This window comes from Monodon monoceros, unplaced genomic scaffold (genome assembly GCF_005190385.1).
Source record: "Monodon monoceros isolate NGI ecotype Baffin Bay Population unplaced genomic scaffold, NGI_Narwhal_1 Super_Scaffold_2, whole genome shotgun sequence".
Classification (NCBI taxonomy): domain Eukaryota; kingdom Metazoa; phylum Chordata; class Mammalia; order Artiodactyla; family Monodontidae; genus Monodon; species Monodon monoceros.
Genome location: NW_021703776.1, coordinates 15594300 through 16090257, shown reverse-complemented (window position 1 = coordinate 16090257; position 495958 = coordinate 15594300). Strand labels below are relative to the sequence as shown.

The following is a 495958-nucleotide window of genomic DNA, read 5'->3' as shown; positions in this document are numbered from 1 at the left end:
TGTGTGTGTGTGTGTGTGTGTGTGTGTGTGTGTGTGTGTGTGTGTGTTTAATGACCATAAATTACAACTCAGCGCTCTTATTTCTTTAACCTGGAACTTCTCTCCCAGCACTGTGCTCAGAGGTGCAAACTATCCGCATGACTGTCAACCTGGCTTTCCTTTCTGGAGGCCAAACTCATTGGTTCATGCTTTCAATTGACTGCTTTTGTTTCTGTAGAATTTCTTAAGTTTTCTAGTTTTCTACGGAACTTCTCTTTTTACCTAAATTTTTCTGTTAGGGCAGCTGCGTGCGTGGCATAAGCCCTTGCAGTCATAGTATGTGAAAATACCCCCGACTTGGTCAAGCTCTTCAGGGGCAGGGACTCTGTCACATTCCCGGTGCCCGGCATCCACATCCAATAAACAGCGGAATAAGTGGGACAAGGAGACTTGCTCTGTTTACTTCACAGAGTTGATTGATTCACACCACAGCTGTTAACTCAGTGCCTCTTATCTACCAGGCACTGCTTATCTTGGGCTTCAGGCATAAAGAGGTGAGAAGATAAGCAGGTCCTGCTGGCTCCGCGAAACTCCAGTCGCAGGTGTGGGAGGCTGTTTTCACTGCTAGGAACAGAGAGGCTCATTCAGCCACCTCAAGTAGTAGAGAGTTTTTCCTGTAAGGATACTCCAGGATTAAAGAAGACTTGAATCAGTTATACTTCTGGGGGCTGAGGAATTAAGACCCGTCTAGTTTGGGAACTGATGGGATCTCTGGATAGACAAGCGCAAAGACATTCATAGGAACACAGGACTCTCCGTATTGCGCTGGAATGGCACTTGGGAGAAAGTCAAACCTACATAAACATCTCTGTATTTTTCCTTAGGATTCATTAAGATCTTAGGTTATATCTCCTTAAAATGTTAGGGGCGTTTAGTATATTCTTAAATCATATTTGTTTCTCCAGGCAGATAATATGTTTGCTATATTTTTCCTTCTATATTCTCCTAGTGTGTGTGTGTGTGTGTGTGTGTGTGTATAAATACACTTACAGAATATCTATAGAATAGGAAAATACAAAGGTGGAAACCAAGAGTCTGAGGAAACCTAATTTGACTTAGCACATTTTAAAGCATCATCTATTAACTTTTTTGTGAATTTGTGCTGCTGTTTACTTTGTATATGCAAAAAATGTAATGTTAAGATTGGTAATATTAGCTCATAGTAAACATCAGTCTCTTATATTTGAATAGGAATTTATAGTTTACGGGCACTTTCAAAGATGTTTATTTATTTTTTCATAAAACCCCCCTTGAATTACGGAGGGCAGATCTTACCTTGCATGTTTTTTAAGTTGAGGATTTAGGTCAAAGTTATACGATTCATCCAAGCTTTCCCGGAAGGCGATGGGGCCAGCAGTGGAGCCCACACCTCCTGACCCCAGTCGGCGCCCGGTGGTGCGTCCTTCCTCATCTTCCTCCTGCTCCCCTTCCCTGTACTTGGGTTCCTGGGAGAGAAAACACCAGGCACCCCAAGCCCAGCTGCACATCGCTTTACTTACAGCAGAGTCTCCACCCTGAATCTCAATCTTCTTCCCCATTTTGGTAACTAAACTAAAAAGTCTAGAAAAATTGTGAAGGTTATTGTTAGCTTGCCAAGAGTTGGAACAGGAAACACTTGTGTTTCATCCCTGCAAGTGGATATGAAGGGATATGTTTTGAGGGATTGGAGTTTTGGTAATTTTGTCAAAACCCAGTGTTTACCTTAACTACTGGGTACCACATGCCTGGTGCCCCCATCTTCTTAACTGCCCAGTCCTGTGCCCCATTTACTATTGGGAAATGGAAGTCACAGTCATAGAACTTCTCTACTCACAATTTAAACATTGATATAATTTCTAGCAAAAATATAAAGGAGAAATGAGGCAATTAATTTATAGTAAGTAAAATGTGTTTCAGCAGGTATGTGCTTACATGTACACAAGAAGGCATAATGCAGTTAGATTCTCCCACTTACATATAGAATCACTAAGAATATGAAAGCTGCAAATGTAGTCTGATCAGGTGTATTGTACTGGTTATTCAGATACCACAAGTGATACAGCAGTGACATGATTTTTTGAAATGATGAACATCTATTAGTAAAACTGCAAACAAAACAAAAATACCCCCCAAAACCCCCAAATTCCTTTGATTTATGTTGTATTTGTGTTGTAGAAAATCTGATGTATATTAAAACTGCATATAATAATCGTATTTATGTATAAACAGTGTTAGAATTTAGGCTCAGGTGGTTATAAATTGACTTGTTTGCCAACATGAATGTCCAGTGGGATATGTGAAAGTAGTGCAGGACAAAAGTTTTGGGATTCATGATAGTTCTCTGTTGTATAGGATTGTCCTGTACGTGGTCTGTCAGATGCCAAGGATGTCTTCTGAATTATTGTGACAGTTGAAAAAATTGCTCCCACAACTTTAGAATACACCTCCTAGATGGTGATGCCACTTCGTTGAAAATCTCTGCCTTAAACACTTCAGAAAGACACAGGGAATTCGCCGGCAGTCCAGTGGTTAGGACTCCATGCTTTCACAGCTGAGGGCTGGGTTCAATCCCTGGTCAGGGAACTAAGATCCAACAAACCGTGCAGTGTGGCCAAAAAGAAAAAAAAAGGCACAGAAACCTAAGGGACCGCAAGGGAACAAAGATGCCCCAACATTTCAAACCAGTGCTCACAGTGCTGTGATTTCATTGTCTAGAGAGACTAGAGGGGGAGGAGAGTGTCTGCTCTGTTTTTTGCCCCAAGGCTGAGATATGCTTTTTACCTTCATCTTGCCTTGGGCAGCCAGCACTATCTATTCTGCATTCCTGTGGTTGAAGTTTCCCCTGTCCTTGTAGCTTGCTGGGGAGGCTTTTTTTAGACTAGGCTCTGAAGGAGTTGTGCAAAAGGGGGTTGAAGGTGTCCAAGAAAACTGATGAAAGTTTTTTTGTGCGTGCGATATATAAAATATAACTACACTTTACCTGATGAAAGGTTTTTATATAAGTAATTTGTGACTTTGCAGCTATATGGCTGAATTATTTTGGTATATAAGTAGTGGGAATTTTCTCTTGCTCAGTTTAGAGTATATAATTTTGCTATACATTATAGTGTTTTAATAATTGGGTTTGTGAATGATTTCACACAGTTAATCCTTAGTAACAATGGAGATCAATATGGAAGGAAATATTTACCTGTTACATGGTGATTTCAGGCGTCAGTATTTTTGCTTTCTGTTCTTGGCGGGGCAGCTTTTTGGTGCTAGAAGTGCCTGCGTTGGAATTCTCAAGCTCTGCCACAGGGTGACTATGTGATCTAAAGCAAACTAATCCATATCTCTGAGCTTTACTGTAAAATGTTGTCATCAGTAATGTTGCAGTGCTGCTACTTAATAGAATGGTTGCAAGGATTAGTGTGAAACATCTGACAGTTTTCTTCTAGTACTTATTCTGAAGCATCTATATTTTTTGTACTCTATAACCATAATGCTGACAAAAATTTTAAGTCTTCTTTTTTTACTTGACCTATTTCCATAGTGTAAACAGTCTTTATAATTACTGTTTAAAAAGTATTGAAGTATTAAAAAGAATCATAGTAGACCCATGACATCCTGCTACTAAAGTATACAGTGTAATACATGATGTCCTTTCTGTATATAATATGAGCTGTAAACTTACCTGCTTCTCTCAAGAAATAAAGTTTTTAAAAACCTAATGTCTTGAGATAACTGTAAGATATCTGTAAGCAAAACCAAGAAGAAACAACAGAGCTAAGTTGAATGCAGGGCGTGGGCCAAGGTTGGGCTTACCAGCTGAGCAATGCACTCCCATACACCAGCCTGAAATTGCAGCCTTCCACAGATAGATTTGCATATCATAGACCTTTGGGTCGCACAAAAATTGTCAAAACCACAAATATACCATCCTTTACCTAATAATGATATCAGTATATGTGAGCATTTTTAGTTTTGTTTCCAAATATTTTCACTGTAAAAATGATGCTGTTGAATAGATGTGTGTGTGTGTGCGCACACGTGTGTGTATCTTTTTCCTTCTCTAGTAATACTTCTTTAGGATAAATTTCTTAAAAGTAAAATTACTCTCTTAAAGGAGACACACCTTTTATGACACTAGATGTAATTGCCAAATTGTTTACAAAAATATTATATAGGTTGGCACTGTCCCAGTTAAGTAGTTTCAGCCACACATAACTAGGGATTTTCATTTGAAGTGTGTTGGGGGGACTAATTTAACAGGTGAAATATTGATTTTAATTTATATTTCTTTGGCTACTAGTGAATTTAAACATTTAATTTTCATATATTAATGTTTTTTCTTCTTGCATTGTTTATTCATATCTTTCTCCTATTTAATTTATGGGATCACTTAACAATTTAGGTCATTTTCAGGGTTTTGGATAAATTAAAATTTTATCTAATCACATTATTCCGCTTTTCTCTTTCAGCTCCAGTAATAAACCGATTTACGAGGCGTGCCTCAGGTAAGTCTGATGATGGATTTTGCTCACTAATGGTGGCATTTTTAAAATGGATTGGATAAGAAGGTATGAAAAGAATAATTGCTATAGAGTAATAACTTATTTGTCAGTCATTTTCCCAGAAAACACAACCATCTGATAAAATCAAGAACTAGGAAATAATTGGAAATACACACTGAGTGGCTAAACTTAAAACAACACTGTGCACTGAGGCTAATGTATGGAGACTCTTGCCCCAATTTGTTTATTTCTGCTCTTGATAAATTATTACCTACATGGTTATCTGGTTTGCCAGTCACAGTTTAGAAGAAGTAATTTAGAACTTAGGTAAAGAACACTCTAGAAACAGGGAGGGATGGAGAGTTTTTAATAAAGGACAGGAAAACTCATAACACTCCGATATAAGACCTTGTCATCATGGGGTCCTATTCAGAATAGGAGCAAATTGCTTTATATTTGTTCCTGCCCCAGGAGCTATTGCTGTCCTAGAGATACCACAGTAACCTTCTGCATTTTCACAGTGAGGGTGACCTTAACCATTGACAGGTGCTTAAATTTGGTTCACTATACTGGGCACCACCTGCATTACATTGGTGGGGAAGTAAAGCATTTCTATCCTAAATGAGTTTGGGCGCTGAAATGGATAAACTATTGTTTGGAAAATTCACTTCTGTGAAATACCTTCTTCTCTAAAGATAGAGGACAAGTGAAGTACTACCATGTTTGGTTTGAGAAAATGACTTTCTTTTATATATAACTAGAGTTTTTTGGTTGAAAAACACAAGAAATAATTTCAAACAGATATCTTTGACATTTATATAATACAAATGAGTCATTTGTTTCATAAAATTACCTAATTTCCATCTGTGCTATATTATTAAATGTGTTTTAAGATTGAGTTTTATTTTTAATTTGTCAGCAGTTACTGGTATAATTTACTCTTATTATGTGGTGACCAGGTCTATAAGGAAAAAGACAGGGATTAGGATAATACGCTGTATTGTGATGGTACCTACTTTATCCTCCTGAGCTTTTTGTAATGTTGAGGCATATCTATTTTTAATGTTGAAAACAAAGTGTAGATTATAATGCCTTTCATGGAATGAGAGATTATGTCAGTAAGGCATCAATCAGACTTTATCCCAGAGTAGAGCTATCAAGAGTGATCATATTCTGGTGTAATATGTAGTCTTTCATGAGCAGTGGTGGAAACAGAGAGGAACAATAAGACAGAATCAGTAGTGAGATATCTTGTCTCCGTGATGTAAGATTCTTTCTGTAGGAACATAGTTAAGACTCTTAAAATAAATTGCCTCCCTTTCTGCCTCAAACTGACATGAGACATTTATTTCTGGGCAAATTCCATTAATATTTGTTGTTCGGTATACTTAGCATCAGTTGAAGGATCAGGGGCTCTAGTATATAGGTTCGTTTTGAAACACCCTATTTCACTCCTCACCACCACTGTTGAATCTGTGTCCAGTGTATCTCAGCAAGATTGGCTGGAAATGTAGACAAGCTAGAATGCCGGCAAAGAAATACACGTTCAAGTCAAATGTTGCATTTATTCCAAGTGACAGGCAATAGGAAATGCCAGTGAAAACAACAGGGAGCAGTTCGATTTAAAGAAAAATGAAATGATATCACGTTCAGAAGTCATGTTGTAAAAGCCTTAAAAGGTGTAGATATTGTTACCCTAATAATATAACATGCTGGAAAGCACTATGAGAATGAATTTTGACATTAATTATTGGAAGGAAAAGAGAATTGACTTATGGAATACTCCTGATGGGTCAGGCACTGTGGTAAGCATTTTATACACATTTTCAGTCTTTCAGGCAAGGGAAATAAAATTATATTTACTGCCTTGGATAAGAAGAACAATGGTCTTTGTCTAAAACTTTTTTGACAAAGAAAGCAGAAACTGTCTTAAGACATCTTGGGGAGGAAATTCTACAGTTCTCTTTGTTAATTTAATCTAGTGGTGAAAAGTAATTCAATGCAGTAGTAGACTTCAATTTCTTTGGAAGTAGCATTTCCTGAACATAAAAAAAATAGACATCTACTTAAAATAGGGAAATTCATATCTGATAATTAAAAATATTTCTTAGGATATCTTTTTTTGATAAAGTTTCAATTCAGAAATACTTTTTCTTTTCAGAAGTAAATTGTAACTTTAAATTTGTAATGTAATACCTTATTTTTAAGGGAAAAAAAATAAGTCAACCAGAAACGTAGGATACAAGAGTTTGCTTCTTGATACAAGAGTTTATTTCTTACTCGTCTATTTTTTTTAAATTTATTTTATTTATTTATTTTTGGCTGTGTTGGGTCTTCGCTGTTGCGCGTGAGCTTTCTCTAGTTGCTGCAAGCGGGGGCGACTCTTCGCTGCGGTGCAGGCTTCTCATTGCTGTGGCTTCTACTGTTGTGGAGCACGGGCTCTCGGTGCCCGGCATTCAGTAGTTGTGGCGCGCAGGCTCTAGAGTGCAGGCTCAGCAGTTGCGCACGGCTTAGTTGCTTCGTGGCATGTGGGATCTTCCCGGACCAGGGATCGAACCTGTGTCCCCTGCATTGACAGGTGGATTCTTAACCGCTGTGCCACCAGGGAAGCCCCTTACTTGTCTATTTTTTAATAATAATTACAACAATAAGTACTGTATGTATACATTATAGCAATAAATATACTATGTGTAGTGCTAGGTATTCAATCACTTTTGATTGAATGAAAATTTAAAAATAGTGTGTTATGATATAGTCCTGATTTGACTGAGTTTCCTACATCTTTGAGGTTTTGGCTTTTGATATTCATACCGCACCTATCAAAAGTAAATATTTCAACCTGAATACTTCAAACAAAACATTTCTCCCTTTTATACATTTTTCTTTTGTTATGGTTCATGAGGATGAGGGCAATGTTTATATTAAGGATGTGTTTAACAAATACATAATTTCAGATCATTTTTATAAATAACACTGTTTCTGCTGAACTCTCCTCATGTGTTTTCAGTGCCTGCCCACAAACCTGTTGGTTTTTATTTCTATAAGTAAAAGGAATCAGTTTCACTCAGTATTTTCAAACAAAATTCATTCCTAGAATTTTAAGAGTTTGTAGCGGTTTCAGGGTTTCGTAAGTTAGTTTTCCACTTGGTTCAGGAATGAAAGGCATGTAGTGGAGTGTGATTAATGGATAAAAACAGGTGGGCATTTGGAACAGTAGGGTCTTGCCTTATACGGTAGAGAGGATAAGTTCTACAAAACTTACGATGATGAAACTGTCAGATTTTTTTTTTAACACCTTTATTGGAGTATAATTGCTTTACAATGTTGTGTTAGTTTCTGCTTTATAACAAAGTCAATCAGCTATACGTATACATATATCCCCATATCTCTTCCCTCTTGGGTCTCCCTCCCTCCCGCCCTCCCTATCCCACCCCTCTACGTGGTCACAAAGCACCGAGCTGATCTCCCTGTGCTATGCGGCTACTTCCCACTAGCTATCTATTTTACATTTGGTAGTGTATATATATACCTGCCACTCTCTCACATTGTCCCAGCTTACCCTTCCCCCTCCCCGTGTCCTCAAGTTCATTCTCTAGTAGATCTGCGTCTTTATTCCCATCCTGCCCCTAGGTTCTTCATGACCTTTTTTTTTTTTAGATTCCATATATATGTGTTAGCATACGGTATTTGTTTTTCTCTTTCTGACTGACTTCACTCTGTATGACAGACTCTAGGTCCATCCACCTCACTACACATAACTCAGTTTCGTTTCTTTTTATGGCTGAGTAATGTTCCATTGTGTATATGTGCCACATCTTCTTTATCCATTCATCTGTCGATGGACACTTAGGTTGCTTCTGTGTCCTGGCTATTGTAAACAGAGCTACAATGAGCATTGTGGTACATGACACTTTTTGAATTATGGTTTTCTCAGGGTATATACCCAGTAGTGGAACTGCTGGGTCGTATGGTAGTTCTATTTTTAGTTTTTTAAGGAACCTCCATACTGTTTTCCATAGTGGCTGTATCAATTTACATTCCCACCCACAGTGCAAGAGGGTTCCCTTTTCTCCACACCTTCTCCAGCATTTATTGTTTGTAGATTTTTTGATGATGGCCATTCTGACGGGTGTGAGGTGATATCTCATTGTAGTTTTGATTTGCATTTCTCTAGTGATTAATGATGTTGAGCATTCTTTCATGTGTTTGTTGAAAATCTGTATATATTCTCTGGAGAAATGTCTATTTAAGTCCTCTGCCCATTTTTGGATTGGGTTGTTTGTTTTTTTGATATTGAGCTGCATGAGCTGCTTGTAAATTTTGGAGGTTAATGCTTTGTCAGTTGCTTCGTTTTGTCAGATGTTTTTTGAAATCCAGGTAAATGTATCTCTGGTATCTTCCTGACAGCAGCCCATAACCTTTGTTTGCTTGTTTGTTTACTTATATTTTTATTGAGATATAATTGACATGTAACATTGTGTGTGTTTAAGGTATACAGCATGTTGATTTGATACATTTATATATTGCAGTATGATCATCCATAACTTTACAGTACCCCATAATCCTATTGTTAAACAAAAGAAAAACTGCTTTTGTTCTTTTTTAATCCATTTATACTCTGAGTAATCACTTCTTATCTTATGTCTTTTTAAATACACAGAAGTCATATACATAATCTATTTTAGAGTTTTGATAGAATTAGCACTGACAGTTTTGCATTTAATTTCTCTTAGAGCTTATTATGGACTTTCTGTTTTGGAAGATTATTCTTTTTGGTGGAAAAATGGGAAACATACCATTTATTGTTGTAATTATTATTAAAAATTATTGGTAGTAGTAGAGGTAGTAGCTGAATAAATCTTTGAAGAGTAAAACTTCAACCAAACAACAATTCTGTTGCTTTGTTGTTCATCTAGTATATTATATGGGAAAGACCCTAAGATGTAGAGTTATACAGACCTGAGTTCAAACCACCCATTTACTGTGTAAATTTGCTTGTAAGTTATTTACCTCATTGAGTGTTACTTCCTTATTTTCATTTTCTTTCATTTTGGGATCACAGCAGCTGTATTCACTTTTGTTATGATGGTTAAGTTAGATGGTTTTTACAAAGCAGAGTGTCTAGGCTCTCAAAAATGTTAGTGGTCAGCTCTCTTGAACATAGCTTAAGACAAAACAAAACAATAAAATGCTCATCTCTGTGTCTTAGTCTGTCATAAAAAGGCCTTAAAGAGTCATGACACTATTTGATGTTCATCCTTTAATATGGGCCTCTCTTTTTATTGTTTGTACATTAAAGTTTTTTTTAAAAAAGAGTATAATGATTTTCCTCTGTGGTTTTGGCTCTGAATTGAAAAACAAATTGAAATGACCCATTAATCTTGAGCCAGTGCCTTCTCAGGAGGTCAGACCTCTCTGAATTTCTTTTAATCTCAGGATTTTATTTTGAAAAAATCAGGCTTATAGGAAAGTTTGAGGAATAGTTCAATGACCACCTTTATCTAGATTTCCCAGCTGTTATTATTTTGCCACATTTGTATGCTCTTTTCTTTCCTTCCTTGCACATGCACTGACACACACTTTTAGTTTTTTAACTGAACCTTTTAGGAATCCTAAATACCTCATGCATGTCTCCTAAGAACAAGGACATTTTCTGAATAACTTAATGTGCAGGGAATTTAACTTTGATACAATGCTGTTATCTAATCTATAGTCTAGACTGCAGTTCCTCAGTTGTCTTGCTGTGTCCTCTCTCCCTCTCTCTCTCTCTTTTCGTTCAAGCTCATCCAAGGATTTTATATTGCATTTAATTGTCATGACTCCGCTGTCATTGTCTTTCACAAAATGGCTCCCTGAAATTTTGAAATCTGCTTTTTTAGAGCTCTGACGGTTATCCCCAACAGTGGGGCAGTTCCCGGTTATCACCTGTTATGAGTTCTTACATTGTATGGGCATGTCCACTGTCTGGTCACGATGCCCCATTGATTGTCATGTATTGCTTTCACGGACTGCTGTTGAGCACTACTTGCTCTAATATGTCATTATTTCTTATAATAGAAGTGAAAATGGAGCTCCAAATTATGAATTGGCTAATTTTCTTTTCACGTGTAGATAATTAGCCACTCTTCAATTTTTAGCCATAACATGAGCATTGAATTTTATGGTATATTTTTAACAGATCTAAAATCTTCTAATTTTCCCTAAACTAGCATTTGGAATAATTCAGAGGTGAAATTAACTTTTGAATCTCACACACCCGCTGTGTAAAATGGCACATTAAAAACTCAGTGAAATCACCCCAGACAGAAACTGATTAAGTCCCCAAGAAAAGTAGCGAAATAGCAGAAGTTCAGATCTTGTCTTGAATCTGATTCAGGGAACATATGCTTCCTTGATTCAGGGAACATATGCTTCCTTCTGTTTTGTTTTGGAAAGATTTTGTAGCCTTGGTATTAGTTTTTATTTTAAAGTTATTTGACAAGAGCTTTTAACCCCCAAATTATTTTTTCCCAGAGGTCATTCTCATACTTTCAAACCAATTTGCTAGTATGAATATATTTACATTTATATTTTGTTATTAGAAGCTCATTTCAAGCTTGGTAATCACCAACACTAGATAATGCATTCCAGGAGAATACTACTTTAATTCATTTACTAATCCGTTCAGCAGACGTTTACTGATTCTTTACTTTGTGCCAGATACAGTGCTAGGGATGCAAGAAGAGTAAGATAGGGCCCTTAGGAAGTTCACAGTCTAGCAGGGAAGCTGGCTGTGACTCAGAGTGTGCTAAATACCACAGTATCCACAAAGTGAAAAGCAGAAAATGTATAGTTCTTCCCCGGCATGGGGCTCACAGAAAGGGTGCTATTTGAGCTGGTCTTTAAGGCTTATGACATGGGTTTCAGAAGGAAGATAAGAGTATTTGTGTTTTATCACTAGTAGGGGCTGTTTTTATTATAAGTCCTTTTTCATAGTATGCTGCTCTGCACTTGACCTCTGCCGTCAGTGGCGTGGAGTAAGCAGATGCCCAAGGCCATGGACAGCAGTGGCTGAAGGCCAGGAGTTATTTTTGCGTTTAACTTAACCATTGCTTCAAAATGTTAGCATCTCTCTTATCAGGGGAGGCAGTTTAGGCTCTGGATTGAGACCTGGGTTGGAGTATTTGCTCTGCTACTCACATATCCACTTACTAAAAGTGTGTGTGTGTGTGTGTGTGTGTGTGTGTGTTGGTCTTAGTTGCCTTTGTTCTCCAGGTAGAACATGGAGATAATACCTATCTCACAGAATGATTGTACTGATTAAACAGAAGATAATCCATGAAAAACACTTCACACTATATTCTCCCCAGTTTAGTTTCACACTTTCAGCCTGTTGTCCACATGGGTCTCCTAGACGGGCAGGGGGCTTCAGGAGCCTGGACTGGATTTGCGGGGGGTCATAAGTAGCTCATGGACTGCAAAGCTTGACACAGAGAATTCTTTAGAAAGATGACACCCTGGGTGGGGCTGAGATCAAGAGTCAGACAGTTCCACTGAGACAGCTGGGTGAAACCAGAGGTGCCCGCGCTGGGCAGGGAGCTGCAGCTGGAGAGGGCCTCTGAGAGGCCAGAGCACAGATCCCGGGGCTCTTTGGGGAGGGAGGGGTTCCAGACCACCTCCGTCCCTGTTCTCTTTCTGTCCCCAGGCTCCTGTTAAAACAGACCCTCCCCTGGGATTCATCACAAGTCAGAGCAGGTGAACAGAGCAAGTGCTGCCCCCTTCACACCCTCAGCTTCTTCCCCCCTCCTTCCTCTCTGGCAGTACTAACTGACTGGGGCTTTTGGCATGCAGTGCGAAACAGAGCCCAGTAGGCTCCACGGCAAGTGTTCAGTCTCTGGTTCTTTTTTGTTAGGCTCAGGAATGCTGACGAACTATCTCAAGGCCAGTGGGAGATGATCTCTTGAGCTTTATTGCATTTTCTCCAAAGTTCTCTTAGAGACCCCCGGGGAAGGGAAAGAGAGAGGCAGCAGTAAAACCTTGATCTACATACAGATGGGGGCTGGGCAGGACGTCTCCTCTGCTCCTGTAGTGTCCTCAGACCAGCAGATGTGGAGGGATTTGAAAGATGGCACGGAGGCCTATGCAGTCTGCTCAGCCCCTTGCGTGCCCCAGTCCCTGGACACTGCCTGTGAAACAGACAGGAGGAGATAGAGTGGACATTTGAACTTATCGCAGCCGTCCTCTAAGTGTGATCAGAGTGGAGGTCACTGCTCTGCAAACTCTCCGTGTGAAGGCCCAGATCCTCCTGCGCCTTCGCCCCCAGTCCACTGCAGGCCCTTCCTTTTGTAAACGGTAGTGAAATTGCCCCGGTGGTAACACATCGCTGTACCAGTTGTAATAGTACAGCTATTACTATTAGATGCTCCCCCTCTCTGGACTTATTTCACTGTGTACACTGAGGTTTAGGTGACATGACCTCGGAGTGATCTGTATGAGACATGGAAGTTACCATAAGAAGCTTTATAAAGGGAAAATGCACATTTATCTAAAGGAACTGATGATTAAAACAAAACCAAAAAACATATTTTACCACTTGGGCATTTTGTAAGAGCAGACTGCAGTGTGAGCGGTGCCCTTGGACAGGTAGGATGCTGGTGTGTGGGGGAGGGGAGGGGCGGGCCGGCCCCAGGTTCGTGGCACACGTGTCCTTACCTCTGCTTCCGGCATCCATGCGCCTCCTCACGTTGGGAACGCTTCACGGGCTTCGCTTGTCTGGCCTTGGGACAACTCACCCCGCACCATGTTCCCCACCACTCAGCACTCTTTCTTTCTTTCTGGATGCCATCTGTGAATAGAGTATGCATCCATGTCGCTCTTACTGTTACACATCGTTTGATATTGTGGTTGTTCTCGTGTCTCTTTCCCTCTACTAAACCGTGAGCATCCTAATTAATGAACTGAGGGAAAAGGGCATTTCTGGATGAAGTCAAAGAAAAAAAAAGAATGGAAAGTAAGGAAATGGGCATCCCAGAAAAATGGGAAGAATTGGCCAGATGTGTTATAACGGGGTTTAAGATTCCAGAGGAGTCATGACCAGCGTGTATTAGTTGCGGGGTGAGACTGCTAAAGTGGATATTGGATGAAGCTTTATTGGAGTCAAGGAATTAAAAAAAAAATTGAGGGTGGGCATGGACATTGATGTGTTCTGTGATAATGGCAAAACTGGAGTGGAAAGAATACAGAGCTAGATGCCGGTCTGGAGGGTACCTGAATGCCACAAATCTAAGGGGAGCAGGGCATCGGCAAGGACTACCAAGTCTGGTCTGGATGCCAGAGTGGGGAGCCAGGGGCACCCCTCACTATCATTCGGATCCCACTGTGTGTAGGGGGTGGGACCTTCTGAGAGTAGTGGTTTACTTACAGTGGAGGGGGGCAGGGGGGTGTCCCGCAGGTCAGCTGCTGAGAGATATTTATTGAGCAGTTAGCATCACCAGGCACAGTGCTGGGCACTGGGTACAGCAGCAGTAAACATGCCCTGCCTTCTAGGACCAGTGGGGAAGCTTAAAGTGTGGAGATGAAATTGGGGAAAGGTGGTTGTCTGGAGGGTCTTGCATCTTGTGGATGACCAAGGATGACAGAGCAAAGAGGGCAGAGTTGGATGGAGGGTGTTTCGGTTATAATTTATTCACTATGAACGCTTGTTTAACTAAACTTTCTTTAAGGCTAACTCTGTCAGGTTCCCAGTGAGAGCACCTTAACCTTCTGATGTTTACCGTGAGTACGGAAGGCAGGAGGTGTAGAAACGAAGAGCTTGGAATGGCCATTCTTCCATTTATTGATCAAATATTCAACGAGAGCCTACAACGTGTCTTGCACTGGTTTGGGCCAGAGGCCAACAGACGTAGTTTAGGATTTTAGTTGCATCATTGTTTAGCTCTATGAACTTGGGCAACTTACTTAAACCCTCTTCTGAAAATTCATGAAGAGATGTAGGCAAAGTTTTCTTGGTTTGTTTGTGTGTTTTTTTAAGCACAGTGCTGACACACGAGTGCTAAATAAACTTTTATATATCATTAGGCTCAATTTGTCAAATTTTAATCTAATGAAAATGCCACAATTTTAGTATCTATGATATTTTCTCCTGTAATCTCTCCCTCTTAATTTTAATTGGCCAAAGTGCATAATTCAGTGTATCTCTTATAGCTAATTCCCTTACTTCAAATTTGGATTAACTTAATTAACACTGTATTGATATTTGTGGGGAGATGGGAGAGATTTCTCTCAAATGTAACATCCTTTAGCTTTTTAGATAAAAACAGAAAAGCAGCTTCAGTCTCCCCTAAATTATAAGCTGTATGATCTGCTTTTTAAGATTTAACCTTTAATTTTAAATGGGTGTATGTACAGCCCTCCCTTCCCCCCCCTTAATCAGATTGAACCAGCTGCTTCTCGGAGCTGATTGCTGGAGAATGTTACTGTCATTGGATTCTGAGACTCTGAGAGGCCAACAGTGTCTAGCTAATCCTTTGATCACGTTTTCTGAAAATTAATCGTACAGCTAAAAACCACAGAACGTATCCAAGTAATAAGCGGGTTTCACCACCACCACCGTTTTTTCCTACCTTCAGTCTTGCATTATTAAAATCAGAGAACATTGATTTTGTTGTTGTTGTTTTACATAAGACTGTATAATCAAATTGCTAAAAAATGAAAATATAGATTAATGGTATATTGTTTTCAAGATGGTAGAAAAGAGGAGCCTTTCATTTGAAAGACTAAACAGCTTAAATAATTGTATCATTATACATGTTTCATGGAATTATGAATGTTATCATCTTTACTGACCTTCATCAAAAAAGGTGGAACTGACCCTCTACTTAGATATTTTAAAGCAGAATTCTCAGTTATAGCTCCCATTTAAGAGCAGATGCACGTAGTTTGATATGCTCACTGCATAACATAAATAGGGTACCAGATGCAGAGTGCTCCAGAAAATGTACATGGCTTTCATGCTATAGGGTTCTTTTCACAGCTGAGTTTCAACAGGTTGCTGAGTGGTGAGCTGCTGTAGTAACTGAAAACTTCAACTCTTGTGGCTTTCTAAAAATAAACCGCTACTTTCAAGTTACCTTTTTATTTGGCATTTTCACTTTATTCAGATTTTGTGGCCCTCTTATAGTGTTGCTTTTCTTTTCTTCAGCACATTTACGTGAAGGGGACGATTTAATCTATTTTAAGTAACTTTCTTAAATTTGAGAGCTATTCTGGGAATTAGAATAGTGAAAAGGCTTATAATCCAGAATTATTTATTTCATTTATTTATTATTATTTATGACTTATTTATTTTATTTATTTTTATTGATTAAAAAAAATAAACATTCATGTTGTATCACCTAGGCAGTTAAATTAGAAGTTAAATAAAACTGAAGTTTTTCTCTAGTTAAATCTTTCAGAAGGGATTCTTCTTGTTAAACTGTATAATCAGAGGGACTGGTGTCTCTTGGTTTGTTGTTGTAGCCACAGGAGAATCACCCTGTTTGTCTCATCCTGGACAGAGATTCAGAGGCAGAGACCATTACATATTCTGAAGGCAGCCTGTGAGTCCTGTTAAAAGATAAACTGAGGCATATTAAACACTTCAGGAGTTTACTTGAGCAAAAATTGTTTCGAATAAGGCAGCGTCCCATCTAGCAGATAGAAAGGGGCTCCGAGAAGCTGCCGAAAATGAAATAATTTTATGGGCAGAAGGGAGTGGGAACAAGGAAGTTACACTAGGAAAAAAGTGAGTTGGTTATTGCAAGGTCCCTTTCCTATAGGGAGTAGCAGGGTCTATCAGGCAGATGACCTCCCTAGGGCTGACCAGGCAACTCCTGATTGGCTGATTTAAGATTCAGTTTCTGGGAGAGCAGAAACTGTAATTAAGTCAAGTCTCAGTTTGGTGACCTGAGGCTTATTAGAGGCAACTCCATTTTGGGCCTGTAGTCTTGTTTTTAACAGTCATGAATGTTTTTCAGGAATTTATAATTCCTAAAACTCTCCCCCTTGCTTTCATCCAAGAATAAATTTCTCTAACGAGAAGTTGCTCAAAAGCTTATTCAAAGAACCATTTATTTTGGTTATGAACCGTCGTAGTCTAATTTGTGAAGGTATTGTAGATGGTGATGATGATACTAAAATATATGCAGGATGGACTGTGTGCCAGGCACTGCTTCTTAGCAGCCTTCCCCATGATAACCGACGAGAATCACTGCTGCCATCTTTGAAGGAGGGTTTCTTATTGTCTCCATTTTACAGGTGTGAAAACTGAGGCATAAAGAGTTTAGCATGCTTAAGGTCATGTTTTTATTTTTTTAATATGATTAATTTATTCTTTAAAATTGAATCAAAGTAGTTTTTAACAGTTTTATTAAATGGAATTCACAAGTTAGTAGTACTGTAAAAATTTTGGATACTTCACAGCCAAATCAAGCCCTTGTTTGTGAAGATTCTGGAGTACACTAAATCGAGCAACTCCTAGCTATATTTCCATTATAATTTTCATCCTGAATTTTGAAATTATGTTATATATTTTATACACTAAATTCCAGCAAAGTAAAGGAAAAGCACTGGTTTCTAGTACCATTCTAGCATTGTATTTCTACCCATACTCGTACAAATAAAGCATTTAATTTACTGTTGTTGTTTGCTAACAGCCAAGGTTAGTCAAGTTTTCTGTGCCCAAAATTACAGAATGGTTTACATTCAGATGCTTTTAGCCATCAGTTTGAGTGATTCAGATTTCTTTTTCTTATTTTTCTTTCTTAGTATCAGAAAAGGTTTATTAAAAAATCGTCACCCTGAACTGCTGTAGCATGTGATGCTACCATTTATTAAAACCAACTTTTCCAAAGTGGTCCTTATACAAAGTGTATAAAAAGCAGTTCCTGGTGTGACTTATGCTCTGCCTCTGCCCCTTGACATCTTGATTCAGATTAATTTTGATGTAAATTTAAGTATTATCCCCTTTCCTTTTCAGCTAGATATCTGAAAATGCTGTGTTGCCACCCAAATTAATGGATAAGTATCTGGAAATATTATAAACCATGATACTACTTGTTTATACATAGAATTAACTACATTTTTAGAAACGATTTGCTTGCAGTTTAGTTAGGTTTATTATGTCTCTTTGTTTCTCCCTGGAGAAGGAAAAAAAACTATTAATATTGGGAAAAATCAATTTAGTTTATATTGTCATGACTACCATCTCTATGCTTTTCAGATGTCTGCAAATCGAACAGAAGATTAATGATGCAAGTATACCTAAGGAAGGTGCTTAGAACTGAATAAGTCATGTTTGCTTGGTTTATAGAATTGTATTATTGCAATTATGGATCCTCTAGAAAATAAAAAGACCTAGTTACATCTGTTTGTATAAACTAGGAACCACTGAGTCCAGCACTCTGAGCAGTCTAAAAACAGTATGTGAGATGCTCCGTGGGGACAGAAGGGAGAGGGTGAGATGAGAAGCACCAGGGGAGGTAGGCATGGACGGAGGGGAGGGCCGAGAGGTGATGGTTGTTCATTTTCTCCGTGTTGATTTGAAATCATTTTCGGCTCTCCCTTATCTTTGGCAACAATAAGTCAGCATCTTTTTTTCCTTTTTCTTTTTGGCCTTTTTAATGATGAGGTTTCCCACTACATATTAAGTGCAACTTTTTTTTTTTTTTTTTTTTCTTTTTTTTGCGGTACGCGGGCCTCTCACTGTTGTGGCCTCTCCCGTTGCGGAGCAACAGGCTCTGGACGCGCAGGCTCAGCGGCCATGGCTCACGGGCCCAGCCGCTCCGCGGCATGTGGGATCTTCCCGGACCTGGGCACGAACCCGCGTCCCCTGCATCGGCAGGCGGAGTCTCCACCACTGCGCCACCAGGGAAGCCCAAGTGCAACTATTAATATGTTTCTAAAATGGAATCTTTGTGAATCAGTAGCCATGGTTTTTATAGCTGTAATCAGTGCATAATGTACCTTTTATATCATTTAGAGATTTTTTTATTATAAACTTGGTACATGCTCATAGTAAAAAGTCAAATGGTACAAAGGGTATAAAATGAACACTACAGGTGCTTGTTTGTCCCATTGTTCCCAATCATTGTCCTGGAGGTAACCACAGTTAATGGTTTCTTGAGTACTTTTCTGGACATTTTTATGCACATACATATTTAGTTAGAATTAAAATTATATCCAGCTTTGCATATTGCCTTTTTCACTTAACAGTATGCCCTGTACTACTCTTCATGTCCTTACATCTAGAGGTATACCTCATTCTTATTTTAATGACTGAATGATATTCTATTATATGGACACATTAAAATTTATATAACAGGCTGTTTACATTTTAGGTACATGTGTCTTTGCATGATTGTGCAAGTACATCCAGTGGATATATTTCTAGAAGTGGAATTGCTTAGTCAGAGGTATGAGAATGTGAAATTTGTGTAGGCATTGTCCAATTGCCTTTTAAAATAGTATACTAATTTATACTCTTATGTTTAACATATAATTGCAGAATTTTAAAATTTGTATCAATTCGATAGATCAGTATGTTTTAGTTGGCATTTAAAAAAATTTATGAGTGAGGCTTGGCATCTTTTCATTAATTTTGGCCATTTGTATTTATTTTTCTGTTAACTGCCTGTCCAAAAAAAAATTTTTTTTCCCTTACTGATTTAAGTGTTTGAGGTCAGATGGCTTTGGGTTCAAATTTGGGCTTTGCCATTCACTAACTGCTTGACCTTGAGAGGGTTGTTTAGTCTCTTTGAACTTTAGTTCATTTTCTGTGGTGGTAAGAGGACCTAACTCATGGGGTATTCTCAACTAATTGATGAGATAATCAATGTAAAATATTTAACCCATTTCCTAAAGAATAGTAAGAATATAATATGTTTCCTAGTAGCATTACTAGCACTACTGAGATTTTTTTTTTTTAAATAAGAATAGAATTTGTCAAATACCTTCATGGCATTCATACAAGCATTTGTTTTTTTCCCTTTTAACATAATGGTATGGTAAGTTGCATTAACAGATTTTCTAGTATTGAACTATCCTTATATTCCTAGAATGAATCTGCTCGATCATAACATCAATTATTAATTGTGTTCTTAAAATATAACTGACACACATCAACTATTATTTTAGTACAAGTCAAAACACATTTTGTAACACAGAATTCAGCTCTGAATTTTAGGTATATTTCAGAGAACATTGTTGAATACGCTTTCCCGTTTTAGGTGAATAATGAGGGATCAGAACTAGGAATGATCTATTTAGAAACTGTTGGTTGAAGCACCTCGTAAGCCCAACAAGAGGCATTAATTATGATTCAGATGTACTAGTCAGTATATATAACAAGCAACCATTGTTCTATCCAAACTATAGAGCAAGAAATGGCATAGGGAAATGACATTTTGTTTCTGCATCATATTTTCATGTTCTTTGAGATTATATATACACTTCAGGGCTTTTAAAATAATAATCACAGTGTAGTTTTATAAAACTGCAAGAACACTTTTTCATACATAGGAGGTTAGTATATGTTCTAATTTGTGCCTTTTAAGGACATGTGCAGCTCTGAAATAGTATGTTGTATTGTTTCGATTACTCAGATTCGGTTACTTAAGGTTAATTTTAGACTGGGAATCTAGCAGAGAAATGAAATAAATACATAAGGAACATTTGTGTAAACCACTTCTCATGGTTTTCCTTCCAAAACCATTTTCATCCATAAAATACTGACTTCTTTTTTTTAATTCTTCCTTTTTAACTTCAAAAGTACTAAGGGCATTAGAAATGTGGTATGCATGAGGTGAAGATATTTTATACTGAAAAGTTAGAATTTTAGTTCCATGCTATGGGTCCATTCTGTATACAAACTTGTATATAATTAGAACCTGGAATTCCACTGAGAAACCCTTTGAATAATCATAATAGTTACCATTTATTGAGGGCTTACCGTAAGCCAGGAACTGTTCTGAGTGCTTTGCATGTAGTAATTAATTTTATTCTTAAAGCACCTCTATAGGGCAGGTAGTGTATTGTCCTAACATTACAGGTAAGGAAACTGATACACAGAAGTTAAGCCCTTGTCCAGGGTAACAGCAACAGAGGGGCAGGACAGGATTCAAATTCAGACCTTCTGTCTGCCAACCCTGTGCTCTTTCAAATATTCCATTCTGCTGACGAAGATGGAGCTACTGCCATTCAACAAATATTTATTGAATGTCTTCAGTGTGCTGGAAATTCTTAATTGTAGATCTGAGGCATTGCCATGGTGAGCAAGATACACAAGCTCCCTGCTGTCATGAAGAGTACTTTCTTGTGGAAACAAAATAAAGGCATAAACTCCATAGTTTATGAAGGTCCTTCATAGGTATAGCCAGTTGTGTTTTGCAAAGGTATTTTATAATAACGATGAATGTTGTTCCCCTTTTCTCCGTTTACCTAGTTGGTTCATGAAATCCCTGTCTTGGCTACCCGTGATATGTTTTGTTTTTATGTAGACCCAGGAGACTGGGCATTGTAGGGGAAAATTCCTGTGCTTTGGCATCTGAAGACGTGGGTAAGAATCCAAGCGCTCCATAGTGTGCTAGCTGTGTGTGAACTCTGGCTTTGGTGTCTTCATTTATAAACTGGGCATTGGGTGCCCTACCCCCTACAGTGGTTGTTAGGATTAGGTGAGCTCAGGTCCCTAGCACAGTGTATGACATAGAAGGATCATCTATTAGTTTCCTACTTTCTATACCTTTTCTAGTCTTAATAATTTTCAGTGAAAGATACAAATGCAGGTAGAGGGGATAAATTGAGTTCCCTGTAAATGATGTTTAACTTTTTTCTCACCAGAATGCTATATTTGTTCAAGTAATTTTTGTTTGAAATCATCATTTAGGCAGATGTTGAAGAAAGTTGATGTTGCAGAATAACTTAGAATATTCAAAAAATATTTTCTTGAAAGAGTTAAGTATAAAAAATGTGTCTTAACAGACTGCTTTCTCAAAATGTTCATTGGTATATTATATTACTGTGCTAGAATTTACTTCTTGTTCTGTACCATGAAAATAATACGTTTTAATTTCATATTGCTTCTTTTTTTTTTTTTTTTTTTGTGGTACACGGGCCTCTCACTGCTGTGGCCTCTCCCGTTGCGGAGCACAGGCTCCGGACGCGCAGGCTCATCGGCCATGGCTCACGGGCCCAGCCACTCCGCGGCATGTGGGATCTTCCCGGAACGGGGCACAAACCCTTATCCCCCGCATGGGCAGGCGGACTCCCAACCACCGCGCCACCAGGGAAGCCCCATATTGCTTCTTATTTGCTTATATTTAGTAATACCCATATTCGTTTCATTAGAAACATTTGTTTCTGATATTCAGTAACTCAGTGTAATGTGATAATCAGATTTGGTTGTACTGTAGTGAGTTCTTGATAGAAACCATACCTGTTAATTAAATTATTCATGTGTACACTTAATAACCTTGACCCTGTATCTAGTCTGTCGCTGGATTAGTGCTGACTTTCACTGTGGCTTTTCCTTTCTTTCTATTTCTGTTGGCACTGTACCACTTACAACACACATAGGTCGCTGTAACAAGGCTAAGTAATCTCTCTTGCTTTAGTCTTCCTTCTTTTTCCTAACTCATCTGGCACATCTTTGTCATAATATGCTACATATCACACGTCGTAAATTCTATACATTTTAAATTGATATTCGACTCAAGGCCCTGAAGAACTTAGACTCAGTTACCCTGTAACCCTGTTTTCTGTTACCCCTAACTCAAACCTCCCCATCCAGTCTAGCTGTGGCTGCCTACTGTGTTGTAAACATGCTTTGATTTAAAATATGCCATGTAATCCTCTCATCAACTTTTTGAGTAAGTTATTATTTTTATCCCCATTTTGTAAACAAGGAAACTGAAGCACAGAGAAGTTAAATAACTGGTCCAAAATCCTTCAGCTTGTCTGGGGAGTAAAGCTTGAACCCAGTGAGTTTCCCTATGGATGTGTGCTCTTCAGCCCAGACTGTCTTAGGGACTAAAGCCCCACTCAGGTGTCATCCTGAATAAGAATCTATGGGGTGACTCAGTTCTTCACTGAGTGACTCATGACACCTGTTGACATGGGGGAGAATGCCTCTCCCAGGAGGTGACATTTGGGCCAACAGGTCGGAAGCACAGGGTGGCAGGGCTTGGGGGGGAGCGTTCCAGGGGAATTGTGTGTGCAAAGGACCGCAGCTTAGTCTCATTCATAGGCAAGTGTGAATGTTTATGTAGTCTACTCCGTCCTTACGCCAGCCAAATATGTCAATCTGTTTTTCAAGGTTTACACCTCATGTGATTCCTATACAGCTGGCATTTACTTAATCACAGCAACTCTGTGAGGTTGGTCTTAATAGCCACATTTTACTGCTGAGAAAAGTTGAGACTGATAATGCTTAGTAATGTCAAGAGGTCACACAGTAAGTGGCAGGAAGAAAGTGGTAGAGCTGGGATACACCTCAGTTTTTTGTAAATCCCATGCCCTTTCCCCACACTGTAGATCAGTCACTCTGTATAACCACGGATAATAATTTATACTCCTGTCTTAGATGAATCAACCTCCCTAAGCAGGATATAAGCTAGTAGGGTGCAGGGACCCTTTTTAGTACTTTATTGTCATAAATACCAAGCACAGCTTTACAAATAGTCAGCAATGAAAGGTCGTTTGCGTGTGTTAGTTAGATTTAGAGGCATTTTGCATATAGTAAAACAAAACTTTACTAGTTAAAAAATGAGTTGTTTGCAGAGTGCATGTGTCATTTTCATAAAAATAATAAAACTATTAAAAATACCAGTCAATGGTTCTGAAATCCATGGAACATAAAAACTAAATTGAAGACCTAAGGCCAACCTTATTTGTTCTGCAAGACAGCAAAACTTGGTGGAAGAGAAGAATTTCAGTTATGCAGACTACCTTTATCATTTGCGTTCTCTGACTAATATCATAGGTAAAGAATCATGGGTACTTCTGTCAGAACCATACGTGGTCCCCGAGTTACGTATCACCCACTTTTGTTGTTAGAATTCCATTGAATAGTCATTAGATTTTAAACGTGTTATTTTGCAAATACTATCAATGACTTTTGCAAATACTTATCAATGACTGCTGTATGGTTTTATTTTTAGTTATTTTTGGTATTGGTTGGACCTTTATTATCTTGTTTCCCTTATTGTCCTGATCTTTCTGAACCAGTGTTCCCCTTAATTTCTGAGGTCTCCATGACTGTGAGTGACTGAAATGCACGTTGAATTCCATCAAGTGAAATTGGAAGGTTTATTGAAATAATGGTGGCGGTGGGGTTCTCACAAAATCATCCAGCCACAGGGAGGGCAGGAATGCAGCTGGGCACCTGGCACCTGGACTTTGAACAGTGGTAGGGATCTCCCCATCTCTTGTCTCTGATTCTCTCCCCTGCTGTAGGCTGCTTTCTCCACGTGATGGGAATATGACCACCACAGCTCCCCACTTTACAGCAGTAGCCACCAGAAAGAGTCCCACCTGGCATTCCCTCTGGTTCAAGCCCCCCAAAGATCCCAGGAAAGGGTTCTAATTAATTAGGCCAACCATCCTGGATTGACCTGGAAGTTGTCTCGTTTTCCTGTCAGGGGTCTGCTAGGACACAGGGCTTGGAAACCCTGACCTCCCCAGGGAGTAATTTTATCTGCCCTATTTTGGGTTATTAGGATCCTGTCCGCTAGCTGATTCCTAGGTTAGAATGGCTGCCCTGAAGAAGCCCTCTGTGTTTGTGGAAGGCAGTTTCTCCCATGGCTCGTGAACTTCCTTTCCAGCCTAAGGGGACATCTGCAGTGTACTCAGTACCTTTGTGAATCAGAGACAGTTGATGAGCCCTGAGCTCTGGGTGTGAGGGACGCTCCTGTCACTTGTTTCACCACCTGCCTGTATGACTACAGGTGACCCATTTGGATTTGTCTTTTTCTGTTGAGAAACAGTACCGTTTCATGATAGAATAATGCTTTACACGCAGAGTGACAGTAAATAACAATACCAGACAAATGTCGCTTCTCTTTAGAAGAATGGAACTATTATCAAAAATATCAATTCATCTGGCTACTAATGGAAAACGCCTCAAAGAAGAAATAATACTTTACATTTATACAAGTTTTTCTAAGAGATAAAATGGGAGGCTAAAGGTCACTGTAATTTTCCCTTCACAAACTTTTTTTATGTTATTTTCTTCTGAACATTAAGAGCAGCCAACCACCTGGCTCCTTCGTATTTTGCAGTTATTGAATTTTTAAATCAGGTTGGATTTTTTTTCTAGACTTGCAAGGGTTTGTAATTTGTGAGAGAACTGCTTTTTTTGTGCAAAAAAATGTTTGTTTTTGGAATGTTTATACTCTGATAACTGTAGAAGAGATGGCTTTGTATCTGGTTGGTTGTGCTGTCCCTTCAGTTAAGTTAAAAAGCATTTACCATTAACTCAGTATTTGCAAGACACTGTTCAGTGAGATTGCTAAAGATGTGTAGGATTTAGCTTGTGCCCAAGCCTTTGGAAGAGCTGACCTTGTACCCATGACTGCCCTACCAGACAGCTGTAGGACGGCACCGCAGAGCTGGGTTATGGTGCCACCACTCTGATTCCATAGTACACACTCTACAGGGAGCTTGTGCGCAAAGGAACAGAGGGACAGTCCACTCAGTGAGTTTGTGCCCTCAGTGCGTGAGGCGGAGATGGGGGTCTCCCCTTCTTGCTGGCTTGCTCAGTTCCTGTATGCCTCTCAGAGTAAGAGCACCTCTAGGGTTCAAAGGAATCCATTTTCCACACAACATGTCTTCTTAATGTAAGCCAGCAACAACTTCTGCTGCTCAACAGAAAAAGAAGCAATCTGTTTTAATGCTGGAGAGAAAACGCATTGTTGTGGACTTAGAACTATATGGCCATCTTCAGCAATGGCTTCCTGTGGCATTTTCAAGAATAACATTGACTGTTGGAGATTTTGCCTCATATATTGTTTAGAATTTAGCCCCCCACATGATTCCACTGAAATGAAGATACAAATAAGGTGCATTCTGTGTTCCCACCTAGAAGGGAACCTTTAATTCTAACTTTCATGCTTGGGGAAAGTGTCAGGAAGGATGTGGCATTTGTGCAGAGCTTTGAGGAGAGAGTAGGGTTTTGATAGGTGGGAATGGGGAGTGGAAGGGATACATTTCCAGTGGGGAAACCATGTGAAATAATAATGTGTTGAGATAATAGTGAATAGTCTAGTAAGGTTAGAAATATATGAGCTTTATTATAGTAGGAGGAAAGTCTTGAAAAATAGGTTAGAATCAGATCATGGTTTGGGGGGGGGGTCCTTGAAAGACTTGGTAAGAATTTGGGCTTTATTCTGTATGTTGTGGGAAGCATTAAAAATTTTGGTCAGAGATATCATGCCCAAGAATGGTCAAGATGGATTCCTGATGTTTGAAAATAAGTGCATATTGTCCCCCCCGACCCCTTTCACCTCAGTTATTACCCAGGAACAAACTGAGAAGAGGTGATCTCTTCCTGGGGATAGTCACATGGAACGATCAGACTGCCTTACTCAGGTGTGTGAAGTAGGAGTGGAAGTAGGTAGGGTTAGACTGTCAGCTCGCTGTGCTGTTATTGACATATGTATTATATATGTTACAAACCCAACAGTTTGGTGTTATAATTATTGCTTTATGCAATCCTGTCTTTTAAAGTAAAAATTAAGAGAAAAAAGAGCAAATGTGTGCATTTGTACAGTCTTTTATATTTACTCAAATGTTTATCTTTCCTGGTGCTCTTCGTTTCTTCCTGCTGATTTGAGTTAGCCTCTGGTGTCATTTTCTTTCAGCCTAAAGGGCATCCTTTAGTATTTCTTATAGGGCACATTTGCTAGCAACACATTTTCTTAGTCTTTGTTTATCTGAGAATGAATTCATTTCACCTTCATTTTTAAAGGAGTTTTGCTGGATACAGAATTCTTGTGAGAATCTTTTTCTTTCAGCAATTTGAATATGTCATCAGTGCCTTCTGATCTCCATTGTTTCTGATAAGGTAACCATTAATTATTTTATTTTTCCCTTATATATGATAAATCTTTTTTTAGCTGTTTTGAAGATTTTGTTTTTGACTTTTAACAGTTTAACTAAGATGTGCCTAGGTATGAATTCCTTTGTGTTTATTCTAGGCTATGGTTCATTGAGCATCTAGGGTCTGTAAGTTAACAGTTTTCATAAAGTTTGAGAGTTTTTTGGCCATAATTTTTTCCTGTTTTTCCTACGTCTTTCTCTCTTTTTGTGGAACTGCCATTATGTGCAGGTTAGTATGCTTGCTGTTATCTTACAGGTCTCTGAGGCTTTCTTCATTTTTATTCATTCTTTTTAATCTGTTCTTTAGATTGAATTATTTCTGTTGATCTTTCTTCACATTTCTTCATTCTTTTTTCTGCCAGCTCAAACATGGTGAACCCATCTAGTGAGTTTTTCCATCTCAGTTATTGTGCTTTTCTATTTCAGAATTTCATTTGTTTCTTTATCATAATTTCTACCTCTTTAGTGAGATTCTTTGTTGAGTTATTGTCATCATACTTTAATTTTTAAACATGGCTTCCTTTAGTTCCAAAGCATTATGGTTTGCTTTGAGGTCTTTGTCTGAGAAGGCCAACAGCTGGGCCCAGTCAGAGACAATATCTATTGACTGTCTATTTTCCTGAGTATGGAACACACTTTCGTGTTTCTTTGCATGCCTTACAAGTTTGCTGAGAGCTGGCATTTTAGATTATATTTTGTAGCAATTCTAAATTCTGATTTACTCCATCTCAGGCTTGTTTCTGCTGTTTTTTTTGTTTAGCAGCTTTGCTGGGCTAAATCTATGGACTCTGTCTCCACCATGGTGTGTAGATGCTAATGTCTCTGCTTTTTAAATAAATTTTATTTATTTATTTTTGGCTGCGTTGGGTCTTCGTTGCTGCGCGCCGGTTTTCTCTAGGTGCGGCAGGCGGGGGCTACTCTTCATTGTGGTGCATGGACTTCTCATTGCAGTGGCTTCTCTTGTTGCGGAGCACGGGCTCTAGGCGCGCGAGCTTCAGTAGTTGTGGCTCGTGGGCTCTAGAGCGCAGGCTCAGTAGTTGTGGCGCATGGGCTGAGTTGCTCCACGGCATGTGGGATCTTCCCGGACCAGGGATCGAACCCATGTCCCCTGCATTGGCAGGCGGGTTCTTAACTGCTGCGCCACCAGGGAAGTCCCTTAAATTTTTTAATTAAAAAAATTTTAACCCTGGCTCTCCAGGGTTAGCCCCTGTGTCTGCATGGCTTAGTGGTCAGTCCATGATTGGTTAGAAGTTATAGTCAAATGCCTTTAGCTGATGGATCTCTGTGTGAGTTGGGGAGCATGTTCAAATTTCAGGTAGCATTTTTTCCCCTCTGACAACCATCAATCTGTTCTCTTTGTCTGTGAGTTGGATTATTTTGTTTGTTTGTTTAAAGATTCTCTACATGTGAGATCATACAGCATTTATCTTTCTTTGCCTTATTTCACTTAGCATAATGGTCTCAAGGTCCATCCATGTTGTTGCAAATGGCAAGATTTCCTTCTTTGATGCTGAATAGTATTCCATTGTATGTAAATACCACATTTGCTCTATCCATATTCACCCGTGGATGGACATTTAGGTTGCTTCCACGTCTTGGCTATTGTAAATAATCAAGACAGTGATTTTGTTTTCTTCAGATAAATACCCAGAAGTGGAATTGCTGGATTGTATGGTAGTTCTATTTTTAATTTTTTGAGAAACTTCCATACTGTTTTCCGTAGTGCCTGCACCAATTTAATAATGCACAAGGGTTCCCTTTTCTCCACATTCTCACCATAGCTTGTTATTTCTTGTCCTTTTGATAATAGCCATTCAGACAGATGTGAAGTGACATCTCATTGTGGTTTTGATTTGCATTTCCCTGGTGCTTAGTGATGTTGAGCATCTTTTCATGTACCTGTTGGCCATTTGTATGCCTTCTTTGGAAAAATGTCTCTTCGGATCCTATGCCCATATTTTAATTGGATTGTTTGGGGTTTTTTCTCTTGAATTGTTTCAGGTAGTTTTAAAGTGTATCCTAACATCTGACTGCCATCTCTGTGTTCCCTGCATGTGCTACGGCCTCATGTACAGCCGGGGATATTTGGATAGCTTGGGCCCTGTCTGGTTTCTCCTGTGTGCCCACATAACCTTCCAGTGGGCCCTGGTTGCTTGGAGAGCTTTTGAAGCTCTTCTGTGGTTGTCTCATTTTTAAAAATTTCTGGTTAGTCTGTTAGTGTGATGTTTGCTGCAGCCAGGACCACAGCCTCCAGCTAGGTAACTTGATAGCCTTGCTGTTTGTCTGCCACCGTGATCACCATTGCCAACTGTGTTGCTGGGCATGGAGTTTTTTGCACTTTACTCTTAAGTTTAGCCTTCTCCAGCGGCAAAGCTGGTGAAGCTACGCTGCTGACCATCCTGGGGCTGGGACTTTTGGGGTAGCAGTCCTAAGCAGCAATGCCATAGACTCCCTGTGAAATAATGGAAAAAATGTATGCTAGTCTCTGTCCCCAGTTCCTGGTACAGGGCTCCTAAAACCCTTGTGATTTTCTAAGAGCGGTAGAAGCCTCTTTTGTCCTAATGTTTGGTCTTTGATCCTTGTTCCTAACACAGAGCTCCCAAATCCTTTGAAATTTCCTGGGTGTTAGGAATGACTTTGTTCTAATGAGGAGACTTCTGGTGGGCTTGGGGATAGCTTCAGGATGGGGGCTGGTCACCAGGAAGACCAAGCTGTGATTAGAAGCTTGGGACTTTCAGCCCTACCTGCCATTCTCTGAGAAAGGGAGAGGGGCTGCAGATTGCGTTAGTCATCATCAATCATGTGATGATGGTCAGGCTATGTGAGGAAGCCTCCATAAGAATCCCCAAAATACAGGGTTCAGTGAGCTCCTGCACTCGGGGCCCTTCCAGCCCGTGTCCTATGTATCTCTTCATCTGACTGTTCATCTGTACCCTTTATCATATCCTTTATTATATAATAAACTGGTAAACATGTTCCCCTGAGTTTTGTGAGCTGTTCTAGCAAATGATCAAATCCAAGGAGGGGGCCTTGGAGACCTAAAAAATATAGACACGTTGGACAGAAATTGGGGGTAACCTGGGGACCTACTACTTGTGATTGGCATCTCAAGTTGTGGGGGGGTCTTGTGGAACTAAACCCTTGACTTGTGGGATCTGATACTAACTCCAGGTAGATAGTGTCAGAACTGAATGGAATTGTGGACATCGGCTATTGAAGAAGGATTGGTCAGTGTGGGAATCAGCTCTCTCTCATGTGTGGTGTCAGAAGTGTTGTGAATGTGGTAGTAGCTGGGAGTAAAGGAAGAGCGCAGGAGTGTTTTTACAGTCCCGCTGTTCTAACTTGAGGTTCAGTAGTTTTTCATGAATAAATGCTTTTCAATTTGTATGCCTTCAGTTGATTTCCAGAGTCCTGAAATGTTTTTGTTTTACTTTTTTTGTGAAAATTGTATTTTGTTTTATCACTGCTTTTGGGGTGAGGAGTTGCCATACTCCTCACTCCGCTGTTCTGAACACCTGAAGATGGTTTTCCAGTATTCAAGGTGTAGAGGAAGCCATATTGTTAGAAGATTAAGGTAGACATCAAGTCAGTATTTTTATTTTATGTGAAGAGTTCTATTAGAGTTCAGTTTTACAATAATATCCTTAATGAGATTTTTTTTTCCTAACTACTTTCCAATAAGTTTTTGTACCTTGACTCTGCCAATTGAAGAAGCTATATGTTTCTAGGAAGTATTAAATTATAAAAGTAATTTTGAAAAAGGATTCGATGCATTTAAAAGAAAGACTGATTTTTAGCAAGGTAACATTTATTATGTTTTTAAGAAGCCCTTTTATGTTTGAGATATGAATGTTTCAAAGAGTTTTACAATCATCTCTTTTTGGAAAAAAAAACCTTCTGATTATAAACACAGCACATTGAAAAAGAGGAAAATCTAGGAAGGCACAAATAGGAAAATTAAAATCATCACAATCACACCTTGAAGAAAAAAACCACCATATGCACTCTGGTACCTCCTCTGCAGACTTCATGCATACTGTCTGTGGGCTCAGGTCATTTATCTGTCTTGAAACCTGTTTTTTTAAACAAACAAACAACAACAAAAAAACGACCTAATTCAGATTTGGTGAACATCTTCCTATGTTATTAGATATTTTTGTAAAACACAATCTTTAAATGGATGTAGAGTATATCAGTAGTATGTATGGATATCTATCATAATTCGTTTGTTTATTGTCGGGAATTTACATTTCTTCTGTTTTCAGCTGTCAGGATGTCTTCAGATTAGATTACTTGCAGAGCACTTGCTGAATTGAGCACGAACATTTTCAAGGCTTTTAATAACTATTTTCAGACTGACCCCTCCATCTCCACCCCACCCCCTGCTTAGAGTTTCACAGCAGCGTATGAAAAAGTTCACTCTAAGCTGTGCACCCTCTCCAAAATGAAATTTGGGTAGAATCATGTCATTTTGCTAATTTATTAGATTTTAAATGCTTAATTGCTATTTTGTTTCTGTATCTCCTATCTTATCTTTATATCATTTTTTAAATTAAAAATTCTTTTAAATTCATTATCATTTATTGCCTCACAAATCTTGACTTTTTTTTTGAAGTTTTCCTTTAAAAAATTAGAAATGGATTTTTTCTTTGCTCAGAGAAGAAAATCCTACTAAGCTGTTTATTAGGATTAATTTCTTTTGACTTTAAATAATGAATAAGCTAGACTGACTTGCTTTTACTTGTATGTATATATTATAAGTGTTTGGATGTTAGTATGCATTGTCTTGTTACGGTTAGATGATATTTTTCTAAAATAGCATCGAAATTCTCATTAGACTTCTGATAATCACATAGAGAGACTTAACTGAAAGATATTCCTGTAATGCTTACATTTAGTTTTATTACTAAATCTGGAAGCTGGGAATTGACTAAACTATTTTCCTGTAACTCTGGCTATATTTAAGTCCAAATATCACATCCAAGAATCATCTTGACAAATGATACTGGTTCTGAAAGTTTATTAATAAATTAGAAGAATCTGTAGTTTTTCTCTGTTCCTGTAATCCTCTCATAGGCATGTTAGGCAGTGTTAGTCTCAAACAGTAAGCAAAATTATTTTCAAGCTTTAAGTAGCTCTGCTGTGTCTGAAGGACAAAATTCTATTTTGATAAATATATCATTCATTATCAGCTAGAACTTGTATTCATATTACTTTAATGTGATTCAAGGTCTCAGACCAATGCCAAGAGGTGATCACATTATCTGAACAATAGAGCATTTGCACAAACTCTTAGGAAACTGTTTGCTGGCCTTTTAATCAAAGAATTAGAAATCTTTTTTGATTTCTCCTTGGCTATTAATTTCTGAAAACCCACACTATGCATCAAATATAATTCTCAGAAGTTTTTCAGCAAAGCATAAATAAGATTTCTATTATACCACTGTCCTCTAGTACAAACAGATCCACTTGCTGTCTGCTACTTAATAGTTCTGGAGAATATCTTTGAGGAATTGTAGTGACTAGTAGCAAGCACATACAAGGGCTTTGAAGTATTAATGGTTATCAAAATATGTTCTCAGAATTATTCTTAAGGCTCTTTTATTGTATCTCTTTGTCTTACTCTTGGTCATTTGTAAGTTTTTATACTTTTACTTAAAGAACATTTGTTTGGAATATATGATCTGGAAAATACCCAGAAGTTGGGTCCTTTGATTACATGCACTTGACCTTTCTTGGATCTTCACATTGTTAATTTTCTTAAATCCTTACTGATGGAAGGAATGTCAGTAGCTACAGGGGGACCATTGTTCCATGTGAGAGGGAGTGAGGGCACATATGGTGTTTCCTCCATTCTCTGAATCCCACACGCTACTCATAGCCTATGAACAGTGGTATTCTGTAGAGTATTTGAGCCTATCCTATTCTGGATTCCTCCTCACAGAAACACTTCATGTTGATTGACATGCTTCTTTTTATAAACCTGTTGAATTCTTTGTCCTCTTAGTTGTGCCATACTCCTTATAAACGAGTTAATTATTAAAAGAGGTGATGGGGCTTCCCTGGTGGCGCAGTGGTTGAGAGTCCGCCTTCCGATGCAGGGGACGCGGGTTCGTGCCCCGGTCCGGGAGGATCCCACATGCCGTGGAGCGGCTGGGCCCGTGAGCCATGGCCGCTGAGCCTGCGCGTCCGGAGCCTGTGCTCCGCAGCGGGAGAGGCCGCAGCAGTGAGAGGCCCGCGTACCACAAAAAAAAAGAAAAAAAGAAAAAAAAAGAGGTGATGGATATTTTATAGACTGAATGTATACGGGTTGAACATGTGGTGGAAAGAAAATGGATTGGGGATAGATTCAATGATTGAGTCCACGTACTTCATAACTAAAGTTTTTCATTGATTTGGGACCCAAGTCTAGAATAAAAATTTACTTGCCATGTGTATATGGGTTGTGACATAGTTAGTCCTTTGATTTTCCTTGGGAGGCATTTTTGAAGAAAAATTTACACTTAAAAAAAATACAGTTTATATACAATATTATGTTAGTGTCAGGTTTACTACATAATGATTTGATGTTTATATACATTATGAAATGATCACCAGGATAAGTCTAGTAATACCTGTCCGCATACAGAGTTCTTGCAATACTATTGACCATATTCCTTATGCTGTGTATTACATCCCTGTGACTTATTATATAACTGGAGGTTTGTACCTCTTAATCCCCTTCACTTATTTCATCCACCCTAACACCTCCCTTCTGGCAACCACTTGTTTTGTTCTCTGTGTCTATTAGTCTGTTTTTGTTTTGGCTTGGTTTGGTTGTTTTGCTTCTTAGATTCTGCATGTAAGTCAAATCATGCAGTATTTGTCTTTATCTGTACGGCTTATCTCGCTTAGCATAATACTGTCTAGATCCTTCCATGTTGTCACAAATGGCAAGATTCCATTTTTTTATGGCTGTGTAATACTTCACTGTGTATATATAAATGTATGTATATGGATATATATTTATTTATATACCATATCTTCTTTATCCATTTGTCTATCGATGGACATTTAGGTTGCTTCCTACATGTTTTTTAAAAAACAGATTAAAGAATGTTTTGGTTTCTGTAGCTTTAATAATAGGAAAATAGCAAGTGATGGGCAAATTCTCATTTGTTTGAAGCTCTCTGTTGCTGCTCATTTATGTATCTTAGTGACACTGATCCAGTAGTGTCCTGAACATGGTGGTTTACTTGTGAGGTATGAATGGTTCTTGATAAATATAACTAAATCACTTTGCTGTACACCTGAAACTAACACAACATTGTAAATCAACTGTATTCCAATATAAAATTAAAAAAAAATTTTATAGAGAACCAGAAGATGGTTTTGAGGGGCTGATTCTTAAAGCCCCATTGATAACCTTGGGGAGAGGTAAAACCAGCTAGATTAAGTGGAAGCTGTATTTCTTTCATTTCACCAAGACAGGATTATACAGTTAAGTAGCTTTGCTAAAATCTTTAAAATTTTTCTGACACGAACATAACTGATTTGGGAATTAAATATTCGCTTAAGTACTATTTAATGAAGCCTGCTAACACTCCTGCAAGATAAGTTCAGGATGTGTTTATATTGCTCTTTTTGTATTATAGCTGAAATATAGGCAGTAACATAGTAGATTATAATGAGTTTTTAAAAATTTATTTATTTTATTTTTGGCTGCATTGGGTCTTCATTGCTGCGCGTGGGCTTCCTTTAGTTGCAGCGAGTGGGGGCTACTCTTCGTTGGGGTACTCAGGCTTCTCATTGAGGTAGCTTCTCTTGTTGCAGAGCATGGGCTCTAGGCGCATGGGCTTCAGTAGTTGTGGCTCGCGGGCTCTAGAGCACAGGCTCAGTAGTTGTGGCGCACAGGCTCTAGAGCACAGGCTCAGTAGTTGTGGCGCACTGGCTTAGTTGCTCCGCGGCATGTGGGATCTTCCCAGACCAGGGATTGAACCTGTGTCCCCTGTGTTGGCAGGCGGGTTCTTAACCACTGCGCCACCAAGGAAGCCCCTATAATGACTTTTAATGTTTTGATGCAGGAGATAGTAAAATGTTAAGTTATATATTGAATAACTGAATAGTAAATTAATATTTGAATGGCAGTTTTAAGGAAATGGTAATGATTCTGCTCAGAGTTTATGAGGCTTACTCTGTAGATTTATTTATTTATTTATTTATTTATGGCTGAGTTGGGTCTTTGTTGCTGTGCACAGGCTTTCTCTAGTTGCGGCGAGCGGGTGCTACTCTTCGTTGCGGTGCGCGGGCTTCTCGTTGCGGTGGCCTCTCTTGTTGCGGAGCACGGGCTCTAGGCGCTCAGGCTCCAGTAGTTGTGGCTCGCAGGCTCTAGAGCGCAGGCTCAGTAGTTGTGGCTCGCAGGCTCTAGAGCGCAGGCTCAGTAGTTGTGGATCATGGGCTCTAGAGCACAGGCTCAGTAGTTGTGGCACACGGGTTTAGTTGCTCTGCGGCATGTGGGATCTTCCCGAACCAGGTCTTGAACCCATGTCCCCTGCATTGGCAAGCGGGTTCTTAACCACTGCACCACGCTTACCCTGTAGATTTTTAAGTTAAGTTTTTTTTCACTGTTTGTAAGTAAACTGTAAGGTTGATTTCAATACTCTCTCTCTCCCTCCCCTTCTAAGCCCCTAATAGAGAGAGAAGGAGGGAGAGGAATCCTTGGGTTTAGGGCCATCAGACGGTGTTCTCTCCTCTGGGCACATGGTAAGATCACACTTCCATGTCTCCGTGACATTAGGAAAGATCATGTCACTTGTCCTATGAAATGTGATGTACATTCCTTATTGGCAGAGGTGACATGCATCACTTCCACGCTGCAGCTTTGGGAGCAGAGGGGAGGAAAAATTCTCCAGTACCCTCTTGGGGTCTCTGGCTGGGCTTAAGAATTAAACTGACAGGATTAAGAGAAGAAAAGCATACACATTTTATTGAAGTTTTACATATACACGGGAGCTTCACGAGAAAATGAAGACCCAAGGAAGTGACCAGAGCAGGAGGCTTTTACACCTTTTAGACAAAAAAACTGTAAATTTGTGAATAATTGACAAGACAAAGGATTTGGGCTGTGGGTAATTAAATGGTGAAGGAGTAACAAGGTTTGTTTATACAGCGTTCTCTGCCCTGGTGATAAGAATGTCTCCCTTCCTCCTGGTACAGGGAGAAGGTATCTTTCACATGGGAGATTTATCTCCTACTTCCAGGGAAGAAAGACAGGGGAAGGGGTTGAAGGTCAGAGTGACCTCCCTGCTTCTGACATTTTCTCAAACTCCCTCAGCCTAAGATAGTATGCCAGTGTGCCATGTTTTGGGGTACCATGTTTTGGCGTGCTGTGTCTTGAGCCCCATCAGGAGCCAGTGAGTAATTTGCCACTGTCTTGGGGACTGGTGACATTCTAAATGGTGGCAGCTCTGTCAGCCTGCATCCCTCTGTAAAGAACACATGGGGCAGAGTACCCACTGTCCTGAGATGGACATATAGTGTAGGCAAGATGTAAACTTCTGTTGTTTTCACGACGATTTGGGAATGCTTGTTACTGTAGCATAAGCCAGTCTACCCTGACAGATGCAGTTTCCATAGGTCTAAGGGGCAATGAATAGTTATTAAAATAACTATTCATTTCTTCAGCCATTTTTGTTAACATTTACTGTGTCCCATTCACTCTTCCAAGTGCTAGAAATACAGCAGTGAACAAAACGAACTCCTCTTTTCTCAGGAAACTTCTTCCCATTCTTCATTAACTATTTAGGGAGTCTGTTTTTCTGCAAAGCCTTGTTCTCTGAGCAGCAGGTCACCCCTTTCTCTTCTGTACTCCTACATACTTTGTACACACCTCCATCGTGGCACTAATGTTATTGTGGTTATTCTATTTCTGTTTTCTTGTTTTCTAGTCTGTGATCGCCTAGAGAACAAATGGTTTATACGTGGTACATAGTTCTATATAATATTTGTCAACAAGTACCTACTGTATAGCACAGGGAACTCAATATCTTATAATAACTATAACTTATAATAACTTATAATAACTATAATGGAAAAGAATCTAAAGAAAGATACATGTATATAATAATAAAGATACCTGTATTATAATAACTTATAATAACTATAATGGAAAAGAATCTAAAAAAAGATACATGTATGTATAACTGAATCACTTTGCTGTATACCTGAAACTAACACAATGTTATAAATCAACTATATTTCAATAAAAATTAAAAAAATAAAGTGATATAAAATACATAGATGTAACAACTTACATAGTATAATACAGAGTGATAATATAGGTATTTTGCATCGTTCTTTTTTGCATCACCTCCCACATTTCAAAAACTATTTTTTTGAATGAATAAATCAGATTTCCTGTGGGTCCTTTTGCTTGAATGTGATTTGGGATCTAAATGTGAACTTCTGTATTTTGACATATTGTCCAAATGCTTTTGCTTTGTGAATTACACTCTAAGGTGATCACTGATATGTCACAGCGGATAGGTACCAAGTTACCTGGGCAAAAATGTGAGTGAAGCGGGGAGGGGGAAAATCTATGCCTTGTCATTGTGCCTCTTCCCTTTACTTATAACTAGTAGACCTGTATACCCGTGTTGCGCAATCTTATTTGTATCATTGCGTCTACCCCAAGTCTTCTTAGACTTTTTCTCCCTAACTGCCACACCCCCCATGAGACTTTAATACAATAGATATACTATATATCTGGTTAAGAATTGCATGTATATCTGTGTTTTACATTGAAAAACAAGGGTTGTTGTTTTTTTTGCCCCTTCCTCCAGCTAATCTTCTTGTTGGAAAATGCATGCCTTAAACTAGTATTTGTAAAAGATACATTTATTTCCCTTTGTAGGAGGACATTTCCACTTCAATAAGCTAAGTTTAACCATATTGAATCAGAACTCTGTTGTCTAATACACCTGTGCTTTTATAATAGCTTTATTTTAATCTGATTATCATTTAAATAAGTGTGCTGGAATCTTAGTGTATTGAGAACATTGGGAAAGTAAATTTCATATATTTTGTAGAAGTCCATTTTTCCCTAGGTTTTAGGCCTCTAAACCATGCAGTCTTTCTGTACAGGCCACATTTGCTTTTGATTCCTTCAGCAAATATTTATTGAGGGTATACTGTGTGCAAGGCTCCGTGCCCAGTGATTCATGGGGCTCGGTCTGCTTCCTTTATTCTTTGTTAGCTTTGTCAGAGCGCACAGGGTTATGTAAACTTGTCCAGGTCACAGTTGTTTTGACTGTACTGATTTTTATACATTCCTGACAAAGTATAGTGGGCACTTGGTGAAAAACCCTGGGAGTTGGTGTAATCCCTTGTGTGGTATAATAAGAGGGCTAACTTGGTCTTTGTCCCACCGCCTGGCACAGAGCTTCCAAAACCCTGGGGATCTCCTGAGTTTCTATGGTGTGCTAACCAGTGATTCTTGGCTCAGGGGCTCCTGGATAACTTCAGAATGGGGGCTGGTCCCAGAAAGACCAAACTTTGATTGGAAGCTTGGAGCTTTCAGCCCAACCTCGGAGAAGGGGAGAGAGAGTGGAGATGGGCTTAATCACCAAAGGCCAATGATTTAACACTTGGTGCCCATGTAATAAAACCTCCATAGAAACCTCTAAATGACAGGGTGCAGAGAGCTTGCACAATGGGGAGCACATCAAAGAGCTGGGAGAGTGGCACACCCAGAAAGGGCATTGACCCCCTCCCACTATATCTTGCTCTGAGCATCTCATCCATTTGGCTGTACTTGAGTTGTATCCTTTGTAATAAACCAGTAAGAGTAAGGAAAGCACTTCCTGAGTCATTCTAGTGAATTATCAAACCTGAGGAGGGTGTCGTGGGACCCCCCAGTTTACAGCTGGTCGGTCAGAAGTATGGGTAGCTTGGGAATTGTGATTGGTGTCTGAAGTGGGGGCACTCTTGTGGGACTGAGCCCTTTAACGTGTGGGATCTGATGCTAACTGCGGGTAGGTAGTGTCAGAATTGAATTGAATTGTTGGACATTCGGTTGGTGTCAGAGAGTTGGAGAAATGGTGTTGGAAAAGACAACATGTATTTGGCACCAGGAGGAGAAAAACCCTTGTCCCTTGTCTACAGTTGTCTGGCTGCACCAGTGCACATTACACTGTCTGCAATGTGGGAAACTACTTAAATTCTTGGAGCATTCTAGATGACTAATGTATTATCAAAATACATATATGCACAACATGACAGGAAAAACTCAATGTAGGGTTCACATAAAGAAAAAGACTCTGCTCTTCATTACTGTGTAATTGCCAAACAAAGAATAGAATATATAGCTATAGCTTCAGCTCAATTTCAGATTGCCCAGGAGGGAGGGGGCACAATTCAGAAAAACATTCGAGGCAGCTCAGCTTATCTGGAGGCTTTGGCTTGAGGGTCCATCTAGACATAGATTCATTCCTTGTATAGATATTTACTGAATTTCTAATCTCTGTGCTTGGCCCCTGAATTTCATCCATTCATTCCTTGTATAGATATTTACTGAACTCCTAATCTCTGTGCTTGGCCCCTTGGTGAACAAGATAAAAGGTCCTCATTTTCACTCAGCCTCTCTGTCCCCATTTTTTTGGACAAATGGTGTAGGATATTTTAACAAAAAAGAACAACTTTTTATTCATTCATTCATTCATTCTACGTGTGTTTGTTTGAGAGTGTATAATACAGGTAGACTATTGGGAGATGTTTAAAAGAGACATTGTGTTTGCCTTCAAGGACTGTCAAACTTGTTTGTTCATCAGTCAGTCATTCATTCAAAAAAATGCATTGAGCCAGGCACTGTGCCAGGTCAGTGCCAGGGAAATATAGAAATGAACAAAGCACACAGTCAGTCCCTGAAGGGCTGCAGTTCCAGCCTGAAGGGGCAACAGGTGGTAATGTCTTTGGTAGAGTGAAGTGTGGTAGGTGATGGTAATGAGCTGTGCCCACACTCTAGGGACAGTGCAAAGGGAGCACAGCAGTGGGGTATCCTGAGTTAGCCCCTGTGTAGGTGAGAGGTCAACAGGTGACTCTTAATCTGACTTTTTAGTTGGGGCTGGAGAGAAGGGATGGCTTGGAGAGGAGGAGACTGTGTCAGTGAAAATAAGGAGGTGTGAGCCACCATGGCTGTGCACAAAACTGCAGGTGCTGTATTTTGATTTGGGTGTAGGAGGTGGCAGTAGGTGAATTTTAATATAGTGAAACAATTGCACATCAGTGCCAAGAACTAAACCTTGTAATATTGGCACAATAAATGGTTCAATGAAATGGATAGCCCAGAAATAAACAAACATGCGATAAGGTAGGTATCACAGATCAGAAGGGTGTTAAGTAATAAATAATACTGGGGCAATTGATAAGTTATTTAGAAAGAAAATAGATTCTTACTAGTGATGATTTTTAGTCAGCATTTAGGAGCTTGAAACTTAGAAATTAGAGGATTAAGATTTCATTCTGTGAATTAAAACTTAAGATCAACACTAATGGGTCAAGGCTCTATATAACAGGTTACCTCAAAGAACATAGTGTCTTATCGACGCTGTCACCTCACTGAACATATAGATCCTATGACAGTGGTTGACTTCACGGACCCCACCCTCACAAGGGCCTCTAATTTGGTTTAGTGTTCTGCTCTTGCCCTCTTAAAAATCTTAACTTTTGAAAAACGGGTGTATATTTTCATTTTGCACTGAGCCCTGCAAATTATGTGTCAGTCCTGCCAGTGAGGTTGGTCAAACATGGAAACAGAAAGTTACGGAGCCAAGCTTTAGAGGTGGATGCTGTCCTGCTTTTAGGAAAGTTGCAGCAACACAGTTCAAGAGTCTGGGCCACAGGAGCAGGACCATGTGTACTGTGTATGGATGCCTTGGGCTGTCCCAGACTGACGCATTCAATAGTCAATTTATTTGACAGACTCTCTCTTCCTCCCATCTCCTTCTCACCAAGGAACCTTTTTATTGTGATTTGGCTTCTCCTGTGGTCTTCCTGCAGGGACAGAGCTGGCTGGTCACGCTGACTCCATACTGATTCAGGAAGTTAGTTACTAAGCTGGCATTCTGGTGATATGCGTCAGTGAGGTTCTTTAATGGGAGCCTGTCCCGGGAAGACGGTCCCCTTCTGTTAGGTTTCTGAGGCGGAACGCTGATGTCCAGGCATTGAGCTGGTGAATTCACCAAAGCCGTCATGCACAGAACAGTGGTTAAGGACAAGGCCTTTGCATAAAAAGGAAAGAGGTTCTGACACCTGCTACAACATGGATGAACCTGGAAGCCATCATGCTAAATGAAATCAGCCAGCCACAAAGGACAAATATTATATGATTCCACTTACATGAGGTACCTAGAATAGTCAAATTCATAGAGTCTGAAAGAAGATTAGAGGTTACCAGGGGCGGGGGACAGGAGGAATGGGGAGTTGCTGCCTTATGGTTTCAGAGATTTTGCTTAGGGTAATGAAAAAGTTTTGGATATAAATAGTGGTGGTGGTTATACAACATTGTGCATGTACTTAATGCCACTGAATTGTATACTTAAAAATGGCAAATTTTGTGTTATATATATTCTGCCACAGTTTTTAAAAGTTAATAATGTAGTATACCAAAAAGCATTGAATGCACGCTTTTCATGGGTGAATTGTATGGCATGTGAATTATATCTCAATAAAGCCGCTTTCTAAAACATTAAAAAAAAGAACAAGGCCTTTGGAGTCAGCGAGACAGCCCTAGGGTCAAGTCCTGTGGTGCTACAAGATGATGTATGATGTTGTGTGATGTTGGCCAAGATACGTAACTGTGCCCTGTTCTTTCATCTGCCAGGTGGTGATATGACACCTATCTTAGGGTTGTTGCGAGATTGAAGGGGAAAATGTACACCAGGTCAGGGTTTCTCAGCTTCAGCACTGTTGACATTTTGGACCAGGTCATTCTTTCTTGGGGAGAGGCGGGGAGGGAGCTGTACTGTGCAGGGCGGGGTGTCTAGCAGCACCCCTAGCCTCCCCCAGCAGCTTCCTCTTAACCTCCCACAACTGTGACAACCAAAATGTCTCCAGACATTGCCTAAATGTCATGCTGGGGGGCAGAATAGGCCCTGGTTAAGAAGCGCTCACTGGCTTAGGTGTATAGAGCAATACCTGGAGAAAAGAAAGCTACCGGCAGGTTTTGTAATAGTAATGACAGTCGTTGAGCTAAAGATGACAGTACTCCTGAGACCATCCTAAGGCCCCTGGAAAGACATTTGTCAGCCTTTCAACTGTCCTCTGCTCTTATTTCTACATCCATGCCAGAATCAAGTCCACATGGATTAAAGGGTAAATGTAAAAAGGTCTACCTTTACAAACTGAAAGAAGAGAAGTTACAGATCTGTAGATTTGCAAGTAAAGAAGATTTACAAATACCAAACTCAAAAGCAGTGGTACTTTTGTGATGTTTAAAATTTTAAACATCATATTGGGGTTTAAATCATATTGGGGAATTTTCTTCCCTGACGTCATTACATTAAAAACAAACAGCATGCATAATTGATCAAAAAAACAAAGACAAAAAAAACTTGGTAATTATAGTTAAAAAGCAAACTGGAGGGAATTCCCTGGATGTCCCCTGGTTAGGACTCCGTGCTTTCACTGCCATGGCCCTGGATCAGTCCTTGGTCGGGTACCTAAGATCTTGAAAGGCACATGGTGTGGCCAAAAAAAAAAAAAAAAAGCAAACTGGATAAAATGATTATAAGAAATATGACAAAGTGGTATTGAGAAACTGGTGTAAGTCAGAAAGAAAACCAAATACAAAAATAAATGCCTCAGACATAGGGACAAAAGAGGAAATACAGTCAACTTACAATCATTTGAACATTGTTCAAATTCAGTAATACTTAAAAATTTAGATCTTTTTTTCATTTAAATTGGCAGAGAGTTTGAGCATTAATATCTAAGTCTGCGGTACCGTTTAGAGGAGTCTCCTTACACATTGCTTATAGGACACTGGATGGGTATAATCCCATTGGGAGGAAACATGGTGATAAATATGCCTTAAAAGTTGTCATACCTTTTAGCCCCCAAAATAACATTTGGGAATAATTCCACAGCATAATCTGAAATGTAGACAAATGTTTATGCATGAAGATGTTTATTGCAAGGTTGTTTGTTAACAGAAGCCAGCTTCGTGTCTAGCATTAGGGGTGTGGTAAATTATAGCTTATGGTAACTAGTTAGCAATCCTTAAAACAATATTTACAAAATGTTTCTAATGACATACAGAATTCTTAAGTGTTAAATGAAACAGCAGGTTTTAAAATTGTGGATGCGGTATGAACTCAGCTCAGAATAAAGACTGGAAAGGAATATGCAAAATATTAATAGCATTTGTTCCTGGAAGATTGAGTTATGATAATTTATGAAAGTTACTGATAACTGCTTGATTAAATTGATCATTTCAAAGCAGACTTAGACTTTGTGTGTGTTCTTTCAGGTAATTTTTTGATCTTATGCATTTCTGCAGCTTGGAAATGAAGGTGAAAGAGGTTAGCTATGTTTCTCTGAATAAGAGAAAGGAAGCAGTTATCAGTGTCTTAAAGTGCAGCTTTATATTTTAGTAAATTCCTTATAAATTGCAATAGCAAACTGGCTTTGGGGGGTAGACTGCTTGCCCTGGATGAGGTGAATTAATGGTTTTTTACACCACAGCCCTCTTTTTGTTCACTGATTTTTCAAGATATATTTATTGTAGCATGTTTCTTGGTGAAGGAATCTTTAAAATGTCCATTTTTATTTTTATAGTATGTGCAGAAGCTTATAATCCTGATGAAGAAGAAGATGATGCTGAGTCCAGGGTATGTAATTTACTGAATGCGTTAATTTTAAATTATACTCCCGTATTGGATAAAGAAAATAATAATAGAAAAGATGTTAACAGGCATATAGGTTAACAGGGGGCATAATGGAATTATTTTGACTGTTTCTTTTCCTAGTCTTATCTCCTGATAGTTTACGTCTTCTTCATGTTCTGTATAATTACTTCAATCCAAAGCATCTCTCTCTTTGGATGAGAGGAAAGATGAACATAAAAACTCACTGAAGTTGTGGTTTTATTTCTCTTGCAAAAATATAGTCTGTGATGAAAAATGTTTTTAGCTGTCTTTCCCAAAGTGATAATGTTATTTTTCTTAGACAAGTAAGTATTTCTAGGAAAGAAAAACGCTGGGAAAAGCCTTCTGCTCCTACTGTTTTATCACAACAGGAGCTTACTCTGAAACAACAACAAAAAATCACAGTAAAATTACATCTAAAATGTCAGTACAGCAGTTACTGTGTTTTAAAATCTGTGAGTCTGATAGTTTGCTCAGAAGCTGATTTCTTGGAGGTCTTAAAGTTTTCGCAAGACTTTGTCCAGTTTGGTTTGAAACAGTTTTTAAGCTGTGTCCTTTAGCTCCATTCTCCTATTATTTATTTAGTAGAAAGTAAACTCAATAGGAGATTACTGAGCCTGGAAATGGAAAGTAATCATGTACTTTTTTTTTTGAGTACATACTTTGCAAAAGTTTGTTTTCTTCTATTTGGCCTTAAATAAAAACAAAAATCTGTTTCTGTAGCTCTGAAAAATACTAAAGTAAGATTGAGTTTTAATATAGAAAAGCAGATACTGGATCCCTAAGTCATTACATCATTAAGCTCCCTGAAATGTAAATAAAATCCAGTGGTAGAAAGATCAGGAGCTTTAAATGACACATAAGATTTTGGAGAAAATCCCATTTCACTCCTGTCCCCATGGGGATTCGCAGCACCAGACTTGCAGTGTTCATTTCTCAGTACCATAACTTACATATTTTGATCAGGTCCATAAATTCCAGTCTGAAAATTATGTTGCCTTAGGATCAAGGTATCGTCTCTAATGTGTAATGTGCTGTTACCCCTCCATGTAGTCTGAAAAACCCTCCCCTCTCCTACACTTTATTTATGTATCTCGCAGAAACACTAGTGGGTGACTTCGAAGACAGTGTTCTTTGTGTATAAATGTATATGATAAAACTTGATACTTGAGATGTTTGATGAGCTTGTTTAGCTTAGTAAAAATCTAAATTGGAAAGAACATTTAAAAATACAGTTTGAAAACAATATACAGTATCTCATAAACTCGAAAACTGTTAGCTACCACTTGGTCCACGTGATTGATAAGGTGGTTTGGCTGGATCACTCCAACTAATTTCTGACAGTCTTGTTGGGGAGGCTATACCAGTTAAAATTCATTTGGCTGTGGGAAAAAAACAATCACATTGAGATTAAATACAAAAGAAAACATTGGGGAATTATTGGACATATGCTTGGATATCTTGTAGAATTCCTGAAAGTGTTAAAGAAAACCCTAGGCTGTGGCTAGGAGGCAGGAGCCAGCCCCCTCTGGGGTCCTTTCACAGCATTCGTGCAGCACCTAAGAGTATCGACATTGAAAGGGACTCAGCTGCCCGTCACTCTTATTGTGTCTCTCTCAGTTCAAAATCCCAGCTTCCCTGTGGAGAGTTTCTCACAGACTTGACTTTGGCTGGGGGACCCCACTTATAAATGAGGGCATCCTGCAAGCCCACTCTTGGGCATATACCCAGAGAAAACTCTTAATTCAAAAAGACACATGCACCCTTATGTTCATAGCAGCACTATTTACGACAGCCAAGACATGAAAGCCACCTAAATGTCCACTGACAAAGGAATGGATAAAGAAGATGTGGTACATATATACAAGGGAATATTACTCAGCCATAAAAAAGAATGAAATAATGGCATTTGCAGCAACATGGATGGACCTAGAGATTATTCTATTAAGTGAAGTAAGTCAGACAGAGAGAGACAAGTATCATATGATATCACTTATATGTGGAATCTAAAATGATGTAAATGAACTTATTTACAAAACAGAAATAGACTCACAGACATAGAAACAAACTTAGGGTTACCAAATGGGAAGAACGGGGTGGGGTGGAGATAAATTAGGAGTTTGGGATTAACATATACACAGTACTATCTATATATAAAATAGATAACCAACAAGAACCTACTGTAGCACAGGGAACTATAATCAATATCCTGTAATAACCTATAATGGAAAAGAATCTGAAAAAATATATATAGGTATATATACATATATATAACTGAATCGCTTTGCTGTATACCCGAAACTAACATAACATTGTAAATTAACCATACTTAAATTTTTTTTTTAATGCTTAAACTTTTTAAAAATGTTTAAAAAAAAAATGAGGGCAGTTCCTAGAGAAGGAGGCATCTTTGTGGGTTGGGCATTCACCCTGAGTTGTCCCTGTAACACCCTTCAATGTTACTTTAATTTTTAAATTAATTTATTAATGATATATTAATCATTATAATGAAGTGTCTTGGGTTCTCCATTAGGTTGACTCTTCTCTACTAAAAACTGTAATTTTTTTTTACATACTAAAATAAAATATTAAACATTTTAATAAATATTAAAATATTTTAATAAATATTAAAATATTTTAATATTTTTTGTCTTAGATACTATAAGGCACTTGTACCATAGCCCTTGGAAATGATTATTACAGATTTCAAAATTTAATTGGCTCTAAACTGATACTGGAAAATGTCTGTAAGGAAAACATGAAGTGTATTTTGATAAACTAACATTTCATTTGGACATTTCGTCTTATTTTAGAGACCCTATTTATATTATCAAATCCCAAAATCTCAGAGTAGTATAAATAGATACTTATTCTTTGATATGTATTCAAAGAAAATTCAAACACTTAAGACTGATTTTGGAAAACAACAAATTAGATTTTGGTTGGAATACCTTTAACAAATGAAAATATAAGGGTTATATGCATCTAGCATGTAGAAACTGGCAGAGAAGAGCTGGTAAATTTAAGAGTGGAGCATTTCTTTCTTCTGTTATTCCCTGAAGTGTTTTGGGAGTGCCTTCTGCATATCTGGCCGGGTGCTGGGTATACAGTGGTGAGCACGATGGAGTTCTTGCCATCTTGGAGCTTAGAGTCTTAATAGCAGAAGCCGACCACAAGCTAGTAGATTAACAGTCACAAAATATGAAGTGCTAAAAAGACAGTGTAAAAGGGTGTAGGAATTAAAACCAAACCAAACCCCCCAGATCAACAGCGTCCCTAATGAAATGGAATAGTTGGAGAAGGGCTTCTTGAAGTGAGACCAGAGGATGTACGTGGAGAGTGTCTTGCCAAAAGCCCAGGAGTGCACTTTGGGTTGACCCAAGCCCACCAGAGTGGGAGGAGTCGGAGGCTCTGAATAAAGGCAGCTGTGGCTGAGGCTGAGTGGCTGAGGTGAGGGTGGAGAAGGAGTGGGGATTAATTCTCTGTGAATGTGATGGACTCCATTGAGGTTTTAATCTGGAGAATACGGTGTTCTGATTTAAAGTTTTAAAAGATTATTTTCACCTCTGTGTGGAGAATAGATTGGACAGGTATGAGAATAGATTGGACAGGTATGAAAATATCTTGTACAGACTTGCCTTGCTTAACAAAATAGATGCACGGTGTTTCCTTTAAAGAAAACATGTAAGTCAGTGTTACTTATTGTTTTTCTAATTTTTTTTTTAATTGAAAGGCAACAGAGGTTATGGCAGGAGTTGACAGACTTTTCCTGTAAAGCTTTTTTTGGGGGGAATTTTACTATTTTCAGAGAATAAATACTTTAGGCTCTGGGGGCCGTGCTGTTTCTGTCACAACTATTCAGCTCTGCTGTTATAGCAGGAAAACAGACATAGACAACACATAAATGAACGGCTGTGGCTGTGACCCATGAAAACTTTGTTTCTGGACATTTGAATTTGAATTTCATATAATTTTCATGTGTCAGGAAACATTCTTTTGATTTTTTCCCCCAATCATTAAAAAATGTAAAATCATTCTTAGCATAGGGGTCATGCAAAAAGAAATTTGGCCTTCAGGCCATGGTCTGCTGACCCTGGTTTCTGGTATGAACTCTGTGGCCAGCCTACAGCTGCGGTGAATCCCAGCTCTACAGCTTCTGAACTGTGTGACATGGAAGAAGGTACCCGGGCCAGTTAATTTTCTTACTTTTTTTCTCTTGAGAGATCACACAGTATTTGTCTTTCTCTGTCTGACTCATTTCACTTAGCATTCACCTGCTTCATGGGGTCTCTTACTAGGATAAAGCTAGTAATAAAGCCCTTTTTAAATTTTTAAAGCCCTTAAAACAGTGCTCGGCACATAGTAAGTGCTACATCAGTATTTGTTTAACCAATAAGATTTTTATCCTGAAATCAGAAATAAATTTTAATAAAAAACAAAGTGGCCTCTAGTATAATAAAAATCACATTCGGGCACATTGCCGAGGCCTTAGTTATCCAGATGCAGATCTTGTATGTCGGATCACCCCAAACCCAGCAGAAGGAAATGAGTCTGTAGAAGTAGGAGAGCGTCTTCTGAGCAGTTGATACAGGGCAGGGGAGCCAGAGCTTCAAAGATTCACCCGATTTCTGACTGTTTGCTTTCCAGGACGCAGAGCAGGATTTTCATGGCCGGGGGTGGAGGCTATGATAGATAACGGACTCTGGGCACTGAGGAGTGATGGCAGGTAGACAGAAGAAAGGAAGAAGGGAAACAAAGAGGAAGGCAGTAGACAGTAGTAGGGGTGGCAGGATGGAGAAACAAGATTTGGACATATGAATTCATAAGAAGAGGAGTAGCTGGAGAGAGAAAGAAGAGGAAAAAGGTGGGTTTTAAAAAAATTTTTATTGACATATAGTTGATTTACAACGTTTCAGGTGTACAGCAAAGTGATTCAATTATATATATAATTTTTTCAGATTCTTTTCCATTATATATATATTTTTTACATCTTTATTGGAGTATAATTGCTTTACAATGGTGTGCTAGTTTCTGTGGTATAACAAAGTGAATCAGCTATACGTGTACATATATCCCCACATCCCCTCCCTCTTGCGTCTCCCTCCCACTCTCCCTATCCCACCCCTCTAGGTGGCCGCAAAGCAGAAGGTGGGGTTTTGTGTGAGGTGTTAATACAAAGTGAATGGGTCAGGAGAGAAAGACAAATTGATGACAAGGGTAAAGCAGGTACAAGCTGGTGTTAAAAATGATTTAAAAAGACAGTTTAAGTGATACAAACATTATTTAACACTGCACGAAGTGGGCAGTCTCCATTCCCAAGGGTCCAGAGAGCTGCAAAATGGGGTGGAGGGTAGGAAGCTTTTATAGGATAAAGAGTAAGGAAGTAAGCGTAGAGCCCAGATTTGGCTTGGCTTTTGGGGATTGGCTGACTGGATACACTGTGTTTCTGGCAAAGCGGGGCATTTATAGGGACACGAGAGTTATCTGAGCTTTGGTTTGCTGACGTGGCACCCCGGGCAGAGGTGGCTCCATCTTGGGCCTAGGAAGTCATTTCAACATCAGCGACACGTTATCCCCAACCTTTTCTCTCTGAGGATAGAGCTGCTCAGCAGGCAAACGTTTATGATTGCTTCAGTTCGAAGTTCCAGATGGCTTTTGTGAAGTGAGAAATAACTTTTTGTTTTATTGTGTTAGCCTTCCTTATTTGAAGTAGGCACGTGTGAATTTTGGTTGGCATGATTTAGTTCATATCCAAATTTTTTAAGTTTTTTGTATAGCAGTGAGCTCTTAGGCAGGAGGATCTGCTTTTTCTGGGTCCACGTGCCGTCGTAGAATCTAGGTTGAGGTGAATATTGATTAGATAGGAAACAAAAATTTGCATATCCCTTACCCTTAGAGGAAAAACTGCAGCAACGTCCTCTCTCACTGGCTAATAGTATGTAGCAGTATACTGTGTATACTGCTTTTTTGTGTGTGTATAGTATATAAGCAGTACACACATAAATAGTACACATATACCGTACATTTCCTCAATTGTTCTTGGGCCTCTGATTTTTAGCCGTGTGAGATGGGTTTGAAATGCCGATTTTAATTTCCCGTCGCGCGTTTTGATGCATTCACGGGCACAGAGCTCACCGCTGCCTGATCCTGGTTGCTGTGATGGTGGGGCTCCTGCTCTTCAGCATCTCTTCCAGTCACTCTGTGTGTCAACGTTAGAATAGGAAAAGGTGGTGTATGGGTCTCCAGGAGACCAACTCGATTCTTCTGCTTTTAGGACCATCTCTTGCCTCGCAGACTCATCTTACAGTTACACAGTACCCGCGTTCGCAGAAGAATGGGCCTTGGGGGCCAAGTCCGTGAGCCTTCTGCTGGTCGGAAGGGACTCAGGAGAGTTGGCCGGCCGCACTTACAGAAGGCCTTCTGTTGGCCTTTACCCTCAGGAATGAAAGTTTCTGAGCAAATAGTACACTGGTTTTCTTTGAACTCGTTCTCAGATGAGCACACCAGGACTGTTGGATTCATTCTCCCTCAGATCCATAGTATCCTTGGTGTGACAGCGCGTGATTGCTTGCTCCCTGTGGAAAAGCAATCTCCGTGGGCGTAGTTATTTTATATACATTGTGCATAAAAATGTATTTAACATCTAATGCAATATACAGGTAAGAATTTACTCACTTCTAGAAACTTTATCAAGTTTTGAAGGAAAGAGCTACATCCTGAAAGAGTATTAAATTCAGTGGTAAAGAGTATGAAACAGTATTAAAGAGTATTAAGCAGAATAAAGGCAGTGTGTAGATTTTCAACATAGCTGTTACAACAAGTTGTCCTTTTGTTTGTTCCCGCTGGCTGGAGCCTTGGTGTCTTTAGTGATTAGCCAATGCAGACCCTCACAGAATGACCTTGCTAACCTGGGGGAAACACTCCTTTGAAAAACTTTCAAATACTGTATTGATGAATGTACACCACCTCCCTGAGACGAACTGTATTACCTTCCCCTATTTAGCAGGCTGGTAGTTAATGTCTAGTCACCTAAAGTGAACCTCAGCACTAACCGTTCTTCCTTCTAATATCCTGCTAGGAAATTTTATCCCTTAAGAGCAAGGTGAGTAGACTAATTGTTAATTTGGTGTCCTTCTAGATTATACATCCCAAAACTGACGATCAAAGAAATCGATTGCAAGAAGCTTGCAAAGACATCTTGCTGTTTAAGAACCTGGATCCGGTAAGATAAAATCTCAATAGTAGCAACGTTTTTTTTTCAGTGTCCGTGTGGAGAGCCGTGCAGGATCTTGGATTTCACCCTCTTTACAAGCTAACATCACCCAGGGCGATGTAAAGGCCCCACTGCAGATGTCTGCACAGGAAGTGGGTTGTGTTCTAGGAGCTGGGGAGGTCACTGCTGTCATAGCAAGGAGTGAGCGCCTGTTTCTCGGCGGAAGGCTTCTCATCCCTCAAGGTTACTTGCTGCAAACACAGCCCTGAGAAGTGGCCCAGGTGAAGAGAGGTTAAGACTTTGCATTCTTTGCCCACTCAACGGGAACACGTAGGGATGTGCAGGGCCCATGGGGGAATGCCTCTTTCACCAGTCAGTAATAGTCATTATTTTAATGTATGACTTTCATATTATACATATTTTTAAAGTAAAGTTTTACTTGGCTTTAAAGGTAGAGGGATTTTTTTTTCTTTGTAAAGATTTTGAAATCTCTAGTCTTTGGTTTGGGGTGTATTTCTAGAATGACCGTACTGCTCAGACTTTGCCCTTCACCCTGACCTAAATGCTCTGCTTCCTTCATCATGGATTATGCTTATTCACTGCTATATGGTCAGTTGGGAAAGAGGCCCTGCTGCCGTGTTCCCCATGTGAAACCTGAGTCAACTTTGGTAACTTACCTCGATTCTTTTTTTGGTCAAACTCAACATCTTAATAGTTTTCGGATTGATGCCCTAGAGAAGAACGCATTAATCAAGACCCACTCTTTTAAGATGAGGTCTTTTTAAAAAGGCCATTTTTATAAAGAGGAAAGTACTGCTTTATACAGTGTCTTCTATGCTGGGTCATATTATACCCTGAAATTATTTTTAAAAGCTCTTTTGTTTCTAATACCATTTATGCTAATATTATGTCCTCCAGGATCACAGATTATATTGTGTGACTTTGGAGATTTTATTTTAGAGCCACATAATACAAGTTTTGTCCACTTTGATCCACGTCCTCTAGAGTTATCACCAAGTCTGCAAAACTAGGAGCTCTAAAGAAAGGGTTGCTGGTGGTTCTCTCTCATAATGGAAGAATAAGAGATGAGACTAAGATAGAAAATTTAGGAATTTCTTTTATGAATGGAAAATCTTCCTGGTAGTATTAAATAGTAGAATAAGTGACTAAAAGGAACTTGTGAAATTTTGATGGGCTTCCAAGTAATCTCAGATTTCATTTATCTAGAATGATAATGATTCTGTGAAATAAAGGACATGAAACTATGATCTCTAATGATCTCCCACCAGAATGAGACCAAATAATTATTAGTGGAAAGATACAACTTTATGTGTGTATAAGATGATAATTTTGCTATTGGAACTAAACTAAGTATTTAATTCTTTTGCTTCAGATGCACACAGAAGACAGCTGTGGAATTAATCCTTAGTTTTATCCTTAGGGGTAGGCCCTAGCCAAGAAGGTTCTGTATTTTCAGGCCAGAGCTTTGCATGGGAGAATTTCAGGGTCACCAAAAACAGTGCTTCTCAAGCTTTAATATGCCTATATATCATCTGAAGATCTTGTTAAAAATGCAGATTCTGGTTGAGTAGATCAGTAGTGGAGCCTGAGAGTCTGCATTTCTCACAAGGTCCCAGGTGATGGCAACGCTGTCAGCCCACAACCATACTTTGAGTAGGAAGGACCAGAGCCCAATGTGAAAATGTTCGAGGTCAGTATTTTGGTACTACCATATGTTATTTTGTTTGCATGCTTCCCTATTCAATTCAACCAGTATTTTAATGCTTCAGCAGTGACCGAACAGTGATACTGTGAAGTCAAACACTAAGTGATGAACAGGCATGAGTGAAATCACTGCCAGTGATAATTTCCTGGCATGCTGCCTATTCTACTCCATCCTCTAAATTAAATTGATTTTTCTTGCCATTTCAACTTTAACTCTTTTAAAGCATTGTGAAAATTTTGGTTGCATTTAAAATAATTAAAAAAAAAACTTTTCCTGGTATATTCTGGCAGGGAGCATCTTTAACTAAAATGGTTATTTTTATAAACATAGGTGTTTTTTAAGCCTTTTTTTAGATTTTGCTGCTCTGATGAAGGTCTTCAATATATATATTTTAAAGGTCACAGTTCATAGGGACAAAAAAGAAAAAGCCCGTTGATGGAATTACAGAGTTCATAAGTTATCATTATTGAATGTTTTATAGGGAGGAAGTAAATATATTTACATAGTTGTTTACAAAAGACCTTTTTTGAATTTGAGCTCATACCATCTTGATTTATTTCCCTACTATCTTAAATCCTTCTAAGAATGATACAAAATATAAATAAGTAACAATTAACTCTTCTCAGCAAATAACCGCCTGGAATAAGAAATTTTTCCCCAAACATAGCAGATTGAAGATTTTAAGTTAAGTTCATATTTTAAGCAGCTTTCTAGTTTTTTATTGTATACATTTTTTGTCATAACCCAAATGCATTTAAATTGAATTATATATTCCACTTATATAATCTGCCTATCATATAGCAGCTCCTTTCAGGTCAATTCCTTGACCAACCACTGTGTTCCAAGGCCTGGATGAAGGCGTAGGATGCCACAAAAATACTTAGACATGGTTCTTGTGCTCTTGGAACTTATCATTTAGTGAGGGATTCAAATACACATACAAAGCAATTTGGTAAAACATGATAAATGCTGTAATACGGTCAGGGCGCTATGAGAGGATGAGGGTCTCTCAGCCCCACGTGAGGATCCAGGAAGCTGGAGAGGCCACCTGAGACGAGCCTCAGAAAATGAGTCGGAAATCGCCAGTTGAACGAAAAGCACAGAGCGCGTTAACGCTGGTGTCTAAAGTGAAAGACATCCAGTGGTGGGGCTCAGACGTGCGCGTCGTGTCAGGAAGGAGCACCGTAGCAGTGGACACACACTATAGGCAGTAGCATTTTAAGCAGAGAAACTAACAGTCAGGTGTGTCTGAGGTCACTGTGGTGGCAGGGTAGCGCGTGGAGTTAAAGGCGAGAGACGGATAGGTCAGGAACAAAGGAAAAGAGCTCAGTGAGGAGACCGCACTGCCCTCCGTGCCAGGAAATGGATCCAGGAAAGAGCCGTGCTGCGGTCTAGGGAAAAGAAACGCGCCCAACTAAGGAGAAGGGGGGAAGGGATGGTTTCATAAAATACTCAGGACGAGCAGAAGTTGGTACCTGCTGACTGACTGAATCGAGACCTGACAGAAATAGTCTCGGATGACCCCCAGTGTCTGGCAGCGGAGGTGGTACCGTTTCCTGAAATGGAAAAACTTGGAAGGAGGAAGGGGAAGCCGTAATTACTAACCAGCAAGAAGAACAGTCTTGGCTTTGCATCCACTATCTCACTTGACTTTCCTCAAGGCGTTGTTTAGCTTGAAAATCTAGCACCTCCTAGACCTCAGAACAGTTTTCCTTAGAGTTCTGTATATTCATACATTGAGCACAGCATTTATAATTATTAACCTCTTTGAAGATATTCTTTTCATGAATATTTTAATGCTCGACTCAGTAGGCCATTTTTCTTCTGAAATATTTCTAATTTTAGGCAAACTGAAATAATCTTCTTATGCTATATGATAGGCTCTTTGATTAATGGAGAGTAAATTGTTATTTTTTAAGGGAGTCAAAGCCCTTTTACCAAGCTCAGTCTCTAATTTACATTCTGTAGGCGAATAAGATGTGGATTTCCTACAGTAGCTGTCAGTCACCGAGATAAGCCTCTGCATATTGAATATTTCCTACGTTCTTTTCACTCTGTGCATAATTATGGGGAAATTACATTTTGATTGACTAGAAGAGACACCTGTCACATAGAGAAGTTCTAAAAGAAATAGATGTTCTGTATTTTATCAGGGATTACTTTTTCATTTATCCATGTACAAATTCTTAAGCGTGATAACGTTTTAAAATGCAGCTAATTCCAAGATAACAAAAAAAAAAATTTACTATAGCGCTATATTTCATCTTTTTCTCCACTTGACATTCAGGGCTAGAGCTAGCTAATCAATAAAGCCGATAGTCCCCCTCCATCTGCTCTAAACGAGTTGAAATATAAATAATAAGCAAAATTAAATATTAGTAAACCATTTAATCATACTTCATAATTTTAATAGGTGACCGTATGTCGCCTGGGTTGATGAACTCCCAATTAGCAGCACATCGAGAAGGCACTGTCTTACTGCCCCCCATTGGCTTCCTCTTCAGCCCTGGCTGCTGTTTCACACATAGGTGCTAGAGCTTACACGGGAATCCAGGGAGGGGATGAAAGCCACGTCCTGCAAACCCATCACCATCTTTCTTCTCAAAGTTTTTCTTACCCACGTAAAGATGTAATGTTATATTCTCTGTTTAAATGGAGAGTTTGGTTTTTCAATTAATTAAAAAATTTAAATCAGTATGCATATAGAATTGACAAAAATTCAAAAGGAACAAAAGAGTAGTCAGTGAAAGGAGATCTCCCTTCCATCCCTGTCTCCCAGCAATCCAGTTTCTCAGGAGCACTATCGTGCATATTTTTCTAGGGTTACTCTATGTATATACAAGTATATTCTTTTTAAAATTTTGGTGGCAGCAAACTCTACACGTAGAGTTCTTACCCAGTTCTTTTTTTTTTCTAACAGGTAATCTGTATTTATAGAGTTTTCATATTCTTTCTTAAAATTATTTTTATCAGTATTTATTTTTATAAAAGTTTAAATTGGTAGCATTTACGTATTATAAAGCTAAACCATGAAAACACATTGCGTTTTGCTGTTGTCTAATGTATTAACATTGTATATACAAGAAGAGGCACCCCAAATAATATTGAAAAAGAAGAACAAAGCTGAAGGACTCACACTTGCCAATGTCAAAACTTATACCTCAAAGCTGCAGTAATCAAAACAATGTGTTGGGCTTCCCTGGTGGCGCAGTGGTTGCGTCCGCCTGCCGATGCAGGGGACACAGGTTCGTGCCCCGGTCCGGGAAGATCCCACGTGCCGCGGAGCGGCTGGGCCCATGAGCCATGGCCACTGAGCCTGCGCGTCCGGAGCCTGTGCTCTGCAACGGGAGAGGCCACGGCAGTGAGAGGGCCACGCACCACAAAAAAAAACCAAAAAACAGTGTGTTACTGGCATAGGGATAGACATACAGAACAATGGAATAGCATTGAGAGTCAAGAAACAAACCCATACATCTATGGCCATTTGATTTCAACAAAAATGCCAAGATCATTCACTGGGGAAAGAATAGTCTTTTCAATAAATGGTGCTGGGACAACTGGGTATCCACACACAAAAGAACAAGGTTGGACTCCTACTTCACACTAAGTACAAGAATTAACTCAGAATGGATCAAAGACCTAAATGTAAGCTGTAAAACTATAAAACTCTTAGAAGAACTTTATAGAAGGGCCTCGTATTCAGAATATAGAAAGAACACTTAGAACTCAACCACAAAAGGACAGACAACCCAACTTTAAAATGTGCAGAGTTCTTGAATAATAGACATTTCTCTAGAGAAGATATACAGGTAACCAATAAGCACATGAAAAGATTCTCAACATGGTTAGTCACTAGGGAAATACAAGTCAGAACCACAGTGAAATACCACTTCACCCCCACTAGGATGGGTATTGTTTTTTTAAAAAGGAAAATAACAGGTGTTGGCAAGGATGTGGAGAAATCGGAACCTGGTACATCGCTGGTGGTAAAGTAAAATGGTCCAACCACTGTGGAAAACAGCTTGGCCGTTTCTCAAAAAGTTAAACATAGAATTACCATATGACTCAGCAATTTCACTCCCAGGTGTAGATCCAAAAGAATTGAAACAGGTGTGCCAATAAATACTTGTATATGAATGTTCATAGTCGCACTATTCACAATAGCCAAAAGGTGGAAAGAACCCAAGTGTCCATCGACAGGTGAATGGGTGAGTAAATTGTGGTGTGTGTTCGTATATATATATAGTGGAATATTTTCCATCCGTAAAAAGGAATGAAGTATGATATATGCTGTAACATAGGTGAACCTTGAAAACATTATAATGAGTGAAGTAAGCCAGACACAAAAGATCATGTATTGTGTGATTCCATTATATGAAATATCCAGAATAGGTAAATCCATAGAGACAGAAAACATATTGGTGACTGCCAGGGCCTAGTGGGAGGGGAGAATGGGGAATGACTGCTTAATGGGTGCACGGTTTCCTTTTGCGGAAACGTTTTGAAAGTAGGTACAGGTGGTGGTTGCACAACTTTGTGGCCACTAGTCCACTTTAAAATGGTTAATTTTATGTGACATGAAATTTTACTTCATAAAAAATGTATATGTAATCCATCCGAACATGTTGATTTACTTTAGTTTTAATATTTAGTGGTTAGAACACACTTTAAGGATGAGTTTGGGATTAACATATACACACTACTATATATAAAATAGATAATCAACAAGGACCTACTATATAGCACAGGGAACTATACTCAATATCTTGTAATTACCTATAAGGGGAAAAAAATCTGAAATGTATGTGTATAAGTGTATCAGTTTGCTGTACACCTGAAACTAACACAACATTGTAAATTAACTATACTTCAATTCTAAAAAATGGTTTAAAAAAATCAGCTGTTTACAGAATCAATCACTGAAGCACCTCCTCAAAATCCCTGGCTTCCAGAAAACAGTTTGAAAACCACTGAGCATGTGGAAGGTGGGGAGCCTGTCTTGACAGCATGTGGAAGGTGGGGAGCCTGTCTTGACAGGAACAGGGAGCTCATCTCTTTGCCCTGTCACTGCTAGACAGCTGTCCTTCTTAGGCAGGTCTTTACATTGTTCCAAAATCTCCAGAAACTTCCACCCAGCAGTCCCAGTCCTGGCCTCTGGAATCGCCGACATCATCATTGTGGCTGCAGATAGCATGTGTTCGCTGAAGTTCCTCCTTCATCAGGGTTTCAGATTTCTTGATTGCCCTTCTTTGAGTGTTCGCGTGCTTGCCAGCAACTCCAGTAAAAGATAGGGGTCTTAAAATCCATACTTTTTTTTTTTAATAGCTGCATAGCTTTCCAATGCATGGATGTATCAAACTTATTTATCCAGAGACCTGTAGATAAACTTGAGTTTTCAATTCTTTGCTATTACAACGTACATTTTGCAGTGAAAAATGCCCATGCACATGTCATTTCACAAATGTGTTATAGAATAACTTCCTAGACAAGGAATAGTGAGGTGACGGGTAGCGTGTTTGAAATGATACCGACTGTTGACAGTGCGCCCTCTGAGACCCGTTCCCATCAGCCGTCTGCTGGAGGAACCCTCCTTCCCACACCATCTCCACCAGTGTGTTAGTCTAACATTTTTATGTTTCTGAATCTGGCAGGTGAAAAAGGGTATCTCCTTTCAATTTTGATTTGCATTCCTCTTTATTTTGAAAGAAGTTGAACACCTTTTTGTGTTTTTAAGAGCCCCTTCCCCCTTTTCTGGAAGCTTTGCAGGTCAGGTCTGTATCTTTGATGTTCTAAAACCACACTGTCGTGTGTGTGTGGAGGTTCTGGTCCTTGATTGTGCCGGGCCCTTGAGTGAGCCCTTTCAGTCTGAAAACTTATATCCTGTGGTTCTGGAAAATACATCGCATATTTCTTTGATTATTTTCTCCCCTTTGTTATCTCTAATATCACTTTGTCTGGAGCTTCTGTCTTTTCATCTGTCGACTTTCTTTGAAGTTTTAATTTACCTTCTTAGTTCTTTTACAAGAAAATTCTGTAATGGGGGGTACATGTTACATATTTGTCAAAACGCACCAAGTGTACAGCACCGCACCAAGGGTGAACCCAGATGTCAGCTGCGGACTTTGTGTGATAATGATGGCAGTGTAGGTTCATCACTTGTAATAAATGTACCTGCTGGTGGGGATGTTGACAGTAGGGGAGAGGCTGGGTGGAGGCAGGGGGTTTATGGAACTCTGTATGCTTTCCACTCCATTTTGCTGTGAACCTAAAACTGCTCTCAAAAATCAAATATTTAAAAGGCAGAAAAAAATGTGGTAATCATGTTTTCAGTTTTCAACTTACCCATTTTTCTCTGATTGGCTCTTTTTCTAAATAGCCTGTTTTTCATCTCATGGATATAACATTGTCTTGAACATCTCTGGGTATACAAAGTAGAACTTTCTGAAAGCTCATCACTGTTCTTGAATTTTCTAGCTCATTTGGTGTCATACTGCTGTTTATCTTAGTCTTGTAGGCTACCAGAGGGGCCACGGAAAGCTGATGTGGAGCCCTGAATAAGTATGGCAGGGCTGTCCACCAGTGTCCTGCTGGTTGAGTGACAGAGGGCCAGCTGTTAACATGGGGGAACCCCTCATCCCAGCAAGTGAAGGTCCTTGTTCCAGGGCACCAATCTTCACAGTAGCTGTTCTAGTTCTCTCTTATTTATTTAGCTTCTCCCAAGAACCTGACTCTGATCTTTTGTCTGGGAAGAATTGGGGTTAATATTTGGTTGCCAGGTGTTCTGTGTTCAGGGTTGAGGCATTTGGAAGGAAGGTATCAACTGATCGTGGAGGATTTTGAATCGGTCTACCTGTTTCAGCTGTGTCTCAGTCCCGTTCTGACCGGACCAGGTGTTTCCCAGTCTGGAGCCTCTGGAGCTCTGATAGGTGGTCAGTCCCTCCACACTGCAGGCCCACCTGCCCTTCTCTGGGCTGCATGCTCTCTCTGCCCCTATTTAACTTCCCTTTGCTCTAGAAATCTCTCCTCCAGTTTCCCCTTCCCATTCTCATGGTTGTGGAGTCGTACCTTGACAGTCTCTATGAAATGTTAATGGCGTCTCAAAAAGAAGAGAGTCACACATGGTCTGTTCATGCTCTGATCCAGAATATTTTGTTTCTTCAACCTGTGTTTTCCACTTGCATCTTTTTCACCCTCTAATCTGTCCTCAGCTCCTTAATTTGTTTATAATACTAATTGATTTTGGCCTGGGAGTTACTTGAAGCCTTCTTATGACTTCTGACTTTTCTGTTACTGTGCACCATACTGTTTCTCCATATCCATTTGTTTTTAACTATTCAGAGGTTTTTGAATTGTTCCTGTATTTGTTCTGAGGAAAGATTTCTTTTGCCTCCTAGTTTATTCTCACTAGGTAAGGTTTATCCTTAAGCCTTGACAAGCACACTTTAGCAGAATAAAAATTTTTAAATAGTTGCTGACTGATAGGTTTGATGTTTCTGGCTTCAGTTTTAGTAAATCTGTCCTAGGGTGGTATATGGTTGCTTCTTGAAGAGAACCTTAGTGACAAAAGATAGTGGTGGAATATTGGCTACAATCTTTTTTGGTTTTGCTTTTGTTGGTTTGGTTTCTATTTTGTTTTTAGTGCTAAACCAAGAAGGATTGGAGTCAGGATTTAAATTCACTACATATTTAGGTAATCTCTATATAAATTCCAGTGATGACTAAAATAGGGAAGTTTTTTAAAAGTTTAGGTATCTTTAAAAGACATTTGCAGTAGTTCTTTATTAACTTGATCATATTAGTTACTAAGGTTATATTTCACAAGGTATATGATGGCTTGGTGGTTAATTTTTCATATTAAAGTAGTGATAGTTGCAAATATTCTGAAATAGGCTAATTATAATTACTTTTATTCAGGTACTGAATACGAGAGTAAATATATAATCATCTGGTTTGTATGTGGTGAGGAGGACTATTCTGTGGTTTTTTTTTTTTTTTTTTTTTTGCCGTACACGGGCCTCTCACGGTTGTGGCCTCTCCCGTTGCAGAGCACAGGCTCCGGACGTGCAGGCCCAGTGGCCGGCTCACGGGCCCAGCCGCTCTGCGGCATGTGGGATCCTCCCGGACTGGGGCACGAACCCGCGTCCCCTGCATCGGCAGGCGGACTCAACCACTGCGCCCCAGGGGAAGCCCTCTGTGTATTTTTTTTTGACAAGACTTAATGGCAGTGACGATATTTCCATTTCTTTGAGCTTGTTCACAGAAGTATAAGCTAATTATGGTTCTTTAAATATAAAGCTAAACATGTTCTAGATAAACCAAGATTGTCTTTTCTTTTTTGAAAAATAGGAGCAGATGTCTCAAGTATTAGATGCCATGTTTGAAAAATTGGTCAAAGAAGGGGAACATGTAATTGATCAAGGTGATGATGGCGACAACTTTTATGTAATCGATAGGTAAGTTTTGTGTAACTTCACTGCTGAAAGGTAATGAACCTTTTGTGGAAATCTCAGTGGCTATTATAACGCCTGACAGATTAATGTACGACAATTGCTATTCCCTCTTTACCCATATTCCTGTGTAACTGGCCCTACACACCTACAGTGAACCCATGCAGTGAAACCGTGCTACATCATGGAAAGAGGCATAGTGTATGGAAGACTGGTGACTTTTGGTTAATCTAGAAATCTGTCATTTACTGGGAGCCTCCTCATTTGTTAACTTCTAATTGAGAGGTAGTGATGCCTGTTACAGAGTTAGAGATGGCTGTTACTGTGAGAATAGCAGCATAATACAACATCTGGGATATTGAATCCATATAACTCAATCTGTTATTATGTTTTCTAAAAAGTTTCTTCTGTTATTACTTAATGAAGTAAAACATGCTAATGGTTTAAAAGATTCAGGTATTTCAGAGGGGCCTAAGGTGAAAAGTTAGTCTCTCTTCCTACTGCTTTAGCATCATCTAATCAGCAGAGTGAGTAATTTGCATGTCTTTCCAGAAATTGTTTATGCATTATCATATTTGTCTGTTAAAAACTCTGTAGAGAAGTTATTTAAGTGAGAAGGCCTGCATTTATATTGAAAATCTAATTTCAGAAAGTTTAAGTTGTGCTTGACTTCATCCGAGAGCAGTGTGCTTTTCAGATGTAGAGAACAAACGTATGGACACCATGCAGGGAAAGCGGGGTGGCTGGGGGGGATGAATTGGGAGATTGGGATTGACATGTACACTCTGATGTGTATAAAATAGATAACTAATAAGAACCTGCTGTATCAAAAAATAAAATTAAATTAAAATCAGCTGTAAAAAATTAAAATAACATAAAAAAAAAAGAACAGTGTGCTTTTAGCAATACTTAGGTAACAACCCTAAGATGTAAAAGGTGCGCAGCCTGGACTGAGTCTTCATTTCCGCACTTCGGTAACATGGTGATGAGGTGTTGATGAGACGTTTGGATTCCCCAAGCACCCCACCACCACCAACGCCCGCCCTGTTTGCATGGAACACAAATCATCTCCCAGCCTGATTTGTCGGATTACATTTGCTTCTCTGGGCCAAGTTGTGTTCTACTCAAAGGCTCCGCAGAAAATCCCCCCGCCGCCCCCGTCTGCTTAGCACTTGTTCCCTGATCTGGGCTCTGTGGGTGGTACCTTTCATGCATCAGTAGCACATGCTCTCTGAGTCCCTCAGTCCCTCACCCCTAAGTCCGTGGTGACCCGGGAGAGCTGCACTAGCCAGGGCTGGGGCTAGACTCTCTGATTTTAGAATTGTCCCACATGTAAATTAAAGTCATGATTCTTGTACCATTAACAGCTTTCATCAACGAAACACCTCAGAAATTCACTCAGCTGTTTAACCGTATTGAATTGTAGGGGTCTATGCGAACCCCAAAGGTAGTACAGGAATAATTTTCTTTTAGTAGGTATTTTGACTATAAAAACGCCTTACGTTTGTATATAGCACCTTCCCTTTTCAGTTAGATCCTCGTCACCCTTTCGACAGATGACAGTTTTCAGGCCCACAGAAGTGATGTGAGTCGGCGAAGGTCACCCAGATGATGAGTGTGGAGCAGACCCAGCATCTGGGTCTCTTGGCCACTGTGTGTGCTCTTTTCGTGGCTCTGCCCTGCCCAGGGCTTCATGTTCTCAGGGGAGAAATCTATATGAAAATGCAGCACACGGTATTTTAGCAGATTTTTAGACTGATATGATTTCAACTGGACTAGTAGCTCACTGTACTTCTCGTCAACACGTTTGTTGTGTATTTTATCCTATTCAAAGTAGAAAACATAGAAAACAGTTTTCGTGCAAATGTGTAAAGAGTATAAATAGAAAAATTAATCTATACTTGAAAAATTACTATTCGTGAAGCAAATTCTGGAGGGTATCCCTGAAACAGCCATTCTAGCTGTGAATTATATTAAAAGCCAGTTATTCATGAATATCTTTTGTCTCTAATATCTTATGTGTTTGCTTTTGTGGTATCTTTACTATTCATAATCCTTTCTTAACCTTAAAAGCACTCCCTGTTTTGTCTTTGCTAGAGTTTAGCCAACAAAATAAAGCCAAAGAATTTCTCCTGTCTGCCCTCACAGGTGTTTCAGCAAGCCTTGAAACCGTGTTCTCTGATAACATACAGTACATGGAAAACCAGTCCTCCACAACAAGAATGCAGTTTCCAGAAATATAGGGCCTGGATAATATGCAGCGCAGTGACTGTTTTACTTGCCTAGAAGAAGAAACCCAATTAAAAGATAAGCACAGAAAGACTATAAAAAGACCAGGATCAGATATTTAGCCTGCATTTCTACCACTTTTAGATTGTGGGGTCAGTCTAACATGAAGGGCCAGATGGTATAAAGAGCCAGAGAGTAAATTTTGCAGGCTTTCTGGGCCATGAGGTCTGTGTTGCAGCTACTCAACTCTGCTGTCATGGCACAAGTCAGCTACAGAGAATGCAGAAACCGCCAGTGTGTTTGTCTTTCCAATAAAACTTGATTTACAGAAGCAGGCAGCCAGTCTTGGGCCTCAGCTTGCCGGCCCCTCCTGTAGATTATAAAGGACCCTGTAAGTACTGTACAGCAGCACCTGACCAGATTGTTAGAGCTATATTCTTTTTAAAAATTATTTTCTTCTGATCTCAAAAGTAATACATACTCGTTTTAGAAACGAAAACTCTTGAATTACACAGTGAATGTCCGTAGAATCCTCCCCAATTCTTACACTCAGAGGTCACTGCAGTCAGCAGACTCACACACATTCCTTCAGGTGGTTGTCTTGGCATATTGCATTTGGTTGCAGTCTTAGTTATATTTTTATCATTTATTTCAATACCTTAAATATTTGTTGTTTAGTCTCATTTGCCCCAGACGATGAGACAGCAGACACATGGATGGGCCTTACCCTCGTCCCGTGGATGCTCTCTTCTTCCTGCTTGTCCGGAACTGGTGGTGTCTTTTTCACATATCGATGCCCTTTTATTCCTTGTTGTCATTAGAGGGGAAAGGAAACTAAGAGCCCATCCTCAGCTGCCCCCCTTGGGTGTGTCCTACGTCTCAGGGAGGACCCCTGCTGCCTTACCGTGCCTGCGGAAGGCTCCCAGTGCACCCAGCCAGCTCCTTCCTGCTTCTCCCCGATGTAAAGACCTCTTCAAGGATGTACAAGAAGCTGGGGGCAGTGGCGGATCTGGGAGGAAACTGAATGGCTGGGCCAGGGCACTATTCACCCTTCTAGACATTTAAATTTTAACTGGGTGAATGTGTTATGATGTCCCAGCAATAAGACTAAGCCATAAATGATTTTTTTTTAAAAAAAGAATGAGGTTGTATTTCCCAGGGCTCATGTTTCATCGTGATGAGATTTTACTTGAATTACTTTTACGTCTTCTTTTTCACATGTGCAACAGAGGAACATTTGATATCTATGTGAAATGTGATGGTGTTGGAAGGTGTGTTGGCAACTATGACAATCGTGGGAGTTTTGGCGAACTGGCCTTAATGTACAATACGCCCAGAGCAGCTACAATCACCGCTACCTCTCCCGGTGCTCTGTGGGGCTTGGTGAGTGAAGTATTTATTTGACCTGAATGTCATTTGTAAAAATCACTATGACAGAAGCCAGGTGGCTACAGTATTTTAGTTCTAATAGGTAGATTTATTGGGGATCATCATCAGTCATCAGGGAATTTATTAAGCAACTACTAGATGCTGAACGATTGGACACTAGGACTGTGCTGAGTTAAATCTTCATGTTCTTTTCCCAAATTGAGTCAGGAGTTTAACCTACTGGCCGTGGGAAAGACACTCAGATCCAAAATGTTCCTCTTTTACTCACTCTTAAAAACCAACCAGCCACACGAAGGCTTCAGTGCTCTTTTTTCAGATAGCTATCTGTGGTAAATATTATCATCTGTGGTTCCCAGAGTGTGGGCCCCTGACCTGTAGCATCTCTATCACCTGGGAACTTGCTAGAAATGCAAATTGACGCCCCACTTACTGATTCAGGCCCGTTGACTCAGAAACTCTGGCGATGGGACCCAGCAGTCTGTATTTGAGCAAGCCCCACTGGGTGATTCTCATGCATGCTTGAGAAACCGCTATAAACTGAGTCTCTCCGTGCTGTGTAAATTGATTGGTAACAACTTTGCATTGCCAAGCGGCTGTGTGGAGAAAAAACACTTGGTGCCTGTGCTTCTCACGCGGATGTACATCAGAATTTCTTGGAGGTGTTAAAAAAGAAAATTCTCTTACCTAGGCCCTACCACAGACAAACTTAATCAGACTCTCAGGGTTGGGACTCTCAGACCTGGGCTTTTAAAGAAAATTTCTTAATGGTGCTGTTTCTACAAGACTTAAAAGTTGGCTTAAAGACATTTGGGGGACTTCCCTGGCAGTCCAGCGGCCAAGACTCCATGCTCCCAGTGCAGAGGGCCCGGGTTCAATCCCTGGTCAGGGAACCAGATGCTGCATGCCACAACTAAGAGTTCGCACGCTGCAACTAAAGACCCCCGCATGCCGCAACTAAAGATCCCACATGCTGCAACGAAGATCCCATGTGCCGCAACTAAGACCCGGCACAGCCAAGTAAATAAATATTAAAAAAAAAAAAAAATGGGGGTTGGGGGGGAGGGAGATTCTTTTCATAGATGATCTTAGGATAGGATGCAGAGTAGCTGACCCAAGTCAAGCTGATTCTGGACTGTGTTTAATCTGGTGCTTGGGGATCACCTGGGAATCCAGCTAAAATGCAGATTCACATTCACCGGGTCTGGGGTGAGGCCTGTGATTCTGCATTTCTCACCAGCTCCCAGCAGACACCAGTGGCTGCCGGTGCCCAGAACACACTTTAAACAGCCCTGATTTAAAGGGAGTGTTGACAATACTTGTATTTCGTTTTAAAATTGTTGAAAACATGCCATCCTATAGTTCTGACATGCGTTTACTCGGTTATTTCTCTCAAATCCTTTTGTGGAAGGAGACGAGGTTGAAGTAACAGGAAGTTTGCTAACAATCTCCTTCCCAAGGACTGTAGCTTCAGAGAAGTTACACATTATTCAGTCACCACTCAGCCTTTGACTCCGACGTGGATCCAACTGATAAAAATAGCTCTTGATCAGAGAAACGACATATTGTGCATTTCTTCTTATTAGACCCAGGCAGTTGCTGTTTACTTATTAAAAATGTGATGAGTCACTTTTTTAAGTGGTGGAAGCAAAATTGGAATTGTTTCAGGTAGAAGGGAGCTGAAGTGTCTTAAGGGTTATCAAAGACTGGAATACCCAAAGCCAGCAAAATAAACACTCCAAACCCGAGCAGACTTGGCCCCTAGGAAGCATTTGCCTGCCCTCACAGCCTCGGGTCTCTATCTCTTTCATTAAGGAAGGTATCATTTAAAATTTAATCATCCTGATAGGGTTGCCAGCCAGGGTCAGACTGTCATGGTAAGGAAGGCTTCTCCCTGCAGGTCCTTGGAACAAGGTCACACACTTAGCGGGTTGGCCCTTTGAATACTGAAAGTTCTCAGCCCTGGAAGGTACCTTAAACTAGGGACAAAGGCCCAGCATTTCCCAGTGCGTGTGATACTTACGTTCTCAGGTAGGATTAAGCATTTTCAGAGATTTTTTTACTAATCTGTACATGTTTCAAGCTTTATGAAAGTGGGCAGTTTGTGATGATCACCTTGGGGCTGTGCATAAGTGCAGCAGGTGTTTTTAAAAAATTATAATAATTAACATAATCAATTAATACTTCGAACCTGCTTTCTTAGCAGCTCGCCTAACTAGCCCCCTTTCAGCAAAAGCTGAGTAGAAAAGAGATTTTGCTTTTAAGACCAACGGGTTGGAGCTCTGCCACATAAGTGCAGGTGTAAAGATAAGCAAATCTCAAGAGAAAAGTCCTTTGTAGAATAGTCTTAACTTTGTAAATAAGACTAGGTCACTGTTAGCCTTGGGGGATCAACTGATCTACAAGACCATGCTGGTGATTCAGAGGAGCAATGATTGATTGAAATGACTAGGATGAAAACATTTGAAATGGGACTTTGTGGATTTTATTTATATGTCACAGTGGGTGTGAAGAGGTGGGCCACTAATAGAAAATTTTTCCTGAGATGTGTAGCTCATTACGGTTAATTTCTAAATTGCTAACCTATTTCTAGTCTTCTCTGTTTTGCAGTAAACTCTGTTCATAAAATGGTGTTGCATCTGGTTCCCAGACCTGATTATATATCTGAATCACTCGGGGAGCTTTTACGAAATACAGATCATTATAGAGTCCTATATGCAGAGATTTTGAGTCATTAAAGTCTGGGATGTTAGAATAAACCTTTTTTTAAAAAAACACAACAGCTGATTCTGATGCAGAACCAGACATGGAAATTATTTCAATATTTTTACTAATTATCTTGAAATTTTTTCTCTTTTTAAAAAAAATGATTAAGAGTACAACAAGTCCAAATTACAGCCCTTATAAAATTGTAGTAAACCTAATCGGAGAACAGGATGTTTAATTTCCTAGAGACTTACATCCTCACTGGTATTTTTCTCCATCGTATCAGTTCATTTAAATTCAGCCCTAATATGTTGGCATAGTAATTTATTAATTAAAGAACATAGCCCAGTTAATTTTATTTTATATTAAGATGGTATAGTTATCAGTGTATGCCGAAGTAACATAATTCTAGGGGCTCTTAACTGAGAACTAAAATAACGTTTTGTAGGAATTTTTAAAATATAAAATTTGTAGGAAAACCATTTTTTGAGCCGGCACCTTTAAAGTTTTCTCTAGTTCCTTAATTCATTGTGGTATCTTTGAGGTTAAGTAGTATAAACATAGGGACATTTTAGAATGATGAGTATGATAAACACTGGAATCAGAGTCTACTCAAGAAAGTTGTAGTTCTTCTGTGCACCTTTTTAAAAGTGACAGAAACCCTAGAGTCAATAATTTTTCAGCATCTCTTTACATTGTACTTTCATGATTTAAAACCATTTTCTAATACTGGTTTTCATGTATTTTTTACCGCAACCCACAAGAAACACATTAGGAAATGTCACCACCAGTGCATGGGTGTGTGTGCCTTTGTGTATAACTGAAATAAATATATAACTCAACACTTTACTAAAAGGGATGCACACTCAGGTTTCCTATTCTGTTTTTTTGGTTTTTTTTATAAAAATGCTGCCTGGTCATGGGTGAAGGGAGTCAAAAGGTACAAACTTCCAGTTATAAATACATCCTGGGGATGTAATGTACAGCAGGGTGACTACAGTTAATAATACTGTATCGTATATTTGAAAGTTGCTATGTGAGTATATCTTAAAAGTTTTCATCATAAGAAAAAAAATTCTGTAACTATGTGAGGTGACGGATGTTAACTAGACTTACTGTGGTGATCATTTCACAATATGTACAGATGTTGAATCATTATGTTGTACGCCTGAAGCTAATATAATGTCGTATGCCAGTTATACCTCAAAAACAATGCTAGTCATGTCCCACCGAATTGTAACACTCCAGGGCTGTTATCTATAGCAAAAGAACTCAGTGCTAGTTTGAACTCATAGAAACGGAGTAGGATGGCGGTTGCCAGGGCCTGGGATGGGGGGCGGTGCAGTTATAAAATGAATAAGTTCTGAGGATCCAGTGTACAAATGATGATTATGGTTAACAATATTGTGTTACATACTTGGAAGCTGCTAAGAGAGTACATCTTAAACGTTGTCACCACAAAAAAGAAGTGGTAATTATGTGAGGTGATAGAGGTGTTAACTAACCCTACTGTGGTAATCATTTAACAATATATATCAAATCAACATGTTGTGTACCTTAAACTTCCACAATATTCTGTAGGTCAATTGTATCTCAAAAAGCTGGGGGTGGAAAACGAGCAAGGAGCTGGTATATTTTTTAAATGGTGCGACAGCGCCACCTAGTGGGTGTAGCCCGCCAGTTACATGTTGGTCAGATCTCTGTTCTGAATAAAAAGTAAACTTGCTTTCTTTAAAAAACATGAATATGGTTCTATATTTTTGCTTAAAGAAATAAAAATCTGAAATGAGTCATATTAGAAGGATAGTAATGTTAATTTTCTATTTCAAAATCTTCAATTATTGTTTGTTCCTTACAGGGAATAAATGAAACCATTTCTTCAAACTTTCTTTTTCCATAAAGTCTACCTTTTAACTATCTTTGTATTTGATATTCTGCCTTTAGGACAGGGTAACCTTCAGGAGGATAATTGTAAAAAATAATGCCAAAAAGAGAAAAATGTATGAAAGCTTTATTGAGTCACTGCCATTCCTTAAATCTTTGGAAGTAAGTATATGTTTGTGCTTTTATTTTATTTTGCTTTAAAAGATTCTGTTTTGTTAGGAATACTTAGTTCTGTAGAAGGTTTCTTTGAATAATAATCTATCCATATTTTCATTTGAAAAGATTACAGTGTTTTTTTTACTGCCTGTAACTGCATTTGTTTTGTCGTTTACAAGTAATAGACCCCTAGGAGCATCTATAGCAGATTTATGTGTGGTCTCTATCTAAAAGCAGACTTAAACTAATCACATAAATATAGGCAAGGGCCTTTATAGGAAGAGGTCATCTAAATACAGAATGTCCTCACTGGCCTTTCCTTCTTTATTCCTTTCCTCCTTTCCTCTTAAAATTGACAGTCTAAGGTCTCTCTTTTTTCAGGCTACACTTATTCACACGGTGAACTTGGCAAATCCCCTGGCTTTAAATGTCTGTTATGGTGATGCTTCTTAAAATTGACATCACCAGGCAAGGCCCTGCCCTTGAACACTAGGCTCATTTATCTAACTGCATATTTAACATTTCTTCTGGGATGTCTAAAAGACATCTCAGACCTAACACATCCCACACCTTCTTCCCTCTCTTCCCCACCTTAGCGAAAGCAATGCCGTCCTTCTAGCATCTCAGCCAGAATCCTTGGGGTTGATGGACCAGTCTGCTAACATGTCTCTTTGTTGGCTTGTCAGTATCCACCGAGTAGCAAGCAATTTGGGCCACATTTCAGAATGCATATTGGGCAGCTGATCTTCTTCAGCAGTAGATCTTTTTAAATAAAAATAGGTCAGGGGTTGGAAATTCAAATGCCTTCAGAGCTAGGTACATAAAAAGAAGAAATGGTAAACTTGAAAACATGTGCTCCCTCTAAAGAAACAGCTGCTAGTCCACCAGAGTTTATTTTTTGCTGCATGGAAATAAGGGCTGAGTGTTGCTGAATGCCCTGATTCTTCAAGAGAAGCTGGAAATTTAAGTTTTTATGAAAAACTTGTTTAAAATGCTGGCAGTTAATATAACACACACATGCGCACACGCGAACCCACACACGGCTCAATTTATTTGGCCTATAGGCTACCATTTTTAAACCCCTGAAATAGTTACGATTACCTGCCTGATTAGTCTGTTTAATATAGTTGTCCCTGTGTTTCCACGGGGATTGGTTCCAGGACCACCCCGGTGGACACCAAAATCTGCGGATGCTCAAGTCCCTCACACTGGTCCCTCCTTAGCCCCCGGGTTCCACATTTGTGGATACAGAGGGCCAACTGTATATTTATTGAAAAAAATCTGCATATAAGTGGACCTGCACGGTTCAAACCCATTTATATTATCAAATACAAGTGTAATTGTATTATTAAATACAAATACAGTATTATCAAGGGTATTATCTTTTTTTCCTTTATAGGTTTCTGAGCGCCTGAAAGTGGTAGATGTGATAGGCACCAAAGTATACAACGATGGAGAACAAATCATTGCTCAGGTATAGTACTTTTTATGGATTCAGTTTGGGGTTATTTTCCAAAAGACTCTTATACACTGTAAGTCTTGATAAAATTTTCATGTGTGTCTGTAATTAGTATGTAGTGATGGGTTAAATGAATATTCTATCAAATGACCTGTTAAAAATGGTTTAATTTACAGCCATCAAGCTATTTTGAGTATTTTTATTTTTGTAACTAACTCTTAATGAATATGTATTAAATCATCAAATGGATTTCTGCATAATTTTATATTTGTACCTGACATGAAGGTCACATGTGTAAAGAATGTCATTTATAAGAGGAAAACAAATGGTAATCACTCCATGAGATTTATTAAGAAGGACCCAGAAGGTGCATCGGAAGATGTAGAAGTTTGCACAATCGGTTCATTGGCAAAACTTCCTGAGGCTGCTTCCTGATGAAATAAACCAAGAAGGGAACACGCTGCACCATGTACTGTACTGGCTTCCAGGCGCTACAGGCACTAAGGGGGCCAGCATGCTCTTTAACCCCTAATGCTTTTCTAAGATCCCATTGGAACCAGAAGCAATACATACGTATCTTGGTTAGAACAGACCTACCAAGAAGTAGGATTTATGAAGACAGTTAAAGTTTATAGATAAAGCATAACAACGATAGTACCTTATTTCCTAGTTAGAGTTTTGAAGCATTGATTGCATGATTTAAACAGATTTTTAACAAATTCTGTAATTTTTGTATCACAATATTACCCTGTATTATAATCTTTATCTGAAATATTGTCTCTTTCGATATATGTGAAACAAGATTCAAGGTGTGTGAGGCTGAGAAAAGAGTAATTATTTTATTTTGTTATTATTATTTTTTAACATCTTTATTGGAGTATAATTGCTTTATAATGGTGTGTTAGTTTCTGCTTTATTACAAAGTGAGTCGGCTATACATATATCCCCATATCTCCACCCTCTTGTGTCTCCCTTCCACCCTCCCTGTCCCACCCCTCTGGGTGGTCACAAAGCACCGAGCTCATCTCCCTGTGCTATGCGGCTGCTTCCCACTAGCTATCTGTTTTACGTTTGGTAGTGTACATATGTCCATGCCACTCTCTCACTTTGTCCCAGCTTACCCTTCCCCCTCCCTGTGTCCTCAAGTCCATTCTCTACGTCTGCCTCTTTATTCCTGTCCTGCCCCTAGGTTCGTCAGAACCTTTTTTTTTTAGATGCCATATACATGTGTTAGCATACGGTATTTGTTTTTCTCTTTCTGATGTACTTCACTCTGTATGACAGACTTTAGGTCCATCTACCTCACTACAAATAACTCAATTTCATTCCTTTTATGGCTGAGTAATATTCCGTTGTCTATATGTGCCACATCTTCTTTATCCATTCATCTGTCGATGGACACATAGGTTGCTTCCATGTGCTGGCTATTGTAAATAGAGCTGCAGTGAACATTGTGGTACATGACTCTTTTTGAATTATGGTTTTATCAAGGTATATGCCCAGGAGTGGGATCGTATGGTAGTTCTATTTTTAGTCTTTTAAAGAACCTCCATACTGTTCTCCATAGTGGCTGTATCAATATACATTCCCACCAACAGTGCAAGAGGGTTCCCTTTTTTCCACACCCTCTCTAGCATTGTTTTTACATTTTTTGATGATGGCCATTCTGACTGGTGTGAGGTGATACCTCATTGTAGTTTTGATTTGCATTTCTCTAATGATGAGTGATGCTGAGCATCCTTTCAAGACTTTGTTGGCAATCTGTATATCTTCTTTGGATAAATATCTGTTTAGGTCTTCTGCCCGTTTTTGGATTCGGTTGTTTGTTTTTTTTTGATATTGAGCTGCATGAGCTGCTTGTAAGTTTTGGAGATCAATCCTTTGTCAGTTGCTTCATTTGCACCTATTTTCTCCCATTCTGAGGGTTGTCTTTTCCTCTTGTTTATGGTTTCCTTTGCTGTGCAAAAGCTTTTAAGTTTCATTAGGTCCCATTTGTTTATTTTTGTTTTTATTTCCATTTCTCTAGGACGTGGGTCTAAAAGGATCTTGCTGTGATTTATGTCATAGGGTCTTCTGCCTATGTTTTCCTCTAAGAGTTTTATAGTGTCTGGCCTTACATTTAGGTCCTTAATCCATTTTGAGTTTATTTTTGTGTATGGTGTTAGGGAGTGTTCTAATTTCATTCTTATACATGTAGCAGCTGTCCAGTTTTCCCAGCACCACCTATTGAAGAGGCTGTCTTTTCTCCATTGTATATTCTTGCTTCCTTTATCAAAGATAAGGTGACCATATGTGTGTGGGTTTATCTCTGGGCTTTCTATCCTGTTCCACTGATCTATATTTGTTTTTTGTGCCAGGACCACACTGTCTTCATTACTGTAGCTTTGTAGTATAGTCTGAAGTCAGGGAGCCTGATTCCTCCAGCTGCGTTTTTCTTTCTCAAGATTGCTTTGGCTATTCAGGGTCTTTTGTGTTTCCATACAAATTGTGAAATTTTTTGTTCTAGTTTTGTGAAAAATGCCATTGGTAGTTTGATAGGGATTGCGTTGAATCTGTAGATTGCTTTGGGTAATATAGTCACTTTCACAGTGTTGATTCTTCCAATCCAAGAACATGGTATATCTCTCCATCTGTTTGTATCATCTTTAATTTCTTTCATCAGTGTCTTATAGTGTTTTGCATACAGGTCTTTCGTCTCCTTAGGTAGGTTTATTCCTAGGTATTTTATTCTTTTTGCTGCAGTGGTAAATGGGAGTGTTTCCTTAATTTCTCTTTCAGATTTTTCATCATTTGTGTATAGGAATGCAAGAGATTTCTGTGCATTAATTTTGTATCCTGCTACTTTACCAGATTCATTGATTAGCTCTAGAAGTTTTCTGGTAGCCTCTTTAGGATTCTCTGTGTATAGTATCATGTCATCTGCAAACAGTGACAGCTTTACTTCTTCTTTTCCAATTTGGATTCCTTTTATTTCTTTTTCTTCTCTGATTGCGGTGGCTAAAACTTCCAAAACTATGTTGAATAACAGTGGTGAGAGTGGACAACCTTGTCTTGTTCCTGATCTTAGAGGAAATGCTTTCAGTTTTTTACCATTGAGAACAATGTTGGCTGTGGGTTTGTCATATATGGCCTTTATTGTGTTGAGGTAAGTTCCCTCTAAGCCACTTTCTGGAGGGTTTTTATCATAAATGGGTGTTGAATTTTGTCGAAAGCTTTTTCTGCATCTGTTGAGATGATCATGTGGTTTTCCTCCTTCAGTTTGTTAATATGTTTTATCACATTGATTGATTTGCATATATTGAAGAATCCTTGCATTCCTGGGATAAGCTGCACTTGATCATGGTGTGTGATCTTTTTGACGTGCTGTTGGATTCTGTTTGCTAGTATTTTGTTGAGGATTTTTGCATCTATGTTCATCAGTGATATTGGCCTGTAGTTTTCTTCCTTTGTGACATCTTTGTCTGGTTTTGGTATCAGGGTGATGGTGACCTCTTAGAATGAGTTTGGGAGTGTTCCTCCCTCTGCTATATTTTGGAAGAGTTTGAGAAGGATAGGTGTTAGCTCTTCTCTAAATGTTTGATAGAATTTGCCTGTGAAGCCGTCTGGTCCTGGGCTTTTGTTTGTTGGAAGATTTTTATTCACAGTCTCAATTTCAGTGCTTCTGATTGGTCTGTTTATATTTTCTATTTCTTCCTGATTCAGTCTCGGAAGGTTGTGCATTTCTAAGAATTTGTCCATTTCTTCCAGGTTGTCTATTTTATTGGCATATAGTTGCTTGCAGTAACCTCTCGGGATCCTTTGTATTTCTGCAGTGTCAGCTGTTACTTCTCCTTTTTGATTTCTAATTCTATTGATTTGAGTCTTCTCCCTTTTTTTAAAAGATGAGTCTGACTAATGGTTTATCAATTTTGTTTATCTTCTCAAAGAACCAGCTTCTAGTTTTATTGATCTTTGCTATCGTTTCCTTTATTTCTTTTACATTTACTTCTGATCTGATCTTTATGATGTCTTTCCTTCTGCTAACTTTGGGGGGTTTGTTCGTCTTTCTCTAATTGCTTTAGGTGTAAGTTTAGGTTGTTTATTTGAGATGTTTCTTGTTTCTTGACGTAGGATTGTATTGCTATAAACTTCCCTCTTAGAACTGCTTTTGCTGCATCCGATAGGTTTTGGGTCATCGTGTTTTCATTGTTATTTGTTTCTAGGTATTTTTTGATTTCCTCTTTGATTTCTTCAGTGATCTCTCGGTTATTAAGTAGTATATTGTTTAGCCTCCATGTGTTTGTACTTTTTACAGATTTTTTTCATGTAATTGATATCTCTAGTCTCATAGCATTGTGGTCGGGAAAGATACTTTAATACGGTTTCAATTTTTTTAAATTTACCAAGGATTGATCTGTGACCCAAGATATGATCTGTCCTGGAGAATGTTCCGTAAGCACTTGAATAGAAAGTATATTCTGTTGTTTTTGGATGGAATGTCCTATAAATGTCAATTAAGTCCATCTTGTCTAATGTGTCATTTAAAGCTTGTGTTTCCTTATTTACTTTCATTTTGTATGATCTGTTCATTGGTGAAAGTGGGGTGTTAAAGTCCCCTACTATGATTGTTTTACTGTCGATTTCCCCTTTTATGACTGTTAGCTTTTGCCTTAGGTATTGAGGTGCTCCTATGTTGGGTGCATAAATATTTGTAATTGTTATATTTTCTTCTTGGATTGATCCCTTGATCATTATGTAGTGTCCTTCTTTGTCTCTTGTAATAGTCTTTAAAGTATTTTGTCTGATATGAGAATTGCTAGTCCAGCTTTCTTTTGATTTACACTTTCATGGAATATCTTTTCCGTCCCCTCACTTTCAGTCTGTATGTGTCCCTAGGTCTGACGTGGGTCTCTTGTAGACAGCATATATACAGGTCTTGTTTTTCTATGCATTCAGCCAGTCTGTGTCTTTTGGTTGGAGCATTTAATCCATTTACATTTAAGGTAGTTATCGATATGTATGTTCCTGTTACCATTTTCTTAATTGTTTTTGGTTTGTTATTTTAGGTCTTTTCCTTCTCTTGTGTTTCCTGCCTAGAGGAGTTCCTTTAGCATTTGTTGTAAAGCTTGTTTGGTGGTGCTGAACTCTCAGCTTTTGCTTGTCTGCACAGGTTTTAATTTCTCTGTCGAATCTGAACGAGATCCTTGCTGGGTAGGGTAATCTTGGTTGTAGGTTTTTCCCTTTCGTCACTTTAAATATGTCCTGCCACTCCCTTCTGGCTTGCAGAGTTTGTGCTGAAAGATCAGCTGTTAACCTTACGGGGATCCCATTGTATGTTATTTGTTGTTTTTCCCTTGCTGCTTTTAATATTTTTTCTTTGTATTTAATTTTTGGCAGTTTGATTAATATGTGTCTTGGCGTGTTTATCCTTGGATTTATCCTGTATGGGACTCTCTGTGCTTCCTGGACTTGATTGACTATTTCCTTTCCCATATTCGGGAAGTTTTCAAGTATAATCTCTTCTAATATTTTCTCAGTCCCTTTGTTTTTCTCTTCTTTTTCTGGGACCCCTATAATTCGAACGTTGGTGCATTTAATGTTGTCCCAGACGTCTCTGAGACCGTCCTCAATATTTTTCATTCTTTTTTCTCCATTCTGCTCTGCGGTAGTTATTTGCACTATTTTATCTTTCAGGTCACTTATCCGTTCTTCTGCCTCAGTTATTCTGCTGTTGATCCCTCCTAGAGAATTTTTAATTTCATTTATTGTGTTGTTCATCATTGCTTGTTTGCTCTTTAGTTCTTCTAGGTCCTTGCTAAACGTTTCTTATATTTTCTCCATTCTATTTCCAAGATTTTGGATCATCTTTACTATCATTACTCTGAGTTCTTTTTCAGGTAGATTGCCTATTTCCTCTTCATTTGTTTGGTCTGGTGGGTTTTTACTTTGCTCCTTCATCTGCTGCGTGTTTCTCTTTCTTCTCATTTTGCTTAACTTACTGTGTTTGGGGTCTCCTTTTCGCAGACTGCAGGTTCGTAGTTCCTGTTGTTTTTGGTGTCTGCTCCCAGTGGCTAAGGTTGGTTCAGTGGGTTGTGTAGTCTTCCTGGTGGAGGGGAGTGGTCCCTTTCTTCTGGTGGATGAGGCTGGATCTTGTCTTTCTGGTGGGCAGGACCACACCCGGTAGTGTGTTTTGGGGTGTCTGTGACCTTATTATGATTTTAGGCAGCCTCTCTGCTAATGGGTGGGGTTGTTTTCCTGTCTTGCTCGTTGTTTGGCATAGGGTGTGCAGTACTGTATCTTGCTGGTTGTTGAGTGGAGCTGGGTCTTAATGTTGAGATGGAGATCTCTGGGAGAGCTTTTGCCATTTGATATTACGTGGAGCTGGGAGGTCTATGATGGACCAATGCCCTGAACTCGGCTCTCCCATCTCAGAGGCACAGGCCTGACACCCAGCCGGAGCACTAAGACCCTGTCAGCCACACAGCTCAGAAGAAAAGGGAGAAATAAAGAAAGGGATAAAGAAAAAAAAAATAATAAAATAAAGTTATTAAAGTAAAAAGTAAAAACAAATATTAAGAATAAAAAAATTAAAAAGTAATAAAGAAAAGAAAAGGGAAAGAAAGAGAGCAACCAAACCAAAAAAAAAATCTACCAGTGATAACAAGCCCTAAATAAAAACTATACCAAAAAAAAAAAAAAAAAGGGACAGCCAGAACCCTAGGAGAAAGGGTAAAAGCAAAGCTATACAGACAGAATCACACAAAGAAGCATACACATGCATGCTCACAAAAGGAGAAAAAGGGTATATATTAAAAAAAAAAAAAAAAGGAGCACAACCAAATCAATAAACAAATCCACCAATGATGATAAATTCTAAATACTAAACTGCGATAAACGTAAAACCAGAAGCAAATTAGATGCAGAAAGCAAACCCCACGTCTACAGTTGCTCCCAAAGTCCACCTCCTCAATTTGGGATGATTCGTTGTCTATTCATGTATTCCACAGATGCAGGTACATCAAGTTGATTGTGGAGCTTTAATCCGCTGCTTCTGAGGCTGCTGGGAGAGATTTCCCTTTCTCTTCTTTGTTCGCACAGCTCCTGGGGTTCAGCTTTGGATTTGGCCCCTCCTCTGCGTGTAGGTCGCCGGAGGGCGTCTGTTCTTCGCTCAGACAGGACGGGGTTAAAGGAGCAGCTGATTCGGTGGCTCTGGCTCACTCAAGCCGCGGGGAGGGAGGGGCACGGAGTGCGGGGCGAGCCTGCGGCGGCAGAGGCTGGCGTGATGTTGCACCAGCCTGAGGCGCCCCGTGCGTTCTCCCAGGGGAGTTGTCCCTGGATCCCGGGACCCTGGCAGTGTCAGGCTGCACAGGCTCTGGGAGGGGCGGTGTGGATAGTGACCTGTGCTCGCACACAGGCTTCTTGGTGGCTGCAGCAGCAGCCTTAGCGTCTCATGCCCATCTCTGGGGTCCACGTTTTTAGCCCCGGCTCGTGCCCGTGTCTGGGGCTCGTTCAGGCGGTACTCTGAATCCCTTCCCCTCACACGCCCTGAAACAATGGTCTCTTGCCTCTTCGGCAGCTCCAGACTTTTCCCCGGACTCCCTCCTGGCTAGCCGTGGCGCACTAGCCCCCTTAATAAGGCTGTGTTCTCACCGTCAACCCCAGTCCTCTCCCTGGGTCTGACCAAAGCCCGAGCCTCAGCTCCCAGCCCCGGCGGGTGAGCAGACAAGCCTCTCGGGCTGGTGAGTGCCGGTCGGCACCAATCCTCTGTGTGGGAATCTCTCCACTTTACCCTCCGCACCCCTGTTGCTGTGCTCTCCTCCGCGGCTCCGAAGCTTCCCCCCACCCACCCCCCGTCTCTGCTAGTGAAGGGGCTTCTTAGTGTGTGGAAACCTTTCCTCCTTCACAGCTCCCTCCCACTGGTGCAGGTCCCGTCCCTATTCTTTTGTCTCTGTTTTTTCTGTTCTCTTTTGCCCTACCCAGGTACCAGGGGGAGTTTCTTGCCTTTGGGCAAGTCTGAGGTCTTCTGCCAGCGTTCAGTAGGGGTTCTGTAGGAGTTGTTCCACATGTAGATGTATTTCTGATGTATTTGTGGGGAGGAAGGTGATCTGCATGTCTTACTCCTCTGCCATCTTGAAGGTCTCTCAAGAGTAATTATTTTAGAAGGCAAATAAACAAGTAAATCAATCAATCCTCCCACACTTCCCACATACATACAGATTAGCGCAGTCAGAGATTGGGACGACATAGAGACAAATTAGAGAACAAGGCTGAGGGTCTACGATATAAATTGAAAAACCGCAAAGTATAGAGCACTTTTGAAATGATTTTTTTCAGATTACTTTGAAATAATTACAGGTTCACAGGAAGCTGCAAAAGGTCCCACGGACTCTTCACCCAGTTTCTCCCAGTGCATCTTGCATCGCTAGTACAATATCAAACCTAGGAACGTGACATTGGCACAACCTACAGGACTTAATTCATTAGTTTTACATGCAATTTGAGCACGTTTTGAAAGCAAAATTACATGGCTGTCGATAGACCTATTATGATTTAAGATACTTGAAAATTTAACATGAAGCTCTTATGAAAACCTGATATAAAGGTAAGGGAAAGGAGATATGTATACTATACTTAGAATTTATTAAAGGTATCTTTAGATACTAGTTGTCTTTTAAGCATTTGTAAACATACAGGTCTGCACCATAGTATAGTATAATCGAGACTCAACATTCCTTGTGATATAATCTGATACCGTATTTCTTGAATTGTACTAAAGAGTTTTGAAATACCTCAGTTTCTCCAGAATCACTCTGAGAGGCTTAGGGAGGTCAGTATCTGCTATCTTCTGTAATTATACTACTGTACTTAATTCAGAAGGCATCCTTGGAAGTCAAGGCAGTTTGTTTAAAATCCAAAACGAGAATATGGCTATGTGTAGTTAGAAATGGCAACACTTCCTTTTAGAAATCTTTTTGGGGCCTTGAGGTGGCTTGTCAGTAAACTGGCATCTAGAGCTTGGTCCGCAGCCAGATGCAGGACAAACATCTGGGCCCACACATACTGCTCCCTAAGCAGTCTGCTTGCTTCCTTCTATTTGGGAGTCGCTGGGTTATCTTGGGCCGCCATGCTGATGCTTGTAGATTAGGACACACAGAGTGGCACATTTTAGCATGGGAGCAGCTGACAGAGGCAATGCTGCTGGGAAACGGTGCTAGCATTTCTAACTATTTATGTGCTTTATCCAGGCTGCAGTTCAGGCAAAATTCTTACCTCAGTGTTGTTTGCCATATTTTCTTGGCTAGTTTTAGCAGAAATACCTTGCTAGATAGTATATCATTTCAGATAATTTTTTACAAACGAAGTTGTTACAATGTAATTGTCGATCTTAACGTCTCAACTTAGAAGGGGACATAGCCTGCTCCTGTGGGGTTTCACCTTTCAGGCAAATCATGGTGGGATTGATTTCAGGGGTGTGACGGGCGCCGGGATTGCCGTCAGCTAAACTTGCATTTTCACCCTCAGTTTTTGTTTTATTCTGATAGGGAGACTTGGCTGATTCTTTTTTCATTGTAGAATCTGGAGAAGTGAAAATCACCATGAAAAGGAAGGTAAGTCCTAAAAATCCATGAAATATTAGCAAGAAACATAATAGATTTTCCTTCTGATGTTTAGACTAAGGTTAACTTTTACTTTTCTTGAGCTGAGTCAAAGTTAATACTTTCCATCACCTTGTCAGGGTAAGTCAGAGGCGGAGGAGAACGGTGCAGTCGAAATCGCTCGGTGCTCTCGGGGACAGTACTTTGGAGAACTTGCTCTGGTAACTAACAAGCCCCGAGCTGCTTCCGCACACGCCATCGGGACCGTCAAATGTTTAGGTAGGACTCACGCAGCCCTGGGCATGCTTACCCTGGTTGAAATCATTCTGTCTGCATTGTACGTATTCATGTTGTACAGATTATCTTACTGGGTTCACAAGTTTTATGGTCCCCACAAAATACAACAAGGTTAGGATTCATTGCATTATAAAGTCGATTTGTAGAAGCCAACATTTTTCCTTTAAAATTTTTCACACACTTATAATTTTGTGTTCTTTTTTATAGGCACGAAATAACATTTTAGTATGTCGTTAAAATAAGAACCCTGAGTACCAAGTTTTATATCGAATTTTTTAAATAAACAACATACACTGTGTTCCTCAAAAAAGGAAGGCTCAAACAGCATTTTTATAAGGTGCACTAAGCTTTGAAGGGCAAGCTGGAATGTCTGTAAGAATACTTACTCGTCTTGTACTAGGAATCAAAGGTTCAGGCTTGTCGGAGCACAATAAAATCTCGTTCAGCTGTTTATTACTTCTGTGTACCACACAGCAGCTCAGCAGAAATGCCATCTTCAGCTGGAAGACATCTATATATAGCTGAGGTTTTATATATGAGACATAACTTAGTTTAATAATGAAAAATATAGTTCAGGAGCTATCAGTATAGGTGACATTTTCTCTCTTTTTTAAAAGATTTATTTTTATTATTTATTTATTTTTATTTGTTTTTGGCTGTGTCGGGTCTTAGTTGTGGTGCATGGGTTCTTCATTGCGGCATGCGGGATCTTTCGTTGTGACGCGCGGGCGTCTCTCTAGTTGTGGCGCATGGGTTCCAGAGCGTGTGGGCTCTGTAGTTTGCAGCACGGGGGCTCTAGTTGAGGCGCGTGAGCTCGGTAGCTGTGGCGTGCGGGCTTAGTTGCCCCGTGGCTTGTGGGATCTTAGGTCCCTGACCAGGGATGGAACCTGCATTCCCTGCATTGTAAGGCGGATTCTTTACCACTGAACCACCAGGGAAGTCCCTAGGTGACGTTTTCTTCAAGGAAATGATTCAGAAGTAATTAGCCGCTCTGTGCTCTTCATCCACAGTTCAGTAGCATAAATTTAGCTTCGATGTTCTTAAGATTTGCAAATATCCTCAGAATTTTCTTAGAGAATTGACTTTTTCAAAGGTTTTAAATAATATAATATTAATCAGGGGTTATACTTGGATGAAAAAGAAGACAATTAGAAGCTGACAGGTGATTTCCCTGAGTAGAGGTATTAGACAGTAGGAGTAAAGGCGATGTGAGTGGAATCCCATTAATTTTTTTCTATAATAAATTATTATATTCACATTAAATTTGAGAAATACAGAAATACTTGCCTTTCGGCAAGTCTGAGGTCTTCTGCCAGCGTTCAGTAGGGGTTCTGTAGGAGTTGCTCCACATGTAGATGTATTTCTGATGGAAATACAGGAAAAAGTAAGAGTCACCCAATACCGCCACCGCCCAGCAATTTCCACGTCCTATTATAATTCCTTCTCATCTTTTTTATTTGTATGGGTTTTCTGTTTTAAAACAGTTTTGTAAACTGCTTTTTTCATCCGTTATAGCTTAGGCATTTTCTCATATTTATTACATCAGACTGTAACATTAGGTAAATATACACATTATGAATTACTTAATCATTCCCCACTGTTAAATAATTTGGGGAGTTTTGGCTCCATTTTGGGGGGTCGGGGAGAGCTTTTTTGTGTGGGTGTATGCAGAGACTGCTTTTCCACATATAGGACTTTTCCTGAGAAATGCTTTTTGGAAGTGGGTTTTCTTTTTATCGTTTTTGGTAAATATTGCCAGATCACTTTTATTTGTACTTATTTACATGTACCAGCAGTACAACAATGTTTGTTCACTCTATTGTCAACATTGCCTTTTTTACTTCTGCAAATTTGAGAGGCAAAAAATAAAGTACTTTAATTTGTATTTGTATGATAGTATGATCATATTTTCATGTGTATATTATAAATTCAGTTTTAGAAAATGCTCGAGATAGGCAAGCTAAGCGACATAGAGCACATACTTACACAGTGGCTAAAAGCATTATTTTGGCTGCCATTTTGAATTGACCGTAGTGTAAAAGAATAAAAATCATAAAAGGTAACATTTGGATTCTTCACAACATAGCATCGTAAACCCTGAGAAGGGAAAACGAGATAGAAAGCACTCCCTTGCTGCCCTTGAGTTCATATTACTAAGGTGGTGACATCAAAACTAGTTTATTTTTAAAATTCCAAGGTCTTGACATAAGAGTCCCTCATTCTTTTAACCTGGATCAGGAACCACCAATAGGACATCATATTGCCAAGGGACACTGGCTGCTTCCTTTCCGAAGTGGAATGTTTTTATCTTTATGCCTTCTTCTTGTATCTGATATTTATCTAAAAATGCCATTGCGTCATTGACATATGCGGAATAGATACCATAAATGACTTAGAAATTCTACAGATTTGCGAAGAATGTTATTTTTCTTTTATTCTCCCCTCTTCTTAGCCATGGATGTGCAAGCATTTGAAAGGCTTTTGGGACCTTGCATGGAAATTATGAAAAGGAACATCGCTACCTATGAAGAACAGTTAGTTGCCCTGTTTGGAACAAACATGGATATTGTTGAACCCACTGCATGAAGCAAAAGTATGGAGCAAGAAGACCTATAGTGACAAAATTACACAGTAGTGGTTAGTCCACTGAGAATGTGTTTGTGTAGATGCCAAGCATTTTCTGTGATTTCAGGTTTTTTCCTTTTTTTACATTTACAGTGTATCAGTAAACAGAGTAGTGATTCAATAGTCAATAGGCTTTAACATCACTTTCTAAAAGAGTAGATCAAAACAATATCGACATACTGATAAAATGACTTTCTACTCCACAAAATTATGATTTGACTGAAAGGTTTATTCAGATGATTATAATATACTGAAAGTATCTGTGTTTAAGAAGATAATTAAAGGATGTTGTCATAGGCAATGTGTGTTCATTTTGACTCACTCAGATTGATATGTTATGACTACGCCCATGTAAGAGGGAACTTGGCAGTGAATCATGCTATACAGCATGGCATCACATTCTTTTTACAACTCACTATATATAGTACGTACAACTTAGTAATGTTTGTTTTCGAGTTTTTCTGGCTTGGTAAGTTATGTACTGGCCTTGGCCTGTTGGTGAAATGGTATAAAACATCATATGCAATTTTAAGACCTTTTCTATTTTTGCAATAAAGTACCTTTTGACTTCTTTGGCATAATGTCAGTAACCTACATATTCCAGTGGTTTTAAGGACAGGCAGTTTAATCATTACAACAATAGGGAAGACTCTTTTTAGGTGAAAGGTCATTATTTTTCTCATAAAGCATCTATCTATGCTTCCTTTTTCCATTTTGCAGTTCTCTGTATTTGTTATCTTTAAAAATTTGAGTTTGACATTTAATGTCACAAACTGTTTTTTTTTTTTTGCGGTATGCGGGCCTCTCACTGTTGTGGCCTCTCCTGTTGTGGAGCACAGGCTCCGGACGCGCAGGCTCAACGGCCATGGCTCATGGGCCCAGCTGCTCCGCGGCATGTGGGATCTTCCCAGACCGGGGCACGAACCTGTGTCCCCTGCATCGGCAGGCAGACTCTCAACCACTGCGCCACCAGGGAATCCCTGTCACAAATATTTTTAAATGCTCTTTAAACTTATGTGTTGTCTTCTGAAAGCCTAAGATCTTATTATATATGCTAAAAAAAAAGTCTCCTATACCAAAAATATTTGGGGTCCTTATCAACATGCCCTTAAGATATCTCTGTGTTCTTCACTAGATGTACATAATACAATCCTTTTCAGACATCTGCTCCCAGGGGTTTCCTCCAAGGTGGGAGAAATAAATTTTTATAAGTAAAACATATATAAACATAAAAGGAATTTCTGTTCATTCCATATATACCATTAGGCCTTGCCACTTGCTTTAATGTAGACTCTCAAAAGTGCAGAATGAACTCAACTGAATAGATTTTTGTTGACAATTGACATGATTATTCTGCTACATAAAATGAATTTAATTATGTTCAACCAAAGGAATATATTCTTACATGATTTCTAGGCCTACATGACCCCAACGTCTAGAGAGATTAATTCTAACCAGTTGTTCCCTTTTAAATGAGCAATTTCATTTTGGGAAACATGTTTCAAAGAAATATACACATGGGTAAAAAGATTCTGTGGCTAGTGTGGTCTTACTAGAGAATGTTTATGGTCTTGCTTGTATAATGAAAACGTGGTTAAAATATGTTAATCAGATATGTATATATAAGAAGTATGTAAAGTATACCTTCAGCCACATTTTAGAACAGTTTTAACAATTTTGCAAACTTTCCCGCAGGAAGAGAGCTTACTACATGAAGAGGACTTGTTTTCTGTTTCAGATTTTAAAGGCCATGTCTGCTAAACAAAAAACACAAAGAACCCCAAATTCCTCGTTCATCATTCTGTATTCTCAATTTTATTCACTTTTTCAGGTTACCTGTTTTGTTGCATAAGCTGATTGTTAACTATACATGCCTGTTTAATAAAGAACTCTGACCAAGGCTGTAAATGCCAGTTACATTATTTTCAGTATTGTTGGTTATATTTAAAATTTCCTTATAATAAAGCACACTTTTATAATAAAGTGTTTTCAATGAGTTTTTTTTTTCCACTTGTTTCTTTAATGTGACTTCCATAGTGCACATTGTACTGTGTGAAAAGCATGACAGAGATAGGGCATATGTGAAAGGTAAGCCCTGAGCATCATGCAGCAAGGAAGTATGGTTCTGTAGGGCAATAGGTTTTTAAAAATCTTAACTATTGGTCATATGTGATTTAAATAGTTGTGGTATGTTACAGACTAATTCGGCCATTTAGAATAACCAAGTAGATCTAGCACACTAGGGAATTTATGTGTTAAAGTAATTAAAACACCGCAAGTTTGAGTTGTGAATGCCATTATTTAATCACAGACCAAGAGTCCTTACTATTTGGAAATTCTCTGTTGATGTTTCATTCAAGGATGCATTATGTTGCTAAGAATTATGGGAGGACACTCTTTTAACACAAAGGTGCTTCCCTTTATGTAGAGAGAGGAGAGAGAGTGTGCGTGTGCGCGTGCGTGTGTCTCCTGACTTTCGATATGAACAGGGCTTGGTGCATATACTTTATTTTTTAATTTTTTTAAACATCTTTATTGGAGTATAATTGCTTTACAATGGTGTGTTAGTTTCTGCTTTATAACAAAGTGAATCAGCTACACATATACATATGTCCCCATATCTCTTCCCTCTTGCGTCTCCCTCCCACCCTCCCTATCCCACCCCTCTAAGTGGTCACAAAGCACCGAGCTGATCTCCCTGTGCTATGCGGCTGCTTCCCACTAGCTATCTATTTGACATTTGGTAGTATATGTCTTGGTGCATATACTTTAACATAAATACTACTTGTGACGCATGCTGTGTGAATGTGTTTTTGGTTCGTTCTTTAAACCGTGGCTAGCAGACTATTTAAAATGCTGCAAGTGAAACATAGGGCATGAAGCAAGGAATTTTGGATTTTACTGAAATATGTAGGATTAAGTGCTAAGTCCTTTTCCTTTCTAAAGCATCTTTAAAATACGGATATAATTTTTCCTAATTTTTTTCAAGAAATGTTATATTTGTAACAAGGACTAGATGGCCTTTGGCATTCTTAAAGAATATGAATAATGTATAAGCCTAGCATGGTAAGTAATACATCTGGATAAGCTGTATTATCAAGCTTAAACAACTGAAAAAGGGATTCCCCTATCTAAATAAAATGTTAATGCCTAAGAGAGAAATAGAACTATTAATACATAAGGGAGAAACAGGATTATTAATATATAAGGGAGAAACAGAATGATAAGGAATGCTGCCTTCTAAAATAAAAGTGTGAGGTACAGCCTCATGTTGAATATCAGAAAGAATTTTGATGAGAAGAAATTGGAGGAAAAAAAGAGAAAGAAAGAAGGAAATTGGAGAAAGAGTTGAGACCTTACCTCTTCCACGATACTTTTCAAGGCAGCAAAACTGGTTGAGCAACTGAAACTATGTAGTTGTTAGTCTTTACGAGTATTTAAAAAAAAACACCTTGAAAATAAAATGAATAATGGAAATGTTAGCAATAAGGTAAACCAGGTGTTTGTGGAGGACTTGTGTGCCCAACAATAATTATGAGAGGTTAACAATCCCATTTGTATAAGTGAGAAAAATCAATGATTCCATCAAAATCATTTACTTTGTGCATCCATGGCAGAACTCATGGGCAATCGAGATCTCTTGCTTCCTCCTGCAATTCTTGGTCTGTCACTTCAACAGGAAAAAAAACCCACACAGCCTAAAAGTTGTGAGATATTAATATATTTATTTGGGGACCTTACTGAGGGCTACAGCCCAGGCAACAGCCTCTCAGATAGCTCTGAGGGACTGTTCCAAAGAGGTAAGGGAGGGGCCGGGATATATAGGAGTTTTTGCTGAAAAAACAAAAATGTAGTCAGACATCAAAAGATTACTGCTAATCACACACACAAAAAAAGATCTCAGTGATTTTAGTGCTTTTCTATGTATGGGGAGATGCAAGAGTCTGGGCTCATAGAAATTATTCCTCTGATATATATCTTAATTATCTAGGGCCAGTATCCTGTTTTTCTCCATCCTGAATTCCCCTTAGGGCGCACTGGTATGGATGGCACCGTGGCTACTGGCTTGAGGGCAGGCAACATTCTTTGTTTACTGAAGTGGTAGGTAATGTTTTTTTGTCCACACTCATATTCTCTTAATGATGTTTGAGCCTAGTATATAGAGAAATGTGTACAAAGTTTCCAAGGAAAACTATTTGACCAACAGATCTGGGTCTTCCTGTCCCTTTTTTATGCTCTAGGTTTGTAAATTTAAAGTTGCCTAGGAAATCCTGAAGAAGCATGTAACTTATATAAGGGAAGATATGATGGTGGATGATACGGAGGTAATTGTCTCCACCTTAAAAATGAAAGGCCACCTGTTAGGTGTTGTTCCCAGATTCTGATTTAACCACAGCTGGGTCTTGCCGTTTTCCAAAAAGATTAAAACGTCACTGCAAAATGTAATATGTGAAATGTTGTTAGTACCAATTATAACTGAGTCTTTAAAGTATATGCATTTATTACTCTAAATTGTGCAACAAGCAGGACCTGTGGGGTACACAACAAAAGCCTTTCCTGTCCCGTTTCTTGTTTGTAGGAAAAGGCTTCAGCCTCCTAGACTTTCCCTGAGTTCCAGAGGGCAGATTCAATGTTACTAATTAGGGAAGTGAGGGAATGGGAAGAAAGAAAAAGCAGTAAAGAAACAACAGTGCAGAGAAGGGGCAGGGTCGTGGTTCCTCTTGAAGAGATAAACATAACAATCTGGTACATCTCTGAGTTCTACAGGAACTAAGGTCCCCAAGCAGGTGGAGGATGGTAACTTCAGGCTGAGCTTAAGACTCCTGAAGCCCCGCCCTATTACCTCACCACCAACCAATCAGAAGAAAGTCACACCCTGTGCCCTCACCTCAAATTTTGACTTTAAAAACTCTTCCCTGAAACCCAGCGGGGAGTTTGGGTTTTTTTTTTTATTTAACACGAGCCCCCCATTCTCTTTGCTTGGCCTGCAGTAAACCTTTTCCTGCTCCAAACTCCGATATGTTTGGCCTCAATGTACATCAGGCACTTGGCTTTGGTCACAATTGGAAAAACAAAAATGGCCTTTTTTCCTTTTTTCCAAGCAGAAGGTTAAGAGTGAGCTGGAAATGGTCTCTGAAAGGACAAAAGCAGCCTTGACGCTTGACTGTAACAACCCAGAAGTGAAACCCTCTATGTTTTCTATTTCACATAAAAAAATCTTACAAAGTAGAACCCTTGAGTGAGTTTATGAGCAGTAAATATGCCCAGGCAAAATCTCGGATAGAGTTGCTTCTAACCGCTGATTTTCCATCTCTGCCTTGAAACCTACCACAGTCCCTGCTGAGGAACAAGAGAGTGAGCCATGTATCACTAGAACTGCGCTGCATCTTTTAGGCCGAAAGCTGACATTTAATACAAGTGGAACTCTCTTTACAAAATGACTGTATTCTTGAAATGTATATGAATGACATTTTTTAAAGCCAAATAATATCTTAATTATCTTAGGAGAGGTGTTCCCTGTAAAGACATCTTTGGCAAATCTTTTAATTGCCCTTTAAAGCTGAACTGAAATTTTATCTTCCATATTTTTATTACTATAGCACACATTTTGATATGCTTTGTAACTTGAAGGAGTTGGCATGTATTAATGAGACAAATACTGTCTGCCTTTGTGTGATTGGCACCGTGAGGGAATCAAAATGAATTATAAGATAGTGCTTATACGCATAAGAAGATGAGATCTGTTCTCAAAAAATAGTGATGAATCTACACAGCAAGTGACACATAAAGCACATGGAAGCTTTTTAACGGGGTCAACATTCAAAACAACATATAACCTACAGCATAACATATGATACACTATATACTAATAAGAAAATTCATGCTGCTTATTTTCTCCTTTTATTCACCTGTTCAGCAGGTATCTATGCCTGGACAAAACGATGCATATGATATGGACCAGACAGAAAGATGCATAAGAAATATGGAAGGATGAAATAACGTGAATTTGGGGGGAGCTAAATGTAAGCAAAAATGTTGTGTAGCACATTTAAATATGTATTACTCCTATGATCTTAATTGCTTTTTATCAGAGTTGTCTCTAAAATGAGCTACATCTTACTGGCAACTAAAAGAAAATATCAATACATAGAGAAAGGCCTAGGATACCAAACAGACATAAAAGAAAATGTGTGGAAGTTTGTGTTAAACAGTTCAGATACAGGAATGATCTATTCTAGAAAATTTGCAATGAAAGACCTGAGAACTGTCCTTTGAGCAGATGAAAACCGTTACATTTCTGCTTCTTGATTTTATAAAGTGGAAGTGGGATTAAATAGAATTGTTGCAGGACTTCCCTGGTGGTCCAGTGGTTAAGACTTCGCCTTCCAATGCAGGGAGTGCGGGTTCAATCCCTGGTTGGGGAGCTAAGATCCCACATACCTCTTGGCCAATAAACCAAAACATTAAAAAAAAAATATATATATATATATATATATATAGTAACAAATTCAATAAAGACTTTAAAAATGGTCCACATCAAAAAAAATTTTTTTAAATAGAATTGTTGCCTTCTCTAATACATTTTCAGTAATACTAAATTGCACAACTTACAAAAACTTTCTGAGGGCTGAGGACACCCACGTTTATTTCTCTAGACTTGGCTGTCCTAAACGCCAAATACATTCAGCTGCTTACAGGAACTGGGTACCAAAATTTCCTGCCTGCACAGGGAGCTCATCATCTGAACTTGACCCCATCCTTTCCCCTTCTCCCAGTGCCCATCTCTGTTTTTTCCAACATTCCCTATCTCTGTCAACAGCATTGACAATAGCACTGACACACCACAGGTGTCCCAGCCAGAAATCCTACCTATCTCAGAAACCCAACAATTCTTCTTTTTAAATTTTTTATTGCGGTAACATTGGTTTATAACATTATATGTTTCATATGTACAACATATTTCTACTTCGGAATACACTACAGCGTGCTCACCACCAAAAATTTAGTTTCCATCTGTCACCATACAGTTGATCCGCTTAACCCATTTTTCCCTCCCCCCACTGCGCCCCTTTCCCTCTAGTAACCACTACTCTGTTCTCTGTATCTGTGTGTTCCAACAATCCTTGATTCTTCCTCCTAATGGTGATTGCGTTATGTCACCCACATATCAACCACTGAAGAAAGGTCTTGCTTTATGGTCATGTGAGGAAAATCTAAACTTTTAATTGCATCAAAAATTACAAACACAAAAGACATATTTCTCAGTCCTGAAAGGGCCCTCATCATTTAATTCCCAGGCAATTCCTTACAATTTGAGTTTACCTGAGTACTTTGAACTAAGATAATTATAAAACTAGCTCATTTTATAAAGTATACTAAGATATATGGAAGGATATTTGTATAAGAGTTTAAATAATCTGCCAAGAAAGATACTACCTGAAAAGTTTGGGCACTTAACTACTTTAGTCCATCTATGTGCTCCATTTTCTAATTTGAGTACTTGATTTGAATGATTTCATTACCTTTTAACATTTTGAAGAGCGATTTTTTTGTTTTTTGGCCGCACCGAGAGGCTTGGGGAAGAGGGAGGGGCGTGGAGTGCGGGGTAGTGCAAAGCGCAGACCTAACCACTGCGCAACCAGGGTATTCCCCCAACAGCAATATTTTAAATATTTAAGCAGTGCCATGTGCTTTATCTCCTACCTTTCTTAGTCCAGCACAGTAGTCATTGGTGTACCAAATGTGGTGGAATCCAGGGAAATACATTGTTTAATTTCACCCCTAAATAGGATTTATCTAGTTATTTTTTTAACTAACAAACTAGAACTTGATGTTTCTTTATAAAGACAGAAGTATTTTACAAACTGCTGAAAAGACATTTGGATGTTAGTAGACAACTTCTTGACCTATCTGGGCATAGTTTATGTGTAATATGTGTGTGTGTATATCATATCTGTCTAACCAAAAGTAGGTGCTATTTAAAGAAACTAATTTTTTAATGTCAGTTTTATCATGGAAGTATCTTATGAACAGATGTTCTTTATATATATATAAAGATTTTATATCCATTATATAAAATATAAACCTCATTTTATATTTTATTATATATAAATAATATATTAGTGATAAAAAATTCTTTATATCTGTTTTAGTGAAAGAGTAGAATTTACATATGTAAAGATTTCTAAAGAGATCTTACTGGTTTTGTACTTTGATCTTTGTTCTGGCTTAGGAGTCGGCTGGTTTTGTTAGCCATCCAAGAATGAATGATGATGTTCCTGTTAAATATACATAAGGTACTAATCTAGGCATTTAGTTTCCCAGGAGAGTCAGAAGACAGGACTAATTGTCCACTTAGAGGTATAGAGATTCTAACACTGATATTTAATCAGTTGTGACTGAACTATGAGAATTTTACTCTTCTACTTAATGACTTGGACAAAAACCAGAGTATGTGAAAATATTTTATATCTTTGTATCCTTATCAACTAGCACAGTGGTCAACCAATAGTAGGCACTGAATAAATATTTTTGAATGAATGGATAGAAAAACCTTTACAGGGCTATTAAAAGATAATCATTTCTAATAATGTACAACAGCTTGATCTGTAGGTGAAGTTATTCTTGCCATCTTCTGTAGGTGAAGTTATTCTTCACATCATCCCATTTATTCCACAAATAAAAATATCTCCACTAAGGCTTTTAGTAAACGCTTTCAATTAAAAAACCTTTTAAAATAAGTTAAGGTTCAGCCAAAAGTAGATCTCATGGTTTATACAGTGAAGGGGAGAAAGGAGTGGCACCAGCTCTTGAGAGTTCATTTTTCAGGGAGGGAAAGCTTTTTAGTTTCCTGGAGGGAGTTACTCATAAATAGCTCAGATTTTAGTTTTCAGTAATCAGGTGAATTCCATGGATTTTTCTTTCTGTCAAGAAATTAAACACTGGAGTTCATATTTTCAATTTTTCAATTCTGGGGCACAATGACCCTCCACTGTTAAAAAAAAAGGAAGAAAATAAAAATACACAGAATAGCAGGGCCACATTCGAGTCCTGGGGTCACTCCATTAATCTCTGAATGACTGTAAATACAAATCTTGTCCTTTTTACTCAGGGAAAAATTTAGGCATTTTATTGGTCCTCTGAATTACAAAAAAAATGTTTGATTACTATTTGTGAATACAGAAAGTGAATCTTTGATCACATGGTTGGGAGGACTATTCCATAATTTCCATTTAAGGATTCGAACAGGGAATCCCTAAGAGAATTTGGAAACTTGTTGCAATATGGGAAAGTTATTTTGGATTTCCAGATTTGTTATGTGGGTTTCAGATAGATTTAAAAATTCAGGAAATGTAGGGGGTTTAAAGGAATAACCAGCTAGGATTTAAGGCTCCCTTCCAAAAGTTTGACTTTATAGATTTCTCACTAATATGTTTCCTGCCCTTAATTTTAAGCATACATATAGTGATCTAAAGATATAAAACCTAAAGCATAGCTTAAATGGTTAAACACTAAAGGTTCAAAGGAAAAAAGGTGAATAATGCCTTTGTAATGGGAATGGTAAAAACATCAATTATAGACTAGGCACTGGACAGCCTTATTTAAAGTGAAGGTAACTATAAAGCCAGAGAAGCCATCCTCCTCGGGTGAGTCAGAGCATTAGTAACTTGAGGAACTCCTAGTGAAAACGAAGTGGGAAGACATTCTTCTTACATCAATGGGAAGACCTCTGGAGAGAAAAACTGGTTAACAAAAACTCACCAGAGAAATTCAGATAACAATTCACAAATTAAATCAGTTTAAGTCACACATTATACCCCTCTGATTACCTTAAACAACGAGCAAGCTGGTCAATATGGAAAACATCGCTTTGACTTCCCTTAATTCCAAAGTCAGTAGTAATCGCCCCTCGCCCCTCCCGTCCCGAGCTTTGTAAATTCTCCAGACCCCGAGCTTCTCTCTCACAGTTCATCCCCAAGCCTCTCGGTGCCTGGCACGTAGACGGCATTCAAAAAATCTCGGGTGAACTGAACAGAGTTGGCAGAGAAATCTCAAGCTGCTGTCCCGGGAGGGGCGAGGCCAGGCTCAGGATAAAATAATGCTAAGTCTTCCCACTGGAGCCCAGCACCACCTTTATTATCCCCACTATGCCTGGGGCCGTGATTTGTGGGTGACTGGGTCCCCCAAGAGGCAGCGCTGCTTCCGCTTGTGCAGTCATCTCCTTCCCCTCGCACTAAAACAATACCTTGGCCTCCTGCCAAACTTTGAGCAGCGAGCGACTCTGGCTGTTTATGGCCCGGAATGGGTGCTGCGAGACGTTTGGGGCGGCTCTCAAGTGCTACCAGAGGAAGAGAAAAGGCCAAAGCTCTAAAACACTCACTTCCTCCGCCCCCTCCCTTTTGTCCCAGACACCAAAACAAACGAGCTGATACACGTGTCCCTATGACTCTTGTTTACTATCAAGCCTGTACTGTGCACGCGCTTCTGGGATATGTAGTCCAATCGTTTCCTCCGACGTGCAGTTCCTAAGAGGAACGCAGCTAGGCCGAGACTATGAACCCACAATCCATTTCGCGGGCAAAGTTTGGCTCGGGTCCCGGCAGTCTCGGCAGCAATCCAATCCGAAGCGCTCACCCTAGTGATTGACACGCCATCTTCTCCACTAAACACAACACAAAAGTCAATACAAGCCCGCCCCCCGAGACGGAACACGGTATCACCCAATGGGAAAGGGGAAGAATTGAATGGCAGTTCCACAGACCAATAAGAGGGCGAAGGAGCTGGGAGGAGGCTCAACCTCCGGGGGTTTGAGGGGAGGGGGAAGACGAAGCTTGAAAGACTTGGTAATGGCGACGGGTTTGGTAAGTAGGAAAGTTTCGGTTGAGGACTAAGAGTGGCGGCGGGAGCATTAACGTGCGCCGGGGAAGCCGGCGTCAGTCGGAGAGGGGTACACGAGTTGCTGGTGGTGTTGTCGCGGCCAGGGCGGCCCGCGCCGGGGCTGCCCGCACTCCGCGACGGGTTTGTTGTCTTTCTGTTCGGGAAGGGGTGGGGGGGGGGAAGGGAGGGGCAGGATCCCGAGGGTATCGGGCGGCCCGGCGAGCTCGGGTCGGCGCTCCCCTTTCTCACGGCGGGGGCAGTTAACCGTCCGATATCTGCCCGAGGCGAACCCACCGGACCGGCGCTTCCCGCAAGCTCACCTGGGCTTCGCGGCGGCGCGGCCCGTGGGGGTCTCGGGGCGGGGGCTGGGAGGCGTAGGCGAGGACGGTGCTCCGGACAGGGTGGCGCGGTGGGTGGCCGAGCCGGGTGCGGAGATGGGGCGGGCCTGGGCGGGGGAAGGGGGCCGACGCGGCGCCGGGGCTGCCCCGGAAAGTTTGACTTCAACTCCTAGCGAGTGGGCGGAGGGTCGGAGGTTGGCCCGGGGTGGGCGGCCGGCCGCGGGTGGGGGACTGCCGTGAGGCGCCGCCTCTTTAGGGGCCGAGAGGGGCTCGGGTCGAGCTGGGAAGCTCGCGGAGCCGCTGGGCCCTGGGGCTCATTGTTACGCAGTTCGAATGAATGGGCTCCTTGGCGCCTGCGCGGTGGGGCTGAGCTGAGGGGAAAAACAAGCCTGGAGTCCAGGCTGCGGTCACATGATGGGGGGAGGGGAGGGGAACGCGATGAATGGCGAAAGAGGGTGGGGGATGGACTTGGCGTGTACCGGGAGGCACTGCCTCTGTGTGACCGAGAGCGAGGCTTGGCAGGCGATTCCAGTCTCCGCCTTCCAACCTATACTGCTGCCCCAGGCAGATTAAAACAAGAACAAATAATCCAGGCGAAATCGACAGTCGGGGCCCGGTTTTTGTAGCTGCTTCTAACGCTGCACGCAGTCTAGGGGATTTCACTTTCCGCGGTGCGTTCTACACCATCTAGAGTTCATTCTTTAGGAGTTTTCAGCAAGAATCTTTTGTAAAAGGAGCTGTGGCTGCAGGGAGATACTCAAAGACTCTTTAGCTCTGGGAGCCAGTGATGCTAAGAAGGGAGGAGGGTAAAAGGGAGTTGTGTATATACTACAAAGTGTTGGCGTCCTACCAACAATTTAGACTAAGTGCTTTAGATTTATTTCCCTCTAACTAGCAATAACAGGTGATTCCCAGCAGTGGTCTTGAAAGTTACCTTTTGAGAATTAAAATAATTTTAACATTTGTAAATACTTTTCTATTGTTTAACTATTGATAATGATCTACATTTGTGATGTACTTCTAGTTCTTTCCGTCGTTCCTTTTTGTTATTGTTTTTGATATTTTCTGCTTTAGCTTGCTAACGAGAGTGTTAGGGTCAACTGTTGAGTTTCCATGATTAAACTACTTAGTTCTTGCTGAGCAGGTAATTGTTGACAAAGTTTTAAGGAAATTTGAATTATATTCAAAAGAATTAAATACACTCATTAAGTTTTTGAGCTACTTTATACTTTTGAGGAAGCCGTTTAGCCACTTTATAGCAAAGTACTTTAAAACAATAGTTTTTGTTTATTCTAACTTGACTAATATTTATAGAATGAAATTTTGATTTCACTTTCTAGTTTCCATTTTATTTAATTTCATAAGCCCCATTACCTTTTTCAGCCTGGAAAACTCTTACCCCTTGTTCACTTCTCAAGCTTCTACTGCATATGTTATTTTAAAAGTTACCCTCTCCCGGGATTTCCCAAGATTTCCCATGTTTCACAGTGCTTGCTTCCCAGACTTCAAACATGGTACTGTCGCTTTAAGAGTTGTCTCCTCCACTGTATTTTAATTTCTTTGGACGTTTTCCTCACTATCCGAATGCTCCGTGATGAAGGCTAACGGGCTTTATGAATGAATAAACTGCTAGACCTTGAAGGCCCTTGAGGGAGAATTGCTAGCTGGTCTGCTGTATTTCTGTTTGAAATGAAAATATTAGTACTTTTTTTGCCATAAATTATAAGTTAGTACCATGTTAATGAGACAATGCCAGGTATTTTACATGTATTATCTTTTGAGTATGAAGGCGAACTTTTATCTAGAATGAGAAAATAAATCACAACAAAATTTTTTAAGCTGACAAATACGTTTGTATATCACAAAATTGAGGAAAAGTGATATTCTTTATTAACAATGATATTCTTGTATATTCTTGTTTATGCCTGACCCATCAGTAATAGTCATATACCTTCATATTTTGATCTGCATTTACTTTGGTATTTCATATCATAGTTTACACTGTCATTTTCTGTAGACAAAATAGAAAAATAATTTTCTTCTATAATATAGTTGATTGAATTTTTAGAAGTTATTGGTAGTAGTTTAGAAAAGCTTCTTCCACAAGTTGTTATACGTAATGTGAAGTTTTTTACGGTTACAATCAAGTTTGGGAAAATAAATTTCTTTCATGTAAGAATTCTTTCATATATGATTTAAAGGTTTTTTCATACAGTGACTCATCTTAAGTACTATGTGAATTGACAGTACTCTTTTTAACAGGTTTGTGGATAGCTTGTAGTGGTGTGTTAGGGGTTTGCTGTTATCTTCATCAATTTCAGTATTTTGTGTCAAGTCAGCACAAAATTAATAAGAGCTTATATAGATGTATTTGGCACTGGGCGACTGATTGGTAGGAGAATGCTTTGGAACCAGGTAAGGGTGTGTGATGTAGTGTCTTATATACTTCCAATAACTATGAAGGGTAGACAGGCGCTGGTCCCATTTAGAAAGAAGAAAACTGAGGCATAGAAGTTAAAACTGTTCAGAGTCATATAGATGGTAAGTGATGCTCTACAGTAATATATTTTATGGAAAGAATACCACCCACTGTTGAGGTGTGGATTTTTTTTTTTACCTCAGCACTGTGGCAAACTAGAGTTGTAGAAACATTTCTCTGAAATCTTTTGTTTGAAGTTTCATTGAAAATATTCTAAAAGAACTACATTAAGGCTTCAACTGCTTTTGGTGTAGAAAGTTATGTTTAATATAGTTTGTTATGGAGGCTTATTTTAGCTTGGGATTATGTAATGCATTTTAAATACCACTTCAATTCCTCATGTTAGAGTTATAAAGTAATTGCAAATTACTGTCTCTTCACCTTCTCCCCACAAACAGTTTGAGCTTGATATAGAAGTTCTTCAGGGTTAAGGGAGGGCATGTAGAAGATCCTTTCCTTGATGTCCATAATGAGGATGGAAAGATAAGGAATCAGGGAAGAATTGGCACTTGAACGTAGTTGAAATTAGATGTCTAACTTACGTTGGTCTATCCCTTTTGTCCTTTTTCTCAGTTTCTTTTTTTTTTTTTTGAAGAGAAAATGGTCCCATTCAGTCATTAGAGCCCTGTTTTTCTCATCCAGAATATTATTATTATATATATACTTTTTCTTGGCTGTGCTGCACGGCATGCGGGATCTTAGTTCCCTGCCTGACCCAGGGATCAAACCCGTGCCCCCTGCAGTGGGAGGGCAGAATCTTAACCACTGGACCTCCAGGGAAGTGCTTCCTCATCCAGACTAATACTTTGTTCAGAGCTGTTTTGAAGTTTATACAAAATTAAATGAAGTATGTGGAAATGCTTGGCACATAGTAGATAGACATTTAGTAAAACCTAATTTCCTTCTTTTTCATTCAGTGGGACTTGGCTATTTTTAGGCATCTCTTCCTCTCCTCTTCCTAAGATTTTGTGGATATTTACTTCTGAAAGTTTGCAAAACAAATGCAGTAGGGCCTTCTCATCCCCACTCAATAAAATAAAAATTTGTAATATTGAACATGACATTTCAAAGTACAACTGCTGGAGAATTTTACTCTTCCTTTTTGAGAATTCACGGATCTAGTGAAGAGTTGATGTGTACAGTTAACTAAACACAAGATGAGCTATGTCCAATCCTGTAATACCAGAGTGGTATACAAAAGCATGAATGAACAATAGCGTTAGCTCTACCAGGAGAAATTTGAAAGAGGAGCTTGTTTATCATAATGAATAAATTGGTGTATGTGGGGAGTTATTTTTGAGTACGGACTCTTCTGGTGTTCCTTTACGGTATCAGAGGCCTTGTTTCACCCCAATACTATAGTTTGACAGAAAACTGAGAGACAAAAAGCTTACGTTTGTCTATGGGCTTGAATTTTGGCTTCATGTATTTTATTTAATTCTCACAATAGCCCTGTGAGATAAGTAGAGGCACCTTGAGATTAAGCGACCTGCCCCAGGTTACCTGGCTAGCAGGTGAACTTCAAGTCTGTTGACTTGAAGTCTAGGCTCCCATTTACTGTACAGGAGGTTTACAGAAGGAAAACTTCCACTATCTCAAGACCAGACTTTTGATAGTCTTGAGCAGTGAGAGGTGAAAACACATAGAACTCAAGTTCAACAAATATTTATTTGGTCCCTTTTGTTTTTGTTTTTGCGGTACGCGGGCCTCTCACTGCTGTGGCCTCTCCCGTTGTGGAGCACAGGCTCCGGACGCGCAGGCTCAGCGGCCATGGCTCACGGGCCCAGCCGCTCCGCGGCATGTGGGATCCTCCCAGACCGGGGCACGAACCCGCGTCCCCTGCATGGGCAGGCGGACTCCCAACCACTGCGCCACCAGGGAAGCCCTATTTGGTCCCTTTTGTTAGTTGCTTTGAAACTAAAATGTTTTTTTCCAAGTTCATTTAAAGAGGATTGTGATGAGATGTTGGTAGCTTACTAAGACAGAGTGCTGAAGAAATGCTAGAAGTTGCAAGGAGATATGAGTGCAGAGTGAATGGTGACCGGGCACCCGGGACCTGCTGAGGCGGAGAGCGAACCTATCTGGGAAGAATGAGAAAACCAAAGGGCTCTGCAGAGGGAGGGGGAGGACACCACAAACTAACTGCAGCTCTGCTTCCTACCCGTAAGGAGAGCTCTGAGGACAGGTATACATGAATATCGCAACTCTGAATTTCATAATAAAGAGGAAAAGTGAGAAATTTTTCAAGTTTAAGATTGCAACTTGGGCTGACTTAGGCCGATCACATCTGTATATGAGGCATGTACAGATGTTGGTACGGAGTTTGAGTCACTAAGTCAGGATGATGAATTGTGTTCTCCGTACTTAAGATGTTGAAAAGTTTTCTATGGGAAGGGTTAAAATCTGCCATCTAAACTTAATATTGATTGTTCCAAGAACTTACACAGAATAACTAGTTTCTCTCATGTTTGGGGCATTACTAAACAAGGAGTCTGCACTGATACTACCAATTACCGTTTCTTTCATGAGGACTTTCTGGCCACAAGGCAGGGCATGCGGGATCTTCCTGTTGACGGGCCCCCTGCAGTGGAAGCTCAGAGTCTTAACCACTGGGCCACCAGGGAAGTCCCTCATGAGAACTCTCAAAGGAGGCTGGGAGCGAGTGGCATAGACAGAAATTGGGAATGTGAATATACTCTACTCTTAATACAGTCTCCCTTAAATATTTGTTATAGATGTTCTTGCATACTCATACCGTGTTTCAGTATGGTTTTTTAAATAGACTCAAAAAAATGTTTAAAGTGTGGTTCTGATCATGTTAGACCTCTGTTCAAAAGTATGCAGTGGTTCCCATTGTCTGCTAGTTGCTAATAATAATACTGGCCAGTCTACATTGAGAATTTGCTCTGTTAGGCACTACTGTAAGCTTTTGACATTTATGAGTTCACTGAGTTTTTACAACAACCTATACAGATGCTTTTATTATTTACATTTTACAAACAAGTCATAAAGATTTTAAATAACTTGTCCAGGGCACATAGCTGGCAAGTAGCAAATATAGTATGAACTCAGTAGTCTACTGTCAAAGTCCTTACTTATCCTTGTCTACAAAAAACAAACCAACTAACCAGTTTTCCTAAATTAGGATTGAAGATTCTGATCCCAGTCTACCTTTCCAGCCTTAGTATTGATGGATGACCAAGAGACACAAAGGCCATCCTGCCTTCTGGCTTCTATGTTCTTCTGATTTCATCCAGTCCTTTGCTAACTGTGTGAGTTTGCTCGTGTGAGTTTCTCTCATTGGGAGCCTCCCATCCTTCTTTTTTACCCATTCATAGCCAAGCCCTGGCTTTGTAGAACTATGGTCATTTGCTTATATCGTTCCACTAAAGTGAAGATTCCTTGAGATTCATGATCAGCTGTTCATCGATGCACCTAGTATAGTGCCTTGTACATAATATGTATTAAATAAATGAATATATATACACACACACATATATTTACATAAAAAGGAATGTGGCAGTCATTTTTAGCCTGCTGGTTCTCACAACACACCAGGGGTTCTTTTGAAAGAAAACAAGTAAAAACCAGTGCGCCAGGGTTGTACCCCAGACCAAATAAACCACTTGCTTCGGAAGGAAGGTGGGGCCTGGGCATAATTGGTTTGAAGCAGACATGGTTCTGTGTGCCACTAGGGTCGAGAATCTCAGATCAAGCTAAGTTTGCTTGGCTTTTGCAATGAGAAGGTGGAGGCTCAGAATCAGGATTTGGCTACTTACGCTTGAGAAGTCGATTTGTGTTACCACATCTCTTGTAGCCACCAATTTTGTAGGGAATTATTTGTTATACCCTAGCAGATTTGCTGTAACTATATCATAAGACTGTGATTAATCACTACATAATAGCTTGTACCTACTGGAAAAGCGTTCATTTGTTGGGAATGCTTCAAACATCTTTTAGATAAACTGTTATTTGCTTAAAGTAGTGGTATGATCTGTGACTTTTTATTGAGATGTGTTGGATAACTTGTCAGATTTCCCAGGGAGGAAATTACCGAAGCTGAATAGCTAGTTGTCTGGTCTCCTGTTGTTAACTGTTTTCAATAACTATCCTGTTTAGAACATGAAGTGCCCATAGTATGCATAATATTGCCCTATGTCAGTCTAGGGATAAAAAACCTTTTTTTAAAGTCATTTTACTTTTTTTTTTTTTTTTTACTCACTTTGTTTCATTTCATCCTCACAACTGCTCTAGGAAGAAAAGAGCAGGAGTCATTAGCCCTGTTTTCAGATGGAGATATTGAAGCTCAGTCACTTTAGTTCATAGATTTAGTAAGTGATTAAGCTGGTATCAAACCTGTTTCCTTCCACCTACCCCAGTGCCCTTTTCACTACTCCATACTACATCTCACAGTCGGTATTGTGTAAGGCTCTAAGTGCCCAAGAAATGGGTAATATTTGAGGAGTACAGGCAGAAAGCATCTGAAATAAAATATTAGAAATAAAGTAAGGCAGTGGTCAGTTTGGCTGTATGTGTCAAAAGCCTTAAGAAGATGTTTAATTGCCATCCGACTACTAATCTGTCTCTGGGAATCTAAAGAAATAACCAGATATAAGCAAATACTTAAAAAAAAAAGAATATAAATTCACTGTTATTTAGAAGATTGGAAAAACTGGGAATATGTTTAGCAATAGGAGGGATAAATAAATTTTGGTACATCCTGATGATGTATATTATTTAACTATTTAAAATAGATCTTTGAAAAAATTAATGACATAGGAAAGTGCTTATGAACTTATGTTAAGGAAAAGGTCTCAACTATTAATATATATAATATGAAGTATGAAGAAAAATAAATGATTTTATTTAGGTAAAACGTAGGTCTGTGCATGAAAAAGAGATTAGATTGTAAGATAGTACATCAAAATGTCACAGTATCTAACTCGGGTTGGTGGGATTAGAAATAATTATTATAGGGGCTCCCCCGGTGGCACAGTGGTTAAGAATCTACCTGCCAATGCAGGGGACACGGGTTCGAGCCCTGGTCCGGGAAGATCCCACATACCACAGAGCAGCTAAGTCCATGAGCCACAACTACCGAAGCCTGCGTGCCTAGAGCCCGTGCTCTGCAGCAAGAGAAGCCACCGCAATGAGAAGCCCGCTCGCCGCAACTAGAGAAAGCCCACGCTCAGCAACGAAGACCCAACGCGGCCATAAATAAATAAATAATAAGTAAATTTTTTAAAAGAGAGATAATTATTATATTCCTTTTATTTTTTAAGAAAAGCTGTTTTCATTTTTTCCACAGTGGTCATATATTTTATAGTCAGGATAACATTTCATGATTTAAAAGTTCATTGGAAAAGCCTTTGTAGAAAAAAATCTGTCAGTGTTTGTTGGTGATTATGACATGGCTTAGAAAGCTCTGGTATAAATGTCTTTTCACTGCATTTTTTGATCAGCCTGGGCTAGGGTACCTGACTTTTATGGTACTTTTTTTTTTTGGTCACACCACGGGATCTTAGTTTCCTGACCAGGGATGGAACTCGGGCCTTGGCTAACCCCGGTAGTAGTTAGCGCCATATCCAAACCACTTGACTGCCAGGGAGTTCCTGACTTTTGTTGACTTTTAAGAGCAGTATATTCTGTTTTATTTTGAGAAAAAAAAAACTATATGTTAGAATTTTTTGTGTATTTCATATTAACTCATTAGAACTTCTAAAAAATGAGATTTGGAGTAGTGAGAAATCAGGAAATCTTGCTGCTTCTGTCACCCATGTTAAATAACAAATTTGATCATCGTCCAAAGGCAAGAGTGTAAAAGGTATAACCACATTTTATATTATTAATCTTTGTAAAAATTGTAGCCTATTCAGAAGGTCAGGTATCTTTTTAGTATGGTTAGGTCCCAAAATCTCATTAAGAATTATAAGAAGTATAGTATATGGCCATTTTAAGAAACTCTTTTCTATTTTATTTTTTTGTCTGTTTTGTTTTTTGTGTTTTGTTTTGTTTTGGCCCTGCCACGCGGCTTGAGGGATTTTAGTTCCCTGGCCAGGGATCGAACCCGCGACCGCTGCAGTGGAAGTCCGGAGTCTTAACCACTGGACTGCCGGGGAAGTCCCAAGAAACTTTTAAAAATATTCATTAAAGACTGTAATTTTAAGTTCGTTAAACTTGTTCACTTTCAGAAGATGAGAAAACAAAATAATGAACATAGTTGATAAATACTAGAGAAATTAAAATAGAATCTTCCAAAAAATGTGCAAAATAGAATAGACCTTCAGTCATCCATGTCTAAAGGTTTTGAGGGGGATACAGATAGCAATGTGTGATTAAAGATACAACATTGTGATGTCTCTGATTGACTTTATACTTACATTATTTTATACTTACATTATTTCCAAATCACATGACTTGACATTTTTTTCTTATATTATTTTTAAGTCGGAGCACCATAACATGGTGTGGGAAGTGAAGACAAATCAGGTGCCTAATGCAGTACAGAAACTCCTGCTAGTAATGGACAAGAGAGCTTCAGGAATGAATGACTCATTGGAGTTGCTGCAGTGTAATGAAAATTTGCCATCCTCACCTGGATACAACTCTTGTGATGAGCACATGGAGCTTGGTAAACAAAATGAAGTTCTTAGGAATCTCACTGAGATTCAGATTAATTTTCATGTTTAGCTAGCTTTTCCACCTACCTTGAACTGATAAAAAGTATGTCAAGTTTTTGTACATCAGAAGTTTTCAGTGTTCTCTTATTATTGCTTGTGAAGTGTTACTTAAAACCAACCTAACTTGGGGCTATTTATGGTTATCATAGAGACTCATTTACAAATTTTCAAACTAAACTGCCTTTGTGGATAAAGATGAGCCTTTGAACACCTTATGAAAACCTTACTGTGTGGCTTTTCAAAAGATGTTACTTTTGAAATATCCATGTGAGCTCAGCAAATTATGCTGGCCACTATTCACGCCTGGTTTGTTGGTATGATGGGGAAATTACAGTGGACCCTTGAAATTTGAGGATCTGACATTTGTGATTATCACTACTGCTGAGCTACTCCAAAGATACGTGACCTGTAGAAGTGTGTAGGTTTGTTGAGGTATGACTTTGAATCGTATTGCTTTGCGCTCGCTGTTGGAGACAGTGAACTGGTGAAGAGTGATCTTGGCTTACTGCCAACTTTTCATCTTGGCTTTGTTCCCATTTAATATGTATTTCTCTCTGATGTTCCCAAAAACCTGAGATGTGAATGTCCTCATTTTATAAATGATGAAGTAGAGGAGGTTATATGCTGGAGTCTTCTTTGAGAATTTGGAGATCTTAAAGGTCTTGGGACATAACCTGTTTGAATGCTAAGAGATTGCTGGGCCTGAATATTCATTGAGGAGCGGTTACTATTGAGCAAGAAGCCCCAGTTCGATCAGGTAGTTGATTCCTCCATTGTCACATTTTAGGTTTCAGGAGGAAATCAGGAACCTAGGGCTCCGGGGGTCAAAAACTTGTACCACCCCTCATGACTTCAGTTTAGAAGTAGTTTCTGTAACTTGAAAGACAGAAATGAACCCTTTACAGTAAATAAAGATAGTCAAAGAACAGTGTTGGCAGTGAGGGAAGGGAAACGGCTCCACCACCATGAGAATTACAGAGTGGAATTGTCTTAAGTTGGTGTGATATTTTAGCTGCTCTGTGAAGGGGGGGATACCTTCTAGTCACTTTTATGAATAGGTGTCTTGAATCAGTACTTGTAAGACATTTCTGTTTTAGTGAGCTATTCTGGGATATTCCCCTGAATAGGAATTAGGAGTATGTACTTTTATAGTGACAGTTTAGGAGAACTCTCAAGACTGGAAGAGTTTTTTGACATATATTGAAGAGACGCAGTGGATCTGTAGAGTTTGTAGGTATGTGTTTCAAAGAGGGTTGTTTTGGTGGTGGTTTTTCTTTTTTAAGGCCTGCAAGATGCTTTTTCTCCCCTCCTTTCTTTTTCTTTAATTTTTAATTCAATTTTTTAGAATTCAGTCTACCTTACAGTGTTCATAGCCTTGGCATGTACATGAGTGGTCCTTGGGTACTATTTCTAGTTTTCTTTCTTGGGTAGCTGAGAGTCTGTCATGAACTACCTTTCAGGAACACACTTTCTGGAAAGAAATAAGTAATAGTACTGAGTTCAGACTTTCTCATTAAAAAGAAATAATTTAGCATAGATAAAGTCTAACAAGTAGTACCTGAAAATATATAATAAGATCTAGGTTTCATCTTTGAAAATTGTTTTCATTTATTGCAGTAATCTTGTTGAACAGGTTCAAGTGTGTGAACAATAAGTACATCTGTGTACCCATAAAACGCCTTTTTCCTCTAACATGTTAACATAAAAATGTCTCAGTGGTATATGGATTATTCCCAGGTGAGCTATAAAAAACTGGGGGAAAAAGTCAGAAAACACAAACAGAACAGTTGGTGAACAGTTGTGGTAGTTACATGGTTTGAGTAGTGAAGTCATTAATCCATTTACATTTGCTAGGTTTACTTTTCTGTCAGACTCTGTTGGCCCTTAAATGTATAAGATGTCATTTTTTTTTTCAGTTGAAACTTGTTTTCATTCAAGAAAACATTTAGAATTTACATGTTTCCTCTCACAGAATTAATTAGCTAAATTTGAGGACCTCTCTTCCAGGTGTGATTGTAGAATTGTTCCCTGTATTAGTAATTTCCTTCTTATAATTTCGAGTGTGCTTATTTGCAGATGATCTTCCTGAACTTCAGGCTGTTCAGAGTGATCCTACTCAATCTGCCATATACCAGCTAAGTTCAGATGTGTCACATCAAGAATATCCAAGACCATCTTGGAACCAAAATACCTCAGAAATATCAGAAAACACTTACCGTGAAAATGAGGTGGATTGGCTAACAGAATTAGCAAATATCGCCACCAGTCCACAAAGTCCACTTATGCAGTGCTCATTTTACAACAGGTGGGAACATTGGCTGTATTTTAATTGAAAACTTTTATCATGACAAAATGCTTTTTTTTTCTAGAGTTAAAAGTAATCTTGACCATCTCATGAGTGGTTTATCAAAGTCATTAGAATTAAGCTCTTTGTCTTAAAATAATCAAAGAGCTGTTTCACCCAATGTCATGGTTTCATATTTTGAGAATTAGATAAAAGTGATAAGAGAACAGCAGAGTCAAAAATATTTGTAAATGGTTTAAAGTCATCAAAAAATTACATCAGACCAAGAATACTTTTATTATATATTTCTACTTAGATGAAAATTATATATGTCTAAGGAATCATAATTAAAATAGACATATTTTAAACTTTTATCAACCTTGAGTTTGGTTCCTTTTGGTCTAGGTTTATTTTTTTCCACAGTGTATGTGGCCTTATGTTATTTATATGTTTGCTAATATTAAAATGTTGAACTTACAAAAGTAGACTCCCATTGGTAGAAACCACTGTTTCATATAACCAGACCAGAGTTTAAGAAAATGAATTAATGGTGCTATGAAATTATGGAAGCTTCCAACTAATATTCCTAGAGATACCTAAATGGATAATATTTTATTAATTATCCCCCAAATTATAAAATTGGCTATGTAAAAAGACATAGATAAATATGATAGTTTGTAGGGAAGAGAAATACCCAGGTTTGCACTCATGTGAGAGACCAGAGTCCATAATAGGTGATGTAGGAATAACTGAATTTTGGTAGTGTTCCTAAGTTAGTATAGTTCTTTGCTAAAGAATAAACTTGTTAGGTGTGAAGCCCAGCAAGTTACGCTGTTTTTCTTCTATTCAGCAAGGTCATTGGTTTTGATTAGAGCAAATTCAATTTAATTAACTTCAGTTTAATCCATGAAGAGTTCCACAAGAATGAAAAGTTGCCTTTCAAAGTATTACTTCCTTTATTGTCCCAGTTTTCATTGTAATCTTAATAGTCAAAAAGTGAAAAATTGCTTTACAATTAAAAAAAAAAACCCTGATTTTACTATTGGACTTTTCTTTTTTCCCCGATTTTAGTTTAGAGATAGTACTTTTCATTTTTCACAGTAAGCTCATGAGGATTAATAATTTAGTTCATGGAAAGTTGAGTAAAACCCTCAGAAGAAAATTAATGTTAAAAAAAAACAAGTAAAGGAGTAGCTCCCTAAAGATGTAGATTACTCTCTGGCATTTTCTATGCTTCCCTTCTCCCTAGGGAACAAGAGCAAGGGTCGCACTCTACCGTCTTGCCTGCCTTCTGACAGTCAGTGCTGTTCTCCTGACTTCTTGTAGAGTGTTAAACTGTGTTAGTTATTGAACTTGGGATGTCTGAAGTTGTAACTGTACAGTACCAAGGGCTTGAGGACAGGTAAAATTTGTGTTATCCCTGCATAGATAGAGGGATGAAGAGACCATGGTGTTAGTGATTCAGGCACATGCAGCATATTAATTTTTACAGAACATTTAGGCCATATACATTTTAGAACAGTACATTGTTATTTGTCTTTTAAATGGTTAAACAGAAGAACTGATAAACCCATTTTCTTTTACTAGTCACGAAGGCAGGAATGAGTTTAAGGAATTTTTAGCAGTTTGGCCATCCTCTTATACTTCATAAAGATGTAAATGTGTAATAAAAGGAAGAAATTGGGCAAAGATGAAATATTATTTGTATTTTGAAATCCAAAGTTGATTGGAGAGTAAGCTAAAATGCATGGAAATTTGAGGGCTTTTTACTTAAGAAGTGTTATGAACGTGAAAGCAGCGTACAGTTTTATATGTGGATCCTCGTTTAAAAATTGATTTCTGCGTAGGTATAATAAAAACTGTTAAGTTTAAAAAAATGAGGGCTAATCACATTTCTCAGAGAATAAGGGAAGAATTGGAAAGTAAGATGTCCCTCCTCTTTTTAGAAAGAGGATTAGTACAGATATGTGTAAACATTTTTCTGTTAAGGACCAAATCCTTAGTTGGCATCTCAGAATTGTCCTGATTTGGGACAATTCAGATTTACTTCTTAGACCCCGAAATTTTCCTTTCTGATGCTTTCCAGACTCCCGAGTCAGTATACCTTACTGGTCGTCCTTTATGGGCTTGCTGCTAACTGTTACCCCTCTTATATGTTTGTGGGGGAAGGATCTTAGTGTGTTCTGGGGAGCCCCGTGTACTCTGAAGGGAGCACTGCCTGGTAAAGAGACTTTTGACAGGAAAGCGGGGCAAGAGGTAACTTACTTTTTTAAGGTGATCCTGGTGCAGAAGTAGCTGACTTTATGTGTAGACGCTTTGCAAATAGGCTGTTTTCTACTATAATAAGTTTAAACATTTTAGCTTCAGGTAGTTCACTGTATCTGCCCAGTGATACAGGTGGTTGGTAGATAAAGAGTTCGTGTTGGTCACGTTGAGCTTGGAGGGCCGAGATTTGGTGACCACATCACAGTAGGAGAGAGAAAGGGATCGGGAGCCCTGCATAAGGGGGTATCATCCTTCATGAATGAAACTGCACACTTGTATGTGCTTAGTGATATAAAAATGAGTGAATGAGTAAATGAAACAGTAGTTTGGAATTTAAAGTATATTATCTAATCTGAAAAAAACAGTGTTTAAAATGTGTGAAGAGGGTTTGGGTAAGATGTTAAGGAACAACATACTATAGACGAAACCCTGATGTCTTTATTAGTGTTTCCCATAGGTGTCTTATATGTAATAACATTGGTGTTATGAATATGAAGTTCACCAAAAGGAAAGCTTTACTTTAAGGACCTTTGCTTTGTGGTTAAAACAGTTTCTTTCTTTTAGATCATCTCCTGTACACATCATAGCTACTAGCAAAAGTTTACATTCCTATGCGCGCCCTCCACCGGTGTCCTCTTCTAAGGGTGGGCCAGCCTTCGCTCATCACCACTGGAAGGAGCAAACACCAGTCAGACATGAAAGGGTAAGTTTATTCATGAGGTTAAACTTTATGAAATCTGTACAGCAGCTGAAAAAAATGAACTTTCCCTCTCTAAGCAGTTCTTCTGAAGCACATGCAGATGGGAAATAGTCTCTCTCGCTGTTCTCCTGCTGATCTGGATTCAGTTATATGTACAGCTCTATTAACTGTTAGGAAAGTTTGTTACCAGTGGGAACATGCATTTAACTAAAACTTCCCAGAACTTCAGTTTTCGAAGGCGATTTTTCTCCCTAAGTTTAGAATGATTAAGTTATCCACTAATAAGAAAGTCTCGGGACTTCCCTGGCCATCCAGCGGTTAAGACTGTGCTCCCAATGCAGGAAGCCTGGGTTCGATCTCTGGTCGGGGAGCTAGATCCAGCATGCTACAGCTAAGACCCGGCATAGCTAACCAGCTAGCTAGGTAGCTAGGTAGGTAGGTAGCTAGGTAGGTAGGTAGATAGATAGATAGTCTGAAGACACAGATTTAAAAAATACATCTTACAAAAGAAAACCTAGAAAGTTTGTAATATTTTTTCCACAGGCAAGCAGTGAGTCAGAATCTGGCATTTTCTGCATGTCCTCCCTCTCGGATGATGACGACTTGGGGTGGTGCAATTCCTGGCCTTCGACTGCTTGGCACTGTTTTTTGAAAGGTAAAAAATGCTTGAATTCTTTACAGTTTATTTGTGTAGCAAGCACAGTAGTCACATATCTAATACTTGTTTTTTACTTAAACTGTAGGCACACGACTGTGTTTTCATAAGGGAAGCAATAAGGAATGGCAGGATGTGGAAGATTTTGCTAGAACCGAAGGCTGCGATAATGAGGAAGATCTCCAGATGGGCACTCACAAGGTTGATTTAAAATCCTTAAAACTTTTACAAGTCTTTCAAAAGGGAACATAGGTTTGTTATTAATCTGCAGGTGTATCCTCCCATTTGCTTCCATGTTTCAATGACATTTGACATTTTGGGAGGAGCTCCTGTGACTCCTCTGTTGCTTAGCCCGATGGAGAGGAGAAGCGACTTTAGGTTTTACCTTTATAATGAAGCTTTCTTAGATGGAAACAAGAGTGTATTTCTTAGCACTTTTTACACATTTTATTTTGGGGAACATTAAACTGGCATTAAACACAAAATGAATAAATAAACCAAAGCCTTACCTTAGGTAATCTACAAAGTGGTTAATTCTCCTATGGATAAGTGAGAATTGATTGAGTTACATTTAAAATGACCCATTAAAATGCTGGTGTTTTCTAAGTCGATAAGCAAAGGCAGTAGTGGGCAGCAAGCAGTAGGATAAATGTTGGATGAAACCTTTATCTTTGAAATCTTCAATTTCTCCATCTCCATTGTGGGCAGAGAAATTGGGCACGTGAAGTGTGCTTGTGTAAAATTCCTGTTCTGCGCCTGCTGTCCCCTACTAGTGAGTCTCTTGAGAACAGCAGTCCTGACTTGGCGGCCTTCAGTCTCCCCTTCTTGCTGTAAGCATTACATAGTGAAGTTCACCGTAGTCCGACTTCAGCCTCTGCTGCTCTACTAAAATCGTCTCAAAGGTTACTAGTTTTATTTTGATTGCTAAAGAGACTTCTGCTTGTTCTTTTTGACATTTCTGCAGTGTTTGACATAGTGGATTGTCTACCCTTGATTTGCGTAGCATGGCAGTGCCCTGCTTCTCCTTCTGATGTCTTGTCTGTTTGGACTGGTGGCTTGTCTGCCCATGATGTTGAATGTTAATAAGGTTCTACCCTTCCTCACTCTCTTCACCACTTTTTCTCTGATGATAATGTCGACAGCAGCTCCTTGGTGGTCTGTGGAAACTGCTTTGGTCTTTCTTGGAGTCAGGAAAGCTGGGCTCTTTCTGGCTCTGCCAGCAGCTATTTGTATGACTGCCCTTGGTCAGTCTATCAACCGCACTGGGTATTGCCTTCCTGATCTGTAAGACGGAACTGGGATTAGCTTTAAATTCTTACAGCTCTAAGAATTAGAAGATTCTGTAATCTAGTTACTAGTATAGCCAACACTGGATTCACCTTTTTCTTCCCCATCCAGGTCCATTTTTCCCCTTTTAAGAGTATTACTACCCTTTCTTGATTGCCAGATTCAAGACCTTTCTTTCTTTCTTTCTTTTTTTTTTTTTTTTTTAATATTTATGTATTTATTTGGCTGTGTTGCAGCACGTGGGCTCTTCGTTGCATCGCGCGGGCTTCTCTCTAGTTGTGGCGCGTGGGCTCCAGAGCGCGCGGGCTTAGTTGCACCGCAGGATGTGGGATCTTAGTTCCCTGACCAGGGATCGAACGCGTGTTCCCTGCATTGGAAGGCAGATTCATAACCACTGGACCACCAGGGAAGTCCTCAAAACCTTTTCTTGATTGCTTCATTCAAAACATGAATGAAGTTGACTGTTTCCTCTCTTTGTATTCAGTTGATCCATTCTGTTTCCTTAAAGATTTTTTACATTTATCCTTTTCTTTCATTAGTTACTTTGACTGGACACTGTAGCTAGCTGTTGGCATGTCTGTCTCCTTTGTTTTTCTGTGAATTTAAGGGTAGGGATCATGTGTTTTCAGAGGCTAGCACCTGGCATGTACTAAGTGCTCAATAAATATTGATTGAATTTAAATTCAGCCTGGTTCTACCACCACTGCACTTGTCAGTTCAAGACTGTAATGGGGTTCTCTCGTTATATCTTCAAATAAATTGAATACTAGAGGTACCTTTTATCTGTAGTCTTTGTCATCATCTTAAAATCAACAATTATATTAATAAAAATATTTTCATTGACTTCCCAGTACCTTCTCAAAGGAAAGTTTAAGCATTTTGCCTGTCTTTAAGATCCCTTTACTTACTTACTTACTAACTGGGCCCTCCTTTGCAGTCTTATTTGCCCCAACTCTGAACTAATCTTGTATTTTTAGCAGATACTCAGCACTCTGCAAAGAAGTTATTAGTCACAACTATTCCTGGTGTAAGGCAGGTTCTTGTACCTTTCTAAATTGCATTCTCCTTTTAGATTCCAGTTCAAATGGGAATTGAGAGCCCCCCCCCAATCTTTTTCTCTTGGAGTTAATATCTCCCTTTATTAAACTCCATTAGCATTATTTGTACTTGGATTGAAGCACTTATTCCAGTCAGCTTTATATTGTAGTAATATCTGCCTTTCTTCGCTACTGGGTCGAAAGCTCCTTAATGGGAAGGATCCTGTCTTGTTTATTTTTACCTTTTCCACAAAGTCTTACACATAATAGGAACTTCATGTTGAGTTGAACATTGCCAATTTATTTACTCTATGCATGTATTTCCAGGGCTATGGTTCTGATGGTCTAAAGTTGTTATCACATGAAGAAAGTATATCATTTGGCGAGTCTGTACTGAAGTTGACTTTTGATCCTGGTACAGTCGAAGATGGTTTACTTACTGTAGAGTGTAAACTGGACCACCCTTTCTATGTTAAAAATAAAGGTAGGGCTTCAATTTTCAATTTGTAGTAACTTTTTAAAGAAAGCTTCTTAAATCTATACTTATGTCTTGTGGCATAATTATTTGATGATTAAGAAAAAACGTTTTGAAGGGAAAACTTCTTTCAAACTAAATAAAACTACCATAGGAAATGCCTTATAATAATACCTAATGATGTTTAAATGTCTTAGCAGTAGTCAGGTGGAGTTCTACTTCCTGTGGGTATGAACTTGTAGATTCATGTAGCATACTATAATAAGCTCTCTGTTGTTTTGATATAGTTTGGGGAATGGAGTATTCTGGTAATTGAAGTTTGGTTGAGGCCAAATATGCTTTACACCTGAATCACATTAACACTGTCAAACGTAATGATTCAGAGACTATTTCATGGTCTCCATCATCATTTATCATTTACTATTTTGTAGGTCAATGGAAGTGCTGATTGATAGAATTTGATATACTAGTAAACTGCTGAGTTAAACTAGTTTGGGAGCGCTTTTGCATTGTTTAAATAAAACACTTGGATTTGCTTTGTGGCAAAGATATATGACTTGTGTTATAAATCTATGACATACTTTTTTTAAGACTCAGAAGTGACATAGCTATCATATAATAAATAATTTGGATGCTTTCTGTCAATCTCCATCCTTTATGTAACAATAGTTTGCTTTAACTTTAGGTTGGTCATCATTTTATCCAAGCTTGACTGTGGTACAGCATGGCATTCCATGTTGTGAAATTCATGTTGGTGATGTATGTCTACCTCCTGGACACCCCGATGCCATTAATTTTGATGATTCAGGTGTTTTTGATACATTTAAAAGGTAATATTGAATTCCTTTTTTTCTCTCTCTGAAAAAAATATTAAAGTTTACTCTTAATCTCCCTAATGATTGCTGTTTAGCAGGTTAAACCTTTAAAGATCTGAGAATTATAAAAGGACTACTTAGAAGAGGGATGTACAGTTGACCCTTGAACAACACAGGGGTTAGGGGCACTGACCCCTCTACACAGTCGAAAATCCACATATAACTTACAGCCAGCCCTTTGTGTAGACAGATTCAACCAACTGTGGACTGAGTAGTATTTACTATTGAAAAAAATCCATGTGTAAGTGGACCCATGCAGTTCAAACGCACAGTGTTCAAGGGTCAATTGTATATGAATAAATGAAAAAAAAACTTGGTAATTAAAGTAAAATAATATAGTTCGAGTTTTTAAATTATTATTTATCTATTTTTGGCTGAGTTGGGTCTTCGTTGCTGCATGCGGACTTTCTCTCGTTGTGGCGAGCAGGGGCTACCCTTCCTTGTGGTGCATGGGCTTCTCATTATGGTGGCTTCTCTTGTTGTGGAGCACGGGCTGTAGGTGCGTGGGCTCAGTAGTTGTGGCTTGCGGGCTCAGTAGTTGTGGCTTGCGGGCTCTAGAGCGCAGGCTCAGTAGTTGTGGCACGCAGGTTCAGTAGTTGTGGCTCGCAGGCTCTAGAGCGCAGGTTCAGTAGTAGTGGCGCACGGGCTTAGTTGCTCCTCGGCATGTGAGATCTTCCCAGACCAGGGCTCGAACCTGTGTCCCCTGCATTGGCAGGCAGATTCTTAACCACTGCACCACCAGGGAAGTCCCTCGAGGAGTTTTACGAAGAATGAAATAATGCCATTTGCAGCAACATGGATGGACCTAGAGATTATCATACTAAGTGGAGTGAGTCAGAGAAAGACAAATACCATGTATCATCACTTATATGTGGAATCTAAAAAATGATGCAAATGAACTTATTTACAAAACAGAATTAGACTCACAGAAATAGAAAACAAACTTATAGTTACCTAAGGGGAAAGGGGGAGTAGGGAGGGATAAATTAGGAGTTTGGGATTAACAGATACTAATATATAAATTACTGTATATATAATAGATAAACAACAAGGTCCTGCTGTATAGTACAGGGTAGTATGTAATAAACTATAAAGGACAGGAATCTGAAAAAGAATATGTATATTAAATATATATATATATAAGTGAATTGCTTTGCTGTATACCAGTAACTAACACAATATTGTAAATCAACTATACTTCAAAAAAAAAAAAAGACTTTTACATGGAGTAGTCATGTAGGAAAAGTGACTTCATAAAACATTTAAGATTAGGAAAATACCACATTATATGTCTAGGAATTAAATAGATCTTTGATAGTTAAGAAAAGAAAAATTTGCTAAATCTGGCCAGTTGTTTTGAACCAGACCATAAGTCTGTTAATTGTATCTTTCTTTTTATTTAGCTAACTGTGTCTTCGTTTACTATTCATTTTGACCAAGGGCATTAGTTGCATGGATTAAAAATTGTAAAAACAGCAAAAAGTTGACATTTGGAAAGACTTAAAGAGGAAAGTGATTTTCCCTGAGATCACCCTATTAGTAAGTGGTAGAATAGGACAAGGACCCATGTGTGCTGACATTCAAGAAAGTTGACCAACTGTCTGAATTTGTGCAGAACTTTTCTGGTTTTAGCACTGAAAGTCCTGCACCACTGGAAACCCTTCAGTCCTGGGAAAATAGGGGCAGTTGGTCACCCTCCTCCCAGAAGGAACCCAGGGAAAGTATATGATATCTGGGATTTTAAGACCCATTCTTGTTTTTGAAAAAAAGTTAGCTTTTATTTATTTAGTTTTGGCTGCGTTGGGTCTTTGTTGCTGTGCGTGGGCATTCTCTAGTTGCAGCGAGCAGGGGCTACTCTTCATTGCGGTGCAGTGGCTTCTCTTGTTGCGGAGCATGGGCTCTAGGCATGCAGCCTTCAGTAGTTGTAGCACACGGGCTCAGTAGTTGTGGCTCACAGGCTCTAGAGCGCAGGCTCAGTAGTTGTGGCGCACGGGCTTAGTTGCTCCGCGGCATGTGGGATCTTCCTGGACCAGGACTCAAACCCGTGTCCCCTGTATTGGTAGGCGGATTCTTAACCACTGCGCCCAGGGAAGCCCCAAGACCCATTCTTTAAGATAATTATCAAATCCATAGGCGTTTAAGTAGAGAATTTTCAAGAATTTCTGCTGGCCTGAAGATTTTAAATAAATTCAGTTTAATATAATAAAATAAAAGGTTAATATGTTTTTTTATTTTGAAAGCATAAGTGAGACTTTTTTTTTTTTTTTTTTTTGCGGTACGCGGGCCTCTCACTGTTGTGGCCTCTCCCCGTTGCGGAGCGCAGGCTGAGTGGCCATGGCTCATGGGCCCAGCCGCTCCACGGCATGTGGGATCTTCCCGGACCGGGGCACGAACCCGTGTCGCCTGCATCGGCAGGCGGACTCTCAACCACTGCGCCACCAGGGAAGCCCAAGTGAGACTATTTTTTAAAAACATTTAAAAAAAATCAACGAGCACAGGGCCTGGCACAGGCTATATGCTCAACAAACATCTGCAAGATTGGAATCTAAATGCTGTTTGACTCTCTTTTATACAGTCTTTTTTTGAAAAACAACATTGTTAAGGTCCAGTACTCAGAGTATTCTTAGGATTTAGATCCGTGATACCTCTAATGTTTGGTGAGAGTGTAAATGGATAAAAAAATTTTGGAAGATACCTTTATTGTCTTCCAGTGAATATCGGCAGTTCCATTCCTCTGTATGTACACCATAGAGAAGTAAATGCTTGTAGACATGCACTAGGCGATGTGTAAAGTTCAAGCTGTGTTGCTTATGACGTGGAAACAGTATCAGTACTCATTCACTGGAGACTGAATGCATATAGTGTGGTACAGTCATACAGTAGAATTCTTTTTGTCAGTGGAAGTTGAATGAACCGTAGCCATACATTTTAAAACATGGATCTTTAGAAATAATGTTAAGTAAAAATTAGTCTGGAATCAGATGTTCTTTGGAAATATATCTAATAAAATTATAAATCTAATTACATTTATATAATCTTTCTATAGTATGTAAAATACACATTATACAGTTAACGCCAGGGATCCTCAAGGTCACCCCCAGGTTCAGTGATTTACTGGGAGGGCTCACAGGATTTAGTACTTAGTCATATGCACAGCTATGATATCTTACATTGAAAAGATATGAAGCAAAGTCGTGAACAGGAAAGACGTGGGCTTAGGTCGGGGGAAGCCAGGCTTCCAGTGAGTCCTCTCCCGGTGGAGTCACACAGGACAAGCTTGTTTCCCCCAGCAGTGAGCTACAACACGTGTGAATCATTATCTACCGGGAGGCTTATTAGACACGCAGCATCAGGGGTTTTATTGGGAGCTGGTTGCATAGGCTGCCTCTGCCTGGCATATACCAAAAGCTTCCAAAAGGAAAGCAGGTGTTTAGAGTAAACCGTATTTTTTGTACATACAGTTTAGGAACAGTGAGCCACTCTTATCAGTTGTGGGTATGATGGGAACCCTCCTGAAATCCAAGTTCCAGAAGCTAGTCAAGGGCCAGCCTGTAAGTAACCCTTTGAAAGGACAGCAAGCCTGCAACGTTAATTCATTTCTGCACAATGAAACATTATGTAACATGTTAATATAATTGCTATTTTAACATAATTAATGTCACTGTAGTTTCTATCGTGTTTATGAATGAGTTTTATAATAAAATTGTTGGGAAATTAAGGGAATGATTAACAGTTCAGGAGAATGGTTACCTCTGGGGGTGACAAATGTAGAACTTTAGTGATATTAGAAATATTGTTTCCTTGTTATTTTAAAATTTTTATTATACATATATTCTTTTCCATTATGGTTTATCACAGGATATTGAATATAGTTCCCTGTGCTGTACAGTAGGACCTTGTGTCTATCCATCCTGTGTATATCATCAGTAGTTTGCATCTGCTCATCCCACACTGCCACTCACTCCCTCCCCCACTCTTCCTCTTCCCTGGCAACCACAGGTCTGTTCTCTGTGTCTTTGAGTCTGTTTCTGTTTCATAGATATGTTCATTTGTGTCATATTTTATCTTTAGTATTATTTTTTATTTATTTATTTATTTTGGCTGCATCACGTGGCTTGCAGGATCTTAGTTCCCCGATCAGGGATTGAACTCAGGCCCTTGGTAGTGAAATCACGGAGTCCTAACCACTGGACCACCAGGGAATTCCCTGTCACATTTTAGATCATATGGTTGTCTTTTTGACTTACTTTGCTTAGTAAGATAATCTCTAGGCCCATCCATGTTGCTGCAAATGCAAGCCTCAGTGTTTTAACTGTAAAATGGAGGCGATAACACCTGCCTAACTCTACTCCTTGTTGTGAGGACTAGAAATTATAGTATCCAGCTGGCACACAGTAGGTGCTCTTGGGTCATGCTGGTCTAGGAAGGGCACTGGAGTAGATGTTAGCTTGCTGAGGACCAGAAGAAGTCAGCAATAAACTGATGGATGAGCTCTTAAACACAGTAGGTGGCTCTGTTGTAGAAAGGAAGCTTCCAGGTGAGAGCTTGAGTTGAAGAAGCCCATTTGAGACATTGGGTATTGAGGCCAATCTTCTAGGCATCAGGCAGGTTTAGGACAGTCACTTTACCAATCTAGACTACTTCTACAATAATAATTGATACCCCAGTTGAGTACCTGCTGTGTGCTCGCCTCTGCCTTAAGTGTTTTATACAGTCTGTTCTGCCAGCTGTGCAACACTGCATAGCAAATATTATCTTCTTTTCAGAGCTAAGTAAACTGAGGCTAGAGGGTTACCTGCCCAAGCTCATACCATTAGTAAGTGGCAGAGACAGGCTATGAGCCCAATTAAAATTTTATATTATTACGTTCTCCAGAGTGATTTATTTTACCCTCTCGGTCAGTTGTCAGTCATTTTGAGAGCCTAGTACGTGCTGGCACTGGGGATTGAAGATCAGTTAAGACATAGGCCTGCCTCTTTGCTTCCAGCCTAGAGAAGGGAATGGATGAGGCCGTGTGTACCATGTGTAGGTGCTGGTTGGGAGGCAGTGTAGCCTGGTAAGCAACACAGCTCTGCAGCGGACTGCCTGGATTCACAGCCGGGCTCTGTGATAGCTTTGCTGCGGAAACTGGGGTAAGTTAATTTTTCCATGGTCTTCAAAACAAAGAAAAAAGCTGTAAAACGAGGATCATATCGAAGGGAGGGTTAAGTGAGTTAATATTTCTGATTCAGTTAATAGACACTATACTATTGTACTTTTTCTTTAAGAGCAATAGACAGTGACGGTGGAAAGGGGCATCCTAAGCTCGGATGGCACGTAGAAAAAAAGTGAGGTGAGATAAGGCACATTTTAGGAACAGATAGCAAAGAGCGAATGCTCAGTATAGCCAAAAATTAAGCTTTTTAAAAAAGATATTGTATGTAATATAATGCTGTAGTCATGTCAAAAATCTGAATTCTGTGATTGAATATTTCAAGCTACTTTAAATTGTATCCATAATGGAAATGGATGACGGTTATATTTGTACCACTAGATGGTGGAGTTTTCAAATTTCAGTAGGCAATTAGCTTACCCTATTTTTAAATCTTTCGGTATTTCAAATTATAATTATTTTCCTGCAGTAGAAATTAATAATTTTGTGTCAGGTTCATTTACAAATGCTTAAGTTTGCTATTTTTCTAAATTACATATGAGAGGGGTTTAAGATAGCAAAAATTATTTCTCTGGCATAATACTGATTGCTAAGCATTTATTGGATGATTTTGGAGTCATACTTGTAAGTACACTTATTTCATGTAATACCTTTAAAAAAGCAGATGTTGTGTGGTTGATAATTGGTAAAAGTCATTTTTACTGTGTGCAGTGAATGGCGTGCACCTCACTCAGGTAGCTCTCCGTATGTCAGAATCATTCATAATCGCACATTGCTTCACCTGTAGGCGGATACTATTCCTGTAGCTATTATCAACCTGTTGATGGACTGCCAGAATCTCTGTTTCAGGGAGAGAAAGAGGAGTTGGGGTGAAGTAAAAGATTTTCTGCTGAGATTACCAGTGTAAGCAGTGAAGTTAACAGAGTTGGAACAAGAGAATTCTCTTGACAGGTATATTTTTAGGCTGTGGTCTACGTTATTTCTAATTTTCAGATGATGTTTTCAATTAATCTGATGGTTATTCACCTTGAGGTTTGCCAACAGCAGTGCAGAGTACCATGGTACTCATGAGGAAACCTGGGGCTTTGGAGCTGGACAGACAGATCTGGGTTGAGAGCTAGTAGATGTGAGGCCTTGGGTGAACAATAACTTTTTTAGCTTGTTTCTTCATATAAAGAGAGGATAATGATAATCGCCACGCAGGCTTGTTGAGAAAAGGAGATGATATGGAAAGCTTATATACCTATATAAACTGAACATACCTAACAAAATGTGGCCTTTCCTGATCAATGTGGGGTTTTAAGTTATTAGGCTATGTTATAATATATGGATAGCCTTGAGGGGAGACTAATGCATGTATGACTGTATTCACATGTCATTGTAAACAGATGACCCAGGCTACTGTGCATTTAAAGTTTCTTCAGCTACATTTAACCACTTCTATCTGTCCTTACCCAACATCTTGTCTTCTGTAGTAGTTAGTCCTTAGGCCTGGTATACGCTTGCTACTCTGTTTTAATTTTGTAGTTTCAGGCTTCTAGAGGTCAACAAATTAGATTATCAAATGTGTCAAAAAATGAATCTAAAGTAGGAATGAGTTGTATGGGATCTGAAGAAGGTGTTTGCTGTGAATAAAGTATGTGGATTGTAACAGATGCCTTTGAAGTGGGGAGGCTTGGAAGTCTTTTATAAAAACATTTTGTATTAAGATTAAAAAATAAATTTAGTAAATGCATACATAAGCTTTCATCTTACAAGCAACTATCAATGGTGAAGTTGCTAAAGTAGTGTTGGTAACATTATTTAAGGTAAAATACATTGAAATTTCCAATCAGATCTTAAGGGTCTTTTTTTTTTAATCCTGTTTTCACAAATCAGATAACTATACTGAATTAAAATCCTGTTAATGAATTTATATATTTATTTACAGCTATGACTTCACGCCTATGGATTCCTCTGCAGTCTATGTGTTAAGTAGTATGGCTCGTCAGCGTCGTGCATCTTTGTCTTGTGGAGGACCTGGAGGTCAAGACTTTGAAAGATCTGGATTCAGTAAAAACTGTGGCTCCCCGGGATCCTCACAGCTCTCTTCCAATTCCTTGTATGCTAAAGCTGTCAAAACCCACAGCTCAGGGACTGTGAGTGCCACTTCTCCTAACAAGTGCAAAAGACCAATGAATGCCTTCATGCTTTTTGCCAAAAAATACAGAGTTGAATATACTCAGATGTATCCAGGGAAAGATAACAGGTAAAAATAGTGATAATTCTGACTATAACAATTCAGTAACACTTCTGTGCAGTTCAGAGGAGCTGGGACAGTTAAGTTATTCAATAGCTTTCATTATTGAATTGTTTTCCAGGTTGATTTTAAAGTAAAATGTTTAAGTGGAATTTTTAGGGTCATGTGTAACTGTTTCATAATACCTAGACAGATAATTAGGTTAGCTAAGAGGTGAGGATCTGCCTTCTAAAATAATATTAAATGTCACTTGCCTGTTAGATGACACAGTTCTAACAATTGACTGTTCCATCTTTACAGAAAAGACTAGCACCTTCTTGTGTCAGATCTCAAGGATGTACTTATTTTACAACTGTGTCATGCTATGGGATGTGCAGGCATTGGCAGTTTGTAATGACTGCCAGATTTGTCAAAAGACTGCGAGGGGTCCTCACTAGAGCCCAGGGATAAAAGTTAACAGTGCGAGTCCTTCCTACTGTTTGCTTGTGCCCATACCTCATCTCTTAGAATCCTCTACTGCTCACTTCCTCTCAAACCAACCAAGTTCTCCACGAATTAAAATTATCTTCTCCATTCTTCCTAGTTCCCTTAATCCTTGATATTCTGAGAAAAGTCAAATGATTATGCACATAAAATAATTCAGCTTTGAATTCCAGTTTTAATGACTCATGATCTTTTTATATATATACACATATATATATACATGAGATATAATTGACACATGACATTTTATTAGTTTCAGGTGCACAACATAATGATTTACTATTTGTACATATTAAGAAATGATCACAACTAGTCTAATATCCATCACCATACATAGTTAGTAATTTTTTTTCTTGTGATAGGAACTTTTAACATCTATGTTCTTAGCAATTTTCAAATATACCACAGTATTATTCACTGTACTCACCCTGCTGTACATTACAGCTCCATCACTTAAAACTGGAAGTTTGTACCTGTTGACCATCTTCACCCATTTTTGCCCACCCCAGATACTTCCATTTTAAAAAGAGAAGCTTCTTGTACCAGATGCATCTGTGACTTGGAAATTGATACATATGTGAATACTTTTTAATCAATTTCACTAGTAAATGTGTCAACCATTATATAGTACCTTTAACTCGGAGACTATAAAAACTGGTTTTTATTTTACTAAAAGAAGATGCAGTGCAATGTTGAATTGCATCGACTTACTGGATTAAAAAATACATTTACTACATTTTAAATTTCTTTTCAAGTAGAGCTTCTGTGGCGACTGTTCTAAAGCTCAGATGCCTGTTTTCTAGCTTCCATGTCAGCCATTGTGAAATCTTTTGTATGTACTTCATGCAGTCATTCCAGACCACCTGTTTCGTATGAGTGTCATGAAATTAAGGGTTAATGAGGGTTAAGCTCTTCACAAAAGGGAAACAGTTTGTGTCTGCCTGTTCTGGATGAGACCATTTTAGTAGTTTTGGGAGCAAATTAATAAATAGGGAACAGCTTCAAATTTCTATCATGATGGGTCTTACCAGTTTGACTTTTTCTCCTTTGAGTTTATCCGGTTTTCTTAAGTAGTAAGTGTAAATGTGGCCTAAGGTTTATTTGGTGTTGTTTTTGGAGATAAGTGCTAAGTGTGCATAGTTAGCGCCACCACATTTTCACGGCGGTTGCATGAATGAAAAAAGGCTATCGTGACTATTTGATGGGTTATGGGCACAAACAGAAAGTAAGAATACCTTTCAATACAAGGTGAATACTTTATGCTGCTGATACTAAACACTGTCTGCCTTAATAATCTTAAACATCTTTGGAAGACCGATGTACCCAATAGTAATTCAAACAAACCATTTCGTTGAAATATTTAACTTTTTTCTTCAAATCTAAGCTGTGTAAAATATCCAGTTTTTAGCCCTTTTAGATATTGGCCCTATTCTAGGAGGCTTTAATTGCCAAGATTACGATGAATGGACCATGACTTCAGATTTTACTGGAAATGAGTGCAGTAGTCTTGACCTTTCTCCTTCTCTATGTTGGACGAGATTTTTGTCTTTCAACTTTCTACTTCTTCCTAAAGTAGCAGCACTTGACATGAGTTTTCTGAAAAATTCTTGCTTTCAACACTGTGTAAATGTTTCTTTTACAGAGCCATAAGTGTGATCCTTGGTGACAGGTGGAAGAAAATGAAGAATGAAGAGAGGAGAATGTATACATTAGAAGCAAAGGCTTTGGCTGAAGAACAAAAACGTTTAAATCCTGACTGTTGGAAAAGGAAAAGAACCAATTCAGTATGTTTCAACAAGTAGTTGCTTAAAGTGATCTTGACTTAACTCCAAAATTGTACTAGCGTATTGGAGCGGTTGTTAGAAGCTTTAAAAGGGCGTTGATGCTGTTTCTCAGCCTTCTTACCTTTCAGAACCTAAGTAATGTTTGCACACCATCATATAAGGCAGGCTGCCTTTCGTCATTAGTGCCATTTACTCTCGTAGCTTGGAAAGTAGGAATGTTTGCTAGAGATGCTAAAGTAGAAGAATCTGAAATGAGTATTTCTGGTTGGGTTGAAAGATGGGGCTTATTAACTCATTACTATCACAGGAGAGGAATTTTCTGATTTGGGGTGGTATGTCTCAACAGCCTTTCTTTTCTTAATTGGTGATGGGCTGTGGAGGTGGGGACTTCTGACATTTGCACAGAATTTCTAGGTTAAAAATCTCAGCAAGGAGAAGAAATAGAAAGGCCCGGGAAGGCTAGTAAACAAGTTTGCACCATAATAATGCTGTATTGGATAGACCTGATTCTTAAAACTTTTCCATTACTAGACTAGCATCTTTTAAGTGTTTTCGATTAATTACAAGAAAACATCACATGATTGATAGAACAGAATGAGCTCAATTTGAAATACCATTTAAAGACAAAGGGACAGCATCAGTACTTCGCAGCAGGAGGGCTGGCCAAGGATGTTGTAATTCATTCTCTGTATTTGTATAGTAACATGTGGTTCTCATCTGTGTAAGAATTTCTTATAAAGAAGCAGTCAGCAGTCAGATTCCAGTATGAGGGTGACTGAACTAGATTTTTGAAGTTCTTTAGGACTCCATGTGGTAGGACTTGGCCTGGATCCCCTTTCCTGTCTGCTCATCCTAGTCGATCTCTCTTGTCTCAGCATTTTCATAAATTTTCTGGATGCTTGGACCATCAGGTATTATCAGACTTTAAAAAAAATCACGAACCTTTGAGAAAGCAATCTTTTTTTAATAGTATGGTTGTTAACATTATATTATCCATCTTAGCTTTCATTTGTAGAACTGCTATGTATTGATGTGTAAACATTCACTGAGTTATTAATTTTATCTCCACAGGGCTCACAACAACATTAAACCAGGATGCTAATGTTCTTAAGTCTGTATTTGCATAAACACTGACTGTTGATGGAAAGACTTAAGAAGATCAAGGTCTCACCATTTGTCCTGAATCCGTGTGACCGTAAGATACTGATAGCATTGAGTCTTGAAATGATTGATTTAATAATATGAGTGAGGATTTGCTTTCTCCATTAGAGCATTAAGTAAGCTAAAACTATCAATCAACATTGTAAACCAAATTGCCTTATTTTCTTCCAAACTTCATATATGTCTATCAGGTAATATAGGCTTGAAAATTGATATCCTGTGGTGCTAAAGTACAGTAGAAAGAGAGGAGAAGTGTATACATGTTTTATTTTAAATTGTACAAAGGGGGAATTTAAAAATATGTAACTGCTGTTTATACATTGGCTCCTTACTGCTTATTAATCTGTATTGTATACGTAATGGAGTGAAGCAGAAGCCGGGAGTTGGCCTTTCCTTGAGCAACCACCATATGGCTCAGCATCTGTGCCAAACACGGGGGGCTCCTAGTCTGGCCAGTGCCAAGAGGTTGCCGGAACAGGGGGCAGGTGGATGGTGTCAGTGTCACAGCCTGAGAGCCACCTGCCACGGCTCCCGGAGCATGCTGAGTGGACGCGCCAGGTGGCAGCACCCACCCCTTGTTCGATGGAGACAGCCCAGGCCAAGGTAAAGTTAGTGAATAGCGTTGGGGTATAGTCACTGTAATGGTGCTGTTAACGGTTGACACCATTGTATTTTTAACTTTTGTGTCCTGTATCTCCTCAGCCACATATCTTAATATCGTATTTGTCATCGTATCTCTATGGTGGGGGCAGACTTTGCACTTATGCAGTGCAACACGTGCACTTTACTTTCCTCCAAACTGTCTACAGTGAGAGCAAACACAATGGCAATACAGCTGCTTATGCTCTGAGCTACAATCATGGCTTTTCATGTTACTTACCCAGTGGTGTTTCTGGTTAGGAATCACAGCTGTAAAATTGAATTTTCAGTTCATTACACTTCTTCATGATGTTGCCCCTAAATTTTGCACACTATATTCTTGTATATTATTATTTCAAATAAAATGAAAAAAACTGTTTATCTCCGACTTCCACTGATTGATCCTGACTGAACTTTACCAATGAGTCATCAGAATAACAGGTTCAGGAGATGGAAAATATTTTAGAAGTGGCTTACGGGATTTTAAACATTAAATTTAAAATAAAATGTTAATGACAGCAAGGGCAATAGAAAGCTAAGGCCCTAGATTACCTACTATTTATAAGAAATCTTGTAGAGTAAAAGTTATTTTTAACTTGGCATCTCTGTTACAAAGTTGAACAGCCCCAAAAGTCTGTTTTTAATAAAATGACACACACGAGTGTAAAGACAGCCTTGCTCTATCTTCATTAAAGATACAGTAAGACAGTTAAACAACATTTAGCCCTACATCTTAGCTTTGGGATATGCCAGTGGTTCCCAAGCTTTGTTGCACGTTGGAAACACTTCAGGATGTATATTTTTTTAAATACTAATGCTTGGCTTCTACCCCCATACGTGTTAATAAGGGGTACAAATTGGGCATCAGGGTTTTTTAAAGCTTCTACCAGTGAGTCTAATATGCAGCCAAATATGGAAACCACTGGGCTACCGACTATCCGGTGAGGAAGGATGCCAGCTGGGGAGAAGCAGTGTACTTACTATAGGTTGGTCGAATCCCTTAAGAAGCAGCGGGGCCTCTGTGATGGGAAAGAAGTTTTAGATAGCCTCCCAGAAAAGCCTGAGAGGAGACACAAGAGTTTGGCATCTTTCTGGAAAAAATCAGGTCCACAGAGTTGGAAGGTGGTGATGATGAATCAGTTTTGACATTTTATGCTACGTAAGGTAGAAGGGCTTCAGAGGTAAACAGCAAAGATCAACAGGAGATACAAAAAATTCAATTACATTCTTAAAATAGTAGATGGCAGCTGTCCTTTAGAGTGTGTGTTAGTTTAATTGCCAGCCTTGGATGGGTTAGCACAAAATGGACATTAAGAAATACTTCACATTATTACTGAAGAGCAGACATAGCTTTTTGAAGCAGTTGAACCATTATGGGATAAACTGGTGCAAATTCTTTGCCTTCTCTGCTTTTAACTGATTGAACATAAGCTTCCAGGGCACCCCTGAAAACCAAAAGAAAACAAGGATCAGAAGATTATACAAATGAAATTAAAAGAGCTCGGAGGATGCCAACACCTAAAAGCAGCCCATTTCTGGAACTGCTTTGCCCAGTCGACCAGCCCTCAAACACTTGTTGGTCGCGTTCCTGTGGTTAAGGTGCAGAGCTGTGCACGGTTTTCAGCCTGCGTTGCACTTAGTGGTCTCATCACCCAATCGGAGGCTCTCTGGCGGCTAAGATTTCTTTCCTACTGAAGAGACTTCTGCGGAGCCAAGCGCAGCCTGTGTCGACGCACCGAGCTCACGAGGGGGCGCCCTGCACTGTGCAGCGTGCACGGCACTGCCGGAGGCGGGACCCTCGCTCGGCACACACTGACACTGGCACGGCTTTGTATTCCTGTTACCACAAGTAGGATAAATTGTTCTTAGGCTCCAACTGTTGGCCTGTTAGGCGACGAGGAGGCAGGCAGTCTGAATTCAGCCAAGGGTATGATGATGATGTTCTCATGAATTAGATCCGGGGCTCAGCAAACCAGCCCACAGGTCAAGTCCAGCCCTGTCCTTGTTCGTTTATGCATATTTTTCATTATTGGTCTATTTAAGTTCCAAGTAGAACAATTTTTTGTCATAGCCATGAAGTTTCACACTCTTGAGAGTAGAGCATTTCCATAAAGATGTAAGTTAATACCATAACTCGGCTCACATACTGTCTCAAGTCCCATCTAATGTGTAATTTTTCACTTTTATTTGCTCCCAAACACTGAAAATATGCATCCTCTGTCAGGCTTGGCCGTTACTTTCATTTCACTGCAGGGGATATACTTGCCAGGCGCGTGTCCAGCTGTGCTCACACCACAGCGCCCTGCAACCCCACTAGCCACTGTCATGGTTTCATACACAACTGAATCTCCAATCTCTCATTTCCAGCCCTGACCTCCCTCCCGATCTCTGTGTTCTGGACATCTTTATCTGATTCCTTCCAGGTCTCCCTCAAACTCACCTGTCAGAAACCTAGGGCTGTCCGAACCCATGGAACGTGTAACACTGAGAGTGAGCCCCGGTGTAAGCTGTGGATGCTGGGTGACCATGATGTCCATGTGGGTTTCCCAGCTGTAACAAATGGGGCCACTGTGGAGGAGGGGGTGTTGATAATGGGGGCGGCTGTGCAGTGGGGGCAGGGGACATAGGGAAAAATGTGTGCCTTCTCAAATCTGCTGTGAACCTAAATCTGGTCTAAAAAATATCAAAGAAAAAGGAAAAAACAAACCTAGAATTAAAAAACCCAGGCGAAGGGTAGCGTTCTGTCCCTTCCCCTATTTCAGCAAAGGACACCATCATCTCCCCAAGGTCTGTATCTAAAATTCTTTTAGTCCTACACCTGACCACCACTTTTAACTTACCCCACGTTACCACATCCGGTCCCTCCTCTCCCCTTTAGCTTCAGTCTCAACCCTGCCATCTTGTAACAAGGTCGGGCTCCAAAAAGGGCCTGTTTCCCTTCGACCACACTGGCTTGTCTCATTATTAGCAAGACACAGCTTCTCCATTAACCATCCTTATCTTTGGAACGCCCCTCCCCGCTTTCTTCCTCGTAGAGCTTTTACACAGGACCAGCCCAAATGCCTTGTTTTAGATAAAGCCTTTCCTAACTCGAGGCAGCACAAAGCTGAATCCACCGTGGAGTCACATAAAGTGGAAAGGTCTGGGACTTCTGCACCAATAGCGTGGCTTAGCCAGACCCCAGCATTTGGGGACGGATCCTTGAAGGCTGGCTTCAAGTGAAGTAATACTTTACTACTCATGCTAAAGTAATCAAACTAGACACCAGCTCTGCGGGGGCCTGGCAGGCTCTTAGTTAAGAAGCACCACTGGTACATCAGGCTTTGCGCGCCACCCGCCCCCCCCCCGCCCCACACCGAACTAGCTGTGTGATCTGGGCTACATTTTGAGCCTATTTGCTCATCTGCAAAGTGGGGAGAATACCTACATGATTTAGTTTTGAGAGTTAAAGGATCGTACTGTGAAGAACCTGGCTCTCTTCCAAGTACATCTGTGAACCTATGAAGCACTCAAATACGGTTTTCCCCACCGTGCTTCTGATGGCCTCAGATTCTCCATGTAAGGAGCAAGTTGTTTACGCTTCTACCATGCATGACCACATTGCTGTGAAAGGATCTGTGTGTTGGTTAGTTTCCCTCTTAATATGTAACAACTCTGAGGCTTGGGGCTGTTTTCTGCATTTATGTAGCCCCAGGACCTAAGTGCTTGCCAAATGCAGGGTGAACGAATTAAAAAAGTGAATTAGATACAGGAAGACAGAGAATTGTAATGAAAAAGACAAAAGCAATGAAAAAGGAAATAAAAGAGAAGCATGAGTGCAGGGATCCTCAAAAGTACAGGCAAGCAAAATGGAATTTAATGCCCTTAAAGAACAATGTCCTGTGAGATGCCTTATTCATGTCAGGGCTGAGCCTTAGATGAAGCTGTTTCTCTGTGAAAAAACTTGTTTCTTTTAGTAATGCTATTTAAGTTGCTATGGCATCCTGGGCAAACGCCCCACTCCCAACATGTTGTCCCTCCAGATTCACACAAGGTAGAGAAACCCCCAAGGGCTCCAACTGTCTTTGAGACAATGGTGTATATGTATCAGTCTAAGAAATTAATGCACTGAAATTCACAGAAACTGTAATTCTGCAATGAATGGGTTAGAGTCATTTTTATCTAATCAATGGACAAAAATTCACTTAGCAGTTTCATCTGCTTTCAGAAGGTTAAGATATTACATAAAACTAGACAATATGTGGAAGAAAGTTCAGAAATGAGTTTGGTTAGTGTTTTTGGTTTTCATCAAAAACACCATCAGAACTACGGAGAGAAAAAAGATTAAAGCTGCCCTCCCACGTAAAATCAGAGCAAGATTTTCAAGCAATTATTACTTCATTTGCTTGAGCAAAACATCAGCTTTCTTGGAAGTCGGGCCAAGCATTATGTAAGAGTCTCAACTCTGGTTTGTATCCAAAATAGGAAGATTATTAAAGTTACCCTTATTGAAAAAAGAAATTAGTATAGGAATTGTGCAAACAATTAGCAGAAGGGAGGGTTTGTGGTAACATGGCAACACTGCCCAATGTGATATAAACTAACCAAGTGGAGGATTTTACAGAACACACAAAATTGATTTTTGTCAGGCAGGACCTATCAGTGTGCTTAGTACAGAGATACCTAAATGACTTAAAAAACTACCATGTGCCTTCGCAGGCCTTCCCCTGACTCCATCCTCCCCTGGGTCTCACCTCAGGCACCCAGTTCCCAGAACTGGAAGGGATCTCACACCATAGGAACACCTGAAAGATGTTCCTATGTGGAGACCAAACCCCCACCTCCAACAACAGGGATCCCGTGGTTCTGCAGAAGTGGAGCAGCTGAGGGAATGGTTCCCGGCCCGTGGGCCCTGGACGCCCGGAGGAGGGCAAGGGGTCCAAGGATGCACGGGGCACTAAGAACTGTCTGACGATTGTACAGGTGAAAAGTACCAATAAGCAAATAAAGTCTGTATATAGTTGTGACACCATAAAGGTGTTCCCCTACTGAGACTCAGGAAAAACAAAGGAGAAGAGGCCACAGTCAGAAGAGTTGCTGTCCTACTGCCAATATCGAGTCGGTATGTATGCTGCCAATCCTACCTCTTGTGCAGAACTTGAGAAATCTTTCCATCACAACCTCAGTCTTCATCTTTGCCGAGAACGTAGTCAATACCTGCAGACCCCCAGGAGTTCCCCACGCTGCCGCCCCGCCCCCAAGGGCGCACATGCCTGCCTGGCAGGGGCCGGGAGGTACCATCTTCCCCACTTACCCCACTCGGCCTCAGGAGTCACTGATGACTCCACTTTTAAAATTAACTTGACTAGGATCCATTCAAGCTCTAGAGAAATGTCTGGTGTCAAAAGGAAGCAGAAAGGAAGGCAGAGGAGAGGTCATTACTTGCCGTTTGTTCCGCAGCAGTAGCTGCTGTACCCTCGATCTGCCCTACTTCTGACGACTTAACACACTGCGCCGGGAGGAGATGAGTCTACAACAAGGTTTGCCCCCAAAGCTAAAACAAATTTACTGACATTTAAAGGGCAATACTCACCCTAGGTTTATCTACAGGGGCAAGAAATTCATCCAGTGGTGCTTCAGTATGCAGGGATGAAATCAGTTTTGCAATAACAGGTAAGAAAGGACGTTCTCTAGGACAGAGCTTCCTGCTTTGTTAGCAGCCTGGGCCGGAGCAGGAGCACAGGGTTTGGAGCCCCCGAGGAGGGCTTCATTCCCTGCTCAGGACCGAAGGCTCTGGTATCAGCCATGCGTGGCGTGATGCGCAGGCCTGATTCAAAAAGCTTGACAGCATTTCTGAGCACGGTTTTCGGTTGCTAAATATAGGCTCAGCAACAGCACTGCCGATGAAATCACTCGGGAGACATTTTTAAAAAGAAGCAAAAGGAAGCAGATTTGTGATGTGCCCATAGCAGGACAACTGTTGTAGATGAGCTCAGTCCAACTCGTTAGAGGACAAAGGTGCGCCCTGTTCCATCAACTGAGCCCTGCGTACTCCTGTACTAGCCAGTGGGCTGCAGCTGGCGAGTCAACGGGACTCGGGGAGGGCACCGCAAAGCCCCACACCAGCCCCGGCGGAGTCCCCCGTCCACACCTGGGGCCTCTTCTGAGGGCCGTTTAACCAGACGCCGCACTGACGGTGACAGCTTCACCACGCGTCCCACCCCACTCTTCGCTCAGATACTCAGAGCTGAGAGGACAAGCGGCCAGCACGGAAGAAGAGCAGGGGCGCGGGCCACCCTCCTCTTTATCCACTGGCAGGGCCGGGCGCTCCCCCTGGGCGCCGGTCGCCACACTTGAGGACTCGGCGCCGCTCCCGGATCTGGCGGGCTGAGGCTTCCTCCACGACCCCCCCAGCTTCCTTCCTCGGCGGCAGGGGGAGTGGAGTGGGGTGGGCTCGCACTTGGCGACTGTGCTGTGAAGCCCCAGCTGTGCTGCGGAGCCGCGGGCCACTTTAAGAAATCCCGATGCTGGCTCCCAGGGAGATTCCGAGGCAGTCAGGGTGTGGCCTTGACACGTGGATTTTTCAAAGCTCCATAAGTGACTCTTGGGTGCAAACACAGCCGAGAACCACTTCAGCACACGAGCCCCAGGCTGGCTCTGGAGAACCCAACTCATCCCCTGCTCTTAGACTCAAGCAAAGGCTGGTTTGGTGCCCTGGTCCCCAGGCTAAGAGCATTAGGGTCCCTTGGAAGAGTCGAGAATGGCTTCCAAAGTGATTTAAGAGGTACAACTGCCTGGCTTTGGAGAATGAGGGTGACAGAGGAGTTGAATGATGGCTTAAAGGTTTTCTAGCTTGGCTGGATATAGGTGATAGTGACACCCCAACCAAGACAGGGAGTCTACATCGACAGAGGAATGGATAAATAAGATGTGGTACGTATATACAATGGAATATTACTCAGCCATTAAAAAGAATGAAATAATGCAATTTACAACAACATGGATGGACCCAGAGATTGTCATACTGAGTGAAATAAATCAGACAGAGAAAGAGAAATATCGTATGACATCCCTTACATGCGGAATCTAAAAAAAAATGATACAAATGAACTTATTTACAAAACAGAAGCAGACTCACAGACTTAGAGAATGAACTTATGGTTACGGGGCTGGCAGGGGAAGGATGGGGGTATATTTAGGGAGTTTGGGATCGACATGTACACACTGCTATATTCAAAACAGATAACCAACAAGGACCTACTATATAGCACAGGGAACTCTGCTCAATGTTATGTGGCAGCCTGGATGGGAGGGGAGTTTTGGGGGAGAATGGATACATGTCTATGTATGGCTGAGTCCCTTTGCTGTGCACCTGAAACTATCACAACATTGTTAATTGGCTATACTCCAATATAAGATAAAAAGTTTACAAAAAAAAAAAAGACAGTGAGTCTAAGAGAATGAGCAGGTTTGAAAGGAAAGATGATTTACTTTCAGCATTTTGGGGTTGAGATTTCTGTGGGGCTTTGAGTGATGACATGTGACAGCAAGTTTGCTGGCCTGAGGCCCCTGGGCAACCAAGATGAACCACAGACCCGGAGCCACAGGACAGACGAGGTCACTAGAGTCATGCGTCTGGGTGAGCTCACCTGGGAACCAAAGTACAGATCGAACGTGAAGGGAAAAGAGCCAGGAACACACTGTGGGAAATGATGGCCTTTAAGGAGTGGACAGAAGAAGACAGTTCAGCAAACGAGACTGAGGGAAAATATGGCCACAGAGATGAGAAGAGAAACAGATGACGGAGGTGCCATGGAAGATCCAAGAAGGCAGGGCCTGTCTTGGTTTGCTTTGTGTCCTCAGGGCCTGGCACATGGTGAGTATCAATAAAAATAAGTGGAATCGGTCAGCTGATGAGCAGTTTCAAGAAGGAAGCGGTGGTCACTTCTAGCTAAAGCTGCAGAGTGATAAAGTGAGAACAGAAACATCTGCATTTGGTGGCTAAGAGGTCTCTGGAGATTTTGGTGAGGGAAATTTCAAAGGGGAGTGCTGATGGAAGAGAGATGCTTAGTAAGTCGTATGGGACAGTGCAAGCATCCCACCCTGGGCATGGCGGGGATGTACGGGGGGTGGTGGGTGTGTCTGCATGTGTGCACACACGTGCATAAACACACCTGAGAGGCACTAGGCTGCTGGGTGTCCTTGTTTTCTACTAATAACAGTATCACGTTTACTCCCATCTGCGTTCCACGACTTCAGTAACTGCCCCACGTGGAAATGAAGCAGAAAATGGAGCCAAGGCAAGGAGTCGTTTCATAGTTGAGGTTGGTTTTCAAAACAGAAGCGCATGGTTCTTAGGGCTGCATCAGGCACGGGACAGCACAAGAGGGCATGTGGAGGACACGGAAAGCAAAACCTGACATGCCCCCCAGCAACGTGCCCCGGCAGCACTCCAGCAGGTGAGGCGCCTGCCCCGGGGGAGCACAACGTGCACACGCCCGCCGGGGCCCTCTCCTTCCTCCTCCCCTACATCCCCCACGCCCTGGGCGGTGCCCCTGCAGCGCACAGCTCTACCTGACGAGGAGGAGCCTGTCCTTTTCAGAGGGATGGTCATCCAGCCACTGGGAGAAGCGTGCGTGGGACCACTCGGCCCTCTGCAGGGTGGAAACACAATCAGAGGAGAGAGGGTGAATCCCATCCTGCGACAGCACGTGCGGGTTCAGAGAGGATCGCAGGGATTCCCGGGGTCAAATGACGCCAGACACCTGCCCAACGGCAGGCGGCACAGCCCCTGGGGCACCTTCCTGACTCCCAAAGAGCCTTTTGGGTTTGCCAACTGAAGGTAGGTCAGAAAAGTAAATGGAGCCTCTGTCAAAAAAGCTTTATGGGGCTTCCCTGGTGGCGCAGTGGTTGGGAGTCCGCCTGCCGATGCAGGGAACGCAGGTTCGTGCCCAGGTCCGGGAAGATCCCACGTGCCGCGAAGCGGCTGGGCCCGTGAGCCATGGCCGCTGAGCCTGCACGTCCGGAGCCTGTGCTCCGCAACGGGAGAGGCCACAACGGTGAGAGGCCCGCGTACCGCAAAAAAAAAAAAAGCTTTACGAACATAAATGACTTGTGTCACTATTATTTAAAGGGCTAATTCTAGATGCAGCAGGCAATTTTTACACTGCTGAGAAAGTAGGGGCTGGGCAGTGGGAATCTTTCTTCCTTCCTTAGGCATTTGCTCAAGACAGGAATCCTTGATTACGTAAGGCAGGAGAAGGTGGGGCACCTTCAGTTGGGGGGAGGGGGGCGGCAGCGGCACATTCTTCACTTCCTTACCTGGAAGGGGGATCTCAGCTCAGGGGGTGCTCTTGTGAACAAAAACTGAATAATGATGCTGAATGGAATAATGTCCCCCAGTGCAGGGCTACTGGCCACGTGTTCACTTGTCTGGAAGAGCAGTGGTCTAAAAGAGGGAAACGCAGAAGTTATTTAATGCTATTCGATACAGAAAGAGGTGACTTGGTAGAAGAATCACAATAGCATACTAGCAGAATATAACCGCACAGTAGCGTGATAGCATAATACGCAGTAGAAGACTGAATAACAGCAGTCTTCCTACACTGGCTAATTCCTAACCATTTCTTAACCCCCTGTTTAGCCGGGAGACACACACACCCACCCCACACTCTGGCAGGTGGACCTGCCCTTCAGCTCCTTCCTTGACCCCCAGCTCACTGCCTTTGGGTCTGACTTTACTTCAAGGTGACTCAGCAAAATCCCCTCTTAGAGCTCATCTGATGAACAGGCTAAAATCAAAGCACTTAGCTGAAGCTGTCAAGTAGTTATAACTAATAGGTTTGGTCAAAATTTTCAGTTTTTATTTTATATAAAATCCTTCCTTGGGCTATAATCTAATGTGGATAAATTCAAAATTTCAATAAATTCAAAATTCAGTTTTCCATACAACTTTTCAAAGGGCAATTACGTCCTTGTATATACAAAATTATTACCTCACTGACCATCCCTCCCTTCTGACACACTGCGTGTCTGGGCGTCACCATCCACGAAGGGCCTCCCTCATTTTACTGTACTTCACAGATTTGGTGTTTTTTACCAAACTGAAGGTTTGTGGCAACCCTGTGTTGTTAGATGATGGTTAGCATTTTTAGCAATAAAGTATTTTTAGTTAAGATACGTACAATTTTTTTAGACATAATGCTACTACATACTTAATAAACTATAGTATAAACGTAACTTTTATATGCACTGGGAAACCAAACAATTTGTGTGGCTGGCTTTACTGTGACAGTTGCTTTACGGCAGTGGTCTGGAACCGAACCCGTAATATGTCCGGGGTACCCCTGCATTTTACAGGAGCCTGCAAGAAAATCTATCCCGTTACCCAAGCACCTACCCCCTTGTCAAAGGCTGGCAAAAATAATTTGAAACTTTTACTGACTCTTCCTTGGCTTTGGGCTCTGATAGATAAGAGTTAATTAAAGGCCAAGCTGTAGAGGCTGAATCTCAAGAGGAAAGATGGCAGCAACATCTCCGGACTCAGCAGCGATTCTGAAGTATGTAAAATAGCTCTGTACCTGGGCTCTTTCTTCACCCCACGTAATTTACTCCAATCTACAGCTGAAGGCCTGGACGAACCAGAGACACAAGCTTCTTCACCACACTGACGATACACTCAAGAGTCAGCAGTGCTCTCAAAAGATAGTTGGTTCTGGTTGGATCCAGAATATATTGGAAAAAATGTCTTTATAGTAGCTATTCTATAAAATTTATCCCTGGCAGGGATTTTTCTAATTTCAACTGTTTTGTAAAACAACATTATTCTGTAATTTATTGTCTTTAACTACTGTGGAAACTTTTTAGTTCATCTGTGTTGCCTGTCTCCAGACTTCCACAAAGCTCTGAACCAGGTCCTCTGTGGGAGCAGGGCTAGGGTCTTCCCACAGCTGTGGGTGGTACACTTGCCTTGAACACTTCCAAGGGCAGTCACCTCACAGAGCTCCACGCTGCAGAGCCTTAGGCAATGAGTCCAGCACCTACTCGGGTATGAAAACGTTGCTGAGGGAATTCTGGTTTTCCTGGAGGCATCCCTGTTTAAGTCCTTCTCTGTGTGTCGAAGACTCTGTCTCCATCTAGGCAAAGCTCCTAGTTTTAACAGCAGCAGCAATGGCTACCACACAGAACACTTATTTAAAGCTTTAGAAACGTGAACTCATTTATTCCTCCAAACGACCCTATGAGGTAGGCACTGTTACATCCCCATTTTACAGACAGGTAAACTGAGAGGAAGAGAAATCAAGTAAAAGCTAGGAAAGGGCAGAACACAGACTCAAACCTGTGCAGCCTGGCTCTTCATTTTGCCAGGCAGCCTCTTTTAGGATATCAACTGTAGCAACTACTCATCACGTTTTTAGAACAGATAGACTTATTCTCAGAGAGAAACAAAGACCCCTGGAGAAAGTACAACTTCAAACTGTTAACAACTCCCATATGGTAACCTGAGCAAAGTAATGTTTCCAGGACAGCATTTGAAGGCCATGCAGTTATTACCTCTTTAGGTATCCCCAAATTCTCTCCATGGGTCAAGGACCTCCAGTCACCCACATAATTGAACCATATCATCACAGTCTCTCTTGGAATTATTTTCACCCGGCATGACCTGAAGTCCTTCGGGGGGTGGAGGGCGGCGATGAGCACTACGGTCTCAGAAGCCTCTGGAAGCTGACTCTGGGTGGGAGGGGAGGAAACTGTGCCCCAGCTCCACTTCCCGTAGCCTGGAGAACCCTTGTCCCAGCAGAGGAAGCTGAAACATCTCACAGCCCAAGGTCACCGGGTGCTGAGCAGCTGACATTCCCAGACTCAAAGCCAGCCTGGGGCCAAGCGCGTGTTTGAGCTGTAACAGGGCAAAGAGCCAATGGGGAGGCGGCTCCTCCACTGGGTCACGGGCTCATCCTGCTGGCACTCCTGAGAGGCCACCCTGAGGATGTGGGCAGACAGGGGAGCTTGTGCCTTCACTTCTCTCCCGGCTGCCCCTGGTCTGGTGAGAGTCCTCCCCTGCCCCAGTAAAGCCCAGTCTTTGCCTACAGCATGTGACATGGTAGGATTCATCCTGAACCCTAGCTCATGACATGAAGAGACCCGGGGGGGAGAGGCCAGTCCTGTATGACAGTCCTCCACTTACTGAAGGGCAGCCACATGGAATCCTTTCTGCCTCTGTGACAAAAAGATGACCAAGAATTTTGGTCCCCGCTCTCTCTCAGTGTTCCTTATATGAAGTCCCACGTACAAATGCTTTAGAATTAAGTACTAAGAAACAATGAACTTTTTCCTAAGAATTGATATACTTCCTTCCTCCCGAAAGTGAGAATTACATAGCTGATTCTGTTCCTCTTTTATCTTTGGCTTCAGGAAGTTTAAAGTCAAATTTGAAACTTATCTACCACAATTAAATTAGTTTTATGGTTTGAATATTTGTGTTTTTGTTTTCCTTCTATATTCTTGATGCAAACTGCAAACAATCCAAGGGCAGGGAGGGAAGAAGGATGAGAAAGGGAGAGGGAGGGAGACGGTGAGGGAGGAACGATCGGTAACGTGCCACGGCCGGCAGCCCAGCCGAGCCACACACGAGGCTGCTGACTGCAACACCTGCACAGGGCAGGCCTGATAGAAACCAGCTCACTTTGAAACAGCATCTTCTGGTCAATCACTTGTCCCAACTTTGGAGCTCTGAGTCACAGCTGTAATTTTTCTGCCAAGACCAACTCTTCCACTCTAGCCACTAACAGGACTGCCAAAAAAGCCACGGAAAGCACAACTGGATTTGATTTCGTATTATGCATCACTGACATAATTACCTGTAAACACTGAATGCAGACATTTTGTTTCCGGTGCTTGTTTTAAGAAGCTGAAAGAACACAGAATGAGAACCTCCCTTCTCCCTGATTCCAGGTGGAATCTGAAATACCGGCAAGTTCAAAAAATACATCACCATCTGAGGTGATAAAAGGAACAAAAGGAAATTAATTAAGGTGTTATAAAACACAGATACCCCAAATGCCACAAAATCACTCTTAGAGAAAAATACTCTAAGTAGCAGTGTTTTTCAAGGTTAAACTTTACAGGCAGCTGGTATTTCTTTTTTAATTTATTTAATTAATTTATTTACTTTTGGCTGCGATGGGTCTTTGTTGCTATGCCCGCGCTTTCTCTAGTTGCGGCGAGCAGGGGCTACTCTTCATTGCAGTTTGCAGGCTTCTCATCGCGGGGGCTTCTCTTGTTGCAGAGCACGGGCTCTAGGTGCGCAGGCTTCAGTAGCTGTGGCTCGCGGGCTCTAAGCGCAGCCTCAGTAGCTGTGGCGCGTGGGCTTAGTTGCTCCGTGGCATGTGGGATCTTCCCGGACCAGGGCTCGAACCTGTGTCCCCTGCATTAGCAGGCGGATTCTTAACCACTGCGCCACCAGGGAAGTCCCCAGCTGGCAGTCTTAATTAATCAAGTATTAGATCCCATTAGAAAAAAACTGTACTTCTAGTAGATCTCCACATTTAAGTGATCCAGAGCTGTGTAGCTGTCAGTCTTCTGTTAAGGCCAATTACAGAGCGGAACAAGACTCGAGTCCTGCTGTCCCGCGTCCACAGCCAGCATCCGGGGTTCCTGGGCTGCCTGTCGCCACCCGCACCGCAAAGCCCCTTTTGGTGAGGGCAGCCCAGACCACTGAGAATGTGCACTGAGATGCGGAATCAGCAGAGAAATGAATGGGGCAGGAGGGGAGGACACGGGACTCCTCCCTGCACTGGACATAGTGAGGGCTTTGGAGAGATGGGAAGAGGCCCAGATATGGTGGCAGGAGGGACTGTGTGTGTCCCAGGAGAGAACGGAGCAGGAGGCTGATGACTGGGGGGTGAGTCAGGGCTCAGAGCAGAGAGGTGAGAGGCCCCCCAGGTTCCTGTCTTGGAGTCTAAGGCTGTCAGTCCCAGGGGACCAGGACAGAAAGGAGGCAGGGGTTTCAAGCAGGCGTTCTCTGAGAATAAAAGCCCACATTTGGTTCAAGTTTCCTGCAGCATCTCCCGGAAGGCTGTCTGCAGCAGAAGATGGGAGATGCGGCATTTCAGAGCAGGAGGTCACCGCCAAAGTGGGGAGTTTAGATTCTCTTTAACACTCTCTGACTTCTCCTGGATGAATCATATAAGCGTGCACATATTGCTCTAGGACCCTCTGGAGTGCAAACAAGCACAGACTTCTGGGATAAGACACGGGGCTCGGTGGTTGCGAGCACAGGCAGTCCTGGGTCTGAAATGCAGCCCTGCGGCTCACACACAGTTCTCACATGTGCAGCCCCAAAAGCTTACACCCCTCAGCCTTGACTGCTGCCTGGGAGTTGTCCCTAACTCTCATCTATTGTGGTAAGGGTGGAAGGAGAAAGTACCAGGACAACGCTCAGCACAGGCTTAGCATATAATCATCAAATAATGACTATTAGAATAAAAACGACAATAAATGAACTATCCAGTCCTCCACATTTACCCGGCTGCTCCTAGCACTGCCGAAGTATTGGCAGACAGCAAAGCGAAGCAAGCCCCAGATGTGGCTGCCTTCTGTCTTCAACGCTGACATCAGAAGCTTGGCATTAAGAATCCAGAAACCTTGGGGAAATCGTGATTGCAGAGGATGGACTGAGTGGAAGGAAGGAACAGAACACGTCTGGGGCTGGAAGCGCTCGTCACGGCGGCTGCAGAGACGGCCACCGTCAGGTCTGCAGACCCGCAGGCAGGGGCCTGCGCGGAACCTCAAGTGGCAGATGATCACGGAGGTAACTGCAGACACGGGAACCCTCAGCACTCCTCCAGCTGCAAACTGCTGGTGTGAACAGCACACTCTAGAGTTACTAATGCTCTTCCTTCTCCGGGCCCCTCATGCTAAGAGATCCATCAGAACACCCCTTATCTCCTGGCAGCTCTCAATGCTCTTCCACTAAACCCAAGGAAGCTTCCAGCAGAGCAGGCTGTTCCCTGGGAGCAGGCCTGCCTGAAGGCAGGGTCTGTGTCCCGGGCGGTGAGAGGCCTGTGGCTCTTACTGTCCTTTGTCTCACAACGATCTGCACTGACAGGCCCCTGGCCAGGTGGAGCAAAGGTAACCTCCCTCACGGACACCTCTTGGGGGACACCGTCATGCTGCGGAGGGGTGGACAGGGACAGCGCCTCGTGTGTCTTGTGTACAAACACAAACCACCCAGGGGCAAGTCCCTAATGTCCGCAGCTTTCTGAGGCAGCATTCGCTCCAGAGTAAAAGATTCCCGCTGCCTGGGAAATTCTCATGTAGACAGTAAAAGGTAAATGCCTGGAAGAGGCTTGCCAGCCTAATTAAAGAGTCCACTGACATTACGTCCAAGAGAAGTGCCCTGTGGCAGATGGCTGCCTGATGAGGGGAGGGTGCGCCTGCCAAAGCCAGGGTGTCTGGGGAGGGGGGAGGGGAGGCTGCACCGGGGTCTGGGCTGGAGATGCCCTGCCTGGCACCGTCACCCTCCCTTGCACTGGGCCTGCTGCCCCCTCCTGCAGCCCCTGCCTCTAAACCTGCTGGGCTTTTGGTAGTTTGGCTGCCTGTTTTTCTCGCCCCCCCGACCCTTACCGTATAACGTTTTAGTATATTTTATATTATTTTTAGGCTCCCTTGTTATTTTTAAATGGATGAAACACTGCAAGAGGGATTGTTAAATATATCTGTTGACTTTTCTAACTACAAATATAAAACAACCAAAGCAAAAAGTTTGAATAATATAGGAAACCTCTAAAGGAAAAATCACTAGTAACAATGCTACTCACCCAAGGTAACATTTTGATGTTTAGCCTTGATTTTTCCTCTCCAAACACACATGCTATTATTTTAAAAATAGTAGGGATCTATACCATATATACTGTTCAGTAGCCTTTTTCATTTCGTGATGCATTAGGAAGTATTTTTCATATTCTTAGATATTAACTAACAACATAACTTGTTAACGGCTGCATATATTTGATCCTATGAATGTGGCATGTTTTATTTAGCCAATCTCCTACTGACTGCCACTGGGCTGGTGCTGATGTGACTCGGAACCTTTAGGGAGGAGACCCACGAACAAGAGCCCAGGTCAATTACGTACACGACCACTGGACGACGCCTTTTCCTTGTCACAGCACACAGCACAGACGGCAGGGTTCACAAGAATGGGCCCTGCCACTGCAACTGCTCAGGACTAATTTTAGAGAAGAGACAGATGTCTTAACAAGTTTTTGCAGGTAGCAAACAAAGTGCCTAGAACTGGGTTACTAGAATAAAGACGACTCTGTATTGACTCACTCCCCTCTAGGAAGGGACTCTGTAGGACCTCCACATGGGGAAGCTGTCCTAAGTCAATCACGACAACTGCAGAGAAGCTGGCGGAGCCAGGGCCTTTCCTGGACATGTATACAGGCAGAGGCAGGGGCACTGACATCCCTTTTCTCCAAAGATGGGACCTGAAACCTTCTTTTCAGACTAGGGCTAGATTTGAACCCCAGAATATACTATGCTTTCATTTTATTTCCTGATCCACTTAATCTTAAAATCTTTATCATATGGTGTCCAAGACCTCTCAAACAACTGAGAAAGCTCTAGAATCAATCTGAGAGATTTCTGTACATTCAATATATCTTTAGGAATATACTGATAGATATAAATCTCTGTTAGAATTTTTCACTGAATTCAAGATATGGAGAAGTCTTCATAGGCAAAGTACAATTACTCTTATTACGTATGTGCCAAGGCCTTAGGAGCTGAGGGGTGTGCTGGAGGAAGCTCAGGGCTACCAGAATCCCAGGAGAAAAGGGCATAAATCTTTATAGATGGAGAAAGGGACAAAACTCAGCCCCTATCACTAGAGCAGCTGAAGTTCAACAATAGAGGGCCCTGTGAAAAAGGTGAGAAACCATGGGATGCAAAACATTAGTGGGTCATGAAACCAATTAAATGGGTTAAAATAACCAACCAAATGAAAAAGAAATGTCACAGAATATCACATGAAGTGAGAGTAACTACTGTTTCATGGCACACATGTGTGTGCGTGTGTGTGTGCCTGGGTTTGAGTGTACTTGCATGCAAGTATATGCCAGATGGTAACATAAAATCTCTCTTAATGTGAGTCAGGGTCAAATTTCAGAAACACATCTAGATTGACCATTGCCCCATGAGAGAAGCTAGCTATAAAAAACATAGGATTTTGGGCCTCCCTGGCGGCGCAGTGGTTGAGAGTCCGCCTGCCAATGCAGAGGACACGGGTTTGTGCCCCGGTCCGGGAAGATCCCACATGCCGCGGAGCGGCTGGGCCCGTGAGCCATGGCCGCTGAGCCTGCGCGTCCGGAGCCTGTGCTCCGCAACAGGAGAGGTCACAACAGTGAGAGGCCCGCGTAACGCGAAAAAAAACCAAAAAAAAAACCCCATAGGATTTTAAAAAAGTATCCACTAACCAATCATTAATTTTTTATTCCATAAATAGATACTAGAAGGTGACACTACTACTCAAACTTTAAACGCTCCTTTAAAGAGTCCTTCTTTCATGTGAAAACTGGGAGGGTTGACAGAAAACCTTAAATGAATTAAAATAGAACTGTTCTTATGTGAAACCTTAGAATGTGTATCTCCATACTGTGACACAACTTTAAAAGCCCTTGGATAAAGGCCGTCTTGCCTCAGCAAATAAGATAAGCACTATTTTAATACATACATGTGGAATAAACAACTAAACACGGGAGCCAGCACTATCAAAAATAATAGTCTAATCTTAAAATAGCAAACCCCTAATCACAGCTTTTCCCATGCCTTTAAAAATACCTAATTTGTTGATATCCCTCAACATGCTAAGATTCTGTTACTCAGGGCAGCATTTGATCATCCAACCGGGATTGCCGTGTCACCATCATACTCAAAGTAAGTGACTTTACAGGAGTTTTATTAAGGTTATTTTTATGGTACATACAGATGACTGGTGGATCGGGTACTCAGTATCTCTTAATCTTTCGACTTGTCCATATTTGGTAGTGCCAAACCCTAAGGCTTCCAAAATATTTAAATACTTTATAAAAGGTTTGAGCTAATCCAAAGAAGGTATCTGAAAACACTTGTGATCCCACTTTAAGTTTTTTTGAAATCCAACTCAGATGGGCATCTGAGAAAAATATTTCAGGCTCTTGTGTTGCCATTAAAAAAAATCACTGCCAATTACTCACAGGCAAAGTAAAGGATAAGCCTTCCCTTTCAATCAACAACCTTGGGTTCATTACACTTGAATTTTCTACCAAAAGCTTGGATGACATAAGAGAGTGAAGTAATCTTTTAAAGAACATACTGCTTATTGATTACTCTAGTTTCTAGTACTGAGTCAGTTTATAGAAAGCCACATGCCTGGACTCTCTTACCTATCTTTATAAAGAAAGATTCAAAAACCATTATGCTTTTGGATATTATGGAGAGCTGATATCAAGGTTTCCCATCCGGTATGCTGTGGTCAGAAAATGGTCATAAGTATTATGTTGATCCCCTTGGCCCTCAGGGTTGGTCGTTTTATATGTATATATTTTCTATGTGTGCCACGATGTGAAAAAGTTTGGCTTACTGAATAAACAGCCGTATGAACAACATCTTTTTATCTTCTAAAATCTGATACTTAAGACCTAGCCATTAAGCTATTCAAGTCTTTAAAATCTGAGTTGGTAAAAGGTCTATCTAAGCATTCAGCACTGAAAACGAGTTTCCTGTTCAATTGGTATATTCTTAGATTATGAGTTTGAATTAACTCATTGTTTTTCTTTTTGAACTGGTTTCAAGTAAGCTCAATCCCAAATTTTGTGCTCAACCGCATTAGCCATCTTTAGCCTAAATTATCTACTACATTTACAGTCATTCCCTGCATTTCACCACTAAACTCAGTTCTTCTAAATACTCTATCTAATAGTTTTGTTAGGGAATACAACTTATGACCTTTTTAGAAGTAAAGTGGATTGGAAATGATAAATGAACCAGTAATACTTTCAGAAAAAGACATCTATAAATTATGAACTGCCTTGTATTACTACTCAATATATTTCTGTAAGAATGGAGAGTAAAAAATAAATAAATCCCCCTAGAAAGAGCATAATAAAAAATTTACCAGCTCAATCTTATGAACTGCAACTCAAAACTAACACATACACAGACATACATACATACACTAGTCATCGCATATAACACTATATAAATTTCTGGTTTGAAGAATAACTTTCAAATGCCACTGTTGTACATCACAAAATGGTTGAATAATGGCAATTTCATACAGATGGACATGAACAGGGGAGGATTTATCTGCTAACAGGATATGGCTATATTAACAGCGATAACAGAATTATGTCTCACCTGAATGACCTCAGCATTCGATAGGACTTTCCTAAATCAGATACTCTTCTGCAGAACGGACCCACAGCCAACTCCATCTGAAATATTAAAAGATATCCCCAGCTTTTTACCTCAGAATCTTGAAGTGAACTGGGGACACACTTGGATCACAGAAGGTTGTAGCTTGCAGTAAACTTAAATTTTATCTTCCCTGTGAGGCAGGTTTTGAAAGTCAAATTTATTAAAAGGCAAGAGCTTAGATAACTTCTGCATTTATTTACTAAAGAGGCATAATTCCTTCAAGAAGAGAAAAGCATTTTTTGTTATGTAAGAGGAGAAAGTTTAGATTGTTTTTCTCCACTGAAAAATCAGAAAAAGGAAGGTTTTCAAGCCTGCCTCTGTGGCTATACTTTAAGCAGACATCACGAGCCTTTGTACATTAACATAAATGATGTCCGTTTTCACCAGGCTGGCTCAGGGGGTTAAAAGCACTGACTCTGGAGGCAGCGCACTTGTGTCAGAATTTCTGCTCTACAACGACTAGTTGTGTGGCCCTGGACTTAACCTCTTTACGTTCCAACTTCCTCAACTGTCAAATGAAGGTAATGCCTATCGTAAAATTATGCAAGTAAAATAGATAATTTCACAAAGCACTATGAGCACAGCATATAGTAAGTGCTTGTTAAATGTCAGCACTTACTATCAGTATTTTAAAAACTTCCCCCTTTTAAACGTTAGTGAATTAATTTGTTTCCTGACTGAAGAACTTAGCAACTACTACTTTCACTTCTCTTTATTTTCCTCCTTTGACTGGAAATTTTGTCATTAATTGAGTTTTAGGCTACCTGTTCTTTATCCACCAAGCGCATATGCAAAATTTTTGCATATGTGGTACTCAGATGATAAACCATCTCTCTATACTCGCTATAAACAGGACCCTGGTAAAGAATAATTTAGAAAATGACTGAGAAAAGGCTGCTCCCTGGTAAATCAACATCTTTCTTCAGGAAAAACATATGAAAGAAAAATGGGGTTTCTGTCTTGCTGGCCATCTTTCTGAAAAACTGTTCAAATCTCCTTGACGTTGGAAGACCATGGAGACCTAATCACTCACTCATTTGAGAAACATTTTTGACTCCAGGCACCAAGCTAGACACGGGGATAAGAAGATGAATTAGATGGTCTTGCCTCTGAGGAGCTCTCTCAAATTTATCAAAGAAGGGAATAAATATTTATTTAAACAATGTAATTTTTATTCATCTAAATTTTAAGAGAGGTATGTGTGTGTATACATAGACACACATACACACATACTGATTACTATTAAGAGAAATGACAAGTGTGAAATCAGATGTACGAACTGAGTGTCAGGGAGAATTGCAGGGCAGCTTTCTTTCTTCAGATGTCTCAAGGGTGAGTCGTGACTGGTGAATTTGTCTCCTAGCATACAGAAGACACAGTATATACCCTGTAGGTTCTAGAGGGAAACCAACCTCACATGATTAGCAAACTCTCTAAAATACAAAAGAATAAGTAAATAAAAAGAGAAATCTGAGGAAGAAAAGTCAGACTCTTGCCAACAATGCAAAAGAGAGCGGCCTTGACCCAGTGTTCTAGAAGACACTGAGTGATGGGCTGTTCCTTGGGACCTGTTTATTCACTCAATGGGAGTTTCTGGTTTCCTACAGAATGTGGCATTTATTTTATAGTCAGCGCAAAGTACAAATGTGGTATCATGTACCTATGACTGTGTGTGTGTCTGTGCATGTGTGCATATAATGGTTTCTTACACACTGAAATTATGTGAAGTATTTTTCAAGAAATGTTTTTGTCAATTTTTTTTCAGTTACCCTAGTGGGCTTCATCATTTTCAAAGATTAAACCAAACAACCTTTGCCTTAGCACTTGAGCAAGATTGAATGTTAAAACAAATAAGTGGCTAGGAAAAAATTACAGTATGAGAGAATATGACCTCGAATGGCTGGGTCACCTATGATGACTGCAGATTTCTATGCCATAGGACAATTTCAAAACGTTAAATGTTCAAAATAAATTTTTCATCCATCAAGGACCTCTAGGGTACTAAAAACCATCTTCTGTCAGAGTTCCATTAAACAATAAAGGCCATGTTTCTGAAGGGCAGGAATGTTCCTTTTAGAGGAGGTGACTCTGCAATTAGCTGTGGATACAAAAATGGCATCTGCAACCGCCTCTCTCCAGCTCCCCTGTTTGGAGGGAACGAACAGTCAGCTGCAGGCGTGGTGAACTAATTACATAGCTGCTCCGTGCCCACCGCAGACATTTGGTTAACCACAGGGCATCTATGGATACTCCCAGGGCATTCCTGCCCTGATACTGTTCAGGAGAAAAGGCAATAGGAATTAGAATCTTGATTATCTGGGGTTCTTCCCTAAATTTATATTTCCAGGCAAAAAGCAAAATAGATATAAATGTATAGTATTTAAAGGGCACCAGAAATAAAGAGAAACTGCTCAGAGTGCCACTGAGTAAATGATTTAATGCCAATGTCAAAAGCCGTCCTTTCCCTCAGGAAAGAAACACAGTTGAGGGGCAGAGGGGAATGTGTGGTTCAGAGGGCAGTATGGACAAGTCCCCAGAGAGATTCTGAATCAGCAGAACCCCAGTGGCCTTGGACCAGCTTAGTACTTTACAAGTGCTGTGTGATTAGTGTAAACACAGAGACCATGTGGTCACAGTAGGGAATTAATTACCAGGAGGAAAGCGCCTCATGCCCGTGACCTGATTCCTAGGGGGTGTGCGTTGGGCACCTCCCTCATCGTGAGCCCCCCCAGATGGCTCCCTGCAAATACATACTCTTTCACCTGTGCAACGCCGCCAGTGGGGAGAAGTTAGGATTCCTACAGAAATCTTTAAAACATATCATTATCTGTCTTTGCAGCTGGACTTTATGCCAAATAATCAGTATTCCCAAACCTACCCTACTGGAGTCTTCTGAGCTCTTTCTCTTTCTGTTATTTATGCCAGAAAAGCAGGCACTTTTATCACAAGAACTCTTTTCAAACCCACAGAGGATTTGTGTGGTCTTGATTCCAATGGCCTCAATGGCTTTGTTTAATTTTGAATACAAATCGGTAGAACTTTCAGTAATGAGGCAGCCAAAAGGCTTTCTAGTCCCAGGTGATGCCCGTCGTGAATATAAAAGTCAGGGCAATGCCATCTCAGGGTTTTGATTCACCCCAGAAAAATGCAACCAAGTACGAAACCCAAGGTACAATGCCACATAACTGCAGTTGTGGGAAGAAACCACATCAAATGAAACAAAAGCCTTCAATTCACTTTAATGTTTTTAAAATATGGGGGGAAGATATAACAGCTGGATAGTACTTGCCAAAGCTACTGGTCACAACCATGACTGACTTCAGAAGTGCTGGCACCTGTCTTTCCTGCACCCACGACCCACAGGGCCAGGGAAGCAGCCACAGAGTGAGTGGCACGAGGTTCTGAAACAGGGACACTATCCCGAAGTGAACCAAGGAATCAGCCCCACGGAGGCTGCAGCAACCAGTGTCACTGCCGGCCTGGAAAGTATATTTCTTAACATCGAGTAAGAAATGGAAAACGGAGGCTGCCCTGGAGCATAAGTTAGTAATAATGATTGATGAGTTTCATTTATCTTAACGGAAGGGACCTGGGGAAAGGTTTGGTTTATAGGCAACATGTCTTCAGAAAGAAGGAATGCCAAATAAAATTCTGAATGTGCAGTTTTAAGGAAGGTGGGAGCTCAACCCTGCCCCTGGATGCTACGCATTTTGAACAGGTGCCAGCTGTGGTAGCAAGGGTCACAGGACAATGCTCTCCAGCTTTCAAAACTCACAAGGTCACATAGCATTAAAATAAAAACAAAAACAAAAAGCCTTCTTCCCACAGAACTCTCATTTTGGCCATCTCCTGCTTGGCTGCCACTCTAATTGGACTTGAAGTGCTGCCTCCAGGAAAGTGACTCAAGAACCAGCTGGAGCAGAATGCAAATAAACGGGTGGGGGAGGGAGAGCCCAGGGAAAGAAGAGGATAGGAAAAGAAAAACAAAATGAAGGAGGAAAGGGGGAAAGAAGAACAGACACCCATTTGAGTTCAGCTCACAGTGTTTTTAACAAGTAAGAGCAGGTCTTGGTACATCACTGTGTTTTCACTTTGATAAGCAGCCTGTAATCCCAGAAAGGGACAAGTACGACAATATACAGAATTTACCTGTAACAACAGAACGTACAGGTGCCTGAGAATTAAGTTGATAAAAACAGGAAGGGTAAAAGGAGCCACACGAATGGTAGCATTTACTTTCAATTTTCATGCTGAGGTTACTAAGGGCATATTTCACAAAGGAAGGCTCTTTACTCTGACCTAGTGGTGTCAGGCATATCATCTGGGGATGAAAATGACTAATTCGAGACCAGTTAATATGCAAAGAGCCTGGCTCTTGAAACATTATGATATGTACCTGTTCCTTATTGTAACTGTCAGGTATGAGGGTGAGTCTACAACCACCGCCTGGTACAAGCAGCCCGCCACATCCTTTCCTCGGAGTAGGAATAATGAACCAAGACTTGCTCCCAGATACACACAGGAATAAAGAGGGACATTACAATTTGTCTATCTTTATAAACAGGAAGGATCTGGCACACCGCTAGGAATAATCCATTCGAATAACTATTTAGACTAGTAAAGCTAACAGCTTTCAAAGGCTTAAAAAATAAGTTCACCTTTGACGTGCTATGTAAATACGAATTGTTTCTGAATCTTTTTTTAATGAAAGTGGATGTATGAGGTGTTTTTTCTCTGCCTCTGATACTATATTTATAAGGCTTTTAAAAAAGTCTGTCGAAAGGACAAAGAAAAAAACCTTTCTATAAGAGCTGATTATGGTTCTGCTATTTTAATGTGACTCTACCTCATTCACATCAGATAGTGTGGAATGACTTCAAGGTGGCCACGCACAGGAAAGGTACTCTTATTTAACAGAGGGGGATCAAATAATTCACCTGGTCCTCTGTGCTTCTAAATGAATTAGAACACCGCCCTGGAGAACCATGCATGTGTCAGAGATCTTTCTATTTACGTGACAACAGACAGCCTTTTTCTACTGTTTGAAGGATAAATTTCATTGTCTATATTATTTTCCAACAAGGTTAATCAATTATTCTTATCAGTACTGACCTGGTGGGATAATAAAATAGTGAGAAAGCCCCATGTTATGTAAAAATGGGAAATGCTGCTCTACTGTGGGACAAACGACTTAGCTTAACCTTGAAATATCAAAGATGACTGATGATCCTTTTGTTAAAGACAAAGTAAAAAAAGCTGGTATGAAAGTATCTTTAAATTCTTTCCTTTTTTCACATTAAAAACTTTCTTCAGTTAAAAAACTGAAGACCATAGATGGTCTTTTATTTAATGGATAATACTGAGGCTGAAACATTTTCCCCTTTGTAGCTATGCATCAATTTACCTGCGCAAAATCAGCAGCAAGACGCATTTTCCCACCTTCACCAAGAGGTCTTATGAGACTGGCATTTCGGATAAAGAGTTCAATGGCTCTTTGGGCAACAGCTTCAGTGTTGTCAAAGACAAAATCCAAGCATTCAAAGTGTTTAAAGTAGTCACTCATAACTCTGGCGATAAAACCTTGAAGCTCCTTCATGTAGAGAGAACAGGGAACATCAGGCTTTCCTGAACTGGGTAATGATCTGCAAAAGAAAAAATCAGCCAGTACACTAAAAGGCACTATTTGATATTTGTCTCCCCACTCTGCCTGCTATTTCACTCCTAAGCAATTTTTTACTTTAAAAAATTGGTATGAAAGGCATTGTTTATTTTTGCTAAAAGTTAAAGAGCATAAAACAATGTTTAGATTATATTCTAAAGACTGTTTTAGGATGCTAGGAAGATGACTGAAAGAATCTTGGAATCCATTTACCAAAAGACTATTAAAAATGAAACAGACAACCATCTGTCTTGGATGATTCACAGAAGTGCCTTATGCACTCTGACCTTTCAAGGTCTCTTCCAGCTTTACGACTTTCCATCCACTCACGTGGTTTGCCTGGTTAGTGAATAAATCAGTATTAGATACTGAAATAGGATTTTACACTTGGTGGCAACAGAAAATGCTGCCTTCCCCAAACAGATTCTTGGCAAAGATATCTCTGCTCTTGTGCTATTTAATCCGATCAGTCCAATAGTAGAATTCTGACTGTGGAACTGGTTATGTAACAATACACATGGTATGCAATTTTTTCCTCCCAGATGATGTTTGGAAAGGCTTTAATTTGGATCAACAGATGATGCCAGCTGATGCTCCATGAGATACTATTTATAATTTATAAGTGTTTATAATTGCTCTTTAAAGAATATATGAAAAGAATGTGCAATATTTATAGGAAAGAAGAGTTATGCCAAAATTAGAAATCACCTGATATTAATTAGCGGGCCAGTGAGATCACTGGCTATATAATGCTGAATCTTTTTTTCAAAAAATAAATCATACTCTGAGAATGATGCAGAGAAATTGGCAATGGTCTAGGGAAGAACAACAGATATGATTCAAATGCCTAGAGCAAGAGAATGAGGTGGACTTAATTATTTTAAAATACAGCAATGGTTATTATAAATGGGATGCTAACCAAAGGTCTTCCACATCCAGAGAGCAGATAGAAATAGAGAAAGCATGCTATGTTCCAGCAGGAAGAGACTTTGTTCAGGTGTAAGAAAGAATGTCCTAACTATGGCAAGGCCATTGAGGGGGCATGGTGGAACACTGCTGTTTGCAATATCATAGGGTGGAATGCTGCTTGGTACAGAGTACAGGGACAGCCTTAGTAAGAGATGGCAATCTTCACGTGGGGTTTGGTTTTGCCAGATTCAGACCATCATGGCCTATCTTTATTCAGGTTTTGTCAGTCCAAAAGGCTAGGTTAAAAAAAAAAAAAAAAAAGGGAACAAATCTCTTTCTAATCTTATGCTTTATCAAAAGCACTGTCATTATCTTGGTACTACTCTGGAGGATTGTTTCAAGAATTCTAATCTGGTTAGGTGATATGATTTCCTTGATGATTAGAAAATGATATACTAGACCAGGTTCTGTAAGCATGTGTCAATGTAAGTAAAACAAAATGATCTATTAGAAAAATTCTGAAATATGTATTATCAATTCTCAGCATGGATTAGAAGTTTGACTTAAATTTACTAGAATATAAACCTTGCTTGGCAATTGCTAAAGCTCAGTCTTCCCAGTTACGTCAAACCTTTTAGTAAGAGGTTCTCAACTGATAAAGTGAGCGGAAATGTCACGGTCTTTGTAATGAGAGCCCGCATACAGAGGCAGAAGGCAGAAAGACTAAACAAACACACGCCTGAGAAGCGGCACCAGTTGTTCTGGGGTCAGTGTGTGTTCTCCCCTCCTCAGAGATGCTCATCCACCACTTCAAGGATTTAGGGTCCTCCTACTGTTACTGACTTCCCTCTCCCATTCAAAGCTGATATCAAGACACGAGTCATTTTACATTAAATAACAGAATTTCAATCAATGTGCTATGTCAGACATTTACAATTTAAGCTTTATCTAATTTGGAAAGAAACACACAGGTCCCACTAAATACATTTAAAATACCAGGAAACTGTGTTGAGGATTACTTTTTAATTAGCAGGGGATTCTGTAATCATACTACAAATAAGGTTGGCCGAGAAGGTAAACCTGATTTATTCCTTTTACCGTGAGAAGGTGTGAAGGGCTTGAAGGGGCAGGTATTCATTATTATTTTTCCAAGTGTGATCCCGGAAGATGGCCCTACTATAAAAGTGATTCCACTTGCTGAATAGTTTCATCCAATGTCATCTTATATTTCATATAAGCCATACATATATGAAATGATATGACAGAATTACTAATAACAAGGTTCTAGAAAGTGGGAAAATTCCTGCCATGAATGCTCCACACTCCTGTACGGCCATGTATGGAAAATAACTTTCAGTGGAACCTCAAATGTCTGCTGTACAGAGAGAGTGAGCTGAAATGGAGCCATTAATGGCCATTTGGGGAAAAAAATTGAGGACAATGTTATACATCTTAAAATAATGCTGCATACCTGTGGCAACCTATCAGTTAAAGAACCAATCTGGCTCACTAGTATTTAAGCAAACTAAGAAAAACATATCTACTTGGGAAACCAACTTTTAATGTCTAATGTGTTATCTGCAGGCACCAGCTGTGGCTCATCAATACAGTTACTCAAGTAAGCACCTGACCACTCTTATTAGAACAAGCCTTCAAAAATTACTCCAGTTTTGCTTCCTTTTCAGAGGCATTGATGATTGGTCTAACCGGGACATTTCAGATCATTTCTGAACAAAATTCATTTCCTCCCAAATACTGGTAATCAGCAGTTTTATATTCCTGTCTCCAAATACTACAGCATTTTTGTGTAGAATCCACTTTGCCCTCCTGTGCTTCATACCATTATTAAAAATAGAGACTGACCTTTTCACCTTTCAAAAGATACTTTGTAAATGAAATAATAAATGATTTGAAAAATTAAAATACAGTGTAATAATCACATAATTTTTCTACGAACAGCTAGACTAGTGGCTAGAAATTTAATAAAGTAGATACACTATTAAACAACATGAACATAAAGAAACAGGGCAGTTAAAAAATAGTAACTAACTATGAACTAGGAATAAAAAACATATCTACACTAATATATGAATATTTAGCTCTAGAGTATGGTTAAGGTTTTTTTAGAAATCACACTAACCATGTGCACATAACTATTTCAAATTCTCCACAGTTCTCTAATACACTAAGTCAAAACCATTTTACTTAAAAAGACTTCAGCAAACAGTAAGCGAGGAACTATGATTCTTATTCTCAAGACACACATGATATGGATAAGCAGTATACATATGAAAGAGCTGTGGAATAATACCAAATTGCTTATGGCTAGGAGTGACATGACCAGATTAGACTGCCACAAGACTCTGACAAGGAAAATCATCTTTGCAGGGGGTTGGGCAGGACCTTGCCCTCAAAACCAGAGCGGGAATCGGACTAGCAGAGTGACAGAGGCAGGACGTTTTATACAAGGAATACCATGCCAATACCAGAGGCTCAAGTACAGCCTATTTGTGAGAAGTAAGGAAAAAGATATAATTGCAAAGAGGAGATAGTACCAAATGTCCTGAAGTGCTAAGCTGAGTCCCGCAGATATTAATGGTTCCATGTTTCAATGACAGGAGAGAAATGATGACAAGAAGAACTGAAAAAATTTAATCTGCTAATGGTGCTCAATGAATAAAGTAGGATAAGGATGGAGGCCAATCCCATCACAAGAGGAACAAGGTTCTAGATTGGTAGAGACTTAGGGAGTAGAGGTGGAGGTGGGAATGAAAAACAAATGTACTGAAGCTTAGTGAAAACTTTGGTTGGAAGTCATTACCCAGAAAAATCTTCTTGATGCATAGTGATGATGATGGCCTCTATAGCATCTCCCACGGAAGTCAGCAAGGGCTGCACAGCATTTCCCATGAGAACATGGACCACCTGAAAAGAAGATTAAATTAAGGAGAGGCAAACTTTAAATAGATCAAACACAGAATCTGAAATATGAGAAGCATTTTGACTAAAAGTTTTCACATTATATCAAATTCAAACTATATGCAGTTTAACTATAATACCCAACAGAAGTCTGCTCTTCTCCTAACTGCTGTCAGTAATGATGTTTAAAGCTTAAAATATGTGGAACATGGCACTGAAAACTTTCAACTCCACCACTTTTCCCTTATTTTCAAAAAGTTGAACGCTCAAATGAACCCCTGGAGAAAGAAGAAGAGACGGGTAGTGCCACTTAGGCAGCAAAGATCACATGAACACACTTCTTTTTTTCTAATTTCCACTCATTTATTCTTTATATTATTTTTGTAACATCTTTATTGGAGTATAGTTGCTTTACAACGTTGTGTTAGTTTCTGCTGTATAACAAAGTGAATCAGCTATACGTATACATATATCCCCATATCCCTTCCCTCTTGCAGAACACATTTTTTAAAGTTTCTGAAAAGACTGAGGCAAGACCAAAAGTAATTCTTCAAAATTGGAACATCATATGCTTTTGACCAGACTGAATATAATAAATATATCAGTGATTCTTAGAGGGCAGAACAGTTAGCCTTTTCATGGATTAGATTTCTATTTAGAGTTCTACAGCAGTGAGTCTCAACTGGGGGCAATTTTGCTCCCCAGAGGACATCTGGCAATGTTTCAAGACACTTCTGATTGTCACGACCGGGGTGGGGTAAGGGTTTGCTACTAGCATCTAGTGGACAGAGCACAGAGACGCTGCTAAACACCCTGCAGTGCACAAGACAGTCCCCCACGACAGAGAACTACCAAGCCTAAAACATCAATAGTGCTAAGGTTCAGAAACTGTTCTCCTGTGAGGTATAATTATCAATTAGGTTATATAAGACCCTAGGCCTTAGTTATAAGTTTTTAGTGTGAAAATATGACTGGGCCTCAGTAAACATTCAAAATCTAAATTTTAAGTATATTATATGTGCTTCAGTCATGATTACATACAATGAAGATGGATGACTCTGGCTCATACAAATGACTGAAATCAGTGAGAAAAGGTTAAATAGGACCCTTATTCATGAAATTCCTAAACATCATCTCCAGCCCTTAATCTCTGATAAAAATAAACATGTATACAGGATTGAGAGAGACATGCGCTCCGCATTTTCTCTCTAAGCCCTCTCCCCTCAATCCCTTAGCTCTCCTTACTGAAATAAAGGATGAAGACAAACAAAAACAAACAAACAAAAAAAAAAGAAAGAGTGTGTATGTATGCGTGTGTGTGTGTGTGTGTGTGTGTGCACTTACAGTTTGCCCTCAGGGAGCTCACAATCTAGTGACAAAAGGTAACAAGTTGTAGTGATATCAGTGCTCTACAGAGTGCTATGGGAAGATGGGAGAGACACCCAACTTATATTGAAAGGATTTAAAAAACAAAAGGTGTTGTGTGAACTGAATTTCAAAGATCAAAATGGGTTAAGAACCAAGTGTGTGTGTTGGGGGAGGGTGGGAGGCTGCTGGGGGCCATATGCCAAAGGCACAGGAGCCTAGGGAAGTTGACACATTTGGGGAACTGCAGGTGTTCAACACAGGGTATGAGGTGGCTGCCTATGTGGAAGAGAGACAGAGAGCAGATGTACTCTGCGTAGGCTGCTAAGGAGATGGGAATATATCCTGAAGGGACTAGGAAACCAACAATGAGTTTTAAGCAATGAAAAGAAAAACGTGGTTAAAGCTTTGAATTGGGGAAAAATCATGCTGGACAGCAGAGTAGATAAATTAGACTAAAGTCGGGAGGATACAGTAGGAGTATAGATGCAAAGTGGTGAGTGCCTGAACCAAATCAGAGGCAGCAGGAACAGAGATGAGGAGACAGGGTGGAGACACCGGGAAAGGAAACAGAGGACTTGGGAATCAGATGTGAGAAATATGGAATGTAAAGACTGAAGGGTACACTCAGATTTTTTTTTCTTTAATGACTTGGTGGCATTATCAACTGAATGCGTAAATGCAGACGCAGCTGGCTGATTTAGGGACGGAGGGAGAAAATAATGAGTTCAGTTTTGGACACGAGTTTGAAGGACTTACAGGGAAATCCACATGGGCTATCTAGTAGGTGCTGAGATCTTTACAGCTGTAGTTTCTGGCAAGTTTTGACTAGATATGGTTGTCTTTAGCTTTTAAGAGGGGAGATGAAGCCAAAAGAGTCAATGAGATCCCAGAGGATGATTTGTAGAATAAGGCCAAATGCCATTTTAAGGTCATCCAGAAGAGGAACCTTTGACGGATTAAGAAGGGTAATAGCATGTATTTAGTATAGGTCACGTGCTGGATACTGTGCTATGGGCTTCGCAAGTAATCATCCCACTGAAAACTCAATTATTCCTTCCTCTAAGAATTACAAAAATCTCTAACTTACAGATGTGGAACCTAAAGTAATTTGTAGATAGGGAAACTAAAGTCAAGTTAAGGAGGTGTCCAAAGCCATCCAGTGGAAGAGCTGGGATTTTCTAGGTGCATTTGACTCCAATGAGCTTTTGGTTATATCAATGTGTATATACTGGGCAGAGAAGTTAAGAAGAGATCCTGGAATACGGTGAAAATAAATAGGAGATTTCAAGAAGGAAGGGCAAGTCTTCTACGCTAGTATGAAGGAGTGAGTACCTAACTACAGATCCTCCTACAAATAATCATGGAAAAATACCAAAAATAAAACAAAAAAACCTACTGGAGGCTTCTGGAGATGGAAAAATGCAATTAGTTTTAGAGGGGTGTGTAAATATATAGCAAGCAGAAGAGACTGAGTTTTCCCTTTTTTGTGATTCTGCTCTGAGAGTGACTATAGTCATGGTAGTGGCAAGGCTGGGTGGCTAAAACTCTGAGAGAAAAACCAAACCAAACCAAACCAAACCAAACCAAACCTACAGTCTTTCAGGTCAAAGGAACAAGGGGAAGGAGGCCTGGTTCAACCAGGGCTGCTGGAGAGTGAGAGGGGAACCTCAGAAAGGAGAGAGCCAGAGAAGAAGAAAGCCTATTTTTCTATGTGTGAACTCAGCACTAGTCTTCAGCTGACTTGACCATGCGTGTACAAGGCAAACTACAAATGGCTTGCAACTAAGGCTTAAAGAACTATACTGGGATCTGAGACACGGCCAACTGCAGGTTTGACAATGCACAATTTGAGTCTAAACAAGCTAATTAACTGCTAAAGCAATGGTCAACACTTTTAGGAGCAATATATAAAAATACTGAGTCTATACAACACAACGTTCACATTGTCTAGGATATATTAAAATGACTACACACAAAAAGCTAGGAGATGTTGTCAATTCTAAAGGGAAAAGACAATCAATAGCTGCCAACTGTGAAATGATCCAGACTCTACAATTATCAGGCAAGAACCTCAGTGAGGTAGAGAAAAAAATGCCCGTAATAAATAAAGTAATAGGAAATCTCAGCAGAGTGACTGAAAGCGTAAAGAAGAACCAAAATGGAAATGTTAAGCTAAAAAAATTATACTACATGCAGTGAGATGTAAATGTACTTCAGTAAATGCAAAGTTTCTATATTTTATGTGATACAGTACAATATTAACTCTAAAAGACTGTGGAAAGTTAAGGATGCATGTATCCATAGAAGAGCAACTAAAAAGAAAATGAAGAAGAGGTATAGGTAAAAATCTAAGAAATAAATTAAAATGAAATTTAAAAAAATAACTAATAATCAAATAATCCAAAAGGTGGCAGAAAAGGTGGAAAAGAGGAAATAAAACAGAGGAGACAAACAAAAAACAAATAATAAAACTATATACCTAAATAAAACCTTATTGATAATTATACTATGTTAATGGATTAAACACTCCAATTAAAAGGCAGGGATTATCAGAACAGAAAAGAGGCAAGACCCACTGTATACTGTCTTCAAGAGGCGTATTGAAAAAAATAAAGACACAGGAGTTGAAAGTAAATGAACAGAAGATAGAGTAGTTAAATTAATATCAGATAAAACAATGCATGACAATAAGTATTAAAGCTAAAGAAGGATATGTCATAATGACAAAGGGTGTTCAACAGAAGGCATAAAAATGATAAATACTTATATAACAGAGCTTCAACGCAACTAGTAATAGAGCTTCAAAACGGAGGAGTCAAGAATCAACAGAATGAAAAGGAGATATAAACAAGTTCACAATCATAGAAAATTATAACTCCCATCTTTCAGCAATTGATAGAACTACATAAAATACCAGTAGAGGCATATAAAATCTGAACACATCACTACACCTTAACTGATATTTACAGAATGATACTAAACAACTGAAGATTATATGTTTTTCTCAAGTACACATGGTTCATTCATCAAGACAGACCACATGCTAGACCATAATACTCAATACATTTAAAAGGACTGAAATCATACAGAATATGTTTTCTGATGGTAAGAGAATTAAATTAGAAATTAGTATCACAACACTGTAAATCAACTGTACTTCAATAAAAGAGTGATTAAAAAAAAGAAAACAGGGCTTCCCTGGTGGCACAGTGGTTGAGAGTCCACTTGCCGATGCAAGGGACACAGGTTTGTGCCCTGGTCCGGGAAGATCCCACATGCCGCGGAGCGGCTGGGCCCATGAGCCATGGTCGCTGAGCCTGCGTGTCCGGAGCCTGTGCTCCCCAACAGGAGAGGCCACAACAGTGAGAGGCCCGCGTATCGCAAAAAAAAAAAAGAAAACAATAAGGTATTTAGAAATACCACAAAAAATTAGAAATTAAAAGAAAAAACCATGAATCAAAGAAGAAATCACAAAGGAAATAGAAAATATTTCAAACTGAATGAAGATAAAAGTGCAACATAAGAAAATTGGAGGAAAATTTACAACTTTAAATTTTTTGGGGGGGCGGGGGTCTAAAAATCAATGGTATAGGGTCTCAAAAAAACAAACAAAAAAAGGCAAAGAAAATCCAAAATAAGTAAAAAAACAAAAAAAGACAAAAGCAGAAATCAGTGAAATAGAAAGACAAACAGCAGAGAAAATTAATAAAGCCAAAAGTTGGTTCTCTGAAAAGAGCAATGAAATTGATAAACCCACAGCTAGACTGATAAAGAAAAAAAAAAAGAGAACACAAATCATCAGTATAAAAAATGAAGAGGTTATCACTATAGGTCCTATAGACATTAAATGGAAAGTTAAAGAATATTATGTACATTATTCTGACAAATTAGATAACTTAGATGAATAGACAAGTACCTTAAGTCACAAAGTATCAAAGCTCACTCCAGAAAAAAGATAACCTGAATAGTCCTGCATCTATTAAACAAATTAAATTTGTAGTTATAAAAACATCCTACAAAAAAACTACAGGCCCAGATGGCTTCACTGGTGAATTCTACTAAGCATTTAAGGAGAAAACAATACAAATTCTACACAGATTCTTTCAGAACATGGAAAAGGAGGAAACATTTCCAAAACCAGACAAAGAATTACAAAAGAGAAAACTATATACCAATATCCTTATGACCACTTTAACAAAAATTAAGTAAATCAAATCCAAGAATACATAAGAAGGCTAATACATCATGATCAAGGTTGGTTTGATATTTGAAAATAAATTCCTATATTTTATTAACAGAATAAAGAGGTAAAACTGTATGATCATTTTATACAGAAAAAGTTATTTGATGAAACACCACCATTTACAATTTTAAAAAGTCTCAGTAAACCAGGAATAGAAAAGAACTTGTTTAAAATAGCCTCCTTTAAGTAGTAAAATAAACACTGAGTGCTTTCCCCCAGGTTAGGAACAAGTAGACAAGTCCACTCTCACCTGCTCTAGGCAACATAGTAGTGGAGGTCCTAGCAGGTGAAACAAGGCATGGAAAACAGGCATCAAGACGAGAAAGGAAGAAATAAAACTGCCTCTATCTGTATTATGATATGATGGTGTACACAGAGAACTTTACAGCTGGGTGAGGTTTCCCACTTAATGGAAAATATAAAACAGAGAAGAGAGCATTGTGGGGAATGCCTTCATGTAAAGGATGGGTAGAGGATTAATAACTACCACAGGAAACTGAGAAAGGATACTAGATTATATTTCATAAGCTCTTTACAAAGCAGGGAAGTGCTTGCCTAAAATAGCAAAGATTACAAAAATACTGAAGCCTCAACAATGCAGAATATTCCCGTATATAGAACATCAAACCCACACAATAAGGGAGAACTGTCATATATAAACTTTGTAATATACTATCTGCACAAGATGATCTCAGTAACAAATGGATCAGAATTATTGGGCTAAGGTGTTTAAATGCTACTTATAGCTGAGGTGGTTATAATGAAATGACTCTAAATGTAAAATCATTAATATTAATTATGTCATCCATGACATAGGAGATAATGCTTGTAATATGAGATGATGAACTTTGAACCTAAAGTAACATTTAAGTTTGGATAAAATCTCAGCAAGGTAGAGGAGACTATTATGTGTCTACCTATATTTTTTAGTAAGTAAAAAAGTATGTTTAACATTTTTTCCATCAAATAATAAAAGCATACAAATTTTTGGTTCTTGGGTTGCACTTATGCATTGTAACATCCTAATTCAAAGTGATGCAGTAAGTTTCCTACAATTTTATGAAAATTCAAGATTCTCTTTTTTTTCTTTGAGTCAGAGGATTCTGTTTGTTCTTCACTTATTATGCCATAAAGATTTTTAATGAAATTTAATTAAAAAGCAAGGCCAAAACTGTTTCACTGAGGTCTGTTAACATAAGAAATTCAGTCTCTAATTGACAGGGTCACTGCAGGAGGAGGGCCGTGAACAGACCGGTAGTCGTCTCTTACCCAGTTCTCAAAGGCAAAACTGGCGAAGCCTCAGCAAGCTGCGGTGCCCAGCAACATCAGACACCAGTCCTGGTGAGCAAACCTCAGAGTGAAGGCCACAGCTCAAGATGAGGGCAAGTTCCCCTGCACTGGCCTCAACCCCCAGCCTAAAGTGACTAATACGAAGAATAACCTTTATTGTAAGTTAAAAATACAGATACAGAAAGTCTACCCAACACTGAATTACAGTGTCTGAAGAACTATTTTTGACTTGTCCAGGAGACTTTCATCATCAGGCAAAGTGTAGGCAACTCTCTCTTAACCTACAGAATGGACTTTCTCAAACCACGTGTATAAGTGCATATTCTATATATATACAATTATATATGTGTATATATTTATAAATGATTATATAGTATGTATAGGGTACAATGTAAAATGTTACTTATCTTGGGTAGTGATCAAAAAATGTTTGACAGCTATGGCCAGAGGATAAAGACAAATGAGTAACTACATATTGAAAAAAAAAAGACTACATGTATTCCCTGCCTGGAAGCAAGAATAAAACAAACCTTTCGGTTTGTCTTATTGGCCCGATTTTACAGTATTTTTTGATTATCAATAAACTGGACAACTCTTACTAAAAACAATTATTTTTATTATGGCAGCTCTAATACTACTTCATCATAATGAGATAAGTACATTGGGAAAAAGAAAAGGATTCAGAGAAAACATCCAAGCGTACTTTTTCTATGTTGGAGGAAAACAGACTGTCTCCTCCTACCTCATATATGAATTTAGTGTCCTTAAGTTTTGCAGCCTTAAATCCCCATCCATGTCACCCATGGACAGCACTTGACCTCGGAATTTCCCTTCTCCTTCAGGACTTGTGACACTGTCCTCTCCCAATTTTCTTCCTCAATGATTGTTCTTTCTTTGTATCCTCTTTACTCTCTGAATATTTCTCCTTGGAGTTTACTGGTGGTAGACCATCTCTCTTTCTCCTTCCCTCTTTCTCTCTCTTAACTCTACCCAAGTGATCTAAATTCAATCTAACAGTTGACATTTACTACCTTTGTGTAGGTATACTGTACCATTTTATATCAATAGATGCAGAAACTAAGGCAAGAGAAAACTTATTAACTTGTCTGAGGTCATACAGCTAGTTAAATAGTTGAGATGGGATTCATACACAGGCAGTTGAGCTCCAGAGTCTTTATTTCACTATGTGGCCTTAGCAGAGTTTCCAGGCCTTGGCATAACTGACATTTTTGGGCCTGATAATTCTGTGCTGTGGGGAGCTGGCTTGTACACTGCAGGATGCTTGACAGGATTCCTGGCGCTAGATGCCAGGAGCACCCCACTCCAAGTCATGACAATCATAAATGTTTCCAGATATTGTTAAATGTCCCATAGGCGACAAAAATCGCCCTGGTGGAGAACCACTGCTTTACTGGGATAATACTGGGCTGCACTGCCCTGAGACACAGTGCATACTTATAACTCTCTTGCTTCTCTTGCTTATGATACAATTATCATAAATGCAACACAGTCTGTAGACACCAACAGGGTCTATTTTTAAATTCTAGAAAAATATAAACACACATGTAGCCTCTCTCTTTAGGATAATCATCAACATGCTACTTTGGCATATGGAGAAGATTCTGAATTATTTTTAAAATGTGACATCTCCTACTCATCCAAACAAATAATTCTAAAACCTATTCCAATCTATAGAGTCAAAGATTAAATTACATTCTTTTACCTTTAGGGCTGAAATTATAGTTTGCTCAGCTGCTGGTGGGAATGAGCTCTGACTGGAAACCACCTAGAACAAATCCAGTTATAGTTTTGCTTAAGTTATTTATTTTTATAAATACTAATTTTGATCATCACATGATAAAACTGTTTCCACAAGCCACATATAAAATATTATCATTACTTTAGAGTAGTATCTCATACATGTTTTAAAAATCCATTAGTGTTTAGTAGTTAGGTTTAAAAATGTTTTCCTGTATAAGGCAAATATCTACTTCAAATAACTGAAACATTAAGAATTCTAATAGCTAGCTTTCCTTAATTATAAAGTTTTAACTTGAAAAAGTCAGTTTAAAGCCATATTTACTTACTTCTTAAAAAAAAAATCACCCTTTGTAGGCTGACTATAATGTTTAACAAGTAAATGTCAAATGTTTCCCTTTTTACAAATCAATACCAACATTATGAAAATTCTGAAATGATCAATAAAGACATTTAAATCAGGCTAAATAAATACAACTTTGCATTGCTTTTGGTTCTTTAGAGTAATAATTAAAGGAAATGCAAACTATATCATATATTCTTTTCATTTACTTTTGTTATTTACTTTTCTGAGATTTACCTGTTAATAACCCTTTAAATATATTTTGTTTAGTGTGCAAAATACAAATTTTGGAAACCCCTAATTGATAAAAGGACTTGTTAAAAAATTTAAGTAAATGAAAAACTGTCACTTATAATTATTCTAAAATACAATCTAGCATATAAAAGCTCATATTAGAGGTCAAGGTTTTAAAAACATCATCTAACCTTTGGCTTTTTCAGGTCTTCTAACTATCTCTCTACTTACCAAATATTTTGAAAATCATTAATAGAGAGTAAACACAAGCAACTCAAGAATCAAAGAAGGGGTTGAAAGTGTTGCTTTCCTAATAATTATGTTTACAGTTCATCTTAGACATAATATACAAAGGCAAACAAGTTAAAATTCAGTCACTTTTTAAACAAGTATTAGATCAATAGCAAAAAAACTATTTTTTACTCATAAATAGTCTTCAATGATTATAACATACGAGTTCACTGTTTTTAATGCATCTCCTCCCCCACTTTTTTGTACAAAGGTAGAACCTTTCTGACATGTTAGAGGGCTTACGAGTTCTTACTATTACTAGATTTGCTATAATTTACTACCACCCATATGATACCAAATTATGTGGTTTAATGGGTATAAAACACAAGTAATTTACCTTTAAATCATCTGTTCAATAAACTTAACTATACCAAGCAATCTTGAGGATCTACAGTTCATGTGTTTTAAACTAACTGTACAGACAAAAAGTCATACAAACAACAGAGGCCAGGATCAAAGACTGTTTAGAAAAAGTTCATGCCTCAGCTTATTTTACAATCACATTTTCATTGTATTCTTCTGCAAAAAATTAAATAATAACCCATTATTGTCTAAATTTAAGGCAAGAAGAAAGAAGAACTTGAAATTAAGTCAAAAGAACTTAATTAAAATAAAGGTTACCTTTGTTACCGATTGGTGCAACTTATATAGTGAATTCACTACTGCCACATTTCTTCTCTGCCCTTCGGTAAGAGGTCCAATCACCTGACTTGCATCTCCTTGGGTGGAGAGCTGTAAGAATTCAACACAAAAAGAAATTACCAAAATGATAGTTCATATTTACTGGGGGGAAGTTCATGGTCCCCTGAAAAAGAAAATGTTAATTGGAAATATTCAGGTCAAGCTTTGGACTTTAGGCATAGCCAGGTACCTCTGTAGATTTAACACCATGGACCTGGAAGCCTAATCAGTCTTGCATAGCAAGAACATCCTTCATCAGTACTTCATAGCTGGTGGACTCCTGAGGTAAGTGCAACCTAAAAGCCCAGGATGTGCTGTTATTTTGATACATCAGCATAGTATTTCTAGGGAATACCTTCTGCCAACAATTTTTCTATTAAAAAACTGAGAAATAAGCCATCCAAAAAAAGAAAGCAGAGAAGGAAGGAAAAAAGAAGGAAGGGAGGGAGGAAGGAATAAAAGTAAACCTACATCCTATGTACATTTGACAGCCATCATAATAGCCTAATGAAATGAGTGGTAAAAAGAGGGTATTACACTCATTTTTTCGTAGATTAAAAAGGAAGTTGCTTAGGATTATACCGTGTATGGATGATCAGTAGGAGTGGTACTAATGCATTTTAGGGAAAAGGACATGGAATTTTTACTGAATTAATCTAAAACTATTATAGTTCCATTTAAGAAAAAAATCCACCTACAAACGATTCTCATATTAATCAGGTTTTAATCCAATCCTCTATAACAATTATTATTTAAAGGTCAATTAAACTTGATCAGGAAAATAAAACATGAGGCAAGTAACTATACATATGGATGCACATCTCAAACATGAAAAATTGGCCTTTTACGGAAGAGGTGAAAATAAGAGCATCTTCCCTTTGTTATAGTGATAAAAATAAAATATGAGAGAAAGAAATACTGTTTTTCTTTCTACTCTCCTTTGATACACATAAATTTTCAAAATTAAATTCCCACTTTATCCTACTTACAGCAACAAAATACAATTTAAAAACATAAAAAACTGCATTTAAAATAAAGAGAATAATCCTTCATTGAAGTTATAATCCATGATGATGGCTTTAAGTCAACATGAAGTTTTCTGACATTAGGTTAAGTAACTCCAACTTATTTTGCCTTTCCTCATGGACAGATAGTTACCAAATTACAATCAGGTTGTGTCCTAAGTGGTCACTTATAAGTTAGTAGGCTGAAAAAAAAAAAGCCGTATTTTTCCTGTAGAAACTATGTTAAAAATCAATGGTTAGACCTCAGATGAGCCCATATAGCCCAATTTAATCTATAATGTGGTAAACTAATACTAATAGAAGCTCTGAGCTCCCAGGAGACAGCAGATGATGGGCTCCGAGCTATGGTGAGGGTGGGGAAAAGCTCCTGAAGCCACTTTGGAGACTGTAGTGGCAATGGTCAGTGGCATCAATGGTTATCGTAGACTCAGGGGTTAGATGCTAAATATGTACCTGTTTATAATAGGCATTTAAAAACTATGAGTTCTAGCTGTACAATTTTTAAAAATCCAATCTCTCTTCTCTTGAGATTCTCTCCAAATAATTTTGAAGTGATAACAAAGAAATGGGAAAAGAACCTTTCTGATGCTATCTTATTTCCACTTATTTTATGTATTCCATATTTAATAAAGAGACAGGCTCACTGCTAGAAAAGGATGGAGATTATTTTATTGATAATAATTGATCATAGTTTTAGGGTTTAAAAGTATAGAAAGGCCCATTTTACACCTATTAGGATAGGTGTAAGAAAAAAGACAGCTATAAGAAAAAAGACAGATAATAACAAATGTTGGCCATGATGTAGAGTAACTGGAACTCTTGTGCATTGCTGGTGGGATTTTAAAATGGAGTAGACACTCTGGAAAACAGCCTGGCAGTTCCTCAAAGGTAAACAGAGTGAAAATACACCCAGCAATTCGACTCCTAGATGTATACACAAAAGAAATAAAAACATGTATACAACTATTCACAGAAGCATTATTCCATAGCATAACAGCCTCAAAATTGAAACAACTCAAATGTCAACCAACTGATGGATGGATAAATAAAAGTAAGATGTAGTATATCCATACAATGCAATGTTCCTCAGCAAAAAGAAAGGAATGAAGTTCTGATACATGCTACAACATGGAAGTACCTTGAAAGTAAAAAGAAGCCACTTACAAAAGGCCACATATTAAATGATTATATTTACATGAAATATCCAGAATAAGCAAATCCACAGAGACAAAAAGTAGATTAGTAATTGGAAGAGGGGTAAATGGGGAGTGATTGCTAATGGGTAGGAGGTTTCTTTTTGGGGTGATGAAATGTTCTAAAGTTGATTGTGAATATACTAAAAAACAATGATTTCTACACTTGAAATGGGTGAATTATATTTTAATAAAGCTGGTTTTTAAAAAGTATAAAAATAAAAATTCCCACACTACAAGGGTTATCAATGAATACCTCGAGAGCCTAGTGAAAACTAAGGTTAAGATTAGATGGCTCAGTTAAATAAATCTACAAAGTTCAATGAAGAAAATACTATAGTTACAGGAGCAAAACAATGATAATATAAAAGAACTAAAAATGAAATATCACTGTGCCAAAACCAAAGAACAAAATTTAAACATCAAAGTGAAAATATAACACTAGAAGATTGGAAACAAAAATAATATGCTGCTTATCTTGGCCTAACAGCACAGAATAGAATCAGTCCAACACCTCAGCTAAGTGGATCACCCTGTTTCTCTCCAGCACCACTCCTGTCATAAACTTTTTGGGGAAAATAATTTCAAACTTACAAAATGTTACAAAAATAAAAATAGTGCAAGGAACACCCATTTATGCTTTACTCAGATCTACCTATTGCTAACATTTTATCTCATTTGCTTTATTATTCATAGTCTTTCCTTCTCTTTCACACACACACACATGTATATGCATATATTTTTTTCTGAATCATACATACATTATGGACCTTTGTCCCATTTCAGTGGATATTTCCTAAGCATAGCACTACTCTTTTACGAAACCTCAGTTCAGTCATCGACTTCATAAATTTACATTGTTAACAATACTTTTATCTGGCATCTGCCATGTTTCCAAAAAGTTCTGGTTTCTTTTAGTGGGAAGTGGTATTAGAGACCAAGATCTGGGCCCTAGGTGTGTTCACTGCTACTTACTCCTGTAAAAACTCTTAATCAATTCAATATTTATATAGATGATTGCTTCAATACCCTGGACTCTTACTTAGTTCCTTGTCTTCTTCCCCTTCAAGTTATAAAAACTATATAGTGAATTCCCATATACTGATAACCTGGACTTCACAATTAACACTCTATAATTTGTTTTATATCACATACCTATCACCTATGTTCAACTCATTTTATATTTTTGATTCATTTCAAAATAAGTTTTAGAGATCAGTATACTTAACCCCAAAACAGTTAAGCATGTGTATAATTAACTGGAATTCAATATTTACTTCCGTTTTTTTTTTTTTTTTTACTTTTAAGGTAAAATTTTTATGTGATGAAATGCAGACATTTAGTGTACAATTCACTGAGATTTGGTAAACTGCTTTACTTGTGTAATGCTAACCACATCACTCCAGAAAGGTCCTCCATCCCACTTCCCACTCAACCCCACTCTTCTGGTTTGATAAGTCTTGGCTTTTAAGTGGGGCTACATTCACAGACAATATGGAAAGATATTTTTAACGAGTTCCAAAGACAGTATTTCACATATTATTCAGTCTTTTACCAGCTCCTGCTGCCTCCCGCTGTGTTCTTCTTGGGAAAAAATTTTTATTTTTGCTCACACATATTTTCAAAACCACTAAAAGTAAGGTACAATTTATTTTTTCTAACATTTTATTATGAACACTTAAAGACTTGCACAGTGAACACCCACATACTGACCACCTAGATTCTACAACATTTTATAACACTTGCTTATGTTATCCATCCCTCTATCCATTTTATTTTATTTTTTTAATATAAATTTATTTTATTTATTTATTTTTGGCTGTGTTGGGTCTTCATTGCTGCGCGCGGGCTTTCTCTAGTTGTGGTGAGCAGGGGCTACTTTTCATTGTGGTGCACGAGCTTCTCGTTGCAGTGGCTTCTCCTGTTGCGGAGCACAGGTTCTAGGCACGGGGGCTTCACTAGTTTTGGCAGGTGGGCTTAGTAGTTGTGGCTCACAGGCTCTAGAGCACAGGCTCAGTAGTTGTGGTGCACGGGCTTAGCTGCTCTGCAGCATGTGGGATCTTCCCAGACCAGGGGTCGAACCCACGTCCCCTGCATTGGCAGGTGGATTCTCAACCACTGCTCCACCAGGGAAGCCCCCATTTTATATTTTTGATGCATCTCAAAATAACTTGAAGACATCACTATATTTGTTACCACTGACTTCATCTCACTGATTAGTTTAATCTATTCTATATCTTTACATAAAGTTTTTTTGGGTATATGAATGTAAAGCTTTTTCCACTCAGCATAATGTTACTGGTTTTCACCCATGTTTGTTCCTTTTTATTGCAGTGTGATATTCCATTGTATGAATTTATCTGAGTTTGTTTTACCCATTCTCCTATTGTTCCTAGAATGTCTGCAATAAAATGAACACTAGACTTGGGAATCTAGACTTTTCTCTACCACTTGCTGAGTAACTTGTGGCTTCGATTTCTTTATCTGTAACAGGAAACTAACAATATAGTCAAGACCAAAGTATGCTTTGTAAACTGTAAAATGCCTTAGCAATGTAAGGCACTACCTTTTTTTTTGGCTACGCAGCTTGCGGGATCTTAATTCCCCAACCAAGGATGGAACCTGTACCCCCTGCAGTGGAAGCGCAGAGTCTTAACCACTGGACCACCAGGAAAGTCCCAAGGCATTACCATTTTTATCTCCAGACAATTCTATGTCTGGTTCTCATTTTCTTCTCACTTATCCTTTGCTTAGTCCTTTCCCCTACAATCCACTCCTCCAAGCTCTACCTCGCTCAGTACTGGTGAGGGACTACAGGCACAGACTAGGGCTGAGGAACTGGAAACAAAAGCCACTGAAACTATCTAGAGGTACAGACTAAATTATTTTGGCTCCTTTTTGGTTATGGTAAGAAAGCATCTTGTCCAGAGTAGGCATTCTCTATTTCAGAAGCCTCCAGCCATCTTCAGCCATTTTAACTTTTACTTTTTCAAGCTATTTCCTTCATTTGATCTCCTTAAAACTTACTTTTCACGAATTCACGTGTACGTTCAGCAAGTAGAAGATGCTCATTAGGTATCTGTTGAATAACTGAAGGGCCAGAATAATGGTTCCTCATTGCTGCTTTTTCAAAGTTCACCTTATTTGAGACGAATAAAGTTGTATGGAGGTGCAAAAACACAGTTTTGGCTGTGAAGCATTAGGAACTAGGGAACTAGAAAGGTAAAAGCAGTAAGAGATTCAATATTCTAAACTATGAGAAATGTACATACTGGTGCATCATGCTACACTATTTAATAATATAGCCTGGAAAGATGTCAGAAAGCAAAAGAGCAGCATTTGAGTTTTCAAACACACACACACACACGAAAAGAAAGGGACTCCCAAGGCTAAAGGAATCCTTAATAATTAAAATGGTTCCTATGTGCAAACAACAAGACTTACTATTCCTTTTTAAGTTTAATTATCTGAAGAAAGTATTTTTCACAAATTCTAATTCTGTACACCTGCTCACTAGGAACTTTGTGTGAATTCAATGCATGAGAAACAACTGAGATTAAAGTCCTGAAATGATGATAAGTTATACTGTTAACATGAAGAATGTTTTTATATAATTTTTAATTTGTAGATGAAATGACCCCAAGATCGCCCTAACATCACAGCTGAGGGCTACAAGTAAAAGAAATAAAACTGACGATTCAAGAGATGAGTTGGATGAGAGCTTTAAATTTCTATTCACATAATCTACTGAAAATTACTTTTGGGGAAATTATAAAGTTGGTGATTTAGAAGAATGTCTAAAAAGAACAAGAAAATATATTACGGATTAGTTATGAGTTACATACGGTTAAGTTACTTTCCAGATATTATGGAAATACCACTAGTATTCTATTTATCCGTAATTTCCATTACTGCTAAGAAATGTCAACGGTACAGGATAACTCCTTTTTATATGGATTTGGTCACAATTCTTCTAAACACTTCTTTGCAATCATATGTAAAACAAATGAGGAAAAACGTATGTATTAGAATTTCATAGGTTTAAAACAGAACAATGTGAAATGTATACTAATCTACAATGCTTCCTGAATAAAAACAAGTCAAAACATTTTTATATTAAATCAGATATTTTAACAAAAACTTTGAAATAAGCTCTGATCAACCTTCAGTTATGGTTGTATCTATGCTTATTTTTCTGAAAGTGGTGAGTGTATTTGGATTACAATTACCAAATTTTAAAATGTAATGTCATATTTATATTAGAACAAATTCTTTTGACCTAATGCATGCTTTTTATCCAATTTTGGAGTTCACAGCAAAAAAAAAAATTACACACAAAAGGCAAAGTATTATTAATGTTGTTATTCTAATGGAGTGTATAAAGGGCAAATAGCTAACTCTCCAGTTGCACCCCCCACCCCCACACACAGAAGACATCAGTAATCAACTGTGGCCCTGTTATGGCCTCGTAACACAGTGCTCCAGGTAGCGACTACAAATCTCTTAGACACAGGACATGAAATCTATTTGTAATCCCTGAGTGATGTCATATGAGTTTTCCTGGACATCTGGGCCAATGATTCTAAGGGTATTCTATGGTTCACCTAAATGCTTTCTAGGTCAAGAGACGCTGATAAGCAATATATTCCAAGAGCCTCAAAACTGCTGTATCCTTTCATAGCCCGCTATCAGAAATGTATCCTAAGAAAATAGTAAAGCTATATGCACAAGGATAATGTTATTTATAAAACAGAGAAATTGGAAAATACTACATGTCTAAGAATAAGAGAATAGTTGGGTATATGAAACAATTCACATGCTGGAACAAACAACAATGGGAGGTGCTTACGGTATAGTGTTAACTGTAAAAAAACAAACAAAAAAAAGCAGATTTGTCTGTGCAGCAGTTTTGTCTCAGAAAAAAAACTGGAAAGAAATAAAGCAAAAATATTAAAAAATAGTATGAAGCATTACATAATGTGCAAAATTACCAGAATACTACTAAAAAGCACTGTAGAATTAAAAGGTTCATTTGTAGAACACACTTAGAAAGTGTTATACAAGATAATTTCCTCCATTATAAAAATGAAAGATGTACAATTCCATCCCTGAAAGATTTAAGATAATATAAGAAAATAAACTGCTTTGGTTACTCTTTACTTCCCCAAAAGAAGATTTCTGGAAAAGATAATCTCTTTTGATCTACTAATCTGTGACACAGATCAAAATAATTTTTATTTATATTTACTTATCAAATGCTTTCATCATAGATTACCTGGTTTAGAGTAAAAAATAAAAGAATTATAATTAAATATCACTTAGCTTATTATAACATGCCAATTAATCGCATTAAAAATATATACACACACACATTCACAATTAAATTACTATCTAACATCCCTGACACTAAATACAGTCTGTAATACATTAGAAATTGAATTGTACTTGAAGTTCAGACATAGGCATGTTTCTGCAAATCTATATAGCAGAGGACAAATCCACAGGTTTACACAGCAATTCTTCATTTTCCTGGCATGTCAACCTAACTAAACTTCCCTGACAAATAAAGTTAATTTTCTTAGGTGCTAAAACTATCAGAAAATATTTTTACGAAAATCTCGCTACACTGTATGTCAATACTTTTCTGGTTTCATAAATAAGACACATTGAACTTATACCTTAAGAAGTCAAATTCTACTTAACCTTTGTATATGTTCACTAGTGAGTGGTGTTTTTGCACATCTTTATTTTAAAAGTAATTCTATCAGAGCTTCGTAGGGTATCTATGGCTGCTTGCCCCTTCACTCATTAAACAGCTTTAGGTTACCATATCTCTTGAAATTTTGTGTTTCCTTTTCCTTTTTCTTTAAATTTTGATGATTTCAAGAATCCTAATCTTATTTTTAAGGTGTCAGTTTCCTCTTTTTGATCTTATCTCCCCTCATCTTGGTCTAACTTGCTGCAAAGTGGGAAGCTAGAGGACTAACCACATGCAAGCTAGGAGACTTCCCCATACATTAAGTTTACATTTTAGTGCATGGACACTGTGACATCAATTCTAGAAGTTCAAAGGATGTTTTTAGTTCTTTTCTGGTTCTTATTTATATTTCAGACAGTTGAATTTGTCAAATATTTGACTACTTGATTAAAAAAAGAGGTGTTACTACATATTTGTCTAACTGAAAATAAGGACAGGTACATTCAACTACAGAATAGATTCAATGGTAATGCTACATCTTGACATCAGACTAAACCTTCACACAGATCTAATATCAAAGAGATGACAACTTGAGATGGGTTCCCTTTTGGACAATTAACATATAACTAAAAAGCTTGAAATCAACGGTGTTGTTTACAGACAAGAGGTGAGTAAACCCAGCACACAGGAATCAAATATAACTTTGTAATTCAAAGCTGTATTGCTGAGACACCCTGTATTACTGTTAGAAGACCCTTTTACCAACCTACCTTTCTCATCAACCTACCTTTCTCATCAACCTCCTCTATATCTTTTCCCAAGCTCCTGTCCTTTATGTCAAAAACTCCACCTGGCACATGGGATTTGATAACTACAGTGGGTAGGGGAGGCAAACACAATTTGCTAGGAATGGATCACTTGGAGTTTTTACTTTTTTTTTTCTTCAAAGAACCTTACACTTTTGAACAACAGATGGAGTTTCCACCTACCCATGACTGATCACTGGCTCCTAAAACACTGGCCTTGTTAATTTAACTTAGAATCATAAGTCTGTATATTAATACTTTGAAGAAGAGAAAACGGTTCGTTGTCAGGTATACTGACCTTTTCCATTTTCCAATAATGAATACTAAGACTAATTTACTAATCAACAGGAAAACTCTTTTCATATACATATATTATAGAGAATAAGACCCCTTTGATTCAAGGTAATTTAGGTTTCATACACATTGAATTTCAAACCACAGAATTTCCAAAAGAAATAAGTTTATTACCCTTAGGGATACAGACAAACTAAAATCTCAGAATCCCACTATTAAGGCCTAAGCTAGTCAAAAATTTTTTAAAAAATAATTAGTAGTTTATACATTTGTATATAGACTAGTACTTTCACAGTTTTTGAGATATAAATTCTAATGCAATTAAACCTACAATCTTGTATGCATTATTAATTTTCATAGCAAAGAAGTTCTTTACATATAGTCTAAAGGTAACTTTCAATTTAACTAGTCTTAATAATATAAAATTATTGGTTGGCCAAAAAGTTCCTTTGGGTTTTTCTGTAACATCTGATGGAAAAACCTGAACGAACTTTTTGGCCAACCCAATACATTATTGAGCGCCAAGCTAATGAGGCTCTCTCTAAATATTAATCTTAATAGCATTGTTTATAATGTCAAACTAGAAAAAAAAAGGTTAATTACCTGATTGAGAGCAATGATTATCTAAACTACAAATTTATTTTGCAAAATCTGGCGATGTCATTCTATGTTTGTGTTTGCCACAAATGACTATGACTGTCTGAGAAGTCTTTTTCTTTTTTTAACATCTTTATTGGAGTATAATTGCTTTACAACGGTGTGTTAGTTTCTGCTGTATCACAAAATGAATCAGCTATACATATACGTACATCCCCATATCTCTTCCTTCCTGCGTCTTGAGAAGTCTTAAGGAAGTAGCTCTGCTATTCTGCAGTGGCCTGATTGACCTCCTTAACCCCATAACTTCCCATTCTCATAGTGGATTTGTCAATTTCTCTGTGAAATTCCATCCACTTTGTCTTATTAGTCTGAGGCTGTGTCGTAAGGTGTATCATAATTCTTATACCCTCCTAGTAAATTATTCTTGTTCTCATTTTATGACCACCCTCTCCCCAACCCCTAATAATGCTTTTTGCTTTAGAGTCTATTTTGCCTGCTGTTAATATAGTTATATCAGCTTTTGTCTAATTACTATTTGCCTGAAATATTTTTTCTCCAGTCTTTTACTTTCATTCTTTATATGTCCTTAGGTTCTAGGTACATCACACAAAACTAAATTTAATTATTAGTTCTATCCAACTTGAGAAATGTCACTGGCCAGTTTAGTCTATTTACATTTACTGTGATCAATGATATATTTGGAATCCATCTTACTATGAACTTTTTATATGATTTTTTTTTGCTTCTTTTTATTCTGTTTACTTTTCAACTTTTTACTGAACTGGTACCTTTTTTTTTTTTTACCCATTTTCCCCATCAATTAACTTAGAATTTATACATTCTATTTCTCTTCTTTCAGTGGCATAATTAAATTGTTAAAATTCATACTCAACTTAAGTCAAAGTATCTATGGCTTTACAGTCCTCCTGAATAACACAAGCATTTTAGAATGGTTTCAAATTCATTATCCCTTCCTCATTGTAAGCTTTGATGTGGACTTGTATTTTAGGGGTTTTTTTTGTTTGCATGTCCCAAACTAGTCACTATTATTTCTTATTTTATGCAACTAAGGCTTAGAATTACCTACATATTTACCAATTGTTTGTGCTTACTATTCCTTTTTGCATTTCAATCCTTCCTTTAGAGTTAGATTTCCTCCTTTGGTGTTCAACCATGAAAGGGCTTCCCTCTCACTGAGAGTGAAGGCCAAAGCCCTCACTACATCCTGCAAGGGCTGGCATGATCTAGAGTTGAGGTTAGAGTTTCAAGGATATTAGATGGGCTCACAGGAATTCTAGGAAAGCCAGAGCATTTAGTCAGTCTCTAGTCTCCCAGTATCCAGGAATCCGGGCATATAAGCAAGGCTGAAAAGGCAGAGTGCTTAGAACTAGAGGCCCTGGGCAGAAGGTGCCACTTTCCCGGTGATATAACCAAAGTCTGCAACTAAAACTGCTTCAAACATCTACCAGACTTCTGTTGGCTTTTAAGCCACTTGCACCTGCCTCCTCAGCCCCACTGATTGTGATCAATCCCTTTGGCTGCTAATTAAATTCTTTCTTCTGTTTAAAACCTGCGTATCGTAAAAAGTGAAACAGAGCTAACTGGAAAGTATAAACTGAAAAACAAAAGTTCTCCCTGCACATCCTTAGTCCAATCCTCCAAGGTCATACACTAACACTTTCTTGTGGTCTTCTATTTAAAAAAGGAAAAGGAAATAGAAAAGCCTTTATAAAACAGCATTTATTTTATATATCTATCTTATTTACAGGTGGGACTACTAAATGTAGTATTTTCACCTTCTTTTTCTAGCCTAATAACATACCTTGAGACTTTTCCAAATGAGCACACAGAAATCTTCACAAGACGACAAAGTATTTCTCTCACTGATTTGTAACTAAACCCCAAACTATTAATATTTTCTTGAAGCATTTTATTTGTACGCTTAAGAAAGGAAGGAAGAGGATCTAAACTTCCCGGAGTGCAATATTCCTTGTCATTGCTGTTACTCTTTTAAGGTTATTAGAATGATTACAGTTAGAAATTAGATTTCCCAACTAAATAGGGTTCTTGGCAAAGATAGGGTTTATATACGTTTTGAATTAACAGAAATGAAACATCTATATCCTAAGTGAAATAAATCAAAGACAAATACTGTATGATATAATTTATATGTGGAATCTAAAAAATATAACAAACTAGTGAATGTAACAAAAAAGAAGCAGACTAACAGATACAGAGAACAAATAAATAGTAACCAGTGGGGGTGAGGGGCAAGATAGGCGTAGGGGATTAGGAGGTACAAACTCTAAGGTATAAAATAATCTACAAGGATATATTGTACAACATGGGGAATAGGCTTCCTTATTATGAGGGTATAGAAGCTCTCAAATTTCATCCCTTTTTGGTAATTCACTTTTTTTATACTGTGATGCCCTAATGCATGTACACAATATTAAAAAGTAATAAATCTGTATTCTTTTTCTCCTGTTAACTTGCCTATTGTCAGTTTATTTCATAGACCCAGCCATCAAACCTAGAAGGGTGGAGGGAAAGTCTTTCTTCCCCTACATGTACTTTGATTTTACAGAAGCCACATATAATTCTAGAACAGGCTTTTGCTTTCATTGATTTTTCTCTATTGGTTTTGTTTTCAACTCTTTGATTTCTGCTCTCATCTTTATTATTTCCTTCTGTTAACTGCTACGGGGGGGGGGGAGTGGGTGGCTTCCCTGGTGGCACAGTGCTTAAGAATTTGCCTGCCAATGCAGAGGACATGGGTTTGAGCCCTGGTCTGGGAAGATCCCACATTCCACGAGCAACTAAGCTCGTGCGCCACAAATAGAGCCTGAGCTCTAGAGCCTGCGAGTCAAACTACCAAGCCCGCGTGCCACAACTACTGAAGCCCACGTGCCTAGCGGCCGTGCTCTGCAACAAGAGAAGCCACCACAGTGAGAAGCCCGTGCACCGCAACAAAGACCCAACGCAGCCATAAATTAATTACTTAAATAATTAATTAAATTAGGGGGAAAAAAAAGAATCCGCCTGCCGATGCAGGGGACACAGGTTCAAGCCCTGGTCTGGGAAGATCCCACATGCCACGGAGCAACTAAGCCTGTGCGCCACAACTACTGAGCCTGTGCTCTAGAGCCCCCGAGCCCCAACTGCCTGAGCCCACATGCCACAACTACTGAACCCGCGTGCCTAGAGCCCGCGCTCCACAACAAGAGAAGCCACCACAATGAGAAGCCTGTGCACTGCAACAAAGAGTAGCCCCCGCTCACCGCAACTAGAGAAAGCTCGCGTGCAGCAACGAAGACCCAACTCAGCCAAAAAAAATTATAAAGAAAATTTAAAAAGAAAATTAAACTGCTACGGATTTAATTTGTCTTCTTTTGCCCTAGTTTCTTGAGGTGGAATATTTGAACAGTAATTTGGGACCTTTTCTTTTTTGGCCCCCATATAAGCATTTAATGCTACGTATTTCCCTAAATTAACTGCATCCCAGGAAGTTTGATATGGTATATTCTCATGTTTATTTAATTCAAAATATATTTTTATATTTCCCTTTTGACCCAGAGATTATCTGAAAGTATGTTATTTAATTTCCAAATATTTGAGAGATTTTCCAGATATTTTTCGGTTACTTTGAGGGGAGGGGTCACAAACCTCTTTGAAACCTGTTACAACATTTTTCCGGAAAAAACTCATATAAAATAACATTTTGTAATTTCCTGGGGTTCACAGATCCCCTGAAAACCCTTCACAGAACTCCTAGACTAGCAATTCCTACCCTAAGACATTGAAAAATGATTTTTTAAAAAGGCTGTCCACAAAGGAGAAACATTTTCTGTAGCCCTATCACAGAAAGAACACTTTCCATACGTACCATTTTTTTAGGTATGTCTCAGAAAATAATCTAAATTGGCACAAGTTCATACTAGTGAGTTTAGTAAAAGTTGGCTGCCCAAAAGTTAGCTGGTATGTGCTTGATATAGTAAAGGGAAAAGACAATCAATAATTTCTAAGATGCAAATGAGTTCTTTTATACTCAAATGCAGTGAATTTTAGTTTGCATCCTAACTTTTAAAAGAAAGTGTCTTTTTGTTTTGTCATTTTTTTCAAATTAAGACTGCTGTTTTTCTGCTGATAAGAGAGAGCAGGAGCACACAAGCTACAGGTAGACAGCAATACATTTTCAGCTTTTCAGCACCTTGAAGTTACAAATATGTCATAAAATTCAGAAGAAATATGAGAACTAGCCTAGTACCTTGAAAGCTCTCAGAGGCTCCTCTGTGAAAACCGTCTTCCTCTATGGGTACTCCATTTGTCCCTGTTGTCTGGGGGTTTTATAGTTGCCCTTTCAACCATGCCTCCCTCCCGACCACTACCACCACAGCTCTGCAATTTAAAATCACGTCTAACGCTGGTGGCTCAGAGATCCCATCACACTGGATATTGCAAGAGCCAATCCCTGAGCGTGTTTTGGCTTTGGTTCCATTTGCAAGGCCATCTTGCCTCGTGTCACGCTAGGCTGATACCTATGGCAGCCCGAGGAGGTAAATATAGGTTTTCTTTCTATCTTATTTGTAAGTGTAGCTATATCTTTGTCATTATAAGTATTTGTATGACATTATAAGTATTTGTATACTAGGGAATAGGGTACTCTGAGTGAATCACAGCCTAACCCTGACTAAATGCTGACAACTTTCTCTCCCAGAAACATACTTTAAAATAGTATAATTTGAAGTATACATTAGAGAATTAAATTATATTCCTATACCTTGAAACAGGGATAAGATTATACCTCCTTGATCACTAAGATGCTTGAAAAGATATAAAAGCTCTATAGTTTTAAGATCACTTCCAATTCCGGTAAAAATGGACCAGGTAATTCAGACTAATCCTGTCAATGGCAACACCTAGAAAAGCTGAATTATATATTTAAAAAACCCTCATGGTATCAAAGTGCTAACATGGCAGTGAAAACTCATGGGGGCCTGATCCAAATGCCCAGTTTCTTTTCAAGTCTCTTATTACTTCTTGTACTTTCTGGAGTTGACATGGAAAATTCTATTTGTTTTATTTGTTCACATTCTGAAATAAAGGAAGAGATAAATGAAAGTATATTTTGTAATGAAAGACATAAGGAAAAATAGGAGAGGGGAAAAATTAATATTATATGCTTGTGGTAATGTAAACAAGTTTAGGACAACAAAGATTCGAGAATACAATATATGATAAGGGAATAAATATATGTCATCAAATAAGGCCATACAGAAAAAAGCTCATAATTTTTAAAAGTAAATTAACATTAATTAAAATCATTAAGTAAATTATCATAGTAATGAATTTCTATCTTCTTTGGGCTATGAAGCTGATAGTCATATGCCATAAAAATTTCATACACACTTAGGAGTAAATATTTGCAAATCATGTATCCATACAACTCAACAGCCAAAAACCAGTCTGACTGAAAGATGGGCAGAGGATCTGAAAAGACATTTTTCAAAGAAGATACCCAGATGGCAAACAGGTACATAAAAAAGTGCTCAACATCACTAATCATCAGAGAAATGCAAATCAAAACCATAAAGAGGCATCACTTCACACCTGTTAAAATGGCTGGTAAGAAAAAGATAAGAAATAACAAGCACTGGAGAGGATGTGGAGAAAAGGGAACCCTGTGCACTGATGGTGAGAATGTAAACTGCTACAGCCACTGTGGAAAACAGTATGGAGGTTCCTCACGAAATTAAAAACAGAACTACCATATGATTCAGCAATCTGAAGAAAATGCAATCACTATCTGGAAAAGATATATGCACCCCTATGTTCACTGAAGCATTATTTACACTAGCCAAGATGTGGAAACAACCTAAGGGTCCATGGCAAATGAATGGATAAAGAAAATGTGGTGTATATGTATAATGGAATATTATTCAGCTACAAAAAAAGAAAGAAATCCTGCCATTTGTGACAACATGGATGGACCTTGAGGGCATTATGCTAAGTAAAATAAGTCAGATAGAGGAAAACAAAAGCCTTTGATTTCACTTATATGTAGAATCTAAAAAACAAAACTAAACAAACTCATAGATACAAGAGAACAGATTGGTGGCTGCTAGAGGTGAGGGGTAAGGGGTGGGAGAAATGGGTGAAGATGGTGAAAAGGTACAAACTTCCAGTTATAAGACAGTAAGTCCAGGGGTGTAATGTACAGCAGGGGGACTACAGCTAACAATACCGTACTGTATATTTGAAAGTTGCTAAAAGAGAAAATCTTAAAAGTTCTCATCACAAGAAAAGAAAAAGTTAGGCTGTGCACCTGAAACTAATATAATGTTATGTGTCAATTATATCCCAATACAAACAAATATTTTAAAAATTTAATACACACTCTTAGGATTCAAGAAGGGAGATTAGGCCATTGGGAATTAAAAAGAAAAGCTCATTAACTCTTTTTTTCTGTTGCCAAGTTCGCAACTTGGCTTTGTGATAGATGGCGTAATCGGCCCCAATCCTTCATCTCTTTCTGCAGCCATATCCTTTGCTATTTAGTATCACATTGTGGCTGGGTTGCTTTGGTGAGCCACACTTACGGGGCTGTTTTCTCTCTTGTGCCTCTGCCTTCACTGTGAAACCAAGCTCAGAATAGCCTGCTGCAGGATTAGAGACATGAAGAACAGAGTATTAACTATGGTTAAAGCCAGCCTAGATCAGCAGCTAGCCTTGTGTGGAGTAAACCCAGCCAAAGTCAGCAAAGTCACCTAGCTGCCCCTCACAGGCCCCAAGATGTATAAGCAATAAACGCTTATTGCATGCAACTCAGGTTTTGTAGCTATTATACAACGATTTTGTGGCAACAGTTAAACAGACTTTTGAGCAGACTTTAACTGACGACTGCATTTTTAAATTTCTGCTGAAAATATTTGCTAATTACAACACCATTATTTGACATTTCTCTCTATCTTCACTATGGCCTACTGAATCTTAGACAGCATCACTACTTACTACTGACCTGAAACAGCCCCCAGAAAATCAAGCTCTTACGAGCCTGGGAAGCAAGTCAGAGAGCTGTCTTAATGAAAACAAGGAGTGATCCTAAAATACACCAACATAAGAAGAGAGGTAACAAAGAGTGGAAAGCTGTCTGAAGAATCAAGAGGGTAGGTAACCCAAAGGATCAGTGTATTAGTATTACAGCTAAAGTGCGTTTGGTTCAAGAGAATCTACCAATACGTTTCCTCTGCTTGCGCCTAACATAAAAACTCTTCCAAGTGATTTCGTATTTTTTAAAAAATCTTCTACTTGAATGTTAATAACACAGGCTATTACCATATGATATTATATGGAGCAGTATCCAAGTAGACGACATTTAAACCTGCATTAAACAATCCTTTTAAAACTAAAAAAGTTAAACTCCTATGTTTCTATATCATCATTTAAATATCACACATGCGGGTTTTCTTCCATTATAAGAATGTCAAGTCTCTAAACTACTTGTTAATTATACAAAGAATAAAGTGTATATTTACAAAGCTTTTAAAAAACCCTACTGTCGTCTAGAGCTACTGACCTCATCATACACAGCTACTGACCTGCTCAGAAGCTGAAACCTCCCCTTAAATGTCATCCTTATAATTGTTTCAAATGCTCTGCAATCTAATTAAATGCCAATCCACTTTTTCACAATTTATAACATTTGACATTTATATTGGGATTCTATATGTCATGCCCAGAAACCATCAGATAATAGTTATTATTAGAAAATGCCCTAACAATTTACCTTTTAAAAGGAATACTTTCTAGTCTTATTTGCCTATAATTTTGTTATCACAGTAGTTTGTAAGCCTATATATTACCAAGGTATCGCAATAATTCCCTTATATAATAATACTTTAATTTTCTTTTAACATATAGAGAACAAGGAAAACACTGATTCAAACTTGTGGTAGCAAGGTCTAGTGACATGTTCTACTAAAGTTCACATTTCAGAACTATACAAATTACCAATATATCACCATTATATAATCAATTTGTTCAATCATAAAATATTATGATATATACATCTATAGGTGTGTGTGTGTGCATTTGGAATATAAAATTCTACTTAGTAAATTAATTATAACTTCACAGCTGCTGTCAAGACAAACGAGTAAGAATTCTTAAATGAAGACAGTCTAAAAAAACACTGATCTCATTTTCACAAAAGAGCACCTTGGAAACATACTCAATTAAATACATGTTAAGGAAGTAAACCCTAAGACTTATAACTCACATGTGCGAATTCAAGGCTAAATCCCTGTTATTTCTAAATTAAATCACTAAACCATCTAACCATCTGCTACCATCTGAATGTTCGTACTCTCCGCCCACCAGTTCATACGTTGAAACCTAATGCCCCAGGTGGCGGGAGTCTTTGGCAGCTGATTAGGTTATGAGGGCAGAGCACTCATGAATGGGATTTGTGCCCTTATAAGAGAGGCTTGAGAAGGCCCCCTTGCCCCTTCTACACTGTGAGCTTACAGAATAAAGACAGCCATCTATGAACCAAGAAAGGGGCTCTCACCAAATACCTAATCTGCTGATGCCTTGATCTCGGACTTGCCAGCCTCCAGAACTGTGAGAAATAAATTGCTGTTGTTTATAAGTCACCCAGTTTAGGGCATTTTGTTACAGTAGCCCGAATGGACTAAGACAATATCCGTTAAGAATAAAGAAGTAAACTATGATACGTAAGTATACTATGCATGTATTAAAATAGCAGATATAGATCTCTATGTTATATTGTAAAGTGGGTAAGTAAATCACAAAACAATACTACTTAAGTAAAAAAAGAAAGATGTATTTGTGTTGTGGTACAAGAGAGTTTTTTTGTTTGTTTGTTTGTTTTTGTACGCAGGCCTCTCACTGTTGTGGCCTCTCCCGTTGCAGAGCACAGGGTCCGGACGCGCCACCAGGGAAGCCCAACAAGAGAGTTTTAAAGCTTGGTCTAGACTCAAATCGGAGTCTGAATGCTAGTTTCAAGACTTGCCTGCCGGCATTGCACTTTTAGGAGTCTATATCGGCCAGGCTACTAAGCTTTCTCAGCCTGAATTCCCACACTTTGTAGTGGCGGATACTGATACTTCCATTTCAAGGGTTGTTGTGAGATAAATGAGATAATACATTTTAATGCCTTGGCACAATCCAAGCAACTATAGATGTTTAATAATGGTAGTTATTTTTACGACCCTGTCCTAACCTTAAAAAATGAATTCTCAGGCTTCCCTGGTGGCACAGTGGTTGGGAGTCCGCCTGCCGATGCAGGGGACGTGGGTTCGTGCCCCGGTCCGGGAAGATCCCATATGCCGCGGAGCGGCTGGGCCCGTGAGCCATGGCCACTGGGCCGGTGCGTCCAGAGCCTGTGCTCCGCAACGGGAGAGGCCGCGGCAGTGAGAGGGCCGCATACCATAAAAAAAAAAAAAAAAAGAATTCTCTGGTACCATTTAAGAGTCAGAAAGAAGGATGTAAGGATTTGTCCCTATAGAGCTTTAGGTTTTTATGACATAACTCTGGTGATTAATAACAAAGAAGACTTAGAAAAACAAATACATGTGTAATGATAAAATAATTTCAGATTATTATAAGCAAATATATGTACTATGTATATAACTCATATATGTTATATTCTACTATATCCTAAGACATTCAAATAATAAGGTTGAAAAGAAAAACATACAGCTTTTTTAGGCATATGAAAGAATATACCCAAAAACACATAGTGAGTTTAGATGGTCATAAAGATGGTCTACACAAAGGATCAACTTGAGAAATTCTTTTACCATCCTTTCTCCTGATGTGAACTAAAGCTATAGTTAAGCATGTTAAATGTTTCGATAGCCAAGAAACTTCCACAACTAACCTCTAGGAAAATAAATTTAGGATTCTGGAAAGCTACTCATTCTACATTTCAAGTTTTGTATTTTCAAGTTGCCCTTTTAAAAAACACACTGTTGTTAAAATTCTAGCTTTCCTTTATTTCACAGCTTAAACATTCATTAATGATATGATTTCTGTTACTTTTCAACCTTGTGGACTTGAGACTTAAATATCTCACCTACAGAAAGAACTGTCCCTTTATAGACTTATACCAAATTTCAAGTAAACATTTCCACTTACATATAGAGTAGATATTCTATTTTAAAACATGTTTCAGGGCTTCCCTGGTGGCGCAGTGGTTGGGGGTCCACCTGCCGATGCAGGGGACACGGGTTCGTGCCCCAGTCCGGGAGGATCCCACGTGCCGTGGAGCGGCTGGGCCCGTGAGCCATGGCCGCTGGGCCAGCGCGTCTGGAGCCTGTGCTCCGCAGCGGGAGAGGCCACAGCAGTGAGAGGCCCGCGTACGGCAAAAAAAAAAACAAAAAAAACAAAAAGAAAAACATCTTTCAATCTTTCTCTCACTAAAGATTTAACACTTGGCTATTTTCTTCTAAATGTTTTCAGTGAAATAATTATAAAGGAAGAGGAATATGGTAAGATCAAAGAACAAAACGTGTCAAATTTAAAAACACAGAGCAGGGGCAGAAAGTGTTATTAATAGCCAAAACACAAGAGATGAACATTAGAAGTTACTTGTCATTACTCAATAATATTTAAAATAATAAACATATGATGCTGTTTGAACTGTTATTTAACGCTTAGGCTTTCTTTAAACACTAAAATGAAAGCAGAAAAGTAAAACGACCTTTAAAAAATTCACTTAAAAAAATTTTTAAAAAAAATTTTTAAGAAACTGTGAACCAAGATGGCGGAGTAGAAGGACATGCTCTCACTCCCTCTTGTGAGAACACCAGAATCACAAATAGCTGCTGGACAATCATCGACAGGAAGACACTGGAACTCATCAAAAAAGATACCCCACATCCAAAGACAAAGGAGAAGCCACAATGAGACGGTATGAGGGGCACAATCACAGTAAAATCAAATCCCATAACTGCTGGGTGGGTGACTCACAGACCGGAGAACACTTCTACCACGGAAGTCCACCCGCTGGAGGGAAGGTTCTGAGCCCCACGTCAGGCTTCCCAACCTGGGGGTCTGGCAATGGGAAGAGGAATTCGTACAGAATCAGACTTTGAAGCTGTAAGGCCAACTGGCCCGTGGCAGGGGAACACAATCAGATTCACAGGTTGCATCAGGACGAAATTCTCCGGACCACCCAGTTCCAGAAACTGCCCTGGAGACATTCCAGACCACCCAGTTCCAGAAACTGACCTGGGGACTTTGAAACCAGCCCAGCCTTCCCGCCTTTCGAGGGGCGGGACTAACGGTCCCCCAGGATACCCGAAAAGACCACCAAATAAGGAATACCCTGCGCCCTCCCAGATTCACCACACCCCTTTCCCTTCTTCCCCTATAAAATCTTGCCCAACCCTCGCCCGGGCGCGACTTCTCTGGCCCCTTTCTCTCGGACCAGTGAAACTCGCCCGGGAGCGCTCCCTAATAAAGCTCACTTGAAGCTTTCCTCTGTTTCGTGGTGCCGTTTGTTAAGATCCGACCTTACATTTGGTGCCGAAACCCGGGAGGAGTACCAAGCCCCGCGGGTTACCGTGCCGGCCGCTCCTCCCCTCCCCCAGGAGACAACCAGGGAACCTCTACTCATCCACCTGATCCGGCAGAAAACGGGGTAAGTCCCCCTCCCTTGTTCCCTCAGACCCTCAGAGTCCCTGCCCACCGGACTCCCTGTCCTTAATCGCGGCCGCGTCAGGGATTCCTCCGTCCTCTCTCCGGGCCTCGGACAACTGTGGAGACGTCCCAATTGCCTGACTGCTCTCCAACCCGCCGGGCCTCGGGTGATTGTGGAGACGTCCCAATGGCCTGACCACCCTCCGACCTGCCGTGAATTGGAGACTGAGACCAGGGACGCCTCTCTCCCTCTCCATTCACTCAGGGACAGACTGGGGGTCATGGGAACCTCACAATCGAAACCAGATTCTAAGACGCCCCTGGGGTGTCTACTAAGCCAATTTTACAGCCCTCGGTTTCTCCCAAGATCTCCGTCGCCGACGGCTTATTTTCTATTCCACTGTGGCCTGGCCACAATATCCTCTAGACAATCAATCCAAATGGTCTCCTGAAGGGACTTTAGATTTTAACATCCTCCGTGATCTAGATAATTACTGCCACAGGACGGGCAAATGGTCCGAGGTCCCCTATGTTCAGGCCTTCTGGTATTTGCGCTCCCGCCCTTCCCTCTGCGTCGATTGTTCCACTTCCCAGATCCTTCTTGCCAAACAGACATCTCCTACATTCAAGCCCTTAATTTCCTTTGACAATGACCCCTCTCCACTAGCCGACCCTCCGGAATCTCTCGCCTCTCCCCCCTCCAGAGCCCCTCTCCAACCTCCACCCTACCCTGAGGCGGTCCCTCCTCCTCCCGAACCCGCTCTGTCCCCTCCAACTGTTCCCCCCACCTCCCTCGAAGGTTTCTCCTCCCACGCCCCTTGCTTCGCCAATTAGTGCACATTCATGCTCTGACGACTCCCAAGATTCAAATCTCCTCTGCCCTCTGAGGGAGGTAGCAGGAGCGGAAGGATTAGTTACAGTTCATGCTCCCTTTTCTCTCCAAGATCTCCCTCAAATAGAAAAGCGATTAGGCTCCTTTTCTGCCGACTCTTCCCGCTACATCAAAGAATTTCGCTATCTCCCTCAAGCTTACGATCTAACCTGGCACGATATCTTTGTGATCCTATCTTCTACTCTGACCCCTGACGAGAGGGAAAGAATTCAAACTGCTGCCCGAAACCATGCAGATCAGGTTTACCTCACTGACAACTCCATGCCTGTCGGAGCGACTGCCGTACCTGGCACCGATCCAGGCTGGACTTAACAGGATGGCCAAGATGGCCGTCGTAAACGCAACCTCACGATCCAATGCCTCCTGGCTGGCATGCAGGCCGCCGCTCATAAGGTAGTCAATTTTGAAAAACTAAAAGAGATAACCCAAGAACCTAACGAAAATCCAGCTATCTTTCTCAATCGCCTTACAGAGGCCTTAACTCTCTACACCCGGCTGGACCCCGACACCCCGGCAGGGGCAGCGGTCCTAGCCACCCATTTTATCACCCAATCAGCCCCGGACATCTGAAAGAAATTAAAAGGGGCAGAAGACGGCCCTCAAACCCCTATTCGAGATCTGGTAAAAATGGCCTTTAAAGTCTATAATGGCCGTGAGGATTTGGCAGAATCCAGCCGACAGGCTCGGATGCACCAGAAGGTGGCCCTCCAAACCCAAGCTCTTGTAGCCGCCCTAAGGCCGGCCATCTCCCATGGATCACAGCATCCACGGGGTCCGCAAAAGGCAACCCCGCCGGGGGCCTGCTTCAAATGCGGAAAAGAAGGCCACTGGGCTCGCCAACGTCCCAATCTCCGACCTCCTTCTAAGCCCTGTCCCAGCTGTGGGCTAACGGGCCACTGGAAGAGTGACTGCCCTACGACTGGCCCCTCCCTCAGCGTCTCCACGCGGGGGGAAGGCCGACCCAACGGCATTACCACTCGAACTACTGGGATTGGCTGACGACTGACGGCACCTGGACTCGAAGACCCCCATCACCCTCGCCGAGCCCAGGGTAACGCTACAGGTTGCGGGTAAGTCCATCTCATTTCTGGTGGACACGGGGGCTACCTATTCGGTCCTGCCTACTTATTCCGGGCCAGTTTCTCCTTCCCAGATCTCGGTCATGGGTATTGATGGCAAACCATCCTTCCCACTCCAGACCGGTCCACTCCCATGTCATATCGAAGGACTCCCTTTTACTCATTCCTTCTTAGTCATACCATCCTGCCCAGTTCCTTGCTAGGCCGAGATGTCCTTTTCCAGTTAGGGGCCTCCCTCCAGCTGGTTAGACTTGACCCTAAGGTCCCCTCCTCCCAACTCCTGCTTCCTCTTCTCGGCCTGTCTCTAGAACCCTCCCCCTCCTATCCCCCTCTTCCAATCACACGGAACCCAATCAATCCCCAAGTCTGGGATACTTCTAAGCCCATAATAGCAACACACCATTCCCCCCGTCCTCATCCGCCTAAAGGACCCCTGCAAATTTCCATCAAGGCCCCAATTTCCCATCTCTGAGACTCACCTTAGGGGCCTACAACCTATTATCACCAGACTCCTAAACCAGGGACTCCTCATCCCCACGGACTCTCCCTGCAACACTCCCATCCTGCCTGTCCGCAAGGCCTCTGGGGATTATCGCCTGGTCCAGGACCTCCGACTAATTAATGAGGCCATAATTCCTCTCCACCCAGTAGTACCAAACCCATACACCTTGCTCTCCCATATCCCCCCATCCACAACCCACTTTACGGTTCTGGATCTCAAAGATGCCTTTTTCACTATCCCCCCACATCCCGACTCCTATTTCCTCTTCGCCTTTACCTGGACGGATCCGGACACTCATACTTCCAGTCAGCTCACCTGGACAGTTCTTCCCCAGGGCTTCCGCGACAGTCCTCACCTCTTCAGTCAGGCGCTGGCACGGGACCTCACTTCCTGCTCCCTTACCCCCAGCACACTCCTTCAATATGTAGATGACCTCCTCCTTTGTAGCCCGTCTCTCAGCCTCTCAAGACAACATACTGCAGATCTCCTCAATTACCTTGGCTCTCGAGGTTATCGGGTCTCCCCAGCCAAGGCTCAGTTATCTGTACCTTCTGTAACCTACCTGGGGGCTCCACCTTACCCCTACCACAAAAGGTCTAACAGCCGACCGCACCAGGATTATCCGTGAACTCCAGCCTCTGGAAACAGCAGAACAAATTCTCTCCTTTTTGGGCCTTACAGGGTTTTTCCAACACTGGATCCCTAACTTTGCTCTCCTCGCTAAACCCTTACATCTAGCCGCTAAAGAAACCCCTCAAGGACCCCTCACCTCTCCTTCCGCCGTTCGACAGGCCTTTCTCACTCTCTGTAACGCTCTGATATCTTCTCCCCTTTCTCTGCCCAACCCAAACCAACCTTTTCACCTTTTTGTGGATGAACAGGCCGGAATAGCCACTGGACTCCTTGCCCAGCCTTTAGGGCCTTCCTACCGCCCCGTGGCTTACCTCTCCAAACAGCTAGACCCAACCATTCGGGGATGACAACCATGCCTTCGGGACATAGCAGCGGCAGCCGAACTGACCAAACAAACACTCAGACTGACTCTGGCCCACCCACTAAGCGTGTTTTCCTCCCACCAGCTGGTCGACCTCCTAGGCCACAAGTCTCTCTCCCTCCTGGGCCCCTACCACATCCAGAAGTTCCACCTACTATTCATTGAAAACCCAGCTATTTCCCTCGACCTCCTCCCCCCTGCCTAAACCCGGCCTCCCTCTTGCCTATCTCCAATACCGATACCGGGACCTCCCCTTCCCACTCCTGTTCCCAAGTCATAGAGGCCCTCAGCCCGCCGAGAGAGGGACTCTTTGACACCCCTCTTTCAAAACCGGACCGCACCCTCTTCGTAGCATGCTTGCTCCGTTTTCTTAGGTTCCTTCGCAGGCGCATGGAGGAAGTCTCTCGGGTGGCCACAAACCAAATGCTCCTCGGTCCTTACACCTTGCTTCCTACAGAACCCCCCACTGGTCTCCCTCCCCTAAGCCTCGGACCTCTGGTCGCCCGTCTCCCCTTTCGACGCCCCCATTCAGCATGAAGTAGCCAGAGATCAGAACGCAACCCCATTACACCAAAGATGTCGGGATGTAAGGCCAACTGGCCCGAGGCAGGGGAACACAATCAGATTCACAGGTTGCATCAGGACGAAATTCTCCGGACCACCCAGTTCCAGAAACTGCCCTGGAGACATTCCGGACCACCCAGTTCCAGAAACTGACCTGGGGACTTTGAAACCAGCCCAGCCTTCCCGCCTTTCGAGGGGCGGGACTAACGGTCCCCCAGGATACCCGAAAAGACCACCAAATAAGGAATACCCTGCGCCCTCCCAGATTCACCACACCCCTTTCCCTTCTTCCCCTATAAAATCTTGCCCAACCCTCGCCCGGGCACGACTTCTCTGGCCCCCTTTCTCTCGGACCAGTGAACCTCGCCCAGGAGCGCTCCCTAATAAAGCTCACTTGAAGCTTTCCTCTGTTTCCTGGTGCCGTTTGTTAAGATCCGACCTTACAGAAGCCTAGTGGGATTTGACTGCAGGACTTCCGACAGGACTGGAGGAAACAGAGACTCTAAGAGGGCACACACAAAGTAGTGTGCGCATTGGGACCCAGGGGAAGGAGCAATGACCCCAGGGGAGACTGAACCAGACCTACCTGCTAGTGTTGGAGGGTCTCCTGCAGAGGCAGGGGGTGGCTGTGGCTCACTGTGGGGACAAGGACACTAGCAGCAGAAGTTCTGGGAAGTACTCCTTGGCGTGAGCTCTCCCAGAGTCTGCCATTAGCCCCACCAAAGAGCCCAGGTAGGCTCCACTGTTGGGTTGCCTCAGGCCAAACAACCAAGAGGGAGGGAACTCAGCCCCACCCATCAGTAGTCAAGTGGATTAAAGTTTTACCGAGCTCTGCCCACCAGAGCAACACACAGCTCTACCCACCACCATTCCCTCACATCAGGAAACCTGCACAAGCCTCTTAGACAGCCTCATCCACCAGAGGGCAGACAGCGGAAGCAAGAACTACAGTCCTGCAGCCTGTGGAACAAAAACCACATTCACAGAAAGACAGACAAGATGAAAAGGCAGAGGGCTATGCACCAGATGAAGGAACAAGATAAAACCCCAGAAAAACAACTAAATGAAGTGGAGATAGGCAACCTCCCAGAAAAAGAATTCAGAATAACAATAGTGAAGATGATCCAGGACCTCAGAAATACAAAGGAGGCAAAGATCAAGAAGATGCAGAAATGTTTAACAAAGACCTAGAAGAATTAAAGAGCAAACAAACAGTGATGAACAATACAATAACTGAAATAAAAACTACACTAGAAGGAATCAATAGCAGAATAACTGAGGCAGAAGAATGGATAAGTGACCTGAAAGCCTGAATGGTGGAATTCACTGCTGCGGAACAGAATAAAGAAAAAAGAATGAAAAGAAATGAAGACAGCCTAAGAGACCTCTGGGACAACATTAAAGGCAACAACATTCACATTATAGGGGTCCTAGAAGTAGAAGAGAGAGAGAAAGGACTCGAGAAAATATCTGAAGAGATGATAGTTGAAAACTTCCCTAACATGGGAAAGGAAATAGCCACCCAAGTCCAGGAAGCACAGAGAGTCCCATATAGGATAAACCCAAGGAGAAACAAACCAAGACACATAGTAATCAAACTGGCAAAAATTAAAGACAAAGAAAAATTATTGAAAGCAGCAAGGGAAAAATGACAAATAACATACAAGGGAACTCCCATAAGATTAACAGCTGATTTCTCAGCCAGAAGCGAGTGGCATGATATACTTAAAGTGATGAAAGGCAAGAACCTACAGCCAAGATTACTCTACTCAGCAAGGATCTCATTCAGATTCGATGGAGAAATTAAAAGCTTTACAGAAAAGCAAAAGCTAAGAGAATTCAGCACCACCAAACCAGCTCTACAACAAATGCTAAAGGAACTTCTCTAAGTGGGAACACAAGAAAAGAACCTAGAAAAACAAACCCCAAACAATTAAGAAAACGGTAATAGGAACATATATATCAATAATTACCTTAAATGTGAATGGATTAAATGCTCCAACCAAAAGACACAGGCTTGCTGAATGGATTCAAAAACAAGACCCATATATATGCTGTCTACAAGAGACCCACTTCAGACCTAGGGACAGATACAGACGGAAAGGGAGGGGATGGAAAAACATCCCATGCAAATGGAAATCAAAAGAAAGCTGGAGGAGCAATACTCATATCAGATAAAATAGACTTTAAAGTAAAGAATGTTACAAGAGACAAGGAAGGACACTACATAATGATCAACGGATCAATCCAAGAAGAAGATATAACAATTATAAATATGTACGCACCCACCACAGGAGCACCTCAATACATAAGGTAACTGCTAACAGCTGTAAATCACGAAATCGACAGTAACACAATAATAGTGGGGGACTTTAACACCTCACTTACACCAATGGACAGATCCATCAAAATGAAAATAAATAAGGAAACAGAAGCTTTAAATGACACAACAGACCAGGTAGATTTAATTGATATTTATAGGACATTCCATCCAAAAACAGCAGATTACACTTTCTTCTCAAGTGTGCACAGAACATTCTCCAGGATAGACCACATCTTGGGTCACAAATCAAGCCTCAGTAAATTTAAGAAAACTGAAATCATATCAAGCATCTTTTCTGACCACAACGCTATGAGATTAGAAATGAATTACAGGGGAAAAAACAAAAAAACCACAAACACATGGAGGCTAAACACTACGTTACTAAATAACCAAGAGATCACTGAAGAAATCAAAGAGGAAATCAAAAAATACCTAAAGACAAATGACAATGAAAACGTGACAATCTAAAACCTACGGGATACAGCAAAAGCAGTTCTAAGAGGGAAGTTTATAGCTATACAGGCCTATCTCAAAAAACAAGAAAAATCGCAAATAAATATCTAACCTTACACCTAAAGGAACTAGAGAAAAAAGAACAAACAAAACACAAAGTTAGAAGAAGGAAAGAAATCATAAAGATCAGAGCAGAAATAACTGAAATAGAAACAAAGAAAACAATAGCAAAGATCAATAAAACTAAAAGCTGGTTCTTTGAGAAGATAAACAAAATTGATAAACCGTTAGCCAGGCTCATCAAGAAAAAGAGGGAGAGGACTCAAATCAATAAAATTGGAAATGAAAAAAGAGAGGTTACAACAGACACCGCAGAAATACAAAGCATCCTAAGAGACTACTAGAGGCAACTCTATGCCAATAAAATGGACAACCGGGAAGAAATGGAAAAATTCTTAGAAAGGTATAACCTTCTAAGACTGAACCAGGAAGAAACAGAAAATATGAGCAGACCAATCACAAGTAGTGAAGTTGAAACTGTGATTAAAAATCTTCCAACAAACAAAAGTCCAGGACCAGATGGCTTCACAGGTGAATCCTATCAAACATTTAGAGAGGAGCTAACACCCGTCTTTCTCAAACTCTTCCAAAAAATTGCAGAGGAAGGAACACTCCCAAACTCATTCTATGAGGCCACCACCACCCTGATACCAAAACCAGACAAAGATACTGCAAAAAAAGAAAATTACAGACCAATATCACTGATGAATATAGATGCAAAAATCCTCAACAAAATACTAGCAAACAGAATCCAACAACACATTAAAAGGATCATACACCATGATCAAGTGGATTTATCCCAGGGATGCAAGGATTCTTCAATACATGCAAATCAATCAGTGTGATACACCATATTAACAAATTGAAGAATAAAAACCATATGATCATCTCAATAGATGCAGAAAAGCTTTAGACAAAATTCAACACCCACTTATGATAAAAACTCTCCAGAAAGTGGGCAAAGAGGGAACCTACCTCAACATAATAAAGGCCATATACGACAAACCCACAGCAAACATCATTCTCAATGGTGAAAAACTGAAAGCATTTCCACTAAGATCAGAAACAAGACAAGGATGTCCACTCTCACCACTATTATTCAATACAGTTTTGGAAGTCCTAGCCTCAGCAATCAGACAAGAAAAAGAAATAAAAGGAATACAAATTGGAAAAGAAGAAGTAAAACTGTCACTGTTTGCAGATGACATGATACTATACATAGAGAATCCTAAAGATGCCACCTGAAAACTACTAGAGTTAATCAGTGAATCTGGTAAAGTTGCAGGATACAAAATTAATGCACAGAAATCCCTTGCATTCCTATACACTAATGATGAAAAATCTGAAAGAGAAATTAAGGAAACACTCCCATTTACCACTGCAACAAGAAGAATAAAATACCTAGGAATAAACCTACCTAGGGAGACAAAAGACCTGTATGCAGAAAACTATAAGACACTGATGAAAGAAATCAAAGATGATACCAACAGATGGAGAGATATACCATGTTCTTGGATTGGAAGAATCAATATTGTGAAAATGACTATACTACCCAAAGCAATCTACAGATTCAATGCAATCCCTATCAAATTACCAATGGCATTTTTTTTATGGAAGTAGAACAAAAAATCTTAAAATTTGTATGGAGACACAAAGACCCCGAAGAGCCAAATTAGTCTTGAGGGAAAAGAACGGAGCTGGAGGACTCAGACTCCCTGACTTCAGACTACACTACAAAGCTACAGTAATCAAGACAATATGATACTTGCACAAAAACAGAAACATAGATCAATGGTACAAGATAGAAAGCTCAGAGGTAATAAACCCATGCACCTATGGTCAACTAATCTATGACAAAGGAGGCAAGGATATACAACGGAGAAAAGACAGTCTCTTCAATAAGTGGTGCTGGGAAAACTGGACAGCTACATGTAAAAGAATGAAATTAGAACACTCCCTAACACCATACACAAAATTAATTCAAAATGGATTAGAGACCTAAATGTACGACCAGACACTATAAAACTCTTAGAGGAAAACATAGGAAGAACACTCTTTGACATAAAGCACAGCAAGATCTTTTTTGATCCACCTCCTAGAGTAATGGAAATAAAAACAAAAATAAACAAATGGGACCTAATGAAACTTAAAAGCTTTTTTTTGCACAGCAAAGGAAACCATAAACAAGACGAAAAGACAACCCTCAGAATGGGTGAAAATATTTGCAAACGAATCAATGGACAAACAATTTATCTCCAAAATATATAAATATCTCATGCAGCTCAATATTAAAAAAACAAACAACCCAATCCAAAAATGGGCAGAAGACCTAAACAGACCTTTCTCCAAAGAAGACATACAGATGGCCAAGAAGCACATGAAAAGCTGCTCAACATCACTAATTATTAGAGAAATGCAAATCAAAACTACAAAGAGGTATCACCTCACACCAGTTAGAATAGGCATCATCAGAAAATCTACAAACAACAAATACTGGAGAGGGTGTGGAGAAAAGGGAACCCTCTTGCACTGTTGGTGGGCATGTAAACTGATACAGCCACTATGGAGAACAGTATGGAGGTTCCTTTAAAAAACTGAAAATAGAATTACCATATGATCCAGCAATCCCACTACTAGGCATATACCCAGCGAAAACAATAATTCAAAAAGACTCATGCGGGCTTCCCTGGTGGTGCAGTGGTTGAGAGTCTGCCTGCCGATGCAGGGGACGTGGGTTCGTGCCCCGGTCCGGGAAGATCCCACATGCTGTGGAGCGGCTAGGCCTGTGAGCCATGGCCGCTGAGCCTGCACGTCCAGAGCCTGTGCTCTGCAACGGGAGAGGCCACAACAGTGAGAGGCCTGCGTATCGAAAAAGAGAAAAAAAAAAAGACTCATGCACCCCAATGTTCATTGCAGCAGTATTTACAACAGCCAGGTCATGGAAGTAAACTAAATGCCAATCAACAGAAGAATGGATAAAGAAGATGTGGTACATATATACAATGGAATATTACCCAGCCATAAAAAGGAACGAAATTGGGTCATTTGTTGAGACATGAATGGATCTAGAGACTGTCATACAGAGTGAAACAAGTCAGAAAGAGAAAAACAAATATCGTATATTAACGCATATATGTGGAACCTAGAAAAATGGTACAGATGAACCGGTTTGCAGGGCAGAAATTGAGACACAGTTGTAGAGAACAAATGTATGGACACCAAAGGGGGAAAGTGGCTGAGGGGTGGTGGTGGTGGTGTGATGAATTGGGCGACTGGGATTGACATGTATACAGTGATGTGTGTAAAATGGATGACTAATAAGAACCTGCTGTGTAAAAAAAAAAAAATGTGATCAAATGTATTCTATTGGAATGAATCAAACGTAGACCATGTTTGCTGTCTAAAAAAAAAAATTTTAAGTCCAGAACTTTCTGTTACCCTTTAGCATTGTAGGATGGTAGTCCTGAGTAATTTAGGGTCACAGACTATTTGACCAACAGCATCAATTCAATCCAATGTTTTTGATATATTTTAATTTTGTTAAAGCCTTCTGCCACCACTGCCTTAACTGAAGTCACATGTTACATTTCCCACTGCCCCTGCCTGACACAGAAGAGTGATATATTTTCCATACATATGCTGGCTCTTCTTTATAATGCTGTTTTCAGGTGGGGCCATCTCATAAGGATATTTTTTTCCTGACACTTCCAGTAATTACACTGAACTCTACTGGATATAATACCGAATTTCATTTATAGCAATAAACCATGTTTTTAAAAGTAATAAGTATCATAATAAAGCTTCTATAAAAAAAAGTTTGAGAGAAAAATTAGTCATCTAATTATCTACAAAGAGCTTCCATGGTCTCTGTAGGGCCAGTTTTCAATAAACAAAGTTAAAAAAAAAAGATGCTTCTAAATTATTTGTCAAGACTGCAAGAATAATTGAGTAGAAAATAGCACCATATTAATATGCAAACACAATGGAGCCATCCATTGGAAGTGAAAGCAGGAAGTCTCATGAAATGATTGTTAGCACCAAGGATCATTTTATGCAAATTCCTTAAGTTCAATTTGTTACCAACCTACTCTAAAAATTATTCCAGAACCAACTAGAACTACTAGGATATAGGTAAAGCCAGATTACAACTGACCCTTGAACACATGGGTTTGAACTGGGAGGGTCCACTTACCTGCAGATATTTTTCAGTGGTAAATACTACAGTACTACATGATCCGCAGTTGGTTGAATCCACCGACACGGAAGGGATGACAAGGAGAAACTACGAATACGGAGAGCTGACTATCAATTATACATGGATTTTTGACTGCAGGGAGGGTAGGTACCCAACCCGCAAGTTGTTCAAGAGTCAACTGTACTTCATTTTACAATGTTTCAATTGGAGCAGTCAGGGAAGCCAAACAACAACAACAAAAAAACATGGTCAGCTATCCGTATAATGACAGTAGAGATACCACATTTTGGCACATTCTCTAAAATTAGTCCATCAATGACAGTTAAAGACGTACTAAAGCCCTACTCCTTGGATTTCAGTTAGCATACATATCTACTAGCTAAATATGCATGCTTAACTTTAAAACATTAATGTAGAGAATTAAAATTATGATTCAGGCATGCATCTATTATTTTAAATATATGCAAACAGCTGTTTCAAAAAGAGTAATTTTGGAGCTAAACGTCCACAGTCTAGGGCTCGAACCTTTAGAAAGTAAATCAACATTTTTCTTTTACAGTTTTAAGCACTTCACTTCCTCCAATCATTTTCTAATGGTTCAAGTCAATTTCACACTAAGTAACAGCACATGAATGATATCTGGGGTGAGGGGTCTCATGACAGGAAATTTGATCAATCTGAAATAATTACACTTAAAAATATACATAATTTAGCCTATAAAGTGGCACATGCATTTTTTAAAAAGTCTTATAAAACCTGCCTGCATTTTTTAAGTGTAGCAATGGTAGGAGGGCCAATTTTTAAGAGGTAACATTTTTTTCTGGTTTAAATTCATAAGAAAGTTTCAAAAATTCACTATAAAATTTTCCAGTAAATTAGTATTCAGTCAATTCAATATTTATAGTTAGTCAAGTACTGTATAATTAGTAATTTTAAACAAAATCATTAAAGTTTACAGAAGGGATTATCACTTACCAGCTGCTCTGATTTTACACCATACAACTGGATGGTCTTTGCCACGTTTTTTGACACAGCTAATGTGAGGTCTGCATCAACAGCAGCTACATTTAGTTCACTGGAGAAAACAAAAACAGACTTTAATTATTAGCAACACAGTTCATCAACAAAGTAAAGAGCAACATATAAACCTAATCCCAATAAACAATGTGGTGATTTTTTTTTATAGATTTCACTGGTTGCCTCCAAGAACTGATTGATTGCACTGTTTCATTTTCACTCCTAAATTCACCATTAGGAAAAAGTGCTCTAAGACTGTCTGGTTAATGACCAGTTTCTCATTAATAAAAGCATGTCATGTGTGAGTTCAGGCTGTGATTAAGAGAGTAAATTGTGTGCAGATTTTTCAAGTAGCACTCTTGTTAATACTGGTAAGTGCAATTAGAGACACTGCATGTCACAGACATCTGCAAGGAAATGACAGCTCTTGAATGGAAATGGTAACCTTGGAAGGACAAAGGCTAAAAATATAAATTACACGATACATAAAGATACTCAGTTTCTGTAGAAATTATGCCAATTCATGCTATTTTGATAAAATAGCTTTTTAAATATATCAAAAGCATAACAAGGATTTAACTTGATATTTTAAAAATTTGGATTCTTAAAGTATTTCTCTGTCATGCTTATTTTCAATTTAACATTGGATTAATTGGGACATTTGAGGTAATTGCAAAAAAAAAGTATTTACAAAGACCATGGAAAGTTAACTTTTTTAAAGTTAATTTTTAATTAAGAGTTAAAAATTGCATGAAAACGCATATACAAGTAGAAAAGCAAGAAAAGTAATTATTGTCTCTCAAGTAGCAGAATAAATCTTGGCACTTACCAGGTTGCCTTTATGAAGAAAGTGAAGGACTTTAAAACAACATTAGTGCTTACTATGTGTGACAAAAATGCCCTTTCATATACCAGTGAGACATAATTTTATTAAAGTTCACTTTCACATTCTATTAAACAATGGCATAAGTATGCTTCTTCAAGTCCCACCTTACAATTGATCACAGCATTGTCAAACTGCACCGGGGAATGGGTGCAGTCCATAAACAGGTAACATGTCCATAAACAGGTAAAGAGATCAAGTTCAATCCGTGACCAGTTTTGTCACTACCATATGAAACAAATAACGGAGACATTAGGGTATAAACGTCTTCAGTCAGGACTTTGGAAAGTCAAGATAACTGTGGAAAGATTTAGGATCAAGATGCTGGGCAATTTTGATGCTGTATTTAGATAGATACGCATATTATACCTGTGGCTTTTTAATTGTTCTCTCACATGCCTCAGAATCACCATCTTCAAATTTGTAATCTAAAAGAATCTAGACTTTTATACCTTGGTTCTATATTGCCTAACTACTAATTTTACTCCTCAAAATGTTCACCTATAAATAAATGTATAGACCTACTGTTATGACAACTTGTTATTATGACAGGAACTGAGACAGTCTCAACTGCAGATTAACCTGGGGGGTCCGTAAAATGTCTAAAAGCAACAGTATAATACATTGTCCGCAACCATTCAGGTTGCACAACCTGCTAGGATATCTTCCCTTTTGAGAGTTTTAAAAGCTGTCACATTCACTTAGAAAGCTTAAAATAGCAAACACAAGTAGACTAATCAGGATTATAATCCTTGTACGCCATGAAGTACTTTCTGGATTTAAGATAAAAAAAAAGTTGATGTCCATGCTTTAGCTTCTCAATTTGTAAAATTATTTTTATATTAACTTTCCTACGTAATATTAGAAATTTACTATGGCATAAAGAATTAGGTTGTTTTACTTTGTATCCTTGACAAGACACAGAATAATGATAATTGACTATTTTTAGACTGTATTTAAATGGTTTTATTAATTGGAATCTCAAGTACTGATACTTACTACATGTGCACTCACTCAATGCAAAACGCTTGATTTAATTTCCAGACTAATTCTTTGAATGATTTGAGATAAATTAAAGATGTACTGCCATTATACATCGCTAACAAATGTGGCAGGCATTTTACGGCATGCCACTATATGAAAATACATACCTTGCTATAGTTTTAATGATACCTTCAAGTTCATCGGCAGAAGGAGGATTACGACCACCAGGGGGAAAAACCAAGTTGATCGGATCAAAGAGTCGAGATAAGGATTTTGATAGATAAGCAGCCTCATAGGGTTGTAGTGAGTCTTTCAAAGCCTTTCCGGGACTGTGGGAACAAAGTTTATTAAAAATGAACTTAAATTATACAAAACTAAGTGCTAGTGTATCAGGTTGTAAATGCCTTTCTTAAAAACGTATCTCCTATATAAAATGTAACTCTATATGAAGAAAAGAAAAAATTTTGTTTAAAAATGTATAAATATATTTACATAATCAAATGCTTATTAAGAACTAAACATTTTAATTTATACATAATTCCTGGGCATAAATGTTATATAATATGCACTAGTACCTACTGTAGTAAGTTTGTCGCTTGAAACTAAGAGTAACACTGTAAAATCTTATTAATTCTAATGGGGCCACGCCTTCACTTAGCACGTTTCTATAGAGCATACAAGAGAGGCAAGTCTGCAGAGACCTGCTCCCACAAGCTCAACCCTTTTCACACACAACAGCTGCCCTCTCATAAGCTCAGTGCCTAAAAGGGAAGTATACAGGTGTAGGTTTTTATCAGCCTTCTGATGCCGAAACTGATACTAACAAGAATGAGGACAAAATAAAAAGTGCTTGTGCAAGTCCCACAATCACCCAAATACTCCTAATTGTAGTTCTAAGTTAATTTGTTTTACAACATTCTTCACAAACTAAAATTTAGCCTACTAAACACTTCTTTCCTCCTCAGTCCTCCTATGTCTTCAGTTATTTCTGTTGATTTTCATTTACTTGTCCAACTACTGGATCTTGTATTTTACCTCTGACAATTACTATCAAATACCTATAACCATATAATTAACTCTGTAACTTCTCACATCACCCCTGTTTATGATCCTTCTACTGGCCTTTCCATTATCTTAAACAAACAAACAAAAACAAATCCCCCTTAATCCTAAATGTTCATTTTGCAAACATCTGACCTACTCCTTCAGGTATAGGAAACTTGGCTTTCTCCTTTTCCACCTTTGCTGGTCAACTGACAAGACCTAGAGGTCAGAACACTCTTGGCTCCTACATCACAATTCCATACTTATCTTAACACTTTCTCATTCAATAAGTATTTCACTCACCACATAGTTCCTGAGAATACTATGTGCCAGCCCTCACTGAGTGCTGGGAGGATAGAGATGAAATTCGCTTTACAGTCCAGTGAAGAAATGTGCAGGTAAAGTGTGAACTATGATAACTTCCATAACAGATGATGAGAGAAAGACCACAATGGGAACAGGGAAGAACTAGTGTCTAAATGTGTCTGAGGCAATCCTCTACTGAAGTCCACGCCAGCTATTTAAATGTCTTCCCTATTTTTGCTCTGGTCATTTACTGACCTTAAGAAGCCTCTTCTCTCTTCTGCAGAAATTTCAGCACTAAATTATAAGTACTAACATTCTTCTTCTCCAAGGATCCTTCCAGAAGGTCCTGCAGCTCTACTCCAACACCAAAGCTGCCAAGGCCCAGCTGGCTATCTGCCAGCAGCCACTCCTCAAGCAGCTCGCACGGGAGAAGCAGCTCTATGCCAACATGTTTGAGAGGCTGGCTGAAGAGGAGAGCAAGACCAAGGCTGCGGTCGTCGCAGGAGAGCAGCCTGCTGACACAGAGATGGAGGACGAGCGAAGGACGACCCGGCAGGGGGCCGGCCGCAGGTGGGGGCAGAGCACAGCCTCCCTCAGCCCTGCCCCAGTGGCTGCCTGCCTCCCCTGCTCCCTACCTTACTCCACCCTGTTAGTTTTGGAAAACCTGAAGAATCTGGGGGGTGCGGAGGGGGGAAGGATCCTTGGTGATTACAATGTCAAAACAAACAACTTTTCTAAAACCTGTCCTGTACTAGAAGTCTACTTTCATTTTAGCTTTACTATGGAGCTTCCATGTTTGAGTCATCGTTTTGAACTGCTCTGTGACGTCTCCAAGCTCAAAGACAACTTTCCACGCCCCCACTTGCCGCCATCTCCTTCCCGCCTACAAATTCTCTTAAATGTCTACAATTTGCCAGGTACTTCCTAGATGCGGGAAATGTAGCAATGAAGTCAGTTAAAAAAAACTCCCTGTCCCCTTGAAGAGACTTCTGAGAACACAATATTGTAAATCAACTCTACTGCAATAAAAACTAATAAAAAAAAAAGACTTCTGAGAAACACACAAAAAAAGAAATAAAATTTTTAAATGAGTTAACTACGGAATACAATGGAGAGTAAAAAATTCTAAGAGAAAAAGGAAGTAAGGAAGCCAGAGACCGTTTTTGTTTTTAATCCAATTTTACATAGGGTGAGGCAAGGGAAAGCTTCCTGAGAAGATGTGAGGGAAAAGAGGGAGCAAGTTATATAGATTTCCAGGGTAGGCGCTTTCTGTAGGAAGAGAACAAGCTCAAAGGCCCTGAGAAGAGACTTAGACCTGGCTGCATTTGACAAAAAGTTAGAGAAACAGAGCACTTAAGTGACAGGAGAACAGTACAAGATGAGGTCTAAGAGAAAACAGACAGAACAAATCATGCTGGGCTTTGTATATCAATAAAAGTGCTAGATTTTACTCAAAAGAACTTGCTCTTTGACCTTACAGTGATCAGTGCTACGAAACCCTACGCTCATCCTCCACCGTTTCAAGGTGCTCTCATTAGCATCTTGATTTTTCTAATTTACCTTCCTTTCAAAGCTCTTACGAAGAAAATCTCAGTTAGATGGTCTCTGTATCTGCTGCTAAGCGTTCCACGTATTGCAGAGAAAGAGTAAATTGTTTCTATTAAATGTTTATGCAAACCTCTTAATTTCAAGAGACCTGAAGCTCCAGGTATTAAAATTCTACTTCTGCAGCCCTTTACTCTCCACAGCTGACCATCTGCCTCAACTTTACACTAAGACCAAAACCAGTGGCAATGATCTTACTAGCTTATTTTTTCCTTTGTAACTTCACCTACCCTCAGCGATTTTCCTCTTATCCCAAAGAAAAAGTAGCTTTATTCCTTTGTTCATATCAAAACCTCTCAGAAGAATTACCTACCTCCTTCTTTCCCGTTCTCTCTTTTTTAAAACTTCTTTATCAAGATTTAATTTACATTCAATTCAACCATTTAAAGTGTATAATTCAATCGCTTTCAGTATATTCAATATATATTCAGTATATTCATGGTGATGTGCAACCATCACCATGCTCAATCCCAGAACATTTTTATCACCTTCAAAAGAAACCTCATAGCCTTTAGCTTTAATCTTTTACCCCCCCCACCCCATCCCCAGCCCTAAGCAACCACTAATATGCTTTATATCTCTATAGATTTCCCTATTCTTAACTTTCATAGGAATAGGATCATACAGCATATGGGCTTTATATCTGGCTTTTTTCACTTAGCATTAATTTTTTCAAGGTTCAGTCATGTTGTAACATGTGTCAGTTCTTCATTCCTTCATTCATGTGTGGATATATCACATGTGGTTACCCATCTGTCTGCTGATGGACATTTTGGGTGTTTCTATCTTTTGGTGATTATGAATGCTGCTATAAACATTCATTACAAATTTGTGTGTGAACACATTAAAATTTTTTTTTTTAATTTGCTTAATATGTTTTGTTTTTATTGTGATAACATATACATAACAGATGGGTGTTGTGCACAATAAGGAAGCACCCACCTATTGATCTCATCTGTCTGAGGCTTCTGCTAACTGGCAGCTGAGGGCAGGATGAGAAATGCTGCGGTTCTGCTCTTCTTAGGAAGAAAGCCCTCCAGTTAGGAGTGGTGGGGGAGGGAGCCCTTTGTTCTTGGCTGTCACAGTCCTGAGTGGAGCCTATGCCTTGATGAGCTGGGAAGAGGGAGGGAGGAACAACAGTCTTGGTTCTAATATCACAGGCTCTTATGGAATTCTTTCTACTGAATTTTCATAGACTTTCTTGAGTCGATGATTTTTCATTTGCTGTTTGCTTTTAAAACCATTTCCAGACACGTTAAATTGTTTGGTTTTTAATAGTTTTCACCAGATTCACTGTGGGGTGGGTCAGCGGAGTGGGGACGGCTGTCATCCCAGAAGTCAATCCCCTCCCATTCTGTCTTTCATCAATTCTAATAATGCTTTGTATCCACCATTCCACACCTAGGCCTTGAACAACCTTATTTTGCTATATCTAGAGGTCACTTCTCAGTCCTAAGCTTCTTCAGCTTTTCAACAGCATGTGACACAGTTAACCATTCCTCTTCTGACTGAAATGAACTCACTCTTTGGGGTTCCACATAAGTTTCAGTTTTCCTCCTATCTCACCATTTTTTTTCCTCTTAGTCTTGCAGGCTGCCACTCCTCTGCACAATCTATAAATTTTGGAGTGCATATTTTGGGCCAAAGTTCCCTTTTCTCTTTATATATATCTTCCCTATGGAATCTCCTCCAGTCCCATGATTTTTAAAGATCTGCATAGTGATGACTCTCAAATATGTATTTCTAGCCCTGATTTACATTCAACTACCTTTTCAACAACACAATTTGCATCTTTGATTCAACAGTTTCAAAAGAAAAACCTTAACACTACTCGATGGGGAATTCCCTGGCAGTACAGTGGTCAGGACTCCATGCTCTCAACGTGGAGGGCCTGGGTTCGATCCCTGGTCAGGGAACTAAAATCCCACAAGCCGTGTAGCATGGCCAAAAGACAAAAAAAAACCCACAAAGAAACAAAAAAGAAACAAAACAAAAACCCACTACTCGATGAAACAATGTCTTCCAATCATTAGGCTTCTCCCAACTTGTCCACACATATCCTTGATTCTTCTTTTCCTCTCAAATGTGATCTACCAGCAAGTTCTACTGGCTTGCCCTCTAAGCTATATCTCGAATCAATTCGACCAGTTCTCACCATCTCATCCACTCATCCTACTTCAAGCCATTATCATTTCTTGTCTGGATAAACAAAACAGCTTCTCTTTCCCTGTGGTGACACTCCTCCTCAGTTGTCCACAAAGAAGCCGGCATGCTAATTTTTAAATGTTTATCAGTTCATCTCATTCCTCTGTTTAAAAGCAAAGGTTTCCAGTGTTTTGAATAAACTCTAAACCCCATATCATGGTGAATAAAGCCCTACATGACCTTACGTTTCCCCTCCTCGCCGACCCAATTTTTTATCCCCCACTCTCCCTCATTCATTGTGTTCAGCTTTCTATTCCTCAACCTCCCCATCTTAATTTTCTCAGGCTCTAAATCTGCTCTTCTCTCTACCTGCAAAAATCTTACTCCGAATCTTCCACAGTTGATTTCTTCACATTATCTCGATCTTGGGTCAAATGTTACCTTTTCATAGAGGTCTTCTCTGACCACCCTATATAAAACACTGTCACATTATCTTGTTTTATTTTCTTCATAGTAAGAACAGCTTTCAAAAATTCAGCATAAATACTCAATGATGAAAAACGTTAACCTGGTTATTTGTGCCTTGATTCTATTCAGATTATTCTAAGGTCTCGTTCCATTCATTATCTCTTTTCTTCACTTTCTCTCTCCAATGGCTACTTCTATCTATAAAAACTCTCAGCTTTCCCTCTATCATTAAAAACAACAACAAAAAACTTTCCTTTGGCTCAGCTACCATGGTCAAATTTATGTTTGTTTCTTGCCTCACTTCTCAAAAGAAAATATAAATCATATTGTCATTGTTTCCTTATTATATCGTCATTATTTTTTGGTTTCTTAGAAGAATACAGGTCATAAGTCTTCTTCCCCACCTCACTGAAGTCAGTCTCCAAAAGGTGAAGAGGATGCCCCAAAACACAGTGGTTTTTTTTCATTCTGATTTTTTTTTCTACATTGCATTTACTGCCTTTCCTCTATCCCCACGAGTAACATATGCTCATTTTAAGTAAAAGCAGAAAATACAGAATAAAAACTCTACCTCTTGGACATAAAACACTATTACCTTGTGCTATGTATATTTTCCAGAGCTTTTCAGTGCCAACATATGAATTTAAAAATAAAACTAAACCAGAAATACAATGATACTATGTATGCTATTTTGTATACTTAAAAAAACCTTAATACATTACAAGATTTTTCAAGATCAACAGATAACTTTTCAGTCTTCTTGTCCCCTATTTCCATTAGTCCTCACCTAATCTCCATGTTTAGCATCAAAGAGTAACTGAAGAGAACAACAGCGTCTCCTTCTATCATACCAGCCTACCTTTACGCCACTTGTTTTCCCAGTCAAAACTTCTACGTCCTGTATTTTACCAGTCAGAACTTCTTACTACAGTGGATACAATTCAGCTATAAGTATTCAGAATAAAAATTTTTTAAGATAAACATTAAAATAGCACTCATAAATCTAACCTTTTTCTTACAAGGTCAGTGATCAGAATCTACTGTTACTTGAGTCAGTCTCATCACAATAAATGATTCTAGTGTTTAAAGATGGTGTGCAAGCCAATCAATTGATTTGGTGCTCAAAGAGAAATCTGAAAACAATACTCTTTTTCAATTTAGGAGGAAAGCTGGCTGGTTTAAGCTTATTGAGGTGGTATTATTTTTCTGATGTGGCTTATAAATATGGCTACATATACTGTACTTCATGAATAATCTAAGAGATTTTCAGGTTTAATTTTGACTGTACTTAGGTTTTTCCCACCAGATGGAGAATCTATCCCAGCATAAGATTTATTTCCGCTATAGTTCCTGAACACACCATTTCCTTTTATATCACATTTATGCCAGTGGTCCATCAATGATGATGCTGTCTGATGTAATTACAGGTTATCTTATAATATCAATTAAACGATAATGACCACATATGCTCATCTCTTAGCTTCTATTCACCTTAATTGGTGATATACTTTAAAATGAATCTTAATCAGGAACCAGGCTGCTCAACTAAGGATAAATTTCGACTTCTTCAGTTAAAAGTGTTGTGAAGTCTTTTAAAGTAAATAAGTGAATAGTAATCATTACAAGTATTCACAAAGATTAGCGTTTTCCCATTTTCTAACTTATAATAAAAATAAAAGACAAAATCCTTAACAGGCCAACAAACAGGTTTGATTAAACAAACATACTCATAATCTGGCTTCTTTGGTATGAATATGTCTTGTGTATCATCTTCCATGTGTTGTAAGTCAGCATAGAGGTCTGCAGTTCCACTGGAATTAAAATTTCCTTGAATACTTTGGCTGTATTGTTGAAGACGCTTCCATAAGTCATTATAAAGACGCAATAATTTAGGGTATTCTCCTTCAAATGCCTGTTTCAAAAACATAGAAGCTGCCAAGCAAAACAATACAATGATTAGATAAATGATAAAAAATAAAATGTAGCAAATAAAAATTTCTTTTGTATGTGAAGATGGTGCCAGAAATAGCCTATACTATAGGACAAACCAAAGATGTGTTCTAATAAGGTCTTTCAAAATAATGCCAGTAACAGTAATTTTCCTCCCAGACTACTTACTGCACGTGATATGTGGACCATATATTTTGAAACTTAATCTATAAGGAAATAGACAAATCAAGAATTACAGTTGAAGAGTTTCTTTCTCTCAGTAAATGATAAAACAAGTACACAGAAAATCAGTAATTGACATCTATAGAATACTTTATCCAAAACAGCAAAGTAGCCATTATTTTCAAGTACACATGAAACATTTACCAAGATCAACGATTTCTGATAGAAACAGTCTAAATAAATTTAAAAGGTTCCAAGTCATACAAAGTATAAAAACCAAAACAGTTTTAGATTAGAAATCAGTAACAGAAATATTTTTAAAATCCTGGATAAATACCTGGAAGTGGAATTGCTGGATCATTTCTGTTTTTAATTTTTTTGGAGGAACCTCCATACTCTTTCCTCGCAGCTGCGTCAATTTACATTCCCAGCCTTTTCTCCACAACCTCATCAACACTTGTTATTTCTTGTCTTTTTGATACTAGCCATTCTAACAGGTTTGAGATTATACCTCATTGTGGTTTTGATTTCCATTTTGCTGATGATTAGTGATGCTGAGCATCTTTTCACGTACCTGTTAGCCATCTATCTGTTGTCTTTGGAAAAATGTCTACTCAGATCCTTTGCCCATTTTTTAATGGGATAATTTGATGTTTTGCTATGAGTTGTATGGGTTCTATGTATATATTAGATATAAACCCATATACCTGCAAATCAGGTATATGATTTGCAAATATTTTTTCCCATTCAGTAGGCTGCCCTTTCATTTTGTTGATGATTTCTTTTGCTGTACAGAAGCTTTTTTGTTTGATATAGTCCCACTTGTTTATTTTTCCTTTTGTTGCCTTTGCTTTTGGAGTCAAATTCGAAAGAAAATCACAATGAGATATGACTATATACCTGTTAGAATGGCAAAAATTTAAAAAAAATCAAATGGTGAGGATAGAGGAACTGAAACTCTTGGCAGAATGGAAAAACTGTATTATCATTCTGCAAAACAGCCTAGCATTTTCTTAAACTGTTAAAGATATACCCACCACATGGTCAAACTATTCCTCTTCTACATGTTTATCCAACAGAAAAAAAAGTATATGTCCATATACAGACTTCTATATGAACATTCAAAGCACCTTTATTTGTAATAGCCCCAAACTGGAAACAACCCAAATGTCCATCAACAAGTGAATGCATACACAAACTATAGTATATCTGCACAATGGAATACTATCCAGAAGTAAATACATAATACAATATGGATGAATCTAAAAACAATCATGCTGCATGAAAGACAAATAAGAATACACAATACATGCTGTATCATTCAATCTGTACACAGCTCTAGGAAAGGTAAACCAATAGAGAGTGACAAAACCTGGTCAGAATTTGCCTGGGGAAGAAGAAAGGAGATGGCGGGGAGAGGAATTACAAAGGGGTACATGGAAACTTTTGCGGGTGAGAAATACATTCACTGATCTTGACTCGTGATGCTTTCATGGGTGTGCATATATGTCAAAACTTACCAAACTGTACACTTTATGTTCAGTTTACTGTATACCAATTATACTCTAGTAAAGCTGTTTAAAAAAAAAATCTTGGAGAGGACTTCTGTGAAATCTCTCCTTGCTGATGAAGAGGCCATTCACCATGGCCTGAGTGTCCCCACACATTCTTGCAAGTTATGTCAATGCGAGGCCCTGGTTGCTCTTCATCCAGGGCATTTATCAGGTTTGCATTTGTAGCAAGCAACCTTGAAACATGAGGTAACTTTGCCCTGCACACAGAGAGCAGGCTTGCTTACTGCTTATGGCAAAAGCTGTAGATTGTCCAAGCTTAAAGTTCTCACCTGTGACACAAACTCACAGCATACGTACCATTCACATGGGCCCAAACTGTGTCTCCCCAGGAGGCCTGGAGGCACGGGGAACCAACATACAAATATGCCCATGCTCACGTGGCTTGCTATGCTGTGAGTAATAAAGTTCTGCTCTGACCCAGGAGTCTCATGTCTTCTGACAATATTCAGAACACTTTGGCAGGCTAGCCTTTTTAAGTGGGGTTAAAAATCTCACATCCTTCACGGTTCTTGAACTCCTCTAATCTAAATCATATTCCTTTTGTTATATTCTCATAACAATCTGTTCTTTGTCTTCTTTGCATCTACCACAATTTCTAATTTTACTTGTTTAAAGTATGTTTCCCCTACTTGACCGTAAACTCCATGAGGACAAGGACAATACTTGTTTTCTTCAATGCATATTTGGTACTTAACACAGTGCCTGAAATAGCAGAAATTAAATAAATATTTCTTAATGATAAACTAAGTTTTGCTTTTTAAAGGACAGTATACTCACTTTCACTTTCACAGAAATCTTATCTGTATAGAACAAATCACTGCTGAGGGTTTCAGAGAGCTGAACTTTGACTGTACTGTCTCAGTAAATGTGACTCACTAATCAATTCTAAGATACTTAAGTCAAACATATTTAAAGCTTACAAATATATATTGTGGTAAATCCCAAAGCTAAATTCTACCTTACTTTCTTCTATAAGTGGTTATCAAGTATTCATATCAATTACCTATAAAACTGATTATAATCAATTATTTTTTTGATAAATGTAGAACACACACTGCACATCTTAATAATCTAAGAAATCATTTATAGATAGAAAATGACAGTTACTAATTCCCAGTTACTTAGTAATTCATTACTCAGAGCATGCCCTGTGTGAGCAACTCTTCTTTTTGAGTAATAACTAGTGATTCCAACACAGCACTAACATGAAGATGAAATTCATCTTTATTCCAGTACCTTCTTTTATGATGATTTCTCCATAGCAATGAACACTATAAGAAATTATTTATTAGTTTGTGTTGACCATGTTCCTCCTTTAGAATGCAACTTTAATGAAAACAGGGATATTACTTGACTTGTCTCTGTATTTCCTTTACCTAGAGTAACACCAGGCACTGAATTATTGCATGAACAAATGAACTGAAAAAAGAATGAAGAGGGGTCTAGGTATGGAATTAAATCACTTCTCCAGATTCTAACAGTCTAGACTTAATTGCCTCACTACCCCCAGACCCTCTGGTTCAACTCTGATGTTTGCGTAATCCCAGAGTTGCAGCACACACAGCTCTTGCCTTAGTCTTGAGCAGCTGTGCTAAATATCAGCCTGTATATATGCTTCTGCCACTGCATCTCCCTGTGTGAAGACTGAATACCTCATCTCTCAGCCACTAACCGGGGTCCTGACCAAGAATAGGCATCACTCCTTAAAACTCCCACCAACCTTCAGACAACCAAATTCTGGTCAATGTAAAAACTGGAAGGTAGGGCTTCCCTGGTGGCGCAGTGGTTGAGAGTCCACCTGCCGATGCAGGGGATGTGGGTTCGTGCCCTGGTCCGGGAAGATCCCACATGCCGCGGAGCGGCTGGGCCACAACCTGTGGCCATTAATTTTTGCCATTCTAACAGGTATATAGTCATATCTCATTGTGAGTTTCTTTCAAATTTGACTCCAAAAGCAAAGGCAACAAAAGGAAAAATAAACAAGTGGGACTATATCAAACAAAAAAGCTTCTGTACAGCAAAAGAAATCTCCCTGTGCTCCGCAACGGGAGAGGCCACAACAGTGAGAGGCCTGCGTACCTCAAAAAAAAAAAAAAAAAAACTGGAAAGTAGATTTATCCACTCAAAACATATTTGCTGAACATTTACTATATGACAAGTACTGTTGTAAATGTTGCATATGCAGCAGTGAACAAAATACGCAGAGTTCCTACCCATGAGGAGTTTATATTCTAGTGAAGGAGAAGACAATAAACAAATCAGTATGTAACATAATGTCAGGCAGTGTTAAGTGCTTTAAAGAATAATAAAGCAAGGTTAGAGAACAGATAGTGATAGGGAGTCGTAGTCTATTTACTGCAGACAGGGAGGGCCTCTCTAAGTGAAGCAAGGATATGATCCATCTGGATATCTGGGGAAAGAATGATTCAGATGGAAGAAACAGCAAATGCAAAGGACTTTAGGTAGGTTATCCCAGTAGAGGCCGCTGCTCTTATTTTAGCAACTTGCCAAGCTCTTTAGATACCTTGGCCTGAGAGGGTCAGCCTCCACACCTAGGTTGAGTCCCTCTTTTTTAAGTACATTGCTACTCATTTCTAGTTCACTCCTTTCCTAACTGGCTCAATTCCCAATAAAAACTGTCAGCCTTGCACATAAATCACCTAGCACTATGAAAGTAAAGGAGGCTAGTAATATACTGGGTTTAGTATGTCTTGGAAAATATTATCTGCTTCATAATTGAATTAGATATCTATTGCTACATAAGAACTTGCCACATATGTAGCTGTTTATTTTTAAAAACACTCATTTATTATTTCATAGTTTCTGTGGGTCAGAGGTACTGGGTCCTCTGCTTCAGGGTCTCTAACAAGGCTGTAATCAAATTGCCAGCCATGACTGGAGTCTCATCTGAAGGTTCAACTGGGGAAGGATATGATGCCAAGCTCATGTGGTTGTTGCCAGGATTCAGTTCCCTATGAACTGAACTGGATTTAGGGTCTCAGTTCCTAGCTTGCTGTTGGCAAGGGGTCAATCTTAGTTCCTCGCAAAGTGGACCTCCCCAATATTGCTGATCTCATCAAAGTTTGTAATCCATGAAGGAAATAGAGAGAGCTTGCTAGCAACATGGAAGTTATGATCTTATGTTACCTAATCACACAGGGACATCCCCTTTGCATATTCTATACCTATAGAAGGTATACCTAAGCAAGTTGTACCTGTACTCAAGGGGAAGAGATTATAGAAGGGTGTAAATGCCAGGAGGCAGGGATCACTGGGGACCATCTTAGAATCTAGCTGCTCCAATAAAATGAACCATACTTTATTCACATCAACAAAAATTATATAAAAGTCAAATATTGAGGGCCATACAGCAGTCTGATAAACAGCTACTTTTCAAATACTGATATATTATAGACTATATTACTCCTTCCTAATTAAGACAGTTTCATATTTAAAAAAAACCTGTTTAAAATATTGTTGAAAAAACAGCCCAAACACACTATACAGAAATAGTTCAGAAGTAAATTAAAGTACCAGAGTGAAATATGGGTAAGTCAGTTGTACCCAAGTTAATGAGTTTTTCCTATTACTCATAAAAAGAACTTTTCCTATTGAGTCCCAGAAATCTACTATGGTCCAAGACATATGTTAAAAGCAAATGAATATTTATATGAACTAAAACTGACTGTAAATAATTTTATTGAGGATTAATATGCCTTCTGATTTAATTTTTTAATTATGATTTAATAAAACTAAAATCAGAATAGAAAAGAGACCTTTTTAAAACTCAAAGAAATCCCATTTAAGATGAACAGATATTAAAATTCAAGTTTTAAATGGAAAATCTGATCAAAGCCTAAAGCATTAAACTTTGAATGAAGAATCTGAGTTAAAACACACACACACACAAAACCTAAGATTAGCCACTTGCAAACTATATACACAAATTATACATACACACACACATAATTAGGATGGAATAACTGTCTGAAAATAACTGGCTATGGTCCCTAGGAAGTTTCTTAGGTTTTGTTTTTGTTTTGTTTTTTCATAATAGCAGCAGCACAAAGTCATGGAATCCAATACCAACTGGGTATGCTATGGTGGTATTCTATACCACAACCTTTCCATTTAGCAGGAATATAAAGCATACACATTCTCCTCCAACTTCTTAACTAGTTAAGCTTGAATGCACTTATGATATGAAGATGACCACCCTCGTTATCTCACAATAAAAATAACAGTCACAACAAAAATAAAGGTCACCTTCAACTTCTTACCCTCGATTCCCCTATAAATGTTTCTAGTCGTCAACTTTCTTCACAGGAACAACTGTCCATTATATACAAGACTAACTCTTCAACTTCCACGCTTAATCTCATCCCATTTCATCTCCTCCAAGACTATTATTCTCTTCTGTATTTTCAGCTTCCAATCAATTAAAAAAAAAGATCGAACATGCTCTCATTGTATTAAAAAAAACAAAAATACAAATAACATGGCAAATGCTTCCCCTTGATCCTTTAACAGTTTACTTGTAGCCACTGCCTTGTCACCCCTTGCAAGTGTAGTCTACACACACCTCCTTGCCTCCTCCAGGCTGCAACCAGACTTCCAACTGCCACAGTGCTATGGCAACTGTTTTGGGAAAAGTTACAGTATCATTCTGACTGCCAAAAACAGTGGGTACTTTTCTAATCTCCTCTCAGTGGATCGCTGTTGATGACTCTCTCCTTTGTGAAACTCTCCATAATCCCATTCTCTCTGGTGTTTTCTACTCTACTGATTTGTTTTTCTTACTCTTTGTTGACTTCTTTCCTCTGCCTTAAATATTTTCCTTGAAACTTAAAAAAACTGTTACTATAGAATTCAAACATATAATATGAAGAGAACCTCTACGTATCCATAACTTATCAACTTGATCTTATTTTATCTATAACCCTACCCAATCCTCCTCCACTACTGCCAGCTATTTTGAAGCAAATTACAAACATCATGTCATCCATAAATATTTCAGCATGTATCTCTGATAGTAAAGACTATTTTAAAAAAAATAACCATAGTTCTCCTATCACACTTTACAAAATTAACAATCAGCGATCGCATATGCATGATAGACCTGTGATTTTTTGTTTTTTGTTTGTATGATTTAGGACCCATAAATAGTCCATATATTATAATTAGTTGATATATCATCAAGCCCCATCTATCGTTCCTCTCTTTCCTTTTATTCCTTTTAATTCTTTATTTAAGAAACTGGGTCATATATCCTATACAGCTTCCCACAGTGTGGATTCTGCTGATTGCACCCTCTGGTCCCTGTATTTACTGTAGATTATCAGCTGGATCTAAAACAGTACATTTCAACCTTGGCTGCATATTGAAACAACTTTGGAAGCTTAAAAAGATCCTGGTGCTTCGGTTTCACCCCAGAGACTTTAATGTAATTGCAGTCTAGGCTTTGAGATTTTTAAACATACTCCAAGTGATTCTAATGTGCAACCAAGTTGAAAACCACTGCAATAGATAAGAGATTTGATCTGATTCCAGGGTCAATAATTTCCGGTAAGCCTACTGCATATGTAGCATATGAACTGGTGTACCATTTACCTTTTTTATATTAACAGTCTATTAATAATCATTGCCCAGATCTACTAAGAGACTGCAAAATGAAGATACTGTAACATTCTCTGTACATTTATTACAGGTGATATTTTTATAAATAAAAACTTATGAAATCAATTATTCAGTTTCTCTGAGATACCGTTTGTAGGAAAGGCAGGAAAAATGTTTTTCTTTCCCCTTTATTTACCACTTTTCAAAGTAAGGAGTAGTATCATCAAGGGTAAGCAATAAGTATTTCTTCACTTACATCATTATGAATTCATGGATTTAGATGTACATGATGGATTTAAATCACTTGTGATTGTTATCCTTATTGATGTTAAATTTATTCCTTCTCTGGTAGATTATCCATTCAAATTGCTTCCTGAGTCCTATTAACTCAATCCTAATAGGCTTGGTCTTCATATCTTCCTTGCTTTCTAGTATATGGGGTTACAAATTATCCTGCACATTTCTTGCCCCAGACCGAAAATCAGTCATTTCTCCAAGGACCTTTAATTTCTTTTAATGGGAAATCAACTTTTAAAACCACAGCATCGGTGTCAGAAGGGTTCAGTACTAATGAAATGGTCACTATTTCTATGGCTTTTCAGTAGACAGAGCTATGAAATGTATGCAAATCAAATAATAAATATATGTATTTTAATATCTTTATTGGAGTATACTGCTTTACAATGTTGTGTTAGTTTCTGTTGTATAACAAAGTGAATCAGCTATACGTATACACATATATCCCCATATCCCCTCCGGCTTGTGTCTCCCTCCCACCCTCCCTATCCCACCCCTCTAGGTGGTCACAAAGCACAGAGCTGATCTCCCTGTGCTATGCAGCTGCTTCCCATTAGCTATCTATTTTACGTTTGGTAGTGTATATATGTCAGTGCTACTCTCTCACTTTGTCCCAGCTTACCCTTCCCCCTCCCCGTGTCCCCAAGCCCATTCTCTACGTCTGTGTCTCTATTCCTGTACTGACCCTAGGTTCGTCAGAACCATTTTTTTTTTAGATTCCATATATATGTGTTAGCATACGGTATTGGTTTTACTCTTTCTGACTTACTTCACTCTGTATGACACACTCTTGGTCCATACGCTTCACTACAAAAAACTCAATTTCGTTTCTTTTTATGGCTGAATAATATTCCATTGTATATATGTGCCACATCTTCTTTACACAATCGTCTGTCGATGGACACTTTGGTGGCTTCCATGTCCTGGCTATTGTAAATAGAGCTGCAATGAACATTGTGGTACATAACTCTTTTGGAATTATGGTTTTCTCAGGGTATATGCCCAGTAGTGGGATTGCTGGGCCGTACAGCAGTTGTTTTTAGTTTCTAAGGAACCTCCATACAGTTCTCCATAGTGGCTGTGTAAATTTACATTCCTACCAAAATGGCAAGAGGGTTCCATTTTCTCCACACCCTCTCCAGCATTTATTGTTTGTAGATTTTTTGATGATGGCCATTCTGACAGGTGTGAGGTGATACCTCATTGTAGTTTTGATTTGCATTTCTCTCATGATTAGTGATGTTGAGCACCCTTTCATGTGTTTGTTGGCAGTCTGTATATCTTCTCTGGAGAAATGTCTATTTAGGTCTTCTGTCCATTTTTGATTGCATTGTTTGTTTTTTGGATATTGAGCTGCATGAGCTGCTTGTATATTTTGCAGAGAAATCCTTTGCCAGTTGCCTCATTTACAACTATTTTCTCCCATACTGAGGGTTGTCTTTTCGTCTTGTTTATGGTTTCCTTTGCTGTGCAAAAGCTCTTACATTTCGTTAGGTCCCATTTGTTTGTTTTCATTTCCATTTCTCTAGGAGGTGGGTCAAAAAGGATCTTGCTGTGATTTATGTCACAGAGTGTTCTGCCTACGTTTTCCTCTAGGAGTTTTATAGTGTCTGGCATTACAATAAGGTCTTTAATTCATTTTGAGTTTTATTTTTGTGTACGCTGTTAAGGAGTGTTCTAATTTCATTCTTTACACATAGCTGTCCAGTTTTCACAGCACCACTTATTGAAGAGGCTGTCTTTTCTCCACTGTATATTCTTGCCTACTTTATCAAATATAAGGTGACCATATGTGCGTGAGTTTATCTCTGGGCTTTCTATCCTCTTCTGTTGATCTATATTTTTGTTTTTGTGCCAGTACCATATTGTCTTGATTACTGTAGCTTTGTAGTATAGGCTGAAATCAGGAAGCCTGATTCCTCCAGCCTCATTTTTCGTTCTCAAGATTGCTTTGGCTATTCGGGGTCTTTTGTGTTTCCATACAAATTCTGAATTTTCTGTTCTAGTTCTGTGAAAAATGCCATCAGTAGTTTGATAGAGATTGCACTGAATCTGTAGATTACTTTGGGTAGTATAGTCATTTTCACAATGTTGATTCTTTCAATCCAAGAACATGGTATATCTCTCCATGCGTTTGTATCATCTTTAATTTCTTTCATCAGGGTCTTATAGTTTTCTGCATACAGGTCTTTTGTCTCCCTAGGTAGGTTTATTCATAGGTATTTTATTCTTTGTGTTGCAATGGTAAATGGGAGTGTTTCCTTAATTTCTCTTTCAGATTTTTCTTTACTAGTGTATAGGAATGCAAGAGATTTCTGTGCATTAATTTTGTATCCTGCTACTTTACCAAATTCATTGATTAGTCCTACTAGTTTTCTGGTAGCATCTTTAGGATTCTATATGTATAGTATCATGTCATCTGCAAACACTGACAGTTTTACTTCTCCTTTTCCAATTTGGATTCCTTTTATTTCTTTTTCTTCTCTGATTGCTGTGGCTAAAACTTCCAAAACTATGTTGAATAACAGTGGTGAGAGTGGGCAACCTTGTCTTGTTCCTGATCTTAGTGGAAGTGGCTTCAGTTTTTCACCATTGAGAACGATGTTGGCTGTGGGTTTGTCATATATGGCCTTTATTATGTTGAGGCAAGTTCCCTCTATGCCTACTTTCTGGAGGGTTTTTTTTTATCATCAATCAGTGTTGAATTTTGTCAAAAGCTTTTTCTGCACCTACTGAGATGATCATATGGTTTTTCTCATTCAATCTGTTAATATGGTATATCACATTGATTGATGTGCATATATTGAAGAATCCTTGCATTCCTGGGATAAACCCCACTTGATCATTGTACATGATCCTTTTAATGTGCTGTTGGATTCTGTTTGCTAGTATTTTGTTGAGGATTTTTGCATCTATGTTCATCAGTGATATTAGCCTGTAGTTTTCTTTTTTGTGACATCTTTGTCTGGTTTTGGTATCAGGGTGATGGTGGCCTCGTAGGATGAGTTTGGGAGTGTTCCTCCCTCTGCTATATTTTGGAAGAGTTTGAGAAGGATAGGTGTTAACTCTTCTCTAAATGTTTGACAGATTCGCCTGTGAAGCCATCTGGTCCTGGGCTTTTGTTTGTTGGAAGATTTTTAATCACAGTTTCAATTTCAGTGCTTGTGACTGGTCTCTTTATATTTTCTATTTCTTCCTGGTTCAGTCTCAGAAGGTTGTGCTTTTCTAAAATTTGTCCATTTCTTCCAGGTTGTCCATTTTACTGGCATATAGGTGCTTGCAGTGATCTCTCATGAGCCTTTGTATTTCTGCAGTGTCAGCTGTTACTCCTCCTTTTTCATTTCTAATTCTGGTGATTTGAGTCTTTTCCCTATTTTTCTTGATGAGTCTACCTAACGGTTTATCAAATTTTGTTTATCTTCTCAAAGAACCAGCTTTTAGTTTTATTGATCTTTGTTATTGTTTCCTTCATTTCTTTTTCATTTATTTCTGATCTGGTGTTTATGACTTCTTTCCTTCTGCTAACTTTGGGGGGATTTTTGGTGGTTGTTCTTTCTCTAATTGCTTTAGGTGTAAAGTTAAGTTGTTTGAGATGTTTCTTGCTTCTTGAGGTAGGATTGTATTGCTATAAACTTCCCTCTTAGAACTGCTTTTGCTGTATCCCATAGGTTTTGGATCACCGTGTTTTCACTGTCACTTGTTTCTAGGTATTTTCTGATTTCCTCTTTGATTTCTTCAGTGATCTCTTGGTTATTTAGTAGCGTATTGTTTAGCCTCCATTTGTTTGTATTTTTTACAGTTTTTTTCCTGTAATTGATATCTACTCTCATAGCACTGTGGTTGGAAAAGATACCTGATATGATTTCAATTTTCTTATATTTACGAAGGCCTGATTTGTTACCTAAGATATGATCTATTCTGGAGAATGTTCCATGAGCACTTGAGAAGAAAGTGTATTCTTTTGTTTTTCGATGGAATGTCCTATAAATATCCATTAAGTCCATCTTGTTTAATGTAACATTTAAAGCTTGTGTGCCTTATTTATTTTCCTTTTGGATGATCTGTCCATTGGTGAAAGTGGGGTGTTAAAGCCCCCTATTATTACTGTGTTACTGTCAATTTCCACTTTTATGGTTGTTAGCATTTGCCTTATGTATTGAGGTGCTATGTTGGGTGCATAAATATTTACAATTGTTATATCTTCTTCTTGGATTGATCCCTTGATCATTATGTAGTGTCCTTCTTTATCTCTTGTAATAGTCTTTTATTTTTTTTTATTTTTATTTTTTTTGTGGTACGCGGGCCTCTCACCGCTGTGGCCTCTCCCATTGCGGAGCACAGGCTCCGGACGCGCAGGCTCAGCGGCCATGGCTCACGGGCCCAGCCACTCCGCGGCATGTGGGATCTTCCCGGATGGGGCACGAACCCGTGTCCCCTGCATCGGCAGGCAGACTCTCAACCACTGCGCCACCAGGGAAGCCCAATAGTCTTTATTTTAAAGTCTATTTTGTCTGATATGAGAACTGCTACTCCAGCTTTCTTTTTTCATTTGCATGGAGTATCTTGTTCCAACACCTCACTTTCAGTCTGCACATGTCCCTAGGTCTGAAGTGGGTCTCTTGTAGACAGCATATATATGGGTCTTGTTTTGCATCCATTCAGCCAGTCTATGCCTTTTGCTTGGAGCATATTTAATCCATTTACATCTAAGGTAATAATCGTTATGTATGTCCCTATTACCATTTTCTTAATTGTTTTGGGTTTGTTATTGTAGGTCTTTTCCTTGTCTTGTGTTTCCTGTCTAGAGAAGTTCCTTTAGCATTTGTTGTAAAGCTCGTTTGGTGATGCTGAATTCTCTTCATTTTTGCTTGTCTGTAAAGGTTTTAATTTCTCCATCAAATCTGAATGAGATCCTTGCTGGGGAGAGTAATCTTGGTTGTAGGGTTTTCCCTTCATCACTTTAAACATGTCCTGTCACTCCCTTCTGGCTTGCCAAGTTTCTGTTGAAAGATGAGCTGTTAATCTTATGGGGATTCCCTTGTATGTTATTTGTTGCTTTTCCCTTGCTGCTTTTAATATGTTTTCTTTGTATTTAATTTTTGATAGTTTGATTAATATGTGTCTTGGAGTGTTTATCCTTGGATTTAGTCTGTATGGGACTCTCTGTGCTTCCTGGACTTGATTAACTATTTCCTTTCCCATATTAGGGAATTTTTCAAATATAATCTCTTCAAATATTTTCTCAGTCCCTTTCTTTTTCTCTTCTTCTCTGGGACCCCTATAATTCAAATGTTGGTGCGTTTAATGTTGTCCCAGAGGTCTCTGAGACTGTCCTCAATTCTTTTCATTCTTTCTCGTTTACTGCGCTCTGTGGTAGTTACTTCCACTATTTTACCTTCCAGGTCACTTATCCGTTCTTCTGCCTCAGTTATTCTGCTATTAATTCCTTCTTGAGTATTTTTAATTTCATTTACTGTGTTGTTCATCATTGTTTGTTTGCTCTTTAGTTCTTCTAGGTCCTTGTTAAATGTTTCTTGTATTTTCTCCATTCTATTTCCAAGATTTTGGATCATCTTGTCTATCATTAGTCTGAATTCTTTTTCAAGTAGAGTGCCTATTTCCTCTTCATTTGTTTGGTCTGGTGGGTTTTTACTTTGCTCCTTCATCTGCTGTGTATTTCTCTGTCTTCTCATTTTGTTTAACATACTGTGTTTGGGGTCTCCTTTTTGCAGGCTGCAGGTTTATAGGTCCTACTGTATTTGGTGTCTGCCCTCAGCGGGTAAGGTTGGTTCAGTGGGTTGTGTAGGTTTCCTGGTAGAGTGGACTGGTGCTTGTGTTCTGGTGGATGAGGCTGGATCTTGTCTTTCTGTAGGCAGGACCACATCTGGTGGTGTGTTTTGGGGTGTCTGTGAACTTAGTATGATTTTAGGCAGCGTCTCGGCTAATGGGTGGGGTTGTGTTCCTGTCTTGCTAATTGTTTGGCATGGGGTGTCCAGCACTGGAGCCTGCTTGTCGTTGGGTGGAGCTGGGTCTTAGCATTGAGACGAAGATCTCTGGGAGAGCTCTCGCCGATTGATAATACGTGGCGTCCGGAGGTCTCTGGTGGTCCAATGTCCTGAACTTGGCTCTCCCACCTCAGAGGCTCAGGCCTGATACTTGGCCAGAGCACCAAGACCATATCAGCCACACAGCTTACATGTAAGTGGGTTAAATTCTCCAATCCAAAGGCACAGGGTGGCCAGCCTTCTGTGCTCCACTTGGTCTTCCAACCGGGCATTGTCCTCCATGCCTGGTCAATATGGATAGTCTGCTTAGGATCCAGGTCCAGCTGCATTCCCTAGAGTCTAGAAGAAGCAGCTGTCGTCCTCATCCTCTCCTATCCCTGCCGCAACTCATCACCAAATAATATATTTTTAAAGAAAAAATACCTTATCAGTTGATCTCACCCATTTTTATATGTTGTTTCACCTATGCTGAAAATCCAGACTCAGTCTGATACCAACATAATTATTTATTTACACCACACCACACAAACAACTGTCTGAATATAACAATAACAATACTATCGATAACATGGTTATGGAAAAGAGGTAATGTGTTTTGGGGGAAGTTCTTGTTATCCTATAAGTATATCCCAATAGGGCTATAAAAAATCATTACTGTGGGGCTTCCCTGGTGGCGCATTGGTTGAGAGTCTGCCTGCCGATGCAGGGGACACGGGTTCGTGCCCCGGTCCGGGAAGATCTCACATGCTGTGGAGCAGCTGGGCCCGTGAGCTATGGCCGCTGAGCCTGCGCGTCCAGAGTCTGTGCTCCGCAACAGGAGAGGCCACAACAGTGAGAGACCCGCATACCACAAAAAAAATAATAATAATAATAATTACTGTGTTTAAAAGTAAAGTAGTCATAAAATAGATAAACAACAAGGACCTACTACTGCTGTATAGCACAGGGAACAATATTCAATACCTTGTAATAACCTATAATGGAAAAGAATCTGAAAAAGAATATATATATTCAGTTATATACATATAACTGAATCACTTTGCTGTAGACCTGAAAGTAACACAACCTTATAATTTAAATATACTTCAATTTAAAAAAGAGGTTTTAAAAAAAAGAAAGTAAAGTAGTCAAATGAGTAAAGTAAAAAGTCAAATGAAAGACTGCCTCTCTGAGTGGTTATGCCACCAACTGGACACATTATTGCATTAATATTTTACTTTTAATTTTTAGTAATTTCTTCTTTCATTTTAATTTTGCTTTATAACTATATAAAATATTTATATAAGTTCAAAACTAAATCTCCACAACAAAGTATACTCACAGAAGTCTAGGTTCCATCCCTGTCCTCTCCTTATGTATTCTTCACACACTCCCTCCCCCAACTACTGGTAACCATTTTGTTCTGGATTTTATGGTTTATCCTTCTATTTCTTAAAAATATGGGCCAAGGGCTTCCCTGGTGGTGCAGTGGTTGGGGTCCGCCTGCCGATGCAGGGGACGTGGGTTCGTGCCCCAGTCCAGGAAGATCCCATGTGCCGCAGAGCGGCTGGGCCCGTGAGCCGTGCCTGCTGAGCCTGCACGTCCAGAGCCTGTGCTCCACAACGGGAGAGGCCACAACAGTGAGAGGCCCGCGTACCGCAAAAAAAAAAAAAATATATGGGCCAAAATGTGTATTTACTTATACCACTCCCTTTCTTATTAGCACACTGTAGACATATTTCTCTATAACTTGGAGATTGCTCCATAGTAGTATAAAAAGATATTCCTCATTCCTTCTTTTTTCTTTCTCATTCCTTTTTATAGTTGCATGGCATTCCATTCTATGGATGCACCATAGTTTGTTTACCTAATCTCCTAGTGATGAACATTTGGGCTGTTTTTAGGTTTTTTTCCAAATAATGATGCAATGAACAGCCTTGTGAATATATCTCTTCATGCTTTTCCTAGTGCATTTATGGAATAGATCCTTAGAAGTAGAGTTGCCGAGTAAAAAAGCAACTACTTACATAATTTTGTTAGATACTTATATACTTTGTTAGGTAATTTTGTTAGAAACTCCCCTCTATAAGGTTTGTATGCTAATCAGCATTGCATTAGAGTGACTATTTTCTCATAAGTTTGCCATGTGTTATCAAACTTTTTTTACTTTTTTGCTAGTTTGATAGATGAGAAATGGTGTTTCTGTATACTTTTATTTTGCATCTTTCTATTTATAGGTGACACTGAGCATCTTTTACAAATGCTTAAGAGATACCTACACTTTTTTTGGTAGGGTTGTTGGCCTTTTTCTTCTTATTTTAGAAGCTTTTTATATATTAGTGATACTAACTCCTTTTCTTTGATATAAGTTATAAATATTTTTCTAGTTTGTCATTGTCATTTTATTTTGCTTAAGGTTTTCTTTGCCATGTAAATTTTTTAACATAATCAAATTATCAATCTTTTCATCACTGCTTCTGGACATTAAATCAGAGAAGCTGCTTGTTCACTTGTGTTTCTTCTGGCACTTGAATGGTTCCATATTTCACATTTAATTCTTTGATCCACTTGGAATTTACCCTGCTATGTGAGTAAAGTGGGGATTTTTTTTCTCTTAGCTCTTTTTATCTCAATCTCCTCTTCAACTCTAAGCACTTTATTCATTTCCATAACTACTGGATCACTTTTATCCATTCAACAAATCTCCATGGAAGATTTAATTAAATATCTTAGTCTCATATTTGCTTTCTTCTTTTACCTCAGTGAAAACTGCTTCATAGTTTATAACTAATGATATAAAATGCTCACTGTAAAAAATCAAATAAAGGCATAAGGAAAAAAGTAAACGTTACCTGGTATCCTATTATTCTACAATAATCATGCTAACATTTTTTCACCACGCTTCTGAGTCCCTGTTTATCACATATATATACTGTTGTTTGTGTTCTAAAAGTACTTCATATTTTAGGGTCTCATTTACCTTATAAGTGCTTACTATTTTTTTAATGAGAAGTATTTTTATTTGACAGTTTGGTTTTCTCCTCAGATTTTCTAATACTTAAAGCCTTTAATATTAACACTTTAGGGATCCATTTCAACAGGATGTTTATTTTGTATTAAGCACTGCGCTATGTGATAGGAATGTAATATGGAATATAAGTACACAGAGATGCTTTCTCTAGAGCCTAATGGGAGATACAGCGAGGCAGGGAGGTGAGCCAGTACAATGCAGTGGGGTAAGGACTGAAACTGGGAACATGTCAGAGTTTTGTGGGAGCAGATAGAGGATATCATACCCATATTTGAGTGTGTGTATGGGGAAGGAGGCGTCAAGGAACACTTTATTTCTAAAGTGAGAATGGAAAGATGAGTATGACTTTTCCAGATGAACAGGGGATATAGACATGTGTTTCAGGTATTTGTAAATACTGAGAAGAAGGAGGATGATTCATTCAGGAACAAAAGCTCAAGGACAGAAATTTAAAAAATTAAAAAGGAAAGAAATGATTGCTAAAGAGAGGAAGGGACCAGAGAAGTCAGGTTGGGACTGTATCCTGAGAGTAACAGGGGTAAGAAGAGTGGAAGAATTGTTAAGACCAGTGCTCCCATCTTAACAACTAAAGAAGCCAGAGGTATTGTTTAAAATTCAAGCTTGCCCCATACAGAGAACCTCTGCTGGACAAGAGGGAAACTGGAAAAGCTTTCAGTGGTTCATGGAACTGGAGTGACAATTTTTAAACTTAAAGATTCTCAACCCAAGCATCCTATGGAAGATTTACTTAGTTATGCAGTTGCAGGGAAGCTGGGGAACTAGGTCTAAGCTTCAAAAAGCACAGGTCAAAATATCCTTCATATTTCTGGAAACATATCTTAGGAAACAAAGACCACCTGGGGGGAGAGAACATGCTACCAACAGAGGCAGGTCTTCCTTCCCATGAAGACATTCACCAGATTGTGCAGTTTCATGTGGCGGGAGGCTAAAGAGCTTGTCTGAAAGCCACTGGAGGACAGAGAAAGATAACCTCAATATTTCAGGGCTAAGGCGACAAAGACCCTCCAACTTCTCAATTAAAGGCCTGGGAGAAGCATGCCTTAAAAAAGGGGAGGGGCTTCCCTGGTGGCGCAGTGGTTGAGGGTCCGCCTGCCGATGCGGGGGACGCGGGTTCATGCCCCGGTCCGGGAGGATCCCGCATGCTGCGGAGTGGCTGGGCCCGTGGGCCATGGCTGCTGGGCCTGCGCGTCCGGAGCCTGTGCTCCGCGGCGGGAGAGGCCACAACAGTGAGAGGCCTGCGTACCGCAAAAAACAAAAAAAAACAGAAAAAAAAAAGGGGGGAGAATTAGAGATATACTGAGTCCTATTAAAACTGCAACTACCCCAAACCAACCCAATCCTAGAGTGAACTGAAATGGTCATACAAAGGGAGAGAAAAGAAACCAACAAAATACTTCATAATATGCAAATAAAATCCTATGAATCAGTAAGACATACAATTCTATAGAAAATCAACAGACGTGTAAAAGAGCATATGCCAATGGCCAATATATATATGGAAAAATGAATAATATCAATCATAAAGGAAATAAAAATTAAAGCTACAATGTGATTTGACTGAACATCCACCAGAACAGATAGAACAAAAAACAGAAAACAGCAAGTGATGCAAGGCTGTGGACAAACTGGGACTCTCATATACTATCAATGGGAGTTTAAATTGGTACAGTGACACTGGAAAACTTTTTGGCAGTGTCTACTAAAGCTAAACATATGCATACTCTATCACCTACTATATTCATTTCCTATAGCTGCCGTAACGAGTCACCACAAACTTGGTGGCTTAAAACAATATGTGTCTTATCTTGCAGTTCTGGAGGTCAGAAGTACAAATTTGGTCTCACTAAATCAAAATCAAGGTGTCAGCAGAGCTACTTTCCTTCTGGAGGTTCTAAGGGAGTTTCTACTTGACCTTTTCACCTACCTCCATTCCTTGGCTTGTGGTCCCCTTCTAGCAGTTACATCACTCCGATCACTGTTTCCACGATTACATCTCCTCTTCCGACTCTGCTACTGCCCTCTTACCCTTCTAAGGCCCTTGATGACTACACCGGGCCCACTCAGAAGATCCAGGATAATCTCTCCATCTCAAGATCTTTAAATTATATCTGCAAAATCCATTCTGCCATGTAAGGTAACACATGCAAATTTCTGGGAGGGCTATTATTCCGTCTACCACACCTACCTATTTTCCATTCCTGGGTTTATTCCCAATAAAAAAGGACAGAATTGTCACAGGTAGCATTATTTAAAATAGCTCAAAATGGGAAACCACCCAAATACCCATCTATAATATGGTGGATAAAATATAATATGGCATATTGACCGAATGGTTTATTTTACAACATTGGGAATGACCTACAAGGGCATGCAACAACATGGAGAACTCTTAGAAACATGGAGCGAGAGACGTCAGAAAACAAGCACAAGATTAAAACTGGATGATTTTATCTGCATAAAATAGCAATAACTGGGCTTTCCTGGTGGCGCAGTGGTTAAGAATCCACCTGCCAATGCAGGAGACACGGGTTTGAGCCCTGGTACAGGAAGATCCCACATGCTGTGGAGCAACTAAGCCCGTGTGCCACAACTACTGAGCCTGCTCTCTAGAGCCCGTGAGACACAACTACTGTAGCCCACACACCTAGAGCCCGTGCTCCTCAACAAGAGAAGTCACTGCAATAAGAAGCCTGCGCACCACAACGAAAGATTGATTCCTGCTCTCCGCAACTAGAGAAAAGCCCGCATGCAGCAACGAAGACCCACCACAGTCAAAAATAAAATAAATGAATAAAAATAAATAAATGAATTATTGCTCATTTAAATAGCAATAATTAAAGCAAAAAAAAAAAAAAAAACCCCATCTCTACAATCAGAAATTAGTGGTTACTCTTCTTAGGAGAAGAAGAGGCAGAAACTAGAAGGGGGCATGAGGGGAGCCTCTGGATTCAGGTAATATTCTGTTTCTTGATCTTGATGCTGATCTTGATCTTGGTAACACAGCTATATTGAGATTTGAAATATTCATTTAGGTATATAAGTATGATACACATACCTTTTCTTTATGAGTACAGTTGGCCCTTGAACAACACGGGTTTGAGCTGTGTGGGTCCACATACATGTGGATTTTTCAATAGTAAATACTACAGTACTACACAATCTGCAGTTGGCTGAATCTGCAGGTGTGGAACCACAGATCTGGAGAGCCAACCATAGTGATACATGGATTTTTGACTGCACAAAACGTCGGTCCTCCTAACCCCCAAACCCGCAAAGGGAGAGGCCACAATAGTGAGAGGCCCATGTACCGCAAAAAAAAAATAAAAAAGAATGCTTCAGTTGCAGGGATCAAAGTTCTAAAAGGTACTTAAAATGAGGGTGTGAGATCTATCTCCTAAGTATATATATTTAAGTTGTACATTAACTTTTAGGAAATGCATCACAGGGACTTCCCTGGTGGTGCAGTTTTTAAGAATCTGCCTGCCAACACAGGGGACACAGGTTCAATCCCTGGTCCAGGAAGATCCCACATGCCACGGAGCAACTAAGCCCTTGTGCCACAACTACTGAGTCTGTGCTCTAGAGCCGGCGAGCCACAACTACTGAGCCCACGTGCCTCAACTATTGAAGCCCTCACGCCTAGAGCCTGTGCTCTGCAATAAGAGAAGCCACTGCAATGAGGAGCCCATGCACTGCAATGAAGAGTAGTCCCCGCTCACCGCAACTAGAGAAAGCCTGTGCACCACAACGAAGACCCAATGCAGCCAAAAAAAAAAGAAATGCATCACAGTAAAATCTCATTTAACATGGACACCATTCTAACATTTTTTTTAATCTACACTAAAGTATTCATAATTGTATAGCTTGTTTATCTCCCTATTTCAAAGGAAGAGTGGACTCCCAATTTATCACTGTATCTTTCAAAAGGTAAAGATAATGAGTTTTAGCATATATTTTAAGTCTTAAAGCTTTCTATATCTTCTAATGTGCCTATCTCCTAAAGCGTTTCTCTTATTCACACTTGATTTTCTAAAGCACTACAGATACATACCATGTAGCTTTCTTAACTGTATGAATCAACTCCTTGAGTTGCTTAAGAGTTTTGATAGATTAATATTGCACAAAGGGTTTTAAATTTTTAAAACAGATTTACTTGCCAGAACATTTTAAGCATATTTCAAAAAATGTTTTTAAGTGCTTATGCTATTATAAAAGGGCACTGGCATCTTTTCTTCCTTGCTTCCTTCCTCTTTTTCTTTCGTCCTTCCTTCCAGTCAACAAGCATTTATTGAAGCCTTACTGTGTGCTAGGTACACTTTTAGCCATTGAAGATACTACTACCATGACCAATGTCTTATGGGGAATTAAATTCTAGTGGGAGGAGGGAAGAGTTCAGACTAAATAAATAAATAGTGTATTAGTAAGTGATGAGAGCTATGGAGAAAACTAAGGGGGATAAGACATTCTGGGAAAATCACATTATAAAGAAGAATTATGAAGTCACTTCCAAGAGTTCAAAATGGTAATGTTTATTTTGCTTGTTTCTATTGAGACTTGAAAAATATATGTATCATAAGCCAACAGGTTGGTGAACAAACATTATTATCTGGAAACTACGATGAGAAATAACAGACATAAAGCTTAGAAATCACCTTGGAAATAACTATCAGCCACAGATAATTAAAGCAGCACATTTCCTATAGAAGCTATTCTGAATATTCACAGTGACAAGTTCAGGCCCCTTTCCTTTTAAATAAAGTAAATTCACTGTCAAACCCCTAGATTATATTTTATTATATCTAATAGAACTTATTTTTATTAAGCATGAACATTTAAAATCAGAAGGAACATGTTTCTAACTAGGAAATTTTTCCTTTAGATATTTTCTGCCTAATATTACTTACTTAACACAACCTGTTACACTGTATATAATCTTCAACTCTGCAGATGATTGCATCTCCTTTATACTGCCTGTCTATAATTTTAAACAATTACTACAGTACACTCCAGGGACTATATGTGCTATATAAATGGATTCTGTCTCTTTCTCCAGCCTTGAAGCTGGGCAAATGCAGACCTTGTAGGCCTGCAGGGTGCAGCCCAACAGGTTCTCAGGTGTTTATCACTTTATTTTAATTTTGTAGTATTTTTCCTCAAGGAAAAGGATTAGAGAGAATATACCTGTTCCTCACACAAGACTGGGAGGAGTGCCTGTTCCTGAAAGCCAAACTAAAAAACCTCACAATTCACAGAGTATCTGGTAGAGTCTAGCCTCCGTAGTGGGAAATAATTAGCTCTAGACTAAACACTGCTCAGGTTTTGCCAATAAATCTAAAAAGCAAGATCAAAGGAACCAAATTATTTTTTAGTAACTTGACAGTACCCTAGAGTAAGAATACTTAACAGGAAGACAAAAGTATCTAGTACTAAACAAGGTAAAATTCATGTGTGATACTGAATCACAAATTATTAGACATGCAAAAAAGTAGGAAAAAATATCAATGAGGAAGAAGAAGAAAATTCAATCAACCAGACCCAGAACTGACAGAGAGGACTGAATTAGAGACAAGGGCATTTCCATTCCAGTCGCACTCCCTAGAGTTATACTCTCTTAATATCTGTGTGATTTGCTGGGATGAAGTTTACCTTATACAATTTCTACTAAAAATGTGCTAAATCAACCAATAGTAAACAATATTGGGAGATGTAATAGTTAAAGGTTTGAAATATTTCAAGTATCCTAAGGTTATGTCTTTGGTATGTTCCTACCACACTGAGAGAAAAAAATATTCAAAATGCCAATTAAGTTTACTCATTAAAGAAAGAAAATAAAATACTGTCTACAGGCCTTCCCTGGTGGCGCAGTGGTTAAGAATCCGCCTGCCAATGCAGGGGACATGGGTTCAAGCCCTGGTCCTGGAAGATCCCACATGCCGTGGAGCAACTAAGCCCGTGTGCCACAACTACTGAGCCTGTGCTCTAGAGCTCAGGAGCCACAACTACTGAGCCTGTGTGCCACAACTACTGAAGCCCGTGCACCTCGAGTCCGTGCTCTGCAACAAGAGAAGCCACCGCAATGAGAAGCCCCCGCAATGAGAAGCCCGCACACGGCAACAAAGAGTAGCCCCTGCTCGCTGCAACTAGAGAAAGCACACATGCCGCAACCAAGACCCAACGCAGCCAAAAATAAATTAATTAAATAAATAAAATTTTTTTAAAAAGAGAGTAGGAATATACCAATCTAAAAAAAAAAAAATACTGTCTACAACAACTCCAAGGTTTTGTAAAGGCTTTGAAGTGATAAAGTAAAATTTTAATGAATGCTTGAAAACAGCAACAATGAGCTTTTACATTGCTTTCTTTTATTCTAAAAACTGAGGTTTTAATGAATTTTGTAATTATGCTTATATATTTCGTAGGTCAGTTTACATCTTTGTGTTTTCCTACTGGTATGTGAGTAAATGTATTCCACAACTGGCTTATAGTGTGAAAGTTAAATATTAATTTAAACTTCATCATAACTGGTTTCATGAAAAACCATTACTTTCATACATGGAGTAAGAAACTATTGAAAGGCTGTATTTATATAATACTATATTTGAATATTTGAAAAACTACCTCCTAAAACTGATAAATCAGACATTTTTCAAAACTAAAAACTTTCGTCATTTGGAAGATACTGTAAGAAAATGTAAAGGCAAACCACAGACAGGGGACTATATTTGTAAAACATACATCTGAGAAAGGACTTGGAATCAGATATATAAGGATATTTTAAGACTCAATAATAAGAGGACAAGCAATAAGCTAAAAAAATTAAATAAAACTAAAAAGTCAGTCACTTTGACGAACACTTAACCAAAGAAGATATACAGATGGGAAATAAACCTATGAAAATCTAGTCATTACTAGTCTTTACACTAGTGAAGTTAAAACCACAATGAAATTTCACTGAACACTCACAAGAATGGCTAAAATTAAAATGACAGGGCTTCCCTGGTGGCACAGTGGTTGGGAGTCCGCCTGCCGATGCAGGGAACGCGGGTTCGTGTCCCGGTCTGGGAGGATCCCACATGCCGCGGAGCGGCTGGGCCCATGGGCCGTGGCCGCTGGGCCCGCGCGTCCGGAGCCTGTGTCCGCGGCGGGAGGGGCCGCAGAGGTGAGAGGCCCGCGTACCGCAAAAAAAAAAAAAAAAAAAAAAAAGACAATATCACGGATTGATGAAAATATAGAAGAATTATCATACATTGTTGATGGGGATGAAAAATGGTACATCTATCTTGGGAAACAGTTCAGCAGTTTTTTAAAGTTAAACATATACTTATCAAATGATCAGGAAATTCCACTCTACGTGTTTACCCAAGAGAATTAAGACATATGTCTACAAAAGACCTGTATGTAAATGACTGTAGTAGCTTTATTCATAATAACCCCAAACTGTAATAAACCAGTTATTCCCCCAACTGGAGAATAGATAAATTGTGTATATCTACACAATGAAATTCTAATCAGCAATAAAAAGAAATGGACTACTGGTACATGCAACAACATGAATAAACCTTAAAACCTTAAAATAACTACGTTGCTATACAAGAACTCATACTGCATGATTCCAGTTTTATGAAAATCTAGGAAAAGCTAACTGATACAGACAGAAAGCTTATCATTAGCTGCCAGAGGTAGGAATAGGAGATTAACTATAAGAGTACACTAGGGACATGGGGGTGGGGTGTTGGTGATAGAAATGTTCTATATCTTTTTTTTTTTTTTGCGGTACGCGGGCCCCTCACCGCTGTGGCCTCTCCCGTTGCAGAGCACAGGCTCCGGACGTGCAGGCTCAGCAGCCATGGCTCACGGGCATGGCTCTCCGCGGCATGTGGGATCCACTCCGACCGGGGCACGAACCCGCGTCCCCTGCATCGGCAGGCGGACTCTCAACCACTGCGCCACCAGGGAAGCCCTGTTCTATATCTTAATTGTGATGGTGGTTATAAGGATGTAAACATCTGTCAAAAATTCATAGAATTTTCTGCTCAAAGTTGGTGAATTTTATATATGTAAATTACATCTCAAAAAAGCTGCCCAAAACAGATACCTAAAGCAGGGAGGAGAAGCACAGTATTCTTTGAGTAGGGTGATTTGTAGAAGTAAATAGAATGAATCAGTCCTAAATAAACCCTCTGCTTAAGTTCTGTCTGGGCACACACGAATGAAGACCTTCTCTGTGGTCACTGCCTTGCTGCACACTCCTTTAGAAGTAGAAGTAGGGAAGCAAGGCAGTGTGGTTAATTCATTCTGGAGTTGTCAGGGACTAAATAATGTTTACATTACTAGGTACTTTCAGTAAATGTGAATAACAACTACATACAAACTCTCAAAACACTTTTAAAAGGCCTAGGTACATTCAATGCTCTTACATTCAGTGATTAGACAAAAACACTTATATGATATTAGCTAGTTTGTATACTTCATTGTTTAGAACTACCCTGTGCCATTATTTCATGACAAAAACAAACTAAGAAAAATTTGTTGGATTATATTTGGTTAAGCAACTTTTAATTCATGATGTGGGTATTTCAGCTGTTCATTCATCAAATCTTCATTTTAACAATAAAGGAAAAGCTATAAGGTCTCTGCCTTTTAATATCTCTTTGTTAGGAATTAAAATACTCTACAAGCTTTAACTAAATTCTTCAACATCAATCACCCTTTACATAGGAAAAATTCAGGTTCCTCTGACTGAATTATGGAGAATTAACTTATTCTTCTGGAGCATTTTATTTCACATCCTAAGTATTTTAAAAGTGTAAAAAAAGAATTTATTGCTTATATAACTGAATATATAGGTAACATAAGAAATGACAATTAGCCAGAAGTTTTTAAAAGATGTTTTATAAACTAATAGAGCAAAACTTCTTGATATTAAATTTTAAAGTAACTGAAAAACTGTGAAATCAACTTGCAAAATAAATACTGTACTTACAGTTTGTTGCTGTCTGAAACTGAGAAGAAAGTGCCTGAGTAACTGAATTCCAAAACGTGTATAAAATTTCAGCATGTCCATCCTATGACCCAAACAAAGGGGATGTATTATTTTTTTTTAATTACAATGGATAAGACATAGCATCGAAAAAGTATTAAAAATGTATTTAAGTCTATCGAACAATGGAATTATTAAGTAACTAAGTAGAAATATATAGATGAGTCAAATCATGTCTCATGTCATCATCCTTCTCTGCTACATACTAGCTGTGTGAGCTTGGGCAAGTTGCTAAATCATTCTGTGCCTCCCTGCCCTCTGTAAAATGGAGATAACAGTACCCACACTGCAGGATTATTACAAGGATTTTAAAAGTTTATTAAAGTAAACTCTTGGGACAGTTCTTGACATATAATAAATCTTCAGTGAATGTTATTATTATTACAATTATTATCATCATCATTTTATATACAGAAGGCAATTTTTGTTACCATAAGAAAATGAAGAACAAGCATGCTTAGACCAAGAGTGACCACCAAGATACAATTCACCAATTACGAAAGAGAACTGCCTGAAGTATAGACACAATTTTGTTTTTGTTTTTTTAAGTCACAGGAATTCCTATTACTCAGCTTAGCAGCATACTGTCACTCAACTATTAATACATATTTTAGAAAGTAATTACTAAAAGGAAAAGATAAATATTAGTTTAAGTGTCATTTGTTAAAACCGGACAAAGTATTTTAATACTGTTAAAAGAAAATGACACTTACAGAAATTTTACCAAGCTCTTTAAGGTACTTCTACATGTGTGATAATATTATATCAAATTGCCGTTATTCTATTTTTGAAGTACAACAATGCCAATTACACATGGTTCACCCTAGTAACATAAATATGTATAATGTTCAAATATGACTACTGTCATAAAAAAGAATAATTAGGAAATTCATTCATTCTGCTTTAGTTTTGTACTTGCAAAGAATGAAATTCTACTTTTCAAGGTTATAAGAAAGACAATGAGCAATGAAAAATACTGATTTCTCATTTTTATGCCTATGCACATATCTATTTTCCTTGTTATTTGTTTCTTTAATAAGTTTTGTTTTGAATTCAAATGGATATTGTGTATCATAAAAAGGCAAATCAAATAATTGCTAATTTCTTATGCAGTGATCACAAAATAGATTCAGATTACCAAGATTTTATGCAATATGTGTATTGTATATCATACACTTTAAAGTGGATGTTTTTCCAACAAGGACCTACAGCACAGAGAACTATATTCAATATCTTGTAATAACTTGCAATGGGAAAGAATCTGAAAAAGAATATATATACATATATAAATAAATGAGTCACTTTGCTGTACTGAAACTAACACAACATTGTTAATCAATTATACTTTAGTAAAAAAAATAAAGTGAATGTTTTTCATCATATTAAAGAACCATTTTAATACATCACATTAACAAAATGAAGGACAAAACCACGATTATCTCAACTGATGCACAAAAACGCATTTGACAAAATTCAACACACTTTCATGATAAAACCACTCAACAAGCTAGGAACAAGCTAGGTAATTACCTCAATATATTAAAGGTCATATATGAAAAGTCTACAGATAACAACATAATGGTAAAAATCTGAAAGATGCAGGAAATTTGGTGACTATATATGCTTCTACATACACACACATACATACACTTTAAAAAGTAAACTTGGGTCAATCTTGCTTAAGCATACAAATACAAAATTCTCACATATAATAGCAAATTGATTTCAGTATTTGAATTATCTACCTCAACAAGTAGGATTTATGTCAGCAAGGTACCTATCATTAAATATTAGGAAATATATTAATATAAGAGCCCAATGTCTCCAGAAGGAAATCTACAGGATCATTTAGCTGAGTTAATAAAAGGCAATTAATACCCTTTAATTAACAAAATAATACCCAGTCCTCATATGTTTTAAGTTCATAGAAAACAATGCATGAAACGATTCTTATACTTTTAAAATTATGATAAAAATCACAAAATTTACCATCTTTACTGCTTTTAAGTGTACAGCAGTGTTAACTCTATGTACCTTGATGTGCAAAAGATCTCTGGAACTTTCTCATCTTGTAAAACTGAAACTCTAAACCCATTGAGCAACAACTCCCATTTTCTTTCTCCCCCCAGCCCTTGGAAACTACCTATCTACTTTCTGTTTCTAAGAATGTGACTACTTGAGATACCTCATGTGAGTGGAATTATACAATATTTGTTTTTTTGTGTGACTAGATTATTTCATTTAGCATGATGTCCTTAAGTTTCATCCATCTTTAGCATGTAACAGAATTTCCTTCTTTTTTAAAGACTTAATAATATTCCATTACATGTATGTATATACGTGTGTGTCTGTGTATCACATTTTCTTTATCCCTTCATCCATCGTCAGACACTTGGATCGCTTCTATCACTTGGCTATTATGAATAATGCTGCAATGAACATGGCTGGGCAAATCTCTCTTCAAGATCCTGTTTTCAATTCTTTTGGATATACTGTGTATCTCCAGAAGTGAGATCGCTGGATCATACATTAATTCTGTTTTTAATTTTTTTGAGGAACCTCCACAGTTTTTCTTAGCAGCCGCATGATTTCACATTTCTATTAACAATATACAAGGGTTCCAATTTCTCCACGTCCTCACCAACACCTGTTTTCTGTTTTGGAAATAGTCATCCTAATGAGTACAGGGATATCTCTTTATGATTCTGATTTGTACTTCCTGATGATTAGTGGTATTGATCATCTTTTAATATGCTTGTTGGTCATTTGTATGTCTTCTTCAGACAAATATCTATTCAAGTCCTTCACACATTTTTTTAGTTGAGTTGGGTGGTTTGTTGTTGTTGAGTTGTAGGAGTTCTTTGTATATTATGGACATCAACCCCTTACCAGATATATAGTTTGCAAATATTGTCTCTCATTCTGTAGGTTGCCTTTTCATTCTGTTAATTGTTTCCTTTGTCACACAGAAGTTTTGAAGTTTGGTGTAGTCCCATTTGTCAATTTCACTTTTTGTTGCCTGTGATTTTGTGTCATATCCATGAAATCACTGCCAAGTCCAATGTCATGAAGATTTCCCAATTTTCTACTCTGAATTTTATAATTTTAGGTCTTACATTTAGGGCTTTAATTCATTTTGAATTTTTGAATACGGTTTAAGGTAAGGGTCCAATTTCTTTCGTTCACACATGAATATCCAGTTTTTCCAGCATCATTTGTTGAAGAGACTGGTAATATAAAGTTTGTGTGACCCTTTTTATTCTATATACCATTATTTGTCTTATTTTATCTGAAATTAATACTGTCGCTATTGCTTTCACTTGAGAAATGTTTATCAGTCTATTTATTTTTATTCTTGTCATGTCACTGTTTTTTGACTCTTATAAACAAAGTATTCTATTTTTAAACACTGTTTTACCTTTTAATAAGAAATTATAAACCAAATATGTTTAATTAATAGGTTGTTTCTGCTTTTATCATCTCATTTTATGCTTTCTTTGTGTTTTCTTTGTTCTGTGGATGATTTTTGTTAGCTTTTATCTTCTCTAGAGGCTTTTTCTTTTATTTCTTTTGGATGTGTCATTATCTATTCCTACAACTAACCATAAATTCCTTTGATGCAAATCATCTTTGTAATTCACAGAATTACTGAAACAGATTTCTAGAAATAACAGGAATTCTTCAAGGCTTTTTAGAATTGCCAAAGTAAACAAGAAAATTCTAACTCCTAGACATGACCTTTTGAAAGAAAACATAGGGTCCCAGATAATCTGGCTACTTCTTCCTTTTTAGTGACAAGTCACTCAAAACTTCTAAGCCAAGAAGTATGTACTTTTAACTTAATCAGAGAAGAACTCAGACAAAGTGTCCATGCGTTAGAATGTATGTGAACGTTGGCTAGGAAATTAACATTTTCTGAATGTCCATTATATAACAGGCACCACTGAATGTTATCTCATTTAAACACTACAACAACCACCAGAATGTAAGCTCCGTGGTCCCATTTTGTCTTTCTTACCACTCTAATTTCAACATCAAGAATGTGACCAGGACATAATAGGCACACAGTAAATATTTACTGAAAAAATGAGTGGAATGATCTTATAAGATGACATTTTTAGTCCCTTTCTAGAGTGAAAACAAAGATCAAAGAGAAAAGGTGACTTGCTTAGAATTACACAGAAAGTAGTACAGTAGTACAGAAAGTAGTAGAGCTGGGATTTGATCTAAGGTTTGTTTGACTGATATATTAAAGTATTAGTCCCCTTTAACTTGACTTACAAAGCCTTATATGACATGATTGTCCCAGCCTACTTCTCCTGTTACATACCACTGAGGTCAAAGATCCAACCAGCACAAATTCCTTCAGGTTGCTGAAGGTTCTTCTGTAGTTTCTCCCAGTTACCAGCTTTTAATCCAGCACCTTCATCAGAGTCAGTTTAGGTGTCTCTTCTCTTTGTTCCCCCAGGTTTGGTGCACTCTGTTATATACATCTATAGCATCCCATGTTCCCCACCATAATTATATTTTCCTATTTAAATATAGGAAAAGAGCGGTGGTTAAGAAGAGGAACTCTGAAAGTAGGATATTAAGGTTCAGATCCAGTCTCTACCACTTCTAGAACCTGTGGGGCATCTGAGAGAAGACGATCTAGGCCACTAAATATGTACAAATCTCTGGCTTAAGAACAAGATCTAAGCTGGAGAAAGAGACTTAGGTGTTATCAGCATTTGGAGGTGGTAGAAACTATTAACATGTGTGAGCTTTTCCATAGATTGCATGTGGCATGAGAGGAAAAGAATGTTGAGGATAGGGCCCAGGGGAAAAACACTTCTTAAAGGTTGGGGAAGAAATAATTTAGAGTGGAGAAAGAGAAGTGGTGGAGTTAGTTATTAAAAAAAAAAAAAGATTGGTCACAAGTTAGTGATTGCTGAAACTGGACAATGGATACACAGAGAATCACTGTCCTATACTTTAGTTCTGTATGTTGGCTTCTGTTTGAAATTTTATGAATAAAATGTTTTAAAAGGAAGGGTAGGTGGAGAAGGAGTGAAATTTTATGAATAAAACGTTTTAAAAGGAAGGGTAGGTGGAGAAGGAGGAATCAGTGAAGGATTCTGAAGAGATGTAGTATCTGTGAAGGAGGAAACCAGTATTAGAAGTAGTTATTACCTCTAAGGAGTGAAGTAAAAGAATCTTAGAAGTGAGTAGAAGGATTTGGTAGTTGGGTCATTAAAATTCCTTTAGTAACAACTGTTTCAGTGGAGCAGAAGCTTGATTTCAGTGGTTTGGAGCAAAACTGAAACAAGAAAGTAGAGACACAAAGTACCTTATGGAAATCTGGGCATGAAGGGTAGAAATACTTTGAGGGAGATACAGGACCAAGGATTCTGTTCTGGTTTTGATTTTAGATGGTAGATCCTTGGGAGGAAGCAACTGGGAAAGGTTGATACTGGAGAAAGCAGAGAATGTCCTAGACAAGGATAAGATGTAGAATGTGAACAAAAGTAGAGGGGTAAGTCTGAGAAAAGAGAAGATACAATCAACCTCTATCTTTGATACAGAAGGGGAAGGTGAGGATCAGTTCAGGTAAAGATTTTATAAGACAGTGAACTTAATGAGACAAGGTCAGAGGGAACCAGACATAACTAAGTTACGATCAAAACAGAAGAGGCAGTAAAAGATTTAGCAACAAGTCTGTGCCAGAGATCTCTGTGGAGAGATCACATTGTGAATGAGAAAGCTTGCAGACTTGATCAAAGAAACCAAACAGATGTGAATTTTATCTTAGCTCTTAATCATCTTCTGGATAAAAGCAGAGGGTTCCTGGGGAAGCAAATATAAAGCAAAGAAAAAAGTTATCTTTACTGGAAAATAGCCTTCAGGGAGAACCATTTTGCTGTGTCTGATTAAAAAAGAAGGAAGGTACAGAAATTCAGAAGGGACTTGAAGATGAACATCACAGAACAAAATGAAAAGCCAGAAGAACTTCAGTTAAAATCAAAATGTTGGCTTTTATATGTATATTGTTCAAAGATGAAGGAATATTTACAGTACAATCTACTTGTTGTTTTTTAAAAAATGGGGGCTTAGATAAGGTGGTAGTGGGAGGAAGTGAAAAGTAGTCAGATTTCAGATACCTTTTGATGATAGAACAGATAGGACTTGTTAAAATGCATAGAGCTAAATATTATAGAAAAACCATATACAAAATGTTAACAGAAGTTATCTCGGGCTTCCCTGGTGGCACAGTGGTTAAGAATCCTCCTGCCAAGGCAGGGGACACGGGTTCGAGCCCTGGTCCGGGAAGATCCCACATGCTGCAGAGCAACTAAGCCCGCGCACCACAACTACTGAGCCTGTGCTCTAGAGCCCGTGAGCCAAAACTACTGAAGCCCGCATGCCTAGAGCCCATGCTACGCAACAAGAGAAGACACCGCAGTGAGAAGCCCGCGCACTGCAACGAAGAGTAGCCCCCACTCACTGCAACTAGAGAAAGCCCTCACGTAGCAATGAAGACCCAATGTAGCTAAAACATAAATAAATAAATAACTTAATTTTTAAAAAAAGAAATTATTTCTGGGCGATAGGATTAAACATGATGCTTCCTTTATTCTTTTTAATTTTTTGGAAGAGTAATTAAGATAATCTAATTTAATTCTAAAGACACGAATAAATTCTTGATGTAAAAAATTCAATACTGAAACACACATGGTAAAAATTTAAAGCTTCTCTTCAAACTCAAATCCCTTATACCACACTTTTCCCTAGAGATCACTGTTAAACTACAGTGTTAAAGGGTTTTAAAACCCTTTCTATAGAGTTCTCAACCTTCCTTTTCATATTGCCCCTCCAAAAAGAAAACTAAATAATTAATTATATACATATTATATTATGTAATATGTAATAATTACATAATATGCTTATTATATACATATAATAAGCATATTATATACAATAATTATATACATATAATATGTAATGATACATATTATATAATTTTATAATATAACTGCACTTAATTTAAATTTAACTTAGTTTCTCCCTGATGACAGATGCTAAATACTAAGGAGTACGATTTTGTATGGTAGGACTGAACTCTGGAGACCACAAGCCAATGTAATATATAAGATGTTTTTGTGCCTCCCCTCTCCCTCCAAAAAACAGAACTTTTTCTCCCTCTTGGGGTCAATATTGCCCTTGTTGAGAACGCATGGTGGACTGGTATTTTAAATAGACTGTCACTCAAATTAGATTTAGTATGAACCACGATCTCCTCCAAACTTTTCCCCTGGCTTCCCTCACCATATTCTCTTTGGTTTCATCCTCCTCTTGAGATACTCCTTGTGGCCTCCTCTGTTACGATGTTTCCCAAACTCACTGAATGTAAATATTTTTAAATATACATTCTAATATATGTTTACTTATTTGTTTAAAATTATATACAAATACCACTGTATTCATAAAATATGTGCAATATAAAATGTACGAAAATAGTTTAAAGGAGAAAACTTGTAAAAAGGACAGGCAAAATTTATAACTATCTTCTTACATGTCAAAATGTATACACACTTTGGAAACCAGAGTTCTACATGAGTTTTATATGTTGCATTTTTGAGGTAGATTTCTTTTCTCTCTATAGCCGGTCTTTCCCATTACCATGGCTTTGATTGCCAATGTGAGCCGATATCGTCCAAATTTATGTCTCTAGCAGAGGCCTCTCTTCTGAGCTCCAGACTCCCATATTAAACTGCCTAACTGACATCTTCACTTGGATGTCCCATGAGCACCTGAATACAGAGCTTATCTTCCCTCCTAAATGTGCTCTTTGGTTTATGCTCTCAAATGAAGTTACTCCTATCTACCAGAACCCTGTCAAACCTGAACCAATGATATTGTCCTTGATACCTTCTCCTCCATCTCACCACTTTTAATCCATCACTAAGATTTGTCAGTTTTATCTCCTGAGTAATTCTCAAATCACTGCAATTCTCTCCATTTTCATCGGCATCAATGTAAATTACTGTTATAGGCTGAGTTTTGACCCGACACAATTCATATGTTGAAGTCCTAACCCCCCCATACTTGAAAATGTGACCATATTTTGAGATAGGTCTTTAAAGAAGTAATTAAATTAAAATGGGGTCATTAGAAGGTCCTTATAAGAAAAAGAAATCTGAAACACAGACACATACAGAAGGAAGATGGTGTGAAGACACAGGGAGAAGACAGCTCTATGGACATTTGTATACAAGTCTTTGTATGGATATATTCTTTCATTTCTCTTGGATTAATTACTAGGGGTATATTGCTAGGTCATATAATATATGTATGTTTAACTCTTTAAGAAACAGCCAAACTGTTTTCCAAAGTGGTTGTAGATTTTACACTTCCCTTCAGCAGTATATGAGAGTTCCAGTTGCTCCATATCCTCACCAACACTTGGTATGGTCAGGTCTTTTAAATTTTAGATATGTGCTTAATTGACATCTATCTCTAAAGTGCCTATTCAAATCTTTGGCCTATTTTTTTTTTTTTTTTTTTTTTTTTTGGTGATACGCGGGCCTTTCACTGTTGTGGCCTCTCCCATTGCGGAGCACAGGCTCCGGACGCGCAGGCTCAGCGGCCATGGCTCACGGGCCCAGCCGCTCTGCGGCATGTGGGATCTTCCCAGACCAGGGCATGAACCCGTGTCCCCTGCATCGGCAGGTGGACTCTCAACCACTGCTCTACCAGGGAAGCCCTGGCCTATTTTTTTAAGCTGGCTTTGTTTTCTTATTGAATTCTGAGAGTTCTTCAGACATAAGTCCTTTATTAGATATGTGATTTGCAAATATTTTCTCCCAGTTTATTCCTTATCTTGTTTTCTCTTAATGGAGTATTCTGCAGAACATAAATTCTTCATTTTGAGTAAGTCCAAAATATCAATTTTTTAAATTTATGGACAGAGCTTTTGGTGTTGCATCTAAGAAATCTTTTTCTACCCCTAAGTCACAAAGTTTGTTCTGTTTTCTTCTATAAGTTTTAGAATTTTAGGCTTTACATCTGGATATCCAAATGTTTCAGTATTACCTGTTAAAAAGACTATTGCGTCAAGATAGAATTGCCTTTGTAACTGTCTTTGAAAATCAATTTTCCACATATGTGTCAGTGTATTTTTGGACTCTCTATTCTGCATCAATGATCTATGTCTCTAACTTCATGTCAATTCCACATTTTCTTGAATATGGTAGTTAAGTCTTGAAATTAACAGGTATTGTTAGCCCTCCAATTTCGTTTTTCTTTTTCCAAGTTGTGCTGGGTATCCCAAGTCCTTTGTATTTCTGTTTGAATTTTAGAATCAGCTTGTCAATCACTCCAAAACACCTGTTGGGATTATACGTCAATTTAGGAAGAAGGGACATCTTAACAACAGCAAATCTATCAACACATAAATAAGGTATCTCTATTTCCTTAGGTCTTCTTTAATTTCTCTCAGCAATATTTAGCATTTTCAGCTTCCAGATGTTCAACTTTTGACACATTTACTCCTAAGATTTCATATTCTTTGACGTTACTGTATATGGAATTATTAAATTTCAATTCTCAATAGTACATTGCTAATATATAGAAGTATAACTGATTTTTTTTTTTTTTTTGGCAGTACGCGGGCCTCTCACTGTTGTGGCCTCTCCCGTTGCAGAGCACAGGCTCCGGACGCACAGTCTCAGCAGCCATGGCTCACAGGCCCAACCGCTCCGCAGCACGTGGGATCTTCCCGGACCGGGGCACGAACCCGTGTCCCCTCTATCGGCAGGCGGACTCTCAACCACTGCGCCACCAGGGAAGCCCTACGACTGATTTTTGTATATTGACCTTCTATTCTGTAATCTTGCAACATATCACTTACGAGCTCTAGTAGCCTTTTTGTAGATTCCATCGAGTTTTTAACATGGATAATCTTATCATTTGTATATAAAGACCATTTTACTTTTTCATTTCCAAACTGGAAGCCTTTTATTTCTTTTTCTTGTTCATTGCACTAGCTAGGAAAATGCTGAACAGAAGTAGTGAGAGCATAAAGAATCCTTGTCCTCTCCCAAATTTTAAGGGGGAAACATTCAGTATTCACCATTGTATATGATTTTACCTGTTCATTGTTCCTAAATGCCTTTTATCAGGTTGAGAAAGTTCTATTCCGCTGAGAATTCATATCAGAAATGGATGTTGGATTCTGTCAAATACTTTTTCTGCATGAATTGAGATGATCATGTGGTTTTTCTTTTTTTGTTTGCTGACTTTCCTTTTCCAATTAGCCTCATACTAAAGCCTCATTCAATCCTCCATAATTTTCAGCCTCTCATTTGTTCCATACTCTTGTCTGTATGCTGCGTTCTAGATAATAACATCAATTCTAACTGCCAGGCTAATTCATTTCCTGGTTTTACGTAACATCTGTTTAACCTATCTGCTGAATTTTTTATTTCAATGATTTAATTTTTAATTTCTAAATGTTCTATTTGGTTCTTCTTTAAACCTACCTGATCATTTCTTAAGTCACTTATTTCTCATTTTTTATTCCATTCTTTATTTCGAAAACATATACAGGTATTCTAGATTCTTTGTCAGTTAATTCTAACATCTGAAGTCCATAGTGTCCTTCAGAAGTTCTTTCGGAGTCTAAAACCTGTCTTGAATTGTGTTTATTTTTCCTGCTGACTCTCAATCATGCTTCTAGTTTATTTATAGGACTGGTGATTTTTAACTGTGAGCTCATAGTTGGCTGACCTTAACATGTGGAGAATCCTAATAGCTAAAACTAGAAATGCTTTCCTCTTCAGGGGATCTGCATTTGTTTGTGAGAGTAGGTACTGTTACCAACCAAGGACCATGTCTGCCGCAGTCACAGGTCTCAGCTTAATGCAAGACTATCAGGTTCATTGTTCCACCTTGCTAGAGCCTAGTGAACTGATCCCATCATTGACATGGACATTTGACTGCAGGGCAACTCCAGCTTTTGCAATGACTTAGAGCTCACAAATCTCCACTACAGTTTCAACTACTTTATCTGCTTATGTATATCCGTATATACATATGCCCCTCAGAGATTCTCTTACTTTCTGCAGGGCCAACAGTGCATTACAAATTATGCTTTTCTTGGGGCTTCCCTGGTGGCGCAGTGGTTAAGAATCTGCCTGCCAATGCAGGGGACACGGGTTTGAGCCCTGGTCCAGGAAGATCCCACATGCCACAGAGCAACAAAGCCCGTGTGCCACAGCTACTGAGCCTGAGCTCTAGAACCCACAAGCCACACCTACTGAGCCCGCGTGCCACAACTACTAAAGCCCATGCTCCGCAACGAGAAGCCACCACAAGGACAAGCCTGCACACCGCAACAAAGAGTAGCTCCTGCTCGCTGCAACTAGAAAAAGCCCGCGCGCAGCAACAAAGACCCAGAGCAGCCAAAAAAAAAAAAAAAATTATGCTTTTCTAACTTATCTAAAATTTGTTTTACTGCAGGGAGAGGGCCTTTAAAAATAACTGGTCCCCATGCTAGTAAAGCAAAAATCTAACCTTTATAGGTAAGAGAATTTATTGACAATACCTGACTTAGACATGTAACTGGCTAACTGCCACTTGATTTTTTAATCAAATTGCGATGCCACTGATAAATGAGTTCAACATTTTTCTCATAATATTAAAAAGATTCCTAATTTGGGTGCCCTACAATTTTTTCTGAGTCTTAAATGCTATAATTAAATCATCTGATACATCTAAAAGGGCAAAAGAAAACATTCTTTTTCATAGTTAAAATCCTCGTTAGTACTATAGCTGCACAAAATGCTGAACACATTCCAAATATAGCCTAATGCATCCTACACACATGATTAAAAGATTCTGTTCAATGATAAAAAATGCTGGCTTAGAAAATGAAAGTATCATATCTACACTCGCACATATAGCTAAACTGGCTTAATTCTGCAGATGAGAATCTACAACCTGTTTTCCACCGTATGGATCCTGAATAACTTCTCAATAATTTGCTACACTCACTTTCAAAGTGTTACATATAGTATTGATGATTATATAGTGATACTAGAACTTTTAACAGGTTTTAAAAGATGTCAAAATTGAATTTCTCATGTCTAATAAACAGTCTAGAAATCTAATTTAAAATGAGAAGACTTATCCATTCAAGTAATCTTTGGAAATACAATATAAAAAGGGGAAAAAAGTATATCCCACACTTAAATGCCATAAAGAATTAATATGATAGGTATAAAGGTGTCTGCAACTTTATAGTATGAACTGAAAATAACAGGCTAATTTTACAAGTTAGCCAGAACATTTATTAAATTAAGCAGAAGCAGCATTAGTTATCTTAATTAAGGAAAAGTTTTCAGAAGGCTTTACATTAACACTGTATTCTTAAGATTTATTATACTTGATATAATTGGCCCAGTTTTATTTTATACTCAGTGCATTTATGCCCTCTTTACACTATGATGTATTCTTTATAACATGATAAACATCTACTACAAAACCTCCTGAACTAATAAAGCATTCCAGAAACTATCATCATGTAGGTTTTTTTTCTCCTCTTGTACATACCTAAGATTAGACTCTGAATACTAATATGTACAGTTCTCTCTATCATCTGAAATCAGATATCTTAACAAACAGCAAGGCAGATTTGGCAATATTAACCTCAAAACTAAACGTTTTTAAAGTAAACCCATTTTTTTGCCTACTAAAAGAATATAAATGATTTAACAATTCTCACAAGACCTCACAGAACAGAATGAAGGAAAACCATCCTCGCTGTTTTTATGACTACAGAATTACCAAATGTTAGATCATAAACCCATGATTCTTTAGTAAAGTGAGACATATAATCATGACACATTCAGAGTAAATCCTTGATACTGTCTTATTCAAGGAAACAAGATTTCTTAAATTTCTAATTCTCAGCATGAATATACATGCATATCATGTTATTAGAACTGTTTAAAAAAAAACTGACCTTCTCACACAGTAAGGTTTTTTATTACCATGCACATGGTAACTTTATGACCCCTAAATAAAAGTTTCAAAGTTTAAAAGAAAAAGACTGAAATAATAATCATGATAGAAAATTAATGGGCCCATCTCTGAATTAAGTCTACATTATCTAATTTTCCTTCAGAAAACCTCAGCTTATAGGTAGTATTACCACCTCCATTTGATATGTGATGGTCTTAAAGATTATAGGACCTATCCAAGGTTGCATAATCAAGGTAGGAAATCTTAGCTCTGTCTGATACCAGGGCCCAAGGACCCAGCTCTTAATCACTGTACTGTCCTGCCTTTAACACTATTTGAAGAGGTATTCAGAAATGTAACCTTGAAACTATTTGGCTGTCCAAATGCTAAAAAAAACTATACTTAATCCTATAAAAATTACCTTAGAATATTTTAAGATATTTTAAGCACTTGAATTGACTGTAACAGATAAATTTTAAATAATGAGCATGGCAAGGCAGTTCATTTGCCTACAGATAAAGTCTTAGGAACTTAACTAATCAAGTTTCTCCCATAAATATAATTTTTTTAAAAAAAATCCATAAGGAAATATAAATTAAATCAATGAGATACCACTACATACCTATGAGAATAGCTAAAATCCAAAACATTGACAATATCAAATGCTGACAAGGATGTGGAACAACAGGAACTTTGTTTCTTTCTAATGAGAATGCAAAATAATACAGCCACACTGGAAGACAATTTGGCGGTTTCTTACAAAGCTAAACATAGTCTAACTATAAGATACAGCAATCACATGCCTTGGTATTTACTCAAATGAGCTGAAAATTTATATCCACACAAAAATCTGTGCATGAATGTTTGTAACAATTTAAATAATAATTGCCAAAAAATGGAAGCAACAACACGTCCTTCAATAGGTGAATGGGTAAAACAAACTAGGTATATCCACAGAGTAAAATATCAGTCAGTGATTAAAAAAATGAGCAATGAAGCAATGAAGACACGAAGAAACCTTAAATGCATATTACTAAGTGAGAGAAACCAGTATGAAAAGGCAACCTACTGTATGATCCCAATTACATGATATTCTGAAAAAGACAAAACTCTAAAGACAGTAAAAAGATCAGTGGTTGCCAGGGGTTAAGGAGATAAGTGGGAGAAGGATGAACTGGTGGAGCACAGAAGATTTTTAAGGAAGTAAAACTACTGAACCTCTTTTGCATGATACTATAAATGGTGGACGCAGGAAATTATGTATTTGCATAATGCATTATGCATCTTGCATTGGTACAGTACATTTGTTACAACTGATGAACCATGACTGATATATTATTAATAATTAAAGTCCATAGTTTACATTAGGATTAGCTCACTATGTAGTACATTTATAAGTTTTGTATAATGCACAAGAGATGTTATGATAACCTAGCAAGTATCAGATGTATTTTCTGCTCAATTTTTTTGTACACCTAAAGCTGTTCTAAAAATTAAAAATCATTACTTTTTAAAGAAATCTACAGGTATTGAACTACAGCAAAAGAAGAATAAATTACAGAAATTACTTAACAAAGGAAAATGTAAAGTACAGTTTTGTTTTGTTTTTGTAGAAAAGAAACAAGTTGGCAAGAAGTCAAACACGGAAATTCCATCACACTTTATAGTTAATTACAGAAGCATTAGAATCAAGTGGTTTAAAACAAAGAAACCTGGAAAATTAATTCTTAATTTTCCTACTTGACATGAAATTAATAGTGTAATTTCATTTATATTTAAATTATAAACCAAAGAGAAAATATCTATTAATTTAGCTTTCAGTGAATTTCAAAATGTGGACTACAACTTATAAAAATTTAATACAGGGGCTTCCCTGGTGGCACAGTGGTTGAGAGTCCGCCTGCCGATGCAGGGGATATGGGTTCGTGCCCCGGTCCAGGAAGATCCCACATGCCGCGAAGCGGCTGGGCCCGTGAGCCATGGCCGCTGAGCCTGCGTGTCCGGAGCCTGTGCTCCGCAACGGGAGAGGCCACAACAGTGAGAGGCCCGCATACCGCAAAAAACAACAAAAAAAATTTAATACATAAATTTAAAAAATCTGTTCTGGTAGATTGCAATCTAAAAAAAAATTACTTGCTAGAAATTATCTTCCTAGGAAAAAAGCATTAATTTCTACATAGATATTGTAGAAAGCATATGACATAAATTCTAAATCATTTCATCTTGAATTATTTACACTGTTTTCATTTTTAAAAAATATATTCAGAGGTTTAAAAGGCTAAACCACTAAATTAAAAAGAACTTTCAATACCAGGATATATCGTTAAAAATCTTGAAGCTGCAAAAAAAACCTAGTAGTGTAAGAACATTCTGTTTATAACATTTTCCTCAAAAACAGATTACAAAATGATTTAGAGATCTTGGTTCAGAAACTGCTCTTCAATGACCCAAGATATATACCATCACCTACTCAAGTTTAAAATTTTATGAAGATTTTAAGGATTATTATTTGGGCCTCAAATCATTGTAAAAATCCTATACTTTTTATAAAGGTTCTACTGCCACTGATAATTATTTTAACTAAATAATACTCTTACATTGTAGTTATATAATTAGCAAAAATATCTGTTTACAGCTTTTTAACGAAGGAAAAGACTAAAGAAATTATAGCAAATATAGTAAATTTTATGTGCTATCTTTGCAATTTATGACATATTTTCCTTAGAGTATTTTTACTTCTCTTTTGTCCTAGAGTTCCCAAAATTGCAAGGTCACAAGTTATTCTGGACTTTCCAAAACAGATTGATCTATTCTGAATATAGATGAGTATACTGAATCCCAAGAGGGACTAAATTTTTATTCATAAATATCACCTTATAAGAAAAAACAACAACTAAACTGTAAAGTTACATTAAAATTTATAATAAATGTAAATATGTATGTGTGTATTGTGTACGACTACTGTCTTAAAAAACGTAAGAAGAATATTTGGAAGAGCAATCTTCTCTGGCTTTAATTAAATAAGAAATATTTTTAAGTAAATGAAAAGGACGAATACAATGAAAGCATATATCCCTATTCCTCATAATCCTTTTTAGTTAGAAATAATTCACATGCATTTAAAACCTCGCCCAGTGTTCATCCAGTATAATAACTGTTGACAAGAACTGATATGTGAGTTTTTATGTAGAAACTTTGCCCAATGCAGCAATATCACAACAACTTTCATATATAACATACAGCAGTCTTAATTATATTAATTAATTATATTCATCATGCTACACATTACATTCCTAGTATTTATTTATCTTGTAACTGGAAGTTTGCACCTTCTGACTGCCTTCATCCAATTTCCCCTTCCCGGCTCCCCTCTGGCAACCACCTGCTTGTTCTCTGTATCTGTAACTTAATTTCTATTTTGTTACGTTTGTTCATTTGTTTTTTAGATTCCACAGTATTTGTCTTTCTCTGACTTGGTTTATATACTGTTACTATAACATATCACAGCCACAAGCAGGACTATGTACTGAGTGCTATGAATCCTCCTAGCAAATCACCAAATTTGGGGGTGGTTTTGGAGATCCCCAACACAGGAAATAAAATATTTAAAATTCTGAACTACAAAGTAAACTACCTACACCACGATGACAGAAACTTAGAGAATCTTTTTCTTTGGAGCACTAGGTGTTAAGATTTAATGAACAGAATATCTAGTTATTCCATTCATCACTATCAAAAACATATCAAAATGAATGAATAAAATGTAGAGTCAGGGATTTCTATGCATGGAAGGAATTCTTGTGGCCCACGAGGCCAGTAGATTGGTAGATGACAGAAGGGAGACTTTAGAATATGAAAAAATAATACATTAAAGTGCTTTATAGGAAAAATTAACAACTGAATGGATTGTACCATCTTCAGAGAAGACTTTATAAGGCATTATAACAACCACTAATTAAATCTCTTATATACCAAACATTTTTATCTTATTCTCTATCGGGACTTTAAAAAACTTTTACAATAAATCATTTATATTATTAAAAAATGGGAAATTACTATATGCATTTGAGAATTATTCTATAAATAGTATTAGCTAGCATCTACTCAATAAACAAACATGCAAAGAAAATTTGTGGTTGTCAAGAAATATACTTCCCTTTAGCTATCTGACATGTAGCCTCTCTGTCAGACAGGAACACAAATAATCTGGCTCATTATCTTCCTGCATTCTTTTATAAAGAGATAAAAATACTTTAATTTAAACATACCTTAACTATTTCTTCAATGAAACAAATGTGAGAGACAGGGTCTCTCTTCTTGGCTAATATTTTTTGCAGATGTTGTACCTAAAAAGGGGGAAGAGAGGGAGAATGTATATAACTGAGTATTTTCAAATGAAACAAGTATTAAGCATAGGCATTAGAAACATTAAGGGAAGGGAAAAGACATTTTGCTAGAGCCCTTACATATATTATAATTAGCTAATGTAGGTATTTTGAACTCTCAGAGATTTTAAGAAACCTGCCCAAGGTCACACAATTTAGAATAACCAGGAATTAACCCATAATTAATGTTATTTTCACTCTCTCAAATATTTACCTGGCCACAAACAGTAAAAATATGATCCACAAGTTTCTCCATATTGGTCCAAAGGGAAGCACGAAACGCTGCAGTGTTTCCTGGGGCTGGCATGGTAGATCGTCCAGGTGCCCCTGGTATGAGCAAGAGAAAAACATGAAAAATAAAAATTTCCAAATATAACAAAATGTACTGATACGTTATTATGAAAAGCACATACAGGCTAAAAGATGAGAAGTTCCTTTTTGAAGAAATTATAATTTCTCATAAGTGACATAAAAAAGAATCTTAACCTTTTGTGTTTAAGAAAGGAAAATACGACCACACACACACACACACACACACACACACACACACACACACACACACGCCCAGGAAGGATAATACAGAAAACAGGAATTAATAAGAAAGGTTTCCTAGAAGGAGGAGTTGAAGAGGTGGGAGGTAGTAGCAGGTGAAAGGAACAGGAATAAAAGCGGTGAGTATCTGTGAACCATACAAACGTCTTATATGCTGATGTTTCAAAATAAATTTAAATTTTAAAAGAATGAAAAAAGCAAACTCTAAAACTAAATACAAACAAATACAGTAACACATAAAACTAATGGTACTTCAAATTAATAATACAACCACCACACACAGGAAAATAATTAATTCAAGTAATTTTTAATTACAGCATCCTGACTTTAGTAAGATATATTTTAGGGGCAAAAAGAATCACAAAGAAATATTGTATTTTACTTAATAGATGTGTTGCTTGATAGTAATATTGAAACTAAGTCTATTTTAGAATGGTGCAAATGAAGGTTCTCACTATAAACAGAACGAAGATACAAATGAGTAATGGGAATTGGAGGTATCTGTCAATTCTGTTCACTAAAGGACAGAGAGATGACAACTCCTTAATAGAAATGAGCATGCCTGATATCCAAATTTCAATCTCTATGCACCATTCCCCAATAAAAGAAGCCAAGGCTTACTGAAGAAAAAAGTGATTCCATACCTGGAGCGGTAAAAATAGAAGGTGAACCTGGTACATACTGGGCCAGAGAGCAAAAAAAGCGTTCAAAGTTTGAGGAAAGCAGCATTCCGAAAGTCGACAGAAATAACAAGATGGTGAATTGTTATTCTAGATAATAAAGATATTACAAGCAAATAAAACTAGAGACCACTACCTCATGAACACAGATGTAAAAAGCCTCAACAAAATATTAGCAAATAAAATCTAAAAATGTATAAAAAGAATTTTATGCCATAATCAAATGGGATTTATCCCAGGTATGTAAGCCTGGTTCAACATTCAAAAACCAGTTTACAGGGCTTCCCTGGTGGTGCAGTAGTTAAGAATCAGCCTGCCAATGCAGGGGACACGGGTTCGACCCCTGGTCCAGGAAGATCTCACATGCCGCGGAGCAACTAAGCATGTGCGCCACAACTACTGAGCCTGTGCTCTAGAGCCCGCGAACCACAACTACTGAGCCCTCATGCCATGACTACTGAAGCCCACGCACCTAGAGCCCGTGCTCCAAAACAAAGAGAAGCCACCGCAATGAGAAGCCCGCACACCACAACAAAGAGTAGCCCCTGCTCACCGCAACTAGAGAAAGCCTGCGTGCAGCAACGAGGACCCAACACAGCCAAAAATAAAATTAAATAAATTTAAAAAAAAAAACAGTTTACATAATCCATCACATCAGCAGACTAAAAAAAGAAGAATCACATTAATACATTTGATCATAGTTGACAAAATCCAACAGCCATTAATGGTAAAAACTCTCAATAAACTAAGTATAAAGGGAATTTTCTCAATTTAATAAAGACTATCTATAAGAAGCCTGCAGCTAACATCATACTTAATGATGAGAAATGTTCCCATTAAGATCAGGTACAAGGCAAGAATGTCCCCTTTCACCACCACTTTTCAACATTATACTGGAAGTCCTTGCTAATGCAGTAAGGCAAGAAAAGGAAAGAAAGGTGTATACTGGGAAGTAAGACATAAAACTGTCTTTGTTTGCAGATGGTACAATCATCTGTGTAGAAAATCTGAAAGAACCAATCAAAAAAGTCCTGGAATTAATCAGTGATTATAGCAAAGTTGTAAGATACCAGGTTAATGAACATAAGTCAATTGCTTTCCTATATACCAACAATGAACAAGTGGAATTTGAATTTGATAACAAAATATCATATGTGTTACCCCCCCCGGCCAAATGAAATACTTAGGTATAAATAAATCTAACAAAATAGGTACAAAATCTTTACGAGGAAAGCTACAGAACTCTGATGAACAAAATCGAAGAGGAACTAAGTATATAGAGAAATAGTCCATGTTCATTGATGGAACAATCAATATTGTCAAGATGTCAGTTCTTCCCAATTTGATCTATAGATTCAAGGCAATCCAAATCCAAATTGTAGAAAGTTATTTTTTGGATATCAACAAACGGATTCTAAAGTTTATATCGAGAGGCAAAAGAACCAGAAGAGCCAATACAATATTGACAAAAAAGAATAAAGTTGGAAGACTGACTAGCCAACTTCAAGACATTCTATAAAGCTACAGTGATCAAGACAATGTGGTATTAGCAAAAAAGACAGATAAATGGAACAGAATAGGGAGCTCAGAAATACACCCACATAAATATAGTCAAATTATCTTTGAAAAAGGAGCAAAGGCAATAAATTCGGCAAAGGTAGAACCTTCAGCAAATCATGTTGGAATAACTCAATAACCACATGCAAAACAATGAATCTAGACATAGACCTCACATATTTCACCAAAATTAACTCAAAATGGATCACAGACCTAAAAGTAAAGTGCAAAACTGTAACACTCATAGGAGATAACAAAGGAGAAGACCCAGATGACTCTGGGTATGGCAATGACTTTTTAGATACAATACCAAAGACATGTTCTATGAAAGAAATAATTGATAAGCTGGACCTCATTAAAATTAAAAACTTCTATTCTGGAAGAGACAAATAAGAGAATTAGAAGACAATCCTTAGAGTTGGAAAAAAAGATATTTGCAAAAGACACATCTGAAAAAACTGCTACCCAAAATAAAAATTCTTACAACAGTAAGAAACACCCCCAATTAAAAAATGGGCCAAATACCTTAACAGACACCTCCCTCACCAAAGAAGATGTACAGATGGCAAATAAGCATACGAGAAGATGATCCATATCATACAGCATCAGGGAAATGAAAATTAAAACAACACTGAGATACCATAACATATCTATTAGATGGCCAAAATCTGGAACAGTGATTACACCAAATGCTGGTGAGGATAGGGAGCAACAGAAACCCTCATTCACTGACGGCATGAACACAAAATGGTCAAGCTAGTTTGGAAGACAGTTTGGTGGTTTCTCACAATACTAAGCATATTCTTACCGTACAATGCAGCAATTGTGCTCTTTGGTATTTACCCCAAGGAGCTGAAAACTTATGTCCACACAAAAACCTGCACAAAGATGTTTACAGCAGCTTTTGTTCATAATTGCCTAAACTTAAAAGCAACCAGGATGTTTCACTAGGTGGATGGATAAATGAACTGTAGTACATCCATACAATGGAATATTATTCAATACTGAAAAAAAAAAAGAGCTATCAAGCCATGAAAAGAAATGGAGGAGGGCTTCCCTGGTGGCGCAGTGGCTGGGAGTCCACCTGCCGATGCAGGGGACACGGGTTCATGCCCCGGTCCGGGAAGATCCCACATGCCGCGGAGTGGCTAGGCCCGTGAGCCATGGCCGCTGAGCCTGCGCGTCCGGAGCCTGTGCTCCACAACGGGAGAGGCCACAGCAGTGAGAGGCCCGCGTATCGCAAAAAAAAAAAAAGAAATGGAGGAAACTTAAATGCTTATTACTAAGTGAAAGAAGCCAATCTGCAAAGGCTACATGATGTAGAATTCCAACTACATAACATTCTGAAAAAGGTAAAACTATGGAGACAATAAAAAGATCAGTGGTTGACAGGGCTGGGAGTGTGGAGATGAATAAGCGAAGCATAGAGGATTTTTAGGGCCATGAAAATATTGTTTGATATTATAATGATGGAAATACGTCATTCATTATAAATTCTTCCAAACTCATAGATGCAGAAACCTAAGAGTAACCCTACTGTAAGCTATGGACTTTGGGTGGTTATGACATGTCAATGCAGGTTCACCAACTGTAACAAATGTATTACTCTGCTGGGGGATGCTGATCATGAGAGAGGCTGTGCACGCGTGGGGGTGAGGGTATATGGGAAATCTCAGTACCTTCCTCTTAATTGTGCTGTGAACGTAAAAATACTCTAAAAAACAGTCTTAAAAAATAAAATTTTTAAAAAGGATGAATGAATAAAGTGAAGGTCCCTAAATATACCTCTTCGTTCCTGGTCTCATTTTCCTTGCTCTCTCCCCAGAGCTCATGTTATTTTGAAATTAATGATTATTATTGGAAGGCATATATTTATACATTCATTACATCTGCATATATGTAAAGCAATACATAGCACCATCTGTCATGTTCTCAGGCTTTAAATACAATATCATACTGTATCTTTTTGCAACTTGCTTTTTCATGTAAGGGAGCTGAGAATTATCTACACTGATAAAATTTATAAATTTAAATATTGTATAGTAGTCTACTTAACAAATAAGCAAGTTTATTCATTTTTCCAATGAAGGAAAGACTGTTTTCAGTGTTTACCTATTATATAATAGTAATAAAAATTCTTATACATATGTGCCAGAGTTTCTCTAGGGTTTACTCTTAAAAGAGAAATTATAAGATTATAAGGTAAACCCATTTTTAATCTCAGTGAGCAGTTTGATAAAACTGAATAAAATGTTTGAAACATTTTATTCTCCTACAGTCAGAGTATAAGAGTTTCTGCCCTCATCCAACATTTAGTTCTGTTTTAGATTTAGATTTTGCCAGTCTCACGACTGATAAATAGGATCTTGCATCATTTGTTTTTCCCTAATAACTAGTTTATATCCTCTAAAAAGAGGCGGAACATCTTTTCATGTTTACTGGATATGTTCTTCTGTGATCTGCCTATTCATATCCTTTATCTATTTTTTTCAATTGAGTTATTTATATTTTCCTTAGTGATTTATAAACTTTTAGATACATTTTGGGTAACGTGTTCCCATATAATTATAATAATGTTATTTATTTTGTAAGTTTTGAAACAATCTTACACGTATAGAAAATTTTGAAGTATAGTAAAAAATATTTTTCCCTGAATCATTTGGGAATAAGTTACTGACATGAGGCCCCATCACCCCTGAAGGCTTTAATGTGTATTTCCAACAAAAATGACATTCTACTACATTATCTCAATATAACCAACAAGATCAGGCAATTAACATTAATCCTGCCAATGTAACATTTTAAAAAATAAAAATAGCAATGATTATTCTTTTAAAAAATAATAAAGAGTAGGGTTTCTACATTAAATCATGGTATCCACTCCTCAACAGATGATAATAAGGCTTTTAAACTCTTTATTCTTTCAGAAAAAGGGAGCATACATTAGCACTGACAGGATGTGAATAATTGCTTTCATTTTTTTCCTATTCTTGACAACACAAGAGGGAATGAGATTAAACTGCCTCTGGAAATTTAAACATTAGATCAAACTTTTTGAGAATAATTGCTGGGAAAAGCTGAGAGTAAAATCTCCTCTGGCAATTTCTTTCCAAAGCTCTCCTTCTGGGATGGTCTTAATACAGACCTATTCAGAGGCTAGGGTTAACCTTTAAAAATTCCTTTAAGATCTAAGATTCTTTTATCTCTTTTTATCTCGTGCAAATTATTTATGAGGGACATATATTCTGTGTTATTTAAGGTTATGTTTATATAGCAAACATAAAAATAATAATGACTGCAAATATTTTTTAGTATTAGCCCTATATCAAGAACTGTTATTAATTTTACATGTATTATTTGTTCTTAAGGACAACTCGATGGTATTAGAGTATCTTGTTCAATAGAAAAATAAGAAGAGAAAAACTGGAGGCAAGCAGTATAGACAACACTTTGGGTAATTTTTCTATAGTCTAAATAAAATAAGGTGGTAAAACTGAAGGAAGAAATTGAGTCAAGATAGATTTGTTTGTCTTTAAGCAGAAGAAGATACGATAGCACGATTGTATGTGATGGGAAAGAGACATAATAAAGGAAAAACTGATGATGTGGTAGAGAGAGGGGATCTGTGAAAGCAACGCCTTTGAGTGATGGGATCTAATGCAAAAGCAGAGTACTTGGTCTCTGCTAGGAGCAAGTACAGTCCATCCGTATTAACAGGAGAGAGGAAAGATTTTAAGGAGAGAAATGCAGAGTTGGTGTTGCTTAGAAAAATGAGAGGTACACAGAACACGTAGTCTTTCGTGTCTATGAAGTGTGTTATGTATGTGAATGTCATCATCGGGTATCTTTTGGCAGGAAAAGGGTTGGGACTGCTACCTTGAATCTACCTGTTTCTGGTTTTCTTTAGATTGTGCTATAGTTGTAATGTTCCCAAAGCTTTTATCAACTTCTGTCTCCACATTTACCCATTACTGCTCCTGAGTATGAGAGTTATACAAAAGCCCAGAAAGATAAAGTAGAGACTGTATTTCCTTAAAATATATTTTCTGTCTCAATAAGAAGTACATGTGAGGATAAGGATTTCAGAAAGAAAAATATGTTCCTTTTTTTTTTCTTGCATCTGTTTCCTCTGAACTAAATGAAGCCATAGTTTACAGATTTTATCTAGAAGTTCTGAATATACCAATTGGCCAGTTCAACTCACTGATTAGACAAAAAAAAGTTATAAATAAATTCTAAAACATAATTTCTTCTCTCATTTTCTGTCTACTAAAAAATGAGTCATTAGATTACTTTGAAACTTGAATGCTTCACATACTATTCAAAGGACTTTTCAGTTATAAATAAATAAAGAAGCTAAAGATAAACCACATCCATACCTCTCACAGCTGACTGGGAAGGCTGAGTCAAAACTTTGATGTCTAATGCACTGTGGATATTTTCTTCTATAGCAGCACAATATCCATCCACGACACTGGTAATAGTATCCTTCAAAGTTCCAAGATTATGGAAAACCTGAAGAGCTGTTCCGACCTGGGTTGGATTCTTTAAAAAGGTGGTGGTGGGGTGAGTTGGGAATAGATATAAATAGGAAAATAAACACAAACAACATAACTCTACAACTTTAAGTGGTACTTGAGCAGTTACTACAATATTTTAAAATTATTACAGACAAGAACAAAGACAATGCATTTGGAACAAATATCATTTTTAGTCATTATTTATTTCCTAAAAGACAAAGTTAAATACCATGTGTATGCTTTCCTCCCTTTCCCTTTCCCTCCTCCTTTAAAGGATAATAACAAAATTAAAAATCTGTTATATTATTAGGGCTTACTTAAAATTTACTCCCAATCCCTACGAAGAGAGCCATGCTGGAACTAACAACAACCCTGTATTTGTTTAGAGAATAAATAAATGAATTCTGCAGAGTCAACTAACGGCTGAGCTATGCAGACTGATACTATTATTCATTATATTTCCTTCCTTCCTTCATTCACTGAAACTACAAATATCTATAGAGTGCTTACTATGGGTCTATCTTGCTTCTATGTGCTGGAAATACAGTAGTAAATAAAACCAATTGAGTCTCTGCCCGCATGGATCTTGTATTTACTAAGAAATGTATAAAAGGTAAATGTAAGAGAATATCAGGTAGTGTAAATGCTATAAAGGAGGAGGAAGGGAATAAGAACAGAGAATGATGTGGATTATTATGGAGGGAAGAGTCAGAGAACGCATCTCAGGGTGTTATTTAAACGGAGACCTACATATAATGAAATCTATGGAGGGTACGGGGAAATACAGATCTGGGCAGAGGTATCAGTGAAAGTGCAGAGGTAGTAATGTGCTTGGTAGCTAGTGAAAACAGCAATTAGGTCATAATGGTGGCTGGAGCAGAGTGACTGAAGCAGAGAGAGGTAAGCAATGAGGTGGGGAGTAGAAATATCATCTATGAGTAGATTAAGTCCATAGTGATATAAATAGGTTGCTGGATGTGTCACTAAGTAAATGACTGAATTAACAAGGCAGATCTTGTACACCAACATATATGTCCAGGCCCAAATAGCTGAAATTCCTCTTTCATTTATGATTCAGTGTCTGTTATTAAAGGTACATAGTTAAAAAGTTAGATTATTTCATTAACATTTTCTTGACTGTTAAGTTTATAAACAACACAAAATATTATTTCTGAAATCTATTGGTGTTAGTAACAGTACATGCCTCAGATACACACACACACACACACACACACACACACACACACAGAGGCAGAGCAGAATCAACTTAAAGACGATATCAGGAAACATGGTTGGTGAATACTGATACCCATTTTAGACATTTTTAATATTAAACAAGAAAGAGAAGCAAATGAACATTGTTTCATATTAAAATATGTTTTAATGAAAAAATTTTAACTTGTATGATTATAATAGAATTCTATTCTAATATATACTGTCAATTCTGTATCAATGTAGTAACAAAGAAAAGGGGAGAAAATAAACTATTTCATACAAAATTATTAACTGAAAATATGGGGTATAGCACTTTGGTTGTTGTTAGTTCCACTCCATTCATAGTGATTTTTTTTTTCACTTTTTAGTAGATATCAAAAATCAAAATTAGGCAGCTATAAAGAAATTTCCCCTATCACTATTCAAATGTCTATATAATCTAAGAAAGCATTACCTAAGCAATTTCAAATAATATCTTCACCTTATAATACTAGAATATAGACACAGAGTGTAAAATTTTATTTATTGCCTTTATTATCCTCAAAGGATCTGAAAAGCACAGGTTCTCAACATACAGGGTTTCAGTAACTTAACAATAATTCTGTAACTTCAATAGCTTACAGTGAATGTACGCTGGAAGTTGTATGTTAACTGAAAACACTTAAAGTCATGTTTTACTTGAAAGATCTAGCTAAAATGGAGCAGCTTTGTATGTTTCTACTCCAAAAATTATTGACTACCAAAAACTTTCAAAACAGTAACATGTACAGTGCATTATTAAAGAAGCATCCAATATCAGAATGGCTATCATCAAAAAGACAACAAATAAGTGTTGGCAAGGATATGAAAAAAGGGAACCCTCATGCACTGTTGGTGTGAATGTAAATTGGTACAGCTACTGTGCAAAACACTATGGAGGTTTCTCAAAAAATTAAAAATAATACCATACAATCCAGCAATTCCACTTCTGGGTATTTACCCAAAGAGTACAAAAATACTAATTCAAAAAGATATATGTGCCCCTATGTTCAGTGAAGCATTATTTACAACACACAAGATATGGAAGCAACCTAAGTGTCATCAATAGATTAATGGATAAAAAAAATGTGGTATATACAATGGAACATTACTCAACCATAAAAAAGAATGAAATATTGCCATTTGTGACAACATGGATGGACCCAGAGGGTTTATGCTGAGTGAAATAAGTCAAGAGAGAAAAAGACAAAAACTGTATGATCTCATGTATATGTGGCATCTAAAAAACAAAACAAATGAACAAGCCAAACAAAAGACAGACTCACAGAGCAAACTGGTGGTTGCCAGAGGGGAGTGGGATTGAGCGGTTGGGTGAAATAGGTGAAAGGGATAAAGAGTTACAAAATTCCACTCACAAAATAAGTAAGTCACAAGGATGCAATGTATACCATAGGAAATATAGTCGATAATACAGTAATAACTTTGCATGGTGAGAGATGGTAACAAGACCTATTGTGATGATCATTTAGTAATGTATCTGATTGTCAAAACATTATGTTGTACACCTGAAACATAATATTACAAGTCAACTATACTTCAATAAAAAAAATCTAACATAATATTTATAATAACTATAATTTAAACTACTTATAAAAATTCTAGATGTAATTTTAAGCTTTCTAATTAACATGACCACTTTTTCTATTAATGCCAGTTATTTATATTCATAGTTTAATATAAACTTATCATTTTTTAGTTGGGAAACTACAAAAATGATAATTTTAAATTAAATTCTTTAACATACAGAGGAATATGCACATTATGTAGGCATAGCTTTATGAAATATCACAAAGTGAACAAACCTCTGTAACTACCACCTAGACCACAAAACCAAATATTAGCAGAACCTCTGAATCTTTTGTGGCTTCCCCAACTGCATCTTTCCAAATATTATCACTATCATAATTTCTAACACCATTCTTTAGTTTTACCTGTTTTTGAATTTTACATAAATAGAACCATAAAGTATTATTTTGTGTCTGGCTCCTTTTAGTCAATATCTTATTTGTAAAATTCATCCATGTTGTTGTATGTAGCAGGTGTCGTTTTCACCACTGTGGAGTATTCCAGAGTGGAAATTTACTTTGGTTTATGTATCCATCCTTCTGTTAACATACATTTGCATTATTTCCATTTTTCAGGTATTTTAAATAATGCCACCATGAACATTCTAGCGCACAGCTTTTAGTGAACGTATGTATATGCACTTCTGTTGGCTAAGAGTAGAATTGCTGGATCATATGGTATTTGTATGCTTAGTATTTGTAGATACGGCCAATTTTCCAAAGTGATTGTACCAACTTATACCCTGACCAGAAATACGTGCTCCCCAATCCTGCCAAAATTTAGAATTATCATACTCTTTCATTTTATCTGTACTTTTGAGTGAGCACTATTGTTTTAATTTACATTTCCATGATGGCTAAGGAGTTATCCCTTTTTGCTTGTTAACTACCCATTTGGATATATTCTTTTGTGAAGTGCATATTCATCTCTCTTGTCTATTTTTCTCTCTTTTTTTTTTGTCCTTTACATATTTGTACAAGTTGTTCATATATTCTGGGTATAATCACTTTGATGACTGTATATACTGCAAATATGTTCTCCCACTCTTAAGAAGTCTTTTAAGGCAGAGAAGTTCCTAATTTGAATGCAGGCCATTTTATTGACCTTATTCTCCATGGTTAGCACTTTCAGTATCCTGTTTGAAAAAAATTTTTTGTCCCATCCCACATTCATGAAGATGTCTTTCAATCATGAAAATATCTTTCTTTCATGAAGTTATCCTCCAGAACCTCTATCGGTTTACCCTTCACATTTAGATATACAATCCAACTGGAATTAGCTTCTGCATAATGTGAGACAAGAGCCAAGATGAGTGTTTTTCTGTATGAATATCCGATTGACCCAGCACAATTTATTTGAGAAAACAAAGAAGCAAATGATAATCTTTCTCTCCTCAATCTCAAGGGTTACCTCTGCAATAAGTCAAGTTTCCATTTATGTGTTTTTGTTTCTGGACCATCAATTCTGTGCCATTTCTCTGTCCTTACACTAATTCACCTATGTAAATTATTGTAGCCTTAAAGTAAGTTTTGATAGTCCTCTGCCTCTGTTCTTATCAATTTGATATAGGCTACTCTTGGTTCATGGTACATCCATATAAATTTTATAACAGGCTTGACAATTTCCATTTAAAACAAAAAGGCCTGTGGAACTATGGGTTTGCACTAAGTCTACAGATAAAATTAGAAAAAATGGAAATCTCTGTAATATTGAGCTCTCCAATCCATGAATATATTATCTCTCTTCATTTATTCAGGTCTCCTTTAATTCCTCTTAATATTATTATAGTTTCTGTAAAGGGATTTTACATATCTTTGATTTTTACTATTCCTACACATTTGATGTTTTTTGATATTATAAATAGTAATTTAAAATTTTTGTTTATCTGTTGCTATTATATTAAAAACACCACTGATTTTTCTAAATGGAATTTTACCAAACTTTCAAAACTCAGTCATTAATTACTTTATTTGTAGATTGTTTTGGATTTGCTATACATAAGATCATGTTATCTCTGAATAATCTTTATTTTTTTCCTTTCTAGTCCTTCTACATTTTATTGCCTTTTTTTTTTTTTTTTTTTTTTGCTGTACGCGGGCCTCTCACTGTTGTGGCCTCTCCTGTTGTGGAGCACAGGCTCCGGACGCGCAGGCTCAGCGGCCATGGCTCACAGGCCCAGCCGCTCCGCGGCATGTGGCATCTTCCCAGACCGGGGCACAAACCCGTATCCCCTGCATCAGCAGGCGGACTCTCAACCACTGCACCACCAGGGAAGCCCTTATTGCTTTTTCTTATAACCCTGGTTAGGAGAGTCAGTAATCTGCTGAGTAAAAGTGATAAAAATGGATTAATGAAGTTCTATTCTTGGTCTGCTAAGAGTATTTTTACACACAGATTGATGCTGAACTTTATTAAATGCTTTCTCTCTTTGTATGTGTTGAGATCATCAATTTTTTTCCTTTACTGAAGAAATTACATTACACTTCTAAACAAATGCCATTTTGGTCATGATAAATTACCCTTTTTAGATGTCCCTGACTTACATTTGCTAATAGTTTGTTTAGTATTTTTGCATCAATTTTCAAGAAAGATAGCTATTAAATTTTCTTCCCCATGATATCCTTATCTTGATTTCAACTTTATACTGGCTTTATAAAATAATCATGTAAGCATTGCCTCTTTTTCAATTCTTATATAGAGTTCATGTAACATTAGTTTATTTACATGCATGTGTAGTCAGTTAAGTTGAGATGAGGTCATACTGGATTATGCTGAGCTCTAAATCCAATGACTGATGTCCTTATGAGAGAATAACACGCTCAGAGACACACACAGTGAAAAAGGTCTCTTGACAAGAGAAAGAGAATGGAGTGACACAGTTAACAAGCCATGGAACTTCAAGCACTGATTGGAGCCACTAGAAGCTAGGAAAAGACAAGGTATGATTCTTCCTTAGAGCCCTCAGAAGGAGACTGACCCTGCCAACACCTTAATCTGGATTTCTAACCTCCAGAACTATGATAGAATAAATTTGTTGTTTTAAGTTACCTGTTTGTGGTAATTTGATATAGCAGCCCTAGGAAATCAATACAGAGGGTTAAGAGCAACAGGAAAAAAATACATATGCTTGGGCTTCCCTGGTGGCGCAGTGGTTGAGAGTCCGCCTGCCGATGCAGGGGACACGGGTTCGTGCCCCGGTCCGGGAAGATCCCACATGCCGCGGAGCGGCTGGGCCCGTGAGCCATGGCTGCTGGGTCTGCGCGTCCGGAGCCTGTGCTCCGCAACGGGAGAGGCCACAACAGTGAGAGGCCCGCGTACCGCAAAACAAAACAAAACAAAACAAACAAACAAAAAATACATATGCTTGCAACCCAAATATCCATTGAATGAAGAAAATATGTATTCATATGATGAAATATTACTCAGCCTTAAAAAGGAAAGAAATCCTGTCACATGCTACAACATGGATGAACTTTGAGCATATTATGCTACGTGAAAAAAACCAGTCACACAAAAAATTACTGTGTGATTACATTTTATGAAGATAATATTATTTATATATTATTTATATGAAGACTCTACATATGGAGACAAATTCACAGACAGAAAGTAGAACAGTGGTTGCCAGGGGCCGAGGGACAGACAGGAATAGGAGTTGTTTTTCAATGGACACAGAGTTTCAGTCCAGTGAGATGAAGAGACTTCTGGAGACTGGATGAGCATTAATGTAAACGTACTTAACACTAATGAACCCTGATGGTGGTAAATTTCATGTTGTGTATTTTATCACAATTTAAAAAACACATATGCTTGGATTTCATCTTCTTTGATAGGTTTAGGAATGAGGCCAAGGAATCTGGATAACTGTGATAAACCTAATTTTTCTACTGTAGTCATCCAGTAAGGACCTATTATGAACCAGGCATTACTTTAGGGGCTTGATACACGTGAGGTCTAATCCTCCCCAACAAAACATTCAAAATAGTTGTACTGTTCTCTACTGAAAGACAGGGAAACTGAGGAATAGAGAAGTTAGCCGAAGCTCCAAGACAACAAAGAATAAATGGCAGAGCAAGGATTCAAACATTAAAATGTCTGCTTTTAAAGTTCATGCTTTTTCCAAATAACAATGGTTACTTGCAAATAACTGTTAGTACCAATTAAAGTCTGATTTTCTTTAAGCAGTAAAATAAAGTTTAAAAGTAAGTAAGAATGACCAATAAATGCTATCTTTTTACTTTGCTAATAAGTAAGGACATTTTTTAAAACTTCACTATCTGCTATCATCACTTCATAAAAGGAAAGTTATTTAAATAACAAGAAAAATAGGGAGGAAGTTCTCAGAGTAAATCACTACCTTGTTTTTATTCTGAATTTTAATGAGAACTGATAAAACCTCAGCATGATTGCTACCAACGTACAGGTCAGTGTCGGGAAACCTATACTTATGTTACCTTTCTGTACAAATGAACAGGTTGGCCAATCTTGCTTGCATACAATATCCTCAAGTTTAAAGTCTCTCTGAAAACTGCCCATGAAGAAATTCCTTCTTTCCTAGTACCCTGGGGGCCACTGTGTTCTCTGGGAAGTTTAATGGTTTTAATTCAGTGACAAATAGTTAATCAATTCCTTGCCTCACTTACCAGGCTCCCCATTCTCTGCTGCAAATCCCAACTTTAGCAGAGTTTAAATCAGTAAAACCATAAATTGCCCTTAACAGGATCCTCTTTCTCATCCCACAGGTAGTCCTTGCAAATACAATGCGAACACTTCAATTCACTGCTCATCTTGGAACTGCCTGCTTTGTGGGCCTATTTTCTCAGTGCTCCGGGATCAGCTCTAGGACTTCTCTGTTTCCTTACACCACCTACCCAACCACCCATCTTTACAAAACCAGACCCACTCTCGGTACTTTGTGCCCTTGCGAGGTCTGCATTCATTGCCATGTCCCACCCTGATCTGTGGAAACAGTATACTACATGGAGATGCCTTCTCCCCTAGACAGTAATGCTTAAAATGGCCTTCATATCCATTAATTTTCTTTTGTCAACAGAACATAAGTAGAATAACTATTACAATGCTCATTTCACAGTTAGGTAACTAAGGTACCGAGAGGACAGGCCCATAGCTGGATACTGGCAGGCCAGTTTTAGGCCTCGGCCCCTTCACTCCCTATTCTATACCCTGCAACAGGTCATCCTGTCACCACTTGTCTCTAAATCTCCAGATATACCAGTTTTGCAGGTATTTGTAAGAGATCTCAAAACAAAATAACCACATTTGAAGAAGACCACACTTTCTAGAAAGAGATAAACTACTGAAAAGGTAGCAATGTCTTCTAGACAACGTCTTCTCTTTAAATGAGAGAGTCAATATTCTAGGAGCAATTTTTCTACAAATTGTCACTGTGACCTTCAATAAATCACTTAACCATATATGAAATTTCCCAACTTCAGAAACTGTAATATAAAACGAGATGAAAGACCAGGTAATAGAGTAGATCTACTTCATAAGTAGATCAAGACAGATTTCTACGTCTTCAAAAACATTTCGGGAGATGGCACAACCATTTGCTTTTTAAACTAAAATTATTTCTTTTGCTTTGGAAACAAATATGGATGATGTCATTTTTTTCTTTCTTTTTCAACAACTCTGTAGCATACACGGGAGGAAAATAAAACCACACAAGAGTACAGTCAGAAAAGAAGCACAGTTGTTTAGGATCCCTAAAAAGCTTGCCAGAACAGGAACACTGGGCTTCCCTGGTGGCACAGTGGTTGAGAGTCCGCCTGCTGATGTGGGGGATGCGGGTTCCTGCCCTGGTCCCGGAAGATCCCACAAGCCGCAGAGCGGCTGGGCCCGTGAGCCATGGCCGCTGAGCCTGCGTGTCTGGAGCCTGTGCTCCGCAACGGGAGAGGCCACAACAGTGAGAGGCCCGCGTACCGCAAAAAAAAAACCAAAACAGGAACACTGTAACCAAAGCAACAGCTGGCACTCAGCTAACGGAACAGAGAGATAGCAAGACTGCTGTAAATATTGTGCCATAAAATAGTAAGCAACGTTCTCGCGTTAACTAAGCTATAGTTAATAAGAGATGACCTCTGTGAGCATAAATACAGTATTAAATCAAAAGTCTGATAGGATTTTAAAAGCTTCATATAATTGAAATTAGAAATGGAAAAGGTGACAGAATTTGATTTAATTAGAAACAAAATGCAAAAATCACATAAATGTTCAAGACCAGGATGCCACTCTGCAAGGATCAAATAATCCTTGTATCACAAAGACTAATGATCACATTTTACTTTTTCCCCTAATGAACTAATTCTTCAGCAGTTAAATTCTTTTTCTTTAGGTTTCATATACAAAAGAATACAATAAGCCAAGGGAAGGAAAAGGACAAATAAAAGAAGATAAAATTTCCTGCTGCTATTCTGCTATTTTGGTTATTAGGAGGTTTCAGGACTACAGTATTTCTTCAAGGTTTGATTAGTAATCCATTTCATACTCAATTAAGACAAAAAATAAGTACCCCCAAAATCACATTAAAAAGGGGGGGAGTGATGGAGAAAGGTGGGGAGGGAGATGGAGAGGGAAATGATCTACAAGTCCCCAACCCGGCTTCCCGAAAAACATAGAGGTTATAGTGAGAAAAATGCAAAGTCAGTTCAAGCAAAAATTCAAAGAACAGGTAACTTCCACTATATAGACAATCCTTACTGCTGGGGGGGAAAAATAAAAGCTTATTATTTTATTTTTTTTCTAGCACAGAAAGGATACAGATCTAAGAATTTTTATCACAAAGAAGATAATTCTTTAAACCACTACCTCCGAAGACTACGTATTTAATAAAATTAGGCTAGCTTTCAGGTAAATTTAAGACAATAAAAAACATAGCACCTTGGGCTTCCCTGGTGGCGCAGCGGTTGAGAGTCCACCTGCCGATGCAGGGGACACGGGTTCGTGCCCCGGTCCGGGAATATCCCACATGCCACCGAGCGGCTGGGCCCGTGAGCCATGGCCGCTGAGCCTGCGCGTCTGGAGCCTGTGCTCCAAAACGGGAGAGGCCACAACAGTGAGAGGCCCGCATACGGCAAAAAAAAAAAAAGAAAAAAAGCATAGCACCTTAATCATGCACAATAACTGAAGAATTCTAAGATCCAAATATTTTATTTCTCCAAAATGGTGTTAATAAATTCACAACATCTTATACATAACAAGTATATCATAGGCCAAAATACTTAAGGCAGTTTATAGTAACTGTGTGCCCTAACATGATACATACACTGGACACGTTTTTTGAATCTATGACATGTCTAAAACACTGAAGACTTAATGGAGCCCCATGGGAGATTACAAGTACTGAAGGAAGAGAGAATCGCATTAAATAACGTAATTTAAAGGCAAGAATTATATTAGCTACCTCGGTTGTGATCCCGAGCTTACCAGTGGCTTTTCTGATTCAATAGCATGGAGCCCACTAATACTTGATATGTACTTCTCAGCTAACCTAATAAGATTATATCAGAACCTGTTAACAATCAGCAGTCAACAGTGCAAAACCCAAATGAAATTAAGAAACTAAGAAGAACATTTAATAGCGCAGTATGATCTTATCAACCAAAAATCACCTTTATTCTAGCCCTTTTTGAAAAGCAGCAGAAAAAAAGAAGAGCTATAAAAAGGCACGGGAAAAATGAGAGGAAAAAGAAAAAGAAGGAGACAAAAGAATGAAAGTGAACATGTATTGGAAGAGGAAGGTTCTACAAAAAAAAGAAGTAATAACACAAAGAGCCTAAAAAATGGAGAAGGTAAAGAGATGATCAATATACAGAAAAAGGCTCTTTTAACTTCCAAATTCTTTATAAAATGAACCTTGAGAGCATAGTTTATATGAATCTACAGTTTGGCATTAAGTAAAAGTTTTTAAATGATGCCAATACTTAGAATAATATTCCCATCCTATAAGATAATAGCAGATAATACTTCAAGGACACTAAAAATGTGTTTAATAATAAAATGAATTTTATAGGAAAATAAAAGTAATCATGAGACATGAATGTTTCAAGCACCCAAATCTCACTCTGTCAATATAAATTTTTAACTTAAATGTATATATGTGGCTTACTTTTTTTTTTTTTTTTTTTTTTTGCGGTACGCGGGCCTCTCACTGTTGTGGTCTCTCCCGTTATGGAGCACAGGCTCCGGACGCGCAGGCTCAGCGGCCACGGCTCACGGGCCCAGCCGCTCCGCGGCATGTGGGATCCCCCTGGACTGGGGCACGAACCCGCGTCCCCTGCATCGGCAGGCGGGCTCTCAACCATTACACCACCAGGGAAGCCCATAGCTTACTTTTAAATAAAGCAATACAATATAATAATTCTAGTCATTCTGTGCTTTACCAAAGATATTTATGGCAGGCATTATTAGGTATTCCCTAAAATTCATTCCCTCCTTCTTTCTTATTACTAAAATCCTAATTTTCTCCAGGGGTGGCAGTGTGCACTGCAACAGGCAATAGTTCTTTAGTAGCTTAAGCCAATGTTTACAGTTCTGTTCCTCTTTCCAGATACTTGCTTTCATAGTCCTCCTGACAGTTGGGGTTACCATGAGACCCATATCTGGTCAATGAGACATAAGGATAGGTCCACTGGAGCAATTTTGAAAAAGGATTTTGTAATGCTGCCTTTTGGCTGGCAGCTGGCACTGGCCCATCTCCACTCCGTGAACATGGATTAATGTCTGCAGTGTGACAGCTATCTTGTGACCATGACGTGACAAGCAAGGGGACACTAAGGAAGGCAGAATGGAAACAAAGACCTGCATGCTTGTGAAGTAGGGTGAAACAATATTAGCACCACCCACATCCAGACAAATCCCTATCTATTTAAGCCACTGTTGGTCTAGCTTGTTGTTATAGCACTAGCAGTCGCATCCAGCACCAAACTGATTAAAACACAATATATAAAAATACATGAGGGACTTCCCTGGTGACTTTGCCTTCCAATGCAGGGGGTGTGGGTTCGATCCCTGGTGGGGGAGCTAAGATCCCACATGCCTCACAGCCAAAAAACCAAAACATAAAACAGAAGCAATATTGTAACAAATTCAGTAAAGACTTTAAAAATGGTCCACATCCAAAAAAAAAAAATTCTAAAAAAAAAGAACGGAAACATGAATCTATAACAATACTTTAAAAAAAAAAGAAAAACAAAGGAGAACAAAAGTATGCCTCATTTGCTACCTTGGGTAGTGACTTATATAAACTCATTACTCTGTAAATTGGTAATAAAAAATGCAAAATTTAAACATTTATCCATCATTTAAAAAAGGAACTGCAGTTCAGGGTAACCAAATATCCTTAATTAATGAGTGAAAATTCTTCTTTACGTAAGAATCACGGCTAGCAAATATAAACTAATAAGAAAAATAGAAAACGACTTTTTCACAATCTCTGTTGAAAAAAATAAAAAGATTTAGGCAAAAATCATCAACAGACATTAAAACCATTAGGAGAAAAACTGACAGAGAAATAATTATTCTCAAGGTGCCAAAATATATGCAAATTCACAATGAAGTAATTCAGTGAAGGAAAAAAATAATCTTTTACAACAAAAGGTGCTCGAACAACTGAATATGTCTATGAGGAAAAAATGAACCTTACACTGTACATAAAAATTAAACTTAAAACATAAAATTATAAACTTCTAAAGGAAAACATAGGAGGAAAGCTTTCCAACTTTAGGGTAGGCAAAAATTTCTTATATAACATGCATATGAAAACATGGATAAACCGGCCTTTAGCAAAACTAAAAAATTTTGCTCTTCGTAAAAGATGATGTCTTTTGAAAAAAATTAATAAAGTTAACAAAAGCCTAGCAGGACTGATCAAGAAACAAGAAACAGCAACAAAGATACATTGTACAGAATAGGGAAATATAGCCATTATTTTGCAATACATTTAAATAGAGTATAAAAATATTGAATCACTGTGTTGCATGCCTGAAACCAATATATTATAAATCAACTATACTTCAATTTTTAAAAAATTTTTAAAAAGAAACAAGAAACGATCCAAAATATAAAAATAAAAGACAATTTCAAGGGGGAAAACAAGGCAGCATTATTCCTAATAGCCAAAAACTGTAACCAACTGAATGTCCATCAACCTATCAAGACATAAAAAAAGTGAGTAGATCCATAGGCTGGAACATTACTCAGCAGTAAAAAGGACTATCTGTACTTGCAACAACACAGATGAACCTAAATAAAATACTGTGCTAAATGAAAGAAGCTAAATATGTAAGATTACCTACTGTACGGTTCCATTTATATGACACTTTTAGAAAACAGCAACTCTATAGACAGAAAGCAAATCAGTGATTGCCTGGGTTTGGGGGTGGGAGGAAGAACTGACTGCAAACAGGAAGGGAAATGTTTTGTGGTGATAGCAGTTAAAAAAAAATCTGGGTTGTGAGATGGTTGCACAAATGTATAAATTTAGTAAACTCACCAAACTATATGCTTAAATGCACAAATGTAAATTACACCTCAATAACAATGCTAAAAGAAAAAAAGGCAAGCCATAGGATGGGAGGAAATATTTACAATTCACACTAATAACAAAAGACTGGTACCCAGAATACATTAAGAATTCTTACAAATCAGTAAGAAGACAATAAAGTCTTTAAGTGTTAGGCAAAGACCTTTCACTATTAGGCATTTGAAAAGTTGGTCACATCAGCAATCAAGAAAAGGCAAATTAAAACTACACTGAGAATCTACTATACCCCCATTAAAACGGCTAAAATTTAAAAGACTGACAACATCAAATTTTGGTGAGGATCTAGAGGAACAAAAATTCTAATCTACTGATATGGGAATGTGAAATGACAGAACCATTTTGGAACTAGCAGACTCTATAAAAAGTAAACATATCATTCTTTGCAAAAACCCAACCATTCTTTGCCTTAGGTATTTACTCAAGAAAAAGGAAACATGCTGAGACAAAGCCATGTATCTGCTCATAGCAGCTTTGTCTGCAGTATCCCTAAACTGGAAATAACCCAAATGCCTGTCAACAAGTGAACAGATAAATGTACTTCAATATAATGTAATGCTAACTACCAATAAAAATATGACCAAACTACCAATATACAGAACATGAATCAATCTCAAAATAACTATGTTGAATGGATAGAGCCACACACAAGAAAGAAAACACTGTATGACTCCAATTATATAAAACTATGGACAATGCAAATTAATCCATAGTGATGCAAAGTGGTTGCCTGGTTCTTCATTTTTTTCCAAACTACAAAATAAAAATTTTAGTATTTACTACTCTAATAAAAAGCCAACATAAGATTATCTAAATTGAGTAAAATAAAAGAGTTAACCAAGTACAAAAGTTCTGAATTTTTGAGAAACGGAAAACAACTTACACATAGATTAAAGAGTGATTACCAAATTTTAACCAAAGAGTAGTGACAGAATTCTATATGACATACAATGGAAATTCAGTCAGTTGATGAAAAAATTATTCACAGTTCAGTGACCTGAAAAACTATGGAAAGCAATAACACCAAAAGACCTTAAGGCTGAAAGCAGACAGTTAATTAGATGTGAATCTACACTGCAAGATAGCAATAAAATAACGAAGCAACCAATGTTACTGTGGGTTGTTCATGAAAGAGACTATGTCAAAGAAAAAGAAAATAACATGACTGGGGCTTCCCTGGTGGCACAGTGGTTAAGAATCCGCCTGCCAATGCAGGGGACGCAGGTTCGAGCCCTAGTCCGGGAAGATCTCACATGCCGCGGAGCAACTAAGCCCATGTGCCACAACTACTGAGCTGCGCTCTAGAGCCCGCGAACCACAACTACTGAGCCCACGAGCCACAACTACTAAGCCCGTGTGCCACAACTACTGAAGCCCATGTGCCTAGAGCCCATGCTCTGCAACAAGAGAAGCCACCGCAATGAGAAGCCCGCGCACCGCAACGAAGAGTAGCCCCCGCTTGCCACAAGTAGAGAAAGCCTGCGCGCAGCAACGAAGACCCAACGTAGCCAAAAATAAAATAAATTAATTTTAAAAAGAGGAAAGAAAATAACATGACTGTATAATATAGAAACAAGAAAAATATTACCACTTTACATTTGGCATAAAACAAAAACACAGAGAAACACCATATGATAATTAAAATATTGCAAAAGAGGAGATGGTGCTGGGAGGAAGAAAAGATGGAAGGAAGGAAAATGGTAAAGCGCCCACCATGAAGAAAATACAACCATTTAAAGCACACATCTAATGTCCTTAAAGGGCAAGATAGCAAATATTTTAGGCTTTGGCGGCCACATAGTATACATATGGTCTCTGCTGTATACTGCTCTTTCGGGTTTTTTTCCCCCAACCATATAAAAATGTAAAAACAGTTAGTACTTGAGCCATACAGAAACAGTCCACAGACTGTACTTTTGCCAATCCTTGATTCAGAATGTTAAATAACAGTTCAAATTAATTCCCACTCAAAAAAATATTAAAAAAATAGTAAGCACATGCTAAACAAGACTAATTAAGCTTTAGGGAAAACATTTAGATGATCAGTTTAAAATCTAAGGAAAGCTAACAGTGATAAGAGCAAACAGATGGGGGCAGGTGGCAAATTATCCACTGAGGCTGGTAAAATAAAGAAAACACATGAAACCTTTAGATCTGTGTAACTTGAAGAGCTCTTACTATAATCACCCTTTACATAATTTTTAATTGAGGTATAATTTACATACAACATTATATTAGTTTCAGGTATATAACATAATGATTTGATATTTGTATATATTTTAAAATGACTACCACAATAAGTCTAGTTAACATCTTTCACCACACATTGCTACAAAAATGTTTTTTCTTGTGGTGAGCACGTTTAAGATCTATTCTCTTAGCAACTTTCAAACATACAACACAGTATTATTAACTATAGTTGCCATGCTGTACATTATATCCTCATGACTTATTTATTTTATAACTAGAAGTTTGTATCTTTTGGCCCCCTTCACCCATCTCACCCATCCCCTCAAAGTATTTATTGCGTGTCAGGAAAAATGCTTCGTACAAGAGTTGAAAAATTACTGGAACTTTATATTTAGTAAATGCAAAAACACTGGGAACAAATATACAAAAGGAGTTTCTGTAGATTCAAATGATGAGATCTGTTGTAGAATTCATGAGACCAGCCAGGAAAACTAGCAGCTAACAATAGGAAAGCTAGACCTCTTAAAGCAGATATTCCACTTGACAAATCAACTGATATTGAGCCTACTATTGGTGTTTGTTGGGCACATAGAGAAGAAAAGGATCACAAAAGACTTGCTGCATGCTGAACTCTACCATAACTAATCAACAGAGTCAACTTAGCCAGGAAGTTCCTTTTGAAGTTTGAGAAAATGCTTAACTTCCATAAATCTTCAACACAACACATCTGAATTGGTACCCTCTCTGTGCTAAAAACAATTCAGAATTTTTAACTACAAAAGTAAAAAGGGTTCATAACATCATAATCACTTCCTGTATGCTATGTAGACATTTATTTAGTGAACTTCAATTCTACTTTGTCATCTTAGAGAGACTCTGTCTAGATCATGCTATCATGGTACTTTTAGCTGACAACTGATAAGCACCTGTACTCTGTGTGGACCTGACAGAGGAGGCTTTCTGACTTAGGGAAAAGGCAGGTTCGTGGATGTTTGCCTCCCAGTACTGACAACAATTACAACAGGGGAAATTACAGTCCAGCACAGAGCTGAAAGACCCTCTTCCTTGACTTTTAAAGACATATAAGCACATCATCTTCCTCCATCCTGGAACCTCCAGAAAGCCCAGCACTTGTTTATTGGAAAAGCTTATAATTCACAAGTTAAAGCCATCTTTCTAATTAAAATGTAATCATTTCACTGTGGGGGCCTGGTATCTATGGTGATGCAGGAACTCATCCAGATCAAAATCTCTGTCACCTATTTTTGAAAGCTAGTTACAGCTTGAGGTAATGGAGTCTGTTGCGATCTTGAAAATACTGTAAGGTTCTCTCTTTCGTTGTCTGGCTTCTTTCAATGAAAGATTCTCAGGATCAGCAAAAAAGAGAAATAGGAATCAAGGAAGAGCTGCAGACGGTCCCAATGTTTGGGACAAACACTGCCTGTCGAATTGACAAATGTTTTTCTAATGTGATGATAATGGTATGCTTCACCAGAAGATGAACTCTGGGTCATCAATCCTTCCAAACATTGTGTAAAGAAAGTAGCAGTGGTATCACTACAAACCTTTTCCATATAAACTTAATATGGCTTTGTGAAGTCAGAAGTTTACTTATAATTTTCTACTGTAAGAAGAAAAAACAGTTCCTTAGTATCTAAATAATTATTTAGTTTATGTCTTCCAAGACATAAATTTTGTAAAACTGTAGTGGAGACTTTGTAAGGCTACAAAGCTATTAAAACCTACAAATGAATACAGCACATTTAAGCAATTAACTAGAGAAAAAACAGTAATGATCAAAAACAAGTTATCTGCATTTATTTAAAAATTTTTGGTTTTGGAAAAAGAATGCTACAAAAAGAAATTACACTCATTTTCTTTTAGTAAATTTAAGTTTTACAATTAATTGATATTGAAAATGACAGTCCCAACTATATACTCAGTAAAAGGAGATCACTAATATTTTTGAGAAACCAAATTAATGTCAGAAGTTGATTATTAAATGCAAGTAAGGACATGTTAATTTTTCAAAAGTTCCTTGTGTACTGAACATCTCTATTCAGGTTATGAGCCTATAAACTATGAAACTGTAATATTTCATGAATGCAATATTACTTCAAAATTAAAATGCTATTGTTTTAGTCTATATATATAGTAAATATTAACAATATATTTAACTATTTCAATTATTTCTTATAAATGGGAGAATATATTTCGAGAAGCAAATAGATATAAGCTGCAGCATCTGTTTTAATGGGAAGTGGAAAGAGTATTCCAGGCATAAAAGGAACATGAAAGCCCTAAAGGAGGAAGGAAAATGGGCATGTGAAAAACTAAAAGAAAGCTTGTGAGACTGAGAAACAGAGAACACAGGGGAGAGTGGCATAAAAGGTGTATATTTACATGTTGATGAGAAGAAACAAAGTAAAAGACACAGGATGAAGATATGAGAGACAGAAATATAAACAAGATAAGAAAACGGGATCCAGAGTACAGGTGATGTGAGAGGCACCTCTGTGAAGCAGAAATTAAGGGCATCCGCCTTAGTTGGTATGTGGGGTGAGAGGGTAAGGTTAGTGGAAAGTGGAGAGTCTAAAACAGTCATTTCAGAGAATGGAAAAAAGAAAGTTGGCCAGAGAAACATAAAAATTTTGAGGAACTGGTTAAGATTAGTCATCACATGGAAGCTTCCCAAAGAAATTTTAACACTTTAAAAATTCCTTTTTCAATATAAATTGCTTCACAAATTGTCAAATGATTTAAAATGTAATTATTTAACAAAATTAGAATAAACTGCTTGGTTCTATTGAAGAAAGGGGGGTAGCAAGCACTCCAGACCATGACTCTACTGCTTGCTAGCTGAGTAATCTACAGCTAATTTCTTAACCTTTCCAGGCCTTTGTTTCCTTAACTATAAAAAGTGGATAATTATATCTTCCTCACATATTTGTCACTGTGACTGAGATAACAAATGTAAAGTGACTAACACAAAATCCCGGCAGAGAGGAGGCATTCAGTAAAGGTTAGTTTCATCCTTAATTCCCAAACTGCCTGCTGACACAGCTGGATGACACCTCTGACTTGTTGCTTTCTAAGAGGAAAAGGAAAGAGGCTCCAAAACACAGGCTCTTTCCACTAAAACATCCTGCTTCCCAAAAACATTATCTCAGGGACATCATTACTGATAAGGGTTTAATCTCCTCAGCTCTGCAAAGCCAGAAACCTGACTTTGTGAAAATAACGCAGAGTACCCAGGTCTGAGGGAGACAGACACACATGACTAAATTCAGAAATAAATGATGTTATAAACACAAATATCAATTTACACATGATAAATATTGTTAAAATTGTGAAATGAACCAGAATGTTAATATTGGCAAATCGGTACATTTTCTCCCTTTCGGAAAATTATGGAGGAAGCCAAATTATACTCAGAAGGTTACGTTATACCTATGGAATTTAACAAGACTAAGGAATTGGAAAACATTAATGGCTAATGTCAACAAACTATGATAAAATAATATATACAGCCTTACAAAGAGACAATATTCCCATCCACTGAGCAGAATCTACCTTCCTCTAAACCAGCCTGAAACATACAACAAAATTAAAGCTCCCTGGTTCTACGCAGACCATTTCACACTTACCCATGTAGACACACAATATTTTAGATTTTTTTCTTCTTTACCTTTCTAACAATTTCATTGATTACATACAGGCCATTGGCTAAACAACAACAGTCACCAACTTAAATAATCTTTTGACTAACTTTAGAGTCTGAAAATATAACAACACTATCAATATTTAGGGAATATTCGTTCCTTAAAAGTTTAACAGTTTAATTTCACTATGAGTTAAAAACTGAAGCAAAGTCATATTTGACAACTGTTAAAATGTACACATGGGACTTCCCTGGTAGCGCAGTGGTTAAGAATCTGCCTGCCAATGCAGGGGACACAAGTTCGATCCCTGATCTGGGAAGATCCCACCTGCCACGGAGCACCTAAGCCTGTGCGCCACAACTACTGAGCACGCGTGCCACAACTACTGAAGCCCGCGCACCTAGAGCCCGTGCTCCGCAAAAAGAGAAGCCACCGCAATGAGAAGCCCACACACCACAACGAAGAGTAGCCCCCACTCGCCGCACTAGAGAAAGCCTGCGCACAGCAGCGAAGACCCAACACAGCCAAATAAAATAAAATAAATAAATTTATATTAAAAAAATGTACACAAAATAGCAACATACCTAAAATAAGTTTGCTTAGGCACAACTATCCTAGAAAATATTGTCCCACTTTAAATATATGAGAATACAATAAAAAATAAGCCTTTAAAGGTAACCACTTCTTTGTGTTAAAATCCCCCATCTCTATTAAAAATAGTATTTTAGTTCTACAAACTGTGATATTGTTTCCTTTCTGCCATTATTAGTTTTCATTTCCATGACTCTAAAATACAGTAAATTATTAAGAATTGCATAAATTAAAGATATATGCATACATATACATACATACATAGCAATAAAAACTTCACAGGTAAAAAAATACTAAACAGTATTTATAGTTTTAAATCTCTAATGTAGTGATAATAGGAACATTAGACAAATACAAAAATCTTGTGATGCTGCACTTTCTGAAATGTTACTTGTTTCCTTTCCTGCAACTAAATGAGCTGGGCTAAAGCCATTTTCTATAGAAATATTCATGTTAATTCAAAATTGACTTGGAATTCCTTAAATATTTCTTTGAGAATAAAATTTCCTCTATTATTTGATGTAGACAAGTATCTTATTTTTAAACAGTATAAGCATTTTATCTTCACAGTGAGACTGCGAGTTAAAACATGATTGGCAGCAGATAAAACTAAACTCTAGTGTTAGAATAAACGCTACCTTTGGGAAAGAAGGAGAGAGGAGTGATTGTGAGAGGGAGTGAAGAGACTCCAGGAATGCTGGTAACGTCCTATTTCTTGACCTGGGTTTTAATTTCACAGGTGTGTTCACACTGCGATATTTCATTCTACGTGTATGTCTATAATTTGTTCACTTTTCATTATATATATGATAATCAACTTTAAAAATTCATTCAAAACAGTAACTGACATTCAGTTATTTTTAATTACATCAGTTAAGAACTGGAAGTCAAATAAATACCTTCCTGATTCAGAGACTACTTAAAGAACTGAATATTTATAAAATTGTTTTTGTCCAATACAAATGCACAAAATGAAATTCCTGGTTTAAAGAATATGAATTTTAAAATGGATACTAATAATGGTATTTGGGTCCAGTACAAATGGAGAAAATATCTGGGTGCAATACAAATGTAGAAGAACTGAGATTTATATCTAATTTGTTGATTCTACTACATCAACACCTCTAGGTTTCTTGTAATTCAGAAAATTAAGCATCAGGAAAATGATATCTTAGGAGAAATCTCGAGTCAATTTCTAAAAAGAAAATTCTGGCACAGTGATTATTCAGGGTGCAAGGTTCTGGGGTTAGAGTACTTAATGTTTGCCAGACTACATCATTTATTGCATGTGTGATCTTCGACCAATTATTTAAGCTCTCAGTTTCCCCATTTGTAAAATGGAAATAGCAGTAATACCATCCTTACTGGGTTGCTGAAAAGCTTAAATGAGTACCAGTGACTTGGACAAAGGAAGCCTATGCAACATCTGTTAACTATCTATCTACATATACACATTATATTAAAATATATTTCATATTATATACATTTTACATTAGAAATCTTAGAATCCATTTTCAGTAGAATTAAGTAAATATATATTTAAAAAATTTTCCTTGTACTTATTTTATGCCCTACTCTCCAATTCAAATTGTAGACATAGTTCTTCAGTGATAAAATAAGGATATACATTACTTTTTTCAACACAAAATCAAATGTTCATCTGTATTATGACACATTTTTCACATTAAAAAAGTGACATTATTTGTATTACCTGAGTCTCCACACCCTGCTCCAGGAGGCGCTTAGCTTGATTTTCCACTTCAAGTCGAGCTCTCGCAACAAAAAGTAGATCATTTTCTATTACTTCTATTCCAGCAAGATCTATTCCTTGAGAAAGATAATCTATTTAAAAAAATACACACATTTAAATATTTCAATATTGAATAAATATCAAGGTATCAAAACATCATGTCTAACTTCTTTGAAATATTATCGAATTGCTGTTGAACACTATTCCCTTTCAAAATCTGTATTTTAAAAAACATAGTTACCCAAACATTTTCTACTTAATAAGTAACTTTACTCTGGAGCAAAAAGTTCCAAACATTACAGAGTTGGTAAAGCAAGAGTAGAATTATGATTATTATAAATTCAAAGTAATGTCAACAAGTTACCAAAAAAGTGTGCCAAATTTAATATAAATAAAGATCCTGATGATCTTAGAAATTTCTCAAGTTGCAGGACAGTTTTAAAAATTATTCTATAATAACAAAACTTTTGAAACAAATGTCCACCACTTGGACAATGATAAATTAATTATGAAAAAACTTTAGCACGCTACCACTTTACATGATCACACAATAGACCTAATTTACTTACTTCCATTGAAGGATTTTCATGATATGACTGAATGAAAAAAATTACACAAAGAACTTAACACCATTTATATAATTACATATAAAATATGATTATATACTACATAATTCTATAAACTTTATTTTCTATAAGTAGAATTATAGAATTTAGTTTACAGAATTATAACTCTATTCATAGAATTATACATATTCTACTTAGAGAATTATATACACAGAGCAAGAAGTGTGAAAAGGTATCCACCAAGAAGTTAACAACAGTTGTCTCTGCACATTTAGATTTTGAGAAATGTATTTAATGGCTTAATCTTAGACATATCTGAGGTAACTAAAATGCTACAAATGAAGGTCAAGGTTTCATTATGCATCTTAGACGCAGTTCTAAAAAACGTATTTTCTATTTTAACAAGAAAAATTGTTTCTAAAACACAAAAATGATTTAGATAGAAGATGACTGTTTTCCAGTTACTCAACAGAATATCAAGTGTGTTTTTCACTATATTCTCTAATTAGAATTTTTAAATTTTAAGTCTTAAAATATATCCCTAGCACTTACATATTGTCATATTTTTCTTCAGCTGGGTCACAACGCACTGCCTAGGTGAAACTACATTAAAGCATCCAGTACAATGCTAACTAACCACTTAGCACTCAAATATCTGCTGATTGCACACAGTATAGTTAGTTCTACACTAGAGGACAGAAGGAAACAATGTAAAGGGCACCTAATAGTGGTTATTGCCAACTGTCCTTCAACCATAAGCATTTTTAAATGTGTCCATCTAAAGGGACTTACAGCTTTCTACAGTGGGAAGAGTACTGAAAATGCCTTTAAATCATTTGAGTTTACATTCAGCCTCATAATTTACTCACTAGGTGATCATAATCATGTGATATACCCTGAGTCTCAATTTTTTTCATCTGTAAAATGACAATAATTTATAATTCACACCCTACATAACTCTTATCATCAGAATCAAAATAAATTCATGAATACCAAAGTACTTCATACACCAATCTATCATGTAAATGTAGGGTGGATTATAATCCAGAGAAAATCTTTTTAATCTGATTTTTAAATTTTACTTTTCAGAAAATTTTGAGAAAATTATGTTTAACCTAAGTTGTGGTAATGATCAAGACCTAAACTGACATTTCTCTGAAGACATACACATGGCCAACAGGCACATGAAAAGATGTTCAACACCACTAATTATTAAAGAAATGCAAATCAGCACCACAATGATGTATCACCTCACACCAGTCAGAATAGCTATCATCAAAAAGTCTACAAATATTAAAGGCTGGAGAGGGTGTGGACAAAAGGGAACCCTCCTACACTGTTGGTGGGAATGTAAATTGGTGCAGCCACTATGAAGAACCGTATGGATATTACTTAAAAAGCTAAAAACAGACTCATCATATGACCCAGCAATTCCACTCCGGGCATATATCCGGAAAAAACTCTAATTCAAAAAGACAGATGCACCCCAATGTTCAGAGAAGCACTATTTACAATAGCCAAGACATGGAAGCAACCTAAACGTCCGTCAACAGATGAATGGATAAAGAAGATGTGGTATATATAAACAATTTCAGCCATAAAAAAGAAATAATGCCATTTGCAGTAACATGGATGGACCTAGAGATTATCATACTAAGTGAAGTAAGTCACACAGAGAAAGACAAATATCACATGGTATCACTTATATGTGGAATCTAAAAAAAAGATACAAATGAACTTACTTCCAAAACAAAAATAGACTCACAGACATAGAAAACAAACTTATGGTTACCAAAGGGAAAAGTGGGGGGATAAATTAGGAATTTGGGATTAACAGATACACACTACTGTATATAAAATAGATAAAAAGATGCTACTGTATAGTGCAGGAAACTACATTCACTATCTTGTAATAACCTATAATGGAAAAGAAACTGAAAAAGAATATATATATATATATATATATATGTATGTGTATAACTGAATCACTATGCTGTACACCTGAACCACTGTAAATCAACTATACTCCAATAAAATGTTTAATACAATTAAATTTAAAAATTAAAAATATTTTTCAAGAGGATGGGTAAGATAAAATTTTTTTTTTTTTTGGGTCAAATGTACTCCATTTTGAAATTTAAGATACTAAAAAATACATTCTGATTTCCCCCACTGTCACTGCCCTGGTCTCAAATTACTAAAAGTTTAGAATAAACTTCTTACACTTTGCCCCAAGCAGTCACTTGATCTCAGTGATTGATTACTGCATTATTTCCTAGGATTGCCCTTTTTTTTCCCTTTAGTCTTCAAACTAAACCTCAATGGCATAAAAATTATTTATAACTAAAATACATGGGCTTCCCTGGTGGTGCAGTGGTTGAGAATTGCCTGCCAATGCAGTGGACAAGGGTTCGAGCCCTGGTCCGGGAAGATCCCACATGCCGCGGAGCAACTAAGCCCGTGAGCCACAACTACTGAGCCCGCACTCTAGAGCCCACAAGCCACAGCTACTGAAGCCCGCACGCCTAGAGCCCGTGCTCCGCAACAAGAGAAGCCACCGCAATGAGAAGCCCGTGCACCGCAACGAAGAGTAGCCCCGGCTCGCCGCTACTAGAGAAAAGCCCGTGGGCAGCAACGGAGACCCAACGCAGCCAAAAATAAATAAATACATTTATTAAAAATAAAATTAATTAATTAATTTAATTAAATTTAAAAATTACATGGCAATCATTTTCATAGGCTTTCAATGTTCTAGTTGTTACTACACATGGCTACCAGAATAAACGTTCTCATCATATTCATCTCCCATTCATGGAATCTACTGCTTCCTGTTGACTAATGTTATCTCCTTCCACAAATCCTCCTTTGTGATACAAATTCCCCTTAAGATTTCAAAATCCTCACTGCCTCTTCCTTTACTAGCATCCTCCTCTATTTAGAAAAGAAAACAAAAAGAAGAGTAATTATAGTGTGCTAAGTGACTCAGCTATGCATTTACTTTTCACAATAATGTTAGCACTACATTATTTACTGGGGATAAAAGAGATGAGGGAAGAGTACAGGTGTGAAGTTGGGATGGTGCTGGAAGTTGGAAAAAATGAAGGAGACTAAATCTTCATGCTTCAAAGTGGGAAGCCAAAGAAGTTAAAAATTACGAATTGGAAATACAGGCAGGTGATTTAGAGCTATGGAGCTAAATATCAAAAGAATCAGCAAAAATGGTGAAAATGGTGGCCTCTAGGGAAAAGTAAACGGGGCAGAAAAAAGGGCAGGGACTTGCTATTTTTAACAATAAACTTTGGATAACTACTTGAATATGTTATACATGCATACTTTCATAACAAATAAAACCAAGTTAAACAGTACATGGGAAGTCAAAATAATAATATAAAAATTAAAATAAGGTGGCTAACTAATAAAAAATTTGTATCCTCTAAATCAATGATTCTCTTTCTAAAATAATATTTAAAAAGAAGAAAAAAGTGAATATATTTGGAAAGATATTTTCTACAATGTTAATTGTAACAGTAAATACATACATACATATAAATATATGTGTGTGTACATGTATGTATATGTGCATGTTATGTATATGTTGTATGTGTATGTGTGTGTATATGTGTGTGTATATATATATATATATATAAAGAGAAACATTGTAAATGAGAAGAAAACACTTTGGAAATCAATTTGGATGATCTAATAAGATTTCATATGAATATCCCTATGACCAAAATATGCCACTCCTAGGCACATAACTCAGAGAAATTCTCATATTTGTATATTGGAAGACATATACAAGAATGTTCATAAAAGCACTGTAAAAAACAAAACAAAGCTGTATATAACTGAAATGACCATCAACTGGAGAACAGATAAACAAAAATATATTCCTTCAAAATACTACTACAGAAGAGTAAAAACAAACAATGACAAGTATACACATCAATAATGACGTCTCTCAATAACAATGTTAAGGAAGAACAAGTTTCAGAAGAATACACACAGCAAGAGGTAATTTATATTAAGACATGTATAATTAAACAATATATTATTTAGGGACACATACAAACAATAACAACCTTTAGAAAAGTTATAGAGATAGGCGATACCACACACTTATAATATTCTAAAACTTAAACTTGGTAGGTAGTATTTGTAGTTTACACATGTTAAAAATGTTTCTGCATTTTTATATTTTTCCATTAAATATTAAATAAGTATGAACCAATGGCACAGATTATAGTATTATAAACAAGGACATTACAAGAGTTATAACTGTATTTCACGTGTTCAAAACAGAAAAGACTAAACATGTTAGTAAAGACATGGGTAATAAAGTAAGGCACAAATCGAACTTCTAGAGATAAGAAGTACAAACGCTAGATGGGATTAATGGCATATGAGCCACTGTAGGAAAAACAGAATATGCTGTCTAATGAAAAAGAGTTTCATGCTAGGATTATTAACTGGTAACTGAATAAAGGCTTTTCTTTTCCTTTTAAAAATATCATGCTCATTTTTGAAAATCAGAAAAATACTTCAAAGAAGGGAAATTATATAACCCACAACACAGAGGCAACAACTGCCAAGTGGATTATTGGAATATATGTGAATATGTCTGACAAATTTGTGAATCTTCAAATTCTCAAGTAGTTCCAAAACAGCATATATCCTCCCCCTAGATATTTATGTGAGAAAGAGCAGAAAAAGCAAAAATTGACATACAGGGACTGGGCAGCTGGCTACACTGAAGAAAGTGACTCCCTCCTACACACTGACTTTGCAAAGAGCACAATGCAGATAAGTGCCTCAGAGAAATCTCAAGCAACCTTCAGATATTCCTAAAATACTCAAAATCTTGTTTGTATCTACTATATTCCTTTAAATTCTTACCCTACTTTTTAAACTACCCACGAGTTATTTTGTTTATGTTTTTATCTGTAATTATACTTATTTACAATGTCTTCTTTATTAACAATGTTATAAGCGTTCACCCATACTATGATAGTACTTATAAATATGTTTTTGACAGTATTTCATCAAATAAATGAACAAAAAATTACTTAACCATCTGCCTAAATGGAATAATTATTTATCATAAATACATATAAGAATTTTAAATATCTATAATTATTTCCTTGGGAAACAAAGCAGAATTACCAGATCAAAGTAACAATTTTAAGCTTATTGATACAAATTATCAAACTACTTTTCAAAATGACTATACTACTTTAAACATTTTCCTAATAATCTATGGGAGTTACTTAACCATAGATAGCACTGGATGTTATTCCTGTGTTGAATATTTTATACACTGCTAGAAGTATGTTCTTATTGAGGGTCTGACATGAATTTTTAAATGATGAGGCTGAATAACTTTTACTATCTGTATCTCCTTTTGATAATCTCTACATCAGTTTTACTCCCTATCATTTTTATATCACTTTATATTAATTATACGATAATATTCACTGTTTACCTATCATATTTGCTATGAGTATTTTCCCAGTCTGTTGGTTTGTTCATTTTTAGTTATTTATTTATACATTACTTCCTAAGGCCATTTCCAGAATACATTCATACAATTATATTATCTAAAAGCTCCACATCTGATTTTTCTACACAGCCCTTGATTATTTAGAAAGTTCAGACTAAAGCCTGTCTTTTACAAAAGCAAACAGCAAAATGTAAGTCTATGATTTATAAAGGGTTATCTGGCGAACTGATGAATAATAATCTAGAGAGCAAAGCTGTCATTGTAGAATCCATTCAACAAAAAGTTTACCTTAAATCAAAATAAATAATATTGTAAGATCAGGGCTTATCACAACGACTACATTTTAACTTGTTCTGCAACATCAATCTTCCTTGCCACCTTATCATATGTTTTATAAAAACACAGTTCCTAGACAATACTGAGCTCAATAACAAATGTAAATGAAGACAAAACAAACCACCACCACAAAACATCACCAAACAACATGGATGCCACAGAGTTACAATATTGATAAAATTAATTCACCCAATCAACAAGATCTAAGTGTCCAGTTACTGAAGGTATCATCATCACCATCATCATAAAAACAACAACATCATCATCATCACAGAATACTTATTTGTTATTTGTAACAAATGGCTAAGTCTAAGATAGGGTTATTTTAAAAATTCCCCTCCCAGCTCATTAAAAAAAAAACGAACAAAAAAACTGTTTCACTAAAGAAACCTTAGAAAACACAAAGTTAGAGAAAAAGTAAAAGTCAAAAACCCCAAGAAAACTTCAATAATGACAACTACATATACATACTGATTTTCATTTCCTTATTCTAGGTGTAAAATGTTTGTTTATATTTGACATACTTTAATCATATTCAAGTAGATATCTTGAATCTGATGAGAAAACAGCCTATAGGAAAAAATATCTTCAAGAAAAATGTTTCTGTAAAATTGCAGTGCTTTCAATAATGTATAAAATAAATGAAAACATAATGAAATTATAAAGCAAACTTTTTAAAAAGTAATGTGGTATTTGCACAAAAGTAAAAATGACATAGAGAATCGAGAACAAAATAACGGGTTTAAAAGGGGTAAGGTTTTAATATATAATAACCAAAATATAACTAAACAAATAGGAAAAATTATTTTTAAAAAGCATCTCACAATATATAAAACCAATCATAGAAAAAAAATTTAAACAATATAAAATACTTATTCCAACTACGGGGGAAAATAATTCCTTAACCAAACAAACTATAAGACAAATTTCAAACTAATTTGAAACAAATTTCAAACTACTAATATATACATTTTCTAACGTCTTCTAATGAAAAAATAAAATCAGAAAAAGAATAAAAATAATTTGAAGTAAATTAAACACTTAAAGGTATTACCATTAAAAACATATAAAGAATTTATAGTTATCAGTGGGTAACTAATCAAACGAACATTAAAAAACAAGTTCATGTAAGAGAAAATTCAGGATTAAGTCAACGTTTGAAAATCTATTAAAGCTTTCTAATAATCTTTGAAATTTATCCTTACGTAAAATATAATAGTACATGATTACTGGAGCACTTATAACATCAATAAAAATATCATTTACTTAAAGTCAATTCTATTCAAGAAAACAGGTATATCCTTTCAAAGGCAGAATATCACAGAAAGAAGGCTGAGTTAGGAATGAGAATACCTGAACTTTATTCTACTCAATTTTATGACCTGAGAAAAATCACTTAACCTTTCTGAGATTCCATAAGTAAACAATAAAAAACCTGTGTTACAACTCACACAGGGTTGTATGGATCAAATGAGATAATATGTATGAAGAACGTTTTGTAAACCACCAAAAGCATGTAAGTAGTTTCTTATTTTCATAAATGGGGTATTAGTTACTAACCCCCCCCTTTTTTTTAATGGAGGGAGGAAGGGAAAAGGGCCTTGAAAAACATAATCTTTAGGAGTTCAGTATTACAAAAAAAAAAAAAAACCCAAAAAACATAAAGGTAAAATTTGTACTTTTCTAACCAATCCTTAGTTGATACTACTGCTTAAACTATGCACAAAATAAGCCTCAGGCTTAAGTAAACTCCTTTGTGTGAAATCTTTATACTTCAAGTCCAGAGTCTCAGGGCTGAGCTTGTTCTTCAAAGCTTTGTGAAAATTTAGCATCAAAAGCCTTATTTTTTTTTCTGGCTCGCACTTTAGGGTGGGGAAAAACCTTACTATTAAAAAAGGGGATTAGTTTTCCTTTCCTAAGTCTTAATCTTTTTTCCAGCGAGCACAAAAAAATTGCCCAGGGCCATAGATAAATACAGAAAAAAAGAAGAAGACAGTGTATTTTCTATCTTTCCTTTGGGCACAGTTGGGTTTTGTGTTTTTTTCCCCCTTCCCTTGACTTTCTAACCATGGTGCTGTTGCTATGACATTATAATTTTAAAACATGGATTTATATAAAACCAACCTTTTTCCCCTCCAGGAAGATAATTCAGATGCTATATTTAGTGCCTACCTTCCAAACATTATCTAACCAGGAGTCAATACCCCTCCCTCAACAACTGAGAAGCACTAGATAAAATCAACAAGGAATAGAAAAAATGACCACCCAACAAAAACAGAATATACATTCTGTTCAACTACACACGGAACATTAACCAAGACAGAGGATGTCCTAGGTCACAAAACAAACAACTTACATTTAAAAGAAATGAAATCATACAATTCAATTGATCATAATAGAATCAAACTAAGAATCAGCAATAGAAAAATACCTATAAATTTTCTAAACATTTCAAAATTAAACAACACATTTCCAGATAATCAGTGGATCACAAAAGATCTCAAAGGAAATTTTTTTAGAAATATTGAACTGAACGAAGATGAAAAAACAACATCGAAATCTGTGGGATTCAACCAAGGCAGGAGTTGGAAGAAATTTAATAACACTAGATGCATTCTTAGAAAAAGATGTGTTATTAGGGGAAAAAAGGTCTCAATAATGCAAGCTATTGCCTCAAGAAAATAGAAAAAAAGCAAAATAAACCCAAAACAAGCTGAAGAAAGGGACTAAAAAAGATATCAGAAAATCAATGAAATTGAAAACAAAAATAACAGAAAACCAATCAAACCAAAAGTAGACTCTTTGCAAGTATCAATAAAATTAATAAACCCCCAGAAAGACCAAGAAAGAAAAAAGCAAAGAAGACAAATTACCAATTACAGGAGTGAAAAACATGATACCACTACAGAACTCACAGCATTAGAAGTATAATGGAATACTTTGAATAGCTCTACAACTTAGAAGAAATGATCAGAACTCATACAAGATGACCTGAAAATATAACTATTAAAGAAATTGAATTTGTAATTCAAAACATTCTGAATTAGAAATCTACAAACCCAGATGGTCTCACTATCATGGAAAAAAGAAACAATCCAATACTACACAATGGAAGAAGGAACACTTCTCAAAACTAGATCAAAAAAAAAAAGCTACAAACATTCTCTCTCAAGATCATAGACACAGAAATCCTCAAAATATTAGCAAATCTGATTACCTACTAAAAAAACAAAGACATTAGCAAACAAACAAAACTACAGAACCATCTCCCTTAAAGGCACAGATGCAAAAATCCTCACCAAATTTTAGCAAATAGGATCTAGTAATATATAAAAATAATAATACATCATGACCAAGAGGAGTTTCCTCTTAGAATACATGGAAAATAAACTTTGATAATTTAAATATGTTTATTATAAAAACTTAAAGTAACAAATAAACATAACACAAACAGCTTTACAGCTAATAAGCCAACAATGAGGTAAACCGTAGTCATCAAAAACACTCCAAAAGAAAACAGAAGAGAAAATGAGAAGCAATGAAAAGATGATACAAACGGAATATAAATAGCAAGATGGTAGCATTAAATATAATCACATCAATAATGCAATGAAATCTAAACTGCCTAAACATCCTAAATATGATGCAGAGATTATAAAACTGAATTAAAAAAAGGACTATAGATAGTCTATTAAAAAACTCATGAAAAACATGAAGACACAAATAAGTTAAAAGGGAAAAGACAGAAAAAGATATATAAAGCTGGATTATTATCAAGATGGTGGACTAGGAGGACGTGTAGCTCACCACGACCCCTACAAAAACATAGCAAAAATACTATATAGGTGGAACAATTCTCACAGAAAACTAAGTGGAAACTGGCAAAAGAGCTCCTATACCACCGAAGCTGCAAGAAAGATCTCCACGTAACTGGGTAGGACAGAAAAAGGCACAGGGCTGAGACTCCCACCCATGAGAGGGATCTGAGAGGAAGAAAAGGTCCACACAGGCACTCACCCACCCTGGGGAGCAAGCAGGACAGGCCACAATCTGGGAATCAGAGTCCCAAGGTCCTGCACAGAGGAGGACAACCCCCCTTGGCTGCTGGGAGGTCCCTGGGACAGATGAAGGGCTGGAGGTGCCTAGACTCTACTCACAAGGGGCAGGCACATGATGGCTTGCCAAGAGTCAGGACAGAGAGAGCCTTGCACTGGAGGCTGCTGCCTTGCCACACCCCCTAATCCGGACGAGGCAAACACCTCAGCCCTACCATACCACAGCTTGGTACAAGATCTCAGCCAACTGGGCCCTGGTCTAGCTACGCACAGACAGGTGGTGGGGCCGGGTGGGGGGGCCTGGGATGTGATCCAGGTGGGGCGGGTGGCAGCTACGGTCAATGCACGCTCAGGTGGTGCTGCAAACATGCCATGGTTCATCTCCCACCAGAGTGAATGCTCCAGTTCCCACCACACTCCACATTGCAGCTTAGCACGGGATCTGGGGCAGATAGGTCTTGGGAGAAGACAGCCACCGAGGCAATCTAGATCTCTGGCAGCAACACGGCCACCTCAATGCCTGCAGTCACAATGCCTGAAACCCCAGTCCCAGCCTAGAGAACTCTACAGCCCTGCCCACTCCACACCAAAGGCCTGAACTAGATCTGGGACGAATACAACAGGGGAAGGGATGCAAACGTGGGCTGCATGTGAACAGAGCCACAGACACCTACACAGGTGGTACTTAGACTCTCTGTGAGTGAAGGGGCTTTACTTGCTTCACTTGCTCCTTTGGAGCAGGACAGGCACTAAAGGGGAAAGGAACATGATCCAGCCTGATTCTCAGAGCTTCTACTCCAACAACTGGGAAGCAGACCCTGCACCTGACAGGATGGTGAGAGCCACAAAGCAGAGGGGACATCCCACTTCACAGGTTTTAGATCCCCTAACATCAACCACACCCCTTCCCTATCAAGGTGATAACAACCAGCACACCTTGAGGAAGGACACGACTGGTGTCTCTATCAAAACTAGCCCTCGCACCAAAGACACTGGACATACACGTCTACACAGAAAGCTCCCTCATAAAAACACCTCTTCAAGACCACGATAGATAACTGTTTCTCCTAAATTCACTGAGACAGAAAGTTAAGTAAAATGAAAAGGCAAAGGAACTACTCCCAATTAAAAGAGTAAGAGATATACCCTGAAAAAACAAATAATAAAACAGAGCTCACCAGTCTACCAGACCATGAGTTCAAAAAGGTGGTAATAAAAATGTTAACTGAACTAAGAAAGATTATCGACGGAAACGCAGATCACTGTAACAAGGAACTAGAATCTACAAAGGTGAAACAATCAAAGATAGATAATTCAATTTCCAAGATAAAAAGCAATCTAGAAGTAATGAACAGCCAAATAAATGACATAAAAGAACATAAGTGGGGAATTCCCTGGTGGTCCAGTGGTTAGGACATGGCACTTTCACTGCCATGGCCCTTGGGGTTCAAACCCTGGTTGGGGAAGTAAGATCCTACAAGGTATATGGTGCAGACAAAACAAACAAACAAATAAATAAGTGATCTATCTGTAAGATAGAATAATGGAAATCACCCAGTCAGAATAGCAGACAGAAACACAAATGGAAAAAAAAAAGAAAGCAATGTGTGAGATCTATGGGATGACATAAATGCCAAGCTATGCATAATAGGGGTTCCAGAAGAAGAAGGGAGGATCAAAAATGTATTTAAAGAAATTATGGCTGGAAACATCCCAACAGTAAAGAAGGAAACAGATATCCAGGTACAGGAAGTGCAGAGGGTCCCAAACAAGATGAGTCAAAACAGACTCACAACAAGCTGTATCATAATTAAAATGGCAAAAGTGAAAAATAAAGAGAGGATTCTAAAGACAGCAAGAGAAAAAGAGTCCTTTACAAGGGAACCCCCCCATAAGGCTGTCAGCTGATTTCTCTGCAAAAACTTTGCAAGCGAGAAGACAGTGGCATGATATATTCAAAGTCCTGAAAGGGAAAAGCCTTCTACCTAGGATACTCTACCCAGCAAGATTATCTTTTCTTTTCTTTTTTTGCCATGCCATGCACAGCACACGGGATCTTAGTTCCCTGACCAGGGATAGACCTCACGCTCCCTGCAGTGGAAACACAGAGTCTTAACCACTGGACCACCGGGGAAGTCCCAAGATTATCATTTAGAATAAAAGGAGAGACAAAGAATTTCTCAGACGAGCAAAAACTAAGAAAATTCAGCAATACTAAACCTACCCTAAAAGAAATACAAAAGCATCTTCTCTAAATAGAAAATAGACAAGAACCTATAGAAAAGGGAAAATCACAATAGGAAAAGGCAAATATAGTAAGGAATGAAAAATCACTTAAATAAGCCAGTACACAGTAAAAAAAAAAACTGTAAAAGTGATTGTAACTACAATGAAAAGTAAAAGGATAAGCATGAAGACTTAAAAAAAGGACATAAAAGTCACAAAATTTGGGGGAGGGGAATATAAAAATGTAGGTCTTTTAGAATGTGTTTGAACTTGAATGACTATCAGTTTAAAGCAAACTGATTTAGTTACGGATCAACGTACTTGAACTCCATGGTAACAACAAATCAAAAACGTACAAAAGATTCACAAAACAAACAAAAACAAACAAAAAAGGAACTCAAGCATACTACAAAAGAAATCATCAAAATACAAAAGGAAAAGTGAAAAGAAGAAGAAATGAACAAAGAAGAACTACAGAAACAGCTGGAAAACAAGGTTTAAAATGGCAATAAATACATACCTATTAACAATTACTTTAAATATCAATAGAATAAATGCTCTGATCAAAATCACAGAGCAGCAGATTGGATTAAAAAAAAAAAAGAACCTGGAATATTCTGCCTACAAAAGACTCACTTCAGGCGAAAGACATGCACAGACTGAAAGTCAGGGGATGGAAAAAGATATTTCATGCAAATGGAAACAACAAGAAAGTGGGGAAGCAATACTCGTATCAGACAAAACAGACTTTAAAACAAAGGCTATAAAGAAAGACAAAGAAGAGTACTATAGAGTAAGAAAAGGATCAATACAAGAAGAGGATATTACACTCATTGACATATATGCACCCAATATAGAGCCCCTAAATCTATAAGGCAAATACTAATAGACATAAAAGGAGAAACTGACAATAATACAATAATAGTAGGAGACTTTAACACTCCACTGGCATCAATGGATATCCAGGCAGAAAATCAATAAGGCAACAGAGGTCCTAAATGACATAATAGATAAGTTGGATTTCATTGATATGTCCAGGACACAACATCCAAAAAAAGCAGAATATACATTTTTCTCAAGCATGCATAGAACATTCTCTAGGATAGATCACATACTAGGTCAGAAAACAAGCCTCAACAAATTTTAGAGGATAGAAATTATTTCAAGCAACTTTTCTGACCACAATGGTATGAAATTAGAAATCAACTACAGCAAGAAAAACAAGGAAAGAACAAACACGTGGAGACTAAACTGTACATTACTAAAAAAACCAATGAGTCAACGATGAAATCAAAGAAGAAATCAGAAAATACCTTAAGAAAAATGAAAATGAAAACACAATTGTACAAAATCCATGGGACACAGCAAAAGCAGTTCTAAGAGAGAAGTTCAGAGCGATTCAGGCCTTCCTCAAGAAACAAGAAAAATCACAAATAAATAACCTAACTTACCATCTAAAAGACTCAGAAAACAAACAAAGCCCAAATTCAGCAGAAGGAAGGAAATAATAAAGATCAGAAAGGAAATAAAACAGAGATCAAAAAGAGTAGAGGGGCTTCCCTGGTGGCACAGTGGTTGAGAGTCCACCTGCCGATGCAGGGGACGCGGGTTCGTGCCCTGGTCCAGGAAGATCCCACATGCCGCAGAGCGGCTAGGCCCGTAAGCCATGGCCATTGAGCCTGCACATCTGGAGCCTGTGCTCCACTACGGGAGAGGCCACAACAGTGAGAGGCCCGCATACCGCAAAAAAAAAAAAAAAAAAAAAAAGAGTAGAAAAGATCAATAAAAACAAGAGCTGGTTTTTTGAAAAGATAAATAAAATTGACAAACCTCTAGCCAGGCTCACTAAGAAGAGAGAGAACCCAAATAAAATAAGAAAGAGGAAAAATAACAACTAATACCACTGATACAAAATATCATAAGAGAATACTATGAACAGCTAAATGCCAATAAATTGGACAAGCTGGAAGAAATGGAAAGGTTCTAGAAACATGCAGCCTGCAAACACTGAGTCAAGAAGAAACAGATAATGTGAACAGACCAATCACTAAAAGTGAGATAGAATCTGTAAAAACAAACAAACAAACAAACTCCCTGCAAACAAAGTCCAGGACTGGATGGCTTCACTGGGGAATTCTATCAAACACATAAATAAGAACTTATACCTATCCTTCTCAAAACTATTCCAAAAAATTGAAAGGAGGGAACACTCCCAAAGTTACTGAGGCCACCATCACCCAGATACCAAAACCAGACAAAGACATTCCAAAAAAGTAAAATTACAGGCCTGTATCTCTGATGGATATAGATGCAAAAATCCTCAACAAAATATTAGCAAACCGAATCCAACAATACATAAAAAGGATCATACACCATAATCAAGTTGTATTTATTCCAGGGTCACAAGAATGTTCACCATATGCAAATCAGGGTGATTCAGAACATTAACAAAAAGACAAAAACCACATGATCATCTCAATAGATGCAGGAAAAGCATTTGACAAAAATCAACATCCATTCATGATAAAAACATTCACCAAAGTGGGAAGAAAGGGAACATATCTCAGCAGAGTAAAGGTCATTTACAACCAACCTACAGCCAACATAATACTCAATGGTGAAAAGCTGAAAGCCTTCCTGCTAAATTCAGGAACAAGACAAAGACATCTATTCTCACTTCTTCTATTCAACATAGTATTGGAAGTCCTAGCCACAGCAATCAGAGAAGAAAAACAAAAGGAATCCAAATTGGAAAGGAAGAAGTAAAACTGTTACTACTTGCAGATGACATGATATTGTATATAGAGAACCCTAAAGTCTCCACACAAAAACTGTTAGAACTAATAAATGAACTCATCAAGGTAGCAGAATACAAGATTAGTATACAGAAATCTGTTGCATTTCTATACACTAAAACTGAAATATCAGAAAGTGAAAGTTAAAAAACACACCCATTTAAAATTGTGAAAAAAAAATCCTAGGAATAAACTTTACCAAGGAAGTGAAAGACCCATACACTGAAAACTATAAAGCACTGATAAAGGAAATTGAAGATGATTCCAAAAAATGGGAAAATATCCCATGCTCTTGGATTGGAAGAATTAATATTGTTAAAAATGGCCATACTACACAAGGCAATCTACAGATTTAATGCAATCCCCACCAAAATAACCAGGACATATTTTTTACAGAACTAGAACAAATAATCCTAAAATTTACATGGAAACACAGAAGACCCAGACTTGCAAAGCAATCCTGAGAAAAAAGAACAAAGGGTGGAATAACGCTTCCAGACTTCAGACTATACTGCAAAGCTACATGATCAAACAGCATGGTACTGGCACAAAAACAGACACATAGATCAAAGGAATAGAATACAGAGCCCAGAAATAAACCCACACACCCACAGTTAATTTATCTATGACAAAAGAAGAAAAATATTCAACAGGGAAGAGTCTCTTCAACAAGTGGTGTTGGCAAAGCTGGACAGCTACATGTAAATCAATGAGATTAGAACATTCCCTCACACCATATACAAAAATAAACTCAAAATGGTTTAAAGACCTAAATGTAAGACATGACACTATAAAACTCCTAGAAAAGAACAGAAAACGTAGGCAAGATATTCTTTGACATAAATCATAGCAATATTTTCATACATCAGTCCCCCAAGGCAAAAGAAATAAAATAAAAAATAAACAAACGGGACCTAGTCAAACCTAAAAGCTTTTGTACAGCAAAGGAAACAAAATGAAAAGACAACCTACGGACTGGAAGAAAAAACCTGCAAACGATGCAACTGACAAAGGATTAATATCCAAAATATACTAATAGCTCATACAACTCAATATCTAAAAAATCATACAACCCAATCAAAAAATGGGCAGGAGACCTAAAGAGACGTTTCTCCAAAGAAGACATACAGATGGCCAATAGGCAGATGAAAGATGCTCAACATCACTCATTATTAGAGAAATGCAAATCAAAACTGTGATGAGGTATCACCCCACACCAGTCAGAATGGCTATCGTCAAAAAGTCTACGAATAATAAATGCTGGAGAGGATGTGGAGAAAAGGGAACCCTCATAAATCATTCGTGGGAAGGTAAGTTGGTGCAACCATTATGGAAAATAGTATGGAGGTTCCTTAAAAAACTAAAAATAGAACTACCTATGATCCACCTATTCCATTCCTGGGTTTATATCCAGAAAAAACAAAAACTCTAATTCAAAAAGATACATGCACCCCAATATTCATAGCAGCACTATTTATAACAGCCAAGGCATGGAAGCAACCCAAGTGCCCAGCAATAGAAAACCAGCTTAAGAATATGTGGCATATATGTGTATGTGTATAATTTATATATATACATATAAAATATTACTCAGCTATAAAAAGGAATATTGCCATTTGCAGCAACATGGATAGACCTAGAGAAAATTATCCTTAGTGAAATAAATCAAAGACAAATATTATTATGATATCACTAACATACGGATTCTAATAAATAATACAAATGAATCTATATACGAAATAGTAACACTAAAGACATAGAAAACAAACTTATGGTTACCAAAGGGCAGAGGTAGGGGAGGAGGGACAAATTGAGGAGTATGGGATTAACAGATACACATTACTATACCTAAAATAAGTAAGCAACGAGGATTTACTGCATAGCATAGGAAATTTTACCGAATATCCTGTAATAACCTATAACAGAATATAATCTGAAACATGCAAACAAACAAAATTAATCTCTATGCTGTTCACCTGAATCTAACACAATATTGTAAATCAACTATACTTCAATAAAAGAAAGAAAAAGAGATATATAAAGCTAATACCTAAAGCTAATATAAGCTAACATATATATGTTTATATTTATATACACACCAGATATACAAATCAAAACCACCAGGGTTATATTAATACAACTTTTAAAAAGTAGATTTCAAGGCAAAGGATCATAGCAAGGAGAGGAGGTTTCACTTAATGACAACAAAAGGGTCAAATCATCAAGAGAATATAATCTTAAAATTTATGCACCTAATAAAGGAGATTCAAAATATCTGGCCAGAAACTGACAGAACTGCAAGGAGAAATAGCCAAACTGAAAAATACAGTGAGAGATTACAACACCTCTCTATCAAGAGCTCATAGTACAAGAAGATAATCAAAGAATTAGATCTGAACAAGACTATTAACCAACTTGACCCAATTGATATCTATAGAACAACACACATTCTTTTCAAGGGTACAAAGACTATTTGCCAAATACAACATTCTGGGCCTGAATCAAGTTTCAACAGATTTAAAATGATTCAGTTCATACAAAGTATGTTTTTTGAACAGAGTGGAATAGTTAGAAGTCAAAAACAAAGATTCCTAGAAAATTCTAAATATTCAAAATAAAATAACTTCTTTAAAAAAACTCACGATCAAAGGGGGAAATCAAAAAAGAAATGAGAAGCTATATTAAACTAAATGATAATGACAACACAATAAGGCAAGGTTTGCAGGATATAGCCAAAGCAATAATTGGATAGATATTTATAGCAGTAAAGACCTGGATTAGAAAAGAAGAAAGTTTTTAAACAGATGAACTCTGCTTCCAACTTAAAAAACTAGGAAAGTAAGAACAAACAAAACCTCAAACAAGCAGAATAAAGTAACTAATAAAGAACAAAGTAGAAATCTTACTTAAAACTTTAGAGAGTATCAACAAAACCAAAAGCTGGTTCTTTTAGAAGGTAAGTAAAATTGAAAACCTTTAGCTAAAATGAGTAATAAAAAAGAACAGACAAATTGCCAAATATCAGGACTGAGAGAGCTAACATCATTCTAAAGAAACTACCAATATTAAAAGGTTAAAAAAGGAATATTATGAATAACTTCACCCCACAAACAATATAGATGACTGTCAAATAATTATGCTGTGTGAAGGAAACCAGACCAAAAAAGTGTACATACTGTATGATTCTATTTATAAAATGTTAGAAAATGCAAGTTAGAATGGAGGTCAGTGGTTCCCTGGGGATGGGAAGGGATTTCAGAGAGGGTGGGAAGCCTTATAAGGAAACTTTTGAAAGTGACGAATATGATTGTTCCCTTGATTGTATTGATGGCTTCTCAGCATATAAATATGTCAAAATCTATCAAATGGTACACGTTAAACATGCGCAGGTTATTTTATGTCAATTATACCTCAATAAAGCTGTTCTTTTTAGTGAAGAAAAACTATAACAGAAATACATCCAACATAATTATAGGGCTTATTCAATGACAACAACAAAATCATTTTCCCTCTTAATCATACTTATGAAAGACACCAAGAGGATCTGTACAACTTTGGTTTTTTCCCTCAAACAGCCATCTAAATGCCTCCCATATGCTAGGTACTGCCTGTATACATAGACAACAGACACCAATCCTACCTTCAAAACATTTATATTATAGCTTTGCTGACAAACTACAAAACAGAATTATAATCCAGGCAGTCCTCCTAACCAAAAAGTTTAACAATAAGCTTACACAGTAAAAGGTTTTTGTCCCAGCTGAAAACAATTATATTGATATAATTCCTAATTATAGATACAAGAGGGACTGCTTCTCTGGGGTCCTGGCACTAGGAAAGATTAAATGTTTAGTAGACATTGACTTCAGTATATTAGTAGGTGTTACGATAAATTTAGGAAATGCTGGGTTAAACACAAAATAAAGTTGGTTTCTTTACTACAGTACTCCTCAGAACTATTAATAAGCACAGAATCATCCAAAAGAGGTATATAATATATCATATCTCCCAAATCTATTTCTCTCTCATTTTTTTCCCCTCAAATTGCAGAAGATCTAATATGACTAGCACTCATGGAACACACTTAGGAAAACACAGTAACTACGCCATGCTGGTTTACGTACAATACTAAAAGAAACAAAACCACCTAAATCCACTGACAGAACTCTTTTGTTTACCCTTTAAAAATCTCAATAAAGAATCATTTATATAGTATAAAGCAGCAAGAAGCAATAATGTAAAGAACAAGGAAGATATATATCCGTACATCTTATTCTTGTATGAACAGTACCTATTAAATAAATATCTATGACTGTAGAAGCAATAAAATCTCCCTCTCCGTGTCCCTCTCCCTTCTCTCTATACATAGGACATGGATATTGCAATTTCTAGCCACATTAGTTTTTATTCTATATCCAAATTTTACTAAAAAAGCACAAGAAACATCACATGGCTACATGAAAAATTTTTTTAAAAAACATACTATGAAGAGTCCTTATGTGAAGAAACAACATGAAGCTTATCAATGGTAATTACTAAGGTTTACAGAATTAAAGTTTCCACTAAGAATATTTACTCTCTAATCCAGACCAAAAAAAAAAAGTACGTATTGTATGATTCCATTTATTATTTATCTATTAATATGTATCTATTATAGATGCAGCGCATTGCAAAGTCATAATACAGCTAGTTAACAGAATAACAACAGTGATTACTAACAGTCACATAGTGCTTAGTATGTGTTAAAGGTTGAATTATGCTCCCCCACTCAAATTCATATATTGAAGTCCTAACCCCCAGTACCTCAGAATATAACCTTGTCTAGTTTCAGAGATAATTATTTAAAATGAAGTCCCTAATCCAACATGATTGATGTTCTTACAAAAAGGGGAAATTTAGACATAGTCACCAACACACAGTGAGAGTGCTATGTGAGAATGAAGGAAAGATCAGGGTGATGCTTCCACAAGCCAAAGAACACTAAGAATTGCCACAAGCCACCATAAGCAGGGGAGAGGCACATAAGATTCTTCCCTCAAAGCCCTCAAAAGAAATGGACCCTACCAACATCTTGATTTTGGACTTGAGAAGGAGCAGAACACGTGACCCCAAAATGTGCCACTAGGCATGTGGATTATTTTAAGCTGAAGGCGATCAAGGCCTAACAGACTAGGGAAGAGTTTATTTTACCGCCTCCCTTAACTGCCTCAAAGAATTTAGTAGGTAGAAAATCTGTACCAGGAAGAGAGCCAATACCAGACATAACTTTTTACGTCAGAAAGACTTACATGCATGGCGTGGCAAACATTTGTTTAGCAAACATTTGCTCTTCCCGTCTTCCTGTGAATTGCCTTCCTCCTGTGAAGTCCTAGACCCCTACCCTCTTCTCCTTAGCTCAGGATGGCATATAACCCTCGACTGCCTGACTGTCTGAGAGCCTCATACCTTTGGGGTTCCCTTACATATGAAATTAAATTTGGTTTTCTCCTGTAAATCTGTTCTATGCCAATTTAATTATTAGACCAGCCAAAGAACCTAAAAGGAAAGAAGGGAAAAGTTTCTCTCTCCAGAACTGTGAGACAATAAATTTCTGTTGTTTAGGTCACCCAATTCGTAGTACTTTGTTACAGCAGCCCTAGCAAACTAATATACTAAGTGTCCAGACACTGTTATAAAAACCTGTATAATATTCATTTAATACAACCCTTTAGTTAGGTATTTTCATCTATTCCACTTTACAGACAAGAAAACTGAGGCACAGAGCAGTTAATTATCTTGCCCAAGTTCACAATTATTAGGTTTCAAAGGCAGGATTTGGGAAGTGACACAAATGGTGGTATGGATAGAACAGTCCTGTAGTGTGGCAGAATATTTCAACTGTCTGGTTTTTCAACATCAAAGTTTGATTCTCTGGCCCTCTAAAGCTTTGTTCTCTTCATACACTCTCTGAAATCTTCTAATTATTCCTTTCTGCTTAAAATAGCAGGAGTAGATTCAGTTAGGCTCAACAAGGAATCAAGACTGATAAATAAGGAGATCTCCAGTTAGGAACTGGAGTGTTGGTGAAAGCTGAAGTACTTAAAGAATCTGGCAGCGGTTACAGACCCAGAAAAATATCGAAGTGATCTCTAACTACTACTTGTTATATGGGTTTTGAGTTTTGCAGTGAGGTAGTGAAGGGTCTACCTGACAACCTGGTCACAAAAATTAGTTCCTCTGTTCTTAAAGCGCTTCATCTATTCTGACCATAAACACTTTAAGACCTCTCTCCAAAAGCAAGGCTATATATACATAGACCAACTGAGAGGTTGAGGGCAGAGAGGAATGGAGAATAATGGAGGAGTCCAAACTACCAGGGGCTTCAAAAGAGGCCAGGAGATAGATATCAGAGTTAAGGCTTGGCTTTTCCTATACATCAAAGTTGACAATGGCCCAAAGTTGATAACTGCTTCTCTTTCTTGTCTTTCTTTGCTCTTAATCAAGTTCACTCCATGTTAACTCCCTGTGAAAACACTGCAGCCACAAATTATTTCACAACTTGAAAGTCAGGTATATTAAAAACACACACACACACACCCTCTTCTATTATAGATTGAATTGTGTCCCACAAAATGTTAAAGCCTTAGCCCCCAGTACCTGTAACTGTGACCTTATTTGGAAACAGGTTCTTTGTAGATGTAATCAAGTTAAGATAAGGTCACACTGGATTAGGATGGGTCCTACTCCAATGACTGGACTCCTTATAAAATGAGGGGAATTTAATAAACACAGACACACAGAAAGGAGAATGCCATGTAAAGACAGAGACCCACAGGGAAGAAGGCCATGTGAAGACAGAGGCAAAGATTGAAGTGACACATTTATAAACCAAGGAACACAAAGGATTTCCAGCACCAACCAAAAACTAGAAAAGGCAAGGAAGGATTCTTCCCCTAGAATCTTCAGAGACAGTGTGGCCCTGCAAAGAGCCTTGGCTTCAGACTTTTAGCCTCCAGAACTGTGAGAGAATAATTTTCTCTTGTTTTAAGTCACTTGGTTCGTGGTAATTTGTTTGAGTAGCCCTAGGAAAACTAATACATCTTCTCTCCAATAGGTTCACTTTTTTCCATCTTTAATCAACCCCCAATTTAAGCCTGAAGTTATAGACGAAGAGTTAATTGAGAGTTGAAGTCACTGAAGGTTCCACAAGCAGAGCAGCTGCAGGATGAGCCATTTAATCTTCTATACAACATTCACTGGCCCATTACCAGCAAGTTCCCGTATTCTCTTAGCTTAAGAGCTCTTGAGCTACTGAATACAATTTTCACAATGAATGAATTATATTTGTAAAAAGGAGTTAGTAGAATCGAACAGAAAACTATTTAGGCTTAAAACACAGGAATCAGATACTTTGCTAAATAAAATGGAGATCATGATGTCAATTCCACCATTAGCATTTCTTATCCATCTGCTCCATATTACAAGAAAATATTTAAGAACTATGCCTGAAAAACCAATTGAACAATCAAAGATACTAAGTACTAGAATATTACTAAGAGTACTGTTCAAAATTTTACCTAAAATATACTAGCTATATATTTAAAAATACAAATACAGATTTTACTACACAGGATTTTTATGGAACTACCACATTTTAGTTAAACTCTCAAAGGGATTAAGTAAACTAAGATCTTGCTAGAGCTCTGGTAAGCAAAGTATGAAAGTGATAGCTTTGAATGAGTGGAAAGCTTCTAATTACAAGCCCTGAATTAGCCCTCAAATGGTCCCAGGGAATTCTGGGTGACTAGATGATACATTAAACCATGATCATATCACATAAACTATGTATACAAGTTGTTACCCATTATAAAAGGTAGAAAAAATTCAAAAACCAAAATATTTTAATGATTCCTCTACTTTAAGAATGAGTATAGTGGGACAGGGAGGGTGGGAGGGAGGAAGATGCAAGAGGGAAGAGATATGAGAACATATGTATATGTATAACTGATTCACTTTGTTATAAAGCAGAAACTAACACACCATTGTAAAGCAATTATACCCCAATAAAGATGTTAAAAAAAAAAAAAGAATGAGTATAATAATGGCACAGTTTCCAGATGATTTTATAAAATAATCTCTTAGGCATTTTTGTTTTTCCTATTTATTGAGATATATTTCACATACCATCAAATTCACCCACGTAAACTGTATGTATATATGGAGAATATATAGAGAGAAATATAGAGAATATATATACATATTTAGAGCTGTACAACACCATAATCTAATTTAGAACATTGTTATCACCACCAAAAAACAAAAAAATTCCATGCCTATTAACAGTCCCTTCCTATTTCTGCTTCCCCTCCAACCCACTTGCCCCAGCCCCTGGTAATCATTAATCTACTTTCTGCTCCTATGGATTTACCTACTCTGGATATTTCAAAGAAACAGAATAGTTTGGTCTTTTGTGATTGGCTTCTTTCACTTAGCATTGTTTTCAAGGTTTATCCATGATGCAACATGTGTCAGTACTTAATTCCTTTCTATTGCCAAATAATATTCCACATATGAATGTACCATGTTTCTTTATTTATCATTTGATGGACATTTAGGCTGTTTCCAATTTGAGGCCATTATGAATAATGCTGCTATGAATATTCATGTATAAGTTTTTGTGCAGACTTAACGTTTTCATTTCTCTTAGGTACTATGAGTGGAATTGATGGGGTGTATGCTTACTTATGTTTAGCATTTTGAGAAACAAGCAAACTCTTTTCCAAGTGGGTGCACCTTTTTACATTCCCATCAGCAGGATATGAGAGTTCCAATTTCTTCACATTCTCACCAACACGTACTATGGTCTGTCTTTTTAATTTTAGCCATTCCAGTGGGTATGAAGTGGTATTTCCATGTGGTTTTGATTTGCATATCCCTAATGTCTAGTGATGTTGAGCATCTTTTCATGTGCTTATTGGCCATTTGTGTATCTTCTTTCAAGAAACGTCAAGTCCTTTGTCCATTTTTTAGTTGGGTTGTCTTTTTTAATTTTTGAGTTGAGAGAGTTCTTTATATATTCTGCACACAGTACCTTGTCAGATACATGATTTACAAATATTATCTCCCATTTTATGGGTTTTCTCTACTTTCTTGATGGTGTCTTATTTTTACAGTTTCTTGATGATGTCCTTTAATGGACAAAAGTTTTTAAGTTTGATGAAGTATAATTTATCCATTTTTTCTTTTTCACTTATCCTCTTGGTGTCTTACCTAAGCAACCAAGGTCACAAGAATTTACTCCTATGTTTTCTCCTAGGAGTTTTTGTCTTTAGCTCTTATATTTAGGTATCTGATATACTGAGTTCCTTTTTTGCATGGTATAAGAAAGAGGTGCAAATTCATTTGTTTGCATATAGATATCCACTTGTCCTAACATCATTTGGTGAAGAGACTATTCATTACGCACTGAATTGTCGTCACAGCATTGTAAGACATCACTATAAATTTGAGAGTATATTTCTGGACTCTAAATTCTATTTCATTGATCTGTAGTTCTATCCTTATGGCAGTGCCAAACTATCTTAATTACTGTAACTCTGTAGTAGGTTTTGGAATCAGAAAGTTTAGGTCCCCCAACTTTGTTCTTTTTCAAAGTTTATTTTGACTATTCTTCTTCAAACTTGTTTTAGCTATTCTGGGTCGCTTGCATTTCAAGACAAATTTCAGGATTATTTTGTCAATTTCTGCAAAAACGCCAGTTAGGATTTTGATAGGGACCGCATTTAATCTGTAGATTAATTTGGGGAGTTTGACCATCAGCGGTGCATCAAGGATATCCATATCTTAATCCTCACAATTTGTAAATATGCTACTTTACATGGTAGTTTACAAGTAGCATTTCTAAATATGCTACTGCACATACTTTACATGGTAAAAGGGGCTGTGCAAGCAAATGTGATAAATTAAGAATCTTGAGATGGGGAGGTTATTCTGATTATCTGAGTGGCCCCAAGGTAAGCACAAGTGTCTTTATAAGAGGGAGGCAAAGGGAGATTTGACTACGGAAGAAGGCAATGTAAGAATGCAACCAAGGGGAGGAAAAGGTGATGGGATGCACTGCCATGAGCCAAGGAATGAAGAGAGCCTCAAGAAACTTGAAAAGGCAAGGAAATGGAGCCTCTCCTTTAGCCTACAGAAAGAACCAGCCAGCTAACACTTCAATTTAAGTCTCAGAACACTCATTTTGGACTTCTAACCTCCAGAATTGTAAGAGAATAAATTTGTGCTGCTTTAAGCAACGAAATTTGTGGTAATTTGTCACAGCAGCCCTAGTAAACCAATACACCTAACATATACTAAGTGTTTTTGCACATGAGTTCAATATACATGTAACAAAAACTAGTAAAAATTAAAGAAACAGAAAAATCTATAGTTACACTTAGATGTTTCTATATTCTTTTCTCAGTAAGTGACAGACCAGGCAGATGGAAAATCAGTATGGATGTCTACAGAGAGAGAGAGAATACAAACATGGCCAAATTTTTACAATTGGTAAATTCAGGTTATGGGTGAAAGGGTACTCATTTCACTATTTTCTCAATTTTTCTCTAGTTTGAAAATTTTGAAAATAGTAAGATAAAAAAAAATTACTGAAGTACACAGAATATAATACATAAAAGAGAGTCTACTTTTATTTTTGGCATAATCAAATTCAATTATCTTACCATTGAGGTACTGTTATTTACTAGAAAAGTCCCATTATTTGCAATACTGATTCTTAAATAAAGGTTAGCCTCCAAACATAAAGTCTGTTATTTTGGACAGCAATTCTGTGGATTTTCTTTAACATTTTATTATGAAAATTTTTAAAAAGAAGAGAAAATGGTATTACATAACGAACCCCCTGTTTCAACAGCTCTCATCATCCAACCAATCTTATTTTGTCTATACCCCACTCCACTGTCTGTTTTGCTGGAGCATTTTAAAGCAAATCTCAGAAATCAAGTTATTTACCCCATATATACTTCAGCATAAGCATTAAGTCTTAAGTACAAAAAGAACTATTATGGAGAACATGTCAAGTGAAAAGCCCAAAGTATGCTATAAAAATAGTTGCTTTTTAGTTAACGGAAGTTGAAAAATTAAGCACAAGAAGAGCAGACAAAACACTGCTAGAATAAAATAAAATTTACGCTGATAAAATACACCAGGCCAGAAAACATTACGGCAATTCAAAACTGACATATCACACACAAACACACGTGTGCATACATGCACAAATGGAGTAAACAAGATGGAACCATCAAATCCATGGGGGTATATTCTTAGAATATTGAAATAATATAACTTCAGGATAGCCCAGAAGGCAAATACTATAATACATATACTAAGAGGCAACAGTTTCAGTGTTAAGCATCTCAGTTAATCAAGGATTACCCTCAAAAAAGGTATTCAACTAGTCTTGTTAAGAAAAGCTGCCTCTTGATGAAAAAGTCTTTCTTCCTTAAATAACAATTCAAACTAGAAAAACGGGGATTTCTAAAGTCATATAATGTTTATAGAGGCATACCTTAGAGATATTGTGGGTTCAGTCCCAGACCACCACAATAAAGTGAATACCACAATAAAGGGAGTCAAACAATCTTTTTCATTTTCCAGTGCATATAAAGTTATGTACATACCTTAACTAAAAAACAAAACAAAACTTTATTGCTAAAAAAAGCTAACCATCATCTGACAACACAAGGTTGCCACAAAGCTTCAATTTATAAAAAAAACACAGTATCTGCAAAGCACATTAAAGCAAAGCACAATAAAATGAGGTATGCCTTATTACATATACTACCATGTACCAAAAAAGTATAAGAATGCATCATTTTTTGCAGAAGTTCTACAAAAAATTTTCTATTTTTTCTATTCAACACAGTACTAAAGTCCTAGCCAAAACAATTAGGCAAGAAAAAGGAATAAAAGATATCTAAATTGGAAAGGAAGAAGTAAAATCATCTTTGCTCACAAACAACATGATCTTATACATTAAAAAAACCCTAAAGACTTCACACAAAAAACCTGTTAGAATAAATGAATTCATCAAAGTTTCAAAGATACAAAATTCACATACAAAAATCACTGCATTTCTATACACTAACAACAAATAATCTGAAGAGGAAATTTAAAAAACAATCCCATTTAAAGTAGCATCGAAAAGAAAATAAATTAAGAATTAACGAAGGAGAAAAAAGATTTATACTCTGAAAACTACAAAACAGTGCTAAAAGAAATTAAAGATGACACAAAATAAATGGGAAGACATCTGGGTGTTCATGACTTGGAAGATTTAACAGTGTTAAGATATAAATACTATGCAAAATGATCTAAAGAGTCAATGCAATCCCTATCAAAATCCTAATGGCACTTTTTACAAAAATAGAAAAGGTCATCTAAAATTCAAATGGAATCTCGAGGGACTCTGAATAGCCAAAACAATCTTGAAAAAGAATTTCAAAGATGGAGTTCTCATACTTCCTGATTTCAAAAATCAAAACAGTGTGGTACTGGCATAAAAACAGAAATACAGATCAGTACAATAAAATAGCCCAAAATAAACCTTTGCATATACGGTCAAATGACTTTTGACAAGGGTAGGGTGCCAAGGCCATTCAGTGGGAAAATAACAGTCTTTACAACAAATGGAACTGGGAACACTGGATATTCACATGCAGAAGAATGAAGCTGGGCCCCTACCTTACATGATACACAAAAATTATCTCAAAATGGATTAAAAACCTAAAAGTAAGAGCTAAAACTATAAAAACTCTTAGAAGAGAACATAGGATAAAGCTTTATGACATTGGATTTGACAATGATTTCCACGATATGGCACCAAAACCACAGGCAAGAATAGTAAAAATAAACAAAATTTGACTACATCAAAATTTAAAACTTCTGTGCATCAAAGGACCAGGCAACTAAGTGAAAAGGCAACCTACAGAATGGGAGGAAAAATCTGTGAATCATGTATCTGATAAGGGGTTATTATTCAGAATAGGTAAAGAACTTCTACAACTCAACAACAACAACCAAAAAAAAAAAAACAATTTTAAAATTGGCAAAAGACTTTAAGCAGACATCTCTCCAAAGATGATATAAATACAAATGGCCAACAAGCATATGAAAAGATGTTCAACATTATTCATCATTAGAGGGATGTAAATCAAAACCACAATGAGCTATATCACCTTGCAGCCATTATGATGGTCACTATCAAAAAACAGAAAATAACAAGTGTTGGCAAGAATATGAAGAAATTGGAACCCTTGTGCACTGTTGGTGGGAATGTAAAATGGGGCTACTGCTATAGAAAAATTAAAAACAGAATTACCATATGATCCAGCAATCTAATTTCTGGAAATATATCCAAAAAACTGAAAACATATTTGCAAACCCAGATTCACTACAGCATTATTCACAATAGCCAAGAGGTGGAAGGAACCCAAATACCCACTGATGGATGAATGGATAAAGAAAATGTGGTATGTACATAGACTAGAATATAATTCAGTCTCAAAAAAAGAAGGAAATCCTGTCACATGCTACAACATGGATGTATCTTGAAGACATTATGCTAAAGTTAAGTCACAAAAAGATAAATGCTATATGATTCCACTTACAGTTCAAAATCATAGAAACAGAAAGAAGAGTGGTGGTTGTCAGGGGTTGGGGGAGAGAGAAATAAGAAGTTGTTTAATGAGTATAGAATTTTATCTTGCACAACACTGTGAACATAGTTAACACTACTAAACTGTAAACTTAAAAATGGTGACGATGATAAATTTTATGTTACATGTTTTTTACCACAGCTTTGAAAAAAACCCAGAAAATAACAAGTGTTGGAGAGGACATGGAAAAAGTGGGACAGCCTCTGTGGAAAATAGTAGGGCAGTTCCTCATATGATTAAACATTAGAATTACCATATGACTGACCAACTATGGCATATACCCAAAAGATTCTAAAGCAAAAACCTGAACAGATATTTGTACACTCATGTTCACAGCAGCATTATTCACAATATTTAAACAGTGGAAGCAACACAAGTGTTCAAAGAGAGATGAATGGATAAAGAAAATGTGCTATATACACAGAATTATTATTCAGCCTTAAAAAGGAAATTCTGAGACATACTACAATGTGGATGAACCTTGAAGACATTATACTAAGTGAAATAAGCTAGTCACAAAAGGACAAATACTGTATCATTCCACACATATGTGGTACCTGGAGTAGTCAAACTCATGGAGACAGGAAGTAGAATGGTGGTTACTAGTGACTAGCGGCAGGGAGAATGGATAGTTAGTGTTGACTGGGTACAGTTTCAGGCTGAGAGATGAAAACGTTCTGGAGATGATGGTGATGGTTACACAACTATGTGAACGGACGTAATTCCACAGAACTATACACTTTAAAATGGTTAAAAAGGCAAATTCTGTTATATATAACTTACCACAAAAAAAACCCTTTCTGTTTTAAACACAGTATTAATATTCAATTTATATTGGTCAAGTATTTTAAATATTGCTTGTTTTTGCTTGCAACTGACAGGAAGAAAACTAAATCTGATTTTTAAAAAGGAGGAGAAAAGAATTCACTGGCTCACATAATGAAACACTGAAAGCAAGAGACAATTAAAGCAGAGCTGAATTACGGGTGGCTCAGCAAACATCAAACTCACTGTTCCCTGTTTAAAGATTTTAAAAAATATATTATTTAATAATTAAATCAAATCATTTAGTATGATATATTTATAATGCAAATATTACCCAAAACTACCTTTTTTAAAAGTGAACGTCCATTTACAATAATATCTGTCTTAATTAAGAGAAGACATTCCAATGACACAATCTGCTCCAACAGCAGTATCACACAAAAACCAGATGGCAAGTCAGGAATCACAGACATCTAATCTCAACTTCACCATTTATAGGCCAATAAACTCTGGACAAGGAAGTTTCTGAGTCTCAGTTTGCTCATTTATTAAATTGGGATCACCTCTCTGGATCAGTATGAGTTTCAAATGAGGTATTTGTGAAATCTCTTCGAAAATATTAATGTTTTATACAAACACAAGTTATTATAATCAGAAATTTTATTAAACATCAGACGCAAAGGGATTTATTGCCGCATGGCAATAAATTTCCTCCTTTACTTTCACCATATTCCTTTTCCTCTACACACTTTGCTCCAAAAATGTGAATATCTAGCCCCTGCTTGACATTAATCTACTGTATCAGGATATGTGCGCACAGCCTGTAGTGTCACTTATTTTAAAACAACTAGCTGAAACCTAAGGTTTGCGTATCTTAAACAGAAGACTATTGTAACTTTTATTCTTGCTTATGTGATATTTTCTACCTTAGAGATCAAAAATGCTGGTGCCTGAACAGAACTGAATATGTCTTCCCTTTTGCTGGACAATTACTATTGAATAGGCACTGTGTGACAGCTGCTCCTCTAGATCTCACTGTTGAAATAGGAATTTTAAGATTTTAACATGATTTTATATGCATATTTACTTTTATTTATTTTGTATTAATATATTATTAGGTTAAAAGCCACATGTTAATATGCATTTTTTTTTTTTTAGCAACAACAGAATCAGATATTCCTCATAGCAACAATTCCTGCTTTCCCATAACAGTAGTATACTAAGTATGTTAACTGCAGTCACTGCAAGTTGCCAAACCAATATCCACTTTTCCCTTCTTCATTACTAACAGAACTGCAATTTTGTTCAGGGCACTTCAGTTACCCAGAGGAATTCTGTGAGAGTTTTACTTCCTCAGATAGATAACACTTCTTCCTTTGTGGGCTTCTTTTTCCTACCTAGAACCTAGATGTGATATTTGCAGGTGCATTCATCTTTTTTTTTTTCAAATTAACTTTTACTGCAGTATAGTTGCTTTACAATGTTGTGTTAGTTTCTGCTGTACAACAAAGTGGATCAGCTATACATATATTCCCTCTTTTTTGGATTTCCTTCCCATTTAGGTCACCACAGAGCACTTAGTAGAGTTCCCTGTGCTATACAGTAGGTTCTTATTAGTAATCTATTTTATACATAGTAGTGTATACATGTCAATCCCTATCTCCCAATTCATCCCATCCCGCCTTCCCCCTTCTCTGGTATCCATACGTCCATTCTCTATGTCTGTGTCTCTATTTCTGCTTTGGAGGTGCAATAATCTTATTGAGGCCCTAAGAATAAAAATAAGAATGGTGAAGTAGAAAAAGAGAAGAAACTTGGTTCCTTGACATTATCCATAGATCCTTTACACTACCCCTGAACTACTACATGAGAAAGATGCATCTGTTACTTTTTTTAAAAAATATTTTATTACTTTAATGTATTTTTTTAAATTTATGCCTGTGCTGGGTCTTCGTTGCTGCATGCGGGCTTTCTCTAGTTGCGGCGAGCAGGGGTACTTTCTCTAGTTGCACGGGCTTCTTGTTGCGGTGGCTTCTCTTGTTGCGGAGCACGGGCTCTAGGCACACGGGCTTCAATAGTTGTGGCTCGCAGGATCTAGACCGCAGGCTCAGTAGTTGTGGCGCATGGGCTTAGTTGCTCCGCGGCATGTGGGATCTTCCCAGACCAGGGCTCAAACCCGTGTCCCCTGCATTGGCAACCGGATTCTCAACCACTGCACCACCAGGGAAGCCCTGCACCTGTTACTTTTAAGCCATGGAATGGTAGGGTTTATGTTATCCACAGCTAAACAAAGTGTTGATACAAGGTACTTATAAATAATTATAACTATTATTTAAGTACTTAAAAAGAAAATACCATAAGAGGAAATATAATTTAGATTAGCGAGTCACAAACTGTATGCAGAAAACAAATTTATACCTTCTTATTCCAACCGAAACCTGGCTCACCTCCCATTTGTTTATAGATATTCCTAATCAGATTAAGGATGTCCCCTACTATTTCTTGCTACCATAATTTTTTATTTTAAAAAGATGTGAATATATTGAATAGTTTTTCTCCATCTATATAGAATGTTTTGTCATTTAAATTGTCATGTAATTAACCGACTTTTCTAACACTGAATTAAAATCTCAGTTCTCAAACTCCACTTTCCCCTGATGCTACGTCCTTTTTAAACATTGCTAGATGCCTCACTATTCCCCCTCTCACTCCCCTCTCAAAGTCACGGTTTCCAAGATTTCTACCCCAAGAACAGAGTTTCCCAGGTTATCAAGTATCCATAAGTAAGTCCTCCAACACAGGCAGAACATTGTTCCTTTCCTTTATCCACAAGGTTTCCAGAAAATTGAGGCTTACAGAGGCTTATAGTGGTGAGACCAGAGAAAATGCCATTCTGAACGCAGGCATTGATTAAATCACCATGGTGGTAACAGACTGGAAATTATGAGGCACAGGAGCATGGATGAGAGTATAGTCAGAATGGGCTGTACTTTACCAGTATCTGAAAAACTGAGCAAAAGCGGAAGTTCTGGGCCAAAATGATTTCAAAATGAAATAGGCTGGAAACAAGGAAGAGATGGAAAGGGGAGGAGGAAGAAGGGCAGAAAGAGGAGGGAGTGGGGAGGAAGAGAGCAGGGGTCTAAGTTTGGTAAAGTGAAGTGCAAAGGGGAGAGACTATGGATGAGGGAACGAGAAAAGAGGCCTCTGCTCTTGCTGGGAAAGAGCTCAGTTTCTAGGGTCATTACCATCCAAACACTATTGATCCCAAATTTATATTCTCAGCCCCAATCTCCCCCATGAATTTCCTGACTAAATCATCTCCTCTTGGGTAGCTAAAAGGTATTCTAAATTTAATATGTCTAAAATGAATTATTATTTTCCCCATAAACCTGCTCCGTCCTCAGTATTCTCCATATCAGTAAATAACACCACATACGTACCTACTTATCAAACCACCCCATACAACATTCTTGTAATCTCCTTGAGAGCAAAAATTTGGCTGTGGCATCCCTAGTACTTAGGGCAATATCTAAGACAAAGGAGAACTTCAATAAATACTTGTTTGAATTAATTAATTCTGGTAAGTCTTAATTCTGAACTCTTCCACAGAAATCAGTAAAAGAATTAAAACTTCTGGCAGCTACAAGACAGATCAGTTTTAGTTCTTCCTTCTTCTTCTTTTGTTTAAAAGAAACAAAGAGAAGTACGTGTATGTATATCCACAGTATGAAGCAGAGAGGAAAACGGGGTAGAAAAGTAGGAAGAAAATAGAAGTTTTTGGACTTCTCTGGTGGTGCAGTGGTTAAGAGTCCACCTGCCAATGCAGGGTTCAAGCCCTGGCCCAGGAAGATCCAACATGCTGCGGAGCAACTAAGCCCGTGCCCCACAACTACTAAGCCTGCACTCTAGAGCCCATGAGCCACAACTACTGAAGCCCACGCACCACAACTACTGAAGCCCATGCTCCGAGAGCCCGTGCTCCGCAACAAGAGAAGCCACCGCAGTGACAAGCCCGTGCACCACAAAGGAGAGTAGCCCCCCGCTCACCGCAACTAGAGAAAAGCCCATGGGCAGTAACGAAGACCCAACACAGCCCCCCCACCCAAAAAAAAAAAGAAAAGAAAACAAAGTTTCCCTTATTAAGTAGACACATACACACACACACACACACACACACACAAAGTGACAAATATATTTGTAGCCATTATCATGACAGATGAGCCAAGAACTGCTTTAACAAGATTACAGTCTTATACCACACAATTGGAGAGGAGACTCACCATGCAAACACTTCATTCAAAGCAGATTCTGGTGAGAAGAGAAAACCCAGGGCTAAAACTAAGAGGGCTTTTCCATTAAGGAGGAGAAAAGATTTACCCACAGGGAACTGAAGACTGCCAGAATGCTATCTCATTTTCTTCTATCATCCCTAGGTTTAGAGCAACCATCTATTTCACAGTTCTTCCTTATCCGTCCTGTTAACCTCCAAATGACCATATAAATGGATCTTAGGTAGTGCTTAGTTGTTAATAAAGAGAGTATTACCAGTCAATGCACCTATTTTCCAACACCAAACTGATTTCCTCAAAGTTCTAAGTGACAGCTTACATGAAATTCAGCATACCCCCTTCTTTTTAGTCCCATCCCTCACTCCATCTTTGAGATATGACACTTCTAATTCTAAGCCTTTCAGAATTCCGTGGGTTGACATGCTTCTTCCTGGCTTCACCCTTTGCAGGTATTTACGTTTCCACCTTACACACTTTAATAATTCAATTACCCCTCACCTATCTGCTTTTCATATTCCAAAATTCTTTATTCTCTCAGCTACTATCTCTTTTTGCATTCTTTGTCCTTGTGAGTTTATACCTTTTTAGTCCTTTACCGTCATTTTAGTGAATTTTAAGGAGGCAGAAATAAAGGTGCACATTCAATCCACTATATTTAACCAGTAATCTAGAGCTTACATTTTAGTCAAACCACAATAGTAACTACTCCCCTCTAACCCTAAATGTTTGCGCCTTCGCAATTTCCGAAATCCCAGTAAAATCCTGTCTTTAGTGTTAACTACACACATCTTTTCTACTCTCCCAAACTGTAAATAATTTATCTTCTGAATTTTCACGGAGTATTACTTGCATTTCTTCTGGCATTTACTTAAACCATATGTGCTAAATTTTAATGACTAATGCTGAAAAATCTCCCCCACTGCCCAAAGTTATTTACTCCTTAAAAGATTTTAAATTCCATCAATCAGGGCTTTATTTAGTAAAATAAGTGAACTTTTAAAAACTCAAAATACTCCTCAAAATTATAAGCCTACAGTTAGTTATATTAATTTAATAAGATTCCTTCCTTCTATACCAAACTATGACCCATGAACTGAGTAAATGGGATATCCGGTAGGTAAGGAAAGGAAATTTTGCACAATTTCAAGGACTAGGCATCTGGTCTCTGAAAAAGGAATAAGTAGGACACGGATGGTTTAGAATCTCTTCTGACTCCATCTGGGAAAGGTTCTTCACTTTTAAGGGCTCATGTATTAAACTGAGCCCATCCAGATAATCCAGGATAATCTTCCCATCCCAAGGTTCATAATCTTACTCAAATTTGCAAAGTCTCTTTTACTACATAATGTAATGTATTCACAGGTTTTGGGAAATACAACATGAACGTCTTTAGGGGGCTATTATTCTGCCCACCACATCCCCAGAAACAGTGTAATTTAATAACTGTTTGTTGTTTTAAACTTTTAGCTAATTTATTACACAGCAGGTAACAGACATAAAGTGCCCTGAAATTATTAACCAGTATATATCATTACATATAAGGTGTTCAATATATCATGTATTTATATACACACATATACACCTGGTCAGGCATTATGCTAAACACTTTTTCATATATTATTTCACTGAATTTTGTCAATAACCATATATTATCTACAAAATGAAAGCCCTAGTAATTGGTAGAGTTAGATTAAACCCCAGTTATTTCAAATCTAAATGTTATTTATGACACCTATTTCTCTCTTTTATAAAGGTTTGAATTCAAGCATTTCAAGAAACAGATTTTTATTCTAAAGTTTTCAAAAATAATTTTCCACAAATTTATTTTATTCCGACAGCGCTCCCCCAAAACACGGAATGCTTTATAACTGCACTTGACAACTGAAATTACTTCTCCATTGAAAGGGTCATATGAAAATTAGGCTTACACCAGTGTTCCCTTGATCTCAGTGCCTGTGCTTGCCAAGGTGTCATCAGCTACTACTTCTGGGCTAAATCCTAAGGTCACTTTTCAACCTTCTCTTATTTGAAGTCTCAACAACATCTAACAACACTGACTACTTCTACCATTAAAACTCTATCTTGGGGGCTTCCCTGGTGGTGCAGTGGTTAAGAATCCACTTGCCAATGCAGCGGACACGGGTTCAAGCCCTGGTCCAGGAACATCCCACATGCTGTGGAGCAACTAAGCCCGTGCACCACAACTACTGAGCCTGCGCTCTAGAGCCCACGAGCCATAACTACTGAGCCCGTGTGCCACAACTACTGAAGCCCGCACACCTAGAGCCTGTGCTCTGCAACAAGAGAAGCCACCGCAATGAGAAGCCCATGCACTGCAGTGAAGAGTGGCCCCCACTCACCACAGCTAGGGAGGGCCTGCATGCAGCAACGGAGACCCAACGCAGCCAAAAATAAATAACGTAAATAGATTTATTTTAAAAAAAAACCTCTATCTTGGGACTTCCCTCGAGGTCCAATGGTTAGGACTCTGCATGCCCACAGCCAAGGGCCGATGTTCAATCCCTGGTTGGGAAACTAAGATCCCACAAGTCATGCGGCATGGCCAAAAAAATAATAAATACATACATACATAAAACTCTATCTTTTCTTTTCTTCCATCATAGCATACCCTCCCACTCTCCAGCTATTGCCTCTGTTTCCTCTGTGGTCTTCTCTTCCTATACCAACCCCTTACATATTATAATTTCTCAGGGGTTAGTCCTACTTCCACTCCCTTTGGGGGATCCAGCTCCATACTTCTTCATATTCAATCACCATCTATATGTGGAAATAACTTTCAGATCTGTATCTTGTGCCCCTTTTTTTCTCCTGGGCTTCAAATCCACATACATGGTTCCCTATTAGATACCTACACTTGGGTGTCCAACAAGCACCTCAAATTCAATATGTGCCAATGTACACTTAAAATCACCCCTCACAAAACCAAGAGTCATAACTCACTGAGTAGCCCTACTACCCAACTACCTTGTCAAGATAGCCCTACTCCTCCCACCAAATCTCAATGCTTCTATATCTCCTTAAAATGTATCCTACTACTTTGTTCCATCCTCAACACTCCAATAATTCTTACTACCATCAACTCTTGCCTAATATACTAGGTTTCCTTGTCTCTGATTACACTCCCAACCTTCTAATCCATTTGACATTGCATCAAAAATCCAAGTCTGATCATGTTATTCTCTTACTCAAAGGCCTTTACTGGAGTCATCATTGCTCCCCTGTAAAAGTGCAAATTCATGGCTTGCATGACCATTTACTGTCTGGCCTTATCTCTCACAACTTCCCTGTTCCCTTCCTTTGTCTTCTCTTCCTCTAACTTCTTCTAGGAAAGGCTGTCTCTTTTGTCTGGTATACTTTCATCAATCTGGACCAGTAACCATTCCCTTGATCTGGCTAATGCCTGAACATCATTCATATCTCAGCCTATCTACTTCCTCTGGAAAGCTTTCTCTAATCATCTCCCTCTAAATTACTGCCCCTGTTATGACTCCCAGCACCTCATACTTGACCTTTAGCACTGCACTTACTCTATAGTGCCACAGTGTATTTATTTGTCTGTCTCTCTTACTAAACTACAAACTTGTTATTTATCAGTTTCCCTAGCACTTTATGTACTATCTGACACACAGAATGTACTAAATAATATTTGTTAAATGATTGAGTGATCAGACTTTCCTATGGTGATTTTGATATTATTCAAAATGACCTCCTGGGGCTTCCCTGGTGGTGCAGTGATTAAGAATATGGTTGCCAATGCAGGGGACGTGGGTTCGAGCCCTGGTCCGGGAAGATCCCACATGCCAAGGAACAACTAAGCCCGTGCGCCACAACTACTGAGCCTGTGCTCTAGAGCCCGTGAGCCACAACTACTGAAGCCTGCACGCCTAGAGCCCGTGCTCTGCAACAAGAGAAGCCACCGCAATGAGAAGCCCACGCACCGCAACGAAGAGTAGCCCCCGCTCGCCACAACTAGAGAAAGCCCACACGCAGCAACGAAGACCTAACGCAGCCAAAAATAAACAAATAAAATAAATTTATAAAAAAAAAATAAAATAACCTCCTGAACAACCTAAAAGTAAGAATTACAGCTGAAAGTACAAGAGTAAAACCTCTCATATTAATATAGTACATTCAAAAGATATAAATGATAAAAACTTTAACAATTCCCTAGTTTTTAAATATGACTGTTAAGAAAGTTACTACAGGGCTTCCCTGGTGGTGCAGTGATTGAGAGTCTGCCTGCCGATGCAGGGGACACGAGTTCGTGCCCCGGTCCGGGAAGATCCCACATGCTGCGGAGCGGCTGGCCCTGTGAGCCATGGCCACTGAGCCTGCGCGTCCGGAGCCTGTGCTCCACAACGGGAGAGGCCACAACAGTGAGAGGCCCGCGTACCGCAAAAAAAAAAAAAAAAAAAGAAAAGAAAGTTACTACATATAATATCATTAATGAAAATCAGACAAATATAAAGAACTAAGCAGAATGAGACCGGGTAGGTGGGCAGGGCCAGGCTCACATATTAACTAAATGACTCCCTGAACATCAGCAACTACAACGTGTGTTTCATACACTTGTCTCAATAAATAAACAAATCAGTGTAAGTCAAGGAATCTTCTAAGACAAGTGAAACACATTTAAAACCTGAAGTGTTAAGTCATCTAATGTTTTCACAGAGCAATTTTCCCCAGGTAACACAAGTCATATAATGAACATGTGATGTTCAAAAAAAGAGCGTAACAGCACAGCATAAATTTTGATTCTACTAGTGTAAGAGCTCACCTGTGACTCAACAGATTTAAATATCTGACATATCTATTATGATACCAATAAATTTATGTTTCTTTATTCTAGGCTCAAATACTCTCAAATCCAAGTGTAATGTCAAACATGCATTTAAAAATATTAAATTACTGTATTATAAATCCTCTCAGGTCACTCAACATTTTTCTTCAATTTTTATAACTCTGAGTTATATTTACATATCTAAAACATCCAACTTAAAGCAAATTTTAGAAATTTACTCAAATTGATAAAATGCTCATAAACACTGCTATTGTATATCCATCAAAAAGGGGCGGGGGGGACTTCCTGGTGGCACAGTGGTTAAGAATCCACCTGCCAATGCAGGGGACACAGGTTTGAGCCCTGTTCTGGGAAGATCCCACATGCCACAGAGCAACTAAGCACTTGTACCACAACTACTGAGTCTGAGCTCCAGAGCCCATGAGCCACAACTACTGAGCCTGCGTGCCTAGAGCCCGTGCACCACAAGAGAAGCCACCACAACAAAGAGTAGCCCCCGCTCGCCACAACTAGAGAAAGCCCGTGCGCAGCAATGAAGACCCAATGCAGCCGAAAATAAATAAATAAATTTATTTTTTTTAAAAAAAGAGAGGGAGGGAGAGGAAAATTCAAGAGTAAAAGACCATTGTAAAAATAATCAAATAAGACAAAAGCAAGGAATTAAAATTCAAAAGACAAAAAGCATTGCCAAATTGTAGTATATATGACTGAAAAAGATTAATCAATGAATAACTGCATCTAACAAATATGAAGTCTTAATACAGAGTATAAATAACTACTCTATGAGGTAGCCACTTAAGACAACGACCTAACATAAATACAGTCCTTGAAAGCTTAAGATAATTTCAAATTTGAATTTAACTCAGAAAATGACATGAAATTTGAAAAGTAAAATCTACAGATGGAAGTCTAGTACTGTGTGTTTTACCTCTGGAGTTGCAGGCTGAACCACGATTCTATTCTTACATTACAAATCTGTTGTGTGGGGAGCGGGGGAGGAATAACTGTGTTACAGAAAAGAGGATAGAACAAATTGTTGTAAGAACATGTAGTTTTTAAATGTGTCTTTATTCTTTACAAGTAATCTTATTCTTTAAGGTTTATTTTTTTATATAAAAGGACTCATCTATATTTAAAACACCTAATGCCCTTCATGTTTCTTAGTATGAGAATGATCCAGAAGTCACTGCTAATTAACTCACATTATAGCTTTTTTAAAACCCACAGTATCATAAGAAAAATGAGGAAGGGATTCTTCTGCATGTTTTCTTTCCCTACCATAAATCAGAAACACCAATGCAAGCCACTACCAAGAAGAGGAGAGAAGAGAGACTGGTGGGGACAGCAGCTGTGTTGAATCTCAGAAAGGACATGCGTTGGCAGATTTGTGAGGTGATGCTTGCAACACAATGTGCCTAGATCTAGTCTGATTTCAAAATTTTTTTACTTTAAAAAAATTCTGTACTTGATGTTTTGCTTTTTAGAGAACTATATCCCTACCCATAACAGAACATCTTTGCCTGAGATGTTCTAATTCATTAGTCTTATTATGTTGTCATGGGAGGGATGGGGGAGGAGCTATTAATTTACAAAATGAAGAAAAACATGGCCAAAATCAACTCAGAAATGAGTATGTATCCTAAAAATACCTTATATCTATATACTTTATTACAGTTTAAAAGCATTTTTTTTATATTTGCAATTTAAATTCAACTAAAAGTACCTAAGATAAACTATTCCAGTGGTTTGGAGTTTTTCCTTAAAAATCAACATTTTAAGATATCATAACTATAAAATTCAAAACAGCAGTATAAGTAGCAAATATGCACATATTGATAGAATACAGTTGGAAGAACAAGGGTAGATAATATATATGAGTGCAAAATGGAACAAGGTATAAATGAACTTGCAAGAGGATGAAACAGGAATCCACATAGTAGGTTTAGGCTTAAATGAAAGAATATGTACACATCCTTCACTTGACACAGAATGAAGGGTAGACAAACAACTGAAGATCTAGGTAGGCTTTTACATGGGATATATAGGGAGCAAGAAGTTGACAAAGTTCAAGCCTCTGTTTTTTCAATGAAGAAGTAAGAAGTAAGGTCTTCTGGTAAAAATGAGAAAGAGGGGAAGATTGCCTGAACAAAGTTGTGATGGTCTATGTCTAGGGTGATCAAACTAAGGCCCATGGGCCAAACATTCATGCTAAGAATGGTTTTCACATCTTTAAAGAGTCAGCAAGGAGGGAACTCCCTGGTGGTCCAGTGGTTAAGATTTGGCGCTTTCACTGCCATGGGCCCGGGTTGGATCCCTGGTCAGGGAACTAAGATCCTACAAGCCACGAGGCCAAAGAAAAAGAGTCAGCCAGGAAAAAAAGAAGAAAATGTGATACAGACTGTATGTGGCCCCAAACGCCTAAAATATTTACCGTCTGGCCCTTTACAGAAAAAGTCTGTCAATCCCTAGTCTATCAAATAGCACCTGTGAGAGGGGAGAAATGACTAGACGTTAGAAAACATAAATTTGCAAAAGCATCAACCTCAGTAAGCACCAGTGTTATCCTTTTCTCCAACAGGGAGAAAATTAACAGAGACACAAAAGAAAACTGTGCAGGGCAGATAACTTAAATGGAAGGAATCTGAATTACATGATACAAAATATTACCAGCCTATGATTAGACTGTAACTTAAGAAACTAGGCATAAAAAGTAAAATCAAATATTTTAATAATTTTAAGACCATGATAAGAGGAATGCCACAAGATGGTTCATAATCAACTGCTAAAAGAAACTCAATGATAATTTTTACAACAAATTTGGAACTTCTGCTTCCAACCTGAAAGAGTAATTAGTACAGTGTTTACCCTAGCAACTAGAAAACTGGACAAAATTTATGAAAATACCATTTTCAGACACTGGACAACAGCAAATGCAAGACTGTGATCCCTGAAAAACAAATGAAGTGAAATCTATAATTATCCAGGCTTTCTGCCTAAATACACTTTCCCCTACAACACAAGAGAAAACTCTAGTGAAGCACAATGGTCTGGATGAGTTGAAGGGATGAATGTGAATTAAGGAAGGCTGAGGCAGCCAGAAGCTGAGGCAGAAAAAAGTAAGCTAAGCAGAGACACAATTCCAGAAATTTCTATATAGGGTTTCTTGAATATTAAAAGGAATATTATGTTATGAATACATATGTAAGACTCAAAGAGGCCAGGCAAAGAACTACCAGAAAGCCTGCAAACTGATCAACTCTAGGAGCTCACAGAGAGAGCACTGCAAGATGTTCCAGCTTGGAAAGCCGGAATGAAGACACATCATTGAACACGGGGGAATTCATTACAGATCTCTGAAGGATTATGCCTTAATGATAAGGCTAAACTAGTCTCAGAGGAAAGGTTCCTATAAAACTGACTCAATACAGCTTAAAAACAAACCTCAAAAGAATCGAGTTGATCCACAAGTAACCTGACTAGCTAAATGAACAAAATACAACATCCACTAAAAGAAGACAACAAAATCCATTTACAGTGTTCAAACACAATGGCCAGCATCCAATCAAAAATTATTAGAAATACAAAGATGCAAAAAAAAGATGAAATTAAGTGATAAAGATTTTTAAATATCTATTATAATTATGTCCACAGATTTAAAGAAAAATATGAACACAATGAAGAGAAAATGGAACTATAAAAATTGATCAAATAAAACTTTTAGAGCTGAGAGACTTCCCTGGTGGTCCAGTGGCTAAGACGCCACGCTCCCAATGCAGGGGGCCCGGGTTTGATCCCTGGTCAGGGAACCAGATCCCACATGCCGCAACTAAGAGTTTGCATGCTGCAACTAAAGATCCCACATGCCGCAACTAAAAGATCCCATATGCTGCAACTGAAGACCCCACATGCCGCAACTAAAAGATCCTGCATTCCGCAACGAAGATCCCGCACACAGCAACGAAGATCCTGCGTGCCGCAACTGAGACCCAGCACAGCCAAATAAATAAATTAAATAAATAAATATTTTTTTAAAACTTTGGAGCTGAAAAAAACAGTATTTGAACTGAAAAATTCACTGGAAGCACTCAATACAGATCAGACACTACAAAAGAGAAGACTGATGAACGTAAAACCAGAGCCAAACTAAAGGTACAAAATATAAGCGAACAGAGACTTAATGATACATGGGACAATACCAAAAGCCAAAAGTACATGTTATCAGAGTCCCAGAAGAAGAGGAAAGATGTGAAAAAGAAAAAGTACTTAATGGATTTTCTTCAAATTTGATGAGAAAAAACAAACAACAAATTGAAGCAGCAGCAGCAACAACACAAACCCAAGAATATAAGTGAGCCCAAAGGAAGGTAAACACAAAGAAACCACACCAATGTAAACCATAATGAAACTATGGAAACGATGAAATAAAAATCTTAAAAATGGCCAGAGGGAAAAAAGACAAATTACATAGCAATGAACAAAGGTTAAGATCCATCACAGACCTCTCATCAGAAACTATCCCTACAGAAAACAACAAAATAGTTTTTAAATGACAAAAGAAAAAAGTCAATATAGTTCTCTATATTGAGTGAAAATAAGTCAAAAATGAAGACACAAGGAAAACATCTTTGACAAAAGCAGAAAGAACTTGTTGCCAGAAAGCCTGTACTACAAAAAAAAAAAAAGAAGTCAAAGTTCTTCAGATTGAAGGAAAATAATACCAGAATCTCTGATGTACAAAAAGAAATAGTGTCAGAAATTATAAATCTATGCATAAATATAAATTTTTTATCTTTAAAATTTATTTAAAAGATAATTGGCTGTTTAAAACAAAAACAGTAATGATCTATTAAAAAGTTTACAACATAAGTGAAAGTGAACTCTTAAAAAAAGAAAAAACAGCACGAAAGATGGAAGAGGGCCAAAGAAAGTGATATTATAGTAAGTATCTAACATTGTGATATGATCTATTACTTGTAAAAAACAAAAAAACTGTTTTAAGTTAAACATGTATATCATAAAATCTAAAACAACCACTAAAATAAGAAATTTAAAAGATATAGCTAATAAGTCAATAGACTACTTACTATTCCATTTTATTTAATCATTAATTACTAAAAATAGTAATTTTTCCTATTCCATCATTTGGAATAGTAAAAATGGAATAGCAGAAGTTACTTAATCCAAAAGAAGGTAGAAAAGGGAGGAAAAATGAAAAAAGAACACATAAAACAAAACAAATGCCAAGTGGAGGACTTAAACCTAATCACATGGAAAATTATATTAAATGTGAATGTTCTGCACTCCAATTAAAAGAGAGAAATCCGAATGGAAGAAAAGCAAAAACAAACTATTACTATCCACAGAAAACACACCTTAAAAAATAAAGACACAGAAGAGTTGAAAATATATATGATGTAAAGCATATCAAAACAAACCTGGAGTAACTACATTGATATCAGACAAAGCAGACATCAGAACAAGCAGTTACTATTAGGGATAAAGACATATAATTCATAACGCTCTTAAATGTTCATGAATTCAATAAAAATACATGATGCAAAAACTGGAAAAAGTGAAAGGAGAAATAGATAAATTCAGAATTATAGTTGGGAACTTCGTATCTCCTCTTTCAGTAAAAAGTTACCTTCAGTAAAAGGCTAATAATACAAATAAACAGAAAATCAGTAAGGCAAGAAAAGACTTGAACTGTATTATCAATCAAATTGACCTATTTGACATTTATAGAACACTATGCCCAACAATGGGATAAAACACATTATTTTCAAGAGTACATGGAACATTCACTAAGACCATATTCTGGGCCATTACACAAACCAAAACAGATTTTTTAAAACTGAAATTGTACAAAGTATGTTCTCTGATCGTGATGGAATTAAATTTGAAATCACTAACAAAAAAAATTTTTTTTAATCACCAAATATTTGGAAATTGAAAAACTCACTTTTAAATAACCCATGTGTCAACAAAGAAATACAATGGAAATTAGAAAATTAGAGAACATACTGAATGATTACAAATATTTGACAAAAAGAGATTTAAAGCTGTTAAAGAAACTTTCACCAAAGTAGTAGAAGGAAGGAAATACTAAAGAGCAGAAATCAATAAAACAGAAAAAGAACTATAAGAACACTATTAAGACCAATGAAACCAAAAGCTGGTTATTGAAAAGATTAGCAAAACTGATAAACCTCTAGGCAAAGTGACCAAGAAAAAAGAAGATACATATTTCCAATATCAGTAATGAAAGGGAAGGTATCAGTACAATCCTGCTAATATTTGAATATAATGACAAAATGTTAAAAATAAATTAATGCCAATAAATTTGGCAAATTAAATGATATAACAATTTACTTGAAAGATACTTATCACCAAAACAGACAGAAGAAAAATTAAAAATCTGAATCTATTAAATTACTTGAATTTATAATTAAAAGCTTTAACAACATAAAACCTTGTGGCTCACTCATCTTCTCTAGTGAATTCTATCAAACAGTTAAGGAAGGACCAGTACCGATCTTACACAAATGTTTTTAAAACTAAAGGAAGAAGAAACATTTTCAACTCATTATGAATCTGACATTATTGCCCTGATTCGAAAACCAGACCAAAAAAAAAAAAAACAATAAAAGAAAATGACAAACCAATATCCCTCATGAACATATAGGCAAAATACTTCATCAAAATAACTGCAAATAAAATCATGCAATATCTAAAAGGGTAATCTACTATGACCAAGTAGGGTCATGAATTTAATCTATATTATCGAGGTAAATAGCTGCCAGGAGACCTGAGGTTACAGGGCAACCAACCAACCCAAACTCTAAAGAAAAACAGGTACCTTGAAGGACAAATGGGGGGCATGAGCACTTGAGTACCTGGGGAAGACAATCCTGGACACCAGGAAGAATAATTCAGCTAAAATTGTTAATGAATTCCTAAAGGCTGAGTTTGTGCTAGCAAGAAAATATAGAACCCATGGAGGCCACAAACACAAGGGAAGGCATACCCACTCACAGGTTCTTCAGAGACCTCACCAGGTTTGCGCGTGCGTGCACGCACGCACGCACACACACACACACACACAAAGACCAGGTGCAGAGTGAGAGGTCTGAGAAAGCATCCCTCATGCTTGGGGATGAGAAGAGCAACCACTGAGAGAAAGGCATGAAGTTCAGCCTGGATCCTTTCTACCACCTCTAATGCATGGGAGAATAAAAGTCTAAAACCACTGAGGGAAGTGCAACAAACCCTCTGATTCTCTGAACATTGTTGAAAACCCATTCGAGCTACGAAAAGGAAGCAGCAAAAAACCCTATATGCCTAGGGGAGGAAAAGGAATTCCAGTACAAGTGGAAGTGGGTGACACACATTGAGAAGTTCCCTTTCCTAAAACTTAGAACACCACGGTTACCCAGTCTACTATAGTGGGTATCTTGCTGTTTTTGATAATGGATCCAAGTGGAAATGGGAGCAATTGGGATGTACAGGCTTGAGTGACACAAACTGACTGGTGGCTGCGATTTGGTCCATACTTTGCAGCCCCAAAGAGAGATGTTTTTAACCTGTCTTCCAACTGGTACATCTGAAGGCTATGCTATAGGCAACAGCCCAAGACTCAGTAAAAATACAACAACGTTAATCAAGAGGAGTATTGCTCAGAGCTATGAGGATGGAACAGAGGGATCACATCCACTCTCGGTTTTCTGGAGCTGGCACTGAGACTGAACAGCTGCAGCAGCACAATGGATACCATCAGCTTATAACTTGGCCGAACTATCAGTCAACCAGGTCTAGGTATTCACAGGAACTTCTGTGCATCAAGGACCCCAATGAACCAGTGGTTTGCTTCAGGTGATGGAATGAAAGAAAAGGTTTCCCCCAAAAGGGTTCACTTCCATCCCCATCCCTTCATGCAAAACCAAGATTACACTAAGGCGAGGCCAGCTGCACCCTTGAATAAACCATTTTCATTTGTTCATTTGACTTTCAATGAAGCCTATTGGGCCCTTTCCTTGTTAGTCGTCAAGTCCAAGTGACATCAGGCCAGAGAGTCACAAGGCACCTATGGGTCAGGTGACTGGTTTTAACAAGACCATAGCAGTAGGCCTGTTCAAAAGAGGTGCACTTGGCAGCTGGATCAGGCAGGTGGCACTGCTGTGCTAAGAAATGGCCTGAGCACTTTAGCAGCCGCAAAGTCTTTATTTAACTAAAGCTGTGTTTTTTTCTTTCCTCCTGGGATGGTACATTGTGCTAGATCACCGGGGAGGGGAATGCAGGAGCCCGTGAATGGGGCAATCTCCTGTTAATTTATGAACCTTCACAACATAAGCATGTAAAAAACATCAATACCAAATACACATTTGCCAGGGGAAGCCAGAAGAACAGTACATGAATAAGCCCAGAGGCTCCACCCACACTTTAGCTTTTCTTGAATTTGAGTGCCACCCACTGTCCACCCCCCCCCACAGGAACACAAACTAAGGACTTTCACACACACATACAAGGGACTAGCCAGCAGACGACATTATTTTCTGACCAGGAGCGTGGGGCGTAGAGTAGTGGGGGGCTGGCTTGTAGAAGAGGGCTGAGGTGGTGGGAGGCTTTTCTCCTGCTGGTTCCTCGCCCCGCGGTCAGCGCCACTTCCTCCCACATGCCTCCAAACTCCTCTGAGCCCCTGGGCCTAGGGGCTGTTGAGCTGCCCACGTGAGTGCTGCAACAGCTCCACCCTGCAGTCCGGTGCCTTCGGCCTCCCTGCCACCTACTGTGCTTTCTCCCCACAGGAGCAGGTTGGAGGGTGCTTGGGGACCTCTATCCAACAGAGCTATAAAAGTTTGAATTTCTCCCCTCTCCTTGCGCTCCCCTGCCATACTTGGCTTTTATTTTAAGCAGCTGAGGTTAGAGCAGAGAGGGAGAGGAATCAGAAGGCACAAAGGGAAAAAGAAGCTCTGCACCAATAAGCAAGACTTTGCAGCTACATCCAATTTCAACCGGCTGCCTACTTGGACTCAACAAATGAACTTATAACGTATTAAGTTTATCCAAAGCTCTGTATCCTCATTGCTGAACGCCTTTTATTTTAGCTCCGGGGAGCCCTTGATTCAGTAGCTACAGTCATACTGCCTTCTGTGGAGGCCCAGAGGCTTGCTGCCTCACAGATGTAATTACATTATTTCTTCCTATAGCCTGGAGCCTGAGCAACAACCATAGTACCATTTGGGCAGCTTCATTTAACTGCTTAGCCTCTAAGAACTCATTAACACGTAAGTCAGTAAAAGATCTACTAGCCCACCACTTAAACACCACTTAAACAAGAGCATTTGCTATTGCATTTCATGCTCTCTAAACCAGCCCACAAGGGCCCTTGTCTTCTCTTTTGTAGGAAGCCATGTATCAGTCAACATCATGTCCTCGTTGCCAATATTGTCAGAAATCGTGAAGGGTCTAGGATTTTACCCTATTTGCAGGCTATGAAGCTAGCTTGTTTCTGTCATGTATACTGGCAGAAGACACAGCAAGCAGTATGAGAGATCATGTCACTCTGACAGTTCACTTTCCTATCCAAGTCCTCCTGGCAGAGGGACCTGCTTGGATACTCTGGATACAGTAGGTTTGCATCACAGCCAAAGAACACTGTGCTGGACAATTTACCATTTTTATAACAAGCAGAAGCAAGTCTGCTCTTTGGGGAGTTATTATTGCATCCCTCCAAGTGGCTAGCTTCCAACACAACCCTGAGAAATGGACCAGGTAAAGAACAGTCAGGTCTTTTCATTCTTAGCATGCCCAGCAATCCCCAGCATGCCCTAGGACCTTCAGGGATGCTCAGGGCCCATGGCAGAATGCTTCTCCCAACACACTTTTATCAAATCTAATACCAGAGGTCCTACACAGTAGCATAAGGCAAGAAAAGAAATAAAAGTTACACATGGTTCAAGAAGAAGTAAACTGTCTCTATTTGCAGACAACGTTAATTGTCTGTACAGAAAATACCATGGTATTCACAAAAAAAGTTCCCAAGACTAATATATGAGTTTAGTGAAGTTGCAGGATACAAGGTCAACATACAAAAAATAATTGTATCAATATTTCTCTCTACTAAAAATAAACAAGGATAATAAATAAGCAAAGGACTCATAACAGCACATAAGAAGGGATTTGCCATAGCTTTGTTAAATATGTAATCTAGTTAATCAGCTGACTTGGTTTCAGAACACAGAAATGAATTTGATCCTGCATAATAACCTACAATAGAAGAATTATAAGAAAAATGAAGCAGCAACAGAAAGAGAAACCAATGTGGAAAACAAAAGCATAAACATGTGTGTGTAATTCTTTGATGGAAATATGAGAAAAACATCAACAAAATCCGTAATATTTAAAAATGCAAAAAGGGGTATAAGGCAGTCAAAAGAGCATGCCAGTAAATTAGGGTCATGGGTCGTAATAATTTGGACAAGGGCCCCAAACAACATGCCAACAGTAGGACAACAGACGGAGATTAAGAAGTAGTAATAGTCACAGGGTCCAAAATCGAGGTTTGGATGAGAAAAAAGGAAAGAAATGCCATGTATTCATTGCTGTAATAGACGCTGGCAGATGACTTACAATCACATACTGTGAAAAATAAAAATGAAAAATTTTAAATGCCCAACTTAGGTGAGATAGGGAAGGATGGGGAAGAATGCTGGAGTTTTTCGGTTAAGACATACAATTCTGATGCATGTACTTTTCCAATTATAATCAGTTTTCAATTATCCTCTTTTATAGATAATGAATCACCAATTATAATCAGTTATAATCAATTATAATCAGTTTTCAATTATCCTCTTTTATAGATAATGAATCACCAATATTGTTGACTCTCTGCTACCCTGGCTACTCCCCACTTGAGGGAGGCTTCAGCAGATGGTCCACTTCTATTTTTCTGGTAAAACATTTGTTGTGATAGAAATTTAAAGTTGAGAAGCCAAATGAAATTTTTGAATTGGCTTTAAACTGAAATAATCCTTTCTACCTTGGCCTCTAGTATCAGAGAGAGTTGAGAGTTAGCTATGTTAAGTATTCACTGAAAAAGTACTCTTGAAGCAATATAATTTAAAAAGTGATTTTTCAGCAATTAGAAACTAATTTCGCATATATACTTTGCAAATAGTTTCAAAGCACTGTCAGTTGTGGTTAATTCCAATATTTCACAAAGTTGAGGTTTTTTTATTTACAAATTCAAAATCATCAAAAATTCTGTAGCATTAGAGACAGACACAAGCTAGATAAGAATGATCTGATAAGAACAGTACATTTAAATGTGAACAGTAAATTACTCTCTCATACTCAAAGTTGTCCAAACTTAAGGAGGCAAATATATAAAATTAAAAGTCAAGGACTCCCATATCAGGAATTTTAGTTCCTAAACTAAATAAAAATCAAAATGTTTTTAACTTAAAGAAAAACACAGCTTGTGAAGAGGGATTTTAATAGAGATATGTGAGTGTTAGATTCACATCTGTTGCTTAGTTATTATTAGGAAACTTAAACTGCTTTCCCAGGTTATTATTAACTAATTAATAAGTAATCTATAAAATGATTTTGTAACATTTGGTTTTAAATCACTAATTACAGCATTTTTCAAAATTAGTATCCTATATGAATACAAAATATATTAAATGCAAAATTGTGAAAATCTGTTGCTATGGAAGTAAGAATCTGTAAATTCTGATGTTTATAATTTGATATTAATTTTTTTCATGAAAAGAATATAATCTGATTCTCACTCAAGGGGTTTAGATATCTTCTTCTTTGTTAAAAACAAAGGAATTTAGAATTATCCTGCTAAGAGATCAAAGAACCTTATAATCATCAAACCAATTTGTGGTTTTAAAAAAGAAAATTATAGGGGAGTTCCCTGGTAGTACTTAGGATTCGGGGATTTCACTGCCATGGCCCAGGTTCAGCCTCTGGTCGGGGAACTGAGACCCTGCAAACTGCGTGGCACGGCCAAAAAATAAAATAAGAAAGAAAAAGAAAAATATACTAAGCATTGTATGCAGTAAGAAGTAACCATTATTTGTAATATCTTGTGTATCCCTAACCACAAGTCACAGGGAATAAAAGGTGTTGTCTAGACCTAAACTTTCTTGCTGTCATTATGTCTTACAGAGATCCCAGAATTTATTTTTTCAAAACAGTCTGAGTATAACTTGGAAATACTGTCTCACAGAGAGCTAAACAAAACACAGAAATATACATCAATTTAAAAAGTCAAAGCTATATCATGACCCAGAGAATGCTTGACTTTTCAAAAGTCATGTAACTAATAAGTAGTGACTGAACCCAAATCATCCAATTTTAAGTCAAAACTACCCTCAGAATTTTCCAAAGAGAGAGGGCCAGCTATATATAGTTAGAAGGGGGTTTGCAGACTTCTAACTTACCTAGACTGACTAACTTACCCACACCTTCTCATGTCATTAAACTTCTCTTTGCCTTTGTTTCCTCTACTTCATGGTGATATTTTGACAATAAATGTAAGCAAATACTTGAATTCTTTGGGAGAAAAGCACTATATGTATTTCACCATGTTAATAACTTCTCATCTCTACCACAAGTTTCAACTGATATCCTTTCTTTACTTTTAGTTTTAAGCTGCAAACAACACTATATGTGTGCATGTGCACACCTGTGCTACCTTTCAGCATGGCTGGCATTCTAAGATCCTTTTCTCCAATTTTCAAAATGCATGAAAAGTAGCACAATATTTTAATTTTTATCATTATCAAAGCCCTGCCACCCAAAGCTCTGCAGAAAACTGTAGAAATTCACAGCAAAATTTTCCACCACATTACTCTCAACTTCTGTGGAAATGCAACTCACAGCTCATATACTATTCAGCCAGCCCCCTGTGCAGCTTAAACACTAGCAGTGGAAGATTAAAATGTATACTGATTTTCAAAATTATAAACAGTAACTTCAATTACAAATTAAAAACCTAGCACGTATTTTAAAAAATGCACATCACTAACATTCCTAAAATAATGGAAATAGGTAATCAATATTCTAATAATTCAGTGATTTGCAATGTCTTCTGTTTTGTTAAGAGATATAGAATCCAGCCACTTTATATACTCAAGTCTAAGAAAAAGGTTTCCTCAATGTGTTCCTCAATATTGAAAATAGAAAATTATTCATAAGTAACCAAAATTAACAGAAATTTAAATTTAAAGTAATATTTTGTTATCTACACCATTGTTTTTAATTCTTTTGACAGCATATCGTAAAATAATTTAGCTTTGTAACTTATGAAGACATGTAATTAACTTCCTTTTTCCTTTACCAATATATTTACCCAATAACATTAGCATACAGCTGCATACGACATTAGAGTATAGCAATCCACTAAAAGTACCCATGTTAAAAACAGAAACAGCAGTTGAAATAAAATATGATGGCACATGATCGGTACATATCTACTGAGCACGGGTTACCAGAGGTGAAGACTGAATAGTAATATCAAAAGTAATGCACATGATTAAATCTTTTCATACTGAGACTCTACTAATAGCAGTGGAATTAAAAAAAAATTGTAGGGTGTAATCACCTTAAATTAAGCTTTTTAATATTTTGAATGAATGAATGAATACCTGAATGAATGACTACTGCAGTCGTAATATTTAACACCTTGAGATGTTCACAACAATTTGGAATACACAGAGAAGATGACCTGAATACAAACAAACTAGTTGAAATTCAATGTGGTTCACAGTAAAGATGCAGTGCCCTTCTATTTGTAGAACAAAGAATCTCAACAAAAAAACATATATACAACTAAAATATTTTCAAGTGCAATTATCCGAGGCTTTAAAAAGAATATATACATTTTACTATGTAATTCTTTCTTGCCCCCCCCAACACCACCACCCTATATCTTTTTAATGTTTGGCAAAAGTGAACAACAAACCAGAATACGCATTTTTTTAAAGACTAATTTACTCCTGTTCTATTTAAGAGCAACACACAACCACTTATAACTACAGCCTTTTAAAAAAGCATCCTTATATAAAACAGTGGGGGGGGGGGGAATCCCTGCTATACATATGAAGCACAATTTAAGCCCAATACAACTGACCAATCAAAATTAGTGAATGCACTGCATCTCTCTGCAGTGGAGAGAAGCCACAAGGTAGGCTGTCATTCTGCAAAAGCTGCCCAGAACAGGCTTTCCTCTGAAAAGCAGTGCCATTCCTTTTTAGAAAGACTGAATCTAAGTGCTGTCTCTGGAGACAAGAAGCCTTCAGTATGTTAAATTACTTTCATTATGTATTTTCAGATGCTTATTGATTCCACAGTAGGAAGAGTGAGAGACTGCAGCAGCCTCCAAGCAGCACTACATGTTCCATACATTAGCAGTACTGCTGAAACAATGGCACAGTACAGACACACATTTTCATTAAGGTCTTTTTCGAAGAGGTGTTTATGACCCTCTTCCCCCAGTCCTCTACTAACCAGTGAACAAAATGAATCAATCAAAACTGGAAATGCTTCAACTACATCAAGAATTTATCAAATCTTTAGCAGAGGTAAGATGTGTTCCTTATTATAGTATTCAGCTGCTTTTAAACCAGCATAGTGGGGTAAAATTACTTTGAAAAATTTCAGCCTAAATTTTAAGAGTTTATTTGCTTAATTTTACTTATTGCTAAACATGTATCTTTTAGATCTATTTATTTTAAGACATGATATGTTTTAAATGTATTTTTTTAGGATGCAATGTTAAATACAAAGAATATTCTTTGTTGAATCACTCTGAAGATAGATATCAGCGTTTTAAGTCACTTCAGATATACTGAATATCCTTAATTTCATCAGTAGTCTTTCTGAAGTGTTCAAAAAATGCTTATATTTCTTGAAAGAATCAGTTTTACTATTTAGCTATTATTTATTACTCAATTTTAGGTTTATTATTGGGCATGCTCATTGAAAATTATTTAATTTGCAGTCACCTTTTACATCACCCTTTACATTTCAATTACATGAACAGTTCATCAATGGAAATTTATAGTGTTTTATCATGGAATCTGTTTTAATCAGTTATAATTCAAACCATGTGCTGATAAGCAAGCGACAATATTTTACAGCAGGAAATACTGTAAAATTTATTATAAAGATAAGAGGGAATGACAGTATGTTTAATGTATGCTAATTGCTCATAATCTCTGAAAATACAGGTTAACTTCTAAAATGAGAGCAGAAATTGGTTTAAAAAATACAGCTTTTCTTTCATGGTAATATTTGTAATGTTAACTCTATTACTAAATATTATACTTACAGTCTTTGTTAGGAAAAGAGAATATTTAAAGAAACCGTTAAATTTATGCATAACCATGGCTCTAATAATACAGTTTGCTTACTTTGATAAAAAATACTGTGTATGGTGTTAAATAAACACAACTAAAGTAACTTTCAATTAATAGGAAATTATTAGGAACCCTATTCCTTAACCATTTTTTTTTCTTTTTCACAAGGGCCCAAAGCAGCTAATTCAGTATTTACAACTGACAATATGAAGAATGCATCTGACCCATCACCTCCCTAGCTGTCTGAATCACAAACTGCAGGATATTCTTGCAACAATGATTTTAAGACATTAAGGAGTTAAAACCAGAGAATATAGGTCTACGTTACTGCTGGGATATAACATCGACAGTAACCATCCTAAGAAGATGCTATATAAAACAGCCACAAAATGAAAATATAACTGTAAAAGCCTGAAAACAAAATGGTGAGCATTTTTAAAGGGGAGTTTATAATTTAACATACCAAAATTGTGGAGCCACCAATTCTTGAAGAAACAATGAAACATGGATTGCCAAGAGAATGATATACATTACCAGCAAGCTAAATGAAGCTGTAGCAAGTATTTTTCTGCACTAAATATTCAGATATTCGTATCAATTGATATTACTAAAGGATTTTTCCATCTGAGTTTTATGACCAATTATGTATCCTCTTCTTATGAAAACAAACCAAATTAAATAGCAGATGGTTTTTATCAAGAGAACATGGACTGGACTTATAACCAAGTTATGTGACCAAGAAATCATTTCAAAATAATGAGGACTGCTATAGAAACAGATTTACATTTGTAACAAAAGGATGTCTAAGTACATTTTAGAAGCTAGAAACCTTATGTTTCTTTTGTTTTCACATGTTCTGGAAAATAAAGAGACATCATCACATATTCTCTCAAAGGGAAACAATTCCTATCATTTGAGGAAGTTTCTCTCGGTCGTGACTTTTTAAGGCAAAACAAACACAAGTATTTTGTACTGGTCTTTAGAAATTCATCAGCCAACTAAATCTCACAATTCATGCAGTTGAAGTACTGGAGAGAAAAATGAAAGAATTCCTACAAGACATGAAATAAAACACAGCTACTTCACTGTTGTCAGGTAAAAATTCATGTCCAAATCTGTTAATGACATCATGTATCATATTGTGAAAAACTGCTATAGTGAGCCAAAAGGCCCATAAGGCAACAGCAAACAGGTAGGTCAGAAGATGCATGCACCCCACGACACTGTTTAACATTTACAAGAGAAAAGAATCTTGCTCTAGAGTAGATGCATTTTCCTTAATTATCATCTAAATTGACACTCCTGCTTTATTTAATTCTAAATCTAACTGATGTGACAAAAACCTGATGTTTAATCTGTCAGTTCAGAAAATTTGGCACACTTTAAAATTTTCCATTTTTATAGGATTTCAATGCTGGCTAAGACCTTCACTTACTCAAATATATGCCTTTAGTAAGCTCAAAAGAAATTAATAATGTTAGCATTTGTGTTTCTGAAACACTACCTTTAAAATAATATGCATAAATAAAACTATATTCTAAAACTTGTCAAAGGTTACATCAAGTGAAAGGCTAACATGAGTTCTGAAAATTATTAGCTTTTATAATTTGTTATGATTTTGCAGGCAAAATGCTGTACTTGAAATGTGAAATATAGTTGGTTGTATGATTTTATATTTTAACTAAATATACTAATTACTGACATTTTAGCCCAGCAAATCAGACATTATTTTTATAAATTACTCTAAACTTCTATATATTAAAACATAGATATACATGAATTAGCAAGAGTTTGGTTTTTTTCTTTTAATTTTCCTCAAAATGATATACACTGGGTGATTTACACAAAAGGTTTCACAGGAAATGTGTAACTTTAATAGATTCCTCAGAAAATGGGCTTCAGACACTCCTTTTCCCTAAAATTTCAGTTTTTGCTTTAAAAATTCTGTTTAATAAAATCAACTGATGCATTCTTTTAAACCACCTTAAAAATGGCTATTTCTTAATATGATATTAAATTTCAATTTTCTCCTTCTACAAGATATGAAAGGGTGTGGTCACAAAATAAATCATTCATTCATAAGTGATTAGTGCTCTTTTACTAAGGTCTGTGGTGTTTTACTTCAAAATAATGTCCTTTTTTTCCAATTTTTATAAGTTTGATTGTTATAAAGTTCAGTGAGCACTTTCACTGAGAAATATTTATCATTTGCCTACTTCAGTGGGAAATAACTCCAGATAACCCCAAACACACTGTTGACTGCTGAATATGAATTTCAATCAAGAACACGGACAAAGTGATTTAAAACAAACTAGTGCTCTGTGCCATTTGTCATTTTAAGTGAACATTTGTCCTGTTCATTTGAAATCTCATGGGAATAATTACACCTACACTAATTGTGCTACAACATGTTAAAATAGCGTTTATTTTCCACCTACTCACAACATTTTAAAATGAAATCTTAAAACACTGGGCTAAAATTAGTTTTGCATACTGGGTAGTTTTATTATACAAAAATATACTGTATCTCAAATAATAACCTTGAAAAACCCAAATAAGGAAAACCTTTTTAGTTTATTAAACAATTTTGAACTATATAAGAGCAATCCCCAGTACAGTTATTTCTTCAAATGGGGAACCCAATTTCCTTTTACATCAAAACAATGCAAACCTTGATGTTTTCTAATTCTACATTTTCCATTAATAGTTTATAAATTTAAAAATTAAACTAAGTACACAATAAAAAAATTTTTTTACAAAGAACACAGGTTTTGTACGTCATTTAAATTGCCAAATATCAAATAGTTTATTCTATTTCACTTTCTAGGGAAAAAACCAACTGCTCCAAAAGAATGTGTTTTTCTCCCATTCTGGAAATCAACATGCAGTCTGAATCTAACATTACAGTGCGAGATGACATTGATGACATCAACACCAATATGTACCAACCACTATCATATCCATTAAGCTTTCAAGTGTCTCTCACCGGATTTCTTATGTTAGAAATTGTGTTGGGACTTGGCAGCAACCTCACCGTATTGGTACTTTACTGCATGAAATCCAACTTAATCAACTCTGTCAGTAACATTATTACGATGAATCTTCATGTACTTGATGTAATCATTTGTGTGGGATGTATTCCTCTAACTATAGTTATTCTTCTGCTTTCACTGGAGAGTAACACTGCTCTCATCTGCTGTTTCCATGAGGCCTGTGTATCTTTTACAAGTGTCTCAACAGCAATCAACGTTTTTGCTATCACTTTGGACAGATATGACATCTCTGTAAAGCCTGCAAACCGAATTCTGACAATGGGCAGAGCTGTAATGCTAATGATATCCATTTGGATTTTTTCATTTTTCTCATTCCTGATTCCCTTTATTGAGGTAAATTTTTTCAGCCTTCAAAGTGGAAATACATGGGAAAACAAGACACTTCTGTGTGTCAGTACGAATGAATACTACACTGAACTGGGAATGTATTATCACCTGCTAGTACAGATCCCAATATTCTTTTTCACTGTCATAGTAATGTTAATCACATACACCAAAATACTTCAGGCCCTCAATATTCGAATAGGCACAAGATTCTCAACAGGGCAGAAGAAGAAAGCAAGAAAGAAAAAGACGATTTCTCTAACCACACAACACGAGACTACAGACATGTCACAAAGCAGTGGTGGGAGAAATGTAGTCTTTGGTGTTAGAACTTCAGTCTCTGTAATAATTGCCCTCCGGCGAGCTATGAAACGACACCGTGAACGACGAGAAAGGCAAAAGAGGGTCTTCAAAATGTCTTTATTGATTATTTCTACATTTCTTCTCTGCTGGACACCAATTTCTGTTTTAAATACCACCATTTTATGTTTAGGCCCAAGTGACCTTTTAGTAAAATTAAGGTTGTGTTTTCTAGTCATGGGTTATGGAACAACTATATTTCATCCTCTATTATATGCATTTACTAGACAAAAATTTCAAAAGGTCTTGAAAAGTAAAATGAAAAAGCGAGTTGTTTCCATAGTAGAAGCTGATCCCATGCCTAATAATGCTGTAATACACAACTCTTGGATAGATCCTAAAAGAAACAAAAAAATTACCTTTGAAGATAGTGAAATTAGAGAAAAATGTTTAGTACCTCAGGTTGTCACAGACTAGGGAAAAGGCTAAGTTTCACCAAACCCACACTCAGAAGTTTTCAATTTAAACTGTAAAAAATTACTGCCAAATATAAGAAAAACATTTTAAGTACTGGTTATGTTGTAAATTTTCAATGTAAATGTCAAGATTAGATTAGGTCATATATATTCAATTTCTTCATTACTTAATGTATTTGTTGCATGGCAGTTTGTTAAGGTAATATCATGTGTATATTTTGTCAATATTATGTCCATCAGAAGATATTTATGTAAGTCATATTTTCTAAAGAATAAATACATAGCCTTAAAACACTGTATAACTTTAAAATATAACTGACACAGGTATCCTTGCTTTTTTTTTTTTTTTATAAAGTGTATTGTTTCTAAGCCACAAACTATAGATATATCTATATGTTAACAACTGGAATAGCATTTTAACATAAAAACCAAAATTATGGGCTCCAAGCAACCAAAATGACCCAGGATTTTCTATACCACTATATTATGTTTTCTAGCATAGTCTACTTGCTATAATATTTGATTCATCAAAAATAATGAACTATATATGAAACTTTATCCTTTTTGGAATGTAGGAAATTGTAGGATTTATCAGGATTTTAAAATTCAAGAACCAAAAAACAAACAACCGTGTATATGCACATCAAGATAGGGAAACTTTTGAAATTCAAGTTTATTATGAAAAAGAGACTGATTTTCTAAGATCAAGGGCACTATGCCTATAATATACAAATGAACTGACAATAAAAGAAAGGAAGAAAACTAAGGCTTCTTTCCTCCTTCCTCACTTTGGTTGAGTTAACCCAAATGCTCTGGAAATACAGTATACTGGCAAAAAACAGTGCATTAAAATAAACAGACATCCTAACTTTATTCAAGTCAGCCTTTTTGTATAACAGAAGTTAACTACTAAAATCTGAATACAAGGAAGGAAAAAAAAGACTTTATGTCATTATAGAAAAGCCAACTCTTTCTAACTTTAGAAACATAGCAACTTTAGAGTCATACAATTTACACAATGTTCCTACACTCTCAGAGCTCCCAAGTGTTTCCAAATATAGTAGTCCTTTTCAACTCTCGAAGTCATTAAAGTGGCAATAAATCTTGTGAATTTTTTTACTCTACACCACGTAATTAAATTTAAAGCATTTTGCCTCCAATCCCCAATTCATGTTAAAAAACTGTGAAATTACTAATTCTAACTATAGATATCAGGTTTGAGAATCTCATATCACACAAGTATTTTCCAATTGTTATAATCTAATAATCTATTGATGAGTGCTAATTATCACTGTACCTGAAAAACAGCAATAAGTTATTTAAAGTAGGCAAATACTCGCTCCCTTGTAATGGGTTAACTGGACAATTCTTTATTGTTTTTTCATACTGTATTCACTAAATCAAGTAGCAACTCATTTTTAAATAAAAAATTTTTATGTCATGCAATAATAATCTCTCATTGAAAGAAACATGTTTTCATTAGGTGGTCTTCTATAATTAAGAATTAAATGTTGGACTGTGAAGAAAACAACCAATTCAATAATATACCACTTTTATGTAAATAAATGAAATTCATCCAATTTAGTTCACTGAATACCTTATCCCTTGGGGAAATGAGAACCATGCAATAGCAGGAATTCATTGAGGTTTACATGACAAATTTAACAGTGATATATTTCTGATAATAATGTTATGCTGACATAATGTCAAATCTTGGCAAAGAAGCGGTTTCCTCCTGCCTTACTTTGTATTCTTTTATGGAATTAAAGAAATGCTTCAATTTGACAAAATGTAGCATAAACAACTAAGACTAATTTTTTGAAAACTTAAAGAGAAATTAGTATTGCATAAAGACATTAAGAAAATTTTCATTCGACAAATATATTTAGCACAGAGTATCTCCTAATATATTCATTTAAAAATTTTTAAATAATTTTGTACTTGGATTTCTGAGCATAAATATTTTAATATTTAGCTTTATAATCTTAATAAAAATTAGACTATTTTTAGAAAAGTCTTCATGTTAAGAAAAATCCATTGTGTTCTAAATATTTTTCATCTTCAAGTCTATAAACATGCCAAAGAACTCAGTTTAAAAACATTCTTCTAATAAATCTGCCTAAACTGCGTTCATGCCCTCTTGTTCTCTGTAATAAGAAATCTAACAAAATAAAGAATAGCAAATATTATAATGTTGCCCTCTAAGCTGTTACTACTTCTACACTTGACACTGGAACTATTAACAAGCATTTCTGCCCACCTGTAATAATCTTTCAGACATACAAAAGTGCACCCACTGGTTTACAACAAAGAATACTCATATTTACCAGATAACCTCTAGTAGCTTTTCAGTGTTAAATAATATGTAAACCAAAATAACATTTATGTTAAAAGTTCAGCTTTTAAAAACAAGTCACAAATATGTTTGCAATTACTGATCTCAGCTTAAAGGAGAGAATGAGAAGCTTAGATAATTTTTTATTTAAATGTTGTTCAATGAAAGGGTGAAATATTTTTATTTTTCTTATGATGGCCCTTAACACAATGTGTAAATTTTTTACTTTATTTCAAATAATTTTACCAAAAAAGCATTAATGCTAATTTTTCATGTTAGAATGAAATTTTTAAATGCAAAAGCAATAGAGGTAACAATACATTCAATATGGGATCTTCTTAAAATCATATTTTTCTATCCATATGCCACAAATAATATCAATTTCTATATAGCTAACGGGGTTAGTTCTTGAAAACTACTAAAAACTATTCTTTTAAAAACTAACCAAAGATGAGCTCAACAAGATATGGAACTGTTGTTTTCTCTTTTGTTTCCTAATTTAAGGTCATTGTTATTCTACCAACTAGTACCCAACTGATGTTCAGACATAATAAAAATGAATTATTTACAATGATGCTTTATTTAAAAATGCCATTCATAGCAATGAATAATTCTATACTTCTCCCCCATAATAAGTCAATTTTTAATCCCCCAAATAAAATTATAGCAAAATCTCAGCTCTCTGGACATTAAAAAATCAAACTCCTCATTTCACTGAGATTAGACTTAAATGTAAAAACCTAAAAGTATAAGAAAGGAAGTGCTTATTCGTAGGGCTTTATTCAACACAGTAATTTCAAGACTACCTTCCAAAGTCAATAAAACTTTTGGTTTTATTATATTTTATGATTGTACATTTAAGTGAGCTTTGTAATTCAATTAACATTTGAATCCTTACAAGGTAGAAGGCATTGTGGCTGAAACTCATATATTACCCTCAGAGCTTAAAATCTAGCTTAAACCCTCAGAGCTGAAACTCATACGGCAGAAACTCATATATTACCCTCAGAGCTTAAAATCTAGAATCGAGGTAGTAAAAAGTATGGTAATACCTATGAAAAAAGCAGAATGTGGCAAATGTAAATTAAAAAGAATAAAGTTCTTAACAAACTTAATAAGAAAAGAAGTATGTTGGATTTAAGAACAATATAAACAAAAGCATTGTTGAGGAAAGCTACTAAAGCATATCCTGGAAACAGTAAATTGTTCTCTTTAGAAGAAAAATAATACAGTAGTGAGAAGTTGATATGGTAAGTTAAATTAGAACCAAAAGACAGAGGCCTTAAATGCCAGCAGAGAAATCTGAGCAGGGGAATAACTCGATAAGAAATGAGCTACAGGGAAAAACAAACAAACAAAAAACAGCAATATGTAGAAAGAGTTGATTGAGTAAGACACAGAAATGGGAAGCTGAGAAAGCAAAGAAAACACAGAGGATAGGAAGCTACTGCCATCACCTTGATAGGTAATGAAAGGCCTGACGACAAGTGCTGGCAGTAGCTCTACAAAGGAGCATACAGATGCGACAGGCAACATCAATGCAGAATCAATACGGTATCCAACTGACTAGAAAGCAAACTGTTATAAGAGAGTGAAGAATTAAAAATGATGGCCATAAAAAGACCACAAGAAATTAGATTTCCTCAATGATCTAAGAACTTTTTGAATTATGCTTTGAATAAAGTACATGGGTAACAAGGGCAAAAACAAAAAGGATTTCTGGCAAAGCAGAAAATTCAATTAAGTAAAATAAACAACTATTCAAGAATGTTCTCGTTATTACAAATATTCAAAATGAAAATTCCTATTTGATGTTTTAAATTATCTACTTTATATTTCACATATTGGTTTATTCAGTTTTTCCATTAAACGCATTATTTTCTTCTTTGGTACTTTTTTCAATTATAAACAATGGCAAAATTCCAAGGTATACGAAGCAAAAAATATAAATATGATCCTTTGCTTCTTTCCTAATAATTTATTATAAATATCCATCCAACTCATTATATACATATCACCTTCATTCCTTGTTAATGGTTGCATAAGAATAATTTTTAAAAATTAAAAAATCATATAAGCAAAGTTTCTAAAAACTAATATTGATAAAATATCAAATACTTAAACCTTTTTCTATTATAATTAAATAGCTTCAAGTTACACTTCAAAAAGGTAAGAAAGGTAACTTAGCAAACTGTGAAGCAGGTTCTTTTTCTAAATGGAAGTTAAAAGCAAGGGAAAAACCATAAAATAATTTATTTCTTTTCTTCCTTTCCACTCAGTAAGAAATATAAAAACTAGAGAAAACTTTTGACACCTATTTTATTTACATCTCAGAGACAGACACCTGTGTGAGACCCCTATGGGACTGGCGTGAAGTCAAGGAAAGCTAAATGTGAGATGACTAATAATAAATCTTAGGGAAGAGAGAAGCTCAGATCACAATATAAACAAGAAATATAAGGAGATAATTAAACCCAGATTAAGACAGGAAAAAGATCTAAAATACTCAGAGATGCTCAACTCTTAAGAGAAATACAAAGAGAACACAGAACTGTGGGTTAGAGTTCACAAAAGAAAGCTAATTTGAAGACTTTTGCTAAAAAGCATTCCAAACAATGAAAGGATTAAAATAAAACCCAGACAACAGATAGACTGGACAGATTAGTAATATGATAACATGTATTACATCATAAGAAGTAGAATGAAAGAATATTATAACAATTCACAAACATCTGGAACACAGTAGTACTGAGATGTAGAAACAAAAGGAAAATTGGGTTCATCGTTAATACGAAAGCTATCACCTTCGAAAGAATACTCACTTTTATGAGAGAAAAAGAGATGAGCAAATTTAACACAGTAATATTTCTCCCCGGCTCATGATAAAATAAGGTGTGAAAAAAACCCTAAGTATCTCTACCCTTCTATTCACACTTTTTTTTTTTTTTTTTTTTTACAGACCTCTATAAGCTGTATCCATGGTTTTCAAGCATGACAGCTTTGTACTTCCACCAGCAAGTGGTAAAAAGCACTGCCATTCCTATCAGGGCCACCAATATCAACTCCATACCATTATCAAACCAGAAGCATCAAGTAAGATAAAAAAGGAGAGCTCAGTCTGTCTGGGATTGAGGTCATTTCCCTCACCCTGCTTCCATGAAAGCAATTATGTCATATTTCTGAGAGACATTAAGCAAGACAGACTACCAAAACACGTCCACCAATTTTTCAGGGAGAAAAGAAAAAGCAGCAAGAGAAGATAATAACGTTATGAGGAATCACTTTCCACTCAGACAGTTTTGGACATATAACACTAATAAGGGATGCAAAATGAAAAATTTTTAATTTAACATAAAAAATTTTAATGCTAACAATGAGAGTTCTGGCCATATGAGACACAGACTGTAGGAATGAGAAATACATATGGGACTGATATATATACACAGCAGCCTTTAATATTATACACAATCCCATATGTCATATGGTATGTGGAATACTGATTGGGTAGAGAAGAACCAAACATATGTATTTCACTCTAATATTGTTAATGCCTCACTCAGAACAGGCTGAAATGTAAAAAATCAAACTACATAATCTACACTTAAACAATTTTCTTCCCAATTCTTAAAAAGCTGCAGTCTTTCTTTTGCTATTGAATTTTTTCCAAGTATCACTTCTTACAAGCAACAAAATGCTAGCAAACTGTAGCTACCTAAATTTATAAAACTGTCTTTAATCCACACAATAAAATAATGGTCTGTAATACTAATATCACCTTTCATAATGCTTCCCCAAAAAAGTGACTGATAAATACTAATGGATGAGTAAATATTTGTGAAATTGAAAGGAACAATTTTTAAACTTCTGACCCTATGGAACCTTGTTTAGGAGAGAGTTCCTCAAACTATAGCCCACCTACATCAGAACCTCTATGGTGTCTGTTTGGAAACTGCAGTTTCTGGGCCCCACCTTTACGTTAGGAGTCAGAACGGCTATGGCTGCAGCCCTGGATAATAAGTTTTAATAAGTACCCTCAGGTGATTTGTGTGCTAAAGCTTAAGAACCATTACTTTATATACCGGAAGACAGACTGTGTATCAAAGTGACAGACATTCAAGTAACTAATAAATGAAAAGATATAGAAGCAGCTCTGAACTCAATTCAGGCCACAGTGCCTTCTTAAGGAAAAAATTTTTAAGCTTACTTCATTTTAACTAATAAAATTTTAATTGAACCATATATACTATAGTTCAGCAGGACATCTGTTTCCTTAAGAAATAAAATTCTATTTTCTAAAAAGAAGTTACCTAGGCAAAAGTTTCCTTTAAAAATCATATACTCAGAAGATAAAATAGTACTAAACATAAAGAAGATGACACTATAAAGTGTTACTTTCACTTCATTCAGCCAAAATATTCTGTCAATTATAAACTGCACAACTACTGTTTGTCATAATGTTATCTTATTCTGACCAGAAGGTAAGCACTACACATATTTTTGCTCATTTCAATACAAAACTTATTACTTCTAAAATAAGTTCGCAGGGAAAATACTAAAAAACTCTATTTTGTGTATCTTTTTAACAGATGTCACTCAAGTTAGGTAGATGGTTTGAGTCAAACATTTTTCCTTTATTATTGTAATTTCCTTTGTTTGTGCCATCAACACAATTTAGGAAATATTCAGCTACTCTTTGGTAATTTATGATAACTTTAATTTCCTATTCTGTTTTATAACAGTTTAAGTAACAATGGTATTCAGTGTTACTTAAATACTTCAAATGGTATTACAGAACCACTACCCTGGGAACATTTCTTATTAACCCTTTCACTAAGAATTCTTTCCAACAACACTGATATTATTTTCTGTTGTAATTCTTTTGCTTTTTAGCATTTTCACTGAATCACAGAACCAACAGAACCATAGAGTGAGTTAGTATTATTGAAAATGGGCTGCTAGTGAATACGATTTAAATATATAAAGAAAACAGTTTAGGTGATTGAATATAGCCACCTTACAGAAAAACATATGCCAAAAAATACATTTCAGATAAACAATGACTTTGGTGTAGGGCTTCCTGGAGTCTCATAAATTCCCTGAAATTGTGTGCAAAATTTAATGTGTATCTGTATGTGTGCTTTTTCCCTGGAGCAAACATTTACAAATTCAAAAAGATCCTCACAAGAGCATGTCGTCGAAAACTAAAACAAAAACTATTTTTTTTAAATTATTATTATTTTTTTTAACCACGCCACGCGGCATGTGGCATCTTAGTTCCCCACCCGGGGATCGAACCCACGCCCCCCGTAGTGGAAGCGCGCAGTCTTAACCACTGGACTGCCAAGGAAGTCCCTAAAACAAAAATTATTCTTAGTGTTAGGAAGAAAGTAGGAAAGCAAAATTGGTAAATATTATACATAATTTATTTATAGCCTTCCTTATTCTAAGAAAAATATAAGACAACTTTTAAAAGCATCCAATTTTAGATACAATTAAATTAAATGAGGAAATAAATATAATAAAATCAGATCAAACAGAATGAAAAGAACGAGAAAAGTTAAATTAAAATTAATCCTGGTTGGGCTTCCCTGGTGGCGCAGTGGTTGAGAGTCCGCCTGCCGATGCAGGGGACACAGGTTCGTGCCCCGGTCTGGGAAGATCTCACATGCCGCGAAGCAGCTGGGCCCGTTAGCCATGGCCGCTGAGCCTGTGCATCCGGAGCCTGTGCTCCGCAACGGGAGAGGCCACAACAGAGAGAGGCCCGCGTACCACAAAAAAAAAAAAGAAAAAAATGCAGGCAGCATCAATGGAGGAGAAGAGGAACCATTACATTAAATTCTTTTTCTCTTCTCTCCCAAGGACTTATTTTTCCTTTTTTTTTTAAGTGTTAAATGTGATTTTAATAAGTAGAGGAGGTGAGCAGAAAGAAGATATACATCCAGGTGGGAATCACATAGCATAAACCAGATGAAGAATCAGAAATGGAAGATGTGCAGTTTTTCCCAAGGTCAGTTCACTCGAAAATGAACACAACCGTGGTACTTTCAGGATCGGTTAAATGAAGTCTTGATAAGGAACTCATACTGTGAGCCGATGCAGAACTGACTTCCTCCAAGAGGTCCATGCACAAACAAACATGCCTTGGACATGTATTATAGAGTAAGCTACCACATCTGTTCCTTATTTGGCTTCCTTTAAGAGGCAAGGGTGCTATGTGCCATATAATGACCTCACAATCCAAGTACGAGCCGGACTGGAATTCTGGGACCTCGAGTTTTTTCCTTCTCTAAAGATTGAGGTCCCTAGGGATTAGGGCAACTCACCCCAGTGCAGACAGCCTCAAAATCTTTCCCAGTGTGCTTCCCCCCACCGTTCCGATCGGGGATGGGGTGTGGCGTCCTGGGCCCCCTGCTAGTTGAGGCAGGGGCAGCAGAAGCAGCAGACGGTCCAGCAGGGGTTCTTCTTCTTGTACTGCACGGCCTTGCGCACCTGCACCTTGTCCTGGCCGGTGTAGTCGAGGGTCTTCTGCACGTTGAACTCGATGACGTCCGGGGTATCAGCCTGCTGCTCCACCAGCATGGCCATCTGCAGGAAGAGGTCGTGCAGGTCGCGGATGCGGCTCTCGAAGCCGCAGCATCTCACGGTGGCAGCTCTCGATCTCGTTGAGGGCCGCCCGCACACCCTTCACGTCCGCCAGCAGGTTCTCTGAGAACACGTCCCACTTGCCTTGTTCGAACATGTCCTCGATCTGGTCGCCTGACACGTCCTTGCCCATGATCTCCAGGTGGCGCTGGATGCGGATCTTGCAGTTTTCGCGCTGCTTCATCTCGGCCTGGTTGTACTCATGCATGGCGGCCTGGAACGGGTGGGTGAGAGCGCTGTACCGTGCGCGCGTGATGTGCGCCACGGCCGAGTGCGCGCCGCGCTGCGACTCAGCGTCCTCGCTCAGTGCCTTCATGGCGCTCAGCTTGCGGTGGATGCTCTCGCCCTGCGCCTTGATGCCCTTGGCAACAGAGTTGATGTGGCGCTTGATGATACTGAGGCACCGCATGGACGTGAGGAAGCGGGTGTTCTGCTTTCCCAGCCGCTTCACGTCGGCAGTCAGCTGCTGGTTTTCATCCTGAAGGTCCTGGATGTCTCGGTACCAGGATTCCAGGATGTGGTCCGTCTTGAACATGATATCCTCGGGGGGTGAGTCAAATTCATCGTCCTTTTCTGGGAACTTCTGTTCATATCGCTTGGTTACTCCACAAGTTCTACTAGCCGGTCCTTCATTATGCTTTGGGGTTGAGATGTGGTTTTCTTCTCTTTTTCCTCTTCATCCATTTTGTCCCCTTGCTGCAGCTCCATGTCTTCATTTGTCTTATTTTTCCCTTTAACACACTCTTCAGATGGACTGATTCCTTCCTCAAAGATGGTTTATAATTTCTGTGAGTTCATGGACCACAACCAGCATTCTTTCCTGGCCAGATTCAACAGACAGTCTTTCCTTGAGGATACCTGCTTTGGGGATGATGATCTTGTTGAGAAGACTTTGGAGAGCTGACAGATGTTCCTCTCAGGTCCACAGCTCCTTACCTTACCTATCCCAGTGTGAGCAGAAATCCTTGGTAGGAGCTGACATGGCCTTGCGTCACTAGCTCTGGGTGTTGAAAGCTGGCCGCTCCATCTGATTTCTTGAAACCCTATTTTTTTTTTTGAATTTTATTGTATTTATTTTTTATACAGCAGGTTCTTATTAGTTATCTGTTTTATACGTATTAGTGTATATATGTCAATCCCAATCTCCCAATTCATCCCACCACCACCGCCCCCCACCACTTTAACCATTACATTAAAATGTTTTTAATTGCTTTTAAGCTGTACAAGTCCTTCAACTTCCACTAACAAATAATATTGTTACAGCCTCTACCCAAAATTTACAAAAGTCCCAACTTCACACAATTCTTTTGCCTTAGAGCACTTTTTGGTTCTCATTAGCACCTCCACCAGAGTACAAGTGGAAGAAATAAATAATAAGTGCAAGGAGAAGTCCTCTTCTTACTAGCTGTGTGATCCTAGGAATGTTACTTGTCTCATCCAGACTCTGTTTCCCCAACTGCAAAATGATAACATCTACCTCAGAGGCTGTTGTGAAACCTCAATGAGATAAAATATATACAGTGTTTAGCACAGTACTTGCCACAAAGCAAACAATGACAGCTTTTATCATTTTTCTGAAATTTTATTTTTTAATGTATTTTCAATTCAATTATGTCATGTAGTTACAAAAAAAATCACTATGTCTTGATTACTGTAGTTCCTCAAAAAAGTACTTTTTCTCGTCTCAGTATTTGAGATCTGATTTTCACTTTACTGTGTTTATTCTACATCAGTGCCCAACTTGAACTTGAATATCTTCATAGTAATACTTCAGTATTGTGTTACCAGAAAAAATACACAAGAAATGTATATTATGCGATTTTTAAGAAAAAACAAAGAAGATGTCATTTTTGTACATATAAGAGTAGAACACACGACCACAGATGATGACGTATAACCACTGTCACCTTCAAAATATATAAATTCATCCTTTAGTTCTATTTCTAAAGAAAGAAGGATAAGAGGAAAGCAATATTGGAGGGACCTACTATATGCTAGACAAGGTTGAAAGCAATCTATAATTTTGTCTCATTAAATCTACCCAACAGTCCTTTGAAATCTGAGAGAATTTACCTTGTCGATATTCACACAGTTAGCAGGAGCGATGCAAATGGGATTTAAATCAAGCTCTAGATGGCTTCAAAGCCTATGTTCTCCTGTCTCTTAATCACAAACTACATAGCAGGAACAATTACATTACTTTATGGTACAATTTTATGACATTCTGAAGTCTCTAAAATGTTAATAAAGTGAATATTACTTGGATGAAAGAAAAGTTTGTGTATACTGTGCTGTTCTAGTTATTACATTAAAATAACTAGCCTGCAAGTGCCCATTCAACAAAATTTGTTCATAAATCATTTATCCTCAGTACAAGTCTTCCCAGCTACTCCTTTTCAGTTTTTATTTTCATTGCTACATTTTAACCTACTCTAGAATATCAATTTCATTACTTTGTTTTAGGTAGAAAGTCTCCACATCAATTAGATGTCTGTTCTTAAGTATCCCCAAACCTTATTTTAAAAAAAACAAACAAACAATACCTTTTCTCTCTCCTCCACCCTCTGTCCAGCAATTACCACTGTTCAGTATTTATGGAGAAGACCAAGCCGAATTTCTCAGAACACAGTTTAAAAACGAACAAGAGGGCTTCCCTGGTGGCGCAGTGGTTGAGAGTCCGCCTGCTGATGCAGGGGACAAGGTTCATGCCCCGGTCCGGGAAGATCCCACATGCCGCGGAGCGGCTGGGCCCGTGAGCCATGGCCGCTGAGCCTGCGCGTCCGGAGCCTGTGCTCCGCAACGGGAGAGGCCACAACAGTGAGAGGCCCACGTACCGCAAAAACAACAACAACAAAATAAATAAATAAAAAATAAAAACGAACAAAATTTTGAACTACTAACCTTACTAGGAAATTCTATGAAAAATGTCCTGTTCACATTTTTCTTCCTGTATTGAGATCCTGACTAAATATTATTCTTATTTCTGTTAGAAGTTAAGTAACTATGGCTCATAACCAGGCTCCAACACATGCCTACAACCAGATCTGGAATAACATCCTACAAGTATCCCGAAGACCAAGAATGAACATAACTGTAAAACAGAAACAGTCTTAGAGACAAGCACCCAGTAGGGTTTTAAAACATATGTATCAGCAGAGAATTGAATATGTAAACCTGATTAGAATAAAAAGTAGTTTTCTTGTACTCCCAAATTATTTACCTGTAAAACCTTAAATTGGCCTGAGGCCATTATTTGTTTCTTAAGAGCAACAGGGGAAAAAAATGTATAATTAGCCATGATATCAGAAGAGTATGCAGGATACTTTATAAGCCCTATCCCATTACAGCTGTTTACTTTAAAAATATTAGTTAACATTTCGTATCTGTGTATAAAAAAGGTATGTTTCCTGCCAATAAAAAGACATATAACTCTGGCACTTTCTTCTTGAGGAGAAGCAGGACACATTAAAACACTGTGTGTATTTTATTTGGTTTTGACTCTAATGTCTTTCTAGGGCAGAACTTTACAGATCAGCCATTCTCTTTCCTCCAAAACACAAAGAATCCTCCTTCCATGTAGCTGATATGGTATAGATGCATTTGTTTCTTATTTGCTGCCAGAACAAACTACCACAGACTTAAAAGGCCTGAAAGCTACAAATTTATTATCTTCCAGTTTTGGAGGTTAGAAGTCCAAAATGAGTCACAGTGGGCTAAAATCAAGGTGTTGGCATAACTGCATTCCTTTCTGGAAGTTCTAAGGGAGATACCATCTCCTTGCTCATTCAATTTGTTAGCAGAATTTAATTCCTTCAGGTTGTAGCACTGAGGTCCCCATTTCCTTGCTGCCTGTGAGCTGGGGACAGTTCCCAGCTACTAAAGGACATCTGCATGTCCATGAGTCCCTTCCTTTATCTTCACAGCCATCAATGGAAGGTTAAGTACTTTCACGCTTCAAATCTCTCCTGTCTCTTCTTCTACCATTGCAGCTCTCTGGCTCACTCTTCTGCCTTCCTCTTTCACTTTTATAAACTCAAGTATTTAGAATGGTCCCATCTGGATAATCCAGACTAATCTCCGATCTCAAGGTCCATAACCTTAATCACATCTGTGAAGTCCCTTCTGCCACATAAGGTAATATATTCAAAGGTTCCAGTGACTAAGATGAGAATATCCTTGAGGGGGCGCACTATTGTGCTTACCATACAACACCACATGCTGAGCTGCACTGACTTGAAGCGAGGAACAAAAGAGCATGTCACCACCTTTTGGCTAAAGAAGAAAAGTTCTTAGGATAAAACAGAGTTCAAAATGCTAAGCAATCTTCATCAAATACTACTACTATCAGAGAATCCATCAATTTAAGTAGACATTATCATTAAATCCTTACTTCTTTTTAAATGGAAAAACACCTAAATATATTAACAACTTACTCAAAGCTAACTATATTTCTCACTGTAAAATAGCACTGGTTTCTACCATTAGGCTCTCTCTCTGTTCACTTTCTTTATGTTCCACAAATCTTTATCTCGAAGAAAGCTTCTCACAAAGCTAAAGACACACTGGAAGACACACAGGCTTAGATGAGGTCTTCTGAAAACCATGACACTTTTTATATCACAGAAACAAAAATGAATTTGTTAAAATGGTAATAAGACCCATGAGTGCAAGACAGCCAGAATCTTAGAATCCCCATATTAAATATATCTGAAGACTAAAGAAAGGGTGTTGCTGCTTTAAACTAGTTTTGGCAAAGAGAAAGAATAACTTCTATGGGTATAATTTTTCTGTTGCTCTTCTAAGTAAACGAAAGACTTGCCTTAGAGAACAGATGAACAGAGAGAAAAAAGATCCCATAAAACTGATTTTAGTCTTTAAGTAAAAATTTCCACAAAATGTCATCCTTCCAAAACAAAGTAATAACTTTTAATACCAGTAGACTCCAAAAGGCAAAGTAATGATAAAGTGCCTTGGCAAATTTATTGTTCTAAGTCTGTAAGGTTACTTAGACTCTATGAAACGTTCTTGTATCCATTCATTCTTTGGGAATACAGAGATTTTATATACATAAAATTCAAGTCTGCACTGAACATTACCTCTAAGCATATTTAAAAACTAAAATTAGTTTGGAATCTCAACCTACAGAAATTTTTATCAAAGTGATTCAAATTTACAATGCTCATTTGATTTTATGGACTTTGAGTGCATATGTGCAAAAGGCAAATACAAATTATTTTAGTCTAGTTTCCACTAATGGCAGAGTAAATTGGTCAAGCATAGTTTCCTGCAGATAATTTCTAAACCTAGATAAGCCATTTTTAAGAACACACTTATTTGAAGGCCCTGCAAAGTGATCAAAGGCAGGAACATACGGAAGGAAGGGTTACATTTGAAATATATAAATTTCAATGGGTAAGGATTCCAAGTTTGGCGTTTTTTGCCTAAGGGCACTGACCATCATTACTGCCATCAACTCCCATTCCAATGCCCACAGTTCTTGCAGCAGAAAAATACAGATTTACAGTCCAAAGATGGTAGAGAACACGAATTAAGACAGAGTAACTATAAATTTAGAAAGAAAAATCCTAAAAAGAATAGAGCCACAGCAGGAGCAAGACCCAAATCCCTGGCTTACCATTAAAATATACACATGGGGGAGAAGGGAGGACCCAGGAGGAGGGGGAGAAGGGAGGATCCAGGAGGATGGGAAAAAGCAAGCAAAAGTCAGAGGGGTGTCTACCGGTAAAAGACTGGCAAGCCATGTGAGTTTACTGCTGTTTTTAGACTGATGGCTTTCCCCAAACAGTACACAGCTCAAGCAGCAGAAAGCTGGGGCCTTACTATAACTTGAGGTGTCACAGGACAGAGCTCAGAGCTGAAAGAGCAACTGGAAATTTAGGAAGGAAACTCTAAAGGAAAAAAAGATACACAAAACCTGAGGCCCATGATCTTAGTATCAACTCTGACAAAATTCTTGGTGACATCTAAACTACAGAGGTACAGGGCTGATCTATCTATCAGGTACCAGGTTACTAAAGCACTAGCTATAAACCAGAAGAACTGAGCAGAGATGAAGACCACACAGTACAGGGGAAAGAATGTGTAGCTTGAGATCAGACAACTTAACTGCCAGCTGGAACAATAACAACATAAAACAATCCTCAGAGAACACAGTAGAATCTCAAATGACAAATATATTATCCACAATGTCCAGTTTTCAACCCAAAATTACTCCATATGTTGGATAAACAGTACAGAATAGAGAGCCCAGAAATAAACCCATACACCTACCTTCAACAAAGGTGCCAAGAATACACAATGGAAAAAAGACAGTCTCTTCAGCAAGTGGTTGGGAAAAGCTGGACAGCCACATGTAAATCAATGAAGTTAGAACACACATACCATATACAGAAATAAGTCCAAAGTGGCTTAAAGACTTAAATATAAGACACTACACCATAAAACTCCTAGAAGAGAACACAGGCAAAACATTCTCTAACATAATTCGTATCAATGTTTTCTTAGGTCAGTCTCCCAAAGCAACAGAAATAAAAACAAAAATAAACAAGTGGGACATAATCAAACTTAGAAGCTTCTGCATAGCAAAGGAAACCATAAACAAAACAAAAAGACAACCTATGGATTGGGAGAAAATATTTGCAAACAATGTGACCGACAAGGGCTTAATTTCCAAAATATATGAACAGATCATACAACTCAAAACCAAAAAAAACAAACAACCCACTCAAACAATGGGCAGAAGACCTAAATAGACAATTTTCCAAAGAAGACATACAGATGGCCAACAGGCACATGAAAAGATGCTCAACACTGCTAATTATTAGAGAAATGCAAATCAAAACTACAATGAGGTATCACCTCACACCAGTCAGAATGGCCATCATTAAAAAGCCTACCAATAACAAGTGCGGGAGAGGGTGTGGAGAAAAGGGAACCCTCATACACTGTTGGTGGGAATGTAAGTTGGTAACAGCCACTATGGAGAACAGTATGGAGGTTCCTTAAAAAACTATAATAGAGTTACCATAGGATCCAGCAATCCCACTCCTGGGTATATATCCGGAGAAAACTATAATTCAAAAAGATACGTGCACCCCAATGTTCACAGCAGCACTATTTACAATAGCCGAGACAGGGAAGCAAACTAAATGTCCATTGACAGATGAATGGATAAAGAAGATGTGGTATATAGACACTATGGAATACTATTTGGTAAAAAAGAATGAAATGCCATTTGCAGCAACACGGATGGACCTAAAGAATATCATACTAAGTGAAGTAAATCAGAAAGAGAAAGACAAATGCCATATGATACTTATATGCAGAATCTAAAATATGACACAAATGAACTTATTTATGAAACAGAAACAAACTCACAGAAAACAAACTTATAGTGCCCAAAGAGGAAAGGAAGTGGGGGAGGGATAAATTAGGAGTTTGGGATTAGCAGATACAAACTACGTACTATATATAAAATAAATAAAAAACAAGGTCCTACTATATAGCACAGGGAACCATAGTCAGAATCCTGTAATAAACCATAACAGAAAAGAATATTAAAAAGAATGTATATATATATATGTATAACTGAATCATTTCTCTGCACACCAGAAACTAACACAATATTGTAAATCAACTATACTTAAATAAAAAATTATTCCACATGCAAAGAAACAGATGTACATAACCCATACTCATGAAAAAAAATTTTAAAGGCAGATCAAAGAAATTGACTCTGCAAGTGGGCTCATACAAGGGATTTAGTAGACAATGACTTCAAAACAGCTAATATTTCACCTGAAGTAATTCAACATAAGCACTAAGTAGATTGTGCTAAATTAAAGATGCATGTGGTAATTCCTAGGAATTCCTGCAAAAATAATATAAACTTATAGCTAAAAAGTTCATAGACAAAATAAAATGGAATACACAGAACTATCTTATTAACACAAAGAAAACAAGAAATTCCAACAAAGAAAAGCCTAGGACCAGATAGCTTCACTGGTGAATTCTGCCAGACATCTAAAGAAGAATAAATGCCAAAAACTTCTCAAACTGTTCCAAAAATTGAAGAGAAGGGAACACTTCCTAACTCATTCTATTAGGTCAGCATTACCCTAATATCAAAACCAGACAAAGACACTACAAGAAAAGAAAACTGCAAGCCAATATCTCTTATAAATATAGATGCGGGAATTCCCTGGCAGTCCAGTGATTAGGATTCCATGCTTTTACTGCCAAGGGCGCAGGTTCGATCCCTAGTCAGGGAACTAAGACCCTGCAAGCCATGCGGCAGAGCCAAAAAAACCCCATATATATGTATGCAAAAATCCTCAACAACATACTAACAAACTGAATTCAACAGCATATTAAAAGGATTATAGACTGTGACCTAGTGGGATTTATCCCTGCTATACAAGCATAGGTCAACATACAAAAATCAAACCAAGAGACCACATTACTAGAATGAAGAGGGAAAAAAACCACATGGCCATCCTGATGCAGAAAAAGCATCTGACAAAATTCAACACACTTTTGCAATAAAAACACTAAGTAAATTAGAAATACAAGAGAATTTCCTCAGCATAATAACAGTCATACATGAAAAACACACAGCTAACATCATACTCAATGATTAAAGACTGAATGCTTTTCCCTAAGATCAGAAACAAGGTAAGGATGTCCGCTTTCACCACTTGTATTCAACAAAGTACTGAAAGTTCTAGCCCGCACAAACAGGCAAGAAAAATAAATCAAAGGCATTCAAAGTGGAAAGGAAGAAGTAAAATTATCTCTGTTCACAGATGACAAGATCTTATATGTAGAAAACCCTAAAGACCACACACACACACACACACACAGCTAAAAAATGAATTCAGCCAAGTTGCAGGACACAAAATCAACAACACACAAAAATCAGTTCTATTTCTATATACTAGCAATGAACAATTCAAAAATAAAGAAAACAATTCCATTTACAAAAGTATTACAAAGAATAAAATACTTAGGAATAAATTTAATTAAGGAGGCTGAAAGCCTTGTGTATTGAAAACTATAAAAGACTGCCAAAAGAAATTAAAGATCTAAATAAATGGAAAGACATCTGTGTTCATGAACTAAAAGTCTTAATACTTTAAGGTGACAATACCACCCAAAATGATCTACAGACATAATACAATCCCTATAAAAATCCCAAAGGCATTTTTTTTACAGAAATACAAAAACTCATCGAGGGATACTGAATAGTCAAAACACTTTTGAAAACGAAGAACAAAGTGGGAAGACTTGATCTTCTGAATTTTGAAACTTACAACAAAGCTTTAGTAATCATAACAGTATGGTACCAGCATAATGATACATATTCCATACACCAATGGAATAGAAGACAAAGCCCAGAAATAAAGAGTTACATAAATGGTCAATTAAATTTTGACAATGGTGCCAAGTCCATTCAGTGGTGAAAGGATAATGTTTTGAACAGCGTGAGGAAAACTGGATATCCACATGCAAAAAGCATGAAGCTAGATCCCACCTTACACCACATATAAAAATTAACTCAAAATGGATCAAAGATCTAAATTGAAGAGCCAAAACTACAAAACTCTTAGAAGAAAACAAGGGGGAAATCTTCACTGAGCTAGATTTGGCAACCGTTTCTTAAGTATTACACCAAAAGCACACAGAACAAAAGAAAAATTGGATAAACTGGACTTCATCAAAATAAAAAATTCTCCATCAAAGGATACTATCAAGAGAGTGGAAAGACAACTCACAGAATGGGAGAAAATATTTGTGGGAAAAAATATTTTAGCTGACAAGGACTAGTATCCAGAATATATTTAGAACTCAACAACAAAAAACAAACGACTCAGTTTTTAAAATGGATAAAAGACTTAAAAAACGTTTCACCAAATAAGATATAAAATGGTCAATAAGTACATGAAAACATGTTCAACATCACCAGTCTTTAGGAAAATGCAAATCGAAACTTTAAGATGTTACCTTCACACTTATTAGGGTGACAATTATTTAAAAAAACAAAAAGGAAAATAACGGGTTGATGAAGATGTGGAGAAATTCAAATTCTAGTGCACTGCTGGTGGGAATGTAAAAAGGGCACCTACGGTGGAATACTGTTTGGCAGATCCTTAAACTGTTAAACACAGAATTACCATATGACCCAGAAATCCCACACCTAGATATATACCCAAAAGAACTGTAAACAAGGACTCAAACAGATACTCGAACACCAATGTTCATAGCAGCATTATTTATAAAAGCCTTTTCAAAAAGTGGAAACTAGCCAAGTGTCTATCAAGAGATGAATAAACAAAAAGTGATATACAATGCAATATTATTCAGCCATAAAAAATGGAATGAAGTTCTGATACACGCTACAACACAGATGAACCTTGAAAACGTTATGCTAAGTGAAATAAGCCAGACACAAAAGGACAAATACTGTATTATTCCACTTACATTAAGTACCTAAAATAGGCAAATTCATAGAGACAAAAAGTAGAACAGAGGTTACCAAGGATTGGGGAAACAGGAAAATGGTGAGTTACTGGTTGATGAATACAGCGTTTCTCTTTGGGATATGATGGAAAGGTTCTGGAAATAGTGTTGAGGGTGACACAACACTGTGAATGTACTTAATAACACTGAATTTTACACTTAAAAATGGTTTACGAAAAAAGGACAAAAGAAAAAAAGCAGGAAAGACAGGAACAAAAGAAAAAAGATGATAAAAATAGAATATAGCAAAATGGCAAACTCAATCCAACCATATCAATAACTAGTAAAAATATATATGAACACTCCAAACAAAAGGAAACTGAAATTATAAAAGAACAGATAATAAAGCAAGACTCAAGAACACTCTATCTACAAAGAAATAGACTTTAAATGCAAATTCAAGATGGCTACAGTAATCAAAATATAAAGATGTGTGAAATAAGGACAGACACATAGATAAATGGAACAGAATAGAGTTCAAAAATACACCTACAGATATAGAGTCAATTGATTTTCTAAAAAAGCCCCAAGGTAATTCAGTGGAGAGAGGAAGGTCTTTTCAACAAATGGTACTGGATCAATTAGATATCTTCATGGAAAAAAATAAGCTTCAACCTTTCCCTTGCATTATATCAAAAAGTACCCTGACATGAATCATAGACCTTAACACAAAAATTAAAACTTTAAAACTTCCAGAAAAAAATGTAGAAGAAATTTTTTGCAACTGTAGGATACGAAAAGATTGTCTTACATAGGGCTCCAAAAGTGCAAACTATAAAACAAAACTCACCCCCCTCCCAAAAAAAAGAAAAAGGTACACTGGGCTTCATCAAAATTAAAACGTTCTGCTCAAATCACACCACTAGGAATATTAAAAGACAATGCACATATATTCACAAAAAACATTCACATTCACACACACACACCTGACAAACTTGTATCCAGAATATAAAAAGACCTCTCACAACTCAATAAGAAAACAAACCCAGTTTAAAACAAGGGCAAAAGTCTAGTTACCCTATATTTCACAAGACTGTCTTTTATTGAACCCTCTTATCCATTTTTTATTTTTGTGTAAATCAAATGCACTTCAATCCAAGGCTCAGATCTTATCCCACACATTTGGGTTAGGCACACAAATTTAACCTTTTGTCATCATTAGACATTGTAAGAGACAAGAGTTAATAAAAGGAGATGGGATAGCTTAGTCCCGAAGCACTTAGGGGTGAAAATGCACTCCAGTTTGAATTGAGTAATTTAGTAATATTTGTTCCACAGTTTTAAAGTAAATTCACACTGTCTTTAAAAAAAAAAGACAATAGATCTGGACAGACACTACACAAAGATAAATGAAGTGGGAAATAAATATTCAAAATCAGGTTCAACATGATTTGTAATCATGTATAATGCAAATTAAAATCATAAAGAGATACCTCTACACATCTATGAGACTGGCTAAAATTAAAATGATTTACAATGACAAGCACTGAAGGATGTAAAGCAAATGGGACTCTTATGCATTGCTGGTGGAAATGTTACAACCATTTTAGAAAAGTGTAGCACAGAGGAAAGACCAGTGAAGATACAGAGAGAAAGTGGCAATCTGCAAGTCAAGGAGAGAGGACTCAGAAAATAAAAAACCTATGAACACCTTGATCTTGAACTTCCAGCCGCCAGAACTGTGAAAACATATATTTCTGTTTTTTAAGACACCCGGTCTGTGATAATTTTGTTATGGCAGCCCCAGCAAACTAATACTGTTGCTATATAAGACTACTGTAAAAATAAAACTGCCTATTAGTTTAAAAAGAAAGAAAACAGTGTAGCAAATCTTAAAAAGTTAATCATAACACTTACCAGATGACCCAGCAATTCCACGCCTAGGTATTTACCCAAGGGCACTGAAAATAAATGTTCATGGCAGCTTTATTCACAATAGTCTAAAGTTGAAAACCCAATATGTATCAAAAGCTGAATGGATAAATATATTGTGGCATATACATCCACTGGAATACTACTCATCAAACGAATGTATACTGTATGATTCCACATATATGAAATCCAAGAAAGAGCAAAATGAAATCTCTAGTAACAAAAGTTCGTGCTGGAGGTGGGGGGACTGACTCAGAGAGGCACAAGACAACTTTTGGGGGGTCACCACTGACCTCTGAATATATTCCTAGTTGTGACAATAAAACTGTAACATCAGCATTATCTTCCAATTAGATATGGTAGAAAAACACATTTCTGATATATTGAAACAGATTTCAAGTCCCTAACACAGAAATTAAAACAAATGACTAAAACTGCATCCTATTTTACTGAACATGTCTCTCAAAAGATCATGCCTGCCTACATGCCCTGTTGTTTACATGGTATTAAAATGTAAAGTTCTATAAGTATACCTATAATCATAAATTTACATTGAACCCTTTTAACTTAGCCTATAGCCAATTCCAATCTACTAAACCAAAGACGGATAAAAACTGTTTAACATATTTAGAATTTTTATACATAAAGTAATCACGTATAATGGCAATAAAAAGTAAAACAGCCCATCTAATGTTCCCCCAAAATATTGGACTTAGAGACTCAAAGCTGTAATTCGCTAGAAGTACGCTGACACCATTTTTTAGGAACAATCAATAAAATAACCAGTAAAAAGTCAATACAATAAGAAGCCTGTATTTGGAGCATTGTTTATATTCATTTAAGATACACTGCAATTTTTAAAACTTACATGTACTGGAATGGAAAAGAGAAGTACTGGCTTAAGCATCCAAATAGAAAATAAAGCCCTTAGAGCCGAGTAATTGAAAATTTGATACATTACTAGATTGAAGAACCTTACACTAAATTAATTTTTCTCAAACAATGATGAATGGTCCAGCAGGGGGTGACAAATAGTAAGGTAAACTACAGACCTTCAATAAACATTACCTGACCATATGGAATAAAATATATACCCAAAAATACTACTGTAACTTTGAAATGTATGAAAAATAATATACTAAAGTTTACAAAAAGCTGCTTGTTTTTATCTGGATATTAATCCTCATTTTCTGACACTATGTGATGAAAGATAAAACCAAAAAAATATGATCATAAATGCTGTATGGGCATTATGTGTTAAATATAAATTTGGATAACATTAAGTTCAATTAGTTTAAAAAAAAGAGGGTTTGTGGGTGTGTAATTTTAATATGCTTATGTCTCCACAACTGGCAATCCCATACCTAAGCATAAACCCATTATTCTGGATTTGAGCACAGCATCACCCTGAGCTGGTGGTAGCTGAATCCAGTCACATATTATATAAGTAATTTAGAGACTATCTAAATCAAACATAGGTACTGAAGATGTTTATCATCATATATGATTACACTGTAGGTTTAAAAAGGCATACTGGGCTTCCCTGGTGGCGCAGTGGTTGAGAGTCCGCCTGCCGATGCAGCGGACACGGGTTCATGCCCCGGTCCGGGAAGATCCCACATGCCGCAGAGCGGCTTGGCCCGTAAGCCATGGCCGCTGAGCCTGCGCATCCGGAGCCTGTGCTCCGCAGCAGGAGAGGCCACAACAGTGAGAGGCCCACGTACCGCAAAAAAAAACGAAAAAGGCATACTGAATTTGCTACGCTGAAGTTGTCACAAAAACCTATGTATGTTTTAAATGCATTTAAGACGTCATCTCAACCTAGAGATTATCATACTAGGTGAAGTAAGTCAGAAACAGAAAGATACCATATATCATTTATATGTGGAATCTAAAATATGACACAAATGAACTTAGTTATGAAACAGAAAATGACTCACAGACATAGAAAACAACTTACAGTTACCACAGGGGAAAGGGGGTGGGGGAGGGATAAATTGGGAGTTTGGGATTAGCAGATACAAACTACTATATATAAAATAGATAAACAACAAATGTCCTACTGTGCATAGCACAGGGAACTATATTCAATATCCTGCAATAAACCATAATGGAAAAGAATATTAAAAAGAATATATATATATACACATATATATGTATAACTGAATCACTTTGCTGTATACCAGAAACTAACACAACATTGCAAATCAACTATACTTCAATTAAAAAAGAAATCATCTCAGACCTAATTTAATACTGGTAACGGTTACAAGGCATATTTACAAATTTTCCTATCAATAAACAATTTTTAAAAGCTTGAAATAATACAATGTTCACCAACTACATCTTACAGACATCTCAAAAAAAATTCATTAGTTCCTTAATTATCGATCACCTATTACGTGGCAAAGATTATGTAAATCATACTTTTTCCCACCTATGCATAAATCAAAAATGTTTGCATATAAGTATTGTTTTATCAGACTGAGAAAATATCAGTTACAATAAGAACATTAGTGGATAAAACAAACTTAGACTATCCCTTCCTTCTATAAAAAATATTTCATAAAATGCTTCTATGATAAATTTGAAAAATATTTTCTCATGATACATGGTGTTAATGTATCACCATATATCATCAGAAAACATTTTGTTGCAGCTTAGCAACAAAATTATAAAACTCAGAGGACAAACCATACACAGTAAAAATTAATGGAGGATATACTTTCTTTTTTTTTTGTCACACCACACAACATAAAATACATTCACTATATATAAACCATGGTATAACTTAAATGTGATTTAAGTGTATCATCTTAGCTAATGTTCAAAAAATGTTACAAATTTAGTAAGGCCCATCTAAATTTTCATCTAGTGCCAAGACTTTTCTTGAAGAAAAACCATAAATCAATGTGATATAATTTAATCCTGAAATCTGTACTATGTAGTTTTATTTTTTAATCATACATAATAATATGCATGAAAAATTACACATAAGTCTGCACTAAAAAAATTCTGCTTATTCTGTCAGTAAGACACCAGTATGATTTTAATTTTTACTTCCCTAATGCCTAATGATGCTGAATATCATATATGTATATTTGCCATTCACGTATATTCTTTGGTGAAGTGTGTGTTCAAATCTTTTGCCTATTTTTTAATTGGGTTGTTTGTGTTCTTACCAATGTTGAAAGTTTTTTATATATTCTTTTTATATATATATTTTTATATATTTATATATAAAAAAATTATATATATTTATATATATATAAGTCCTTTATCAAATATACACTTTGCAAACATTTTCTGTCTATGGCTTGCTTGTCTTTTCATTCTTCTAGCAGCACCGCTCACAGAAGTTTTAAATTTTGATAATGTCTAACTTACCAATTTGTGTGTGGTGGGGAGAATTGTGCTTTGGGTTATATATCTAAGGAATCATTTTCTAATTCAGAGACATAAAAATGTTCTCCTACGTTTCCCTTTAGAAGTTCTATAGTTTTAGGTTTTATATTTAGGACTATGATCCATTTTCAGTTTTCTTTTTTTCTTATATGAAGTAAGGTATAAATACAAGTTCACTGTTATACATATGGATATCCAATTTTCCCAGTACCATCTGTTGAAAAGACTCTTTTCTCCACTAAATGTGTCAAAAATCCGTTGTTCTTACATGTGTGTGTCTATTTCTGGGCTCTCTATTCCATTCCATTGACCTATTTGTCTATCTTTTTGTCTTGATTAGTATAAGTCATTGTAACAGGTCTTCAAATCAGGTATGGTTAATGCTCCAACTGTGCCTGTTTCTTGGGTTTTTTTTTTAAGTTTTGGCTATTCTAGATCCTTTGCATTTCCATATGAATTTTAAAATCAGTTTGTCAATTTTAATAAAAGCCTGCTGGGATGCAGGTTGTAACTGTGCTGAATCTATACAAATCAATTTAGGGGAAATGGGCATATTAATAAACACTATAAAGTCTTCCAATTCACAATGTTTATTTACTTATTTAGGTCTTTTTAATTGTCCTCAACAATGTTTTCTAGTTGTCAGTATACAACTGTGTATCTTCTGTCAAATTCAACCCTAAGTAGTTCATATTTTCAATGCTATTATGAGTGGTATTTTTGAATTTCAACTTCCAATTGCTTGTTAATATTATACAGAAATAAAGGGAATTCCCTGGCAGTCCAGTAGTTAGGACTCCACACTTCCACTGCACGGGGCATGAGTTCGATCCCTGGCTGGGGAACTAAGATGCCCGCAAGCCACGTGGCACAACCAAAAGCAAAAAAAAGAAATAAAACTAATTTTTGTATATTGATCATATATCCTGAAATCTTGCTAAACTCCTGTATTAGTTCTACAAACTTTTTTTTGTGAACTCAAAACAAGATACTACTACACACCTATTAGAATGGCTAAAATTAAGATGACTGACTATAACGAGGGTTGACAAGGATGCAGAAAAAGTGCAGTTTTCATACACTTCAGGTAGAACACCAGGGCAATTTCTTTCAAAGTTAAACATACATCTACTATATGATCTGGCCATTCTGTATCTACATACTTATCAAAGAGAAATGAAAGCATATGTCCATAAAAATACCTGTATATGAATGTTCATAACAGCTTGATTTGTAATAGCCAAAAACTAGGAACAACTCAAATATCAATCAACAGGTGAATGAATAAACCAACTGTGGGATACCCATATAATGGAAAACTACTCAGCAATGAAACGGAATGAGCTATTGATACACACAACATAGATGAATCTCAAAATAATTAAGGTGACTGAAAGAAGCCAAACAAAAACACAAACTGTATGATTCCATTTACATAAAGTTCATTAAAATGCCAACCAATCTATAGTAATAGAAAGCAGATCCATAAATGCCTGAGGAGGGATTACCAAGGGGCATAAGGAAACTTTTGGGGGGTGATAGTTATGTATCTTAATATTGGTGATGGTTTCATGTCAAAACTTGCCAAACTGTACATTTTCAATATGTTGCAGTTTACTGTATATCGCTTAGACCTCAATTTTAAAAAAAAGAAAAGGTACCAGCATAATCGTCACTAGGCACCAGAATATACTTTTTAAATTGATATATAACTTTAAAGTGATATATAATTCACAAAGCATAAAATTCAACCTTTTAAAGCACACGATTCAGAGGCTTTTTTGTACATTGACAAGGTTGTGCAACAATCACCACTATTTAACTGCAGAACATTTTCACCACTCTAAAGAGTGGTATCCATTAGCAGTCACTGACATTCCCCTCCAAGTCCCTCAGAATATAATTAACTTTCAGATGACAATGTATTTCATCTGGTCACTACATTTCAAGCCTCAAGACCTTTCAAGTTTGAGAGATTGGTTTTCAGTTAATCTCAGGGGCCTGCTACTCTTCATCATTTTATTCTTTCTAATGAGAGCCAGAACCATACAGATATAGACATTGATAATTTCAGAGATGCTCCAATCATAGAAACAGCATTTAGTGTACATGTGTAACTGTAATAATGATTACCAAATTATTACTTTTATTAAAACATTAATTCCAAATGTAGAAACTTTATCTCCCTCTTGGCTTCTCCTTATTATCAATGCCAGGACTGGCCAAGACTGAACCACAGTGGTGAATGATAAAGACATGATGCCTTTGAAATTTTTGAATATCACATAATCTGCAAAGCTTTAAAAATTTAAATTAACACAATCCATTTTGAGATAACTCCATAATTTACTATACTTTCTCAACAACTTGTCATTGTTTAACATTTATAAAACTTTGGGTAAAGCCAAAGCCTCACTGGAAGGATAATGAGTTTATACTCTGCATTGTACCAACACAGAACATTATGATTAATAATTGTGCCTTTTTAAGAAATGAAACTGAGTTATTTGTAGTGAGGTGGATGGACCTAGAGTCTGTCATACAGAGTGAAGTAAGTCAGAAAGAGAAAAACAAACACCGTATGCTAACACATATATATGGAATCTAAAAACAAAAAAAAGTTCTGAAGAAACTAGGGGCAGGACAGGAATAAAGACGCAGATGTAGAGAATGGACGTGAGGACACAGGGAGGGGGAAGGGTAAGCTGGGACGAAGTGAGAGAGTAGCACTGACATATATACACTACCAAATGTAAAACAGATAGCTAGTGGGAAGCATCTGCATGGCACAGGGAGATCAGCTGGGTGCTGTGCAACCACCTAGAGGGGTGGCATAAGGAGGGTGGGAGGGAGACACAAGAGGGAGGGGATATGGGGATATATGTATACCTATAGTTGATTCACTTTGTTATACAGCAGAAACTAACACAACACTGTAAAGCAATTATACTCCAATAAAGATGTCAAAATAAATAATAAAATGTGCCTTTTTAAAAAAAAGAAGATATCACCATTTGCATTACAGCACCTGTTATTTCTAGGAGAGATGATAATCATAATCAAAATCTAGCAACTTTTTATTATGGAAGAGTATCAGTGATGACAAGTATACATAATAAACCTTGGAATAATTTGTGTTTGTTTTTCATGATTCTATTATTCGAGAGTTTATTTTTTGGAGCACAGAAATTAAATATGATAAAGCAAAAAATAACAGCTGATACTAAGATTTTTACACTTCTATATTTAGCACATATTGTGAAAAAACAGTGAAGCATTACTCACTGCTTTAAAATTAACTTTTTATATAATATATTCCAAGCACACTAAATCACAAGTTCAATATATTCCCATGATGTGCCTAAGCAATGTATTTGAGCATTATAAATTGAAATGTTGTTGAAGCATGCTTTGTGAAGGATATTACATTTCCTTAGTCAAAACAGGGAATAAGCATTACAGTATGACTATGTAATTGAAATATAGGAAAATTCAAAAAGAACATGTAATGCACATCTTTTATATTCTTTTGGCATAGCTACTTTCAAAGCACGTTACTAAGCATTAGGAGACTCTTGATATTTAAGATGGATATAATCAAAGACCTTCTGAACCTAAAAAGGTACAAATTCCACTAAACACAACCACTTCAGAAAAATTACTGGGTACCCAATGAAAAGAAGAAAACCGCAAAGCCTCATTAAAATGCAGGTGTTAGGTAGTTCTTTAAGCACTTGGTAGGTATTCAAAAGTTTGCCTGAAAAATTATGAACTGCTTCATCATGGACCTTGCAACCTGTCAGTACTCAAAGCTGTGACTGCTGACACGCTTGAAGGTCAAGAGGCTGCTCTAAATGTTTAAGAAAAGAATGACGAATGAAGAAATGAATTCAACAGATCTTCTAGGCACCATGCCAACATGAGACTTGTCACCTAAAAAAGAGCATTTCTCCTGGACATTTCTCCTAGGGAAATGAAAACTTAGGTTCACATAAGACCTGTATACAAATGTTAAAGTAGCTCAATTTATAATCACCAAAAACTTGAAACAACCAAATTTCCTTCAACCAGTGAATCAATAAACAAAAGGACTTACCAAGCTCACTGAGACTCTGAGCAGCTTTTGTTATCTCTCTACTTCCCCCTTGCAGTTGTCCCTGGAGTCTCTTACTGAGATACAAGATACGAATGATTCTCCGAAGCAAATCACAGGCAACCTGTGCAATGTTAAATAAGTAAAGTCAATCCATGAAGTTTTATTACTATGTGAATCTGTCTCTTCTTTCCAGATGCTAAAAATTCACTCATGTATTTTTTGTTTTCCATCAGTCAGAAATCTAAATAATCACAAGTCTTAAAAAGCAGCATTTTACAATAAGCTCCAATTTATCTCAAAGAAAATTTGGGATTGAGGTGCTATGAAACCTAAGCACTTTTCTCCTCAGTCGTAGACCAGTTTTCTTCTCTAGGCCAGTGGCTCTCAGTCTTGACTTCATATTAAATTCAAGTATGTAGGGGGACTTCCCTGGTGGTCCAGTGGTAAAGAATCCGTCTTTCAATGCAGGGGACACCAGTTGGATCCCTTGTCGGGGAACTAAGATCCCACATGCCACGGGGAAACTAAGCCCATGTGCCACAACTAGAGAGAGAAAACCCGCACACCACAACTACAGAGAGAAGCCCGAGCACCACAACTAGAGAGAAGCCTGCGCGATGAAACTAAAGACCCCGCATACCGCAACTAAGACCCGATGAGGCCAAAAAAATAAAGAAAAAAAAAATTTCAAGTGTGTAAGTTCAAAACGTTCCAATGCCCAAGCAAGACAGAGCCCTGACCAATTAAAGCTGAAACAGTATTTCTTTTAATATCCTCATGCAGTCCCTGTGTGTGGCCAAGGTTGACAACCACTGTGCTAGGGCTGCTTAGCTTCCTACTACTGTTTCCTAGTTTCCAGTCCTAGTTTCTCTTTCCTAAGTCCGTAGGGGAACAGACTTAAAATGCCCAGTTTCACTAGATCTTAAAGAATAAGCATGCCCTTACTGATATATCCTAATTTTTTTATTAATAAGAAATTGTAAAAGATAAAGTTATTAAAACAAACCAAAAAAACCCTATCATTTATATGTCACCTCTATTCCCTTTTTTGTTACCAGATCCAATAGTGGGTCTTAACCTATCCAAAAGACTAAGACATGAAATAAAGATTTGTGTATTTCAAGACACTTTATTACAGAGGCAATCCAGGGCAATTGCCTGGGGAGAATGAAAAGGGAGACTGATGGAGTAATGCATATATAATGACCTTCAGCTTCAGTGGTGATAATAAAGAAAAGAGAGACAGTCTATGCTGCTGCATCACCACCATCTTTGAATGGCCCTGAAGCTGGATGAGAAGCAAGAACATCTCCCATGTAAGGAGGAAAATCCTAACTGGTAGCAATAAGAATTAAAAGCCCGGGCTTCCCTGGTGGCGCAGTGGTTGAGAGTCCGCCTGCCGATGCAGGGGATGCAGGTTCGTGCCCCGGTCCGGGAGGATCCCGCATGCTGCGGAGCGGCTGGGCCCGTGAGCCATGGCTGCTGGGCCTGCGCGTCCAGAGCCCGTGCTCCGCAACGGGAGGCCACAGCGGTGAGACGCCCGCGTACCGCAAAAAAAAAAAAAAAAAAAAAAAAAAAAAGCTATTTAAAAGCCCTAGGAAGACAGGGTCCCTGAGGCTTCAACTATAAACATTTTTTCTGAATGAAGTACACATACACCTCAGAGCCAAACACAGCCACACTCATGCACACACAACATACACAAACATATAATCAAATACACACTTACAAACATATGTATATCAAAGGCAGCCAAGTATTAAACATGTTTAGTTTTTACTGACTGCTTTTCTGAGTAACTGTAGTCTGAAGAACTTAAAATAATAAAAGAATGTCAAATAAGAATTTCTCCCTGTAAACTGGAAGATTTAGGCATCTTAATCTTTAATTAAATTTTATTTATTTTCTGAATAGGTAATAGAAGCATATAATTCAAAATTCAAAAGATTAGAAGATAAAAAGTCATCCTCATATTTTTATGTCTCAGCTGTGCACTCACCAAAAACAACCACTGTTATCAGTTTCTTGCTTGTCAGAATTATATTTTTAGATGTACCATTTGGAATGTAGAATCCCAAGCAATCATTCCTCTTGGATTCTAAATACATCACGAGGAGAAATAACAGATCTAATCACCAAGAACTGTCCTTCCAGAATTCCCAGTACCTACCCAATAAAGGATATGTCCTCAAACATGAAAGCTTTGAGCTTATTTCTAATGCTTTTCTGTTTAACCATACTTTATCTGTCACCAAGTCTTACTGATTATTCTTCTGTTGCATAACACAATGGCTATTCTACCTCTATTCCTATAAGCATCACCCTAATTCAAATCTTTATCACCTTCACCTTAACACTGTGGTCTCCTGGCTAGCTTTCCAGTCTCTTACTGAAATCCATCTTGCCAGATTTACCTTCTTAGAAACAGTTTTCAGCACTCCACCCCCTTTTTAATAAACCTCAGGGGCTCTCTAGTAACAGATCATGTTAAATCATCTTAGAATAGCATTTAATAAAATCCTCAGTCAGGCTTCCCTGGTGGTGCAGTGGATAAGAATCTGCCTGCCAATGCAGCAGACACAGGTTCAATCTCTGGTCTGGGAAGATCCCACATGCTGTGGAGCAACTAAGCCCATGCACCACAACTACTGAGCCTGCGTGCCATAACTACTGAAGCCCACACGCTTGGAGCCCACGCACTGCAACGATGAGAAGCCCCACTCGCCGCAACTAAGACCCAATGCAGCCAAAACAAAATAAATTTATACATACAAAAAAAAATCCTCAGTCAACACGTCTTAGATAATCTTTAAGGCAGCAACTCTCACCATTTCCTAATACAGTTGCTTTCACTCCAATCAATTTCCTTTTCTTCCTTATTTTTCATTTCAGACTTTTATTATCAAATATATTATTCAGCACTAAAAAGAAATGATCTATCAAGCCATGAAAAGACACAGAGGAATTTTAAATGCAGTTTACTAAGGGAAAGAGGCAATCTGAAAAGGCTACATACTATGTGATTCCAACTATATCACATTCTGGAAAAGACACAACTATGGAGACAGTAAACAGATCAGCGGTTGCCAGAAGTTGGGGGGATGAAGAGTCAGAGTACAGAGGATGTTTAGGGCACTGGAAATACTCCATATGATACTATAATGATGGATATATATCATTATATATTTTTCAAAACCCACAGAATGTACACCAAGAGTGAACTATGGAATTTGATAATGATGTGTCAATGTAAGTTCATCCATTGTAACGAATGTGCCACTCTGATGGCAGATGCTGATTAAGGGGGAGGCTATGCATGTGTGGGGCAAGGAATATATGGGAAATCTATATCTTTGTCTCAATTCTGCAGTGAATCTAAACTGCTCTAAAAAATTAAGTCTTTAAAAATATAGATTTAGATATTACAAATACAGTAAACTACATACAGAAATTATAGCAAGGGCTTCCCTGGTGGCACAGTGGTTAAGAATCCGCCTGCCAATGCAAAGGACACAGGTTAGAGCCCTGGTCCGGGAAGATCCCACATGCCTTGGAGCAACTAAGCCCGTGCGCCACAACTACTGAGCCTGTGCTCTAGAGCCCGTGCTCCATAACAAGAGAAGCCACCGCAAGGAGAAGCCCACGCACCACAATGAAGAGTAGGCCCTGCTCGCCGCAACTAGAGAAAGCCCACATGCAGCAACGAAAATGCAATGCACTCAAAAATAAATAAATGTAAAAAAAAAAAAGAAATTATAGCTAAATGAACTTGGAACTACCATGCAGATCAGGAAACAAAACCAGGTCTGCCACTACAGAAGCCATCCATGTACCCACTACCAATCACAACACCCTCCAGCCATCCTCCCTACTCCCCCAGCCTAACCAAGAGAAACAACATTCTGGCTTTTGTGGTAATCACTTCCTTACTTTCATTTATGGCTTTATATATACCTAAATGCTGTAGTTTAATTTTGCCCTTTTTATTTTTATTTTTTTAACTTTATTTTTTGCCTTCCTTGGGTCTTCATTGCTGAGTGCAGGCTTTCTCTAGCTGTGGCAAGCAGGGGTTACTCTTCGTTGCAGTGCACAGGCTTCTCATTGTGGTGGCTTTTCTTGCTGCAGAGCGTGGGCTCTACGCGCACAGGCTTCAGTAGCTGCGGCACATGGGCTTCAGTAGTGGCGGCATGTGGGCTCAGTAGCTGTGGCACACGGGCTCAGTAGTTGTGGCTAGTGGGCTCTACAGCGCAGGCTTAGTAGTTGTGGTACACAGGCTTAGTTGCTCTGTGGCATGTGGGATCTTCCCAGACCAGGGATTGAACCTGTGTCCCCTGCATTGGCAGGCAGATTCTTAACCACTGCGCCACCAGGAAAGTCCTAATTTTGCCCTTTTTAAATCTAAATGGGTTCCTTTAGCATCTCTTTTTTTTCCTTTGCAATCTGTTGAATATACGGGATCATCTATCCTATACAGTTTCCCACAGACTGGTTTTAGTTGATTGCCTTCCCCTAGTTTAACAAGTCCCTCTGTCTTCTACATTCCTTATACCTTAGTAGATGGATGTAGGCAGCTTCATCAGATACAGGTTTAATATTCTGGGCAAATTTATTCATTAGGTAGTAGTGTATTTATAACATACGTATGATTCTCTGTGTTGTTAGCAGCCACTGATAATGTCAAAATCTATTACAGCATAATGAATACAAAATGGTGATACTCTAGTTATGTCATTTTGCCTTTATTTGCTAGCTTATAAAACATCTCTGTGAGAACAAACTTTACCTCATCTATATTAGTTTACCCAGTGGTACTGTTCATACAGAATAGTAAGAATAAATGCCAGATTCTTTCTACTGGTTTATCAGTTTTCAAAACTGAGGACTGCTTTCCTAATAGCCACCAAAGATGAACAATTGGTTCACTGTTTTGGATATCATTATGAACTCACAGATTTAAACATAATATAAGATGCCAATCCATTGTAGCTCTTATCCTTATAGATGCTCACAATGTCCCATTTTTGGCCAGTCGGAGCTTCTGAGGGTGATCACCTGTACTGATTTGCCTGAGACTGAGAGGTTTCCTGGGACATGGGACTTGCAGTGCTAAAACTGACATAGTTGGTCACCCTAGGGCCTCTCCAAGTTGGCTCCTAAAGCCTTTTATCATGACTCTAGTTAATAGTTATTGATACTTGCCTTCATATATGGTATAAAAATATTCCAGGATCATTTTGCATATTTCATGCCCCAGATCTGGGATCAAAGATCTATCAAAGAATCCCTGATTTCTTTTAGAAGTCAGCAGCATTTGAAGACCACATTCTGGGAACTAGGCTTCCTCAATTCTGAGACTTTTTGGTAGACATAGTTAGGAAATGTCAAAATTAAAATATCACATAAATATTCATTTGCTTGATTCCACAATACACATAAAACAGTCTCAGATTAACATTATACATACACATATGTATAAAAATATATACATATAATGTATATACCATTATAAGATAAAATTAAAATATCTCATGAGTTCATATTGATAATTGTACTTAAAAATCAGGAGCACAGGGTGTTTACCTAATCTTCTAACTTACATCTACAAATTATCTCTTCCACACAGAGACTCCTGGCTCCAGAGACACAACAGATAACAGAATTAGAGTATTTAAAATTATTCATTTGCTTTGCTACACAATACAAACAAAACATTACCTGAATGCAAAACCAACACTACAGGGCTTCCCGGGTGGCAGAGGGTTAAGAACCCGCCTGCCAATGTCGGGGACTTGGGTTCAAGGCCTGATCTTGGAAGACCCCACATGACGCGGAACAACTAAGCCCGTGCGCCACAACTACTGAGCCTGCACTTTAGAGGCCGCAAGCCACAACTATTGAGCCTGCGTGCCACAAGTACTGAGGCCCGAGCACCTAGAGCCCATGCTCCACAACAAGAGAGGCCACCACAATGAGAAGCCCATGCACCACAATGAAGAGCAGCCCCTGCTTGCCACAACTGGAGGAAGCCCGCGCGCAGCAACACAAACCAAAAACGCAGCCAAAAAAAACCACCAATAATAAAAACACAAATATGACTGCTGAAGACAGTTTAAAAAAACTGTTCTGCACATACTCTGCCCACAATGTTCTACAGTTGAATTTTATTTCTTTGTCAAAACATACAGCCATTACACACTACTTTATCTCTCTCATTTAATCCTAGTTCTAATGCTCATCACTACTTTTTACTTTGCTGTTTCTCTACTCATTTTGATTGTCTCAAGTACATTGTCTATCAGATTCCTAAAGAAAGGGTCATAGGGGCAGTAGTGCCTGGATTCTATGAGGATGGCTGTCTCTGTATGTCAAAATCAGTTTGGCTGCTGTATCAATTATCTTTTGCTGCATAAGAAACCAGCCCAAAATGTAGTGATTTTAAATGAATTGTTCTTCCTCACAATTCTGTGAGTCAGGAATTTGGGCAGGGTTCAAGTGTTCCACATGGTATCCCTGGGATTACTCACTCTGCTGCACTCAGCTAACACGAGGCTTCACTCCCATGTCTGGCTACCTCAGTGCTTCTCTACCTATCATCTACTCATGGCCAGCATGGGCTTCCCCACAGCATGACAGTCTCACAATGGCTGGACTTCTTACATGGACAGTGGCTTTCCCAGAGCAGAAACAAAAGCTGCTATGCCCCCTAAACGCTAGCGCCCAAGCTAGCCCAGCATCACTTCCACCAGCAGGGGTTCTCTGGTTTTGCTATCTTAGTTCCTCTATATGTTTTCGCAGTGTTTAGGAACAATGGCAACTTATGCTGGTGTTGTTATCTTTCTTCTTCCTTCCTTCCTAATATATTCACTTGTTTGGTGGATAATCATAAAGCCAGTAAACTAAATCATCATCCCATAGAACAATGTAGATAAAATTATTTGATATCGTAACAACTGAAAACTAAAAAGGACCCTACAAAAGTATATGATGAAAACCACATATATGTAAAACACAAACATAAAAAAAGAGAAAAGGTTTTATGAACCATTTCTTCCTTCCTCTTTCCAACATTCTCTCAATCTTTCTTACTTATACAGTTTCAGTTAAAAAACTAAATTAAAAACTTCAAATTGAAGAGGGCAGACAACAGAAGCAAGAAAAACTACAATCCTGCAGCCTGTGGAACAATAACCACATTCAAAGAAAGACAGACAAGATGAAAAGGCAGAGGGCTATGTACCAGATGAAGGAACAAGATAAAACCCCAGAAAAACACCTAATGAAGTGGAGATAGGCAACCTTCCAGAGAAAGAATTCAGAATAATGATAGTGAAGATGATCCAGGACCTCGGGAAAAGAATGGAGGCAAGGTCAAGAAGATGCAAGAAATGTTTAACAAAGACCTAGAAGAATTAAAGAACAAACAAACAGAGATGAATACAATAACTGAAATGAAAACTACACTAGAAGGAATCAATAGCAGAATAACTGAGGCAGAAGAACGGATAAGTGACCTGGAAGATAGAATGGTGGAATTAACTGCTGCAGAACAGAATAAAGAAAAAAGAATGCAAAGAAATGCAGACAGCCTTAGAGACCTCTGGGACAACATTAAATGCAACAACATTCGCATTATAGGGGACCCAGAAGGAGAAGAGAGAGAGAAAGGACCTGAGGCAATATTTGAAGAGATTATAGTCAAAAACTTCCCAAACATGGGAAAGGAAATAGCCACCCAAGTCCAGGAAACACAGAGAGTCCCATATAGGAGAAACACACCAAGACACATAGTAATCAAATTGGCAAAAATTAAAGACAAAGAAAAATTATTAAAAGCAGCAAGAGAAAAACAACAAATAACATACAAGGGAACTCCCATAAGGTTAACAGCTGATTTCTCAGCAGAAACTCTACAAGCCAGAAGGGAGTGGCATGATATACTTAAAGTGATGAAAGGAAAGAACCTACAACCAAGATTACTCTACCCAGCAAGGATCTCATTCAGATATGATGGAGAAATCAAAAGCTTTACAGACAAGCAAAAGCTAAGAGAATTTAGCACCACCAAACCAGCTCTACAAAAAATGCTAAAGGAACTTTTCTAAGTGGGAAACACAAGAGAAGAAAAGGATCTACAAAAACAAACCCCAAACAATTAAGAAAATGGTAATAGGAACATACATATCGATAATTACCTTAAACGTGAATGGATTAAATGCTCCAACCAAAAGACACAGGCTTGTTGAATGGATACAAAAACAAGACCCATATATATGCTGTCTACAAGAGACCCACTTCAGACCTAGGGACACGTACAGACTGAAAGTGAGGGGAGGGTAAAAGATATTCCTTGCAAATGGAAATCAAAAGAAAGCTGGAATAGCAGTACTCTATGAGATAAAACAGACTTTAAAATAAAGAATGTCACAAGAGACAAGGAAGGACACTACATAATGATCAACGGATCAATCCAAGAAAAAGATATAACAATTATAAATATATATGCACCCAACATACGAGTACCTCAATACATAAGGCAACTGCTAACAGCTATAAAAGAGGAAATCGACAGTAACACAATAATAGTGGGGAACCTTAACACCTCACTTACACCAATGGACAGATCATGCAAACAGAAAATTAATAAGGAAACACAAGCTTTAAATGACACAATAGACCAGATAGATTTAATTGATATTTATAGGACATTCCAAACAAAACAGCAGATTACACTTTCTGCTCAAGTGTGCATGGAACATTCTCTAGGATAGATCACATCATGGGTCACAAATCAAGCCTCAGTAAATTTAAGAAAATTGAAATCATATCAAGCATCTTTTCTAACCACAATGCTATGAGATTAGAAATCAATTACAGGGGAAAAAATGTAAAAAACACAAACACATGAGGCTAAACAATACGTTACTAAATAACCAAGAGGTCACTGAAGAAATCAAAGAGAAAATCAAAAAATACCTAGAGATAAATGACAATGAAAACACAATGATCCAAAACCTATGGGATGCAGCAAAAGCAGTTCTAAGAGGGAAGCTTACAGCTACACAAGCCGACCTCAAGAAACAACAAAAATCTCAAATAAACAATCTAACCTTACACCTAAAGGAACTAGAGAAAGAACAAACAAAACCCAAAGCGAGCTGAAGGAAAGAAAACAATACCAAAGATCAATAAAACTAAAACCTGGTTCTTTGAGAAGATAAACAAAATTGATAAACCATTAGCCAGACTCATCAAGAAAAAGAAGGAGAGGACTCAAATCAATAAAATTAGAAACGAAAAAGGAGAAGTTACAACAGACACCACAAAAATACAAAGCATCCTAAGAGACTACTACAAGCAATTCTATGCCAATAAAATGGACAACCTGGAAGAAATGGACAAACTCTTAGGAAGGTATAACCTTCCAAGACTGAACCAGGAAGAAATAGAAAATATGAGCAGACCAATCACAAGTAATGAAAATGAAACTGTGATTAAAAATCTTCCAACAAACAAAAGTCCAGGACCAGATGGCTTCACATTTTTGATCCACCTCCTAGAGTAATGGAAATAAAAACAAAAATAAACAAATGGGACCTAATGAAACTTAAAAGCTTTTGCCCAGCAAAGGAAACCATAAACAAGACGAAAGGACAACCCTCAGAATGGGAGAAAATATTTGCTAATGAATCAACAAAGGATTAATCTCCAAAATATATAAACATCTCATGCAGCTCAGTATTAAAAAAACAAACAACCCAATCCAAAAATGGGCAGAAGAGTTAAATAGACATTTCTCCAACGAAGACGTACAGATGGCCAAGAAGCACATGAAAAGCTGCTCAACATCACCAATCATTAGAGAAATGCAAATCAAAACTACAATGAAGTATCACCTCACACCAGTTAGAATGGGCATCATCAGAAAATCTACAAACAACAAATGCTGGAGAGGGTGTGGAGAAAAGGGAACCCTCTTGCACTGTTGGTGGGAATGTAAATTGACACAGCCACTATGGAGAACAGTATGGAGGTTCCTTAAAAATCTAAAAACAGGCCTTCTCTGGTGGCGCAGTGGTTGAGAGTCCGCCTGCCGATGCAGGGGACATGGGTTCGTGCCCTGGTCCGGGAAGATCCCACATGCTGCGGAGCAGCTGGGCCCGTGAGCCATGGCCACTGAGCTTGCGCATCCGGAACCTGTGCTCCGCAACGGGAGAGGCCACAACAGTGAGAGGCCCATGTACCGCAAAAAAAAAAAAAAACTAAAAACAGAACTACCATACAACCCAGCAATCCCACTACGGGGCATATACCCAGAGAAAACCATAATTCAAAAAGACACATGCACCCCAATGTTCACTGCAGCACTATTTACAATAGCCAGGTCATGGAAGCAACCTAAATGCCCATCAACAGATGAACGGATAAAGAAGACGTGGTACATATATACAATGGGATATTACTCAGCCATAAAAAGGAACGAAATTCGGTCATTTGTTGAGACGTGGATAGATCTAGACACTGTCATACAGAGTGAAGTAAGTCAGAAAGATAAAAACAAATATCATATATTAACGCATATATGTGGAACCTAGAAAATGGTACAGATGAACTGGTTTGCAGGGCATAAGTTGAGACACAGATGTAGAGAACAAACGTATGGACACCAAGGGGGAAAGTGGCGGGGGTGGGGTGGTGGTGTGATGTATTGGAAGATCGGGATTGACGTGTATAAAATGGATAACTAATAAGGACCTGCTGCTGTACAATAAATAAAATAAAATTCAAAAAAAACACTTCAAATTGAAAAGTTAATACGTGTGACTTAAAAAATTAAAAAGTGAAATGATAAAAAATGCAAAAAATTAAAAAGATAAAAAATCTTATATGTACATATGTGAATTACACCTCAATAAAGCTGTTATATTTTTGAAAATGTGATTAGAAGTGTTAAAAACTTATAAGATTTGAAAGTTTAAAAACTCATTTTCTTATATAATGTTGAAGTTAAAAAAATTTAAATATTCTATGTAAGGGATAATAAGCTCTTAAAAATTTCTTTTTGAAAAACTCTGAGGCAGTTCATAAGCAAACAATGTTACTAAAAAGAGCTAAGATAGAGATGATTCTTGGGGTGATAATTAAATTCAACTCCTGTATTCATGTATATAGATGAAGTCAGAAGCTTCTGCTCAAAGAAAGAAAAGGCTTTCTGCAAAGAGAGTGAAATGGGGATAAAAAGCAAAAGAAATTAAATGTAGAAGTACTTTCTTCTAATTGAGGGTACAATCATAGGGATTTTACGTTCAAGGCAAAAACAACTTCATAGCTATTTCTTTCTTGCTTTCTTATACAACATGCATTTAAATGAAGATCTCAAAGAATAAAAAGATTAAACAGAAACATTAATGTTTCCCCAAAGTTTAAAATGGAAATGTCTAATCAAAATGAACAGAATAAAAATGGTTAAAACATAAATAAACTTCCAAAGAGCCCTTAGACTTCAAAGCAGTTTGAATGGCAACAAATTTCTAAGATGAACTTCCTTCCTAAAGGTAAGACTGCATATGAGTCAATTCAGGAAAAATTAAATACTGGAAATAAAGATATCAAACTGTACCTCGACATTTTTCTTTTTCTTTTCTCTCCCTTCCTTTATAATAATTTGACCAAAGTTATTCAACCTAGTTGCCCCTACACAGTAGTGTAATATTTTTTACAATAAGAGTATAGAAAATTAGGGCTAAAATTAATAATATTTAACAATAATAAATATAAAAAGTGTTTATCTTAAACACAAACAATCCTGACCCCTCATGCTTACATAACCATAAAAAATAAAAGCATTCAAAAAAGAAACTATCACAGTTTCATAGAATCGCAGCATTTTAGAGCTAGAAGAGAATTCACAGATCCAGTCCAAACTTTCACTGTAAAAAGATACTAAACCACCATGACCGCAACAACAAAAATGGTAATTATGTAAAGTGAAATATGTGTTACTAACCTCACTGTGGTAATCATTTCACAGTATATACATGTACCAAATTATCACATTATACATCTTAAATGTACACGTAATATGTCAATTATATCTCAAAGCCGGAAAAAAAGATAACTAAAGCTTGTTCATGACCATGCAGCTAGAGGGATGAAGAGTGAAGTCAGGTCTCATAACTCCTAGTCCAGTGCTTTCATCTGTGCTTCATCAACCTAGATTTGATTTTAATTTTTCTACCTACAAGCAAGTTTCTGAAAAACAGAAATTGTATCTTCTACTTTTTTACGAATCAAAAGCACAGAATACTAAATTTAGAGAAAGAAATTCTGTTTTATCTTAACACTGCTGCATAATGGCTATATGAACTTCAGCAAGTAACTCTTAGAACCTCAGTTTACTCACGCATAAACGTGATGAGATATGTAACTTCTAAACATAATTACTGAATTAGAATACTTGAAATTTTCCATACATTTTAAAGTCCCAAATACACATGAAAAAAAAATTTTATCCTGAATACATACCTAGCTAGGTGGTAAAAATAAATAAGATTCTTAAAACTTACTGTCAAAAGATTGTAGTAAACAAAGGCGAAAAAAAGAAGTGCATGATTCTGACATGTTTAAGATCTGGAGTTGAACGCAAAGAAGTGAACTTAAATGTTTAATTTAACAAATTAAATTTTAATTTATTGCTTAAAATTAAGCAATAATCTATAATCAAAACATCGTGTGACGCACACGAATACTAATACTCCTGAACAGTTCTGTAACACTCCTATGTCTTCATATACAAAAATATTTTAAAGTTTACTAAACTAAAAGTTAATTTCCATCTATGTCCAAAAGACCAAAATGTTTATAAAATTTCACTTCATTAGAGAGAAGTCTGTAAAGAAGATATAAGCAGCATAATCACTTTTCTTAGTTAATACCATCCTTACATATTAGTCTATTCTTTCGTAAGAAAAAGAATGCCAGGGGCTTCCCTGGTGACGCAGTAGTTGAGAATCTGCCTGCCAATGAAGGGGACACGGGTTCGAGCCGTGGTCTGGGAAGATCCCACATGCCGCGGAGCAACTGGGCCCATGAGCCACAACTACTGAGCCTGCGCATCTGGAGCTTGTGCTCTGCAACGAGAGGCCGCAACAGTGAGAGGCCCGCGCACCGCGATGAAGAGTGGCCCCTGCTTGCTGCAACTTGAGAAAGCCCTCGCACAGAAACGAAGACCCAACACAGCCAAAAATAAATAATTTAAAAAATAATAATAATAAAAATAAATAAAAGTCAAAATACTGGGGGGGACGAGGGGAAGATGGCGGAAGAGTAAGACGCGGAGATCACCTTCCTCCCCACAGATACACCAGAAATACATCTACACATTGAACAACTCCTACAGAACACCTACTAAACGCTGGCAGAAGACCTCAGACATCCCAAAAAGCAAGAAAGTCCCCACGTACCTGGGTAGGGCAAAAGAAAAAAGAATAAACAAAGACCAAAAGATAGGGACGGTACCTGCACCAGTGGGAGGGAGCTGTTAAGGAGGAAAGGTTTCCACACACTAGGAAGCCCCTTCGCGGGCAGAGACTGTGGGTGGCAGACGGGGAAAGCTTCGGAGCCGTGGAGGAGAGCACAGCAACAGGGGTGCGGAGTGCAAAGTGGAGAGATTCCCGCACAGAGGATCGGTGCTTGTCTGCTCACCCGCCGGGGCGGGCGGGGCTGGGAGCTGAGGCTCGGGCTTCAGTCGGAGCGCCAGGAGAGGACTGGGGTTGACGGCGTGAACACAGCCTGCAGGGGGCTAGTGCACCATGGCTAGCGGGGAGGGAGTCCGGGGAAAAGTCTGGACATGCCAAAGAGGCAAGAAACTTTTTCTTCCCTCTTTGTTTCCTGGTGTGCGAGGAGAGGGGATTAAGAGCGCTGCTTAAAGGAGCTCCAGAAACGGGCGCAAGCCGGGGCTAAAAGCGCAGACCCTGGAGACGGGCATGAGATGCTAAGGCTGCTGCTGCCGCCACCAAGAAGCCTGTGTGCAAGCACAGGTCACTATCCACACCCATCTTCTGGGGGCCTGTGCAGCCCGCCACTGCCAGGGTCCCGGGATCCAGGGACAACTTCCCCGGGAGAATGCACGGCGCGCCTCAGGCTGGTGCGACGTCACAACGGCCTCTGCCATCGCAGGCTCGCCCCGCACTCCGTACCCCTCCTTCCCCCCGTCCTGAGTGAGCCAGAGTCCCCTAAGCAGCTGCTCCTTTAACCCCGTCCTGTCTGAGCGAAGAACAAAGGCCCTCCAGCGACCTACATGCAGAGGCGGGGCCAAATCCAAAGCTGAGCCCCTGGAGCTGTGAGAACAAAGAAGAGAAAGGGAAATCTCTCCCAGCTGCCTCAGAAGCAGCGGATTAAAGCTCCACAAACGTGCTTCCCTGGTGGCGCAGTGGTTGAGAGTCCACCTGCCGATGCAGGGGACACAGGTTCGTGCCCCAGTCCGGGAAGATCTCACATGCCGCGGAGCAGTTACACCCGTGAGCCGTGGCCGCTGAGCCTGCGCATCCGGAGCCTGTGCTCCGCAATAGGAGAGGCCACAACAGTGAGAGGCCCGTGTACCGCAAAAAAAAAAAAAAAAGTTCCACAATCAACTTAATGTACCCTGCATCTCTGAAATACATGAATAGACAACGAACTATCCCAAATTGAGGAGGTAGACTTTGAGAGCAAGATTTATGATTTTCCCCTTTTCCTTTTCGTGAGTGTGTATGTATGTATGCTTCTGTGTGAGATTTTGTCTGTATAGCTTTGCTTCCACCATTTGTCCTAGGGTTCTACCTGTCCGTTTTCTTTAAAAAAAAATTTTTTTCTTAATAATTATTTTTTATTTTAATAACTTTATTTTATTTATCTTACTTTATTTTATCTTCTTTCCTTCCTTCCCTCTTTCCTTCCTTCCTCCCTCCCTGCTTGCTTCCTTCCTTAATTCCTTCCTTCCTTCCTTCCTTCCTTTCTTCTTTCTTTCTTTCAACGTTTTCTCCCTTTTATTCTGAGCCGTGTGGATGAAAGGCTCTTGGTGCTGCAGCCAGGAGTCAGTGCTGTGCCTCTGAGGTGGGAGAGCCAACTTCAGGACACTGGTCCACAAGAGACCTCCCAGCTCCACCTAATATAAAACGGCGAAAATCTCCCAGAGATCTCCATCTCAACACCAGCACCCAGCTTCACTCAACAACCAGCAAGCTACAGTGCTGGACACCCTACGCCAAACACTAGCAAGACAGGAACACAACCCCACCCATTAGCAGAGAGGCTGCCTAAAATCATAATAAGTCCACAGACACCCCAAAACACACCACCAGACGTGGACCTGCACACCAGAAAGACAAGATCCAGCCTCATCCACCGGAACACAGGCACTAGTCTCCTCCACCAGAAAGCCTACACAACCCACTGAACCAACTTTAGCCACTGGGGACAGACACCAAAAACAACGGGAACTACAAACCTGCAGCCAGCAAAAAGGAGACCCCAAACACAGTAAGATAAGCAAAATGAGAAGACAGAAAAACACACTGCAGATGAAGGAGCAAGATAAAAACCCATCAGACCTAAAAAATGAAGAGGAAATAGGCAGTCTACCTGAAAAAGAATTCAGAATAATGATAGTAAAGATGATCCAAAATCTTGGAAATAGAATAGACAAAATGCAAGAAACATTTAACAAGGACCTAGAAGAACTAAAGATGAAACAAGCAATGATGAACAACACAATAAATGAAATTAAAAATACTCTAGATGGGATCAATAGCAGAATAACTGAGGCAGAAGAACGGATAAGTGACCTGGAAGATAAAATAGTGCAAATAACTACTGCAGAGCAGAATAAAGAAAAAAGAATGAAAAGAACTGAGGACAGTCTCAGAGACCTCTGGGACAACATTAAACGCACCAACATTCGAATTATAGGGGTTCCAGAAGAAGAAGAGAAAAAGAAAGGGACTGAGAAAATAATTGAAGAGATTATAGTTGAAAAGATCCCTAATATGGGAAAGGAAATAGTTAATCAAGTCCAGGAAGCACAGAGAGTCCCATACAGTATAAATCCAAGGAGAAATACGCCAAGACACATATTAATCAAACTGTCAAAAATTAAGTACAAAGAAAACATATTAAAAGCAGCAAAGGAACAACAACAAATAACACAAAAGGGAATCCCCATAAGGTTAACAGCTGATCTTTCAGCAGAAACTCTGCAAGCCAGAAGGGACTGGCAGGACATATTGAAAGTGATGAAGGAGAAAAACCTGCAAACAAGATTACTCTACCCAGCAAGGATCTCATTCAGATATGATGGAGAAATTAAAACCTTTACAGACAAGCAAAAGCTGAGAGTGTTCAGCACCACCAAACCAGCTTTACAACAAATGCTAAAGGAACTTCTCTAGGCAAGAAACACAAGAGGAGGAAAACACCTACAATAACGAACCCAAAACAATTAAGAAAATGGGAATAGGAACATACATATTGATAATTACCTTAAATGTAAATGGACTAAATGCTCCCACCAAAAGACACAGATTGGCTGAATGGATACAAAAACAAGACCCATATATATGCTGTCTACAAGAGACCCACTTCAGACCTAGGGACACATACAGACTGAAAGGGGATGGAAAAAGATATTCCATGCAAATGGAAACCAAAAGAAAGCTGGAGTGGCAATTCTCATATCAGACAAAACAGACTTTTAACTAAAGACTATTAGAAGAGACAAAGAAGGACACTACATAATGATCAAGGGATCGATCCAAGAAGAAGATATAACAATTGTAAATATTTATGCACCCAACATAGGAGCACCTCAATACATAAGGCAAATACTAACAGCCATAAAAGGGGAAATCGACAGAAACACATTCACAGTAGGGGAGTTTAACACCCCACTTTCACCAATGAACAGATCATACAAAATGAAAATAAATAAGGAAACACGCTTTAAATGATACATTAAACAAGATGGACTTAATTGATATTTATAGGACATTCCAACCAAAAACAACAGAATACACATTTTTCTCAAGTACTCATGGAACATTCTCCAGGATAGATCATATCTTGGGTCACAAACCAAGCCTTGGTAAATTTAAGAATACTGAAATTGTATCAAGTATCTTTTCCAACCACAATGCTATAAGACTAGATATCAATTACAGGAAAAGATCTGTAAAAAATACAAACACATGGAGGCTAAACAATACACTACTTAATAACGAAGTGATCACTGAAGAAATCAAAGAGAAAATTAAAAAATACCTAGAAACAAATGACAATGGAGACACGACAACCCAAAACCTATGGGATGCAGCAAAAGCAGTTCTAAGAGGGAAGTTTATAGCAATACAATCCTACCTTAAAAAACAGGAAACATCTCGAATAAACAACCTAAACTTGCACCTAAAGCAATTAGAGAAAGAAGAACAAAAAAAACCCCAAAGTTAGCAGAAGGAAAGAAATCATAAAAATCAGATCAGAAATAAATGAAAAAGAAATGAAGGAAACGATAGCAAAGATCAATAAAACTAAAAGCTGGTTCTTTGAAAAGATAAACAAAATTGATAAACCACTAGCCAGGCTCATCAAGAAAAAAAGGGAGAAGACTCAAATCAATAGAATTAGAAATGAAAAAGAAGTAACAACTGACACCGCAGAAATACAAAAGATCATGAGAGATTACTACAAGCAACTCTATGCCAATAAAATGGACAACCTGGAAGAAATGGACAAATTCTTAGAAATGCACAACCTGCCAAGACTGAATCAGGAAGAAATAGAAAATATGAACAGACCAATCACAAGCACTGAAATTGAAACTGTAATTAAAAATCTTCCAACAAACAAAAGCCCAGGACCAGATGGCTTCACAGGCGAATTCTATCAAACATTTAGAGAAGGGCTAACACCTATCCTTCTCAAACTCTTCCAAAATATAGCTGAGGGAGGAACACACCCAAACTCATTCTACGAGGCCACCATCACCTTGATACCAAAACCAGACAAGGATGTCACAAAGAAAGAAAACTACAGGCCAATATCACTGATGAACATAGATGCAAAAATCCTCAACAAAATACTAGCAAACAGAATCCAACAGCACATTAAAAGGATCATACACCATGATCAAGTGGGGTTTATTCCAGGAATGCAAGGATTCTTCAATATAGGCAAATCAAGCAACATGATATACCATATTAACAAACTGAAGGAGAAAAACCAAATGATCATCTCAATAGATGCAGAGAAAGCTTTCAACAAAATTCAACACCCATTTATGATAAAAACCCTGCAGAAAGTAGGCACAGAGGAAACTTTTCTCAACATGATAAAGGCCATATATGACAAACCCACAGCCAACATTGTACTCAATGGTGAAAAACTGAAAGCATTTCCACCAAGATCAGGAACAAGACAAGGTTGTCCACTCGCACCACTCTTATACAACATAGTTTTGGAAGTTTTAGCCACAGCAATCAGAGAAGAAAAGGAAATAAAGGGAATCCAAATCAGAAAAGAAGAAGTAAAGCTGTCACTGTTTGCAGATGACATGATACTATATATAGAGAATCCTAAAGATGCTACTAGAAAACTACTAGAGCTAATCAATGAATTTGGTAAAGTAGCAGGATACAAACTTAATGCACAGAAATCTCTGGCATTCCTATACACTAATGATGAAAAATCTGAAAGTGAAATCAAGAAAACACTCCCATTTACCACTGCAACAAAAATAATAAAATACGTAGGAATAAACCTACCTAAGGAGACAAAAGACCTGTATGCAGAAAATTATAAGACACTGAGGAAAGAAATTAAAGATGATACAAATAGATGGAGAGATATACCATGTTCTTGGATGGGAAGAATCAACAATGTGAAAATGACTCTACTACCCAAAGCAATCTACAGATTCAATGCAATCCCTATCAAACTACCAATGGCATTTTTCACAAAACTAGAACAAAAAATTTCACAATTTGTATGGAAACACAAAAGACCCCAAATAGCCAAAGCAATCTTGAGAACGAAAAACGGAGCTGGAGGAATCAGGCTCCCTGACTTCAGACTATACTACAAAGCTACAGTAATCAAGACAGTATGGTATTGGCACAAAAACAGAAATACAGATCAATGGAACAGGATAGAAAACTCAGAGATAAACCCACGCACATATGGTCACCTTATCTTTGATAAAGGAGGCAGGAATGTACAGTGGTGAAAGGACAGCCTCTTCAATAAGTGGTGCTGGGAAAACTGGACAGGTACATGTAAAATTATGAGATTAGATCACTCCCTAACACCATACACAAAAATAAGCTCAAAATGGATTAAAGACCTAAATGTAAGGCCAGAAACTATCTAACTCTTAGAGGAAAGCATAGGCAGAACACTCTATGACATAAATCACAGCAAGATCCTTTTTGACCCACCTCCTAGAGAAATGGAAATAAAAACAAAAATAAACAAATGGGACCTAATGAAATGTAAAAGTTTTTGCACAGCAAAGGAAATCATAAACAAGATCAAAAGACAACCCTCAGAATGGGAGAAAATATTTGCAAATGAAGCAACTGAGAAAGGATTAATCTCCAAAATTTATAAGCAGCTCATGCAGCTCAATAACAAAAAAAAACAAACAACCCAATCCAAAAATGGGCAGAAGACCTAAATAGACATTTCTCCAAAGAAGATATACACACTGCCAACAAACACATGAAAGAATCCTCAACATCATTAATCACTAGAGAAATGCAAATCAAAACTACAATGAGATATCATCTCATACCAGTCAGAATGGCCATCATCAAAAAATCTAGAAACAATAAATGCTGGAGAGGGTGTGGAGAAAAGGGAACACTCTTGCACTGCTGGTGGGAATGTGAATTGGTACAGCCACTATGGAGAAGAGTATGGAGGTTCCTTAAAAAACTACAAATAGAACTACCATATGACCTAGCAATCCCACTACTGGGCATATATCCTGAGAAAACCATAATTCAAAAAGAGTCATGTACCAAAATGTTCATTGCAGCTCTATTTACAATAGCCCGGAGATGGAAACAACGTAAGTGTCCATCATCGGATGAATGGATAAAGAAGATGTGGCACATATATACAATGGAATATTACTCAGCCATAAAAAGAAACGAAATTGAGCTATTTGTAATGAGGGGGATGGACCTAGAGTCTGTCATACAGAGTGAAGGAAGTCAGAAAGAGAAAGACAAATACCGTATGCTAACATATATATGCAGAATTTAAGAAAAAAAAATGTCATGAAGAACCTAGGGGTAACACAGGAATAAAGACACAGACCTACTAGAGAATGGACTTGAGGATATGGGGAGGGGGAAGGGTAAGCTGTGACAAAGCGAGAGAGTGGCATGGACATATATACACTACCAAACATAAAATAGATAGCTAGTGGGAAGCAGCCGCATGGCACAGGGAGATCAGCTTGGTGCTTTGTGACCACCTAGAGGGGTGGGATAGGGAGGGTGGGAGGGAGGGAGGGAGATGCAAGAGGGAAGAGATATGGGAACATATGTATATGCGTAACTGATTCACTTTGTTATAAAGCAGAAACTAACACACCATTGTAAAGCAATTATACTCCAATAAAGATGTAAAAAACAAAATAAATAAATTAAATAAAGGGAATAATTAGATGGCAAAAAAAAAAGTCAAAATACAGTATTAAAAAAAAAAAAGAATTCCAGTTAACTTAAGGCCATGATTTTTAGTACAAAATGAAAAAGTTAATCTCAAAAGCAATATTTAAATCCCAACTTAGCTATGGAAGTAATGTTTTAATGTATATTTCAGCATAAAAGTAAAACGTTAGCTCCAACGCTCTGAGCAGGACTTGTAGTGCCCACACCCTTTCTTCAGGAAAGTAGCTTGGGCAGCTCCTTATATGTGGTTCATGGTATTTCAGGTCATATGACCTTGTGACCTTAGCCACAGCTGACTAGATCAGAGAAACAATGCCAGCTCAATGCTATGCCACAAAGTCTATCACCAGTGACCTATCATACTGTCTCGTGCAAGAACTGCCCAAAACTGTTACAAACAGACACTGTTCTCTTTAGGAAAGTGGGTGTACAGGATAGAGCAGAAGCCTTGAGACAAAAAAGCCAAGAGTGAAACAAGGAGCAAGTGAAAAGGAGAATGAGGGTTAATCCATAGTGGCAGTAAGAAAAAGTAGCAGACAGAGATGCAGGACCTGAGTTGCAGGAAAGGGTGATTGTTAGGATATTATTGTAGGCCAAGCCATATTCCACTGTCCCAGGATACCTCTTTGACTGTTAAGACAGGTTTCTATGTATCCTCACTGCCCCACATACCCTTAAGTGGTTATCTCTGAAATAACCTGTATCTCTCATCCTTCTGAAAAAGACTGACATTCAAACTCTTCTCACATGCTATATTTCTCAGATTGTTATAGGAGACATTTATAAGTCCATTAAAGTTTTTTAGTATTATATATGTTGAGTCACATATGTTACATATTTTTTAAAAACATTACAACTAAGGCACAGACCAAAGAACAAATTATTTAACTCATTTCTTAAGCATTTAATATGGTACATAACACTATGCTAAGGCTAGACATTCAAATATTAAAATATTATCATAGCCTTCAAGGAGCTTAGTCTTATAGGAGAGTATGAGGAAGGGAAAAACTATGTAGAAAGTATTATAATGGAAACATCTACAGGATATTAAAGAAATTAAAAAATTAAAAAATAAACATTCTGGGACTTCCTGGGCAGTCCAGTGCTTAAAACTCCACGCTTCCCATGCAGGGGGCGCGCGTTTGACCCATGGTCGGGGAACTAAGATCCCACATGCTGCACGCTGCGACCAAAAAAATAAAGTAAATTAAGTAAATATTCTGCTCTGTCAGAAGGGCAGGAGAGGACTTCACAGACGAGTTAACTAGAATCTGCTGAGTGACTAGAACATTCTGAGTTAGGGAAAAAAATGTGCAAAGGAATGAATGTGAGAATCTCCAGCACACTTAGGAACAGTAAGTAGTTCAGTGTGATTAGTATCCAGAATAAATTTTTTTAGAATGACAAAAGGTAAAGTTGATAAAAAGCAAGTAGAGGCAATAACATGAAGGGACTTACATGCCACATTTAGGACTTAAGACTTCATTCTCTTTTGTGTTAAGGAAGTACTGAATAATTTTATCGGGGGAAAAAAATAATCTGATGTTTATTTTATAAAAAAGACAAGACACGTAAGTTTCTTATTTTCAATAATGGCAGACTAGGACTTCCCTGGTGGTGCAGTGGTTAAGAACCCGCCTGCCAATGCAGGTGACATGGGTTTGAGCCCCAGTCCGGGAGGATCCCACATGTAATGGAGCAACTGGGCCCATGCGCCACAACTACTGAGCCTGTGCTCTAGAGCCCACGAGCCCCAACTACTGAGCCTGCATGCCACAACTACTGAGGCCCGCGCACCTGGAGCCGTGCTCCACAACAAGAGAAGCCACCGCAATGAGATGCCCACACACTGCAATGAAGAGTAGCCCCCGCTTGCCACTAGAGAAAGCCCACGCGCAGCAATGAAGACTCAACGCAGACAAAAAATTAATTAACGATAATAATAAAATAATGGCAGACTATGTTTTTAGCTTACCATTAAGAACTAAAACTGTTGTATAAAATGTAAAAATGTCTCAAAAGCATCAAAGAAATGATAGTATGGATACAAACACCAAGCCAAGAGTAAAGCACAGTGAACCCAAAGAGAAAGGAAGCAAATCCACTTGTAATCTGAGATCAGTTGCTAGTCCTGGAAAATTAGATCCTACATTTTGATAGCCTCTGAGACAAAGTGGAGGAGGAGAGTTAAAATTGATTAATTTAATGTTGTTCTTGGACTGGTAACGATTTCTGCTGCCATAGAAAAACAAAACAAATCCTCTCTGAAGGACTCAAATATTCTAAAAAATAACTTTTCAAATAAAATGTCCAACAAACAGCAAAAAATAACCAGGCACCCAGGAAAACTGGACTCCATTAGACAGAACCAGCAAGCACCACCAAGATAAACATACCCACAAAGACTACAAATACTATACCTACCAGAGTAAGGCAATAGAATACTTCAGCAGAATATATTCAAAGAAATCAAAATCAGGGAAAAAGAAATAGGTCATATAGCACTTTAGGAAAAGAAACATAGAACTTCTAAAAATAAAACATACAATAACCAAAACTTAGCAAAATAATAATAGACTATTTTAACCACAGGAAGTGGTCAGGAATAAATTAATGAAGTAGATAACCAATCAGAAAAAACTCCAGAGAACAGCAAGGAAAGGAAAAAAAATGTAAAGTAAGGAAAAGAGGGTAAGTGACTTAGATGATAAAGAAAGTTGAGTGTACATTTAATCAGAATCGAAGACAAAGGAGAGAGAGAATGATACATACTTGAAGAAAGCACGGCTCAGAAATGATGAAAGAGATAAACTCACAGATGGAAGAAGAAAAACAAATTGCACATGAAATGAATAAAAAGAAACCATTCTGAAACTGAAGGAAATCAAAGAGAAAAACAAATATCATATGCTAACACATATATATGGAATCTAAAAAAAGAAAAAAAATGGTTCTGAAGAACCTAGGGGCAGTACAGGAATAAAGATGCAGACATAGAGAATGGACATGAGAACACAGTGAGGGGGAAGCATAAGCTGAGATGAAGTAAGAGAGTGGCATTGACATATATACACTACCAAATGTAAAACAGATAGCTAGTGGGAAGCAGCCACATAGCACAGGGTGATCAGCTCGTGCTTTGTGACCACCTACAGGGGTGGGATAGCAAGGGTGGGAGGGAGATGCAAGAGGGAGGGGATATAGGGATATATGTATACGTACAGCTGATTCACTTTGTTATACAGCAGCAACTAACACAACAATGTAAAGCAATTACACTCCAATAAAGATGTTAAAATAAGTAAATAAATAATTTTTAAAAAAGAAACCAGAGGAAACCTGCAGATTACCTTCAAAAGACCAGGTCAGAATGACAGCTTCTCAACAACTAAATTGGAAGCCAGAACACAATATGCCAAGTATAGAAAGGAAGGGAGGGAGAGAGGGAATAGACAAATAATTCATTTTAAAAATGAGCAAAAGATATGAATAGACATTTCTCCAGAGAATATATACAAATGGCCGATAGATGCTCAGTATCATTAGTCATTGGGGAAATTCATATCAAAACAATGAGATAGTACTTCATAACCAATAGGATAGCTATATTAAAAAGAAAACAAGTCTTGGTGAGAAAGAAATGAAACCCTCATATATAGCTGACAGGAATGTAAAATGGTACAGCTGCTTTGGAAAACAGTTTGGCACTCCTCAAAAAGTTTTTTCCAGCTCTGGTGAAATATAATTGACATAGAACATTGTTTAAGTTTAAGGTGTTCATATATTGATTCGATACGTCAAAATGTTAAACACAGAGTTAGCATATGACCTAGCATATATATTCTCAGGTATATACGCAAGATAACCGAAAAAAACACGTCACACAAAAACTTGTACACAAATGTTTGTAACAGTTTTTATTCATAATAGCCAGTAAGCGGAAACAAGTATCTATCAACTGATAGGCAAGCAAAATAAATGGATAAACAAAAATGTGGTATATCCGTACAATGGAATATTATTTGGTCATAAAAAGGAATGAAGTACTGACACATGCTACAACATGGATAAACCTTGAAAACATTATGGTAAGTGAAAGAAGCCAGACAAAATAATGCCACACAATGTATGACGCATTTATATGAAATAACCAGCATAGGCAAATCCACAGACAGACAGCAGATTAGAAAGCTGGGGAGGGGCGAGGGGTAAGGGGGTAGGAGGAGTGATTACTACTGAGCCTAAGGTTTCTTTCTGGAGTAATGAAAATGTTTTGGCATTAGACAGCAGTGATGATTGCACAACCCTGTGAATATAGTAAAAACCACTCAGTTAACACTTAAACGTGTACTTTAAAGTGGTGAATTTTATAGTATGTGACTTATAATTCAATTTTTTTTAATGAAGGCAATTTCTACTTCTAACAATGATGGAATAATAGGGCAGAATTTACCCTCCCATCTTAAACAACTAGAAAACTGAACAAAATACATGAAATAAAATTTTCAGACAACAGATACTGAAAAATAGCACAGGAGAAATAAAATAAAGAAAATGAGCTTAACAACTATCCCAATTTACTGCCGGAAGACAATTTTCTAGCTGAAGCAGAGCAAAGGCAAACAGAACATGACAGTCTCTCTGAAGTGTGGAAACAGATCAGATTTCAGGAAAGCCAAAAGGAGCTGGAGTCTATGGGCAGAGAACTGGCCAGGAAGGAGAGGTTGCGGAGATGTGCAGAAAGATGGCCTCAAGTCTCTGGCTAAGTGCCAATTTGTGCATGTGTAAGAGGAAACACAAGGAAAGAAACACTGAAACAATGCACAGAGCTCATAGTGGAAAGACCTAGTAGTAAACATGGCTAAATTACCCCTAGGCTAAAGGATGCTCTGAACCTGCACTAACAAAGATTTAAAACCAATCCTTGGGGACTTCCCTGGTGGTCCAATGGTTAAGAATCCTCCTGCCAATGCAGGGGACGTGAGATCGATCCCTGGTCAGGGAACTAAGATCCCACATGCCAGGGGGCAACTAAGCCCACGTGCCACAACTAGAGAGCCCACGTGCCGCAACTACTGAGCCTATGCACCACAACTAGAGAGAAGCCCGCACACCGCAACAAAAGGTCCCTCATGCTGCAGCAAAGATCCCACGTGCCGCAAAGATCCTGAAAGCCGCAACTAAGACCCAATGCAGCTAAATAAATAAATATTTAAAACCAATCCTCAAAAAGATCAGACTAATTTCAAGTAACTTAACTGTGAACAAGAATAAAGTCCAACACCATTTCAAGGAAATTTTTTAAAATCCAGACCCCTGAACACAAAACACACCTTTCCAGTATAAAATCAAAAATTACCAAGCATGAAAAGAAGCATAAAAATAAAACCCGTAACAAGAAGAAAGGTCAATTGACAAAAACTGACCCAGAAATAGCAAAGATTAAAATACTAAAACATCTGTTATAGCTGGGGTCCCCAGGCCACAGACCGGAACCGGTCCGTGGCCTGTTAGGAACTGGGCCACACAGCAGGAAGTGAGCGGTGGGTGAGTGAGCGAAGCTTCATCTGTATTTACAGCCGCTCCCCATCGCTCACGTTGCCACCTGAGCTCCGCCTCCTGTCAGATCAGTGGCAGCATCAGATTCTCATAGGAGCGCAAACCCTGCTGTGAACTGCGCATGTGAGGGATCTAGGCTGTGCGCTCCTTATGAGAATCTAATGCCTGATGATCTGTAGTGGAGCTGACGCAGTGATGCTAGCTGAGGAGTGGCTGCAAATACAGATTATCATTAACAGAGAGGTTTGACTACACAGAGACCGTAATAAATCAACTGCTTGCAGACTCATATCAAAACTCTACCAGTGAGTGGAAAGTGACAATTAAGCTGCATCTGGTGGCAGGCTTTACAGTGGCAAGTGAGTTGATGTACTTCAATTGTACAACTGCATGTGGTGGCAGGCTTTAAGTCAGAAACTGACACTTATTTCAGTCTGCGCGTGGCCTGCCCATTATTTTATTTACCACTTCTGTCCGCACCTCTTTCCTGCACTGTGCACTTCTCTCAGTCACAGTGTGGGTAAGCCCACAAGCTAACCCTAGCCAAAATGAGGAAAAAACAAATGTCGCTGGAGAGCTTTTTTGAAAGGGGGGAAAGACCCAATGATGAGACAGCAGAAGACTCTAAGAAGAAGCCCTTTACTGGGCTTCCCTGGCGGTCCAGTGGTAAAGAATCCGCCTTACAATGCAGGGGACACAGGTTCGATCCCTGGTCGGGGAACTGAGATCCCATATGCTGCAGGGCAACTAAGCCCGCACACTGCAAGTACTGAGCTTGCGCGCCTCAACTAGAGAACCTATGTGCCGCAAACTACAGAGCCCACACGCCCTGGAGCCTGCGCGCCACAGCTAGAGAATAGAAAACCCGCACGCCACAACTAGAGAGAAAACTGTGCATTGCAACAAAGAGCCGGTGCGCTGCAATGAAAGATCCCACGTACCTCAATGAAGATCCTGCGTGCCGCGACTAAGACCCGACACAGCCAAAAATAAACTAACTAAATAATAAATAAATAAATCTTTAAGAAAAAGCCCTTTACCATTGGTGAAGAGTTGAGCCTGCCTGCTGCTAAGGACATCTGTCATGAACTTTTAGGAGAGGCTGCAGTTCAAAACGTGGCACGTGTTCCTCTTTTGGCTAGTACCATTAACTAGACGAATTGATGAAACAGCACAGGATACTGAGGCACAATTGTTAGAGAGGATTAATGAGTCACCATGGTATGCAATCCAGGTTGACGAGTCTGCTGGTGTTGACAACAAGGCAACAATGCTTGTTTTTGTGCGTTATGTCTTTCAGGAAGATGTGCATGAGGATATGTTATGTGCACTTTTGTTGACAACCAACACAACAGCTGCAGAACTCTTCAAGTCTGAATGATTACATATCAGGAAAAGTGAATTGGTCATTTTGTGTCGATATATGCACGGACAGAGCGGCTGCCATGACTGGATGGCTTTCTGGTTTCACTACTTGGGTCAAAGAGGTTGCTTCTGAATGTGAGTCTACACACTGTGTCATCCATAGGGAAATGCTGGCTAGCTGAAAAATGTCACCTGAACTTAACGTTTTGCAGGATGTGATTAAAATTATCAACCATATTAAAATACATGCCCTTAACTCACGTCTGCTCACGCAGCTCTGTGAGGAGATGGACACAGAGCACACACGTCTTCTCTTATACACAGAAATGAGATGGCTTTCTAAAGGTAGATCACTGGCCAGAGTTTCTGAGTTATGAGAGCCACTCCAGAGATTTCTTTTAGAAAAACAGTCACCCCTGGCAGCACATTTCAGTGCCACAGAATGGGGTCACAAAACTTGCTTACTTGTGTGACATATTCAACCTGCTCAACAAACTCAATCGGTCACTTCAGGGGAGAACAACCACTGTGTTCAAGTTGGCAGATAAAATGGCTGCATTCAAAGCCAAACTGGAATTATGGGGGCAATGAGTGAACACTAGGATTTTTGACATGTTTCAAATATTAGCAGAGATTTTGAAAGAGGCTGAGCCAGGGCCTTCTTCCCCCCAGCTGGTGCATGATCACCCATCTCAGCTTTCAAAAGAGTTTGAGCATGACTTCCCAGCCACAAAAGACCCCCGAACTGGGAAGGAGTGGATCTGCGACCCATTTGTGAATAAGTCCAGTGAATCGACTTTGTGCTAGAAGAGGATCAACTGCTTGAGATTGTAAATGACGGTGGCCTTAAAAGTATGCTTGAGACAACTTCAAATCTCCATACATTCTGGATTAAAGTCAAGGTGGGATATCCTGAGATTGCTACGAAAGCACTGAAAAGCCTGTTTCTGTTTCCAACATCCTATCTTTGTGAAGCAGGGTTTTCTGCAGTGACAGCAATCAAAACGAGACTACAGAGTAGACTAGACATAAGCCACACACTTCAGGTGTCACTGTCTCCCATCACCCCCAGATGGGACCAACTAGTTGCAGGCAAACAAGCTCAGGGCTCCCACGGATCCTGCATTATGGTGAGTTGTATAATCATTTCATTATATAGTACAATGTAACAATAGCAGAAATAAAGTGCACAATAAACATAATGCGCTTGAATCATGTGAAACCATCCCCCCACCCCCACCTCCCCGGTCCGCGGAAAAACTGTCTTCCACGAAACCGGTCTCTGGTGCCAAAAAGGTTGGGGACCGCTGTAGTACAGAAGTTATAGGTTTGGGTTCCTTACATTGTATCATAGCAAACTGTAAGGATAAAAGGTTTCTTCCTGTTCTCTATTAAGAGAAATAATTTTGAACTCTAAAAAGTTAGTAATACACTGAAATAATAAGAGTGAAAATAATTCACTTGAATAGTAGTTTAGATTTTTATTTTTTAAACTGAATATCTTCTTTTAAAGCTCTTTAGTATTTTTCCCGTTTTCTCTCATATTCTCTTACTTCCTCAGAATTCATTCTCTTGAAATTTGCTCACTTATAAAGACAAAATGAAGTAAAAGTACAAAGAAATGACAAGTGAGAACCTACCTGAAGTCTTGCTAGTTGAGCAGTACGGGCTACTATTTTATTGTATGGCTCAACAATTTTTGCTTTCATCCTAAAGGAAAAACAGAAAGAGGAGTGACAAAATCATCTTCAAAATATCAATGGATAAAAATCTTTCCATTTCATTCATTTACAAAATGAACAACAGTACCTATCAACAGCTCCCTGTAAAGCCCCAATTCTTGTCTGCATCATCTGAAGGACACCTAGGAAAACATAACAGCTTACATTACTTTACAAATTTACGAGGGTTCAAATTGGGTAAAAAGTTAAAAGAAAAAAATAGAGAAATTTTTCCATATTTTTCTGCCATCATCATAATCCAACCAGTATCTTTTACCTAGACTACTGCAAAAACCTCTAACTAGTCTTCCCCGTCCTAACCTTGCTCCACTAAAGAAGTCTGACAAGGAATGGGGAGTGACGGCTTAATGGGTACAGGGTCTCCATTTGAGGTGATGAAAAAGTTCTGGAACTGGATAGTGATGGTTCCACAACACTGTAAATGTAATTAATAGCACTAAGTTATATAGTTTAAAATGGTTAAAGTGGTAAATTTCATGTTAATGTGTATTGTACTACAATTACAAAAAAAGAAGCGTGGGACTTCGCTGGTGGCGCAGTAGTTAAGAATCCACCTGCCAATGCAGGGGACACAGTTCAAGCCCTGGTCCAGGAAGATCCCACATGCTGCAGAGGAACTAAGCTCGTGCACCACAACTACTGAGCCTGCACTCTAAAGCCCGCGAGCTGCAACTACTGAGCCCGTGAGCCACAACTGCTGAAGCCCACACGCCTAGAGCCCCTGTTCCGTGAGAAGCCACCGCAACGAGAAGCCCACGCACCGCAATGAAGAGTAGCCCCTGCTCGCCTCAACTAGAGAAAGCCCACGCCCAGCAATGAAAGCTAAACACAGCCAAAAAATAAAGAAACTTATCTTAAAAATTATATTAAAAAAAAAAAGCCTGAGTGATCTTTGGAAGTGCAAATTATAACACTCATCTGCTAAAACCCTTCTCCAGTCTCCCCTTTGCTCCTATGTTAAAACTAAAGTCCACAGCTTGGTTTACAAGGCCCTGAACGATCTGGAAATGAGGTACTCTCCTCCTGGTATACTCTCTCTAACCCCCAATGCTAGATAAATAATAAATATGGACAGCAAGTATATTATTGCCTTTACTCTCTACTTACATAACATGATGAAGAACTGTTTATAAAATTGTAAAATTATTTTCAGGAAGACAGATCTGAAATTTTACTTTTTTATATGCCTAAAAATGGGCTTTCCAATATTACAGATTTAATTATTTTGAACTATATTCTTTAAAACTCAGTTTCTATATTCAACTGGCATAGCTGTAGTTTTGAAACATAGTATTCTAAATAAATTTAAGTATAGAATGTTGTCATATTAGATGAAGTAATTTCAGAATTAATTAATACTCCTATCTGCATACAAATGTTTTAATATGGCTCAGTCCAATAGAATCCTTTCTGGACCCAAGGATTTCTGCCAGTATTATGGTTCACTGACCTTAAACCTCCAAGAATGAACTGGCTTTCCTTGTTATCATCACTTCCTCACATCTTATTCTCTCCACAACCCACTCGCAACACCTTTCACACATATGCCACCAAAACAGATCTTGTCAACGTCACCAGAAATCTCCAAGGTGCCGAATTCTATTGTCAGTTCTGTCTTGATCTTGTTCTATCTCTCAGAAATGCATCACACGTTGAACCACTCCCTCCCTAAAACATTTTTTTCTCTAGGCTTCCAAGTCATCACCCTCGTGGGCTCCCTCTGATGGCATGAGTTGCTCCCACTCCTTCTCTGTTGGATCTCTACATGCTGGAGTACTCCAAGATTTGATCCTCAGCCATCTTCTCTTCTCCATCTAGAATCTCTCTTAGGGATTTCATTCAATCCCAATGTTTTAAACACTATCTGTTCAATAAAATACTGATTTTATATACACACATATGTACATACATATAGATTTTCTTTATACCTGCCTATCTATACACACACACACACACACACACACACACACACACAAATCTCTAGCCCTGAACTTTCTTATGACAAGTTTAAGACACCCAACAAGATAACTTCTGCCCCACCATGATCCTCTCCAGTGTGACGCATCTCAGTTACTCATACCATCATCTATCCAATTTTTCAGACTTAAATCTTAGGAATCACTGTTGGTGACTTTTTTCCCTCAGACTTTTTATTTCCCATCAACAAATCCTATCAGCTCTACCCCCATTTTATCCCATTCACTTCTCTCTCTTTATATCCACCACTAATTCAAGGCACCATCAACATCTACTACTCTAATAGCTTCTAAATTGGTACCCCAGATTCTACTCTTGCCTTCCTATAGAGCCACCAGAGAAAACTTTTTAGAGCATTAATCACATAACATCTCTAATTAAAACCCTCCAATTGTTTACCATTGCATTTAGAATGAAAATCAAAATTCCTTCCCAAGAACCTCATCTGCAATTCTTTCCCTCATTCACTAAACTTTGGTCATACTAGCCTTTTCTTTCTGCCCTTCAAACATGCCACGCTAATTCCATTTATTGGTCCCTCAGCTTACCACACTCTCCTCCCCAGATAGTCACGTGGTAGCTCTTTCTCATCATTCAGATCTCAGTTCAAATGTCATCTTCTCAAAGAAGCATCTCCTGCCCATCCTAGCTAGTAAGGAACTCCCATTCTTCTACCTCATCATCTATTTTATTTTCTTTTAGGACTTAAAAGTACCTGAAGTTCCGTACTTACACATTTTTTTTTTTTTTGGTCTAACTCCCTACCTAGAACATAAATATCATGAGAACAGTGACTCTATTGTTCACAGGTGCCTGGTATCTAACAAGTTCTCAATTACTATTTGACTGAGTGAGCAAATAAATGAAGAAATTAGGCTATCTCTTTTTAATAAAATAGGCTTAATTAAATATACCTCCAAACTCCATAAGGACAGGGACTCTGTATATTGTTACAGCTGCCTGGAATCTAACAAATTCTCAATTAAAATTTAAATGCATAAATAAACAAAAAATGAAGAGAGTAAATTTTAATAAAATAGGCTAAATAAATATATCTCCAAATGAATTATATGGCCAAAATTTTACATATATAGGAGAAAAAGCAGATGAAGTAGAAGTTGGGGTAATACATTTTCAAATACATAACACACATCTCAAAAAGTTTAATAAATGATTAGAAATCATGCTAAAATGAATACTAACTGATTCATACTTTGACTTATGTTCAAATAATCTGGAGAATATTCTTAGATTATCATAGGAATTCAGAGAAGTCAGCCTTTGTACTGTACACAGTCACCCAATGGATAGTCATTCTAACTCAGTCTAACAGCATATTTTAAATGTTTTAAACACCGAAAAGCACTCTGGGGAAAATCAGCACACTATAGAACTAAACACACATAGGGAATTCCCTGGCTGCCCAGTGGTTAGGACTCGGCACTTTCACTGTGGTGGCCCAGGTTCAATCCCTGGTTGGGGAACTAAGATCCTACAAGCCATGTGGTGTGGCCAATTTAAAAAAAAGAAAAAGAAAAAGAAAACCGCAATGAGAAGTATTTCTGTTGTGATGATTCATCTACACCTAAATACACTCAAAATCAACGTACTACCATGACATCCCTATGGGTTTCTATAAAGGAAAAAAACCTTTATTCGTTTACAAAAATTACCATTAAAAACAAGGTATTATTTACTTGCTTCCAGAAACATATAAAAATATTATGAGATTAAAGAAAATTAATTTTCCAAAATAAGTCAGTACCTAGAGCCTCTTAATTTTCCCATGAACATAGTCTGATATCTATCCTAAATATTCAAATAACAAACCGTTATCTCCAAAATACTATGTTCTTCATCAGGATGCCTTAGAAACAGTGCATATGCTGAAAATAACATCTTTGAGTGCACATAAGAAATACTAGAGGAAGCATTAAAGAATATTGCATCACAGAAAGCAATATCCTTCTTCCTTAAGAATTTCATCAACATAGGGAAAAATCACTTAGCTTTCTTTTGATGTGCAATGATTAATAGTAATCACAACACAAGTGATAATGGAAAATACAATATTAACATTTCATATTTATGAGATGTAGTTTAATATAGAGAGAATGACAAATTCATAAAAGATGTAGTCAAACGAAAATAAGAGAGTTCATAATAAAAATCCAATGTATTATCATTCTACTATACTTTCTTTTTGAAAAGCATTTCAAAGAAATAGGAAAGAATTCAAGCCTATTTCCACTACTTTAGTGGAGTTAATTTTGTTTTTGTTTCTTTTTTTTTTTTGTCCACGCCACGCGGCTTGCTGGATCCTAGTTCCCCAACCAGGGATTGAATGTGCGCCCATAGCAGTGAAAGTGCGGAGTCCTAACCACTGTAACCACTGGAATTCCCCTGCTTATTTGTTTCAATTAACTAACAGTTATAAAAGCACTAAATATGTGCCAGGAATTGTTCAAAGCATTTTGTTAACTCATTTAATCCTCTAAATAACGTATTAGTACATATTAATACTCTTCCTTTATAGATAAAACTGAGGCACAGAAAGGTTAAGTAAGTTGTCCAAAGTCACACTTCTAGTAGGTGGGAAAACAAGGATTTAAACCCAGAGAGTTTAGCTCAGGGGTCAGCAAAGTTTTATTAAAGTTTTGTTGGAACACAGCCACACACATTCGTTTCCATATTACCTGGCTGCTTTCACCCTGTAACAGCAGAGTTTAGTAGTTGCAACAGAGACAGTATGGCCTGCAAAGTCTAAACTATTTACTTTCTGACCCTTCGCAGAAGTTTCCAAGCCCTGGGCTAGCTCTGTACAATGTATAATAGTTAATGGAACTATACCTTCCAAAGACTCAATCCCAGTTGCTTGTGCCAATAAATCTTCATGTCTGGCAACAACCTGAAAATCAAGAATGAATAATCAGCACTCCAAGTATTAAGTATTTTAATTTGTAACCACAAAGTAGAATTGAAGGGCTCTCTCTTTATGGAAAGTGGGAAAATGCTGGTACAAAAAATACAGGTTATAAAGGTGTGTTTGAGCTGAATGACTGGTGGGAACACAAACACGCTATAGCTCAACACAGAGCCAAAGATGTCTTTTCATTAGCCCCGTGGTTTCCTAGGGGGATGTGCAGGAGGAGTTCTGCCCAAACTGAAAAACAAAAACCAGCTAATTCTTGCCATGCTAATTAATACACGCTTCCCTTTTAAAGAGTGTTTTCAAACATCGGTTCTTTTAGTTCTTGCATTTAATTCAGCATCATCAAGACCACATTCTAATTTGGAAAGATAAAGCAGAGTCAGCGCCTCCCTAAACATCTCTCTGCTTCCAGCTTCCTAATGTCACAGCAAATCCTCTTCCCTGCAGAAGACTGGTATTTTTAAGAAAATTAGGGCAGTGTGAATAGTCATATCAAAAAAACCCCATAAAAGTTAAGAGTTAAAGGCTACACACAAGAGAGTCCTAGAAACACCAAGAAATCAAGCAAATCTTTAGAACAATGCAGGAATCCTTATTATTTTGTACCCTTTATTACAATGAATAAGAAGTTTCATGTCTAGTCTGTAAACTGAAGCTCCTAATCAGCAAAGATTCATTCAATGGAATGCCTAAATCCTCTACTTTGTCCTGTTTCACACGTCACTTGTCATTCTACCAAGTTCCTCTATCACATATCTAAAATAAGTGTTACTTTTGGACTCCTATGTCTCTTATCCAGAAGATATCTGAGTTCTCCCCAGTCCACTGATATGGTCATTAATGTGTCCATCCTAACAAGATGAATATTTTTCTAATTCTCTATTCTTTGTCCCTTGTGATACTCTGGAAAGGTTGAAAAGCCTAAAACTACAATTTCATAGACTCCCCTTTCCAACAGATTTAGAAGACAGAAGAAAGAGGAAAACTATCTTCCCATTACTGTTTCAGCTAGTAAGCAAAGTCCTGAGACCTGAGGATTTAGAGACAGTTGAGATAGCCCTATAGATCATTCCAGAGTTCAGTTACCAAGCACCCAGAAGCTGAACTTTAGCAGTGGCATGGGAGGTAACAGTAGGAGCTTCCAGGTCTCTGTGTTGCACCTGTGGTAGATCCTTCAACTCATTCTATTAGCTGTACATCCAATCCTCTGTATTAAATATCTTCCTGCTTTAAATACCTAGAGCAGTTTCTGCTTCCTGTACTAAAGCCCTGACTAATACATACTTCGGTACACCTTTTGTAATTTTAATCATCTCAATGATATATATATATATATATATTTTTTTTTTTTTTTTGCGGTACGCGGGCCTCTCACTGCCGTGGCCTCTCCCGTTGCGGAGCACAGGCTCCGGACGCGCAGGCTCAGCGGCCATGGCTCACGGGCCCAGCCGCTCTGTGGCATGTGGGATCTTCCCAGACCGGGGCACGAACCCGTGTCCCCTGCATTGGCAGGCAGACTCTCAACCACTGCGCCGCCAGGGAAGCCCCAATCTCAATGATATTTTAAATTATTTTTATTATATTTTATTTACTGGTTTGGTTAGCATTATCCCAATTTTGCTTCTGCAGAAAAACAATTGTAGCAGGTTTAGATCTCATACCAGGAATCAGAGACTTCCTCCACCCTACATCCAGAACCACTGTAAGCATAACTTGCCCCCTCTACGAGATGTTAAATGGATTTTAAGTTTTTACTGATTCCTTCAGAGAAGGTACTATATGCAAAGAATAAGGAAAATGCCAACCACAAAAAGGCAGAAAGAATTTCAGGTGGCTCCTGCAAAAAGCTACCCCCTGAGAAACCTAGGCAGAATTAAGTGCATTTTCCCCTGCTCCCACAGACACTTTGTACTATTCTATTTAAAACAGGCATCACTTGCCTGTCATTATTTCTGTCTGTATCTGCCACTGGTCTGTGAATACTTGGAGAGCCAGGAAATGTTTTCATTTTTCTATCCACACAGCCTAAAGCAAAGCCTGACAATTAAAACTGTCCTATAAATGTTTCTCAATAAGTATTGATCTCTAATTATATAATCAGAATTTTAAACTGACCTTAAAAGTCACCCCAGTCTGAACTAAGCTGTTCTTCTTTTTTTAAAGAACTGTCTATAATATATACTTCTATCTTTTTTTTTTAATAAATTTATTTATTTATTTATTTTGCGGTACGCGGGCCTCTCACTGTTGTGGCCTATCCCGTTGCAGAACACAGGCTCCGGACGCACAGGCTTACGGGCCCAGCCGCTCCGCGGCACGTGGGATCTTCCCAGACTGGGGCACGAACCCGTGTCCCCTGCATTGGCAGGCGGACTCTCAACCACTGAATTTATTTATTTTTTATTTATTTTTATTTTTGGCTGCATTGGATCTTAATTGCTGCGCGCAGCCTTTCTCTAGTTCCGAAAAGCAGGGGCTACTCTTCGTTGCGGTGTGCAGGCTTCTCATTGTGGTGGCTTCTCTTGTTGCGGAGCACAGGCTCTAGGCATGCGGGCTTCAGCAGTTGTGGCACGTGGGCTCAGTAGTTGTGGCTCGTGGCCTCTAGAGCGCAGGCTCAGTAGTTGTGGCACACAGGCTTTGTTGCTCCACAGCATGTGGGATCTTCCTGGACCAGGGCTCAAACCCGTGTCCCCTGCATTCGCAGGTGGACTCCTATCCACTGCGAAACCAGAGAAGCCCCAAACTGCTCTTTTAATTGATAAAGTAAGACACGAAAAACTTAAGGGAACATGTCTCATTATACCAGATCTAGGTTTCCTGGAAAATAGTTCATTTATTCATGCAATTTGTTCATTCATTTAAATATTTAAGTGCCTACTCAGAAAGAAAGGCAACACTAGAAAGTACACCATAAAACCACCCTATAAAAATCACAGAATTGTAGAAGAGGAAGGAACCTTCAAGATTTTCTACTACAATCTCCTCTTCCCCCTTATTCACTCCAACCCATTCCATAGGTTTTTTTCCTTTTCTAAAAAAAAAAAAAAAGCAAGACTCAAAGGCATTACATGATATGAAAGTTAACAGCACAACTGAGATTTGGACCTATCTCCTAACTCCCCCCATTGTGTTCTATCCACCACAAATTTATCAACTTTCTGTAATTTCATCAAATATTACATTTTGTGCTCATAAAGTGTGAACTGCTGGTGGGAACATCCCAGTTTTTCTTATTCACACTGTTCTGCTTCCAAAATTCTATTTTCTATTATCTTTATCAAAGACATCCTATTTTTTGCCTACCTATACTCTCTCCATATCAGTTAAGACGATGAAAACAAAGTATGAATAAAAGGTTTTGGAGAGATGGGCTTTTCAGTATTTTTCAAATAACAAAAAGTAGTTTACAGAAAACTTTTCAAAGATATACTTGGAAAAATATACATTTGTTCATGTAAATATGCATTTAGATTAAATAATAAAAGGATTATAAAAATGATATATTATCACTCTGCATTGAATAAATTGTATGATCCAGAAAATTGGAATTACCTGTAAGTGCAGTTCTTTATCCAACTGACTGATTCCTTGGGCAAGTTTTGCTAGCTGTTCAGCAATTACAGCTTGATGAATAGATCGAGAAGTATAAGTTTTTACATCAAAGTCTTCATTTAAAAAATCACTATAACACTCTGGGAAAAAAAATAAGAAAAAATCCTTATTAATTACACTGCACCAAACCACAGATATTAAACAACAGAACAATTATAATCATAGTTAACATATTTTGAGGTCTTTCTATACACCAGAAAGTACTGAAAAGGCTTTCTGTTGTAAATGAGAAGAGGCGGTAGCAACAGCAGAAGAGACTGGTAAAATTCACTAAGAACTTACTACACGTCAGGCACTGATATAAGCACTTTATACATACTAACTCATTCAATGTTCACACAACCCTGTTGGAACTATCATTCTCCCCGTTTCACAGGTGAAGAGACAGGCACAGACAGGACATGCAACTTGTGCAACTTCACTGTTTGAACCCAGGCAGTGCAGCTGCAGAGCCCACGCTCTGGACTACTATGCATATTCCTAAAAGCTAGTTTTTAATCAGTGAGTCAAAAGGAAAATATCGAGTAAAAGATTGAAAAAAAAAAAAAAAAAAACTACTAACCACAGCTTTTAACACAAGAAAACAAGGTCACTGACAATGACAATAGGAAAACTGACTGTATTTGATAATTATGGTCTCCAGCATCTCCAGACTGATGCACAAATACTGTTATAATAAAGTGAATCTGAAATTTTAATAGAAGTAGGCAAATGCAAACTTACAGGTATTACTGAAATTTTGGATTTATGGGTGAAATAAGTAAATGGAAAGAGAAACCATGTTGAAAGTAGACCCGTAAGAGAAAGAAAAAAAGGGACTTCCCCGGAACTCCAGTGGTTAAGAATCTGCGCCTCCATTGCAGGGGGCACAGGTTCAATCCCTGCTCAGGGAACTAAGATCCCGCATGCCAAGCGGTACAGCCAAAAAATAAATAAATAAAAATTTTAAAACAAGAAGTGATGCTAGATGTTAAGAAGATACCTTTCTGTACACAAATCCACAAATTTGTGGGTGAAAGTGGAGAGAATTGTGAACGAAAAATAGATACACAGAAGTGAAGTCAATGTAGGTATAAACAATTATCTCCTAGCCATATGGTAGATATACGTAAGACTGCCTTGACAGAGATTATGAAACTAACAAGCTATAAAATAGAGTACTTATAAGAAAACTTCAATTGTCTATATCCACTATAATGTACACTCCATGAGTTTGCTTTGTGTACTACCACACCCATAGAGCCTGAACAATGCCTGACACATGGCAGATGTTCAATACTGGTTGAATGCATGAATTAATCTATGTATCAGCTGGAAGTATCACTCTGCTAAAAGCAAAGACTCATTCTTGACTACTCTCAAAGTGTAGTGGAGTGAAAGAAGGAAACTGCTACTTTGGCCTTAATTCTGAGAACCCCATTTCCTTCGAGTTTGCCAAGTAGTTCTCAGAATTAAGGATCCTGTCAGGCAGACAAGTGGAGAAGGCTATTCCAAGAGGGAAGGTTTAGAGGCAGCAAATGTAATGGCATATTTTGAGGAATAAGGATAATACTGACTTAAGTATGTCTAGATCACAGTGTGTTTGGGGCAGAAAGGATAAAGAATGATAGGATTTGAGGTTCCAAAGGAAGGTTGGGGTGCAGTTTGAAAAGAGGCTGGTAAAATATTCAAAATGTTCAGACTATTTCCCATTTAAGGTTTTAAAGCCAAGAAAGAGCTCTGTTAGCCTTGTGTTGTAGAACAGTTTCTGGCAGCTGTACGGAGGATGACTGAAAAGGGATTAGCCATGCGGTGGTGCGCTGGGGCTGGCTCGGATTGGATCCTGAGAGCCAACTGTTAATCTCTCAGGAATTCTGTGAGCCAGTTGACATCACATGTAGGTATCTTAAAACTGACCGTGGGGGCTTCCCTGGTGGTGCAGTGGTTGAGAGTCCGCCTGCCGATGCAGGGGACACGGGTTTGTGCCCCGGTCCGGGAAGATCCCACATGCCGCGGAGCGGCTGGGCCCGTGAGCCATGGCTGCTGGGCCTGCGCGTCCGGAGCCTGTGCTCCGCAATGGGAGAGGCCACAGCAGTGAGAGGCCCACGTACCGCAAAAAAAAAAAACTGACCATGGTAAGGGTATTTACACCATGAAAATTAGCATACACTACAAAATCAGGGCTTCTTCTATTTTCCCAGGACGCTAATTTATGAACACACCCATGGAATAGAGCCACAGAGGCCAGTAAGGTGCTATGTTAACAGCCTAAGTGACAGGATGAAGACTAAGATAGTAGCAATAAGACTGTCAAGGAAGTGACAAATTTGACAAATATTCAGACACCATAATGTATAGGACTTAGAGACAAGCTGAAAGATGGGTGATTAGGTAAACCAAGAATTAAAGGATGATTCCCAAGTTTCTTGATTAACTGACATAGGGAATTCAGTTTTGCATAAAGTAGTCCACCAGGAAGCTTCGTATAAAGATGAACATGAATGTACCCCTGCCTCCAAGGAACTGATAACCTACGTGGGAACAAGCACACATCTAACTTACCACATACAATTAATGGTAACAGAGACTACCAAAGGAAAAGGTTAGAGGAGAGGGGTTAAAAAAAAAAAATTCATTTCACTTTTTCATGTGCAGAACCTATACTATTTGTTCATATGTAGATTTTTATATGTAGAATTAGTAGTGCTTGTTCACTGTCAAGAGAGAAATGTCCAGTAGAGAGTGGTTCTATAGCTCAGAAGAGGAGTACGGGCCATATGTGTATATTTGTATACATATTAATTTTCAAACTATGAAAAAAAGACCAGATGATTTAGGAAGACATTTTAGAATGCACAAAAAAGGAAAATGGGAACGGCAGAGCTCAGAAGCAGGAAAACACCAAAATTTGGGGGTAGATAGAAGAAATGAAAGCAATCACAGAAATTAAGTGTTCAGAGAGAAAGAAAAACAGGAGAAAACAGCAAAAAAACAGAAGGGACAGCTTAAAGAAAGTCAGTAGTGTCAAAGATCTTATAAAGATCAAACGCAATGAAGGCTGAATATTGGCCATTGGATTTGGCATCTGAAGACAGACTGTCCTTCGTGCTTCTCTTTTAGCTTTCTCATGCCTATAGGAGGCACATCAGAAACACCTCACAAAATTTCAAACTATGCATCTGCTGACCAACCCTATCAATCCTATCCTCTATCACTGGCAGACCCCTGACACAGTGGATCACTGTTACTGATGGAAATGTTTAATTCCTTAGGAATGTTGTGGGAGGGAAGAGTGGAGTGAACCACTGAATTAGGGGTGAAATGAAGACGACAAGCATCTAAAGAAAGCTGAAAAAGAACACTTAGAGAATTAGGAAATTTTTTAAAAAATGGAACAAGCCACATGAGGCAAGTATTTCAATAAAAGATTCGAACCCTTTCATAAGCTCAAGTAAGATAAAGACCGAAACAGTGTCCATTTGATTTATCCACAAGAAAGTCACTGGAGACCTTGGCAAAGCGATTTCAATGGCATAGAATGAGGGTAACTGGGTCCTTGAGGAGACAGGAAGAAAATCCAGAGCACCAAGGGGAGGGGCTGTCCTTAGGAAGGAATGGAGACTTCACTTCTTTTATAATTGAAAATACAACAGAAAAGAAGGAAGAAAGAATGACTGCAGGTTCAGGCTTAGTTTATAGGTTTAACCGCAAGAAATGGAAGAAGCGCATATCTAATAGATTTTTTTTTTTTTTTAGGGAACTTGAAAACCATTTGTTGAGCTTGAAGGGAGTGGTTTGAAAAGAGTAGATTTAAATAATTATTGTGGAAGATGGGAAAGAGAACTAAATAGGAAAATACAGAAAGCAGAATTGAGGACTGTTTACCCTCCAAAAACTGATTACAATTGCTGGAATGCACCCAACTGAAATAAATACCCATGCGCAGCATGTACTGTTTCCTCCACTTCACCTGGGAACGTCCTATTTACACCTCAAAACCAACTCCATCTAGAAAGCCTTTCCTGACACTCCTTTAAACCACTCCCAGTTATCATCCTCTTTTGTATTCATGTTTTACTTCGTATACAATTCTACTGCTACCCTTACAACACTATATTACGGTGCCTACCTTTCTAACTCTACAGGGCTATTTCTCCTACCAAAATGGTGAGCTACTTGAGGGTGGGAATTGCGTATGTATCAGGAGCTCAAAACTTGGTTAACCTGAATTTAAATTAAGGTACAAAGATGCATTAGCCAGAGATCCTAACCTAGAGAACATAATCTAGTTCAGAAAACATCATTAGTAACTTTTGACAAAAGTATGTAAATTATAATCAGAAGGCAAGGAATTAAGGGCAATAATAAAACATACAACACAGAAAACAAACAGTACTTTAGAATTTTATTTCATTCGTTTAGAACCTATTTGGGTCTACATATGTGTGCATATGCTTCTTTACTGTGATGTTCAATTTTTAAAAACCACTTACTCTGCACCTACTGTAGGCAAGGTACTGTTATTAACTCTGCAGAATATAAAAAGGGGTTTTACAATGAAGTAGAAAAGATTAAGTACACTAATTATTTTAATACAAGGTTGAACGTGATGGAGATTAGGGAAGAAAATTAAGAACAGATGAGAAGGATCTTAGAAATCTGAACTTTATTCTGAAAGAAAAGAAGTTTGGGGCATGTTAACTTCACGAATACAATTTTATGTGCTTCTCAAATATACTACGTCTAACTTATCCTCTTATTTCTAGAAACTTCTATCCAAAACTATCAATAAACTTGATTGCTATATTCAATACGTATAGTTAATCCCAGCCTGAACGAATGCTCCGAACCCTCCCCCACGTATGGCTGTGGATAAACGACTTGTAAAAAAAAAAAAAAGCGAGCTCGTAAGTGGGGCCACCTGTGCAGTCCAAAAATTTATTAACAGGGTATTAACAGGGGGATGTTTCCAACTCTACCTAAAAATGAGACCCCCTTCATCAAGCGCTTGTAATCTACTCTAGGTCTTACACTTCTCGTGGAATCAAACGCTTCACCTTTTGGTCAAGAACTGCGGTAGCAGTGGGTCACCGGGGGCGGGAACTCGGGACATCAGCGAAACCCCAGGAGCGTGGAGGGCAGAGTTGAAAGGAGGAGCCTCCAGAAATGAGGTGTCCCCAGGACACCCGGAAGGGAAGGGGACAGCAAGTCCCTGGAGAAACAGGTTGGCTAGGCCAGCACCCAGACGCCAGGGGGCCGGGCGGAGGGGAGTGGTCACGCCGAGACAGGAAAACTTTCCGCAAAGCGAAGGGTTGAATCCACCACTTGGGCCCAGGTGCGGAGCAGGACAATCCCCCAACCCCATGGCCCGGCCAGACCCCGACTCCTTACCGTCCTGCAGGAGCTCCCGGACAGTCGCTGCAGCCGCTCCGGAGCCCAGAGCTGGACGGCCAAGCAGAGCGAGGCCGCCATCGCCTCCTTCCATGTTGGCAGGTGCCGGGGAGATGGCGTCAGCAGCGGCGCGCCCCGCCCAGGTCATGACGCAGAATCAAGGCGCCGCCAGCTCCGCCCACCCGGCTGTCTTGGAGATTCCGCTCTGCTGCAGCTGGTGGGCTGACCCTGGCTGGGAACAGCGCGGGGCCCAGAGTAGGTGGGCGCCGAGGCCCCAGCGCACCAGGGAAGCTGAGGTCGTGGGGCCGGCGCTTTCTCCCGTCTCCCGCCGCGCTCCTGGGGCTGGCGGCGTTCCCTGGGCGGAAGAACAGGTGAGCGCCGGAACGCGGCGGCAGCGCTCACCTCTAAAGCAAGTATTTAACCTGAGAATGGGACCTCTCGATGGAAGCACTAGAAGAGAACGGAGGTTTCTGGTAGCTTCGTGTGCACGCCACAAGCACAGCTGGCGGGCGTTAATAGCTACCCACCTGTATCTATCACAACCCTTGCTTCGCGTTCTTGGGATAAAGGCAGGCGGGAAAAGCTTGGGGAGGAAAGTTGCCAGGGCTGAAAGTGGGGAGAATTAGGGAGAGCCGAGAGTCGGTTAAGTAGGAAGACTGAACCAGGAATAGATAAGTGGGACTCAGTCTCTGCTTACCCTCCCATGAGACAGCGACCTTAGGCTTTTTCTACCGCCTAGTTTCAGTCCTGAGCGACGCCAGACTTTTCCTTGTCACAAATTGATGGATTTTCCATCTCTCAACTAACAGTATTGGAGCTGTAAAATCATCAGGTTAATTCCCGTTATATCTTCTCCGCTGTTAACATCGGCAGTATTTACCTGTATTTCTCTCACGATAAATACTAGCAAGTTAACAGGTCAACCACACGTGTGCGAGAAGGTTAAGCATTTCTAACGTAAAAAAGAAACGTTAACTTTTCCTTCGTGTACAGTAAGTATGTATGCAGGGAACCTATTTTTCCCAGTGCCAGAGCTAAAGTTTCTCTTGATTCAGCTAACGGATTTTCGAGAATGTGATAGTAGTACTTAGCTGTGCCAAATGCCGTTCGAACATATTAGATGCCTGTAGCAACTCAAGCAAGTATGTCTCACCACACTGCATTATGCTTTCTCTCTGTCACAGAGGTTTTCCCCTAATATACTTTGATTTCAGTCACGGTGTGAATAGGATTGAATGTTCTGAATGGAGGTCTCACAAATTGCCAAGGGCAGTGTGCTGAGATTCACATTAGGTTTCATTATCTATAATACACAAAATTTGACTTCAGTAAATTTTGAATATTAATGATGAATAAGCAATCTTTGAATTATGGACTGTTTTTCCTTCCCTGGCTTTTACCTTGAAAATTTTTAGAAAAGTTACATAATATTCATTCATTCAATGAAGAGTTTTGAGTCTCTACTATATGTACCAGCATGAGTGTACAAACATTAGACTCAATCCCTGTCTTATCCCAGAGGAGCGAATGGGTAGGTAGAAACCCATTTAAACAAACAGTATTACCAGGTGCCTTGGAGGATGTGGATTTGTTTATTCCCAAGCTTGGCTGCCCATTAAAATCACCTGGAGAGCTTTAACAACCACTGATGCTTGCTTGCATCCTACGCCCTGAGATTCACATGTAATTGCTCTGGGGTATGGTTTGGGCATCCTGCTTCCTAAAATCTCACCAGCTCATTCTAATGTACAACCAAGATTAAGAACTACTGATTTATTCATTCAGCAAATATGTATTAAGGGAGGCCTTCTTCGTGCCATGTACTGGGACTACAAGAATGAATAAAGTACCACCTGTTGCACATGGATAAATACCTCTGGAGAGGTAGAAATTCAGTTACACAAGGTCAGGGAACAAGTGCACTGGTTACAACAAATTCCCCTTGATACTCTATGGTCTTTTGATCTATTTAGCTGGCTACCATCATACGAACTGGACTTGTCATATTGCTTTTAACTCTGCCTTGCATAATTACTGTTTTTGCATAATTATTTTTAAGCTCTGTACTTGTTGCCTGTTAAACGTTTGTAGAAACAGCTTACTCAATAGGGTGACTCTAGCTCAGTGCTTCAAGATGACCTCCAGTGCTTACAACCTAGATGGAATGTAGACTTTAGATGGGAAATTCCTGAGTGTTCTTCTTCATGCTCCTCCTTGTTACTCAAATGTGGCTTCAGTGGTTTCCAATCGCTATGCACTTTCCCTCTGACGTGGGACATGACAACCAGGAAACGCCCTTCCTGGTACCAAGGGACAAAACCCACTAAATATGGACAACCTGACTCTTGATCAGCAATGCTTTTGAGGAAAGATCTTGATCAATAGAGGGAAATGTGAAAATAAAGAAAACTTCATTTAAAGTGGAGTCATGAAGCCCTGAAGGGAAAGCTGTCATGTATGCACCACTTGTGGCTGCCTGCATAACCAGCAGGAAGAAGAACAATAAAAATTATTTAACAACAACAACAAAAGAATGAATAAGAGTGAAATTATTCTTGCTAAAGTCACAATGACCTAGTTGCCATTGGACACGTTTTAGTCTTAACTCTTCTGTGATGTTTAAGATGTTTATCCCCTCCCTCCTTCGTAATACTATTCCCTCTCTTTTGAATATCACATTTCAGATTTATTCCTCCCAACTCCAGAGTTCATCTCTCTGTCTCCTTTACATTCTTTTTTTTTCCCCTTTTACTTAAATGTTTGTGCTTCTAAGGATTTCTACAAGATATGGCATCCATAAGTACTTTGTCCATGTTTTTAGTTTCAACATATTACCTAAAGGTTAAAGACTTATCTCTAGCTTTTTCTTTAGTACCATATCTATATAACCAGTTATGAGGCATCACCACCTGGAAATCCCCTGAGCACCTCAACTTCAGTGTGCCCAAGCGTGGACTCGTTTCCCTCCCAAAGCCTGTTTCTCCTTCTGGTTCTCTGTCTCATTGATTGGAATGGCCATCCGCCCAGTCTCTAAAGCCAGAAGTGTACACATCATCCTAGAATTCTTCCTTAATTACACAACACGTGCTGTCATCAGGTGATTTCCACCTCCTAAATGTCTTGCTAGTTTATTTTTATTTCTAAATAGCTCCTAAATGTGTTCCCTTTCCTCTATCCTCATTCCTGGAGTCCCAGGTCAGATACTCATTACACACGGCTTGGTCTACTACAGTGGCCTCCTTACTGATATTTTACCAACAGCCCTAATCCCTCCATCGAAATCTTTCTGAATCAGAAATCGGACCATGTCATTTCTCTGCTAAAATTTTTCAATTACAACTAGTATACAAGGAGAGACAAACAACTTACACAAAAATATATGCCCATGGAAGTATGTCATTTGCACAAGTTAACATGTTGAGTGCATATGTAAAAATCACCCACAGAGGAGGAAAAATGGCTGAGAACCAAGGCCCTACAGTTTAAAATCTAAAATATCTTAACCTGGTGTATAGGCCCTCTCATGCCCTTTCTAGTCTAGTTACAACTCAAGCAATGCTGAACTGTTGTTAATGGTTCACTGAAAACATCAAGCATTTTCATGCTGCTGTGGCTTTTTACATGTTCTCTGTAACTAGACACTTCCCCATCTTCCATGTAGTGTCAGCTCAAGATTTCCTTCATCCATTATTTTTTTTTTTTTTTTGCGGTACGCGGGCCTCTCACTGTTGTGGCCTCTCCCGTTGAGGAGCACAGGCTCCGGACGCGCAGGCTCAGCAGCCATGGCTCACGGGCCCAGCTGCTCCGCAGCATGTGGGATCTTCCCGGACCGGGGCACGAACCTGTGTCCCCTGCATTGGCAGGCGAACTCTCAACCACTGCGCAACCAGGGAAGCCCCCTTCATCCATTATTGACTTCCCTCACTTCTCTAGACAGTTATTTCTACAGTGCTTAAATTGTGTTTGAGTGTATTAGCATTATTGTGTAAGTTTGTCTAATACATTTTCAAGGATACAGAAAATATATTTTCATCTGTGTTCCCAACATGTAGCAGAAACTTGATATTTGTTGAATGAATAAAAATAAGATCAACTGGGATTCCAAGAAGATTGTCAGAGTCATCAGGATGGGGGATTATGAGTACAGAGACTCTGTGAGCCAGTGAAAATGGGCTCAAGGTTTAACTAAAGGTACCACTTAGTTGACACACCTGCAGGAGATGGAGAGTGAAGGACAAGCCCCAAGTTTCTGACTTGAGTGCGTAGGGATGGATTGTGATGGCATAACCAGGATCTGGAATGCAAGGGAGATGAGACAGGTTTGATGCATGAAAAAGCGACTACCTTTTTTTTGCTTTATACTTTACCTATGTAGGCGGCTTACATCTTTCTAATCATGAACTTTTGTTTAAAAAAATAAGCTAGTAACTCTCTAAATATTAAGTTAAACAGTAACAGTGATAAAGTGATGAACAGTGATCAGTAAAACTAGCTTATCTTATTCCACCTGTACATTCTACCTAAGGAAATTGAAATTATTGGTTTATATTTAGGTTATAACAGTACTTTCAGGATTAGCCAAACAAGAAATTGCATGTGGAGCAATTAGACCTTTCTGAAGTTGGCCCATATATGTTTTTAAGTTGGTAAGGCCAAAATTGGAATATGGAAAGCAGCCAACACTATGAAATGATAGGATTTTAAGTACAGTATAGCAACTATAAAACACAGGAATTACCTAATTTAATCACTTCTCCCTCTTTGGGTATAATAGTGATTTACTATGCAATTATGTGATTACAATTGAGATTTTCATGAAACGATGTTCATGAAACATTTAAATGCTTAAAAATAATAATTAAAGGTTTGTTTGCCTTCTGATTCAAATAAAAAGAATAGGATTTGAGAATAAGAGTAAACATATTCTTATATATGGGGAGATCAGCTCGTTGTTTTGTGACCACCTAGATGGGTGGGATAGGGAGGATGGGAGAGAGGGGATATGGGGATATATGTATACATATAGCTGATTCACTTTGTTATACAGCAGAAACTAACACACCATTGTAAAGCAATTATACTCCAATAAAGATGTTAGATAAATAAATAAATAAACCAGTACATCTTTTGAAATGCTGACTACTTAAAGTTGTTCTGTTACTGCCATTTAACTTTCCTGGATAAAACAAGGTATTTCAAAGTGCCAGACATACACAGTACTATATATGAAATGATTCAAATCAAATTTGTTGGTTAATCAATGCCAAACAAAGTAAAATGGAAAATCTAAAAAAGTAACATGGAAAATCGTAATATGTATTCTAGGAAGATATCTTGTGGTTTTCCACATCCTGATCATTTATAAATTTGAGCAGAAAATGTTACAGTAGTGGGTTAAGTATAGAATTCAAAACTGTTAGTGTTTGACTTGAACAACAGTAATTTGTACAGAATATAAATGTCATAACTGCACAGTGAGCTGAAAACTATCTGTGATTTATAAATAGAGGCAGAATTCAGTAGTATCCTATTCGATACTGTGAAAAGAAGCTAAGAAGATTCCTAAGCCCGCAAAACCTGATGAAAAATACGTGTTCTTGGCAATTGAAATTGTAAGAATGATGGGATTCATCAAGTGAAAGTGCCTTTTCTCTACGCAAACTGGTTATCTTTTTCAGGTTTGAAACAAATCTGTATTCATGAAGAGTGACTGCATGCAAACCACAACATGTCAAGAAAGAAAAAATGATCCAATAGAAATGCTTCATTCTGGGCAGCTGGTAAAAGTCTGCGCCCCAATGGTGCGATATTCAAAGTAAGTATTGTTAAATGGTTAATGAGCTTAGGTGTGATTTCCTTTTTATGCTCTGACTTCTTAAAAGTAAGACCACCCCACCACATGGGATCTTCAAATGCCTAGCTTTGGGACCAGGGTCCGGGCTTGAGTCCTCATGCTGCCAACTGCCTGGTATGTGTATGATCTAAGTGGTCAGACAGTATTTGTCTCTTTGAGACTGGCTTATTTCACTGAGCATAATATCCTCAAGGTTCACCCATGTTGTACCATGTATCAGAATTTCCTTTTTTTTTTTTTTTTGCGGTACGCGGGCCCCTCACCGTTGTGACCCCTCTCGCCGCGGACCACAGGCTCTGGACGCACAGACTCAGCGGCCACAGCCCACGGGGCCCAGCCGCTCCGCGGCATGCGGGACCTTCCCGGACCAGGGCACGAACCCATGTCCCCCGCATCGGCAGGCGGACTCTCAACCACTGCGCCACCAGGGAAGACCCAGAATTTCCTTCCTTTTTAAGGCTGAATAATATTCCATTGTATGTATATACTACATTTTGTTTATCCATTCATCCCAGCTTGAGTTGCTTCCATCTTTTGACTCTTGGGAATAATGCTTCTGTGAACATGGATATATAAATATCTTTTTGAAACCTTGCTTTCATTCTTTGTGGTATATGCCCAGAGGTGGAATTGCTAGATCATATGACAAATCTATTTTTAATTTTTGAGGAATTGCCCTGCTATTTTCCATAGCAGCTACACCATTTTATATTCCTGCCAGCAGTACACAAGAGTTTAGTCTCTCAGCATTCTCATCAACACTTGTTGTCTTCCAGGGTTTTTTTGTTGTTGTTTTAATAGCCATCCTAATGGATGTGACTTACTGTGGTTTTTATTTGTATTTTTCTAGTGATGTTGAGCATCTTTTCATGTGCTCATTGGCTATTTGTATATCTTCTTTGGCACAATGTCTCTTCTAGCCCTTTGCCCATTTTTGAATCAGATTGTTTGGTTTTTTGTTGTTACTGTTGTGTTTACTCTGGAGTTTTGAGAATTCTCTAGACTAGATACTACTCTTGTCAGATATGTGGCTTGCATATATGTTCTCCCAGCATGTTGCTTGTCTTTTCATCCTCTTAACAGGGTCTTTGGCAGAGCAAAAGTTTTTATTTAATGATGAAGTCCATTTTATCAGTTTTTCCTTTTGCAAATTGTGCTTTTGTTGTCAAGTATAAGAAATTTTTATGTAGCTCTAGATATTAAAGATTTTGTCCTATGTTTTTTCTAAAAGTCTTTTAGTTTATGGTTTACATTTAAGTTCATAATTTTTAATTAATTTCTGTCTAAGTGTGAGACTTAGTCTGAGGTTTGTTTGTTTGTTTGTTTTTGCCTGTGGATGTCTAATTACTCCAGTACTATTTGTTGAAAAGGCTGTCTTTCCACTATTGAATTACTTTTGCATCTTCATCAAAACTCAGTTGAGCATGTTTGTATGGTTCTTTTTCTGCATTCTCTGTTCTAATCCCTTGATCTATGTGTCTGTCCCTCTACCAATACCACAGTCTTGATTACTGTAGCTATATAATGTCCTCAAATTAAGTAAACTTAATAAATCCCACTTTTCTTTTTCAAAATTGTTTTAGCTATTCTAGTTCCTTTGCCTTTCCAAATAACTTTTTAGGATGATCTTTTCTAAACCTACAAAAAAATCCTGCTGGATTTTCCATAAGAATTGTATGAAAATGCGTATCAGTTTGGGGAGAACTGAATTCCCTACTGTGTTGAGTCTCCTCATGAACACGGTATGTCTCTCCATTTATTTAGATCTTCTTTGATTTCTTTCATCAGTGTCGTATAGTTTTCAACGTACATTTTCTGTACATATTTTGTAAGGCTTACACTCCAGTTATTGTACTTTTAATTTCAGTGTCCATGTGTTCATTGCTGGTGTATAGAAGTAAAATTGCTTTTTGTGTGTTGACCTTACATTATGTGAACTTGCTATGTTTACTTATTGGTTCTAGGACGTCCCTCTTACAAATTCCTTAGGATTATCTAAGTAGACAATCATGTCATCTGCAAATAGAGATAGTTTTACTTCCTCCTTTCCATCAGATGCCTTTTGTTTCTTTTTCATGCCTTATTGCACTGACTAGAAGTTGCAGCACTGTACTGAATAAGAGTGATGAGAGCAGACATCTTTCCCTTGTTCTTGATCTGGAGGGAAAGTATTCTTTCACCTATAATTGGGTTGGCCAAAAAGTTCATTTGGGTTTTTCCATAAGATCTTACGGAAAATATATATAAAGATCCTAATATAATAATAAGTGTAGAATTTTTTGTGGATGTTCTTTATCAGGTTGAGAAAGTTCCCTCTATTCCTGTTTTCCTGAGAGGCTTTTTTTTTAAATCATGAATACTGTTTTGTCCAGTGCTTTTTCTGCATCAATTGATACAATCATGTGGGGTTTTTTTCTTTAGCCTGTTAATGTGATGGATTACAGTGATTGATTCTGAATATTGAAACTTCTGTTTTAACTAGCTTTTTCTGACACCACCACAGCAGGGGAAGGATGAGAAAGCACCACCTCATTACTCTCAGGTGGAGGTAGAAGCCTAGGTTTTCCACTTGGTCTCCTTTGACATCCCGGGGGCACGAGGCTCCTCATTACTGCTGAGCAGGGGTGAGAGTTCCAGCTCCCCATGCAGGGGGTGGCCTGGTAACTGCTGGGCAATGATGAAAGTCCTGGCTCTTCACTAAGCATTCTCTAACACTACTCCCGGAGAAAGGGAGAAGGGCACCTCACTGCTGCAGGGTTGGTGTGGAATTCCAGGCTCCCCAGATGGTCTCCGCTGATACTCTCCTTGTTACTGGCCAGCAGGGATTAAAGTCCCAGCTCCCTACCTGGCCTTCTCTAACACCACCGTGGAGGGGTGTTGGAGAACTTTGTGACAGCTTTGGAACGGTACAAGTGTAAGCTCCCCACTCGACTTTCACTTGTGGAGGTGAGGGCCACAGTTTTTTCGCTGGTGTTGGGCTGGAGTAGAGCCATTATTATTTTAAAGCTTGCTAGGCTGCCCCTTTTTTGGTGCCTTGGCTAGAGAGCAGGCTTTTGCTGGGGCTGTTTTTGTCTGCACCCATTGCTATTTCCAGGTTGCCATCTTCTTCAGCTTCAAATCTGGGATGTTTGAGGCAACGAGAAAACCCAGGGAACTCACCATTGTCGTTCCTTAGGTCCTGCCCGAGGTCACTAGCCTGCCTGCTCTCTTCTCGCCACCTTTCAGAGTTTCCGTACGTTTGTTTTGTATATGATATCCAGAGCTCTTAGTTATACTAAGCAGGAGGGATAGGGAAGAGTACATCTACTGCACTTTCCCATAGGCAGAACTTTTCTCTAATAAATATTAAATATTTAATAATTAACTAAACTAAACTCTGATTATGGTGCTTTCTAACTGCCTAATTAAAGTTTTATATGCTCTCAGGTTGGCTTTTAGAACACTGGTAAGAAAATACAGTTGCGATCTGTGCTATACGCCAATGATAGTTGCTGCTGATTTTATCAGATCTATAAAAGCCAGAGACAGTGAATTTACCACAAACCAAGGTATGTGAAAGCTAGAGTTTGCTGCCTTTGTAAAACTTTAAAAACAAAACAACAAAACTCAACACTCTTGTCTAATCAGAGACAACACAATTCGGAGATTTTATTTTTAAATCTTTCAGTTTCTTATGGTTTTTATAAATTTTTAAAAATATGTTTTTATTCAGTACCTTGTAAACTATGGATAATATATCAAAGTTTTAGTCAGCCCCATTCTCTCACCTAGACTATTGGGTTAGATTCCTATCTCACTGCCTCCAGTCTTATCCCATTTCAAACTACCCTCCAGACAGCCCCAAGTGACCTCTCTAAAATGTAAATTTGATCACTTCTTCCTGCTCGCAACCTTCCTTAGACTTCTCATCACCTAAAAGAGTGGTTCTTAAAGTGTGATTTCCCAGACCAGTTAACATCGGCATTATCTGAAAACTTGTTAGAAATGGAAATTCCAGACTCCACCGCAGGCCTACTGAATCTGAAACTCTGGGTATGTGTCGGGCAATCTGTTTTAAAAAGCCCTCCAGGTGATTCTGAGCTTGTTAATGATTGAGAGCCACTGACCTAAGGAGTAAAATTCCAGCACGTGTGGACAATATACAAAGTTCTTCATGATCTGGCCTCTGAATACGTGTTCTGCAGCTTTATCTTCCATTAGTTTCTCTCCATGGCCCACCAACTTTATTCTTCAAAATACTAACTTATTGGGGCTTCCCTGGTGGTGCAGTTGTTGAGAGTCTGCCTGCTGATGCAGGGGACACGGGTACGTGCCCCGGTCCGGGAAGATCCCACATGCCGCAGAGCGGCTGGGCCCGTGAGCCATGGCCGCTGAGCCTGTGCGTCTGGAGCCTGTGCTCCGCAACGGGAGAGGCCACAACAGTGAGAGGCCCGCATACCGCAAAAAAAATATATATATATACTAAGTTATTTTAAGTCCTTGAACATGCCCTCATCTCTCACACTTCTCTACCTAGAATGTCCTTCTTAGTCAGGCCTATCCCCGCATCCCTATCCCCCTGGGAAAGGACAGTTCATGCTTCTTAATGCTCTAAAACTGTGACCAAGGAACTTGCCTAATCACCCTCCATTCATGTCCTGTCTCGAAAGCCCCGGCTTTTTGTTGTACTTAATCCTACTGTACTGTAATTTCCTCCTCACATGCCTGTCTCTCCCACTAGACTGTGGGCTTCTTAAGGGTTGGAATTCTTTCTTGTTGATTTGTATCCTCAGCTTCTAGCACAGCATTGAAAATATATTTGACCAATAAATGGTCGTTAGATTGAAATTTTATAACTCTCTTGCGTTACAAAGGAGAAAGCACCCTACCTACCTCCTCAGGAAAAAGCAAATTCTCCTATCCCATAGATAATCCTGTAAATCAGTGGATTGCCATAGAAATTCTGAGTCAGTAGAACTAGAGCGATACCCAGAAATCTGCATTTTGGTAAACACCCAGTGAATCTGATACAGGTAGTCCTCAAAAAAAACTTTAGAAAAATTAAAATACATCTATTCAGAATTTATAACACCCAAAGATGAGAAAAATGTGTCCTTTAAAACCTAGGAAAGCTCTGATACATTTGGCTACGTTAAAATTTAGACTTTTATATAAAAAAAAAGAGCACAGATATTCTCAAAGACAAATGAAAAACTGGGGAAAATATTTATAATATTTTTGATGTTTATGATAGCAGAGCTAATTTCTTTGTTTTATTTTTTTAATTTAAATAATATGAAAAAAGGAGCAACTAAAAGAAAAATTGTACATAGAGAACTACACAAAGAATATGGAGAGAGAGGCTACAAATAAAAAAATATGCTGTTGGGTATACAGTGTAGGATAAGTTGTAAGGAAATCAGAACTGTCATCCACACTGGTGTATATCTATATTGGTAAACTCTTGAAAGAAGATTTTGTAATGTCTTTCAAAATGTTAGATGCCCACCCAGGAGTTATACATACTCCTAGGAATTTACTTCATGAATATACTCACAAAAGCATGTATATGGAGTATCTTCATTGCAGCATTGTTTGCAAGAGCCGCAAATGAAAAATAATCTATGGTCCACCCATCACAGTGGAATACGCCACTAAAAAGAGGAAAATAGGTCTGAATACAGATCCCAGATACATCCGGGGGAAAACACAATATGGATAGCAACGTACATAGAATGTTCACATTTGCTTAAATTTTATAGGTATTCATAAAATTGTTCTAGAATGCAGTAAGCTAATTACCACCTTTGGGAAAGGGGTCTGTTTGGCAAGAGTGTTGTACTCTTCATTTTATCAAATTTTTTCCTATTTGAATTTGTACCAAATCTAAATTGCATGTAATTTAAAATATTTTAAATTATTTTAATGCTATCTTGTTTGAACAGATGCTTCTTAGGCTAAAAATTGTTACTTTATCCTGTACAGACATTAGAATTTGGTATCTCGTGTGCATGTGTGTGTGTTTCTGTGAATTTTAATGTTGAGCTATTTGTTTTATCAGGTGATTGCCCATTGATTGTTCAGTTTGCTGCTAATGATGCAAGAATTTTGTCTGATGCTGCTCGTATAGTCTGTCCTTATGCGAATGGAATAGACATTAACTGTGGTTGTCCTCAGAGGTAAAGCTCAAAGAAGTTGGAAGAATTTTCAAAAAGATTAGGAAAAACTATGTGAACATGGTAAACTATCATTCTGGTATTCCAAAAATTAAAAAGTAAGGAAAATAGAGATAAAGAACTTGGGCTCTAAATAAGAAGCAAGAAAAAATAAGGAAATATTATTTAGAAACATACATGCAAAGATATTTTCTGATGGCTACAACAATATATAGACCCTTAACAAGTTTTTGTCTCACCTCACCACTAGAATTTTTTTTATGTGTGGATCTGCCTTGAACCTCATCCATAAGTAATTATGTGAGACTGATGTTTATGGCAATCCCTAAAATGTATTTTTACTGCTCTGTCAGACATACTTGCTCTAAACACTATGATTCTATGATTTGGGAGATCACTTGTTTTCTCTTACTTAATTTCAATTATAAGAAAACCTTCTTATAATTACCTTTTCTTCCTATACCATAGTTATTTGGTTGAGTCTGAGTAACTGGGTGTTGATAGGATGTACTTATTTTGACGATAACATCCCTACCTTCCTGGCACTATACTAGATTATCTGTCAATAATTCAAAATGTGTTCAAAGAATAAAATCAAGGTTTTATGTATAGCATAATCCAAATCAGATTAGATATATTTGAATACTCATTAGGAGAGTTCAGTAAGCTGTTTAGTGGTATTGGAATGCTGTAAGCCAAAAATATCTTTCCTCTAAAGATTAATAAAACCTCTTGTTATGTACAATAAACATCAAATTTGGAATTTAAAAAATGTGAAGTAATTGCAGTTACAAATACTTAAATCTGTTTTGGTTGAATGAACTTTAATTTTCTCACTTGCCAGTGAAAACCATTTCCCCTAAGTATTTCTTGATCTGGGAACATGTTTTCCTAATCTCAATACACTTAGAAGTGTTGGATCTATGAATTTTAAAAATCTGGTTCCATTCCAGGTTGCTAGGTAGAGAAATAATAAATGCACTTACTGTGCTTTTAGAATTGTATCTTCTCTTCCAGCTGATAACAATTTATTTGTTGTTGTGTTTACTTTATGAAGGTGGGCATTGGCAGAAGGTTATGGAGCTTGCTTAATAAACAATCCAGAGCTTGTTCGAGACATGGTGAAACAAGTAAGAAATCAAGTGGAAAATCCCAGATTTTCAGTATCTATTAAAATAAGGTAAAGATAATATTTTAATCTACTGACAAGATAGTCCATTACTCAGGAAATAAAAGAATATTCCTTTTGTCTGAAGGTGTGGAGATGTCTACTCTTAGTAAGTAGGCATCTAGTATATGAAAATGTTAAAACAAAACATTTAGTAAATGAATAGATACCATAATTTTTATTTATAATCCAAAACAATTTCTTCTTCACATTTTTAAAGAAAAATTAAAATATCCCTTTATTATTAAAAACTCTCTCCCAAGAGAAACAACTTTTTCCATGTACTATTTAATTAACTAATGCTAAGAGATATTCCTGATACCAAGAGTAGAAAATAGGAATGATATTTGCACTAAAATTTCACAGTGAAAAGAAAATAAACTAAAAATTAGTCTTTTGGTGACAGGTTAAAAACAAATCTCAAGATAAAGTATTATAATTCTCCCACTTGCGGATTGGAGCATGCACAGCAAATATTAAGATAGCACCTTTCAATGCATCTGTGACAGTACTTTGATGAATCTTTCAGTTATCAAAGCCAAAAGAGAGGAGCACTGGGTAAAAGTTATTTGTCATCCTATTGTTACCGATAGTGAAATAGCTAAATTCAGGGTCTTGAATGGGAACTGATTCCTGAACAAAACCTCACTGATAGCGGCACGTGGTGATAATATGATATAGCATAGCTAAACTAAATAATGTAACAGATGAAATATTTTTCTATTTAGTTTATTGATGTTAGCATTAAGATTTGTGTGCTGTGAAAAGATAGATATGATTTTGAAATTATAGGATCCATGATGACCTTACAAGAACTGTAGATCTTTGTCGAAAGGCTGAAGCGACAGGGGTTTCCTGGATTACAGTCCATGGAAGAACTGTTGAAGAAAGGCATCAGCCAGTTCACTATGAGGCCATTAAAATAATTAAGGAAAATATGTCTATACCTGTAATTGCTAATGGAGACATCAGAAGCTTAAAAGAAGCAGAAAATGTGTGGCATATTACTGGGACAGATGGTAAGAAATAATTACTTTAGGTTTTTTGTTTTTTATTTAGCAGAAAAATTAAAAAGTGGGGGTGGGAGAATAATGTTAATGTGATTTTCATTATTTTTCTTTCATATGGAGCCATATTTTCCTGTTTTACCAATTTAAGCCAAGCAATTTACTAAAATGATGTTAATCCATCTACTTAGAAACAACAGATTATTTTAATTGGGGTAAATTAGTTCAGTTAATTCTCTGCCACCATCTCATCCAGTTAGTGACCACTAGAGCCTATAGAATTCGTGAATCCAAGAGTGGTCATAGGAAAAAAAAAAAAAAAAGAGTGGTCATAGGAGCCAAAGAAACCCCAGACTGCTATGCAGTTTCATTATCCCCTTCAACTTTGGCATACCAAGCCCTGTGATACCTATTGCTGGATGAGAGAATGCAGATAAACTTCAAGCAAACCCAATTTATGACAATCCAGATTTACTCTTAAAAAAATCCGGAAAACTAATTTTTTAATGTAGAAGTCTTTAAAATATAAGAAAAAAAGTCTTGTGAGTTCATTTACACTTAATTGGTTTATAAAAAATACCAAAATGAATCCTTTAATAAGAATTAGTCTAATACAAGGGCATTGTGAAACCTTGTAATAATACTTTATTTTTGAATATTCTCAGTTTGTTTCATTGAGTTTGACCCTATAACCATGAGTTCTTAATGTGTGGACAAACGTGATGTGCTTTAATTTATAGGTGTGATGGTTGCAAGAGGACTCTTAGCCAACCCGGCCATATTTGCTGGATATGAGGAAACCCCACTGAAATGCATCTGGGACTGGGTTGACATTGCTCTTGAACTTGGAACTCCTTATATGTGTTTCCATCAACATTTAATGTACATGATGGAAAAGATAACTTCGAGGCAGGAAAAAAGAATATTTAATGCTTTGTCAAGCACATCAGCAGTCTTAGATTACCTTACAGACCATTATGGGATTGACTGGACTCCCTAAATTATTTTCTATCTTTAGTGAAACCACCCAGGGTCACATCTTGGTTTTCACTTTGAATCAGTGGCTCTCAAACATTAGTATAAAAACAATGCCCTGACAGAATTTTTAAAACTCATTCTTAGACCATATCCTCAGAGATTCTGATTCAGTAAATCTCTAGGGTGGACCCAAAATTTAGTTTTAAAGAAGACCCCAGGTGGTTCAAACATTGACAAACATTGCTCTGAATCCTATTATGAATTTAAAACTGTAAGAATTTTTTTCTTAAAGGAATCATGTTTTTAACATTTTTAAATAAATAAAACTTTTTATTTTGATACTAAAAGTATGACTCATGGTATCTGTAAGTTAACATTAGGTATGTTTTAAATGAAAATAAGAGAAAAGTGTGAACAAATTCCAACATCTGTATAAAATGAAAAGGAACAAGAAATTCTGTATAGAATTGCATTCAGGGCTTAAATTAAAAGTTCAGATTGGAAAATCAAACTGCTACTTCCTAATTCATGAATTACACACCTCAAGGTATTTCTTTAAATTGTATGTAATAGAAGTTAATTAGATGTGATGTTTTCTATAATTTAAAACTAAGATTCCGTGAAATTCTTTAAATGATATTAAATTTGTTACATTTCGAGCCTTCTAAATCTTTAGAAGATTGAGAGCTTGGTAAATATACCTGTACGTAAAATGATGTTAATTTCTGTCCCCCACATCTTAAATATAAAAAAATTTGGTAGCTAATCTGGAGATGATTACTCAGTCAGCCCTCGATGCTAGACCACTTTGTATATGGGACTTGAGCATCCACAAATTTTGGTACCCACAAGAGTCCTAGAACCAGTGCCCCACAGATTCCAAGGGACAGCTGTGTATTTGAAATATTATTTCCTGGAGAACAGTAACCAGGTTTTATTTTTAATTTAAAAACCTAATTTTCATACCCTGTTAATAGTAATGTTATTTTTATGCTTCCCAGCAGTTGATGATAATTTTAACTTTAAAGTTCCATGGTTTAGGGAATTCTCTAGCGGTCCAGTGCTTAGGACTCCTTGCTTTCACTGCCAAGGGTGCAGGTTCAATTCCTGGTGGGGGAACTAGGACCCCTGGAAGCTGTGTGGCACAGCCAAAAAAACTAAAAAAAATTTTTTAAATAAAGTTCCATGGTTTGGGGATGTCACTAACAGAATTTTGTTGGTGGTTAATGTGCCACTGCAAGAATTATCTCAGGGACTTCCTTGGTGGCACAGTGGTTAAGAATCTGCCCGCCAATGCAGGGGACATGGTTTCGAGCCCTGGTCCAGGAAGATCCCACATGCCGCGGAGCAACTAAGCCCATGTACCACAACTACTGAGCCTGTGCTCTAGAGCCCGCGTGCCGCAGCTACTGAGCCCACACGCCGCAACTACTGAAGCCCGCTGGCCTAGAGCCCGTGCTCTGCAACAAGAGAAGCCACTGCAACGAGAAGCAAGTGCACCACACGAAGAGTAGCCCCCGCTGGCTGCAACTAGAGAAGGCCCGCAAGACCCAACACAGCCGCCCCAAAAAAAAAAATTATCTCAGGTTAAGATAAAACAGTTCTGTAATTAAGATATTGGTCTATATTACCAACATAAAAACTGTTATAAGGAGACAATTATCTAAAACTGCTTAATTCAACAGTTTGGGAATATTAAATAAATCCTTTTTAACATAAGCACTATGTTGCCATATTTTTTTTTAAGGTACATTCTGTGCTTTCATTTTTCAATTAACGGATCTTTAAAGATAACTGGCTTTTTCATTAAATATGAGTAGTATATTAGCAAATAGGGAGCTATAGTCAAAACTTAGTGATTTTTACGTTTGTAAATTAACTCTGTTACACCAGTGTTCTGAGGACAGCAGCATTATTAAAGTAAGGTGCACAGCCGTTCAAGGAACCAGTGTAGAAAAGCAAGGAGTTCTAAACGCCTTTGATTTTTTTTTTAAGTTCCTTATGGTTAATTTATGTTGTCTTTTTTTCTTTTCTATGTAATCAAGTATACTTGTGGTAAGAGAAAGCACTGATTTAAATGTGTTTTTATATTCAGTAACCACCTCTTGTTTTCACCATTTGTTTAATCTTCCCAAAATAATCATCTCCAGGAGAATACTTTTATGTGCATTTCTGATACATTGTTAATATTGGGGGGAAAATCTTTAAAATTTTGAGTGTTTTCACGCAATTTGAAAACGTGGAAAAGAGTAATTGAAAGAATATACCCATACCCACGTTGTTCTCCTTTCCAGTCAGTCCCCAAACATCACCCAAAAGTGTACTGCCTCTTCCCAGCGCATGGACGAGAGTAGAAAACGTCACACGAAGTGTATGTTGGACGCTACCTATCCTCCTATATTCCCCGAACAAAATGCGGCACAACCAGCTTGTTCTGGACAACGAAACTGTGTCTACGGTAAAATACAAACCAGGAAAGGAGTGTTTTAACCACGTTCACTGAGTGTGCAGCACCCTATCTAACCCTTCCGCCCCGGCGCCACTCCTCGCCGCGGACTCCAGCAAGCCCTTTCAGAACGTCGGTTAAGCTCACCCCTCCCACGCAAGCCACACTTCATTAGAAATGTTAAGTCCGCTCCCCAGAAGAAGTTGCACTTGGGAACCCAAGCAGCAGATCTGACCCTCTAATCCACCACCAATTAGAAAACAATTATTGCTAATCATCTTGTTCGCACGCCTGCCACGTCGCCTGGGACCGGCCCCCGAGACCGGAATTGGGAGATGGAGCCTGCGGGGCTGCGGGTGGGGGCGGGGCGCGCTCCCCTCCGCCCGCCGCGGCGTGTGACGTCCCACGCGTCGGCGGCCGCGGAGCAGCGCGGGGAGCCAGGCGGCCTCAGGTGGGGTAAGGCCGGGCGGGACGTCTGGGGGCCTCGGGCCCCGAGGCGGCGTGGAGCGCGGGGTCGCACCGCACTCGCCGCGGTGGGACCGCGGGGTGGGCTCTGCTCCGCGGCGCGTTCGCTGGGCGGGAGGTCCCCCGGGCGCGGACGTTAGTAGAGGCTGGCGTTAGGCTACTGACGCCGTGGGAAAGCACTTCCGCGGTGCCGCTCAGGCCTCCTGGCCAGTTCTGCAAGGCTCGCTGGGGAGGTGCAGACGCCGGCCTCCGGGCCCACCCTCGACCCGCTCCCTCCCCTCCCCCAACTTCCCGCCCCGGGTCTCTGCCGGGCGCTTCCCGTTGAGGGGAAAGTCTGATCCCATAAACCTTCTGGCCTGAAACCTCGCGCGCCGGGGGCCTTTCCTTAAACTGAATTTTCTTGGAAAGGCGGTAAGGTGAAATAAATGTTTCTCTATTTAGGTGTGAAGAAAAAAAATGACACTTCAATGGGCGGCAGTTGCAACTTTTCTTTACGCTGAAATAGGACTCATTTTAATCTTCTGTCTACCTTTTATTCCTCCTCAGAGGTAGGAAACCTCCCAAGCGTTACAATAATAAATATATGATGAGCTCTTTAGACGGTTTAGTGTGTTAACGGAAAAAGTTTTCTTAAGATTAAAAAGGTTTCAGTGCTGTTTATATAAAAGGCACTGTTCAGAAATAAACTCACAAACCAATTAGATATATGATGACCATATTAAAATATCACATTACATAAAACTTTTTATTATATGTACAAATAACTTTTCCACCTCTCTTCTATAGGAAGGGCCTCGTCTTTTCTGTTCTTTTGATTGCAGATGTAATAAAGCAATGGTCATACTTTTGTCACCTGTCTTGTCGTTAGCTTTCACCTTCGTTTTATTGCCCTGAATTACAGCAGTGAACTTAAATAAAAGTAAATGCATAAGTGCTGTTTACAGCACAGCATGATGCAGAAATGTTTCAGTGAGGCAGTGGAATGACCATTTGGAAACTTAAGCCAATAAATGATTCTTAGTTTTGGCCTTACATAATTCATTAGTGTTCATTTAATGGCAATTTTACCACTTTATCCTCACACAGAATTAATATATATTAAACGTACTAAATATGAAAAGTATCAGAACCATATATTAGCATTAGTTCCTTAGTAAAGCACCTTCGAAGGTCTTTCAGTACTATTTCGATCGAAGCCTTGGCTCACTTTACCCCTGTAATAACCCACTTATTAGGAGTTCAGTTTTACCTCGGGACTGGGTAGTGTGAATGATAAAATACACCTGCATAAAAATGTTGCAAGACATTTGTTCACATAAAAGAAAATAAATGAGACCTAGAGATAACCCACTGAAATTTAGTAAGATTCCTCTACTGGAAGAGACTTAAGAAAGTTTTTATCTTGACTCAGGGTCCGGTAGTCTTCTGTTTTTGTCTATCAGCTGTAGCATCACTATTTTCTTTCTTACAGAAAGAAAAATTGAATTGTTATGTAGGAAGCGACCTTTGAGATGATTTTATTCAACCCATTCATTCTATGGGAAAGTGGCCTGACTGAGGTCATCTAGCTGATCTGTGGCAAATTCTGGACTAGAATCTGCCTTTCAGTCTAGTGCTTTTTCTCTTCCATCACCCTATCTCTTATCCTGTTGATTTTGTTTCAAATCCTTACTAATACCCTGTTAAGCTTTTTGGTAATACTTGCAACAGTAGAATCCTATATTCAAGAGAAAGATGTTATTTATAAACATCTGAATTATAGATAAGGCTTAAGAATTTGCAAAAAAATTTTCTTTGTCAGTTGATCTCTTCTCCATCAAAATCGTGCATAAATTATGGATTCTTTTCCTGCCAAATATAATTTTTTCCTATCCTGATCAAGTATCTGTTAGATTTGTGTATATGTACATACATTATATAAATATATCCTCATGGACAAATATACTTAAGAAAAATATGTTATATATGCGCACAGATAATTTACAATATGTCCTTAACGTGTGTATCCACGTCGTTTTTTACCTTTCATACGTGTAATCACCATAGTCTTCAAGGAAAAGTCTTCAGTCTTCATTTAATTTGGCTGTCCACTTTTTTCTCACATACCCACTGGTTAAAGACACATCTCAGAGATCAGACTGCCTGGGTTTATATCCCAACTCTGCAAGTTACTGTGTGCCCTTGGGCAATTTATTTACCATCTCTGGCCAGTTTCCTCATCTGTAAAATGGAGGTAATACTAGTATCCACCTCATATGGTGGTTGTGGAGATTAAATGAGCTAAAACATGTACAAGTGCTTAGAAGGGAAGTATGGTAAGGACTCTATATAGTAGCTGTTATTAGCTTTACCTTGAATGGAGCCTTATTATAAACTGCTCATTGTTCCGTGTAGGGGGTCTCTTTTGTGTTCCCTTTTATACTGTCAATTTACTTGAAATGTGAATTTACATTTGGACCTAGATCAAGGTATTGCCACTTATGTTCTCTTTCTTAAAATACAAATCTTTGTAATGTAAAATTTGAATAGCATCCTTGGATGGAAGCATAGAGGCAAAAGAAACTGCATTGTATCAATCTCTGTCTCCCCCAAACTTAAGGTTATTAGAGTTGTTTTCAAAACATAATAAAGTAAGACCTTTTTTTTTAAGTTGTAAGAATTTGAAATTTACTTAAGCGCTTATTACCGTTGTATGTCTCCTCTGGACTCAGTTAATGTGTTACTCATTTAAAATGCCCTTGTGCAAAGTTTGTTACCCTTTCAGTTGTGTGATGGATTACTTTGTCACTCTTTGCCATTTATAATCCATGCTTTCTTACCTCTGTGTCTTTGCTTATACTGTTCATTCCATCTAGACTATTTCATTTTTTCTTAATTTCACTTTCTCAGATATTGATCTGGGTGGTAATTACATAGGTATATACACACATAGAAGTCCATCAAGCTATACATATATTAAATATATATACACATATATAAATTTATATATATTTTTGTTTGTTTGTTTTTTGGCCACGCTGCGCTGCTTGTGGGATCTTAGTTCCCCAACCAGGGATTGAACCCAGGCCCTCAGCAGTGAAAGCTCAGAGTCCGAACCACTGAACCGCCAGGGAATTCCCTTTCACGCTACATATTTAAGATTTTTGCTCTTTACTGTGTATGTGTAATACCTCAATGATTTTTTAAATTTCCTTATGGTAAAAGTAGAGAAACTTTTTTACTTGGAGTAGATGTTGAAAGCACATGTATTTTTTTTCATTATTAAAATAAATAGTGCAGAGTCGGACCTCTTACCCCTGAAATGTCGTTAATTGTTAGAACAATAGATCTTTGTTATTTCTGAGTTACTGTCCTGATTATATATATTATGATATAAAGTGATAACTTCTATCAGCAATTTAATATTTTACTATAAGAATTCCTTTTTAAGGTTTTGATCATGTACATTTGCTTTAAAAGTTATTTTTACTTTAGAATATTTAAGTCACCAGACAGAAGATAATCAAATGTCAGATTATTATTAAATTTGAAAGAGGTTGTTCTTTATTTCATGAGACATTCTTATTGGTAAGAATTGGTAATTCTCTGGTATGACATAAAAAATTAAATTTCTTTAATTCTTTTCACTCGCTGCACAATTACCAAAATGTTAATTCAGTATTTAGAAAGTATCTCAAAATGTCCCTTTGATTTTTTACACCTGATGTAATTATATTGCTTTACAGATGGCAGAAGATTTTTTCATTTAGCGTCTGGGGTAAAATTGCAACTTTCTGGAACAAGGCTTTCCTTACTATTATAGTCCTATTGATTGTTCTGTTTCTAGGTAAGTATTAGATTCCTCCTTTGACGAAGCTTAACTCTAGTTTTTATATTATTATTAATGCATTCATTGATTTTTAATTAATTAAGTTGGTGTTGCCATTAGTATAGAGTTGACTTTATGTTACATAGTATATTGACAGTGTATGGAGTAGATAATTGATACATTGATAAAGAGTTGATAGATATTACTGTTATATACGCACAGGCATAAATTGCAGCAGAGTGCAGTGCTTCTTAATCTCTTTCCTGTTGTTTTAAGATTTCAATGCAGTGATGCATAGCCTAGTTTTCAGAATTACCAGTTATACAGTCATTTGTTATTTTGGTGTCCTAGGCACCCAGGGGCTTAGCTCTTAGGGAGGCAAATAGAGGAGTAGAATCACTAGGACCTCAAAAAGAGTTTTAGATGCAGGCTGTGAATCTTGATTGGATCCTGGTCGAAAAACAACAACAGCACAGATATTTAGGGACTACTGCGAAAATTTGAACATGGACTGGTTGTTAGATAATCCTAGGGAATTTCTGTTAACTTTAGTTGTGATAACAATGTTATTATTATAAAGCAGAAGGCAGCAACCTACAGCCTGCAGACCAAATGCCTATTTTTGTAAATAAAGTTTTATTAGAATATAACCATGCCCATTTATTTAGGTACTGTCTATGCATGAACAACTGCAGAGTGGAGTAGTTGAAACAAACGGTGTGGCCTAAAACATTCACTGTTTGCCTTTAGAGAAAAAGTTTCTCTAAAAATTTCACACCTGTGACATAGGAGTATGTCCTTATGCTTAGGAGTTGCATGCTGAAATATTTAGAAGTGTCATGATAGTTACAACTTACTTTCAAATGGTTAAAAGAAAACAAGTAAAGCAAATGCGGCAAAATGTTAATTGTTGAATCTAGATAGTGGAATATGGATGTTTATTGTACTAGTTTTTCAGCATGTTTGAAATTTTCATGATAACAAGTACCTTAGAAATTAGAAATCAGAAGTAGACTTTTTTTTGTTTGAAGTGGAAAAGAATAGCTTTATTGCTTTGCCAGGCAAAGAGGGCCACAGTGCGCTAATGCCCTCAAAACTGTGTGTCCTGACCTGGATTGGGTAGTAAGGAGTTTTATAGTAGTGGTTCAAAGAGGGCATGATCAGCTCGTGGACATTCTTCTGACTGGTTGGTGGTGAGGTAATTGGGTGTCAGCATCATCAGCGTTCTGGTTCCAACCGGTCTGGGGTCTATGTGCTTGTGGGCAGCATGCAATTAGCTTCTTCCACTTGGTTGGGGTTTCAGTATCTCAAAAACGTGCAGATTTTTCCATCATTTCCCCTTTTGATTGTAGGTCTTTCAGTAGGAATCACTGATGAGCAGAATATCTGTCTCTTGATGCCAGGGTGATTCAGCTTCTTGCTGTGGGTGCAGATCATGTCCCTTGGTGGTAGACCTCCTTTATATTTGCCCAGATCTGCTGGTGGAGGTATTGTGACGTCCAGACAAGACTTTTCTCTAAAAGTAGACCTTTAAGGTTCTTATCAAACTGGAAATTCCATGAATCGAAATAGTTACCATGTTTTTTAGAAGGAGTAGCTGAGCTCAGAGAGATTAAGTGACTTGTCTGAGATCACCCAGCTACTTCTTGGCACTTCAGTTTTTGATACCCATTGCAGAGTGTATTTTCCCTCAGAATTCCCTCTGAGTTGTGTTGTGGGTTAGGTAGGTTTTACAGGGGCCATAACCACCACGTATGCCACTGTCTTATGAGAAAATGTTTTCTCACATTCCATATTACCAACCTCTGGGGTGGAATCCTCTTTATAAACCAGGATTAACTGGTGTGAGAAGGTATGAGTAGGTAATTGTATCAGGGTATGAATGGGTTTATGCCTCATTTCAAAATGTATTTGTCTCATGGTAAGTTATTAATGTTACTGATTGAATCTCCAGCCGTAGAAGAAATAACACCAAGCGAGTAAAAAGCAATAAGGAAAACAGGTACCAACTTTGCCACCAGCTAACTAAATGACCTTTGGAATGGCATTTCATCTCTCAGAGTTTGGTTTATCCATTTGCAAAATAAAGGGAGAGAGGAAATAATCCCTGCAGCTCTTGCTAGCTCTAGAAGTGTATTGTGACCTTCCAACTCTAAAATTATCACAAGAATTTCTACTGAAAACTGCCACATATCCATATAAGGAAGGGGAACTTTAGCCAAGCTTCTTTTGGTTACATATATCAGAAATGAACTTCAGCTCACTTGAGCAAGAAAGGGGAATTTAAAGTAAAATACGGGGTTGTTCCACAGCAGCCCAGGGAAGGAAGGAAGCCAAACTCCTAGGAACTGAAGTGTCCTTTTCGTGTCCCTGCATTTCTCACTGGGTCTACTTCACATCTCTACATACTCTGATACTCTATTCCCACGTCAGAAAATAGGTACCATACAGCTGCCAAGTTTTGTCAATCCAGCGATATGCAAGGATTAATTAGCCATTTCTTTTTTTTTTTTTTTTTTTTTTTTTTTTTGTCTGTGCTGCACAGCAAGGCATGTGGGATCTTAGTTCCCCTACCAGGGATGGAACCCACACCCCCTGCATTGGAAGTGCAGAGTCTTAACCACTGGACCGCCAGGGAAATCCCTAACTAGCCATTTCTGAATCCCAATTCCAATTCTAAGGGAAAAAATCTGATCAGCTAGCACCAGGTATCCAATCCTCATCTGAGAAGCTATGGCCAGGGGCAGGGTCACAGAGCAGAATCATGACTGCTGGCTGGAGCCTACATCTGTGGGCAGAGGGAGTAATTAATTCCCAGAGAATAGGAACATCATGGATGGTTAATGCAGGAGCTTTAACCATGGATGGTAAAGACAGGCAGATAGGGACTTATCCGTGAAGCCTCAGTGTTTCCATCTCAGAACAGGGGGATAACACGTACTTCACTGAAGTGTCGGAAGGATAAAATGCAGTTACATAGGTAAAGTACATAGTCCGGTGTTCTCGTCCACTAGAACAACACTGGTGTAAGTAATGTAAACCCAGTAGGTTTGAATTACTCAAGCTTAATTCATCTTTTATTTTGGAATTTTTTTTCTTGTTGGTCTAATAAGGTAATTATTACAAGGTGTTAACATTCCTAGAGCCAATACTAACTGAAAAGTGTGTGTGCATCTGTGTGTGTTTTAGCACGTTGGAATAGGCAGAAAGGAAGTAGGAAACCCAGGAGAATATGTTTAGTGTCAGCACAAATGCATCTTGGGAATTTGAAAGCATCCACAAGTGATCCAAAAAAAGACTATCTCTGTGTGCCTTATAGAAAATTGACTTTGTCACACCCTCCCCTTATTGTTGCCCCCATCCCACTTTTCATACATGTTCTCTTCGTTATTATGCAAGCAATTCATTCTACAAATGGGTTTTTATGACTATTTACATTTATTCTTTGATAGTGCTTAATCTTTAGCATTTCTGCATAATGGATCCAGGAGTATTATTCCTGTTTAATTGCCAATGAGTAATGATCTTCACAGTATTATGAATTATTTTTATGAGTTATGTTTGCTTTATTTTTGTTTTGTAGTGATTGGCATGCTCTTACTATATTGAGGCAATCTGAGAAATAACTAAGCCATGAAAAAGAATGAAATCTTGCCAGTTGTGTCAACATGAATGGACCTTGGGGCATTATGCTATGTGAAATAACTCAGACAGAGAAAGACAAATACTGTATGAACTCACTCATATGTGGAATCTTTAAAAAAATAAAATCAAGCTCATAGACGCAGAGAACAGATTGGTGGTTGCCAGGGGTGGGTGGTGGGCAAAATGGGTAAAGGGAGTCAAAAGATACAAGCTTCCAGTTATAAAATAAATAAGTCATGGAGACGTAATGTACAGCATGGTGACTATGGTTAGTAATACTATATTGCATATTTGAAAATTGCTAAGAGAAAAGAAAAAAAATTCTGTAACTATGTATGATGATGGATGTTAACTAGACTTGTGGTATTTTACAATATATACAAACATCGAATCTTTTTTTTTAATTAGCAAATTAGGAATAGAAGGAAACTTCATCATTCTGATGAAGAACATGTACAAAAACCTAGAGCTAGCATCATCCTTAGTCAGATGTTGAAATTTAGCCCCATAAGACTGGGAACAAAGCAAGGATATTCACTTTCACTGTTTTTATTCAATTAAGTAATAGATTTTCTTTTTTTTTTTTAATAGTGTTTATTTTTACTTGTTGATAGTTTGCTTTATTTATTTATTTATGGCTGTGTTGGGTCTTCGTTTCCATGCGAGGGCTTTCTCTAGTTGTGGCAAGTGGGGGCCACTCTTCATCGCGGTGCGCGGGTCTCTCACTATCGCGGCCTCTCTTGTTGCGGAGCGCAGGCTCCTGATGCGCAGGCTCAGTAATTGTGGCTCACGGGCCCAGTTGCTCCACGGCATGTGGGATCTTCCCAGACCAGGGCTCGAACCCGTGTCCCCTGCATTGGCAGGCAGATTCTCAACCACTGAGCCACCAGGGAAGCCCAAGTAATAGATTTTCTAACCAGGATAATAATGTCAAGAAAAACTAGAAAGCATAAAGATTGCAATTTAAAAAGTAAAACAGTCATTTGCAGATGACATGATTGTTTATTTAGAAAATCCTAAAGTATCTACGAGAAAGTTACTGTGTCAAAGAAATATAGTGGCATCAAAAAATACAAGGTCAATATACAGAAATGAAGTGTCTTTCTATGCTATAATCAATAATTCAAAAATGAAATTTTTGAAAATTCCTTTTATAAATATACCAAGAAACCTAAAAGCCTTACAAAAAAAACTTTATAAAAAGATGTACAAGATCACAACGCTGAAAGCTACAGAAACATTGCTGGAAGGAATTAAAGAAAATGGAAAATAAAAATATCAATTGGAAAACTCACTATCATTGCAATGAAATAGCACTTCATACCCACTAGGATGGTTATAATCAAAAAGACAGAAAATAACAAGTGTTGATGAAGATGTGGAGAAATTGGAACCATCATACTCTGCTTGTTGGAATGTAAACTGGTACAGCTGCTTTGGAAGACAGTTTGGCAGTTCCTCAAAAAGTTAAACATAGAGTTACCATATGATCCAGCAATTCCACTCCTAGGTATATACCAAGAGAAATGAAAACTTTTGTCAGTACAAGAACTTGTACATGAATGTTCATGGCAGCATTATTCTTAATAGCCAAAAAGTGGAGAAAATCCAAATCATCTCATGAATGGATAAACCAAATGTGGTGTATCTGTACAATGGAATATTTTTCAGTCATAAAAACTAACAAAGTGGACTTCCCTGGTGGCACAGTGGTTAAGAATCCACCTGCCAGCGCAGGGGACACGGGTTCGAGCCCTGGCCTGGGAAGATCCCACATGCCGCAGAACAACTAAGCCCGTGAGCCACAACTACTGAGCCCGCGTGCCACAACACTGAAGCCCACTGCCTAGAGCCCATGCTCCGCAACAAAAGAAGCCACCGCAATGAGAAGCCTGTGCACCGCAACAAAGAGTAGCCCTCGCTCACCACAACTAGACAAAGCCTGTGCGCAGCAACAAAGACACAACACAGCCAAAAAAAAAAGTAAAGGATAATAGTTTGCCATGTAGGTAGAGATTAGACAGTGCAGTGATGGTAAGTCCTAGATGACTAATAAAAAAGCAAAATACTGTTAACATTCAAAGTTTACCAGTATCCACTTACAGAGCATCTGTTTCGAGCATGGTACCCTCCCATGTATTGTAGAGGAAAGACAAAAAGAGAGCCCCTAGCTAAAGTCCGCTATCTAACAGTTAGGTCAGTTGTGCTAAAACTGCTTCCCGTTTTAATAATAACCTTATATTCTTAAAAGCGAAAAGTAATATTCCCTCTTTTTCTCTGATAGATGCTGTGAGAGAAGTAAGAAAATATTCCTCAACTCATGCCATTGAAAGCAGCTCAGCCAGCAGACCTGCTGCCTATGAACATACACAGATGAAACTTTTTAGGTCTCAAAGAAATCTTTACATTACTGGATTTTCATTATTTTTCTGGCTGTAAGTTTTTTAAAAAGCACAATTTAAAAACGTGATTTGTGTTTCTCTTTCTCATTTTTTCTACCTATACTGTAGTTTTTTTTTTTTTCTGTACTATTTAGCATACTAACGTCTTTATGAAAGAACTCAGATGACAGATCCAAATAACAAATAGTAATTGTGGCTTGTAGGTTCTATAGGCCCATAACGCCCTGCATGATCTGGCGCCTGCTGCTCTGACGTGTACACCACGTTCCAACCACACTGCCCTTCGCTGCTCATTCATTCATCCATTCTTGCAACAAATATTTATTGAGTTCCTGTTTTGTACCCAGCTCCTTCCTGCTTCAGGATCTTCCCACCAGCTTTCCCTTCTGCCAGAATACTCTTTCCTTCCCTCTCTCCCTGGCTAATTTCTACTTTAGCCCCTTTCTCAGGAAAGCTGAGACCTCTGACCATCATTCCCCCAAAGTAGGAAGGTCTTCTGTTGTACACTCCCATAGAATGTGTAATGTATATACTTTTCTTTCAAGTGTCATTCGTGATTGTAATTAAATACTGTTTTAATTCTTCCCTTCCCAAGTAGAACCTAAACTCTGAGAGCAGGGCCTCTGTCTTGTTTCCTGCTATGTCCCCAGTGCCTGGCACAGTGTTTAACACTTAGCAGTTCCTGAGGAAATATCTGCTGAATGAATAAATGAAGATAACGATTACTACTACTAACAAAGGAAGTTACCTATAAGTAGAAGTGAATGAGCAGTTTTTAGGTTTGGCCAGCCTCACAAAATGCTCTTTAAATTTTTTGCTGAGGGGGAAAAACTCTTACTGGCCCTGCCACACTGTCTGGAATTCTGTTTCTTCTCATCCTGGCCAAAGGCCTCTACAGAGAAAATAAGTAAATTAATAAGTAGCACTGAACCTGCATTCCAAATGCTAATCTTCTAACGAAGATTCCAAAGAAATGAGACACAGGCTTGTTTTGACTGGAAGACTTGAATTAAAAATATATCTTCCTTCCGTAAACATCACCTCCCTCCACCACACCCACACCTGAAGGGGAGTCACTGGATAATTATTACTTAAAGTCACAGTTCCTGGTGATTAGTTGCACACTACTCTGACATTTTTTTCATTTTCTTAGAGTGTTGAGACGTCTGGTTACCCTTATTACTCAGCTGGCAAAAGAGCTGTCAAACAAAGGAGTACTTAAAGTTCAAGCAGAAAATACTAACCAGGCTGCCAAAAAATTCATGGAAGAGAATGAAAGACTAAAACGGGTATTTAAATTTTCTTCTTGAAAACTGGTGTAAGTGTTATTGGTATTCCCAAGGGGCGGTTTATTATTTTTCAGCATCAGAAAGAGCATTTTCATAATATATAAGCAGAAAATGACCATAAATAACAATATTCTACAAAATTATTGTTTCAGAAGTATTTTATTATCTTTAAATTTGTGTGTTCTCACAGTTTCCCTCCATAGTAGATTAATGCCATTGGACCTACTTCCTATGATCCAAGGAGAAAACAGTATTCTGGGAATATGAATTTTAATTCCTTCATTACCATTAATTTTACTTTATAACCTAAAGCAAGTTTTAATAAGTCTCTATTATGTTTCCATTTCCCTTTCAGTTGAATTCCTGTTGGTTTTTTTGGTGTGGTTTTTTTTGTTGTTGTTGTTTTCTTTAAAAAACGAAAATAGTTGATATAGATTGATGACTGCATATAATATTTTCAATTTCTAATTTGGTTATGCTGTTGATAATTCTTCTTTGAGAACCCTATGCTGTCTTTCCCTGGCTACTCAGGGAGAGTGTAAATGAGATACTGATGTTTTTCATGTTAAGTAAAAAGAAGAACGAATGGAAAAATGGAAGATACAAAATCACTTCGGGTATTTTTTTTCTTAGGTTTAAAATTTAGGAGTCAGATCTCATAGCTTGAGTGTTTTCAGTTCATTTTAAGCCCCATAAGTTTTCCTGATTCTGCTTCTTAGAAAAAAATAATCAGTGGAACCTTCAGAAGTGAAACAACTTTTCTTGAAGAAAGAATTCCTAGCATAATGCAATAAGATTATCTCCCTATTATAAATTAATGAATTACAGTCAATTATATATTACATCAAATTATATTTATGTAAAAAGTATTGTGATCCTAAATTCTAAAGCCCAGCCTCTTACAGAAAGAACTATAAGCGTCACCTTTCATCAATGCTAAATGAGTTAGCTGTTACATAGTACAATATAAATCTTTCTAAAACCTATGAAATAAGTCAAACTCATTGCAAAAAAAATTTTTTGATACTACAGTGTCATGGTTACCTATTCAGAAACCCATGTTTTACTTATGACGTCTACCTTATTTTTACTACAAAAACAGGATTCAAAAATGTTTCTTTGGGTAGATTATAACCAGCATCTTTTAAGGAAACTTTTAGAGAATAAGCACCGGTTTATATTTTTACTTCATTTTGTTCTGTTTTGAAAAAGCATTGATCCATAGATGCCATGTAACTTTCCCGTTGTCATAAATATAGGTCTGGGAAATCAAGCTGTCAGTATTTCTGTATTCAGAAACAAGCAATATACGTCACTGTAGTGTTTCAGCAGCACAGTCAGCCTTATTTTGTACCTTAATATTATTTGCTTCATTTTCTATCCTTTGATCTCATTTCATAATGGTAAAAACAAAACAAAACCCTCAAGGCTTTTATTAATATATGGTGGCTAAACTCAAAAGCACACAGCCAGTATTTGTAGACTTACCATGTACCGATCTTGATTTACCATGCCTATCATGTTAAAGTAGTGAGTTGTAACTACTAATAGAACACTGCTTTTTTCCTCTTATTCTTGAACTCCAAGAAAATGGAAAGTGTTGTAGTTTTGGTACTATGATTTTTCTCATATATACCATAATTAATGTACTTAAATTAGTTTTGTCCTTCAGAAAAAGCACGTTCCTCAAAGCATTTCTTTTGGGATTGTTTTCAGAACCAGTTACTAACTTGCAAGGAAATTTACCGATTCTTTGATCTGCCACAGTGTCTCCCTTTTTTTGTTCTCCTCTCCTTTGGTTCCATGCTATCCTGGTTCCCTGCTTCTGCATATCTGTGGCCCAGTCAGTGGCCCTAGATCATAAGTGCATAGATATACTGGGCTAAAGCGAGTACACAGTGGGGAGAAAGTCTGCAAGCTGGATAAAAATACTGTCAGTGCCCAAAGCGTAACTGATTAACCATAGGTCAGAATGTCAAAGATGACTTCTACTTCAAGATACTTCATGTAGGTTTTGAAATACCAGCTGAGGAAGGATAAAATTGCTAAAACACCTCTTCGTTCTCTATCAGAGATACATTATCTAATGGAAAGTGCATTACCCTGAAGTCCAAAAGACTTGGGTGCCAGTCCCAAATCTACCAGTAATTAGCCTTGTGACCTGGGGCAAGTCACCTCATTTATTCTGGGCCTCAAGTTTATAACTAATAGCTAATGTTGTTCACATGCTTCACAGTAAGGTATTAACTCTTTCAATTGTTGCAACAATGCTATGAGGTTGGTGCTGTTAATATTTGCATTATATAGATGAAGAAATGGAGGCACAGAAAGGTTAAGGGACTTGCCCAAGATCATTCCACTAATAAGAGACAGACCTAAGGATTGAATCCAAGCAGGCTGCCTCTAAAATCCACACTCTTAACCACATTGTTCTGTGCCCTTCAATCGTATGCTAACCTATGAAAGGACTTGCAGATGGTGCCTGGGACGCATTTCTGTTACGATATTCAGTTAATGAAATGAAATAATTATGAAAGACCAATTAACTTTTAATTTAACTGCTTTAGTATAACAACAGTGACAGAGCTTTACTTCTTACTTGTTTTCTTCCCAGCCACTTACCGAGGTGGGATAAGGTGGGTGGGACAGTGAACATGTGTATTATTGTAGCTGGTAGCTATTGAATTTCAGATTCCAGGGCTCTTGGTCTTTCTCCAGCATCAAGTTACACAAAATAAAGTTGAACAAGTTGACAGGTGCAGTAATGAAAGCTTATTTACAAGACTGACACCAAATGCAACTTTTCCAAGTCAGTGGCAATAATAATTCAAGCAGACAGGGTAAACATTCCTGTAACTCAGTCGTTCTCTTCCAATTTGGGTAATCACTGGAGGCTGTGTTAACTGAATTCAGTGAAGTAACAGCTAAGATTGTTTTGAACTTGAAATGGTCAACAAGCTTGTAGAGATTTGAAGGGTTTTTTCCCTAGTTCCTGCTCTTAAATATATATATATTTTTTTTTTTTTTTTAATTTTGGAGATAAGAGGCTCCTTCGGTTTTAGTAGGTACTTCAGTCCTTTACCTCCTAAAAAACTTTCTTGGATTTATACAATATATTCGTTCAAGCTTTAATTCCTCCTTCGGATCTGCCTAATCTCTGTTATAACACGGTAGTATTGTATACGATCTTGTGCTGCAGTATCTATGCTCTAGTCTCATCCTTTCCACTAGATTGAAGTTACCTGAGAGCAGAGACCATACTTACATTTTTACTCCTTATAGTACATAGCACTGTAAAATATTTGCATGTACTAGTGGCAGTGCTCAGTAGAACTTTGTTTTGTTTGTTTAATATATCAGCTTACATTAGAAAAGGAATCACCCTGCAGTAGAAATTCTTTACTATGTCAGTCTGTTTTAAATTGTCCTGAGTTAACTTTTCTACCTGACTACGGAAGCTTTCCATATCAAATTGCTGCCTTTTACTTGGTCACATAACTCATGGCAGTATATACATGTTCTGTTTTTCAAACATTAATCTAATTTGCCTTTCTTGGTAACTTAACATCTTACAATTTCTTTTTGATAAGTCGGCGTCTTCATTCTATTAACGATGATTTCCATCCAGACATATAGATTATGAAATTTTTACCCCATGATGTTTTTATTTTAGTCAAATATTTTACTATTCAGATCTTAATTTTTCTTGTCTAGAAGAGATAAGCTACAAACATAAACATTTTAAAAGCCAGAATAGATTTGAAAATAATAAAGAACACTGTAAAGGATTAACCGAATAAAAGTAATTTGGAGACTGTTCAATGAAAATTAGGTAGAATTGTCCAGGTGAAGAGATGGCCCTATTATTCTCCACTTACCCATCTCTATCCTGACACCATTATATTCTTCTCTTATGAATTCGTCTATATAGAACTAGTCTGAGTAGACAGCTCTGCAATTGGAACATAATGGCTTTCCAAGTAGTACTGTCCCCAGAACTATTGTTTTTCCTTAGAGTAACATCACGCAATTAAAGAAAAGACATTGTTTATCTGAATACCTTTGAAAATACAATTTTTTTTTGGCTGCCTTGGGTCTTCGTTGCTGCGCGTGGGCTTTTTTCTAGTTGCAGTGAGCGGGGGCTACTCTTCGTTGCGGTGCACAGACTTCTTGTTGCGGTGGCTTCTTTTGTTGCGGTGCACGGGCTCTAGGCGCGCGGGCTTCAGTAGTTGTGCCACATGGGCCCCAGAGTGCGCAGGCTTCAGTAGTTGTGGCTCGCAGGCTCTAGAGCACAGGCTCAGTAGTTGTGGCACACGGGCTTAGGTGCTCTGCAGCATGTGGGATCTTCCTGGACCAGGGATTGAATCCGGGTCCCCTGCATTGGCAGGCAGATTCTTAACCACTGTGCCACCAGGAAAGTCCCTGAAAATATAATTTTAATTGTAGCCCAACCAGAAACTCTTGTTATTTTCATTTCAGAGATTTCAGTCATAGAAGAAATTTTGTGTGTGTTTGCCAAATATCAAGTTTCTGCTAACAGAAGTTTACATTATAAAAAAGTATAAAATACTGAAAAGGACAAAGAATAAAATAAAGACCAATAATTTAAAATACATTGTTCATCTCTTTTCATGAAAGAATGGCTATTGCAATCTAATGTTACTTCTTTCTATAACTCTCTTTTCTGATAGCTCGTGAAAAACCATGGCAAGGAAGAAGAACACATTTTGGAAGCGGAAAATAAAAAACTAGCAGAAGATAAGGAAAAACTGGAAACTGAATTAAAGAAGGCTTCAGATGGTAACGTTGTATGCATGCACAAAAGTAGGAAAAGTATTGTGATATTTTATGCTGTTACACTTCACTGTTTTTCCTAAAACAAAATCATGGCTAAATGTTCTTCTGGCTAAAATACCAAGAGTGACCTATTTATAAATTCCTGCTCAAATACGGAGATAAAACACTGTTTCAGCCAAGAGAAACATGCTCTGTTATACATACAAACATGTAGGTGTTTCAGATCTGTGTTGTAAATACAGATGTTCCTCCCTTAGCAAAAGAGCTATGTTCCTGAAAAGTTGCTTGTAAACACGTTTGGAAATGAATCACATTTTTCCGTCATAGTATATTGCTTCTTTGAAAGAAGCAATGACGGGGGATTGCTTATTATTATTATTTATCTTATTTATTATTATTTATCTTATTATTATTTATCTTATCTTATTATTTTGGTTATAAGAAAATACGTTGCTGATCTCAAGCCCTAATACTTTCTACCTGCCAGATATAAGGAAAATGTTCCTTGAAAGAGATGGATAGGGATAGAATAAGCCACAGTCTAGGATGCCAGCTGAGAGCTTGAATGTCTCATTCCAAAACACACTGCAATGAGGACTTGGGGTAGGGCGTCCTAACTCCATTTTCCTGAAGGCAGCTATTTCTCCTACATTTTTTGTTTTTTGAAAAATAGCTCTGTTAGTATTTTCTTCTTCTTAGACAAGGAACAAATTATTATTGCCTGTAGCTGCATAGCACAGAAAAGTCCCAAGTCCAGTGTCATCCCAGGAAACTCTGAATAAAAGTTTATGGCTTGACCCCTGAGCAACATTCCTGCATATGACATAGTCCTTGATGTTGTCCAGATACTGGGGAACCTCTCAGTCAGAGTCAAGATAATAACCAATGCATAGACCTTCTCCAATTTCAGATCTCTTCCACTACTTTGTGTTGGGAATAACTTGGAGAACGTTCAGTGACTTAATCAAAGACCTACTTTATGCCATTTGTAAGTTTAGATTTTTTTTTAATAGACCTCAGTATAATAGAAGTTTCTGTACTATAACTTGCTGTTTGATTATCTATGGACATTGTTTGTGTAGAGTTGAGTTCATCAAGATGTATTTGAGCGACTTCCCTGGTGGTGCAGTGGTTAAGAATCCTCCTGCCAGTGCAGGGGACGTGGGTTCTAGCCCTGGTCCAGGAGGATCCCACATGCCACGGAGCAGCTAAGCCCATGTGCCACAACTACTGAGCCTGCTCTCTAGAGCCCGCAAGCCACAACTACTGAAGCTCGCGTGCCAAGAGAAGCCACTGTAACGAGAAGCCTGTGCACCACAACAAAGAGTAGCCCCTGCTCAACACAACTAGAGAAAGCCTGCGTGCAGCAACAAAGACCCAGCACAGCCAAAAATAAATAAATAAACCTATTTAAAAAAAAAAAGTATTTGAATTTGAGATGGAAAGCCTGAAGATAAAAGCTAATTCTGTTTAAAAAAAATCTGTAGGATATTTCATATATGATATAAAATATATAGTTACTTTCCTACTTCTTATTTAAAGTAAAAAAAGAAAAAGAAAATCATTTAGAGGCAGTAAGTTAAATAAGTTACTCTTCTAGACAAGGTGGTAGATGATGTGATAGGTATAGTATAGCTCAAAATTCTAAATCTTCTCATAGTTGGTGTACTGTTGGCTCTTCTGCAATTCCAGACAATTTGGAACATGATCATGAAGTTTTAACATTTGTATGAAAATAAATTTAGTAATCAGACATTTCAAGTGAGAAATAGTGTTCTTTTTTTACCCAACACAAAATATTGGTGCTAATCCTTCTGAAGAATGCAAGGGACTATTTCCAAAATACCTTTAATTAGTTTAAAAAAATTATTTTAAATTTCTGCTTTTTTTCATATTTGCCAAGGATCCTTTCCCTTATGTTGTAAGCAGAGTAGGACAGAAATAAAAAGACAGACAAGAATAGGTTGTGTGCCATGCTACACCTCTCCTAACCCTGGCCAGCTTAGTTTTTTCCTCCCTTTGCCTTTTAAAAATTCCAACTCTGAGATGTTTTGAGCTTTAACCTCACAAGTCTGATATATAACTCTAAACTCGGGGTTATTTTGAGTAATATAAAGAAACTCAATATTTCTTTAACAGACAATTCAGATGTCTGGAGAAAATGAACTCTTTGATAATACAGGCATTTTGTTTATGATCTGATAACAAGAGTTGCCAAGCTTCTGTGTTTGAAGTGTAGACTGCAAAACTGCTTTCAAAGTGAATCAGTGTTGAGGTAAAAGCAGATTTTACCTGTTTGAGTATGTCCTATTTGGTTCCTGCAAGGTGTGTAGTATTTTATGAACACATTTTATTTTAGATAACATTGTTACTGACCTTGAGAAGATCAAAGTTCCATTTCTAAAGGAGGTATAACCCTGGCTATGTTCTCTTGACCTATACCAATCAAATTCATTAAGACAAGAACTAAGAAATAAATTAATAGTACAAGATTTGGATGAATTCAGCAGCACAATGCTTTGTACATAGTACCATTCAAATATATTCATAGATTTCTAAAAATTGAGGGTATTAAGGCTGACAGTGCTTAAGAAATGTTTTAGCAAGTTCTTTTATATTTGAAAACTGAGTAGAAAGGCAGTGTGGTTTGTTTCTTAATAGAGGTAGAGTATTTTCCATATGTATGGTGTTACCCTTAGTGTTTCTTTAATCTAAGTGAAACATTTTCTCCAAATGTATTAGCAGAAGTAAAGCATAAATACAAAATGTCTGTTTAAACTGATTCAATCCAAATTGGAAAAGTGCTATTCTGAAGGCAGGTATTAAGAGCACTCACTCTATCAGTAGTGCCAAAATCTCCATCAGTTTTTAACCACCAGCTTAGATTTTTGACCAGTTAGTAAATTACCTGTGCTTCAGTGCAGTAATATGACCCCAGTGAGCCAAACGAGAGTGTGCATGTCCCCAAGCACCCAATTTACACTCAGGACTAACTTAGTCAGGTGTAAGGACCCGATCTGTCATTTTTAATGATTTGTTTAATGGTAACTCTGATGTCCCAGTGTGTGGAGTAATTGGGAAAGGTCAGTGCCATGAAAAATGAGACCTTAGGCTCTAAAGAATTTACAAAGTTCACAAGCCCTCATAATAAAAGTAGACCTTGTATGTAGTGGAAAACCTTCTGATATCCAAGGAGATTGACTTTTAAAGACTCTTCCAGGAGAGCTTCCCAGTATTTATTCTTAATACTTTCCCAGTATTTATTCTTTTTTTAAATTAATTTCTTAAATTTATTTATTTTATTTACTTATTTTTTATTTTTGGCTGCATTGGGTCATTGTTACTGCACACAGGCTTTCTCTAGTGGCGGCGAGCGGGGGCTACTATTTGTTGCGGTATGCGGGCTTTTCATTACTGTGGCTTCTCTTTGTTGCAGAGCATGGTCTCTAGGTGCGGGGGCTTCAGTAGTTGCAGCACATGGGCTCAGTGGTTGTGGCTCGCGGGCCCTAGAGCGCAGGCTCAGTAGTTGTGGCACATGGGCTTAGTTGCTCTGCGGCATGTGGGATCTTCCCGGACCAGGGCTCAAACCCATGTGCCCTGCATTGGCAGGTGGATTCTTAACCACTGCGAGGAAATACGTACCGTTCAGTCATTGCGTGCATCCAGGCGGTGGTAAAAGTGGATACAGTTTTGAAAGTGATCGAGTTGCCTGTGGACATGTCGCTTCCTCATTCCTTTAGGAGCAATAGTATACCCATAACATGCTACATTGAAAGTTACCAGGGCTGCCATTCTAATAGTAGAGGTTGAGTAGTAGTGTATTTCTCCTACATAAAGGGAAAAGAAAAAGAAGAAAATACAAAAAAATGATTGAGGCAAATTCCTTGACCCTGCCCTTATTCTTTCTTCCTTCCTTCCCTTCCTTTTCTTCCTTCCTTTCTTTTTCTTTCTTTCTGTCAGCAATTTTTTAGGAACTATTCATATAACTTATTCATTGTAAGATCATTTAACATGGAGCATAATTAAAACTGTCCTTAAAAAGCATAACTATTGAGGGACTTCCCTGGCATTCCAGTGGTTAAGACTCTGTGCTTCCAGTGCAGGAGATGCGGGTTCCATCCCTTGTCAGGGAACTAAGATACCACATGTCACACTGCACAGCCAAAAAATAAAAACCATACCTATTGAGGATAAGGCAAATTTTTATTTATTTTTCTTCCAGTTTTATTGAAATATAGTTGACATATGGCACTGTATAAGTTTAAGGTGTGCAGAGTAATAATTTGATTTACATGCATCATGAAGCAATTATCACAATAAGTTTAGTGAACATCCTTCATCTCATACAGATACAGAATTAAAGAACAGAAAATAATTTTTTTTCTTGTAATGAGGATTCTTAGGATTTCCTCTCTTAACAACTTTCATGTATGACATACACCAGTGTTAATTCTATTTATAATGTTGTATATTACATCCCTAGTACTTATCTTATAACTGGAAGTTGGTACCTTTTGACTGCCTTCACCCAATTCTCCCTCCCCCCGCACCTCTGGTAACCACAAATCTGGTCTCTTTTTTATGAGTGTGTTTGTTTTTGAAGTATAATTGACCCTACAACACTATGTTAGTTCCTTTTACACAACATAGCGATTTGCTGTTTCTATACATTTCAAACTGATCACCACGATAAGTCTAGTCAAGTCTAGTTACCATAAGTCACCATACAAAGATATTACATAGATACTGACTGTATTCCCCACACTGTACGTTTCATACCTGTGACTCATTTATTTTGCAACTGGAAATCTGTACTTCTTAATCTCCTCACCTATTTCTTTCTTCCCCTTACCTCCCCTCCCCTCCGGCAAACACCTGTTTGTTCTCTCTCTATATAAAACCCTGTTTATATTTTGTTATGTTTGTTAACTTTTTTTAATTCCACATATAAGTGAAATAATACATATTGCTCTTTCTCTGTCTGACTTACCTCACTTAGCATAACATTGATCCCTTCTAGGTCCATTCATGTTGTCACAAATGGCAAGATTCCATTCTTTTTTATGGCTGATTAATGTTCCGTTGTGTGTGTGTCTGCATGTGTGGGCGTGCATGTGTTTGTGTGTGTATTACATCTTTTTCATCCATTTATCTTTTGATGGGCAGTGAGGTTGCTTCCATGTCTTGGCTATTGTAAATAATGCTTCAGTGAACATAAGGGTGCATGTATCTTACATTCTCTAATTAATGTTTTAGTTTTCTTTGGATAGATACCCAGGAGTGGTATTGCTGGAGATAAAGCAAATTTTAAATGCTATCTAAACAAAGTATATACAAACAGAACAGAAACTGATTGTAAAGGCCCATTCTGTGTTCCTAAGTATTGGCAGCATATAACAGGGACCTTAGATTTGGACCAGGAAATGGAATCTTCTAATCCTATTTAAACTTCTCCTTTGCCAAATAGAAGATTTATATTTTTCCACTCTCAACTAGTTTATTCAACTCTGTTCCTGGATAAATGCTTCTCTGTCACTGTGGCTTACCTTGAAAAGAACTAGCATTCTAGCATTTCCTTTTACAGACCAACTTCACTACCCTTAAAGATGTTCAAGGGTTTTTTAAAAATCATCACCCTCTGATGCCAGTAATAAACAAATCATACTAACATAGGGACCAGGGAGTGAAAATAGTTGAAGTGCTTTACAAGAGAAATTGAAGATCAAGATAAGAGAGAAAATTACAAGGGAATTACTATTCTGTATATCAGTAACCCTAAATTCCTTCTTCTTGAGTTCCTTACAGAGGAACTGTTTGAGCCATCTATCTATCTAAAAATAAATTCTCAAAGTCCAAACTAAGCATATCTTACAGTTGCAAATTCTTGTGGGTGTAAATTCAGCTATCTTTAACTTGCAGTTATAATCAAAGCCACCATCTTATTTTAAATTTTGCAATGCTTTAAAAAATTTGGTAGTTTTAGTCATATCATGTTTTTTGTTTTATGACCTTTTAATGAGTTTCTATGCTTTGAATAAGAAAAAAACATGTATTTTCTCCTCTGTTTACTTATCTGGAAGTTTCTGCTTCTTTACCATCTCCTTCCCTTCCTTTGTTAGCTGAAAAATAAAAGTCCATATTTTAAAAGAATAGCATAGTTTATTTGAAGGATGTGGCAATAGACTATATGTAATTAATAATACATCAGTTATTTAAAGCAAATAAAATATATGACCCACCATTTTAGTCAGGTTTTAGCTCTTAGGTTGTTTTTTCATTTTTTAATGAAAGATATATTGCCATTTATTAGTTTATATTATCTCCACATGCAGTTGATGTTACTGTCAAACCAGAAGAAGGAGGCTTTCTGGCTGTGACTGCTTTCCTGGCACTAATATGTCATGGTGATATTTTCTCCTGCTGTTCCCTATTACATTCCCATTTAGTTGTGATGTTTTTCTTTTTGTGAGCTTCCTATCTGTTTGCAGGCCCTATATAAAATAAACTATTTAAGTGTCATCCAGTGACCAGGAGGAATAGCTACAGGGAAGATAGTAACTGAAGACAGAAATTCAAGGATACCTTTCATAGCATTGACAGTACCAGCAAGCATGACTGATGCTACCTGAGGAAAAGCTTTTATTAGGTCTACAGAGGGGCATTAAAGCGAGAGAAAACAGTCTCTTTCCTGAAGAGCTTTATAACCCAGATGGATGGATCCAACATATATACATAAAGTGACTACAATTTATTTCTTCCCCTGTGTGATACATGAGTTAGTTTACTAAAAAACATGGAGTGGAGAGTGCTAAATGCATACTGAATAACAGAATGTTCCAGGTGATAAGAATATAATCAAGCATAGTTCTCCAAGTATGTTGATGGACATATAGATTGGATCAGCTTGTATCAGGTTTATGTTTACTGCCAAGTGCAGTAACGAAATTAAGCTGGACAACTCTGCTCTAAAAACACTTTTGAAATGGATGGAAAACAATCAGCTAGGAAAATGAGCTGGAAAATTAAAGAAGGAAAAACCTTTTCTTTGTAAAACTAAATCTCATTGCAGCATCCACTGTCTGTATAGCCTTTGTTCTTTCTATAAGCAAAATTGGAAGGGATAAAATGGGGAACTTCTTAAGAGGTTTCTTAAAATTTCCAGTATACTTTGGATCCTCCTCTCCTCTTATGCTCTGATACTTTAATTTATATTTCTTTTCAGTAAATTTATAATCTAAGAGAAAAGTGGTAAGACTTAGAAGTGTGTTTTAGGAGAAGGATCAGAAAACAATGGCCCATGAGCCAAATCTAACCTGCTGCCTTGATTTTAGAAATTAAATTTTATTAGAACAAAGCCATGCTCATTTGTTTACATATTTTCTGTGGCTGTGGAGTTAAGTAAACTGGACAGAGTCTGCATGACATAGAAAGCTGAAAATAAGGGAGTTCCCTGGCAGTCCAGTGGTTAAAACTCCAAGCTTTCACTGCGGAGGGCCCAGGTTCAGTCCCTGGTTGGAGAACTAAGATCCCGCAAGCCGAGTGGTGTGGCCAGAGAATAAAAAGAAAGCTACAAATATTTACAGTCTGGCCCTTTACAGAAGTAGTTTGCTGACCCCTATTAAGGATCTTGAAGTAAGGAAGAACACCTTTTACAGTATAAATAATGGTGTTGAAGAGATTGGTTTCTGCTTAATGTCGTTATAAAATTTGCTGTGCACTTAAGTGCTGGTTGAATGAATGTCGATCAGATAATTTAAGAAATTATATATGCTTATATGTAGTAAAACTAGTTCTTTGTTTACAGTCAAAGTAAACTGGCTCCTTCAATTCTCGTATATGATGGTTTGTAAATTCTTCTAGATTCCACGTGTTGCTTCTGCTTATGCACGAACTTGCTTTGTAAAGCATATCCTTTTCAAAGCAGTTTGTATAAAGCTATACCTACACAGTACTTTGCCTAAAACATACACCCTGATTTTTAAGTGCAAAGCCAGCATATTAATATAATTTGTAATTATTCTTTGCTAAGTCACAGAGCCAAAATTCTTTTCTTAAATACATTACTTAGCAACCCAGCTAAGATTAATGAAGGAAGTCTTCATGCATTTATTGGTGTTTCATTCGGTAATAGCATAAGAGTGGGGCTGATTTTATTTATTAAATTATAAAGCCTGCTCATCAGTTCCTTGGCCCCGAGTCCCAGTAATCCTTATAAGTATTAGCATGCCTTACATCCCTGTCTTTTCTAAAACCCAAAAGCGCTTCACCCATAAACCTCATTCATGGTCATAGTCCCCCAGAGGGTAGGGGCAGGCACCAATATACCTAGCGATAGGTATAGAAATTAAGACACACACACAAAAAATCACTCATTTCCCCTTTGCTCATGTGACAAATAGAGCTATAATTGCTTTCATGCATTAATGTTTAATCTTTAGTATAATTGTTTGGGCAGCTTTCTTTCCATTCCTTCTAAAGCATGTCCCTGCCATTAGTTTGGCTTCTTCACTTTGCCACTAGAGTGGCAACACCACAGATCTGATTATGCTTCTTCACTTCTTAAAACTCTGTATTGGTTCCTGTGACCTTTATAGCTCTTCAGGATGGCACACGTGGTCTTCTGCGATCTGCACCCCAGCGTCATCTCTAGTTTTGCCTGCCCCACCCTTGTCCAGTCTAAATTTTATACCCCTACTCTATTAAATATGGGAGCTTTTCCTCCTAACAGTGGTGTTTCATCACCTTTCCCCTTTGCCCAGGACTGCAGGTCTGTCTGCCTCTACTGCCCTCTTCCTTCACACTCTGCCAGCTTGTGCTCATCCTTCAGCTCCAGCATCGCCGCCTCTCAGGAGCCTCCCTGAAACTCTCTCCCTTCAAGCTGGGTTGAGTGGCTTCCATCTGGACCTCCATAGTTCTGCATGGATACTAACTTAATAGTGTACTCTGTAGAAATTACTTTTCATTTGTTTATCTTTCTTACTAGATTGTAAGTGCTGTGAAGGCAAGGGCCACATCTAAGTCAACTCCTTGTCCCCAGCACATACTTAGTGTTCTAGGCCTGTTATCTAATAGATATGAATAAATCTCACCCCCAAACACTGGTTCATCATAATTAGGCTCTTGCAAACTACTTACCTCCTTCTTCTTCCTCCCCTCTTCCTCCCCCCTCCCCCCTTCCTCCTCTACTTCCCTCCTCTCTCAAGGACCGAGCTCTGGTGATAGTCAGGTATCCATAACTTGGTACCTGCACCCAAGCATCTCAGCATTGCTGAAGGAACTAACTTCTTATTTTAAATAAATGGTCACTGCATTCAGATGGTCCCTCAGCACTGTGACAGTCCTATTGAACTTCTCTAAAATCTTCACTTTTTCACTCTTCAGAACTACTTTAGGTCTTCTCATCTCACTTCTAAATTCTAAATCCACCCTACTTCATTGGGCTCAAAGAATTAATCGAAAAAGTCATCTTCTCACCACCAAAACTACTGTCCTCCCTCAGCTGGCCTCAAACTCTACCTGTCCTTGGGTTACTGTGGATTAAGTTTCAATCCCTGTTCTACTGCTTTGGCTGCCAAGCCCACTATCCTTCTCAAGGATGCTGTTTCTGCAATTACTTCCTCACTTTCTATCACCCTACAGACATCTTCTGGCATCTCCTATCCCAAAACATAAAAACAAAAACTTCCTTTTGTCTCATATTCCTTCACTTACTGCCCCATTTCTCTGCTCTACTTCATAGCAATTTATTTTTTTCCTTTTAACTTTTTATTCAGACATAATAAATTCAAATCACAGGAGAGATGCAAAAATAATACCAAAAAAATGTGCCCTGTACCCAAATGATAACACCTTACACTTGCCTTATCCTTTTCTTTCTCTTCATATTTTCCTCTCACTTATTATTTTTATATTTTCTAAATGGTGATTTTCTAATTCTCTTATTCCTTCTCCATTTATTAGATGCCATTCTATTGTTAAAGGAGAATCTTTCCCTTTTTCCCCCAGTTACTTATTGATTTGCTTGTGTAATATATTCATTGCATTATAATTCATTGTGAGCATTATATTTTAGTGTTCAGATTGTCTCAGATTTGGCCAGTGGAAGTCTTTTCAAGCTGGGTCCCATATCATTTTGTCATGCCCCCATTCTGTAAGCACATACATTCTGGTATAACAAGATAGTCCAAGCTTATCTTGTACTTTTCCTCCTCTAGCCCTTGAATCAACCATTTCTCCAGTGAGCCTTTAGGTAGAGAATGGTATTTAGAAAATAGTATCTAGAGCCTAGGTGTGCTCATTGCTACTGGGGTGTCATTACTTCTAGGTGCCCTTAGCAGACAGAACTGATAGTAGCTTAAATTTTACCACTTTAGAGAAACTTTTCCTGAGTACTCCATCTCATGTGGCTGCATAGTCATTCTTTATCACATCACCCTATTCTAACTTTCTTCATGACACTTGGCACTCACTGTTGGTTGGTTGGTTGCTTTATTGTGCGTCTTCCTCTGACTAGAAAATGAGTATTACGAGAGCTAAGACCCTACCTATCTTTTCATCCTCAACACTTAGCAGAATGCCTGATGCCTAGTTGTCATTCCATACATTGTTGAATGGATAGATGAGTGGATGACTCCCTTGTCTTAGGGCAGTTTCACCTGTGTAACAGCTTCATCTTCTCTAGTCATGAACAGTAGGAATCTTTGGAGGGGCTCTTATGTGTCATGGACTCTCAGTAGTTAGAGACTGAGAAAAACGTTTCCTTCTTCATATTCTTGATGAAAACAGTAAAGATTTCTCATCGCTGTTAAGGAGCTTAATTCTCACAGCCCTTCTGTATTTGTTGTACAAATTGACCCTAATGTAGATTTCATAAAAACTGTTTTTATGAACACTAACTTTAAATATTTTTAAGATATTTATAATCATATTGCCTCTCAACCCTCCTCTTAAATAACTTAAACCTCTTACACATAAGATTTATTCATGAAGGTTAAGGGACGTACACTTTGATATTCTTGAAATGTATTAAGTTCATGCTTCTTTTTTTTTTTTTTTTTTTAGTCTATGGCAATATCTAGATCACTTTTCGTGATCTGGCTTACCTCATTTTTATTTTTGAATTTAATTTTATTTATTTTTCTATACAGCAGGTCCTTATTAGTCATCAGTTTTATACACATCAGTGTATTAATGTCAATCCCAATCGCCCAATTCATCACACCACCATGCCCCCCCCGTGGCTTCCCCCCTTGGTGTCCATACGTTTGTTCTCTACATCTGTGTCTCAATTTCTGCCCTGCTAACTGGTTCATCTGTACCATTTTTCTAGGTTCCACATATATGTGTTAATATATGATATCTGTTTTTCTCTTTCTGACTTACTTCACTCTGTATGACAGTCTCTAGATCCATCCACGTCTCTACAAATGACCCAATTTCATTCCTTTTTATGGCTGAGTAATATTCCATTGTGTATATGTACGACATCTTCTTTATCCATTCATCTGTTGATGGGCATTTAGGTTGCTTCCATGACCTGGCTATCATAAATAGTGAGGTTCATGCTTCTTTACTAGAATATCTGCTTTTCTTTTATCTACTGCCTCACTCCCTACTCACTGACTTTTTTTAATATTACCACTTTAGTGGGGTTTTAACTACATAATATAATAATTTTAAAACATCAGAAGATTTTACACAAAAGAAAAATTTAAGTTTTTGTTTATTTAAAACAGTGGAACTTAAGGGGTCATATTTGATAGGTTCTTACTAAGATAGTACTTATAGCCTAATGAATTTTATTATATCTTGTCCTGTATACATGTGTTTTGTGTGAGGTTTTTTCCCACTGTACTTTTTTAAAATAAACTTTATGTTAGGACAGTTTATATTTATAGAAAAGTAGGCAATATAGTACAGAGAATTATCATATACCCCACACTTAGTGTCTCCTATTATTCATGTCTTACATTAATATGGTTCATTTATACAATTAATGAACCAATATGGATATATTATTATTGACAAAGTCCATAGTTTATTCAGATTTCCTTAGTTTTCACCTCACATCTTTTTTCTGTTCTAGGATCTCATTCAGGATACCACATTACATTTAGCTTTATGTCTCCTAAGGCTCCTCTAGGCTATAATAATTTCTCAGACTTTCCTTATTTTTGAAGAGCTTGACAGTTTTGAGAAGTATTGGTTATTTTACAGAATGTTTCTCTATCAGAAGCTGTCTGATATTTTTCACGGTCAGACTGGAGTTATGGGACTGGAGAGGAAAGTCACAGAGGGTAAAGTGCCATTTTCATCACGTTATTGCAGAAATACATACCAGCATGATTTATCACTGTTGATGTTGACCTTGACTGCCTGGCAGATATTAGTGTTTGTCAGGTTTCTCTATGCAAAGTTACTTTTTTCCCCCTCTTCCCATAGTGTAGTCTTTGGAAGGAAGTCACTATTTGTAGCCCAAGCTTAAGAAGTGGGGGGTTATGCCCTACCTCCTTGAGGTGAGAGTATCTACATAAATTTTTGGAACTCTTCTGCACAGATATGTCTATTTACCCCTAATTATTTATTTATTTAATCATAGGTATTCATTTTATACTGTAGATTATAATGTAATACTCTTTTAATCCATACTTGTGCTTCTCTTCATAATCAAATGAATCTTTTGCCTTTTCCTAAAGATTCATCTGGGGAGGGATAAAGCATGACTGTTGCTTCAGTTTTTTGAGGCCTTCTGGGAATAAACAAGGCTGTAAAAAAAAAAAGAAAGAAAAAAATACTCTTTTATTTATTTTGTTGCTCAAGTCATTTTTTTAGCATTAGCCATTGGGAGCTCCTTCAGTTGGCTCCTGTGTCTCTTTGACGTGTCCCCATCATTTTGGATTTTTTTTTTTTTTTTTGCTTTATCTTTTCTTGAGTACATCCTTCTGACTCTACAAGGTGCTCCAGGCTTATCTTGTATATATCCTGCCCCATAGAATCAGTGTTTTCCTTTTTTTTTTAAACTAAACTGGATTCTCTAATAGTATTCGTTTGCTTTTTGTTTTTAATTATGAATTAGCATGAGATATTTGTAACGTGATTATATTTATATCAAAATATCAAGAAAGGTCTGTTTGCTTTGTGACTTTCCAGCTAGCCTGAATTTTTTTCCATTAAAGATATAATTTGGTTTAGTTGCAACCAAGATTCCTATCAAGTGACTAATGTGGTACCTCATTGTTTACCTGACATTTATCATATTTTCAAAAAATGAACTGGCTCCACACAAGTGAATTTTTCAGATGCTTAAAGCTTAGACTTTTCATTTGTCTGTTCTTTCCTTCCTTCAGGGAACATATTTTAGACACCTGCCATGTGCTAGGCACAGTGCTGGGTACCCAGAACAGAGAGACAAGACACAGCTTTGTTTCTTGAGTAGTCCACAGTCCGGTTATAGTTATACCTCAGCATGATAAGTGCTATAATAAAATTAAGCTCAAGATGAAGTAGAAGCCAACAGAAAAGATCAAGGATAATTTCTTGACATTTCAAAGGATAAATATTAATTACCCAGATGAAATGGGAGCGAATGAGTCAGGCAGGGAGGTGAAAGGAGATGGGCAGGGATGTTTTAACAAAATGAGTACCATGTAACTGAAAGAGTATGCCTTTTTGAAGTACTACAAGGTGCTCACTGTGGCTGGAGCATAAAATAAGGTGGAGGTAGTGGTGAGAGTTGAAAAGTAAGCCTAGGATCCATCATAAAGGGCCTCATGTGCCATGTTTATATGTTAACATTTTGGTGGGGGGAGCACTGCTGGAGGGTTTTTAGGCGGAGGAGCAAGCAATCACTTTGACATTACTATGGACAATGAATTAGAGTAGCCAAGAAACAAGGTGAGGAATCCATTTCAATAATCTAAACTAGAGATGAGGACCGTGATAACAGATTGAGTGAAGTGGATGGATTGGAGAGATAAAAAGGAAGTAGAATCAACACACCTTATCAACATATGGATGTGAGGTTAAAAAAAGAGTGGGTGAGGGCTTCCCTGGTGGCGCAGTGGTTGAGAGTCCGCCTGCCGATGCAGGGGACGCGGGTTCGTGCCCCGGTCTGGGAAGATCCCACATGCCGCGGAGCGGCTGGGCCTGTGAGCCATGGCCGCTGAGCCTGCGCGTCCAGAGCCTGTGCTCTGCAACGGGAGACGCCACAGCAGTGAGAGGCCCGCGTACCACACACACAAAAAAAGAGTGGGTGATAATTGAAGTGATAAATAAAACAGACCTTACCTGCATGTACCTGACAATATAGGCTTGTACAAAAATAACCACAATATAATTAAAACCACATTTATGTCCCTTACTGAACAGAAGTTTGTGTGTCTACTTTCCAAATATTTTGGAAGCGTTACTGTAGCTTAACGGTCCAGTGATGGTCCCTGTAAAGGAACAGTACATGTGAGGATTAAGTACTGAAGAGCTCTGGTATGTCACACTCTCGAGTTCTCAAAAATAGAACCAAATGAACTGAAAAGAAATCAACACTAGATGTAGGGAAATTTTTCAAATTAAAATTTGAAAAATTTATTTCTCTGGCACAATCATTATAGCTAGTGTACAGCAGCCAGCTTGAGCTGCCACGCCAATGTGTCTAAAAATTTTCTCTTACATTTCCTGGCAGAGCTTAGCTGATACTGTCTGTTATCCCGCGTAGAAAATACAGTGATACAATACATTTACGCAGTGCATCAGTCTCACCAACTCCTCTTGGTGTGCAAATAGCTCCATAAATGTAAGTTTGGCACTTGGAAAACCACAAATATTTTTGGCCTGCTTACATGGCATTTTACACAAACATTTTGGCTCACTACATGTCACTGTAACGTTAATTGGGGTTATCCTTTATATTAATAAATGATTTTTGCCTCAAAAAGTTCGCAGTGAACATAAATGAATCTGGCCAGTATTCTCATGAAATATCTCAACATTTCTATAACGCTACTGGCAAATGATAGCAGCTCATTTTTGCAGATGAGAAAATTGAAATAGTGACTTAGATGTATCACCTCAAGCATCCTTGTCTGATGTCTTCCATATATATGCTGTTTCCAAAATAACATGGTTCAAAATAAAACAAGCATATTCAAATGTCAGATAACAAGTTTATATAATCCCTTAGTCATGAAGGCAGTTCCAGAAGGAGGTAGAAGACAACCAAAACAGAATATTGTAATTTTTATAAAATGAGAGGTAGAGAAAGGACTAGGAAACAGTCCAAAAGGCTCCTAGACAGTAACATCCTCTCCTAATTAGAGTGAAATCAGTAAAATAGTAATCATTAGGTTTACTAATATCCACTGAAATACAAAATAAAGTAAGAAACACAGTTCATGCCTTGGCTTGATAAGTGCAAGAAAAACAGGATTTGCCTGCAGTTGTTTTGTTATAGCTTCGTACCATTCATGATGAGAAGAAACTTCTGGATAGACTGTACAAGTGGTTTTCTAGCTGCTTCTACAGATTTGTAGTTCCACTTGACTCATTCTCCTAACAGATCATGAGAAAAATAGTACCTTTTAATAAGGAACTAATGAGTTGATATCTAAGAATTTCCTAATTAATTTTTTCATTTCAAAAATTTAAGTATAAATCGTTTTTAACATTAAGATGAACTGTTCAATACAACCTCCTGACCAACATTTTTAAAACCACTGTTACAGACTATTCAGACATTATTAAGTTGTAGAATCTTCTTCTCTTTCTTTCTTTTTTTTTTTTTTTTTTTTTTGTGGTACGCGGGCCTCTCACTGTTGTGGCCTCTCCCGTTGCAGAACACAGGCTCCGGACACGCAGTCTCAGCGGCCATGGCTCACGGGCCCAGCCGCTCCACGGCATGTGGGATATTCCCGGACCGGGACACGAGCCCGTGTCCCCTGCATCGGCAGGCAGACTCTCAACCACTGTGCCACCAGGGAAGCCCCCTTTCTTTCTTTCTTTTTTCTTTTCTTTTCTTTACTTTCTTTTCTTTCCTTCCTTCCTTTCCTTCCTTTCCTTTCTTTCCTTTCTTTCTTTCTTTCTTTCCTTTCTGCATTGGGTCTTTGTTGTTGCATGTGGGCTTCCTCTAGTTGTGGCGAGCGGGGTCTACGCTTCATTGCAGTGCGTGGACTTCTCACTGCAGTGGCTTCTCTTGTTGCAGAGTACCGGCTCTAAGCGCGCGGGCTTCAGTAGTTGTGGCATGCGAGCTCAGTTGTTGTGGCTCACGGGATCTAGAGCACAGGCTCAGTAGTTGTGGTGCACGAGCTTTGTTGCTCCATGGCATGCGGGATCTTCCCGGACCAGGGATGGAAACTGTGTGTGTCCCCTCCATTGGCAGGCGGATTCTTAACCACTGTGCCACCAGGGAAGTCCCTGCTTTTTATATACCAAAGTAAGTCCAGGCTCGTAAACATTTTTAGTAAGGAAGGAACTGAAGATAACACCATGTTTTGTATTTTCAAGTATCATCTAGGGGGCTTCCCTGGTGGCACAGTGGTTAAGAATCTGCCTGCCAATGCAAGGGACATGGGTTCGAGCCCTGGTCCAGGAAGATACCACATGCTGTGGAGCAACTAAGCCCCTGTGCAACAACTACTGAGCCTGAGCTCTAGAGCCCACGAGCCACAGCTACTGAGCCCGTGTGCCACAACTACTGAAGCCTGTGCGCCTAGAGCCCATGCTCCGCAACAAGAGAAGCCACCGCAATGAGAAGCCCGCACACCGCAATGAAGAGTAGCCCCTGCTCGCCGCAACTAGAGAGAGGCCACACACAGCAACAAAGACCCAACGCAGCCAAAAATAAATTTATTAATTAAAAAAAAAAGTATCATCTAGGAAAGGCCTTACACACAGATTGAAAAGTAATGTGTAAATCTTCATATTGTGGGTGTGGTCCCTATGAAATCTAACCAACTACCAAAAATCTCTCTTCCACGTCTAACCCATGCCCTTCTTTACTAAGTGACACATAAAATTTGTCAAATTCAACTTTTAATACCTAGTTTAGATTTATGGACCTATAGAAGTAATGTGGAGGAAGTTATAAAGCTGCGCTGTCTATTATGGCTAGCCATTAGCTACATATGGCTATTTAAATCAAAATTTAAGGGACTTCCCTGGTGGCGCAGTTGTTATGAATCCACCTGCCGATGCAGGGGACACGGGTTCCATCCCTGGTCTGGGAAGATTCCACATGCCACGGAGCAACTAAGCCCATGTGCCACAACTACTGCAGCCTGTGCGCCTAGCACCTGTGCTCTGCAACAAGAGAAGCCACCGCAGTGAGAAGCCCACGCACCACAGCAAAGAGTGGCCCCCGCTCGCCGCAACTAGAGAAAACCCACGCGCAGCAATGAAGACCCAACACAGCCAAAAATAATTCATTAAAAATGAATAAATATTTAAGTTTGATTTAATTTAAAACTCAGTTCTTCAGTTGCACTAGCCACATTTAAAGTGTTCAGTAGCCACATGAAGCTAGTGGCTGCCATATTGGACAGCACAGTTGTAGAACATTTATTGGACAATGCAGATGTAGAACAATGCAGAGTTTAATTTGACAAAATAGTCTAGAAAGTATTGATACAAAAGGCACTTCAGTTGATAGTGACTTACATACTTATATATAACATATGATGGCTTCTCAGGAGGGAAGGCAATCAAACTGTTTATAAACAGAACCTGTAATTTCATTTTGCCAAAAAAGTGACTTAAGTTTTATAAATCCCACTTTCTTTCCTAAAATCCTACCCTAAAAAATTTACAAATGCAGAACTTGTGAAGGCTACATGTGCAGAATTGTATGTAGAGCTAGTTCAGGATTCCCAGAATTTCTCCAGTCCATCTTACACTACTCTTCCCTTCTACACATTTGCTCATTAGCTTCTGCGCAATATGTTGACTTAAATGTTTATCTCATATATATATATATTTTTTTAACTTCTGCCTAATTTGCTGACTTAGATTGTACCCTTTTGGTAGACAAAGACTAATATGTAGCCATATTTGTGTATCATCTTGAGGTTAAAGTCTTTAAGTGCCACTTATACACCCCATATTTTTCAGCTTTGTATAAGAAAGTGATTGTTCTTAAGGAAATATTGTCACCCAGCCCTTAGTAAAAATGATAAAATATTTTTTCCACCCTCAGTTTTTTCAAAAGTAGACCCTTCTGATAAACTCTGTTCTGTAATGCCTGAGTCCAGCTTGAGCCTGGGAGGTGTTAGGATAAGCCTGGAACATCTTGTGCCAGAAACTGTTGGGGGCATAGTCGAAGGACATGGATGCCAGCCTAAAGTTCCCACTGGCCAAATCTGGGGGAAATTAAGTATAGTAATGAATTATAAGTCATTGAAAAAATAGGAATGTATTAGTTCATACTGATAATGGATGGATGGATGGAGAAGAAAGGAAGGCTCTTCTTTATAGTACAATGCTGACTGATAAATTTGGATGGAATGATGAAGTTGGAAAATCACCATTCTGCAACCATCACAACAAAGATTGGTTTAGGCAAGAATGATCAGTAGATGCTAAATATAGGGGGGATGTTTTGACAAGGAACAGGATGTTTACATAGTCTTAATTGTCTTCTCACTGCTTCTTAGTTACAAGGAGGAAAATGACTATAATATGGAAAAACCAGTGAGAGGCAGATGGGCCTCTGGATATGATACCCTGAGATACATTCAGCATCATTTATGTCATATTTGTATGTAAGTGGGAGGCATAACCTGAATTTAATCATGAGAAGACATCAGACAAAATCAAAGTGGAAATCATTCTATTAAAAAACCAAGTGTCCTGCATTCTTAAAAATGTCAGTGTCTTGAAAGATAGGGGAGAAGAAGGCAGGGGGAAGGCTGAGGAACTATTCCAGATTAATGGAAACTAAAGAGACATGACAACTTACTGTTAATCTTTGATATAGGACTGGATCTCTGGACTAGAACTGAAAAAATGATAAAAAGGACATAATTAGGACAGTTGCCAAGACTGGAATATGGATGGTAGATTAGATAAAGGGTATTGTATTGATGTTAAATTTCCTAAATTTGCTAAATATATGATGAATATCTTTGTTCTTAGGAAGTACACAATGACGTACTTAAGGGTAGAGGAGGGTGATGTCTGTAACTTAGTCTCAGATGGTTCAAGAAAATGATTTTGCATGTGTGGAGATAGAGAATACAATTACAAATGTATCATATCGTCAACAGTTGGTGAATTTGAGTAAAGGCTACAAAGAAGTTCTCCAAGTGTTGCAAGTTTTCCATAAATTTGAAATTATTTCAAAATAAAAATTTTACAACTCTATTCGATGTTCTCTAGCCCTTTCTAAGGCACAAAATGACATGACGGTGATGAAGATGCAATCAGAGAGACTTTCGAAAGAATATGACCGGCTCCTGAAAGAACACTCAGAACTTCAGGTGGGTGACATCCATTTTACGAGCCTCAGCTTTTTGAAATAGTAATTAATTACCTAAGTCAATTATTTGGGTTATTTGCCCTTCGCAAGCCAAGAGGATGTATTGATAGTTAATCCTGACTTTGCAAAGTGATTAAATAAGCCAGTTTTTACTTGAAGATTGGGATATTGCATGAAAATAATCATAACAGAGAGAATTACTGACATGCTAACTTACAGCATTCTAGCTGGGGTAAAGTTTTAAGCCAAAGAATTGAGCCATAAAAACAGCAGCATTGGAAACCAGACTGGTTCTGGAAAAATTTAGTTTTGCCATTTAGAATGTTTGCCATATGCATGCCAAAATAAAGCCAAAAATTGAAGACCCACATTACACTACTCCTTCTATCCCCCTGTTTGAAATATCTTAGGACAAAGCCTGAGGCATTCAAATATATGTTTTACCTCCAGAGTTGAGTTGAAAGATGGAAATGGAGAAAACCTTTTTATCATTGAAGTCACAAAGTCAGGGGCCATGGTTTTCTTTCTGTTCCCCTTCAGTACAGCAAGAGTCAGTTCCCTACCTTCACCCATGTTGGGTTTGTCTTCCCTTCCTTCTTGGGCTGCCAGCCCCTAGCCTGATTTGATTTCCCAGCCCACTTTGACCACGTGTGGGGAGAATTCAGGGAAGAGACCATTCCAGAGGCAACCCTGGCCCTCGCAATTCCTCCCAAGATGGAGGGTCTCTGCTCTTCTGCTTTCAGATTGGGTTTATCCTTAGAAATTGGCAGCATTTGTGGCCTTCAGTGAGGGCTTTTTAGCAATTACAGCTCTACAGTTATTTCACTGTATTAGAAGCCTTAGTACCAGGACTCATTTCCCTGCATGTCAGTGGTCATTGTATCTTCAGGATCCAGCACTGTGCCTGGCACAAGACAAACAAGCACGATATTCATAGGCTTGGAGTCAGACAGGCCTGGAATAACTATAACTTTCTTACTAGCTTTGTGATCCCAAGTAGGTCATGTCACCCCTCTGGGGCTCACTTTTCTTCATCTGTAAAATCAGAATAGTAATAACACCTGGCTCACTGGCTTGTTGGGAGGATTAAATAAAATGTGTAGGGTGCTTAGCATTGTGCCTGGCTGATAGTAAACACCCAAGTAATGATAGCTGTTATCATAATTATCACTATTACCACTATGCCTCTGTAGAAATTTTACTGAAAGAATGACTTATTCTCATCCAGCCACTTTGGCCTTGACTAGAGCCAGTCAAGAGATAATCTGATGCACATCTGTAATCTGGTATTCCCAGCTGAGTTGCATGTCTGATTTAACTGACCTACTTTGACAGTAGGGCGACCAGAGAAGGATAGATACCCTGTGGGCTCCAGACCCAGGACACCAAGAGCTCAGATCTCATGCTCTGGAGTAGATAGTTAGATTTTCAGCAGGACCACCCTTTCTCCATCTCTACAACAGAGGTCCTGAAATTGCTGACTTCACCATGGCATGATGAGAATTATTCCGTTGCATACTTAAAGATCCACCATGGAAAGTGAAGAAGCGTTTTAGAAGCCTCTCGCCTAGAAATAGAACTATTTTTCCCTCCCATTTGTGAGATCAGGGTGTAGTGAACAAGGATGGGTATCTACACCAGTGGTCTCTGCCCAGGGTATCAGAAACGTTTAGATCCCTGGATGGAGAAAGAAGCAGAGAATGTCCCATTGTGGTAACAGCCAATGATTCTGTTAATCCCTCAAGAATGTATGTGATAGTAAGATACCTTCAACCCATTTTCTTTCCCCAAAAAAAGCTTCAGTTTGAAGCTTATGCATTCCTGATAAAAGATGTTCAAAAGTTTTTATGAGTAATCTCTTCCCAAGAAAGTAGTTTTTATACCTGTCTTTGAAAAAATGTCCTCATCCCAGATATGCCAGGTGCCAGGCTGAGAGTTGGGCCTTGGTGCATTTAAGCCTTGTATCCAGGTTTTTGAAATACTTATGGATGACATTTACTGAGGGTGTGCTCAGGACCAAGCACTTAGCTGATGGCTTCATATATGTTATCTGCGTTCTCTCCTTGATAGCCCATCAAATTATTGATAAAATACATATTTTAATACCCTATTTTGTGAATGAGGGAAAGGAGACCCAAAGATGTTAAATAATGTACCCAAAGTCACTGAACTGAAAAGTGATAGCATTCAAAGTTGGATTTAAAGTCAGGAAATCTTTCTTCAGAACTTCCATCATTAACCATTATGTTCCTTCACCTGTGCTGGTCATTGGACTGTGGGTTCTGGGGTCCGCTGTCTGGATTCTGGGCAGATTCAGCCAAAGGGAGGCACTGGTAGAAGACTGAAGGCAGGAGGAGGGGGAAAGCCAAGAAAGTCTCCTGTTCTGTCCACTTCGGGTGGCATCTGCCACAGCAGCCTCATCTCTTTCCATGGTCCCAGTTCCCACTGGGCGTCTTCCACCTGGTGGGACCTCGTTCCTGGGATCTGTTAACACTGTCTCCTCCATTGCCCTCCAGCCCAAAGAATGGTTTTCTGCCGTTGCTAATACCTGAGGTGTCTTTTACCACCCTGTGTGGTGTGTCTACTCTCACCACCTATAAAACCAATTCCCTGTGATAAATATCTGATGAAAAAAACTCTCAGCTCCATGGTTGACCAGTTCTGTAAACCTCGGGTGAATCATTTGACGTTCATGCAACTTGGCTTCTTCGGTACTTAGATAAGGATTATAATATTTCATGAGCATTAAATCAGATCCTGGGCAAGAAAGCACTTTAAATATATTTAAACAAGAAAAACTCTCTACAACTGTACGGTGCTATGAGTTATTTCTCGATTGGATACTTCTTTTTCCCATCCACCTACTTAACCCTCCATTGTCCAGTAGGAGAACCTGAATAAGATTCTGAAATATAGGTGTCATTAAATGAGAACCATTTTCTTAAAAGTGACTCTTACACTTTGATACTCACCTTCTGAACCCAGCTGAGAAGCAAAAGATTGCTGTAGACCATCTACAGTAAAAAGCTGTACCAAACTGTTCTTCATGATTTTACTTCAATTGTCAGACCAACCTCAATAATTGAATTACATCATAAAGTTCATTGGGAAACTTAACTTTTCAATTTTATATACTTGATTTACTTTAAATAAAATAATCATAAAATAAAGGACTGTTAAAACATTAAGGAAACAGGTGGAAGAGAGGAAAGCTTGTTTCTTTACTGTAAACAAATCCCACTTTACATCTTTTAAATTTGTTTGGATTTCCCCATCTGATCCCCTTCCTGTTATAGGCACTAAATAAATATTAGAAAATAATTCCTTTGAAATATGTAGTCTTTGCCTTTCCTTGTTTGCCCTGGCTCTCTTCTAGAAAAGAAAACCCAGAATGTACTCAGGATAATTGGCAGCTAGCCATTTTAAAATTTTATTTTGGAAAATCACCCTTCACTTAAGGGACTTATCCAGAATAGCAGATCCATTAAAGCTGTGCTTTTTATCTGAAGTGGTAAGATACATGTAAACACATAAAAGCGGTACCTTGTTACTCATATACCTCCTCTAATGCTGTCTTCTGACTCGATTGCTTAAAGTTGATGTTACTGAAGTTGCTCTGAAAGCAGAAATGCTCAGCTGCAACGAGAGCTTGGTAGCTTCCCGGGTGCAACAATAACCCCGGAACTCCATTGTTTGTGATATTTTTTCTCAGTGTAGATGTCTGCCTTCTTCGTGCAAATGATCTCTCTGGTTAACTTCTATCCCATTTTCCTCCAGTTTTAAATCATGTATTATAGTCGTCTTGAGATCAGCAAAGAGTATAATTGGAGAAGCCAGTTCTATTGGCAAATATCTGAAGAACAAAAAAAAGACCACCCCATATGGGTTTTTTGGTTCTCTTCTTTCTTTGCTAAAAATCTTCATTAAGTTTGCAAGAGGGAAATTTTAGAAATTTTGTTTTCCTTGTATAAGCTGTGAAATGAAAGTAAAATAGATTACAGCAGAGGAAAAGGTGAACTTATCAAGAGTGTTATTTTTTATCCCTCTAAGCACTTGTTCAAGTAAAACTACTCATTTTGTAGTTTTTTAAAATTTGAGACTTTCTCAATCTATGTTTTAATTTGATATTCTCATAATAACTATACACAGAAAAGGATGTTTTTTAAAAGTCCTTGTCATATTTATGAATGTGTTTCTCACTCTTGCTATAACTACCTGTCACATTTTTTTTTCTTGCAGGATCGTGCAGGGAAAGGCAATAAGAAAGGCCTGTGAACTTTATGAAAGAAGACTGTGATACACCATGTCAAGAGGATAAATTTGTTATCATGTTAGCCTCTAGAAAACTTAAAGTTCAGTTCAGAAAAACAAACTGTCTATGACCAGCCAATATTTTTTTAATGCCACACACATAGGCTATTGTCATAATGGCATTATCACAATATTTGATGATGTTTCAGATATATTGTAAAGTCTGTATTCTAGCTCTCAAGTGAAATATAAGCATGTTAAACACCTTATCTAGATACAGTAACACTGGTGTATGGTGGCTGTTTACCAATAAAAGGAGAAATTCATTAGCCACTTACTTCCAAACTTAGATTTTTAAGTTGCATGAAACCATTAAATAACCTTAAAAGCTTTGATGAATTTCCAATAATAATACTACTCTTACTTAATCAGATGATGGTGTATTTGAAAATAGTATTCAGTATCAGCAAGTTTGTTCATAGGGAGATTAACTAAGGATAAATGATTAGAAGTAGCTACTATATTTATAGGTAAGAGTCATAAAGAGCAAAAAATAAAAACAGTGACCTTAAGTTTTATTTTTTTAAGCCTGATGGTACTGCAGTTGACTGTCATAAAACAACTATATTGATAATTATATTTTCGTTACTGTGCTTCTGCACCTGTTGGGGATTATTTTTGTTGACATTTGTGCTACTAACACATAATTAGTAAAGATTCTGCTTTTTTAAAGTTCATCTGGGAATGGAGTTTACATCTATTTGCATAACTGCCACAGCACTGATCTGAAATTATTTTACAACAACGTGGAATTCTTGACTTGGAAATGTATAATGTATCCAAAAAGCAGTGTTTCCCATTGCTGTGAGAGTTGCTAATTATACAAATATTACCTCAAATATACACACAGTGGCGTCACAGTTTTGCCAAGATGTTTCTGTATTCTGAAAGCTAAATATTAAATAACTGTTTTTCCATTCAAATATTCCATTTAGTTTCCTTTAGGAGAGGATGATTGTATATTAATGCGATTTAGGTTGTTCCAGTGTTTAGACTTGAAAAACCATCTTCCTTGTCTCTAAATATAAAAGAAAATGGAAAATAACTACTGGAGTTTTTACTTTTCTGGTATTTGTTTTATCCTTTGTTATTTATTATCATTTTAGCACCAACTTCATGCATATTTAATTTTTTTCACTGTAAAGTGGGTGAAGTGAGCAAGTACGTATTTTATTTCAGATAAAAGGAGTTACTGCTAGAAAACAGACATGTAGGAGACATTTAGCAGAGTAAGAAATGGGAGTTAGACCATATGGGCTGACAGCACCGTAAATAACAAGGCAAGGGAGCGCTGACAGAGGAGCGAACTGAACAAGTAGCAACTTAGAAATATCGAAGTGCGATCTACCTGGTTAAGGATATAGATACTGTTCGTGATCCTGGCCTGGTGAACAGAAATCAAGTCTAATGACAGAGTAACATACAGAAAGTAGAAAATACACAGCTTTAGAACTGGTAGAACCAAATTATAATCCTAGCTTCAGCACTAATTTAGCCATGGGATTTTGTACAAATTATTCAAACTTGCTAGATTTACATTTCCTCACCTCCGAAATGGGAGTCATAATATTTAGGTCAGGGTTATTATATAAACTAAGATAACACAGTGATTCGCAAAGTTATGCAGACTGTACAGCAAGGGGAAAGCCCAGGTGCTCTTTGAAGAGCATAACGATTTGAAAGATTCCCAGAAGACACTTTAAAGTATACATTTAAGTATTCTTAGTCCTCAACCCTCTCAGTTGTCCAGGTCTGCAAACTGAGGCCTGAAAAGTGTATGCAGTTTTCCCAAGTTAACATGGATAGTTAGATGCAGGGCTAGGATTTGAGTCTAGAATTTAGGTGTCCTAGTTCCCCAGATATTACTCTAGTTTTTATACACAAATTAGCTATAATTTGCTAAAAAAATACTGCCATGTACTAGCCAAGGTCTGGACTATGGAGTCTGGCTCCCATGTCGTGTATTTTACACTACACTGAAGGCCTCTCGAGCTCTGCTTCTTAGTTCTTATGACTCTCCTTGCCAGTGAGGGTGTTTAGCAAATCCTATTATAAATAAACACGTATTCCATGGATTTAGTTAGACTGCATATTAAGTTATGTTCCTCCTGTCAGTAATGACTTTTTTTTTTTTTAATTATTTTTGGCTGCATTGGGTCTTTGTTGCTGTGCACAGGCTTTCTCTAGTTGCGGCGAGGAGGGGCTACTCTTCGTTGCAGTGCGCAGGCTTCTCATTGCGGTGGATTCTCCTGTTGGCGGAGCACGGCCTCCAGGTGTGCGGGCTTCAGTAGTTGTGGCAGGCAGGCTTCAGTAGTTGTGGCAGGCGGGCTCAGTAGTTGTGGCTCGCGTGCTCTAGAGCGCAGGCTCAGTAGTTGCGGTGCATGGGCTTAGTTGCTCCGCGACATGTGGGATCTTCCCAGACCAGGGCTTGAACCCATGTCCCCTGCATTGGCAGGTGGATTCTCAACCACTGCGCCACCAGGGAAGTCCCAGTGATGACTTCTTTATATCTTAGGCTGTATTATAGGTTCAAACACAGAAGTGTTATTCTTGCCCTTTGCTATAAGTTGCTTAAGAGTTTTGTCAGACTCTGTCCTACTTGCAAATGTACCTTGAAGTTCCAGACTCCAGGAAGTTGCACTTAAGAAGTTCTAGCCGAGCATCTAGAATTTGGCGTTAGTCATCCTCATTTCTTGCTGGGCTCTGTCTTGGGCCCCAGTACTGGTAAGTAGATTACCTGGAACCCCAGTCTAGAGCCTGGAATTTAACTGCTTTCTATGGTGCTGTCCTGATGCCACCAACCTGCCTGGATCTCTAAAGACCCATGCTGTGGTCCCGGAGCTGTTCTGCTTGCCTGCTGAGACCTCACAGCCTCCTTGGACCTCAGAGCCACAGCCACTTGGCTGCACCTGCTCCTGTCCTCCTGCCCCGCCTCTGGGGCTTGGTCTGGTTCTGCCTTCCCATCCCGTTGTCCGTCGCCTTCTCACCATCCCTCCCATCTACATCCCACCACAGCGGAACAGCCATGCCCGGGCCAACTGACAGGTGACACACCTTACGTTTGAGGGCCCACAATGCAGTGCGTAAATACAGCGGTCCTTTTATGCCTTGACTAATATCTAGAATGAGTTATTTGAAGGCCATGAAGCCCTTTTGAATTTTTTTTTATTCTTCAGCCTTCCTTTCCTAGAATTCTTGAAACACCACTAATGAAAATACCATTTTCTTTTTTTAGCATTTCTTTCTCTAAATTTACCAAGTGGCATTTATTTCACAGTATTGCTTTCCACCTTGATCTCTAAACATATGACTTTATTTGTCTTTCCTTGTATAGCCAAAAGTGATTTCCAACACTACAAAACTGAAAACAGCCGCCCAGAAGCTGTCCATGTCCTGATGCCTGGAATCTGAATATTCTCCTCTGGCAAAAAAGTGAATATTACCTGATATGGCGAACCACGTGATGAAGTTAAGGCTCTTGAGATGGGGAGATTATCCTGAATGATCTGAGTGGGCCCTAAATGCCATCACAGGTCTCTTTAAAAGAGGCAGGGCTTCCCTGGTGGCGCAGTGGTTGGGAGTCCGCCTGCTGATGCAGGGGACACGGGTTCGTGCCCCGGTCCGGGAAGATCCCACATGCCGCGGAGCGGCTGGGCCCGTGAGCCATGGCCGCTGGGCCTGTACGTCCGGAGCCTGTGCTCTGCAACGGGAGAGGCCACAACAGTGAGAGGCCCGCGTACCGCAAAAAAAAAAAAAAAGAAAGAAAGAAAGAGGCGATGGGAGATAATACCACCCGGAAGAGGGGAAGGCTCTGTGACCACAGATGCAGAAAGCAGAGCGCTGCAGCCACCAGAGCTGGAAGCGGCAAGGGACGGGTTCTCCCTGGAGCCCCTCACAGGAACCGGACCCTGCACACCCCAGCCAAACTGATTTTGGGCTTCTGGCCTTCAGAACTGTGAGACAGTAAACTTGTTCCAAGCCACCAAGTGCGTGGTAATTTGTTACGGCAGCCATAGGAAACTAACGCAGGAACATGCAGGACAAATCTGTAATGGGCTGGAGTGAATTTCACAGCAGGTAGAAAACAGACACTCTTTGACACCAGCTGGGCTTCCCCAAAGATAGCCTTAGCCGTCTCCCCTCTTAGTTCTCTTCCTCTTTCAATTTTGTTTCTCTCCACCCCCACTGCCACTGCCAAACCAAGCCATCATCCCTTCTCACCTGGACTACTGTCACCACTCCCTGCCCGTCTCCTCCCTAGGTCCACACTCTCAGAAACCACAGCATTCCCTGCTTAAAGTCTAGCAATTATTCCCACTGTACCTCAGATGAGACTCCCGAAACCTCGCCAGGCCCCTACCTCCTCTCCAGCCTCACCTCCATCTACTTGCCCTGCCGACCACAGCGGCATTCAGAGTCCTCTTAGAACAAGCCAAGTTCTTTCCCCTCTCAGTGTTTTTACATACACAGTACCTCCTCCCAGCCCTATTTTGTTTATCCTATTTTATTTTTATCCTATTTTATTTTCATACTTATCGTTGTCTGAAATGATCTCATTTATGGTTTGGTTTTGTCTCCTGCCCGGAGACTTAAACACAGTTCCTACACACAGTAGAACAGTATTTCTCAACAGGCAGTGGGGAAGATGTTCCCAAGGGACACTTAGCCATGTCTAGAGGTGTTTTGGGTTGTCATAACTAAGGGACTGCTGCGGGTGGGTAGAGGCCAGGGATGCTGCTAAACTCACTCAACAATGCACAGGGTGGCCCGCCACAAGAAGGAGTTCTCTGACCCCAAATGTCAATATTGCCAAGGTTGAGATACCCTGCAGTGATGCTTATGGCGGAGGGTACTCGGTGTGCCCCAATACCAATCTTTAATGCACCTGTGGTGAGAGATACCCCGATGTTTTTACACACAGCTGCCAAGCATAAGGACAGTATTTTCCAGTCTCCTTGTAGGTAGAAACAGGAAGGAAGGTCACGTGGCGGCAGTTTCTTTTTTTTTTTTCTTCCATCCTGCTGCCTGATACACAGGCGCTGCCATCTGAGATCCTGAGATTGAGGCCGTGCAAGCTAAAGCAACAAGACAGAAGGATGCTGTGTCCCTGCCACCACAGAGCACCCACCTCTCCTGAATCACTTCTCACCAAATAGTTCAGTAAATAAATGACAACAGATACGTTTAATGCATTGTCTCTCTTAACAGCCTAGACATGGATAAAGAACCAAAAACACATTTGGCCTTCTAGCACAAAACCATCAACCTTTTTTCCTTTCTCTTTCCTACTCAAAGGGTTTCGACTTCCCTGCCATTTTCATTAGGATCATGATTTTAAATTACATCCTCTACTTTCTCTGCAGTCCAGCTTATTATATTTAACTTAACCATTATTAGTCCATCGACAGCGTGCAGTGTGCCCCCCCACAATGTCTGTGCATTTCACACGGGAAGAATTTACAAGGAAAGATCTCTGGTCTCCTCTGTCTTTACTGTGACTTTCGCCACAAGGAGAACAAAGCACACAAACACAGGCGCATTCGGTTACACTTTGTATAACCACACAGAACATAAAAGCTTGAAGTCTAATTGTGACAAAATTAGAAAAGACTTAAGTTCCTACAGGGTTTTGTTCTTGGTGATCACCCCTTTTCCTAAATGTGGGCAAAGGACGTATTTGAAGTTTTGGCTTTGCCCCCTAAGCCAGATGCCTTCCTGGTCAGCCAAGTTTCTCCAGACTGTGTTATCGCTCCTTCAGAGATCTTTGTTCTCCCTGAAGCAACACCGTGGTAAAGAATTTCATTCTCATTCTTCCAAGGGCTGCCAATTTCCTGGAGCCCAGATGACTTCCTGGCACATCTCAGCCAAGGGCTTCCTGAAATAACCCTCCACGGGGGTTTACTTCTGAAAAGTCTTCTTTAAGTTTGTTTGGTTTTTTCCTCTTGAAAGAAAATTGACACACAACTAACGTAGAAAACATAAAAATCACAGAAAAAGAATACAGTTAGCAGTTTGGTTAATGCTCTTACACATACAAATACTTATCATACACATAGGAATATTTACAAAATAGCATGCCATACATGCTGTTCTGTGACTTGCTTTTATTCCCCGACATCAATAAAGATTTTTCTAGAACAGGACCTCCAACAGGTCATGGAAACATCACCCATCACCCGAGGGGTCAGGGTTTTTTCAAGCTACGTATAGTCATACCCATGTGCCCCATTCACCACTAACTACACCATTGAGAATTACCCCACCCCCGCCCCGCCCAGACAGCAGGACTGTGCCATAACCATCCAGTATGTGAGGACAGGAAAAGGGGATGAGAGCCACTGTCCTGTGACACACAATATGTGATTTAGCCCCTGTTGGACATTTAATGAGAACCTTTATTGGCAGAAGATGCTCTACAAGCGGTAGAGCATCGTGGTTTATATGCACAGACCACCTGGAATCAAATCCCACTTTGAGTCCTAGTTTCTTCATTTTTAAAGTGTCAGTAAGACTACCTCAGGGACTTGCTGAGAGGATTAAATGAGGTAAAACACTTTGTCTGGCAGAAAGCAACTCTGAACTTTATACAAAAACTGGTACCCAATGGTAAATCGCCTTCAAGAAAGAGAAAGGAAGAGAAAAAAATATAATCTGAAAGGAGAATTTATATGTTTTAAAAATGGACCCCCTAGTTCTACATAATGAAAATGTACAATGAGGCAGTTTTGGATGACTTTTTCTGACAACTCTAGGCTGTCATTCCCATGACACCTCTCCTCCAGCCCCAGGCAAAGCCCAGCATCTAATTTGCATAGGAATGCAATAAATGTTTGTTTATTTGGATTGAATTCAATTCTAATGCATCAGATTCTCTTCAGATGATTCTTCCCATTCCTCGTCTTTAGGGTATGTCCTGTTGTTTTAAGATTATGACAGAATCAACTACCATTTTGACCAACTTTCTTAAGATATTAATTAGTCCCTTTTCCAGGCCAGTAACATATTTCTCTTCAAATCTCATTGGCAGATTTGATGTTGTGGAAGGGCCTGTGTCTGGGGTGTTTCATTAGCCACTTGAACCTTTACTGCAACTCTTATTTTTCCTTTCCCTATGATTAAAGATATATACACACTTGTGTATGTGTGGCTGTGTATGTGTGTGATGTTTCTAACTCTTTGAAAAATAAAAGAGGCAAGGGCAGGGGCAGATCTACAGTTTGCAGTGGAGGGGGGTTACTAGATAAAATTTGTAGAGATCTCTGTAAGAAAAATAATATAAAATTACCAAAGCAAAATTAGGTTTGAACATGAGAATTTCTTCAGAATAAGAACAGAAATGACAACAAATTGCTAGAGACTTGGAGACCCAGATCCCTTTCTTCTAAGGGACTCCTTAACTCCATATAAATCTGCCTCTAGGGAAGAAATAGGAGGGCAAAGTTAATGTAATCAACATGCTGAAAACTTTTTCAAAATCTAACGGAACATGCATCACAATCACGTTTTTATTTCATGGTAAGTATATTAGTTTCCTATTGCTGCTGTAACACATTACCACAAATGTGGCTCACAACAACACAAATGTGTTCTCTTACAATTCTGGAGGTTAGAAGTCTGAAATGAGTGTGATGGGGCTAAAATCCGAGTGTTGGCAGGGCTTGTTTCTTCCGGAGGCCCTAGAGGAGGGTCTGTTTCCCCACCTTTTCCAGCTCTGCATTCCTCTGGCTGCATTGTATCCTCAGAGCCAGCAATGGCCAGTGGAGTCTTTCTCATCACACTCTGACATTGGTCTTCTGCTTCCCTCTTTCACATTAAGGACCCTTGTGATTACATTGTGTCCACCCAGAGAAGCCAGGATAATCTCTTTATCTTAAAGACGATTGATTTGCTACCATTGCTTTTGATATTTAATTCCACCTGCTACCTTAATTCCTCTTTGCCACGTGAGTTAACACACTTAACAGGAACTTCCCTGGTGGTCTAGTGGTAACAACTAAGAGTTCACAGCTAGGACCCGGTACAGCCAAAATAAATAAATAAATATTTTAAAAAACAAAAAGAAACAAAACACTTAACAGTTTCTGGGGATTAGAATATGGTCACCTTTGGGGAGACCATTGTTCCGTCTACCACAGTGAAGAAGCTACTTGAATGCCAAGTACTTTTGAAAATGCTTTTTGCAATCGGATTCCTATAACATTTTATTAGTTCTCCGTTTGGAGAATTTGCAGGGTGGGGCGGTAATAGAGGGAATTTTATTTTATTTAAAGTGAAGTATAGGTGATTTACAATGTTGTGTTACTTAGAGGTGGGTACAGCAAAGTGATTCAATTATACATACATATCTTTTTTTCCAGATTCTTTTCCCTTAGAGGTCATTACAAAATACTGAATATAGTCCCTGGAGAATTTTTATTTTTAATAGTCCATCTGTGAGGGAATCCAAAGCATGACTGTACATTTCAGAACTGAAAGGGAGCAGGTATTCCAAGCTGAGCATGCCCAGAGCCTGCTGCCTGTGGTTTTTCCAAATGAAGGCAGCTGCAAAACTCTGCCAACACTTAAAGATATCAGATGTAGGATTTTCACCCAAAGAAAACAAAATTGCAAAAAGATAGCTGATTGAACACACCTTTTTACTCTCTCCTAAATTGCACTAAAACTAAAGGGAGTTTTTAAAGGCATAAACCTATAAGGATAAAGTGAGTATGAGAAGAAACAGCACCAAAGTTCTACAAGCTGCAAAGCAGGTGAACAAGTGGTACTGACTTGGTGGAACTGAGGAAGAATGAATTCTACTTCCTCCAGGAAGGGCAAGTCAAGAACAAAGTCCATTTAAAGGACCAAATAACTGAGGCTCCGGAAGTGGTGGCACCAGCTACTTCCGGCAAAGGAGTGCGGAAATGAGGCGGCTTGGTTGAAATGCTGTTTGAAAAGCAGATCCCTAGACGCCCCTGTCTTCCTGCAGTGCTCGGTGACCGCCCTCCCTCACCGTAGCAGCGACAGTTCATCTCTCTGAAGAGCTGGTAAAGCAGGTCTTTTTCCGGAACAGAAAACAGGTGAGTTAAGTAAATGACGTATCATACTAATTACAGAACTTCTTCCTCAACCCACCATGACGGCAGCCAGTCCCTCATTTCCAGGCAGAAGACCAAACAAGTCTTCTAGGCGGGGATCTCTCAGACCCAAGAGAAAAGACCTTCTGACACAGCCATGGGTGTTGAAATCAGGAGTTCCCGGCCAGCTCTCCTTACAGGACACCTCACCCTCTCACCCAGAGCTTCCAGGCAGCTCTTGAGGTCCCCTCCTTTTAAATACAAGCAGGCAGTCAAGCCTGAGGAGACCTGAGAAAAAGTTCTAATATGAAAAAATAGAGACCAAAAAACAAACTGGAAAAAAAAGAATGTAGAAAAAACAAAGTGTGCTGGAGGAGGAAAAGTACAGTGAAAAATAAGAACTCTTAATGTCTTCAGAGAAACCGTGGATTCTTATTTCAACACACCCATGAAATCAGAACTGGAAGCTATGAAAAAAATTTTTTTTCAGAAAACAAAAATGAGCCCTTAGGAAAAACTAGAAGGAGGGCCCAATCAAATCCCCAGCACAGTGTCTGAAAATAAACTCACATAAATTACCTGGGTTCAAAGAGAAGATTCTCGAGGTTTCCAGTGAGAAAGCACAACACAAAGGTGAAGGGAATCTGAATGAGTTCAGATTTCTCAAAAGGAAATCTGAAAGGTGGAAGACAATGGAGCAAGGCTTTCAAAAGTCTGAGAGGAAATTATTTCCAACCCGGAATTGTGTACTCAATCAAGTTATAAATCAAATATGAGGGAAGAATAAAGACATTTTCAGGCTCGCAAGTTCTCAAAACTTTTACCTGCCACACACACCTCCTCAGGGAGCTGCAGGTAGAGGATGTGTTCCACCTAAAAGATGAGTAAACGGAGAAGGAGGAAGCCAGGAGCCAGGAAAATGGAGATCCGCGTGGGCAGAGACAGAGGGGGACCAACAGGAGGATGGTAAAGGGAGATTCTTAGCCGCGAAGCGGCTCAGACCACTCTGGGAGAGGCTTTTACAAGAAGACGTAGCTGGGCTTCCCTGGTGGCGCAGTGGTTGAGAGTCCGCCTGCCGATGCAGGGGACATGGGTTCGTGCCCCGATCCGCGAAGATCCCACATGCCGCGGAGCGGCTGGGCCCGTGAACCATGGCCACTGAGCTTGCGCGTCTGGAGCCTGTGCTCCGCAACGGGAGAGGCCACAACAGTGAGAGGCCCGCGTACCGCAAAAACAAAAACCAAAACAAACAAAAAAACCAAGAAGACGTAGCTAATCACATTCCTCACGTGAATGAACTGGACATAAGGAACATATGGAAAAGAGATTTCGATTATGCTGGAGGAAGGTTTGAGGTTACATAGAGATAAGTTTTAGTGGTCATGGGAAACTAAGCAAATAACACAAGAGGAAAAAACCCAAAAAACCCCCAAGACAATCAAAACTCAAAAGAACATGAAAAAAAAAAGTCCAGGAAATTAAAAAGTAATAGCTGCTTACCATACAGCTCCATTCTGAATAGAAAACAGAACTATAACAATGGGAATCCTCACTCTTAATCTAACCAAAATTCGGCCCCTGGATTGGGAGATGGAGAAAGGGGGAGTGTGTATGGTTTGGCAGCGGTGGGGACACAGGAAAGAGAGTTAAACTGTCACCTCACAGAGTGAGAAAACTGAAAACAAAAAACAAAAAACCCAAAATGCATGAATATTATTTAGAGATTTGGAAATACCTATCAAAGAATCAGCTAAAGGATTTAAAAGTGGTTGTCTCTGGGAAGGGGAAGCTGGGGGAAGGGGCTGCTGTTCTTATTCACCCTTGTAGAAGTAGTCGATTCCTGAAACCATAACATTGATAAAATTAAAATTTTAAAAAAATTTTAAAGAAAACAACATTGCTAAGCTAAGAATCTATCACTTTTCTGGAAGTACTGTTCAGGTGAATGAGAGGTTTATAATACATTATGAGCCCTTTGGGATTGACATACGCCCACTACTATATATAAAATACATAACTAATAAGGACATACTGTATAGCGCAAGGAACTCTACTCAATACTCTGTAATGACCTATATGGGAATAGAATCTAAAAAAGAGTGGATATATGTATATAACTGTTTCACTTTGCTGCACAGCAGAAACTATACAACACTGTAAATCAAATGTACTCCAATAAAAATTAATTTAAAGAAAGAATAATACATTACGAGCTCTTTGGAAGAAAGAAAGCCTTATTTAGATTTCTTTATATTGGTCCTCAGCCCGTATTAGCATCTCCATTTGTTCCTAGTGTAATTAGGTTAACATTACATTAGCATATGACTTTGCCTTTTCCAGAACTCTAATTAAGATTTTAAAGAAGATGTATACCGGTGGGAATCTCTCATTCACCCTCTGTTAAACACCTTTCCTATTTGATTATAATTCCACTTACTAATTCCTTCTGGCTTTTGTCTTCCAAACAATTTTTGATTTTTATTACATGAAGGCAGTTTGAACTGATCCAGCAAATGGTTTACAAGGTCCAGGTGTAAAGTAAATTGGCAACCTAAATAGAAAAGAAGACAGCCATTGGGTAGAAAACGGTGACCAGTGTTACCTCTGCTGATCTGCTTATTAAAAGGACAGTGCTATGAATTTTTTCCCAATTTATTTTAAGTATTTTTTTAGGCACCAAATCTACACTGAGCATTATGATAATAATAACAGCCAACACTGGGTGAGTACTCACCGTATGCTGAGTTCTCATTGCTTTACCCACTCTTCATTTAATTATTGCAGGAATACTATGAAGTTAATAGTTTTATTATCCCCAGTTTGCAGACAAGGAAAATGAGTCTTGGAGAGGTTAAGTATATCTACTGAATTTCTCAGGGAATGGCAGAGCAGGGTCTCAAACCCAGACCCCATACTCTGAATCAGTGCTGTGTGTCCCCTCCAGCATGAGCACCATGGAGGGGACCATAAAACAACAGAGGAAAGAGAAGGGAATGAACTATCGTGGTCCAGAAAGTTCTCTTGTATTTAACCATCACAACAATGTGATGAAAGATTATTACTTCCACATGCTTGTGAGACAGGTTAGGAAACTTCCCAGAGTCATAGAGATAAGGTTCAGCCCTCAAGAAACTTATTTCTATTGGGAGTTAACACAAACACAGAAGGAACTGGCACAACTACAGATGATGTCAAATGTGTGGTAGAAATAAAAATACAGTAAGATCTCCAAGAAGGAGTGTTCAATCCAAGGGAGAGGCTGAGAGACTTCCTAGAGCAAGTTGATGAGCAAAAGCTTGATGTGTCGATTTCAGATAGACAGAGAGAAGGGTTGAACAGCATTGTTCTTTTCTCTGCTTGCAGTTTTACTCTTTTTGTAAATGTTCATTATTTTACAAGATATTGGCTTTAGTGTTGACGAAAACTCACTTCCAGATTCCTTTCTTTTTATAGGAATTTCAAAGCAGAGACAAATGCCTAGGCTTAGAAGATGATAAGAAGCATGAGTGGAATAAATTTAAAAATTAAAAAAAAGAAGCATGATCGGATGAGTAGAATATGGAAACTCAAGAGGAGGGAGGTTGTTCTCTTAAGGTTAGAATAAAGGGAGGGAAGGGATAAATGCTGGGAAATGAAAAGAGGGAAGAAAAGAAAATTCAGAGTATAGGAAAAAGAAGTGCAGTTCTCTGGGGGAAATCTATCTTGAGACAGGATTTGGATTCAAAGCCTTCGTGGCCCAGACCACTGACCTGTATGCTCTTGGAGAGATTTTCATAAATAAGATGCTGCCACTTTTTTTTTTTAAAGAATTTCAGAGGTGTATGGGAGAAGAAAGCTTTCTCTCAGCCAAGATGTGTGCAGTTCCTCCAGACCCATGGCACATCCTCTCAATCTAGGGAAGTATTGCCACTGCTTAACATTTGGGATGAAGCCAACAGCGACGTTCAGCAAATATGGGTTTCATCTACTCGAAAATAATTGCCTTTACATCTTGTGACATCTTCCATGGACTCTGCAGTGAAAATCAATTATAATCCCTTTTGGTGGGAGAAACTAAATTAGAAAGAAAAGTGATCAGAAACAGAAGGCAGCTTGACGCTTGTGATGCCAAGTTTGCTCAACGTGTGATTCAAAAGCCGTGGGTAAGTTTTTCTGGCCATTCTCCCAATTAACAACCTTTAGCTTACTTAAAAGCCAAAATCCGTGACTCAAAAGAGTGTGCTAGGAAGAAATTTTTGACAGATAAAATTAGCTATTCCTGGCAACATCAAATAACATATACATACACTCATGTACCTTTTTTTGAAATGGAGCTCAAAATATACTAAGATCTAACTGAAACTGCTCCCCAAGGCTCCAAAACTCAATTATAAGACCTGACGTTTATCACGTGCTCACTATGTGCCAAGCACTGCATTTAATTCTCACACTAACATTATGAATTAGGTAATATTCTCACATAACCTTATTTTTTAAACTATGAGATTCAATCAAGGGGAAGCTAAATAACTGTCCAACGTCACAAAGGTAGAAAACGACAGAGTCAGGGATGAAACTCAGACAATCTGACTCCACTACACTCTGGATAAAGTCCTTACCTTCAGGGAGTTTAGAGTCTAATAGTGAATTCAGATAAGTACCCTTCAGTGTGGTAAGACTGCTAAGGACCTATGCAGGAAGAACATCTAACCTTGCTTTTGGCTCTAAGGGAAGGATCCATGAAAGGGACAGCTAAACCAAGGCAGAAGCTAGGGATGGCCAAAGGGGGAAGGAATTCCAAGCAGAGGAAGAAGCAGGCCTCTAAGCCCAGAGATAAAAGAGAGCTGAGTACCCTGGGTGTATAAAAGGAGAGGGCTAATGGCAATGGAGAGTCATTTTAGAAGACTTTAGCTAAGGATGGACCTGACTGGATTTGCATTTCTAAAACTGTTTTTGGCTGTTTTGGAGAATGACTTTTGAGAAGAGCAAGAAGAGAAACAGGGAGACCTGATAGGAGGCTATTGCCTTGGGGGTAATCCTGGCCTAAGCCCAGGCAGTAGCAGTGGAGATAGAGAGAAGCAGAGGAGCTGGAGAGTAATTCAAAAAGTAGACTTGATGGGGACTTCCCTGGTGGTCCAGTTGTTAAGAATCAGTCTTGCAATGCAGGGAACACTGGTTCAATCCCTGGTTGGGGAGCTAAGATCCCACATGTCGCAGGGCAACTCATGAGCCCTCATGCTTTGGAGCCCTCACCTCACAACTAGAGAGAAGCCCGTGCGCCGCAATGAAAGATCCCACGTGCTGCAACTAAGACCTGACGCAGCCAAAAATAATAAATAAATAAATATTTTTTAAAAAAAAGGTAGACTTGACAGTAGAATGACATCAAAAGTAACAAAGAAGAAGGAATCCAGGATGGCTCCTAAGTTTCTTCTTTGGGCAGCTGGATGGATGAGATGCCATCCACCAAGATGGAAGATGCTGAAAGAGGAACAGGTTCAAGAATGAGGTTGAAAGAAGATAATTAATTCCATTTTGACTGCATGGAGGTCCTCATGCAACGTATGGATAAAAAGGGGATCATTCTTTACTTTACAAAAGAAAAACTCACATAAGTTATTTTAATCACCTAGTTCTAATATATTTTTAAAAGCTTGATTCACAAAATTTTGATTATACAGACCCTTCCAATAGAACTTTTTGTTTTGCATCTAGTAATCCACAACTATTAAGATAGACATATACACAATTTATCTTATCACTAGGAAACTTCAAGCATATTATTATTATTATTATTTGGCCACACCGCATGGTTTGTGGGATCTTAGTTCCCCAACCAGGGATTGAACCCATGACCCCTGCAATGGAAGAGTAGAGTCCTAACTACTGGACCACCAGGGAATTACCATATTATGTCTTTTTAAATGATTGAAAAACTTAAAATATGGACCTAGCGAAAAAGAAAATAAACTTATCGTGCAAAATACTGTACAATAAAAGTAAATCTCTTCATTAGTATGAACTTACATTAGCTTAACAGAGATACAGATGGTTTCATATAAAAATACTATATATAAGTTTATATACATAATATATTTCATAATATATAATGTTATTTCATAATATACACACATATATTTCTTTGTTATGTCAGCTGAGAGGGCCTATAAGCAATGGCATTCCAGTAGCAAAGAGCACACCTATTGGCCTGCATCTTGGTTTCTAACACCATTTCCCAATAAAAGGAACCAGGGTTCCTTGGAGAAATGGCTGATTTCAGGACTGACACAGAAAATATATAAGATAAGCCTGGAACATCTTGTAGTGCCAGAAAGTAAGGGAATGCTCCAAAAACAAAAAACAAAACCACCCTACATTGATGGGGCATTTCAAAGGGGCACAGGAGCCAATTGAAAGAGCTCCCAATGTCCAAGCTAGAACAATGTGATCAACAAAATAAAGTAGTATCAGGTTACAATGCAAAGTATAAAATAAATACTCATGATTCCATAGTGCCCTAAAGAAATGATTGAATAAATGAATAAATGGGGAAGGGAGAAGACAAATCTCCCTTGCAGAAGAATTCCAAGAAATTTATGTAGATACCCTGTCCTCAAGGAGGTGGAGTTTAACTTCCTTCTCCTTAAGTGTGGGCTTCATGCAGTGAATTTTTTCAAAGAGTACAGCATAGAAAGGGGGATGGGGATGAGGGAGAGTCACTTTATAGTGAAGAAACCTAAAAAACCCTACCTCAGCCAGGTGCTCAAAGTCAATATCAACAATAAGTCATGTTGATACTATGTATCCTTGATATGTAATGAAAATGACTCTTTGCCTCTGTGGTTTTCCTCCCCCCAAAAACATATCACCAGTCAAAGTATGAGAAAAAACAGACAAATTCCAATAGAGGGGCATCCTACAAAATACTTGGCCAGTGACTGGCCAAGTTTTGGTGACTGTCAAGGTCACCAAAAACAAGGGAAGGCTGGGAAACCATCACAACCAAGAGTATTACCAAAGGGAACTTGGGTTCACTTGCTGTGCAACAAAGCCAATCTCCTGACACCAGGTTGTAGTGAAGGAAAGTATAGCATTTATTTGCAGGGTACCAAGCAAGGAGAATGGGCGGTTTGTGCTCAAAAGACCCAAATTCCCCACGGGAAGGGTTTTTTTTTAAATCAACATTTGGCTAGAGAGATGCGGGGTGCATGACTTTCTTCTGATTGGTTGGTGGTGAGGTAACACGAAGGTGTTTCAGGAATCTTAATCATCAACTTTATGGTTCAAACCAGTCTGGGGTCCCCATGTAGTCACCATTCTTCACCTGGGGGGTGGGTGGAGTTGGAGGGTGGTCTTAGTTTCTGCATGACAGCTCAAAGATGTGCATTAAATTGTTGTGCATATCCCTTGAGGAGGATCTAGGACTCTGTTTTATCCTTGAACTATTGTTTCTTGCCTACTTTTTCTTTCTTTCTGTATTCCCTCCCTTCCCTAAGTAGTAACTGCTTGAGTCTGCTCTTTGGAACTCAGGGAAGGCCTAGGAGACCAAAGTCTTTATCTACAAAGAAGAAATGGGGGACACAGAGGGGCTTTTTGTACCTGGGAGGGCCCCACAGTGTCCTGCTTTGTTTCAAGAGGAGCTTAAGGAAACATGACGACTAAATGTAATGTAGTATCCTGGAACAGAAAAAAGGTATTAGGTAAAAACTAAGGAAATCTGAACAAACTATTGACTTTAGTTAATAATAACATATCAATATTGGCTTCTCTTTTTTTGTTTGTTTTTTTTTAAGTTTTATTTTTTGGCCACACCGCAGGGCATGTAGGATCTTAGTTCCCTGACCAAGGATCTAACCTGTGCCCCCTGCATTGGAAGCATGGAGTCTTAACCACTGGACCACCAGGAAGTCCCTATATTGGCTTTTTAATTGTGGCAAATATATCATACAAATTTAAGATGTTAATATGGGAGCTCTTCATATTATCTCCTCAAATTTTCTGTAAATCTAAAACTGCGGTGGGACTTCTCTGGTGGTCCAGTGATTAACACTCTGCGCTTCCACTGCAGGGGACACAGGTTTGATGCCTGGTGGGGAAGTTCTGCCTGCCTTGTGGTGCGGCCAAAAATAATAATAAATAAAATAAAATAAAATTGCTCTAAAAATAAAGTATATTTTTTAAAAAGTCCCTTGAGGGAATTCTCTGGTGGTCCAGTATTTAGGACTCAGCACTGCCAGGGCCCAGACTCGATCCCTGGTCTGGAAACTAAGATCCCACAAGCCAAGCGATAAGACAAAAAAAAAACAAAATAAAATCCCTTTCTTCCGTCAGAACCTAGTGTCTTGTGAATTTATCCAGAAATACTCTATGCCTCTATGTAGAGAGTCTCCACTGTCCCCTTGCTGTCCACTCTGCAGCTTTCTCTACTCTGCTCTGTGCCCTGAATACTAACCTTACAGGTAATGCCAACAGGCTTCTCAGCCCTCTGGCTTCTTCCAGTAGATCTTTGGCAATGGAGGAAGGGAGGGTGGGAAAATACTTACCAGCAGGACATCAGATGGCGGGGGAGAAGTAGAGGTACTTATTCCCCCAGTTCCTTCCTCCTTGGGCTTGGAACTAGCAGGCCCCATTCCTGTACTGAAGGCCCAGTTACTGTCTGGAAGCCGTCTCCAACCACACACTGGGTCCTGGTACCAGCTCCCTCCCCCCACCCCCTTAGGCTAGGACTGATGACTGCTCTTTTCTCGGGACCTTTGACACCTCCCTTCAGCCAGCCCCAAGGGGCTTCACCAAACCTTATTGGTTTTCCTTGAGCCTGCCTCACTTTTGTAAACAGTGCCTTCATTAACTCTATCTCAATGTGTTATCTCTCTACCTAGGACTCTGATTAAGATCATATGCAAATGTATATCCCCTTCATTTATGCAAATATGAGCATACTCTACACATTTTTTTGCACCTTGTCTTTTTTCATCTATAATACACTGTGGGTTTCTTTCCATGTTCATATACATTGATCTACTTTGTTAGTATCCCATGGTATCCCATTGTCTGTGTATATCATACTTCTAAATATTATATCAAAAGAGGAGAATTAGAAGCTGAAACTTAGCAGAGGGAACATGAAGCCTGGGCTGGGGCACTAAGACACAAGTAGAAATTCTATGCTATGGTTGGGGGGAGGTGAGCTGTTGTTACTAAAGCCCCGGGTACTCTCACAGAAGTTACGAGAGTGGGCTTAAGGAGTCAAATTGCTTGGGTTCAGATTCCGGCTCAGCCAGACTGTGTGACCCTGGGCAAATTACTTAACCTATCTGTGTGTATCTCCTCATCCATATAATGGGAATAAGAATATCCACTGCAAGGTAATACTTATGCTCAAAAGCAGTTGAGTTTTCAAATCGGACCGCCCTGGGCAATATGGCACATCCAGTGGAAAAAAATGCCATGAGTCTCCCTCTTGGTCTCTCTCCCTGTCCCAGTCCTTTGATTCTTTCTCTTCAGCCTCTCTCAGCTTCATCCTTCCCTCTTTTCTCTCTCCTCATCAACCTGTCTGACCCTTGATAGGCTTTCTCTCTGTTGATATTTAAGATTCATTTTTAAATGAAGAATTTGACAGTAGATTCTAGGATTAATTGTGTTGCTACTAATTTGTAGTTCAATAGAGGTGGTATGAACAAATTTAAAAAGCACATTCTTTTTTTGGCCGCACGGCTTGTGGGATCTTAGTTCCCTGACCAGGGATCGAACCTGTGCCTCCTGCAGTGGAAGCATGGAGTCCTAACCACTGGACAACCAGGGAATTCCCCAAAAGCTTATTGTTTATAAAGCAAAGTAGCTGTCAGCCAGCCCTCGCAAAAGAAAAATAAATGGCCTCAGATGATATGCGGTTGTTTTCCACCAAAAGGATCTAGTGTGATTGCCTGGATCAATTTCTGCTCAGATCTACAGGAGTTACCTTGACTACTTATACTGAGTATAAGGCACTACCAGTACCAAAAAAAGTAAAATTATTAATCACACATGCAATAATTAGAAACAAGAGGATACATTTTAAATAATAAGACTTTTTTCCTTTACTTGACATGTGTCATTAAAAAACATAGCTACCAAAAACATTTTATCCAGAGACTAGTTCTCCAAAGCATTCAAAGTATTTTAGATTTTTTTTTTCCTCTCCACCTGAGCTCAAGGATTATCTGCATTTTATAGAGGAAGAAAGTCTCCTCCCGCTCCTCCAGTGACCTCTCAGGGACTGTGTACTGGCCATGTTTTATCTGTCCATCCTCTCCCCTAAATGTCAGGTTGTAATTGCCACATGCTGCTGAGGTCTCTCAATCTGGTATCTCCAGATCTGCCTTATCTGGATTTCAACCACACTGCCTTCCTTTCAGTTTTTGAAGCACATCAAACTCCTTCCTGACTCAGGGTTTTTGCATTTGCTGTTCCCTCTTGCAGAAGGCCAGTCTCCTTCTCACAGATTTCTCTTACAATGTCAGCTCCTTGGAAAAAGAGAGGTCTTCCCTGACCACCCTATTTAAAGCCTTCCTCCCTCTCTCCCTGCTGTTATTGCCCCCCCCCCCGGTAATTCTACCTGACATCATTCTGTTTCTCAGTTTATCATCACAGGATATTATCTGATTTAGTTATTTGTGTATATCACTGCCCCCCACTAGACTATAAGTCCTTTTGTAACTGATCAGGACCCTATGGGACCTTCCCAGAACAGACACCCCCCACGCACACCTATGTCCTCTGCCTGCCTTTTGTCTGTAGAAAAACTTTAATCAAAGAATAAATTTAATCAGAGAAGTGAGAAAATGCAGAAAGAAAGGAGAACAGTCATACAAGACAAAATAATAATAGGTTAGCCATTAAACAAAGTCAAGGACCTTTAGTTCCTCCTCAAGGACTATAGATAATATTCTGAGGCACGTCCTTTGAGCTGTTTCGCAGATACTGAAACCCCCACCAGGCAGAAGAAGTTAACTGTATGCTGCCCACAAGCACATAGACCTCAGACCCGTTGGAACCAGAAGGTTGATGGTGTTGACTCACCACCAACCAATCAGAAGAATGTCCATAAGGTGATCACATACCCCACAACGCCCCTCCCTTACGCTCTTTCTAAAATGCTTTCTCTGAAAGCCTTCAGGGAGTTCAGGCCTTTTTAGCTCTAGCTGCCTGGACTCCTTGCTTTGTGCCCTGCAATAAACACTGCACTTCCCTTCACCACAACCTGCATCAGAAGATTGGCTTTACTGTGAGCAGGTGAGCTGACCCAAGTTTGGTTCGATAACACTTAGATGGCAGGAACTTTGTCAGACTTGTTCAATGCTGTAACCCCAAGACCTAAGATGGTGTCTGACACAAGTAGGGGGCTCAATAAGTACTCACCGAATAAATAAATAAATATATTGATGTACATATGGATGAACGAATGGATGGAATACTTAAACATCCAACTCAGGGGACTTCCCTGGTGGTCCAGTGGCTAAAACTCTGTACTCCCAATGCAGTGGCCCCAGGTTTGATCCCTGGTCAGGGAACTAGATCCCGCGTGAGGCAAAGATGATCGCACATGCTGCAACTAAGACCCGGCACAGCCAGATAAATAAATAAATGTTAAACAAAATAAAACAAAACAAAAACATCCAACTCAGGATAACATAGCACAGCAGTGTTTACTTGAAACATCTCTCAAGTTTCCCTTTTCTCCCTCTATTGACAAACCATGTTCATGGAATAGGTGTGCAAAGATAACTTTAAAAGTTAAATACATCAGATAAAGAAGCTGTTGTATATGTATATAAAATGGAATATTAGCCATAAAAGGAATAAAATAATGCCATTTGCAGCAACATGGATGGACCTAGAGATTACCATACTAAGTGAAGTAAGTCAGAGAAAGACAAATATCATATATCACTTATATGTGAAATCTAAAATATGATACAAATGAACTTATTTACAAAACAGAAATAGGCTCACAGACATAGAAGACAAACTTATGGTTACCAAAGGGGAAAAGGTAGGGAGAGGGATAAATTAGGAGTTTGGGATTAACATATACACAGCATTATATATAAAATAGATAACCAACAAGGGCGTACTATATAGCACAGGGAGCTATATTCAATATTTGGAACAACCTATATGGGAAAAGAATCTGAAAAAGTACATATATATATATATATATATATATATATATATATATATATAACTGAATCACCTTGCTGTATACCTGAAACTAACACAGCATTGTAAATCAACTATACTTCAATGTTTTAAAAAAAGGGAAAAAAAAAGACCTTAAAAATTTTTTTTAAAGTTAAATACATTTAAGTAATAAGATAGTTGGGTGGGCCCTCAAAGTACAATTTGCCTTAAAAAAGTGCCATTATTTCATTTATCTCATGAGAGATAATTTTACTAAGACAATATCAAATTTGGATTTATATTAAAGAATGTGGTTTTTCCTCTACTATCTGAAACATTTACTGAATTATACTATATAAAAATGAATATTTATTGACACTGAAAGTTGCCTGAAATTGGAATGGACTGCCACACATGTTTGGAAAGAATTCTTTTGTTTAGTGATTTTCTTAAAAAAGAATAAATTCTCATCTTTTAAAACAAGTTTCATTCCTCAAGAGGCAATGATTTCTCAAGATCCCATCATTAAATGATAAAGCAATCAATAATTTGACAAGTATTTCTCCAGTATCTATTACATTGTCATAATTTGCCAAGGTATTGTGTAGAGTTGCAAAACAAGACTAGCATTATACTCTTACTTGCTTGAAATATATACATTTGTGTGCATAGAAAAAAAAAACAAGAAGGAAATAAGCAAAAAGCTTAGCAGAGATTATGTGGGTGATAAGAAATGATTGCTATTTTCAATTTTAATATATTTTCCAACTTGTTCACTACAGACATATTTAATTTTTTAATACCATAAGAGACATATAACATATTATTTCTGTCTTTAAGGAGCAGATCTTATATCTGGAGAGGGGGGAAAGAACAATAGAGTACAAAACTGTATGCTTACTGAAAATAAGCCAAATCAGTTTTCAGAGGAGAGATCAGAAAAAGAGAAAGTTAAAGCTATCTTTTTGTTTAAATATGGCAGAAACTTAGCATCTATTGTCTTGAGAAAATTAACAAACATAATAAAAATAAAGCTCACAGATCAGAGTTGAAATTCCCAGGGAAAATGACTTTCCCTGGCAATTGGTTTTTCACCAATGTCAATGTGAAAAGTAGACAGTGTTTCTGTTTGAAATGTTAACAGTGAGTCAAATGCTGCCTCCAAACAGAAGTGATTCAATTCAATTCTACATTTAAAAAAAAAAAAGCAAGAAATAAGGTACAAACATTACAGTTCAAAGGTAGAAAATGATAAAAATCAGAATCTAGGTTGCTTTTAAAAACAGACTTTTTGGGCATTATTTGCATATTTCTGTTATTTTGCAATTCTACTGATTAGAGAAATTTTTAAGTTGGAAAAAAAAAAAAAAGACGAAAAAGAAACTAAGTAAAATTTGCCCTCTAGACCAGAAGAAGGTAGCAAGACTGAATTCTCTCAATTTAAATAAACAGAGGACTCAATTAAATCATTCTTGTAACACACGAAATCACTCAAATATATAGCTACACTTATATATATTCATATTTCATCAATTCTATTATGCCATTAATTGTAAAACTCACAATTATTTTATGAACCACACTAAGAAAGAAAAAAATGCTGCCAATTGAAATACAACACACCATCAATTATGAGTCCTGATAAAATGTGAAAAATCTGCATTTTAGAATCAGTGAAATATAATATACAACTTGTGACCATGTAGTGAATGTTTGCTGCACCTACAGGTATGAGACCAGGGTTCATGCTTCTTTGTTCATCACTGTATCATGGCCAACACTCATAAATTCTTAATAAGTCCTTGAATGAATGAATGAATGAGTGAATGAATGAATGAACAAATAAGTGAGTGTGCAGATCTAATAGTGGACTTTGTCTTACACTCCAAATGCCTAAAGGATATAAATAAGGAAATGCATTTTAATCAGCATTAACTGCTAAATAAGTGCTGGAAGGTAACAATAATATTGTCTGACATTTCTTTTTGAAGTGACACATCTATCTCTTTGGAAAGAAGTCCTGGAAATGATTAAATTCTGGTAAATAAGAACCACCCACCTCTATGTGAAACAGGTGAAGCTTGATTTCTAAAGTGAGTAATTTGAGGTGTTTAATATAACAAGTAAATTGGGTGGGGAGAGTCAGCTGTTATCACCTCCTACTCGTTTCTATTTTTAAAGGATGGCCAAATTCAGACTAGTGAGAAAAGCAGTTCTATACTTTTATAGAAACCTGTAAGGGAGATGCCATTCTGTCCATGCACCATTTATTTCTTCAGTAGAAAAAGCATTTAGGGCTTCCCTGGTGGCGCAGTGGTTGAGAGTCCGCCTGCCGATGCAGGGGACGCGGGTTCGTGCCCTGGTCCGGGAAGATCCCACATGCCGCGGAAAAGCTGGGCCCGTGAGCCATGGCCGCTGAGCCTGAGCGTCCGGAGCCTGTGCTCTGCAACGGGAGAGGCCACAACAGTGAGATGCCCGCGTACCGCAAAAAAAAAAAAAAAAAAGAAAGAAAAAGAAAATACATTTAACAGAAAGAAAAAAAAAGGCAATATATTCATCCAGGTACATGTAAGTCTTATTATAATGCGATAATTGTTAAACCGAATCCTTATCTAGAAAGATGCAGTTCAAAGAATTCTGTCTATTCTCCAGGGGAAGTTACACCATTGACTCCTAGTGTTATTTGATAGCTTCTTTTCTCCTCTGTCCTTCTGAGACCTCTAACCCACTCCCTGTTCCTTTGAATTGCTACCATCACCATATGATCACCAAGTTGTGATACAAAGTGGTCCACAGAGCTGACTGGACTAGACTAAAAATGTTCAAAATAGCAAGTGACAGGGAGCAGAAATGCCTATCAGAATGAGAAACAGATTATATTTGCACAGAATGCCTCCAAATTAAATCAGTAAAGAATTGTGAATCGTCTAGGTGAGTTACCGTGGAACTGAGTTATAGTATGAAATCTTAGGCAGCTATTTAAAAAGTTAAGAAAAATCCATATATATTCACCTGGAAAAATATTCCTAACATAGCCTTAACTGAAAAAAAAAAGTTGTAGACCAATATACAGCATAATTTTTAGTTTTTTTAAAAAAAACTATGTTTGGGCTATAGCTATATCTTTTTAGAAAACATTATAGAAGGAAATAATGACTGGAGGGAGACATTGTGCTTGCCCTCAAGAAGTTTTTGTCTAGTGAGGGAGATAAGACCTGTATGTAAATCAAATTATGATACTAAGGTAGATAGTGAGAGGTGTCTTAAAGAGAGAGAGCCCCAGATAAGGTGCCAAGACAATCCAGAGAAGTAACTGGATTAATTCTGAGAGGCTCAAGCACTGTTCATGCTTGAGACAGTGTTTTAACTGGACGTTGAAGGTGTGTGTGGGGGTGTGATAAGTGGGGACATTCAGAATCTACTTTAAAAAACTTGCCTCTATTTCAGGGTACTGTATATATGGAGAGAGATGCATATATTTAGTACACATAACAACCTATTAATAAATGTACATTCGAATAACATACAGAAACTTAGAGGGACTGAAAACTTCATTGTAGGTTGTTTAGTAGCATCCCTGGCCTCTTTCCACTACATCTCAGTAGCATCCCCCCAGTATGATAACTAAAAATGTCTCTAGAACTACATATGAACTACACACACACACATATATATATATATATATATATATATATATATATGTATGTATTCTCCTCTGCAGATGGATAAAAGTTCTAAACTTCATGACCTGGATTTTTTTTTTTTGGCTGCACAGCATGTGGTATCTTAATTCCCCAACCAGGGATCGAACCCATGTCCCCTGCATTGAAAGCACAGTCTTAAGCAATGGACGGCGAGGGAAGTCCTTGGATTTCTTTTCAGGTCCTTTCTTCAAGTGTTCTTAACCTTAATAATGGTCAAGTAAGCTTTGGAAGATCTGTTGAAAGCTGTTGACTCATTCATCCCTCAGAAAAACACACACATGTTCACCACACCATGTTGAATACAATTTCAGGGCATTTACACTAGGGTTCTCCTGTGAGGATTCTGTTTCCTGTTGCTTATAGAATGGTCATTGTCTGAATTTTCCAGCTGGGTAACTGAAGGCTGGTGTCCAGAAGGTCCATATTTTAGAGGCTGTTCTGCATTTACTGATAATCAGGAGAGAATCTTCCTGTTTACCAAACTCTCCTTCCCTTCATCTTAACCCGTATTAGTCAGTTTTAGCAAGATTCATCCCAGCAGAAGACAAAACACTGATTAAGTAGGATACATCAGACTCCCCACTCTCTCTCTTCTAGTCTTGATTCCTGTTTAGTCCAGTTTATTCCCTCCTTGACTGTTCAGATGAACGAGAAGAAACATCAAAAGAACCAGAGTCAGTCAGGTAAGAAAAGGGGCCACCTGGGCACTTGATTTTGATTGTGAAGTGAAATACACACAAACACAGAAAAGTTCGTATCTAACATTTACGAGTAAATTATGAACTCTCTATAACCACCACCCACTGGGTACTTCTAAAGAAAGACTTTCTAGAAATCCAAAGTCTTATTAAATGCAAAACTGGCCACTGCTCCTTTCCTCCTCTCCACCTGCTGTGAGAGCTGCGTGCCAGACCTTGGAGCTTCCGGATTCATACAACCTAGGGGTCAAGGCCAGCGTTCCCTGCAATAGCTGACCTCTTCTTCCACGCTGGGCTCTGCTCTCCGTAACAAACTCCCCAGGGGCTGTTTCGCCCCTGACCTCGTAACCCACGTTAGTAATTAGGGCGCGAGTGAGGATTCGGGTGGCCCCTGGGTGACAGCCAGTAAGATTCTTAGCCTTCCTGGTTCGGGAAAGGGAAAGAATTCGGGAGGGGTAGGATTTTTTTTTTTCCCGGTAGGATAGGTGGGGAAAAGACCGCTGCCTGTGTGTCCCTCTTTTGGACTAAGGTGTCTCTGTTGCTCCATAAATAAAACGTCTCACTGCCTTCTGCGAGCGCTATAAAGGCGGCGGAACGGCTGTCCCGGGGGCATTCCGGGCCGGACTTGAGCCGAAGCAGGTGAGATCGTCGCTGAAGATGCAGCGCACCCCACCCCGCCCTGGCTTAACTCCCGGGGAGGCACCGCTGGTTGGGTATGGGACTAGTGGAGGGGGTGGGGTGACACAGAGCCGCCGGGCAGGGAACGGTACAGCCTTCTTTCTGAGAAGCTGAGTGTGAGAAGGAAGCTAGGAAAACAGGCCGAGGGGTGAGACCTGCTCACCCGCCCAAAGTTCTGTCCCCGGGAGAGCGCGCCCGGCTGCTGGAATTTGCCTGCAGCGCGCGCGCAGCCTCGGGACCCGGGGAGCATGGCCTGAGGGTTCCACGCCCGGCCCCGGGGGTTGTGCTTCTTTCCCAGGGCGCGCCTGGTGCTGCGCCCTGGGTTGGATGCGGGGAGAGAGGGACGTTCACAGGGTCCCCCTTCCTGCCCCCTGCGCGCCGCGGGCCCCAGCCCGGGTTTCGGGAGATTTCAGGACGCGGACAGCGCCCTGGCTGCCCATCTGAGGGGACTGGGTCGGGCTCCCGCCGTCCCCCAGCGCCGGGCTCACTCTCTTATTAAAGTCCGGTTGCGCCAGGCGGCAGGTGCAGGCTCGGGACCCAGAGGTCCTCAGGGCCCCCTGCAGGCTGGAGGTGCGCGCCCGGGGACGGCGGGCCCGGGCGCAGGGGGCGGCAGCGCGCGGACCAGGGTCTCGGGGATCGGCTGCAACAGGTGGGGCCGGCCGGGGGCGGCTAACGGGCGGTCTTCACCTCCTCTTCTCTTCCCTCGTTCCATCTCCTCCCTCCTCGTCGTCCTCCGCCTCGCAGGTCATGGCAGCGCCGGGCGGCAGGTTGGAGCCGCCGCCGCTCCCCGAGTACAGCTGCAGCTACGTGGTGTCGCGGCCGGTCTACAGCGAGCTCGCCTTCCAGCAGCAGTACGAGCGGCGCCTGCAGGAGCGCAAGACGCTGCGGGAGAGCCTGGCCAAGGGCTGCAGGTAGCAGCCGCGGCGGGCGGGGCGCGGGGCTCAGTGAAGCCGGGAATCCGGGCGCGCCGACCCGCGGGCGTGCCCGGCGGCGGAGTGTGGGATGCTGCGCCGTCCTGCAGGGTCGACCCGGCTTCGGTCAGCTCACGGACTCTGGCCTTCCCGGTGGGAGAGTGGCTCTATCCTTCTCGGCCCGAATCGACCCTAGTCTCGGAAACTCATCTTTGGAGAGGGTGTGTTCGGGGAGCCGCATCTCCTTTTCCTCTCTTGAGGACACCTGGAGTGCGCCTTGGGGTACAGAGGGTCCCTACGGCCTTCTCGTGAAGGCTAGGCTGAGGAGAGAGGGAGAGCAAGGTGCTCGATTACAGAGAGGTGATGGGTAACCCGTCACCTGACCAAGAATCCTTGAAAGCCCCAAACTCATCTAGGACGGATGCCACTCAGAGACACGAAGTGAAGGCGAGAACACGGAGCGCGTTGTGCTCCAAGCTGTCCACTGTCAGGCAGTAGGGCCCCCCGAGAAGAACCTCCATCAATCTCTAAACCCAAACGGGACACCCGTAAGTAGATATCACAAACAAAAAGGGAACTATCAGCGCTGCTAGATTTTCTTTCTGTTAAAAAACCTTTTATTATAAAACATTTCAAACACATTCAAAAGTAGGCATAGTAGTGTAATGAACCCCCTCCCATGTTTTTACCCATCACCCAGCTTCAAAAATGATCACCTCAAAGTTAATCTTCTTTCACCACATACTTGCCCCGCTCGACTTTTTTTTTTTAATATAAGTCCCATATGGTGTTTCTTTTTGTTTTTTTGTTTTTTATTTTGTCTGTATATATCTTTAGGGACACTCAAAAAATACAACCACAATTCCATTATCACACACAAAAATTTAAAAATTCCTTAATATAAAAAATTAAGTCCAAAATTTCAAATTGTCTCATAAATATAATTTTTAAAATAATTTATTTGAATCAGGAGTCAAATAGTGTTCACCTACTTTTAATATGTTTCTTCTTTTACCTATAGGTTGTTGAATTTTAAAAACTAGATAGCAAGGTGCAGCAAGATATAGATTCATCATGTTAAGGGTTGTAAAAACTGGCTCCAAGCTCCTATTGCCAAAATATATAGAGTTTGTTTATGTTTCTTGAAAGAAAAAGAGAAAAAGAAGAAAGTGCCTGGGTTAGAAGTCCAAAAATTAATCTCCATTTAAAGACCCTACATTGATCAATCTGGGGCTGGACCAGAAAATGGGTTCTTGCTTAGGGATATTTTCTCAGAGGATTAAGAAGGTGGGAGAGGGGAGGGAACACTTAATCCTGTGTTTTCTAGTACAGTGCATTTAAAAGGGTAAATAGAGTTCTTGCCAAAGACATGGTAAGCACTTCACTGTTAGTATTTTCCATGCAGTTTCTATCCTTTTTTCTAAATAGTTAGAAACATTAGCAGAGTTCAGTTCAAAACTTTGTGATTTGCAGTGGGCTGTGACGCAGATTGGATTGGAAGTCCAGTTTTCTTGCCTTTTGACAGTTGTTCAAGAAAGAGAACCCTTGGTGTGCTGAAGACTCTCCTGCCCATCTTGGACTGGCTCCCCAAATACCGGATCAAGGAATGGCTGCTTAGTGATACCATTTCAGGATTTAGTACTGGGCTAGTAGGGACACTGCAAGGTAAGATGGTGGTGGACTAGCTCCCAAATTATGGAGAACTGCAGTCTCCAGCAGCTGTTCCTATCTCCCCCCCCCCCTCCCCCGC

General features: G+C 38.2%; 7 protein-coding genes, 1 non-coding gene and 2 pseudogenes across 16 annotated transcripts in view; 8 read left to right on the top strand and 2 right to left on the bottom strand.

Annotated features, from left to right (window-relative positions):
- Nucleotides 1-83934, top strand: part of PRKAR2B (protein kinase cAMP-dependent type II regulatory subunit beta) — a 109927-nt gene extending 25993 nt beyond the window's left edge. Inside the window, exons 2-11 of the mRNA XM_029234370.1 lie at nt 4479-4514; nt 43431-43483; nt 50658-50741; nt 60805-60911; nt 64364-64517; nt 69171-69272; nt 70666-70740; nt 80247-80312; nt 80441-80579; nt 83050-83934. Coding sequence (XP_029090203.1) covers nt 4479-4514; nt 43431-43483; nt 50658-50741; nt 60805-60911; nt 64364-64517; nt 69171-69272; nt 70666-70740; nt 80247-80312; nt 80441-80579; nt 83050-83183 — 950 coding nt within the window. The 3' untranslated portion in view covers nt 83184-83934. The remainder of the gene's footprint in view (nt 1-4478; nt 4515-43430; nt 43484-50657; nt 50742-60804; nt 60912-64363; nt 64518-69170; nt 69273-70665; nt 70741-80246; nt 80313-80440; nt 80580-83049) is intronic.
- Nucleotides 83935-99946: 16012 nt separating this feature from the next.
- On the top strand, nt 99947-125018 carry HBP1 (HMG-box transcription factor 1). 3 transcript variants are annotated; one of them, XM_029233624.1, is made up of 11 exons: nt 99947-100189; nt 103365-103548; nt 105674-105902; nt 108711-108849; nt 109390-109501; nt 109590-109702; nt 112153-112309; nt 112986-113130; nt 120258-120575; nt 122692-122833; nt 123905-125018. In XM_029233624.1, the coding sequence occupies exons 1-11, from the start codon at nt 100112-100114 to the stop codon at nt 123920-123922; spliced, it is 1635 nt and encodes a 544-aa protein (XP_029089457.1). In that variant the 5' UTR covers nt 99947-100111; the 3' UTR covers nt 123923-125018. The 3 variants fall into 3 exon arrangements, with proteins under 3 accessions (XP_029089457.1, XP_029089458.1, XP_029089455.1); XM_029233625.1 differs by lacking the exon at nt 99947-100189 and adding an exon at nt 102163-102741; XM_029233622.1 differs by lacking the exon at nt 99947-100189 and having other exon boundaries at nt 102163-103548.
- A 155-nt stretch (nt 125019-125173) lies between these two features.
- Nucleotides 125174-409384, bottom strand: COG5 (component of oligomeric golgi complex 5). The gene is made up of 22 exons (XM_029233621.1): nt 409237-409384; nt 403807-403946; nt 400173-400230; nt 395413-395467; nt 395244-395313; nt 365969-366089; nt 278469-278599; nt 256793-256958; nt 249839-249951; nt 249508-249585; nt 232181-232262; nt 206290-206494; nt 199162-199323; nt 197086-197185; nt 163706-163816; nt 162182-162244; nt 153460-153563; nt 149475-149712; nt 144011-144087; nt 133934-134060; nt 133187-133266; nt 125174-126078 (listed from the first exon to the last, which is right to left on the bottom strand). Exons 1-22 carry the CDS (start codon nt 409382-409384, stop codon nt 125964-125966), a joined length of 2544 nt encoding a protein of 847 aa, XP_029089454.1. The 3' UTR covers nt 125174-125963.
- GPR22 (G protein-coupled receptor 22) lies at nt 331760-337956 on the top strand. Of its 2 annotated transcripts, XM_029233627.1 has the most exons (3): nt 331760-332149; nt 333095-334021; nt 335754-337956. In XM_029233627.1, the coding sequence occupies exon 3, from the start codon at nt 335779-335781 to the stop codon at nt 337078-337080; it is 1302 nt and encodes a 433-aa protein (XP_029089460.1). In that variant the 5' UTR covers nt 331760-332149; nt 333095-334021; nt 335754-335778; the 3' UTR covers nt 337081-337956. The 2 variants fall into 2 exon arrangements, with proteins under 2 accessions (XP_029089460.1, XP_029089459.1); XM_029233626.1 differs by lacking the exons at nt 331760-332149; nt 333095-334021 and adding an exon at nt 334084-334118.
- Nucleotides 345181-347783, bottom strand: LOC114901637 (annotated as a pseudogene).
- A 35-nt stretch (nt 409385-409419) lies between the features above and the next one.
- Nucleotides 409420-424815, top strand: DUS4L (dihydrouridine synthase 4 like). Of its 2 annotated transcripts, XM_029233619.1 has the most exons (7): nt 409420-409607; nt 414915-415051; nt 418517-418638; nt 421131-421248; nt 422303-422425; nt 423206-423432; nt 424161-424815. In XM_029233619.1, the coding sequence occupies exons 2-7, from the start codon at nt 414936-414938 to the stop codon at nt 424418-424420; spliced, it is 966 nt and encodes a 321-aa protein (XP_029089452.1). In that variant the 5' UTR covers nt 409420-409607; nt 414915-414935; the 3' UTR covers nt 424421-424815. The 2 variants fall into 2 exon arrangements, with proteins under 2 accessions (XP_029089452.1, XP_029089453.1); XM_029233620.1 differs by lacking the exons at nt 409420-409607; nt 414915-415051 and adding an exon at nt 415533-415566 and having other exon boundaries at nt 424161-424814.
- Nucleotides 424816-427220: 2405 nt separating this feature from the next.
- Nucleotides 427221-470662, top strand: BCAP29 (B cell receptor associated protein 29). 5 transcript variants are annotated; one of them, XM_029233540.1, is made up of 9 exons: nt 427227-427295; nt 427751-427857; nt 431035-431135; nt 437047-437197; nt 438318-438453; nt 443145-443253; nt 444161-444238; nt 462613-462713; nt 466952-470662. In XM_029233540.1, the coding sequence occupies exons 2-9, from the start codon at nt 427766-427768 to the stop codon at nt 466985-466987; spliced, it is 804 nt and encodes a 267-aa protein (XP_029089373.1). In that variant the 5' UTR covers nt 427227-427295; nt 427751-427765; the 3' UTR covers nt 466988-470662. The 5 variants fall into 5 exon arrangements, with proteins under 5 accessions (XP_029089375.1, XP_029089373.1, XP_029089374.1 ...); XM_029233542.1 differs by lacking the exon at nt 444161-444238 and having other exon boundaries at nt 427221-427300; nt 466952-468068; XM_029233541.1 differs by lacking the exon at nt 444161-444238 and having other exon boundaries at nt 466952-467228.
- LOC114902147 lies at nt 446956-447085 on the top strand. The gene has a single exon (XR_003795379.1). It is a non-coding gene; the product is annotated as a small nucleolar RNA U109 (small nucleolar RNA).
- LOC114902154 lies at nt 455895-456016 on the top strand (annotated as a pseudogene).
- A 22370-nt stretch (nt 470663-493032) lies between the features above and the next one.
- SLC26A4 (solute carrier family 26 member 4) overlaps nt 493033-495958 on the top strand; it is a 49450-nt gene continuing 46524 nt past the window's right edge. Inside the window, exons 1-3 of the mRNA XM_029233952.1 lie at nt 493033-493258; nt 494042-494208; nt 495734-495873. Of these exons, the coding sequence (XP_029089785.1) occupies nt 494045-494208; nt 495734-495873 (304 nt within the window). The 5' untranslated portion in view covers nt 493033-493258; nt 494042-494044. The remainder of the gene's footprint in view (nt 493259-494041; nt 494209-495733; nt 495874-495958) is intronic.

Bases quoted from the DNA above. Each gene is read 5' to 3' on its own strand.
- COG5 (XM_029233621.1), bottom strand. From the start codon at position 409,384: ATGACCTGGGCGGGGCGCGCCGCTGCTGACGCCATCTCCCCGGCACCT. The intron at 400,231-403,806 runs GTAATTCCAATT...CTTGATTTTCAG, and splicing joins ATAAAGAACTGCACTTACAG to GTTGTTGCCAGACATGAAGA. The intron at 133,267-133,933 runs GTAAGGAAGTGA...TCCACCCTGCAG, and splicing joins AGCTGAGATCCCCCTTCCAG to AGGGCCGAGTGGTCCCACGC.
- DUS4L (XM_029233619.1), top strand. From the start codon at position 414,936: ATGAAGAGTGACTGCATGCAAACCACAACATGTCAAGAAAGAAAAAAT. The intron at 421,249-422,302 runs GTAAAGCTCAAA...TACTTTATGAAG, and splicing joins AACTGTGGTTGTCCTCAGAG to GTGGGCATTGGCAGAAGGTT. The intron at 422,426-423,205 runs GTAAAGATAATA...TTGAAATTATAG, and splicing joins TCAGTATCTATTAAAATAAG to GATCCATGATGACCTTACAA.
- HBP1 (XM_029233622.1), top strand. From the start codon at position 103,272: ATGTCTCTGATTGACTTTATACTTACATTATTTTATACTTACATTATT. The intron at 113,131-120,257 runs GTAATATTGAAT...ATTTATTTACAG, and splicing joins GTTTTTGATACATTTAAAAG to CTATGACTTCACGCCTATGG. The intron at 120,576-122,691 runs GTAAAAATAGTG...TTTCTTTTACAG, and splicing joins TATCCAGGGAAAGATAACAG to AGCCATAAGTGTGATCCTTG.
- GPR22 (XM_029233627.1), top strand. From the start codon at position 335,779: ATGTGTTTTTCTCCCATTCTGGAAATCAACATGCAGTCTGAATCTAAC.
- BCAP29 (XM_029233538.1), top strand. From the start codon at position 427,766: ATGACACTTCAATGGGCGGCAGTTGCAACTTTTCTTTACGCTGAAATA. The intron at 438,454-443,144 runs GTATTTAAATTT...CTTTTCTGATAG, and splicing joins AGAATGAAAGACTAAAACGG to CTCGTGAAAAACCATGGCAA. The intron at 444,371-446,859 runs GTGGTGCAGTGG...CTGCATTGGCAG, and splicing joins GTATTTGAGCGACTTCCCTG to GTGGATTCTTAACCACTGCG.